Below are 568,132 nucleotides of genomic sequence, written 5' to 3'. Positions count from 1 at the left end.
CCTCTCTCTCTCTCTCTTTTCCTCCTTCCACCTCCTTTGCTCTGCCTTTTCGGTCCTCTCTGTAAAAGGGAGCTGCTTTTCTAGCCGAGGCTGGCTAGCCCACCGAAGCTCCCACCCCACCCCAGCTCCCGCTAAAGGGAAGGTGGAAGAGGAAGGAGAATTCGGGAGAAAAGTGCAGCGCTGAGCAGCCAGAGGGGACACGCAAGGCAGGAAAAGAGAGAGAAAGGGGGAGATTATAAACTATTCTTGCAAGGAGGTGAGGATGGGGAAAGGAATTTGGAAATTAAATGAGGGAGTCTCGGGGGAAAGTGAATTCAGGGGCTGGGAAGGGGGGTTGAGGGGCTTGTCAGGCACTGCTGCACTTCCAGATTTTTGGAAAGGCAGAGAAGAGGTGAAGACAGGGCTTGATTTTATTTCTCCTTTTTTTTGGCTTCACAGGCTGTTGGGTTCTTGGAAGTTCTAGGAAATTGAAAAAGGCGGGGCCGACCAGGGGAAGCCTTCCCCCTCTAGCTAACACCAGGGTCGATAGGTAAGGAGAGGAAATGCCAGTTCTGGGAAGGTGCGCGCCCGCGGTGGGGGGGGGGGGTTGTTCTGCAAGCAGAAAAGGAAGGAGGTTTGCGAGCGCTTTGAAGGAACGCTGCAGCGTCACACCTGAGCCGCTGACATCTCAGGTGGTGCAGCAGCACTATCAGCCTCCTCATCATTTGAGTTTCTTCCCGGAATTTCAAAGTTGTCTAGACAACAGCAGGGGCATGGAACCCACTACCCTTCAGACGTTTCTAGCCCATCGCCCCAGATTCCTGCATTGCAGGGGGTTGGAGTAGATGATCCTTGGGTTCCCTTCCAAATCTACAATTCTATGATTACCTAACCACTGGCCATACTGGCTGGAAGCCCAACGACATCTGGAAGGGCACAGTTCCCTAGCCCTGCTTTGCAGTAACCCTACTCATGCCTCCCCCACCTCCCAGCAACCTCTGTGCAATTTGGTCACCCCATACCCCCCACTTTACAGAAAGGCACACTGAGGCTGCGAAGGATGGAAGTTGCCCAAAGGGCCACCCAGGTTGTCCAGAGGTTTGAAGGCCAGGTCTCTCCCCCCCACCCATTTAAATCCCAGTCTTTGTTTGATAAAACCCGCCCTAGATTTATTGCTCAGCCTGGGATTCTCAACCCTGCTGTTAAACGGTGCATCCCGCCGGCCTTGCAGCCGGCAATGTCCACATGTGGCAGACAAATTACTCCAGGATGCTCATTGTAACTCCACCATCCTGAGGAATGCGGTGAGGTTCCAACGTCAGACCCAAGCGATGGTCAACTGCTGTATGCGCAAACATGCAGGAGTTACTCACAGAACAGACGGCAGATGTGACCAACTTATAACTGCATTGGTGGGAGAGCCAAAGACAAGGGAAGGCAGACACATTTTTTTTTAAATGGAAGAAGCAAAAAACAACAACAACAAAAAACCTGGTGCACACGCCCCATATTACAATTAGGTAGCAAATTATCACCTCTTCTTATGTGAGAGGTGTCTTACAGGGCGGCTTCCTGGATTTCTGGTTATCAAACACCATAATGCAGCCCTAGCAGGTATTTTAAAGTAAGCTGCCTTGTGTTACTCCGTTAGATAAGGGACTAATAAAGTGTAACAATAATATTTTAAGCAACAGAGTTCAGTGCAGGTCACAAACAATTTACGCATGTCCAATTGACATGCTGCAGCGCACATCACACCAAGCCCAGAAGTAACTTTGAGAATGGCAAAAATGCACCTAAAAGAACCCAGAAAGGGAGTAGGGGAGGTGCAAAAAAGAAAAACAACAACCCAGGGTACCCGCAAGCCGGCCATTGAGACCTGTGGAGGGTTTGGGTTTGAGGAAGGAGGTTTAGAGGTAGTGATTGTGGTGGAATCGGGTGTCTGATAAGCGCTGCTGGTTTTTTCAAAGTTTTTCTCAAGGGTTTCCAGAGGTTTAGAGGGTGTTTGTAGACTTTTCCAATGCTGTTTCAAATACACGCAATTTCACTTACATGCGCGGTGCCTTGGAACTTAACCCCACGTAAATGGGGAGTTGCCTGTAGTGCATCAACATGCAGAAAAAGAAAAGGCTCTGCCTCCCTTCACATGTGTGCACAATGCCTCTCTGTCACCACAGCCTAGCCACACAGAGCCCTCTGGAACATAGGGTTAGTGGATAGGCCGTCCAAGGTCAGAGGGGGCAGAACTTCTGGGTCGGTTTAAGTTGCAATTCCAGAAATCTGTGTGGTGCGCAACCGGGGAGGCATGGAAGTCTCCCCACAGGCTGTGTACATGGGAAGCTGCCTTGTGAAGAACCAGACTCATGGCGCGTCTTTCTCAGTATTGTCTACACTGATTGGCAGCAGCTCTACAAGGGTGCGGGAAGTGATCTTTCTCAGCACAACTTGGAGAAGACGATGGGGACATTTTGCACACATAGTGGGCACTCAAACAAAGAGCCATTTCAGGGGTGTGGAACTTGAGGCTTGGGTGCAAGATGTAGCCCTCCAGGACTTACTACCTGGCCCTTGGGACCTTCCCCACACAGCACCACTCGCTGGCCCCGCTCCATTCCCTCCCTGAGTGCCTCTGCCCAGCTGGAGCATGTCCTCTTATTTTGTTTAGAAACCTCTATGTTGAGCCTGGCTTATTGCACCAAGGCAAGAGTCACACCTGTGGCTCCACCCAATTTTGGCCTGCAGCCACACCCACCACCAGGATGTGGCCCCCAGAAGGTTGCCCATGAGGGAATGCAGCCTCAGGCTGAAATATTTCCCCACCTCCTCATAGAGCCACCTACAGACACATGGCATTCTGTTCTAGAAAAGCACTATTTCACATTCTACCTCAGCTTTTCTCTTTGGGAGCATTGCTCCCTTTAAAACAGTCATCCTGGCAAAACTTAACCTTTTGCCATGATGTGCTACCCTTCCGTTTGCTATGATCTAAACCACATGGAAAGCCACGCCACCTATAGTCTCCTAGCAAGCAATATATGCTCACGATCAAGATAAAACTATGAGACGATTTGTCGACAACAATGAAATGATCATGTCATAGGACTTGAAAAGTCACACTATAGTGGATTCGGTGCCATGTGATGAGCACAGATCCCTGCGGATGCATGGAGGAGAATTCAACATGTCATCCCCCCAGCTGCCCATCGAATAGCAGCTTCCTATTTAAATTGTGCTGAGGATTCCGCATGTGGTCAGCTTTCGAGCACAGACCTGGATCTCACAGATATTTTAGCCTACTTTCGTTTTGCTGCACACTCAGGATCTGGAATCAATAGCCAGATGCTTCCTCCTTCACATCACACAGAACTACAGGATGTTGCAAATGCTGCTACTACAGTCAAGAGTTCTAAAAGAGTCACGCAAATCTGATGAGTGACAAGTAAGTTAGCAAGGAATGGTGCCGCCACATTCAGGTGCAGTATATCTTCTCTGATGACCAGATACTGAAGGTAATAAAATAAATAAATAAATAAAGGAATAATGATCTCCACGATGCATCAGGATCTGGCATCATCAGGAAGCTGGTAGGGCCCTATTGGCACTAAAACCTTCCTTCTAGCACCCTTGCCAGGTGGCAAGCAACTACAAACTGCCAGTTTAAATTTCTTGGGCATTGTTGGAATTTGAAATGGTGGTCCCTACTGGAGCATTCCAGGGCATTTATAGGAGAATCAAAATGGTAGCTCATTGTTGTGTTACCAAAGTGGAAGGCACAGATACGCAAAGGAGTCCATGGAAGGCACTCTGCCAAGACTGGAACCAGCCCTGACTGTCCTAGATGGAACTGCCTGTACTAGATGGAACTTTGTCTGGCTCAATCTAGTAATTCTTAAGACACCAGCTAGCGAGGGGGGGGGTGGCATTTGAAACCATCTATTAAGAACCCCACCTAGCAACTGCACCAGTTCTGAAAAAGCTGTGGTCTTCCAGAAATCTGTTGGACTCCAACTCCCATCAGCCTCAGCATGGTCAGTGATCTGAGATGATGGGAGTCAGTGTCCCGCAATGTCTGGAGGGCCACAGGTTCCCTATCTCCGTGTTAAAGTAATTTACATTGTTGAGGTTTGCTCCAAGGTAAGTAGATGCAGGACTGCAGTCTATAAGCTGCCACTCTATATACACTTACTTGGGAGTTACTTCTGAGTAAGCATGGAATACATAAACCATGTGTATGAAGGATAGATGATGGCTTCATCAGACAAGCCAGTATGAGAAATGTAAGAGTCTCTTCCCAAATTGCTGGCAACATCTGTGTTGCAAGAACTTACCGGTATAACCATGGGGTGGAGGGGCAGCTGTCATTTCCACGTCTTACTTCGTCTCTGACAAATATAAGTATTTTTGCAATATATTTTTCCCAAATATACTTGCAACTACCAGGACTACAAATTTGCATTTAAATGAAGAAGCTGGTCTTCTCAGGATTGTAGCTAGAAACCAGGGACTCTATTGTGCCTTCTAATGATTTATGAAATAATGAAAGAAAGAAAGAAAGAAAGAAAGAAAGAAAGAGAAGAAAGAGAGGAGATAACAGTCCAGGAAAAAGGAAAAAAGAGAATAGGAACTCTTAATCTACAACTGAAATTATTATAATTTTATTAGTAGTTCATTAACAAAACAATCCAAATAAGGATGGGGGGGAGAGAAATTCCATTCAGTTTGTATTTAAAGACAAATCTACCCAATTCGCAGTTTACAAAATAACATGGGAACCAAAATACCTTTGAAATTCTCACTTTTCAGAATATTGCACTACACCTTTGCAGTGATGTAATATGTATTTAAAAGGTGGCAGAAAAATTCAAAGATTAGTGAAAATGACATTAGGGGGAGTTGCTTTGGAAAAATGTGTGCATTAGGCAATACTGCAAAACTACTACATAAAATACATGATGTGTATTTTAGGAGAATTTTGCACTAAATTGCTTATTTATTTTCAGGACGGCTTCTTTTTTGAACAAAACAAAACACTAATGGATGTGGATATGCAGAGAACAAACCCAAAGACTGAAAAATGAGAAACGGCAAGAAACCGAAATTGACATGAGTCACCTACCCCTATGCTTCACACAGTGCATAACTGAATGATGGGATTCACTACCACAAAGTGTAGTGATGGCTGCCAACTTGGATGGCTTTAAGAAGAGGGTTATACACATTCATGGTTACCAGTAGCTACTAGTCATTATAGCTATATTGCCTCCTTCATCCTAAGCAGCTTGCCTTTGAATACCACTAGCTAGGGAACAGCAGCAAGAGAGAGCTATTGCTCTCATATCATATTGTGGGAGCCGGTGTGGTGTAGTGGCTAGAGTGTTGGACTAGAACCTGGAAGACCAGGGTTCAGATCTCCACTCAGCCATGCAACTCATTGGGTGACCTTGCTTGGACCAGTCACCACCCCTCAGCCTGACCTAACTTACAGGGCTGCTAGGGGATTCAATGACGGGGGCACCATGTATGCCACTTTGAGCTCGTTGGAGAAAAAGGTGGGCTTATAAATGCAATGCAATGCAACACAACGCAACGCAACGCAACGCAATGCAATGAAACGAAATAAAATAAAATAAGATAAATAAAGTAAGTAAGTAAGTAAGACCTTCTTTGGAGGTCTTTAAGCGGAGGCTTGACAGCCATCTGTCAGGAATGCTTTGATTGTGTTTCCTGCTTGGCAGGGGGTTGGACTGGATGGCCCTTGTGGTCTCTTCCAACTCTATGATTCTATGATTCTAAGTAAGCAAGTTCCTGTCTGTGAGCCCAGCAGAGGCTTCTGGCTGGCCACTGTGAGAACAGAAAGCTGGCCTAGATGTGCCTTTTGATTTAATCTAGCTACTCCTGATCTAGAAGCACTGCCTGAAAACATTTTAACGAGATCTGTCCTTCAGAGCAAAAAAAGGACACCCCAAAAATTGAGGACTTCTAACATTGTTATCTTCAGAAATAATATTCATAATGCAAGTGGTCCGCTCCAGTGGATCTCAATCCATGTTTTCCCCCTTCTCTCCCTCTCCCTCTCCCTTCTTCTCTTCCTCCCTGTTCTCATCCCCCCCGCCCCCCGCTCCCCGCCCCTTGTGGTGGTCACCTGCAAAACAAGCCATGGATTTTCGTGCAGGTGGAAGTAATTTAATCAGCTGTTTATACAAGTGATAGGGGGGTACAATGTAAACTGCACTTTCTGAACATTCACTGAGGCTGAAATGTTCAGCTCCAGATTCAACACACACACACTCTTTCCAAATCCTGTGTGAGATTCCCCTACAAAACCCCTGCAATCAATATCACATGAAACAGTAGCTGGAAAGCACGAGAGGTAATTTATATAAGGCACTAGGGGACTGCTGGTACCACCAGCTCCATGGATTAAGGGCACACACATAATCTGCTCCAGTTCTACCGAGGCCTCTGAGGTCAGGATAGAATCCTCCCCACCAAGTGCTACTGTGTTCAGAGACAGGGTTGTCTAAATTTCCTCCAAAATCAGCCATTGAAAGAAGAAACGAACCTGGCTGAGGTTAACTTTCTGTCAGCTCATGGAATCAGGAAGTTGGGAACAGGCTGGACATCCAATTGGGAAGTGCCTATGGAGGAAACAGGAGGAAAGCATCAGTGGGGGAGGAAAAGAGGCTAGGATATTATATTGTTTGGGGCTGTGGCTCAGTGGCAGAGCACCTAACTTGCAAGCATAAGGTCTTGGGTTCAATCCCTAGCATCTCCAGGTAAGGCTGGGAGAAAGCCCTGCCTGAAACCCTGGAGAGCTGCTGCCAGTCAGTGTACACAATACTGAGCTAGGTAGACCAATGGTCTGCCTCGGTACAAGGCAGCTTCCTGTTTTTCCTATTCGATTGCTGCCCTACTCTTCCTCCCAAATAATCCCAGGGCAGCCCCCTGCCCCCCCCCCCGGCTACACCAATGCACACACACACAAAGATAGAATCTTAAAGAAAGATATTGAGATTCCCCACATCTTCTCAGTTACCTGTACACTTATTTCAAGGGTCTGGAATTAATGGTTCAGCATTCATATATCTCCTTCATAGAATCATAGAATTGTAGAGCTGGAAGGGAACCCCAAGAGTCATCTAGTCCAGCTCCCTGCAAAGCATGAATCTTTTGCCCAACATGAGGCTCGAACCCATGACCCTGAGATTAAGAGTTTCATGCTGTACCGGCTAAGCTATCCACAGGTTCTTTCCAGAGGAACTTAGCAGCAAAAGCTCATTGAATTGAGTCGCAAGGGACATTGGTGCAAGATCTGTTTGGTGCAAGATCTGGCAACTACAGCATCCTTAGCAGCCGTCCAGCCTCAGATTAAGAGCCCACCGCTTCCAGAGGCAGCCTGTTCCACTGCTGAACAGCTGATACTGTTGGAAAGTTTAACCAAAACTTGCCTCCCTGCAATTTTCAAACCCTCTGAAGCAAAAACAAGTAGAGAAGGTTGGTCCATTTGGGCAAATGGGAGTACTGCCCCCACCAACCTCAGTCTGCCCTTAGTCAGCCACATCTGCCTGCTTTCTTAAATACATCCAGTCCAGGGGGTGGTACAAGCCATCAGCTTCTTCCTCCTTAGTCTCAGTGTTGCCCTTGTAGAATTCAGCAGGGAGGAGAATGGATGGGAGGGCACTAGAATTAGTTGGCTCTGCCTGTCATTGGCTCTGGCGCCACCTACAGTTGGCCTCCCAGCCTTCTGCTGCACCAGTGCCAAGGAGCACCAGCCACAACTGGAACAAGCCTGTGCCACCTTGGAGGCTGACTACAAGAGGTATGCAAATCAGCAACTCACAGGCTATGTGTCACTCATACACTTCCAAAAGTACCAACCATATGCTGATATGCTGCTTTCAACCTGCAGACCACTGGCATGAGCGTGCACACAAACATCCTTTTTACAGAGATGTCCCACTGCTGGATTCAAAAGGAAGAAGGAAGGAACCAATTTTCAACTGATTTGACATTTATAAGAATAACGCTTCATATGTATGTATGTATGTATGTATGTATGTATGTATGTATTAAGGCTCCAGCTGGTAAGGGGGGACTGCAATGGTAAAAGCAAAGGACAGAAGCACCTTTGGTGGCAGAGCGTAGGAAGGGCAGGTACCCAAGACTAAACTGAATCCTCTCACTCAACTCTAAAGGCAGACAAAGGGGGAACCCTGCAGCGGATTTTGTGATACAGAAGCACAGAAGTGTATGATACGGTATAGCAGTGACATGAATAGGGCCGAACCTACCATTAGGCAAAGTGAGGCAACCACCTCAGGCAACATCTTTTGACCTGATTTCTTTTGCTGTTTCGGGAGTAGTGGATGAAGCGGATCCATTCAACAGGTGTCCAAGCAACTGCCAGGCCAGTTGGCTTCTATACAGTATATGGAATGGAGCGGGCAGGAGGTGGGGGAGTCGGCATCCTTCTCCTTTGTCTCAGGCGGCAACATTTCTTGGGCTGGACTTGAGACACAACTGTGGCTGTTCAGTTTCCCCTCACTCCAAGTACCTCAGGAAATATCAACCACACCAACACTAAATATAACCTGCAAGAAAGAGAGTGTGGCAGTTTCCAGACTGTCACTATCTTGCAGTTAAGAATCTGTGATATACTACCAGCAAATTTGGGTTGGCTTAGGTGTTCTTGTGCTACAAACTTACTTAAAAAAACAAAAACAAAAAACCTGATTTTTTTGCAATAATAAAAGTGATGGGAAAATGCACTGGAATTTGTGGCAACCTCTGTGCAAACAAATAAGAATGAACGTTCAGCAAACAGTGGCTCTTTACAACCTCCCTGCAATTTTTGCACAAACAAGCCATGATGAATGCTTAACAAACAGATTGCCTGAAAGAGCCAAGAGAGAGGAATAATGTAGTTGAGTACACTCAGATTACTTGCTATGTGCAAGTTTCATTTCAAGAGGCTAGTATGTTGCAGTGCACATGTGTAAATGTGCAACAGTGTGTGCAAAGGCAGGGCTGAATGTTGTGGTGTATCTCCTCCTAATGATAGTCTGCCACAACCCAATACAGGAGACTAAGCAATATGGATTTGCAACCTAGTGCTATCTGCTTTGGGATGCAGGTGGTGCTGTGGCCTAGGGCTTGCCGATCGGAAGGTCAGCAGTTCAAATCCCCGCGACGGGGTGAGCTCCCGTTGTTCGGTCCCAGCTCCTGCCCACCTAGCACGTCAAGTGCAAGTAGATAAATAGGGACCGCTCCAGTGGGAAGGTAAACGGTGTTTCCATGCTCTGCTCTGGTTCTCCAGAAGTGGCTTAGTCATGATGGCCACATGACCCGGAAGCTGTCTGAGGACAAACGCTGGCTCCCTCAGCCAGTAAAGTGAGATGAGCGCACAACCCCAGAGTCATCCGTGACTGGACCTAACAGTCAGGGATACCTTTACCTTTACCTTTAGACAAATAGGTACCACTCTGGTGGGAAGGTAAACGGTGTTTCCGTGCGCTGGTCTGGTTTCGGTGTTCTGTTGCACCAGAAGCGGCATAGTCATGCTGGCCACATGACCTGGAAAAACTGTCTGCGGACAAACGCCGGCTCCCTCGGCCTGTAAAGTGAGATGAGCGCCGCAACCCCAGAGTTTTCTGCGACTGGATTTAACCTTTTTACTGGTCTTTTACCTTTTTACTATGTGCTTTGGGAGCAGTCAGATGATGAGTTTTCCTTATACTCAGTGTTCAACTGATTTGCACTGATAGAAGCTGCAATAATAAGAAAAATAAATCCCCTTTACCTTTCTCAGTCACAACCAACAACCTTGAATGCACTAGAAAGGATTTCTGTGAGCTTAGCCCACCCCCTGCTGGTTGCAAAAAGATCCTCTGGCAGTTTTTCAGAGCACACATTATATGTATTAAATGGATATTTTATATGAGCCTGCAATATGCGCACATGGCAAATGTGTGTTTCCACCTGTGTGTGTGCATTTGAGTGTGCACATCTCAGGAAAGTGAGACTGACTACCACCAGCAAAAGCAATCTGAAGTGTGCATGCACACAAAAGCTCATACCAAGATCAAATTTAGTTAGTCTCTAAGGTGCTACTGGACAATTTTGTTAAATTATTTTTTATATATTTCTACTGCGTCAGACCAATACGGCTACCTGCCTGAATCTTTCCCAGGCAGTGCTCCACAAAACATGCCAACATTCTTCCATAGCCTCCTTCCTACCATCTACAGGCGAGCCATTGTGCATCATTAAAACACTATTTTAAAAAATCTGTGTGTGTGGCATTTTACACACACACACACACACACACACACGGTTCTAAAGCACACGGAATTAATATTTATTCAAGCAAAGGTGTTCGGCATTTTTTTTTTTTGCAGTCTTAAACAGGCATAAAAGTGCATGCCTGCATCTTTTACTCTGTACCAAGGGTCCAGTTACAGGCAGGTAGCCATATTGGTCTGCCATAGTCAAAACAAAATAAAAAATAAAAAAATTCCTTCCAGTAGCACCTTAGAGACCAACTAAGTTTGTTCTCGGTATGAGCTTTCGTGTGCATGCACACTTCTTCAGATACACTGAAACAGAAGTCACCAGACCCTTATATATAGTGAGAGAGTGGGGAAGGGTATTACTCAGAAGGGTGGTGGGAATAGGTGATTGGCTGATAGGTGTGGAAAACCTGTCGAAGACTGTTAACGACTGCAATTGGTCTTACAGGAAAAAAGTAAGAGGTGAAATGGCTAAAGATAGCTTTGTCATGTATAATGAGATAAGAACCCAATGTCTTTGTTCAGACCAGGTCTCTCCATGGTTTTAAGTTAGGTAATGAGTTGCAATTCAGCCACTTCTCTTTCCAGTCTATTTCTGAAATTCCTTTGTAGTAAGACAGCTACTTTGAGATCTTGTATAGAATGTCCTGGGAGACTGAAGTGTTATCCTACTGGTTTCTCTGTCCTGTGATTCCTGATATCAGATTTATGTCCATTTATCCTTTGGCGTAGGGTTTGACCTGTTTGTCTGATCAAGATTGCTCTTTTGCCCTGCACATTGCTAATGCATGGGAAGGAACTAAAAGCCATGGCAAGGAGTTTGTGCAAATGATTCTACACAAAATTTGAAGGATTTATTACATTCTGGTTCCACTCCAAAACAACCAAATTTCAACTGCCTTTGTGATGGAAATACCGCCAGGGACCACTTATTTAAAAGGTGGTTTGACAAATTATGGGAATTGCTTATAATGGACAAAATATCCATGCAGATTAGAGCTGCTTCGCATCCTCATTTCATTTCACGGATGATTTATTGTGAAATGGATCCTGCTTCTAGGTCCCCACCTGGAATACTCTCCCTCGGGAAATATGCCTGGCACCATTGCTGTTAGCTTCTAGGCACTAAGCAAAGACATTTTAGTTTACCGAGGCTTTTTGTGGTGAAGTTAACCTTTACAGTGGTTCTTGTCTTTTAGTGGAGAGGGTTCAGTGATGCCATCGGGGTGTGTGTGTGTGTGTGTGTGTGTGTGTGTGAGGGGGCACAGGAAGGGCAGTATATATTAATGACAGAGTACAGCAATGAGGAAGTGACGCAGGTGGTGCTGTGGGTTAAATCACAGAGCCTAGGGCTTGCTGATCAGAAGGTCGGCAGTTCGAATCCCCGCAACAGGTTGAGCTCCCATTGCTCGGTCCCAGCTCCTGCCCACTTAGCAGTTGGAAAGCACGTCAAAGTGCAAGTAGATAAATAGGTACCACTCCGGCGGGAAGGTAAACGGCGTTTCTGTGCGCTGCTCTGGTTCGCCAGAAGTGGCTTTGTCATGCTGGCGACATGACCTGGAAGCTGTACGCCGGCTCCCTCGGCCAGTAACATGAGATGAGCACCGCAATCCCAGAGTTGGACATGACTGGACCTAATGGTCAGGGGTCCCTTTACCCTTTACCTTTACAGCAATGAGGGGAACAAATGTGGGGGGCATTTGCACAAACGCACTGCCCATGGGTAGGTTAGCATTTGTCCTTCTTGCTGTATTGATGGATGAGCATTTTAGGAATTTCGTATTGTAGATCACTTTAAATTTGGCTTTTAATTGGTTTTGTCAGTCCATATGTTATTTTGTTGCCAAGTTGCTTTGAAACATTCCTTCCCCCCCTCTTTTTTTTTTTTTTACAAAGCAACTAACAAGGAAGGGTTTGTTGGTGGTGTACACAGAAGCTAGTTTACTGTACGATGTTAAAATTTAGATTTGTTGCTCTGCTCCCTTTTGCTTCCCCCCTCTCTGCACTGGCCTGTGGCCTCTGAAAGGCTGCCCAGATACAACTGCATCCTTTGGGCTGAAAAATGTTTCCCAACTTATCATGCAGAGCTCCCCAAAGATCACTCAGCCACAACGAGAATGCTATAGCAAAAAAGACTATGCACACACATTTTATTCTAGAACCAATTGAGAGTACTTGTCTTTTTTCCTAGGTAGTCCACACACAATCTAGATCTACTGCAAAAAATAAGTTTGTTTGGGTTTTCAGATTTACAAACAAATAAGACAATATCCATAAATCCCTTTGACTTCCCCCCTCCCCTTTTGTGGGCCTTCTGTTAATGTTTTCTCCTGCATCTTCTCTGTTAATCCAATTCTATTAAGTCTTCCATAAAACGATAATCCAACTTTTAACTACAAGCGTCATTCCAATCCTGCTAATAGTTTTAATTGTTGCATTTTTTTTTTTGCCCCTAAGAAGCACTTCATTTCATTTCATTTCTAACGTTTCTCTGCCACTTCTCACTCACACAAGTCACAAAGCTTCCAAAAACAAATAACAATAATATAAAATAACATCACAATTACAACATAAACCATATAAAATAATTAACAAATCACCAGTAAATCAATTACAAATCATAAGCAAAACAACCACCTTCTGTAAAGCACTATTAACAAAGCAACTAAAAAAAATAGGCTAAACAGCACAACAGGCGCGGAGGAAGCCTCCTTGCTACCCGGGGTGGCGAACGGAGGCACCCCCTGGGGTGGGGCATCGTGATGTCATGATGTCATGATGCAACGTCAGGATGGAGTGAGCATGCGCCAAATCCGGCGCATGCTCACTCCGCTGCCAGGCTGCCGCCGCTGCTCCTATGGTGACCTTGCGAGCCGCTGAGCGATTGGCAGCCCGTGCTGCTGAGAGCAAGCAGCACAGCCTTATGCCCGCCGCTCACACTCAGCAGCCCCATGAGCTGCCGATTGCTCAGCGGCTCGCAAGGTCGCTGTGGGAGCAGCAGCGGCAGCCCATGAGCCGCCCATAGTGGTGCTGGTGGGCGGGCCCCAGACGGGCCAGGGGGCAGGGTGGCCTTGCTCCGGCGCTTGCTCAGGGCCTGCCGGCGGGGCAGAGCAAGGCAGGGCTGGCCCAAGTGTCACCCCCCTCCCCTGGAACCTGGGGCGCCCCGCCGCCTACGCCCCGCCCTCGCTACGCCACTGCAGCACAACCTCAAAGAAAAGTCGTATTATGAAATCCACAAAGCATTACAGCACTCATAATCCAGAAAACAACATTAACAACACTAACAAACTAACTTCTTGAGAAACTGGTTCCATTCAAAAAATAAGAGCTCATTGCGGACTGATCCTGCATCACCTGGCAGTGTGTCCATTGAAAATAGACGAAAAGAGACACAAGCAGTTCCCAGCGATTGGGGGCATAGGGTGGGGGAGCTAGCCACACCTGCCTAAGGATGTGGGTGGGCATATACCAATATTGGAATCACCACTTCCTTCTTGATTCATCTGTGGCATGTTCAGCGGGGAGCGAAAGGTATGGATAATCTAATCAAGGGGAGCATTTTCAAATGCAGTATTAACTAACCTCATCCCCCACTTGTGGGACGGCAGGATCTAGAAACAATTACAGTGGAAGCAGAATGTTGAGTATAAGCATGGATGGTTCCAGGCTCGAACCCTACATTTTTGATCCAGAAATGAGCTAGTGTGGGCACAGCCCAAAGTTTCCTATATCACTTCTCAGTAAGTGTTGTACGAGCCTCCGTGAGCAATTCTTGCTTTTTTTCAGATGCAACAGGTAGCATTGTTTGGAATTGTCCTTGGCTGCTATAGTTCGGCCAGGGAAAAGGCTGGTCTATAAATCAGAAGCTGGAATCCTATTTACACTGATTACTATTGTAAACGCCAATGAATTTGCACATGAGTAAACATGAAAAGAGTTGAGCTGCAAAGAAATGGTGGACCAAGCACTAGCAACGGTTCAGACTTGCCTCTGCACAGCAGTGAGACTGATCTGAGCAGGGGTGGTTAGCCTGTGACCCTCGGGAGCACAGCCCTCATCATTCCTGGCCATTGGCCACTAGGGTTGGTGAGGGAACATCTGGAGGGCCAAAGGGTTCCCCATCCCCGTAGTAAAGAAAGCGTTGCTTGGGTAGCAATAAGCATTTTGGCCACTAGATGTCTCTGCCGCTCTGCAGGCAGCAGGATTTGGGCTGAAATTTATCAGCCACTCTTTGAAGGCAAAAGAGATTTCTCATACAAATAGGCTTTTAAACAGATCCCACCTCCCCCTTATATCAGGCTGGATGCTAAACAAACCAACAAACCAACCCAAATAGGAGTGTAGAGAGAGAGATGAGGAGGATGATTTTTTGTCTACTTTAGTACACGTTCAATTCCTCTCCCAAATTCTAAGCAACATTCAAATATGGTAGAAATAGGAGAAGAGGTGCCCCAAAGGTGCTTTTTGGCACAAGAACTCGCTTCTTGTAACAAGGGCATTTGTAAGCCACTGCCTAACTCTTGCTGCAAAAGAAGATCTTGCCAAAAGTTACGAAAGCTTTAAGGACCCCATACCTGTTTTGCTACAGGAGACCAAGGGTGAAACAACACACCAGGTTGTGGAACCAAATCTAGAATGCCACCCAGTTTCAACACCAACGCCCATTGTCCCTGACCATTGGCTATGCTGGCAGCTGATAAGAGCAGCCTTAAGAGATACAACTGCCCAGATTTTCCACACCTATCAGCTGATCACCCATTCCCACCACCCTTCTGAGCAATACCCCTCCCCACTCCCTCACTATATTTAAGGATCTGGTGACTTCTGTTTCAGTGTATCTGAAGAAGTGTGCATGCACACGAAAGCTCATACCAGGAACAAACTCAGTTGGTCTCTAAGGTGCTACTAGAAAGAATTTTCGATTTTGTTTAGCCTTAAGAGAGAAAGAGATGTGTCATTTCCAGCACACTGGGAAGCTCAAAAGGGAAGCCTTATTAACTCTGGCCTCCTAATCACACCCCAAAAACAGTTGCTGGGAGTATCAGGAATTGCTTACAAGCAGACCCCTTTCTCACAAGTAGACCAACAACTCTTGGTTCCTCAACCCGTACTGAGCTGTCACTCTTCGGCTTGAATCTGAAGCTCCGTCCTCTGGTGACTCCAAGGCCAGTGTCAGGCCAGGACAAGGCAGGGCAGTTTGTTTCAGGCAGCTGAAGATGTCTTTCTTCAAGACACTGGCACAGGAGGCCAGGAACAGGTGAGAGAAATGGAGACTTGAGTTTCATTAATTCACACACTGGCACGGAGCATTTATTAGCTCCCACTGTGTGCTGCGCTAGACTCCTGCTGCAGGTACAAGCTGTTATGTCCTATGAATGCATTTTGCCCTTCTGCCAGCAACTGAGACAAGCTGATGAATTCCAAACACCTAAAACATGGAGAAGGGCTCAGAGGCTTAGACGTAGAGGCAGGAGTTCAGAGGCAGGAGCGGCTTCCTCTACGTTACAGCAAATCCACCTCCCCTTGCTGTTGTGCCTTGAGTTTCTTTTAGCATAAATGGGGCATTTAAAGATGCCGCTCAGCCTTGTTTATTTTAACATTGGTTTTATTTATTTTATGTGCCTTCCAAGGCAAAGCCCTCCCAAGGCAGCTCAGAATGCAGAAATAAAATGCATGAAATCCATAACAATAATCATCCCCCAAATGCTTCGTGCCCAGAATCTTAGTGATACTGGAACATAGGAAGAAGCCTTATCCTAAGTCAGTAGTCCATCTAGCTCAATATTGTCTACATCAGGCATCCTCAAACTCGGCCCTCCAGCTGTTTTGGGACTACAATTCCCATCATCCCTGACCACTGGTCCTGTTAGCTAGGGATGATGGGAGTTGTAGTCCCAAAACAGCTGGAGGGCTGAATTTGGGGGAGCCTGGTCTACATTGACATGCAGTGCCTCTCTCAGGTTTCAGGCTGGGGACATTTCCACCCCATCCAAGGATTGAACCAGGGACCTTCTGAATACAAAGCAGATGCTGTGCTGCTGAGCTATGGCACTTCAATTGTGCACAACAATCCTGTAAGGTAGACCCACTTTTGAAATCCCAATATTACAGGTGGTGGTGGGGCAGAAGTCAAGAGAAACCAGGCTTGTCTAAGGCTACCTATTGGGGCAACATTTGAGCCAGGGGCTATCAGCTCACCCTATTAGCTACTATTTTGGGGTCAAATTCAATCACATGCCAGCAAACTCTGGCAGCTACATATATTTATTTGGAGGACAGTACATGTTGAAAATCCTCTATTGCTCCCTCTAACAGTCAACGCAGGTAGTTAGTGTTAACAAAAATGGAACCCAAGTTGAGAAATGCTTGGGGGAGCCTATGGAGGCACCTTCGCCAATAACAAAGCAGCCAATTGAGGATTGAGCAAGCTTAATAGTCACAGAGGTCAAATCTACACCATACATTCCAAATGCACGGCTTCTCCCAAACAATCCCAGGAACTGCAGCTTAGCACACACAGTTACATTTCCCAGCACCCTTAACAAAGTACAGTTTCCAGCACTCTCCACATGCATGATATCTTGATTGAGGGGGCACCTTTTGCAACATCTCTTGGGCCGGCCTCGCTTCTGTTGTTCACCCAAGTGCTTCAAGCCGTTTCGCTGCAGCATCGGTTTGCTTTCATCTTCATATTTTCTCTTTCAGCGGCATAAAGAAAGAAGGATCGGGAGAAGCGTATGACCTCGTTCCATGATGTCCCCAAACAGATATGTACTGTTGGACTCTCTCTCCTCAATGACTGCTTGCCAAACACTATCCTGTCTCAGATTTCACATCTGCAAAGAGGTCATGGAGAAAGAGAGAGAGAGAGAGACAGACAGAGAGGGGGAGAGAGCATCTTCAGATCATCTTGGCTCCTGATCTGTCCAACACAGACATATATATGCATCAGGGTGCCCCAGGGATATGGTGCTTGGAGAACATAACAGGAGCTTAATGCCAACTGCTTATACACCACCAAGGAGTTCATGGGGACTTATTTTCAGAATGGTTGTGTCCTTTCACTAAGAGGAAATGTGGCCAACACCACCCCACTCCCTTTTGTGCCTACACCGCAGACCCAGTGGATGCGAACAATTTGTGGCATTTATTTACATTTCATCCCACAGGCCACCAAGTCAGTGAGTGGCAGATTAATGCCACAAAGGCGTAAGCAGCAAGCAAAATAACTTCAACAAAGTACAATAAATCAATAATCAATTGAAGAAAAAGATAGCAGAATTGCAACTTAAGGGGGCAGGAATAAAACCAAGCTTTTTCTCACCCACCCCCACAAAAAATAGGGGGGGGGGGAGAGAGGAAGAAACAGTGTTCCTGCTAATGATAAGCTCCATTCCTGAGAGACTGCACGGCAATTTCACCCCTCCTTGGAGAAATTTGGTAAAACGATTTCCTCACACAATTTCTTTGCCCACAAATAGGATGGAATATAGGAACATAGAAAGCTACCTCATACCAAATCGGAGTGTTGGTCCATCTACCGACTCATTGGAGGTCCACGAGTTCTGTGTTATGGGAAAGGGAGAGGATATTTTCTCTATCTGCTTTCTCCATGCAGTGCACCATCTTATACACTTCTATTCTACCTGACTTTGAAGAAAGCATTCCTAAAGGTGTTTCTTGCCTCCTTGTATTCAGCAAGATTCTGATTTCTCAGCCCATGCAAGGGAATCATTATTTTGCACCACATGTGCCTGACTACATCAACCCCAAATTTCAGCACAGCCAAGGACACTAAGTAGAAGCTCTGGTCCTACCAGCTAAGGAGCTGGACCCTATTCCTGGCTCTGAGCCTGATGCTGGTGATGCAGGGGGCCATTAGCCCAGCCCTAGCAGGCAGGAACCCACTGAACCAAATGCCACAGAACCCTTTGAACCAGAGCCAGAAGTCATCCTTTCCTTGGGCCCAAGGAACTAAGTGATCCCCACAGTTCCTTGCCAGTGTAACAGCACATAGAGTGCACCAGGCGGCAGGCCATACACACAGGCAAAGTGCTCATCTGCACACCAGAGGTTGGCTCTTAAGAAACTACTGGGGAACCTTTGGCCCTTCAGATGTTGCTAAACTAAAATTAGCCAAGAATGATGGGAGTTGGAGTTAGCAATATCTGGAGGGCCAAAGGCTCCCCACTCTTGCTCTAGTTCTCCACAATGAGAACTATTCTTCCTCTTGTCCCACTGCTTTTCCCCAAGGAAAACCACTCTTTAGCACTTAACTAGAGCAAATGGCAATTCAGGTTTTCCCTAGATTGCCATTTGTTCTGATCTATCACTAAATAGCGGGTTTTCCCTTGGAAAGGAGTGGGGCAAGGGGGAAACCGCTCAAACCCATGCCTACAAAATGTAGGCCAAGTGGAAAATTGCTTGGAGCTGTGCTTTCTATGCACAGCACAAGTGGAAGTCTGTTAAGCAAAGGTGGACTGGAGGCAGAGGGGTTAAAAGAGCCACCTCCGGCCCTCATTGGAGCAAGTTGCTCAGCAGGAGCTCTCCATGGTGCTGCAGCCTTGCCCTATGGGCTCCTCTGCAAGACCAGAACAGGACGCGATCCCCCAAGTCACATGGCCCTCAATAACAAGACATGTTACATGGATTTACAATGGTTCACTCAGGGTACCCTCTCTCTCTCTTTCCCTCCCATCACCACTATCACAAACTATTTGGCAAAAGACCTGCATGCTGCAAGCCTAATGTGTGAAATGAAGTTCCAAGAAAGAGAGATTTCCTCAAAATGTAAAGGTAACCACCCTGGCCCATTAGGGGGAAAAAACAAAATCCTTCTTAGTGCAATGCCTTTACCAGGGCTAACAAAAATGCCACAAAACAGGCACGAAAGCTTTCAAGTTCCATGGAACTCTTCATAAGGCTAGAACACCTGTTGCCAGTTCATTGCCCTCCAGCTGCTTTAAACTATGACTCCTATCAGCATCACCATGCTGCTTGGGGCTCATGGAAATTGCAGTCCCAAACAACCTGGAGGGCACCAGGTTGCAAAAGGAAGAACTAGATGGCAAACAAAACTATAGGGGGAAGAGCTGGGTGATGGCAAAGCCATGGAGTCTGCACCTGGTCACAGTCCTAAGGTGGAATGTGGGAGGAAGTAGCAGCCATTCAAAGAGAAGCACGGCTGGGTGCTACATGCTAAGAGGACGTCCCCATCTCAGTGCAGGTTGGGTTTCCCCCATTTCAGTGCAATTTAGCTTTCTTCCACTAGATGGCAGATTTCTCCCAGGGATGAGAAGTCCACTCCTCAGCTCCACTCTGGAGGAGCAAGGTTTTTTTCCCCTTCTCCACTTTCTCTTCTCCCTGCCCCCACTTTCTGTTGAGAGATACATTCCCTGTGGATAATCTGTCAGGGGCTGCATACCAGCAGTGGGCAGATGGAGTCAAATGTGGGTGGCTCCAGGGCCAAACTGGGGCTGGGGTGTGGGTTGCCCCCTTTCTCTCCTTTCTCTCACTGGTCTAATCCAACACTCACATAAAAAGGGAGAATAGACCTAGACATCCCTGTCCCCCTCTGCATCCTCAGTGGGTGAGGAGGGCAGGTCTTCAGCAGGTATAGCTGGAGGTGGGGCACGGAGGTGGCATTCTGCAAGGGGAAATACCTGAGCAAGGGCAGATGGATCACGAAGCAAAGCTGGTGTGGAGTGAATAGGCCTGAGGACATAGAACCACAGAACTGGTAGAGTTGGAGGGGGCCATAAGGCCCATCTGGTTCAACCCCCTCCAATGCGAGAATCTTGTGCCCAATGCAGGGCTCAAACCCACAACCCTGAGATGAAGATTCTCCTGCTCTACCGACTGAGCTATTATGATGATGGGCAGGTACATAATGCAGGCTGTTTCAGAACTGTTGGCAGACGCAAGGTCTATGATACATCCTCTGCCTGAGGGGGCAGGCAAGTCTTTGCAGAAAGCAACTTCAGTGGTTTGTGGCCTAAGAACACAACCTAAAGAGAGCAGTATGACAGGGACTGCTGGTTTGAAACTTCCACTCACCAGCTAATGGGCAGAGAATTTAGTTCCGCTGGCTGGTGCTTTGTCAATGTGTTCCCTGCAGAGAGTACACTGGTGAGGCAAACCCTACAAAGACCACCTCTGCCTCTGCCTCTCCTCCCCCATCCCACTGCCCAGCCATCTTTTGATGGCCCCAGATCATCCGGGGTGGGCTGACCTGACCCAGGACAACCTGAGGCTGTCTCATCCCGATCCAGTCAAATCCCAGGTGTATTTTTTTTGTTCGCACACAGTCAATAAGGTGCCCTTCAGTTTTGCCCCAACCTAAAAAGGCCGCCTTCTTCCAGTACTGCACTGAAGTAGTTTTATGTAGACTCTTGGGCTTAAATGTCTTACAATTCTCACCTAAAATTATATACCGCTTAATGCCAAAATGGACTTCTAAGCAGTTAACAAGGATAAAAAACCAGTTGCATCTCTGGGAAGAACTTCCTGCCTGAACACTCTCGCTTCTGGGTTCGGCTTGCCCCGCCTCCAGTTGGCACGTCCTGATGATGTCACACTTGCAGGCGCACATAGATGAGCCACCCATCTCAGTGTCTCTTTTAAAGTGATGGTAGCTGTATAGTACCTCCAGCATTGAACGCTTCTGAATACCAATAGCTGGAGCGAGTGCTGCTGCACTCATGTCCAGCTTGTGGCCTTCCCCTAGGCATCTGACTGGCCCCGTTGGTCTGATCCCTCAGAGCTCTTCTTATGTTCTCGCACATGTTGTAAGACTTGTGAGCAGAGGAAAGCTCCACCTGCCTTAGGATACAAACCCAGATTCTGCCTGGTCCCATAATGGCAGCATCTTATTTCAGATCATTGAGGTTGCTTAAATCAATAGAGAACAACTAGATTGCTTAATGCTCCATTTTAATGTTTAATAATAATAGAAATAAATAAATAATCCATCTGCACAGAATCATGATGGCACATCATGGAAGGAAAAGCTAAAAGCACTCACTGTGAAACAGTGGAACATGTTGGGCTCTTGACCCAGTTGCTCCCCAGTGCCCTCTCCTGCACTGTGGACCCCATTCTGCACTTTGGTATACCAGAGGGCAATGAAACAGGCCAGACAACAGCTAGAGCGCAAGTGGGAAAAGGCACATTGCAAAGCTGACCAAGCATGGGTGAAGCAACATCATCCTACTTACTGCACAGGAGTGTGGATGTCAAAGAAGGACCACTTCTCTGCCTCCATTGCATCCCAAAGCAGCTGTCCAGTGCAGTTTTTTTATTGTCTAGGGCTTGTTTATGCTTTGCCCCCCTTAGTGTAGAACAGGGGTCAGCAAACTTTTTCAGCAGGGGGCCGGTCCACTGTCCCTCAGACTTTGGGGGGGGGCGGACTATGTTTTGAAAAAAATATGAATGATTCCTATGCCCCACAAATAACCCAGAGATGCAAGGACACATTCTACTCATGTAAAAACACCAGGTAGGCCCCACAAATAACCCAGAGATGCATTTTAAATAAAAGGACACATTCTACTCATGTAAAAACACGCTGATTCCCGGACCCTCTGCGGGCCAGATTTAGAAGGCGATTGGGCCGCATCTGGCCCCCGGGCCTTAGTTTGGGGACCCCTGGTGTAGAGTGAACAGGGGGGGCTTGTTTATATTGACTCTATGGAATCAAATTTTAGATGTTTTGGAAGCCCATTGTGACCTTGAGTCAGTCGCTGCCCCTTGCCTACCTCACAGGGCTGTTGAGGGATAAAATGAGAACAACCTCTTGAGCTCCTTGGAGAAAAAGATATAAATGCAGTAAATAAATAAACATTGCATTTCTCCCTAGGAGAGTTAGGTTGGTTTTCCACCCACATGATGGTAAATGCAACTTTTCTCCCCCAAACAAACAAACCTAGGGGTGAGAGTGGGTTTCAGATTTCGACACTGGGCAACAACAACAAACATTTGCAATAAATAATCATGGGAAATGATTTGACTCATAGCAGAGAGAGTAAAACAACAAAGCAAAAGACTGGTGGTCTGGTCATGTAATTCACAAAAAGCAGCAAGAGCTTTATCAGAAGTAAGCAGTAAGAAGTAATAGAGTTGTCCCATCTAGTCCAGCATCCTGTTCTCACAGTGGCCAACCAGATGCCTGTGGAAAACCTGCAAACAGGAGCTAAACATAAGAGCTCTTTCTCACCTCCTGCGGTTTCCAGCAGCTGGTATTCAGAAACATGGTCATTGTGGCTAGAATTCATCGATAGCCTTCTCCATGAATTTCTCTAATCCTCTTTTAAAATCACGCAAGTTAGTCATCATCACTGCATCCTGTGGAGCTAGTGAAAGAATGTCTGTCCATCCACCTCCTATCAAGCAGGAGGTCTTCTGAACAAGGACCACACACCTGTGCAAAATCTCACTTGACACCCCAAGCGGGAGAATTTCTTCTAGGGGTGGGATGGCACATCATTTGCAACACAGTGAACCATGACAAACTGGACAGATTCATATATGGAATCATATGATGATGAATTCTGTAATGCCATCCCTTTGGTCAAGACTACATAGCAGAGAGGCAAAAATCCAGTGGAGAATAATGTGTTGTCCCTCTGGCACAGTAAATCAACAGAGCATGGGAAGTACAGTTTTCCATGTGCTAGTCTGTCCCTTGACCTAATTGAAGCATGTCCCAACAACGACAAAAGCCTGGGGTGCATAGAGCAATGTACTCCAATGCCCTATGCAATATCTTGTGCCTTCATAAACAGGCCTGTCTCACTCTCTGGGGGACAAAGGCCCTTCATTAGGCTTACTAAAATTAAGCCATGCAGAATTTCTGGGGCCTGGAACACAGTTCTCCAAAATTTACCAACCACAGCTCATAAAAGTCGCTGAGCTGTGCAAAACACTTATGGCAACAGGCCACAGATATAAATCCCAGTGCACAAGCCATCTCATAAACACTGGACATAGGCTTTCTTCCCTCTCATGAATTTAAAGCATTAAAGATTGAAGAGCGGGGAATCAAACATCCAGCGCCAGCCCAAGAGGGGTAGCAAATGGTACCTCTCTTTGCCCCCATCCAAGTCTATGGTCCTAATCAGTTATACCCATTGAAATTAATGGACCTATATTGGTGGTGTTTGTTAACTTCGATAGATCTACTGCAGCCTTTCTCAATCTTGGGTTCCCAGATGATGTTGGACTACAACTCCCATCATCTCTGACCACTGGTCCTGCTTGCTAGGGATGATGGGAGTTGTAGTCCAACAAAATCAGGGGACCCAAGGTTGAGAAAGGCTGATCTACTCTGACTAGGATTAGCATTGACTATCACCCAAAGTACACAGTATCAGAGCCCAGCAAAGTTATTCTGACACCTTAGGCAGAAGGACACTGGATCAGGTGTTCAAGGTGGTTGCCCCTCTCTGTTCAATAGTAGTGGAACGGAAGGTCACAAAGCATTGCCTTCTTCACTGGAAGTAAAGATTTGCTCAATTACCTAATACCTTCAGAAGTTTTTTCTTTTCCCAGAAGAGTTCTGAATGAGAGTAAATGAATGCCCTGCTGCTGACATGCCATGCATTCTGCTGCCCTCTGTCAACCTGTGCTACAACTTGATTTGAGCCAGGGCTGGTGCTCATTACAACCCTGTTTTCAGCACCAGGCTTCAGTCCTCCTGTGTTACAAGGCACTACAACATGGCCGGGGATCCTGCAGGCCTTCCATATGCACTGCAGCTGGACTACAACTCCCGCCATCCCTGACCATTGGCTCTACTGGCTGAGGCTGATGGGGACTAGCATCCAACAGCTGACGGGAACTAGAGTCCGACATCAATGAGTTACAAACAGGTCCCTGTTTTCGCTTGAGAAATGTTGAAGGTTATGCCCCAGCAAAGAGTTCTTTCTTCACCCTGGGAGTGGGACCAGGCTCCTGATTTCAGACTGATGAGGAAGTCCTTTAGAAGCCAGTGGGATTGGTTTAAATATTGCTTTTAGCATGTGAGTCCCTCTTTCTTCTTCTTTTTTTCTGGGCACCATCCAGGGGGTTGTTGTTCCTTTTAACTCACTTTCATCCCTCGCAGCCTCTCTCTCTCTCTGTGAGTGTGTGTGTAAGTTAGAAGGGGTTAAGCTGCTGATCCTCTAGCTAACCGCCTCATCCTGTTCTGTCGGCTAAGTGGCGCCGCAGATAGCGAGGGGGCTTCCAAAAACCCCTGAGACTTCACCATGTGAGCCAGCCAGAAAAGCCAGGGCTCCCCTCCCCAAAGGCTTTGTTGTTGTTGTCATCGCTGCTGCTGCAGGAAAACACACTTTGAAATCACAGTGCATATTCATCAAGGGCCCTTTCATCCTAAAACAGGGTGGGGTGTGTGTGTGTGTTTGAAAAGTTGTACCGGCGGAGAGAAGAGAAAGGAGAGGAAGAAAGAGAGGCAGGGAGCATGGCGTGATGGCCAGAGTCTGGAGAACCCAGGGCCTAGAGTAAGGAGGAAACACAAAGGGAGCAGAACAGGGTACTTTGCAACATGTGGGAAAGTGGCAGGGGTGTGTGCAATAAAAATGGGCAGGGAAGGGGAGGAAATGAAAAATCAAAAAGGACTGTGCAGCAAATAAAGAGCTGGAGGCAGGCAGCAGCTTTTAAGTGAGTTGGAAGTGATATGTTAGAGGTTTTCATTCCCACTGATCTACACACACACACACACACACACACACACACACACACACACACACTTTGCACCAGTGTTGTTTTGTAGGTTTTCCACCCATTGCAAGCCCTTGCAAAGCCTGCCTAAGCAAAGGGTGGTGGTGGAATGAGCCTGCACTCAAGTGGGCAGCAGCTGCTGTCTCATAATAACCCACCCTGGTGGGGGGAGGAAACGCTTGTTTGGTTCCAGCTGCAATCTACTCTGGCTAAGACTTAGTTGAACACCACCTTCTCTCTGCTCCATCTGTATCCGGAGAGGTCCTCCGCTGGTGTGCCAAGGTAGTAATGGACTGGATGAGAGATAATATATTGAAACCAGTTCCAAGTAAGTTGGCGGAGCTGTGGATGAGTGGTTTGGGTCCAGGGTTTGTCAACAAGCCTGCTGCGGATGGGGTGGCACTCCCATTTACAGATCAGGTGGGTAGTTTATGGGTGTTCCTGCAACAACTGCTGCCTCTGGAGATTCAAGTGATCACAGTGGGTAGAAAGAGTTCCAATGCCCAACATCAGCTGCTAGGGCACCAACCATGGCTCTTACTTGGATCAGTATAGCCTGCTAATACCAATCCATGCTCTAGTAGCCTCCAAGGTCAGGTTGCTGCAATGCACTCTGCATGGAAATGTAGAGTTGGGAAAAGCTTGGAAGCTTTGATTAGTTCAAAATGCTGCAGCATTCACATAACACCAATATTAAAATATCTGCATTGGCTGCTGGTTATCTTCCAAACAGGATTTATATAACACAAATTAATCATTAAGCATTTGTGCTTAGGTACCCGTTTCTCTGCAGATGTGGCTAGACTACAATTCCTACCATCCCCCAGACCCTGAGTGTTGCCTCTGCTGGATGGGGGTGATGGGCGCAGTAGTCCAACAATGTCTGGCGGGCACCCTGTTGACTAGTCCTGGGATAAGGAATTTGTGACATTGTGTGTGCAGAAGTAGAAGAGCAGGGCCAATTGATTCCCACACTTCTGAGCCACTGAGAAGAGAGTTGTTCTGTTGCTCTTGTGAAGCGGCAAGATTCACACTGCCAAATAAATAAGATTTATGTTGTGGGGGCGGGGGGGGGCAGACTACATTATTTTAAAAAACAGGGAGCAGCATTTTTTGCTCTGTTTTAAACCTCGCAAGAATGCCGAAATGGAAGGGAGTCCATTGATGCATTTTGTTTTCTCTCAGTTCTCGTTGTCCAATTGCAAACTTTGGCTCATATGCACAATTTTTAAGCAGCTTCCCCTAATATAATTCATATAATGTTATTTTTTTTAATTAATAGACACATTCTTATGTACACTTTCCCTTAAAATACGCATTTTGTACATGCTGCTTGGTTGTGCGTCGTGAAATTCAGAAAAGTGTAAATTTCGAAGAATATCTCCGTTTCAGTTCACATATCAATTCTAGAAGGTTGTTTCTCATTAAAATGCAAGCAGAATCAAATTTCTCCCCCATCCCTCTTTCACCAGCCACATTCAGCAATCTGCACCAACAAATTTTAAGGAACTCTTTGTCTAAGATCAGCCTAGTTTCCTATGCCTCTCATTCCTTGCCACTGTACCTTTTTCCTGCCCTCCTCTGGAGGGATAGTTGGGGATAATAGGGGCAACGCCACAAAGGACCTAGGAGACTTTTAGATTCTCCTATCCTTCTGGCAATCAGCATGCACCAGGGATGGGTGGGGTGGGAGAGGGGAAAGCCTCCACCATCCCCCACAAATAAATGTAGCCATCAATTCCACCCAAGGTTTATTTCCCAGGTTAGCACAATACAAGGGGTCTCTGGGTGCCCCTGAAACCTAGCAGAACAAAACGCACTAAGACGTTAAGGGGCCATTTGTAACCAAATCCCACCACACCAGATACTGCTGGGATTAGGTCAGAAATATTTTCCCAGAATACCCTCTCCGCCAAAAGAAAAAAAGGGAAAAAAATCCCTCCTACAGATGTTCAGCGTCCACACCACAGATGTTGTTCCTCTTACAAGACAAGCTTCCCTAGTCGTTTGTGCACTGCAATAGAAAAAGTTATCTTTCCCCTCTCAAATCTCTCTCTCTCTCTCTCTCTCTCTCTCTCTCTCTCTCTCTCTCTCTCATACACACACACACACACACACACACACCCCAGTGGGTAAATTCAACCACTTTTTGAAATTAAGAGTAAGCAGAGAAGGCAAGGGAGGGTTACAAATTAGGATCTTCACTGAAAGGTGCATAAGCTGTTCCCCCATCCTTAGCATGTGATTTTCTTTTCCTTCCTCTAGCCTCATTTCTGCCTGCAGTTTTCTGCACAGCTCTCTAGCTCCTGCCTCCTCCCACGTCAACATATATCCTACAGAAGCATGTACAATGTTAAAGGGCCATTTGTAACCAAACGCTACCAAACCATATCAAGATCAACCCACCTAACCCCCAAATTGTGCTTCTGTACTGATATAAACCAGATCAGGCCATCTTCAACTGGGCCAACAAAAGCAAGCCACTTCTAAACTGGCCCTGTCCCATGGGAGGGAGGATACCCAAAATTTAGGTTTGTTCAACCGAAGTGGGTTAAAGGATTCTGCTGGTCTGCAACAGATCCACTCAAAAAAAGAAAAAGAACCAGACTCTTTGTGACTTGGAAAGTGAAGGGGAAATGCATTGAAAAGTGTGGGATGGATGGATGAATGAATGACTAACAGGAAGATGTATATACCCACAGGCAAATCAAGACAACTACAGGGCACATGCTCATTATTGTCTAACTGCCCCACAAACAAATCAGAACAAATACTCAATAAAAGCTGGATACAATGTAACCTCCACGTAAGCTTTGTGCAAGCAGATTAGGAGAAATGCTCAATAAAAATAGGGTGTCTGGAGGAACCCTGCACTGGCAAATTCAGGTTGCACAGCTGAAGTTGTTTTGATGCACTTGCTCAGCCCACCCACTTCCACTCAAAAATTGACTTGTTGCCATAAGGAAAGCATATCCAATACCCCTTTAAAATATGGCTCTTCTGGGGGGGGTTATTATTGGGTTATTGCTTTAATTTTATATACCGTGATTTTTTTTTTATCTCAACCGCCCTGAAACCTCCAGGTATATGACAGTATATACAGTAAACTTAATCAATCAATCAATCATTGGGAAAGTGCACTGGGAAGTGTGGGATAACATTTGCTTGATACAACATAGGCCTCATCAGCACTAAACATTTAAAGCAGTATCATCATGCCACCTTAAACGTAGAGAATAGTGGAAGTTGTAGTTTGCTAAAGGTGCTGAGAGTTGTTAGGAGAGCTACAAATCTGAGAGTTCCCTGTGAAGAGGAAATGATTGTTAAACTGCTATGGGAACTGCACTGGAGGCTGGTCCATTTGGGCAAATGGGGCCCTACCCCACCAACCCCTCTGCTCTCAGTTTGCCCCCACCTGCCTGCCTGCCTGCCTGCCTGCCTGCCTTACAATGCATCCGAGGGTTGGCACCACCTGTCAGTTTCCTTCTCCTCAATCTCAGGCTGCATTCACACAGCAGTTTATTCCATTTCCCCGACATTTCCCTAACTGTTAATTTCAGTGTTATATGTGAGCTTCCACACAATGTAAAAGCCACTTCTAGAAAACTAACGAAATACGTTTGGCACTCATTTCTGTGTTATTTGATTCCACTAAAAATCTGTTTGCAGTCCCCTAAGCTGGAAAATCGAGCATGTAAAATGGTTGTAAATCAATGATTATAGTGACAGTCCATGAAGTTGTTTGAAAAATTGGGTAAGAATTGTGTAGTGCCAACCCAGGAGGAGTAGGTCTGAGATGGATGCACTGATGTGTCATGAAAAAGGAGTGAACTGGTACTCTGTTGAACTCTTCTGCTTTCACATTGCATCTTCATTAGTCAATTTGTGTGAAACGTCTAGCACGCAACGTACTATATGCCCATTCTTTCACACAACTTCATAGATTGTCACTGTAACCTTCCATTTACTGTTAACCCAGTAGTGACTGGTGCCCATTGGAACCAGCAAGGCGGAATGCAGGGAGCTCAACAGCTCCTTGTTGTTAGATCGTTGGGCAAAAGATTCCTGCATTGCAGCGGGTTGGATTAGATGACCCTCATGGTCACTTCCAACCCTATGATTCTATGAATATATTTTTTTTCCTTCCCTATTAACAAATAGAGCCAGAAGCAGTGGCAGGCAGAACCAGCTCATTCTAGCTTCATTCCCATCCTCTGCTGAGGAGTAACACTGAGACTCAGGGTGAGAAAGCTGACAGGCAGCGACACCCCTTTGATGGATTGTAAGTAAGGCAGGCAAGTGGGGGGGGGGGGGGTCGGCTGAAAGCAGATTGGGGTTGGCAAGGCAGCACCCCCCCCCCATTTGCTCAGATGGCCCAACCTCCACTGGCAGGAGATCCAGGGTCCTGTGCAAGAGGCCTGAGTCTCATGGCAGAAGTTTACAAAATTATGTATGGCATAGAGAAAGCGGATAGGAAACCATTTTTCTCCCTCTCTCATAAAACCACAGACATCCAATGAAGCTGAATGTTGGGGGATTCAGGACTGATAAAAGAAAGTACCATATTTTTCTGTGTATAAGATGCCCCCATGTATAAGATGCCCCCTACTTTTGGGGACCCCAAATTTAGAAAATGGGCATATGCACTCTCCGTGTATAAGACACCCCCATATTTTTAGCCTTATTTTAAAGATTAAAAAAACAACCAAGTCTTATACACAGAAAAGTACAGTACTTCTTTACACTGTGAAACTTGTTCCCAGAGGAGGTAGTGATGGCCACCAACCTGGATGGCTTTAAAAGAGGATTGAACAAATTCACGGAGAAGAAGGTGCCCAAGGACTACTAGCCATCATGGCTGTGCTCTGCGCCTGCACTCAGAGGATGTAATGCTTCCGAATGCCAGTTGCTGGAAACCCTCCCAAGAGGGGAATACACTTGGGTTCATGTCTTGCTTGCGGGTTTCTCACAGGCATCTGGTTGGCCACTGTGAAAACAGGATGCTGGACGAGATGGGCCATTGGCCTGATCCAGCAGGCTTACCACAGGAGAGCCAGTGTGGTGTAGTGGTTAAGAGCGGTAGACTCGTAATCTGGGGAACCGGGTTCGCGTCTCCGCTCCTCCACATGCAGCTGCTGGGTGACCTTGGGCTAGTCACACTTCTCTGAAGTCTCTCAGCCCCACTCACCTCACAGAGTGTTTGTTGGTGGGGGAGGAAGGGAAAGGAGAATGTTAGCCGCTTTGAGACTCCTTCGGGTAGTGAAAAGCGGGATATCAAATCCAAACTCTTCTTCTACTCTTCTTCTCCTTCTGTTCTTAACCATCACAGCAAAGAACATGGGGAAAGCCCGGGGGTGGGGTCCCAGAGCACAGGTCCTTGTATCCAGCACCCTGCTTCCTAGCTCACAAGCAGAGCACACACAAAAAACCCACCCCTCTCGCAATGTTTCTTTCCAGCAGCTGGTATTCACTGGCATAATGCCTCTGAAACGGGAGGGTGGCTATTAGGATGTGCACATTTCCGCCCCCTCCCCCACCGCTCTATTTTTTGCTCTGCGAGTTGGCTCTGCCCCTGTGCCTCCATGCTTACGATTTCTAATTTAACCAGGAGCATTTCTAAAATTAATTCTGGGATTGGAGAATGTAGTGTGTGCTGTATACTTGTATCTGGATCCCTGCAATGCACCCAGTGCTTTCCTTGCATTTGATGCGAGAAACAGCAATTAGTGCAGAATGCTGCAGCACGATTGCTGGCAGGAGCAAGACCCTGTTAGCATATAGCACCTCTGCTCGGAGATCTGAACTGGCTGCCAATTTGTTCCTGGGCCAAATTCAAGGTGTTGCTATTAGTATATAAAGGCCTCAACAGTTTGGGACCAGTTTACTTGAAGTACTGCCTTACCCCATATTGACCCACTCAAGCACTTTGATCTGCAGAATTGGCACTTTTACAAGTGCCACATAATGTCTGTACCACACTTGCAAGGAATCAGTCCTTTAGTGGGGCAGCACCTACTCTCCAGAAACCCTTTGCCTATTGATATTATACAGGGCCCTTCGTTGTATTTCTTTCAACGCCTGCTGAAAACTTTTTTTGTTTAAGCAAGCCTGTGAAGATATGTGGCTTTCTTATGCATGTTCATTTTTAAATTGCTGATTTAATCTTGATACCTTGTATGTCTACTCGTTTTTAATGTTTGATTTTATCAGTAGAGGTTTCTGCTGATTAAGCAGTATACACATTGTGTTAAGAGGATGCAGGTGGCGCTGTGGGTTAAACCACAGAGCCTAGGGCTTGTCGACCAGAAGGTCAGCGGTTCGAATCCCTGCGATAGGGTGAGCTCCCGTTGCTCGGTCCCTACTCCTGCCAACCTAGTAGTTCGAAAGCACATCAAAGTGCAAGTAGATAAATAGGTACTGCTCTGGCGGGAAGGTAAACAGCGTTTCCGTGCGCTGCTCTGGTTCGCCAGAAGTGGCTTAGTCATGCTGGCCACATGACCCGGAAGCTGTACGCCGGCTCCCTCGGCCAATAAAGCGAGACGAGCGCCGCAACCCCAGAGTTGTCCGCGACTGGACCTAATGGTCAGGGGTCCCTTTACCTTTACCTTTACATTGTGTTAACTGAGTCAGTAAGTCTCACCTACCCCACTGCTCTCCATGTTACTGTGATGGCCACCAAACTGGATGGCTTTGGAAGAGGATAAGGCAAATTAATAGAGCACAAGGCTATCAACAGCTGCTAGTCATGATGGTTATGCTCTACGTCCATTGACAGAAGCAGCAATGCCTCTGAATACCAGTTGCTGGAATTATCACAAGTGGGCCGAATGCTGTTGTGCACATGCCAAGCTTCCTGGCTTCCCATAAGGCACCTGGTCAGCCACTGGGAGAACAGCATTTTGGGCTAGAGGAGCCATAGCGTAATATGGCAGGGCTCTTCTTAAGTATGTACACATTGGGCATGTTCCTGAAACCATGCAAACAAATAAATAATATTTGATACGGTTGTATATTTAATTGCACCAAGATTCTTGTCATACAATGTTTGAACGATATGTGCATGCGCTCCTGCCCATGAATAAAATACTACATGAAAAAGAATCTTGATACAACCAGTCGTACAATCGCATCAGGATGGTTCTTGTGTCATATGTTCTTCAGCAGAGCCGGACCAAGACATTTAGGCACCTGAGGCGAACCACGAAACGGAACCCCGCATCTGCACCAGGGAAGAAGGGGTGAGTGAAGCTCCAAAGCAGTAACAAAGGGGGAATAAAGATCTACATCTGAATCTGATGCCCAAGTGGTTCCTGCCACCTGAGATGGCTGCCTTGCCTCATGGGTGGCCCGGCCCTGTTTTACAGTACATGCAAACTATGTATGCAAGCCTACTTAGAAGCCCGTTTTGCAATTAAGTGGCATATAGACCAATCAATCAACAATGTACATTAGTGAAACATGTACAATGGCATCAAGGGCCAGTTTCTTCCCCCTTCAGTGCTTTATCGGTGCATGCACACACATTATTAATACAGAACTGGGGGGAAGAAGCAGGTGAATGGAAGGAATTGAAAACCACACCAAAATGTTCACACATTGCAAACGAATGCACTGCAAAATTTGAAAATAAAACATGGAATTATGGTGTATTCCTAATGTGGCTGGTTTCTGCTTTGAAAACAAGAAAAGCTTATTAGGCCACAGGGAAATTTAGATGGGAAGCATTTTAGAAACACCCATGATCTGTAGAGCCATCATGGCCAATAGCTATTGGATTTCTCCTGTGTGCACTTCCTGGGGAGTAAGTCCTATTGAGCAATGGGGTCTATGTCTGTGTAGCTTGCGCTGCACAAGAGCTGCATACAAGGCTGGTAATAGTCATATGTTGGGAGATGCATGAGGTTACTCAGTGTACAGTAGAACTTTTCCCCAGGCTAACGAATTCCTTCCAAGGATGCGGGTCATCATTCCAACACATGGGCTCTTCTATTTAGTTTAGGCACTTTAGCAGTTCATCTGTGAAGACTGGTCCATTAGGACCCTGTGGAGCACTGCCCTATCAACCCCCATCTGCCCCCAGCCCCCTCCTGCCTGCCTTCCTGTTTGCAACCAGTCCAGGGTGTGGCACAGGCTGTCAGCTTCCTCCTGCTGCTTAGCCTCAGTGTTGCTGTTATAGAACTCAGTAAAGAGGAGAATTGGGGCAAAACTAGCATTAGTTGGCTCTGCCTCTCATTGGCTCTGGCACTACATACTGTTGGCCTCCTGGCACAAGTGATAACCCTGTAGTCCAACAGGTGGTGAGCTCCCATCTGCCCCAGCTAGCATGGACAATGGTTAGGGATGATGGGATCTGCAGATCAGCAACATCGGGATAGCCATTGGTTCTCCTTCCACTGTTCTGCTGCAAGAGGGAAATTGCAAACTGAAGAATCCACTTGCCGAATGAGACGGACATGCAGCACACGCTTCCTCAGAAGTCAGTCTCCCTGTGGAGCTTACTCTCAGGAAAGTGTTTATAGGGTTACAGCCCAACTGACTCCAATGGAAAGCACAACAGGGAGGGGGAAAGAGTGCCAGAGATCTACCAGAACATCACCCTCGTTTTTCCAAAGTGGGGGGACTATGATGACCCTTGGCCCCTCAAGTCCCACCAGGTGGAGCCAGCATGGCCAGTGGTCAGGGATGGTGGAAGTTGTGGTCCAACAACACCTGCAAGGCTCCGTGTTGACTAACTCTATTCTAAACCATGCCTCATCATTCTTTATCAACTTTTCACAGATACTATGACATTTAAATGATGATAAATTGAGGGTCTTACACTTATCTGAGGCCTAAATATACCACACAGCTTGTTTAGCATTAATAGATTTCTTTGGATTTCATACCAGCTGGGATCTCTGTCTGATACACAGGGTTTATATAAGACGCAACCCGCTGGGACATTTCCTCAGAGATCTGTAGAACATAGTGGAAGTATTTCTTCAAAGACAGGGTTTATTGCTAAAAATGTTTTGATCAGTCATGGTTGATATGTACACTGATATGTTTCAAAAGGAATATTCAAGTAAACATTTTCAATATCTTCTGGCATAATCTCCAACTCCCCCCCCAAACACCTCCTATACACAAACATTAAAAAATAAATAAACTGTACACAAGAAATTTCTTTTTAACGTCTCTACATTACTATATGTATTCCAAAACAAAACAATCCATCACTCTTTCATAACTTCATACATTTTTTTAAAAAAATCTCCTTAATCAATATACATATTTTTTTAAAAAAACCTAGACAACTTTGAATATTAGTCTGAAGATCAGTGACAAGTTCAGAAGATAACAAACAAACAAAAATATACAGGAAATGGAAATTAAACACCTTCCCAAGGGGTTTGTGGGGGAAGGACGGGTGTCATAAACCATCTCCCTTCCCTTATGCTGAAGGAAAGTGTTCCATTTTGAAAGGGTTGGGCTCAACATGTGGTCCTGCATAATCACCATTTTATTAATAATAATAATTATAATAATAATAATTATAATAATAACAATAATAACAACAACAATAATAATTATAATAAAAATAACCAGAAAAACACAGCGGATCTTTCCCCCCTTTTAAATTCTCTATATTTACAAAGGATGGTAATTTTCCTCTTGTTAGAATGCTATATATATATATGTATAAAAATAAACATCTTATTGTAGTGCTTAGCTTTTCTTGGGCCTGCACTGCAGCTCCTTTCAGGTTTTGCTTTTCCCATTTCAAATAAAATAAAATAATTAAAAAAAAAGAAATACAGTGCAAGGGGTTGCTGGGACAGGGTGGGGTAGGACTGAGAAATGAATAAGCAAGGTCTCGTGTGTCAAAAGTTTCTATGTCCCCTTATCTTGGGAGCACAAGGTCCACCAGGAGACAACTGAGTTCTTCATTCAATCGTAAAAAAAAAAAAACACAACCTAATCAAAGTTACAAGATTACTGACACCTGTCATATCCATTAGCAATTAGATTGGAGGTTCTCAGGATGCCAAGGCCTCTTGGACAAGTCCCCCGTGTGAGATTTCCAGAACAGCAGAACAGTGTCTACTCCACCCCATCTCAAGGGACTGGGGTTGTTCTGAAAGGCAGTTCTCCTAGAGCTGATCCACACACAACACGCATATATATATATACACACACACAGGAGCAATGAGGTCTCTTAGATCCAGCAGGACACCCCAAAGCTGAGGCTAGCAGGAGCATTTGCATTCTGAAATCACAGGGTACTGGACAGGGATCCAGGTACAATATTTCTGCCTCGACCACCCTTGGCAGTACCATCTCAGGAAAGTCTTGGTGACTGACTTGACTGGCTTACAGTACATGCCCTCAGGGAAGGAGCAGGACTTCTCCGCAAAGCAGTTCCCTTCCTTGATGTAGCGAGGCCAGAACCTCAGTCCCAGATCCTTCCAAGTGTACAGCACTGGGCAATAGGTGTACGCCCAAAGCCACTGCAGAAACTTCCGGCGGGCTTTCTTGCCCATCTTGAGCCTGGTCCCATAGGGAGTCTCGCCCAGGTCCAGCTTCTTCAGCTCGTTGGGCAGTGGGCCAAGGCCTTTGAACCGGTGCAGGGCATCCGAAGCAGACAGGTTGTTGGCCTGGGCTGGGGCCACCACGGACATGAAACTGGGGTCAAAGTTGCTGCCCAGCTTCTTCCTCAAAGTCCGCTCGTCCAGGTCTTGCTCCTTGGGGTCATACTCCGGGTCGGGATGCTCGATGATGTCCTTGACGGGCAGGCTGTCGCTGGGCGAGGGCCGGAGCCGTAGGTAGGGCTGGCAGGAGCCTGGCTGGAGCAGCAGTGCTAAGCAAGAGCAGAGCAGGAGAGCTTGGGGGGCCGTCATGCTCTCCTCAGCCCAGCCCAGCCCAGTCCAAGGGCGCAGTGTAAGACAGGGGGTCCCCACCACCAGCCCCAGAGAGCACCCAGGCACTACCGTGGACTTGCTTCTTCCTTGCCTGCCCCCTTTCGCCGATTGTTAATACTCCACGGCCCCACTTGCCAAGTCCAAGGGGTTCATAAATAGGCTGAGACAAAGTCCAGCAAGGCCTCTGGCTTTAAATAGATCGCCAAGGGGTTAGATGACAGACGCATGTAAGGTCCCCCTTGGCACTCCCTCCCTGCTACTAATCAAGCATGGTGAGCGGGGAGAGGTGGGGGGGGAGAGAAAATGGGGTGGCAGGAAAAGGAGAATCAGGGTGGGCGGGAAGCGGCCGCCCCCTCCTTGCGAAGCAGCCTCCCCAAAGGGCAACCCAATTCTTTCTGGCTCTTGGCCGTTCCAACCCCCCTGCTTCTCCTTCTCCTTCTCCTTCTCTCCTCTCTCTCTCCAAAAAATTCACAGCGGACCGGCCTCCATCCCCATGGTGACAGCTGGACTTAGACCCACGACAACATGTCTAGACGGTATGACAGGGTTTGGCGTGAGACTGGAGCCCAGGAATAAAACCCTCTTTTATAGATGGGGAACTGTGGAAAAGGGGTGGGGGGGGGAGAGCGGGCGTAGCAAAGGGGTGGGAGGTGGAGGTGGGGGCTGGAGGAGAGGGTTTTTACAAAAAGAGGGAGAGTCACAAGAAAATGGGGCCAATTTTTTGGTGGGGTGGGGGGCTTCCCACTTTTTCCTGTTCTCCCCCGCCCCTTGGAAGTGCAGTCAATTTCTTCTTTTCGCGGTTATTGTTATTATCTCCTCAAACAGCCGCAGATCCCCAAGGAAACTGCCAAATGGCCCCAGGAGAACTTTTCTTCATTTTCGACGTCTTTTCTTCGAGAAGGTGCAGCGTGTCCAAGCGCAGTGGGGGGGAGCGGGGATCTTGCTAGACCGCGGAGGGCAGAGAACAGAAACTTTCCGCGCTTCCTTAGGAGGATCCAGCTGCCCCCGAACCTATCTCCGAGGTCATCCTCCGCGCCACTCCAAACCGCAGGCACCCAATAAAATCCCAGCCGCGGGTGGGGGCGAAACACAAGCGACTCGCCCAAAGGACGAAACTCAAAAAAGCCTCCGAGGAGATCGCCCCGATGCAACTCCGATGGGCGGCGAGTCCGGGAGCCGAGAGAGCGCGAGGATCGGAAAGAGTTGCCTCTCCTTGGCGGGGGTTGGGGTTTGTTTTTAAACTCAGCCAATTGGCAAAAGTCAAACGCGTCGCCCCGCCGTCGCCAGCCTGATCTCTTTCTCCAGGAGCTTCAGGATCCCGGGAGTCGGGGGGGACGGGACTGCGGGGGGCGGAGAAGTCGCCTGGCTGGGTGCGCGCAGGGTGCTCGCCTCCTTCTTGCCGCCGCCTCGCAACGTGCTCTTCTGCGGGAAGAAGGGAGCGAGCGAGCGAGGGAGGTTTCGCTGCAGCAGCCTCGGCTCGACCGGTCTCCAAGGCTCAGCTCGGGAGGAATGCCTCGAACCTCTTGCTGCTGCTGCTGCTGCTGCTGCTGCTGAATCTGGTGCGGCGGCGGCGGCGGCGGCGGCGGCGCCTGGCTGCCTCCTCGTGGGGCGCCGGAAAGGCGGCGAGGTCCTTCCTTCGCTCCCTGCCCTCCCGGGGTGGCTGGCTCGCTTCTCCGGCGGAGCGCCTGGTCGCCGTGCGCCTCTCGTGCGCTCCTGCTGCCCGCTCTCTTCCTCGCCCAAGCGCCTCTTTCGCCCTCGCTCGCTCGCTCGCTCGTCTCTGCGCCCTGCTCTGCCTCGCGCCCAATGGCTCCGCTGCCCAGCCACCGCGCGACTGCTGCGCTCGCCTCGCTCAATCCCAAATTAAATATCCCCCCTCGGATGGAGCCAAGTGTCAACGGGAACGGCCCACCTCTGTCACTTTCACCACGTTGCCTGATTGACAGCTCCCGCTCGCTCCCTCCCCTCCGCTCCGCCGGCCCTAAATTGAAGCGCGCGCGGGACACGCTGCTGGGTCCTAAAGAAGCACCATGTTCACCGGCGTCCTGCATTGGGGGCTCCCTGGCTCCTTCTCTCTTTCAGGCTTGCGAGCAAGCACAGGGTGGCAAGGAAGGTTGCGTGTGCGGTGAGAGAGCGGGGGGGGGGATTGGTTTCCCTGCGAAAAGTATTATTACTAATGAATATTATTGTTGTTGTTGTTGTTATTGTTAACACAGGAAGCTGAGCTGCCTTATACTGAGTCAGGCCATTGGCTCATTTGGCTCAGTGTTGTCGACACTGGCTGGCAGCGGCTCTCCAGGGTTTTGGGCAGGAGTCTCCCCTAGCCAGACGTGCAGATTCTGGGGATTAAGCTAGGTGCCCTTTCCCTTCTTAGAATTTATATCACTCCAGTGTTGTTGAGGCACCGATTTCGGATTCTATACGCATTTCCCTCTGAGCAGATTGTAGAGTCGCGTTGTTATTGTGGCTCGAGCGCTGGTGGGCAACCCCAGTGGGCAGACCCCAGCGTGTGTACAGACAAAGACAGACAGCACACAAACACACGCAGAGGTATGGGGGGGCGTGAAATGCAAGATGTACAGCCTGTGACATGTCTGCTCTGCGTAAAGTTCAAGCGTTTTATTTTGCTTTAAAGAGACTAAGCCGGCTACCCCCTGGAATTTACAAAAAGCACTTGTCTCGCATTTGATGTCCCAGGCAACCTTTGAGATAATAATGGACCGGATTCCGGTGGAGCATTCCAACTGTCAGGATGCAGGGGCGGCGTGGGCAGGGTAGGGGGAAGAGTGTAGTAGAAGCGAGTTTTAGTTCTTTGCACGCGTCTGCCTTGTGTCTTTGAATTTCCTTTCTCTACAACCCTCTCAATGTATCCTCCTCCGCTTCTTCTCCGCTTCTTCACAGTAGAGAAGGGAGGAGGCTGGGTGTTTTAATTTCTCTCTACTCTCCAATCCTAGGCTAGAAAGGAGAGGGTGGAGACTATTTGTGGCAGAATTCAAGGCACTCTGCACATGCCCTGTCTCCATATAACATCACATGCCCCCAAAGCTGAGCCCTGCCTAGCACATTTCCTGCCAATAAGAAGCAGTGATATTTTACCATCACAGAGGGAGGAGGAATTTACTTATTTACTTAGGAAGATAGATAAACTGCTTAAGCAGTGTACATAATCAAAAATGTAGATAACCCACAGCTAGAATCCACAGAATAATAATTATTAAAACAGATAAAATCAGTAAAAGAAACGCTTTAAAAATGAATATGAATGTGGGTAGCTAAAATGCCATTGTATACGTTGTGGCAGATATGACTTCTGGAAGGCATCTGAAGTGGGAAATTTTGCCTCTGTGTGTTGCTCACACCACATACAACAAGCAATTACTTTTGTGGCTTTTTGGTAAGGCAACAGCCTTTAATTTGCAAGATTTGATTTCCATTAAATGTTTAAATTATGCTTTGGATTTCATGTTCACAAGTCTGTGCATCAGAATACTGCTTGTACCATTGGTTGCCTTACCTTGATGTCTCATCACTGTCAAGAGCACTGAAGGGTTTAATAATAATAATAATAATAATAATAATAATAAATATTATTCTCCCGTTTATGTCACTTGCTACTTAAATAGTTCCGTAAGTGACTCACAAAGTTTTAAAAACATACAGCGTAACATGAAAATGAAAAAGAACAATGCATCACAATAAAAAACGCTACAAAAATCCACAGAACAGATTCTGAAACAGCTGCGAAAGAACCTTTGCCAGCAAAATATTTTGCCTTTGCTTTCTAAACAGTGTTCTTTTTTATTTTTTGATGATTGAATCTATGCTTTAAAATGTGTATACTTTATCTTTTAATTCTTGTAAGCCACGTGTGGTGAAAAGCGGAGTAATAATAATAATAATAATAATAATAATAATAATAATAATAATAGTATCCAGCAGATCAGACTCATTCCTTTTTCAGCCCACCAACACCCACTTCTTTTGCACAACAAAGGAGCCCCACCAGGCCACCCTACCAGGAGGCCCAGAGTTCTATCTTCTGTGATGCTGGGTCCCTGAAATCTCCCTGCTTTACCACTCTTCACTAAATTTGAGAAGTGGTGCCATTTTTAATGTTGCATTTAGTTTCACTGCAGTTTCACTCATACTCAGAAGTAAGTTCCACCAACAGCACAGGATTCAAAGTCATGTGTTTAGGATCAGGATGAAATGAAATGAAATAGGGTGACTTGACTGTCTTGAGATCTGGAGGTGGGGGGGCACAGAGAATGCTCACGTCCAGTGCATTAGAGCTTACTCCACACTAAGTCCTGGGGGAGTCCCGTGGACTTTGCTCTTTTCCCCTCAACCTGGAATAGGGATCCTTTTTATAAGCGCATTTCCTAGTCTAGGTTCAGCTCCTGCCTCTATCGAAGCTTGTGGGCAACAAAAGGGTTAATGGGGGTGTGAAGGAGATGGAGAAAACCCAGAGGCAGCAGAGATGAGAAACTCAGCACAAGCTGCTGGCCGACCGCTGGGCGCTGCTGTAGGCACTTGTTTAGAAAAACCAGGAGGGGGGAAAGATGCCTGCGGTCTCGGCTCTCCCGTTTTTTTGTAAGAGGGCCAGCTCAGCAAAGAGAGAACCTCGTGGGCTGCCCGGACTAGGTCACTTTTCAGCTTCCTCCGCACCAAGGATGGGGAAGCGGTCGCCCTACGGATATTGCGCGGCTCCCCAGCTCCCATCCGCCCCAGCCAGCGTAGCCAATGGCCACGGGTGATTGTAGTTCTGCAACTGGAGGGCCACTGGTTGGTACAGCAATAAAACTGCTAGCACATTTGCAAAGCTAAGTAGGGTCCGGTATGGTTCCTAACTGGATGGGGAACCGCGTGTTGAAATACCTGCTGCATGACCCTCCAATTCTCCATCTCTTTTGCTGCTGCAACATGGGAGATGCGGACTTGGGAGTCCACTTGCCTCATGCCCGTACATGTTTCCTCAGTACAGTAGTAAGTCAAGGGGGCTGACTCTCAGGAAAGTGTTTATAGGACTGCAGCCTGTGGAAGCAGACTCCCATTGGGACTAGTAGGATAGAAGGGACAGTAGGTGGAGCCAGAGCCACTGACAGGCCAGAGCCAAATAATTCTAGTTTTGTCCCCATCCTCCTCCTGCTGCCCTGAGTTCTACAAAGGCTGCCTGTGCTTTGCCACAGTATCGCTGCTGTTGTACAACAGGATCTAAAGCATACATACTATACATTTAAAGTGCACCCCTTGCAAGAATCCTAGGAACTGTAGTGCTGGGAATTGTAGTTGAGGAGTAAACTACAGTTCCCAGGATTATTTGGTGTGTGTGCTTGTGTGTGTGTGCTTTAAATGTATAGTGTGCATGCAGCCTATGTCCAGTCTTCTTTACTGAGCATTCTGTCTTGTTTGTGGGGATGTTATGCCACAATAAGCATTCATTCAGATTTGCTTGCACAGTGCTAATACACCTTCCTGCAAACCAGTCGCTTATCCCACACTTTTAAGAGCATTCCCCTGCCATTTTCCTAATAACAAAAAGGACATTGTGGATTGGTTGCACCAGAATGTGCTGCAAATATATGGTGTGTACTCAGGAGTTTAGTAATAAACTGGGTTGTTCTTTAAAACAGAATAAATTTGGGGGGGGGGGGTTGAGGATGCAGAAAGTAAAAATTTGGAAGTCTTTAATTTGTTCAGAAGTCACATCCTCTCTGGGGTCAGTTGCTATATCTGCTTGCATGGTATGGTTCAGCTCTGGAAACTGAGAGAGAGCAATAGAGTAAGAACCCTGGTGCAGTAGAATTAGGATCCATCTCTAGCCCGGTATCCTGTTTCCAACAGTGGGGAGCTAGATGCCTCTAGGAATGTCACAAGCATTTTATATTTGCAAATGGGACCTGCAACAAAGTGTTGCAGTGTGGAGTGCTCTTGTTCAATGTTCTAGTCTGCCAGCCCTGTTCTGTTCTATTCCCACCCACCCAAAAAATACCATTCAGTTTTCCATGGCCACTTGAGCACACTCAGTTTTCATTGGGCTGGGGCTTTTGCGGGGAGGGGGGAGACCTTAAAGGGTTTGTTTCTACTGTAGTTTTTTTGGGGGTAGTTCTGTAAATCATAGGGATCCCCCAACCCTTCTGACACCTACTTCTTATGCACAAAGGCTGCTATTTTTGCTATGTCTGGATCCACACTCAAATTAGTTGACTAATATATGGAATGTTGCCTGGATACAGGGATATTTCACCTAGCTGTCATAGCTAAGAACTGTTGACAGATCTCTCCTCCTTGAATTGTGTTCTCAACACGTGTAAATTAGTGGGCCGCTGTTCTATAAATATCTGAGGTTCAGGGATGCCTTCATGACAGACTCCAATCCTGGCATATCCCAGGGGCACTGGGAAAGTCTAGAAACCTTGCCCTAAATCCAATTTGTGTCTAGACTGGCAAAGGTTCCCGGTGAGATATAGGAGGGGCCCTCTGCACGCGCTAAGAGTGGTTTTCTTCTTTTTATTGCATTCCAGGGCTGAGCTCTGGAATTCAAAATTTATTCTTGGGCTCAGCCAGTTCTTCTGACTTCAACTTAAACCTACTTCTGCTGGGTGTAGAACAGCCACCGTGCCAAATTTCAGAATTGTGTGTGTTGGACAGTGAATTGCAATTCAGCACTTGTGCCAAACCTATTTAGAATCTGGCTCATGCTACTTTGAGCATCAACCCAAATTGTAAATGGACTCCATTCTACACCACTACCCTTTCTCCAAATACTTCAAGGTGAGAGTCAGTGCAAAGAGGTTTTGCAGAGACATAGACCTCAAGTTTATCATTTGGACACTGCCATGCACATCAGCATCCAATTCACACCAGGGCGCACAGGACATTCTCATTCTTCCCAGGGCCAATGCACACTGCTGTAAGCATGCACAACAGAGACAAGTGACATTAAGAAACATGGGAAATGTGGAAGTCAAGCCAAGGCCAGCTCACCTATCCCAACAGAACACAGCAGTGAGAGTGCTGAGTGGAACCTGGCACATCAAAGACCTTCCATCAGTTTTGAAACAATTACACTGGATGCCCACCCAATCCTGGATATGATTCAAATTTATAGGTGCGTACCTTTAAATCCCCAAATGTCTAACAGCCCAGGTATACTTATCTGACATGGTGTTGCCTGGCTACTGAAATCATTCTCAAAGGTTCCTCTCTGAGTCCCTACATTTTCAGGGGTGAGTGGGAAAAATTGGGCTACCTAGCCCAATTCAATGTGTTATTGTTAGCATATGAAGTCCTAAGAAGTACCTAAAGAAGCGATTTCTGCAACAGAAACCATTTTGGGGCACATGACTAACAAGGGAGGCCCTGTAGGTGCTGCCACCTCTGGTTACTGTCTGGTTGGTGATGATTCGTGACATGGACTTCTTGGTGGTGGTTCCCCATTTATGGAATACTCTCCCTAGTGAGGTGTGTCTTTCCCCCTCATTATTGACTTTACCCAGGCATTTGATGGCTGATAGATGTTTACCATGGCACTCTTGATATAAGCAACTTTGCTTGCTTGGTATTTATTTTAATTAGATGTTTTTAATTGTTTTAAAATATCTTTTTATTTTATTTTAAATTACATTATTCTTTACATTTTGCCTTTTGCCACCCTGGTCTCCTTTGGAAAGAAGTGCTGGATAGAAATGTAATTAATTAATCTGTTGCTACTGAGACCCAGCAATGGAGCACTCTCCCCAAAGAGGCAAACCTGATGCCAAGTTTATTGACTTTTCTGTGTCAGGCATAGATGGTTTAATTTACCAAGGCCTTTTACACCTGTGGGTTTTAGATCTTCTTCTTCTTTTTTATTCTGCTTTATGCTGAGCTTATTTTAGAACTAGTGCTGTTTTAATTGTATTTGTTGAAAAAACACAATTTATATGAGCTACTTAAAAAGTACTTGGGCAGCTGTCATTCCCCCCCCCCCCATTTCATTGTGATTCAAAGTAGGCACACCATGTTGCCAGATAACAGCACTCTGTGAGCCATAGATGACCTGCGAGTGCCAATTGGCCATTCTTTCTTCTTTGATGGTACAGAGCATCGGTGTGTAGAATAATGGGTACATTCTTCCACATCAAAGGAAATGTTCGCTACAGCAGACAGATATTTTCCACATATAACAGAAGAATTATGTGGAAAATATTAATTTATCAAAATCAACATTAAAGGGGAAAAAAAAGCTTGTGGGGAACGTTTAACTGATTGATTGCTTTTGGGGGTTCCCAGTTAAGAAAACATAAACAAGAAACAAATCATTTGGCATTGACGCTTCAACATATATGTGTGTGTGTGTGTGTGTGTGTGTGTGTGTGTGTGTGTGTAATGTTATTCATGAGAATATGTTGGCCAGAGACAACTGATGCTGTTTCAACATCAAACCTACTATTTTGACTGGGAATGCCAAACAGTTTTGGTTTGTCATATCCCATTAAAGTTATTCTTTCTTGTCTTTTTTTTTTTTTCATTTTTCACAATCCTTCCACATTTTTGGGTACCTTTCTACAGTTTCCGCCCTAAACTGAAAAGGAATGGAAGAAATCTGAACAGTGCAACCTCAGATAATCATCACACATGAACATCTTCCAAAACACACTTTCTCCTCTTCACATACTTCTGCAGGCAGTTAGAGCAGGCATGGATAGGAGAGTTACATCAGGTGGGGGAGAGAAAAGATTGGTCCCACTGGGTTTTATCCAACACTAGTCCTACTCAGAGTAGACTCCTTGACACTGATGAGCATGATGAAGGTTCATTCATTTGAATGCGTCTACTCTGAGGATAACTCTGCTGGCTATAACACCGTATCCCTGAAAAAGAGAAAGAAATCTAACAATCACTTTAAAAAGAATAATAATAAAGTTTCCCATAGATTACTTGGATCAGCTAACTTTTAAAACTACAACAGCGCTGCTCAACAACCCTCCTCCATTCCCCCCCCCCTCCTCCAGCCATGACTCTTTGTCTCTGCCATTTGTTCCCGGGGTGTAAATTCATAGAATCACATTTTCTGGATTACTTCATAATTCCAGGGGCAGTAACTTAACATGCTGAAAGCACCAAGCTGCCCAAAGACCTGGAGATACTGGAACGGCAGCAGCTGCAGACAAAGAAGGGGAGATTTGGTCTTAATGACTGTAAAGTCCTGCCCTTGGAGAAAAGGAAATAAACAACACAGCTACAGTTGTTGGGCGACCCGCAGCTTCAGTCATCACATTAACGTGAGGTTCTTTTTCGCTTCTTCCTTTAATTTGCTCATGACTATCCTTTTTCCAAAAGCCAACTGTGCAGTTGCTGCAGGGGAGGTGAGGATTAAGGGATGGAGAGGAATACATTAAACAGTCTGCCATGGGGATGTGTGCAAGTAGACTGGAGTTATCCAAGGATTGCTTCCTGTGCACATTGCTAGCACTATAAAGCCAAACTCTGTATGACTGGACAACTGGTGTGGATTTGGCATTCTTGCACAATGAATCTGCTTCCCTTGCTCCCCTCCAAAAAAACCAGACATTTGATTTGGGGGTAAGTGATGGGAAAATGCCCTGGAGAGGGTGGGATAACTAGAGCTTGACACAACATCTCTGCAAACAGATCAGAATGAATGCTCAGTAAGCAGGCAATGTTATCTCATCTCCCCACAAAACTTTGTGCAAACGAATCTAGAGGAATGTTCAATTAACAAGTCATCCGGGAGCATCAACTCAGCATACATGGCTAATCTTATCACAAGTCTTTTAAATGTCCTCAGAAGTCCAGTAAAGCAGAGGGCCTGCAGATTTTGTTGGAATTACAACTTCCATCATTCCTAATCATTGGGCATGTTGGCTGGGGATGATGGACGTTGGAGACCAACAACATCTGGAAGGCTTTCTCCACGCCACACATAATTTTATAAATTTATATCTGCTTTGCATATAGACGGTCCCAGATTTAGTCTCTGACACCTCAATTTTATTTTAAATAAAGGGTGAAATATCAAGTGACGGGGAAAATGAAACCCTTAGGGAGTTGCTACCAAGTCAGAGTAAACTAAAGGTGTGTGCAAATGGCCTCTTGAAATTATCCATCCTATTTGTGGACAGAGAAATTGCAGGGACCATCTTACTTACCGGTAATTCCTACAGAGGGATGAGAAATTCAAGGTTTTTTTGGAGGGGAGTGGAACTCACCATTAGCCATTTTGTTTTTTGCAGTGGGGAGCAGCTGCCATTGCAAGTGGCAGCAGCAACAACTGTCTTGGCAACCTGGTCACATTTTGCATCCACAGATTTTCCAACTCTACAATTCTATGATCTCAGAAACTTTCGCAAGAAAAAAAGTCTCCTGAGAAATTTCTGCTTCGTTTTGGAGCAGATGTTGTTATCATAATCATCATAATCATCATTAATACTATTTGATTACTTCAGTTTGTAAACCCAGCTTTCATTTAACAAGCCCACAGCATGTTAAAAGTAAAACCAGTAAAAAAAACAAACCATATAAACACAAGTATAAAACAGCAACTAATTTTTTTATAAAGTGCATATTAGCAGCGAGCAAAATAACAGATTACTAGCGAATGGTAGCTTGAGGCTCCTTTGCCTAATGTCTGAGCAAAGAAGTGTGTTTTTAAGTGGCACCCTAAAGTAATAAGTGTTGGCACTCGGAGGAAAAGTGATTCCAGAGAAGGGGTGCCACGACCGAGAAGGCCCTGTCACTTGCCACCACTCCAAATACTTATCCTAGCAGTGGGACAAACCGGGCCTTTTCTGCTAATCTCAGTACATGTGAAGGAAAATAGAAGGCCGGATTGCTTCATTTAGATTGGGCCTGGCTAACTTTATTTGGCCCAGGAGCCACATTTGTTATCAGTCAACCCTCTAAGGGGCCACATGGCAGTGGTGGGTTTGGCCAAAGTGAAAGTGGGTGTGGCAAATGTTTGCACATAGAGAAATACACACACACACACACACACACACACACATCAATACAGGCAGCCTGGCATACACACAGAGAGAGCCTCCACTGATAGGTGCTGATAGGTGCTGATCAGCAGGGGTATGGCGGGGAAATAGAGGAACCTCACCTCCCAGCACAGTGTTTCAATAGGAAAATAAAACACTCCCTCTACTACCTAATTTCCCCATTACAGCACTCTTCCCAGTGCAACGCTGTGCTAGGGCAATCATGCTTCTCTTCCCATTTACACAATACCAATGCTAGGAGGTTAGAGTACACAGGAAACAGGAAGGAATATTCCTTCCTGTTTCCTGTGTGCTAAACCTCACTAGTCATGGCATGCACAAGTGAGAGGAGAAGTGCTTTCAGAAGAGGAAGAGGCACCTCTGATCTTGCCAACCTCTGATCAAGAGGTTTGGTGGGCCCGATCCATGGGCCCCCAAATCATTTAGAGCATTTTATGTCAACACCATAACCTTGCACTGGGTTCAGAAGCAAATGGGGTCAAGTTCTTCAGAACCAATGTTACATGGTTCTGGATTGGCCATACCAGTCAACATCCGGGCCACTGCATTCTGCCGCTTCAGAGCAGATCACTGTGACAGAGCAATCTCTGTCCAGGAACAGCTGTAAGCTGGTGAAGTGGCCAAGGCTCATAACAGGCAGTTCTTGCTATTGACGCTACTTTGAGTTCCAGTGATGGCTCTGGATCTAGGAGCACCCCCAAGCAATGCACCTGCTCATTCAAAAGGAATGTAGCCCCCTTCAGAATAGGCTGCCTACCCAATTCCTGGGTGCAAAAACCTCCAACCTACAGCCATAGGAATGTGCAGGGTGTGTAGGATGGGTTCAAGCACACCCAATTTTTTTTAAAGGGGGTTCAGTGCAAGCAGACAGAGAGACACAGGCAGAATAAAAGGGCTGCTATGGATCTGCAGCGTCTGCCTGTGTCTGTCTGCTTTTGTGGTGCTTTTGTGGTGCACAAAGCAAGGAAGAGGAGGAGCCATCCCACTCTCAGTCCTGCCTCTGGTCACCTTGGCACAAGTTTTTTTTTCCCCCTGTGCAGGAAAAAGTCCTGTTTCAGCTTCTTGACCATTCCTCTTGTTGTTTTGTTAGCTTTTTATCCTTCACAGAGGATAGCACCCTTAACAAATGACAGTTCCCAGGATTATTTTGGGGAAACTTCATATGCTTTAAATGTGCATTGGATGTGCTTTAAATGTACAGTGTGGATCTGCCATTAGTCTTCAGCACTGGCCTTAATTATGCTTTACTGCTCTTGTTATTTCGTGATAGGCTGCTACGGTATTGCATTTTTGTGCTTTTATTCATGTACCCCGCCCTGGGATCTTTTATGATGAGGGGTGGGCGTAGAATATTTTATATAAATAATAAAGCATTATGTGTAAAGGGCTGAGTCCAAGAACATGCACCAACAGATGTCTGACATGCCCTCCAGCCATGAGATATCTGAAAGTGGATACCAGCAGGGAAGAAGAGCAAAGTGAAAAATTATGGCTATTTGAATCTCCAGGAAATCTTAAATCATTTCATTGTGGGGGAGGGGGAGGGGGTTAGAATCTTGAATACAGCTACTTCCTCATTCTTTGCCAGTAATTCTGCAACAGAGAAGCAACAACAATTAATACATCAGCAATAAAATAGATCCAAATCATCCAACGCTCACATTGCAGAAGTAGAAGCAATGGCAGAACATTTTGGCTTGCATCCAACTACATTTCCCTCAGAGTAGACCTACTGAAATTCTGGGGCCTAAGCATGTTATATCCATTCATTTCAAAGAGTCGGCTCAAGAGTATGACTAATAATGGATAGAACCCTCTCACTGCAATATTTTGGGTGGTTTGCCACAAAAGCGGCTACATCAGTGCTTCTGGAACCTTCCAGAAGGATCAATCCAGTGTAGTATGGTGGTTAGAGTGACCTGGGTAACCAGGGTTCAAACCTTCACTCATCCATAAAGCTCATTGGGTGATATTGGGCCAGCCACTACCTCTCAGCCTAGCCTGTCTCACAGTAATGTTGTGGGGGTTGAATGAGGAGGGGGAGAACCAGTGCTATTTTTCTAGAAAAAGAGGTGCCAGAACTCACCATGAACACCCCCCTTATTCTCTTAGCATGGCAATGGCAATGGTGCCCATCTGAGAGGTGCCAGAACTGAGTTCTGGTGAGTTCCGGCTGAAGAAAAGCCCTGGGAGGAACCATGTATACACCACTTTGATCTCCTTGGAGAAAAAAAGTGGGAAATAAATGCAGTTACTGTAATAATAAATAAATAAATAAAACAATCCTAGTTTATTCACTAGAGCCATTGTTGAGGCAGCAAGGGTCTATTTCAGCTCATGTGGGCTGGAAAGCATCAGACATGGAGAAAAAAGCATGAGGAGAAAACCCTTTGCCAACTTGTCTTCATGGCACACTTGCCATCATTACAGCACAGAAGTCTGGCACACACCAAAGCCGATGAGTTCATGTTCCAGAACGAAGGGCTCTTAAGTCACTTCCTAGAAATCTGACTTTCACGCCACTAAGCAGGTGCAGTCAATCCTGGGAAAAAGGTGATGTCAGAATATGGCAAACACGGTTCAGGGGAAGCAAGTGTGAAGTGAGGCATGGTGGGGCAAAATATCTGAGCATCACACATGCTCTAATGTGTTTTGGGGGGGGGGACCCTGAACTGGTGGTGGGTGAAAGAGATCTTGGGATCTTCGTAGATAACTCAATTAAAAATATCTCATTTCAGAGTGCAGCTGCTATGGGGGGGATGGTAAATCAAGGGGAGGGGCCATTGCAAAGGTGTATAAAAAATATGTATGTTGTGGGAAAAGTAGAAATAATTTTTTCTCTCTCCCTCAATTACTAGAACCAACACATTGTCATCCAGTAAAGCTGAGTATTGAAAGGGTCAGGACAGACAAAAAGACGTTCGCATTGTGCCTCATTGAACTATGTAATTTGGTATTGTAAGAGGCACTGATGGTTGTCAGTTTGTCTAATCCCAAGAGCAGGCATCCAATAATTTGGCCCTCCAGATGTTTTGGGACTACAACTCCCATCATCCCTAGCTAACAGGACCAGTGGTCAGGGATGATGGGAATTGTAGTCCCAAAAACGTCTGGAGGGCCGAGTTTGGAGATGCCTGCCAAGAGTATAAGATATATTGATGGGGGATAAGGCAACCATTTACTGGTAGTCATGCTGGCTATATGTTGCCTCCAGTATCAGAGTCACTGTGAGAGTACTACTGTGTTCATGTACAGTGTGAGAGTGCCATCGTGTTCACCTGTTGCTTTGTGGGCTTCCCAGAGGCATCTGGCTCGCTCCTGTTCAAGCAGATTATTCAACTAGATAGGCCTGTGGACCAAGGGGTGGCTTGTCCCCATTTGACTGTCTAAAGTGAAACAGGAAGGTGCCCTCCCCCCAAAACCCAAAGTCTTATTTGCTGGGGTCACCCAGCTACAGTGGCTTCCGGTGAGATTTTGTGGGAACTCTCACAAGATCTCACAGAGTTCTGTGAGGTCTTGCAAGAGGCAGGCTGCTTCACTCTACCTCATGGGCAGGCTGGCCTTGCTGTTGTCTGATCCAGTCGACCTCTTCTGATATTTGTGTGCCTCTCTGAATAGACACGACTGAAATGAATAGGAAAACTCCTCGCCAACCATTCATAGAAAATGGTGTACTCACGCGTTGTGCTCTGGAAAGAAGGTTGCTAAAATGGGGGCAACAAAATTCTGCCCAGATTCTCAACCAAGAAAAGCAGAAGTCCACAACCTGTATAAAACATTCCAATGGAGCAAAAGGAATTACAGCTGTTTATTTGGCATCATTTGAACTGCTGCTAATCATGGGATTTACTTATTTATTGCATTTGTTGCTTTTCTCACAGAGTACCCCAGATGGGAGAAATGAAGACTGAGAAATAGGAGCTTTCATGTGCATGCACACAAAAGCTCATACCAAGAACAAACTTAATTGGTCTCTAAGGTGCTACTGGAAGGATTTTTTTTATTTTTATTTTTACTATGGCACCCCAACACGGCTACCTACCTGTAACTGAGAATCCTGACCCCTCATATTTCAGATCTGTCCAGCATCAGCACTGGCACATTACACCACTTTCTCACTATTTACTGGAAATTTTGGAACGCATGATATAATTGTAGAATTGTAGTTTCTTATGACAAACTGGTACATTAACGCCATTAAATTAACGGGCGCTAGAACATAAGTGGTCAAACTGTTGCCCTAGCAACGTCGGGGACATGCGCAGAGCTGACTGAGCGGCTCGCTTATCTCAGTTTTTTTTCTAACAATGCGAGAGCCGCATGACGTAGCCAGCTCTGCACATAGCGTCCCTGTTGCCCTAGCAACATCGGGAACACGCGCAGAGCGTCTCTGCACTCCAAATCCCAACGGCTGTCCGTGGGGCACATGCGCAGTAGCGCAATCCCACGGACACAGGGACTGGACGCAGAGACACTTGCACTTTATTATAGGTGATGATCGTCTTATATTCATCCATTTTCCACATGTAAATTATGGAATCGTTAATACCTGGCTTCATGATCCCATGCTATTCCAAAATAGTTGATATTCAGGAAATCAGGTGGGCTAGGCCAGTGTGGTTACTTTACATGCTACTGTTTGCATTTCTTTCAAGAAAGTATAACACTGAATTGGTGCCCAATGTTGGTGCTGGACAAATCAGGGAGACCAGGATTCAAGTGCTGCAGATTTTTTAGGTGACCTTTGGAACACCACTGTTTCTGAGTCTGTGAAATGGGAGTCACTAAGGCTGCCACTAAAGTTGCTAGCATCCATCTGTCTCAGGAGGCAATGGAGAAGTGTGTCTTTGGGGGGTGAGGTCAAACTGAGGTCGCTGAGACAGAAGTGCAAACATGCTGGGAAAGTGGGCTTGGGAGAGCACATCTTCATTTGAAAGTCTGCCCTCCCATGCGATACCCCAAATTCTCCTGATGCAACACATGTGGAAGGTGTTGAGGCATTGTTCCTGATGGATGTAAGTTGCCTACAACTCACATCCATAAAGCAGGATGCTCAACACGCAAGCTTGATAGACCATCATCTTGATATTGGATGTTAGCATCACGTTCTCCCCAAGACTGAAAAGTAAACAAGCCCATTTTAAAGTTTTGTCATCCTATTGGTGATAAGTTGTAGTAGTAGCAGCTGATCTCTTCAATTAGAGGCATGCCCTTAAATGCCCTTAAAATGAGAACACCGCTTCCTATCATCACCCCACCCCTTTTCAGAGTCGGAAGGTGAGGCTGTAGAAATAAACCTGTCAACCTGGGGGCTCTGCACTGCAATCTTTGACTCAAGATGTTGCAGTATTGAGGCAACATGTGTGCCAAGACGGGGGGGGGCGGGGGATAAACCCAACCCCTCTTCACCTCCTTAACCTCTGCATTGCTCCCCACTGACATCAACATTGAACGAAATCCAAAGATTAGACACACAGCTGGCTTTTGCTGACACCATAGAGGGAAAAGAAACATTCTTCCCGATGCCAGTCACTTCCTCCAAAAGGCATGAAGTAACCATTCAGCCATCAGGCCAAAGCGAGGCAAGCAAGTGGGTTGGGGCAGCAAGCAAGAGAACAGTGCATGATTTTTTAAAAAAAGATGCAAAAAAAAAAAAAAAAGATGCTGGAGCTCAAACTTAATCGGAAAATTTAACTTCTTCCAGGGGGAATTATGCCCCCAGAATGCCTGCCTCTGCCCCCACCCCCAGTGCAGCAGCATTTTGCTTGACCAAATGCTAATAGGTATAGGGAGAGAGTTTTCCTCCTTAAGAACATAAGCTTGCTGGATCAGGCCAATCATAAGAACATCAGAAGAGCCTTGCTGGACCAAGCCAATGGCAATAGTCCAGCATCCTGTTCTCACAGTGGCCCATAGCTGTCAACCTCCCCTTTTTTGCGGGAAATCCCCCTATCAGTCTAGGGGAATTTCCCGCAAAAAAGGGAAGGTTGACCTGAGCAGCGCCATAGCTGTCAACCCTCCCTGCTGTTCCCCACTGCTATACAGTGGAACCCCGGGTTACGCACACCCCGGGTTGCGGACATTCGAGTTAAGAACGTCCGCAACCCGGAAGCGTTTTCGGAGCGTGCGCGACCCCCGGATGCGCAAAACGTTTCTGCGCATTTTGCGCATGCGCAGAAGCGCTCAAATCGCTCTACTTCCGGGTATTTTTCTTGGGGGGGGGGCGTCCGTGTTATGCACGCCCGTGTTACATAGCGCGATCCGGAATGGATCGTGTGCGTAACATGGGTACCACTGTACATAGCTGCTGTTTCCCAATGCTATAATAAGGGAATTTCCTGCAAAAAAGGGAAAAGGTTGACAGCTATGCTGAGCACAGCAGCACTCTCCCCACTCGTGATTCCTGGCAACCGGCATTCAGAGGTACACAGTGGAGGTAGATCACAGCCATCTCTCATAATACTAGAAGGCCATTCAATGAAGCTGACTGCTGGAAAACACAAAATAAAGTAGTTCTTCACACAGTACCTTAAAGAGGTAGTGATGTGCCCACGATCTTGGATGGCTTTAAGAGAGAGTTAGTTAGGCAAATTCAGAGAGGATAAGGTTACCAGTGGCTACTAGGCACGATGGCTATGCACCACCTCCAGTGTCAGAGGCAGTTTGCATCTCAATATCAGATGCATTCAGGCCCTGCTTACATGTCCTCAGCTGTAAACTGGGATACAAACACAATGCAAGGGGGAGTCCAAGGGCCGCATTCACTTCTGAGCAACCTTCCAGGGCCACATGGAACATGACATGACATGACACGACATAACCACTGGTGTTGATTTTACTTATGTTTTGATCATTTTATTTATGTCTACTGTTTTTAAAGTCTGTTTTTATTGTTTTTAAAATGAACATTTTGTATTAGTTTCTGTAAGACATATAGTTAGTTAGTTCTATATGGATTCCCCCCTCCCCCCAGTATAATGCAGAAGTCTCCAAACTACGGCCCAGGGGCCGGATACAGCCCAAGGGACTAATTTATCATGCTCCTGGCAACCCCTGCCACCCACTGCCGCTGCCTGCTCTTACCGACACAGCGCAGCGTGGCTGCCCACTTCTGGGTTGGAGGAGCACTGGAAATAGCTTGTGCACATGTGCAAGTGTTATTTCCGGTGCACATCCAGGTCGGAGGAGGCCTGTGCACATGCGCACAAGCTATTTCCAGTCCTCCTCCGACCCCGAAGTGCACTGGAAATAGTGTGTGTGCACGCGTATGGGTGCACACTCCTCCGCCCTCCAGCCCACCACGCGATCGGCGCTGGAGACACCGGCCCTACCCGTGGTAAGTTTGCTGCCCCCTGGTATAATGCATTTATGTTTGTAAATGTAAGTTGTTTGGAGACCTTTCAGGTACCAAGCGAATAATAAGCCTTAGATATAACTGGTGATGAATATGACAATTATACAGAAGTATATAAATCTTGCTAGGTATATAAATTAAATAAAAATACACTTGACTGAGTTAAATTAACCCCAGCTTGCAGTCAGAAACTAAAGAAGGTCACTGAAGGAAAATCATACTCTGGCAGAATATCTAGATTAAGCAGCGAAGGAGAGAGAGAGACAGACGGACTGCATGATAAGTTGAGTGAAGCACGACAGCTGTTCAAAGAGCACAGTCTGGACGAAGGAGCAGAGCCCAAGAGACACAAGAGGGAGAGGAAATGACAAGTATCATCCTAAAGCAAACAATCAAAGGAGTAAAAATAGATGGCGAGATTTTGGGATAGAAGGGAATCAGATTTACCATCATCTGACTGGCCAGAAAAAGCATGCCATATATTTTAAAGCCTCTCTGCTCTCCTTGTAACAATTTGCCATTGTGGCAGGGGCCTGTTCCCCATAAATCTTGGCGCATGCACACCCACACACCCACACCTCTCGTGCTTAATTTCTGAAATGAGAGGAGCAGGGGCTAAAGGTCATGCTCCTTGACCTGGAAGCACTTCCTTCCAATACCAGGGGAAAGGTCAGTTCAAAGATTTTTGGCCACCTTAAGGCACATGTTCCAAGAGTCCGTTTATTGGGGTCTAGGTGGCCATGTGTCCTGCATTGCCAAGGGCAGTCTTCTATTTGAAGGAGTCTGAAGGGCTCTGAGTCCATTTTAAAAAGAAAGTACTGTGCCCTAATAAGGTTGAGCAGGAAGAGCTTTGAAGTTGCTCATCAAAGGTTAAATCCTCTTCTCTTAATGTGACTTACAGGGACTACCCTTTAATTCGTGTCTGTCCACTTGCCAGCTTTTTAAAAATGTAGAACCATGAGATTCCTACCTACCTACTGCAACATGACACCCTCTCCATCACGCATGCTGATACAGCAAAATATTGCCGCATTTCTGATGCATTGTGGAAAGTGACTGACGGTCAGCACTATGTGAATGGCATGAGAAATGTTAGTGGAAGATTCCATTTAACAATCAAGTAATGCTTCTTGCTTCCAGAGGGTAAATCGGAGTGTGTGAGTGTTCACATGAGTTGTTCTGCCCATTGGCCTCTGGTCCCACCAACCACTGGTATGTTCCCCCTCCAGGTGTGGATTTTTTGTGATGAGGAAATGCAGTGGAAAGTGTGGGATAACGAACCAGATTTAATGCAGAATCAGTGTTGTCTAATCTCCCTGCAAACAAGGCTGAATGAATGGTTGGTGGGTACTTTAGGAGCTGCACAAAGCAACTTTCGGGAAAGCCCCACCCTTACCTACATGATGTCAGATGTTGGAAGGGTGCCCAGAATGACCTCCCAGGCCAAATGGGGAGGCCTGGCAGGCCAAGGCCTCCACCCCCAATCTAGAAATGCAAAAATTCGCCTCCAGAGCTGATGTTTGCTTGCCTTGCCACAGAGAACAGAAAAGCCCTGTTAAAAATGAGGGCAGGTCTGAACACAAAGTGTAAATGAATTTTTATCATAAATTAAATGGAACTTCATGAACACACGAAGATATATCCCTATGGGATATATGATTATCCTGAAGGAAAGCACAGAAACAGAAACGGCTTCTGAACACTGGTGTCAGTTGGCAAATTTGTTATTATCTAGTTTGAGACAGAGAAATTGAAAGTTTGATGAGCAGGTGATGGTAGTATGACGCTCAAGAATACAGTTACAGGTAGGTAGCCGTGTTGGTCTGCCGTAGTCAAAAAAAAATAAAAAATAAAAAAAATCCTTCCAGTAGCACCTTGGAGACCAACTAAGTTTGTTCTTGGTATGAGCTTTTGTGTGCATGCACACTTCTGTGTATCTGAAGAAGTGTGCATGCACACAAAAGCTCATACCAAGAAGGTTGGCGGTTCGAATCCCCGTGACAGGGTGAGCTCCCATTGCTTGGTCCCAGCTCTGCCCACCTAGCAGTTTGAAAGCACATCAAAGTGCAAGGAGATAAATAGGCGCCGCTCCGGCGGGAAAGTAAACGACGTTTCCGTGTGCTGCTCTGGTTCGCCAGAAGCGGCTTTGTCATGCTGGCCACATGACCTGGAAGCTGTACGCTGGCTCCCTTGGCCATTAACGTGAGATGAGCGCCACAACCCCAGAGTCGGACACGATTGGACCTAATGGTCAGGGGTCCCTTTACATTTAGTTTAATATTAATAGGAGTTCAAATAATATTAGCCAAAACACAAAATATTATGTAAAGAAGCTTACAAATGTTACATTGGTCACAATCTTAGTGAAAATTGCTTAACAGAAATAAATATTTGGCAAAATTTCACATAATAGGAGAAATTCACTCTAAAATGCTGGTGAATTTTTTGTGAGGACATTTTAAAAAAAATCTCACAGACTGATGTAGAAATGTGGAGAACTGAACTTAAAAGTGGGGGAAAAATGATAAACCAAGAGAAGCTGAAATGGACTGATTCACCCATCCCTAGTTGTTGCCAGTCAGCGCAGGCCATACTGAGCTAGATGGACCAACAGTTTGACTCATTAAAAGGAAGCTGCCTAGGTTGCATTTGGTCATTAAAAGATAGCATCTAACAGTTCTTGAGGATTCTCAGTCCAGAAACTTCAGACAGGTGGATAATATATGAGAAGCATACTCAAGTCTTTAAAAAGCAACAGCAGGAGCCCAGCTGACTGCAGCCGAATGGATACAGTAAGTTTGATATTTTTTGGTGATAAAGAGGTTGATGGCCAGTTGAAAAAAGAGACAAAGTTTCTTTTGTTGTTTAGCTTTTTAGTGCAGAATCTCTGACAAACTCAGGATGGAACACTGGAGCACTTTTGAAATATAAGCTCCCCGACGCAGCAATTTGTGCTCAGAAGGGAAGCTTTCTCTCTGTGTGGATCATCTTGCCAGATGTTTTTTGCCTGTGTCTGCTCTTGCTCCACTTGGCACAATAGAATGCATCTTGACAAATGGTCACCCTGGTCGCTTGTGATGGTGGTTACCACCTGATTAGAGGCTAGGGATAGAGGAGAACTTCAATTCAGAACACCTTTTATAATTGAGGCTATTGAATCCCCACTTTGCAAAGCAGGAATGTGAACCAGAAATCAGCTATCTGTAAACATTTGCACTTCCCTGAATATTGCGATGCAGTTCTCCAACTGAACAATATTCACAAAAATGTGTGTGTTAGAGGAAATGGAATCTACCAGTGAAAATAACACACATAAATGCATTGTATTAGGGGGAAATGCTTCCCCAAAAAATATACATTAGTCAAAACTGCATATAAACATGCATTTATTAGGATAAATTTGCACCAAAATGCTGCTGAATGTTCATGTCTATGTGAATGGTTGTTTTTTTAAAAAAACAAAACAAAAAACAAACACCCCCCCCCCATAAATTGCTGGGAAATGTGGAAAATTTAATTTAAGGCTGGGTGGGGGGAAGAGAAACAGAGACAACCAAAATGGACAGATCAATCCCTATTAGAGGCTGGTGGAAATGGATTTGGGTTTTCCTTTTCTGCCTTCACCCCAGCCAAATGATATATGCACATAACACAAAAATCAAGGTTAAAAAAGCACCAGTAATAAATATTCTGATTCTTTTTACAAAGTAAGCCTAATGGCTAAAATAAAATAAAAATCATTTGAAAGCTTCTGACGAGAATTGAATTTGACCTTATGATGAATATGAAAATTGGAAAGAAAGATGCACAACTTGGAAAGCTCGGGAAGAACAACCTTGTGCAGAACCATTTATAGTCCCAAAACTTCAGGTCACTAAAGCCAGAAGTGATATTGCAATAATGGTCATAATATCAACATGTATAAAAACATTAAAAACTCAGCACCATTGATAAAATATAATCACTATTATTCAGTGAAGTTCTGTGAACCTGTGGAATGTCATGTGATTTCATCACCCTCAAAGTTCCTGGCGCCAATCCCTGGTGCAGCAGATGTGCACATAATGTGCAGATACCCTTGCACACTGCAGCATGAGAGCATGCAATTGCCACATGTTACAAACCAGCAGATGGAACTTTGGTTTGAAAGAAGATGCTTGCAATCACACTTGAATAACCATTGCTATCTAGAAACCAGCAGCAGAACATATCAGCATGAAGAAAGAAACTTCCAGCCAGAGACTCCAGTGTGAAATGACTGAATTACAATTTATCATTTATACCATTTGTGACTTGGATCGAGATTATGGGTTTTTATCACAGGATGTTAGTTAAGCAGCTTACCAATGTCAGGAAAATTGCATTATCGCCACCACTACCCACTTAGTCACTTATTTTTGCCTTTACATCATTATCAGTGTCACGTTTTGCATGTGCTTCATTGCACACTGATTTCACTTCATTTCTGCAGCCTCCCCTTCCCACCACTCGCCTGTCACCACCCCAGCTTATAAATGCCTCAGCCAAGTGAAGAGAACACTTTATGCACCTGAGGAGGGGGGCACTGGTCTATGAAAGGTTACGCCCTAATTAAAGTGTTCGTAGCCAAGCTTTCCCAGTCCATGAATGATCAAAGTTGTCACACCAATTTCAGTTAGTAAAAAGCAGCAGCTTTCCAGGCTTTCAAAGAGGAGTCTCTCCCAAGCCTACCTGGAGATGCCAGGAATGCAACTTGGAATCTTCTGAATCCAAAGCAGATGCTGTACCCAGTGCTGGATTTACGTATAAGCTAAACAAGATATAGCTTAGGGCCCACTCTCTTGTGGGTTCCCAGAAAATTTAAAGGGAAAAAACTGGATCTACATTTCCAAAATATAAGATGAAAAACAAATAAAATAAAACCTACATATAGCAACAGTGGTTTGTGTTATGTAGGCTCCTATGATGTAAGTAATGGGCCCTACCTTCTAGCCTGCTCCCTAAAATATAACTGGTTTGCTCATTTTTATATATAGGGTGCTTACATTCTGCATGTGCAAATGGCTTTAGATACCTATTAGGTCCATAAATTACCATATAGCATATATTCAACACAAAAAAGCAGTGACAATTTGTTGTTGACAAAGGACAGCTGGACATATAAAGGGCCCCAGTACCTTCAGTAGCTTAGGGCCTCATCAAACCTCAATCTGGCCCTGGCTGTACCATTGAATTATGGCCCTTTCCTCTAAAGATAGGCACCTACACCCAACCACCCCCTTATTATAACTTAAGGAAATTGCTATATATTTCTGTTTTCCTTATATTCATTTTCTTTTCTGAAATGTATGTGGTGCTAACGATAAACATGCATGCCTCTGTAATGAATATTGATATGAAACTAACAGGAGGAAGAAAAAAACATCTGTAAAGCCACCAATGGTACCCAAGTCTAGAGCTTGAAGCACACAGACAATTGCTTTGATCCAGAGGCCCACATTAACATAAGTGGAGCATTCATGTCAGTGCAGGAAAGAAAACCACACACACACACACACACACACACACACTGCCATCATTGAAATAAATGGTGAACCCGAGAGGTCCATGTATGCATTGGAGCAACTGTGCCGCCCATTAAAAAAAATCCCTGGCCTGGAGCGCACACCTGCAAAACCATGGATGCAAATTGCAACACGCACTTAACAAGTAAACACTGGGGATCGCCACTCATCACCAGGCTCCAGGCCAAGCTGCTATTAATGAATGGCAAATGCTTGTGAAAAATCATGCCAGTGCCATGACAGGATTCCAACAGCCGCAGGTAAATGTCAGAATGAAAGGCCAAGGGCGCTTGGCAAACGCCAGGGTTCACAAAGACCTCTCTGCAGGTCAGGTAGTCTTGCCACAGCTGGTATGTAGATTGCCCGCTGTCTGATTGAAGCGTGCTTGCTTTCCCCAGGGAATGAGTCATGCCATGCATACATTAAAATGAATTAAGAGGTTGAGGAAACCACTGCTGAGGTATCACGCACAAATAAATGTCACCATCTCGCACTTGTTCTTCACCCAGGTCTGGTGTCACCATGTGGCATCCCCAGGGCCCCATCACACCAGCAGGGCCCTTTTTAATCAATCCCCACCCCCACCCCCGCTGGCACTCTAATCCAGAGTCAGGAACTTAGTCCAGGAGCCACCATTTCAGTTCCCCACAGTGCCCCTCAACATGGCGCCACTCAGGCATTTTCTGGGAAATAAAAATGGCAGCTGCCCAGACCCAGCCATCCAGTCCTGATGGGAACACCATTGCTGCCCAGTACTTCCACAGCTACCAGATGATTCAAAGAGGGAAACCCACTGACAAAGACTGGGACCCACAAGAGCAGGGCCGTCTCATCCATAGGGGCTTGTGGCGCGCTGCGCCAGGGCGTTGGCCCCCCCCGGGGCGCCCCTGCGAGCCCGCTGGCATACCGGGTGCCCCCCTCCCCAACCCGCCCCCACGGACAGGCTGTCAGCCGGGCGCTCACGCACTGGCGGCGCAGCCACTGCCGCCCATGCCAGTCCTGGGCTTTGGATGTGAGCCAGCTGCCCTCACCTCCCGTCCCGGGCACACTGGAAGGGCGCACAGAGCCCCGCGCTGCTCCAGCACCACGCCCCTCATCCCCCTTCCCAAGGGGCGGCAAGCGCAGGAGGGAGGCGGCGGAGAGGCGACACGCCAGGGGCGCCGGAGGGATCGCTGCACCACGGCGGCAGATCTCCCTAAGACGGCCCTGCACAAGAGGCTACTTTGCCAAGAGGTGGAGCTGTTCCCTGCCTCAGCCCAGCTGGAAAGCCCAAGGCATTTTGATGCCTGAGATAAAACATTTGAATGGCACCCAGGGGCCACCCAAATAGAACAAAAGATACTGCCTTATACTGAGACCACTGGTTCATCTAGTTCAGTTCTGCCCATGATGACATAGCAGCTCTCAAGGGTTTCAGATAGAGGGACTCTCTCACCTGTGGCTGGAGATGCTGGGGATTGAACCTGGGACCTTCTGCATGCAGAGCGGATACTCTATCACTCAGCTACCCAAGGACAGCTTGGAAAGTGACTGATTATGTGGGTAGCAGCAGACAGGCCCAGAATCAGCACCAGGGCTGATGCTGTCACTTTATTTCCCCTCCCTCCACTAAGCATTTTATAATCAAAGGGTGGTGATTTTATTACTTTTGCTTTAAACATATATTATGCTTTTTCCGTAACAAAATCATGTTTATTCTCAAGTAAATGCGTTTAGCACCAAGGCAGAAAAAGTGAGCTCCATTTTATTTGTTCCCTTTTTCACACAGTGCATAGTTTAACTATGGAACTCCCTCTTGCAAGAGGCAATGATGAGCACCAACTTGGCTGGCTTTGAAAAAGGGATGGGTGCTAAGAATTATAGGGATGGAAATTCTAAAAAAAAGATTGTTAAGCTGTTTATGTATGTAACTACAGCAGCTAGGGCTGTTTTCGCTCAGAAATGGAAAGATGACGGAGTTCCCACCAAATAAGAATGGATAAGTGAAAGTGATGGGATGTGCTGAATCAACAAAGTTAACAGCTAAAAATAAGAGAACTTAATGATGATTGTTTTATTGGAGAATGGAAGCCTTTTTCGGATTACTTAAAGAAATGTTATAACACGATGAATTTGCGAGCAGGATTTGAACTATGAGCAACGGAGAGAATCAGATGTTACTGTATTAGAGTTATGATATATAAGAGGGAAGATACAGTGCAGCAAAGGGTGGACAAGAAAAGCATCATGGAAAATGGGGCGGGAAGTTGATAATATAAAAGAAACACACACACACACACACACCGAACAAATTCACTGAGGTCAAGGAGACTGATGGCTACTAGCCACAGTGGCTATGCTCTGCCTCCACAATTTGAGGCAGTAATGCTTTTGAACGCCAGTTGCTGCTAAGCTCAGGAAGGGAGAGTGTTCTTATGCTTGAGGGTTTTCCATAGGCATTTGGTTGGCCCCTGTGAGAACAAGATGCTGGACTGGATGGACCATTGGCCTGATATGTTCATATGGCCTGATTCAACATAAGGCAGCTCTCATCCCTTTCCCTTATTTTATGTTTCTCCTGCAGTCTCTCTCTCTCTCTCTCTCTCTCTCTCTCTCTCTCTCTCTCTCTCTCTCTCTCACACACACACACACACACACGCCTCTCCATTCTGTCCCTCACTTCCCCGCAGCTGGTCCTCTGCCCTCTCTCATTCCTCCTTCCCAGGCCTGGGAGTTACAAATGATTAGATTTTCAGCCCAATTAAGGCAGCCTGTCTCCTGGCTGGAGGAGAGAAAAGGTTGGCTCTGGAAGGTGGGAAACGCACTTTGACAGGCCCTGGCGTCTCCAGCGCCCTCCAATGGCACTGCCTGCTGGGCCCCTTTGTTGGCCTGTGGCAGGAGAACGGCCAAGCACAGTTGGGGGAGTGGAGGGGGGTGTCTCTCTTACCCCTCCTCTTCCCAAGCTGAGCGAAAAGAATAGCTAATTAAGAGGTCTAAATGCGGGCAAAACTAATTCCCTATTCAGGCCACTGATGGGCAGTCAGGGGGCCAGTGGAGTGGGAGGAAGGACAGGCTGGAGAGCATGACATCATGTCTTTTTTTTTTCAGGGTCCCCCCCCCAATACAAGAACCTGGGGACTGAGTTAACCCCTTCCTTACTGCCCTCCAGGCATAGGCAAAAATGGCCAGTCTGAGGAAAGTCCAGGGATGCTGTGAAAGCAGGCTTGTCCGATGACCTTTTCTGCATATAGGAATTGACAGGTGAAAATCATTCCAATCTTGGAGGAGAAAAATAAAATACAATCAGAGGCTCCCTGAATGGGAAGGAAGGACCCCTGCCTGAGACTCTGGAGAATCAGGCAGTGAATAAATAACACGAGACTAAATGGACAAATAGTCTGTGAGCTGTTATAAAACCTTTATGAGATGCTTACTTCTCTGGTTTGTGAAGCAGGTAGTGATGGAAGAACCAGAAAGTTTTGGCTTCTTGTTTTCCCAATCTTAAATTCAATTCTCCACATTACTGCAGCAGTTTTCATTTTTTTAAAAAATTAATATCCTCAGGAAAACTCATCAACATTTTAATGCAGATTTCTCTTAATATACACTTATTTGCAAGCGGCTCCTCTAATATAATGCATTTGTGTATGCTATTTTCACTAATGTATGCATTTTTCTACACTTTTTTTTTACTAGAGATCAGTGTCAGAATTCAGAGAAGTGCTGATTTCAAAGGATAATTGCATTTCAGTTTGCATGCTTTGTCCGAAAAGTGTGAATTAGATAATTTCTCATTAAAATGCAAATAAAATCAAATTCCCCTCCAACACAGAGAAGATGCTTTTGATAATGTCACTCTATATGAGCCTTGCCTCACCATGCACACACACAATAAGGGAAAGCACTCAGAATGTATGAGCTGCCGTTGGACTTGAACCCCATCACCTTTCATTTTTAGAAATTGAGAATTGCAGGCTCCACCCTTGCACTCTTTAAAAAAATAGACTTCATTATGATAACCTTTTAATACTGGCTCTAAATTTATGGTGATTGGTCTTCATGAGTCTTTCACTGCTCACTCTCACTTTAGGCTGCCAGATCCCAATGAATCCTGAAATTTATCTGTAATTAATATAGGAATGTGTGTGCATCTAAAAATAATTAGCTAAATGAAGCAACGCAAATCTCGGGCTCTTTGGGAGAGGCAAATTGGTTCCAAATAGCAATCAGGAAACACTGGCTTGCCAGATTGTCAAGAGTGCAGTGGCCAAATCAAGGCTAAGGAGATTTCCAAGTCTTTACAAAGCTTTCCAGGCCATCAGTGGGTGAATGTAGACTCCCCCCCTCCTTCATCTTCCCCACACCAACAAACAGGGTTGAGCTGTTTTGCAGTCAGTCTTTCTGGGTTTGTTGGAGTTTCTGGCAAAGATGAACCAATTTCTCCCTCCCAGCTCTAGAAATGAAGGATGTTTCTTGCCCACTTTATGGCTCCAGCAGCAGTCCTTCAACAAAGCTCTTGCAGGGCCTCCAGAGACCATTTATAGAGTCGCCCTACCATTGAATATGCTGGATAGGCAACCTTCATGGATGCTTATATCAAATTCTGACTGAGGATGCAACAACAAAGGCAACGAGTTGCTGCAAACATAATGGCTGGCAGACCAAGTTAAACCTCCTTTGTACCAAATTTATGCCTCTACCTGAAGCATGACACAGCATCACTCTGACAGCATTATTCTGCCTGTGCAAAGCTCTACTTTGCACTTGTTAAATGGGTTGGCAGGCAGAATTGCTGCAATTCAGGGGCCCACTGGCAGCAGCCAGAAAACAGCCCTGAAACAGGGCATTAGAAAGAGGGGGGGTGGGCTGAGATGGTCTGGGATCTGTTGAACATGTGATGGCATTGTCAAGTCACTGTGTTTTACCCCCTTCTACCCTAGCTGCCATGTTTGGCAAGGTCTCCATATGCGGTGGTGGTCCTGCCACTCCATTAAAGCTCACCAGGGAGCAGCTGGGATTAGGATGACATACTAAAACATTATGGCCTTGGCTCAAGCTCGCATGTTACTTATTCCTCCCTCCCGTCCCTTCTTTTCTTTCTTCCCTGGTTTGAGCAAACCATAGTAGCTGGGGAAACCCAGCCAGATGGGCAGGGTATAAATAATAATAAATAGTGACATTCAAACTGGGCAAACTACAGTTTGCCCAGTTTGAATGTCACAGCAAACTGTGGTTTTGGACAACCATACGTTGCCTCCAAAATATTTGCAGTGATGGCACAAGGGACTACCATGTTAGTTTTTATTAGTTTTAGGATTAATAACATTATGAAATAGAATTGTATTATACTGTATAATAGCTTTATGGCATGAACAATTTATCAACTGTTGCTTTGTACTTTTGATATGTTTATATTGAAAAAATAACAATTTTTAAAAGGAAAATGTGAGGAAAGGATCCTAAACATAAGGGAGTAAAGAAAATAACATAACATAGGAACACAGGAAGCTGCCTTATACAGACTTCCGGCGGCGACGCCATCGCCGGGTGGTCGAAGGCTGCTTCGGGTCTGAAGCGCCTTGTCCATCCCGGGGGTTAGGAGCCGCGCTACCGCAGCGCGCGGCTCCGGTTGGGGTGCGGGAAGAGCGTCCCGCACCCTGGGCTCCCCGGCTGTGCCCGCGGAGGCTCCGAACCCTTCCCCTGCCCCCCTGTAAAGGGGGAGTGGGGGTGAAGGGACAACGGAGCCGGGCTTACGGGGATATGCCCCAACCGGGATGCAAATGCGGCGGCAAAGCCCGCGGTGAGCGTCTAAGTTCTACCTGTGAAGAATGGAGCTAAAGGAACCCGGTGGTCGTGAGTAAATAATCTTGGCAGAAATCGTGTTTTTGGAACGATCCGGGGGGAAGGAGAAAGGCAGCCTGCCTCCCTCCCTTCGAGCCTAAGAATTTAACCAATTTGAGGGATTGCTGCCACAGAACTGGTTATAAAGTATCTAAAATCGATACATGAGACTGGCAAACTTTTTTCTTGGGAAGCTAACTAGCGGAAAATATCTCTATTTAAAGTTGCAGTGTTTGCGCTCCAGCTTAGGAAAATGGCGACGAACAAAGAGACAGGAGAAGAAATATGATACCCACTTCCTCCTCCTCTGCCAGTATGCTGGGTTTCGTCCTTGAACTGGTATTGAACTCTGGACTAACAGATGAACAAAGGCTCACTGCCTTGAAGGTGGAACTACTTTACAGAAAAGTCAAAGTCTTGTGTGGGGGTCTGAAATGGAACCAACTGCCCACAGAGGAGGCTTACAAAACTTTTGACACTTTGGAAGAAAATCTTGTCAAAGAGATGAGAGGATGGATGGAAAGATGGGAAGAAATGAATGAGCTACTTCGGAGAAGAAATTCGCTTGTTGGGGGTGGCAGCCCCAAGGCGATGTCAAGATTTGTTATATCCAGTCCCCGAGGTGTGAGCTCGGGGGCCAGGGACAGAGAATTAAGGTATTTACAAGAAGAAAAGGAATGCTACAAAGAACCGGAGAAGCTGAGAGAGGGAGAGTTGGATACCTCGGAGCTCGTGGCAAGGAGAGCTTTGGACTGTGCCTGGATCTGTGGACGTTGGGAGAGGGAAGTTGCATGGAAGTTCAGTGCTGATGCCATCAGGAGAAGAAGAATGGACAGAGGGGGTGTGGGGTGAAGTATTAAGTAAAATCTAAAGCAATCTGTTATGGTACTTTGAAATCGGAGGGTGAACACTGTCAACAATAGTTTGTTTTATTATTTGTTTGAACATGAAAAGAGATATTTCAAGTTTTTATGTTATTAGCAGCAGTTCAAAGGATAGAAGAGATAGATTTGATGAGGATGATTTGTGAGGATTTATGAGGATGTAGTATAAATAAAGTCAATTTAAGTGGTTTAAGTTTATAGATTAAGACGATTAAAATTAAGATGAAGATTAAGATGAATGTTTTACTTTATATGGTTAAAAAGTAGATTATGGAGATAAACTCGAAGGTGAAAAGGCAGGGGAAGTCAACTGTCAAGATTGGAAAAAGAATTTTTTTTTTTTGAGATGTCTAATTAAGAAGAAAAATCATGGCAATTTTTGTATTAGATGTGTAATTGTATTTGTTTTGTATGTGTATAAATGTAGGTGTGGTTAAGGTTGTATGTTGTTATAAGTAAAAATGTCAATAAACTCTTATAAAAAAAAAAAAAAAGGAAGCTGCCTTATACAGAGTCAGACCACTGGTCCATCTAGCTCAGTGTTATCTATTCTACACTGAGTAGCAGTGGCTCCCCAAGATCAGGGGCGTAGCAAGGGGAGGCGGAGGGGGCGGGGGGCCCCGGGCACCGCCCCTGCTGGGGGTAACACATCGGGGGCAGCCCCGCCCCCTGGGCTTTTAAAAACTTTTTTTAAAAATCTTTTTAGGCTATTTTTGGCACTGCCGGGGTAGAGCCGCAGGGGCGGCCAGCGAGGAGGGGTGTCACCCCCCTCGCTGGCCACCCCTGTGGCTCCGCCCCGACAGCGCCGAAAATAGCCCCCCTTCCAGTGGCGGAGCTCGGCGTGGAGGCAAGGGGTGGGCCAGCGAGGTGGGGTGCCACCCCCTCCTTGCTGGCCCGCCCCTTGACTCTATGCCGAGCTCCGCTGCTGGCTGGCTTGCGGAGCCGGGGCATGGAGAGGGGCGGGCCAGCGAGGAGGGACACCCCTCCTCGCTGGCCCGTCCCTCTCCCTGCCCTGACTTGCGCTCCGCCAAGGGAGCCCGGGCGGCGGATTTGGGAGTCTGCCGCCCAGCACCCCTTCATGCAGTGGCTGCTCACACAGGCACGAGCAGCCGCGGCACGAAGGGGTGCCGCCACCCGGCACCCCCGGGGGCGGGGCGTCGCGTTTGTCATGACGTCATGATGCATGCGCGTACCGCGATGCCCCGCCCCCAGGGGTGCCTCTTGGCTTCCCGCCCCAGGCAGCTAAGGGGCTAAGAACGCCCCTGCCCAAGATGTCAGCCAGGAGCTTTTCCCAGTCATACCTGGAGATGCTGCTGACTGAACCTGCTACCTGTGTACTACATGATGATAGTACATGAGCCCAAGGCACAGCCCTGATGGACAAAAAGTTCAGCCACTGCATTAAACTGACCCAATATATCTCTTGTTCCAATTTCCTGCATGCCACAAATATCTTGCCTTTCCTTCTGCTTTTTTTGTAATATAAGTTTTATTCAGAACAACATAAATCAATACAATACGAAACAGGTATAAAGCAGCATCAATATCACAAATACAGTGATAGGATGGCATCGTATTTTCAAGAGTTTCTCAAACTGAAATGTAGAGAGCTTTTTCAAGGTAATAATAAAAGCAAGCATCCTAGCCTCTCCAGATAATAATACGTATCATGCTGCCTGCATAATAGTGCAATCTCTTATCTACAGCCCTGGCGGGGGTGGGGGAACCAGGGGGCAGGGCAGAAAAGAGACCACAGGAGACTGGAGGAAGTGGGCCTGCAGGTGGTCACGAAGAACAGATGGTTCCCTCATGGATACGCTGATCTTGATCATCTATTGCTTTGCTTTCACATGTTGCTGCTCTTTCTCGTGGGCCAGCAAAGATACTTGTAAGGAAGTCAGGGAGAAGACTGGAAGACTCCAAAAACCAGTCACAGGACAAATGATTGCCCATGGAATCCACTGCACAATAGACTAATTCGAATGAAGTAACAGGGACAATGAATATTAAAGGGCAGCCTAGGAGCCAATATTTGAGGGGGCTGCCTCCCCCCCCCAAGTTGATGGGCACTGCCATTCAAATTGTGTTTGTGTGCCACATCTTGTGGGGCAGCCAGGAACAAGGACAAATGGGAAGAGCCATCATAGCTCAGGGAAGCAGCAGGGAATCTACTGTTAGGCAGAGTTGAGACAGCAGCCTCACTTGTTTTGTCCAGTACCCTCATAACTAGCCTATTTCCCTCAGGTTCAGAGGAGGACACTCTCCTATTGCTAGTCTGCTCTCCCTTTAAGACAGGTTGGCAACTTCCAGCAACCTAGAGTCTGCTTCGGGGTTTTAGAGAAGGGCCGGTGAGGCTGTTTTTCCTACAGAAATTCCCAGCCTTTTCTCATCACTGGGAACATAAGTTTCAAATAATATTGTTTAGTCACCTCACTTAATCAATTCTTACACCATCCCAAAGTTTAATTTCTCTCTTATTCTCCCCACCACTCTGTCCCTGCTTGACATCTTTCCCACCCAGCGTCTAGAATACTTATCTCCTGTTTTGTTTTGTTTTTGTTTTCCTCCCCTGGGGTGGAAAAGGCTTCCAGCTGCTGGTCTCTGTAGGTTGTGGAGCCTCCAAATTAGATGTCTACTGGGCCCTCCCCTCTTGATATCCATTTCCTGCCACCACCACCCCACACAAATTCCAGGAAAGGCTGGAAACTAGAGTCATTTGTCTACAGCTCGTCACACCAGTATCGAATTAAGATTCAGCTGCCGATACAGCTTAGTTCTGGACACTGAAAGGTGTATGGGTGACATCTTGCTGTCGGGGTATGGGTGCTGGAGCTCCTCGTGCACGGCCTTGGGCTGGTTATGCACGAGGTACCAGTTGCGGGGAAAGTGGCCAGCGTTCCGCGTGCTTTTGAGCACGGTCGCCGGCCAAGCCTCACAGTCTGAAGGATGACGAGTAAGCCAATTGAAGACTCTGGTGGTGTGTGAGTTCCTAATTGCCTTCTTTAAAGAAACGTTGCCTCGTGAAATAAAATATGTACCCTGACTCTGAATAGACGGACCAATTTACAGAAAATTAAAAATTTTACTTTACTCCCCCTGTTAACCCCAAAGGAAGACAGACACCGGTTGTATCTTTAGTGGCTTCGGCAGAACCCGCGTAGGCTCGTCCCCTAAGCTAAGTTCTCCTAAGCTTAAAGACCCTGCACGCCCAATCTTCCGCGAGGCTAACTAAATAAACTAAAACCGAAATATCTTCCGCGGGCCTAACCCTAGGCTAACCTATAAGAAAACCTAACTAAAACTAAAACCGAATGATCTTCCGCGATCTAACTCTAACTAAAGAAAAACCCATCCAACCCGTCCAGCCCGCTCCTAGCCCCTTAAACTAAACTTGACTTCAACTAAAACCCAACTAAAAGAACATGAACGAACTCCTCTAAAAGAACGTGCGGTCTCTTGCCTAGGCGGGGTGCCTCTGCCTTTTATTAGGGAACAAACGTGACATCATCATTAGTACTTTAACCAATAAAATCACTGTTGCTGCCCTCCAAAAAGGCGGGAAGCAAGTTTAACGCTCATTAACAACTTTGAACATGACCGGATCTACAAAATAAAGGCGGATTAATCTCATAAGTGAACCACACTATTCATTCATGCTTTCACTTTCGCTTTTACGCGCAATTATACCAAAAATAGACCTCGAAAAACTTATAAAATAACCAAATAAATGTGAATCCATGGCGGATCCGTGAAACGTATTCCGACATCTTGCCCCTTGCCTCAGGAAGAAAAAAAAATGTCCTGGGCCAGCCCTGACAAGGAACATAGGAAGCTCCCTCACACCAAGTCAGACCATCGGACCATCAAGTTCAATATTGTCTACATTGATCAGTAATGGCTCTCCAAGGCTTTAGACAGGAGTTTTCCCCATCTCTACCTGAAGATGGTGGGTATTTAACTTTGGACCTTCTACCTGCAAAGCATGTGGTCTCCCATTGAACTATGGTCCTTCTGCTATCTGCTGATGCGTTTCTGTGTGCTGTGTATCCAAGTCTTACTGCGCATAGACAAAAGCACCAGGCGTAGTATGTTCTTCCCTAGTATTACTACCCCATGGCCAAGTTGCCAGCCTGGTATCATTACCCCATGGCAGCAGGCACTCATACTCCCCTACATTGAGTGAGGGCGTGTGAAGGGTACTACCACTGAAAAGGCCACTCTGCCAAGGTGGTTAGAAGTGGTAGGCTCTGTTGTCTCCTAGAATTGTCATTGCTGTCTGTTTCAAGCACCCTGCAAAACCAGCCATAATTTAACATGATACTATTGCTTGTTAAATTGGAAAAACCCTGCAGCAGGAGGGGCAGCTGGAATAGCTGCCAGAGAGCGATAAAACACCACATGCTCAAACCATTCTTATTTACTAGGCACAGTCTCCATTTTCTGGTCCCTCTCCCTAGGGAAATCACTCTTCCTATTCAGACCCTATTTTTGTTTGGGGGGGCAGTGGCATAGTAATAAATTTTGAAGTTTAGGAACTCATAATGACAGCTTTCATAGCCCTGACCCCAAGAGACCCCCCCCAGTTGCAAAGCAACTGTGTTGATCACACACATACATACTAGGCCTGTGCACTGGATTCAGGCAAAACCAAATTGGACTTGTCTGCGGGGATCCAGGCGCTTGGGCTGAGCTGCACTGAAATAGCTCTGGGTGGCGCAGGGTCACTTCAAGGTGCCTGGAGCCATGTGGGGCTGTCAGGGGGTGGGGTGGAAATCTGCAGGGGTCTGCCTTGCCATTGTGTTATCTGTGGGGGATGCACTGGGGAAGCAGACCCCCAGCAGGATCAAATCCTTCTGCTCTTGGTCCTGCGGGGGAAGTGGGGAGGAGACACAACACCTCCTTCCTGACTGCGTTTAATTAGGGCTTTTAATTAAAAACTCTAATTAAACATTGGTCATGCCCCAAATTGATTTGGAGCTGGACCCAGGCTGGGATGGGCATTCCTACCACATACACAGACCCCAAAAAGCAAATCATAGGATCACTTGACAGCATAGGAGCCAGCTCCTAGCCCTCCCTATAAAATATTTGAGGGGGCTGCACTCCCCAAGTTAATGGGCATTGCCATTCAACTGGTGTGTGTGGGTGTGTGTGTGTGTGTGTGTGTGTGTGTTGTGTGTTGTGTGTGTGTTGTGTCATGTGATCTATTATGTGGAGTGGGGTTTACCTGCCCCCGCTGCCCAATGTTTCATTCAAGTTGTCACCCCTGCTTGACAGCATGGAGGTGATGTAGTGATTACTATGGATGCAATTCTAACCTGGGAGTAAGCCTCATTGAATTCAGTAGAATTTACTGAGTCGTGGTTCGGATTGCCATGTGGCCTGACTGCAATCCTATGCAGGGAGCAGGCTCCTGGGCATAAACACCATTGAATGCCATTGAGTGCTACTTACTGCATCGTTTCAGCTTGAAAAATGCATGCAACTCTTAACAAAAGATCTTCAACTGGCCAAAATGCAACCTTTAGCTTTTAGTTGGACATGCAAATAGCATTGCAAAGAAGTGTTAAGACATTCAAACAACCTTGTTAATAAGTGTTACCATTTAAACTGGTTGCATAAAGTATGAACCGCATCAGTGGAAATAAGTATCCAGCCTCTGGTTGATTATTTTCCTTTCTCACTTCTGCTAGGCTAACATAGCCTAAACAACAGTACAACTTGAAAGACTCGTTATCCCCTCATTTGAGGAAGATCCATCAGTTACCTTAGTGCTCCAAAAGATGACATAATTCCTCCTGCTCTGCATAAAGTCTCAGATCAGCATCCACTACCCACTCCTGTTCCTGCTCCACTACACTACTGCCTTTTGTGGGTGTTTTGTATTAAAAAGTTCAGTGTATGACTTGTTATTCTACGGGGGTCAGATGCTCCTCTCACCAAAGTGTCTAGAAGTTAAATCTCAGGATGCAGTCTATGTATCACATCTCTATGGTACACGCCTGCACATGAACTCTATGACAACATGTAGCATACTCAGCCTTCACACATTGCAGCTTTTAGGACAATTATGTTCCTCTGCTAGATCTTTCTGGCTTTGAAACCAGTGAAAGACTGGCGGCTATAGATTACTTAAGATATAGCAAACAGCACACCTTTTAGCAGAGCTGCTATTTTTGCATCACCCAAAAACAGGGTGAGAGTTAACATAAAAAATCCATATGCACCTGTATGTGTATAGATGTAGATCTAAAAACAATTACTGTGATTTAAATAAAAGTGCATCGTATATCACACTATCTCACCATAGTGAGAAGACCATGAGCAAGGTTACCAGGGTTGGAGGAGAAATTTGAACTTGTTTGCATTTCGATGAGAAGCTACCTAATTTGCACTTCTTGAACCGGTATGTAAACAGAAACAAAGCCATCCTGTGGAATCTGAATTTCTCTGAATTTTGCAGTACAGTTACCTAGCAAAATCATGTGGTACAAAATGCATATCCTGGGGTAAGGTGTGCATACAGGTGTGTGTGTGTGTGTGTGTGTGTGTGTGTGTGTGTGTGTGTGTGTGAATATAAGCTACAAAATGAATTGCATTAGGCAAAAAAATGTGTATATTAGGCAAAAATGTATATATTAGGAGAAATTTGCATCAAAATGCTGATATGTTTTCATGAGCACTTTTTTTTTAGTGCACATACTGATGTGGAAATGTGGAGAACTGAACATAAGATTGTGGGGGGGGGGGAACAGACGAGAAACCTAGAAAGCCCAAGATTGGGCACAGTCACTCTTTTGACAGGAGTTGAATCCCACAGCTCTTCCACTAGACTCAAACCGGAGGACTGCCTCTGAATCACAACACTGACTTGCAATACATGTGCTAATATATACACTGAGCAGGGAAGAAAAACAGAGGGGCTGGCATCTTTTAACAGCAGTCGCAATAAAATCCTTGTATTCTTAAGGCTCCAGCTTGGCCATCCTCCCCCCCCCCAACGCCCCAATTCTTTTTTTTTAAAGAAAAAGCCAAAAGGGAAAGGGAAGGCATGGTGTTTCATGCCTGAGAAGATTAGCTCTCCAAATTGCATACGGACATGCGGTGGGAGTGCAGGCGAAGGGTGGAAGCAGAGGAGGGAAAGGAAGCCAACCTCCCTTGGCAATAAATAAGCTAGTTCATTTAATAAAGAGGAAGGGGGTGGAGAGGAGATGGCTGAAAGAAAATGAGGTGGGTGGGTGTGGAATTAGCCTTGTCAAACAGGGGGCTTTGCTGTCCCAGAACTACATCTTTATTGTTGCCATTTTCCACGCTTACTTAGTTCTGAATGCTGCAGAAGACAACAGCTCATTATGGGGAGGGGGCTTGGGAGAATGGGAGAGATGATGGGGTAGAAATGCAGCGGAGGTGGGAAGTCATAGGGCCCAGACTAGTCCTGGAACATGAAGAGCCTGGGGTGGAAAATAGGAAACTTCCCCCTAGGGTTTCTTACAGCCTACACAGAACAGTAGCTCATAGGAGGCAGGATGGCTAATGATGAACAGGGCAGAGTGATGTTTTCTCACTGATGCTGTGAACGTGATGTTAATTTTAAAAAAGGTTCTTAAAAAGTTTTAAACTACTAAGGCCCAAATATCTGAAAGGCCATCTCCTTCTCCACAATACCCTCTCAGGTGCTAAGATTGGCAATAGGGCTTTCCAATTTTCTTTTTGTGGTTGGATCTGTGGTGGTTACCCTGGATTAATTATGGAATTACCATGGAGTTCATTCAGTTGGCTATGGATCAGGTCCTTATATCCTCCAACATTTCTCTGATGCAAATAGGGACATCCCATTCCAAAATGATAATTTTACTATTTATACCCCACACCTTACTGGACTGCCCCCAGCCACTCTGGGAAGCTTCCAACGTATATAAAAACATAATAAACATTAAAGATTTAAAATATTTCCCTATACAGGATTGCCTTCAGACAACTCAGGGGTCGGATAACTCCATACCCTTCAACATTTCTCCCCAGAAGCCTAAAACCCAGAGAGAAAGAAAAAAAAATGGGTCACAGCACAGCTCCTCAGCCAGACCTACAGAGGCTGACAACTTTCCCTCTTCCTGTCCCCTCCCACCACTATTCTCCTGCCCCCCCTCCCCTGAATTCCTTTGTTTTGCCTCCCAATAGGGAGGACCAGATTCCTCGGATCTATGGCTGTGTGTGTTTGTGTGAAAAGGGAGGGACTGGAGTCAAGATGGGAGTTGCTCTTCATGTGACTAAGAAGACCATAGAGCCTACGTTCTCACTGGAAATTGAAAGCAGAAGCTATGGAGCCGTGACAAAAATCTGCATTACGTTATGGCAACTCTTGGCATACATACATATATATATATATATATATATATATATATATATATATATATATATATATCACATTGATTTGAAACTCTGCCAGTGATCATCATCAAAGTGATATCAGCGCCTTGGAGGAAGAACAATGGTTCTGGAGCCTGGAGTTAAGGCACCAGGATGGAGGGGGGGACAGGGAGGGCAGCCGGGAAATACAAGGGAAGAAGCCAAGTCTTTGTACAAATGCCTCCCTCCACCCTCACCCCTCCAACTCAGTACCAGCTCCAGAGACAAAATGGGTGTGGATGGCTGGGTCTTTTTGTGGTTTTGTTTCAGAAGGTGTAGATGCAATTGAGTGTGGATAATGGGAGCCAGCCAATAACATCAGAGTACAGGTATGTGATAAATGGACACATTGGGTTCCGTTAAGGCTGGTGTTGCCATCTCACTGGACCCTTTCCTGAGCATCCTTGGAGGGCAACTCTGGTCCTAATGGCTGCTACCGGTATTTGTACTGCTTCACAAAGCCCACAGGGTTTGGGGAACCTCAGGATGAAGGTCCAAATCCATCCCTCCAGGTCTCTTTAACTGGCCCTTGGGACTGTCCCCTGATTCACACCCCCTCCCTGACCTTGCTTTGCCCCCCAAATATTTTTGCCTGGCTGGAATGTGCCCTTGAACTCTGAGAATGCTATTGGCATGTGCCCCCTCTCCCAGAAAGTTGCCTAGAAGGAGATGTGGCCCTCAGGCTGGAAAAGATTCCCCACCCTTTCTCTAAATGGCTGGGGGCCCAAATATCTGCAGAAGCACCTCATCCACTACTACAGTTGAACCCCGGGTTACGCACGCGATTCGTTCCGGGTCGCCGTGCGTAATGCAGGCGTGTGTATCCTGAATGCACGGAAAAACCCTGAAAACCCGAAAGTAGCATGATTTGAGCAGTTCTGTACATGCACGAAGTGCGCACAAGCGTTCTGTGCATCCAGCGGTCGCGTGCGCTCAGGAAATGCTTCCGGGTTGTGGGCGTTCTTAACCCGAACGTACGCAACATGGAGCATGCGCAAACCGGGCTATGACTGTACTACTTGGTCCTTAGGTTCAGCAGGGTGTTTGGTGCTGGTGTGTGAGCTCTCCTGGCAGTCCCCACTGGGATTTACGGGGATGGAACATATAAAATGGCTTTCTCTGTTGTGCACCTGACTCTGGAATTATCCTTCCCTAGACATACATCTGCTGTTGTCATTGTTGGTCTTCAGTCATCAACCGAAGACATTTTTATTTCTCCTGGTTTTTGTGGCTTGATTCTGGGATTTTTAATCCTCAGCAGCAATATTATAAATTATTATTATTATTATTATTATTATTATTATTATTATTATTAGCATTAGCATTAGCATTAGCATTAGCATTAGCATTTGTTTGTTTGTTGAAACTATTTGTTAATATTTCTGTCTACAATTGCACTTTTGCATCATCCTGAGCTTCCTTGGAAGAAGAGTGATCCTAAATATATAAATAACATTTAAATAACATTGCATCTGGTGGTACAATTAGTGTTTGGTGAACCTCACAGTGTTCTGGGGAATGCTCCTGCCCATTCTGATGGTTGGTGCTAGTGATACCTTGTCATGCAGTACATGGGAGCTGCCTCATACAGAGTCAGACCATTAGCCAGCTTTAGCACTGTCCCCATTCACTGCCAGTAGTTCATCAGACAGGAGTCTTTCTCCTGCCCTATCTAGAGATGCCATGGATTGAATCCAGGCCCTTCTGCATGCAAGGTGGGTGCACTGCCACTGAGCCATGACCCTGTCCTAGTACAGGAGCTTTGCTTCACGACTGATTTCTAAAGGAACCAGAGCCTCAGCCTCAAAATACTTATCTATAGCTTAGACACCCCAGGCAGGAAGGCTGCTGGGTGGTTTTCCTTTGAGTTAACTTTTTTCATCTTATGGTAGCTATTGATTTAGGAGGAGTAACAGTTTGCACTTTAATTAACAAAGAGAGGCCGGCATAGGGACTCACACATCTTGCACATCTGCTTTTCTAATGTGGCTGGGTTCTGCAAAAACAAATAGACAGCCCTCGTTGCATAAATTTATGCACTCACAAATGTGTTTCTCTCCACTTCACCACCACAAAATTCCAACCCTCCAAACGCTGCATTTCCAAGCACAGCTGACAATTAAATTTTCTCTCCTTTTTCAGCCTTTGAAAGAGCTCCTGTTATAAATAGTTGAGATGCAATTTTGGAGCGTATCTCTGAATTTAAGGCCCAGCCTAAAACATCCAGAGAGCCAGACAGATTCATCAATGTCTGCTAGCCGCAATTTGATGCTCTATCTCCATTGTCAGAGGCACCTGAATGCCTCCGAATGCCGGTAGCTGCAGGAGGAGAGAATGCTGTCGTGCTCAGATCTTGTTTTCAGGCTTCTGGGCTGGCCCACCCATGAAACAAGGTGAGGTGACTGCCTCAGGCAACGGGATCTACAGGGGCAGCAGATCCGGCCTCCAAGGAATGCATCACCTGCTGCCGCCACAGTGGTGACCTGCTCCTTGGAGGTCGGATCTGCTATCTTCTCAGCATCCCCAGCTGGACTTCAACTTCCAACAGCTGCAACTAGCCCGGCCAATGAGGAATCTCCAACAACACCTGGAGGTTCACAGGTTCCTCCATCACTTATTCATTATAGTGTGCTGGGAGAAGTACCGGTAGATGTTTCCAATCAGTAAAAGCTCTTGCAAGCTCAGATTCTCCACCCAAGAGGGAACTGTCCAACGGATCATGGGTCTGCCCTTGACTCCTTCCAGTGATCCTTCTGTCACTGGGTGTATGTTATCATATCCCTTAACAGCTTGGGACCAGCAAGATCACCTTACCCCATATATGCCCACTGGATTGCTTCGATTTGCACTGTTACAAGTGCCACATAATTCTCATTCTGCCTTCTAAAGAAATCAGGTGGGTGCCTTCTCCGTATTCTTTTTGGTGCCTGCGAAAAACAAATTTGTTTAGGCACGCCGATCCAGACATGTAAAATGTTGACATGTGCTTTAATCCATTTTTTAGCTTATTGTTCATTTTAATTATGTTTAAATATTTTAAATAGTAGTTGTTTCAACCATTTAATAGTTGTTCCAACTATTCTTTTCATAAATCACTTGGAGCTTTGCTCTCTTTTTTTACAATCATGGGACATAAATTTTATGACATTGTATGAAATAAAAGAAAAATAAAAAATATTTGTACTTGTGAGACAGAAAGATTCAGTTACTTTCCAGAACTATGGTGCAGGGTTCCTCACACACAGAAGGGGCAGCCCAGTCAGCTGAAAAGGTGAAAAAGATCACTTGCTGAATGTGAGTCAACCATACATGACGTTAAACACTTTCCTTTATTTTTATTTTGTATAGGAACAACACAGAAGGCTGTCTTAACACCAAGACAGACCATGGTGCCCATCCAGCGCAGCACTGTCTACACTGACTGGCAGCAGCTCCCCAGGTTTTCAGATAATATTCTCTCCCAGCCCTACCTGGAAATGCCAGGGATTGAACCTGGGGCCTCCTGCATGGAAAACGGATACTCTACCCACTGAGCTATGGTCCTTCCCAGTAGTTCACTGCTGCACTTTACAAACCCTGTTCTCCCACAGACAGCTGCTTTTCATTTCTGTTTCCACAAGTATCCAAGCCTCCCAGTTGGGCAGACTTGTTTTACCTTTGTGCTACCCAGCCGCTAGGTGTGACTCAGCCTCCAAGCACTATGTGGGAAATGGTGGTAAAGCAGTGTGGGGATCTCATTATGAAATAGCCTGTCTGTCAGCTTTGTTTGTGGTGGCTGACTACATCTGGACTGACCACCCAATGCAAGTTGGGGTTATCTGATGCACTGATCCCTCATCTGCTCATATAAGCACACAGGCCTGGCATCAGTGCACAACACCCTTGGGCAGTTGCCATGGGGCCAGCATTGTGGCATGACCCATGGCTAGGGTTGGGGTAAATCTGTCCATTTCAGCATCCTTGCAGTTTCTCGTTTTTCCAGTCTTCAGTTCATTTTTCCACATCAGTCTGCATGAAAACTCACATCCCCCCCCCAACATACACATTTTAATGCATTTTTGCAACCCAGGCCAAAGAGTACACACACCATCAGCGGCCGGAAAGAACTGTTGGGGCAGCTCCTCCCCGACTATCCCTGGGGCTGCCACAGCCCTGCGTGCTCTGATGGAAGGCAGAAGCAAGGGAGCCCAAGTCAGGGAACACACACACACACACACACACACACACACTGTCAGTGCCCAGTTGGCATGAGAGGACTCTTGTCCCTCAACATTTATATAAAGTGCCTGTTTTAAAAATTCTTAACTGCCTTAGGTACCTTGAGAAAAAGGTGGTATAACTCAATTAAATAAAGTGATTTTTTTTCTAATATAATTCATTTCGGTTATGTTATTTTCATGAATATATGCATTGTTATGCACACTTTACCACAGCACGTTCATTTTTGCACGCATTAAATGGCACTGTAAAATTGGGAGAGGTGCGAATTTTGAAGGATAGCTGTGGTTCAGGCCGGGCCTCCTCAAAGTTCATAGGCATTGCCATTCAAACAGTGTGTGCGCACTGTGTCTTGTGATTGATTATGCTGGGCGGGGCCTACCTGTCCCCAATATTTTACTCAAGTTGGCACCCCTGTTTGGGATAATGGGAGTTGTAGTCTAGGAATACCTGAAGGACCATCGATTCCCCATTCCTGTTCAAAATGGAGGCGAGCAGAAGGGTTGCTGAATGTATGTTTGAGTGTATCCTGTACGTAGCAGAAAGCAAGGTAATAATCACAGAAGATTGGAGGAATATGCTCTGGACACCCAAGTCCAGTTAACAACACAGCAGTAGCACTATTTCAAATTTTTAAAAAATCCCATGGACTGTTTGCCTTGCCTTGGAGATGGGAGTTTGAACCACAACATGTCCACAGCACCCAAGACAACAGTTTCCTCCTGTAGAAAAGGAAACACAATCAATGAATGGAAAGATCAATGATCCGAGACCACCAACAGCTTTCTGTGGGATGCTAATGAAGCCTGCTGAGATATCTCTCCTTTTTAGGGACAATCCTTCTCAACTAACAGTAGACTGATAATTAAGTTCTACCTTTTTTGCCAAAGCAAGGCCTCTTCAGACCAGATAATCTTGTAGGTAAATATTGTAAAAATTACTTTTGCCATGGCCAGCAAAGGGACCAGCCTGTGAAGGCCAGATTCTCTAGTATGTGATATCCTCAAATCCCAGTCCTGTGCATTAAATCTCTTCTTTCTGGAGAGAACGTGCAACATACCTCTGCCAGATGTTAACTCAGTTGGGGCCAGGGTTGCCCCCTTAGTGAGTTGATGAATTCTGAGAAACGCCCAGCTTCCTTTGTGACCTATGAAGTGATTTGATCAGTACATCAAGGTGGTCCAGGGAACGGGTGGGAGGTAGTGTTCAAGCAATGTTGCAGCCTCTTGTAAAATAGCTCTTCCATTAGCATTGTTTGTGTCCAAAATGAATCTCCCCCCCCCCCCAGAAACCAGGGCAGGAAAGAGAATTCTTGTAGGGGCCAGCAAAGTGGTAGGATAATTGCAATTAGCAGCCATGGGCAGAAGGAGAAGACTGGGACCACAGTGGATGTATGGCACCCTACCCCACCCTTATCAAGGTTCTGATCCAGATTGAGCTCACTGTGCTTGCTATTTATTCTGAAACAGAAAGGCAACAACCCCCATACATACCATTTCTAATTGTGTGGATGGTGCCATGTCTAAGAACATCTGTTTTGAATGCAGAAGGCCACAGGTTCAGTCTCTGGCATCTCCAGATAAGGCTGGGAGATAGTCTGCCTGAAACCCTGGAGAGCTGCTGCTGGTCAGTGTAAACAAGACTGTGCTTGATGGGACAGTGATCTGACTCGGTATAAGGCAGCTTCCTATGTTCTTAATTCACCCTAAACTGCCTTACACTAAAGCAGGCCAGTGGTCCATCCGCCCCTGCATATCAACTCGTTAGGGAAGCCCTTTTCCGTCCACAGTACCCCAAATATTTTCTAACTGGAGATGTTGAGAACTGAATCTATGACTTCTTGACCACTGAACTACATATGCTAATGTGATTGCGTACAACTATCCCTTCATTTAGACTGGTGATCTTCACACTGGAGACAAACAGCCGTGGGCTCAGAGAGAGGATGCATATTCTGGGTTCTGTTCCAAATCAGAGCATCCTCAGACCTCTTTCTTTGAAGGAGTGAGGTTTACTGTAGGAAAGGAGTCCATGAATTTCAGGGGAAAGCAGCAGGTCTTCAAGAGATGTACACTACGTAAAGAGGGACTGATGCCAGCAAAAGAAAACTAGAAAGCAGTACAGCCTACATTTTGTTGGGCAACTTGCAGAGCTGCCATTTCTTGTAGCCAACACAGATATTGTTCAATGACACCAACTTTGCAAATAAGGCCAAAGTGTTTATTAGCCCACTTGCCGATACATAACTCTAGTAGTCATAAGTGGCACGCAGCCATATATGCAGAAACAAAGAATCAGCTCCCTTTGACTTCACAACAGCTTATTTGCTTGGTTGTCTGCAGCCTTTTAATATTTCCCATATGCAGGGATGAAGGAAAATTTTGATTTCATTTGTATTTTAAGTAAAAATTACCAAGTTTACACTCCTCAAACTAATATGGAAACCAAATTCATGCATGTCTGAATTGTGGCAGTTTTCTAGCCAATCATTGCATACAAAAATGCATGTAGAAGATGGAATCTAACATATATTAGTTAAAACAACATACAAAATGCATTAAATTAAGTGAAATTCCTCGCAAAAACATTTACGTTAGTAAAAACTGTATACAAAAATGTTTATTAGGGAAAATTCACCAGAATGATGGCTTTTCGTGAGAATCTTTATTTATTTTTAAGACCTTACAAATTGCTGCAGAAATGTGGACAACTCAATCTAAGATTGGAAAAAAATGAGAAACTGAATTGAAATTGAAAGATTTATCCATAGGATTATAATTATTTGCATTATATTTGCTCAGGATGACTTGGCCCATGGCAGGGTGTTTTTTTTTTTTACAGTCTATAAATCACCACTAAATTTGCCCAAACATCTCTTGCAGGGCCATCTTTACCCAGGGGTGCAAGGGGTGCAGGGCACCAGGGTACCGAATTCTGGGAGGCGCCAGGTGCCCACCGCTGAAACCACCTAAGCTCTTAACTATCTACCTGTTATGAAATAATAAATAATTTTGATCAAGCTAGAAAAACAAAATACATATATACCTCGGTATTACCAAAATGTATACCTACTGTTTCACTAAGGACTTTCGACTTTATATGATCATTTACCAAAGATGCACCGCACTTGTCATTCACAATGGCAGTGCTTGTCAGACTCAACGACTGCGTTTGTCATACACAACAAGAGACAAGGCGTAAGCGTGGTGTCTAACATAAGCATAATAAAAGTTAATTTGGGGGCTAAACTAAATTTGAGGGGCGCTGGGAGGATCTTTAGCATATGCTAAAGACAGGGCTGGTCTCTTGCTATACTTTCTGGATGAGAAATAGTCATAACTAGTGGTTGATTACTTGCTTTCCTCTTCTTTTCCTGTCTTTCTCAGCAATATATCACAGCTTCTATAGCCTACATTTACGTAGTAGGGGTATTCAGAATGAGCCGTCATAGAGTCCTCTTTTTTTGCTGTTCAATATATGGCAACCATAAAAAGGTAAGCTATACAACCTTTAGAAGCCATCTGTATAGGGGAGATGTTTAATGTTTTTGTGGTGAGTCATCAAGTTATAAGGCATCAAGTGATTGCATTCATGTGTGAAACTGCTCCGGCACTTCTATGATTAGCTCGACCCCAGGTCTGGGGAAACCTTGGAGCAGTGCTGAGGTTAATAGACAGGGGTGTGCACATACATACATACATACATACATGCATTCATACATACATACATACATACATACATATATCTATGCTTGATACTGGGAGTTCATGGCAGTTTAGATTTAGAAGACGGAATAGGGAGGAGGGAAGCAGGGACAATGGACTGTGGGCTCTTTGCGAACCTTTTCTGCTGTTGACAGGTGGAGCCTGAGTGGCTGCCTGCCTCTATTCAGCTCTGGGAGGAGTGACTTTTTAAACTCAGCAGGGAATTCCTTGCAGCTAGCCAGCAGCTCAGATACTAAGCAGCAAGCATGCTGTCCTGGCTCAAGCTATATCTTTCACTTTCACTCTTCCGGTTTTTCCTAGGGCAAGTTATCACAAGTCTAAAAAACACACAAAAAAGCATTGTAAAAGCTTCTAAAAACAGTTCAAAATATTATCTCTGCCAGGAACAATATGGTTCGGCCATCAAATGCCTGGGTATGCCCTTTGGCATTAGGCACACTTGTTTTGCATTGATCCAAATGGGGTTTTCATAACATAGTAGCCAATGAGCCAAGTAAGCAAGCCACTTCCATGGAGTGTTATTAGGCTTTATTATTATTATTATTATTATTATTATTATTATTACACATTCTGCTTAAGGCCAAAATAGGCTTCTGAGCAGTTTATGAAATGTAAAAACCTCTTAATGTAAATATTAAAGTATAAGCACCCATAATTAATGCATAAGAAAACATCTCTATAAAAACATTGCCGTATAAACACTCATACTTAAAATACACAGTGAAATAATCCCTTTAAAACAGGCATAGGCAAACTCGGCCCTCCAGATGTTTTGGGATGACAATTCCCACCATCCCTGACCACTGGTCCTGTTAGCTAGGGATGATGGGTGTTGTAGTCCCAAAACATCTGGAGGGCTGAGTTTGCTTATGCCTGCTTTAAAACATAAAGCATTAAGCCAGGGGTGAGGAACCTCTGGCTCACAGGACAAATTTGACCCGCCATCCTCCCCTTTTGATGTACAAGGCTGTTTCCCCCCAATCCACACCCAACTGTCATATGTGGCACCAGCTGTGGGGCAAGTAGAGACATGATTGCTTTCCTTGCAGAAGGCAATGTTGACACCCCCTCTCATTGGCTGATGTGTCCAGGGTTCAATGCTGCTTGGTGACTGCATCCCTCCACTCCTCCAAACCAATCTGGACAGATGGGTGAGGCACCATAATGACATCAAAGTTGGTCCATGGGGCCATAGAGATGTAGGAGATAAAGATCTGACCTGCAGGGCCAAAAAGTTCTTCCCTAAAACCTTGGTTTCAAAATATTATATTCTACAGCTCAGACATGACTTTAGGTACGTATGGAGATCTTTCTAGCGAGTACGTTTTACATAGCTTGCACTCTTCCCAAGCATTGGCATCTTGTGCTTAGGGACCGATCAGAAAGCAGTTAATGCTTTAGCAGTTTAAGCTAAGCAGATGCACTTCACTCCCTTTCAGACCCTTGGATGAGAGACCCCATGTAAAAGCATGACACATAACATGTAATTTTGGTTTCTGCCTCCCCTCCTCTAGACTGCAAACTTTGGGGTAGATTCAAACATTACAACATGGGAGGAGGGGAACTGCACCTGAATTATGCTTCCTTTTGTCAGAGCTGGATGTAAAAGGTTCCTTCCCTCTATTTCATCTGCTACCTGCAGGTAACAGAGTGTGCATGGGCCATTTGTGATTCTGAAGGGGGCTGTATTGGGAACTGCTGGGGCTTGAACCAGGAGCTTTAGGGTCTGTGTGCAGCTACCCTGTATGGCGAGCCAGTGAGTTGCAGCTCCTGCATTGACAGTTTTGTTTCCTCAGCAGTGGCATATTGGCAAATTCAGAAGTGCAGAGTTCCTTCATGATTGTCACAGCCACACCCCCTTCTAAGGTTCTACTGCTATAATTATACAACAACATATATAACATATAATTAATTAATAATTAATAAGGAATGCCGCACAATGAACCATGTATTGTCTTTCAGCTAGACCTGCTAATTTTTTGTGCATCTGCATGGGCAAATGATTTGGAGTGCTCCAGTATCTTATTTCAAAGTTTTGTTCTTGATGTTCCATTGCACGTAACAGAACCTGCACAGCATTCTCTAGAAACCGAAGTACCCAGTGTTTTCAGTGTCCCCAAATTCTTAGCTGTAGAGCATACAGAACAACTCCTCCTTGTTCTCCATGCATGCCTTCACCAGAGTGACCCTACGGCTCAATCTTCAGTGCCTGACTAATCCCCTTTCACTCTTGCTCCAGCCAGCACAACAGGTGAGAAGACTTCTTCTCGGTGGCTAAAAAGGACCCATTACGTGCCACTTGGGTGGCTGTAGGACAGTGTTTCACAACTGGGCCCCCACAGGATATTCTGAGGGGGCCACAGGTGAAAATCATGTAAATGGGGGCCACAGCTGCCCCCTGCCCCCCCCCAGCTATGCCTATCAGGGGCCAACGAAAGGAAACAAGGTCGGGAAAAGGTTGGGAAACACTGCTCTAGGACGCTGGAGACAAGGATCCTGCTGCAGAAATAGGACCCCCCCCCCCCGAACCCCAGACCACTACACTTCTGATTGCCGGGTCCTGGACTGACCTCATCTATCTAGGCTGGATATTCAATCCTTCCAGAAGTCGTCTTCTCCAGTTTATCAGCTCTTGTTCTTTTAATTATCCTTTGGTGCTGACATCTGGCTTGGTTCTCAATCCTACTTCCTAAATTGCTCTCCCGTCCTGACTTTTGGATTGCTCCATGATCATGCCTGCTTCCGATTTGTCCTTCGGCCCTGGCTATAGGTTTGTTTCATGGTTCGTGGTTTCCTAGCTCCTGCCTCCCCTCAGATTGCAGCCCTGTCACACATTGAAGCTTACTCCAATTACCAGTAGTACCAGTAACAACAGCAGTGATTGCACCACTGTCTTTCTGTTGGGTGCGAGTTTTAAACCATTTCCCTTTGTTTCTGTCATAGGATAGGATGACAAAATGCCAAGACAAAGACGCATTTCTGCACATTTAAAAGTTTAGAAGAGGCTTTTTTTTCAGGTGCAGGTTTTCTCACCCTGCATGACTAATTCCAACTGTCAATATTCCCTCTGTGACCTAAGGGGCTGAAAGCCCCCATTGCATCTGGTCATTCTAGTGAGGAGGACCAGTGGAAATACTTTAAGGGGGGGGAGATGATTAGCTTTAATTAAATGCAACAGAAGGGTTTAGGAGGCAAGTCCTTTCCTCCGGGGCAGGAGGGGTAGAAGAGCTTTCAATGGGGTCTTTAAGTGGGGTGTGTGTCTGACTCTCATTCGAGTTCCTTCTGCTGTGTGCCTGCAATGTCTTCCCAGGCTGGTGCCTCGGACAGGGCCTTTTTGCCAGCTGAGCAGGTCAGGGAGATGAAAGCATGCCTTTGTAGGCCTGCCCCAGGTTCCTAGGCGACGGACATCACTTCACACTGGCACAGAACAATGGCCAGCCCTGGTCCCTTGGAGTTGTCTCTAGCTGATGTCACCATCTATCATGGCCATCATACTTAGGGGAGGGGAGCAAGCACGCACACACAAGGAGGGCTGCTTTCAAGTCCCCCGAAGGAGCGTGCCTGCTGCCTCCACCTGTCCACAATCTACCTCCCACTCTCAGGGTTGGGAGCAGGGTGGAAAGCATGTGAACAAGGCTCTGACAGTACCATAATGTAGATTTCTCAGTCTTGAATGGCCGGGATTTTTACATTGCATTCTTAAACACGCACTTCCTTAGGCATAAGCTCCAGAATGGGGACTTAACATCTGACTAAATGTAAAGTATTTGAAATATGCATGCGCCACCTTTTACAGTGAACTCGTTCAAGTCAGCTTCCAATTCACACACAACACACACAGAAATGTTATGTTATCCTCAGCCTCGGCCCTCCAGATGTTTTTGGCCTACAACTCCCATGATCCCTAGCTAGCAGGACCAGTGGTCAGGGATGGTGGGAATTGTATTCAAAACATCTGGAGGGCCAAGGTTGAGGAAGCCTGATTTAGAGCATAGAGCAATTTTGATGTAGGGTTGCTGTGCTATTAATTTTAGCCACAGCTCAGCCCTGGAATCTGACCTTGGCAGGGCTGTGTGGAATTTCTCCCTGTAAATTTCCGAGTTTTCTTGGAATTCTTGTAGCTTCCCTAGAAATTCCTTTAAAAATGTTTTTTTCCTAAGGATAACACCCCCACCCCACCCCCACTCACACTTTGCTTTGAAATGTCACTTTGGGTGGCAAGGCTGCCCTGGAACACATGAAGCAATAATAAAGACGTCATGTTTCTGAATGTTCTCTCAGTACCTTGCAACATAAAGTCAAAACCATCTTTACCTATAACATTATAATCCTTTTTAAAGAAATGGTCTTTAAAATGTTCTTAAACACACACACAGCACCACCACCATCATTCTGGTCACCACCATTAACTAAACTATGTTGCTAAGATGGTTGTGACCAGAAAGGTGACTTTTTATTATTACCATTCTAACATTATAGTACTATAATGTTGTAGGATTAACTGGTATGTTTGCAAATACCGTATATTGTTGGAAAAGGTTTTCAGTACTCATTGAAAGATAGATTTTTTTTAAAAAAATATAGGCATGGCCGCAAAAAGAATGTTTTATGTCATTGCAATGCAAGGCGATTAACAGGTGGAAGGCTCCCCTCACCTGTCAAAATGATCCACAGAGATAGGAAGGTCAGGATATGGGCCCAGTAGCTGGATTCTCTTCCCCACTCCTGTTACAGCAAATGCGTATGGCCGCTCTTGTGACCTGGGCTTTCTCTACCCCCATAGCTATGTCACATTGGCTGATCTGAGTGGAATGGAACAGAATTAACATACAAAGAGACCAATGATGATTAGGACAGCACTAGGAGCCACCCATTTGGAAACAGTCTTGTCCATTCAATCTGGTTTTCTATTGGTTTCAAAGCTTAATCAGTGGATGGAGGTCAATGTAGTCAATGTATAGATTCACAAATGGAGACAATATGGCACTGATACAATTTAGTGTGAAAGCACCAAACTCTTAATATAGGGAATCTGCAGTATGGAAATGCCTTGTGACCCGCAGTATACTATTCCATAACAATCCAGTATGGCCCAGGCTGTAAATTGTAGCATCACATCATCTTACACTCCATAGATAGCATGGTGGATGAGTGGGAGGGAGAGATTCTTTCTCTCCTTAATCCTTGAGGCACCTCACTGAACACACACACACACTGGATTGAGCTCGAGATGAGAGAAGATGGGCGAAAGAAAAGCTGCCCTAAAACCCTGGAAGAATTTGTGAGCCTTTCACTGCTAATCCAAGCTGAAGATCAGGAAAGCCAGTGGAATAACTTGTTGATCTTTTTGTTATTTTTATTTTGCATGTGCCTGGGTAAAATTAGTTCCCATAAAAGTGAGGAGTTGTCAGCGCTGACTTTAGAGGCAGGCACGGGGCAGACAGCTGTTATGCAGAGCTTGCAAGACAAAGCCCAGCTGATGCCCTTCTGCCCTGCCCTAAAACATCCCCTGCTTTTTCCACCCCCAGCCCTTCCCTCTATAGCACATTTGCTAGAGCTACCCTCTGTTGCTGCAGACTTCTACCTTCTCCATGGATAGGCTGTTCCTATAACTATGATTCAGCATTGCTATTTAGTACTACAAGAGATGCCTGAACATCCTATTGTTCACCCTGAAAGCAGCAAATAGCAGGGCTGCATTATGGTCAATTCTGCTCATGAGCATTTTGTGAAGAAAATAGATAGTTGTTGGGTCTCTGGACCGTAATAAAGATTGTTGTTGTTGTTGTTGCAAATAGATAGTCGTACCTTGGTTCTCAAACAGAATCCATTCTGGAAGTCCGTTTGACTTCCGAAAACATTCAAAAACCAAGGCATGGCTTCCAATTGGCTGCAGGAGCTTCCTGCACTCAACCGGAAGCCGCAGAAGCCGCATTAGATGTTTGGCTTCCAAAAAACATTTGCAAACTGAAACATTCACTTCTGGTTTTGGGGTGTTTAGGAGCCAAAATTTTTGAGTTGCAAGGCATTTCAGAACCAATGTATGACTGTATATAGATCACTGTATATAGATCAAAAGAACTGGTTGGCTCTCTAGATCCAAAGCACAGGGCTAAACCTTTTAAATATCCTGTCATGAGTTGCTACCAGAGCTTCCCCAGTTCTGTTCTACCCCTTTAGCACTGAACAGACCACACATCCCAAAAAGTTTTAAAAATGCTTTACTTACAAGGTTCTAAAGGCCAGGTTCATGCATTCACCCATGCAGCAGCAAATAAACACAGGCAGAATTCTTGGGATACAAAATATAATGAAATAGCTCTTATCATGCGGTTTGAGCAAGCTCAGGCATGTCCTATCACATGGTGAAAGAGAACAAAAAGGGAGGAAACTTACTTACATCCAGGTGAGGGGATGTGACCTAGCTGAATCTAGGAACACAGATCTGTGGTCTTAACACCTTCATGCATTAACTAACCCCCCAGCTTGCTAGGTATAATTGACTGCAATTTCCTGCACACTTAGCAGGGGTGCTCAGTTTTGTGAGACCGTTTGAATGCCTGCAACATCCCTGTCAGGGATTTGCCTTCTCCTTGCAAGGAGAGCCCCCCCCGGGGGGGGGAGGTCCTACTCGTGAGGAGAGCCCGGGTGGGAGTACTCCTCACGGGGAGAGCGGGGAAGGTGCTCCTGCTAGTGGGGAGGATCAGGGTAGGGAACCTACTCGAGAGGAGGTCTTGCTCAGGTACAGGGAGCCCCAGCCACTGCTGTCATCTGACTCCTCTCAAAGCCCATCGCCAGAGCGCTCTCCCGTGTAAGAGGAGTTGAGGGTCAGGGATGCTGGGCAGAGACCCAGCAATGTCATCCAGAGGCGATCAGAGGGTGAGTTGCAGCTTCCGGTCCCAGCACAGCATGGGGGGGGGGGTCAGGGGACACAGAAGAAGTCGTTTCAGGGTGCCGAGGCTTTGGTGCTGGGCGGGAAACAGGAGAGGGGCACTTCTGGATTGCTGTCAGGGTACACCACGGTGTTGCTCATGAGAAACAACAGAGTCCTCTTAAACTAAAGATTACTTTATTGTGCAGAGCTAGCTAAAAACATGACCGCTCAGTCACTTGCAGAACTCCCTTTTAGTATTACACAGTTGTGTACATGGGCAGCATATGAATTAGATTAGATGTATATATTTTCCTTTTGTGTGTGTGTGTATATATATAGTTAATAAAATGAAATAAAAAATAATTGGCACCTGCCATCTAGGGAAGGGCATGCAATAGACAGATATGCTATTGTCAGTGTTCCAGTATGGCTGGCACAGACCTTGTTTGTCTTATTTGAGAACTTGATCTCACAACTTGGCAAATATAAACTGAATTTTGGCATTCTGAAAATGTTAGGGTTGGAGGACTTAAATCAGCTGTGGGTGTAAGGAAGAATAAAAACGTACCTTTGGGTTACAGAAAAAAAATATTTTGAAGTTAACATCCACAAAACTATTTAGCAATACGTATTGCCAGGATTCTGCTTGTTCACTGCCATGTTATGAAATATCCTCCGCCCCATTTTCTTAATATAAAAATAAAAGTAACTATTTTTCATCATCTGTCAGGTTAGCGAGGGTTGAGGTAGGTTTCCAGCTGAGAGAATAACCTGTGTTTTGACAAAAACGAAGCAAAGATGGCAGCGTTGGTCCATGAGACAAAAAGTCTAGCATCCCACAGTGGGGCCAAAATCTTTATTACAACCAAACAAGATGTCAGGAAAATTATATCTATGAAGAAAGATCACAGCATTTGGGACTTTTTAGTCTGGAGAAAAGGCACGTAAGAGATGACCTGATAGAAGTTTATAAAATTCTGCATGGCATGGAGAAACTGGATAGGGAAAAGTTTTTTTTTTTTTTTTATCCCCCTCATAACAAGGACTCATGGACATCCAATGAAGCTGAATGTGGGAAGATTCAGGACAGATTGAAAAAAGCACGTCTTCGTGAGTGCATAGTTAAACTATGGAAATTGGTCCCCAATGAGGCAGTGGTGGCAACCAACCTAGATGGCTTTAAAAGAGAATTAGACAAATGCATGAAGGAGAGGGCTATCAATGGCTACTAATAATGGCGGCTATGGTATGGAAAGGGAAAGGGAAATTGTTCTTGCACTTTTATGCTTTTTGTGGGTTTCCCACAGGCACTTGGCTAGCCACTGCAAGAACAAGATGCTGGACTTGATGGGCCATTGGCCTGATTCAGCAGGCTATTCTTATACAATACAGTGTTACCCCAGGTTATGCACACGATCCGTTCCAAGTCGTAGTATGTAACGTGGGTGTGCGTATCACAAACGCACAGGGGGAAATAACCCGGAAGTAGCGCAATTTGAGCAGTTCTGCGCATGCGCATCCAGGGGTCGCGTGCGCTCCGGAAACATTTCCGGGTTGCGGGCGTTCGCAACTCGAACATCCGCAACATGGGGTGTGCGTAACCCGGGGTACTACTGTACTGTATCTATTCACTTATAAGCCCCATTGAATTCAGCCTACTCCCATCTAAGTGTGTATAGGATTGCCAGCTTGATCTGTTAGCTAATTTGGAGTAGGGTTTTTTTTAGTTGTTTTTTAAAAGCTCATTGCTTTTATTATTTCCTTTTGATACAGCCAAACTATAATAACAACATTTGGGGGGAGGAAGAATGGTATCAGACAAAGCTCTCTGAGACGGATACCTTGTACAGCCAATCAGAATCTGAGAAAAAGCAGAGAGCCAATTAGAAGCAGACCTCTCTAAGTCCCAGCCTTCGTGTGCTGTAGTGATTCTGAGGGGAAATTCCTGAGAGAAAAACCTGCTCTGGAACCTTCTGTATGAAAAAGCCATTTGGTGCCTTTCTGAGGGAAGTGGCGAGCCTCTCATCTAATTGTGGCTGTGGTGAAGGGATGGCAGCTCACAGTGCCTGGAAGCGGTTAGGGTTGTGTATCCACAGCTCCACAGCAGTGACCAGAAGAGGAATGACTGCTGAGAAGAGGGGAGATACGCCATGGCGCACCTGTAGCAGCAAAACCAGACAGCTTCATCTGCCCCAATAAAACATGCCTCTCCTGCCTCGGTCTCTACGGCCACAGCAAGTGCTGTAACTCTCCAATGGTTTGACTTTACTCCCAAAGGTGCACTCTTCCATGGTCTCCTGAAGCAGATGGATGCCAACAGCACAAACCCAGAGGCAAAGGGAACAGGCCCTTTGGGGAAGATTATTGAAATAGGGCCTACCAGTTTTCCATGGCCCTGCTTCTCTCCAGGTGAGAAGTGTGCAAAGACACCCTGTTGCCACGAGCAAAAATGCCCACATGGTAGGTCTGTGGATTCTGCCAGTATGTACATACCTCTGAGGATTGGGGGTGGGCAGGGAGTATTGTTCAGGCTCATGGGGCTTGATATATATATGGTGGGGGGGGGAAGAAAAATAAGTCATTTGCACCTTAAGGTGCTGACAAACCAATGTTAGGAATATTTTGGAGGCAACGTATTTTCCTTTTGCAGCATAATTGTACACTTGCGACTTCCCTGCTTTTCTTTGGTTCATATCTCTTCACTTCGATTTCTTCGACTTCGTTTTGATTGCATTTTTCAAGGCATTTGGACTGGCGAAAATATCTTTTCCCTCATGGCCCCAGGAGTGTGATTGTGTAAGAGCCACAGGAGCCTACAAGATATAACTTACAATAGAGGCTGCTAACCTTTAGGGGCTAGAAGCCACATTTGCAATTCTGTTCAAGTGCTGTGGGCACCTGTCATAAAATTGCCGCAGTGTGGTATGGCATAACACAAAATGGCCTCCGCATAAAAAAGTTGAAAAATAGACCGGGCCGCAAAATGGAACAGGCATAGTAACCCTTCCCACTGTATGTCAGTGAGGAAAGAGCAGCCACCCCACTGCCAAACTTGCACAAGGAGAGAAGTTCTTTCCACTTTTTCTTTTCAGAATGAAAGGCAGTTTTGAGTGTCCAGTCCCTGGCACCCAATGGAATTTGGGCATGTTCAGTATAGGAGAAGCTTAATTGGTGCAAACAAGAACTGAGCAGGAAGACCAAACAGCTATTTGTGCATTGAGAATTTTTGAAGAGATATTTACTGAGATATTTTGTGGCTGCCATAGGATGTACTTGTGGCTGCCATATTGGCGATCCTTTCCTTAGGGGATTATTAATAAAGAGTGACATTCCAACATATGTATCCACACAATTTTTGTGAAGTTTCTTTTAAAAAATATTTGGTGGCTGAATGCTTCCCCCTTGCTGTGCAATCTTGGCTGCCAATATTTATGTTTCAAATAGTGAAGAAGAATCTTTATTTTTATTTTTTTGGAGACCATGTTTTCCTCCTTGCTGCTGAATTTAGCAATATGGTAATGATCAAAGTTCACACATCATTGTATTATATGTTTAAATAGGGTATCACTCTATCATTGTCAAATGCATGCTTTCAAAATCAGGAGTAATGTACAAAGAACAAAATGTGATTAGGCAGGAAAACCCAAAACATGCCCCCCCACAAGCAGCTACTCCAAGCAATTCAAGAGGTATGCCAATAATCTTCTATGGCAAAGCAAGGGATTAGGGGCCACACACTTCGACATGCATGCATGCTTTATCAGCACACCTGCTCAGTGCAGCCATTGGGGTTGCTTGTTTTATCAGACTGGGCCTATAGATGTGGAATATACTCTGTCCTATTGTGTGGAAAAGAGCTAAGGTGCCTGTGATGGTTACTTGGGGTTAGTGTTACCTTATTCCTTCTCCAGATACCTCAGCAAGATTGCATCTCTACTGACATAGTTGTACAATATTCTTCTTGTTATGAATATATTTCAGGCAATTTACTGTTTTATTAGGCTGTAACAACTATAAGTGGCAATTTCAGAGATGCCATACAAATATAGAATTGGAGGAGTGCCTAAAAATATTGATTTAAACCCTTGACTTGAGACAGAAAATCTTTCCTTCCAACCCAGTATCCCTTGGGATGCACACACCATAGATTCTGTAGAGGTATTGGAATAGATGTAAGAAATCAATGTGTATTGGAATAGATGTTAGAAATCAATGTTAAATCCCTGCTCACTTGTGAAATTCACTAGCTGGGCTTGGGCAAGTCATTGTCTCAGCAAACTTAACTCGTAGGATGGTTGTGGGATTCCAGTGTGGTACACAAATATATTTTAAAAAACAAATAGCATCCTTCATTTAAAAAAATGTGGCTCAGTACCACATTTTCTTTTTCATACAAGCGAGCAGCAGTCATTATGGTGCTGCTCTTTGCATGTGTGTAATCCATACATGGAATGAGAACCACAGAAGTTATATCCAAGTAGTGATGTAGCAAATTCTAAAGTGTATGCCATTTGGGGCATCCTTCTGATCTCTAGTTTGGATCACACCCTCAAATGGATAGGTGTGATGTCCTGAAACCCTCCTTTACTTTGGGGAGCACATTTAAGGGACAAAAAACAGCATGGAGGGCTCTGTAGAATGTTGAAGCAGGAACTATGTCTCACAGACCAGGTGCACTGTAGAGTTGTCATTGCAACAGTGATGGGTCTAGGGGCTCAAATCTACTCGGGACTCAGCAGACATTCAAGAAATACACCTATTAACTGTGGATTGATATAATTTCATGTGATATCACTCCCTGATGCATCCTAGAGAGAGCACCCTCGCCAGCTAGTTGACAGACATTGTAGATGCTTGAAGATACATGCTTGTGGCTGGGCCCACAAGTAAACACATTATCATGCCATTTCAGGAAGCAATTGTATGGGTAATAATGTTCTTTGTGCAATATTTATTCAGATACTGCAAGGAACACTGAAAGAAAATACTCGCTATTTAATAAGATACTACTACCGTTACAGTTATCTCTTTATCCTGGAAAGGTTCATAACAGGAGGCCAGCAGAGCCCCATCAGCATCATCTCAGGGTCTCGCCATAAATTAATGATTCTATTTAGTGCAGTTGTGTGAATTATGCCATGTATGTCACTGGGGGCATTCTGTAGGTCTGTATGAAGCCAGAAGTGAAACAAGATCCCCATGGAACTTCAGATATATATACACACACACGTCATGCAACAGTTTCCTTTAAGAAGTTGTATTAATCTAAATATTTGGATCCAAGACGATTCATCAAAACACTTCAAAAAGACAGCTAAAGTTCTGGTGTTACTAATTCATGCATTTGAGAAAGTGAGCTTATACCACAATGGATTTTTAAGCCTTGAAAGGTGCCACAAGGCTCTTTGTATTTGTTATCACACTGGCACAGCTACCCTTTTGAGTAGTTCAAGTAAGAACTGTATCTCTGTTTTACATGCAGAAGGTACAAGATACAGTCCCTGGTATTTTTAGGTAGAGCTGGGAATATCCCCCTTTTGAAACTCTGGAGAGCTGCTGCCTGTCAGTGTGGACAATACAGAGCTAGATAGATGAACCAAAGGTCTAAGTATAGCTTCCTATGTTCCTATCAGTGTACATGTAACCTTCCCTACTGAATAGTAGTACCGGTAAACAAGGGGCGGGCTTAGGCTGGGACAACTTAAAAAATAAATTGGAAGATTTCTAGCCAAATTCAACTCCTCTTGGACTATTATTTCAGCTTGAGCTCACCGGAGAACAGCGGCTTTCTGCCTGTATCTCTTATCTCAGCATAGGAGTCAACTTCTAGGGGCTGAGGGGTCTTCATCCCCCCCATAAAATACTTGAGGGGGCTAGGCCCCTCAAAGTTGATGGGCATTGCCATTCAAATCAGTTATGCAGGGAGGGGCTCACCTGTCCCCCCAATGTTTTAATCAAGTTGGTTCTCCTGGATCTCAGGCTCTTTCTGTGTTAAATAGACTTTACCCATGTCTCTTCATCCCTAGAGTATCTTTCTTAGGATAGGTTCCCTTTCATTACTCAGTATATCAACAATAAATTAGCTCTCCAATGTCAGGCAGAGATAACAGGAGGCTTGGAAAACTCCAGAAGTGGAGTGGGACCCCCTGAAATATTCATGAAGTCTAGTCTTCTCTTTGCTGTTTGTGTGTGTGTGTGTGTGTGTGAGAGAGAGAGAGAGAGAGAGAGAAGTTGCTCTTCAGGCTTCCTACAAGTTGCATTGTTTTCTTTGGAGCGCTTAATCTCATTCCAGAAACACATTCAAAAAGAGCCTTGAAACAGTTTTTAAAAGACGATATAGTGGTACCTCGGTTTACAAACTTAATCCATTCCAGAAGTCCGTTCTTAAACCGAGGCGCGCTTTCCCTAATGAGGCCTCCTGCCGCTGGTGCCCTTCCACCGTTTGGATTCCGTTCTTGGACCGAGGTAAAGTTTGCAAACTGGGACACTACTTCCGGTTTTGCGGAGTTCGTGAACCGAATAGTTCGTATGTAGGGCTGCTCTTAAACCAAGGTACCACTGTATATTGCAGTCATGTAATATGTTTCAGTGCTATGGAAAAACCCTTGTTTTGGAGATTGTTTATATGTGGATAAGCCCTGACTTTGCTCCACACATCTGTGTGGTGGAGTGAATTCAAGTAGCTTAAGAATTCTGTCAGGTTCATGGTATGTGAGAGAACATAAGTGCCTGATGAAAAGAGCTGCTTCTACTTTTTGCATAGCAAGACATCCAATTTCAGTCCTTGAACAGATTCATACTCAAAGCCTCACAACAGATATAGATGGTTACAGTGAAAGCTATAGAACACAGAGCCATTGGTGTTTATTAAACTTAATCACTTGATCTCTGGCAGTTTCTGCACTAGCAGCTAATTTATTATATCCTTTTTCTAATGCCCACTACCTCTCAGGTCACTGGAAGATACTATCTTTGTTTGAGCATTCATCCTGATTTCTTTGTGGGGAGGTTATAGAGCATTGTGTCAATCTGTTGCTATCCCTCAATTTGCAGTGCATATTCCAATCTGATTTTTTTTGAGATGGGTTTGTTGCACAAGAGGGCCACAAATCAATTCTACTAGGAAGCACTTCTTTGATAGTCAACATTTTGCACAATACATTGTTTTTTGAGAGATAGAAGGCTTGGTGCTTTACAGCAGGTGATACTGGTTTGAACTTAATTATTCTGGACTAGGAAGACAAAACATTTAAAGTCTTCCTCTGCAGGCTTATGCTCAAATCATTTTTTAAAGTAACGGGGTGTGTGTGTCATTATGTAGCAATTATTTTCACATATTAGCATTATATTCAAATCTAGCTTTGAACATTTGATTGGGTGAGGTGGTATAGTAGTTTTAACTCAGAGCTGCCAAATGTTGGTATAAAAGGAGGATGCTGGAATGTACTTTTGCTGATTTGGTGTCTGCTAAAAAGATGTTCAAAGGTGGCAGATCTAAAACAGCCACTAGCTTATTAGAACAAAGCGTCATGTTGATCTGAAAGCCTGATGTTTCTTCAGAACTCAGCTTCGTTTCAGGGGAATAGAGTAACTCTTGCCGATTGCTGGTTCCAATTTATTCACTACTTGGAGGAGACAATAATCAGGGAAGGAGATAAATAATCTTCAGATGGAACAATTAAATTTAATTGTCTGAAGACTATTTGTCTCCTTCCCTGACTATCGTCTCTGCTGCACGCCTAAATTGAATCCAGCTATCAATATTAAGCTTTGCTTTACTTTGAGACTTGTCTAGCTGCTGAGACAAAAACTCTGGGTTAGGATTAAGTGATCGTTGTTGGTCTTAATACAGTTTGAGGTCATTTTGAATCTTTCACCCATGGAGTTGCCTGCTTTGCAGACTCAAAATCTTTTTTAAAAACTCAGAGGCCCTCCTTGACTGCTGGGTGCTAGTATGACTCAGTTGAAGTCACTGAGATTTTACAAACATATGCCAAATAAAATTCTGGCCCTTGGAAGGCTAGCAACAGAAGCAGACCCAGAGAGTGGATCTGACAAAGCAGCTTGTTACGCAGGTGTTTGGGGGTTGGCCCTGTTCGAATTAAGGTTCTATCATAGAATCCTTAGTTGGGCCTTAGTGACTAACTAGTACATAACTCCAGTTCCCCAGCTGCAAACTAGAATGAAAATGATCTTGCATAGATGTTTTGAGAATGACTGTGAAAAAAATCGCAAAGTATATCAAATGTTAAACAAGGTGGAAATGAATAGTCATTGTAGGACAAAATAGCAACCATAAAGTTATTCACTCAAAACAGTTTATTGATTTAATCTCCACAGAATATTGTGATGACCATTAGTTTAGATAGCTTTAGAATGAGTATTAGATAAATTAATAAAGGAATTAACCATGTCAGCTAAGAATTGAACGTCAGTCTTCACATTTAGATCTCCAGTTGGAACTCTTCTTTAATATCTCTGCAGTTAACAGAAAATAGAACTAGGACCACTAAATACAAGGCACACGTAAACCCCTTCTACCCATTCAACCCCTAGTCAGCATGAAACGTGCTATCTAATATTAGTTCTAAAGACATCAGAAGCACTAGCTTCCAGGATGCTAGCTTTTTACACAGGCATTCACTTATTAAATATTAATAACTGGGAAAAGTACAGCAAAATGGTTGCCAGTGCTGTGCTTCCAAGAGGCTGTAGCACTGCTTGTGGCGGTGCTATGGATCGCAGAGTTGAACACAGTTTCCCACACAACCTGCCCCTTGAGACCCTGAAAATAGGTGTATTGTTTTTAATTAGATCTGGTATCATGTAATGGAAGGGGAGACAATGAATAAATGAATGAATGAATGAATGAATGAATGAGGCCATGATCCACATCTTAAAAAATACAACATGCAAAGCCATCCACAGACTTTTAGTTTTAGCTAGGCTAAAATTGTTGGGGGTGTCTATGCTCCTGAAGCAAAATAGGTATAATTTTAGATCACCAGTACCATTCAGTGCTCTAACTAGGAACACTGGATTATACAAGCAGTTCTTGCCCTTTACAGCACAAATACTAGACAATTTATTAAGCCTAATTTCAGCTGTGCCCCTATCTAGACACAAGTAGATAGCCGTGTTGGTCTGCCGTAGTCGAAACAAACAAACAAACAAAAATCCTTCCAGTAGCACCTTAGAGACCAACTAAGTTTGTTATTGGTATGAGCTGGGATTTGCAGAAGAGAGACAACAGCCAATTGGATTTATTTGCTGGACATTTGGGGGGTGGGTTCCTCCTTTGGCAACCTGCATAGATTCTATGTTGAGTGCAGAGGAGCTTCATCCTTTCTCTTCCTGGCTGATGATTTCCCTGTATGCAATAATTATGTCGCCTGTGGCTGTAGGACTAGTATTTTAATACAAGACAGTGCTACTGAATATTAACCATGTTCCATAAAAGAGCATTTCAAAGTTCAGTGCTGGTTCAATTGACATAACTTATACTGTGCAGCAACGAGGATGAAATGACCCTAACAAAACAAAACAGCAAACAGTCCGTAAATATATACATACTTAATTTCATAATTCTGAACTTACTTTATCTCTTTTTTCTTCTTCTTAAGGCAGTGGAGGCTCCAGCATTTCAAACAGCTTAAGAGACAGTGTGAATTCCTCATGCAGGTGCTACCAATTAATGCCATCATTAAACACCAAGATCAAAGCCATCCACAGATGGAGCATGATGGAAAGAGAGGTTGTTGAGCCCCATATTGTCACCCACCAATGCTCACAATTTCAAAAGAATTTGACTGAGAGGACACCAGTTAGACTTGGAAGATGGAGCACATTAATAATATGGATGCCAGGAAAGAGAAATAACGTTTGTCCAGCATTTCAGGTCTGTTTTCCATGTTGACTTTCCCTAATATCATCAGAGATGTACATATGGTATGGAGGAATACTAAAAGTAATAAAATAATAAAAAGACCCCTTGAATAGATACTGCAATAATTTTTACAACACAAGTGCATATCAATAAAATTGCTGCTCATGATATGGCAATCTTGAATGTTGCATAGTATATTGTCAGGGTAGGGGGTGGGAAGAGTAGAAAAGCAGCAGACATGCAAGGGTAAAGAGCATTTTTGCCCACTCTGTTCCTAATAAAGGGCCTGAAGAATTCAGGGGAGATTTGAGATAATTCTAAAACAAAAACGCTTTGAACTCTTTCTACCACTTTATTTTTGAAATCTCCCCACAGATTGGTGACTTGCAGTATTTTTGGCTTGGCTTCAGCTATGAAGGGTTAAGATTACCATCAGGGCCGTTTTAGGGAGATCGGCCGCCGTGGCGCGGCGATCCCTCCGGCGCCCCCGGCGTGCCGCCTCTCCGCTGCCTCCCTCCCCCGCTTGCCGCCCCTCGGGAGGGGGTGTGGGCGAGCAGGGGATGAGGGGCATGGTGCTGGAGCGGCGCGGGGCTCTGTGCGCCCTTCCAGTGCTCCCGGGATGGGAGGCGAGGGCGGCCAGCTCGCAGCCAAAGCCCAGGACTGGCATGGGCGGCAGTGGTTGCGCTGCCGGCGCGTGAGCGCCTGGCCGAAAGCCCGCCTGTGGGGGCAGGGGCGGGTTGGGGAGGGGGGCGCCTGGTATGCCGGCGGACTCGCGGATGAGACCCCTATGGATGAGACGGCCCTGATTACCATATTACCTTTGTGGCTTCAGTACTTGGAAAATGAACAGATATCCTTACATGCTGAGGATGCTTCCCTAGTGGATGGGTGTTTCAGGTAGTGGCCAATTGGGTAGAGACATTATGTTGGTTTGTGATGGGCTTGAATACTGTATTATTTATTAGCATTATTATTACTGGTTCATGTATGCATGTTATGGTTAAGGTCTCAAGACAACTTGCATAATAAATACTATGAAAACATACAATAATAACTAAAGTGACCACATGAAAAACCTCCCTGCCCAGTATACATTTACTGACATTAAATAATCACAAATGATCCCCATAAAAGCAGCTAAAAAACATCCTTCGAGTGAGAGACAGCTATCAGCATTCCAATACTTGGGTGTATGAAACTGCTTTAGCCTGGCACTGAAAAGATTTGGGGCCAGGTGCATAGTAACTTTTTCCTGTTGTGAATGTTGCAGATGTCACCTGTCATTTAGCCTTGTATATTGTATAGTGCTGGGCAAGAGTCAATGCTTGCAGTGCATGCTGGTTAGAATGATGCTGAAAAATGTAGTCACATGTTTCTGGAAGCAAAATTTGCTAGGCAAGAAGTTTCAGGAACTTCAAAGGTAACTTTCTCTGAAATGCTACCACTCCATGCTCTGAGCCAGCTAGACAGGCAAAGTCGAGGAGTTTCAATGCTCACCTGAGATCTGGTGAGAGAGGAGTTTAGACCTATTATGGCTGAGGAATGTTTTGAGGCAAGCCTGGCCTGCAAAAAAGGGACAGAATCCACTGGAACCAAGCAGAACCAGACTCTTGGTGCTTAAAATAACAATAAGGTGGAAAAGCAGCATTTAACTGCTGAGGAAAAAGCAGCTGGGGAACATTTGGTTTGGGATAAACTGTCCCTAAGATATGAGGGTGTAAATGTTTGATTGTCCAGATGGAGGTGGGATAGAGCTAGGCAATGGAAGTACAGGAAACACAATAGCCATTCAGTGAGGCTAAGGTGCTGTAGCAAAACATGCATATGTCAGACATTTGAAAAGAGACATAATGATGTATAGATATTTATGTGCTAATGCTAGAAGCCTCTGAGGCAAGCTGAGCAAGCTGGACTGTTTGGTTTTAAAGGAGAGCATAGTTATAGTGAGCATAACAGAAACCTGGTGGAATGGATAGAAGCAGTGGGGCTTGGATATCACTGGATACAAACTCTTTACTGTTTCTATGTGACAGCCTAGTTCAGAAAGAAAATGCTAAGAAAATGCTTACCTTTCTACTGTTCAGTTGTGACTACATTTTTTCAGATTACTGTCCTGATGAAAACCTCATTCTCCAAACCATTTGATGGCAGCTCAAAGTACAGAATAGCCTTTACTAATACAGTACATAGCTTGCGATCTTTGAGATCTCAGTACTTATGGTGACATCCAAACAAACATTGATAATGTAAGTTTTGTAGTCTGAAGCAAATGAAGAAAAAGTATTTTAATGCATTTCCTGAGGGCTTTTTCTGTCTTTACCTCCCTCTGAAGAGCCTTAAGTATTACCTATGCAGGAGTTAGGGAGGGACAGAGAAGTGGGTATACAGAGTCCTGGCATAGTATTGAACACAGACAAATTTGCCTCTGTCACTTAGCCAGTATCTTCTTGGTGTCATAGCATATATATGTTTGGCTTGCCCTATAATGTATGGCTTGTCTCAACTTTTGTCATAATGAGTCACTGGCTTGCATGCAATTTTACTTATGCTATCTAGAGCACTCATCCTAGAGTTTATAGGAAGGTTAGACTATGACAGCTATTTTGTACTAGGCAAGTGTTACCCCCCATTTTCCAGTGTATTTTTCTGTCACTTATAAACCCAGTGAAATGGTCAAAACAAAATAAAATTAAAAAAATTCCTTCCAGTAGCACCTTAGAGACCAACTGTTTGTTCTTGGTATGAGCTTTCGTGTGCATGCACACTTCTTCAGATACACTGCAACGGAAGTCACCAGACCCTTAAATATAGTGAGGGTGTGGGGAGGGGTATTACTCAGAAGGGTGGTGGGAATGGGTGATCAGCTGATAGGTGTGGAAAACCTGTTAACGACTGCAATTTTTACAGGGTTTGTTGTGCAAGAAATGGGTTTGTTGTGCAAGAATGCAAAAATCAACTTTAATTGTGGAAACCTGAATTTGCTGGTATGTGATTGAATCCCACCTGAAAATATTACCAGCCTAGAAGCACCCTGTATTGTGATGGCCATAATTGACTGCACCTCTGGGGCCACCCACTCTTTCACAGGAGTGTCCTCATTTTCATCTGTGAAATTGATGCTACATTTTAAATCCCATAGGAAGGTGACTTTTGCTACCACAAGCTTCCTTAACAGCAACAGCAAACAGGATTTTTCTTTGTTCCTTGCTGAGATGCAATAACATGAACATTTAGATTCAAGGGGTTCCGATTCTTCCCAGAACAGGATTTTGTTGTGATAAGGAAGCCATGTAGGCGTGGGGCTATTCTTTTGATCTATTTATACTCAATAGCCTATCGTACTCAGAAGAAAAAAGTCATGTTTCTAGATAAGTTGTCAGTGTGCTTATTTCTGGATGGAATGTCAGATGTATGTTTCCATATTAAAGTAGAAATAAAAGGATGCCTTTTAAATTATATAGAAGTATGCGGTTTCAAGCTCTTTTGAAGAAACAGTAGGATACAAATGCGATAATTTCACATTTGCCAGAAGCTGTTATCTTGGGATTGTTATAACAACATCTGTCTACAGTTTGAGCCACACACTTTGAGCCGTTCACAAGCCAAATGCATTTCCCTGGGGAACTATGAACTCCACTTAACTTTGAAAATAACCATGGTTATTTAAATACCCACTGATTCTTATAGTGTTTATTTTCTCACTTGCCACAGCTTCAGGATGACTCTTGAATAAAATAAACAAATATTAGATGCAATATCTAGGAGCTGCTATCTCTCAATAAAAACTGGAGTACTGTAAATATATCCTTAGGAAGAGGTGGCCTTAATCTGTAGGGGAATATAATCTTAGTTTATTTTTGTGAATTTTGGGCAACATTTGACCACATAAAACTGTTCTTTCCCATCTACCTGCACTTTCATTGAAGGTCTGATAGGCAAGAGAAGAGTATCTTACCAGTTTAGTGTCCTTGGGGGCATTCCCTTTTCTGTGTTATTAGCATTGCAGGTGAAAAATTGTGCAACCTGCACAATTGCTATGGGTTGGAGAGACTCGCAAGAACTGTCATTTAATCACTGCTGTTACCCTCTGCTGAGGAGCTATTGCTGTCACAGACCCAATCCACCCATAATAAATCTTTTGAAAGAAGCCATGCCTTGTGTACTCTGGGAGCAGTTGTTTTTGCCTGTTAGGGAAGACAAGCTACCCTGAGAGTCAGCAATATCTTTTAGTTAGCACCCCTCCCTCTCCCCTAAGCATTTTTTGCCTGGCTGTATGCATGTTGGGGCAGGGGGAGCATCAATTGTCTTTTTTGGTATGTCATCATCACACTGGATTTTAATAAGAGGGCATTCAAATTATGGCAGGGAGAGTAAAAATTGGTTAAAGTATAGAATTTGGAAACTCCTTGATTGTAATCCTGTCTCTGACACTGACTTGCTTTGCCACTTTAGACAACTCATTTAATGGATTTGTGCTTTGACCTGTCTTCCATCAAGATATAGGAGGAGATAGCTGGATAGCGAGTGCAATAGTAAAATCCAGTGTAGTGACTAAGATGTTGTGTTTGGGTATAACTTGATTCAAATTACACCACTTAGCCATGAAGTTTACTGAGTGGCTGTAGGTGCATTACTACTTATCAGCAGAACCTACCACATAGGGTTGTGAGGTGAAAACACCACCACTTTGAGATCCTTGGATGAAGTGCAGGATGTAAATGTGATGTATTAACACACTTTGATATGGCAATTGAATGTATGGAATTATTCTACAAACTTTTAGTTTACTTTTGGACCATTGTTCCCATAAGGATTGTTCTGGTGAGCATTATGTCCTTTCCATAGTTGTTTGGGCTAGAAAACAATTTATAAACAGAAAACTAAAGCTGTAACCCAAATAATGTATAAAGTCTTTCTGAGCAAGACCACAAATTCATCAGTTTACCCAAGCTGATTATCTGGTCAGTGCTCTTTGGTGATATAGGGACTAAATGCTGTTGCTGTGCTCTGCTCTTTGTGCTGCATTAAAGTGTTATTGGATTCACTCAGTGATGCTACTTAAAATAACATTTAAATGTGGATGGCTTCAGGCAACCCTCAAGATGGCAGCATGTGCAGACACTATGGCACCAATCCTGCAGGGAGTTCTGCACAGAGAAACTCCAATGGACCATTTCAGGACTGGAGCCTAAACTACAAATAAAGAGAGCTTGAGCAATTAAAGGGGATATGATCAATGTTATTTATATACACACACATATACACAAGCTCCAGTTGTGGGCTGAGCTCATTTTTATAAAAACTTTAATCGTGCTTGGAAGAAAGGAGACTTGTCAGTTTCCCTGTATGATTATGATTGGTTTCATTTTCTCATCCTTCTGCTCAAGACCTATTGGCTGTTTTTTTCTGCTCTGAATTCCAGCACTGCAAAAGAGGATCCAGCTCTATCCATGATCTGTTCCTTGCAGATTTAAATACAACAGACTAACAACCCTATTTCTATGCTTGTGCATTGACAGGCATTTTTCTAGGAAAACAACGACATCCTTCAGAAAACACTTCAGAATTATCTCAGTGACATCGTTTGAGGACATTCATGAAAATGGCATCATGGCACAAGAAGGAAAGATGGGATCACTCTCAGCAGCACAGCCATGTTTACTACAGACCACAGTTTTGATAATAGTTGCAGCTAACAAAGAGGCTTAGCAGCCAACAAAACATCATGCTATTGGATGTACAAGATCAGCCAATCACAGTCATAGTAACAAAACACCAACAAAGGAGAGGAAAGGAAAAGTTAAGAACTAAAGTGTTGTCACAACCAATGCCTTAAATCACACTGATGACAGCAAAGTCAAATTTCGCATGTCTCTGATTTCTTTTTTTGCTTTTAAAATGAAAGGGAACATTGTACTTACCACAGATTTCTGCTCATTTACAAGTGCAGAGACTTGTCTCTATATCTGGGATAGTACCTACTCCTGGTAGGAAGACAGGTTCAACCTTTGATCTCACTAAGGGAAGGAGTTCCCTGCTCTCCCCTATCAAGAACAAATATGGAGATTTAGGGGGAAAGTATTACCACTACCATGCAAAACCAAACAAAGAGACCTGAAGAGTAAAGAGACAGGGCGACTCTATATGGACATTTGTAGTTTCCCCTTTCGTGCTTTTGAATACATCATTGCCAGAAGCTCAATCCTAGGTAGGTAGAGCAGCCTCCCTACTTTTAGAAGAATGAAGAGTTTATAGTAAGTAATTTCTCTCCCTCTCCCTCAGGAGCACAGAGACATGCCTCTCTATCCAAGATGTAGAAAAGTTGTAATCTCCACTGAGTGGACCTATAGTTTGTTTCCGGCATACTTCATGAAATTAGCACCCCCTGCAGAACATTTGGTCCAAAGTCAGCAGCAGCTGAGGACAAAGACCCTCTTTATAATGTCTGGTAAACATGTGAACCAATGATCAGACTGCAGTTCTGCAAATCACTTCCAAGGTGGATTGCCCCCAAATACTACAGCAGGTAGTGCTCCTCATAAAATGAGCATTAATTTGAGATTGTATAATTTTTCCCAGTGCCTTCAAAGCTCCAATAATGGCATCAAGCAATCTAGACAAAGTACCAATGACTTTTGAATCACTTAGGAAGGACTACTGGAAGGATATGAAAAGAGCCTCCTTCCCAATAGCTTTCCAGACTGATAAGTTTTCTCCAGAATGAACCATGATGGGGGGTGGGCAAGGTTTAGGCAAAGCTAATTTTTATGAAAAAGTTAATTGCCTTTAGACATGTAGCCCTATCCCTATGAACAATACAGAAATCCTTATTTGTGGACAGTGAGCCTAGGCTCTGAGATTCTCCAATCAGAAGTGATGGAAAAAACTAAAAAAAATCCCCTCCAGGGGAACACTAGGTGAAAACCTGGAAAGGACTGATCAAGCCATGAGTGTGTAGTTGAAGTTCCAAGTAGGATATCCATATACCGGTGAAGGATTGCTTAAGGAAACCTATGTATGTGAGGATGAATTTTTTTCCTCCTCCGCATTGCAGTACTTCACTCAGGACTAAGACCTGTCTCTTAAAGGTATTCGTACTGAGTCCTTTTTTTATAAGTTTGTGAAGAAACTTCAGAACATAGTTTGCTTTGCCCTTTTTCCAGGTGAAAGCTCTTCCTGGTAATGCAGTTGAATACTTTCAAAGTACTGTATCTCAATAGTATTTCTATTGGTGGAATCCTTTGCAAAAGAAAAGAGAGCAGAGGAAATTACTAAAATAACTCATGGCCCTTAATGCCTCTTCCACAATGTCTAGGCTGCTAGTTGGTAACAGATTTGGCTTCAGGTGCAACAGAAGGCCTGACTTGCTTGCAACTTCCAGGCTCTGCTTATTGACAGAAAGGGTAATGCTGAAAACCAAGGTCTCCAATACCAAAAGAAAGTTCCCCAGGATTACTTTACTGTGTCAAACCCAAATTTGCTAAACTGAGGAAGAAGTGGGATAGAAGTAAATGTATGAGGTTTTTCGATGCAATGGGAGCATCCCACATTAGGGGACAGTGATTGTAAATAATGTGTCTAGCAGATTGTTTTCTGAGCTTTGTGAAGAGGTTCATCACTGACATCACTATCAGCTGGAATACCCATAGGAGTAGATTCTATTCAGACTGTAGGGTGTTCTGTCTGCTGAGCCAGTCTTCTGTTAAATTAAGAATTTTCATGTATTTCAATCTGGAGGAAAGGCTATTCTCCCATTCATCTATTTTCTATAGTCTGGGTGTAACAGTGTTGATTGAATTCCTTCTTGCATGTTTATGCACATCTCTGCCCAGTAATTGTGTGGGCATAGGACTGATCTGTATTTGCAGTTGGAACAGCAGCAGCAAGAGTTTGATCATTCTTGGTTCCAGGCTGCTGGTGCTAATTTGATACTCTAACCATGTTCTCTGGGCCATTTTTGGTTGAGCTCCTCAACCAAAGAGGCTCACATCCATAGTGATAAGAATGTGGTGGATTTCCAAGAGTTAATCCCTGAAACTTCCATTCTTAAGACAGTCAATCCAGGCACCAAGCACTTTTGACATAAGTCTACATTGCAATCTGTTGTTGGAATAAGAGAAACATCTTATACAGGAGTCCATCATGAAACTTTGTCTATGCTTTTACACCTGGCAGAATACCATGTTCTCCAGAAGTTGAGAATTCCAGAGTCTGCCTATGAATGTTGAATGGCTCATGAGTGGATGGGAACATCTGGTTCCTCTGGGTCCAAGACAGCTCAATCATTGTACCAGTTTACCAAACCAAACTAGAATTAGAAACTTGTTGAGTCTGTTTAAATCAAGCAGATCACTTGAACTATAAAAATAAATAAAGTGTTTGGGAAAGGATAGTTGGTTCTATGGCTTGAATGTCTCTGAGTTGCTGTGTGGCTTTGAGAAGTTGTTGATGTTTACTTTGGCTCCTGGACATAGTTTGTTCACCTTTACTTTTGTATTCTACATAATCTTGCCTCCGAGATAGCAGATTCAATGAAACAACCCATGAGGATTTTGAGGAACTCTTCGACATCCTTCTTCCTGACTTGTTGGTGCTTAGGTAACTGATGTGGACTTGGATCACCTGGGAAGAAAGTGCCAGAGACCACCCCTCTATCTGTTACAAGAGGAGGGGAACTGGTGGCAAGAAGAGTAATATATTTTCCTTCCCCATAGGATATGGGACTAGTTTATAGGAACAGACTGAATATTTACTTTGTTGGCGTGTTTGAAAATGAAGCTTTTAGATTGTTGGGATTTGTAGAATGGCTTGAAGACCTGAAATGACTTGTTTGGGTGTGAACTTTGTCGTCTTAGCTATACGGAGGGATTCTGTATTAGCCTTGTCTCAATTTGAGCAGTTTCAAGGGGAGCCCAAACACCATACAACCCTCAAAAAGGATAGCTGGCCAACCATGTTAGAGTATGTATAAACAATGAACTTTTTTAACGTCTAAAGTTCCTGTGCTCCACTATATTGGAAGCACTGCATTATGTTCCAAGTTACATAGCATCTGTGGAAGAATTCATCAGCACAATAATTATGAGGGAGATCTAACGTTCATCCTAGATGGTTTTGAATATTTCTGTTCTGCAGCAGTAAGATTTGCCGCCCAAAGGTGAACTGCTTTGGCAAATGGAATTACCCGATAAAGGCATAGGATGCAGCCACTTTGCAGAAGCTAAGCAGGTCTAGGCCTGGACAGGAAAGACCACATACAAACCCTTTGCATGCTGCCTTTTGTTCCATGGAGGAAGGGTTGGATACATGCAAAATAAATAACATGTTTGTACCATCAAGGTTAAGGCCCCCTACTTTGAGAAGTATTGCTGTGTACTTAAGGGACCCCTTTCTCTTTTTTGTAAATAATTTTTATTCATTTTCCAATAAAAACATTCATATTAATAACAAAACAGACCAAATCTTACATTAAAAAACAAAAAATACAGCCAATTATACAGTCCAAATTAAAATAATTTCAAAGGTGAATTCCCATGTTCTGAATTTCAAGAGATAATGTTTCCTGCTTGGCAGAGGGTTTGACTGGATGGCCTTTGTGGTCTCTTCCAACTCTATGATTCTATGAATGTCTTTCATTTATTTTCTGCTTTCTTCTTGGTTGTTTCCCAGTTTTCTAATTCTGATATTAACTATCCTCATCTCTCAGCCCACCAATCGCTGATATGTGGCTCTCGTATCTTTGTTCGACGATTCCATATTTCTATAATCACAGAGAAGGTAAATTTTATTCCATGTTGTTCTCAGTCATATTATTTTGAAGCACAGTCCTCTTTCGATAGCCCCTCCTTTCTCTGCCATTTCTTGCTCTGAAAGGCTTTGGGCTTCCATCCAAGATTAAAATTAATGATGCCATGTTGTCTTTGATCTGTCTTAATAAGCTGATGTTTCAAACTGTACCATGGGATGTACTTGGCAGTCAGTAAGTTATATAAAGATTGTTTCCGGTTTCCCCAAGATATAACCACGCCAGCTTTCCCGGGCCCTAGAAAAGCTGGCAGGCATCCAGAATTCACCGTCACTCTCCAAACCATATATGAAAATATTCCATGCAAGCAAATGCATATTTTGTAAAGTACATCCTTTTTGTGGTTCAAATAAAAAGTATCTCCAGCCTCCTTCAGATAAAGGAGACTCCTTCTTTTTCCTTCTGCGTCACAACTGCTACAGCCGCCATTTTCCCTCCTCAGCCTGAGCCACTTCCATATCTGATTTTACTCTGCCAATTTTGATTAGGGCTCTCCGCTGAGGACTGTGGTGCCATACAGCCAATTAATTTTACACCTTCATTTCCTTGGAGAATTAATTCTTTCTTGGCGAGGTTCACCAAATCATGAAATAGCAAATATAACAAATACAAAAGTACTGCAGCCGCTCACCTCATTAATCAACACGCCAAGATGGGAGCCTTTTTGAAGTCCGAAACTTAACCTCCAGAGACTGTAGTTAAGCAGATTTTTCTTTTATCTCTTTCCGTCCAGAACACACCTGTTTTTTGTAAAAATCTTTTTAATTTTTAGAAAACAGGTATCTCCTGCTCGTGGGATCGACTCCGGAGAGTTCCTACTTTGTGCCATTTAACACCCAGCGTATCAGCCCCCACATCTTGTTGCGTGAGGCAGATAATGGACAATCTGCGGGCAGCAAGTCCCCCCCTACCCTGGGGGGGGGGGTCAACAGGGCTAATTACCCTCATATTAACCCTGAATTTCTGGCACTGCTGGAGGTCTGATCTCATGGGAGGCAGCCATTTCCCTCGGTAGGAAACAGGAAGTCAAGGGACCCCTTTCAATCAGCTGGTATGGCTGTCATTGACATCAAAGCTGCTATAAGAGCACCCACTTGTAAATTTTTGAGTAGTTTGCAGAACTACAGACATTTACAAAAAACTAAGGAGAAAAACCTAAAGCAAGTAGCTTGATGAAGCTAGAGCATGCCCAGCAGTTACAAAATGTTGAGTGGTAGTTGAAAAAAGGAAAAGGAAAATGAGGGAAATGCTCTGCTTCAGTTCCTTACAACTTATAGTATCACAAAGGATATGGCTGGCTTTCTAAATGGTATGATTTTAGAAAGATCTGGGAAATGGGCAACATTTGCCTGGATGCTGAGGAAAGAGATCAGGTCCCTTTGGGTTACTGAGCCAAGGATCCTGTCTTCATAGATCCCACCCTCTTTTTCTCAGAAAGCTTGAGTGTACAGGTGATTTTTTTAATTAAAAAGTGAGTAACAGCTTGCCTAGGGACAGTTACACCTGGTCTCAGATTGGGTATCTCCCTCTTTTTAATGTAAAATGAAAGGTCTTTCAGATTGCAGAGCTGATTTAAGTGTTACAAATGATTACTGCCACTGCCCCCCAAAGTGTGCAGCCTTTGTAATCTAACTCAGGATGTTTTTCAGTGAATGGGAATATCCCACTCTGGTAGGACAGGAGAACAGTATTATAAATGGAATTTGCCCTTAATTCTGGTGTCAGAAAAATTGTGAGGGCATGGAATGGGAACTTAAGCTTCTAGGAGGGAAGCAGTGCATAGGAAGGTACATTATATTAAAGCCTACAATTGGTCCAACTAGCTAAACATTGTCCACATTGATTGGTAGCAGCTCTCCAAGGTTTCAGACAGAAGTCTCTCCTAACAGTACTTGAAGATGCTGGTGATTGAACCTGGGAACTTCTGCATGCAGGACAAATGTCTCATGGGGACTGAGAGAAAGAAATACATTCACACTAGATCTTCATGGAACAGCTGCCAGGCAGACATGATCTGCAGCAGAGAACTGGAGAATGTTAGCATTGTTTCACTCTTAATCAGCTGCTTTCCCCCTGCAGCCCCTTTCCTTCAATGCAGGAAACAGTGTTTTTTTTGTGGAAAGGGGTGCTCTAAGCTTGCTGTCCAAAGATCAGGACTTGTTTGTACTTTCTCCACCTAGAGTGGCTCACATGAACCTTGGGAGAATAATTTCTTCCTCAGATAATCTCTGCTTCTTTCTCATGTGATTGGACAGAAGAGAATCAGTGCCTCAGCAGATGTCAGCTGGTAGGATTGGACAGAAGGGAAAAGAGGAAGAGAGGATCTTCTTGACTTTGGTACTAAACTTTGTTACCACCTTTTCTAGAGTGTGTGTGCTGTAGTCAATGCTCAATTGCATGGGCTTTGCACTGCTGTGAGGGAAGGCAGGAATGATCTTTGTTGAGATATTTCCCTGCTTCTCAACTGCTTGGGTGTGTGGTGTGACTAGTCATGGGATTTAGACCAACTGTGCATATATGGGAGTGGTAGCCCATGTCCAGTGCTACTTCCGCTTCTGTGGAGGGGTAACATCTGGTTTACATGATATGTGTTTCATTTACAATCTTCAACTGCTTGCTGGGAGATGGAAGAAAGAAGCATTGCTTCCCTACACTGTAGGGGAAGGTAGGCAAGTGAATAGCTTCCTGAGAGGAGTTAACTCTAGACCTAATATGAACAATCCTTGTGCTCCTTTCTAGATTCTTGCCTAGAGGAAAGGGGAAAGCAAAGCTGCTTAAAAATAAAAGAGAAACTATAGGACTGAAAATGAAGAAAGCATAGTTCTCAGGAACCTTCTTCCAGACCCACAACGCAGCCTGCCTGGGGCAGGAGGGAGTGCCTCTTTCTGGTGAGCTCAAAGGTTGGCTTAATCTTACCCCTAAGAGAAGGTTCTAGTCCAGATGTAAAGTCTTGTCTGTCTCTCCCAACAGTAGAAAGGGCTTTACAGTCCTGCACAGTTCAAACATATTTTATATATTGTGCTGCGTATATTTAAGGTGGAATTAAGAAAAGGGAAATACATTTTTCAAAGAACTATGTGCAATTTCATATTTCTCCAGGTACAATGAGAACACAGATAACAAAACATGAAGTCTTTGTGAGCTCCTTGTGCTCCTCCCACCTCCAGGCCCCAACTCTGGGCCCACTTTAGTCAGAATCCTTCAATGTTACATTCTCTCCCTCCCTTCAACATTCAGAATGAAAAATATAATTAAGTATTGCTTCTTTATCCCCAACCGGCTCTTCTCCTTGCAAAAAGCGTCTTCACAAATTTAATTCCTTTATCCCAAAGGCTCCTGTACCCCACCCACAGATCGTAGGAGTCATAACAAACAAATCTTGACATCTTTGGTTAAAACAACACACACACACACACACACACACACACACACACACACCACAGAGCAACACACTGCCCAGTATGCTCCTATTTTGGCCTGTGGTGTCTGGCACAAAAGTTTCTTTTCAAGAAGGAAGCATTAGTGCTGAGCTTTCTGCTCACTGGAAGTTGGATATTCTTCACTTTTCCTTCCTAATCCAATATATCCCCCCTCCTCTCATACAGTTGTTGCTGGCCCATACTGAAACAGGAGAGGGGAAGTCTCTTTGATCCGAACATAGAACCTCCCATCAGGCCAAGCCTTTTGGAGTGAGAGGGGCAGGAAGTCATTTGGAAGCCACTGCTCAACTTCATCTGACACGAACACTAGTCCAAAGTGTTCCAATTGGTCTTCACTGTAGCAGAAAGCATCTGCATTTCCCAGGACATCGCGTGAGACCTCGTTCATCTCCTGCACCACCAGCTTCACCACATCTTCTGCCGACATCTTGTTGGTGAGGTGCAGCTGTGCAGAAATAGAGGTAAGTAAGAGCAAGAGGAAGGACAAAGAAAGACGTAGGTATACCCAAATAAGCTGGCTTCCCCTAAAGAATAAATCCAGATACTTACTGAGAAATTAATGTGTCTTCCTAAACTTATTCCAGTCCCACAAGAATAAAAACTGAGGGCACTATACTCCAGCATAATTGAATTTGGTGAGCTATCCTAGATTCAATTTGAGATCAGCATATAGTATTGGTGCCCACAGGCCTTCTGGATAAACAGGAATAGAACTTTTGGCCATGCCAAAAAGTGCAGAACATTGAAGATGTTCTGCTGATGTGGCATAAAAGTTACCTGATCACTCTTTTTAGGAACATACCAGTGAGAAATTAGGACAGAAATAGTGATACCATTAAAACAGCTTTGGAAGATTGCAGCCCATCAAGAATCCAGATCATTCCCCCTTGCTTTCTATAGCAAGGAATATTGTCTGAATGCAAAGAGCTATATGCCATGGCCATACTCACCAGGACACCATCACTCAAGAATAGGCGGTCAGGTTTGGCTTAGGTTTGAGTCAAGCTTAGACCAGGCTTTTTTCAGCTGGAACTCACCAGGTGGGCACCATTGCCATTATAAGATAGCAAGGGAGGCATTCATGGTGAGTTCCAGCACTTCTTTTTCTAGAAAAATAGCACTGGCTTGGGCTACATACCAGTCATGGCTACAACAACCAAGAATGATATAGAGTGTATGACTCCCACCCATTTGGGCTCTATATGATAATTCTTTAACAAACATTGTCTTCTGCCTGTTTACTCATTTTATCCGACTGTCCAAAATGTAGACACTATGAAGCCAGACTGAGGTTCAGCCCTGACATTACACACAACCATAGTTTCAAAGAAGATTCAAAGAAGGCCATGGGCTCACACACTCTTATCTGTTCCCAGAAACAAATGCCTCTCTCCCCACTCTAACCTATTTGGTCTTATGCATGATTTTTTTGATAATCCTGGTTAAGGGCACTCCTTAATTCAGGACACTGGTTCTGAAAGAGGATCCTGTGGCCCACCCCTAATCCCTAAGCCACAGTTGTATCTGTAATGCCTTCCTAAGCTAATGCAGCTCTAATCAATCAACATCCTGCCTTCTATGCTAGAAAACATTCTTTGATAGTGGACATAAATCACCATTCTCTTTTTAATGTTATGGTGAATAGTTCCTTGGTCACAAGGTCTGGAAGAGAGGACAACAGAGACGATGCCCTGGTGTCCTGTAGTCAACCCAGTGCAATCTATGTATCTACACCAGAATTGAATCTTTACAAAGCTCTTTGCTCCAGTGACTGCAGTGTGGTTTATCTTCAGAACAAACGCTGTTAGCTAGAATAGTAAAGTTTATTGGTCCATAGTCTGAACCAATATAATGACTCATGTGATGTGGATGGAAGGTTAATCCTTAACAAGTCAATTGATGTCTAGTGCATTCACGAAGGCTACACTGTAATACCATACCATGTTCAGATCTACACTGTACATCTCCACCCCATTTACTCCATTTGAAAATTCAGCTATTTATGATTCACGAAGCCCTTAGTTAATAGCATTATAATAAACCACCATAAATGTGCAGCATTGCAACCCACAATCAAAGGTTATTGGTGAGCTCAACAACTGAACTTGGCTGATGTGGAAATGAACTCACTGGAAATAATCCCCAATAAGTAAGATAAAGGTAAAGGACCCCTGGATGGTTATCAACTCAAAGGTGAGTATGGGGTGTAGCGCTCATCTTGCTTCAGGCTGAGGGAGCTGGAGCTACTCCACAGAAAGCTTTCTGGGTCATGGCCACCATGACTAAGCTGCTTCTGGCGCAACGGAATACCGTGACAGAAGCCAGAGTGGTACCTATTTATCTACTTGCACTGGTGTGCATTTGAATTGTTAGGCTGGCAGAAGCTGGGACAAAGCAACGGGACCTCACCACCGTCACATGGATTCAAACCTCTGACCTTCCAATTGGCAAGCCCAAGAGGCTCAGTGGTTTAGACCACAGTACCACCCGCTAATAAATAAATAAGGTAGCAGAGGCAAGAACATTATGTTCTGGGACATTCTTAGGTTGTGTCTAGTGTGATTTTATAGCAAAAAGGATGTATAATCTAATAAACATAATACATATTCTTCTTGTAAGTGGATAATTAAAAGTATAGGGAGCTACTGTCTGGGTACATCCTCAGATCATATGGAATAATTAACAACAGTATTCCAATTCTCTGTGGCCTACTGACACTACTATTGCCAGCTCTGGGATGCAGCCCCAAAAGAAGCAATAGTGAGAAACCCATTTAATGGAAAGTATCAAGAAGGGGAAGGGTCACATGGCCAAATCTGGAAAAAAGGAATACATCTTCTTCCTGCAAGTGTTGCCTCCATTTTCAGTACTGCACTATTGTATTGATGAGCCAAGACCAGGATTTTAATGATACCTTAACGCTTGTTTCTTTGGAGAGCCCTGTTTCGTACTGAGGGCACACACGTAAGGCGAAGGAGCCTGTTGACTTGACCCGGTTTGCTACATGTCCTGGATCTGCTGCCTCCTGGAAGGTGTGAGTCCATTCCACTGAGCGTGTCCGAAAGACAGGCTCAGAACTCCCTGCAGGACAGCCATGCCTGGGGCTGAATTCTGAGCCTGTCCCAAGTCTCACAGGGCTGCAACGGCCTACAGTTCTGCTTTCAGTTGGTGAACTGTCAACAGAGCCAGGGCAAGACTTTCTGGCCCCATGGCAAAGGGGTTTTGGGAAATCCAGACTGCTGGTGCGGACACAGTAGGCCTGCCTCTTCTCTGTGATGCGCAGCAGCTCTATTTGCCGACTAGGAAGCACAAAGTCACTGTCATAAAGCTCTGGGGGAGGCCGAGGCTCCTCTGGAGGAATAGGGGGTGTCTTTAGCTCATGGTTCTGCAGGACGTCAGGGGCACTGTCCCTCAAAGGGCGTGGATTTCTTCTACTGCAGCACTCAGGCCCTGAAGAGGGGTAAAGAAGGTCAAGCTCTCTGGGGCTTTGGGCTCTGCTGGAGTCATAGTCACTGTCTGTAGCTAAGAATACTTCTGATGAGCCCTCTTCATCTGAGTTTCCATGTGAATCTGAAAGAAAACAATAAAAGATTACTTCTTTAGCGGGGAATTATCTTGGAAGAATGTGCAGTAATTCACTCAAGCAAGCTGTACAAGTGGACCTGAGGGTCAAACCTGTTTCTACTCCAAGCGTGGGAGTTCTGATTGGCTAGACCAGGGGTGAGGAACCTCTGGCTCATGGCCAATCTTGCTCTGCCAGGTTGTTTTCCTGGTAACACAAACTGAATGGCAGTTGCATTACCTGTACAATCCTGGGAACAGGATGTAACCTGTTTAAAGCATTTATGGGCAAGAGCACATCATCATCAGTTTACTTGGAAGTGATTATCTGGCCAATGATCTTTGTGAGTTTCTCCCCAAGCTAGTCTCCTTCCTCTTTATTTTTAAGATTGGAGCAAAAGGGATTCTGACACTCCACTCTTGCCCAGTTTCTTTTCACTGCCAATTTTTAACCATTTTTGCCTGGAACACGTTTATCCCACGATCTTGAAACAGATTCTGCACATGCCTTCCTCATTTTTCTAGACAATATATATGTACAAGGGAGGTGAATAGTCTAGGTGTTGTTATTAACAAGCAGCTGGCAAGAGGTACTAGCGATTATGTTAAAGATTACAATGCATCAGATTCCGACAGCTCCTAAATTTGTGCTGTCAGGATATCATCAAGGTTAATGATAGAAGTTTTCTTATTAAAATGCTGGTGACAAAGATAACTTGGTCTAGATAATGGAAGTTTTGATAGCACCTTCAGCTTTACATGCAGTGGTTAAGGAAGGAAAATCTGCTTTCACATGTAAAGGACAATAAAGTAGATAAATCCAAGGAAATCAATAGCAAAGAAAAGGATGCATTTATTTATAAAAATATTTCTATACCGCTGTATCATAAAAATATATCACAGTGGAGATATATAATATATCACATTGTGGAGATGTACTATTAATTGCCTGCATAGGCCTGGTGGAATAGAAAGGTTTTCAGCAAGCTTTGAAAAGTTGACACATAAGGTGCCCACTGAATCTCTATTGGCAGGGTGTTCCACAAGACTGAACTGAGGACACTGAAGGCTTGATTTCTCGTGGTTGTCAAATGAGCCTCAATTCAGGGAACAACCATATATGCTCCTGCAGATGATCTCGGTGATCGAGCTGGAATATAAAGGTTCAGGCGATCCCCAAGGTGCCTTGGACCCAAGTTGTTCAGTGCTTTGTAAATCAATACAAGAACCTTGAACTTGGCTCAGTAATAGATGGGTAGCCAGTGCTGCTCTTTTAACAATGCTGTCACGTTCTTGACTAGAAACTCCTCATCAGCAATCTGGCTGCAGCATTCTGCACCAGCTGGAGCAGCCCCACACAGAACACATTATAGTACTCTATCCTTGAGGTTACCAATGCATGGACTGCAGTGGTTACCAGTGCATGGACTATCCCTGTCCAGGAACAGCCATAGTTGGCGAATCAGATGAAGCTGGCAAAAGGAACTCATAGCCACAGGGGACACTTGGGCCTCTAGTGACAAAGATATATCCAGGAGTATCCCCCATACTTCTTCTGAGGGAATGCAAACCCATCCAAAACAGGTAACTTGCCAATTTCCCAAACGTGGGAACCACCCACCTAAAGAGCCTTTATTCAGTGAAACAGATTTATCTGTAAAATAGATTTTGAAAAACATCTGAGCAAAGAGAATAAGCGAAAATAAGCTATCTAGGGAGATAAACTGGTAGAATGTCCTTGTCAGAATACTTCCAGAAGAGGACTTCCGGCTGGCGACGCCATAGCGGGTGGTCGGGGCTGCTTCGGCTGCGAGGCGCCCGATCCATCCCGGGGGTTAGGAGCCGCGCTACCGCAGCGCGCGGCTCCGGTTGGGGTGCGGGAAGAGCGTCCCGCACCCTGGGCTCCCCGGCTGTGCCCGCGGAGGCTCCGAACCCTTCCCCTACCCCCCTGTAAAGGGGGAGTGGGGGTGAAGGGACAACGGAGCCGGGCTTACGGGGATATGCCCCAACCGGGATGCAAATGCGGCGGCAAAGCCCGCGGTGAGCGTCCAAGTTCTACCTGTGAAGAATGGAGCTAAAGGAACCCGGTGGTCGTGAGTAAATAATCTTGGCAGAAATCGTGTTTTTGGAACGATCCGGGGGGAAGGAGAAAGGCAGCCTGCCTCCCTCCCTTCGAGCCTAAGAAATTAACCAATTTGAGGGATTGCTGCCACAGAACTGGTTATAAAGTATCTAAAATCGATACATGAGACTGGCAAACTTTTTTCTTGGGAAGCTAACTAGCGGAAAATATCTCTATTTAAAGTTGCGGTGTTTGCGCTCCAGCTTAGGAAAATGGCGACGAACAAAGAGACAGGAGAAGAAATATGATACCCACTTCCTCCTCCTCTGCCAGTATGCTGGGTTTTGTCCTTGAACTGGTATTGAACTCTGGACTAACAGATGAACAAAGGCTCACTGCCTTGAAGGTGGAATTAATTTACAGAAAAGTCAAAGTCTTGTGTGGGGGTCTGAAATGGAACCAACTGCCCACAGAGGAGGCTAACAAAACTTTTGACACTTTGGAAGGAAATCTTGTCAAAGAGCTGAGAGGATGGATGGAAAGATGGGAAGAAATGAATGAGCTACTTCGGAGAAGAAATTCGCTTGTTGGGGGTGGCAGCCCCAAGGCGATGTCAAGATTTGCTATATCCAGTCCCCGAGGTGTGAGCTCGGGGGCCAGGGACAGAGAATTAAGGTATTTACAAGAAGAAAAGGAATGTTACAAAGAACCGGAGAAGCTGAGAGAGGAAGAGATGGATACCTCGGAGCTCGTGGCAAGGAGAGCTTTGGACTGTGCCTGGATCTGTGGAAGTTTGGAGAGGGAAGCTGCATGGAAGTTCAGTGCTGATGCCATCAGGAGAAGAAGAATGGACAGAGGGGGTGTGGGGTGAAGTATTAAGTAAAATCTAAAGCAACCTGTTATGGTATTTTGAAATCGGAGGGTGAACACTGTCAACAATAGTTTGTTTTATTATTTGTTTGAATATGAAAAGAGATATTTCAAGTTTTTATGTTATTAGCAGCAGTTCAAAGGATAGAAGAGATAGATTTGATGAGGATGATCTGTGAGGATTTATGAGGATGTAGTATAAATGAAGTCATTTTAAGAGGTTTAAGTTTATAGATTAAGACGATTAAGACTAAGATGAAGATTAAGATGAATGTTTCACTTTATATATATAATTAAGTTTAATTTTTTTAAATGAAGAGGTTAAAAAGTAGATTATGGATATAAACTCGAAGGTGAAAAGGCAGGGGAAGTCAACTGTCAAGATTGGAAAAAGAAATTTTTTTTTGTAGATGTCTAATTAAGAAGAAAAATCATGGCAATTTTTGTGTAAGATGTGTAATTGTATTTGTTTTGTATGTGTATAAATGTAGGTGTGGTTAAGGTTGTATGTTGTTATAAGTAAAAATGTCAATAAATTCTTATAAAAAAAAAAAAAGAATACTTCCAGAAGAGGTTGTCCAGACAGTTACTGGTGAGGTTTTAGATAAGATACCTTGTGTTAGAGCAGAGGGCTGGACTAGGAGAGGGGATTGATTAGCAGTTATAAAAAGCCCAGAAAAATGCAAACACTCACCAGAGTTGAGCTTGCGGCTCATTTCAGGAGAAGGGGTAGGTGAAGGAAGGAAGTCCAAATGGGAAGAGGTTGATCGTGTTTTCTCCTTTAGCACAATGCTAGATTCTTCAAGAAACCATGTGAGTGGGATGCCACCAGAAGGCTGCTTGTACCGGGCATGCTGCAATGCATCCATCATCCAGCGCATTTCTCGCCAAATCTCCTCCATTTGCTGTCCAAGAGAAAGACACAGAATCAGCTCCTTTTTTGGCACTGAGAAATCTTTCAGTAGGCTGCGCAGCGCAGCAGGCTAGCCACAAGTTTTGCCATCTTTGTATGAGAAGGAGTTGTACACACATATTGGTGGATGCTCTTACAGATTCTCCATGTGAGGTGGATATGGTTTCTACATACTTATGTTAATACACATGTAGAGCTTATGCACACTGGGGTGTAGTCGCTTGGTGTGGCATGGGTAACTTTTTACAGCCCTGAAACTACCCCACACATTCCTTGAAACTCTTTAGACTGCTGTGCTGTGCTACCAATCTGGATAAATAGGGTTCATTCATTGAACATGTCTCAAACAGGAGCACTTTCCTAGGATTGCGTCATTTCTCATAACTCCCCCTCTAATCACCACTCCATATTTATTCCCTTGAATCCAGGATTTTGCAGAGAAGTAAATTTACCCAAGGCCATAATAGAAGGTGGCATAAGATCAATTTCTTTTTAATCAGTTATTGAAATTCCCTCACACCTTGGCCCTTTGCATTCAAACTGTCAGACAGTTAAGATCAATCTCAGGCAGGTAAGCTTCATTTTTGTGGTCCACAGTGTGTTTTTGGATTTGTGGTTGAAGACAGGAGATGGCCCCTCCATTGTATGAAATATTCACATTGATTTTTAATTGTATTTTTATTGCATGCTTTCTTATTTTGTATTTTATTGTGTTACAGTTGGAATTCAATGTAATTCAAATTGTAATACAATATATAAAAAATAAAAGAAACAATAAAAATACAAGCACAAGCACAGTGTGTTACAATTGCTACAACAGGAAGAAAAAGCATTAAGTGGTCTGCCAAGACCTTCAGCAATTTTCAAGTGGTCCATGGGGAAAAAGTTTTGGAGTCACTGTTCTAGAGGACAAATTTGGATTTGACAGGAGACAAACTTAACACTTTAGATGGGCTTGCTGGCCAGAGCTGTTGCATGCCTTTGAGATCCTTCATTATTGACAATAAATAAATCTTAACACAGCACAACACAGCTGAAGGCATGCTGGCATCACCAGCCAGATGCTTTGACTAGTAAGAAACAAAAGTGGGAGGTCTGGGGTAGGAGCTATCCTATAAACAATGTTGGTCACTTACTACTAATTTTCTTTCTGGTATATGCAGCAGGATCCAGTAAACAGTGAACTAACACTCCCACTACTGTAGGAACAGCCAGGATCATGTTGCTAGATATTCTCAGAGTGTGGCTGGGCATCTATATGACAGGACAACAGGAAAGATCTGCTTCGAGGACCCTAATTTGAGGAAGGTCTGCCACTCGGCTACCAAGCAGTTAGTGTTAGCCAGGCTGGGTCTGGATGGTATATATGCCTCTGGGTTAATAGGTCACTGCTGCCACATACCCTGAAATGCCAGGTGAAGGAGGTTGAAAAACAAAGGTTTGCTGAACCAAAAGGGTACTTGCCAGGATGATGTAGGTTTCTTCCTCAACATCTTGGAAATCAGTGGGGTTCACAGAAAGGCATATAGAAATCCTCTTGTCACTGAAGATTTAGGGTGCCCAACCCCTCTGCTCCTTCATCCAAAAACCTGGAGAACTTGTGGTTGTCCAAGGTCTCCTGAACCACTGCTGAACTTGACTGAATACTAACTAGGAAAACTCCATTCTCTGCTTGCTGAGGAAGTCTGCACATTTGCAGGGTCCTTCATGTGCTGGTCATTCCTGTAGAGAAGGCTGGCCTCCACCAAAGTCACCCAGCAGGAAGGATTCCTCGTGCTGCTATACAGACCTGTGTGGCATGTCTCTCCTTGCATGTTCTGGTGCACTTTCACTGTTATGGTGTGGACTAAGCCATAGGTGAAAGTGCAACTGTCATGCAAAGGCCTAAAGGGTGAGTAAGATCACTCACAACTCCAGCTAGTCTATGATCGTTTCACATCCCCTGAACCATCCTTCCCCAGCAGAGGAGACTGGCATTGGACGTCATCACTATGCAGGGAGGGTTGTGAAGAGGTGATACCTTTGCCTGACTAGAGATAAATACTCGTCCTTCCCTTCCCTTTTATTTAGACAATAGGCAGAAGAAAGCAAATTAATAAGGTACTGGGAGCTGTCAAAGTAAGAATAAAAGACCACGAAGGAATAAGAAGCAGGATCTGTAAAAAGCCCTGTCTTAAGGCAAGCAGGGGCATAGCAAGGTAAACTGGTACCCGGAGGCAAAAAAAAAATGTCAACCCCCCCCCCCCGGCATGGGAATGTCAGGTAGTACACGGTGCGGAAAATTTCTTCTCAACCCCCCCCATTGATCCCCCCCCCGCAAAAATGGTTTTACATTATTTCATATTTTCTTACAAAGGAATAATAGCAAGTAATAATAAAAAACTTTTCTTTATATCCTACCCTCCCCGGCCAAAGTCGGGCTCAGGGTGGCTAACATCAGATACATAACATTGGTATAAAATCAAACAATAATTAAATTACCTCCTAAAAACATCTCAAAATCAAATTAAAGTCTAATTAGATGGCTTTCCACAGGGTTAGGGTTGGGAACAGTAAGTGTTCTCTGAACTGAAATTTCAGCCTTCATGACATAGGAAAACAGCCAAGTGAACAGCTATTTTGTGGAGGAGGGTCAAGATATTAACTGATAGGCATGAAATTTCATATATAGCTATATAATCCCTAGTATAGTAAGATAAGACCTTCGGAGCAGGCATTTTCAAAAAAAAGATTTAAAAAAAATCAAAAAAATATTTGTTCCTTGATAATTTGTCACCCCCTCCATTATGGAACCCGGGGCGGCCCCCCCCCTTGCTATGCCCCTGAAGGCAAGGCAGGCAAGGTATGGAGCCAGAGACTCAAGAGTTGACTGATGCAATCAATCATTTTGGTTCCATGTGACCTTGCCTGTCCTAGGTCAGTGAGAGTGTTAATCCCCTGTTTACTGGAAACATTTTGCATGCAATCCCAAGGCAAGAGAGCTATATTCCAGCAATTAGCCATGTAAAGTGGATATATTGGATTGGTTATACAGCGGATCAGCAATTTGTCGCCTAGCGTATCATGCTGAGCATCTCACACACAATACTTTCTACTATTCCTCTGTAACATACCTGTATATAGTCCTGAACTTGTTGATGCCTCTGCTTTGCAGTAGTTAATTCTGAGTCTGAGAAGGCCTCCCTGAGGCTCTGTTGAGAGAGAAGTGACTCTAGCTCCAAGAGGGCAGACACTTGGCAATACTGACTAATGAACTCGTAGTCATAAGTGAAAAAATGAACTAGAAAACAAAGGAAGAGGAGGGGGTCAAGTATTACCAGGGGACCATCACAGAAGCAGATCTAATCATTGCCAACAGAACTGGAGCTAGATAAAGTAGAAAAAAGCTCACAGATGAATTTGGACTATCAATATTTGTTTTATTTTATTGCAGTGGCCAACATGTATCTCACATCTACCCCTCCATCGAAAAAACCCTCAATTTGTTACTAAAATAAAAAGTTAAAAAATATTAAAACTTGATCTTGGTTTTTTTAAAAAATAATCTATTTGACTGCTACTGTAAGTTCTCCATTGTGGTGCAATGATGCTTAAAAATGTGTCCACCTTAAAAAGAAATATTAAACTGACTGCTCCCATGGTTCCCCCACTGTGATAATTTGATGGGGAAAAGGTTTTGTGACACCTGCCCACACATTATGTCCTTAAAACGGGGCCACACCTGTTTTTACACTGTAGCCATGCCTATTTTCATAATTTGGTCCAGAGGGTTAGCCATAGGTCAATGTAGCATTCAACCTGAAAAAATGGCATATATGTGGTCCTCAGGCCATGGCCCCAATCACATAAAATATTTTTAAAGTACTTTTTAAGAAACTCATTGGATTAAGGATGACATTAGATAGTCCCTTTGTGAAGAAGCAGGAAGCAGAGGACAACAAAATCGATACATCCCAAAGGATCCCCTTGCAGCCATTCTCACCTAGCTCAAAGATCTGAAGTGGAAGTGTGAGAAAGCCAGACCGAGGTGTGTGAGGATTGTTCTGGCCAGGGGCAGTACACACATCCTCAGAGAGAGGCAGAAGAAGGAGAAATGAGACCTGTCCTCCGAAGTCCAGAACTTCCTGACTGTACAGGCGAAAATCTTTGGCCTGTAGAATTCAAACACGAGAAGGCAATATTTTATTGATGTACAGCCACAACTTAGCAACCAGTTGAACATGTATAGGTGATGTTATCATCATTATAATATATCTGGATGATTCTTTGAAACCATCTTTTTGCAGCTTTGAAATTAAATGGCTTTTTCTTACAATATTGGGATATTTCTGGAAGACATCCTTTTAGATCTTTGCCATTGTTCATAGACACACTCTTACTAAGTTTTGGCAAAGTAACATAGAAGGCCAACAGGCTTTACATAAGAAGCAAATGAACTTTTGGGAGGTGAATAGCAGGATCTATTGTTTAGACTGTGATTTCTGCTGCTGTCAGACTCTCCTAATCCTATAGGGTAGAATACCCACCCCCTAGATATTTAAACTTTTTTTAAAAAAAATCACTCCCAGGGGTTCATCTTGCAGGATTCTCTTGTTTAATCATGCCAAGAAAACTAGGTACAATAGTTTCAGCCAACTAAAAGGTTGACCTACTTTAGACATTCTCTGAGGTGCAGTCCTATCTTACAGTTTGCACTACTGCCTGAGCAGGGGCTGCTTACACTGCAGTGCAGAGAATCTGCATCAGAATGGGAATCATTTCAGTGTAGGGCTCACCCTTGGCTACACTGTTCTTGCTTATAAAGAAGAATTTCTATCTGTATATTGGCTTAATATTCATGATATGAAGTAGAAATGGAAAAAAATGTAAACTGGCACCAGTGCAGTAATGTTTCACTGTATGAGCTGCAGAATCAGCAATACCTCTTTCTCCTCACATGCACAATACAGCCCCACCTAAGAGTTACCTCATGTAGTGGGATGTTGACCATTTGCATCAGCTCTTTGATTGCCACTTGAAGCTCCTGAAGGAAGAGATTCTGGGTGGTCTCGAGATCTTGCTCTGTGGGAATTGGCTCCTCCTCACTGGCTTGGTGTTGCAGCCACTCCCATTCCTCCCTTGAAAAGAAGACATAGGGATAAATGCACAAATAATTTACATGCAGTAAATGCCTAGTAAAAAATGTACATGATTATGTTGTTGCTTGCTCGGCAGGACCGATGCTAGGCTTTCTTGCGCCCTAGGCGAGACCACCTTCTGGCGCCGCCTGCCAAAGCCTGCTTTAGCGGGAGGTGGGTGTGGTGGAGAGGCAAGCAGCAGTTTCTCCGCTGTAGTGGAGAAGCTGCTGCTCGCCCGCCCCGCCCCCTGCCAAAGCCTACTTTAGCGGGAGGTGGGGGTGGTGTAGGGGGCAAGCAGCACCTCTCCGCTACAGCGGAGAAGCTGCTGCTAGCCCGTCCCACCCCCCCGCCCAAGCCTGGCCAGCGCCCCCTCCATTTTGGCACCCTAGGCAATTGCCTAGTTCGCCTTAATGGATGTGCCGGCCCTGTTGCTAGGACGTGTATTTTCACACTTCTTCTGGAAGTGCTTTCATGTAGGAAATGTGTGATGTCCAGAGAAGACCTCAACGTCTGCATATCATCATGGCATTTAGTATGGGAATGAATACATGTATGCACTTTGACATGAAACCTGGCTTTTTCACTTGGAAGGAACTAGGGCAAAGAGCTAGGAGCAGGGGGGGACGGGACTTTTTTGGACCACTAAGTTAGGTGGTATAGGGCAGGGGTGGCCTGCAATCTACTCACAGAGTTAAAAACTGGCAGTGATCTACCCCCCTTTGGGGGGTTCAGGTCAAAGTTGTTGAGCTTTTTTGGGAAGGAGGAAGGCCCATTTTTGAGGGGTTCAGGTCGAAGTTGTTGAGTTATTTCAGGGAGGAGGTGAGATGTTGAGCTTTTTTAGGAGAGCCACAGTTGTTTAGGTTCTTTGGGGGAAGGCAATGATCTACCAGTGATCTACCTGTTGGACATGCCTGGTATAGGGCATACAACCCTACAGTTCTTATATTGGACCCATGAGCCAGCAGAGCAGAGAGAATTAAAAATATCTCACTGCCATAGTCTGAGATCAGAATAGGAACCTGCAGTTGCTTCAGAAGTCACAGATTGGTTATGCCACCCGGAGCTGCTATCACATGATTAACATGCAGCCAAAAGATCTCAGTTCAGTATGTGACTTTTCCTTACTTAGTACATATAACATCATTTAATGAGCAATTCATCAGTTATCTGGAAATATCTCCTTTTAACATCACCATCTCAACCTGCTGGCAAACCTGCCTGCCCGGTCCATATATTCTCTCTTCCATTTCTCTTGACCGTACCCACTTAGCTATAGTCAAACCAACAAGGGATCTCCCTAACTCTAACCCCCTGACAGAGAGCAAGTGATGTAGAGCACAATGGGATTAAGAAAAAAACCTTGGCCATTAATTTATGCTGCAGGCTTGGATTGAAAGCCCTACCTGGAGATGTTTGGGTTGCTTCGTATCTTCACATGACATAATATGTTGGGTAAACGTTCAGGCACCAACACTCGGATCTGGTCAACAGCACTACAGAGCTTCAGGTAACCCAAATAGAGACCTGGGGGGAGAGCCTGGCTGCTTCGCTGGTGGTAAACCAACTTGTCCTAAAGAGAGAAAATGAACACAAAATGGCACATCTTGCTGCAGAAACCTGACAAAATTCAATTGAGAAAGAGGGACTCCACAACAAGGCTAAGATCCCAAGATGCTGCTGTTCTTGCCAGTAAGGGTTAAAACAGTGGTGGAATTTTGAAAAAAGAAGCAGCAGCAGATCAAACAACAGTTTGTGTGGCTTGAATTCAAAGTTCAGTCTAGGTATTTTGTCTACAGCTTCCAGGATCCAACCAAGACCAAAAGCCTCAGGAGACAGACTGGCACGGGGCAGGAGGCACCAGAAATTTTACAAAGGAGACTGTTGTTGTCAGATATTCAGACTAGTGTTGCAATCTCCAGGAACTGAGACTGCGTTGAACTGGCCCTTTAGTGGTTTGGCCTTTGCTAATCCTGGCAATGGCTTTGAATAAGCACTTTCAATAGACCCTTGTACAGGTGCTTGAGTGCCTTTTGTTGCTGGAGACACTTGGCTGACTGAGAGGAAATGAAAAGAGAGAGGAACAACTAGACGAGGGGTCAAGAGGAGGAAAGGCTGGGCACTCACAGAAGGGATTCTTTGCTAATACCTGCTAACAAGCTGGGAAAACAACTGCAACTGGATGCAAGAAGGGTAAATGTATCGAAAATAGTTATCTGAATCCCTAGTGGGAAAACTTACACCTGGGAAACCAACTTTTCCTTTGCCTCTGCAAAGTGTCACATACCTTGAATAAAAACTAAGCAAAAAAGAAGCTGAACTTCTGCTCTCCTAAACAGGGCTTAATGCAAGCCAAATGTCACCACAAGTTGGCTCCAGAATCCATTTTGAATGCCCTGGAACATGTCTGTCTAGACCAGTACTGTTTATTCCAAAGATAGGGAACTTCTTTTAACTTGGGGTCCACATCCTATTCTGGCAACCTTCTAGGGGGCACATGATAGTGGTGTGCAGGACCAGAACAATGAATGTTAATTTTATCTTTATATAGTATCTAGTCTCTCCACATGTAGACACCCCTCTCTATCTTACATCCAAACAAGCAAGAGACACTAACATAATTCAATGACACATTCTTTGCAGCAAAAGCAGCCAAGCAGGACCACTAAGTGTGGCCCAGGAAGAGTCTCAAGGATCAGAGAGGGACTTGAAGGGTTGCATTTGACCCCTAGGGGTTCTCCATCCTTGTTTTCTCTGACTGGCAGTGGATTTTCAAGGTCTGAGGTAGTGATCTTTTCCAACCTGCCTTCCTACAATCCTTTTAACCGGAGAGACTTGGGACTGCATCTGGGATTTTCTGTATGCAAAGTATTTGGTCTGTCACTGTGTGCCTCTGAATATGAGCACAGCCTTTCCATCACTAAGCACACACACACACACACACACACACACACACACACACACACACACACACACCAGCCACCTGCATGGTCATCAGCAGCACATCCAGAGCTGTAGGCTCTTCTGGAGATGAGATGGACTTGCGGCTTGTCTGCAGCTTTGAGAGGGGGACCCAGTGGACGCTTTCAAAGGTCTGGTTTGTCTTCACCTCCTTTAGGGTCACAACTAAAATATTGCCCTGCTTGTCTTTGATGGGCTCAAAAAAGACATGTCCCAGATCCTGAATTCCCAGCAGACCCTTCATAATAATAAAGAGAGGAAAAAGTCATTTATGGAGTGGAGTTTGGCTCTATATGGCTATAGCTGTCAACTTTTCCCATTTTTTAAGGGAAATTCCTTTATTCTGAATAGGATTCCTCGCAAGAAAAGGGAAAAGTTGACAGCTATGTATATGGCATATCCTCTATACTCTCCAAGGGTATACAGTGGTACCTGGGTTCCCGAATGGCTTGGCTCCTAAACAAATCAGCTCCCAATGCTGCAAACCCAGAAGTGAGTGTTCAGGTTTGCGAACGTTTTTTGGAAGCTGAACGTCTGACACAGCTTCTGCGGCTTCCGCTTAAGTGCAGGAAGCTCTTGCAGTCAATCGGAAGCTGTGCCTTGGTTTTCGAACCATTTCGGTAGTTGAACGGACTCCCAGAATGGATTAAGTTCAAGAACCAAGGTACCACTGTAACAGTAAAAGGTATTGAGCATTTAAATATTCAGATAGAGGTGCTTCTTTGCTACCTAAAACCAAAGTCACCTGACAATACATGAATAATAAGCAGATAAAAGTATTTTAACAATTAACCAATTAAATTTACATACATTTATATATTACAACACTTTGAGAGCCAGTGTGGTGTAGTGGTTAAGAGCGGTAGACTCGTTATCTGGGGAACCGGGTTCGTGTCTCCACTCCTCCACATGCAGCTGCTGGGTGACCTTGGGCTAGTCACACTTCTCTGAAGTCTCTCAGCCCCACTCACCTCACAGAGTGTTTGTTGTGGGGGAGGAAGGGGAAGGAGAATGTTAGCCGCTTTGAGACTCCTTTGGGTAGTGAAAAGCGGGATATCAAATCCAAACTCTTCTTCTTCTTCTTCTTCTTTGGCAAAGCTGTTTTTAGTGAATCTAAATGAACACCATGGTTTTTACTCATTATGAAGAGTGACTAAGATAGCCACTGGCTTCTTGAAATCTTTGCTTTCTGCTGTCTGTCAATATTCATACAATATTTGTACAATTTGTACAATGTTCATACAATGTTTGTGCAATATTCATCGCACATAGTTAAAAAGTTGCTTGCGAAAAAGCTTAACCACATATGGAACTGGCTATACATGATAGCCAACAAGTACAGCCATTTCAATAAGTCAATATCATTTATAATACCACCAGGCTGAATAACCTTTCATCGGGAAACTGGTAGGGAGTACCTAGTCTGCACCACTGCCCCCCCCCCATCTTCATCAGTCACCTCTATTTTCATATTTGTTACTTATTTATTTCAGCTTATTCTCAGCCACCGTGGAGGTCTGTTGTCAGGCAGAAAGGAAGAATAAGTTAATATTTTCTGCAATCTATATCACTTTCCTCAATAATTACTTTACTGGCATTGAAGGAATCTGTTTTGGAGGACTACTCCCAAGTACCTGGTGTGCATTATATATTTGCAACTAAACTTTTAACTGATGAATTGCACTAGTTAATCAATTAAAGCTTGATCTATTAAGATACTTGTTAAAACATGCAAAATATAGCATAAAATAGAAATGTCTGTTTTGCTCCCAATAATGTAGCTCAGAGACAACATAATGGCTTCACAATGTGCATGTTGGGTATGCAACAAATGTTTGAACAGCTAACCATTTATTATTAGGATTTTTCCCAATAGGTGAGTTTATGTTGGAAAGGAACACAGAAATTGGCCCCTGGCCAGAAACACATCCAAGAAACTCTGAACGTTATCAATTGCTTCTGCTTCAAACTCAAATGCCTTCTTAGTGATGGATATATCTCCTTGACTTTTTAATCCTACTCACCTGCCTGAGTTGCTTAGTATATGAAGGGCATTAGATCTATCTAGCTGAAGTTCAGATCTAATGACCTAAATATCCATGCATTGACCTAAATATCCATGCATTGACCTAAATATCCATGCATTGAGCACCAGATGTATGAGTGATATGTGCCTAGCTGGCAAAATACCCATCTTTGGCACTCCTCTTTTCTTACCTGCATCTGTGAGATGGCCAGAAGCATCTTGAGACGTGTTTGCAGAATGCAGGAACACGATGATTGGGAGACAGTGACACACTGACGCAGCCACAGTATTTCATCCCACATGCACGATACCTACATCAAGTACAGCAACAGGTCATTCTAGGATTCTCAGGCCTGCCCAGTTTTATATACAGCAGGTATGGAGTTCCCCAAGTTCAGCATTTTTTTGAAATGAATAGAGGAAACATGTTTGCATCCTAACTAGAGTCCCTCTCTCTCTGCAACTGTGCACCTTTTCATATTGTGCTGTGCTAGGTTCCCTCTCCTTAAATTTATTTTTTTCTTAAGTAAAGTAACAATACTGTTTTTTACTTACTATAAATAGGAAGAGTCAAAGGAAAATGTTTCAATGGACTACAAAATATGTATTTAGATGTAAATTTATAATGTTCTATTAAACATATTTATTTAACCTTAAATAAAATGACACACATTCAAAAGTCAGCCTACTAAGCGGTCACCTTAGTGAACCAGAGAAAGTCCTGCATGAGCAGGCAAGAATAGGTGTCATCAATCTCGACCACAGGGATCTGATCCTCATGCGTGACCAATATGTTGTCATCCTTGTAGAATATTGATGCCAGATACAGGCCCCTGGGAAGAAAGAAAAAGTTAGCTTGGGAGGGATTCATCATCATCATCATAATCATAATCATCATCATTTTTACTGGGAAGTATTCTTTCCATCATGGTGAGGAGTGAGGAATGGAAAAAAGATACAGCAGCTTCCTTCCCTATTTCCCTTGTCCCCATGAAGTGCCTGCGAAACAGTGAAGTGACCCACACACCCGGTTTCTGGGGAACTCAACAAGTATAGCAAGGGAGTGCATAGGTGGACGGATGGCATATTCTCCCCCCACCTTACCTTTTCAGTGTTTTTAGGAATTTGCTGCCAGGGTGGAAGAGATACTTCAGACTCTTGGAGACAGAGTGTTTTCTGCTCTGTGGCTGATTCTTACAGGGTTCTGAGGAACAAAGCACATGGAGAAGGTATTACACAAACCATTATTTATACTACTGTCAACTCATCCTTTTTCTTATTACCTAGCCTTGTGTATATACTAAAGATTCAAGAAAAAGGCTAGGCTGGTTAGGTAAAATCAAGAAGATATGACATTCATTCCCACTTTCCCCCTTGGTGCAAACTATTACTATGCCAAATTCACATAGCTCCCCCTCCCCCTAGCTTTTGTGTGAGGGTTTCCCAGCACCTTTTCCCCTTGACCTCTCTTTTCTTCAGCTTTCTATGTTCCAGTCCCTCTTTTCTCTCAACACTTTACTATCACCCACATTCATTCTACAGGAACCTGCTGATTTTGTAGCATGCTAGCTATTTTGTTCTATTTTTCAGCCATGCTACCAACTGGATCCTTGCTTTCTTTCCACTGTTCCTTCTGTAACTAAGCCTTGTTCCTCAAAGGTTGTGAACATTCCATCTCTAGGGAGGGCTAGCAGACAAGCAACAACCAGTTTTTAACCTATTAAATATGTACAGAAGATAAGGATTGTAAAGCACAATTAAAGTTACATATATTACTTTAATTGTGCTATATAATTCTTGTTTCACTCATCTTAATAACCCTGTGAGGGATGTCGTAAGTATTTTAATTTAAAAAGCAGAAGATAATCAAAAGATCCAGCAATCTATGTTTGTTTGGGATTCAAAGAGAAGTAAAAAGTCATAATTGGATTTGTACCCTTAGATCACATAGATTGTCCCTATAGCAACTGCCTGTAGAACTTGAACCCAGTTCCCAAACAGACCACACTTAGCATACAAAAATCAGTTAACCCCAGTGCTCAAATTGCAAGGGAGCTAGAGGAGTCCCAGTCTCCTTTACCTTTTGTAATGGTACCATTAGCTATTGTTTCTAGAAGGGTATGAAGTATAACTTAGCTAAAATTTGGGGGAATTGGACAGCAAAAGATTTCATTGAGATGCTTCATAATTTTTCATCCATAAATAAGGGCTGGTTTACTCAGTTCAGTATTATGGCTCTGGTCAAGATTTGTTTATTGCATATCACAGTTATATTAGTCAGCAGATCCAGGTAGGAACAACAAGGAGGATGCAAGGGAAAGGCCTTGTCATCTGCTGTGAAAGCAGAGCTTCAACCAAGCTGGAAATTCTCATATAATTTACAAACTCATTTTTGAAACCAAGAATGATACTGGGACATCAGCTGCTAGCCTCAATCGACCCTGTGGTTATTTATATACACTCTCTTCTTGGTGCATAGAAAGTTGGCTTGATTATTTTTTTCGGAGGGTTTCAGCAGCTTATTTCCTTCATGAGCTTTCCCATAGAGCATGCATAGTTCTCCAAAATACAGCATTTGATTACTACAAAGATTTCAATGATTCTCTTAAAACCACTGGGAGCCTTGTGTACAGTAGCACCTCAGTTTATGTAACCCTCTGGTTACGTAAACTTCACGTTACGAAAGTGGCAAACCCGGAAATATCAGGCCGGGTTTTGCTGCATGTGCATGTGCAGAAGCGGTCTACCGCCACACACATGCACAGAACAGTGATCCTCGGGAAACCTCAGGATCTGGCCAGACCTCTGGAACGGATCCTGTTCGCAACTGGAGGTGCCACTGTATATTTAATAGACTTTTACCACTTTGTTGGGGGAATGGTACTGGTCAGATAAGACTGTCATCACTATAATGCGCAGAGGAATTTCCATAGGGTTCAACAGGAGTTTTCATTTAATATGCTAGCAGTGGCCTCATCTATTCACCATTTCTCCTTCCCATCAATTCCAATTCTTCCTTAGCAAACCATGAATGTGGGATGTAATCCACTGACAGCAGTCAAATACAACATTCCTTGTTTTGCTAGAGTGGACATGCAAGGGAATGTTTGGTCCAGCCAGTTGAAACTTCCTGTTCCTCCTGGCCTGGAGCATCCTTCCTTGCATGTGACTAGTGGGTAGGCGTGACCTGGTAAAAGGCCAAGGCATGCTGCCACTCTCTCTCCTTTTCCATCTTCCTTTCGTCCTGCGAACTTCTGGGAATGAACTGCTGGCTGCCAGCCAAGCAGTCCCTCAGGTCATCTCCCTTATGGGGTAACCCTGTTTTTATACGTTTGTAACTTTAAGCCTAAAGCCTGCCTTCAGGGATCACACTGTGCTCTGCCTGATTGTGAGTAAACTTCCTTTTTGTTATTTATGAATAAGACTGTGGTGTCTTTATTCTTTTAGGAGGGATTCAAGGGGTCTTACCAGGAAAATATTAGAACACATTTCAATCTGGACAAGCCAGATTGAATTGTGTATTGTGTATTTTAATGTATTTTAATATTTGTTGGAAGCTGCCCAGAGTAGCTGGGGAGACCCAGCCAGATGGGCAGGGTACAAATAACAAATTATTAATAATAATAATAATAATAATAATAATAATAATAATAATAATAAACTCACACGAGTTTGCAACTAGTTTTCTGCTGTGTAAAGAGGAATGCACTCTGCTCAGTAAAGGAACTTGCTAGTGCAAGTTAGGAAGGATATTAATAAACAACATATCCTTTCCTGCCACCCTGAACATTCCCACAATGAATAGGCTATTCAAGAGAACTGGTATCTAAACTGCCTATGGACACAAAAGTGGGACTCACCGTGACACACACATTGTTGATGCACCATCTTCACCTGGCTTAAAAGATTGTCCAAAGCTTCAGCTTGACCTCTTCGCCTTGGTGCCCGCCCATCATATTCTCTCCAGTCTGAAGTGGGAAGGAAATAAAAAAAATAAAATAAAATAAAATAAAATAAAATAAAATAAAATAATAAAATAAAATAAAATAAAATAAAATAAAATAAAATAAAATAAAATAAAATAAAATAAAATAAAATAAATAGAGAAATAGCAGCAGAAGCTGTTAGGAGATCCAATCCATTACAATATCCCCCCCCCCTCACACTTGTTTCATACCCATAGTACACTACAGAACAGCTTTATGGACAAAACATTGCTCAAAACACAATTGATCTAGTGACACTAAAAGCTAGACTTGATGAATGGAGATGAAGATCATCACCATTTGAAAGCCTTAGTCTTAGTGGTTTTCAATTTACAGGTCAGACCCACAACTGGGTCCAATCCTTACCTAAATGGATCAAACTAGCAATAGCACCACTACCAACTTTTGTATGATCATTTTCGATCTTAAGACCTGGTTTGCACATAATACCAAATCATGAATGAGCAAGCATGAGGGTTCCTGACACAAATAGTGTGGCTGCATCCCTCTGTCATGCAACTGCCATGCTATCTGGGGCTAAGCCATGTCATTATGTCTGAACCTGGGCTCATGGTTTGTCTCTGCCAGACAGATCATGAGTGGTAAACCAAGAACAAACCTTGGTTACAGCTTGTAGTTTGCCTGGAGCGAGACACCTTAAGCCTGGATTTAGACATAATATTAAGCCACACCATGGTTTAGCCCTGGGTAGCACAACAAGGAAAGGACTGGGGAAGGAATAAAATCCTCACTGGTGACCCACATGCTTGCTTGTTCATGCTAAGACATGGTTTGGCTTAGTGTTACATGCTAAGTAGGTCTTAATTGGTTTAAGATTAAAAAAGAGAAAGAGGTGACTGTAGGAAATGGGGGAAAGGGGAAGAACACAGAGGAAAAATATGGGTATGTACAGTAAAACATTAACAGCCAGTTTCATACTGTAGGTTGATGTTTAAAAAGTCCTGACTTTGCTAAGATGGAAGATAACTATTTAAGACTATATCTGCAGTATGACTAGGGTTACATATACTGTAGTCCTTGTTTTAGAAATCAAAATTCTGCACTGTAGTACCCCAAGTTCTGGAGCAAGGAAAATCATATTATGTATTTTGAATAAATCACACTAATTAAAGAAAAATCAGTATATTTATTTATGTTCTATTAATTATCATGCTGTTAGGCATGGAGCTATGAGAAGCATTGCAGCCCCATCCCCTGATAACTGGAAATTGTATTCAGCTTCTGGGATTTCACCAAGCCAACATGTTTTAAAGTATATCACTGAAATCCAAAGTCTAGTACTGTAACTGTATTTCTTGTTTTAATGAATGCTGAGATTTAAAGATGCCGATTCTTTCACATAATAACAATTTCTCTTATTTAGCACAGAAATGCCAATAGCTTTACATGAGAGTTCAGTCTTAAGAGGTGCATGTTATGCAATACAGAAGCAATAACCCAAAAGCAGTAACCACTGGTGGTAACTGCTCATAAGGGTGATGGAATTTAACAGCTGCCGCCAGTAGGAGGAGATGACAAATCATAGTAACAAACAAGGTTGGGTCTGTTGTAGCTCTTTTCAGTATTTCTGCAGCCACATGTCGGCTGCTGGTCTTCAAATGGGCAGAAGTTTCTTCATACTAATGGTGAGAGTTAAACTCACCTAGACAAATAAATAAATAGAAACTCTTCCTTGTGCTTCTTAGTTATGAGGTGGCAGAGCTACTGAGCAGCACAGGCTAGTGTGGGGGAAGCAGCCCTTTTACATTAACTTTACATTAATTGGTTTATACACTCCCCTGTGCTGCTGTTTTCCATGGAAAGATCAGCTCTGTTAACTTTGGCTGAGGCCTGGTGCTATTTTTAGGTGCTTTAAAAACACCCAGGGAGGTGCTGCACACTTTTACGTGACAAAAGTTGGTTATTTTTATTTAGGGGAGAAATATTTTCTTTAAAATTTGAAAGCAAGGAATAAATTACTTTCTAACTCAGGCTGGAATGTTATAGTTACATACTATATTATACAACCCAAAGCTAAAGGACCTAATCCATCGATCTGAGCTCCATTAACTTCCAATTTGGTCATGATGGATTTGCATCCCTGGACCACATGGACTGTCCTTAAAGGTATTGCCTTTGGTTGATGGAGCAAGATGTGTAATTAGCAGAGGAAAGAATGACATACAGTTGTTTAACTATGAATGTCTCATCGTGTTAGAGAATGATTGACCATGAAAGACACAATTTACATCTCTTTAAGTTGTACACAACAGCAGCAGCATTATTTACAGAAACCTTGTCTTGTGTTGGCTGTTGTTAAAGGGATGGAAATCCTTCTTGGCCTCAGTGACAGGAATTCTAACTGCATTGTAAACAGGGGGAAATATAACTATTAAGTTTGGGATTTTTCTTTTACTTCAATTCGGCTTTGCTGTATTATGTGCATTTCATCCCAGTTACACTGGGATGAAAATCATACATCACCTTCATTGAGCCTGTGAATGGGGGCATTTTCTGCCACTTTCTCAGGGGAGAAGGAAAATTGATACATTTTAGGGGACACAGGTGTATGTATACCTATGCAAGATGAGATGGCAGAAGGCTTCCTTATGCTGCCATGGGAATCCCTGAGGGGAATGTTAATTTGTAGGACTTTGGTGTTTCAGATAACCAGAATTTGGAGACACTATGTTCTGGTGTTTGTGTGCTGTGTGCTGCGTGACTTACAGTATATCCAGGGTATACCTCTCTTCCATCACCACTGTTGTTACATTTCAAACGGGGACAGTGTGTTTGTAAGTCAATTACAAATGGGGCATATTTCAAATGGGGACAGTGTGTTTGTAAATCAATCCCTGCTTTTTCTTTAAAAAAATTGCAATTCTCATAAAATTATCTTTGAATAGTCCATGAAAGTTGGTGCCATAATAATTATTTTAGTCTTCAGAATGCCACAGGACCCTTTGTTATATACCATTGAGTGCTCACTAAGCTCTAAAACATGAGCAAGACCAGTAAACTAGCCTTACGGTATGAACAATGAGGTGTATGTTTGATGCTCCCTGATGTTTCCACTTACTTGATGGAATAGCAAAGGGTGGTACTGAAGTTTGCGGAGGTCCCCATCCCTTCATGTTGTAGGCAGATACTTGGACGTAGTAAGCTGTACCCTGTAGGGAAAGGAATAAGGAGGCACATGGACTAGAGAAAACCTTGTTGCTCAGAACGGCGAAGGGTGGTTTCAGTTTCCCTTCCACTAATATAGTCACCAGGTGCTCTCCATTATATGTCATTATTGAAAAAGAGGGAGGATGTGGAGCAATACTGCCTATGGCCTATGAACTTGCAGAAGCAGTGCAAGTCATCACCATCTTGCAGTCTTTCTGTCTTCTCCTGTGTCATGGGTTTAGACTAAAGTTGCTGATAAACTCCAGAATAACTCAGATAGTCTGACAGATTTTGGAAGTTCAGCTTTTGCAGATTTAATTTCTGATTGAATTTAGACAAGCTGTAGTCTGTATCATATCTGATTAAAAATGAAATCAGATTAGGACTTCAGGGTAGCACTGCAGCTCCACAGAAGTCTCTAAACCCTGCCGTGATATTTGTGCTGTGTGCCAGGCCAAGAGGACTCAGCATATTCCACATCCTTCCTACCACAAATGGAAACTCTACTAACCCTCCCATTTCATATTACTTAAGTGGGACTCATTTGTGATGTGATGATAGAAGCAGAGTTTAATGATGTTGTCTTGCATTAGAAATACCCAAAGATCATATTCAGATCTAATCCAAGTCCACAGAAACTTTCTGGATGTCCAGCACATACCCAGGAAATAAATCTGAATTCCCTTCTGCATCCAGTGTTACCCCATAACATTGCCAAAAAAATATTTGTTCTGTATTCAGTTCCTGGATGCATAATATTGCCCTAAAATAGGAATGACTGCTGGTCACGCCCAGTAAAGCAGTCTAGACAGCCTTCAGTCTGTACCAAATTATCTTGAGTCCCAACCCCCAACTTGATTGTTCCTATCAGTTCAGTTCCACATGTAGAGTATGTCTTTCCTATTAAATGTATGATCAAAATCAATCCAACTTTTATTTTGGGCCACAGCCAATTGAACCATGTCAGCTGATTGTCAGCCTAGTGATATGACATAACTAGCTTCACAAGCAAACATTTCCATTGGCTATATTGTGTATAATCTAAGTTTTCTTAGGAGGATAAGGGAGCAGAGCAAGCCTACAGGCCATTTGTTGCAAAATCATATCCCTCTGCAGCTCCCAGTCTCGCCTCCCCCACAACTTGCTGTTGTTCAGAAGTCTGGCTCCTGTTTGAGCTCTTGGAAGCTGTCCACCACACAATGGGAAGGGGACAGCTGACAGGCAGTGTGGGTCCTGCAGTTCCCAGAGAGATAAAACTGCAGGGGTGGGGGGCAGGTCCCAGCCAACCCATGACCTCCATACACTTGAGGGTTGGAGTGGAGTCACTGATTCTCATCTCCAATTAGCCATGGAGCTGGTGGAGAGTTTGATCTTTGCAGGTGGTGGGGGTATAAGATTTATTGGCTTCGGGTGGGGGGTGAGAAGGAGTGCCATTGGGTGGAAATCACAGAAAAAACTATGGATCACACGGTTTAGTGACTAAAGCTCAACTGCAAGACCCTGAGATTTCAGCCTGGGGATGGCTGCTCCTTCCCATGCAATGCATACGCTGAAAGCTATGAACTGCTCCTGGCATTTAGCATGCTGCATTTATTGGGGAAATGGTAACTGTAAACAAATTATTATTATTACTTTCTAAAGATACTATTTTTATTATGTCTGCATTAAATGTTTCCTAATTGTTTGACAGCCTTATCACGTCTTTGCAAAATCATATGGATAGCCAGTGTGGGGAAATGAGTGGGGAAGCAAGAAGAAGGGAAGAAAGTGGTACCAAAAGAACAGCCCTGAAATTACAAATGTGTTCACAACAACAGGCAAAAATAGTTGCACAAGAAGCACGTCTCAAAACTCATGAAAAGAGGCCAAACACATTTCAGGGAACTTAAAATGGCTACTTGCATGCAGTTAACTTAATAAGTTCAGTGTTGTGTGAAGAAGTACCAATCCCTGAAATGGACACTTTACTTAAGAAAAGCATTCAGACACCCTCATATTCTGGTTGTGTGGTGGGCAGAGGTTCACTGCAGTTAGCTTGCACTTTGGTGAATTAGAACAAGAAGTATGGGGTGGAGGGATCAATTGGGGTCATTCCCTGAAGTACCCTTGTGGCTCAGCACACAGGACGGTAACTTACTCACCGAGAGGAGGCCATGGATGGTGATATGTAGGTTTTTCAGCTTGTTGATCACCACTTCACCCAGCGGTGGGGAGAAGGTGGGGGAGCAGCTCCATTCGACTGCAAACAAAGGAAAAGCACAGCCACTCCATCAGTAATTGGGAGTCTTTCATCAGTAAGGCAAAGGATGTAGTGCTTGGCAGTCAGTCAGGGCTAGATTAGAAAGCTAGGCTGCCAGGGATGGTACAGCTGCTGTAAGGGGATTGACTGTGAAACTGAAGAATCGGCTACAGTGGGACCAGCTGTGCATACTGGAAAAATGTATTGAGAAAAAAGGCATGGAAGAGCTGGGGGGCGGGGAGGAAAGGTGTCAATTGAGAGAAAGAGAGAGAGTGCAACAACAGGGCACACCTTTTCATATTCAAAGGACTTAACTCCCTGCCAAATGTGCAGTGCAGGAGCTGCACACAGCGCAGCAGAGAAGTCTCCATAGCTAGGGTTACTTCAACTCTTTATCTCACAGCACAGGAGATGTAACAGAAAGAGTTAAAGGCAAAAAGGCAGGCCAAAAGATGAACAGTCAAGCTGATGAACCCAGAGATAAAAGAGAGAGCACAACAGATGGACCAAACAAAGGCAACAGAGAGAGGGTGGGAAATAGACAAAGTAGATTAAGTGGCAGGATTTGGTGGAGACTGGTAAAGGAAAATTCTTCTGAAAGCCAAAGTTATGATGACAGGACACAAAGGATTTAAACTGCTGGGAATTCTATGTTGAGGGAGCAGGTGTTGAAGCCAAAATGGGACATGCTTTTATGGGATCCAAATAGCCTGAAGATGGGACAGAGTTATGACATTCAACTTGAGTGAGCACTTGGGAAGACTTTTCTAAAACTTTTAGCAAAAAGCAACTTGCCTAGTGTAGAACCACCACCATTTAGACACTACCATAAATCAGCCACATATTTCCTTCTCACATTGCAGAAGAAGTATAAGGCACTTTCTACCAAATTTCCAGAATAGCAGATTCTGGAGAAGTCGTGAGACTGATTCATGTCACAAGTGGCCACCAACCGAGATGGACTAGAAGAAAGGCATGAAAATATTTCAAATTCAACAACTAGAAAACTTAAGGTCAGTAATCTCCATGAATTATGCAAATTTGGTGTGTTCATAATGTCTAAATATTTCAAATCAGTTTGCAAAATTATGAAGAGATTGGCAGTAACTGAGATGAAACTGCACACAGGAACTGCCACATGAAACCCTGGACTATTTATTTACTTAGGTAATCTCTTAGCCTTTCTTTAGGCAGAAGTCCTAAAGTAAGTAACATAAAATAATTTTTAAACAACTACAATAAACCAAAGAAAACAAACAGTAAGCATATCTTCCATAATTCAGTTTAAACTCTTGTGTGCCTGTGCAAATAAAAATAGAGAAAAACAGAGGGAAGGGAATTCCAGAGGTGGTGCTTATAACTGAGAAGGCCTTATCTCTTATCATCACTCATCTTCTGATCCTAGACAGCAGCTCAGCACTTCCACAGCTTCCCCTGAGGTGACTGAACAGGATAAACAGCTGGGTATAATCTGCATTCTGATGACATCTCATCACAGATCCTGGCATGAACTCAGTGGTTTCATGTATACGTTAAAACAGCATAGGGGATAAAGAAGAGTCCCACAATGCAATGGATCAGACGAATCAAAATGCCTTCTAGACTCAAACAGAAGCACAGTGCCCTTCATTCCCATACTGGACAGTTAGTCCAGAAAGAGATGTTTAAAGGTACTGAACACCACAGAAAGGTCCAGGAGAATCAGCAAGGTCATACTTTCCTGATTTATCTCCTGGCATATATCATCCATCAGGATGACCAAAGGTGTTTCTGTATCAGATCCCACCCTGACACTAAATTGAAATAATGGTCTATAAACAACTAGCTGTTATTTCCTGGGTTCAGTGAAGGGTTCCCCCCCCCCAGGAGCCACAACACAACTGCCTTCTTCAAGGTGACTGAGAAGAGCCACTTTTGCAAGCTGGCCTTTATAACATCCAGGAACAAACCTGTCAACCCTCTGCAAACAGCAAACTATAAAGCAAACTAGGCAAGTTATAGTAGATGATACGCTTCCAAGCACCTATCAGTGTCGGACCTCAATAATCAAAATTCATCCAACAATATTCAACTAGATAGTGTTCTGGAATTATGAACAGACTGTATTTCAAGAACTGTGGTATCCAAATTGCTGTAGATGTAAGCAATTTTATCCTCAAAGAGCCTACTACTCTTAGCAGGCATCTAAGTGTTCCTGAACATGGGAAAGATCTTGGGCTATATTGGGCAGCAAGTTGAGGATGCAATGGGGAAGCAGAAATATTGCTTCATTGCCAACACCACTACAGAGTAGGCTTGAAAGATGGTCCCCCAAGGCCTTCTGAAATGGCCCATACATGCCAGGCCAGCACTTTCTCCCAGAAATATGAATAATTTATTTTTATTATGGCTCATCTGGCATTCAACAACAGCACCATTAGGTCTGATGTGTTGATAGCAAGGTCATGTATTTCACAAAGGCTGGAAGAAGGACTGCAGTGGGAGACGGTCACTTCATTCCTGACCTTCTTTAATTATTTGAAAGCATTTTTACCCTGTTCCTTAGCCAAACAGACTCAAACAGTAGTCTACAAAGATTAGTAGTAAGGCAGTCCCTGCCCTCAGGTTCATAATCTATACATCTAAGTGGCCTTTCTACCCCCACCCCATTTTTGCTACAACCTGCTCATAAAGATTTCCACAGGGACATCCCTCACTTTGATAATTTCATTGTGCAGGAGCATCATAAAACCAACCAATCAAGGGCACCAAAGCAGCCTTCCTTGAGCTCTATATAATAATGTGCCTGGTGTACAGTCTAAATATATAGCAGCTTCCGATGTTCCATGAGTAAAGCAGGGAGATGGGTAGGGAGGCCATATAGGTTATGGTGCCTGGGCCTTTAAAATAGATTGGTTTGACAAATCTTCAGACTCTCTCAACAACCAACAGGCTAGGACAATGTAACTTTTGAAACTAGGCCTGAGATTATGTAATCCATCAGATTGGTCTATTATAATCATAATTCATATAGCACCCAAAGTATTCTAGGAACTGTAAAAAGATTTATGACCGGACAGTCCCTGCCTGCAGACCTTCAAATCTTAAAAGACATGAAACAAAAAGAAAAAAAGATAACTTGCCACATCTTAACAAGTTACAATTGCCTTTAAAAATATTTATTATATGTTACGCAAGCTCTTCATAAAATTAATATATAATTAATTATTTTTAAAGGCAATGGTAACTGATTAAGGCTTGGAGGATGCGTAGATGGATCAGTAAATGATGTCCATCCCCCAGTCATTATGGCAGTTGTACTATATATGTTGTGTGATATAATTGTATGTAAGCAGATTTTAGACTTTGTAAACTACGGTTCAGTACCACTGAACTATGCTGATGCATTCTTTTTTTCTCTTTGGAGCTTCACATCTTCAATGTATATCCATAAATTATTCACCTCAAAACGACAGGCAACAAATAATTCAGAAAATGTGAATTTTGGAACTGAATCAGTGGGCCCTCAGGAATTTACTTGGATCAGATTCCCAGTCAAGAAGGATTGTTCCAAAAGAAAAAAAATCAATTCACAGGTCCCTGTAAGTTTAATTCTTGGGTAATATAGTTCTGAGCATCCTTTGGATTTACCTTTATATTTGGTGACTATGGCTGAATTGACACTTAGGGGCTCCTGGAAGGAAACATCCACAGAAGTGCTGCTGGCCACTGAAAGGTGAACATTCATGGGTGGATCTGGAACCCCTGAGAACAGATAGCACAGGTATAAGGAGGGACAGATCCTGGTGTATCAAGGCTTCTGTAGAAGGAATAAATCTTCAATATAAGCCTAATTTACAACTTAACTGCCAGTCAGAATGATCACAAGAACAGACTCTGTTATGAGGCGAGGCAGGAAGGTATGTTTCCTTTGCAAAATAAAATAAAATAAATTCTGAGAAGAGATATGATGGCAATTTGCATGCACAGAGATGGGTTCAATCAGCAGAAGATGCAAGACCAAAGAATCCCCCCTTAGGTTCAGTACTCAGATTATGTGGCATAGGTAGGGAACCCTTAATGAAATCCACAAGCTGCACCCCACCTCCCACAACTGTAGCCAAATCATACTCCTCTAAGTTTGCCTTCTAATGACAGTAGCTAAAAGAGCCATTACAAAACATAAGAGACAGACCTCCCTTTGCAAGTCAAGACATTGTAGAGTCTTAAGATTTTTTTATCTCCCCCACCCTAAAGAATCAGCCATTGCTACAAGTGAGAACATGACACCAAAAATAGTCAACTTGTCATACAGAAAAGTGAGGGAAACATTTTCTTTTGTGAAACTTAGCACCTGGATTGGCATCCATAGTCTAGGGGTCACTATGATAATTATATCTGAGCTAAGAAATTAATGCTTCTGAAATATCAAATGGGCTAGAAAGGTGGCAAAAGGTTGCTTTTATTTGCAGCAGCCACTGATATTTGGGCCATCTGAATATGTTCTACTAAACTCATTAATTGAGTTTAATGTAGCGAAAGGAAAGTCCAATGCTGTAAAGAAAAGTATTGCATAGGAACCTGGAATGTAAGAACCATGAACCTTGGTAAGCTGGATGTGGTAAAAAATGAGATGGCAAGAATAAACATTGACATCCTAGGCATCAGTGAACTAAAATGGACAGGAATGGGCGAATTCAGTTCGGATGACTATCATATCTACTACTGTGGGCAGGAATCCCGTAAAAGAAATGGAGTGGCCCTCATAGTCAACAAAAGAGTGGCGAAAGCTGTACTGGGATGCAACTTCAAAAATGATAGAATGATCTCGATACGAATCCAAGGCAGTCCTTTTAACATCACAGTAATCCAAGTTTATGCACCAACTACCAGTGCTGAAGAAACCGAAATTGATCAATTCTATGAAGACTTACAACACCTTATAGAAATGACACCAAAGAAGGATGTTCTTCTCATTATAGGGGATTGGAATGCTAAAGTAGGAAGTCAAGAGATAAAAGGAACAACTGGCAAGTTTGGCCTTGGAGATCAAAATGAAGCAGGGCAAAGGCTAATAGAGTTCTGTCAAGAGAACAAGCTGGTCATCACAAACACTCTTTTCCAACAACACAAGAGACGACTCTACACATGGACATCACCAGATGGGCAACATCGAAATCAGATTGATTATATTCTCTGCAGCCAAAGATGGAGAAGCTCTATACACTCAGCAAAAACAAGACCTGGAGCTGACTGTGGCTCAGATCATCAGCTTCTTATAGCAAAATTCCAGCTTAAACTGAAGAAAGTAGGAAAAACCACTGGGCCAGTAAGATTCAATCTAAATCAAATTCCTTATGAATACACAGTTGAAGTGAAGAACAGGTTCAAGGATTTAGATTTGGTGGATAGAGTACCTGAAGAACTGTGGATGGAGGCTCGTAACATTATACAGGAGACAGCAACGAAAACTATCCCAATGAAAAAGAAATGCAAGAAAGCAAAGTGGCTGACCAATGAGGCCTTACAAATAGCGGGGGAGAGAAGACAAGCAAAATGCGAAGGAGATCGTGAAAGATACAGGAAATTGAATGCAGATTTCCAAAGAATAGCAAGGAGAGACAAGAGGGCCTTTCTAAACGAGCAATGCAAAGAAATAGAGGAAAATAACAGAATGGGAAAAACCAGAGATTTATTCAAGAAAATTGGAGATATGAAAGGAACATTTCGTACAAAGATTACCACAATTAAGGACAAAAGTGGAAAGGACCTAACAGAAGCAGAAGACATCAAGAAGAGGTGGCAAGAATACACAGAGGAATTATACCAGAAAGATATGGAGGTCTCATACACCCCAGGAAATGTGGTTGCTGACCTTGAGCCAGACATCCTGGAGAGTGAAGTCAAATGGGCCTTAGAAAGCCTTGCTAACAACAAGGCCAGTGGAAGTGATGATATTCCAGCTGAACTATTTAAAATTTTAAAAGAGGATGCTGTTAAGGTGCTGCACTCAATATGCCAGCAAGTTTGGAAAACTCAGCAGTGGCCAGAGGATTGGAGAAGATCAGTCTACATCCCAATCCCAAAGAAGGGCAGTGCCAAAGAATGCTCCAACTACCGCACAATTGCACTCATTTCACACGCTAGCAAGGTTATGCTTAAAATTCTACAAGGCAGGCTTAAGCAGTATGTAGACCGAGAACTCCCAGAAGTGCAAGCTGGATTTCGAAGGGGCAGAGGAACCAGAGACCAAATTGCAAACATGCGCTGGATTATGGAGAAAGCCAGAGAGTTCCAGAAAAACATCTACTTCTGCTTCATTGATTATGCAAAAGCATTTGACTGTGTCGACCACAGCAAACTATGGCAAGTTCTTAAAGAAATGGGAGTGCCGGATCACCTCATTTGCCTCCTGAGAAATCTCTATGTGGGACAAGAAGCTACAGTTAGAACTGGATATGGAACAACTGATTGGTTCAAAATTGGGAAAGGAGTACGACAAGGCTGTATATTGTCTCCCTGCTTATTTAACTTATATACAGAATACATCATGCGAAAGGCTGGACTGGATGAATCCCCAACTGGAATTAAGATTGCCGGAAAAAATATCAACAACCTCAGATATGCTGATGATACTACCTTGATGGCAGAAAGTGAGGAAGAATTGAAGAACCTTTTAATGAGGGTGAAAGAAGAAAGCGCAAAATATGGTCTGAAGCTCAACATCAAAAAAACTAAGATCATGGCCACTGGTCCCATCACCTCCTGGCAAATAGAAGGGGAAGAAATGGAGGCAGTGAGAGATTTCACTTTCTTGGGTTCCATGATCACTGCAGATGGTGACAGCAGTCACGAAATCAGAAGACGCCTGCTTCTTGGGAGAAAAGCAATGACAAACCTAGACAGCATCTTAAAAAGCAAAGACATCACCTTGCCGACAAAAGTCCGTATAGTTAAAGCTATGGTTTTCCCAGTAGTAATGTACGGAAGTGAGAGCTGGACCATAAAGAAGGCTGATCGCCGTAGAATTGATGCTTTTGAATTATGGTGCTGGAGGAGACTCTTGAGAGTCCCGTGGACTGCAAGAAGATCAAACCTATCCATTCTCAAAGAAATCAGCCCTGAGTACTCACTAGAAGGACAGATCCTGAAGTTGAGGCTCCAGTACTTTGGCCACCTCATGAGAAGAGAAGAATCCCTAGAAAAGACCCTGATGTTGGGAAAGATGGAGGGCACAAGGAGAAGGGGACGACAGAGGATGAGATGGTTGGACAGTGTTCTTGAAGCTACTAACATGAGTTTGGCCAAACTGCGAGAGGCAGTGAAGGATAGGCGTGCCTGGCGTACTCTGGTCCATGGGGTCACGAAGAGTCGGACACGACTGAACGACTGAACAACAACAACAAACTCATTAATTACAAGCACCCTCTGCCATGGTGTAATTAGATTTCTCTTATAAATGCACTATAAATGCAGGTTTACTAGAACAGCACTGGGAAAGCCACATTCACCCAGCATGGACTCCATACCTACCGATTTCATTAACTAGTGAATTGCTTCAAGATTCTGTGAATCACTAAATTAAGAACTTTACCATGTTATGATAACAACATGGGGTTTATTATGGCAGGTCCTAACGCCATTTCTTCGTTTCTGTTTTGGACTAATTACATATTGTAGGACCCAATTTCCTATCTCTGAAACCCTGCAGTGACATGCCCACTGTTCCCATCCCTGATCTACTTAGAGGGTCAGGGTACATTGCATGCTGCTATTTCAGACACTTACGAGCATGCTCAAATCCAGCATTCATGCGCTTGTATAGCCGATAACGCCATTCCCATGCTTTTAACTGTTTCTCTTTTTCTGAGCCATCAGCACTGGGTAGCTCATTCACCACCTGTGCAGTAAGGTCATTGACACGCTGCTCTGCCTCCTGGACCAGTGTTGACAAGTGCAAAGACCGACTCTCTAGACTCACAACTTTGGAAAGGGAACAGAGGGAAAAGGAAACATTTAATACATTGCACAAGAAGAGGAGGAAAAATACATGACCAGGCATAAACCTGCCTGAAAATTCCTGAAGTGATTCTCTTTGCCTCTACCCTCAGAAAACCTCCCATGCTAAGCAATCCCTCAAGCTGAAGAAGCACAGCTTGATCCTCATTTATGGGATAAATGGTTGGTGCAACTGGAGTTTGAGCTGTTAGATAAAACCACAAAGTTGCTTCTCCACAACTGCTTCTGCAAATTTGTGATTCTGGCTCCTCTTAAATGCAGATTTAAAGGCCAAGCTCAAAGGAATCCCAGCTTTCCCTTCCCCCAGAATCTGCTGCTTATCAGGGAGCAGAAATCCTGTCTTGTAGCCAGCATAGCCTTGCTACACAGCAGGATGCACCCACCAGTTCAAAGCATGTCTTTCCATAGCAAGCTAGAACTGAATTCTGAAATTCTGCTTCTAGTGTTTTATTTATTTATTTAAGGTATTTTAATTTAGTAGGAGCTAACATATCCTGGAAGACCCCAGAAACCTGTTGGAAAATGGCAACTATGATCCTCTTTGCATTTCCAGTATTTAGAGGGAAAGGTAATTAAAGGATGAGCATTCTGCCCTTCACTGCCAGAATGAGCCTTAAGCATTACCAAAACAAGTTGTTTTTTTGTTTTTTTGCATTTCTTACATTGAATGAAAAACCTACATTGACTAAAACATACTGTATTTAAAAATGGGTTTCTGCTTTTAAACCTGGATTAACAGCATTCACATTTGCATATCTCTATTCATATTAGTTATCATGATGACTTCATGACTAAAATATGAAAATATTCTCAATCTGTCAGAATATTGGAATGGGTCTGACTTTATGTTTCCCACAAGCACAGGGTTCCAAATCTGCTTGCACCCACACCCCTACCAGCACCCAACATACCAATTTACCTGTCCCACTGGTGGTGCCTTCAGTAGGCAGCAATGTACCAGGGTGGCAGAAGTGGCAAGGGACCCCAGCAAACTATTGCTGGATATCACTGCTCACCGCTTGTACTAGGGACAATTTATTACCATTAAATGGGATGGCCTGGTCTATTACTTCATCCAGCTTTTGTCATTACTGTTTAAAAAGTAACATATGCACAAACTCACAGCTGGAGCACAATCTGTGTGAGGTATTTCCCTTTCCTCAGTCTAGATATGTTAAGAACAAGAGGAGAAGACCCCCATTGAGGATCAGAGTGCATATACTTTATTCACGGGGATCTCTTGGTTTGCCTGACTCCTATGGATAGGCAGCAAAGAAATACACACATCTTTTCTATCTCCTTTCACTGAACTCCATTATTACACACAGTGCCAGCTAGGCCTGTGGCTACTTTCTGTGTGGGCCACCCAGCAAGAAGAGACCCCAGTGGCTGCATCTAGCGCAACCTATTTTTGTGTGTGTATGTGTAAGAGAGACAGAGTCAGAGAGAACACAAACTTGTGAGAGAATACCCCCCCCCCCAATCTCCAGGGAAAGAGTACTAATAAACACTTATTCAAAGTCACTCCCCTTCTGCTCGCCATTCACAGAAATCCCTTCATTTGAAGAAAGGGCAATCTGTTCCTGACCCTAATACCAGAACTGTCAGCTTATTCATGAGACAGACTATCTGCAAATAACTAGCAGATGAAGATTTTCCTGTTGCTATTAGCTAGTCATCTGAAATGAGGTGAACTCCCTTCTCATCATTCTATTCACTTCACCTGATCAGGCAGCATTAATGCTTCTTGCAGCAAAGCTGTTCTCTTCCAAGGTAACACTCTGGAGAGTAAATTTTGGTATCCCTCGGGTGAGGATTCAAACAGTACAAGCAGCTCAGCTTGATTCTATCCTGCAGCCCCATTTCTTATTGTGTGCAAATCAGCTCAAATAATCTCTTAGGAACATGCCACAAGGATGATGTGACTCTTTATGGTTGTGCCAGTGCCAACCCCCTTTGGTATTCATTCTTGGCATCCTTCATAACACCAAGTCAGATTGATAACTACAGCTTCTAGGATGATATGTTGCTCTCGAACATTTAAGCTATAGCTTTCATTTGTACCATCATGTTTCAAGAAAATGCTACTGTACTTTAGGCATGACACAGAAAAATCTAGCAATGTGATTTTTCCTGTACTGAGGGAACATGTCATCCAGCTGTGAAAGACACAGGAGCACACTAGGCATCAGAAACCCTTGTTCCTTGGTCCTATAGGTTCTCTCTTTTGCAGCTAACTCGTTTCAGATGCTTTTCATTTTCCACATTTCACCAAAAGAGAGTAGAATTCCCATTGCTCATGATATCAAGAAACCCAAGTGGCCAGAGTTTCTTAAGCAGAGTTCCTGGGAAAGGACAAATTGGGTCATAGGATAGGGCCATTGACTGTTGACTTACAGTGAGGGCTTTCTTTGGCTCCAGCCAGCAACAGTGTCTTGGCGATGGGTGCATTGTTGGTCATGATGGCAATATCCAGTGGCAGAAGACCCTCACTGTTTGGGGTGTTAAGATCCAGCTCCTCTAGGCTAAACTGCTTGAGCAGCTCCTGCACCTTATCAAGGTCCTGCAGCTCAACAGCCTCAAAGAGTGCAGCATTGCCTTGAAACTGCAGAAAGGAACAGAGTCATACAAATGTAAGTATGCCACTCATTTCACAGTCTTCTCTACTCAATTGCTTTCACTACAGTAGCAAGATAAAATTGAAACGAGGGTGGATTAGTGCAGTGACCAAGAGAAGAAGACAACACTTTGCTTTCCCACTGCAGCTCAAGCCAAATTTACCATATCTATAACACCTCTAATGAGACAGGGTAAATGTGGGTTGCAAGAGCTCAGAGGCAGGAAGATATTTGACACCTCTAAAGTTCCTATCAAAGTCCAGCAGTCCACTTGCCTCCTTTTCTTTACACCAGCTGCACTATGCATTCAAAGTTCATGACACAGCAGTGGGTAGGTAGGCAGCCAAAATCCAAAGCTATTGCCACATTGTGGCAAGGAACACCAAATCAGCCAGGTAGTCTTTCAGCAACCATGGTATGGATGGGGTAGAAGTTGTTCTTCTAACAGGACATACAAAATCTAAAAACCCACAAGCTCTTCAGTTGTTAGAGCAATGTACTCACGGGATAGGATTTGCGGAGCTTATCCTTTTCACTCCTCCCTGCTATGCTCCCTTCATCAAATGACATGTAGTTAACTCTGAATTTCCCAGAAAGGTTCCGGTAGAGCCTCTTAGCAGCATTTGGTGATGAGGGTCCTGGTTGCTTCCTAGACTGGGCTAGCTGTGGGTCTCTCATTTGCTGTGTCATTTTAGGTGAGGAAGACCTGATGAACAAAAAGAAAAAGACAGATGAATATTTAATGTCTAGAAATACAAGGAGAGGGTGGCCAATCCAGAGCCACGCACAATGGTCTGATTTGCACATAATGCTAAGCCAAGCTAAGGTTTGGTATGAACAAGCAAGTATGTAGGAGCACAGAGCAAAAATTGTGGTCATTGCATTCCTTTCCTGGCCTGAGAGCCAGTGTGGTGTAGTGGTCAAGAGCGGTAGGCTCATAATCTGGGGAACCGGGTTCGCGTCTCCGCTCCTCCACATGCAGATGCTGGGTGACCTTGGGGTAGTCACACTTCTTTGAAGTCTCTCAGCCCCACTCACCTCACAGAGTGTTTGTTGTGGGGGAGGAAAGGGAAGGAGAATGTTATCCACTTTGAGACTCCTTCGGGTAGTGATAAAGCAGGATATCAAATCCAAACCCTTCTTCTTCTGCTGCTGCTGCTGCTGCTGCTGCCACACTAACAGCAGCTAAGCCGTGTGTGTGCAGTATGTGTGAACCTGGGCTTGTAACCTTTATTTTGCTCCAAACAAACCACAAGATCTAGCCAACAAACCATGACTCTGGATTCACATGTAACATTGCCAAAGAATGGTTTCGCTCCTGGAAGCATAGCAGCAGCAGGTCCAGGGAAGTAGTGAAGTGGCTATGATTTTCACTGTGTTTGCTCAATCATGCTTAGCCATGGTTCAAATGAGGCTGCTATAACAAGCTGACAAAAAGGGGAAACATTTAAACTCCAATAAATCTAAGCTGTGAACAATTACTTTTTTGTCTTAATTAGATTTGTTTTAAATTGTAACATGGAAGAATTGTGTAAGGACACAAGTCAAGGCTTCAAGCTGACATAATTCACATAACAGGGAAAAAAACTCTGAATGGAAAATTTGGCACATGCAGAGAAAAGTGATCTTTATTGATTCAACTCTAGTTTTAAAACCACAAATATCTAAACCATGCATATATTATGCTTAAGTCTATCCCTTGCCCTCCAAACTATGAATATCCCTCCTCACAAATCAAAACACTGACTAAAATAGCTGTCAGTGCTGGCTGCCTTAAGGTAGGCAAAACAGTAGTAGTTCGGTAGAGATTTAGGCAGGAATTCAACCAGTCTAGGGACATGGGTGGCGCTGTGGTCTAAACCACTTAGCCTCTTGGGCTTGCCGACTGGAAGGTCGTGGTTCGAATCCGCGCAACGAGGTGAGCTCCCATTGCTCTGTCCCACCTCCTGTCAACCTAGCAGTTTGAAAGCACACTAGTGCAAATAGATAAATAGGTATGACTGCGGCAGGAAGGTAAACGGCATTTCTGTGTACTCTGGCTTCCGTCACGGTGTTCTGTTGTGCCAGAAGCAGTTTGGTCATGCTGGTCATATGACCCAGAAAGCTGTTTGTGGACAAACGCCGGCTGCCTTGGCCTGAAGCGAGATGAGCGCCGCACCCCATAGTCGCCTTTGACTGGACTTAACTGACCAGGGGTGCTTTACCTTTACTTTTTTTCAACCAGTCTGTGAGCAGCTTGGCCTACACATTGCCCAAACCTAGGAACCAGATGAATTATATAGGGCTAGCTAAGACTCTGCTGGTTACTCAGGTCACCTGATCCTGCTGGGCTGACAGCTGCAGTATCTTCTCCAGCCATCTGGAGTTCAGACCCACAGTAACATTTGCTTGAAAGCTACCCCATTGGCACAGGGAGAAAGGAGCCTGTACCCTGCTGCTTGAGTCACCCAATCAAGACCTTAAAATAGTGTTGCTTTGACAGATGTGTACAGTTCTTGCTTATGAAACCACAGGTCAGAATAATAAACTGGTATGTCTCAGCATCTTTTGCCTTCCTGAATTAATGTGAATTAACATATGATCCATCATGAATGATGACTGATCTGTAATACAGCCATTCTGATGTGGTGAAATATAAGCTGAATGGATGCAGTTTGATTTGTGCCTCTTTTGGGCTGATTGTCTTACATGAATCCAGACTCAATTTATAAAGCTCCAGACAGATTTGTATCGCCCAACCATCTGTTGAGCTGGCTGGAATGAACTAAGAAATGTAGGTGCTGAAGTGGTTTTTGGGGATGTCCAGTGCATCAATAAATTACAGTTAATGTGAAACAACCTTGATTCAGCACAATGCTGATGAAGCACAGGCTGAACAAGAGCCAACTCTGGCAATTAATATTTACAAAGACAGCCCCACAGAGGGTGTTAATAGCACCCTTACTGACTCACTCAGTCACTTTGATTTTATCTGAGACATTGTGGGCAGCAGAATTATATCAACTATTTTAGCTTTTATTATGTTGCTTTCTTAAGAGCTCAGAAACTAAGGGAGATTGGCTCCTGCCAGGCATTCTCATGGGATAGGCTGTGAAGATTAGCATGTCTCTCTACAAATGAGGGTGAGGCTGTGCTGTAAGAAAAGCTAATTCTTTTGCACCTAGGTTGAGAGGAGTGAAAATTTGTGAGGGAACTTAGGTTTTCAGCAGTTTCTTGCCTAAAATAGGATAGCTCAGTAACTGGAGGTCAGGTCCAAGTGCTTTGACAGCACCAAGCATATTAATCAGGGTAGTAGTGTTCATCACCATCTGGTATTGTTATTGATGTGATCATATGCAAATGGGGCAAGTCTGGACATGTGAAACATTTGTTCCATTGTTAAATAAAGGGTGGATACACATCTATATCACATCTATATCTGGAGGGCTCATTTCTGATAACATGCCATGAAAAAGTATGCCATGTGTGCTGTTCAGTTGTGTGATTATCTGTAAGCGCAACAGAAAATGGCCAGAAATTAGCCCTTGAGAATATGCCTATTAGAAGCATGGTAGGGAATGTTCTAACTCCATGAACCATCCTAAAACAATAAAAATAAGCTTAGGAGTGATATATAGCATCTACACTGTTCTTAACCTGAGGTATCACTTTAGCTAATGGGGCCTCCCGCTGCCACCACCGCACAATTTCTGTTCTCATCCTGAAGCAAAGTTCTTAACCCGAGGTACTATTTCTGGGTTAGCGGAGTCTGTAACCTGAAGCGTCTGTAACCTGAAGCATCTGTAACACGAGGTACCACTGTAATATTCAAATCTTAACATTTGATCTGATACATACAGTATGGAGCTGGCCTTATACCAGATCAGACTATTGGTACACCAAGCCCAATATTGTTCTCCACTTAGGCAGAGATCTTCCACATCACCTTCTATCTGCTGCTTTAACTGGAGAGGCACTAAATTGAACCTGAGATCTTCTGAATTCTGCCGCCTGTTCTAGAGTGTGGAAACACTTGGTGGTTCTCTAACAACATGACTGGGACACAACAGCATGTGCATAGTGATCCCCCAAGTTTAAAAGCATACCATTGTGGTGGGAAGGTAAATGGTGTTTCCGTGTGGCCTGGCTTCCTTCATGCACCAGCAGCAGTTTAGTCATGCAGGTCACATGACCCGGAAAACTGTCTGTGGACAAATGTCAGCCCACTCGGCCTGAAAAGCAAAATGAGCACCACACCTCATAGTCTCCTTTGACTGGACTTAACTGTCCAGGGGTCCTTTACCTTTACCTTAATAGCTAAGAGTCTATCTTGATGCCTCAAGGTACAGTGTAGTGGCTAAGAGATTGAGCTGTGAATCAGGAAATTCCAGCTTGAGTAAACCACTCATAGGTTGCTGTCATAAATTTAAAGGTATATTCATTTTGTTAATTAAATAATAAAGTGGCATTAGGCAAGCCATTCTTTCTCAGCCTCAGTCCCCACATATACAATATGAGTGATAACAGCACTGATTTTATAGGGTTGTTGCAATGATCACAACAAGATAATGCATGTGAAACAGTCTGAACACTTGAAAGTGTCATACAAACATTAAGCATTATCTATGTCAGTATGGAAGCCCCACACAGTTGTAAGTGTTCTCTATTAGCAGGTGCTGATGTAGAACATTTCGCTGCCATGTGATTTACACTGACTTTTAAAAACTGACCTCTCTTGTTAAGGGGCTGTTAACAGCCTATTCACACAAGCCATGCACCAAAGATGGGGTCATGTGAAGTGCCTCAGAATTTTATCTCAATACTCAGCACGAGTCCCATCTGTGTTATGCTTACTGTGATGTCTGGTCCCCATTTCTGCATTGCCATTTACATGAAACCACAAGTCTTAACCTAAGGATTACCATTTTGCTTCTGGTCACCAAACTAGGAAGGAAGAATCTAAACCTGGTTCAAGAGTTACACAAATAGAAAGAACCGGGTGATTCAGCCTCTAAAGCTATCACACTAGCTATTATGTACTATGTATACTCCATGCCAAGGAAAAAATCAAGAGCCATAAAGTTCAAGAAGCATGAGTTAATAAAGACAGATCCCTTTAGAAACTGAATGAGAACAATCAGAGAATAGATTAACCTGGGGCTGAACAAACAAGGCATGGTAATATTGCAGAACCAGATCAGAAGAAAAAGAAACAGAAGCAAAGAACAAATTGGAAATGAGCAATGCTCAGCAGGAAGATTTTCTTGTCTATTCAGGAATTAGCCTGGTCTTGCTGAATCAGGACCATAAGCTGAATCATGATTTCAAGCTGCAGTCCACTAATTTAGCCACATCACAACATATAGGCAAAGAAGAACAAGCATCCTAATCTCTCTGAAATTCAATTAGGCAGGTAGCTAGGAGTAAGTTCACACCTCTCTAATGAGGTGTAAATTGCTATGGATTTAGCATCAATTACCCCCAAGGACAGATCCTGCAGTTGAGGCTCCAGTACTTTGGCCACCTCATGAGAAGAGAAGACTCCCTGGAAAAGACCCTGATGTTGGGAAAGATGGAGGGCACAAGGAGAAGGGGACGACAGAGGATGAGATGGTTGGACAGTGTTCTCGAAGCTACTAACATGAGTTTGGCCAAACTGCGAGAGGCAGTGAAGGATAGGCGTGCCTGGCGTGCTCTGGTCCATGGGGTCACGAAGAGTCGGACACGACTGAACGACTGAACAACAACAACAACCCCCAAGTGTTTGTGTTCTCACACTACAGCTGTGATTGGGTGACAGGCTTGCTGGCTCAGACTGAAGCCACATGTGTGCCCAAGTCCTAGAAGAACTATTAAAACCTACTTAAGTCATTTATGCAACTAACTGAACCATTTGTTAAGAATAGCAGGTTAAATTTTAGATTCAAATTGTACAGATTTCTAAGAGTATCTTGAGGGCATGTGCAGCTGCAGGTTTTTTAAATGTTAAACAACATAATTCAATCAGAAACAATGTTCCAAGACACCCAAATACTGTGTAGAGCCAGAAGACTGTAACCTGTCATGGCCCTGGATCCCAATTCCCCTTTATCAGTACAAAGAACAAAAGACATGGAGGGCAAGAATAACTGGTTTTATGAACACCCTCAGGAGGCAGTCACCAAAGTAAGCATCCCATTAGACTCCCATTAAGGAAGATGAGCCCAAGGGAACAGTGATGTTTCCATTTGCTGCTGCTTCTACACCTCATCCTCTGACCTGAACTCTTCCCTAGAATGATCTGCAGCTCATGAGGACACACCTCCACAACCATATTGAGTCCAAATGCAAAATAAAGTACCTCAGCTGTGCCAAGAGGACATACCTCTGGGAATGGCATGTGGTCCTTTTAATTCTGAACAGTTTGCTCTGTGGATGTATGGCTTGGAACACAAACTTAACAGCTCAAAAAGTGATCTGTAGGTACTTGCATGCGTGCGCATAGCCAGGATTTATTGGGGGACAGGCTTTATGTTTTTTGGGGGGCAGAACTGAGATATCTGTGGTGCAATTGGTCAGTTAGTTAAGTATTTCTATTTATTTACTTGATTGGGGAAGAGCAGCTGCCCACCCTGCACCCCCTGGCCACTCCCATGGGTACTTGACACAGACTGTGGTCTTCAGGACCCCAGTAAAGGACCCCAGTAAAAGCACAGGACCTCTACAGCAGTGTTTTTCAACCTTTTTTGGGCAAAGGCACACTTGTTTCATGAAAAAAATCACGAGGCACACCACCATTAGAAAATGTTAAAAAATTTAACTCTGTGCCTATATTGACTATATATAAAGTAATTTTTCAATTTTTCCCACGGCACACCAGGCAACATCTCGCGGCACACTAGTGTGCCGCGGAACAGTGGTTGAAAAACACTGCTCTACAGTTCTATTACTGTGCACAATGACCATTGGCTGTTCATGAGCAGAGCCACAGAAAGCAAAGTGGTGTGTGTTTCAAAAGGCTTCTCTGCTTTGGAACTTGCAGGCGCTGGAAATAGACAGTTCCACCCCACCCCACCTCACCTCCCACCCCGGCTTCTTCCGCCACCCCAGAGATTAAAATGGTAGCGCTGGGTGGCACCTGCCTGCCCTCACCAACCTGCAGCCCTTCAGAGATCTCTCCATGGAGAGACCCAATCCCTTCCAGAAGAAGTTAAAACTTGCAAAGGCTACCAAGACATGGAGCTTCATTCTCCTCACACACACCCGCACACCCGCCATAAAAATGGATGGGGAAACTTGCAAAAAGGGCTGCCTCACATGAGTAGACTGGCACAGGTGTGGGGAGAGAGAGAGAGAGAGAGAGAGAGAGAGAGAGAGAGAGAGACTGAGCTTTTCTTGACAACAATCCGAACTCCTCCAACAGTGGCGGGTTGCAAAGGCAAGGCAGGAAGTGGTGAGGCACGCATGCTGGGTGGGGGCTGTGCAGCTTGTGAGACGGGAAGGATAGCGGCGGTGCTGCCTACCGCCTGAGCCGCCCGCCCGTACGTAATGCCTCCTGCCGCTGACGTTTCCTGCTTTGCCATCTCCACATCTGACCTCAGGTCCCCGCAGCAATCTGCTCGCTGCCTGGCTTGTGGGGAGCGCACTCCCCCTTGCGCACAGCGGGTTCTCTCAGTGTGTCTTCTTGTCCCCCTTTTCAGCGCCATGGCCTGGCTGTGTCTTTAGCACTCACCACCATGTGCACTAGCTTGTTGCTGGTAGTGGCGGTGGCAGAGGAGGTAGTGGCAGCAAGCCAGAAGCTGGAGAGCCAGCAGCAGGGCGGGCTGGATTTAGGACCCTGGCGGGCCTGATCTGGCCCGGGGGCCATAGTTTGACGACCCCTGCTGTAGAGTGCCCAAAGAAACTCTTCACTGCTTAGCCTTTGTTGAATGTTGAAGAGTTAGCTTTTGGTGATGGCTAACTACTTTTACTGCAGCAGCTTTATTGTTTCTGTGATTTTATTATTATTATTGCTCTAACTGCCAGTTATTAGCTGCAATGAACTTTCTTTTCCTTCATTTTTTTTAAAGAAAGGCAGATTATAATAAAAAAGGTATCTGTACTGGCTCTTCATCTACTGCTCTCCCTGAGTTCTGTAGGTGTGCACATGCATACCTTACAGCAGCCATGTACAACACGTCGATTGCGAGCCCCAAGTCAACTGCGAGGTTGTTTCTGGTCGATCGCAGGCCCTTTCTCTGCAACCTCAGAGGCAGCAGCAGCAAAAGCTGATGCCGCTGCCAGTCTCCACAGCGATGCAACCCTGAGCAGTGCATGGGGAGATGGAGGGAGGCGCAAGGGAGCTGGGGAGAGGTCTGCGCAATGCTGCTGGAAGAGGGGAGGTGGGCTTAGAGTGGCTTTCCTGATCTGGGAAGGTGGTGGCTGCCAGAGACAGAGGAAGGTGCAAGGAGGAGCCGCGTGGAAAGGCTCCCTTTGACAGGAAGGAGGGAGGGCGGGCACTATCGGGATCCACATCAGCTGCGCAGCCCCCTTTGATGGGGGGGAGGGAAGGAGGGAGGGAGGGCAGCCATACAGTGGTACCTTGGGTTACAAACACCTCGGGTTTCAAACACTTCGGGTTACAGACTCCGCTAACCCGGAAGTAGTACCTTGGGTTAAGAACTTTACCTCAGGATGAGAACAGAAATTGCGCGCCGATGGCAGCAGGATGCCCTATTAGCTAAAGTGGTACCTCAGGTTAAGAATGGTTTCAGGTTAAGAACAGACATCCGGAACGAATTAAGTTTGTAACCAGAGATACCACTGTATTAGGATCCACATCTGCTGTGAGGGGAGAAAAAGAGAGAGAGATCGCACACTGGTTTGGGGGAGATAGGAGAAGTGTCGCCCAGGACAGCTCCACAGCCCAGCTGGTTTGAGGGGCGGGGAGAGAGATTGAGAGAGAGAGATCATGCACTGGTTGGGGAGGGAGGGGGGAGCTGTTTGGGGTGGGGGAGAGAGAGCTGGGCACCCGCCCACCCTACACCCACCCCTGTCGCCCATCCCTGCCCCCTCGGGGGAAGCAGCCAGTGCCTGCCCGCCCTGCATCCATCTCTGGGTGGTAGATCACTGCCCATTTTTGATATTGGATCATAGATCACAGGCTACTTGAACTTGGACAGTAGTGCCTTACAGCATGCCTGATGGTGACTATGGCAGATTCTACCAAATGACAACCTTTTTATTTTATTTTCATTTTTTCATTTATGAATCGCTTCCCATAAAGCATCACAGAACAATAGAAACATAGATAAAACAATTTCAAATCGTTGTACCGTTTTATAATGAATTGTTGGGTCTCTGGACCGTAATAAAGATATTATTATTATTATTATTATTATTATTATTATTATTATTATTTTCAAATCCAGTATAGATACTGACTTAGATAAGAATCTTTTGTTGGAAAAGGAAGGCCTTTAATAGGTGCTGAAAAGATAATCGAGATGATGTCTGATATATAGCAAAAGGAAGTTGCAAAGTGTAGTCATCACTACACTAAATGCCAAATCTCTACATTGTATGGAAAGGATCATCCAATGAAATGGTATATTTAGGTATCAGCTGTATTGGCCTTTGTATGCCAGTTCCAGCACTTTGAACTTAGTCTGATTGGCAGCCAGTGTAACATGATGGCAGTATTTTGTTCCAGGGAGCCATCAAGTAAATGCATTTTGCACATGTGGCAGGTTCTGGGCCAACCTCAGGGGTAGCTGCACATAAAGTGCAATTCAGTAATGCATTCAGGAGATCACCAGTATATGGACAACAGTGGTCAGTCTATCCTGGCCCAGAAATTATCACAGCTGTCTTACCTGCCAATGTTGGTAAAAGGCACTTGTAGTCACTGAGGTAACATGGGCTTTGTGTGACAGAGATGGATCCAAAAGTACCCTAGACTACATGGGGAGTATAACTGTCCAAAGCAGGCAATTGACCTATTATCTGGACTTTGGAACCTCTCATCCACAGCACTTCTGTATTGCCAGGTTTCAGACTCAGTTTGTTGACCTTCATCCTTCCCACCACAGAGTCCACACACTGGTCCATGGCTTGCACAGCCTCTCCTGATTCTGGTGTTAGAGAGAAATTGAGCTGGGTGACACCACTGCGCTGATGTTACCTGACCCTAAATCTCCTAATGGCTGCTCCCAATGGCTTTGTGTAGATGTTAAGCAGCATTGGGGACAAGATGGTACCCTGTGGCACTCCATAGCACACCTGCTGGGGGCCTGAAAAATAACCAACCAGTGCTGTTATCTGAAACTGATCAAAGCAATGTGGATGTATGACATTAAAATCTATTTTTGAAGGCATGGGAAATCTCTATATATCAATGAAAGGCTGGGCTCAGAATTTTGTTTCAAAATCTGGCCTTTACTTCATCCTTCTCCCATTTGGCAAACCATCTTGTCTTGAAAAGAGCTGAAGTTAACATGCATGTTTGGTCTTGTAAGAACAATAACTTAACTTATAGAGCTTCTACTCGTGCCAAAAATATTTTTGTTTGTTCTCCTGCATCCCTAATGATGCCAACAGAACTCCAGGAGAAGAGGCCTGCAGTTAACCACAAAGCAGGAGCCAACAGACTGTGGGTTTGTTTGTTTTCTGTTGTTTAAAAGTGGTTAGAATGAGTAGTAATCTTAGCATCATTCATTGTGAGGGAAATCCATTATGAACAAGCTCACATCCACTTATTCTCAGATAATGAACGAGAGGAAACTTGAGAGACATATGCAAAGGGGAGAGAAAGGGAGAGACATCTCAAGATCATGCAAGCCACTTGAAATATATTACTTCCAAGAAAGTTGCAATATATTTCCTTACAGTTTTTACATATACACAAGTTATTTGCAATTAAAAGAGTTCATCTTCATAGTCAGATGTTATCTTAAAGCTTAAACCAATTCCAGTTAAACAAAGTAAACTGTTTCTAGTAAACAGCTCTTAAACTGAACAAGATTTTGTACCAAAAGTCTGCACCCATTTTGCCAAACTGGATTCAACTCTGCAGGCAGAAGAAACTGCAGGTTTTTGCCTCTACAAGTGTGTGCCCATCTCACATAATTAGCAGCATCACTATCATTGTTAATCCTAATTGGAGGTCTTGTGGGTGGTCTTCACAGAGATGTCAGAGGTTAAGGAGAGAAATCAGTGTCCTACACAAATATAAATGAGGCAAACTCTTACATCTCTGAAATATGCTGAGTGTAGGAGAACCTCAGTGGAGAAGGATTTATTTCCTTTCTGTGCATAACAGGGAGGGAGCTGCCAACAAAAAAACAAGTCACTTGCATTGGAAAATGGGCCTGCTTGATCACTAGCAATTCCTCCCCTCTCCACCAAACCATGTCATTTACTTATGAGACAAAACTGCAAGTAGGCAAATAAACCTATGTTGTCCTGGGTTTTTTTAGGTGGTATCTTTAAACATATATAGCATACCATACATTTCCTCCTTGAACTGTGACTCGTAAGAATGATGCCTCTTACTAACTAGGTTCTTCTGGTTTTATAAAGCAGTCTCTTGAACTGGGATTTTTAGAAATCCTTCCATTAGAAGAAGCGGCAGTACTGAAAGGATTTCTCTTAGAGGCTTCTGGAAACCTGGCATATCTGTCATTTGTGGTTTCTATTCTACATGTACAAACACAGCTTATCAATCATCTCTCTGTCTTCTTAATGAGTGCCTGCAAATGCCAGTTTGCCCTACCCATAACACTTCTTTCATTTATCAGAGATTTCTCTGCAGCACAAATAATTAAATTGATTTTATTTTGTCATTTATATAAGCTACGGTAAATAGAATTGCAATTGCTTCCTGCATGTTCTCTCTCAACCAGGTGTCTGAACGATGCCAAAGGGAATCTCTGCAATTCCTCATTCCCTTTCTCCTTCCCATTGAGGGACTAATTTATAGTGCCTGAAGCTTCAATGCTCAGAAGCTAGAGGCAGCAAGGGATAGATACCGGGCTTTAAACCAAACTGACAATTTTACAGGATTCTTATAGAATTAACACTGCTTGGTCTTTGTCCATCTCTGAATTCTTATACAGCTTTACTGAAGAGCATTTGGTGTGCTGGCAACCCAAATGATCTTGATGTAACATAGCACCATTTTTGTTCATATTTTCATGAGGGGAAAAGGAGGGAGTCCCTCTACTACCAGCATTCACTCAGCAAGTTTACACAATACTTTAATGTTGCCATTATTGGGGGGGGGCAGGTGGACAGGATAAATAGTTAGTTCCTCTGGTCATTTTATTCAATAATGAAAGCAGCTGTATATTATCTTCGACTAGGATAGAGAAATATATTAGCATTTCTTGTCTCCGCTGTGCACAATATGCACTGACACTTTGGAGAAAGCATACCTAGTGACAAGTTTCCCTATGAGGCTTGGTGGCTGCCACACCCCATTATGGAAATCTCGCCACCTTAACTTCATGTACTACCCACATTTATGGGATTACAGCCTTTGTTTTTGCAGTGTGCCACACGAACCTAGCTCTCAGTATAACTTTCAGAAATGTATTAGTAGAATTGTCAGGTCCAGGACTGAAACCAGGATGATGTTATCCTGCCAACTAAACAGGTATATTTAGAGACTAAGCTCCAATATTAGGGGTATGAGGTTGGTACAAATCAACAACTGGTATGCACAGAAAAAAGTACTGCACCTATTTAATCAGTATGGTTGAACTGCATGCCATCCTTGCTAGGAGAACCTGGATGGTATGCTTGACGGACTGTCTCCTTCCCTTTTCCTCAAATTAGATATTGGAGAAGCTCAGCGGGTTTTCCCCAGTGCATTCCTCATCGCCAACCCCTAATTGCTGCTTAACATTAAATAACGAAGTGAGGAAATGTTGGGCAAATGTTCTTGCTATGGGAACACACAGTTCCCTTTAATTACATTGTTTTTGTTTGGTTATTTTTTTATTAGTTGTGCTGTGGGTTCCCCCTCCCTGACAGGGCCAGCAAAGCACATGCTAAATATGGCCGATTTAAAAATCCACAGTGAAACCCGAATCTCGGCACCAGACTGACTGGAATCGGTGCAACCCAGGGTTACGAGGGACACACATTCCAACCTCTCTACTGTTCTCACTCAGATCCACAGTAAAATAACAGCATGCCCCTCCCTTCCTGGGTCAGCTGGAAACTGCTTCAAATCTATCTAAAGAGACATGCTGCTGTTGGTGGTGAGCCAGTTCAATATGCTTAGCATTCTATACAGACGAAGAGCATCAGCCTCTGCACATCAATTTCCTCCTCAAACACCCTCCCTGACCACTATTCTTACTTATTCCCCCCCCCCAATCATTTGCCAGAGCAACATCCCTTAACCTGTTGCTTCTTCTTTCTCTGCTCTGTATCAAGTTCAACATCTCAAGTCAAATTCTCTCCAACCTAGAGATAAGTTTTCATCTCAGCTCTCCATGTAGGAAAGTATATGTGTGCACGTGCCCACTCTGATTTTAAAAGTATGCCGACATGCTGTCAGGCTTTGGATGTGGCTTGCTTTGATTATTTGTTTTTGAATGGGAAGTTTTATGATTGCTTTGGGAATCTGTCCTAATTGAGGCTGAGTCAGAATTATAGTAAATGAGTATGTGTTTTAGTTTGTTGGATAAGCTTTAACTACTCTATAATTAGTTTGTGGCATGTTGGGATTTTTAATTTTTTAATTTTTTTTAGGAATACGATGAACACAGAACTAAGCAGCAAGTCAAAGTGACCCTAACCTATCAAACTATTTAATTAAGTCATTGTTTAGCCTTGGGGGTTTCTGCAGGAACTTGGGGCGGAGTCCAAAATTTGGTAGGAGACCATTCAGTAGATTCAAAACACCGTTTCCTGTATCTACAGAACTGTAGGTAAGAGACTGGTAGCAATGTTTGAGACAGATGTGAAGCAGATAGTATTAAATTGTAATTTTACTTCATTCTTATCTTCAGAACTCAAAGGAATCTGCTTTCCTTTGGGATGATTGCTCTCTAAGTCAGCCTTGCAGTGCACCTGTTTTCTCAGCCTGTGACAAATGGATTGTGTAGGTCAGCCTGCATTTATGTGAATGAATGCAAGGTCCAGCCGTGGCAAGGGGGTTGGGTTAGATGACATTTTCTTCCTTTCTTACTCCATTACTTTTTACTCCACATTTTAAGTGCTTGCCCAAGGGAAAGAAAAGCAGATTTAGGGCATACCCAGATGATTGCAACCCCCCTCATCAGCACTGTATCAGCACTGACCTCTGATCCAATTCAATAGAATGCTCTCTGCTTTTTTTTTTTTTTTAAAACCAACATCTTGACATGAGATCTTTACCAGTGCTGGGCAGGGGATTGCATGAACTTCAAGCAGGGCACTTGGGTTTTTTGCTTTTTTATGAGCTTGACAATAGTATGTCAGGGAAATGATAACTATTTAAAGGGGGCAAGCAGGATAATTACAAATGAAAACAATTTTTAACATGAACACAAAATGGCTCAGAGAGAAGTGGTGCTTGCCTGTGAAGGGATGCTCACTGTGAAATCTTGGGCATTAATTGGTGCCAACAACATGTGTGGGACCACCAATGTGAAAAAGTTGATATTTGACTATTAACATACTGTTCAGGGAAAATGCTATATCCTTGAAACAGAAGAACATCCTTAAGGGAAGATGACATGATCCTGTACAAGCTCCTGCATTTGTTACCCATCTGGTGTTGCCAGGACACATACATCTAAACCACCAAATATTAACATCTGCGTTTCAATGATGAGGGTAAATGGTCACTCCCCACCTGTTCTAGAAAAACTCACCTTTTATCTAAATAGCTGTAAGTGGCACATCTGCAAATGGGATGTTCCAGGATATTTGTTATGAGTTTTCTCTAAATAAAAAAATAAATAAAAATCCTATGGCAGAAAATTCTCTGGTAATCTTAGTTACAGGGTAAAACTTCAAAAAGCAACAAAGTGGGCTTTGAAGCCTTTGAAGCCAGAAAATAATGGGCTCAAAATGCAGAAATAGTTTCCACAAAACCCTTTTTGTAGTTTTAGAGCATGGTGCATGCATGTGGACAAAGGGATATTATTATTATTATTATTATTATTATTATTATTATTATTATTATTAAATATTATTTTATTAATATTTATATTATTATTATTAATATTATTAATGGCAGAATAAGAAGGGTGTTTGCTTTTATGTGGAGCTTGGTGTCATGAAGTGCTTACAATGAGGGGCATCTATTATGTTCTAAGGTCCATGATGGTGCAAAATAAGGGACAATGTTTAAAATAAGGAAAAGTAATTAAAATAAGGTGCATCCAGCAATTAATGGAAAACTGTGTCAAGATATGTATTAAATATGGCTTTTGCTAGGTCATTCACAATTTCTAGAGGTTTCTTGTAGCCTAACTGTGTAAATTTAGTCATGATAATATATGTTTTTAAGAGTAAGTTCTAAATCATTCTTATTGTGGAGAACATGTGGAAATTTTTATGTTAGACATGTATCATAATAGTTATGAAACCAGAAAGTACACAAGGATAGGTTGGGGAATGCAAGATGACACAGTATTTCAAGGATACCATTGTAAATTTGTGGAACTCACAGAATTTCTGAACATTTGGAGTTAGAAACTGTAGCTGTACTGCTCTGAAAGGGGCAGGCTGTTAAAACAGGTTGTTGTACAAGTTGCTGTGGTTACACAAGCCTGCTTGGAGCCAACAGCTTAATCTGAGAGTCGTCACAGTTTGAGAAGGGGCTTGTGGGAAGGGAGGGGGCAGATTGTGCTTTGACAGCAGCCAGCCAGCCTGAAACTCTGTCGCCAAGTACCACAGACAAGTACCCCTGCCTTGAGCTAAATACAGGAGACATCTCTGAGATATCAAAAGCAATTGGTTTCTCTCTCTCATTCCTTCCACTCCATCTCCAGCTGCTGAAGCCATATGCCAAATGCCTTGTTTGCGACAACTGAGGGTACCGCCTTGGGAAGAAAGGCAGGTTTTGCCATAGACACATCTTACTCAGTCAGCTTAGCCAAATCTCCTTTAGCCTGACAGGGAAGACCTCTCACTGTTTGAGATCTGAGACACTGCCATCCATTTTGGACAACAATTCTCCTTCTAAGAGAGGAGACAGTTGAGAGTTTTGTTGCTGTACCAATGCCAATGCTCATTAATCATGGAAATGCAGCTATTCTGGTGCCTCTGTCTTCAGTGTCAGCCTAATTAGAGCGACTGTTTCCTATCCTGGCTACTCATGCAGCTTTGGCAAGGGTGAAGCACAGTAAGAGTTTCCTCTCTTTCTCCCTCCCTCCCTCCCTCCCTCTCTCTCTCTCTCTCTCTCTCTCTCTCTCTCACACACACACACACACACACAAGAATATGTCTCCCCCCTGCCTATTCCTCTGTTTTTGTTAATTACCTGGCTTCCAGACACCCAGAAATGTTGCCAGGATCATAACCCTCCATTTTACAGAGATATAGCTACTGTAGTTAGTTGCCACAAAATCACAAACTTGTGCCAATATTTATTGTAGTAAATGTTTGTTTTTCATAGAACCATAGAGTTGGAAGGAATCACAAGGATCATCTAGCCCAGTATCCTGCAATGTAGGAATCTTTCACCAAACGTGGGGCTCAAACCCATGACCCTGAGATTAAGAGTCTGACTGAGCTATCCCTTTTGTTCCATATCACAGATTTTCTGAGGTACCTGAAAGCTAAGCTAACACTTTCATATTATAGAAACAAACAGTTCTATGGTTTTTTTCCTACTTTTTTTTCAAATACTGTATAGGAAGAATCGTTTCAAGTTAATAAGAGCAGGAAGAAGAGAAGAAGAAGAGTTTAGATTTGATATCCCGCTTTATCACTACCCGAAGGAGTCTCAAAGCGGCTCACATTCTCCTTTCCCTTTCTCCCCCACAACAAACACTCTGTGAGGTGAGTGGGGCTAAGAGACTTCAAAGAAGTGTGACTAGCCCAAGGTCACCCAGCAGCTGCATGTGGAGGAGCGGGGAAGCGAACCCGGTTCCCCAGATTACGAGTCCACTGCTCTTTAACCACTACACCACACTGGCTCTCCGTGTGAGGCAAAGCTGGCAGAACTGCAGACTCTGAGGTGAGGATTGGGGCAAGTCTGCATATCTCATGTCTCAGAAGCAAGGAGGGAAGCTGTTTCTGCTAAGACCAGCAAGAAATCTCACATCTCCAAGATACAAGTATTATCTTTGCCCAAGATGTACCTTTTTCAGTTAGTCATTTGGAGGGAGCTGAGGTTCAAAAACAGAATGATGAAAGGGGAGAATAATGCACTGTAATTGATTAAGATGTCCTGAGGAAAGTCTTTGTGAATGGCAGTGAATGTTATTTTCTTGATTTACAACTGTCCAAAGTCAGCATCTCTGTTTCCAGCCGCATGTTGGCAGATGTCCGGTTCATTATTTTACACCCAAAATAGTTTGGCTACAAGTTTCCAGTGTTCCAATTCTTCTCATTCTCACTCTTCTCAGAATTCAGTTCAGAAATTAACTTGGCTCTGTCCAAAACCATCTTTGGGTGAGGGGGTGGGGTGGGGAATACAAGTCTTGCCTAGTTTTTAGAGTATTTTCACAAATGAAAATTAAATTACTTCAGAGTCTCCTTTTGCAAAGCCTATGCTGTAATGCACTTGGAGATTTTGTGACAATAAAGATGATGAAGGCCTCTGTCACTGTTTGGCTCAGCTGTCGTAATGTAATTCAGAGAAATGGGTGACATTGGCTAAGCGGCTTTGATCTCAGGGTAGATAATAGGGCCTTTGTGTGTACCTCTGTCAGCTGAGCTATAGTTAGTGGGAACATGGAAAAGGGCCTTCTGTGTGGCAGCTCCTAACTTGTAGAATTCACCACCCGAAGAGATTGAATAGATTGGAAGGGGCCCTGAGGGTCATCTCGTTCAACCCTCTGAAATGCAGGAATCTCAACTAAATCATACATGATAGATGGCCGTCCAACCTCTGCTTATAAACCTCCATGGGAGGTTCCACTCTCAAACAGCTCTTACTGTCAGAAAGTTCTTCCTGATGTTTAGTTGGAATCTCCTTTCTTGTAACTTGAAGCAATTGCTTCAAATCCTTTTCTCCATGTGACTGTGCTTTAGATATCTGAAAATTACTATAATATCTCCTCTCAGTCTCCTCTTTTCCAGGCTAAACATACTCAATTCCCTCAACTGTTTCTCATAAGACTTAGATTCCAGACCCTTTATCATATTGGTTGCCTTCCTCTGCAGCTTGTCAAAAGCCTTCTTAAACTATTACTTCCCTATTTCAGAACACTAGACTTCTGTTGATGCAGCCTAGAATAGCATTAGCTTTTTTTGCTTTTGCATCACACTGTAGACTCATGTTAAGCTTGCGGTCTACTAAGACCCCTAGATCCTTTTCACATGTACTACTGGCAAGCCAGGTGTCCTGCATCTTACATATGTGTGGCTGGTTCTTCCTTACATTTGTCTCTATTGAAATTCATTTTGTTAGCTTTGACCCAGTTCTTAAATCTGTTAAAGTAATCTTGAATCCCAATTCTGTCTTCTGCAGCTACCCCTCCCAGTTTGAAGTCATCTGCAAATTTGATGAGCATCTCATTAATACCTTCATCCAACTTGAAACAACAACAACAACAACAATTTCTTCCAGTAGCACCTTAAAGACCAAGTAAGTTAGTTCTTTAAAGAACCTTTTAATGAGGGTGAAAGAGGAGAGCGCAAAATATGGTCTGAAGGTCAACATAAAAAAAACAAAGATCACGGCCACTGGTCCCATCACCTCCTGGCGAATAGAAGGGGAAGAAATGGAAGCAGTGAGAGATTTTACTTTCTTGGGCTCCATGATCACTGCAGATGGTGACAGCAGTCACGAAATTAAAAGGCACCTACCGTATTTTTTGCTCCATAAGACGCACTTTTTCCCTCCTAAAAAGTAAGGGGAAATACCTGTGCGTCTTATGGAGCGAATGGTGGTCCCTGGAGCTGAATTGCCCAGGGGCCAAAAGCAGATTGTGCTTTTTATTTTACAAAGAGAAAAGGGAGTGTTGAAAGGACCCCGCTCAGCAGCTGATCAGCTAGAGATCAGGAGAGAGATAAGAGTCCCGGCTCCCTTTCAACCCCGCCCTCCTTTGTTGAATGTGCTGCAGAGGGAGGTTGTTTGTTTCCCCAGGACATGTGACTGGCTGATTAGATTATCTGTCTGGAAACAGTAGAAATGGCTCCCTTTCCTTAAGATTTTTCAGAAATGTGAGTTAAACCCCATAAAAATGGGGCTTTTCCTCTTTGCTTTTCCCCCTTTGCAAAAGGAGCTTTGCTTTTCCCCCTTTGCAAAAAAGCTGCAAAACCTTTAGCTGATCCTCAAAAAACAAAACAAAAAAACCCCCTAGGGCTTTTCCCTTTGCAAAAAAGCTGCAAAACTTTTAGCTGATTCTCAAAAAAGGCCTTTTGCCTTTGCAAAAACAGCAGCAAAACCTTTAGCTGATCCTCCAAACCCCCCCCCCCCAAACCCCAGGGCTTTTCCCTTTGCAAAAAAGCTGCAAAACTTTTAGCTGATCCTCAAAAACAAAACAAAACAGGGCTTTTAGAGGAGGAAAACCAGAAAAATATTTTTTTTCTTGTTTCCTCCTCTAAAAATGAGGTGCGCCCTATGGTCCGGAGTGGCTGGGGGAACCCAGCCAGATGTGCAGGGTATAAATAATAATAATAATAATAATAATAATAATAATAATAATTATTATTATTATTATTATTATTATTATTATTATTATTATTTTGCTGGATAACAACTTCCACAAACCCTTACCACTGACTATGCTGACTGGGGAATGATGGGAGTTGGAGTGCAATAAAATCTAGAGGGGCACTGTTTCCTCATCTGTGGTATAGACAATGATTACATAATTAAATGTGGGAAATAGATGTATTTTAACTCCCAAGCAGTTTGCAACAAAGAAGAAGGAAAGAGAATGGCAGTGCATGATCTGAAATCACCTGAAACAATGTATTAATTTTCCTATCACCATCTAAACATGATGCATTGTAACAAGATACTATTTTTTTCTCTGTAAGAGATACAAAATGGGCATTAGCCAAATAATAGGCAACATGACAGCAATCAAATTGCAGAGAAAGTAATACATGTGTTGCATTCAGAGATAATCACACTGGGGCTCCCAGAAATGTCAGCAACCCTCAGGATGCAACAACTTGCCAGGAACAGTAAGATGACATTGTGTCACTTATAACCTTACTGCTTACTTTCACAAATGATGATTATATGTTTCTCTTTTCTTAATGACAAGTGAATCCCAGAATGGACTCAAGCTTCCAAACATAGAGAACCTGGAAAATATTTGCCTTGAAAATAGTCATTATTGTGATCTGTTATTTTCCAAAATGGCCTATTTTCTCTTGCTGGAGTCAGATGACAAACAAAAGAGATTCTTTTCTCTTTTCTTTTTTGTGGGGGGAGAGTAATTGTTACACAGTATATCCACTATCATTTGACAGACAGAAATTGCTGCTCAGGTTGCAGAGAATGAAAGCCTGTACTACGATGAAGAGTAATGAGTGAACAAGTTGATTTTAAAGAGTCTGGCTGCACTAAGCCATCCTGAATCGGTCTGAAGTGTGAACATTTGCAGTTTCCTGCAGTGAAGTAAGTATCTATCACACAGATGTATAAATAAATGAACCCAATGTATCAATGAACCCAATGTTTCAAAGAAACATCAATAAATAATGAAGAAGCTATAGGACTTCAGCCCAATAAATGTGGATTATGGGCCCTGGATTCTGTTTTAATTAGTTAAGATTAACTGCCATTCTCTCCTTTAGGACTCCTACTCATGCATGCATACTAGTCCTTTAAAAGAAGACACATTTGATGTTTAATTTATTTAAAATATAGGGATATACAATAAAAGTGAATATGAAAGGATAGTCAAAACACATTAATCCCAAATTAAGTAATATTCAAGATGTGTTCCTAGATTTACAGAAGCATTTGATTGAACATCAGTTAATCTAATTACTGCATTTTCCTAAGTATTTAATTATCTCCATTAAGAATGCCCCCAAAGTAACCTCTACTTATACCAATTCACAGTTTTCACTCCCCACCTAACAATCTGGCCAGATTAACCAGATTATACCTAAATAGCTATCATCTCTCTATCAGGACTTTGTCCACAGCATCCCCCTGATCTACCAAGCCTGACTTGTTTTTGAGAAACCCATGCTGGGTCATAGTAATCACAGCATCCTTTTCTAAGTGCTCACAGACAGCTGTTTAATTATCTGTTTGAGAACCTTTCCTGGTATTGTCAAGCTCACTGTTTGGTAGTTACCTGGGTCATCTTTCCCTCCCCCTTTTGAAGATGGGGGTCACCATTTGCCCACCTAATCTGCAGGGACCTCACCTATTATAGAGAGAGGCTCTGAGATAACATCTGCAAGCTGCTTTAATACCCTTGGGTGCAACTCATCAGGCTCTGGAGATTTGAATTCATTTAAAATAGCAAGGTGTTTCCTTACCACCTCTTTCCCTGTATTGGGCTCAGCTCCCTCCCTGTATCATTTATTCTGTTATCACCAGGTTGGGCACTGTTTTCCCTTTGGGTGAAGACTCAGGCAAAGCACAGCATGATTTTTCCGTGGTGTAAAGAAAGTAAAGTACCGGTAAGCTGGTGAATCAATAGTTGCTTGTAAGCCTGATTGAGATGCATGTTATGTGCAACATGTATTTAAGACAAGAATCTCCAAAGGGATAACAACAAAGAAAAGAACTGGATGAGCCTGTTTGGACTTACAATCTAATATTTTGAGATGGATATTGCCAACAGATCAAAGACTTCCCAGTTTGCTAAAAACTGGAAGGTGATAAAAGACAAAAGCCTTGCTTTAAAAACAAGATCAGTCTTTTGGAAAGAACACAGAGTCTGGGAGGATGAGAGATCCATATATATTTATTTATTGGCCACTTTGCTCATCCAGGCATTTCTGCATAATGGAAGCCAATTTTCAATCATTCCAATCCTAAACCATGTTAACCAAGTTTTCAGGATCAGGCCCTGCTCTTTGTTTAGCATTTTGGCAAGCTCTGACCTACACCGCAAAGAATCACAAGCTTCGGCAGACCACAAGGACAGTGTCAAAGCTCAATTCCATACAGTTAATTCAATAAGTCACAGATACCATTACTTCATAAGGCAGAGAGACTCCAACGTTATTAAGGGAATAGTAGAAGGGGGAGGAGGGGGGAAATGGAGAAGGAAAACAGAGAGGGTGGAGGGCGAGGGGGTGCGTTAGAACAGAGACAAGCAGAAGAACAAAAACATCCCATAAATCATGCAAAGCTGCTGAAATACCAGAACAAATGCCTCCAGATCTTGGCCATTGTTCCCGTGCAATGGTTTAATGCACACACACACACAAGCAAAAACAAAGTGCCTTCAGTTTCATTTCAGCCAACTCCTCTGTGCTGGGCGAGGAACTGCTGAATTTGACTTAGTTTGAGAGATGTGTGAAGAATTCCAGAGGAGATGCTGCTAGTTTGAACCAACAGTGGATGGGATTGATAAAGCTGCTCAAGTGATTAGGACATTCATTTCCTATTAAGGTGAGGTGACTTTGGAAAGTAGAGCTGATGTCAAACACTTTAATAGGGTCAGGGGTTCAGTCCAAACAACATCCTGTACTCCAGTGTCACAATTAAGTTAAATTAATATCTTTTCCAATTTCTCTCTTAGGTGAAGGCCACCATTGTACATTATGCACAATATTTTTTTTAGTACAGCAAACGCATAGTTTACAGTCTCATTTTCTTCCACCCCCACTGCCTCCAATGATTGTTCGGGGAAGGAATATGACCATGGGCAATGTTTTTTCATTGTGGCATGGCAAAGGGAAAAGAATGCACCCCTGCTTTGTCTAGCAATATAGAAATGCTTCACTTTCTTCCTGCAGTGTGTCTAGGCTACTGTGGGATTCTTCACAGCTTTTTGGACTGTGTTATGATCAGCTGGAAGGATAGGGAGTGTTGCTTAGTTGCTATGCAGGCAGGCAACACTCCCTATATTCTGGCACTATGCTGTGTGCTGTTGCACCAAAGTATGAGGCAACAACAATTGTTACTTGGTTCCTAGGCAATCAGGTGAGTCTCCCCATCTTCCAGAGATGTTATGTGGCCTTGCTTCTTCTGCAGCTGTGTACACAGCCACAAAAAGAACTAAGTACAGTGGCACCCTGTGTTACGCACGCGATCCATTCCGGATTGCACTACGTAACACGGGCATGCGTAACGCGTACGCCCAACCCCCCCAAACCCGGAAGTAGCGTGATTGAGCGCTTCTGCGCGTGCGTGAAGTGCGCAGAAGCATTCTGATCATCTGGGGGTCGCACGTGCTCTGGAAATGCTTCCGGGTTGCGGGCGTTCTCAACTTGAACGTCCGCAACCCAGGGTGTGCGCAACCCGGGGTTCCATTGTAAATGTATATTTGGTGGGGGGTTCAGGGGAAAATTTGTGCCTCGTTGTCCCATAAATTGAACTTGAAATCTTGTTAAATAATACTTCAGTTGTTTCAAAACCATGTTACCATGTTTCAAAAAAGCAAGATAAAAAGTCCCCCCTATATTTCCTTAGAAAAAACCTCTGTCACAGTGAGAGTAATTATAGCCCTTTTCAGAGGAGATGAGTTCAATTTACCCATCACCTCCATTGCTACATATTAATATCCATGAGAAATGTGAGCTGGTTCTAGGAAGTAAACTGACATCCTTGCAAAAGTGGAGCATATTAGAACAAATACAGGGCAACTTCTTGTATCTGAGCTGTATTAGGAATTACAAATGTTCTCTGGTCTGGTTTTCTTAATGGATACATTGAAGAGCTCATATGTGTTTGTCGGTTCTTAAGTGAATGACGCGGGTGGCGCTGTGGGTTAAACCACAGAGCCTAGGGCTTGCTGATCAGAAGGTTGGCGGTTCGAATCCCCGTGATGGGGTGAGCTCCCGTTGCTCAGTCCCAGCTCCTGCCAACCTAGCAGTTCGAAAGCATGTCAAAGTGCAAGTAGATAAATAGGTACCGCTCCGGCGGGAAGGTAAATGGTGTTTCTGTGCGCTGCTCTGGTTTGCCAGAAAGCAACTTAGTCATGCTGACCACATGACCCAGAAGCTGTATGCCAGCTCCCTCAGCCAGTAAAGCGAAATGAGCGCTGCAACCCCAGAGTCGTCCATGACTGGACCTAACGGTGAGGGGTCCCTTTACCTTTACCTTTTTAAGTGAATGGAAGAAGATGGATGAGCTTGTTCTGGTCTACACTTTCATTTTCTGTTGTTGTTTTTGTACAAGGGTGTCAGAGGCCTGACATAGGCACAATGGCACTCGCAGAAGATATATTAGTAGACATGGCTTTCTGTTAACTATCACTACTTCAATAGGAGGCACTTGGTTGCATGCTTTGATACTAGTTGTTCCATTCACATTATGCTGAGAATAGATCAGCAACAAGAAAACTGCAAGTGTTCTTTAATCATTTCTGTTACATTCTGACAGTTCGCCGACCTTTTTGCATTGAAACTCCTTTTATTAAGGGTAAAAAGATGGAACGCTACAGTTAGCAAAAATATTACAAGTATTAAAAAGCAGAGTGAACTATAATTAATCATTAAATAAAAAGACTTAGAGGAAGAAAATTGGATAAGAGGAACCTATCAGTAGTGAGTTCTAAACAAGTCTTATATGAATGGCATAAAATGATAAAATTATTTTATACTGGAAGGAAAGAAACCCAGAATAGTAAAGTTTGGGATACAATTGTGGAAGGACAGTAGTTTGGAAATCCTAGATATAGAAACACACTGGCCTGGTTCTCTTGACATAGTAAGCCAAATCTAGGTGTAGTGAGACTGCAAACATGAACTCCCAGAGAGGAACTTAAAGCTGCTTTGCTACCATGCTGTCCTGAATGAAGCCCAGGTTTGGCTGACTTTCCTTGCTTTCTTGTCACCATGCCAAAAATAAATGTTGATTAATGAATAAAAGTGATAAAGATAGGGGCATGAAACATCTATCCTTGACCATTCAAGGACACAAGTGTGAGCTAATGGTTAGACACTTGAACTGAATACTAGGGAATTACATGTGGGGAGAGTGCTGTTGCACTCAAATCCTGCTTGCAAACTTCCCATAGGCATCTGGTTGAACAGTGTGAGTAGAGAATACTACATTAGGGTGAAAAGGTGACAAGTCATATGCCGCAGGTTCTGTCATGGGCTCCTTGTTGTTCAATGTCTTTATAAACAACTTGGATGAAGGAATTGAGGGATGCTCATCAAATCTGCAGGTGACACCTAATTGGGAGGGGTAGCTAGTGCCGCAGAAGACAGATTCAGGATTCAAAATGACCTTAACAGATTGGAGAACTGAGCCCAAACTAACAAAATGAATTTCAATAGGGACAAATGTAATGTTCTGCACTTAGGCAGGAAGAACCAGCTGCGCATATATAAGATGTGAAACACCTGGCTTGCTAGTAGTATATGTGAGAAGGATCTAGGGGTCTTAGTAGACAAACTTAACCTGAGTCAATAGTGTGATGCAACAGCAAAAAAAAGCTACTGGTACTGCTATTATCAGCTGCATCAACAGGAGCACTCCCTCCGGTAATGATATGTTGACCACACACAGGATCCATCTAGTCATACCCCCTCAGCATGCTTTAATAAGCCAAGATAAGTGTAGTTGGCTGTATCATTGCAAGCACCTTGTCCAGATCATCAGGCTGCTTCTGAAACTGAAACTGCTCCCATGATGCCACAGCACCCCTCACAGCCATGCAGTAAATACAACTGTATTCTGTTGGTTTTGCAGCACATATTTCGCCACCTGCATTCTAGCTATCCAGCCTGTTTCACTGCCCTTAGTTCCCTTGTATAGCAAGAAACAGAATGGGTTCCATGATGCTAGAGAAAGTACTCAGGGAGATTGTGTCAAAAGCCTGGTGCATGTCACTGTTCTACGGCAAGACAAGTGCTTCAACAGGATTGTCTGCTCTATGCACAGGAAAAAAGCCTAAGAGCATTCAGGAATTCATTGGGTTCCACTAGTTCCTGGTGTTGGACCATCTAAAGCAGTCCATGAGCCCTGCAAAGAGGAATTGGTGCCATAAATTCCAACTACATCAGGAAATAATATATTCATGAAAATGGGGTGATATCCAGCCCCTCTATTTCCAGAACACCCCTTCTTCCATATGGAGGAAAGACCAAATTGAGAGATTGCCTGCCCTATGAACTGGAGTGATTACAACTTTTTTCTTACATTAAAATTGAAAATCCACACATCAGTATGCATGCATCTGTGAGCACATGTGAGTGGGCAGATCCACCTTGGCCAAAACCACTCTTAAAAGCATGCAGCTTTTGGAGGGATGGCAAACCTTTAAACAACCTTCAGTTAGCCATCTTTGCTTTGCAATATTTTTTAGAACAACAACAAAAAACAACAACAAATATTGCTTTGCAATATTTTTTAGAACAACAACAAAAAACAACAACAACCCAGACCCCTCTCCCATGTCTATCTTCCTACACATTCAACTACCGGTAGCAACCAGCTGGCCTCTGGAAACTTAAGTGACTGCCTTTGCCAAAGGCAAGATCCAAGAACACTGGAAGGACCAAAACATATGTCCCTAACAGTAAGGACTTTGTGGCACCAGATTTTAGGGGGGGAAACACCTAAGAAAAGTCTAATAATGAAGTACTTATTTTAGTAAATATCATATGAGTGAAATAAGTGTTTCTCAATACTTCAAGTCTCTCCCTGTCATTTCCCCCCATTTATTTTTTTTTACAAGAGGAATTCAGCAGGCTTAGTGTATAGTTAATGCTAAACTTTAAGGGGGGGGGGAGCTGTTTTTCTCACTTTTCAAAGTACATAAATGTGTGCTGCACTAGCTAAATAAAACAGTCACTGTACCCAAAGAGGGACAAGCTCCTTTTAATGTTCCACTTTTGAAAGGGCACAGGCTTGAAAATGTGGGTTGATGCTTGAGATTTTGACCAGATCTGAGAGCTTGAGTGAGGATCTTCGCTGGCTCCCAGTATGTTTGCAAGCACAATTCAAAGTGTTGGTGCTGACCTTTAAAGCCCTGAATGGCCTTGGCCCAGTATACCTGAAGGAGTGTCTCTGCCCTCATTGTTCAGCCCGGGCACTGATGTCCTCCTCTGAGGGTCTTCTAGCGGTTCCCTCACTGAGAGAAACAAAGTTACAGGGAACCAGGCAGAAGGCCTTCTCGGTAGTGGCGCCCTCCCTGTGGAACACCCTCCTTTCAGATGTCAAGGAGATAAAGAACTACACAACTTTTAGAAGACATCTGAAGGCAGCCCTGTATTGGAAAGTTTTTTATATTTGATGTTCTACAATGTTTTATATGTGTAAGCTGCTCAGAGTGGCTGGGGAAACCCATCCAGATGGGCAGGATATTATTATTATTATTATTATTATTATTATTATTATTATTATTATTATACTTAAAATTGCAGTATGGGAGATGCCTTCCAGAAGAACTCTGCCTTGCACACTTTGGGCAGAATGCATTTTCTTCAAATCTAATAAACAGAGCCCCAAAGGAACAGACACTATAATCCAGTGTTTCTCAAACTTGGCTCTCCAGCTGTTGTTGGACTGTAATCCCCATCAACCCTAGCTAGCAGGACCAGTGGTCAGGGATGATGGGAGCTGTAGCCCAACCTGTGCCTCCATGTATAGCTGTGAGTCCAAAATGGCTGCCAGGCTGCGCACCTCGTCCTTCAGGAGCACAGATACAGTGGTGCCCCGCTAGACGAAAATAATTCGTTCTGTGAGTTTTTTCGTCTAGCGGGTTTTTCGTCTAGCGAAGCGGCAATGTAAACCGCGGTTTTCGCTAGACAAAAAAAAAACGGAAAAATTTTCGTCTTGCGAGGCAGCCCCATAGACAAATTCGTCTTGCGGGGCAGCCTTCCGCTAGACGAATGCCTTCATCTAGCAAGTTTTTCGTCTAGCGAGGCATTCGTCTAGCGGGGCACCACTGTACCCTGTTCAGGACCAGGGAGTCCCCCATACCCACCTACCCCGTCCCCCCAAAACAGCACCTCAGTCTTGCCAGGACTCGACCTCATTCCGTTAGCCGCCATCCATCCTCCAACTGCCTCCAGAGAATTGTGGTGCAATTGATAAGACTGTAGTGTTTGGAGATGACAGGGCCAGGTTCAGAGGCCTGTTCAACCCCATGACAAAATCCAGAGCACTCTTGGTCATGGCACCTAGGCTCAAAAATCCCCTCCCTTCAGGAGACTCAGGGCCAAACTACATGTGACATTAAATCACAGGGTTTGCCCCGAGTGCATAATTATTCTTTCAGAATAACCAACCAATCTGCATTGGGAACAGAGTAGGGGCAAAGGGCTAAATCCCCCACTCCAGGGTTCAGATCCCTCTTTCACACATTCTAGCACACTCAGGGGCAAACCACATGATTAGCATCACCTGCAATTTTGGCCTTTTCCTCTCACCCTTCAGAAAATTTGTTAAAATTTATTCTGCATTTTGATCCCCAGTCGGTTTTTTAAATATAATGTTGGGGTGTTTAGTAATTTGTTATTTTCTAAATTGTTTTTATTGTTCATTGTTTTCTATTGTATTGTATTTTAATGCTATTTTGTGAACCACATTAAAAATTTTCAGTTAAGGAGTGGTATATACTGGTAAATCTTTTAAATAAAAAACAAAAAAACAAAACAGCACGTGCACACAAACACCAGTGTAAATAAACAAGAACAGTAATGTTACAACAAATACACTGAAACCAGCACCTTACATTATGCCTGTAGCTGCAAAGCCAGTGCCATGTCAGCATAGTGAATGTTGACACACAAACTCCAAACCGCCGTATAACCACACCGTTGCTTATATGTGGATTAAAAGGGGTGTATAGAAGCATGTTGCAGAACTCTATGGAACTCAGGAATGCTTGATCAATTCTATTTCTGTGAATTCCAATGTGAACTAACCTATTCAACACATCACTGACTAATGTGCTGACTAGAATATAATTTCTCCTCTTTTTTTAATCCAGGTAAATGCAGAGGAGGGACAGAACAGGGTTATGAATCAACACATGTGAAATAGGCACAGAATGATCAATATATCTGTAGTGGGATTCCACAGGGAAGATATGCAATTGCATATCACAACCCTGCTAGAAACAAGTAGATTAACACTATAGTCCCACAAATTCTTGCCAGGTCCCACAGTGAAGTGACTAATACCTCATGATCAATGGCATCAAAGGTCACAAAAAGGTCTAACACATCAGCAGGGTGCTATTACCAATATTATTCTCAAGGTGACAGTCACTGATAAAGTGCAGTGTTTAATGGATCCAGAAAATGTTCAGCATTTAAGCGTGCCTGAAGCTGGGTAGGTTATAACTCAATAATCATATCCAGAAAGGGTAGGTTGGAAACAGCTTGATAGCCAGTTGGGAAATCTGCATTCAGAATAGCTATTTTTGTGCCACCAGAATTATTTGCATGTAGTAGTCTTGTCACAAATTGGCACAATTTATTCCCATGACTTCAATGGGTGGGCTTTGAGTAGTAATACCTTATCACAATGCCTTATCTCGGTAAACCAAGGAATCCCCACATTCCAAAATGTGCTCACTTTCCCACACCCCACCATGATTTGTCCACACTGAGATTCACAAGAGCATGCCTGTGCCTTTGGTCTGGTTTACACATGTAACAGAATGAAGTGGGAATAATGTTAACAAGAGTAGCAGAAATATACTTCAATACTTGAAACTGCTGGTAGTGGATCACATTTTTAATGCTTTCCTATATGAAAAAAATCCCTGCAAGCTGATCTCTAGATAAAAAATAAATTGTTAAGCTACAACCTCTCTCCCTATGGTGCTAGTTTTCTACTTGCACATTAGAGATTTTTTGTGGAGGAACACTGAGCAACCATGTCATTCCACAACTGCACTGGTATAGTCCACTCTACAACCTCATAATTCAACCACCTCTTTTTGCTACATGTGTAGATGTTACCAAGATTGTAACATGGGGAGCAGTGTTGAAATTACATTTTGAAGAGATACAACTAAATTTGTTGAATGCTCACTCGTCTCTGCAAAATTTGGTATTGTTTGGGGGATGCTGAGCTTGGAGGTCCTCAGAAATGCCAAATTTCCTCAGCTTTTATTAGCATCACACATGTTCGGTATCACTGAATACTAGGCCTTGGGTATTGTTTTTGTCTGTCAAAATCAACAGCTTCCATCTCCATATGGGGAATAAGGAGACACACACTTAATCTACCTAAGAGAGCAGGGCAACATTTAATGAATGTGAAGGGCTCCATAGAAAAAATTTAACTGAAAAGTGTGTCACAAACTGCTCACACTGATATAGTCCCTTTGACTCCAGTGGCGACCATACTAAAAATAAGTGATTTGTGAATAGACCCTTTTATAGAGCTACTGGGGTGGAACTGCTTACATATATGCATGTGTGTGCATATTTCAATATTGGTAAGTGTTAAGGCTGAAATTAAAGAAAAGATGGGGCAACTTACAATAGGAACCACCTCCTTATTTATTTTATTATCTTACCACCACAAACACACACATTTTATTAATGACCTAGCTGTGAACACCTAGTACATTTGGGAACATGTACCATCTTCTCCCTCAGATCAATCTGAGGGGGCAAACGGTTCTGCTTCACAATGGAAGAGGCTGTACACGGAACTTGGATGAGTGGGAAAGAACTAAGTAGTATTTGGGGTTGATGAACAGAATATACCTGTATGAGTATTCATTTTACAAAACGCATGTGTCAGCTGAACAGCAAAGGTTTGGAGAAACCAGAGCACATCCTTCAGCAGAAGAACCTGCACTTGCTCCTGTTTCCATACCTTTCACCAGAGAGTTTGGAGTGGCTTACATATAAAGTTGTCAGGATCATGGCTGACCCAGACACTGGAAAGCCCTCTTAGGAGGAAGAGAATTAGGGTTCCATGCAGCACTTTGCTCCCACTCTAGATATGGAGAAATCTGCACCTGTCCAAACACTGATTAAAGGCAGTAGCAGACCAGACAAGTCTAAAGATGCTGTCAGACAGCTCTATTGACAGAGCTCCAGTCAGGAAGAAGAGTACTCAAGAGGAAGGAGAAGACCAATAATATCATTTGTTATGTACTAAAAGATATTGTAAAGTGACATCCCAGTGGTGATGGCTTCTTAATCTTTCAACCACTGGCTTTTTATGCTCAGTATTCTAACCACTAGGCTTCACTGCTTCTCATAATAATGATGTTATATTAATTAGGTATGTATGACAAATTTCTGATGAGCTGTCAGTTATAATGATCCTCTTCCAGGATGGCAACAGAAGGGGTGGGGAAATAACAAGCCTGGATATAGCTGGGGAACCTACCAGTAAAATGCCTTATATACTTTCAGATCTTCAGCCCATCCAGTGATATATGAATGATGGGCAAGATTTGGAGGCCCCTTGGTTTATAGTCAACCTTTGCTGTAGAATGTTTGGGCTTGTTCACTCAGAAAGTAGAATGTGTCTTCATTAAAAGTTTTGGTGACACTACATCTATCCTACATAGTTAGCACTCATCACTTACTTCCCACATGAGCCCCGGAGCGTGCCTCCTGCACAGGCCAGAGATCAATTCATGGACTAACAAGGTAGGCAGGAATAATTCTGCTGACTGAAGCAAGATCTCAAAAGTCTTCTCCAGAGACTCCCTCACATGCTAACAAGGAAGCTTGCTAACCACCACCATCACACTAAGCAACAGTAAATTCTAAATTTGAACAAATCAAATTTCCCTTGTCGTGCAAGAGGTGGGGATTCTTTGGGTAAGGGCTAGAATTCTGTCCCATTCACAGAACCAAAGACCATCTGACCATCTATGCCACCTATGGACTAAGGAAGTCTTCAAATCCAACATCTTTAACAGTATAGTTGTTATTATGGGCATTACAAAGGGCCAAGCTATATGTTATACACATGGCTGCTGCTGAAAAGTGGACACCTATTTAACTCTGTGTTTGTAATCACTGCTAGAACTTATGCATGTCCTGATTATAGAGCTGCACAAAACCCCTAACCTCCTTGGACCTTTCTTTACAAAAGGAGCGAGCTATTAGGTGACACCCATAGAGAGAAAGCCATTTGATGTTCAGGAGTTATGAGGTAGTCAAAGGTTTTTTCTTTCCCCCATCCCAACTTAAGAAGCATTTTTGTTTAAAGATAAGAGCCATTCCAAGTGGCTCCTATATAAAATTCTTTTTTTTTTTTAATAGGGAGGAGCGCTCAGACCACTTCCATTTCACTTCCCCCCCTGAAATTCCACCTCCTGGAGCTTCCACTGCCACTGCCTGAACTTTGAAATCAAATATGTGTTTATGGGAGGGAGGTATTGGTTTGTTTTCATTCCATTATGTATTTTGTGTTCTTATTTTTAATGTTATGAACTGCCCTGTGATCTTCGGATGAAGATATACACATTTAATAATAAATAGATAAATAAATTGGGAGAGGTTTTTTGCTGCAGCTTCCCTTCAAACATCCAGAATTTGGGCCAAATTTTGATTGACCAAAATGTCCAGCCGAGCCCTACTTGATATTATAGCATTCCATGTTTCTCTGTCTTCTGCAAGCAGCAGCCAATGAAGTGGAGTAAGTTTGGGGAAGGGAAGGATATGGGTAAGATTTTTTAAGATGCTATGTGTCAGGTCCTTAGATGGTTGCTCATGAGAAACCAGGCAAAACTCCAGCCGTTTCTTTGGTAGTTTTATTGTGCATACTATGTACAGTGCAGAGCTTAAAAGTTCATGTCTGTCTCAACCATCTGCAGAATCCACGAGTGGCCCCTTCCGGTTCTGACCCCAACATAAGAGTTTCGGTATACGAAATCTCCGCCTCCCCTCTTTTCGTTTCACCCCTCTGCGTGCTTGGGGCGACGGAAATAGCGTGTCTCCCTCCTTGCCCGCTGATTGAGAGGAGTGCAGAGTCTCTCCAACATCCCCAGAGCCTCAGCTCTCCAGCTCCTGAACTGCCTGCCTCTCCCCACTGGAGACCTTGCTGCTCCCTCCGCTGGACGAGGAGGTGCTACTGGTCAGGGGGGACTGAGGCTCTCTGTAGCATCCCGAGAGCCCTTCCACCACCCTGCGCTGAGCTGGGGACGGTTCCCTGACACTATGGAAAGGGAGGGAAGACATAAAGATGTAGTTACCATTTCCGTGGAAACTGTGTGCCACTCGCCTAAAATATCACAAGAGAGAAACCTGTCATTCACCCTCACCTGCCTGAACAACTTTCTTCCTCATTTGGGCCTTGATGAGCTTGTTTTGTTCCAGTCTTGAGTCCCTCCTTGATGACTTGCTGTCCATTTTCTACTTTATTCCAAATTGTGTGCTGGCTTCACAACATTGCCTCTTTGTTTTGCCCTCCAACACTGAATTTCTTCCTCATCCTGGACTTGTTCAAGCCCAGCTTTGCTTTAAGATTGGGAAAATCCACACAATCCAGGGATAACTATTCATAAACTGATTTCCATTTTGATCATTGTAAAATTTAGATGAGGTTATGTGAGTTGAGAGCGAGTTAGTTATCAGATTCTAGCTTACCACTCTTTTGCATCTAAATAAATGACTGTGTCACACTAGGGCTGTTGGTAGGTGGTGTGGCTAAGGGACCTAAGGATTTATTTATTTTTTGTAATAGACAGGGTTTTCATGTGATATGAACTGTGCAGTAATATCCTCTGACTCTTGATTGTATGAAGAAGTTTTTGAACATGGCCAGCTGTTTTATTTTACAGCTTGGACCAAATCTTAAAATGGTGAGTGCATCCTCTGAACAGTTCATCACAAGTACAAATTGCAATTTGGCATGCCATCATGAACCTTTTTAGTTTGAACTGAGCAGCCATGTGCCAAACTGCAGTCTGTACTTGTGATGAATGATTCAGATGATCCACATGCTGTGAATGTGAAGCAACAGACTGAAAAATTAAGCATTCTGCTACAAAGCAGTTCTGAGAATCAACTCTTTGTTTAGCTTGCTTCTGACTGTGTGGCCTGTTAATCTTGGTCCTGTGGTTTGACTTGGAATGAGTTTGCAGAGTTTACCATTTCCTTTTTGGAACACATGAAATGCAGACATGCACCTGTTAACACCCTGGGACACTACTGGCCAAGGTACATCTCTATTTGGAGAAATGCATCTCTGCACACTAGGTGCATCTCTAATCTCCAAGAGGATCACTGTTGCAAATGGATCAAGAATGCCTGCTGTTTTAAATGTGACTTGCCCTCAGATGGATTCTTATACGGGCAAACAGTTTTAACCCAATTTGCTTTAAATGTGCTGGTTTCTCCCTGGCATGGAAAAGTGTGATGGCAAAAAGGTCAAAGTGTGGCAATGCATGGGGTATGATTTTGTTCTGTCCTGAGCCCAACACTGCATCTCTTACCATTCAATGCTCAGAGACCTGGGACGGAAGGCAGACAGCTCAGCCGAGGCATACTCAGCTTTCCTTCTCTTCTCCTGCTTCTGTTTAATTGATAACCGGTGTGTGAACTTAGAAAGGCTGCCCTCAGACCTGGGGAAGGGGGAAAGGAGAGGTGTTAACTTCATCATAGCATGACAGTAACCAAAGGGAATGGCAGGAGCAAGAGGCCAAGATGGAAAAGTAGGTGGCTGAATCTTAGAAAAGGAAAGAGCAGAGCAATGAATTCACAGGACCACCTACTACTATAGGTGGTTCATTGCATGTAAAACTAGCCTGATTTACTCACATAGCTAGGCTTCCATCAAATAAGTGTGAAATGTGGCTTTCTTCTACACTTGCATGGAATACTGTTTCAAAGTGGAGAAACAAATCAACAATAGCTATTTGAATGCTGGTTTTTGTAATCTGCTCTGAGACCCTTTTTGGCTAAAGGGTGGGTTATAGTTACCATAAACAAAAAAATAATGTTGAAAACTGCAAACCTGTATTTTAACTAGGCAAGTAAAGCATTTTTTTTATAGGTGACAACATTTTTATTAAGGAGTCTGGTGGCACCTTTCAGTCTTAAAGCACAGGTTGAAAGTTTTGAAGTCATTGATTTAAGGGATATTCAGAATGAAGGTGAGGGAGTCAGCAAAGAAATTGCTAAAGGTTATTAAAAAAAAACCCCAGCAACTTCGTGGTCCTTGGTGTATGCATCCATATTGGTATTTGCTTGTGTGTTACATATATATCTAAGCCAGTACATTTTTGTGACTTACTTTAACCAAGCAAATTACCTCAGAAACATTTCCCAGAAAAGCAGCCCCACTGTCTCTCTTTACAATACTGGAATAAACCTCAAATAGCTAGCCATTATTCATATATGTTTTTAAACATTGGCATCTTCAATTCATTAACTCTGGTTATTGATATATTTTTCAGTTTATAAATTTGCTGTTCCTCACGACAGAGTGAAGGCAGATTTTTGGAGGAGGAAGCCAAATGTCTAAATATTACCACTGAGAAATAGTAGGCTTGGGCTTTTTAATATCATTCTTTAGAAATAATCATTTATTTATTTTTACTTTGATGGAAGGAATGGGTGATTGCCTTTTTATGGGGGGGAATGAAGCAGCTCTAAAGAAAATACTGGAGGAAAAGATATCTGATTAGGAACAATTACACATCTCATTAAAGCCTGCAAAACAGAACCCACAGCTCAAAAGCTATCTCTGTCATTAAATATCTCCCCTGCAATTCCAAGTCAAAGCTCTGGTGGTAATGAGTCATATTTCAATTAACTAGGTCTCAGTAAAATCAAACTCTTACCTCGCAGGCTGTTTCTACATTCAGATGCTGAACAGAGCAGTGGGGAGATACCCAAGTGATATGGTTTAAAGGTTTAGATGAAAAACTCCTTTCAATAAGCCAGGCATTTCACACACTGCACAGGTAGGTGAAATTTCACTGTAATTTCTATTCATTAACCACACACACATTTACCCCTTATTCTGTTTAACAGCCATTCAGTACATCAGGAAAGAAGGTACGTTATCTGGCAACACATGATGTCCTGTGATCAGTCACATCTATGATCTCCTGAGGCACTGTTCTTTGGAAAAGATATCGCTGCCAGCATAAGAAGAGCCTGTCGGATCAGGCCAATGGCCCATCTAGTCCAACATCATTTCTCATAGTGATCTGAAAACTATAGTCTGAAGTCTACAAGATGAATCCAGAGACCCCAAAGAGGACCCTAATAATTACTGCCCTGTGTGTTTAAGATCTATTACAGGAAACATTTGTACCAGCTTTCCATGCAATAAAACATAAAGCCTGCATTAGTGACCATAATAACTTTGGGTGAAAGCAAATGGTGTTTACATCAGGTCACTCTAAACAAGATCGCTGCCTAGTACTGTCATACTTGGCAGAGTAATAAAACAAAACCAATGGAAGACAGCCTGCACTGATTTAAAAGCAACCTTTGGTCTTATTTACTGTGAGAGATTATACAGCAAACTGAATTAGACTACTATGGTTAAGAGATGGTTGCTCTTGATCCAAGCTTATATCAAAGCACATCAACCTAACTATACAGACATACCCTCACTTAATGTGCGATCAACTCATGTGTGACCGCAGATATGTGTAGTACTGGGAAATAAATAAATAATTCAATTCAAACCTGGAAACAGTGGGAGAGCTGGAAAGTCCTCGTGGCTCATGAGGAGACCCTTCCCAGAGCCTAAAGGGGATGCCAATGAACCAAATTCCATAAATAAAGGTTTAAAAGGCTTTTAAAAAAAAGAACTTGTGGACTCCAAAATGGTGCCACACAACCCCGTTCAACAGCTGTTGGGTGCAAAGCTGTACTGCAGTGGGCTCGAACACACTGTTCCCTGCCCTTTCTGGTGATCTGGAGGCAAAGGTATAAAAGAAAAAGGTATGGTACTTCTGGTGCCTCTTAAATCACCCTAGTTCCCTACTCTGACAATCTGGCAAAAGTGAGGGTGGGGGTGAGGGGAATGTAAAGCCACAAAAGGAACCAAGTCATGGAACTTACCCCGTCAACCAAGGTACAAAAAACCAACTGAAGACAGGAGGCAAAGCGATATAATCCACAAAGAACCCCCCAAACCAAAGGTAAAATCCAAAGCAAGGAAAAAGCTCAGTTTCAGGGGGGGAAAGGGGGGGGGAAATCAAAGCACAGGTAAAGTAACTAAATTTATTCAGCACTGAAAAGACCAGAAACAGAACAAAAACAAGGATTTAGAGGCTTTTTAGAGGGTTCTCCTCACTTATGCACTTTTCCTTTATGCACGCAAGGCCCCCAGAATGTAACTCCCATGTAAGTGGGTAGTCACCTGTGTTGTAGTAACAGTGGTAATCTATCTGTAGTACTTTCTTCTACACATGGAACAAGTCAAAGATATGTACTTGCACCACCTTATTTAATTTATACTTTGCTCATCTTCCCAAATATTTGGCCTCAATATCTTTTCATCCTCTTAAACCAAACACTGCTAAAGTTAACTTCCTGTTATATGCAGATGAGTCCATTTTAATGTTGCAAACCTGGTTATGACTTGTGGCACAGCTCATTGGACTGGCAGGTTAGCATAGGAGAAAACTATTAACTATGCAAAACAGTGCTTTCAAAAAGGAAGACCAAGGATTCTATGGCCATGGATAGCCACAGATTAAAATGAGATGATTCCTACAGTCACCTCAGGATCTGGTTTCATGACTCTACTAACTGGGCTATGCCGGGCAAATCATCAAAGGCCATAGCAGAGCATATAATAAGAGCATTACTTTGATTTTTCTTCATAAAAGCAGGTAAATTTGCTCTGGGAGCCAAATGACTATAAACTACAAAGGCTGTGAAGCAAATATCGTATGAAACTTCAATCTGATTTCCTTGGCTTAAAATTTCCTTAGAAAAAAATCTGAATCATTATTTATTAGTGCTGTAGTAGGTACACCTATGGAGGTCCTGTACACCCTAGGTAGTGTGGTTGCTGACCTTGAACCAGACATCCTAGAGAGTGAAGTCAAATGGGCCTTAGAAAGCACTGCTAACAACAAGGCCAGTGGAAGTGATGATATTCCAGTTGAATTATTTAAAATTTTAAAGGATGATGCTGTTAAGGTGCTACACTCAATATGCCAGCAAGTTTGGAAAACTCAGCAGTGGCCAGAGGACTGGAGAAGATCAGTCTACATCCCAATCCCAAAGAAGGGCAGTGCCAAAGAATGCTCCAACTACTGCACAATTGCGCTCATTTCACACACTAGCAAGGTTATGCTTAAAATTCTACAAGACAGGCTTAAGCAGTATGTGGACCGAGAACTCCCAGAAGTGCAAGCTGGATTTTGAAGGGGCAGAGGAACCAGAGACCAAATTGTGAACATGCGTTGGATTATGGAGAAAGCTAGAGAGTTCCAGAAAAACATTTACTTCTGCTTCATTGACTACGCAAAAGCATTTGACTGTGTCGACCACAGCAAACTATGGCAAGTTCTTAAAGAAATGGGAGTGCCGCATCACCTCATTTGTCTCCTGAGAAATCTCTATGTGGGACAAGAAGCTACAGTTAGAACTGGATATGGAACAACTGATTGGTTCACAATTGGGAAAGGAGTACGACAAGGCTGTATATTGTCTCCCTGCTTATTTAACTTATATGCAGAATTCATCATGTGAAAGGCTGGACTGGATAAATCCCAAAATGGAATTAAGATATGCTGATGACACAACCTTGATGGCAGAAAGTGAGAAGGAATTAAAGAACCTTTTAATGAGGGTGAAAGAGGAGAGCGCAAAATATGGTCTGAAGCTCAACTTCAAAAAAACTAAGATCATGGCCACTGGTCCCATCACCTCCTGGCAAATAGAAAGGGAATAAATGGAGGCAGTGAGAGATTTTACTTTCTTGGGCTCCATGATCACTGCAGATGGTGACAGCAGTCACGAAATTAAAAGGCGCCTGCTTCTTGGGAGGAAAGCAATGACAAACCTAGACAGCATCTTAAAAAGCAAAGACATCACCTTGCCGACAAAGGTCCGTATACTTAAAGCTATGGTTTTCGCAGTAGTGATGTATGGAAGTGAGAGCTGGACCATAAAGAAGACTGATCACCGAAGAATTGATGCTTTTGAATTATGGTGCTGGAGGAGACTCTTGAGAGTCCCATGGACTGCAAAAAGATCAAACTTATCCATCCTTAAAAAGCAATTTGTGTCTAGTTTGCCCAGTTAATGCTGGCTGTGTAGCCTACTGTGTATGTGATTTCTTTAGAAAACTTGTACTGCATTAACAATGTACAACACCTGCAATAGTCAAAACACAGTGTGAAAAACAATGCATTATAAAAACCCACCCAGTCTTTTCTACACACACACACACACACACACAATATTTTTGTTCCTTTCCATATGAAAGTGGCTCCTCACATCACAGCTTACAGCTGCGTCTTCTTAACAATGCCCTAGAGAACACTTAGTATGCTGAGGAGGGGATGGGAATTATTTATAAAAAAGGGTGAAGGATATTATTATTAGTTTGTTATATTGTAATATCAATGAGGATGGTTCATATGTCTGTGATAGAGCACGTGCTGGGAATGCAGTAAATTCGAGGCTCAAATCTGGTGTCTCAATTAGGGATGCAAAGATATGTCAAACTATTCTCTTAGTTTCTCATTTTTCTAGCCTTAAATTCAATTCTCCACAATTCTGCAGCAACCTGCATTTAAAAAAGAATCTCATAAAAATTAACCAGCAATTTAGTGCCAATTTCTCCCAATAAACACATTTTTGTATGCCGTTTTGAATAATGTACACATATTGCAAACAATTTCACCAAATATATATTTATTTTTATACATATTTCCCCCCAACATTCTTACATTCCCCAATTTATCAGAGAGGCCCATTTTGTGGCCTGGTGCAGCAGGGGAGAGAGGAGCAATTGGCATCTTAGGTCTTCTGCACAGCTGAGAAATCCTTCATGTCCTTTGCAGCTATGTAGGAGGCCAAAGGACACGGAGACTTCAGGGAGCCAGTCAGCAGCTGCACTGGGCTCCCTGGAGGATGGCATATTGGAGCATCTGGCTGGATCCTTAGGAGGAAGGGGCACCCAGCCCCATCCAATAGGAGGTTCCACTTAAAGGATTCTGGTGGGCAGCACTTTCTATCCAGAAACGTAGTCAGGCTAACAGGCCACAGAGCCCTCTATTACTGGCCTAATGGGTACCACAAGAAGTGGTTCATGTCATGGGGGATCCCAACATCAGCCAATCCCATCTGTTAGCTAACAACAGATCACCCAGTAGGCAGGCTTGGTGATTAAGGGATCCATCCCCAAATTTGTGGCTTTTGTTGTTATTCACCACCTGCTTCACTACACCTGCAAATGTATTTTTTTGTAACCATTTGGTTGGATAACTTCATTGGAAAATTCAGATTAGTGCAAATTTCAAAGAGATAGCTGGGTTTCATTTCTCATATTGTTTTGGAAAGTATGTAATTTGATAGAGTCACCCTTAAATGCAAGCCAAATCCCTAGACTCCATTTAAAAGGGTTGGGATATGAAAGACCTATGGTGTGAGACCCTAGAAAACTGCTGTAAGAGTAAACAGTGCTGGGACAGGTACAGAAAGAGGAGGTAACATAGCTCAGTGGTGCAGCATGTGTATGAGTTCTACATGCAGTAGGTCCCAGTTTCAATCCATGGTATCTCCAGTGAAACAGATAAAGTAGTAGTTGATAGGAAAGTCCCTTTGCCTGAGAATTTGGAGATCAGTTCCCAGTTAGAGCAGACAACAGTGGGTGAGCAAAAAAATCTCAACAGGTATAAATTCTTATGTAGCTTTGCATAGCTTTCTGTGGCAAGACTGTCCAAGGTAAAGATGCTCAACATGTTCCCAAATATTTGCTCTTCTTTAGGAGCAAATCAAACTGAAGCAGACTGATATCAGTCCTTCCTAAGGTCAAGGGTTATTGAAGTACAGTGTTACCTCGGTTCCCGAACACCTCCGTTATTGTATGTTTCAGTTCTTGAGCGCTGAAAACCCAGAAGTAAATGCTTCTGCATTCAAACATTTTTCGGAACCCAAACGTGCAACATGGCTTCCACTGAGTGCAAGGAGCTCTTGCAACCAATGGGAAGCAGCCCCTCAGTTTTCAAACGTTTCAGAAGCCAAATGGGTTTCTGAAATGGATTCTGTTCAAGAACCAAGGTGCCACTATACTAGTACATCCTTGTAACAGGAAATGTGTAAGCAAAGCAGTTAAAACGATGAAGTAAACCACAGTTAGATGAAAGCCAGAAAGTAGTTGTTCTCCATTTAAAAAGAAGTCAATTTCCTTTGTTCTAAGTATTCTTCAAACCTTTATTTGTGAACAGAAAAATAGGAAATAGAGACAAAGAAACATCTTCGTACCAGTGGTTTGCCAACTTCGAAACACTGGTTATTCATAGTTCCACAAAAACTACCCTGATGTTATAATATTTACATTGTGGAAGTAAGTTGCACTGATTTAAACAGAGCTTACTAAAGATACATATTTAGTACTGCTGAGCCAAACAAGTGTGGGGGTTGGGTGGGGAATTTCACCTAGCCTTAGCATTTAGCACCACAAAGTACATCTTTTAATAGCAAGACATTTTGGCAAACAGTATTCACTTGGTTGTTTCACGACCTTAGGAATACGGGCTTTTAATTAAGAGCACAAGTTATGGACTAGAGAACTTGTAAGTGGGTCCCTTGCCACTTACAATTCTGTGATTCTGTGATCCTTTACATATTTATTTTACTGCTGCCTTTCTTCCATGGAACTGAAGACAGTGTTCAAAGAATTTGCAGAAACTTATAGTACCTGTATCATGCACCAGTGACCTCCAGCACAGACAACTGCAATGTGCTCTACATGGGGCTGCAGTTGCAGTTAGGGCAGAATGCAATTCCTAGATTGATGAGTGGGGTATCCTGATGGGACCATGTGTTCATACTGCCACTGGGTGCTGCATAGTTGATGCTCATCCATACATCCACTTGTCTCATGCCTAGAAAGCATGGGTCCAGGCAGTTTTCAGCTTGTCCATTGCTTTCTAGGCCGAGGTCTGAGTGGTTTTCTATTTGTCCTGCCACTTTCCCTAGGAAAACCCACACTTTAGGACTGAGTCAGAGCAAACATCAATCCATGGAAAACCCAATCCATATTTGCTCCAATTCACTGGCAAAGATCAGGTTTCCCTGGGGGAAAGCAGAGGGACAACCAGAAGTCTGGATAAGACCTTGGTGCTGCACAACAAGTCCTTTTTTATGGCAGTTCCCTATTTATGGAATACCCTTCCTGGCAACGTGTGCCTCTCTCCCCCTTTGTTAACATTCAGAATGAATTTTAAAACATTCCTGTTCACCCAGGCATTGGATGGCTGAAATATACTGTCCCTAGTAACCTTGAACTTATTACCTATGAGCATATTTAATTGTTTTTGTTTTATTATTTATTTATTTAAAAATTGTACACTGCTTGATTGTTAAAAACCTCAAAGCAGATTTCAAAAAGGTAAAACAATAAAATCAAGAAAAAGTTATGCCCATACTTAGAAACATGCACAAGTTAAAATACTAAAACAGATAAAAATCACCTCAATTTTCATCTGGGTAGACTTATCTAAACACGGATGTTTTTAGGAGGCAAGAAGAGTACAGTGATGGTGCGTGCTTTATATCAATAGGCAAGGAGTTCCAAAGTGTAGGTGCTGTCACACTAAATTACTGGGTTCTTGCAAATGTGAAACGGGTATTAAGTGGCACCTGTTGTAGTGCCAATTCTGCCAATGGAAGTGGTTGAGTGGGCACATGTGGGGTAAGATGATCTCATAGGTACACAAGTCCCAAGTTGTTAAGCACTTTATATACTTTATAACCCTGAACCTGGCCTGGTAGCAAGTCAGCAACCAGTGCAGATCTCTAAGTGCAGGTGTTCTATGCTGACAAGGCCTCACTCCAGTCGGCAATCATGCTGCAGCATTTTGCACTAACTGCAGCTTCTAGTTCAAGCACGAAGGAAGCCCCGCATAGAGAGCATTGCAGTATTCCAGTCTTGAAGCAACCAGTGCACCAACTGTTGTGACAAGGCTCCCCCTATTCAGGAATGGCCATAGCTGTCAAACCAGTCACAGTTGTTAAAAGGCACTTCTCCCCACTGAGGCTACCTGAGCCTTCAGTGACAGCTGAATCTAGAAGGACCCTCAGGCTACAAACTTGCTCATTCAGGAGGAGTGCAACCACATCCAGGGTAGGCAACTGACCAATTTCTCAGACAAGACAGCTTCTCACCCACAGTGCCTCCGTCTTGCCAGGGTTCAAGCTCAGCTTGTTTTTCCTAATTTATTTTTTGGTTTTTTTAATGTGTATTCTTGGGCTGTTTTATTGTGTGCTACCCTAGACTCCTTTGGGAGGAAGAATGGCATAGAAATTTTAATGACTGAATCAATAAAAAATACATAAAACACAGATCTCCTAAGCTCAGCTACATCATGTGCATTCAAACCATGCCTTGCTACCTTTAAAATTATGCCGAGGAGGGCCCGTCAGTAAGCTGTGGCCATTTATTTACAAAGAGTTTTCAGTAATCTTACACTGTAACTGAAATTTCACTTGCTTCAGATTACAGTGGTACCTCGGGTTACATACGCTTCAGGTTACATACGCTTCAGGTTACATACTCAGCTAACCCAGAAATAACGCTTCAGGTTAAGAACTTTGCTTCAGGATAAGAACAGAAATCGTGCTCTGGCGGCGCAGCGGCAGCGGGAGGTCCCATTACCTAAAGTGGTGCTCCAGGTTAAGAACAGTTTCAGGTTAAGAACGGACCTCCGGAACGAATTAAGTATGTAACCAGAGGTACCACTGTATTTATTCCACTTCTGAGAGTCACAAATAGCAGAAAGGGGCAATACAAGGCAGTGAATTTGCACTCCTGGTCACTGGAAATATCGTTCAGTAGTTCCCCCAGCTTCTGACATTTCACCATGCATTGCTCATGCATTCTGAAGCAAACCTTAAGGACTAGAAAGCCCCACACTGCTTTAAAACAAAAGCCTAACTCTCAGAAAGCCAAATTCTACAATCAGTTCCACATTGTGCAGCTTTTCCGTGCTCCCACAGAATCAAAGCATACACAAGCCCTGAATTCAGGTAACTGGCTGACTTAAAGTTGCTCTGGAACAAACATTCAGTTATGTGCCTCTATCAAGTGGGGAAAGTAGCATTGTTATCTCTCGGGGAACATTTCTTAAGAGACGCACAAAATACTTTAGAACAATGTCCTACAAGTTGGTTGATGAGGTCAAATGTAATGAGTTTGTCAAGCTTCCTATCTACTTGTGAGCACAGCCAGTCCTAGGCAGAAATGTCCTCCTGAGATACATCAAAATATTGCCATGGATGTACAGTGCATGCTCAGGTAGCAGCTATGCAGGCACACCTTTTTTGCAGGTATGCCATTATAAGCATTAACATTTTTAAAGGACTCTTCTTTCAGAACGAAGTTCAGCAGAGAATTAATTCCCTTTTCATTCAGCCTGAGATAAAAATCTTGTGTAATGTGAAAACCCTATCCTCAGAAATAAAACCAATATATAATGATTTTTGCATTTCCCAGGGTCAAAACAACCATCTCCTACCCTAGCTAACTATTAGTAAAGACATATGAAGCCCTGATAAATTTTCATAATTTCAGTGAAGTTATCTTCAGCTTTCTTTGTAATTACTTTGTAATTACTATAGTTGTTTCATCTGAGCAGAATTCTCCTAATTGGCCTGAATTTTGCTTTAGAATAAATTCAGTGGCAGCTTGGAAATTTTAGTTTAAGAAAACTAGGTTTCACTTAGAGCAAAAGAAAATAAAGCAGCTTTCTATAACACCTTAAAAAGTAAAAAGAGCCAAGGCACCACAACCAAGAAGGCTGTGCTTCAGAATATCACTTCTGAAGTAGGGCATGCATTATTATGGAGCAGCATGCAATCTGTATCTCTGTCTAACCAAACATACCTAAGGATCATATTGTCTTTGTACTAGCAATGGGCTGGTCCATCATGCTGCATTTATTTTTCCACTTGCTCATCTCGCAAAACAAGACAACATATAGGCCCTAATGTTTTCCTAATTTATATATGTAGAAGGCAATGGAAATTATCTCTCATATCCAGAGTTATAACACTTCTGATTTTATGAGGATGAACAGATTTATTATTTCAGCGAACCCTGTAGTTCTATCCAGCTGAAGTGAGTATCACAAATGGAAAATGAAATCTTCCACTCAAAGAAATCAGAGTTGCTATCCCCAAACACCAAGGAACCACAAGCCAGTGTCTTCCCATATTCCCACTCCAGGAGTTTTTATATGTACATTATATTTAAGTTACTACTTTGGTACCGCTTCACTTCTAAAGTTATACAACATGTAAATCCATCACACAATCAGAACAGCTGAAAGGACTGATAACCCCTTTTATTACAAAAAAACCAGAAGCTAAGGAATCCAAAGTCACAAAACTCACAATAAAATCACACTAATTGAACACATTCCTTTGGTGAAAGAACACATTAAAAATCCTGCAGATGACATACCAGGATCTATCATTAGGCTGCTCTATAAATCATGAATTGGCTAAAAAAAGGCTATGTGTCAGGAAGGTGACACACAGCAACTAGCCCATGAAGTTATGCATTCATCTGTGCCATTACTACATGTAAGCTTAAGTCATCTGTATGTAAAAGATGCACAAAGCAAGCCATTCTCATATACTTGCACATGGACATCGTTCTGCACATAACACTACAGCTCTGGAGTTGCAATGTACTTATGCAATGAAAACTGGAAGGATCAGGATGCATGAATGTAATTCTTAGAGCAGACTGTAAGTCCCAAGGGTGGGCTTATGTACTTATAAAGGAGTTTTCAGAAGTGCACATGCAACAAGCAAATTCTGAAGGACCTCTCTACTAACTGTACTAAAAAAATTAGCCCTTTTTAGGCATGAGGGGTACCTACAGCACATACACCTCTAGCTAAAGCACTTAGCAATCTGGATGACAGTAATACTGAGAGACAAATTGCTGAGGGTGCTGCTGACTGCATTCATCACCAGCCCAGTGGAACCTTGCTTACCATGGCTTGTAGATGTAAATCAGGAGTAGGCATTGTGGTGCCTGCAACTCCAAACAGCTTCAGTCAACATGGCTAATAGTCAGGAATGATGGGAGTTGTAGCCCAACATCATCTGGAGTGCATCACATTGGTTACTCCTGATATAGATGGATGCAGGCAATAATATCAAGTTGCTGAAATACAGCCATATGGATCAGAAGCCTTTTGGGTGGGTGAATTGAAGTTCAGGATTTGTACACGAAATTAGTTAACTGAATGCAAAGATGCTATCCCCCCTTCCAATCAACCTATCAAGAAACAAACACAATGTAAATTTATCTAAGCTAGAACCCTGTCGCACAGCTGGATGGCCAGGAGTGGCATCGTACATGCACATATCTAAGTACTAAGACAAACTGCAGATAAATCACAATATTCTGTCCCTCATCCCTAAGCTAACGTGCTCAGAGCTTTGGTGGGTTGGAAGCGGGGTGGGAAAGAGAATCAACCAATCAACATCCTGGGGAATGAGACCCCTTGCCAGCTGGCTGCGCCATCAGTTAGGAAAGAGTGCCAAAAATATGGCTAGAATGGGTGTCACTTTAGCTTTCCTCCCTAGGTCCCCCACCAGTACTGCTGCTTTCTCACTCACCTGCTAAATACTTGGGGCTTGTTCTTTTTCTGATGCCTCCTGCTTAGGATGATGAATTCACTTCAGGAAATATTTCTAAACACCTTCTTTCCAAGATGCACGCATGCACACGTTCCATCATAGACAATAACCTAAACTGAACTACTGCTGGCCAAAATTCCCATTCAGGGGCTGCCAGTTTTCCCTAACAGCCTATTCTGGCTACATTTCAACCCCACCCACCAAAACAAGACCTTCCTCTTCATTTGCCACCCATATTTTCCTTTCCCATCACCTTAATTCTCTTCTCTCTCTCTCTCTCTCTCTCTCTCTCTCTCTCTCCTTTCTCCGCTTGTCATTTCCCCCCCAATCTTGTTTCTATAGAAACGAGATTAGCAGAAGGGGGGAATAAAACAGCCCCATGTGACTCAGATTCCAACACTAAAGAATCTCTCTCTCTCTCTCTCTCTCTCTCTCTCTCTCTCTCTCTCTCTCTCTCACACACACACACACACACACACACACACACACTGGTGTTTTACATAACAAGTCATTGTACAGGGATTTTTTAAAAGGGGGGTGAGAGAAAGAGGCAGCAGGGAGTTGTAGAGACATTTCAGGATGGGTCTGTAAGGTAAAAGCACCTACATCTTAACTTCTCAAACAATTTCAATATCATTCAAATGAAGCTATAATCCAGTTTTGCTTAAATTATCAACCAAATCCCATTCCCTGATGTGATGTACTGGGAGTGTAAACTGTCTCACTCATTTGCAGGTCCTGGGCACGAGTGCCCTAGTCTCAGCTTCTATATTTTGTTGTGCAACTGTGAGAAACAATCAGGGGAGGGGGCATGTGTTGGGAGAGAGACACAGAGAGGGCAACATGGGCCAACTAAAGAGACTTGGTGGACCATATGTGGACCAGATTACTGGGTAACATGGGGATGTGGACAGGCTGCTTGGACGAGTGAAACCAACCACCTGTCTCCTTGATCCTTGCCCATCCTGGCTTATAAAAGCTAGCCGGGAGGGGCTGGGCGATGGGCTGCGCGGGGTGGTGAATGCTTCCCTCTGTGAGGGAGCCTTCCCAGCCCCGCTGAAAGAGGCGGTCATTAAACCGCTTCTTAAAAAAAACATCTTTAGACCCGGCCAATATGGCCAACTATCGCCCAGTCTCAAATCTACCATTCTTGGGCAAGGTGATTGAGAGGGTGGTTGCTGAACAACTCCAGGCACGCCTGGAAGAAGCGGACCATTTGGATCCCTTCCAATCGGGATTCAGGCCTCACCATGGGACTGAAACCGCCTTGGTCGCGCTGGTCGATGATCTCCGGCGGGCTAGGGACAAAGGTGAGAGCTGTTTCCTAGTTCTGCTGGATCTCTCAGCGGCCTTTGACACCATCGACCATAACATCCTTCTAGACCGGCTAGAGGGGTTGGGAGCTGGAGGCACTGTTATACAGTGGTTCCGCTCCTTCCTCCTGGGCCGTGTTCAGAAAGTGGTGGTGGGGGATGAGTGTTCAGACCCCTGGGCTCTCACTTGTGGGGTGCCTCAGGGTTCTGTCCTCTCCCCCATGCTTTTTAATATCTATATGAAGCCGCTGGGAGAGATCATCAGGGGGTTTGGGCTGGGTGTTCATCAGTATGCGGATGATACCCAGCTCTACCTCTCCTTCAAATCAGAACCAGTGAAGGCCGTGAAGGTCCTGTGTGAGTGCCTGGAGGCGGTTGGAGGATGGATGGCGGCTAACAGATTGAGGTTGAATCCTGACAAGACAGAAGTACTGTTCTTGGGGGACAGGAGGAGGGCAGGTGTGGAGGATTCCCTGGTCCTGAATGGGGTAACTGTGCCCCTGAAGGACCAGGTGCGCAGCCTGGGAGTCATTTTGGACTCACAGCTGTCCATGGAAGCGCAGGTTAATTCTGTATCCAGGGCAGCTGTCTACCAGCTCCACCTGGTACGCAGGCTGAGACCCTACCTGCCCGCGGACTGTCTCACCAAAGTGGTGCATGCTCTGGTTATCTCCCGCTTGGACTACTGCAATGCGCTCTATGTGGGGCTGCCTTTGAAGGTGACCCGGAAACTGCAATTAATCCAAAATGCGGCAGCTAGACTGGTGACTGGGAGTGGCCGCCGAGACCACATAACACCGGTCCTGAGAGATCTGCATTGGCTCCCAGTACGTTTCCGAGCACAATTCAAAGTGTTGGTGCTGACCTTTAAAGCCCTAAACGGCCTCGGTCCTGTATACCTGAAGGAGCGTCTCCACCCCCATCATTCAGCCCGGACACTGAGATCCAGCGCCGAGGGCCTTCTGTCTGTTCCCTCACTGCGAGAAGCAAAACTACAGGGAACCAGGCAGAGGGCCTTCTCGGTAGTGGCGCCCGCCCTGTGGAACGCCCTCCCATCACAGGTCAGGGAAATAAACAACTACCTGACATTCAGAAAAAACCTGAAGGCAGCCCTTTTTAGGGAAGTTTTTAATGTTTGATATTGTTGTATTTGGTTTCTGTTGGAAGCCGCCCAGAGTGGCTGGGGAAATCCAGCCAGATGGGCGGGGTACAAATAATAAATATTATTATTATTATATTATTATAACCCATTATCACTAGAGATAACTTGAAGCTATTCCGTTTCTTAACATTTCCCTAGCTATGAAGACTAGTTACTAATCACTGGCTCATAGATTTTACAAGTGGGAAAAGTTCGTAGAAAACTGAGGTAATAAACTACATACAATTTTAAGTGTCTTTCCCTCACCCACTTATGTGTGGGTTACGTTCTGCCCCCCCCCCCCATAAGCGAAAATCGTGTAAGGGAGGAGCACTTTCTAAACACCTTTTAGAAACCCTCTCTGCTGCTATCTTTCTCCCACTCTCTCTCCAATCCAGACCAAAAATGCTGTATCTAAAAAAAAATCACAACTAGAATTGAAGTTCATGGGCTGGCTATAGGCTGGAGCATGCGCGGAAAAGTGGCGGCTGCTGCTGCTGCTGTGCTACCACATGCATCAGCTGTTAGGCGAAGAGGCTGAGCAGCCTAAACAAAGCCCTGCTCTACCTCCGGTCTCTTTGGGATTTCCTCCACCCACACTGACATCCTCTTTGGGCTCCTGGGAGGTTCTCCTCGTGAATCACGAGGACTCTCTAACTATCTCCTGTAATTTCCTGTTTTGAATATATCTATTTATTTCCCGGCACCATGTGTATACATGGTCACGTGAGAGTCAATCATGCGTAAGTGGGGTGCCTTTATTATATACCCTCCAAGGGTCCTGATTTTCCAAGAACAGTCCTGGAATTACAAAAGCCATCCTGGCTTCTGATCCCATTGCCTCTCCATGGCCGCCACTGCCGGTAGGAAATGCTCTGCCCGGGGGTGGGGGCATGGGGTATTTCCAGGTATTTGAAAGTCTAGGTACACAGTGTTGACTGTGATCACCCCTATTTATATGCTTCTTGACACTCTCAAAGAACTCTTAGTAAGATTGGATTTACCCTTGTAGAAGCCATGTTGGTTCTGCTTCAATGAGACATAGTGTATCTAGAAACATTACCTGTTTGTTTGAACTGGAATATGCATTGACCTTGTCTATATGAGGATAATTGAAATCACCCATTACTACCACACTTCTTTCTTTGGATGCCACCTTGATTTCATTGTTCATGTCAATATTACCCATTTTCAATCTTGATGTCACCGTGGGCGTTTTGGTCAGGGAGGGGTGATAGTAAATCCCCAGTACTAAATTACTCTGTAAACACAAGCCACAGTAATTCTGCCCCATTTGGGATTTCTAACTTGTTTAGCTCTATTTAATCTTTGATGTATGGAGCCATAACACTTCCCTTATAACCTTCTCTGTCCTTCATACAGAGTACGTATCCAGAGAGAACTCTCTCCCACTGGTTTTCTCCATTCCCTCAAGCTTCCATTCCACCCACTATATCTATGCTTTCCTCTAAGATCAAGCACTCTAGCTCACTTACTCAGAGGTTTTATGTATAGAAACACCTATACTTGTTAAACTCTCTCCAAAAGTATTTGGCACATGTGTTTTACCCTCCAGTGCTTTGGCCTCTTTGAATCTCTATTGCTAGACTCCATGGGTCGTTCCCCCTCCCCTGGATGCTTGCATGCTCACTGTAGATAGGCCCGCAAGCCATGTGCTTTTATTTCTACTGTGCACCTGTGGCACTAGTGCATACTTACATCAAACAAATCTGATCCTTACAATTTATGTTGAGCTGAGACTGCACTTCCCCGCCTTCAGATCTGCTTGCACATGTCTCTATTCATTGCATTGTAATACTGTACTTGCCATATAGCATGACAAACCGAGATTAAACTGTATCTACAGCAATGCATTCACTATGCTAGCTATTAACCTGTAAATCAGTGGTTTTAGGAATCTATAACAGAGAATCAGAGTGCTGGAAGGGGACTTGGAAGTTATCTAATTATCATAATGCAATGCAGGACCCAACTACAGCATTAGTATGTTTACTCCTCTCTCTCACATGGATGCTCATTAGACACAGTTATGTTATGTGCATAGGACTTGATAGACAGTGACTTGTCTAAGTAATAACACTTAGAGAATTTACAGCTGAGATTATATTTGATCACTCCCAGATGACAATCTTAACCAATATACTACCTTCACTTTAAATACTTGGCATCTGAAAGAAACTCTGCTGAAACTGTGACTGGGAACAAATACTGAGCATACTAAAGTTTTCTGCCAACACGCAAAGCCAATGTGATGGGCCCATCCTGAAAGCTTCTTAGAGAAGTCGGAAGCAGCAAAAACGGTAAGTGTAAAATAGTAGTAGCATCAGCTTCTTCTGCAGATCCTCCACATAAATTTCATCTTCACAAAAAGAATGGCAGAAATTGGTCTAGTGCAGAGAATACTGAGGATAAATGTACAAGATGCTGGATCAATCAGGTTTTGAGCCAAAATTTGTTTTGGCTTATCTGTGTGTAGCAGGGAGGATTGTTCTGTGTATGGGGTGAACTTGAAAGAGTGCATTTTGGAAGATAACATTGTTTAAGTTTTATGGTTCTATTTCAATTTTAGCAAATATCAGCACCAACCCAAATTAGGGATGGGCTAAAAATGTAAAGGTAAAGGACCCCTGGACGGTTAAGTCCAGTCAAAGGGAACTATGGGGTGTGGCACTTATCTCACTTTTCAGGGAGAGAGCCGGTGAATCAAAACTTCATAATGTATAACTAGAATACACTGCAATGCAGACAACCCTTCAGCATTCCAGAAACAGCAGGAGTGTTGCAAGAATACACACAGGTACTGCACCTGGTATAGCCAGGTAATTTTAAATTGTGAACTTACTGGACTTATGGGCATGTATTTCTCTTCTCCACTATTCCAATACTATGTTTTACAACTGCTTCTACATTCCTCATGCAAAGAGGACAAAAATGCATGCTAATCCCAATTTTAAAAGGAACAAATAGGGCTGCAATACATCCAGATTTTCCCAGATATTATCGGGATTTCAAAGGCAGAATTGACGTCCAGGGGGAATTTCCAAAAGGCGGCACTTTGTCCTGGATCTTTAGCAAGTCAATTGAAAAATCACTTTGGGAGGCATTTTTGGGGTGTCCTGGTTTTTACTTTTTCACATTTTAAATTCCCTTAAACTCATTTAAAATCACCTTGAATGGGCTCTGCCCTGATGGTAAACACATTTACTGTATTTTGAAATAAGTATCGTTTTTATGTAGATTTTTTTTTTTAAAAAAAGAGGAAATAATAAAATGAGCTGAGCATCTGTAACAGTGTATATGCCTGGGTACCTGGCCCCTGGATAATAAGGAATAAAGAATGCAGTGATGACCAGCATCAGGCCCATTGGCTAGGCACTGATGCTGGGCATGTTTGCCCCTGCACATATTTTCTACCACTCTTTGCTAGTCATTCGAGGAGCTGTGGACTTCAGTCCCAAGGTCCAGCCCTACCTATCAGCAAAATTACTCTTATAACAGAGCGTTATCAGGGTGCATTACAATTAACAGCCCTGTGGATATGGTCTATTTTTAAGCGCAGGCACAGAATCCTAAAACAGAGCAAAGGGGGGGGGGTAGGTTGCTGTGGGTTACCTTCATGGGGAACCTAACAAAGGTATTGGAGCAGTTCTTAAGACTTACTGGCAAGTTGGTTTTAACCAAGGGGGAAATTCGACTTTGATATGTGAAAATGTGGTGTCTTCTACTAAATCAGGCTCTTGTTAATTGTGTCTACTCTGACACAATGGCAGCTTTACAAGGACTTAGGCAGAGAGGTCTTTCTCATGTCTCATCTTTTGGTTCCTTAAGTGCTGAGAATTGAAACTTGTGACCTTAAACATGCAAAGCAAGTGTTCCAATAGTTAAATGCAAAAAAGGAGAGGAAGTTGGCTTCCAAAGCAAGCTACACTTAAACAAAAAACAGTTCCACCTGAAGCCAGCCCCAAAGTTCTAGCTAGTTTTGTAGTACAAAAATAATCATCATAATTTCTGATGGTTTTGGAACAAAATTTTGCAAACAAAAATATATGAGAGTTTTTTAAATCAATATATGTAATATTTCATATAGTTGTAGGAAACAATGGCAGATTGTCATTCTGACACCAGCAAAAAAGCAACCCAATCATCATGTTGCAGTTAAATTGGCTTTTAAAATGGGGACAGTCCTGGAAATCAACAAGACAGAAATTTGTGATGTGAATATGTGAAATATGTGTTGTGAATTCCTGTTTCATTTTTTTTATTTTCTCTGAGATCAGATGAGTTGTACCCACTGCTGTCTAGAACACTCTGGAATGTTTAAAGGTTTGCACATTTCAGAGAAATAGAGGAATGTTGTGGGACTGACTGTAAGCTACTATTGTGTTGTTGCCAGCTCCATTTTCTCATTGTTGAGGAAATATGTTTGTACCTACCCATTTAACAGAAAGCTAACCAAACAGCTCTATGAAGACAACCTTTTACAAAGGTTTCTCTCGCTGATAATTGGAAAATAGCAGTGAACATCAAGATATAGCCCATGGTGCCAGGTTGAAAAATATAACACCTTTAACAACACTGAATGCTAAAAAAAATAAGAAAGAAGTAGAATGCTAGCATTTCCCGAATTACAGGCGGCTCCCCACAAACACAGGGGTTACGTTCCAGTGCCCCACGCACATAACTGAAAATCGTGTAAGCGGGGAGCACCTTCTTAACACCTTTTAAATGCTCTGCCACTCTCTCTCCAATCCAGACCAAAAATACTGTATCTAAAAATATCCACATCTAAAACTGAAGCTCTGAGGCTGGCTGGAGGCTGGAGGATGTATGGAAAAGCAGCTGCTGCTTCTGTGCTACAGCATGCACCAGCTGTTAGGCGGGGAGGTTGAGCAGCCTAAACAAAGCCCCCTGCATCTCCAGTCTCTTCTCCGCCCTCACTGAAGTTCTCTTTGGGCTCCTGGGAGGGTCTCTTCAAGACCTATGAAAATTCTCCAGCTCTCTTCCTCAATTTCCTGGTATGAACTAAATTATTTAATTATTTCCTGGTGCTGCATGTATACGTGGCCGCACATGAGTCAATTGCACACAAGTGGGAGCTGTATTGCTGGACCACTGTTTACCACCTAGACTCTGCCAGAAGGTACCTGAGCACAGACTTTTTGCCATCTTTTCGCTACCCTATTTGTCCATATTGCTAAGGCTATTTCTCTTGTGACTACCCACCTTAATTCTGCCTGCAGGAGAACACAGAGAAGCGCCTCTGGTGGTTATCTCAGGACATGGGTAAACAAAGCAAGTAAAATAGTTGAAAGCTGACATTGTAATCAGCTTTTTAGCTTATTGCTGATTTTTATTGTTCTTGAATGCTTTAAAAAGTTGTTTTTAACAGCTTTTACCAATAGTTTCATTGTTTTATTCTTTTTGTAAACTGCTTTGAGGTTGTTGTTGTTTTAACACTCAAAAAACTTTTACAGTGTATTAAACACACAAATGGTATATACATATGGGAAGAGGAATTTCCCTACATGCAGACTGAAGCAGTATAGGTCAGTGACTGCACCACCACAGAATCATTGCACTGCATGAGTAGATCTAACCTAGGATACACAACTTGGAACATTAAGACTAAGGTAGGAAAAGACTTTGGCTCTGTACTTCGGCCCAGGATTTTGTACAATGCTTGAGAATTACAATAATGAAACTTATTCTTGCTTTGAAACATAATTCACTGTTTTCATTGTTTGAAACATAAATCACTGCTGTTGCTGTAAACATAAATTACCGTTGTTGTGTTGTGAAGAAGAAGAAGAAGAAGAAGAAGAAGAAGAAGAAGAAGAAGAAGAAGATTTATATACCCCACCCTTCCTCCCAAAGGAGCCCAGGATAGCAGACACTAAAATGATAGAAACATTTTTTTAATAAACCAACAAAAATATTATAAACCAATTATCTCAAGAGATGCTAGGAAATAGCAACTCTGTGTCTTTCAGCCACAACGTCTTGGTAAATGGGAATGATTTTACATTTCTCCTGAAAATCAGTACTGAGGGAGGCAGACACATCTCACTAGGGAGGGCAGTCCACAAACAGGGAACTGCCACTAAAAAGACCATGTGACAGATCAACCCTAACCAAGCAGCCCCAACGGCAGCGTCATCAACAAGGCCTCACCTATTGATCATAGAGGTCCAAGATGGTTAATACTGAATGAAATACAGGATGGTGTGGGTTACAGAATACAACAATTTGGCTGAAAGAAGAGTGGTACGCACTAGGAAATATAAATTAAATTATATAAATAAAAATTATGTAGAACTCTCATATATGGAGAGCACAGAGCAGCCAAATAAAGATAAGAGAAGTAGAAAACAGTGCCTGTTGGTGTAAATTTTCCACTTGGTACATTTTTTCAAGTAACATGTCTATTCTGTTGAAGAATATATAGTCTGTTGTCAAGACCCTGTTTCTCAAGAAACAAGAAGCAATGAGAAAGGATAGTGAGCCTGTTAGCTGCTATAGCAGGAAACCTGGAACCAACTGAATAACTGGCAACTCCAAAGAGTCCTAATGATTTAGCTCCATTCCCCATCTCCCCGGAATGCGCAATGTATGCTGCTTCTATTGTGTATGCTAGAGTTCATGCAAATGTGAGCCAGGAACGACTGGGCTGGACATAATGCACTGAACTTTAGAAAAAGAATAATTGTAGTTCAGACTTTTGGCCTTGTTAGACATTTTTCTGGAGATCACTGCTCTTACCACCCCCACCCCCCACCCCCAGCACCACCATTTCCCCCTATAAACAGCAGCTAGAGAGAGATTGAACAACATACCACGAAGATTCAAATATTCTGCCAGATGATGTGGGTCCCTTCTGAAATCAGTGGCAAAGTTAAAAAAGCAAAGCTAAAAAAGAATTTGCTCATATATTTCATTAATTACTTAATGATGTATTTTGTAAGTCATTATCTGTCACTCGTATGTTTATAAAGTTGGAATCTGAGTTCCAGAATCAACAATGTACTGAGGAACATGGAATAACTATTATTTTTATTTAAAAAATATTTCTAAGCAGCATTTCTGGGTCATGTCTGGATTACTTTAATTAATTTATACCAAGTGACTGAAACACATACAACATCCTATAGAGGACAGTCAGAGAAGGAATACTTAATTATTCCATTTTGTATAATGGAGATTGTACAGTGGTACCTCAGGTTACATATGCTTCAGGTTACATACTCCGCTAACCCAGAAATAATGCTTTAGGTTAAGAACTTTGCTTCAGGATAAGAACAGAAATCGTGCTCTGGCGGCACAGCGGCAGTGGGAGGTCCCATTAGCTAGAGTGGTGCTTCAGGTTAAGAACAGTTTCAGGTTAAGAATGGACCTCCGGAACAAATTAAGTACGTAACCAGAGGTACCACTGTATTGCACATAGCATTTTGTTGCAAAATGGTTATATAGCAGAGTTATTCTTGCAGATAGACCCAATATTGAGAATACTATACTCAAGGAATTCTAATATACAGGCCTTGCTATTACAATACACATTGTCAAAATCAGAAAAATACTAAGAATTTATCAGCTGATAAGGGAAGACAACAAATATATGAAATAGAGATTATGGATTAAATCCATCTAAGTCAGGAGGGGGGCGAACCTGTGGCCCTCCAGATGTTGCTGGACTACAATTCCCATCATCCCTGACCACTGGCCATGCTAACTAGGGCTGATGGGTGTTGGGGTCTGATGACATCTGGAGGGTGACAGGCTCACCACCCAATATCTAAGTCATGAGTATGTCTTAGTTTAATTTAACCCTGCATGTTTATATAGTAAATTCTCCCAGGATACATTTGGTTGACCCCCTAACCTATTCTATTGGTTATTTTATTGGCTTTTAAAATTAAAATCAATTAAAATACAGTTTCCTTATTTATATACTGCCTTTCTGCCAATGCATTCAAGGCAATTTACAATCTATTTTACCAAAACTAAAAAATATGACAGACATCATAGAGCAGTTACTTCAGGCTGATTTTTTTTGAGGGGGGTTTCCTTGGTGTGTGTGTGTGTGATGGCATAGACACCCCTGGCTTTTCCTCAGCATACACTGATCTAAATGGTTTTTTTTTCCAGAGCAAATCATCCAGATACAACATATGGTTTCCCCAACATATCCTTCCAACAAAATCTTTAGATCTTCACATGCATTGAAAATGCTAATTTGCTGATCTGTCTGATGGCTTAGAAAAACTTTTTGATCAAATTAGAAGAGACTGGAAGTGCCATATAAAGAAATGCAAGTATTCTAGAACAACCTTGACACTAAAGTGAGCATTACATGGGACTTAGGTCACATTCACACTACACATTTTAAGCACTATGACAACAATTCAAACTGGCATGGCTTTCCCCAAATAATTCTGGGAGCTGTAGTTTGTTAAGCATTCTGAGAGTTGTTAGGACACCCTATTCCCCTTCACAGAGCTACAATTCTCAGAGAGAAGAGGGATTGATTGTTAAACCACTCTGGAAATTGGAGCTCTGGAAGGGTGAAAGGGGTCTTCTTTGGGGGAAGCCATAATTGTTTAAACAATGTCAAAGTCCTTACATATATAGAGTGACTGTAGACTTAGTTCATAGGAGCCAACTCCTAGGGGCTCCTTCAGCCCCTCCCAATAAAATATTTTAGGGGACTGCCCCCCCCCCAAGTTGATGGGTATTGCCATTCAAATGGTGTGCATGTGCCATGTCATGTGATCGATTCTGTGGGGCGAAGCTTACCTCCCCCATAATATTTAATTCCAGTTGGCACCCCTGCTTTAGTTTCTTGTGTTCTGTCTATGCAATACATAAATGCAGTGGGAAAATCTTGGTAAGCAAACATCACAGTGTTGGAGACTAACACTGTGAAACCAGCTAGTCATTAAATCATCTAGTTACTCAGAGCTCATCTCCAGCAAGTTTCCTGGCCAGAGCCCACACACAGCTCCACTGCGTATCTCTGTCCCCAACTTACAGTGCCACTACCCTTCCCAATCCTCTGATTTCATCAGCTCTACTAGTTGAGATCCTGGAGTTGTCATGCTGGATGTCTCTGAAATCTAACCTGTGGTAGAACACATGCCTTAAAACATTTCCACTCTTTTTAGGGGAGTTATTCTATTGTTTAGTCTGAATCCAGTACTTGCACTGGAGCCTGTTCTTGGTTTTGGAGGCCAAGCCTCCAAAGATCCTGTCAGGAATGGAAAACTTTTGTTATTCTGGGCTGCAACTCAGCCTGCATTTTCCAAGTTCAGTAAAGCAGTGATGTGGTTACACAGATTTAGCCACAGAGTCTCAATGGTTTTCCTCTTTGGATGTGCATCAAGATCCTTTAGTGGACCACACTGCCTGATATAATCAGTCACTATCTGGAATTCCAGGCAGGTGCCAGGAAACATGTGCTTGCTTGTGCATAATGTATAAAACAAAAGAATGAGAGAAGAGACAAGCATACTGAAAAAGCTGGAAATCTGATAATTCAGCACACAATGAAACCTTGAATGGGATGGGGCTGTGTGGAAAGGTAGTGGGACTAATTTGAAGGGCCTCTTACACAAGGACAGATGGGGTGAACTAAGGATTGAGACAGAACAGGGAAGAAAGGTGCTACTTACCTTGACAAGAAAAGCAAAAGAAACCAATTGAGAATACACCACACTTGCAACAAGTTCAGAGCACTGTCGGACTTGTTCTATGATTTCCCCAATTCTTTATCTCCTATACAAGCATGATGAGGCTCTTTTGAGTTATGATATCATGGAAAGGTAATGATCACACTGGATGTTACTGTTTTTGCTCATGGGTAGGCCTAGGCGATGTATCAATACATCACCCAGAACCAGCATGAGGTGCAGATCACAATGGCGACTTTATGTGGCGGTATATTCCAGGTGAAACTGAGTTTGCTCCTGAGTCCCTCTGCTACCAGTGCCGCTTTCAACATCAGGTCACCTGTAGCAGAGGGACTCAGGAGGAGGAGCAGTTTCACCTGCGATATACTGCCAGGTAAGGCCACCATCGCTCTGTCCATACCGCAGAGGAAGGAGCAAGCTGTATCACTGAGCCGATACAGCTTGTTCCTCCCTCAGAGTCTTTAAACTGCTCCTGCCCCCTAGCTGAGTGAGCCCTGATGCCTTGCACATGAGCTGGAGATATGGAACCTTCCCACCCCCAGCTGAGCTGCGCAAAGAAGCTCCAAAGTCCCTTACACTCTCATGCGAGCTGCAGGGACACTGGGGCTCACTCAGCTGCGGGGTGCTGCGGGGTGGGAGCAGTCTACTAAGATATCTGAGTTATTACTCCACCCAAGACAGGTGTGCAACATGTTTCCCACTGTGGAAGTTCCCTACCAGGTGCAACAACCCAGCCAAATGGGCAAAGTCATAATTACCTTAGCAAGAAAAGTAAACATACTGAGAACTGGATATGACAAATTATCCCATAAACTGCAAATCCTTCTGACAAGACATACAGAGAAGTATGTCCCATTAAACTATCCAACTCATGGATTCATACTTATACTTCCTCTCATACCTTTTGTTTTTGTAAAACTATGTGTAAAGTTGTTTTAACAGGCCTTTTCTGCAGCTCCCTGCTTGTGGAATGCTTTCCCCAGGGAGGTTTTCTTGGTGTCTTTATTATATATCGCTAGGCACTAGGCAAAAACGCTCCTCTTCAACCAGGCCTTTGGCCTCTGCTTGACTAACATCCTATATCCTTTTAGATGTGTTTGTGGGAGGGGGTGGGGAAGGGTGCTTATTGTTTGGTTTTTATTATGAATTTTGTGTTTTTACCTTGTATTTTTATGTTGTGAACCACCCTGACATCTATGATGAAGAGTGGTATCCAAATTTAATAATGATGATGATGATGTTGATGATAATAATAATAATAATAATAATAATAATAATAATAATAATAATAGGTAAAAGGTTTTTCCCCTCTCTCATAACACTAGAACTTGTGAAGCTGAATCTAATGAAGCTGATTGTTGGAAGATTGAGGAGAGATAAAAGGAAGTACAGTACTTCATGTATAAGTTAAATGATGGAACACACTGCCAAAGGTTTGTGATGGCCACAAACTTAAATGGCTTTAAAAGAGGATTGGACAAGTTCATGGAGAAGGCTATAAGGGGGTGTATTATATTTTGTGTTGTTGTTATGTTGTTTTTTGTGCTTTGTGTTGCAAACCACCCTGTGATGTTTGGATGAAGGGTGGTATATAAATTTAATAGCATGAATAAGTAATTAAGTAGTTAGATAAATACTAGCCATGATGGTTATGCTCTGTCTTCATGCTCAGAGGCAGAAATGCTTCTGAATAACAGTTTCTGAAAACTGCAGAATGGGATGGTGCTCTTGTGCTCAGGTCCTTTTAAAAGTAGTCACTGTTTGTAAAATCTTTGCAATAACAGCTTTAGATTTACATCTTTTCCCACCAAGAACAAACAGGAAAACATAAACCAGTCCAGTTCCGATGTAACAAATTGTTTCATGTATTTGATAAAACTGATGGCTAAGATCTTGGGCATTCACTACAATGTATTATAATTAAGTAGAGTTTCACAATTTAATCAAAGAACAAAAGTAAGCAAGACATCCACCTAACCCACTTCCATACTTAAAAAATATATTTGGTTGTAAACTCCAGTGAGTATGGTCCAGTACCCACAATCCTGGAATAAGACACAGTCACTTTCTGTTGGCCTTTCAATGGAATTCAGTGTTATAATTGGTGTGGCTGATTGGTAGTAGGAATGTGTCAGTGTAAGGAGTTAATGTACTGTCACATAGGTGGACTGTATATACTAAAGAGCATGCCAAATCAGCTACTACACTTGAGATTTCCCCAATTTCTACACTGGTTTTCAGGAAAAGCTGGCAGCAGAAGTAAATTAATTCATGCTAGAATTTACCACTGGCTTACTGCTAAAACGCCTGGTGGATATGCCCTATCACTGTAAGGTTTTGACTTGAAGGACAATATTTTAGTATTAAATTAATAGTGGGAGACCCAGCAGTACTTTATTGCAGTTTACTCTGTAATGCTTGGACAGACAGTGCGGCCAGTTTGGAAGTCAAGTGTAATTACTGGTACTCCTGCCCTCTTGGGCAAAAAACAGTTGGGTGCCCTTTCTACATGCCAAGGAACATAAGAGAGTAGAAGCTTAATCCTTGCTGCAGTGGACTTGTGATTACAGAAGCAAAATATTGTACTGCTCAAAATGGAGTAGCAGTATGCTACTGCTGTTTTAAATGATATGTTCAAATGTACACATTGAGCTATTATAAAAACTGCTATAATACATAGGAATCAGTGAAACAGGGAGGCCATTTTCACTCCCTCCTTATGTTTCACTCACTCCTTATGAGTGCTAAAAAGTTTGCCAGAAATTTCATTCCTCTAAGGATTCAAAATGAGCAAAAATATCTCTGCAATGTGAGCCAGTTCCATGTGTCCTCTCTTGAAGTTCCTTTAGACAATGTGTGCGGGGGTTGGTTTTTTTTTTTTTTTTGTAACTGCAAATTTAAATGATGTTTGGACTATTACAACAGTTTCTGAAGTCCATTGAGAAGTAACCAAAAGGAAAATGCAGCTTACTGAAATATGTTCTTCTCTCCAGTAAATCTCAGTAGTAAGAGAAATGTTGGGTTTCCAGAACTCTGCCAAATGTGAAATCCCTATTATGAAAGGCACCAGGCACCCTCAGGATAAGAAGGGAAGGAGGGGAGAGAAATCCTTGACCCTAAAGAACAACTGCCTGTGTGTGGCATTCATTCAGCATCCCATCCTCTCTTCTTCATTATGTCCATAGCTTGAACCTCTGTTTTCTTTCCACAGCTAAGGAATGCCATAGAGGTAGAGAGACTAGAAGGGGATTTGTGATGCAATAAAAACATTCCTGCCTGTAAAGCATGAAACCCCAAAAGTTTATAGGAAACCACTGTCTTCGGATGTCTGCATATCTTCAGGCATCCTGGGAGCTGTAGTTGAAAGAAACCGAGAAAAGCAAGGGGCAGATAATGATAGTTTCTGGATGAGCGCTGTGTGACTATTGGCTCCCACATGAAAGCTCAAAAACTGGGATGCTGAGCATGTTTCTGCAGCCAATTGAGAGGCAAGCTCCCTGGCGTCTAGGTCACAAGAGGCATCTAGAGAAGAGCCTTCATGGAAGAGAGGGAGGGAGTTACAAGCTCCCACTCGTTTTTCTTGATTTTCTGGGAAGTTTTTTCAAGCCTGAAGAAATGTGTGGAGAACCTATTTTACTTAAGGGGGATTTCAGTCTTCTTGTAGATAGGATTTAAAAGTGCAAACCCCCTAATTTACTGTACATTTCCAATTATTATTACTATTATTAAGTAAATTTCTGTACTGCCCTTTATCTAAGGATTAGAGGGTGGTTTACAATATCAAAATGCAAAAATACACAACATAGAGACAACCCCTTGAATACTGCCCCCCCCCCATTTAAAAGGCCATTGATTGTTTAATTAACCGATGGCTTGGGAGAAGACAAATGTTTTTGCCTGGCACCTAAATTTGTGTAATGAAGGGACCAATCGAGCCTCCCTGGGGAGAGCATTCCACAAATGGGGAGCCATGACAGAAAAAAGCCCATTCTTCTGTAGCCACCCTCTCATGGAGGAAGCACACAAAAAAGGGCCTCACATGATGACTGCAGGTTCTGGGTTGATGCATATGAGGAGAGGTGATCCTTGAGTTATTGCAGTCCTAGGCTATTTAAGGCTTTATTAGTCAAAATATGTACTTTGAATTGGGCCCAGAAATTAATTAGCATCTAGTGCATTTGGGCCAGTATTGGTGTTATATTATATAATCTTGCCCCTGTGAACAACCTGGCCACTGAATTGTGCACCAATCTTAAGAGGCAGCCCCATATATTGCAGTAACCCAGAGGTTACCAGAGCATATCCCTATCCAGATAGTAGCATAGCTGGGCCACCAGCTGAAGGCACTCCATGTCACCTGAGCCTCAAGCAACAACAATGGATCCAGAAGTACTCCCAAACAATGTACCTGCTCCTTCAGAGGGAGTGTAACCCCAGCAAAAGCAGGCCACCTCACATCCATCTAGTCTAGGGAACCACCCACTAACAGTGCCTCAGTCTTATCTGTATTGAGCTTCAGTTTATTGGTTCTCATCCAGTCTATAACTAAGCCAAGACATTGGTCCAGCATATCCACTGGCTCACCTGCAGATGTAAAGGAGAAGCATAGCTGTGTGTCATCAGCATATTGCTGACAAGGTACTCACAAACTCTGGATGAACCCAGTTAGAGGTTTCAGGTAGATATTAAACAGCATGGAGGATAAAATCAAACCCTGAGGAACCCCACTTTGAAGGCTCCATGGGGCCAAAGAGCACTCTCCAAGAATCACCCTGTGGAAACGGCCAACTAACTCAGACAGCCACTCCAGAAGGTCAATGGTATTGAAAGCTGCTGGGAGGTTGAGGAAAATTAACAAAGACACATTTCCTCTGTCTCTATCCCAACAGAGGCCATCACACAGGGCAACCCAAACAGTTTCTGGTAAAAAACAGGGCTTACATTCCAACTGAAATGGATCTAGAAAATCAGTTTCCTACAAGAGTACTTGGATCTGGTCTGTGTCTATCTACTCCAGAATCTTACCCAAGAAGAGATCAGCAACTGGCTGGTAATTACTTAGTTTTATCAAATCCTGGGGAAATTTCTTGAGGAGTGTGTTTACCAATGACTCCTTCAAGTAGGCAGGAGGGACAACCTTCTATCACAATGAGGAATTAATTACCTCCTTGGCCCAGCCAGCTGCCCCCTCCTGCTAGTTTTTATCAGCCAAGAGGAGCAAGGGTCCAAACACCTTGGCCACATCCTCAAGCCTTACTAACTGAATCTCATCCAACATAACAGGGCTAGACAGTGTACTGAACACCCCTTGAGATTCCCTTGCTGTAACAGTGGAGTCAAGATACCAGTGGATGCAAGTAATTTAATCCTTAAAATGTTTTGCAAACAAGTCACAGTGAACTATCCTCAGTTCTGTCACCTTTTTCAGACCAGATTGTAAAAGGCCCCACACGACCCACAGAAGCTCCACTGGATGGCACAATGAGGATGCAATGGAAGCAGCAAAATATGCTGTCTTTGCTGCCTTCACTTCAACTAGTTAGGCTCGATGCTGAGCTCTCACAAGTGTTTGATTGCTTTCGACTGGAGTTTTCCTCTACACATGTTGAAGCTGTTTCCCAACATGCTTCCTCACCCTAAGCTCTGGAGTAAACAAAGTAGCCAAACGGGCTGTAAGAGGCCGCCATTACTAAATAATGACAAAGGGTCCACTAAACCCCAACTGTCAGTTGTCACTTGGTGTGCTGGTAGTAGGGCATGGCTCAGTAGGCACTGTGCAGCAATTAGGCTGGTGAATTGCCAGTAGAATCCCACAAAGGCAGATCACTGTCCATTCCAGGTACTATCCATTAATTGTGTACTTACATGGTACTTCCTAAATTGTATCTGTCTCTGCTTTCCCCAACAGCCACTTAGGGTGGCATCTACTCACTGGTCCCTGCCACATCTTACTGCCTGCCACAGATGTAAGGTGTATTCATACCAGCTGTTTTCCCCAATGTATAGCCAGTGTTTGTAACACTGACTCAACTGCTGAAATTTTGCACATGTGGACTGCAAATGCAGTGGAAAATGTTCCATTGCTACATGGTGCACATTTTTTCCATTGCTTAATTTTTCCATGGATTTTTTAATTTTATTTTTAGAAATGTTTTGTTTCCTAAAATTAATTAGTAACATAATGACTGAATAAAACAGGAGCCAAATTGTGCAACTGAAATGGATACTAAACTAGTCTAAAATCAAAGTTGTAATTACTCTCATTCACAAAGCTGACTATGCCTAGGAAGCACAAGTACAACGCTTTTGAGGCCACCTAAATTAGTATGTTAACAGTTTCAGTGCCTTCATCTCTCCCCTCCCCTGCCAACTTTAAAATTGTAAATGAAATCTATACTACTGAGTTATGTCTTAAAATATTTACAAGTATTCTTATAAACATAATTTCCAAGCAAAGTTATAAATTTATTTGGACTTAACATTTAAACCACATTAAGAATACTATACATCCTCACCAGATATTTCAGTTCTTTTGACTATTGAGGGAAATTGAGATATTTATATAGCACTTAAAATTAAGACAGCATTTTTCTTTAGTTTTGTTAACTAAAAAAAAAGACAAACTTGCTAAATCAGATTTCAATCAAAAGGGGGAAATGGAAATTTTGTTTCAAAATTTTCTGGTAAACCCATTAAGCCTAGGGGCGAGTAACCTACTGGGGAAGCAACAGGTTGCCTCTTCATACCCTTAAAACAACTTTGAAAGGGAGACCTAATAAAGACACAGGATAAACACCAAGAACTGCTAGTTCATTAGTTTGAAAATAAGCGAGTCCTAGTAAGTATGGATTGTACGCATTCCCTTCTGTCAAAGTGAATCTTACAAAAATGCAATGAAGTCCCATGTGCCTACTCAGAAGCATCCCCTACTGAGTTCAATGGTACTGACTTCCAGGTTGGTGAATAGAGTATTAGAGACTGGGAAAGTGGGTTTAAAGTATACCCCAGTTTTTGCTGTAGGAGAAGCTGAAGCTAATAATAATAATAATAATAATAATAATAATAATAATAATAATGGGGTAGTTAACAAGGATTTAGCAAAAGTAAAAAGCAAGGAGATGAGAAGATCAAAGAAGTCAGAAGAAAAACCATTGAGGAAATCATGCAGAATTTGAACATCAATGTACTGCAGTGACTAGGATAAATAGGCTTGTATGAATCACAGACCCTTGGTATTGCAACTGTATGTGACTCAAACCAAACAAAGTGACCTCCCAACCAGCCTCTTTTCATCAAGGGCCTACGGTTCAATTCACATTCTGAAAATGTACTGTGGTTCTGATGGAGCCACACACATGCACAACCACTGGGCAATATTTGTATGCCTGCAAAAGCATAGTGAAGAAACGTGATGACACATATATGACGTATGGCACTGCATGGGTAACTCAAGATTACATGGTATGGTATTTTTGCTCCTGTGGATCTAAGGCATTTGAGGCTAGAGCAAGACTCAAAAATCAAATGTTTACCATTGACAGATAAATGGAGCAGTTTCTGGAAAGAATTTAAGCTATGTAGAAAAACCAACAACATGTGACTATTCAAACTGGCAACATTTTTTGTTGTTGCTTGCAGTCTCCAGACTCAGGTTAACAGTACAATACCCATACCACTAAAGAAAATTATACCTCTCCCTGAAAAAATAAAGACTTCGCAAAAACAATACTGAAAGAATGGTAGTATCTTACACAATCTTGGAGTAGTCTAAGATTAACTTTAGCTCATTGTTGCTGGCTCATATACCTTATATTACGCCAGGATTTGTGTTTTCAAATATAAGAGGCAGCCAGAATCCTAGCTTAATTTTGGTACCACCACCCCCACCCCACCCCGCTTGCCCTTGGTTGTGTAACATCTTGCCTGATAAAGAGTTCTGGAGAACCTATCATCATATTACAGATTTCAAATGAACCCCAAGGGTCAGCTAGTCCACTTCCCTACAATGCAGGAATCTCAATGAAAGCATCCATGACAGATGGCCATCCAACCTCTCCTATTCAACTTTTAAAATAAATTTTCATGAGGTCTTTCTGGCGATTGGTTTTTAGCCCTATATCTGTCTAGTTTATCTTTCTTATAGCAACAAAATGCTGTGCTTTGGGTAAGGAAGTTGCTAATATACATCTCTTAAATATTTATTACCTTTGTGGGAAGTTGTGAAAACAGGAATTCTTACAGTGAATTTTTGTTTGTGGCTCCAGATGGAGGACATTCCTCTATCAGTGATGACACCTCCCCCTGGTGGCAAAAGGCAGGGTCCTACAGTCTTCTGCCTCCTCTCCAGGGGGAGGAGCCATCTTCTTCACCACACAAGATTAGAAATGACCCTCCCCCATGCCTAAATGAACTCACTCAAACATGCAATCAACATAAAAAAACACATGAGAATAGGAAGGAAAGGATGCTCCAGGCCAAGAAACAGCAACTGGCCAATCAAGATGTACCAATACAAAAAGTGCAACACCTCTGCCCCCCTCCCCAAACCCATATACTCAGCAGAGGAAGGAGAAGTGGGTGGAATGTACTTCATCCAGATACACAAACAAGAATTCACAGTAAGAATACTCTCCTTACCAGACAGATACAGATGTATCAGAGCAGTACCTTGAAAATCTGAGTGGGCTTCCATGGAAGAGAAAGTGTCCACCTTGTAATGCCAGACAAAGCTGTGGCCAGAAACCCAAGTGATCACCCTACAAGATCTCAAGCACTGGAAACCTCCCTGGCAAATCTCCAAAGCAGCCACTCCCTACAAATAGTGGGGTAGGAAAGCTGAAAATAATGCCAATATATTTCACATCTGGCAAACCAATGGGCCCCTTGGGTTTCAGATAGGGTTGCCATATCTTGAAGAGCAAAAAAAAATAGGACAGCCTGAGCTGCTGCCAGCCCGAGGCAGGGAAAGAGGTGTGCGAGGGCCACCACACCTGCACGCCTCTTTCCCAGCTTGGACTGGCACCAGCCATGGCATGCAGAGCAGCCCAAGCCTGATCCACCTGAGCTGCTAAAAAAACAAACACCCAGACCAAAAAACCCAGACATTTCCTTTAAAATATAAAAATTCATCCAGATGGACATGTTGGCCCCCAAAAGAGGACATGTCCAGATTTTCCCAGACATATGGTTACCCTAGTTTCAGATAGTACATGGGTAGACAAGTCTAAGAAGCCCAGGACACAAATTTTCACAGCCCTCTAGTGGCTATGGTGGCTCATTTACCAGAAGTAATGTATTTTGTGTGAAGTTGAACTCTGGAAGCATATACTCTATTTTGACAAAACTAAGCCTCCTGGTGTATATTGTGCTCCCACCTAGATTGTTTATAGGTGGGACAAGCCAAAAAACCCATTCTACCCTGCTGCAGCCAGAAGCTGCTTCACAGAAATTTGCCCAGCTGGCCATAGTACAAGAAAAAACACTCCCACCCTCCAGTCAGTCATAATATCCCAGAAGGAATTAGAGAAGAAAGTAAAAAGTAAAAAAGAAGAAGTGGTGAGATAAATATAAAATGCAGTCACTCAAACCAAACCAGAAACATACCGTACCCACAATAACAGTAAAAAGAGAAATGGGAGGAGACGAGGAAGGGAAAAAGGCAGAGAACTTTAAAAACACTGCCAAAGAAGGGGAAAGCCTCCATGAGAGCTTATCATGCCCAAATCTTTACTGACCACAGATAGGGTGAAACAGGTGAGGGAGATGGCTCCACCCCTTTGAAGAGGAAGCAGTAGACTGCATAGAACCCTGCCTGTCACCACCAGGGGGAGGTGTCATCCCCATCAGAAATGTCCTCCATCTGAATCAAGCAAAATATTTTTCCATGAATATCACAGGGACCTACCTTACAGTGAACATCTTTACACATCAGCAGTAGGTATCTCCTTCATGCTCAAGACTTTAATCCATTAAAATGTTGTTGTGTTACCCCTCCCCCTACTTCTTTATACTCACAAGTTCTTCCCTGTTACACCATTCTTAACACGGGGATTCTCAGCTTAGCCCTTGAATCAGCAAACAGAAAAGAACCGAGTGAGGCTTTGTGGCCAATTTAGCTAGCTAGTTACGGTAGTTTGTTTGTTAGTTAATTAAAGGTAGCAAGTCCACTAGCATGCACTGTTTAGGGAGGCTTTTAATATTTTAAGATTATTGCATTTTAATGTTCTGTTGGAAGGCGCCCAGAGTGGCTGGGGTATAAATAATAAATTATTATTATTATTATTATTATTATTATTATTATTATTAGGCAGTATATAGTTTAAGAACTCTTTAAGCATTATGGCAGCTGAGATTATTAGTGCCTTGAGCAAGGGTTTTTTCAGCAGCATTAATGCAAGAGTTAATGAGATATTGGATCAATAGCACTTTGATGCCTGCTTTTTAATGCATTTTATCTGAATGACAGGCATTTTCTGGATAAAGGGGCTGTGCTATACATGCAAACATCTGCATCACTATTTTTAATATATAGCATTTTGATTCTTTACCATTTTTATCTTGTCACTACTCTTGCTCTGTATTCAACACAGACTTTTTTTGTGTACCTAATGCTATTTGAAAGTCTGCAGATTGCCTTTGCAACATGACTTGGCCTGGGAAAAGCCTTACCTATTTTATGTCACTATGACAGAGTTTCCGTTTTTATTTGGTATGTAAAACCTTAACAATGAAGAATAACTGCAGGGCTGAAGTGCTGTCTGTGGAATTTTATGAAGGGGCATTATTAAAATAATGAAGCCGGATTGGGCCTCAATAAAATCTCATATGCTGAAGCAGGATCATCTTTACCTAAATCTAAGTCTTCTTAACACACAGGATTTTTTTAACGTGCCATATACACATATTACGTGGAATTAAACATTGTGCTATGTGGATGTTCCATCTGCATAAACATTTCAGCTTGCTAGACAGAACAATTCCCCCTCTCCCTCCCCTTGCACTGTTTGCAGAGTGCACTGAAGCAGAGAGTGAGGAAGCCCCATTGCAGGGCTTCCACTAACAAGGCTTTTCAGGTGAATCTTGCCACCGGTGAAATGCATGTTTCTTAATAAATGAGTTTAACATCATCTGTATTAGATGGGTACATGCCCAAAAGACAAGACTGATCACAAATCGGGTCCTCCATTAAAAGAGGGCACGTGTTGCGGTGCAGCCTGCAACCCTACCCAGTGTTGTGGGGGTAATTGGAAATCAAGGCCACAACCCCTGATAGGTTGGTCCCGTGTTGCTGGGGTGAAATCTGGCCAATGCGGTGTTGTAAAATGCAGCAACGCGGGGCCTATTTAAGCCCATGTGAGGCTGCTGAGCTTCCTCTTTGGGGCTTAATGCATCGGAACGCCCACCCACCTCTCCCTATATTTAGGGCTTGCGTTGACCTTGCTATGCCGTTGTGTGTCGTTTTTTGTTGGGACAGGGGCACGGTAGGAATTTTCCCCACTTGGCTGATTGGCTGGTGCCATTTGGGTTTTGCCTGCCACGTAGCAACTAGTCACAACTTGTAAGTTGCAGATAGGCTCTGGTTCAGGTGATAGGTGTGGCATGTGATGTGGCCACGCCTATGGAAATGCAGGATATTCCAGTACAGGAATCCAGGGACTCAATGGTTTGTCGGTCCCCAAAAGGGGTCCGGCCAGTGGCCGAGTCCTGGGGACATCAGAATGGCTGTTTGTCTGTCCCACGAACGTGGCTCTGGGACAGGGCTGCCTGCAAGGGTGCAGGGAGATAGTCGAACCAGAACCTATGCAACCACTCACTTGGTTGTAATCAATAAAGTTGTGGCCTAAATTCTGCCAAAAACCAAACCAAATATCTGAGTCATGTGTGAATTTATTTTGGGGAAGGTTAAAGGTCTAAACACGCAACACCTTACCATGTGTATATCAAAATAAATTAAATGTTGGTCAATATATAATATCTTAAGTAAACCTTAGATTATGCTGTATCCTAATGTGGGGGGGGGGGAGGGCTGCTCTGCTGCAGAAGTGCTACTTGCTACTTAGAACTCTTGATTTCTGAAAGACTTTTGGTTTTTAACAGCCTTCCAACTAAATACTCTCAGCATTTCACAGAAAGCAAGTCAAAGTGTTTAAAGGTATACATATGAAAATGCATGGTCAAACTAGATATGACATGGAGAGCCAAGTGTCTTTTCCCTGGTGTTTTTGTGTGGTGTGTTAAATGAAAAGGAGCAATTAAAGGCTGCATTTGGGAGTAGCAGTGTTTGTGAGAGCTTAACACTTTCACCTTCTTCCATTTGTTTGCTGAAATTGCTTTCCGCAATGCAACTTTTCTCCCTGAGAGTGAAAAGATATGGACCTTGCATCTTTTCCCTATAGGTAGCAGACAAATAGCAGAAGGGGAAAGGATCAAGCATCACACCCACTGATCTATCACTTGACAAAAATTCCATTTCCATCAGGGGAAAGACAGTGAACATGTTGTATCTACTATGGCCCTAAGGAACTTGTTTTGCGAGGTCAAGTCTAAAGAAAAATCAACTCCAAAAAATAGCTGAAAATGGGTAGAGAGAAGAAGACTGGCAAATGTAATTCTGTAATTTTTAAAAGAGGACAGAAGGAAAGCAAAGATTAGAGAGTATAAATTTCATACAAAAACTATTAAAATTGCCAAATTGCTTAGTGATAGTTAAATCTCCTGTGGAGCACCTCTGAGCACCCACCAGACTCTCTTAGCCTCTCTCAGCAGGAGACTGGAAGGTTGGAACCTTTCAAGACGGATACTCTAATTTAGGAATCAAAACATTCCATTATAAATTCAAAGTGAGTCCTTGTCTAAGACAGCCAGTGGTCTAAGCAAGATGACGATGACAACTCCTCAAGAGTCCAAAATATACTTGAAACTTGTTTTCAGGTACTTTACACTTTGCTTTAAAATTTCCATCTGACCACTCTGCAGACCAGCTGTTTTATTGTGAAACCAAAAAACAGCTGATACTGACTGTCAGACATTAATTAATTCAGATGTGAAGAGTGGGCTGCTTAGGGAAGGTTGAAGAGAAATGCCCATTTATCTTTTAAAGGGCTTTGTGCTGTTTGTTTCCATCATTCACTCTGATTATCATTTAATTTTTATCCATGCATCATTATTACTTATTTGTAGAGTTCTAACAGTGTCCATGGCAGCATTTTAATTATGTAGAAAAATTGAAAATTCACACAATAACAATCTAACCATTCTTTTCTACCACAAACCTACATTTCTTGAAAGTTCCTATCAAGGTTGCTAGGAAAAGCAAGAAAGATACAAAAATCAGTTTACATATTATCTTTTGCTTGCTATGGCCACCCTCTAAAAGTTCATGACATCACTTGATGTGACAGTTAGCAATAAATGAGCATCACTTGAGGACAAATTCATTTGGAGGAGTAAAACACAAAATGGCTGGAACAGTCACAAAGAGTAACACCCACAGCCCAAACCGGGTGGAACATATTTCATACTCTACCCATTTTTATTATGCCCAGGTCCATATAAAACCCTCAACCTAACATGAGTTTTCATTAGTAATAACCATCAGGAAACACAGGTGAAGAAAAGTTCCTTTCATATTTTATTTATTTTTTCTCCAGTATGTATCTTAAATTTCTCTGGGAGTTGCTTCCTACCTGCAGCGTATTATAATTATGGATTCTGAACACCCACATCTCATCGGAATTCTCCATTAGCCGTAAGAAAAGGCACAAAGACTTTGTTGAGTTTCACCAAAGCTTCAGCTAGGATAGCAAACACAGGATTTTCCTCCTTTGGTTGGATTTCAGTCAAATATCCAGCTTCTACTATGAAAGAGACCAGATATGTGCTTTAACTGTTCCACTTAGCCAATTAAAAAACAAAATCCTCCCAAAGAAGCCACAGGGTGGTATAATGCCATAATCACTAATACCCAAAGTTTGTAAAGTGCCATAATGCCAGTAATTCCCAACCGGTGCCTGAGCGGAGGGCATATAACTTAGCATCTGTGACTTCAGATCATTTTACTTCCAGATTGCAGGGATATCCAGATAAAATTCCACTGGTACACTTGCTTTTGTACAAAGTATTTTGGTAACTAGCTTTCCAACCCATTTGATGACAAAGGCCACACATTCACATCAAACATTTAAAGTACTATGTTCCATGAACTGGTTGGATGCAGAAAAGTGGAGGGGGGACCTGCTGGTGAACCCCCAAGTGAATAACGCTCAGAGCCAGGGGATTGGTGGTGGGATGACAATGAGTGGTCAAAGGGAAAAGAGGGAGCAGACTGTGAGGAGGAAGTGTCAGAAACTAAAGAGGCAACAGGGTTTAGTGAGCAGGAAGAGGCTGTGGCTGAGAGCAGTCCAGAATCAGAGGCAGAGATCTGGCAGGCTGCTGAAAAAGCCAGGGGGTCTCCCCTGCCCTCCTGTGACCAGCTCCTCTCCCCCCAGTCTCCCAGGACCCAAAGGACTATGAAGAGGGCAGAGCAGAGCAGATGTTGACAGACTCAACATCTAGAAAAGGAATACTAATAACACTCATCTTGCCACTAAACCACTTGAACCAATGCGATGCAGTGTTGAGGTTTAGTGGCAAGATGAGTGTTATTAGTATTCCTTTTCTAGATGTTGAGTTATTTTTTGTTACTTCTGATAATGAATCAATCATTAACATACATCCATTCCGCAAACCTACAGATAAAAATTCATTATTGCATTATCGTTCTAATCATCCTTTTCATTTAAAAAAGTCTCCCTTTTAGTCAATTCATTAGACTAAAAAGAAATTCATCCTTAGAATCAGATTTTTTGCAACATGCTGCGCCACTCTCCTCTGCATTGAAAGACAGGGGCTATCCTCAAAGTGTTATCCAGAAAGCCCTTGATAAAGCTAAAAAAAATGCCTAGACAGAGTCTGTTAGTACCCAAACCCAAGAATCAACATAATAGGATTTTTGCTACCATTGAATATAATCATTTATCTTCGTCCATTGAGAAAATTATCATAAATCATTGGCATATCATTTCTAACGTTTCAGGGTGTGAAAATTTACCTATCCTGGGCAAGAGAAGAACTAGATCCTTTAGGGACGTCCTGACACACACAGATGCATTAGAATATAAACATGAAGATCAGGGTGTAGCTTCCAAAGGACATTTCAGATGCGGCCATTGTTCATGTTGTAAATTTGTGTTACCTGTTAAATCTTTCACTAATATGCTCAAATGTAAACAGATAGTTTTACAACAATTTTCTAACTGCTCCACAAGAAATTGTATATATTGAATACGATGTGCTTGTGGTTTACTATATATAGGAAGCACTACACGTTCAGTTAGAACTAGGATATCAGAACATAGGTCCAAAATACGCAATAAATATTTGGACGCTCCCCTGGTCCAACACTTTCAGTCAGCAGCTCATACTGAGGATGATTTAAGTTTTTTCATCTTCTGGAATCCAAAAAAACTTCCTTTTAGAACTACCGATATACACAGAGTGCTATTACAGAAAGAGTACAAATGTATATTTGAACTTGATACTCTCCATCCCAAGGGCCTCAACACAGAGTTTGATTTAGGATGTTATGTGTAGGTTTCATGGTTCCTAGAGAAGAGTTGCTGTACCTTTAAGAAAGCAATTCCACACTAATTGATTTCATTTACCCATTGATGTATTTAAGTACTGTAGTTTGCCTTTTCACTAAGCTGTGCCTGTGGAGTATTTTGCATGTTGTGCTGATCACAATGTTTAACCTGGTAAATTGTTATATGGTATTATGTAAACATTTTTGTACTATTTATGTAATATGTTATATTGTAACTTGGGTATTGTTTATACTGTACAGAACTGATGAAGCTATACAGCGAAACCTGTGAGTAATCTGGAAGGCAGATCTTCTTTCTTCCCTTGCCACTTTTGTTGATTTCGTCTGGATGGTGACTTTGCAAGACTCGTATGTACATCTTTCAAGAATTCTACCGTCATTTCACCATCAACTTTTTGTGAACTTTTTGGTGGCATTAAGATTTTGTTGCTATACCCAACCTACTGCTGAATGGTTCAGTTGCGTGAACATTTGATCTTATATTATGTATAGATTATATGATCTATACATGGCTCTGTTTATCATGTGGCTTAGTTGAAGGAACATTGGCATTTTAGAAGAGTGTTCCAGTAAATCTTTCATTACATTTTCAGCCATTGTGTGGTAGTTTGTTGTTTATGGTCGTATTATCACCACAGTGATACTTTATGTTGTTTGTGTGTACAGTATTGTAATGCCAGGTGAGTCTATAGTGAATGTCCACACAGTCACCATTTATATGTACTCTGCTAGCGTGGTTCTTGCTGTCTCAGAAGGCAGCAGAAATAGTTGATCTACTCATTAAAAAGTCATCTATGCCTTCTAGCATAGGAAATTCTGATTCCTCTTCTGCTCCCTTCTTTTTGTATGCTGAAAAAAGCAGACCGACAAGTCAGTTTGCCAATACAGGGAGCTACGGCAGATATGGCAAATGGACAGCTGCTGTTACTAGTGCCAACAGTCATACCCATCGGCCCTTAGCCTCTAGACCGCATGATTGCGGACAAATACTCAGTGCTCTATGCTCAGCAAATTAGATGGCTTCCAGCATTCTGACAGTGGGATTTAATTTGCTGTCCTACTTTCTTCTTTTTCATAGGTACTCTATTTAATCTTTTCTGCCTCCACTGCAAATCAGTATTCATAAATTTCTCTCCCTCCTGTACTCCTGGTTTGGGCACTGTAGCAGACACACTTAGACATGCAAGAAATGCCCTAGGGAAGAAGAACATATGGCAAGATGCCTCCCACAATGAATGCAAGCCACCAGTTTTGTGTACTACATATCACTGCAGTAGACCAGAGGTAGCCTTGTCAGTCATAAGGACTGAAAGGTTCCTGAGTAGACTAAAGCAAACAGGAGATCTTGGACAGTGGGTAATGGAAGTGCTGAAATAGTACTCCTGATGCCCAAAATAAAAATGTTTGCCACCAGACTCAACATTACCATCCTAATCCTGAAGAGTATTCTAATGTTCTTCCTAGAACATTGGTTTAATGAGTTAATCTCAGACCCCCAGAGTCCAGTGCAGGATTTAATACAAAGAACTACCAAGCCCTACACTATTCTCAAACTGTTGGTCACAAGGCCTATTAACCTTAATCTGCCACTGTCTAGATGTATTCAGAGGTATGCCTACATGTGTGTGTGCTCTCTCTTCCTCTCTCTAATCTTCACATGGGCCTCCCAGGGCATTATGGCATCCTGTGTACATCTAACTTAACTCATGGGAAGCAGAATGACACAATGTAACAAAAGAATAACATCCAATCAAGGTATGTCTGAAGTAGCTCTCTATGCCTTGGCAGCTTTGGCAACTTGGAAGATTAGAGTGAAATAACCAGGGGAATCAGATACAGTGGTACCTCTGGTTATGTACTTAATTCGTTCCGGAGGTCTGTTCTTAACCTGAAACTGTTCTTAACCTGAAGCACCACTTTAGTTAATGAGACCTCCCACTGCCACTGCGCCACCAGAGCACAATTTCTGTTCTTATCCTGAAGCAAAGATCTTAACCTGAAGCGTTATTTCTGGGTTAGCAGAGTATGTAACCTGAAGCGTATTTAATTTGTACATTTTATTATTTAAAACCAACTTTTATTCTATGTAAAAAGAATTTTAATAGTTTTGACTGTGGTTTTACTGTATATGTAGTGACTGTTGATGTTTTTGGATGATGCCATGGCCTTTGGCTAGTGCAATAAAAGTTTAGGGTGATTAATCAAGGAGAGTGGGCTTCCCTTCTTCACTCTAGATCTTTTACCTGGTTATTTGGGCTATCAGGGGAGGAGTGAAATGAATTATGTTATGGGGTTATTTGTTAAAACAAAAGGCAAATACAAAGTGTGTGGGGGACCCAGGCAGGAGATAGCCATGCTATTACTGCAAAGACTCACACTTTTCAGTACCAACAAGCTACTGATGTAAATGGGGTGATGAATATACTCGGAAGAAAATGCAGGATATATGCAATTATGTATTCTACCTAACCTTAGGTTTAAGATAGCACTTCTCAATATCTTGACACCCAAAAGTAGTTTCTTCAGATTTCCTTCCTTCTCCTTCCTCTATATACCATCTGCTTGGGATCATAAGCAGGGGAGTGCTCTTGCACTCAAGTCTTGCTCGTGGGCTTCCCATGAGCATCTAGTTGGCCACTGTGAGAACTGAATGCTGGGCTAGATGGACTTTTGTTCTATTCCAGCAGGGCTCTTCTTATATTCTTATTTACACATGTTGTTGTTATTGTTTAGTCGTGTCCGACTTTTCGTGACCCCATGGACCAGAGTACGCCAGGCACTCCTGTCTTCCACTGCCTCCTGCAGTTTGGTCAAACTCATGTTGGTAGCTTTGAGAACACTGTCCAACCATCTCCCCTTCTCCTTGTGCCCTCAATCTTTCCCAACATCAGGGTCTTTTCCAGGGAGTCTTCTCTTCTCATGAGGTGGCCAAAGTATTGGAGCCTCAGCTTCAGGATTTGTCCTTCCAGTGAGCACTCAGGGCTGATTTCCTTCAGAATGGATAGGTTTGATCTTCTTGCAGTCCATGGAACTCTCAAGAGTACATATGTACACATCAGTAAAGGAGAATAAATAAAAAGAGGAAGCCAAAAGATGCAGGACCCCACTTTGTGCTCAGAAGGAAGCCAGTGCCTTCAGGCTAGTAGGTGTATCTTGCAGCTTCCAGGGGATACAGAAGGCTCCTTGGTAGTGAGGCTGTCAGGGGCATTGTGCATCTGAATACCAACTGCTGGGCAGAATGCTGCTGTACTCATGCCCAGCTTTCAGTCTTCCTATGTACATCTGGTCAGCCATGGAAAGAACAGGATGCTGGATGAGATGGGACATTCGCATGACCCAGCAGGCTCATCTTCTGTCCTGACAAACACTTTGACGTGACCTCTAGGAAACTAGGATTTTTGAAAGGACAAAAATTATGGCCAAGATTAGCTGCGGCATTATCACAGAGGTGAGATTTGTACAGAACAGGAAAAAAAATGTAAGCAATGTTAAATTTCTCTGGTTGCTACATGATAAATGACAGTGATGAATGTAGAGTCCCTTTGCTGAGAACATACTATAGAGAAAAAGCAGGTAGGTGTTCATTAATTGCCCAAAGCACAGTCACCCCTATGACACTGCTATTTCTATGCTTCAGATTCTTCTACCACCAATGTAGGCTCACATGTCCTACCCATTCATTGAGCCCCAAAATGTTAAACCTCAGCTGGGTTACAATGGTAGGTCGAGTAAATCATTGCTTCTGGTTAGCTGAAGAAATAGAATGCACCAGATTATGTAATGGTTTGGAAATTAATAATGAATGGTGGTACTGGTGTGACATAAAAGAGGTAACATACCGGGTATATACCTGCAACACCTACCTACCATCCTAGCAGAGATCCTTAGGAAATTTATTGGGAACATGTGAGTTAAATAAGCAAATTAGACGATAGTCCTCAACAACTTGATATTAGCAGAGAATGAACAGACCACAAAGAAAGCACAATATCCTAGTCAATGTGAAGAAGGCCTACAGAGAGTACAGAAAGGATGAGTCAGGCAGCCGACATTATCATTACAATAAATAGTTTCTATAGTGCTATAACTGTACAATGTATGTCAAATTCCCCACAGCAACTCACAGTGGGATAGGCTAGGCTGAGAGCTACTGATTTGCTCAGACTATTCAGGAGGCTGTGTAGCTGAGTCAAGACTGAGAGCCCAACATCCCAAATCCTTAAAACGATGGCCTCTGCATCCCATTGCAACACCTTTCTCTTAAGTGGATTACTGCACATTTGGCTGGCAGATGAATGTACAAAGCATTGCATTTATTTACACATTACATTTCTATCTCGCCTTTCCTCCAATTTGCTCAGAGTGACTCACATGGCCCCAGCCTCATTTTATCCTCATAACAACCCTGTGAGGTATAACAGGTCTAGAGATAGTGACTCCACTTCATGACAGAGCAGGTAATTTAGACCCATTATCTTCCCAGCAGCCAGAATAATTTATGCTCAAGAGATGGAAAGAAGATTCTGTTCTAATCAAGGAGGAGTGCCAGTCTAAATTAATGGACTGTGCCAAAATGGCAAAACTTACTGGAACAAAAAGAAACCAAGAAAAAAGAAAGCTCATCAAGGAATGGGGAAAATTTGTGGAATACCTGAAAAGTTTCTGTATACATTTAAGTTCATTAGCAGGATTGACCTAAAACAAGCAGTTAAATGTAATATTAAAGAAAAATCAGGAAGTAGCTAATAACTGGAATAATGTAGGAAATGAAGTATTAAAAATTTAAATTATAAGAAACCACAAAAGGAGTGGAGAGAAGTAAAAACATATATGTTTATTGGGAAGTTATTCAATTTGTATGTTTTTTATAAAAAAAATTAATTTTTTTAAAAATAGGCCCATTATCTTCCCAGACCTAGTTTGAAACACTAACAGCCACACCACACTAGCTCTTATCTAATGTTATCACCTCACATTTGAGCTTACACAAGGTAATATGAGAGTTCTATCTCTAATGTTGTATCTGTCATGGACAACAGTGTAGTGGCAAATTCAACCATGCCCTCTCACAGCCCTGTCCCACTTCTAAGATTATACATTAATATTTAAAATTATACAACAACAACAACAATAAAGGATGCATCACAATGATCGATGCAAATCTTCATGTGCTGATTTTCAGAGAGATGTACTATCTTCAGTGCAGGTTCATGGGCAAATGATTTTGAGTGCTCCAATGCCTTATTTCAGAGTGACTTACGTTATGTTTTCCTTAAAGTTCCATTGTAAATAACAGACCTAGCATACCATTCTCTTGAAACTGAAGCACTTTGTGCTTTCATTGTCCCTGAATACTTAGCTTTGGAACATACAACTCCACAGTGTTCTTTCCATCCACTATCTCCAGACTAACCCTAGGAACCTATCCTCAATGGCTGGCACACCTCCTTTCACTCTGATTGGCTTCAATCAGAAACAAAAGATAAGAAATCTCCCCTTTCATGCTGATTGGGTGGCTCTACTGTGCTGGAGACAGGGACCCTGCTGGGACTGCTGCATAAATAGTAATGTGTCTTTGACCACTACACAGCTTGTCACAGCCCATTTATACATGCAAGTCACCACCCCACGCTCTAATTGAATGATGAGCGAACCAGGCCACAGGGATTAGATTCAACCCTTTTTAGAGATTGCTTTGGAACAACTCAGATGCAGAGTCCTCTAGTAGCCCATGCTTACAGCATGGGAAAGACCAAATAAATATATTAAAAGAACATAAATAAAGTTGCTTAAGATGGTTGTTTGCCTCCCCTCAATATGGGACCCTCTCCCCCGCCCTCCCCCTGCACTCACACCCTTTCTGTTTAACTTGGCGTGGAAGAGCTGGATAATTTGTTTCCATTGCAATGAAGTCCTAATTAACTGGAATAAACTTTTTACACTAAGTGTGTTTGTTTAATAAACTGGCCCTTTCAGAGCTTTACCGAGAGCTGATTGATGAATTTGAGGGGAGTGGAAACACGCTGAATGTTTGGACATTAAAGCTGCAGTGTCTGCAGAGGCTAGCCCTGAAAAAAAGCTCCCTCTGTGTTTGTGAAATCCAAAATGACACATCAGATGTCTGGCTGGAGATGTGGACTTCAGCTTCACTGTTATGTACAAATATTTAGCATTTTATTTTCTTCTCTCTCCCACCACCTATTGCCTACCCTCAAGAACTTTTTTGGGATTTATTTTGTACAATTCAACACTGGTGCTGCCATGTGGTCCCTTTAACTTCCTGCAGCTTTCTTTGCTTGAGTGTTATATTGTACAAACCAAGTATTTGCTTGTAGCTGGATGGTGTCAGAGACAACTCTATATAGCTTCAGGAAGAAGCACATGTATATTTATTCTATACCTAAAATATCACATTTCTGTGATCAAAATATTCCAATAAATACTTTGCTCTAGAAGAAATATGTTGTAAAATATGCAATTTACAAAATATATACTGGAGTTCCCCCCCCCCAAAAAAAAATTGTGGCTCTTTTTTCGAATAAGAAAAAAAGAGAGATAATAGCAGGTGGGGAAAAATCTATGAAGTAGAAGAAATGGCAGAGGGCAGGGACAAAAAGTAATGGGAGGAGTAATGACAAGCTGTGAATGGTACCAAAATTTGATCTTAAGGGCTGAAAAACTAGCAACCCACACTAGGTTTCTCAGCCTTTTGGTAGCTGCTGGTTCCTGTTTTCCAAGTGGTCTAAAAAAACTAGATGTAAAGTTGAAATATGAACAGATTATCTGTAGCCAAATGCATTTTATGTGGTGCTAGCCTTGAAGACAGAAGCTGCAACTAGTTGAAAAAACAGCAGAGAAGTGCTGGTTTAAGCTTTAAAGGCCTTCATGGCATGGGATCCAGAAAACGTGAAGATTGTTTTCTTCCAACGAACAATTTATTTTAATTTATTTTTGCTTGGTTTTGGTTTTAACTGCATAGTATAAACTAAGAGAACATTTTGAAGTGTTATTTATGCATATTTTAAATTACATAAGGATACCTATGGTGTTGGTCTCTTGTAACAGGCACAGTGAGAAAGACATCAAAATACTGTCTCTCCTCTACAGCCTCCCTTCTCCAAAAAGTATGCAGACAGCAAGAGAAAAGACTTTCAAACTAGCCCTCTGTGCATCTTTAACAATGATGTGGCATAGTTATATTTTGTACTGTGGAAGTGGTGCGATGTCACAGGATGAAGCCTAAGATCAAGGGCAGGGATCATTAACAGAAAAGTTCTTCCAAGGACCAAAGATAAAGACACAGTCCAGGGTGAGACAAGGTCAGGAGCCAGGGTTAATCAGTAATGTGAAAGCAAAACATCTCACATGAAAAATTAGGTTGATAAAGAATCTGTCAGAGAACTGGTGCAAGAAGAGTGAGGAGCAATATGCACTATAGCAGTGGTGGCGAACCTATGGCACGCGTGCCCAAGTGGGCACGCAGAGCCCTCTCTGTGGGCACGCGCGCCATCGCCCCATCAGGTTCGTTTTTTGTGGTTTGCAAAGGGGACAGCCTCTCCCCTCCCCAAATGCCGCAGCAGGCGGGAAACGCTCCCTATAGTAAGTCACGCTTCAACAGAAATGGATAAGGAGAGGGGGGGAAACTTCCTCAGGCCTGTCCAATGGGCACTTAGCGAAGGCGTGCTGCCTGCGAGGGGCCGGGCGATTCTCGGTGTAGGAGGTGGGATTTGATGCGGACAACCCAATGGGCTTGGAGCAAGGACAGGACAGGCACCTTTTGCAACCGATGAGCGTGTCATCCGATCGGCTCTAGGGCTGTCGGAGCAGCTTAGACGTTGGCTTCTCTTTTCTCGCTTGTTTGCCCAAGGCCTCGAGTGGTGGGCTGTGATGAAGCGAGTTTCTGGGGCCCCGTCCTAGGGCAGCGGCTGCTGCTGCGAGGCACACCAGAAGTGTGACTGGTGGGTAATTTGGAATTAATGGGGTGCTTAGCTCAGGTCGGTGGTGGTTGTGGAGTCCACCCCCCTTTTTTGTCCCCGTTGGTATGTCCCCTCATATATTCCTTTCTCTTACTTGCTATGGTTGAGCCCCCCAGGGGCGAAGGCGGGAGATACCATTATATGGGGGCAAGTCCCATTGAATTCAATAGAACATTACTTCTGAATACACATGGATAGGGGTTTTTCCTGACCTGAGTGTATTATTGCCCTCATAGTGGGGTAATAATCATATATTTCACAAATCGCTTTTTTTTAAAGTCGGTATAAAAACTGCAATAACTTAAATAGTTTCTAGCAGACTAAAAGCAATTCAGTGGAAGAACGTCCATTCATGGCCCATAAGGCTTCCTAAAAATAAAATTAGAGCTATTCTCCCCCTTCAGGTGATCTTGGTCCTAGTCAGCTGAATGCTGGTCAAGGGGTCAGTGGGAAGGAGCTGTGCCAATAAATGTTGCGTTTTGTACTTTTCATATGTATGTTTTGTGCTTTGGGGAACGGTTTTGTGGCTTCTGTTGATGTCAGAGCATAGCAAAAGTTATTCAACCTTTGAATTGCCTCTTAAGTAACATGTATACATTTTCTGGAGGCAATTTGTTTTTCTTGAATTTTAGTAAATCAGTAATTTAAGAAAGGCAACTTTTTATTTTGAAAATATTATACATAAAGTGCAGATATAAGTTCAACAACTCCTCCCAAAAAAAGCTCAACAACTCTCCCCCATTATCCCCCGGATTGGCACTTTGTGATAAATCATTGGGTTTTGGGTTGCAGTTTGGGCACTCGGTCTCTAAAAGGTTCGCCACCACTGCACTATAGGATAAGCAGGCTGTGCAGAAAAGCAAAGGGTAATAGGAATATCCCCTTCATGGATCACTGCCTTGTCGTGGTGAAGGGGCTTGAATAACTCAGGGAAGCTATGGACAGGTCAAGATGGAAAGGTCATAGTGGAGAGTTTTGAACAAATGTGATGCACCTGGAGGAGGAACCGGCAAGCCACTCCAGTATCCCTGCCAAGAAAACTCCATGGACAAAAACAACAGACATATAAAAGTTATGACGCTGGAAGATGAGCCCCTCAGGTCGGAAGGTGTCCAACATGCTGCTGAGGAAGAGAGGAGGACAAGTACAAGTAGATTCAGAGCTGATGAAGCGGCTGGGCCAAAGCCGAAAGGTCGCTCAGTTGCGGCTATGCCTGGAAGCGAAAGAAAAGTCCAATGCTGTAAAGAAAAATATTGCGTAAGAACCTGGAATGTAAGAACCATGAACCTTGGTAAGCTGGATGTGGTCAAAAATGAGATGGCAAGAATAAACATTGACATCCTAAGCATCAGTGAACTAAAATGGACGGGAATGGGTAAATTCAGTTCAGATGACTATCATATCTACTAAAGTGGGCAGGAATCCCGTAAAAGTAATGGAGTGGCCCTCATAGTCAACAAAAGAGTGGCGAAAGCTGTACTGGGATGCAATCTCAAAAATGATAGAATGATCTCGATATTTTAACATCACAGTAATCCAAGTTTTTGCACCAACTACCGGTGCTGAAGAAACTGAAATTGACCAATTCTATGAAGACTTACAACACCTTATAGAAATGACACCAAAGAAGGATGTTCTTCTCATTATAAGGGATTGGAATGCTAAAGTAGGGAATCAAGAAATAAAAGGAACAACTGGCAAGTTTTGCCTTGGAGTTCAAAATGAAACAGGGCAAAGGCTAATAGAGTTCTGTCAAGAGAACAAGCTGGTCATCATAAACACTCTTTTCCAACAACACAAGAGACGACTCTACACATGGACATCACCAGATGGGCAGCATCGAAATCAGATTGATTATATTCTCTGCAGCTAAAGATGGAGAAGCTCTATACAGTCAGCAAAAACAAGACCTGGAGCTGACTGTGGCTCAGATCATCAGCTTCTTATAGCAAAATTCCAGCTTAAACTGAAGAAAGTAGGAAAAACCACTGGGCCAGTAAGATACAATCTAAATCAAATTCCTTATGAATACACAGTGGAAGTGAGGAACAGGTTTAAGGATTTAGATTTGGTGGATAGAGTGCCTGAAGAACTATGGATGGAGGCTCGCAACATTATACAGCACTCTCCCAGTTAGTCTTGGTAGTTTCTGGAGATGGGTTTTTCCTCTTCACCCCAAGAAATAATGTTGATGCCTGTTTGTGGGGCGGTGAGGGGAATGGCTAGCAGAGGGACTCTCAGATCCTGCCCAAGTAAAAATAATTGTCACAAGCAAGTGAGAGAGCAAGGAAGGGATGGGCAGGCAGGCAGAGATGTGATGCACCTACCACACAATGGCTCTGCTGGCCAGGAAGAAGAAAGCCAAGGACAGCAAGTCAGTGGGGGCGGCGAGACACTCAGAATAGCTGTGCACGCTGCTTTGCCCCACTCTCCATCTCTCTCCTGCTTTTTTCATGCTGTTTTGGTGCCATTTCCTGGTTCAAATCAGTTAATTTATTTATTTTGTGGTGACATGAGTAAATGTGGTCATGCACAAGTGGAATGTATGCCCCCCGCTGTATTTACAAAATGAAGAGTCTCTGTTAAATGAAATTATAGCTACTCTATTGCAGAACCATTTTCCTACCCAGAGGCCACTTCCAGTCTCATGTGATTCACATATGCACAACCCACTTAAAGTGATAGTATCCTTATATCTTTCCCTTCTACCAAAACAACAACAACCAACAGAACCTATCAATCAAGAGTTCTCTACAGTCGTACTTCGGGTTATGATTGCGCAAAAGCGTTCTGTGCAGCTCGCGCATGCACAAAGAACGATTTTCGGGTTACGTACTTTTTGGGTTACGAACGGCAACCCGGAACCAATTAAGTACGTAACCCAAGGTACCACTGCATTAGCCTCTGGGTTGGCTTCCTCGGTTTTGTAGATCTATGAGGTATAGGTAGCATTTCAGCTTCTGCTTTCCTTTGGTCACTTCTGTCCATGTCAACTGCATGATGGCTTTGATCACTATCAATATCTTTTGATTTTGCTGTGTCTGCAGTCAATTCTGTTCTTTGCTCCTGTTTAGGAATCAGTTGAAGATCTCTTCTGTTTCTCCGATATGTTTGTTCTTCTTCTGTCATCAACTCATAAGATTGAGGAGATATTTCTTGAGTGGCCACAGCCTTTAGTGTGCCTCAACTCCATGTCTAAGTAACCAGGCAACCTGTTTCTTACCTTTCTCCCAAACAACAGCTGAGCAGGACAGAGTCAAACTTTCAAAGGTGCCGTTCTGTAATTCAGCATAGCCAAGTAAGGATCTGTGTTTGAATTCTCTCCTTTCTTTAGCATTCTTTTGATGATCTTGTCTTGACACCATTTTTCACTAGCCCATTACACTGTGGGTATCTAGGACTTGAAGAAATGTACCTGAAACCATACTGTTGTGCAAATGCTTTGAAGTCATAGCAATCAAATTGAGGCGCACTATCAGACATGACTATGGCTTAGGTCTCTTGAAAAAAACAGATTTATGGTGGAAAATGATATGTTGAGCAATGCAATTTTCAGAAAATGAAAATAGTAGTCCAGAACCATACTTTTGTCCAGAATGGAATAACAAACAACAGGTTTCTGGAAGCCATGTCATAGTTTTCTTTGCTTATAAACTTTGTATTTTTGACATGTTTCACAGTTCTGAATGAGTTTTTCCATATCCTAATTAATATTTGGCCAATATAGGACACTGGGAGCAAGCCAATTGCATTTTCCATGTCTAGATGTCCACCATGCACCCATTTCAGCATCTCTTCCTTTAGAGAGCTGGGAACCACCAATTTGGTACCTTTGAACAGAATTCCATCCAGCACATATAAGTCTGCTTCAAAATGGTTATAAAGACTTGCTATGTGTTTTCCACATCTATCAGAATTGATTGCTTATATTACTTGTCTAAAAAAAAAAAGAGCTGTGGCCCTGGCTATTACGAACCACATCTGGTCAGAGACTGGTACATTTTATTTAAGCAAATTTACATGTACTACTCCAGAATCAGAATTTGCTTCAACCTCAGTCCCATTATAAGCTCTGGACAAAGTGTACATAATTACTAAGTGTTTACCAGGACTATATTCCAATTGCAAATCATATAATTGTAATTCAAAAAACAGTCTCTGCAGCCTAGAGGCATTGAAAATGCATAGGCATTGTGACTGTACATTCCATTTTTGAAGTGTGTGTTCTGTTCAAGTGCTGGTTAAATTGATCATATAATATTCAGCACAAAGACCAGCTGAGCACAATCTGAAAACTGTTACTAGTTTTCTGCCTCATTCTCACTTAGAGCAAGAGAAATGAGGATCAAAACTCCTAACACATGAGTGGATTTATCATTCAGAAATGTGGCTTTTTTCAGATACAAGAAGGTGGCAGATCACAGAGGTGAACATAAATTGAATGGGAGTAAGAGGTGGAAATTAACTGTTGCGACCAAATTGCAGCATTAGCAGGTGTAACTTCCTGCAGGGAAAATGAATGCAAAATTCTTATAAAGTATTTTGTGAGAGGTAATATCCCATTAGTTAAGCTCACGTGGCAGTATTGTTTACTTCATATAGTACTATGTTTTGTTTTGTTAATGTTGATAATCCACCCCACCTAGAACATTTCCCCCTTACAGTACATGATTATACACAGTGCGGGTATTATTCTCAGTAAGACATGATGTCAAATACTTGTTTGTGTAGAGTCATCATTTCAAACTAAGGGGACTGCATTGCAAAAATGTCCCTCCCTCCTCAGGCAAACTGTCCATATTTTTTACTCTCAACTTCCTGTTCCTTAGCCAATTGCTGATCCTTCAGTTTGGGCAAGTCATTGTCTAGTCACTACTGACCATAACCTATATATTTTTAAATTTAATTTCTATACCACTTAATTTATTAAAATATATCTCTAAGCGTTGTACAAAAAACTGAAACAGCAACAGAAATTATTACAAAAATGCAGTTACATATAAAAATTTTGCATTAACACAAAGTTACTAATATATATAAATCAGTATCATTTCATTTTTCTTCTGGCATACCCTCTCAGCCTTTGGGTTCTCACCCAAGGTCCAACAAACTCTCAGCTCACCCACAAGTCTCACAGTGAGATGTGTTCCTGGAAACAGCAGGCATCACCCTAGGCTCTCACTCTAGACTTGCTTTCTATAGGCAGGCAGAAGGTGGATGATACCTTCTCCGGCTACCCACAGCTGTCCCATTAAGCTGAACTCTCCACACCCAGTTCCAGGTACAGCAGGTTTGTTAAGTTTCCCAGGGTGTCCAAGGGGTGGGAATAGGGTCCTCCCTCCACTCACAGCTCTTTCTTCGCCCTCTGTCCTCTCCTCCTCCTTCAACTGTTTTTTCTCTCAGACCTTCCTGTAGCCATATAGGTTTACAATTTTTGTGCACTCATCCTACCACTAGCCAAGCAGAAAACTACTGTCTAGCACCCCTAGACTAAGGATCGCTGATCATTTTGCCCTTTTCCCCTATTCATAAGGAAATATTTTCCATCACTTAGAGCCACATGGCTGAACTATTGGAAAACACCAACGACAATAGTAAAAGGTAAAGGGACCCCTGACCATTAGGTCCAGTTGCGGACAACTCTGGGGTTGCAGCGCTCATCTTGCTCTATAGGCCGAGGGAGCCGGCGTACAGCTTCTGGGTCATGTGGCCAGCATGACTAAGCTGCTTCTGGTGAACCAGAGCAGCACACAGAAACAACGTTTACCTTCCCGCTGGAGCAGTACCTATTTATCTACTTATACTTTGATGTGCTTTCGAACTGCTAGGTGGGCAGGAGCTGGAAGCTCACCCCATCATGGGGATTCGAACCGCCAACCTTCTGATCGGCAAGCCCTAGGCTCTGTGGTTTAACCCACATCGCAACCTGCATACCTTCCAAAGACGATACCTTTGCATATTTCCCTGTACTAAACAGAGAGTAGATGTGAACAGATGTGGCCAATTCTAAACACCAAGCACAATATCCTTACTTTAGCTTAGTATGGACTAAAGAGCACATCCATTATTTGAAGGAGGACTTCACTATTTTTCACTCGCTGCATATAAAGTGTGAGCATCACACCCATTACATCTATTTGCTTGATCACTTTAAGAATGAAGTTATGACAGCACTGTCTGCATTAATTTTGGTGATGGTTGTTAAATTTGACGTAGGGTTGCACACTTCCCTGCCCATCCTCTTTTGTAAGCATCAGTACAATTCCTCATCACACAACCCCTGGCCCCCTTTTTAGGTTTTAATTATTGGTTTTTTTAATCACATACAAATGGTTTTCAGCCATGGCTTACAATGAATTCATGCTGGGGGTATAAGGAATCCACTGGAGTACACCAAGGTCTTTCTGATAGCCATGCATTCTTTCATTTTGTTTCATTTTGTTCACCTTCAACTGCTCATTAACTGGCAGTGACCAGTCATTAACCACCACCACTAATGACCCCTGACTCAAAGAGAGGCCAGACCTGAATGGCCAAGGAGAATGACTTCTCTGTTGTTGCTCTTCAGGGTGGTCCCTTTAGGATGGGTAGAGGGCAGCATGGCAGGAAAAAGTTCACCTTATGGTTTGATAAACAAGCATTCAAGTCTCCCTCTCTATTGCCAGTGCAGCATAGAATAATGATGATGATGATGATGATGATGATGATGATGATAATAATAATAATATTGAATTGTCCTAGCCACTTGTGGCAATGAGAGTCTTGGCCAAGCAGGTTTTAAAGAGTGGGTTGAAATGGGACAAAAATTTCAGAAGAAGCCATGTTTGTTACAAACTATGGAGGGGACACATGTGTTTCTATAGCAACCAAAGCCGTAAAAAAAGTATCCCAATGGAAGAAGAAGAAGAAGAAGAAGAAGAAGAAGAAGAAGAAGAAAGAAAGAAAGAAAGAGAGAGAGAGAGAGAGAGAGAGAGAGAGAGAGAGAGAGAAACAAAAACAAATAAATAAATTGAGCTTGATTAAACTAACAATTTTTGAGATAGGAACCAAACTCTAGGCAGAGATATGGCCTTGTCTTGAAAATACAATATGACAGAACAATAATAATATTATTTAGATTAATAGTTTGCTATGACTCAAGGATTCAAGGGCTGATTAAAGACAGTGCTCCAAGTTAAGTTTGAACATCATAATTGTAGACATTGCTCAATAGTGTCAAAATTGGTCTTTGTGCAGTGATCTTGATCATCTCTTCTAGTGCCTAATAGAGTGAGTGACATGCATAAATTGAACAAACTGTTTCTCCTATACTGTTGGACAGCTCAAATTCTAATACTGCAAAACTGATTCCCATACAGTGTCATTTAAAGCAACAATTTAACTGATGATTAAGGTTTGAGGCAGCCTTGGATATGGCAGGTATGCAGAAAATCCAGGCAGGTTTAACTCAGCTGTCAGTAATAAAAATGTAGGGTTAAGCTTCCAAGTGTTAGAGCCCCTTCTCAAAATGTCTCAGTCTGATTTTATCACTCCGAACAGAAGCAAAAGATTGTGGAGGAAGTTTTTATTATTTCAACTGCCTGTTGAGCAAGTGACACCATTGTCATGCTCCCCATTAGGAGAAAGGGCAGGAGAAACTACCAGCTGTCACCAGAGAGAGCTTTTGCTTTTCTAAATGAAATATTCAACACAGAAGGTATGAAATATGAGACACAGCAGCTTACTTAATTTGCTGACACCCAAGGCTAACCATGCATGCTGTGCTAGACACAGATTGACCTGCTAACTCCTTTGTCACTGCCTAGCTCAGAGACTAGGTTTCCTGAACACCTCTAAGTACTTAAGCAACATGTTGTTGACAACCAATTTATTGAAACATACATAACCTTTCAGCTGCCCATTGTCTAACCTGGGAAAGCAAGCTGCATGCTGAGGAGGAAAACAAAAATAATGCACCGGGCTTTAAAGAAGACAATGCTATCTTGCCTCTTAACAATTCTACAGTTCAAGGAACAGTACAATATATGCCACCAAGGTTTGCCCTTCACTAGAACATTCACTTCCAGGGACAGCATAACCACATATAACCTTAAATGTAAATAAAAACTGTTTTAGTTCATAGGTCTGTGGTACAGCACAGATGAGAGAGGATACAGTTAAATGGCAGAACTGCTCTTTACCCCACTCCTGAGGCCAAGATAGAGTGAACTGCCACTGGCATAGTGTGCATAGTGGCATAGTGGTGCATGCTCTGGTTATCTCCCACTTGGACTACTGCATGCGCTCTACATGGGGCTACCTTTGAAGGTGACCTGGAAACTACAACTAATCCAGAATGCGGCAGCTAGACTGGTGACTGGGAGCAGCCACCAAGACCATATAACACCGGTCCTGAAAGATCTACATTGGCTCCCAGTATGTTTCCGAGAACAATTCAAAGTTTTGGTTTGACCTTTAAAGCCCTAAACGGCCTTGGTCCAGTATACCTGAAGGAGCGTCTCCACCACCATCGTTCTGCCCGGACACTGAGGTCCAGCACCAAGGGCCTTCTGGCGGTTCCCTCACTGTGAGAAGCAAAGCTACAGGGAACCAGGCAGAGGGCCTTGTCAGTAGTGGCACCCGCCCTGTGGAACGCCCTCCCTTCAGATGTCATAGAGATAAACAACTACCTGACAATCAGAAGACATCTGAAGGCAGCCCTGTTTAGGGAAGTTTTTAATGTGTGACATTTTAATGTATTTTTTATCTTTGTTGGAAGCCGTCTAGAGTGGCTGGGGAATAAATAAATAAATAAATAAATAAATAAATAAATAAATAAAAATGGCATAGGTGAGGGAGGAGGGCAACTCCATCAAACACTCCCCCCCACTCTGATGTTGAGGATTCTAATTAGAGATGCATGAGCATCCCAAAAAGGAGACGTGCGTTTGCAGTGGGTAATCCAGATCTCCAATGGAGTATTCAGTCCCAGCAGTGAGGGAACTTTATGTTTTATTTTATTCATTTCAACAGTTTATATACTGCTTAACACCATAGGAAGAAGATAAGATACGAGCACAAGAAGAGCCTGCTGGATCAGGCCAGTGGCTCATCTAGTCCAGCATCCTGTTCTCATAATGGCCAACCAGATACCTGTGGGAAGTTTGAAAGCAGGAACGTAGCCATCATAGCTAGTAACTGTTGACAGCATTCTCCTCCATGAATTTATCTAATCATCTTATGCAATCTACTTTGGTGGTCATCACTGCCTGCTATGGGAATGAGTTCCAGAGTTTATCTATTCACTGTGTGAATAAGTACATTCCTTTATCTGTTCTGAATCCTCCAACATTCAGCTTCACTGAATGTTCATGAGTTCTAGTGTTATGAGAGAGAAAAACTTTTCTCCATATAATACATGATTTTATAAACTTCTATCATGTCACCTTACTTGCCTTTTCCCTAAACTTCAAAGTCCCAAACACTGCAACTTTCCCTCATAGAGAAGTCACTCCATCCCCTTAATCGTTTTAACTGTCCTTTTCTTAAACTTTTCCAACTCTATAATAGCTTCTCTGAGGTTAGGTGACCAAAACTATACACAGTATTACAAATGTGGCTGCACCATAGATTTGTATAACAACATTATGATATCAGCCGTTTTATTGCCATATACGTCTTTACAGATGTCGGAAGAAGATCTACAATGTCTTTACAGATGTCGGATGAAGATCTGTCTATAAGATAGCTGCAGGTAGCAAAGTCTTGCTAAGCAGGTAGGTATATAAGCTTGACTTACTGGGATGTACAGGACTCCGACTTACAGAAAAGACCCAGTTCTGCCAAGAGCAGAACCATTCTGAATAAGCACATCATTAGGATCAGCATTTATTGTACATCTTTAAAATCCCAATGTCATAGTGATGCTACATAACTCAGCAAAAATGCCAAGACTTACTAATGTAGTTCACATCACTCAAGACAGTGTATCTTAACCTCCTGATGGAATCATGCTGCCAGCGGCATAGGAAGGGGAGCAGTTTTGAAAACTGCCAAGTACTGGAAACTCTCACTCCCTTTCCCCAAACTAGCAATTAAAAAATGCCCCGAAGCAAGTAGACTAATAGTTCTAAATTTAAAAAATCCAAATGCTGATTTAGAAGCCTAATCTTGTGTAGGTGGCATTTTTCAACATCATGATAATGGCTAGTTAGCAAGATTATTCTGAGGGGTAGGGAAAACCAAACTCAGGTGTACCAGCACTTCTTGCCTCACACCAAGTGCACACTTATGCCACAGGTGCCTGTGTGGCATTGTCAAAGGACAATATGTCCTATGTCACCCTTTCACATTTCTCTGCTACATGTTTACGTTTCCCATGTGAAAAAGGAAGACCCAGAACAAAGAATACTGAACAAAAAAGCAGATAAGAATATGGATAGCTGGGAACCTCTTGTCATGTACATTAGCTTATGCTCCTCCACATATGTACATAAATTGACTGTAAACGTAAAGGGACCCCTGAACATTAGGTCAAGTTGCGAACAACTCTGGGGTTGTGGCGCTCATCTCGCTTTATTATCCGAGGGAGCCAGTGTACAGCTTCTGGGTCATGTGGCCAGCATGACTAAGTCGCTTCTGGCAAACCAAAGCAGCACACGGAAATGCCGTTTACCTTCCCGCCAGAGCAGTACCTAGAATCATAGAATCATAGAGTTGGAAGAGACCACAAGGGCCATCCAGTCCAACCCCCTGCCAAGCAGGAAACACCATCAAAGCTTTCCTGACAGATGGCTGTCATGCCTCCGCTTAAAGACCTCCAAAGGAGACTCCACCACACTCCTTGGCAGCAAATTCCACTGTCGAACAGCTCTCACTGTCAGGAAGTTCTTCCTAATGTTTAGGTGGAATCTTCTTTCTTGTAGTTTGAATCCATTGCTCTGTGTCTGCTTCTCTGGAGCAGCAGAAAACAACCTTTCACCCTCCTCTATATGACATCCTTTTATATATTTGAACATGGCTATTATATCACCCCTTAACCTTCTCTTCTCCAGGCTAAACATACCCAGCTCCCTAAGCCGTTCCTCATAAGGCATTGTTTCCAGGCCTTTGACCATTTTGGTTGCCCTCTTCTGGACACGTTCCAGCTTGTCAGTATCCTTCTTGAACTGTGGTGCCCAGAACTGGACACAGTATTCCTGGTGAGGTCTGACCAGAGCAGAATATAGTGGTACTATTACTTCCCTTGATCTAGACGCTATACTCCTATTGATGCAGCCCAGAATTGCATTGGCTTTTTTAGCTGCTGCACCACACTGTTGACTCATGTCAAGTTTGTGGTCTACCAAGACTCCTAGATCCTTTTCACATGTACTGCTCTCAAGCCAGGTGTCACCCATCCTGTATGTGTGCCTTTCATTTTTTTTGCCCAAGTGTAGTACTTTTTTGCCCAAGTGTAGTACTTTACATTTCTCCTTGTTAAAATTCATCTTGTTTGCTTTGGCCCAGTTCTCTAATCTGTTAAGGTCATTTTGAAGTGTGATCCTGTCCTCTGGGGTATTAGCCACCCCTCCCAATTTGGTGTCATCTACAAACTTGATCAGGATGCCCTCAAGCCCATCATCCAAGTCATTGATAAAGATGTTGAATAAGACTGGGCCCAAGACAGAACCCTGTGGCACCCCACTAGTCACTTCTCTCCAGGACGAAGAGGAGCCATTGATGAGCACCCTTTGGGTTCAGTCAGTCAGCCAGTTACAAATCCACTGAATGGTAGCATTGTCTAGCCTGCATTTTACCAGCTTCTTTACAAGAATATCATGGGGCACCTTGTCAAAGGGCTTGCTGAAATCAAGATAGGCTATATCCACAGCATTCCCTTCATCTACCAGGCTTGTAATTCTGTCAAAAAATGAGATCAGGTTAGTCTGACATGACTTATTTTTCAGAAAGCCATGCTGACTTTTAGTGATCACAGCGTTCCTTTCTAGGTGCTCACAGACCGTTTGCTTAATGATCTGCTCTAGAATCATTCCTGGTATTGATGTCAGGCTGACTGGGCGGTAATTGCTTGGGTCCTCTCTTTTCCCCCCTTTGAAAATAGGGACAACATTTGCCCTCCTCCAGTCTGCTGGCACTTCGCCTGTTCTCCAGGAATTCTCAAACATTACTGCCAGTGGTTCTGAAATCACCTCTGCCAGTTCTTTTAATACTCTTGGATGTAGTTTATCTGGCCCTGGAGACTTGAATACATCTAAATTAGCCAAGTATTCCTGTACTACCTCCTTACTTATTTTGGGCTGTGTTTCCCCTGCTGAATCATCTGCTCCATATTCTTCAGGTCGGGCACTGTTTTCTTTCTTGGAGAAGACTGAGGCAAAGAAGGCATTGAGGAGTTCTGCCCTTTCTCTGTCCCCTGTTCGCATTTCACCATCTTCTCCTCTAAGTGACCCCACTGTTTCCTTGTTCTTCCTTTTGCTACGGACATACCCATAAAAGCCCTTTTTATTGCTTTTAACCTCTCTAGCAAGCCTGAGTTCATTCTGTGCTTTAGCTTTTCTGACTTTGTCTCTACACGTGCTGGCTATTTGTTTGAATTCCTCTCTGGTGATTTCCCCCTTTTTCCATTTTTTGTACATATCCCTTTTAAATCTTAAATCAGTTAAAAGTTATTTCGATAGCCACCCTGGCTTCTTTAGGCACCTTCCATGTTTTCGTCTCATTGGTACTGCTTGAAGTTGTGCTTTTAATATCTCCCTTTTAACAAACTCCCATCCATCATGAACTCCTTTCCCTTTCAGTATTACTGACCATGGGATCACACCCAGCGTTTCCCTAAATTTTCTGAAGTCAGCTTTCTTAAAGTCTAGAAATTGAGTTTTAGTATGCTTGGTTGCTCCTTTCCGCTGTATAATAAACTCCAGAAGAGCATGATCACTCCCACCTAATGATCCTGCCACTTCTACCCCTCTTACCTATTTATCTACTTGCACTTTGACGTGCTTTCGAACTGCTAGGTTGGCAGGAGATGGGTCCGAGCAATGGGAGCTCACCCCGTCATGGGGATTCGAACCACTGACCTTCTGATCGGCAAGCCCTAGGCTCTGTGGTTTGGACCACAGCGCCACCCGCATATTGACTGTACAACAATATAAACATTAGTTCTATGCGTTTAAAAATAGTTGTTGTTATTTGAAGATTTAAAAAATATGCCACAAAATTAATTTCCATGTGATTTGGGGCAGCAAATGAATAACAGGCATATCCAGCAAAAGATGCTCAAGTGGAAACATTAAAAATCCACATTCGTGTGCAATATTTTAGGAACATACTGTTGCATTTACAACTGTATTTCGCCCTATATCCAAAATGTCAAGCAAACATTGTGTTTAAAACCAGACAGAAAAAACAGATCTTAAAGGGCAGTGAATTAAAATAATGCCGCCAAAGGACTCTAACAACTTCCTTCTCTATTACCAAGTATCAAAAAGAAATGCTATACTTTCCACCAGAACATACTGTAATGAATGACCACAGGAAAGAAGCTTCATAGTTGTGGGCCAATCTCTCTTGACAGAACTCTTCTGGTTAAATATCACACCACACCACAAATGCAAGGCAAGAAAGTCATGTCCTGCGCGTGCAGAAGGAACTGGGAGCTGACACAAGAGCAGTCTTGAACAATCAGAACACTGAACAATTGTTCTGAAGAATCCTTGTTTGTGGTGATATATTGTAACGTTCCACAGCAATTACCAAAGCTTGGGCTACTTTTTTTTTTAGTGCTGGGTACTGAATTATGGCTGCTCAGGTTGGCGGAACTAAAAACAAGCCTGTTCAGACAGCAGCTACATGAAGATGGCATCCATGTGGCATCCCTGATTACAACAACCACCTTGTATCATCTATGATAAGGTTATCACACCACTATCATGTTCACTGTGATAGATTCTAGTCCCTCCAGATGCTGTTGGAATAGTCAACTGGCAGGGACTCTGAGAGTTGTGACTTAACAACTGGATAGCCACAGGTTAGCCATCCCTGCTCTAACATATCATAGACAAACAATGCAAAAGAAAAACAGATTTGCTTATACTCTTAAGATTGCAATTATTAACACATTTAAATTTAAATTTTTAAATCCCACTGAAACCACACACAGAAGAATATAAAACTTACTTTGATGGATACAAGTCCTTCTTGTCTGCTGATCCAAGGCTCTGGAAGACAGAAAAGGATTCAATTAAATCCTACTTTCTCCCCAGGTTCATGGAACACACAAAGCAAAGCATTACGCAGTATTGCTGGGGCTGGTAGCTGTTAAGGTTTTATCATTGGTTCTTGATTCACTTGTGTCACAGATAAATGAGCGCTACTTCATGGAAGTATAATGGGATACTAGGGTGCTCTCATATGAGGAATTTTTCAAGTGCCTATGGTTGAATCAGCATATCTGACATAGGCAAAGCATGAGGATAATGTGCCAATACCTGTGGCCGTATAAGTGCAAGTCTGAGTTGCTGACTAGAGACTAGCAGGATCAGCATGAGATAAAAAAAGGGCAAACATGCAAGGGGAAGGGCTGTAGCTGAGGGGAAGAGCATATATTTGCATACAGTACCTGGTATTATCAGTATAGAGAGATTTTAAGAAACTGTTGCTAGGAAAAAAGTTGTCTGAAACCCTCTAATAGTCAGCAGAGCCATTACTAGTCAGCAGACATATACTACACTAGACAGAACCAATGATCGTATTCAGTATAAGGTTTGAATAATTTCATGATTTGATTCAGTACTACTTATCACTTCTTCTTTGAGGTTCTTCCATTTCTGGATTTAGTGCTACAATGTGCATCTAGCCATGAGGAAATCTGCCTTCTGCACAAGTCCCAAGTATTAGTTATTCCTAACTGTATGTTAGAGCTACTACAAGTCCAATCTTGTTTTGGTGCTACCAGCAGAGTCAAGCCTCCTATTTTGGTTGGGAAATTCAGCTTGCATAATTGCCAGTACCTCAACTGCACCTATCCTATAGGAAATGGAGTACCAAAATCCATGCCAAGCAAGCCACCTTGTTCACTCCAAATGTTTCTCAATGAACTGAAAGGGAAGGCTGAGTGGAGAGACAGGAGGAAATCTTGAAAATGCTACAACCATAAAAGCAAACATGGCTGCCAAGCGCAAACTATACTGAATCACTAGCTAAATTAATTCACTTTCTTCAAGCACTAAAAACTGTCAGAGACCTCAGACATGAGCAACCCAGTATGCCTGCAAGGTTGGGAGAGATTCCCATGAGGTAATCTACCCAAAGTGAAACTCATCCATCATCTTTTTGCAGGCTGACATCACAATGCCCAAGTAACTTAAGTCTTTGATAGAACCTTCAACTGCCAGTCAAAGAATATATATCTTTCTAAATGCAAACCCCAGTTGGGAGTCCAGAAAGAGAACATGACAGATTGTTAACCATTCATTTGCAAAGAAGTAACACTTCACTGTGGACTCAGCAAGCTGTTACTCCCAGTTTGAATTATGAGCATGTACTAGGTGTATACACACATCTGTGCACTTCCTTTTTGTGCACTTTCTAAAAGAAGCAGAGTGAGATAGCATATATATATACATGACAGTGCAAAATCACAGCAATTTAAGTTTGAAAGAATGTGCCCGGGTACCTGTGATATATAAAAAGTATATATTCTTTATCTTTGGCAACCTGTGTCAGTCACAAGAGGCAGCTGATTTGTGGTGCACGGAGTCATACATCTTTAACCTCTACCTACAAATGAAACCAGGGAGCAACTGCTGCCAATGAAGTTTCATTACGCTTATTAGGTGAGGAGAGGGAGGCTACGGTAGTCCACTAGGGTGAATGGGACACTCAACCTCAAATTGCCTGCAGCCACACTGCATCTGCCTACCTTCTGACTTACAACTAGTCAATGGGATGATACCTACAGGTTATCAGTTTCTTCCTCTGTAGTCTTGTTGTTGTCTTTGTAGAACTCACCAGAGAGCAGGATGGAGGCAAAACTAGAATGAGTTGGTTCCACCTGTCATTGGTTCTGGCTCCTTGCACTGTTGATCTCTTTGCTTTCCACCCCACCGGACACCACTATTTGATGCATCAGTTCTCTTCTGCTGAACACTATCTACTCTGCTTGTGAGAAAGAAGCTTGGGAGGAAATGTTTCCCCAGAAATAAGCATACCAGAAATAAACATGCAGCTGTACAAAGGCTGTTGCCCTGAGGAAGGTGGCTTACTGTTATTTGACCTGAAGATATACGGGAAAGAATGGGGGAAAGTCAGAAATAGGAAAGCAAATCTACGCCTGCCAAGCTCACTTCCAGAAGCTTATTGAATATTCTCACCAACACATACTTTATTGGGTCGGAGGGGTAAAAGAGGAAATATAAAACAGATAGACCAAACCTTAGTTCAGGAAGCCCAAATGTTCCAAAAGACCTAAAGGACCTTCTTGTGCATTCAACCTGTAGTTTTATTCTCTCCTTGTTTTATGTACCCATGTGCCTTCTTTTAATCCTTCTTTGCCTTGCAGGAGAAAGATGAGGCTGAGAGTTACTTGTAAGCAGCATGCTTGCACTCCCGAGCTGCTGTTGTACTTTTACATTGCGGTTGCCAGGCAATGGCTACAAGCTGACTCCAAAGCAGTAGGCAGCAACCAGGCAGAATACTAATCAATGGAGCAATAAACTTGCCCTCCCCAATGCTCACAAAAATGAGACCTACCCCCTAAAACAGCAGCTTAAGCAACTAAAGTTTTAAGATTACCTTTGTGCAAAGTACGGTAAATTGAAAAGCAAAACCTCAGGCTTCTATGCTGGAGGAAGTTTAGGTATTACTAGATAGTAAGCTTGTGGGCAGGCCTGTGGGGGGTAGTTGGGTTTTCAAAAATCATTTGTATAGCACTGAGTTTTCCTCTAAGTGAACAGCTTCTTACAACAATTGCAAATGAGGCTAACATTACACTAATACCCACTCAACTTCTTATTTGTGCACTACGCAACTGGTGTGGGGGTGGAGTTTATTGGTGACAAAATCTGCCAACTTGCTCAATAAACCAGACTTACAAAAGTACTTGGAGATACAGGCAACAGGTGCTGTACAATCAACAGCAAGCAACAATAATTGGAGGGGGGCAGTCTAAGGAGGTGGTGGAGGTTGATGGATTGGCATCCCACAAAGTAAACTCCAAGCAAATTCTACAGGCTGCAGTCAGTACTTGTTCTATCACCTTTCAGTCACTCTGAAAGTTTTATTCCCTTACAAAAGAGGTTTCTGGTTTTCTGCCTTATCCACAGGCCACTTTAGAATTTTGGTAGGTGCAAGCTTGAGTGTACAGCTGCAGCCTCCCTGGCAGTCCACACTTCTATCCCTTGTTGTCCATCCCCTCAGTCACCTCAACAGTAGGGTAAGCACAACAAAAATATTGTCTTCTACCTACTGTATATGGATTTCAATGAATTGTTTTCTCACAATAAAGAATTATCTAATGTAATTTGTTTTCTCATTAAGAGACAGAGAATCATTGAGTGGGGCAGCAGACACAGAGAAGAATTTTTTGACATAGAAGTGGACATGTAAAATGGCAATTGCTAATCAATGTTCCAACCCACTATGTAACATGGTGGGGCTGTCCAAAATCTTGCAAAGACCTCACAAGACCTTCCCAGGTCCCATTAAGCAAGGCAGATTGCTTAAAACCCCTTTCTGTGCCAAGTTTTCCCATTGTGCAAAAAGCTTTTAAGCTCTCTGCGCTGTTGGGTGGGCTCCAGGAAGTCTCATGGGAACCTTTCAGAGCCCACTAATCAAGGCAGAGAGCTTAAATCTCTCCACCATGCATAGGTGGTAAGGTCTGCTTGGCACACAGGCTCTGGGATGGTGGCATGGGAGTGGTTCAGGGTTTGTTCTGGCTATATGCAGTTTTGGCTTCATGTGCAATCCCTGGAACCTAACTCTGACATAAGTTCCAAGGTGACTGCACTTCCATAGAGAATTATGAATGTCACAAACTAAATTTCATTAGCAAAGGCATGTTTTCTCCTAATTGGAAATTCCCTGTCTTATTTTTAAAATAGAACTCGCCATCTGACTCTTCAGCTGCTGTAATGATGAGCAAGTTTCTATCCCTCACTAGTGCTGCTCTAAGAACAGGACCTTGTGGCTAAGTTCAGGGCTGCACTCAGCCAAATGAGCAAGAGGACCCCCAAACACAGCAGAGCTAGCTTTTCACATTTTGAAGCAAGTAAAATAATACTTATTACCATCTAAAGAGGGGTCTCTGTGAAACTATTACATCCACAGTTTAAAATTACCAAACAACACAACTGTACCTCTTGGCTGAAGTCGAAAACCTACATATTTGCGGGCAGGTTTACCTAAATACTTACACAGAATATTTACATACTTACATTTCTGCTTCCTCAGCAGTGATTTAACTAAATATCTGTTCTCATCCAGTATGGTACAGTGACAAATTAACAATATAAAAGTTCTACTATCCAAATGCAATTTGGAACAGGAAGGCAGAAAGTAAAAAAATCTAACTTCCAGACTGGGCTCTAGTGGCCATGTATGAGAAATACAAAAACACCCTGCATAGATAAAAATTACTCACACATACCTAGAGATGCTTTCAAGGCAGATATTTTTCAGCAGGGAAGAAACTAATACTATTGTACCAGGGAAACACAAAAAATCTGTATTGGAAGATTTCTCTGCAAGCATTCGGGTAACACATGGGAGTAGGAGAAAGTTCCTTCATGAGGTAGCTATCCCAACATGAATACGTTAACATGTTGTAGCCATCAAGATAGTCATTTCCCCAAGAAAACATAATTTAGCAAGCAACATAAGGTTTTTCTACACATTCATAAAAAGAACTCAGTATAGCCCTCAAGGAAAGTGTCACCTCAAAATGTATATAAGGAAACCACATAAACCACTGAATGCCCCTCATTTCAATCCCAGGCTCTGCATGTAAAACATAACAATGCCAGGGAGAAAGGTTATAATCTACTAGTTTCGTTGACATGCTAGTTTTCATTATGAAGTAGGTAAATTAGGGGAAGGGGCATTCAAACAATATGTGTTGGCATTCTGATTCTAAGCTCATAAATGAGCTCTAAGTTTCTGATATTTTTTAGCTTTGGAACTACTGAGAATTTACAGAGCATCTGAGGAGCTATCTGGGGATTAGGTACTTTGATTTATTTCTCAACTTCTGAGCATTCAAGCTCCGCCTCTGGGTTCCTTGTGGTTTCTTATGACTCACTACCAAGGTTCTGCATGTTACTTTTTGATTACTCACCTCATTGATGAATCAGAGTGTAGGAACCACATATTAAATCACTTAACAAAATAATGGGGAAGGCAGTTGTTTTTATTATGCTGTGGGTATTTTCACTAAAGTATATTTCTGGATGATGCATTTGCCTGTCTCCATAAAGTGATTTTGCATACTTGGGAGAAGGACAGAAAGTTTCCCCAATAGCAATATATTGACTTCATGCGTGGCACATAGGGAGATAAAGTGTCAGTTGCTCATAGAGGCAATAGGTGCAAAACACTTGTATTTCAGAATGGATAATTCTGTCAATTTTGGTTTCTCTCAATTTATCATTTTCCCAGTCTTCAGTTTGAAACACTCCCACTTCAGTTTGAGATTTGTTTTTAAGTCCTCACAAAAATTCATGAGCATTTTAGTGAACATTTCTTCTTTTACAAACATGAAAAGGTCAGCAGTGGGAAAAGATATTGTAAGGTCCTAGGTTAGTTGCTCATGAGTAAGCAGGCAAAACTCCGAGTTTTCCTTTAAGAGTTTTATTGTGCATACTATGTACAGTGCAGAGCTAATAAGTTCATGTCTGTATCAAGCGCCGGCAGAATCCGGGAATGGCCCCTTCCAGTTCTGACCCCAACAAAAGAGTTTCGGTATACGAAAACCCCGCCTTCCACCCTTTCGTTTCACCCGGTGCCTTTGGGGCGACAGAAATTGCGTACCTCCTTCACTGCCCCTTGGGCTAGGGGAGTGCAGGGTCTCTCCGGCATCCTCAGAGCCTCGACCCTCCATCCCCTGAGACCCATGCCCCTCACTGCTCCCTCCGCTGCCAGAGGAGGTGCTACTGGTCAGGTGGGGCCGGGGCTCTCTGTAGCATCCCGAGAGCCCTTCCACCACCTTGCGCTGTGCCGGGGACAGTTCCCTGACAGATATTCACTCACTATTTGTTTCTGAGCAAATAAATACAGTGGTACCTCAGTTTAAGAACAGTCCGGTTTAAGAACGATTCGGTTCACAAACTCTGCAAAACCAGAAATAGTGTCCCGGTTTGAAAACTTTATACCTCGGTCTAAGAACGGAATCCGAATGGTGGAAGGGCACCAGCAGTGGGAGGCCTCATTAGGGAAAGCGTGCCTCAATTTAAGAACGGTTTCGGTTTAAGAACGGACTTCCAGAATGGATTAAGTTCGTAAACCAAGGTACCACTGTATTATGTCCTCAAAAATAGTGGGACACAGAAACCAGCCTTCATGTTGATAAAGCAATTTTCTTCATTAGTGCTGTTAAACTCAAGTTCTGATGATTTTCTGCCACCCTGTGTATTCTAAATGTGACCCCAAGAAACTAAGCATGCACACACCAATAATAAATGCACAGTTGTGTTGTAGCGAATTACAAAATGTTATATACCTCATGCATGAATTATAACATGCTCCAGCAAAATTCCTGGGGCCCCACAGAGAGAAAATCTCTGGATTCAAACCTAGTTTCAACACAGAAGACATTATGCAAATGAATGGTAGGACATACTTGGGATACCAATATGCATGCTAGCAATGCTGCCAGCACACAAAAGCTCCATTTAAAACAAAATTAAGTGAATGCTGCTGATACCCTTAGAATGGAAGGTTTTTCTCCAAGGTGGTCTTCTATGAAACAACATTGCACAGTCCTAGTGCTAACTTGGAGTGGGCCATGACTCAGAAGGGAGTCTGCAAAAAATGTCCTGGTTTTGGTTTCATAATTATCTCAATTTCCACATTAAATTCACTCCATTAACAAGTCTTGTTACAATTTCTTTAGCTGCTTGAAATACAGAGTTGGCAGCATGAAAAATTAAACTTTGGAAAGAGGGTTTTTGCCATTTTTAGTACAGCCAGAAATAAAGATTATGTAATATGAATTCAGCTGACTCTGCTGTCAAAGGCGCGTGAGGAAAATCACTATATTGGCCTCGTAGAAAATCTGAAGGGGAGAAAAACGAGTTTGTTTTGGTCAGTAAAGTGAGTAGATGTGACTCAGCCTCAGAGGGAGCAGAAACACTGAGTAAGAAGCACTATTTATACCAAAGGCCCTTTATGGATCTTAACCACTAAATTATACAAAAAAATCTGGTCATGACTCCACAGGAAAGAATGAAACTTAAGGACTATTTTTCTCACACTTGCCACACACACACATATGCCTAATAAAGTAAGCCCTTTCAGGCTGAAAGATTACTATGCTTTTAAAAACAGGGCCTGAAATCGAGCTCAATATTTTAGAATCTGAGGGCTTTTTAGGAATGGGTTTTAGGACTTACTAAGCATGTAGCCTTAGTTCTTTTTTCAAACCTATCATCAGAGCAAAAGGGACAAACTAAACATTACAAATACCCTTTGCAACCCCCCAAAAAATTCTTCACAGAAAAATCAATGGGGAGATGCAAAACAACATATGAGGTGTACTAAATTCTCTTCCTATGTACCACTTCTCCATCCCAAAACATTTCTGCAGCTGCTTTCATCACTACTAAGTACATGCCTGTAAGGGCAGATTTGAAACCTCATAGAGAGAACAGCTTGGAGGGAGGTTGAAGCAATAAACAGGGTGGGATTTAAGCATCAAAACAGATTTGAAATCCATAAAGGACAGAGGTTTGGGATAAGATTTGGTGGGGAGAAGCAATGGGTGGAAGGCTTTCATCTCATCCACCATAAAATTTGGTCCACATATCTAAAATATACACTTAACTAGGATCAAAACAGATATTTGCATGCCCAGGCTCAGGAAGCACACAGCATGGTGTGGGAGCAACAAAGAGTAGAAATAAGACATAGGACATTGGTATTGGGTTGAAATAGGGCACAACTTTTTATCAATAACAGATGTAAGCAGGTCTTAGTGAAGGCACTGGATATGCATCTAGTATCAAGCAGTCCACCTGCTGGTTGATCAATAGGGTGGATCAATCCTGGGTTGAGGATTGCCCCTAGACATACATCAAGTGTGATGATCCAATCAGGGCCGCTTCTTGGAAAGATGCTATGGCCCATTGGAACAGGTAGATTTAGGGAAGCGTGACCTGTTTGGCTGCACTGGGTGCCAAGCCAAGAGGGTACCACAGGAAGCACCACAACAATAACTTAGAAGGCGAGAGACAGGCAGGCACTCAATTTTGGCGTCACGCAGGGTGCCACTGAAATATGAAATCCCAAAGTCTGGCACTGCCATTGGCCCCCATGTGGACTTCCAGACAGAGACACCCAGGCCCATGCAGAGCTTGTCTGAGGCCCGGGGTAGGAGTCTTGTTAGAATAAAGTTATAAACTCAAACAAAAAAACAGCTGATGCCTGGCAGGGCCACCCATCCAGCTTAGCCCTTTGAGGCCCGAGGCAAGTGTACCCAGCTCCACCCCCTTGCACAGGCTTGGAGTTTAACAGGGTACCCAAATGGTTAAGGATCCAACCCAATGCCTTAACCTCCCAAAGTTGTGACATTTGCTATGAGGTAGGCAAAAAACCTGCAGAATGGCTAATATGAGTGCAGGAAAAGCAGTGTTCTCGAAACAACTAGCATGAGTTTGGCCAAACTGCGGGAGGCAGTGAAAGATAGGCATGCCTGGCGTGCTCTGGTCCATGGGGTCACAAAGAGTTGGGAACGACTGAACGACTGAACAACAACAAAGGCAAAAAACCTGCAGAATGGTTAATCTGAGTGCAGGAAAAACTACTCCCTTACCCCAGATGTGGCAACCGAGTATTCCATAGCAAGGTCTTCACAATGACCTGACCGTTCACCGGGCAGGACACATATAAGCAGGGCAGGAGGGTGGGGGATCTAACAACATTCTCCACAGGAGGAGCAGGTTGTGTATAAGGAATTTGCCTTCTGATTGGGCTGTTTGAATGAGCTTTTTCGCCCAAACCCTGCAGCTGCCAAGGAAGGTTGTGGCATTTCCCAAGAGCCATGTGGGAAGAAAATGATCCAGAGACCAGGCCACAGCCAAGATGGGCAGATGATGAACAACTGATGAAGGCCAAAGCTGAAACATTTTGCTATAAGAATTTAATTTTTTATTATTTACTGTAATAGACAGACAGACAGACAGACAGACAAGACAAGACAGACTTTCCACGGACAAACTCCAACCATTTGAGTACACCGGGATTCAGTTTCTACAAATTCAGCACAGACATAGCAGAGGCTCAGTTCTCAGAACTCCCCAACATTGCCTCTCACAAAATAAACACCACACATTTGTTATACAGTGGGAAATCAAGTGCTCTGGGTTCTGTGAGAACTTTAGAATTTGCTTTGGGGGCAACTTGGGGGATTTATTTATTTGCAGCATTTATTTGCAATCCAATAGCAAGATCCCCAGAGCTGCTTATGAATTGATAAAATATAATAATAAACCTCATAAAATAATAAAACATCAGTTTTAAATGAGTTTTAAAAGATTTAAGAGACATCTTAAAGTATCTTAACAGGCCTGGCATTTATTTTTATTTTTTAAAGATTTCTGCCTTGCACTAAATTGGCACCAAAACAAAGGACAAGCAAAGCTCATCAGGAGGAATATTCCACAACCAGAATCCATGGTAAAAAGACAAGTCCATGTAGGAGAGGAGGTGATCCTTCATGTAACCGGATAATGAGCTTGTACACTAGGAAGGCCAGTAAGCACATTAACTTGGATAATAAACTATGGACCAGAACGTCCCTTGTTCAAATATCATCTTAACAATGAACTGGATACTCTTATGCAAGCCAGCCTCAGACTCCTATTTGTTACATGGTGATATAATACTAATGAAGAGAATGACTTGCCTTATGGCTGTTGTATTGGTTACTGACACATATACATGAAGTTCTTTGAGAATCTGGAAAGCACTACAGAAATACTAGAGATGAAAATGACAGCTCTAATAGTTCACATTCTAAAGAAAGTCATAAGCTTTGGCCTGTAGCTTCAGACTAAACAACAGTTCCCTCCTAAGAAGAAAACACTTCTTCACATTAAGACTTGGAATGATGGGAAGGTAGGTCATCCTGACAGAAGTGGGGTCCCCTTGGTAATTGTATTACTTTAAAATTGTACCTTGTTTCTAATCTGAATGGGACTAGCTTCAGCAGTTTATAATCCAAAGCCATTTATTTTCCTATGAAGTGCTGTACTGGCACATAACCAAACCACCAATATACCCGTCAGGAAACCCCCCTCGCCTCGGCAGGCAGCGTTCCTGGGTCATTTGCAATACAGGGAACCGCCATCCCCAGTGCGCAGTTCGTCGTCTTCCTCGAGCGGAGGAAGCAACCGTTCCTCCAGTGGGGAGGGGGAGATGGAAGCAGGAAGTCGGGGCAGGGGCTGTGACAGCATTGGAGAGCCTCAGCACCAAGCAGGAAGTGGGGGACAGGGACATTTTCCCGCGCCCTGTTTTCACAGGGAGGGAGGACATGGAAGGGGGAGGCGGGGGTTCAGAATCCCGCGCCTCTTATGTTGGACTAAAAACCGGAAACGGACATTCCCGGACTCTGCAGAGGGATAAGCTGGACGTCTTTACTGTTACTCCACTGTAAATATCTGCACAATAAAGAACTTAGTTTGTAGAAGTTCGGAGTCAGCCTGGTTCCTCATGAGCAACCACTGAGAGTCCTTACAATACCTGTATACACGACATAGCTTTTAAAACAGGAATGGGCATAATCTGTGACTATGAAAAGTAAGTTCAGCATTCATAGCAAGTTATGAAAGTCTGCATAATGTTTGTTTATTTATTTTATTAAATTTGTGTACAGCCCTTCATCCAAAGATCTCAGAGCAGTTCATAGCATAAAAATACAAAATAAAAACACAAAATACATAATAAAACAAGAACAAAACAAAACAATACCCCCCCACACACACATTGCAGCATTTAGAATTTCATAGCTTCTAGAATACTTTGGCAAAGACTGGGAAATAAGATAGTAGAAGAGAAACTGGTCATGGGAAAAGAAAATTAACCTTGGGGAAGGGATAGAGGGTTGCTTTCCCTGTCTTCTGAGACTTTTATATTAGCAGACATTGTTATAATCCCAGAATACAGCAGTGACTAGGATACCAAGTCAAAGGCTACAGTTTCACCAGGAAATGCTACAGTGGCACCAGGTAAGGAGCCAGACCAGGTTCCTGATGCTATTGACAATGGGATCAGGGACCCCAAGGCTAGTTATAGATGGGGTCCTCATTGGTGCCATCTTTTAATTCTGAAGAATTGAGGGCCTCCCAAACTGCCTTGCCAATCCAACAGTGCAAGAAGCACCCAAGGTAAGGGGCCGTGGAGGACAGAAGTGTCCAAAGCATTGTCCTTTTAAGAAAATTTAGTGCTTCCAAAGGAGATGGAGGCAAGAAGTGGCAGATTGGAGGCAGGGTGTGAAAAGGCCCCAGTTCACTTCCAACTTTTGTCAGAGCAAGCTGCTCACTAGGAGCCAAAGAACACAGAATCACAGAGTTGGAAGGAACTAGGAGAGTCATCTAATCTAACCCCCTGCAATGCAGGAACATAAGAGGTGGCTGCTGGATCAGGCCAACAGCCCAATTCTCGGAGTGGCCAACTAGATGCCAATGGAAACCCCACAAACAGGATCTGAGTTCCATAGCTCTCCTGTGATTTCTATCAACTGGTATTCAGAAACATACTGCCTTTGACAGTGGATGAAGAAAACATCTATCAGGGTTAGTAGTCACTGATAGCTTTATCCTCCTCCATTCATTTGCCAAATCCTCTTTTAAATCCATGTAATTTGGTGGCCATCACAGTCTTGCATGGGAGTAAATTCCATAGTTTAACTATGTTTAACTATTGGTGCTACAACAACTGACCCACCTTGCTCCATGGGACTATCAATAGGTCTAGGACAGGATAACGGTATTTACATTTTCACACTGTGATTCTTATCAAGGAAAGACAGAAACTAGAGATCTTCAGTCACAATTTGCTTAGAGCAGGAATGGGGAACCTATGGCCCTCCAGGTGTTGTTTAACTTCAGTTCTTATCAATCCCAGCCAGAATTGCCAATGATCAAGGATGATGGGAGCTGTACTCAAAACAGCTGGTGGGCCACCAGGGGTTTAGTGAACAACGGCTCAGAAAGCTGAATTCTCAAACTGTTTTTGAGTTGTAAATGGCTTAGTGCTTTATTGTAAGAACAGTGCCTATTGTTGACTCAACTAACTGCGCTCTCTGCCTTCTGACCTACCAGTCCCAATGGACAGCAGCGACCATTACAACATCCTCTTTCACAGTGTAGTCAACAGGTAGTCCAAAAGCAGAGTTTTAAACCTACAGACCTCCCTCACTGTTGTTCTCCCCACCCCATCTCCAGATACTGGTATTCATTGGCATGCTGCCTCTGAAAATGGAGGTTCCGTTTAATTAGTAGGCAATAGATCTAGATGCCAGCAAGTTTGGAAAACTCAGCAGTGGCCAGAGGATTGAAGATCAGTCTACATCCCAATCCCAAAGAAGGGCAGTGCCAAAGAATGCTCCAACTACTGCACAATTGCACTCATTTCACACGCTAGCAAGGTTATGCTTAAAATTCTACAAGGCAGGCTTAAGCAGTATGTGGACCGAGAACTCCCAGAAGTGTAAGCTGGAATTCGAAGGGGCAGAGGAAACAGAGACCAAATTGCGAACATGCGCTGGATTATGGAGAAAGCTAGAGAGTTTCAGAAAAACATCTACTTCTGCTTCATTGACTACACAAAAGCATTTGACTGTGTCGACCACAGCAAACTATGGCAAGTTCTTAAAGAAATGGGAGTGCCTGATCACCTCATCCGTCTCCTGAGAAATCTCTATGTGGGACAAGAAGCTACAGTTAGAACTGGATATGGAATAACTAATTGGTTCAAAATTGGGAAAGGAGTACGACAAGGCTGTATATTGTCTCCCTGCTTATTTAACTTATATGCAGAATTCATCATGCGAAAGGCTGGGCTGGATGAATCCCAAACCGGAATTAAGATTGCCGGAAAAATATCAACCACCTCAGATATGCTGATGATACAACCTTGATGGCAGAAAGTGAGGAGGAATTAAAAAAACCTTTTAATGAGGGTGAAAGAGGAGAGCGCAAAATATGGTCTGAAGCTCAACATCAAAAAAACTAAGATCATGGCCACTGGTCCCATCACCTCCTGGCAAATAGAAGGGGAAGAAATGGAGGCTGTGAGAGATTTCACTTTCTTGGGTTCCATGATCACTGCAGATGGTGACAGCAGTCACGAAATTAGAAGACGCCTGCTTCTTGGGAGCAAAGCAATGACAAACCTAGACAGAATCTTAAAAAGCAAAGACATCACCTTGCCAACAAAGGTCCGTATAGTTAAAGCTATGGTTTTCCGAGTAGTAATGTACAGAAGTGAGAGCTGGACCATAAAGAAGGCTGATCGCCGAAAAATTAATGCTTTTGAATTATGGTGCTGGAGGAGACTCTTGAGAGTCCCATGGACTGCAAGAAGATCAAACCTATCCATTCTCAAAGAAATCAGCCCTGAGTGCTCACTAGAAGGACAGATCCTGAAGTTGAGGCTCCAGTACTTTGGCCACCTCATGAGAAGAGAAGACTCCCTAGAAAAGACCCTGATGTTGGGAAAGATAGAGGGCACAAGGAGAAGGGGACGACAGAGGATGAGATGGTTGGACAGTGTTATCGAAGCTACTAACATGAGTTTGGCCAAACTGCGAGAGGCAGTGAAGGATAGACGTGCCTGGCGTGCTCTGGTCCATGGGGTCATGAAGAGTCGGACACAACTGAACGACTGAACAACAACAACAGATCTAGCCTGCATGCGTTGTGTCTAATGCCCTTTCAAAGTCATCCAAACCAGGGGCAATTAGCTGTCATTTCTTGTGAGAACAGATTGACAAAGTTATCTATCTAATATGTGAAGAAGTACCATCTTTTATCTGTCTAGAATCTATTGTTGATCTATTGTTAATCAACTTCATTGAGAAACAAAAACAAAAATCCCTTTTATTTGCTTTCTTCATGCCGTGTCACATTTTATAAATGCTAATAGTGTCCCTGATCAATCTTTTCTTGCATGGAAGGTGCTCCAAGCCCTTGATAACTCTGGTTCCCTTTTTTGCACCTTTTACAGATCCACAATCTTCATTTTCAAATGTGGCACAGAATGTATTGCATTAACAGCACAATCATATGCATGTCTATTCAGTAGTAAGTCCTACTGAGATCAATGGGGATTACTCCTAGGTAAGTGTGTACTGGATTGCGATCTAATATATTTGGCATTGTTCTATAATTGTGTCCCTGTGCAATCTACCCCAAATCACAAAAGTAGACTATGGCACAGCAGGGTGCTAAACCAGACCTCCTAAAACCCAGTGACATGAAGCAAGTATGAAATACTGAGTTGTACTGTGCTAGATGAGGTATTGGATGGAATTTCAGCCTCACAGATATTAAACTGCTCTTCCAGACTTGTAAGAGCTTATCTAAAACCTTTTGGCTATAATCCTATGCACACATCCTTACAAGTTAAGCATCACTAAACCCAGTGAAACTTACTTCTGAGTAAACATGCATCAGATTGCTCTGTTAAGTTGTTTATGACCCCAAATCCTATTCACTGTCCTTTTTAAAAAAAGAAGGCAGAAGTAGACATTTAGCATCGACCAATGGCGCCAAGAGCAAATGATTTGCTATTTATACAGGCTCCAATCTCTATTAAATATTTAGGCACCAAACTGTAAAAAGGAAGCACAAGACATACTAGTGAATAATTTGAGTGCATTATAAAAAGCCTGGAGGGGGAAAGGGATTTTTTTTTGGGACACGTTCCCAATCTTATTAATTGGGAAGACAGCCTTGAACAAAAAAATTTCTTTTTCCCTGAATCATTATCCACTCTTCAGAATCTATCATATGAAAACAGTTATATAAAAGAATAAATTATATTTGTAATGGCAAGAACCCCAGAATAAAACTAGAAACTGTGATGTTCCCATATAAAGATAGGAGACAGCTATCTGTTCCAGATTTTAAAAGTTTACTATTGCGCCAAATCAAATTCACTACATACCAATATTGCCATATAAAAGGGGCTCCACCCAAGCAATCTTGGAAACAACTAATAATCCCCCCCCCCAAAAAAAAACCTCAACCCTATCCGCTTAATGTATGGGACAGTTAGACAACTTAAGAATACAGGAACGGTTCTAACAACTCATTAAACACATGGCAACAACAACATGGAGATTGCTAGTGGAATTTTAAAGTGTTACTATCATTTATTTATTTTACTTTAGAAAAACAGATTTCTCGACACAGGGATTCTGATTTATGAAAAGATAAACGATTTCCAGAATTCTGGAAATATTTTTCTCATTTGTATAATCAGTTTATAACCTCTTCAGTGGAGACTGCATTCTAATTTGTTACACACTAGCTGCTTGTGTGTGTTTAACTTTCAGGTTTTCAAAAGTTTGATAGATCTCAGGAAATATAAAAGGTAATTGCATATAAACAAAACTGATCCAGGGAAGTGAATGTTCATTGAAAGTCCGGGAAGAAATATCTAATTAACCTTCTAGCGGAACTCTGATTACCAACACTATACTGAAGTACCTAGATTATATAATTTGTAATGCTCATCAATAGGAAGTCAAGCAATCTACCCACACATTTTAAAACTTGTCTTGCTCTTAACTTATTTAAGAATAGCATGCAATATGGGGGAAATTACAGTATTCTGCTGATACGTTATAACCTATGGAAAATGTGGATCACTCTTTCTATTCCAAATCAGGGCTCATGAGACAGTGTGTTAGGGAAATACATTTAGAAGAAAACAGATGCCAAGATTGTATTGAGGGGAATACTATGAAGATTACTCCTCATTATATTTTTATACATAATGCGCGGGTTCCCATAAGTAATTCCCATGTTTTAAAGGGGGGTGGGTAATGAAGGAAGAATTCATACATATGTGTATTTCCCATACAGCCATAGGTATCCATAGCTTCCAGAGTGGCTTCACAGACCTCTTGACTTTCTTGGGATTAGACATGTGAACAAACTCTATCCTAAATTACACTTAGAAGCATTCCCATACTGAAATGCTCCTCAGTTTGTAATCTCAAAATCAATTTGAATGAAAATGCAATTCACTACACACACACACAGCATAAACACACTCACCATATCTGTTCATTCTACTAAATTGTTATAACCCCATGCAGAATTCAAGTGCTCTGGAAGCCTTTAAAACTGTTGCTGTAACAGATCAAAACACATCCAGCCTTTATTTTACTGGCATTCATTACTGGTTGAATAAAGGATTTTAAAAAATGAATAAGGAAGTTTCTGCCTACCAAACAGTTCTGCCTGAAATTCTAATATTGTGTGTTTCACCCAAAGAAAATCTACTGAAAAGAATAAATATGAATGCATTCTGCATTCTTTAGGGCTTGACAAGTTTTTCTCAACTTCTTTGAGCCTGACACATTGATCAAGTACCTGAGACCCTAACACCAGGGAAATGGCAAGTTTCCACTGCCACAACACAGTCAATGAGATATTTGCTCTCTGGAGTGCTTCTGCTCACTGAACAAACAGTGGGAACAACAACCACAAATAGGCATGTGCATGTTTACTACATATTGTACAAAGGTCCTTGTCACATTAAGGTTTGACTGGGACACAGGGACATCCGGTACAACCCAGTGTGGAGACAGGTCTGAATTTCACCTTAAGAGACCTGTGAGCATAGCTGTTTCCTTGTAACTGATCTTTGAGTGGCCTCTCCTATACATGCATGATGCCAAAGGTAGAACTACAATGCACAGCCATCACAAAAAACAGTGCATACAGTCTCTTTCTCTCTGAAATGAGTAACTGTTATAAGTAACAGTGGACATCTACTGAATAGTGACTCTTTGGGGAGATTAGCAACTAAACCTAACAAATGAATATTCTTGCTAGTTAGCATGAAAAGGGATGGAAACTCTGTTGACCAGCAGGTAATGGCTTTTTCCACCTGCCTTGCCCCACCCTCTAGCCCTAAGAGCCTTCATAAGGGAGCTGTTTCCAGAGGAAGAACTGTGAGGAGGGAGAGACTCTGCTATTGGGGTGGAATGAGAGTGGATTCACCTGTGCTGCCCCAGCTGCAATCCAAGGAACCTTGAGATAGGAGTTGCTGCCACGGGCATTAGGTGTATATGTATTTTAATGAGCTGAACATAAGAAAATACTGAGTCATGGGGGTGTGAAGAGTGTGTGTATGAACTTAACAGGGCTTGGTTTATTTTTTGACTGCTATTTTGGTAACGTTAATATTGTTTTATAGATTTGATTTGTTAATCATATAATATGATTTTTGCTTTAATTTGGATGTTTAGCTTATTTTTAGCTGTTGGCTTTGTTAACAGTGTTTAATAGATTGTAATTGTTTCACTGATGATTTCTTAATTACCGGTATTCTATATGATTTATACTTCTATGATTTGTGATATTCTATTATGTTCTATCATGTTGTTATCATTTATTGTTTGCAAGCTGCTTTGGGAATGAAAAGTGGCATGAAATACAACCAATGAATCAATAATACCACAGAGTTGTATAGGTGATAGATAATCAGACCATAGAAATATAATTGGTAGAGAGAGCTCTGTGTGATGGCATTTCCCATCTTCTGGAGAGGGAGTATATAGTGCTTCCTGTTCCTCCCTCCCTCCCCCTCCCTCTGTTTTGTTAACAGTGTTTTATAGATTACAATTGTTTTATTGATGCTTTGTTAATTATTTTCTATGATTTATGGTGTATTTGTGATGTTCTGTTTTATTATGTTACTGTTATTTATTGTTTGTAAGCTGCTTTGAGATTTATTTGAATGAAAAGCAGCATAGAAATACAATAAACCAAACTTTAGGCATCTGGTTGGCCACTGTGAAAACAGGGAGCTGGCCTGATTTAGCAGGCTCTTATTATATTCTTAATGCATAATAATACCAACTTCTAGGCGCAGGTGGATGTTAAGGTCTGCCCACAGCAAACAAATATTTGTGTTAAAGTGGTTAAGATACAGAAAGTGTAAAGGCCTAAAACACACAAAAGTATGACACAGTCTGAGCATTATTGGACTTTTATCTTAAAATGCCTCCATTCTACCACAACAATTCATGAGCTTCATACAAATAATTAAATGTTACAGCCTCTCATAGTGCAACATAGCTTTATCAGTATTTTCATCTGAATTGCTCTTTCTTCCTCTGAGGAAGGGCTGTAGCTCAGTGGTACAGCTTCTGCTTTGTATGCAGAAGGTCCCAGGTTCAATCCCTGGCATCTCAAGGTAGGGCTGGGAGATAACAATGTGGACCAATTGCCCGACTCAGTAAAAGGCAGCTTCCTAGGTTCCTGATTATTCATATCAGATTCATGTAAAATAGAGAAACAAATATTGATGGTGATGGTGAAGTAAACTTTGAAGGGTTTGTACAGATTATGACAGCAAAGTGAAGAATGTACTAAATTCCATAAACACAATGTTTAAAACATTTGCATTTTTCTCTGTTCATAACTTATCCCCACTATCAAAAGACTGCATGTATAGTAACAAACTCATTCCCCCATTTTTTCCCATTAACTGTCATCCTGATATTTTGAGGAAATGATCAAAGTAACAAATGTTTGCATGTGATTTACTGTGGATATTTAAGTTCTTCCATACTTCTAAAGCTAAGTAGCATACTGGCCAAATGCAGAGGAAACTAGGTTATATTAATTTGCATGTTGTTGAAATGAAGTCTTTGTAGACAATGAACAGTCAAAAAGTTAGAAAATGTGTGTAATATCTAGGTATTTGTATACTTTTTAAAAAGCTGCTGATTTTTTTTTTGAGGGGGCACTAATTGAGGAGTATAAACATACATACAGTGGTACCTCGCAAGACGAATGCCTCGCTAGACGAAAAACTTGCTAGACGAAAGGCATTCGCTAATGAAAGGGTGACTAGCAAGACAAATTTTCCTATGGCCGCGACTCGCAAAACAAAAACGTTTTGCAGTGTTTTGTTTTTGTTGTTGTTGTAAAACTGCGCTTCCTCCGACCGTGCTTCGCAAGACGAAATTTCCGCTATACGACAACACTTGCGGAACGAATTAATTTCGTCTTGCGAGGCACCACTGTACACCTTGTAACCCGAGGTGTTTGTAAACCGAAGTACCACTGTATCTTTAATTTTAATGATTAATATTCCAGTGCAAGACTCTTCACTAGGATGTAACTAGTGGGCCCTGCACAACATTTGTCTGGTATGAAGATATAAGCACCATCCATTAACTGAAATATTTACCAGCCAGGTGCTTACATCTCCATATTTTGGATGCATGAGCAGTGAGTGACATGAGGCTGAGTTCCTAATCTTTTTATATTAATTATGTAATTGTTACACGAATGGCTACTATATAATATATATTTTTTCAACAAAATCTGAATTTTGTCAATAGCTGCCCGCTTCTGGGGTTTGAGGGTTGTGGAATAATCAGTTGAAGATACGACATACTACATAGTCTAAACCTAATCACAAGCCTTCTGATTGTGATTTTCTGCCCACAATGTGCAGGCCACAATGGAGCTGATAACCAGATATTTATATCCTGAAATAAAATTCTTTATTTAAAAAGGATGTTTCTGTTATGCGTTTTGTATTTGCTTTAAGATTTTAATATTAATTTTAATATTTTAAGGGTTCTTATTTTTTTCATATTTAATCTTATTGTCGTGACAAAAATTCTTTACAAATGTGGAAACTAAGACCCTCAACATTTATTTATTTATTTTCATTATTATATGCAGTTCATATGCACACTGACAAAGAAATAATCTCTCAGATAAAAAAGTGGTTGATTTCAATTAAAAGCCTTTAGGCTAATATATGGTATATAAATAAACCATAACATAACATCAACCAGAACAACACAAAATCCTTTCTTTCCCCTTCGCTTCCCCAAAAGATAAACCTTCTCTCTCTGAATTACACATGAAAAGGGGATCTGCATAATGGAAATATGTCTGAATAATCATTTACGAATATAAGATCTCTGCATTTTGGCTATAACGTTAAGTAGAAGTTTTAATAACAGAAATGCCAAATGCAGACATTTACAGGTATATTTAGTTTGCAATCAAAAGGGGAAGGCATGCCAAAGCAGAGGGCACTGGCAAATAGTGCTATATGTAATTTACAATTTGAAATAAAAACTCTTGGCAGGAAACTTTAAATGGAAACAAAGTCAAGGCTATATTAAATATACTGTATTATATGTACTCATTCATGTGTTTCATGTACACTAGCCTACTTATTACAATTTTCACCTTCAATAATAGTATAAAAACATAGTCCTCAGGAAGTTGCATACCCATTTTCAGGGGTGTAGTGCTGTCCGCAAACACCCAGGCAGGGGTGCATGTGCCCCCCAAGTGGGGACGGAGCACGCTACCCCAGCCCTTGCTGCTGTCTGGTGGGTGCAGGGCACGTGAAGAGCACCCTCCATACCCTGTCCACGCCTGGCACGTGAGCGCCTGCCTGTCAGCAGTGGGGACTGCGTGAGCACGGAGCTCACCCAGTCCCCACCGCTGACAGGCAAGTGTTCATGTGCTAAACGGGGTTGGGCATGGAGGATGCTCTTCACCCTCCACACCCTGTCCCTGCCCAGCACAGAGGGGTCTGCCCATCGGCTAGCAGGCAGGAGCAGGGCAGGGCAAGGAGATTGAAGAATACCGTCTATGCTCACCCATCAGGTGATGGGGGGCTTGCACCCAGCACATGACGGAGTGCCTGGTTCGCATCACCCAAGATTCTGCACCTGGGGCCATGGCCCCTCTGCTTCCCCCCCCCCCGCCACTGCCTGTTTTAAAACAGCTGCGTTGGTTGGCAGTTTGTTTGGGGGTCTAATTCCAAGATACTCCCATTTGTGTTTAAAGCACTAAATGATTCATGCCCCAAATATCTGAAGCACCATCTCCTTCCCTACATACCCACTTGAGTGATAAGATTAACAGAGAGGGCCCTATTGGTTGTTTCACTGTCAATAGAAGCTGGGTGATGTTGCTTGGAGAGAGCATTATCTGTGGCAGCCCCTAAGTTGTAGATTTCCTTTCCCACAGAAGTGTGTCTGGCATCCTCATTATACAGTTTTTTAGTGAATGCTGAAGACACCCTAGCTTTTCATACCTGAGAGCGCAGTTTGTTAAGGGTACAGAGGGTTTTTAGGAGACCCCTATTCGTCTCCAAGAACTACAGGTTGACTGCAAAACCAATCTGGAAAATGTAGCTCTGGAATGGGGTCTCCTAACAACTCTCAGCAGCTTTCACAAACTACAGTTCTCATGATTTTTTGGGGGGGGCCATGACTGCTTGGTATGATACCACTTTAAATATACAGGGGCTTATGTCTCAAAGCCAAAATCTAGGGAGCTCCCTGATTTGAATATTTGCATGCTATCAGAATCAAAAAAATCTGAATAACTGCAAGCTATGAGTTGTGTGTGTTGTATGAATTTTGTTCTTATATTAATTTGCATCTATAGAATTTTGTCCTGAGAACATAAGGCTCTTTCTATTTGCTGGCTTTATTTGCTGACGTTATGCTTTTGCTCCAGTGATTTAAACTATTATGTTTAATATATCAAACTTGCTGTTTTATAACAAGATACTCCCACCTGCTTCTGTTCCTTCAACTCCTAAAGCTCATCGTTACAGCTTTATTTATTTTGTGGTGGTTGTTTTCAAGTAGCCTTTGCTGGGGGATGGGATACTATTTTCCTTAGATTCAACAAGATGTTATTTATGCTTTCGTCCTTGGTTAATCACATATTGTTTCTTCCTTAATTTTGCACCATTATTAGAATTATACTTTCTACCATGAAGTGTGTTTTATATCAGTTGTGTTTCTACATATTGTAACACTCTAATTCTAGAATGCAAAATAAAACTTTGAGAGTTCTTTCCAAAAGGTGCTAGTTATGTTACATGGTGTAGTGGAATGGGAGAAAGCAAATTGGTTCCTCCTCTTTTGCCAGCAGATGTCAGAGGCATTGAAAGATTCAGGTTGTAGGCCTCTGAAAAAGATGCAAATGTAAGCCAACTTTCAACTGGAAAGCTGCCCTGTAAGCAAAGTTTGACTAAAAATGGAGATAATGGACAGGAGGTGAGGGGCCTGCAGCAAAAAAAACCTTGTGGTTCAGACCCCCACAAACCCTAACAATGCTACTTGCATTGAGGTAGATAACAGTCCTTCTACTTGAAGTTTGTTGGCATCCGTATGTCTCGAGAAACAATGGAGTGCGCCTCCGGGGGTGAAGTCAAACTGCTCAGAGGTCCTAGGCTTCCCAGATGACAAGACCTCTATCTCAGACTCACTTATGTGGTCCAAAGGAAAGCAGAGCAAAACATTTGACACCAGTTTGGCTGCAGGATTTGCTGCAGGAGGTATGCAAGATGCCATCCAACCATCTTAGAGAGTTCACTCCGGTTGCCCGCACTGATGACTAAAAGAAAAAGTAAGTGTGTGGCAGGCACTGAACATATGCCCACTAAGCAGGACCATATCCCCCCTCTCTCCAGGGATACCATCACCTCTGCCTCACCAACTGAAGCTTGACCAACCAAAACTGTGGCTTAGAATAATAGAATATTCTAGTGTTGGAAGGGACCACGAATGTCATCCAGTCCATACCCCCTGCAATGCAGGAATATCTTGCCTAACATGAGACTTGAACCCATGACGCTGAGATTAAGAGTCTCATGCTCTACTGACTGAGCCACAAATCACTCATACACAGTCGGGGAACAGGATGCATAAACCACCCTAACAATCCTTAAAATAATACTAACTCAGTATGAACAGTTCAGGTGGGATGGGAAATCTTAACAGTTAAGATTTCCCATCCCACCTGCATTGCCCAAATAGATAACTAAGGGCAAGACTTGCCCGGACCTTGGAAGGGTCTGCATCTTAAGTGGAAATTGAAACCAGATTTCCAATACCAACCCCCTGCAATGCAGGAATCTCAGCTAAAGCATCAATGACAGATGGCCATCCAACCTCTGCTTAAAAACCTCCAAGGAAGGAGAGTCCACCACCTCTTGTGGGAGTCTGTTCCGCTGCCAAACAACTCTTACTGTCAGAAAGTTTTTTCCGAATGTTTAGTCAGAATCTCCTTTCTTGTAACTTGAAGCCATTGCTTCGAGTCCTACCCTCCAGAGCAGGAGGAATCAAGCATGCTCCCTCTTTCATGTGACAGCCCTTATGAAGATGACTATTATCTCTCCTCTTAGTCTTCTCTTCTCCAGGCTAAACATACTCAGTTCTTTCAAACAATCCTTGTAAGGCTTTGTTTCCAGACCCTTGATAATCTTCGTTGCCCTCCTCTGCACACGTTCCAGCTTGTCGACATTCTTCTTAAATTGTGGTGCCCAGAATTAGACACAGTATTCCAAGTGTGGTCTGACCAAGGCAGAACAGAGTGCCCCTTGATCTGGACACTATACTTCTGTTGATGCAGCCTAGAATAGCATTAGCTTTTTTTGCTGCTGCATCACACTGTTGACCCATGTTAAGCTTGTAGCCCACCAAGACCCCTAGATCCTTTTTACATGTGCTGCTAGTAAGCCAGGTGTCCTCCTTCCCATATTTATGCATCTGGTTTTCCTGCCTAAGTGCAGAACCTTACATTTGTCCCTAATGAAATTCATTTTGTTAGCATTTTAAAAAATGTGAAGTGTAAAAATGGAACATTTCTGGTACATTGTTTGGCTGGCTACTAAGACATGCAATTAACCCACCTTTGGGGTGAGACAGGCTGTGGGTTCTTCATTGCATTTGTAGATCACACTAGGCAGTCATGCTAAGTAGTATACAAAATTTATAAATCTCCTACTCTATCCCTTTCACTTCTGACCTGATTTCTTATAAAAATATATATTTTTAAAAAATGTGTGGATACTGAAGACCATAACTGGATGTTTTCTAATCTTCCTAACAGTCATAGAATGAAAATCAACCCCAGATGCTTGCTGCATATCTGAATTATAAACCCTATTCATAGAAGGAGGAGTCCTTTCCAATTTTGATGCCAAGGAAGAGGTGGGACTCCAGAATGAAAATGGACACAGGGGAAATGAGGAAAATGAGATGAACACAGAAATGGAACAGGAGTTGTGGAGAAAGAAGAATAACCCAGACAAGGGCGTCAAAAGCAGAGAGACAGAAGGCAGGAAGCGCCTAACTAGGATGGAGACAGAGATACTACAAACACATGGTGACGTCATGCTGGACTTAGAGCAGTTTCCAAAACAGTTCCAAACTGTGGGAGATGAGGGGAAAAACCTTGAGAAATAATAATGAGATGAGTCTTTATTCTTGGAACTACAGCCTGTCAGATTTGAAGAGCTGACTAACTCTGCTCCAGTTTTCCTTCTGCTTCATTTTAATTGGCAGAATGTGCTCTGGGAAATAGGAAGACGGGGATAGGGGGAAAACATGCTCGGAGGTTTTGAGGCAAGATCAGAAAGGTAAATAGCTATATGCTATTTTCTTTATCAACATTCATAAGAGAGGTTCAGTTGCCGAGGAGGATATAATGTACCCCCTGTTTTTACCCCCCACTCCCAAACACAGCCTGGGTTAAAAACATAAATGAAAACTGAGAGCACACATGAAAGCAAATGAAAAGTAGATAAAACCCATACAGGCTAAATAGTTCTGATGCTTGTCATTTTTGTTTCTCAGGCTGTTCCCATTAGCACTTTACTATTCAGTTTTCAGGGAATGACTGGATCAAGCATGATAGTTATTAATAAAAATGTGAGGACTGGAAGGATGTGGAAAGTTTTTATTTAAATTTGGAGACAGCAGGGTGGAGAGCAACCCTGCAGAGCCAAAAATACTCCCAGATTGTTCAGCAAGGATGAGGAACTAGTGGCCCTCTATAATTTGCTAGATATCAGCCCCCATCATCACCCCTGACTTTTTGATAATGCTGGTCTGGGGCTGATGGGCATTAGGGAGTCCAACATAAGCTATCCAAATATAAAAGAAATATGAAGATGGTCTGAATGTAATGATAAAAATGTTTATTGTTACATGCATGAGCCTCAGGCTTATGCACTCTTCTCTAGCACAGCTACAAGGAAGAAATGGGAAGCTTTTGCTTCTGTTTTCAATTTATCTTTGTTTATTGTTGCATCTAAACCCTAAACTGTGGTTAATTATGAACTATGGTTAATTTTTTTTCAAAATTGCATTATAACTCATTGTAATGCCACTAGAGATTCAGTTCACATCTGCACCCATATCACCATCCTATGTCTCTTGGTCTCAGGTACGAGACAGATTGTGTATAATCATTCTGGACATAGTACTAGGATGATGAATTCATTGCATAGTCAGTAACAGCAATGATTTTTTGTACTGGTGGGTGGGCAAGATGAACCCAGCTTCTACACAGTTATTAATTTCTTGTACTAGGTTACTCAGACATGCAGAACAAGAAAACAGACCCTAGGATTCTATATCAATAATTAGACAGCATTGACTCACAGACGACTGCAGTTAATGCTCACCTTTAACCATATACTGGTTACACAGATGACTTGACCCAAGTTCATCCCAAATATACTGTAGAGTAACAGGTGATTCCGTGAACATGAAAGCAAGCCTCCAACTCCTATTTTACCATTTGCCTCAAGCAGAAACAACAGCCCAAAGATGCTTATAATGGATAGTTCTCAATTTCAGGTTTAAGCAGAGTCACAATACTATGTCATAAATAATTCTCAGTCCAAGACAATAAATGTGCTATACCAAAGCACATGTGAAATATGTGTAATAGCTGAGGCAGCAGTTTTGAATGGGGAAGCGGTGTAAAAGTGAACACATTGCTTTCACAATATTAACTTTTTGGCCAGTCAAAAGCCATTTAGACTTTTTAAAAACCCTACTACTGTTTGGTAGTAGTTTACCCCCTGCTCCTGCACACACACACACACACACACACACACACCAATCTCTAGCCATACTCTCAAATGAAAGCCAAAATGAAAAATGTCCCCTGCTCAGTGCCAGATACTTCCACCCACATTCAGATTGCCAAAAACCCAAATAAAATATCCACAGCTTTTTGGGAGTCAAAATCTTTCCAATTCCCAGCAGTGAAAACCTCCACTCTCCCATTTCCAAAATCACTTTCCCAATGGAGCAGTCACTGCCAATATAAATAATCACAGCATACTAAAAATTGGGAGGGGAAATAATAAATTGAACTTTATATCAGAATAGGTAAAAACAGGGAGTCTTAACTGATGATATCATTGACTGTTCACTTCAACAACATTCTCAGTTTAATATCCAAACCCTCAATCTAATTCATGTCTCCTGCAGAATGAAATACTTGGAAACTGTGAAAGGAGCCTGAAACTTAATAAATGTCATGGTCTCCATCAGCTGTTAACTCTGCATACACAAGAGAAGCAGTAATCATGTTCAGCACAAGGCAGGACTCTCCAAACAGAATAGATAAGTTTTGTTATATAATTCTTATTTGTGACAAGTTGAACTGAGGGCCAAGCACCTACTTCTCTAGTCATGAAGCCAGCAAAGAGACAGTGGTTGCCCAGAAGCATTTATAGGTTGAGACAGACAAAAAAACAACCAATGCAAGTCAGCATTTGCTGCAGTGAGGAGGTTTATGTACTCTGATTATAGTAACAACTGTTTTTTGGAGGTGTTTATGTACTGTCTGGTATTTTTCTATTAAAATTCAACCATAATGCCAAGAGCATGGACCTAGGTGTGGAAGATCACAGTAGCTGAGAAACACTTGGAAGACTGCTGCTCCTACTACCCCTTGGGTACTTAACAGGGAGTGGTTTGCCCAGAGGCTGTCATTGAGGAGGACTGGAGTGGATGAGAAACACCTGGGAGACTGCTGTCTGAAACTGAGTTTGTGCTTGCTCCTCCCACCCCTCAGCTGATTCCTCTTCCACAAACAAGGTCAGAATACCTGCTGCCAGTGCTTTTTTTCCAGGGGATACTCAAGGGTATGCAATACCGGTATCTTTTTGTTAAAAAGCGTAGTATTTACTTTAACAACTTTGTGGTAAGTACCGGCACCTCTTTTTATGGTTATAAGTGTGACACCTACTGTAACAACTTCATGATGAATACTGGCACCTATTTTTCTAGAAAAACAGCAACGCCTGCTACTGTTGATGGCATATGAAAAGGTCATACTCTCTTAATTAGGTACTTGGAAATGGGTGGTTTCCAGCAGCTCAGTCCACTACAGCAGCAGTGAAAGTCAGCAGAATCTCACAACAAGTTATAACACTAGAGTTAAATGGTATTTGGAATAAGCTCTATCTGTAACATCTTAATGACTAGGTTTTTAGCCAAATGGTTTGTGTAGCTTGACTCCTATTAGGACGTGTTCTTGATTTATTGCTCTTTGGGCATTTTTTTAAAAAATAAAAGATGTTTTCATATGATTGACTGGGATGCTCCCTGTGATGGGGGGGGGAAGAGATCAAATGTGCTGGTGGCTGTGCTCAAACTCCCAACTAGATGAGAAACTATTGGTGGGGAAGGGCTCAATCTTTCTATAAGACAACTGGGGTGGTGATGTTTGCATTACTCAGGTGAGAGATGTGATGGAAATTATTATTCCCCCGCCTTGCTATTATTGGATTGCTTTTATCCAACATACTGATTTTTCTGTACATGATTATTGGTTGTTGTATGTACTGAATGTTTTATTTTAGAAAGTATTGAGTGGATGGAGCCTGTGGTTAAGGGAAGGAGATGGTGACTGCTGAGTGATTGAGTATGTGAGGATTGTGTGTTTAGATGCATTTTATGTAGTGTGAATGATTTTGATGCTTATCTTATTACAAGTAAGGGATTTAATAACATTTATTAGCTTTTCTAGACATATAATTTAAGTTGCATTAAGTTGAGGTCTTGTATATGATTTGTTTTTGTGGTTTATTTTTCTTATGTACATTTATGTACTTAAGAACTTGGATACATTGTTTTGAGAGACAGTTTAATTATGTTACTTAAAATGTGGAATTCACTATTAGCAGCAGCACTTAGACTAAGATGTGGAACCTATATCATATTAAGACTTTTTAAAATACATTTTTGATGGGATATGTAAACTATCTGTAGACTTGTTAAAATAGAAAATGGTATGCAAGTTATATAGTAATTAAAGCACTCCCTGATTTTTTAAAAGGTTGATGCTTCATCAAAGTGAGGATGCTTTAGTTCCCACTGCTCCATTGCTGCTGGTGGTTCACCTTTACTAAACATAATGATAGCATTGCTATGCCATACCATTTTATGATGCCATTATGATGTATTAGAATGTGACTAGTCAATACAGTGCACATGTGTAGAGATCACTTAGGAAGAGCTCACTGAATAAGATAAACATTTAGCCTGTGTTTATTTAATGTCACTTATTTTTGCAGTTGCTGACATGTCAGAAATGAAATGAAAGACCACTGAGAAACTGATTGCCATTGTGGCAACTGCTGAAAGTCAAACAAGCCAGAGGGAAGTTTAAGCACAGTACTATTTTTAACATACTATATAATCTGGGGATACAATGCTACTTCAACAAAACAGTATGTTTCCAGTACACTGGAAAACTTTGACATTCCTGAGTGCACACTGCTTTACTATAGGACAATTTGGGTCAGACTAATGAATGGGACATTTAGTCCATTCTTCTGTCTGCAACAAGCAGATCCAAAGTAAGCATTAGAGCTTTGTGTTGTTGTTTATGATACTCTTGTTCCTAATGAACGTATTTTGCAGATGATAATATGGTAGCTCAAAAAAATCAAAACAATAAGTCTCTTTGGCTTGGCTTTTAGTGATCAGGATTAAGCTGAAGTTGGATGGACTTCCACTGGGCATTTCTTCTCTGCTGCTGCTTAACATTTTTAGACTTAAAAATGCTGTAGTGAGACTCAGCTGATCAGGATATTTGGGTCAGGATCAGGATGCACACACACACACACACACACACACACACACGTTGCATGAATGTGTGTGTGTGTTCTCATGTTACATGAATTCTATCTTTTTATCCTTCTAATATAGGGAACTAAGAAGCAATATGCTCAAATACCCATGATACAGTCTAAAGCACTTACCACCTGTAACTTAAATATACAGTATTCTTACCGGTATATTATATACAGTACTTTTCCATCTATAAGATGCCCCCATGTATAAGACGACCCCTATTTTTGGAGCCTCAAAATTTAGAAAATGGGGGGATTGAGCTTTGCGGGGGGGATGCCAAAATGCAGCACACAACCACTCGTGTTTCAGAAACCACCTATCCAGGGGCTGTTTGTTGTCATTAGTCCTCCCGATTGCCGCTGTGGCAGCCAATAGACAGCTGCCCTTGTCACAGCAAGTGAGAGCATGATTGGCAGCGGCAATGATTGGGTGGTTTCTGCGATGCGAGCGGTTGTGTGCTGTATTCCGGCAGGTGAAAGATTTCCGGCATTCCCCCCCCCCAACAATCAAGCGGCCAATTGCCACTTAAAATCTCAGGTTCACACTTCGTTCGGTGGGTGAGCGATTTTCGGCATTTGCCCCTTGATTGTTCCAGGATCCAGGGAATGCCCGCAGCAGCATTGGGGGAATTTGCACTCCCGCCAGCCATCCAGTGGGCAGGAGCACAACCTCCCACGATGCCGCCGCGTGTGGGAAATGACCCAGGGAGCGCCCCCCATGCACAGCGGCGCCGGGAAATGTTGTACTCCCGCCAACGAGCTGGCTGGCGGCGCGCAGCTTCTCCTCCCCCCCCCCATGCAGCTGCGGGCAGGAAACAACCCCCAGATTGCTCCCCGCTTGCTGCAGCATCGGGGGAAGCCATGCTCCCACCAACCAGATGGCTGGGGGTGCACCGCTTCTCTCCCCCCCTCCCCATGCTACTATCCATGTATTGGACGACCCCAGTTTTTTGACATGATTTTTGAGTCAAAAAACCTCGTTCAATACACAGAAAAATGTGGTATTTTGCTGATATGGTTGCATATTTTTTTAAGGTTAGTTAGCTAAATGTAAACATTTTTGTTTCCCTTATTTCTTCCCCTGAAGCAATGTAATCCTAGTGAACTCCACTAGATTCATATGGACTTTCTCGCAGCAATTAATGCCATAGCAGAATCAGTAATTCAGCCAAGACTAGGCCTGAGACAAGGCAATTCTTAGGGCTGTTTGTGGTTCATGATGACATTTTGACAGGACAGTTAAAATGCTAGCTTTGCACAAAGATTTTCAGGCCAAAAGTTGGAAGCGTCCAAGATCCCCAAAGATCTTAGCAAAACTCTTCTCTGCCTTCTTATTCTTATCATGGTCAGCTACTCTGATATTCAAGAATTAGATTAGGCAACCTGCTCCCTGCTTTGTTGACACATTCCCACCAGGTATAGGAGCGTGGTGCCCTGAATGATTGCAGCTACAGAAGATACTGGTGCTGCTAAAGGGACTCAGCAATCCTCAGAGGCTATTAGGGAGCTTTTGTCAGGGGTCAATATTTAATTTTGGGATGGTTTATATTTGCTGTTATTGGGATTCTGTTTTTGTGTTTTATCTTACTTTATAATTCTTAATGAGATGCTTTTATTAACTTTTTCATTATATAGTGGTACCTTGGGTTACAGATGCTTCAGGTTACAGACGCTTCAGGTTACAGACTCTGCTAACCCAAAAAATAATACCTCGGGTTAAGAACTTTGCTTTAGGATGAGAACAGAAATCGTGCTGCGGCAGCGCGGTAGCAGCGGGAGGCCCCATTAGCTAAAGTGGTACCTCAGGTTAAGAACAGTTTCAGGTTAAGAACGGACCTCCTGAACAAATTAAGTTATTAACCCGAGGTACCACTGAATTTTGTAACTTAGTGAATTATGTCATCTTTTTCATACTGTGAGGTGCTTTGAGGACAGCTTACTGTGGAAAGGAAGCATACAAATAAATGATGATATCAAGGGAAACAAGCACCACCTTCATCAGAGGGGGGCAAGTCATCCACATTGCACTTGGTACAATAAACTAACAACTGCATGTCCTATTGCTGAACAATGAGCAGTGTTTCTATGGTATCCTTGTATGATGTGTTTTATATTTGTGTTTTTCCTTGGGATCAAGTCCATGGTGGTGTACTTTAGATGAGTCCTCTGTTTGAAGGGCTCTCTAGTCTAGGTCCAGTTAAAAGAAAAAGAAGCGACCTTGATGTTACTCATCCCACTGTTAGCACAAGAACAGCAGATGATGCAGGCCACAGTCTTTCCCACTATGGTGTGATATTATTATTATTTTTCTAAATTTGTATGTATCCATATGCAAATTTGTATCCTCATTACATAATAATCACAGAAGAGTTTCCAACATAAAATCTAAAAACATATTACAAACACAACAAATCATACCATACCAATAAAATCCTATATAAAACCATTACAGGTAAATAGCAGAAGGTCAAACAACAGAGTACAAAGCAACTTAATTTTTTCAGAAGGTCTGAGAGAATACATATCCTTTAGACAGGCATCAGAAGCTTAATAACATTAAAGCCACCCGTACTGTAAATTATAGAAACAAGGCATCACTACAAAGAAGGCCCTATCATGTTACTGAACAGTGTCATGCCTCCAACTAAGGCCTGTCTACCAATCTCAGGGCCTGAGATAATCTATATAGGAAAATGAAATACCCATTGTTTGACTTTCTTCATTGTCTGAAACTTCCTATACAGAAGCACCAATCACGTCAATTGGAAAATTTCCTGCAGCATTCAAGGATATTTCAAATTCCATAAAACTCTGGGGACAGACCATCTTAATCTGTTCTGCACTTTGATGAATTTCCAAAAAAAATTTGGCAATGTGCAAGTGATCACCCTAATTACCTCTAGGAGCTAGTTATCCTTTTAAAACCTTACATTTTCTCTCTGATGCCTTGAGATCTCCTTTGTTTGGCTTATGGGCCATCCCGCTTCCCAGTGTTGAAGCAACAGCTGTTTGAACTCTTCTAATAAACCAGGCAGTGTAACCTCTTGCTGCCCCCAGTAGGTCCAATTAACACATCTTCTCTAGGCACAGGCTCAGAACATATTGTGCTGGGCTCTGTTAATTTTATATGCAAGGTTGTTTCCCCAAGCCCTCAAATAACAGTCCAGTAACTTATTTGTAGTCCCACATTAAATGTTGTTACCTTGCACATGACTGTATTTTGCCTAGTAACTGTTGATGTATTTGCAATTGCACATCTAGCAACAATGAAACTAACTTTGAAAATGTGCACACAAAGATGAAGGAAATGTGTAGGGAAGTTAGAAAAAAAATCACCTTCCCTTTCCTCTGTCATGTGTAGCCCTACTGGCAGTGCTTCAAGCACGTTTTCCTTCACAGAGAAACCTTCATCTACAAAATCATTGTTATGAGGCCACCCTGGGAGTATCTGGCTTACACACACACACACACACAGAGAGAGAGAGAGAGAGAGAGAGAGAGAGAGAGAGAGAGAGAGAGAGAGAGATATTGAAAAGGTGAGTAAAGGATCTGGAACTTGTTTACTACATCTAGCAAATCTGTTGGGAATTTTATTCTTAGCTTAGCCGCCTGACAATCACATTTCAAAGCACCAGGCTGTGTTGTGGTATATAGAGGAAGCCAATTCAAACAGAAAGATTTTGCTTGTTATAATGCTTGGAGAGACTCAGAATCACTAGTACAAGTCATTCCCAAGTTCATAACATGACACTGAATCACTTTCTATGGACAACCAATCAAGAGGAACAGAAAAGCATTCCTAGTTTCTGATGGTGTTAACGGTATACATGTGTGGCTTGGGTTTCTAAATACCTAGCCCTGGCATTACTCAGCATTATTAAAAAACAACAAGATCCTCTTAGCGATGACTATCAAATGAAATAAAATTAATTCAAAGGGAGCTAGGATGCCTCTTATGTTTGAAGGTAGAGTGGTCATAATTATTATTCATTTGTAGGTGTTTGTACAGTAGAATACACATTGTGGGGGGATTTCCCCCTTAGGCAAGATAAAATTAGATGAAAGTACCTTTTTCCAGCTTCAACAAAAACAAACAACACGCTTTACCAAGTCTCTGTGTTGGTTTTGGCAAACTTTTCAGTTTTGATTGCTCCACCAGTTCTTCTCATATCATTGTAGAACACCCCCTGGACTCCCTTTCTTGGAAGAACCATACCTCCTTGTTCAAATTGTCTGTTTGAAGAACTGAAAAGCACTCTAGAAGCAATAAGCTTTACTCATGAGAACATAAGATGAGCCTGCTGGATCAGGTCAACTGGCCTTTCTAGTCCAGCATCCTGTTCTCACATTGGTCAACCAGCAAAAGAGCATTCTGCCCACCTGTGATTCCCAGCAACTGGTATTCAGAAGCACAATGCCTTTAACAGTGGGTGTAGGCCATCACCATTGTGGCTAGTAGTCATTGATAGCCACCTTCTTCATGAATTTGTCCAATCTCTTTTAAAGCCATGCAGGTTGGTGGCCATGACTGCTTCCTGTGGGAGCAAGTACCTCAGTAATCTTTACAATATCCATGGAAGGTAGGTTAGTATCTTCCCCTTATTACAGCTGAATAGCTAAGGTGGAGAAGACAGAGGCCTGCTTAATTCCACCTGGATAATTGAATTCCCATCCTGGCCCCAAACTAATGGGGGAATTTAAACTAAGTTCACACTTCACCCAATATTACACCTCTGTTCATAATCTCATTTACTGGGCACTCACTATGTTTCTGGTAGGGTTTGTGGGATATTAGAGGAGGGGTAGTGCATCTGGTTTAAGGCATGTCATATCATGTTCCTTCTGGGGTAGTTGTCGACCTTTGGCCCCCACCCTGCACTCAGCTCTCACCTGTGGCTCCTAGAAGCTGTCAGCATATGACAGTGGCCACACCTTGGGAAACTGCTTCAACTGGCTGGCTATGCCAGGTGAAGGTAGTTGATTGGTCTCAAACCCTCAGTGAGTTAGGGACTTCATACACATTTTCCAGAGCTCTTAATTTGTTATAAGATACTGCTGCTTGATGTATTCTTTCTCAAACCAGCTCCATACCAAATAGAGTCCTTAAGCCATTTCTAATCCACCTCTAGCCAAGAAGTGAGCATTTTTGCATAGGGTAGAAATAGCTCCTCCCTGTCAACACCCCTGTTGTGTACATAAACAGAAACAAATTGAAGGCATACTGGTGTGAAAAGCTGAGGGGGAAAGAGGTGTGAAATGCATGGTGGTGCTGAGGAAACAACTTCACTGTGCTCTAGGGTGGTAATGGGAACACATCCTAAATCAACTCTCACTGTAAGCTCCTTTCTCAACTAGACCATAATTTGCTATAAATGAGTAAACACACAGTTGCACACTTAACAGACAAAATGCTACATAATTTTTATCTCACTATGTTACTGTAACCTGGTGGGTGATGAAACTCGTATTTACTTCTACTTTACAGAGTTTATAGATGTAGGAACTGAGGACAGTAGTCAGAAAATTGATAATTTTTCAATTGGTATCTAAAGCATTCTCTCCTAACTCAAACCTATGCTTTTTTGACTAGAGTTAACAGGACTTGGATGTGGGAACAGGTGCATTTTAGCCTGACACCTGCTGTCACAAAATCCAAAGTGAAGGTTTTTGACCCAGTAAAGAGTAGTGCTGTTAAACCTGGCTGAGATCCAAGCCAGGGGCTTAATGTTTCTGTAAAGTCCCACACTTGGGTTAAGAAACTCCTGTTGTGCTCTTTTCAAAGGGAAACTAGGATGTTTCCTACAGTCATGAAAAGATGTGTCTTGTATACATGTTAACTCTGACATCCACAAACACCCCATTACAGGCACCCTGCAGACAAGTAAACAGTGTTGCAGACTGCTGCACATAGAGCACACTATGTCCATTGAATGTAACAGAAGTTGCACATTATTCTCTTGAAACTGAAGCACCTTGTGTTTTCAGTGCTCTGAAATGCTTAGCATGGGAGCATACAGAACAGAGCAAACCTAAAGCCAATCTTAACTGTCTGACACACTTCCTTCTACTCTGTTAGGTTCCAGTCAGCAGAAAGGGTGAGAAGACTTCTTCTCAAGTGTTAAAATGCCCTCCTTTCATGCTGATTGGGAAGATCAAGGACGTTGTAGACAGGAACCCTGTTACAGAAACAGTAACAAGTCTTTGACTACCCCAGACCTACACCTCTGCTCTGCAAGCTGAAAACAGCACAGCAGGCAAGTGACTGAGATAGAATATCTGATTTGCCATTTTTCTATTTGCATGAGGTGTTTTGATTTGTTTGTTTTTATATGGAGGAGTGTTCAAAACTGGAATCCCCCTGTCCTGCAGGTTGAAGTGACACATTTACCTTCTCATTTACCTGCAAGTGTAACTCAAGCCACCTCAAGGGCCCGTTTGAGGATTAAAACGTCCTGTGCATTTGCCAGCTTTTTCAATGGCACTTGAGGTGGTTACAAGGGAAAACTTCCTGAAAGGATACTGGGAACTGTAAGCAATCTAAGATTGTATTAGCAAAATTTTGTTTGAGAAGAATGGGTTGTTATGTTATGGTTTACACCGGTTACTGCTCTATACCTCTTTTCTTTACAGGAGTAAAAGAACCAACCGTAGCAACATCTGACAACTGATGCTGGGTTCTTATAATGAAACTGAAGCAGTTGGTGGGCATTTTGATCTATAGAAGGGGGTATCTCTATGAGTTTAGCTATGTTAATGATTTTTAATTATATAGATTTTTGAAGGTGTTGTACGTTTTAGGCTGATTTTATGTGTTAAGTCTTTTTAAGTGTTTCTGCGCACCTTGGCAAGGAATGCAACCAATTAATTTTAAGAACTAAAAGAATTAGCTGTGCTGCTACTTCCTCACAACTTTGAGGGCCAGCATATCCCCTCCTACCTGTATTAGCTTTCCCACCCATAGAATAGGGAGTAACAACTCTGAATCAGCAACAACTCTCAGGGACTAGCTGAACCAGGTTTGGTTCATTCATGATTACAGAGCATACTATATTATTATTAGAACCTCACTGAACATATGAGAGGAGGCATTCAAAACCACTGCTGACTTGGCCCTATAATGGGGTAGCAGATGGATAAACTGCTGAGAAGCAAACAACTTCCTGATTTCTTTTCCAACATGCACATGCTTTCTTTTCCCCCTGTTTTATCCCCCCCCCCCCGTGTTAACAGAAGTTTCAGAATGGAATGCCTATTGCACTTTGTGGCCAGCCCTTCTGGAGACAACCTCCTACTTGAGGTTGGTTGAGTATGACATGTGTAAAACCACTGGCAATGTTGTTTATTTTGATTCCACTCCTTCATTCAACCATTCAAAATTCTTTAGGAGATCAAGACATTTCACTAAGATGGAATTTTGCAATATGAAAATAAATAGTCCAGCCAATGTGATGATGACTGGCTCGGAAACTGGCCAATCAAAAGGTTAAAATTCTTCATGTGTTCATACTGTAACTCTAGTTTAGCTCGCTCTACCTCCTTCAACAGGTGCTCACAAATGAAGCAAACAGGCAGAAAACTGCCGAGATATAGTGGATATAGTGAGGGACAGAAATCATATGTGCCAGCTATGGAAAGTGAGAGTAGTTACTCCACTCACACATGTTCTGCCAAGGGCAGCTGTTCTTTTAGATTCAGAGTCATAAGAACTCTTGTGGGTAAAAACTATGGTTTGTATTGGTTGTACTATATTAATGCATAACAAGAATGAACTCAGGCTTGCTACAGAGGTTAAAAGCAACAAAAGGGGCTTTTATGGGTATGTCCGTAGCAAAAGGAAGAACAAGGAAACAGTGGGGTCACTTAGAGGAGAAGATGGTGAAATGCGAACAGGGGACAGAGAAAGGGCAGAACTCCTCAATGCCTTCTTTGCCTCAGTCTTCTCCAAGAAAGAAAACAATGCCCGACCTGAAGAATATGGAGCAGATGATTCAGCAGGGGAAACACAGCCCAAAATAAGTAAGGAGGTAGTACAGGAATACTTGGCTAATTTAGATGTATTCAAGTCTCCAGGGCCAGATAAACTACATCCAAGAGTATTAAAAGAACTGGCAGAGGTGATTTCAGAACCACTGGCAGTAATGTTTGAGAATTCCTGGAGAACAGGCGAAGTGCCAGCAGACTGGAGGAGGGCAAATGTCCCTATTTTCAAAGGGGGGGAAAGAGAGGACCCAAGCAATTACCGCCCAGTCAGCCTGACATCAATACCAGGAATGATTCTAGAGCAGATCATTAAGCAAACGGTCTGTGAGCACCTAGAAAGGAACGCTGTGATCACTAAAAGTCAGCATGGCTTTCTGAAAAATAAGTCATGTCAGACTAACCTGATCTCATTTTTTGACAGAATTACAAGCCTGGTAGATGAAGGGAATGCTGTGGATATAGCCTATCTTGATTTCAGCAAGCCCTTTGACAAGGTGCCCCATGATATTCTTGTAAAGAAGCTGGTAAAATGCAGGCTAGACAATGCTACCATTCAGTGGATTTGTAACTGGCTGACTGACTGAACCCAAAGGGTGCTCATCAATGGCTCCTCTTCGTCCTGGAGAGAAGTGACTAGTGGGGTGCCACAGGGTTCTGTCTTGGGCCCAGTCTTATTCAACATCTTTATCAATGACTTGGATGATGGGCTTGAGGGCATCCTGATCAAGTTTGTAGATGACACCAAATTGGGAGGGGTGGCTAATACCCCAGAGGACAGGATCACACTTCAAAATGACCTTAACAGATTAGAGAACTGGGCCAAAGCAAACAAGATGAATTTTAACAAGGAGAAATGTAAAGTACTACACTTGGGCAAAAAAGTACTACACTTGGACAAAAAAAATGAAAGGCACACATACAGGATGGGTGACACCTGGCTTGAGAGCAGTACATGTGAAAAGGATCTAGGAGTCTTGGTAGACCACAAACTTGACATGAGTCAACAGTGTGGTGCAGCAGCTAAAAAAGCCAATGCAATTCTGGGCTGCATCAATAGGAGTATAGCGTCTAGATCAAGGGAAGTAATAGTACCACTATATTCTGCTCTGGTCAGACCTCACCAGGAATACTGTGTCCAGTTCTGGGCACCACAGTTCAAGAAGGATACTGACAAGCTGGAACGTGTCCAGAAGAGGGCAACCAAAATGGTCAAAGGCCTGGAAACAATGCCTTATGAGGAACGGCTTAGGGAGCTGGGTATGTTTAGCCTGGAGAAGAGAAGGTTAAGGGGTGATATAATAGCCATGTTCAAATATATAAAAGGATGTCATATAGAGGAGGGTGAAAGGTTGTTTTCTGCTGCTCCAGAGAAGCAGACACAGAGCAATGGATTCAAACTACAAGAAAGAAGATTCCACCTAAACATTAGGAAGAACTTCCTGACAGTGAGAGCTGTTCGGCAGTGGAATTTGCTACCAAGGAGTGTGGTGGAGTCTCCTTCTTTGGAGGTCTTTAAGCGGAGGCATGACAGCCATCTGTCAGGAAAGCTTTGATGGTGTTTCCTGCTTGGCAGGGGGTTGGACTGGATGGCCCTTGTGACCTCTTCCAACTCTATGATTCTATGATTCTAAGAACGAAGTGCAAGCTACCAGTCAAGATCACCATTTTTAAACCCCTTTAGTCCATTCCTTGACAGCAGCTGGACTTGGTTGATACATAACACAATCCTAGAATCTTTCCTCCCCCCCCCCTGTGCTTCCAGTTCTCACATTTATAGGCCACACCCTGCTGAGTAAACTAACTGGTGCATTACTCTTGCCCATGAAAGTCACACGTCTTAGGTCCTAAGGTCCTCCTGTAACGACCACAGAGATGAGTCTGTAAGGGACTGGCAAGAATTGAAGGGGTTGATAAGAGAGAGGACGAGAAAGAGAGTAAAGTTGGGGATGTGGCAGTGGTGGAATGAGGAGAAGGATCTTGCAGAAGGGACCAGTGAGTTGTGGGGTTCAGTGCCCCTGGTGAGGAAAAACACTCACCCATCAAGGGTTTCTAGTATCTGTGAGGCAGTTGCTGGTAGAGTTGGAAGACACAGATTGGGGGGCGAGTGAAGGTCAGCAAGAGCAAGGGAGAAGGAAGCAAGGTTCAGGAGTTGAGGGAAGAGCCTCCAGGGATACAAAAATTCTTAGAGCCTTTGGAGCCCCAATATGAGACCGTGCCACCAGCGTTCCCTGGAACCCCCTCCTGTCTCCACACTTGAGGAGGCTTTTGAAGAGGCACAAGCAGTTAGACCAGCCTCTTAGGAGGAGCCAACATCTACTTGAACACAATGTGTCGCCAAGGGTTTAAAAGCAGTTATCTTTTGCATCTACCATTTTCTTACTTTGTACAAGGGGGGAGGTGTCTTATCATCTGGGCAGCCCAGGACCTCTATACACACTGGCCAGGCTTACACCCTGGGGAGGCTACTTTGGTGCTGCTTCACCTCTAGAGATGCACTCCATTGTCTCTCAAGATAGATGGATGCCAACAACTTCAAATTTTAAAACTTTAGCCATGAGACCACCACCACCCCCCCCCCCCGCCCCAAATGTGATCGTCCTGGGCTAGTGCACCAAGTATCCTCTCCTTTATACATAAATGGCTTGAAGCCCTTTTTGATGGGTTTCTGGGAAGAAAACTATGTCTAACTCATTTTGATAATATGTGCAAACTTTATAATGCTTTATATTATTACCCAACCCCCTAACATTCCATGTGCACATACGTAGGTCAGTCATTTTGTATAACTAAAGAAGGATATGGGATCAAAAAATAATATGTATTTGAAGCAAAAACGTTCCCAAAAGACCAATTCTTGGTCTGCTTTCAGAAAGCAAATCTTCAAGACTATAGCCATGTTCCAACCATTCACAAGTTGTCTCCCCTCTTTCTTGGAGAATAGAACTAGATAGCAGACAGAAAAACAGTAAACATATACCAAGCACCAAAATAAAGGCACAAAACTTTCTTTTTACCCATATAGCTGGCTTCCCTCCGCAGCCTATGTGGAGGTCATGTAAAGGTCTGAGGCTAGAACATGGATATGGTCTTGAGGATTGATGGGTTTGGAGGAGTGTGTTATAAGCCATGCCTTTTTTGATACACCTTTTCAATAGTATTTTGGAGTGGAGGTGGTGGTCCCAGGGCCATGGCTGGTAGTTAAATTGAAGCCAGAAAGATATTTGGGGTTTCTGGGATCATACTGCTCCACTGCGCTCCTAAATCAGAATGCTAGGCTATTTTAGTCTATTTTAGTCATGAGATTTAACCACTTTGTGACTAAATGCATAGCAGCAGATGAGCTGGGTTTATACCAGGGCGCCACCTAGCAGATTCAGTATGACAAGTTCTTAATTTAATCCATTATAGTGAACAGCAGGAAATTCCCCTGGGTTTGCTGCTTCTTGATGTTTTCAATGTGTTTGCCTGGAGTCACCCTTCATGCTATAACAAAAACATTTGCCCTAAGTTTAGCAGTGTCTTGAAGCGACCCTATTCTGACTCCAGAGGCATGATGCTGGATACCACTGGGGAATTGCAAGAGTTCCAAATTACTAGGAGAAGCTTCCCGTTCCCACTCATTTTTGCAATTGCAGTGAAGGCACTGGCTTCTTCCATTGGATCAGACCTGCATATCACAGGTTTGTGTATGCATGGGTAACAACACTGCATTAGTTTATTCTCTGGTGACATTTTATTGATGCTAGATAAATCTTTAGCTGCTATCCCTGCCCTTCAAACTAGATTAAATGACTTTGAGAAGGTAGGGGGTCTGGTAGTTTGCCATGATAAATCAGAGCCCTTCTGTCTCAATATATCCCTCCCTGCCTCAAAGCAAATCCAACAGATGTCCCAAGTCACAATGAAATTTGGCAGTTGAAAGTACTTTGGGATCAATCTCACAAATGAGATCAAACAATGTTGTAGCACTGTACTTAAAATGAGTTGCTCCTCAAAATCTCATTCTTATTTCAAACTCTCCTGATAAGAGATTCCAGTCTATGAATTTCAAACATAACAGAAAATGTTGGACTCTCTTAGTGGAAAGGGGAAAATAGTTCGCATAAGCAAAGCTTTGTTTAGAGCTAGCAGTAAAGGCAGAATCCAACTTGATATCATACATACCATGATGCTTTTCAAATCTGGCAATTGTTCAAAGTAATAAAAAATGAGTTGGAATAGAACATAGCCCAAATTATCCTACAATTAGGGCAATCCCTTTCTTACCCTCACTGAAAAGAGAACTCCAAGGGATTCAGAATCCCTTCATTCCACCCTCCAAGTGTAGGGATCTTGGTTACACAAACTAATCCCTGAATCATCACTTCTTCTGGATCTTCCACAGTACTGTGACCACTATGGATACACTCGATATAAGGGATAGGAAGAAGATGACTTATCTTCAATAAAAGATCTGTTTCAGAGGTAAAACTTCCCTCAATCCAACTGATAAAGAACCTCCCAGAAGCCACATGGTCTCAAAATTACAGCATGTAGTACTGATCAATCTGTTTGTTCTCCTCTTTGTATTGTTCAGGTACATGTTATTTCTTCTTTGGATTATATCAAGTCTTTTATTGTTTATTTCCAAATTTCTTCCTCCTTTCTGTTGTGAGTAGGTATTCCTCAAGAATCCATTCAGGGTGGCTCTCTGTTCTTTTATTTGCTCTTTTTCCACTTGGGTCTGTTAGTCTTTCTTTGAATATTGTTACAGGACACCTGTAGCAATCTCTGCTGAGTTGTGCATGAGATTCCAGAGATATTGACACTTAACCAGGGTTTGTGTTTCCTTTGGAAAATTAGGCACAACAGAAGCTATAGTGTCTTTATGATATATGGTTTATTTACATAAGCCTGAAGATTTCGATAAAGAGGCTCACAGCAGCAGCAACCCAAAACGTGGCAGCTTACTTCATAGTAGCAGCATCAGCATCCTTTCTCTGCAGCCTCTCTTGCTCTGCAGAGCATATCTCGCCATCCTTCTCTGCTTCATGATTACTTCACTACGTACTCCTTCCCTAAACTAAGTTGGCATCCATCTGTCTCAAGAGACAACAGAAGAGTGCACCATTGGGAGTAAAGTCAAACTGTTAGACTGTTACACAGCCTGCTGTGACTGTACAGACCAATACGGCACCTGGCACAGCACATATGGAAGGCACTGGTGTGTTACTCCTGGTGGATGCAATTTGCCCATGCCCCCCCCCAAAAAAATATTGTGTGCAACATGCAAACCTGGTAGACCTTCATCTTGGTATTGGTCATTAGCATCACATTCTCCCATATCATTTTGGAAAGGCAAGCCATTTCCATACCTGTCTTATCAATACACTTGTCCAGCTCAGTGTCAATGCTAAGATTGCTGGTTATGGTGGAGTCCTGGTAAACTAAGCCCTCTACATCTACAGAGGGAGGGATGATTCTATTCATTTGCATTCTAACATCTTTTTCCTTTGATCCTTGAATTCCTAATGGTTAATCCCCCCCCCCAAGCAGTCAGCTCACAAAGAAGTTTGCTTGACTTCATTAATACTTGTAGATTTGGCTAGAATGTCCAATACACAACCCAGGAAATGCACCAACTTAACTAGCTTTTACATGTGCTAACAATAGAGGGTTAGCAGTGGGTCCACCATAACTCTTACTACCCCTAATACAAACTTGAGTCCAGCTATTTCCTGGTTCTAACATACCACTTCTAATTAATTACTCTCATGCATGATTTACTCCTTAGTAATCATACAGGCTTTATTACAGGCAAGACTGTGAAAATGAGATAGATAGATAGATAGATAGATAGATAGATAGATAGATAGATAGATATAGATCAGACAGACAGACAGACTATGAGGAACTGTTTCATCAGGACTTTCTGTTGCCACTTTTAGCTAATCCAAAGGGATATGAAGAAATCACCAACCGTCCTAAAGCTGGTCAGATTTCAGGATCTTATTCCTCTAGTTTCAACTTGTGCCTTTGTGGCATTTGCCCATTCTTTGGGGATACGTTTGTATTGGGGGAGAGAAAGGGTTAATAGGTTGACCAATAAGAAAGCCCGGTGGCGGAGCTACCTGATTTTGAGGCTCAGCCCAGAGGTTTTGACAGTTAGTTCGGTTGGTTCTTTTGGGAGGGGAGATAGAGGAGTCTGAATGAGTTAGAGATAAGGACAAGACTGAGAGGGAATAGAGTGACAGTGTTTCGAATATATTTTAAAACTTGTTTGTGCTTGAAATAAACTTTCATCGTCATTGTTAACTCTACCTGACTGAGACTCAGTACTTCACCAGGAAGCCCTGGGTTCCCCCCCCCCCCACAAAATTGGTGGCAGCGGAAGAATAAAGTAGTGGTGTACAGGTCAATAGTCCGTGTGTGGCAGTGGCCCAAAGGGCCATAATAAATATGATAATGTGAATCCCAATAAATCATTTAATATGCTTCTATAGACAATTATGGTAACCTGCTGCTTTCAAGAACTGCTGATTTTGGCAAGATGCCGTCTCACACCGAGATAGAAGAAGCAAATATTCAATCATAAAGACGCATTCATAAGCTAGAACATAAGTTGATACATGAAAATGGCTACATGTAACACAGGTTCCCATGCATTGCACACTAACAGAATGTAACAATCTCTGAGAATCAAGGTTTAGTTAGCAATGTTTATTGCGCATGCGTATTAGATTAGGTAATGTACATGCGTACTAAACTGAAATGAGATAATGAAATATGATTGGTTAAATTGAAATCCTTTGTCTGAAATGTTATAAATACCCCTGCCCAGACCTTTGGGCGGGGTTACAGATTTGCGAAACGATTCGACTGTAACCCTTATTGCTTTGCAACAAAGAAAACAAAATGGACTCCAAGCTCCTCTAGTCTCTGAGTTTTATTGGCGTAGCTCAGAAGAAGGGCATTTCGCCCAATGCAACACATGAAACGACTGGGGGCTCTATATGAATGCCAGAGCCTTCTTTCCATCCTTCCTCACTGCCTTTATGTACAGTCAGTTTTTCCTGCAGTCAAGAAGGATCACAACTCATCTTTATATTGCTGCCAGGTTTGTTAGCTTTTACCCATGATTCTCCACAAGAAAGCAGCATCAAGTTCATTCCTGTTCCTATATCAAAATTGGCTAGAAGCACACACTGAGGTACAGAGCAGCATGTTAGCTAGCTGTCACACTGAACAGAAGATTATGTTTTCTGCTTTCCAGGCACCAAATTAGATTCAGCACCCTATCAGCCAGACACCAATAGCTGCTATATGCCACCACTCTGCAAACAATCACTTAGGGCTGAACATTGGGATTTGCAATGTTCTTTGCGTTCAAACTAAGATGGTTCAAGGATTTTCCCTTCTGCAATGAAGGACTCACACATTATGTTAAACGCAGGCACTAGCGGATTTAGTGTACCTGCTTCAATGCCATAACAGAAGGTATGGCAACAAAGTCTTCCCCCACCACCACATGCAAAAACAGGAAGCTGTGATGGGTCCCAGCTCCCTGATACATTTTCTACATTATCAGTCTAGTGAATAAACAAATTATGTAGTTCTGTCACATATTACAAAGCAGAAGCATATGTTATGCATGTGGAACAGTAATAAATTCCACATCTGCAGACAGAACAATTTATCTCAGCTAATCCATATAATTTCAGATAGCAGCTTTTTTAAAAAGCAAAGTTTCTAATCCTACCAAGTAAAAAGTTAATACTGAAAATCCAAATTATAAATATACTCTATATGCCCTGGAACCACAAAGAGGCAAATGTGTGTTCAATGGTAAAATTGAATGCTGGTTTAGGGCTATCTCAGAATGGCTTAAGCCCCACAAAGCTGGGAAATGGAAAGCTAAGGCTGATATGCATACCCCATGATCAGTAATGTTATTAGGCAATGTCACAAATTGTGCCTGCTTATACTTTACACTTAACATGCACCGACATTTCCTTGTTCCCTATCATCCTCCCCATCAGAAGTATCTAAGACCAGCAAATTTGCCCTACATTATCCTGGGCCATTATTGTTTTATGAAGCATCTGGGCTTTACTGTTTTAGTAGAGGAATCTTCCTGCGAAGTGACCCATGCCTGTTTGTTGCTTACATCAGGAACAATAAAAAGTTGAGGATCCTTACATAAACACGTTCATGATTTTGCAGTCAAATTATATGGCACTATATAGTATATTCTCAGGAGACCTCATTTGTCTCCTGAGAAATTTCTATGTGGGACAAGAAGCTACAGTTAGAACTGGATATGGAACAACTGATTGGTTCAAAATGGGGAAAGGAGTACGACAAGGCTGTATATTGTCTCCCTGCTTATTTAACTTATATGCAGAATTCATCATGTGAAAGGCTGGACTGGATGAATCCCAAACCAGAATTAAGATTGCCGGAAAAAATATCAACAACCTCAGATATGCTGATGACACAACCTTGATGGCAGAAAGTGAGGAGGAATTAAAGAACCTTTTAATGAGGGTGAAAGAGGAGAGTGCAAAATATGGTCTGAAGCTCAACATAAAAAAAACTAAGATCATGGCCACTGGTCCCATCACCTCCTGGCAAATAGAAGGGGAAGAAATGGAGGCAGTGAGAGATTTTACTTTCTTGGGCTCCATGATCACTGCAGATGGTGACAGTAGTCACGAAATTAGAAGACGCCTGCTTCTTGGGAGAAAAGCAATGACAAACCTACACAGCATCTTAAAAAGCAGAGACATCACCTTGCCGACAAAGGTCCGTATAGTTAAAGCTATGGTTTTCGCAGTAGTGATGTATGGAAGTGAGAGCTGGACCATAAAGAAGACTGATCGCCAAAGAATTGATGCTTTTGAATTATGGTGCTGGAGGAGACTCTTGAGAGTCCCATGGACTGCAAAAAGATCAAACTTATCCAACTCTTAAAGAAATCAGCCCTGAGTGCTCACTGGAAGGACAGATCCTGAAGTTGAGGCTCCAGAACTTTGGCCACCTCATGAGAAGAGAAGACTCCCTGGAAAAGACCCTGATGTTGGGAAAGATAGAGGGCACAAGGAGAAGGGGACGACAGAGGATGAGATGGTTGGACAGTGTTCTCAAAGCGACTGGCATGAGTTTGCCGAAACTGCGGGAGGCAGTGGAGGATAGGGGTTCCTGGCGTGCTCTGGTCCATGGGGTCACGAAGAGTCGGACACAACTGAACGACTGAACAACAACAACATATAGTATGAATAAAACTAAATCAGGTGGATATTCAAGATTGGTTTTTCTTTCCACTAGCTATAAGTGACCTTTGAAAATACATAATTCCTATGCTATTTACCTTGTTTTAAATACTTGAAGTTGCACCGGCAAGTACCAGATAAGCAGCTAGAGCTGTGGCCTGGCTGTGTTCCTTATGTATATACTTACATATCTGATTACCGGTATATAAAATATAAAGTTATATAATGAAATGAAAGTTTTGCAGACTTAAATCTCTAAATACCCTAGACTGCTATCATGTGGACTGTTATTTATTGAACAAAATTCTTGTGTTAATAGTATTCCTGTGGGCTGCTTATCGTGGGGAGAGTGAGTAAAAAACCCTTTGATTAAACTGAGTCAAGTGTCACCTCCTGTAATAGGAGGGATAGCCCAGTCTGCGGTCTGCTCTCCATTCCTAGCAGCTTATTTTCCTGTGACCCCAGCCAAATCTCAAACCACATTTTTCCTCATTTTAAAAAACTTCAGGCCAAATGGACAATAGACAGTCATAAATCAGTGGTTCCTGGCACTGTATTCTTGGAGTATCTTCTACTGGACTGTCACTCCAAAATACCACCCATGCAAAGAGACTGCAAAGCCCAAGATATAGATCCAGGTTTTAGCTCACTAACAACCAATTACAGCATTGTATATACATAATATTGATGTCTCCAAAATGGAAAATAATAGAATGCACACAGGCTGTTTGTGTTGCACATGCATGTGAATAAACCAAGCAAGGACAGAGGATTGGCTGAACTAAAACTGTGAGTTCAATACAGATTTCACTATTGGTGTGGTGTCTTTCATCAACTGAGGCATCTTTCTCTCACACAGAAAGCAGATGTGAATGCTCAGCAGGAAAGGAAGGATGGAAGCTGCTACTCAGATATCAGTTTCGCCCCAAATATCTGAAAGTCCACCCTTACCCTACAGACTCTTCCATGTGTTCAGATCAACAAAGCAGGTCTTCTTGGTGGTTCCACCTCCCTCAGTAGTTTTGAGGATATGGCCCAAGAGAGGGCATTCTCCAAAGCAGCCCCTATGTGGTGGAATCCATCCCCCACAGAGGTGCATCTGGCTTCTTCACTATACAGCTTTCAATAAATACTGGAGATGCACCTCTTTACCCTGACCTTTGACACTTGAGGTGTGTGTTTTCAGGGTCCACCCTGTGACTGTAATCTGTTTTAACTGTGTTTAATTTTGACTCCACCCCCACCCGCTGGAACCTGATGGTGAAGGGCAGATAATAAATGTAATACAAATATAAAAACAGTAGTAGTAGTAGTAGTAGTAGTAGTAGTAATATATCACCAATAAGATCAGTTGACTCACTTGGCATATGTGTCTCTAACCATACTGCTTTTTAGGGTATGTGGAATGTAGCACGTTTAGCCAGTGGATAAACTTTGTATCATGTTTTAAATTTCAACAAGATTTGAAGTCACCATTTTATTTCAAAAAACCAAGCAATGACTTGGTATTTCTTTTTGTCAAGGAGTGCAAGGCTATAAAAATAATCATAATTCATACTTTATTAATATTACTTTTATAACACACAACAGATTTTCAGAAAATTTACTCTGATTTTCACAGCACAACGCACAGTGTAGTATCTGCATCTGACAAAGGACTTGGTCTTCCTCAATACTGGCCAATTATTGAGTTTTCTTATGCAGGATCCAAGGCTGCTTGTTTAAGTATTTTTAGGCTACCATTTATCCACCCAAAGTGACTTACAAAAATATACAACTATATGATACACAACAAAATACAAGAATCATAAAAACAATACTTACAATACCAAAAATTACAAGTATCAAAAATTCCAAAGAGATGACCAACAGCAATACCTAAAGTTGAAATCATTTTAAAAATAGTTCAAGCCCATGTTCATGTTTTTAAAACCCACAAAAAGACAGACAGACAGAAGCTTGGTCAATTAAAAGCTACTGGAAATATGAGCCTCCAAAGCCTTTATAAAAGCCAAGCCATCACAGATGGAAACAACCATACATGTCTCAGAACAGATTTTCTTGAATTAGGCACCAGCACTGAGAAGAACTTACTACTTGTGCTCACTTATCTGACTGGTCTTAAAGAAAGGCAAAAAAGCAGGGCCTCTGCTGCCAATCTTAATATATCAGCAGGTTTGTAGAGCTGTAGGCAGTCCTACAAATAACCTGGCACCAGGCTGTTCTGGTAAGTGAGCAGCTCAGTCACCTAAACTCTTTATCAACTTTTAGCCACAAAGAAGTAATCTATCTCCATACAGGATTGGTGTGCTGGTACATTCTAAAATTTCATTTTTCATAGTTTAGAAGTGCAAAGCTGAAATCCCTTCCTAATTTGTAATGCATCTTACAACAAAAAAATTTTTCCAGAACATAAAAGAAAATCTGGCATGATACACTTCTACCATGTAATATTGTGTATGTACATCAATCACCCTGTTTTTGAGATTTAGTTTATCTAGGATAAATAAATCTTGGGAGAACCCACGGACACTTGCTAGAGAAATTCATAATGAACTGATTATTATGTAGTTAAATCACAAGTAAAGTTTTTTGGTATATAAGAGAACATTAATTATCCATTTCTGTATCCATGTATCAAGGCAGACCACCAGGAAGCTAAATATTCAGAGTTAATTACTTTGGCTCTATTATTATTATTATTATTATTATTATTATTATTATTATTATTATTATTATTTTCTACAAAAATAGGTGCTAGAAGTCACCATGAACTCACTCACTCGTTCTCTTAGAATGGCAATGGTGCCCATCTGAGAGGTGCCGGAACTGAGCTCCAGTGAAAACCCCAGATGATGATGATGATTTATTAAATTTGTATACTTCCCTTCATCCAAAGATCACAGGGTGGTTTACAATATAAAAACTCCAAAATACATACCATAATAACAAACAAAAACAATACCCCACACACTTCAGATGTACCTTAAAGGTATATGCCCAGCCCCATCTAATGCCCCAAACAGAACTAACTCGCCAGCATAAAGGTACTGTAAAGGTAAAGGACCCCTGACAGTTAAGTCCAGTCGTGAAGTTCATCTCGCTTTACTGGCCGAGAGAGCAGACGTTTGTCCGTAGACGTTTTTCCAGGTCATGTGGCCAGCATGACTAAGCCGCTTTTGGCGAAACCAGAACAGCGCACAGAAACACCGTTTACCTTCCCGCTGGAGCAGTACCTATTTATCTGCTTGCACTTTGATGTGCTTTCAAACTGCTAGGTTTGCAGGAGCTGGGACCACACAATGGAAGCTCACCCCGTCATGGGAATTCGAACTGCCGACCTTCCAATCGGCAAGTCCTAGGCGCAGTGGTTTAGACCACAGCACCACCCGCGTCCCCAACTCACCAGCATAGTTAGTATAAATGCTTATCTGCCATCAACTAAAAGGAGAGAAACCTAGTAATAGAATTTTTCCCAATTCACAAATATTTTGTTTTTTCTGCTCTAAGAACTTTAAGAGAAGCCTCTCTATGATGGCAAAGTTGTCAGTATGGGCACCATAGCAAAAAAAAAAAAAAAAAAATAGTGCCCCCTGCTGCAGTTTCAAGATTAGTATTTTTTTGCCATATCATTTTTATTGGTTTTATAACAATACAACAATAAAATCCATCACATTATCTTTTCAACTCTTATCATTTTGGCTTTTTAAGGCCATGACTTCCTTCCTAACCAATAGTGATGACCTGGTTAGTGGGGTAGAAGTGGCAGGATCATTAGGTGGGAGTGACCATGCTCTACTGGAGTTTATTATACAGTGGAAAGGAGCAACCAAGCATACTAGGACTCAAATTCTGGACTTTAAGAAAGCCGACTTCAGAAAACTTACGGAAATGCTGGGTGAAATCCCATGGACAGAAATACTAAAAGGGAAGGGAGTTCATGATGGTTGGGAGCTTGTTAAAAGGGAGATATTAAAAGCACAACTTCAGGCAATACCAGTGAGACGGAAACATGGAAGGTGTCTAAAGAAGCCATGGAGCAAAATAAAGAGAGACTTGGAAGTGTGGGAAAGAATGAAATTTTTGCTTTTAGGAAGAATTTCTGCAATTTAAATGAATGTGCTACCAAAAATGTTGTTTTTGTTTTAATCAATTCTGATAATTAAGGGGACAGCCATATTTAAAGAATGGCAAAAGATAATTTCAAGATTTATCTGGCAGGGGGGAAAACCAAGGCTAAGATTTAAACTACTAACTGAATGTAAAAAAAGAGGTGGATTTTCCCTGCCAGACTTGAAACTGTACTATGAAGCGGCTTGTCTCTGTTGGTTAAAGTAATGGATGGTGTTGGAAAAAACAGATCTATTAGATTTGGAAGGACATGACAACAGATTTGGTTGGCACGCATATTTATGGCATGACAAGATAAAGGTCACAAAGGTTTTGGGAACCACATATTCCGAAAGTCTCTCTATGAAGTTTGGGATAGGTATAAAAACCTATTGGAAAGGAAAATGCCTTGGTGGTTATCACCACTAGAAATCTTGAGTGTGAAAAAAGCCAATATGAGCAAAAATCGGGTAACATATGAAATGTTACTCCAAAATGATGGTGTTAAATGGAACCTAAAACCATATGAGGAAGTAAAAGGTTTTGTAAATAATTGGTTGCATTATTATCAGATTAATGAGATGTTCAAAGATGACATGAAGAAAAATGGATTCGGAAATGTTAAATCTAAATCTGAAACAGAAATACTGAATAATAATTTTAAAATATTGTCAAAAATGTATAAAATGTTGTTGGAATGGCATTTGAAAGATGAGGAAGTGAAGTCAGTGATGATTCATTGGGTGAAAGATTTTGGTCATAATATTATGTTAGATGATTGGGAGAAATTGTGGAAAGAAGGAATGAAATTTACAGAATGTAATGCACTAAAAGAAAATGTCTTGAAGATGATGTATAGGTGGTACATTACACCGGTTAAATTAGCAAAACTCTATACAGTTTCAAGTTTAGTATTGAATATAACCCAGTGGACTTGGACAAACAAATAGAGTCAATGTTCTCAATTTATTTGCAATTCTGCCTGGTCTTTCAAAGATCAATAACTGCAGTTGCAATCTCTGCACTAGTGTTCAATGGTCTTGAACCTAAAAAGTTCTAAATACTTTGCACTCTCCATGTATGCTGATCCAAACTTCTCCCCATATATGCCACACCAATGTTATGAGATCTGAAGCATGCTATCAGGGAACAGTCAGCGCCCAGCGGGGCAGTGCAGGGGCTGTCAAGGGATGGAGAGCCATAGCACTGTGGGGATAGCAGGGGGACTTCCAGCGGGAGTCACGACCATTGATGGCAGGGAGCTGTTGGGAGGGGCCGTGATGCATCAGAAGCCTCCAATGAGGATGAAAGAGGGGCGGCATACAGAAACTCTTGCCTTCCATGTAACCACCCTGGCAGGACCTCCAATCATCTTGGGCATGAGTTGGTTGGCCCTTCACGATCTGGTAGTGGCCTGGCTTCAGAGATCGCTCACCTTCAGTTCGGCACACTGTGTGGAGAACTGTTTGGGGAAAGACAGCCCCAGGAAGCAAAGTGCCAAGGTAGCAGTGGGAAGGTTGGAACTGGCAGGGGGAATTCCTGCGCAATATGCAGATTACCGAGAGGTGTTCAGTGAAAGGGAAGTGGACAAGCTGCCGCCTCATAGATCTTTTGACTGCCAAATCAATCTGGTCCCGGGGGCCAAATTGCCCGCAGGAAAGCTATATTCCATGTCTGACCAGGAAATACAAGCCTTGAAGGAATTTATAGACAAGAATCTACAGAGGGAGTTCATAAGAGAATCAAGGGCAGTCGGTGGAAGCCCAGTGTTCTTTGTGAGGCATTTCCCATGCCTCACATCAACGACCTGTTGGCGAGGGTGCGAAAAGGGAAAATTTTCACCAAACTGGACCTCAGGGGGGCGTACAACCTGATTAGGATCCGCGAGGGGGACAAATGGAAGACGACCATGTTCACGCCCCTGGGCGCCTACGAATACCTCATCATGCCTTTTGGATTACAAGCCAGATCCCCGTGTTTCCAGTCGTTCATGCACCATGTGCTGGGACCACTCCTGTACAAGAACTGCGTCTGTTTCCTGGATGACATTCTTGTACACTCCGATAACAAACAAGAGCACATGTGTCATTTCAGGGAAGTACTGGAGAAGTTGAGGGAGCACCAGCTATACGTCAAACTGGATAAATGCCAGTTCCACGCCAAAGAGGTCCAGTTTTTGGGGTATCGCTTGTCAGATCAGGGCATAGCCATGGGCAATGGGAAGGTGCAGGCAGTGTTGGAGTGGAGAAGCCCCAAAACCAAGAAGGATGTACAGAGGTTCCTGGGCTTCAGCAATTTCTAAAGGAAGTTTATCAAGAACTATGCCCACCTGTCCACGCCAATAACTGACTGTCTTAGGGGCAAGAAGAAGTTCCAGTGGACTTCGGAGGTGCAATAAGCTTTTGAACGTTTGAAACGGGCTTTCGCGTCGGAGGAGCAGTTACTCCATGTTGACCCCAGTAAGCCCATGAGGATTGAGACGGATGCTTCTGGCAGAGCAATCAGAGCCATTCTCCTACAGCAGGGGGATAAGGGTGAATGGAGGCTGTGTGCCTTTTTCTCCAGGAAACTCAACAAGTCAGAGCAGAACTACACGATCTGGGACAAGGAACTTCTCGCTATTTATGCGGCTTTCAAACAATGGCGGGATTTCTTGGTTGGGGCACATCACCAAATCCATGTGTGCACCGACCACAAGAACCTGGGTACTGGCACACTACCAGGGTTCTTAACCAGAGACAGATCAGATGGGCGGAATTTTTTGCCAATTTTAATTTCAAGATCCAGTATGTTCCGGGAGAGCAGAATGTGAGAGCTGACGCGCTCTCAAGAAACCCCGAGTATTTGGAAGAAGAGGGAGCCCCAGTTGCCAGGGAGATGTTCCAGGACAATGGACCCGTGGGGGTACTCTGGGGATGCAGAACTCTTGGCACTCACTCGGGAGGATGAATTCGCCCAGGGAAAGCTGAGGGATCTTGATGAGGGGAGAGGGGCTGGTGAAGGTTTTGAGGAAAAGGGGGGGTTGTTGTTCCACAGGGGGGCATTGTACATCCCAGGGGAGGCGTTGAGAGCCAAGTTCCTCAAACAGCTCCACAACAATCCCACAGCTGGACATTTTGGCCAGCACAAGACCATGTGGTTGGTCACACGTGATTTCTGGTGGCCAAGGTCCGGGAAGACGTAAAGGATTATGTTAGGGGGTGCGGGGTAAGTCAGAGAGCCAAAGAGAAAAAGGCTGCACCAGCAGGGCTGTTGGGGCCGTTGCAAACCCCAAGCAAGCCCTGGGAGGTAGTGTCCATAGATTTCATCACAGACCACCTGATGTCCATGGGTAATACGGTGGTGCTGGTAATAGTGGGCCTGCTGACCAAGATGGGTCATTTTGTAGCCTGCCCCAGGGCAGTGTCGGTGGAGGAAACAGCCAAACTGTTTGTGGACCACATTTTCTGGCTGCATGGAATCCCTTCGCGGGTCGTCAGTGATCGTGGGGTACAATTCACCTCTTGTTTTTGGCACAAGCTCATGAGTTTGCTGCAGGTTGAGGTAAGTTTCTCCACATCCAAGCATCTGCAGACCAACAGGCAGGCAGAGAGGGCCAACGCAATTCTGCAGCAGTACTTGAGATGCTACGTCAATCAGCACCAGAATGATTGGGTGGATAGGCTGGCCCTAGCAGAATTTGCTTATAACAATGGGGTGCATGTTTCCACAGAGATGACCCCCTTCATGGCCAACTACGGACACCATCCCAGAGCCTTTCCGGGGAGACAGGAGGAGGAGTTGTGTGTGCCTGCCGCGGAGCAGTTCGTGGAAGAAATGGAGGCCATACATCAAATGCTCAAGGAAAATCTGGAGTGGGCCAAGGAGGCATATAAGGCGGCGGCAGATGAATGTAGGAGGGAGGGGGAGGAGATCCGAGCGGGAGACAAGGTGTGCTTATCCTCCTGAGGATTTCCCCTCAGGGGGAGGAGTAAGAAATTAGACCACCGAAGGACAGGGCCTTTTAGGGTACTGGAGAGGATCAACCCGGTATCGTTTAAGCTGCAGCTGCCCGACAGCATGAAGATACATCCTGTGTTTCACAGATTCCTGCTCTGTGTGGTGTAGTGGTTAAGAGCGGTAGACTCGTTATCTGGGGAACCGGGTTTGCGTCTCCGCTCCTCCACATGCAGCTGCTGGGTGACCTTGGGCTAGTCACACTTCTCTGAAGTCTCTCAGCCCCACTCACCCCACAGAGTGTTTGTTGTGGGGGAGGAAGGGAAAGGAGAATGTTAGCCGCTTTGAGACTCCTTCGGGTAGTGAAAAGCGGGATATCAAATCCAAACTCTTCTTCTTCTTCTTCTTCTCCTTATTGAGAGAGGCAGAGGTATCAGGGGGGTGGAGAGAAAGCGCCAACTCCGCCAGTGGTGTGGGAAAGGGAACTTTGCAATGAGGTAACTGAGATTCTGGACTCCAGATGGCACCGGAATAGGTTAGAATATTTGGTGGCTTGGAGGGGTGCACCGGAGTCAGAGAATGCATGGGTTCCAGCGGAGCAGGTGACGGAGGAGTTTCTCATGGAGGAGTTCCATGCCCTATACCCTCACAAACTCAAGCCCCTGGGTTGGGGGTTGAGGTGTTTGCACCCACAGATGATGAGGAGGAGTTTTGGGGTTTCCAGTCCCTGAGAGAAGAAGGGGGGACAGGGGGACAGGGTTTGAAACCGTGGATGAGGACAAAAGAGCTCCTATTGGAGTGCCACATTCACTGGATAGTTCCAGGGGTTGGAAAGCAGTTTTCAACAGCACCAACGAAGACAAGGACGACTTTTGGGGTTTCCCACCTTCACCCGTCAGCCCCAGAGACTGGGAAACGGCTTTCAGCCCCATAGGGGAGGAGGAGGGATCTTCCGCCAGCTTCCCATTGCCACCCGCCACCCAGGCCACTTCGGGGGAAGAGGGGGGTTTTGAGGGGGTGTGGATGTCAGGGAACAGTCAGCGCCCAGCAGAGCGGGGCAGGGGCTGTCAAGGGATGGAGAGCCACAGCACTGCGGGGATAGCAGGGGAACTTCCAGCGGGAGTGACAGGAAGGAAAGCAGCCCAGCGGAGAGAGGGCTGGGAGATGCTTCAGAATCCAACGCCCCCTCAGCGGATCCAGCCAAGAGGGAGCAACGACAGTTCTGTTGCCCCAATTACGCAGGGGTGTGAAATGTAAGGAGGGAAGGAGGAGACTAGGGGTGCCCATGTTCTTATGTTGGGGGTGCTCCAGAAAAGCACCACTTCCGGGATCTGAAAGTGATTAAGCTGGTCATGGACTTTTGAGCTCTGCACTGTACATATCTGCACAATAAAACCTGTAAATATACAGGACCTGAGTCGAGCCTCTTTACTCATGAGGAACCATAGCAGAACCCTTACACATGCCATCTTGAATGAACAGCCATGCACCAATTACTAACAGTGTACACGCAGAGGGGCACTCTCAGTGGCCACTCCATAGCTTCCATCATTTAGAATCTTTTCCAACACTTAGTATTTTCTGGAAGTGCCATAAGACTTCCTTGTTTGAACTTGCAGTTTTACAGCCAAGGTTAAGCAGACATAGTGACATTTTAATCCGTATTTAAACATGTACCATTTATAGCTGGTATAATTTTAATTGCATTTTATTATATGCCCCTGAGCTACAGCAATAGGGTGGAACAGAAGCTAGAATAAATCATATAATTGTAGCAAGACAGTTGACCTGGGAACATTTTAACATATACCCAGGAACATTTTAACATATACCCAGGAACATTTTAACATCTGAAGTTTAACATATACAGTAACATTTTAATTAGATTCTAATGATGTTAAGCTGCAGCACAGATCAAACGGGGGGAAAGTAGCTTTAAGGCAGTAGCAACCATACATGGAGGAGGGAAAACCCCAAAAGGAGCAACACTGTGAAGTGCAGAAAAAGAACAAAGATCCAGCATATGAAACTAGAAAATGAAAATCTCAAACATTAACACACACACACCACAAAAAACCCTTGCATTTTGCATTTCCCTTGCATAAGGGAAGGGACAGGAGTTTCAACATAACAAAATGCCTTAAAAATTCAAAGGTCTGTATCTGTGTTGAAACTAATTTTAAGTGATTTTATAGATGGAACTATTTTTCAAATGCTTGCATTGTTTTTATATAAGCAACTTTTTATTTGTTTTTGCACTTTCTCATTTTATGATTGTAACTGTTTTGTTTTTATAACTGTACATTTTATTGTTACAACCCATCCTGGGATCTTATAGTAAAGAGTAGGTAAGAAATCTAATAAATAAATAAATAATCTCTTTCTTTTCTGGCAAATGTCCATGTTTTTACTGATAGTTGGATATCACCCTAAGTCGGGGGTCTGCAACCTGCGGCTCCGGAGCCGCATGCGGCTCTTTTACACCTTTGCCGTGGCTCCGGGGCTCCGGGGTGGATACGCCTGTCCACTTCTCCAGCTGGCCAGCGGCAGCGGCCGCCCTCCAGCTGGCCGGCGGCCCGCCCTCCGGAGGCTGAGGGTGCTGCTGCTGTGCTGCTCTGCTCATGCGTCGTGCCTCGTTTTTGCCAGCGCAGGCGCAGCAGCAGACAGCAGCAGTTTCCCTCCAGAGGTGTGGCTGCTGCTGCTGGTGTGGAGCTGCTGCTGGCTGCTGCATCGAGGCGACGACGAGGTAGGCAGCTGTGGGCTGGGCCAGGGGCGGCGGGTGGTGGGTGAGGTCGAGGGGGGAAGCCCTCCTTTTAAAAATGGTCGAGGAAGCTGCGCCTGTTTCCCTGCCGCTGCCTCCTTCACTCCTGGTTCCGCTTGCAGCCTCAGACCGCGCTCTCGCGGGCGCGCGTCTCTCTCCGCCCCGGAGCAAGGCCGGGACTCGCCCTTGCCCGGGACCCACGTCTCAGGAGCCAATGGGTGCATGTGTCGCGAGGGGGCTTGGAGGCTCCTAGGAGCCCGAGCATGCACAGCAGGGACGTGGCTGCTTAAAAAGGCTGCATGGAGGAAAAGGCAGTTGTGCGTTCTTCCGCAGCAGCGTCAAGCGGAGCCGCCACCGGACCTCACCAGGCAAGGTTAGTCACGTCGCCCCCGCCTTCCAGGGCGCAAAGCTGGGCTGGCTGGGCAGAAACCACCGTCAAGCTCTCTGCCTGCCGTGGGCGGGGGGCTTTGCAACCCCCCAACGAGTCCCTTGGGGTGGGGGACTGGGACTGGGGAGGGGGAGTCCTCTGCCGCTGCTTCCTCAGGTGTGTTGCTTAGGCTGCCGGGCGGAGCGCGGGAGCGCAAGTTGGCCGCCTGCGCCGCGCCCTCCGGCTGTGGCCTCTCCAAACGCGCGGCGCAAAGAGCGGTGCCTTGGCTTTGCCCCGGTTTGGTTGGGCAGCCTGTGGCTGGAGGAGATCCGGGGGATTCCTCCTCGGCGGCTGAAAGAGGGGCTTGTTCTCCTGCGCTTTCTTTTCTCCCAGTTCTAGGTCACTCAACCCACAATAGTACTTCTTTAGTCTCCTTGCCGCACGCGCTCTGGCAACTTTTCAGGCTCCGGCTTGCGTAAAAACTGGGAAAGCTTTCTCTCGCTTCCTTCCCCCCTCCCCCTCTCATTTCCTTCCCCCTCCCCCTCCGATGCTGCTCTCCAACCACCTACCTGCTTGTCACAAGTTTTGACCCCCCCCCACTCCTTGGAAGGGTTTCATTATTGGAGCTGAGCTTGTCCCCTGCTGAGGTAAATGACTTATTGCTCTGCTTCGACCGGGGTGGGTGGGTGGGTGGTCTGGTAAAGAAAACCAAACCTGAGTAACTTATGCAGAGGCAGAATTTACTAGGTGGGGAAGAAGCCCCTGTCGTGACTTCCAGGTGTTTGGAAGCACGGACAGCCCACCAAAAGAAAACTTGTGAAAATGCTTCCTTCGCGAGGGCAAGGAGTAATAGGGGTGGAGATGGGCCGAAAGTCCAAAGGAAATGATTTCTTGAAGGGGGAGGATGTACTACGGGAGGCAGAATAAAGGGCTGGTTCTCACAGAGACATGGGTAGGAGAATGACACCCCAAAAGGTTGCAGTTTTTCCTCTTTCCTGAGTGTGTGTTAGGGGAGCCTTGACAAAGCACTTGTTGGCGTGGAAGAGAGGAGTCCTAACTTGGATCTGTGTTCATGTGCAAAATCTATCGCCATTGTCATTAAGGGGGCAGGGAACTCCCCTAAAAAGGTTTGAACACTATGAACTACTACAGCCACCTGTATGCAAGTCAGCACAAACATCACAGGCTTCTCTGGTGCAATTCTGTGCTTTATTTAGCAAGAGAGGAGGTTGGAAGAGGTGAGCATAGCCTCTGATCTGGAATATTAAGGGTAAAAGACACTAAGATTATTTTAAAAGCCAGCAGTCTTCAATTAGACATGGGACAAACATTTAACACAATTGTGCAGTTGAGGACTCATTTTTTAAAAAAACAACAAAAAACAACAAATCAAATATTTGTATGCTGTTGCAACCCACCTTGGATCAGGCTGTGACCTGGTAGTGGTCCCCAGGTTGGATAAAAATGAATGATTTAAAAAAATAATAAAAATAAAAAATGGATTTTTTTATTTAAATCAGATTTTTAAAATTTAAATCAGATTTTTAAAAATAAAATGCAGTGTTATATTTGTTTTAAATGTTGCAGTGGTTTTGCAGCTCCCAGTTTCTTTTTTTCCCTTCAGAAACGGGTCCAAGTGGCTCTTTTTGTCTTAAAGGTTGCAGACCCCTGCCCTAAGTCATAGCATAATCCCACTGACTAGTACACTAATTTCAGTGGGTCTACTTCTGTGTATGATTAGTACTGGTTATCACCCTGTCTTTAACCTCTGCTGAAGGGAGATATACACATTTCAATAAAATAAATGAACAATGGTGTTTTTCCGTATTATGAACTATTGCTTATAATTGATTTTTCATGCAATATTTCTTTGAGTATGTTATGTTTACAGAGAAAAGCAACCAAAACATTTCCAAATACATACAGATAAATTGCCTCCTGAGTCATTGTCTTCATCTGTTTGTGAGATGGGCATTTATCCATCTGAAATAACATCACTAGCTCCTACTATGTGAAGAGGGATAATTCCTGGCAATTTCATAGGACAATGTACTTAAGATACTTGAGGTTGTTTTTGATGTTGTTGTTTTTTTAAAAAAAGGTTAAATGTCCCCTGGCTTCAATCTTTAGAAGGAAGGTAAAGAGGGTAATGGGGCTGTTGGAGGTACCATGGCTAGTGTTGGGAGTCAGAAGCAGTCCCCAAATGGGAGTACTTTGTGGTAATTGATGAGGGCTAAGGAAGCTTCATGGAGGCCATGAAAATGTGAGCAACAGCTGACATTTCTGAAACAGAATTATCAGAATTATCACTATTTTATAAGAAAAACATCTCTGTGAAATTTCTTGTTGGGAGACATGATGAACTTTTACCTGGAACAACATGGACTGGCTTTTAAAAGACAGCCGCAGGATCCCAATGAAGGCTCAGACATTTATTTTCAAGCAAGCACTGGACGTCAGTCCTATTTATAACACTTCTGAAAATATTTGTCATATTTTCAGTGCTACAGCTCTTCAGCTGGAGTAAAACAGAAAGCAACAGAAATACAGTATTAATAGTGTTTAATTTATCTTGTGTGCTGTAAATGTTTGGTAAAGACCATGGGGTGTTTTACAAAGTGAATTCATGTAGTACAGTCCTTTGCAACTAATTTGAAAACGGTACAGGAAAAAACAAAGCGTCCTGTAACATCCTTATATCCCAATGTATATGTGGGCACAGGTGCAGTGAAATCAGTGAAGCCATGAGTGGGGGAGCAGGTGTTGGATTAAAATTAGTTTGCAACTTTACATAACTGGTGTGGTGTAGGCATCAGGCACAGAACTGTTGTTCAACCTGCCCAACTACCAGGTGTTATGTTGTCCATAGACTGATGCAGTTGGTTCAGTATGGACAACTTCTAATTAACCTTATTCAGCCGCTGGGAGGTGGTGTTGTGGCCCATCAGCCCCTGAGCTGGGTTTCTAGATAGGAAGCACCACCCTCCATTATCCCTGATGGAGTAGGGCAGGGTGCACCTTACCTGCCCCTTCCTCCTAAGGATCCAGCCCAATGCCTTTCCTGCCATCAGAAGTTGTGGTGATTGCTATGAGGTAGGTGAAAACCCACAACACCAAAGCCAATCTGTCTGTTGGCAAAATCTCTCCTTGGTCCATAAATTAGTTACCAACAGTTGTCCATAGTAATGTTGCTAGCCGACAAGACCAATCCTGCCAATAAGCAAGAGATAAGTATGGGTGGGTGCAGAGGCGTAGGAAGGGGGAGGGGGAGGACCGCCCCAGATGTCATCGCTGAGGGGGGTGACATTCGGCACGCTGCCCACCCGCAACTCCCAAGTCTACCCCGAGCCGTCAATGGGGGGGGGGGACAAATAATTTTTCGCACCGGGTACCACCTGACCTTGCTATGCCTCTGGGGTATGCCTTTTAAACCCTGGGAGTCTTCTGTCAGCTTCACTCTGTGGCCCTACCCCCAAGGAGCCTAGTAAGGTTGCCGACTGGCTCACAGAGATCACATTTAGATATCATACGCCCATGCAGCTAGAAACCATGCAAAGTACCTGCCAGCCACACAGGAAGCCCACAACTATGACCACTCCCCACCACCACCATCAAACTGGGCCTTAAATTGTGCTCCCAGTAAATCAAGAATAGGGGATTATTGTGGTTTAAAGCTTTCATAGGCTACAGCCTACCACTTTAAAATACAATTCAGGATTGCATTTTAAAAAAATTCATCCCATGTTAAAACGAAAAGAGGTAACCTCCTTGCCCACATATCAATAAGGCTGGGATAGAATCTATCTCCCTGATGTGTTTCTATGAAGCACTACAGTTCACATTTTTAGAAGGCAACAGCCACCATTAGGAATCCAGGAAACCAACTTCTACAAACAAGGCATTTTCCATATTTAACAAAACAGAAAGAAGTAAAATAATCTGACACTTTTCTTTTCACATGATTTGAGGACCCTTAGCCTCTAGATCTACATTAGGCCAAGAGAACAGAACTATCTGTTAAGTGAAGAATACCAACAAGACTGATTTTTATTTATTAAAATGTTAGCATTCAGACTTACAATGCATGATTTAACCATCCATCATCTTTTGGTAGAATATAGTATGCCCTAAATCAGGCTTCCTCAATCTCAGCCGTCCAGATGTTTTGAAGCTACAATTCCCATCATCCCTGACCACTAATCCTGCTAGCTAGGGATCATGGGAGTTGTAGGCCAAAAACATCTGGAGGGCCGAGTTTGAGTAAGTCTGCCCTAAATGATACCACCCCTAAGTGAAGAATGTGAAAATAAATAAGAAAGGGAAAGCGATATGAGATTATTGCCAGAATTGGTGGTATTAGCATATTTCACAATAGATGAGGAGTTGTAATTTCTCAAGGATTCACACAGTAATCCAGCACATCTTGGATATTTTAAAAATAAGGATTGTCTGCAGGTAGACTGTGAATTCCACACTCAGTTGTTCCAGAACCACTGATATGCCTGCCTTCTTTCCCCACATTGCAGCCCTGTAGTCTATTATGATATTAATAATACCACAGGCACATTTTAAGGGTCAGACATTCATACAGAATGGAGGTAAATTTATGTTTCTTTCTGTTACTTTTACAACCCCCTCTTTACCACTTGGTGCACTACCTATCCTTTATTTATACATTTGCTTTATCATTAAATCTCAATGGTGTCTGGCACCCTTAAAAAACCCTGTTACAAATCAGTTTTAAGAAACAAGCCTACAACAAGTCCCCTCCCTTCCTAGTTTTCCCTCCAAAACTCCCACTCTGCCCTTCTTTCTTAAGTCCTGCTCAGAACCACATTGGTTTTGAATTTATGCTTAAGAGCCCGAAACAGGAGCCTCAAAACTGACTTGAAAAATTATGGGAGTAGGTCAGTCATTGCAGCTTTGTGTCCCTGAAGGAACAAGTGTGGTTTGGGACTCTTCCTGTTAATTGCTCCAATACTTCTCCAAAACATTCAGTGGAAAGCAGATTCTAATTAATGCAAATACACACCAGTAAGGAGTTGGACCCAAATGAGTCTTTTCCAACACTGATTTCCATGGCTCCAGCTAAGGTTTATACAGCAGATGTTTCCATGGCTCCCTGAGCAACCGGCACTAGCTGCAAAGGCACTTTTGATATAACAGTGACTTCCTTCACTCTCCCCGCCCCCAAGCACATACCTCAATCCCTGATTAGCAGCATAGGCACCAAAATGGCGCCTCTCTGGGGAACTTGAATCCAGAGATGGAAAAAATACAAGCTGAAGAGAGTGGAAAGGCAGGCAGTTCCCAAGCAGTGGTCTAATCCCCACAAAGCCACTGCCTGAGGATGGAAATCCCATGACATTACAGCACTCTGGTCTGCCACAAAGCATTTGTCTCTCTTCAAAGCCTCCTCAGAAAATCGAAGGCTTTACAAGTCATCCTCAGCTGCAGTTGTCAGCTGTATCGGAATTTCCAGATTGCCACCAGCCTATTCTCGACAGCTTTACTGTTGCCGCTTTACAGGCCAAAGTCACTTGGAGCAAAGCCCAATCGCCTTCTCATTTACATCAGCTTACCCAAGTGAAATGGCCACTGGCTTGTAAGGCAAAGACCTGAATTTGCTGCATTTGCCCAAGGGGAAATCCAGAGACCGATAAGCTGAAGTTCAGCAGCGGAATGGGACCAGTCCAGCTGTCATAGATTTGAACTGGAGATATGAGAGGGTGACTACAGTACAAGCTTTTGGGACCACATAAAAAGGAAGAGTGGGGAGGGGGATCTAGAATATCAAGGTGGCAGGTGTTTGCTGACAGAGATGGACTGTAGCTACATGCTGAGGTGCAGGGCTAGGACAGACCTGCATTTCTGCCATATATGTGCCCATTTAGATTGGGTCAGGCCTCCAAGACTAGACTGAATCCCAGTAACGAGCCACACCTGCAAATTTTGTCTAGAAGAAGAAAAAGATCTTAAACATCATGCTTCATCTGCTGATGTATAAAATGTGTCCTTAATTTATTTGAATAAAAGAAAGCAGTATCCTCATATCAGCAATGAAGAGAACTCTCAAAAGCCTCTTAAAAGTGGCGCCACACATACTACAAGCTGCCTTTTTCAAATTAGAAATGTCTTTTCCAGTTAACTAGTGAGCTGGTGAAAAGAGAGGGGGAGGAGGGATGCGTCGGAGCAAAGCACAGCAACTCGTAAGCACACCCACTCCACCTAGAGGGATTCCACACACAATTCTTTCCAAGTTCTCGTGTTGCTGTATTCTCAGAGCATCCCAAATCAACAGTTTTATTATTCATTTGGATATGCCAGTTAAGTGCCAAAGCTAAGCATGTGAGCACAGGAGTCATAGCAGAGTCATTTCCCCTGAGAGGGCTATTCTAGCCCAATCAGGCATTTAGGGAGAGCCAGGTTCATCTGTTTTTTATCTCACCCCTCATGATAACTGTCACAAACAGTTTGCAGCCAGGGTAAAATATGCCTTTATGTGGCTCACAGTAAACACTCTTTTAGCACCATTTAAAAGGCAGGCTGTAGCAAAGTGTAGTGGAGACTGTCATTAACAGGGATAGACATACCATATGCATGTACTAGGCTGGCCTCCCTATTCCGCACAGCAGCCCAAATGGAAAGGAGATGGCAACATTACACCACTTTTAGAAGACATCCGGGCAGCCTTGTATCAGGAGGTTTTTAATGCTTAATGTTTTTATTATGTTTTTAGATACAGTGGTGCCTCGCAAGACGAAATTAATTTGTTCTGCGAGTGCTGTCGTATAGCGAAAATTTCGTCTTGCGAAGCACCAACGGGGGAAGAGCAGTTTGACCAAAAAAAATGGAAAGTTTTTCGTCCTGCGAGGCAAGCCCATTGAAAAATTCGTCTTGTGAGACAGCCTTCCGCTAGCGAATGCCTTTCGTCTAGCAAGTTTTTCGTCGAGTGAGGCATTCGTCTAGCGGGGCACCACTGTATGCTGTAAGCCGCCCAGAGTGGATGAGGAAACCCAGCCAGATGGGTGGAGTATAAATATTGTTTTGGTTTTTCTTTCTTTGTTTGTTTGTTTGTTTGTTGTTGTTGTTGTTGTTATTGACATTATCCAGACACTGCATGCTACAACTTCAGAAAATTTATGAGAATTTCAAGTATTAGCACTATGCATGTAATAAAATGTCCCTCCTCAACGCTGAAATTCAGCCAAAGGACACAGCATAATAAAGAGTGGAAAGTTAATGGAGCTGCTCCAAGAGCACTGCACAGGGACTGAGCAACCACAGAGCTGCTCCAAAAGGCACAAAGCCAGGATGGACCAAGTGCCTGGCCAGCCAAGGTCTCAAGGAGCTGTGGACAGCTGCTTGGGAAAGGATGAGCTCTGTCAGCATGTGGGGTCAGCCCAGAGCTCCTGGAGGTGGCGTTCCAAGATGTGCAGAAATTCACACTGGTGACCCAAGAGGAGATCCCTTCAATGGCTAAGAGTGTGGATAGCTCCCCAGGAGAGGACAGAACAAGGGCAGGTGCTGGGAGCTCCATCTGCACCAGTGGTTAGTATAAGGGGGATGCCACCATTAGGGCACCAGAAAACAATGCAAGTTCATCTATTACTTTCATTCATTATTTTCATTCACCCTATAACCTCTGTGTTCTAAAAGAACATGGGCTAGAAAACTTAAAAGATGATGAGTTGTGACATATGCTGCTTCAGAATGATTGTTTACTCTTACAGTCGTATCTCGAACAGAATGCATTCCAGGAGTCTGTTTGACTCCCAGAACCATTTGAAAACCAAGGCGAGGCTTCCAATTGGCTGCAGGAGCGTCTTGTAGCCAATTAGAAGCCGCGGAAGCTGTGCCAGATGTTCAGCTTCTGAAAATCGTTTGAAAATGGAACACTCACTTCCAGGTTTCGATCGTTCGGGAGCCAAGGCATTTGTGATCCAAGGTACGACTGTATTTAAAACATTTTTACCCCAATTTTAGCCAAAATGGTTCCTAGAGTGGCTTACGTACAATCAAAAACAAAACTGTCTCTACCTACAGGCTCACAATATAAAGAAAAACACAAAACACAAGGGAAAGGGGGTGAGGGAGGGAAGGAAGAGGAAAATAACAATCCAGTCTCAGGCACCTTTTTCTAAACAGTTGTTCCTATAACAATCAGCTGGCACAGTAGAGGGGCAGGAGGTACCTGATGATGAGCTCCAGAAAAGCTGGTGAAATGAGCCCTGCTTCCTATCTCTTCCACTGATGTAGTCTGGTGGAATGGCTTCCCCCATATAACTCTTGCCTAGGATATGTCCATACATACTATAATAAAGTGGGTGGACCTTATGAAACTTGTACCTTTATGGAAACCTGGGTCAAACTTCACACATGCCAGCACTAACTCCAAGGAGAATGAAACTTTGGGAGTAACAGAAATGCTTGCACAACATTTTTAACTCAAGAGTGTTGCTAGGTGGAGACGTGGTGAATGAACCACACCCTGATTAGTAAAATTTCCTTGATCTACAGGCATGTGTACGGCATCAAAAAAATAGCACATTGCCACCTTGCAAAGGACAAAACATAATGAAACAAAGAGTGTGCATTTGTCAACTCCAATAGAAATATGTCTTTGAAAGAAATCCTTTCAAAGAGTCCCATGAGAACCCAGTCATCTAGATCTATGTTCATTAGTTGCTGCACAAGAAATAAAGCTTGACAAATAGCAAAAGAAAAGGGGAAGAAAGTGCAAAGTAATTCACTCAAGTTGAGCTGTGGGTTTTCATGTGGGAGTCCTAAACTGAAAACTTTGCTCAACTATCAAAACTAACTAGGTGATCTTAGAAAAATATTACTCCTTCAGGAAATTTGTTATGATGACAAAAGGGATAAAAAGCCGTAAGTCCATGTGTGCTACCCTGAGCCCTTTGGAGATTCATATATTATGAATACAGTGGTACCTCTGGTTACCAACTTAATTCGTTCCGGAGGTCTGTTCTTAACCTGAAACTGTTCTTAACCAGAAGCACCACTTTAGCTAATGGGGCCTCCCGCTGCTGCTGCGCCGCCACCGCGCAATTTCTGTTCTCATTCTGAGGTAAAGTTCTTAACCCGAGGTACTACCTCCGGGTTAGCAGAGTCTGTAACCCAAAGTGTTTGTAACCCAAGGTGTTTGTAACCCAAGGTACCACTGTATGGCTAAATAAAGCACATTCATGAGACGTAAGGCACATATACAGTAAGTTGCAGCTTCCCAGGCTGTATGGTATAATTGTATATATTTTTACTTTGTGGCACTCTCATGCTCACTTGCAGAAAGCTGAATGGACTGCATTATCTATGGTTGTCATGGACAACCACACTTATAGACATGAATTAGTGCAGACTGAAGTACTCCACAGAGAGCAGAGGTGGCTAACCTTTTTTGGCTCCCAGTATTGCATATTGCTCAGCAGTAACCAAGTCCTGTGCATGTTTGCTCACATGTGTGCATAGACACCACACTTGTGGGCTACAAAAGCATGCATACATAGCCACCCCATCCAGAGGTGTACCTAAGGTCCCTTGTGCCCTTGGCAAGGAGCTGTATCTGCAGCCCTGCAATAACCACATTATTAGCCTTAAAATTACTGCTGAAATGAAATTAAATATTGTCCATTTAGTTGTGAATGCTTTAATTTCATTAATTAGATACCTCATGTAACATAGATGTGTAAATAATTAAGTACATAAATCAATTATACACTATAAGCAGTAAACCAATATATACTATAAGCATTAATCAGTTATAGTTTGTTAGCTTGGGCCCAGCCTTCTGATCTGTTAAGGTTATTTTGAATTCTGATTCTGTCATTTGCGGCATTAGCTATCCCTCTCAATTTGGTGTCATCTGCAAATTTGATTAGCAGCCCCTCAATTCCTTCATCCAAGTCATTTATAAAGATGTTGAACAACAACAGGCCCAGGACAGAACCCTGCAGCACCCCAATTTTCACTTTTTTCCAAGATGAAAAAGAACCATTACTGAGTACTCTTTGGGTTTGGTCAGTCAACCAGCTACAAATCCATCTAACAGTTACCCCACCCAGTCCACATTTTACCAGCTTACTGAAATCAATATACACTATGTCCACAGCATTCCCCTGATCCACCAAGCTGAGAAACGTATGCTGGGTGTTAGTAATCACAGCATCCTTTTATAAGTGCTCACAGACTGTTCTAGGACCTTTCCTGGTATCAATGTAAAGCTCACCACTCAGTAGTTACTGGGGTCTTCTTTCCCCATTTTTGATGATGGGGGCAACATTTGACCACCTGCAGTTTCCAGTCTCCAAGAATTCTCAAAGATTATAGACAGAGGTTCTGAGATTACATACACAAACTCCTTCAGTACCCTTGGGTGCCGCTCATCAGGCCCTGGAGAGCTGAATTCATTTAAAGTAGCAAGGTGTTCCGTTACCACCTCTTTTCTTATCTTGAGTTTCAGCTTCTTCCTTGCATTTTTTATTCTTTTTATCACCAGGTTGGGCACAGCTTTCCTTTTGGAAGATAAACAACTCAGAGATATTTAGGTGGTCCTCAGAGGCACATCTGTAGGACCTGAACCAATGGCTTCAAGTTACAAGAAGGACATTCAGACTAAAACATCAAGAAGAACTTTCAGAGTAAGAGTTGTTCGACAGTGGAATGGACTACCTTGGGAGGTTGTGAATTCTCCTTCCTTGGAGATTTTTAAGCAGCAGTTGGATGGTCATCTGTTATGGATGCTTTAGTTGAGATTTCTGCACTGCAAAGGATTAGCCTAGGTCAGGCATAGGGAACCTTCGGCTCTCCAGATGTTTTGGCCTACAACTCCCATGATCCCTAGCTAACAGGACCAGTGGTCAGGGATGATGGGAATTGTAGTCCGAAACATCTGGAGAGCCGAAGGTTTCCTATGCCTGGCCTAGGTGACCCTCAGGGTCCCTTCCAACTCTGCAATTCTATTATCTGTATTACAAGCACAAGCATATTTTTTTCTTTCAGATTTCTTGTCAAGGAACTGTTTTACCTCTTTGTTTGGGAGCAGCCAAATGTTAAGCCTTCCAGATAAGGATGTAGTAGTTTTTTCTCTGTCTCCTTCCAGCTTTCTAGACACGCAAGCAAATGACTCTCAGGTTGCCCCCTCATGGGACATGACCATTATGAGTCTGTTATTATAGCAGAGCACTCATGAGATGGACCCCTCCCCAATAATGTCCTTTAAAATGCAGTTACAGTGTAGAAGCCAAAGAAAGGGAGGAAGATTGAGGTGAATCCCATGAAGCGACTCTTAAGAGGAGGGTTCCCTCTGGGTGGGAGCTTTGGAAGAAAACACAGGGTCTCTGTCTTGGAGAAGAGGTTGTGCTCTCTAGGGTAAGAGATCACTCCAATCCCTGCTGCAGCAGTGTTGCTTCCCTGCTCCATACTTGTTGGGCCCCAGAGGCAATGCAAACCAGCACCCCTATATGTGCAGGGTCCTTTCTTTCTGGAGCTCCCTCTGACCCCTGGAAAGCCATTGGACATCATGATATAAACACAGAGAGAAAAAGGATTTGAAGTTTAAAATGCAAAATAACAGCACATCCTGCCCCTGAAGTTGTTTTGTAGTCAAATCCTAATTTTGGTTTTTAGCTGCCAGAACAAACTTTTGGATAAAACAGACAGATTCTTGTTAAGATTTACAGCCCCTTACTTTCCATAAGATTCCCAGGGGTGTGGAGGTGGATTTAAGGCAGAGTGACAGGGTACGGCAGCCAATGAGGCACCTTCCCACCTCCTTCCCAAAGCCTAGTTAGCGCTTCCCAGCTTTGGGAAGGAAACAAGAGGGCTCTAGGACCCTGACAGATTCTTGCACCTCCCTCCCAAAACCTAGCACCTCACTAACGAGGCTTTGAGAAGTTGGCTTTGGGCTGTGGGGTCGGGGGGGGGGGAGCATCAAATTTTGGCCTCACACAGGGCACCATGTTACCAATGTCTGCCCCTGAAAGGACTTCCAGGAATAAGTTTATTCACATGTGACACAATAATGGAGACATCAGAAGAAGCTCAAAAGCCAAACAAAACCCCACGCATCTAGTAGCAGGAGAGAGCATTGATAATTCCATTTCCCAAACTTCCTTGCCTGGTGACCAATTACTCTGCCCAAGCTCAGAGGAGGACTGGATGCTCATGGAGGGGGTGGGGTTTGGGCAGGAGTTTCTTCCAGGGCTGAGTGGAGAAAGTCCCAGCGGAATTGGCTGGTGGGGAGGAAGAGAGAACGATGAGGTGCTCTGGTGCTGCATGATAACTGGAAACAGATTTCTGGGGTGATTTTTGTGCCCCTGGGCTTGCACCCTTCTGGGCCTGCACTCCCGATGGGGGCCAGATTCACCAAATCCCTAGGAACACCTCTGACCCCACCCTCTCTCTCTCTCTCTCTCTCTCTCTCTCTCTCTCTCTCAAAGGCAAGAGTCAGTGTTTCTGCTCCTCCTCCTCATAGCATTGCAATTGGTTTTAGGGGTGCCCTCTTCTGCTCTTCAGCCAAAGATAGCAGAAGAATCCTTAACAAAGATTTTCAGAGCACAGCAGAAGTGTTCATGAATAAGGAAGTGGAAAGTGGCTTTCTGGACATCATGCCATTGCCACTTATAATAGCTTCTTAGGAGATTTAGAGTGCTTTGGGTCCCCTGAAAAATCCATGGAACTTAGTATGACAACAGGAAAGTTTTTAAAAGTAAAATAAAAAGTATACCACAACTGACAAATTTAAAGGGGTTCTGGGGGACACAAGAAACCGTGTGTGTGTGTGTGTGTGGTTGCAAGTACAACCTTGGGAGACATGTGCTAGCCACCCTTGGAGTACGAACCTTATGAGTATGGGCCTTATGAGTTGCTTCATATGAAGTCTTGGTAACTACATCACTGCTGAACACATCCAACCATTCTGTGTATTTTCTCACCCACAGCCCTAGACTATGGACCTACATCTTCACTCTCCCCTGTTGATAGGCAATTTGCTCTTCTGACCAACTACCCAGCTACTTTTTAATCATCTGGAAAACAGCCAGATTTTATAAGCAGCTGTCACATAAAAGTAAACATTTAAAACAATTAAATTTTTAACAGTTTATATTTAATGCTGCCTAGGTTTTTGACTTTACTCCATTATGATTCAGTTAAATAGTTTCCCTCTGGAGTTGGCATCTCCATCCCACTGCCTGGCATCCACTCCTGGCAGGCACATACTGAACAATTTCCAGGGCTGTGATATCACCTCATCCACCCATCCTGGACATAGTTATGAGGTCACCACACAATAAGTAATGATACAAATATCAAGCAAGTTCTCAGGCAAGGAGATTTGGGAATGGTGTAGGAACAGGCTTAGCCTTTCAATAAAAGCTTTCCATGATGAGGGAGAAAAATCTTTCCCTACCCTAGATGCTTCAGGGTTGATCTAACATTTCACAGACATCTCATAGCTAAGTGAAATGAATTCAGTAAGAATTTCAAAGTCAGTACCTATTCCATCAGTACATTATAAATCACTTTAGGGTGAAGGAAGAGTTCTGTTCATAATGTAATCCAATCAACGAAGCTTAGTTCAAAATTTAGTGCCAAAACTTAAGATATTTTAAATGTATTTTAATATTTGATGGAAGCCGCCCAGAGTGGCTTCCATCAAATTATTATTATTATTATTATTATTATTATTATTATTAATGAGTGTGCAAATCTGCAATCCAAATGGGGGTGGGGGTGGGAATATTAGTGGGAATACCAAACAGCTTAGAGAAGAAAGATGGATGTGAAATCTATACACCTGGCTACACCTTCAGCTCCCAGGTTGTGATCAGTCTTTGTAATTTGGGTCAGAAGTTCATTTTATGTCTGGCTTTCTCTTCATGTGAATCTTCGCGTGACTGTTTATCTGATTTCTTCCACTACTGAAATACAAATTACCACCATCACACCTGCTTTCTTGCTCAGGCAGTGATGTATACTAGGAGGATACAAAGTTTAACCCATGTGCCAAGCATGACAACATGAAATGGCATAAATGTTCCTTCCATCTCCATTTCCACCCAAGCCTCCGTCTTCTGTTCTAATGTGCTTACTTAAGTGGCCAGCCCACCTGCTCCAGCTGACAAAGGGAGAGCAACATCTTACAGCTGCTGGACTGACTTCTTTTTTCCCACTCTGCATTTACTAAGCATTATTGCATGCAGCAGCAGCAGTATCAGGGTACTGGGGGAAATGACCCAAATATGCAGATCTGTTTATAACTGAGAAAGAAGGAAGCAGGAAGTTCTGATAGCCTGATCCCCAATAGGCAAATTACAGAGCCCAGTTTCATGTTCCTTATTAGCCATTCATCCCCACTATTTTATAAACATCAGCTAATTCAGACAGTGGGTGCACAAGCCAGTGTTAATTTGAGGCATAAGCAATACATATTGGATAAGATTAATCTGTTCTATTATAATGGGGCTGGGTGGGTAGTGGAAGCACAGTACCATCACACTGAAAACTGTACCAGCTGAAAGGTTGAAATATCTCTGCTTCTGTTTCTCAGGTTATAAATTTATGGGGCTGGAAATTTATGTGATTGTCACCTGTGGGCAAAACTGATTATATGATTACTTCCCTTGATCCTTGTTTTCCATGCCCATCCCTTATATTTTTAAAAGAGACCTTTAAAAATAAATGATAATAAATTGCTCCATAATAACCCAATGAATTATGACAATGGATGTAAGAGCTTTTCAACAGTGGAATAAACTCCTATGAGAGGTGCTGGACTCTCCTTCCTTAGATGTTTTTAAGAGGTTTTAGAGCAGAGGTTGGCTGGTCATCTGTCATCTATGATCTAGTTGAGATTTCTGCATTGCACAGAGTTGGACAAGATGACCCTTGGGGTCCCTTCCAATTCTATGATTGTATGGGGGCAGATGGGGCTCATCAATCTGGGAAGCTCTGCTGCCTTGCAGTTATACTCATTTGTGAGAAAGGCTGCAAGATAAAACTTCGAGGAAAACGTTTTATGTGCTGCCTTGTGGGACATCTTCAGGAGAATCATGGAATTGCAGAGCTAGAAGGAACCATGAGGGTCATGTAGTCCAACCCCCTCAAAAGTTTAAAGAGTAAACCCTACAGAAATTTGGAGTGGAGTGCATAAGACAGATGGCATTTTGTACGCCTCCTTCCGTGCCACTCCTGAAGCCAAGCAGCTGCCAAATGTACTGCTCTGCTTTCCTTTGGACCACATCATTGAGGCTGGGGGGGGGGGGGTCTTGTCATCTGGGCAGTGCATGACCTCCATACACAATGCCAAGGCTTGTGCCCCAGAGAGGTCACTTCGGTGCTGCTAACACAATGAAAACAATGTGGGAGACAGCCATGACAGACACACAGTGCCGTTCAGCCCAGACACTGAGGTCCCCCGCGAGGGTCCTCTGCTGGTTCCCTCACTGCGAAAAGCGAAGTTACAGGAAACTAGGTAGAGGGCCTTCTTGGTAGTGACGCCCTCCCTTTAGATGTTAAGGAAATAACCAACTATTTGACTTTTAGAAGACATCTAAATGCAGCCCTGTATCAGGAAGTTTTTAATGTTTGATGTTTTAGTATATATGCTGTGAGCAGCCCAGAGTGGCTAGGGAAACCCAGCCAGATGGGCAGGGTATAATAATAATAATAATAATAATAATAATAATAATAATAATAAATACTACTACGATTCTCTGGCAGTTTGACTTAATCCCTGGAGGTGCACTTCATAGTCTCCCGAAGCAGATGGATGCCAACAACAATGATTTTAAGAGAATGGAATATGCAGGTCAAAAAAGACCCACGTGAGACAACAATGTGCATCCATTGAGCTTAATGGATGAGTGTGTATTTGAACTAGGGTCTCTTAATTCAAGTCAGACACTCTATGAACAACACTACGCTAGCTGGCAACCAAATAAACCAGTGGTGAGGAATCTCCTCAGAGGTGAGGACAAGTAAACCAAGAGAGTTAAACTGATTAACTGGTTGGCCACTGCCCACCTATCAAAGTTTCCCATGGAGGTAAAACTCTACAATTTTATGACCCTATGAGATCTTTATTTCAGTGGTGGAGATGTGGATCTGGCTGGTGAGTTAGATCCAATCTCCACCACTGAAATAAATAGAATCATAGAATCATAACATTGTAGAGTTGTAGTCCAACCTCCTGCAATGCAGGGATCCCAATTAAAGCAGCCATGACAGATGGCCAGCCAACCTCTGCTTAAAAACCTTAAAGAAATGAGAGTCCACAACCTCCCGAGGGAGTGTGTTCCTCTGTTGAACAGCTCTTACCATCAGAAAGCTCTTCCTGGTGTTTAGTCGGAATACATTATGGACATTCCACTGGGGCAATTCAGTCAGATGGGTGGGGTTCAAATGTTGTTGTTCCAGGGAACCAGGGAGCTGATCTGGTTCCACTCAAGAGGGGACACTTGGGAACAATCATGTCAACTGCCCTGGTCATTTCCCCACTTCAGATATCAACCAGGGCTTCAACAGAATTGCCTCCCGAGGAAACAGAAAATCCCCAAGAGCCATCAGGAAACCATCCAGATAGATCAGCGTCCTACTGTGGGCCATCTTTATCGGTCCCTCATCCAGGGGCATAGCAAGGGGGGTGGGCCGCCCCGTGTTCCATAATGGAGGGGGTGACGAATTATCAAGGAACATTTAGGGGGGGGGAATTGAATTTCTTTTTAATGCCTGCTCCAAAGGTCTTATCTTACTATACTAGGGATTATATAGCTATATATGAAATTTCATGCATATCGGTTAATATCTTGACCCTCCTCCACCAAAATAGCTGTTCACTTGGCTGTTTTCCTATGTCATGAAGGCTGAAATTTCAGTTCAGAAAACACTTACTGTTCCCAACCCTAACCCTGTGGAAAGCTATCTAATTAGACTTTAATTTGATTTTGAGATATTTTTAGGAGATAATTTAATTATTGTTTGATTTTATACCAATGTTATGTATCTGATGTTAGCCACCCTGAGCCCGACTTTGGCCGGGGAGGGTGGGATATAAATAAAAGTTTTTTTTTAATTATTACTTGTTATTATTCCTTTTTAAGAAAATATGAAATAACGTAAAACCATTTTTGCGGGGGGGATCAATGGGGGGGTTGACAAGAAATTTTCCGCACCGGGTACCACCTGACCTCCCCATGCCTTTGGGGGGGGGGTGACAAAAATTTTTTGCCCCCGGGTACCAATTTACCTTGCTACGCCCCTGCCCTCATCCTTGCAGAGACTCTGAGATGCAATGAGTCCAATTCAATGTAGAAAAACAAGTCCATAGTGTTCCCTGGAGCATGGGTGGGACCAGATATTACTTGAGGTACACCCATGATTTTTATGGGGGCCATGAAATCCTGAACCATTCCTGGGGCAGCCTCAGCATGAATGTACTGTGTGCTCAAGCTGAAATGAGCCCAAGCTGGGCTCCAGGCTCATGTGTTCCCCTCTCCTCCTGCATGGTTAGGAGAAGTACTTAATCACTGTTTACTTTCCATTAATATTGGAAAGTAATATTAGAAAGTAATATTGGAAAGTCTGTCATTGCATGAGGACTGGGTATCATGGTGAGTTTCAAAACAAGCCAACTTCTACCTATGGGTTATGAGGCTGGTTTAATTAACCATGAATCCCTGGTCTGCATGAAACAACAAACCAAGTGACAGTAAACATGAGTGAAGTTCTTTTCCTGGCCACATGGAAGGAGGGAAAAGAGGGAGCCCATTAGTCCAAGACTTTGCTCATTCCAGCTCATGCAGATAGTGCTAAATGTTGGATTAGCATTACACATTAACAAGAATTATACATTAACACTGTATTTATCTAGTTCTTCTAATGCATGTAATTGAGGTTACCTTCAAATAGCCCAAAGAGCACAGTGAGGGGTGGGTAGGTTAGTCCATAACAATCTCTGGTCATGCTGGATGTGAGTGAAATAATTCCATACATAATATAAGCTCACACTTTAAGGGATCTCAAAATTAAATTGAAAATCATCATCAAGCAAATATAATTATTTCCCACCCACTATTTTTGTTTACTGTATGCTGGGGAGCCACAGGGCAGGCAGAAATGTTGGATGCAATGCAGTTGAGAGTGGTTATCAAGGATATCAGGTTTAAGGACTTAATTTCATGTTTGATAATTCTGGCTAAACAAACCATCACTTGACAATGGAAACTCTGGAACTTTTTGTACCTTGAGAAAGCCATGATGTGCCTTGTAGATTGCACCGGTCCTTTTGCAGTATTTCCCCAATTTTTTGCTTGTTTTTATATTGTATTGTTTATACTGTATTGGGGTGATTTGCTTAAAACGTAAACTTGGGTAGTTATTGAACTAAGGTTACTCCTTTCCCTTTCATTTTAACTAAACTAAGTGTAATCCAATGAGTATCCTAATAATGCAAAAATAAAGGAATGATAGTTACATTCATACAACCATCATCTGGCATTATCAGAGCAAGAATCCTTGAATTTGCAAGCTTTGTTCTCCCCTTCCTCCATACACTTCTGCTTCTGATTTGCTCCAAAACATTACTGCAAATTAGAAATGGAAACTTCTTATCATTGCCCCTTGCATGTGGAGGAAGGGAAGAGGGAAGCTTGCTAGTTCAAGGCTTCTTATAAATGCAATGCCAAACCACTGCATGACATTATTTCTGAAAGTAGTCTATAGCTCCAAGAATACAATTGATCTCTCTAAAACAACACCTTTGTCAAAATCATGAGTGTCAAGTGTGGTGGCGGGAAAACCTGTAGCCACACACATGCACACCCCGCCTGGAAGAGGACGAGAAATGAACTAACAAAAAAAGTAAAATAAGGTGAGCAAAAAATATTTTAGAAAACAGTTAAGTCATCTTGCCAGAACTGTTCCCCTAGCTGGCTCAGAAGGGTTGTGAAAGCAGAAACTTGATCAGCCTTTAACAGTGGAATGCATGGAAATGACAACTGTGCATAACTACTAGAGAATCTACAACCGGTGTTCAACAATCAGCTAGAATCACACAAATAATCGGAATGTTTCGTGCATGAGCTCATTCACAGGATAATACCCTTGCGTGATTCCACCCTATAGGAATTCATTGTATGCTCAATAAATGCAAGAAACCTCCCCTCACCCACCCGAAAGCTCCTCTTTTCACTGCTCCTTCACAAACTCAGAGCAACTTAATCTGAACTACAAAGTGAGTGTTATGATGAACCAGGAGCACTCATGAATGGTGCTCCAGAAAAACAGCTAGTATAGTATAGCTATAGGAATGCTAACAACTTCAGCCACCACAGATTGGGAGTCATTTTACACAAAACAATGCCATGTTTTCGAAAGGACAAGACTATAGGGATTGGGGGCAAAGCTGTGCCAAAAACTTTGCTACTGATGCTACCCTTTTGGATACATATACAGAAACTGTCATGCAGGTAATGAGCTCTAGAACATATTGCAGAAACCTAATCTAATCCACACCTCATTCCCATGACCTATCACAGGCTATTCTTCTGAACACTTTTTTATGGCCTTCTTGAAGGAAAAGAGGTACACATTTTCTCAAACTGTCCATGTCAATATCTAGGCCAATATAATGAGACAATCTGCCATCTTTTCAAATGGCACAATTTGCAACAGCCACAAGCAAGTAGGACATGGGTCAGCAAACTAAGGCCCGCAGGCTGGATCCGGCCCGTGGACAGTCCAAGAATCGCCATGTGGATTGCCAACGCGTGTGTTCTTTCCCTCTCCCTCACACAGTGGCAGCAGCAGTGCCTCCTCCCTCCCTCCTCCTGCCCTGCCTAGAGGAGGAAGGTGGCTGGGCTTTGTTGGTGCCAGCAGCAGCAGCAGTCGAGCGGCTGCCATTTTAAGCAGCCCCTCTCCAGAGCCCTTTCGCGCGCCGCTCATCATCCCTCTGCCACTGCCAGCTCCTTCCGCTCACAAGACACAGGAGCCACGGTTGGCTGACCGCCCCTCTCGAGTGGCCACCATTTAATGCAGCCCCTCTCCGGAGCCCTTTCGCATGCCGCTCCCTCCGTCACTGCCACTGCCAGCCCCTGCCGCTCGCAAGATGGGCTGTATTGTGATTAATCTCCATAGTTGATGTCATAATTTTATTGGGCTAATTCAGAATAGTTGGAGTTACTGTTGAGAAGCAGAATGATCTGAAGACTGAGAAGCTGAGTGCACATGGAGAGTCATCAAGCTAGGCAGTCAAATCAGGAGTCACTGCTGAGGGAAAATCCAAAGCAAAAAAAAACCCGATGCCAGGACCAGGAATTGAGCTATTTCCTCTGTGAAGTCCCAGTCCAAAAGGAAATCTGCTTTGTCTAGGAAGGTTCAATGGCCAGCCTGGATGGATGGGGCCAGTCTGGAGCCTAAGAACCCAGGAAGATGCTTAATGATGCAGTTTTAGTGGTTAGCAACATGGGACAGCCCCACACATAGCCAATAGTTCCATTCTAGGACTCATGGTTCCCAACACACAATCTGATCCTAACTTTATACTCTTCTATCTTTTGCAAATAACATTTTAATTATGGAGCTTTAAGAATGTTTAAAACATGACCCTAAATTAGCCAATATTCTATGTGGCTCCATTTGCACCATACTTTTAAAGTACCATGCCACTTTAAAAAGTCATGGCTTCCCTCAATTATGGGAATTATAGTTTGTTAAGGGTTCTGAGAGTTGTTAGGACATCCCTATTCCCTTCACAGAGCTACAATTCCCAGAGTTTCCTGGGAAGAGGAACTGACTGTTAAACCACTCTGGGATTTGTAGCTCTGTGAGGGGAATAAGGATCTCCTAACAACTCTCAGAACCCTTTAAAAAACTATAATTCCTATAATTCTTTGGGGGAAGCCACAACTATTTAAAGTGGCATGATACTGCTTTAAATGTAATGTATAGATGAAGTCCAACTCTCTGAAAACCCTTTCTCTTATTTCATACAGGAAGCTGTTGAATTAACACACAAAATACACAGCTTCCCCATAAGTCATAATCTAGTATCCACTGTAAAAAAAACCCAAAAACCTGCATCCAAATTTGACACTGTTTTGTTGACATCCATCTGTCTTGAGAGACTATAGAAGAGTATGCCATTGGGGGTACAGTCAAACTGTTGGAGAGGCACAGTGTAACGAATCGGATCTAAGTTAAGGTATTTTCAGAAACCCACAGTGTTTTATGAGTTAATGGGCACCCCAGTTTGAGTGGCAGATATCCCTTGGGAGGCGGGACATTCCGCTCTTTAAAAGGAGGGAAGAGCGGTTAGAGGGAAAGTGGTGACTGGAAGAAGGAGGGAGTGGGGCCAGGATAGTGGTGGGTAGGTTAGGGTAGGTTAGGTTAGGATAGGTTGAAGATGTGTATATTATGCTGAAAGAAAGAGTTTACACTGTTATGAAACTAAGCTTATAAACCATTACTGAAACCGTTATGTTCTGAAAGAAATAAAGACTTCTTATTGTTGAGCTAAGAAAATATTGTCGTTCATTTGGTCCAGCGAGTTATGTATGCTCATGAGGAGGTGAACTCAGGGAAAGGACAAAACTGACCTGCAGGGTGATAGTTTGTGTCTTGGAGTTCCCTCAGGAGGGGCTAGCGGGCGGAAACCCTGGTATTGCCACAGAGTTGCTAAGAGGGCTTAGCTAACTGATATAGTGAGGGATCTAATGAAAGAGAGACCCCGAACTGTAGGCAAAGAAGAGTTTAACCCCTGAAGCCCAGAGCAGAGGATATAACCAGCCACGGCCGCTGGACAGGAAAACTCCCGTTACTAAGGGATCCCCAGATTATAAATAAAAGGGGATTGACATAACAGACGGACCTCAGAGGGACAGGTGGGGTGGATTGAGATTTGACCCAGAACACCTGATTAGAAATTCACTTAGTAACAATGGGAGAGTGTGAAGTGGAGGTTCGTCGCACACAGCATCTGCTGTGGCTGTAGAGACCAAAATGGGGGAGGCATGTTTATTTCATCTGGGGCAGATGAAGGCATTCAGTTTTGCTGCTACAGATGCACCACAGAATTTCTTCTCTCTGCATTCCCCTCAGTGATCATTTCTCCTCTGGTCACTGCTGTGGAAACATAACCTGTCTGTCTGTCTCCAGGTGCAGTGGTTATCTGCAAGCAATTCCCACATGGCAGGTTTAATGCTGCCAGCTTTCATGTCATGTTTGCAGACATCTTTGTAACACAGAGTTGGTCTGCCAATAGGCCTGGTGCCTGAAGCCAGCTCCTAAAACACATCCTTGGGGATTATGCTATCTTCCATTCTTCCAATATGAACTATGCCAGCGTAGACATCACTGAGACAGGAGTGCAAACATGCTGGGAATGTGGGCTTGGAACAGCATGACTTTGAGACTCTGTCCTGCCATGTAATCCCCAAAAATCTTCCTGATGCAGTGTATATGGAAGGCACTAAGGCATTGCTCCTGGTGGGTGCAAGTTTCCCATGATTCACTTAACACACAAGTCTGTTAAACCTTCATCTTTGTATTGACTGTTAGCATCACATTCTCCCATACCCTTTTGGAGAGGCAAGTAATTGCCATAGCTAACTTTCCAATACACTTATCCAGCTCAGCATCAATGGAAAGGTTGCAGGTTATGGTGGAGCCCAGGTAGGCAAAATTGTCTACAACCTCAGGCATGTGGTCACCAATGCTGATGTGTGGAGTGCTGGCGACATACTGACCCAAGATGCTGTTCTTCATCAGGCTGATGGTGAGGCTGAGCTCCATGAAGGCTTGGGCAAAACTGCTGATGAGTGAGAGCTTCCTCAGAGCGTGCTGTCAAGGCTGTGTCCTCTGCAAACAATATCTCATGGATAAGAACCTGCCACACTTTTGTCTTGTGTGGAGACATGCCAGATCCAACAGACCCCTAACAGAATGGAAGCAACCACTGTCTTCTGAAGGTGAAGGAGAGCAATATGTCAAAAGAGTATTGGGCCAAGAACACGACACTGTTTCACACCACTTTTTATTGGGAAAGCATCCAAGGATGAACAGTCATGCTGGATAGTGCCATGCAAGTTCTTGTGGAAGGACACAATCATCTGGTTGAGCTTAGGTGGGCATCCTATCTTGTTGAGCAGTGTGAAGAGTCCCTTTTTGGCTAAGGTCAAAGGTCTTCATTAGGTCTATGAAGGCGATATATAAAGGACGTCTATACTCTTAGCATTTCTCCTGCAGCTGGTGCAGTGAGAAAATCATTTCGACTGTTTACATCTGAGCTCTAAAGCTGCATTGTGACTGGGGATAGACCCTATCAGTGAGTGACTGTAATCTGTTGAGAACTACAGATTACTCTACTAAAAATAAACTATATAAAAACTGTGACGATTTCACAACATATTCCCATTACAGCCTATACAACATTTCTATGCTGTTCTAATATATATTCTCATCCAATGTACCCTTGTTAATAGTTATTTAATGCATATATATTCCAGTTAAAATATGGCAATGAAATATCACTTTCTAAAACTACTTTTAATTCAAGTAACACCACCAAAGAAACATGCATCAGCTCTGTTAAAAGACAGATTTTAATGCATTTCTTTTCTGTATTTTATACTTTAAGAAGTTATGGAAAACCTGTTCTTCAAGAAAGCCCTAGGACAAGTCCGCCTCTGTGTTCCTAATTCTAAAGTGGGGATACTACCACACCCCCACATTAATATGTTAAAATAAACAACACAGAGCAGGCAGAGAGTTCAAATAGCTAACCTCATAGATGATTTGTATTAGCCCGAGTGTATAAATCTTACATCCCACTGAAATACAAATGAGACGAACCACTGAACAAATGGGTTTCAAACTATGCTCTGTTGCATATTGTTGCAAGTTTCTATACCACTAAAAATGGCTCACCTACAAATGTCCAAACCACTGTCCCCAACAGCTAACAGATGAAACAACATTTTCCATGATATACAGCAATTCTGTCTGAAAAAGAAGTGTGCACCCCAAAATGTCAACGGCATGTGATAGAGGCCTTCTCCAACTGGATTTACACACACACATCATTAGCCAATAAACTGGCTGCAAGAAACAAACTAGCCAAAGAGAACTGACTGCATTTCACAATTTATAGAGAACCAACAGAAGACAAGCACAGAAGGGACCACTGTTACTTAAGTGGACAATAACATTGTTCCAAAATGTACCAGGTGTTGTGGGAAGACAAGTTTGAAGTAGGAGAGAGAAAATTCTAGAGATACAACTTAACAACCCAGAATGTTAAATTGACAGAAACTACCATGGTGGGCCATGCTATGAGCTCCCCCTAGTGGACAAAGGGAAGCTGGTGACTAGCTACAAAAATCTTTTTAAAAGAATAAAGGTAAAGGGACCCCTGACCGTTAGGTCCAGTCGCGGACGACTCTGGGGTTGCGGCGCTCATCTCGCTTTACTGGCCGAGGGAGCTGGCGTACAGCTTCCGGCGGCCAGCATGACTAAGCCGCTTCTGGCAAACCAGAACAGCACACGGAAACTTCCCACCGGAGCGGTACCTATTTATCTACTTGCACTTTGACGTGCTTTCAAACTGCTAGGTGGGCAGGAGCTGGGACCGAGCAACGGCAGCTCACCACTAAAGGCATGGCAAAAGGCAAAAGGTGTAGCTTTTGTGTTTGCCATTTGTCAATTATCATTCTTACTTCTGTGCTGCTGGGGTGGCAGAGCAGAGAGAACAAATATATTATCACTGTTACACATTTGAGATACATAACAGGGGGTGAGGTTGAATATGGACCAAGGAACAAGAATGTGGACTTGCATTTCCAGAAATTCTCATTTCATCTCTACTCCTTGTTACATAGTGGTAGAAAAACATATTTCTTTTGCAGGGTTGATTTACAGTGGGGAGACAATTTATTACAAAGGTCAGATTTTTTTGAGCTTCATGTCATTTCTTTGTTATCCAAAAGTTTTGGACATTTCTCCTCTTTGAGCTATTTTTTCTCCACATTCCTCAAACAAATCCCTCTTCTCAAGTGGTTGTACTCTGGAGCTTGTACCAAAGACACTCACTGGCTGTGCTTAGAAATGCCAGGTCAGGAACAGAATGATCCAGCCAGACCTAACTCAAATACGAGCAATTTTGTAAGGCAGTACTCACTGCCAAGGCACATGAGGAAAATATAAAGCCAGATCTACTTGGGGGGTGGAAAGAGAGAGCAAGAACACAATCTTTGATGGTAATTAATTTAGCTTGGCCATTGCTCAGACCAATAATGCTTAACAAAAGATTTTCAAATATGAAATCAACTACCAATCATGTTTGGAAAGACTTCTTTCTATCCTAGGGCACTCTACATGTTATTAGGGAATGGGAACATATATGTCAGGGTGACAAAAGGAAGGGGAAAAGAGACAAGCTAAAGTACTGGAAAGTGATGGCTAACTAGTTAAAAGAGGGCTTATTCAGGGGCTAAAAGGATCTAAATAAGAAAAGGTCCTCTTCTTTGAAGATGCTTTTTTGTGGGAGAGAGGGCGTTTCTTGGTGATATCTTAGGAACAATATGGGCTAATTAAAGGCATGTTACATGCAAACTGTTATCTTCAAGTATCAATATGTTGCTGCAAATTTATTTTATCCAGTAATTTATGAGTTGTGGGTAAGTAATGCAGGGTACAAAGTCGTCCCCCCCAAGAATCATAGAAATATAGAGTTGGAAGGGACCTCAAGGGTCATCTAGTGCAACCCCCTGCAATGCACAATTTTTTTGCTCAATGTGGGGCTCAAATCTACAACCCTGAGATTAAGAGTCTCATGCTGTACCAGCTGAACTATCTACCCTGGGTTTTATAATGAGCTGATTCATCTCAAAAAGAGAGTTTGGAGGGATCTTAAAAGTATCAGAATATGTGGTGGATATTGCAAAAACTTACATATGCTGATCCCAGTCTGGAGCCTTGCAAGAAAGGATAGATGATGTGCTAATTCAAGTTAGTTGTGGCTCTGAGGCAGAACTATTAAAGGCTCAAATGACACACCTAGCCTTTGGGGTAACTTCACTGAGACCATGGAAAGGGAAACAGATATCCACATCAGCCACACATTATCATTACTGAAGGGGTGCACCAGCAAAATCAGACACCTGAGGGAAGGCAATTATAAGTTAGATAAAAAGGAGAAGAGGAGAATGACACACAAATTCTCTGGGGGGAAATAAATGCAGAAGCAAACAAGACACCACCTTTGGAAAAGGCAACAGGTAAACTTTCCAAATCTTCCAAGCTACCTTCAACCCAACACACTCCCTTTAACTAAAATCTGTGCCAACTTTTTCTTAACATGCCATTACTAGGATTCCATCCACATGCCAGGAGATGCTGCAGTCACAGCTTTTCATGAATTTCTCAAAGCCAGACACATCGAGACAGAGTTACCGAAGTCTCCAGAGGGCCAGACGGATGGAGAGAAGGAGGGGGGCAGAAAGGGGATGGCACTCTGAGATCCTTGCTGCAGCACTTTCTGTTGCAGTGCGACACCTAAAGGACTCTTTGTGAGGCTGCTCCAAGAAAATATTGCTCAAACATTCTAACTGTCCACTTGTTCAAAGCAAATCCATGAAAGACCCACCCCCCTCATAACCAAAACAAAATAAAAAATTCTTTCCAGTAGCACCTTAGAGACCAACTAAGTTTGTTATTGATATGAGCTTTCGTGTGCATGCACACTTCTTCAGAAACACTGAAACAGAAGTCACCAGATCCTTAAATATAGTGAGGGAGTGGTATTACTCAGAAGGGTGGTGGGAATGGGTGATCAGCTGATAGGTATGGAAAACCTGTTGATGACTCTTAACGGCTGCAATTAGTCTTGCAGGGAAAGGCAAGGGGTGAGATGGCTAAAGATAGCTTTGTCATGTATAATGAGATAAGAATCCAATGTCTTTGTTCAGACCAGGTTTCTCCATGGTTTTAAGTTTGGTGATTAGTTGCAATTCAGCCACTTCTCTTTCCAGTCTATTTCTGAAATTTCTTTGCAGTAAGACAGCTACTTTGAGATCTTGTATAGAATGTCCTAGGAGATTGAAGTGTTCTCCTACTGGTTTCTCTGTCTTGTGATTCCTGATATCAGATTTATGTCCATTTATCCTTTGGCGTAGGGTTTGGCCTGTTTGTCCAATATAGAGAGCTGAAGGGCACTGTTAGCATTTGATTGCATACACAATGTTGGAAGATGAGCAATTAAATAGTCCTGAGATGGTATGTTTGATGTTGTTGGGGCCAGTAATGGTGTTGTCCGGGTTTATGTGGCAGCAAAGTTGGCATCTGTTTTTATTGCAGGCTCTGGTACCAGTGTCCATGTTGAGTCCTGTTGTTGTATTATTGTGGGTGAGGAGCTGTTTGAGATTGGGTGGTTGTCTGTAGGTGATGAAGGGTCTTCCTCCCAGAGCTTGAGAAAGAGAACTGTCATTGTCTAGGAGAGGTTGTAGATCTCTGATGATGCATTGTACTGTTTTAATTTGGGAGTTGCATGTGATTACTAGTGGTGTTTTGTTATTTTCTTTTTGGGGTCTGTCTTGCAGGAAGTTCTCTCTGGGTATCAGTCTGGCTCTGTTGATCTGTTGTTTAACTTCATCAGGTGGATATTTAAGTTCTAAAAAGGTTTGCTGTAGATCTCTTAGGTGAGAGTCTCTGTCTGTAGAGTTGGAACAGATGCGGCTGTAACGTAGGGCCTGGCTATATACAATGGCCCCTCATAACAGCGGAGATGCTAAAGGAATTTGACTCTTGCAAATTCAAATAGAATCTGACCTGATCTGCACCATAGACTATAACCTGTGCATCAGAACATCCTTTGGATTTCACATATCTCTGTATTTTGCAATGTAACACTTTGCTCAACGCATATCAAAATTCATATTAAAATTCATATTTTCAGACAAAGTCCATTTAGACATGCATATTTTGTGATAAAATTGACTCAAATGTGATTTAAAAAAATAAAAATAAAACATTCACTTAAATGTGTATTTTCTTTGAAGATTTTTTTAAAATGGGGAAATTGGGTGGGACTGAGGAACAGTGTTCGAAACTCGCATGGTTCTAGGCGCATTTTTTGACAGGGGATTTCATTGGCATGAGCAGTTTCTGAACTCTGGGTGCTGTACTGTGCCTAAGATTTCAGATTAAAACTGTAAAGTGGAAGAAAAGGAGGACGTTTTTCTGCCTCCCCACTTCCAGCTACTCTCTGAAGACTGGAGAAGAGACCTTCTTAAGAATATTAGGGGGACAGGCAGAGGAAGGACTAGACAATGTGAAAAATGAACCTAATATTTTACCTGCAGTTCATTCATTTTCAGCTTTGTATTCTTGTTATTAACAAGCACACCTAGACACTCTGTTGTTGGGCCCATAACCTAGGTTTATGGTGCCATTTAGCTCCTAGCTTTCATATCTCACCTTCTAACACTGCTGAGGAATTAATGTAAAGTATTTGTTTACATTGATAAATGTTCTCTCTTTGCTAGGGAGTGGCCTACCAGAGGAAACACCACCATTCATTTTTAAGAGTGATTGGGTGGGGGGCTTATCCAAACTTGAGGATATGTGAATAACATTTTCAACTTAACAGGCTTCCCCAAGGATCCTTCTCTTGTATTTGATGAGTCACAGTGCTAGATACTGTGTTTATCACACAAAAGAATTGGGGTTTTCCTTTAAAGCAAAACAAGAAGGTGGAAAACTTTTCACGTACAGTGGTACAGAAGACAACCGCCATATTACTTGCCACTCGCCCGTGCACATTACCTAGCATAGGACTCATTCCAACAGACCCATGTCCCTACTCTGCTGCTGGAGGATATGGAAAATCTACAAGTTAAGGGATGCTCTGTGTAGCTTAACTGCACTTGATGAGATGCAGATCAAGCTCCATTGCTGACTGGTGACATAATCATGCATTACTACCGTAATTTGATATTGCCCTGACTTTCAAAGGTAGCAAGAATCTAGTCACTAGATTCTAGTGAATAGTCAATGGGAACTTGTTCAGTATTCTTATTCTTATTATTAAAGGTAAAGGTAAAGGACCCCTGGCAGTTAAGTCCAGTCACAGACGACTCTGGGTTTGCGGTGCTCATCTCGCTTTACAGGCCAAGGGAGCCGGCATTTTTTCCACAGTTTTTCCGGGTCATGTGGCCAGCATGACTAAGCCGCTTCTGGCGCAACAGAACACTGAAACCAGAGCAGCACACTCCTGCCAGAGTGGTACCTGTTTATCTACTTTTTTGGCATGCTTTCAAACAGCTAGGTTGGCAGGAGCTGGGACCGAGCAACGGGAGCTCACCCCGTTGCGGGGATGTGAACTGCCGACCTTCTGATCAGCAAGCCCAAGAGGCTCAGTGGTTTAGACCACAGCGCCACCCACGGCCCATTCTTATTATTAAGTCAAAGCAAATAACTGTTAGCTGTATAATCCAATCTTAGTCATATATACTTGGAACTAGGACCCACTTAGATCAGAGGGACTTAGTTCCTGGTAGGTGTGCTTTGGATGTCACCTGTTTGAAATTTTGAAAGAACTTGAACTCGAGCATGTAATGGCACTGTGTTCTCCTCTTGCACAGAAACATATTGCCAAACTTCACATACATATAGTACATGCATTAGTCATATTTACTGTGTATATTGTGAAGCGATTATCAATTTTTTAAGGAATTAGCAGCTGTCAACACTAAGCACATTTAGTGAATGTGGAATGCACTGTCACATAATAAACAAGAAAAAGACATTCACTTACAGGCCTTTAAAAATATCTCTTATGCAACTGCAGGATCAAGTAAATAGTTTTATTGGATTAAGAATGTTCTTAAAAATCCACATTTCTACTTTGGGTGAATCTGCAGACACAAATATACATCTGGGATACTTGGAAATAAGTCACAAGATACATACAATGCACATTTAAAATGCAACTGCACAGTACACAGCTAGCTATGCTTCCACAGAGATCCCCAGTAGCAAAGCCATCAAGCAGAACATTGTTGATTCAAATATAACAGCCACATGTGCAGATTTCAACAGATTTATAATAGATAGCTTTAATTTATTTAAACTGTGTGCAAATGGAATGCAGCATAGTCCCATGGGGTTTATTAAAGAGACCTAATGTTCCTTCTATAGCTCCCTGAAGGTGCAACAAACTTTGCCCACCATGATTGTAAAAGAAGTCAACTCTATGTGCACCACTAGTAACGAGAGCCAGGAAACCAGTACTGGTTATTTATAAGGGAAATTCATAAAATGCTGTGCCATATGCAAGAGGCTGGATCACCACCTGGCCATAAGGCAGTGTTAGAGCATATATGATCACTTACTTTCTTTTCTTTTCTTTTCTTTTGCTCTTCTGGAAGCCCTTTTCCCCATGTCTTCACACCTGATTGTTGGCAATGATGGAATAAGAAGGTAGCATGGCTTCCATATCCTCTTAGCTTGCCTTTCTTTGCATTCTTCAGAAAGGCCAACCGTCTAAAGCTCAGATAGGACAAGAGGATATTTATGAACTTATGTGAAATATATTCTACACTGTGTATGATTCCTTGGCAAACTTGTAAGCAATGTAATTAAGTAACTTTGCAACTTTTGCTACTGCTTGGTGGAATTTCCTGCATTGTTAGATATTTCTTGGATTATTAGAGCAGTTGTGGCAGCAAGCATTGTCATATTTGATAATCATTCCAGGTTGCCAAACCTCATGTGCAACATCACTGATTCAGGCTATTGCTCATTTTTTCTGCCTGCCCCCCAATCCCAGCCCCACCCTGCAGCCTCCAGCAAGCAATACACCACCAGTTCCTTCCAACCTTGAGCAAACTGTTCTCCAAGAATAGGGAAACAGAAACAACATATACTGAGCCAGCCTAAAACATTTTCCTGCCTGAGTAAAGGAGGGACAATGTCACCTACTGCCATTCCATGTACTGTACAGAAGTCTAATGGGCTGGCAACTGAAACTGAGTTTAACATTGGTGCATCTTCCACTGCACCAGAAGGCAGGACACTGGGATAGAGGGCACAGCATAGCACATATAGCTTAGTCCTCCAAGACCTTGTCACCATTTCCTGTTCCCCAGGATTTGCTGCCTGAAATTACTGCCTCACTCTGCCTAATGGCAGACCCAGCGCTGGATGCATGCTGTCTCATTGCTTGACTACCACCAGACACCTGAACAAAGTATTTGTGGACAGGCAGCTGGGAAACAATGTCAAGAAAGGGATGCAAGATAAATATTAAGACAGTGCTTTCCCTCTTTATCTATGTCAAAAGATTCTTTCCTAACTCTATCATCAGGCCTAGTGTCAAATGGCTTATATGTTCTCTTTGCCACCTTTATTGTGGTCTTTGGTTTCTTCAGGTTGCAGGGTTCAAAAGCTTTGTGGAACTTAGCAACAACAAAATGAAAGCTTTATCAGTGCAGAGGACATGCCTCTTATAAAAATGTTACAAATCTAAGAGGAACTGCAAATTTCCATTTTGCCCAGATTTTCTATCACCTGTATTTGGCAACATTTTTTCTTTATATGAACATATATGAACTTTGTGTGCATTTTTTAAAAAAATAAATGCACAAAAATGCTATTTTAGTCATTATCAAGTGTTTGACTTGTTTATTCAGAGTTATTAGGTATACATTCTTGGGTAGCAGCACATATATTCTGTACACACACAGTGAATGATGATGGATATAAGCTGCCACTCACAAACTATAACAGACAGATCACATGGACTAGCATAGCCCATTACCTGAAATCCAAGCAATCCAATATATTTGTGGTTTGGGCTCTCTATATAAAGATTCTGCTGTGTTTATATGCTTCTACACTACAGATACAATAGTTTTGATGTGTCTAGCAAAATCTGACTATAGCCTCCAAATCACCCTGCTGCAAAAAAACACACCAATATATACTTTTATTTACTATGTAACTATGTATAAACTATGGATTTCAGAAAGAAACAGGAGAGGAGAAAACAAGACTGCTGAGGGAGACAGAGGGAATCTTAGCTTCTCGGCTCCAAGTCTCCTGTTCTTAAACACCTCGCTTTCGGCTGCTGAGGTTGCATCAGCTCCTGAGGTAGTATTTATAACTGTTTTTAAAACCTGATATTCCATTTCCAGTTGCTCTGTGGGGGTGAATTGAATCTGCAGGGCCCCCAGCCAAGCAGCTGCTGCCAGCATGATCCCTCTTCCCTCCACATCCTGCTCAGAAAAGCCTTCCTACCGTCAACCTGGTGCCATAGCTTACTGGCATGGTCTCTTTAATTAGCTGACCAGGGCCCTCATTAAAGAAATAGCTGGTTAAAGTCTGGATGGGGCCAAGGGGAGGATCTGTGCTACTAAGCAAATCATTTGTATGTCAAGGCAAGCTCCCTTCTTCCTTCCCTTTGGACTGTTCTCACCAAGAACTAGAGGATATGTATAGATGTTTAAAGAATTGTCATCTCGGCTTTTTATTTGTTTTATAAAAATAGTTATATATCTCTATTCACACAAAAAATCAGAGTGGTTTACAACAATTACAAATAAAACCATGCAATAAAAAATAACAAATTAAAATCGGAAATCAGCCAACTATTGTGGAAATATGTACCGGTATTCTTAATTACCTGCATAAGCCTGGTGGAATAGAAAAGTTTTCAGCAGGAGTTTAAAAGGTGAAGCAGAAAATACCTGTTAAATCTCTATTGGCAGAGAATTCCACAATACTAGGTGATGACACTAAAGGCTTCATTTCTTGTTATTGTCTAATGTGTACCACCAATTTAGGGAACGACCAACAATGCTCTTGCAGATGATCCCAGTAATCAATATGGTTATAGAAGTATGCAGGTCAAGAAAGAGATGTAGGGTTCTTTCACAGAAACTATTGCAAACCCTGCTCCTCAGTGACATGAACTAGAATTTATCCCAGTATACAAATGAATTTCTACATGAATGGTTTGTGATACTAGTATATCTGTCTGTAGTTTGCATAGGTTTCATGTTGGGTGGGGCATGTTCACAGACAAGTGAGATGTGTTCAGATTCAAGAGGTAGAGTAGCTGAGCTGTGGACTCACACCTCACAAGGCCTCTGTACACGAGGAGCTCTAAAGAAGGGTTCCTTTGCTTGTTGTTGTGCCATAACTACTCTCCTATTGAGGAGCTCTATATGGTTCCTGAAGGTGATTTTTTAAAAATTCCCTTCACACACCTATTAAATCTACAAAGCAACTTGTCAAAATAACTGCAATTCATAAACTTTGACACCACAGGCAGTTCAGAAACAAGACACTGGATCCTTTATAGGACTAAGCCGCTTCTGGCGAACCAGAGCAGCACACGGAAACGCCGTTTACCTTCCCGCCAGAGCGGTACCTATTTATCTACTTGCACTTTGCTGTGCTTTTGAACTGCCTTTACCAGAGTATAAATCCTCCCAACAACAATCCACTGGTATCTCTCTGGCAATCATCAGCATGTCACCCAGCCATCTCCAAAAATCAAACATACTGAAGGATTTTTAATGAAGATATTTATTCATTGGCAGCACATACTTATTTACTATTCTGCCAAAGTAAGAATAGGAATTTAACAATTAAAATTACTTCATTTTTCCTCTATCATGCAATATACCAGTTTCATAAAATGACATTTTTATTCACTGTGTCTCTGCGTCATCATTACATTTTCACTTATTTAAATAACCAATGAAATCTAAGACACAGCTATCCCTTAAAGTGATGCAGCTAGAAATTTATTTACATCAGCCTTCCTCAACCTGAGGCCCTCCAGATGTTTTGGGCTATAGTTCCCATAATCTCTGACGATGGACCATGTTTGCTAGGAGTGATGGGAACAGTAATCCAACAACACACAGAGGGCATCATACTGGCTACCCCTTTTTCAATTGTTCATTCAAAAGTCTGTCCTCCGCCATTTCCTCATTCATCTGCCATTTGTTTTGAAATATGTTTTTGAATGTAGTTCCTATCAAAGTATACATTTTAAAATACATTTTGATTAATATTTTTTTGAGCCAGGAACCCCTTTTCAACATTCAGAAGAGTATGAAATACAATGAATAGCTATGTTCCATTTCACACCTGGGTGGTATGGTTCAGGTCAGTTTGCACTGGAATTCACAAAGATCAAGTGTCCCTCAATGCAAGTTTCCCTCCTCCTTACATCTATTTTGTATAGGTACTGACCACGGAATCACAATATTTCTACTTACTACACACACTGCTGAATATACACCTCTTTACCCTGGCTTTTGACAACTGAGAAGTTTATTTTTAGGATTCACTTTATTTTTGTTATTGTAAATGGTTTAAAACTCGTTCCAACATTGTGTTTTGATTGTTGTAACCCATCCATGGACCTTGGGCTGCAGGGCAGTTAAAATAATAATGATAAGGATAATGAGACTAACAGAGAATGGCATATGGAAATTTTGACCCAGGCCTTCAGTAATAGAAAATGTGAGAATATTCAATACACAACATCTCTGCACAAATTAGAAAGACAGAAGCCAGGCTAATCAGTTAACTTTGCAAGGATGGAAGAAGATACTGATAGATTTCACTAAGGAACTTTACACTAGACATTTTACAGTGAAAGTACTTCCACTTCTGAGTTCTCACTGGCATCTGTTCAAATAACTTTGTGGAATATTTTGGGCAGAAAAAGTGGGTTTAAAATTTCTCTTATCTTTTCCTGAGCACCTGCCCCAATTCTCACCTAATATCACAGGATGATGACAGTAAATATCATTGGGATGGAATTAGATGACAAGTCTTGAATGTCAGTGATAGGAAATCTGTACTTCCAGCCCACATGCACCACAGGACATGAACTTGCTAGAGCCAAGACATAAACTGTTAAGAGCCCAGTGGGGGGAGAGGAAGGCCAAATAACTTGTGAGGTAACTCTTTCCTCATAGGATCCCAACCACACTACTCATATTAGGTTTTTATTGAACTGAATTCATTTTTTGTTTGACTGCAGCTAGATCTATGCAAAATGAGATAGTGTTTTCATCTACGTCTGTTCAGGATGGTGTACAATAATCACATTTGTTCCTTAAGTTCTTGCATTTACAAGTGACCACTGTAACATTTCATTACTTTGATTTCACATTCAGACATTAGCACTTCTTCACAGTAGAATCAGATATTTACTTGATAATCTCAAATTTAGCTTTTATATCAAATTTAGTTTTTTGGTGCAAATAAGAGAGACCTCTATGCTTGGAAATAGGATGCAACAAACTCATTAACACCATCATCTCAATTTAATTCATTATGTGGCTTATGAGGCACATCTGTCCCATAAGGCATTAGTATCTGACAATTCAAATCACATGACAATGGCATATAAAACGTTATCTATGACGCTAGCACCATATCTGAGCCCTACACATGCAGCATTAGCATGCCAGGAATCAATAGCCTGCATGCATACCAAGCTGGCAAATCCAGATTCCGTATGTAGAAACCAGCTACCTGATAGGAAAAGCAGGAGTCTAGAAAAAACTTCAAGTTATTGGGAAAGTAAAAGATTGAAGGGGTGTGTGGTTTGCTTTTTAGCATAATGGTAGTATAGTGCCGAATCTTCCAAACTCACAGGGAATAAATATTTCTTTATGACCTGCTTAGCATAAGCAAATCTTCCTAACCAACAAGATCACATGGAGGATGCAGCAAGGGAAACAGGCAACAATCCCTAAAAATTAGTGAAAATTCCTCCATAAGCCCCAGATCTTCTGACCTCTTTGACCAAGATAGCCACATCGGCAGTGTGTGGAAGCCCAAAAGCCATGGGCAGGAAATCAACAAGAGCACTGACAGAGGAGAATTGGGCATCCCTAACATAAGATGGTAGCATGATGCAATGCACAGCAAATACATGCTTCTCATGATGCAGAATTCACCTCAAAGTTTATGGAGCAGCATAGGTCCTTTATAAAACAGTCCAGATAGGCCTACAGTCACTCCAGGACAACTTTAGCGTAAGTCTATTATTCTCTAACCAGCAAAGACGCCGTATAAACAACTTGCTAAGAATATATAGCATTTCTGTAGATAGCTTCAAAATTAATCTGACTTTGACTCTTACTTGTAGCACACAAGTACTGTAATGCAGAAACTGGTGGAAACTCCCAAGAATAATGAAATAGTCAATAGGTAGAGAACCTGAAGTATTTTACCTGACTAATTACTGAACCTGGAATAAGTTATTCATTTTTGTACTAAAACTTTATTTACCTTGTATTTAGGAAGAGGACATGAGATTATTACAAATCTGAAAAATACTCCCCCCCCCCCCCTCAAAAAAGGGTGTTGAAATATTACAAATGAATCAAACTGCTTTGGTCTGAATATTTTATTGGGGAAATGGAGGTAAAGGCAAAAATCTGGTTCTACAGCTCTCTAGCACTTGAGGCCTCTTCCATGCGGTGCCACTATTCATCCATGTGGTGATCACCAGCAGGTGACGACAGCTTAGAAATGTGCATGCAACAGGGTTACAGGGAAAAACGGTGGAAGGAGCAAGAGAGCTTTCAACACTCTGGAGGCACCAATGTGTGACAAATCATCTTGACTTTCAAGAAGACCAGCAGAAACACTGCACCCCTGCTGGAAGGCATGAGATGAAACCCACAACTCAATTTTTCCTAGCACTCAAGTGGGTTTCTCTGTGGCACCTGTTGTCCTCTTAATTCTTTTTTCTATATTATGGAAACCCAAAAAACACTCACTTAAAAAAAAACCACAAACCAAAACCATAGTTCATCCCATCCAGTCCAATTCACACTAGATTCCCATAGCTAAACTCCAGAAACAGAGATCAGGCATGTGCAACAAAATATCAAAATGCCCACAGAGCAATCCCAGTGTGTTGTGCTAGTTAGATTGTCAGACTATTACCTGGAAGATCAGGCTTCAAATGCTCACTTGGCCATGGTGACCTTGGGCCACTCGCTGCCTCTCAACCTAGCCTACTACACAGGGTTGTTGTGAGGAAGAAGTTGCGAGGTTGTTAAATGAGGAGGAGGAAAACTGTGTACACCACCTTGAGCTCTTTGGAGAAAAGAAAAAAGGGATTCAAGTAAGCAAGTCAAGTTACGTGCTACAGGAGTGGGGGGGAGAGGGGGAGAGAGCACAAAATAACATGCAATAGCATTGTCAAAACTAATCACAGTTTATTTTAAAACATGTATTTTCTCCAAGGGAATACAAAGTAGGTTTTAAGGTACGGTATTTGCAGAAGGAAAATGCAACTTTTCACACTTCTACATAAATTTTTGTCATACAGTACCTTATGTATGGGCTGGGACAGAACAACTGTAGCCAAAGGGTAACAAGACTTTACAGTGGCTAAAAAGCTCCCTTTTCATGCTGGTTGGGCGGTTCTAGGACAGGGCAGACCAACATTTCATATTAAGTAGGCTGCATCTTAAACAGCATCTGAAAAAGCAGAGACATCACCTTGCCGACAAAGGTCTATATAGTTAAAGCTATGGTTTTCCCAGTAGTAATGTATGGAAGTGAGAGCTGGACCATAAAGAAGACTGATTGCCAAAGAATTGATGCTTTTGAATTATGGTGCTGGAGGAGACTCTTGAGAGTCCCATGGAGTATTGGAGCCTCAGTTTCAGGATCTGTCCTTCCAGTGAGCACTCAGGGCTGATTTCTTTAAGGATGGATAAGTGTGATCTTTTTGATCACACTTATCCATCCTTAAAGAAATCAACCCTGAGTGCTCACTGCAAGGACAGATCCTGAAACTGAGGCTCCAATACTCTGGCCACCTCATGAGAAGAGAAGACTCCCTAGAAAAGACCCTGATGTTGGGAAAGATGGAGGGCACAAGGAGAAGGGGACAACAGAGGATGAGATGGTTGGACAGTGTTCTCGAAGCGACTGGCATGAGTTTGGCCAAACTGCGGGAGGCAGTGGAAGATAGGCATGCCTGGCGTGCTCTGGTCCATGGGGTCACAAAGAGTCGGACACGACTGAACAACAAGGTGTTCCCTTACTACCTCTTTTCTTATCTTGGGCTGCAGCTCCCTCTTTACATCATTTATTCTGTTATCACCAGGCTGGGCATCACTTTCCTTTTGGGTGAAGACGGAGGCAAAGTAGGTGTTGAGTAGTTCCACCTTTTCTCTGTCACCCAACAGCATTTCTCCGTGTTCCCCACGCAGAGAGAGGACCTACCACTTGTTTGTTTTTCCTCTTACTTTGAACATAGTCAGAGAAACCTTCATTATTATTTTTAACCTCTCTTGCAAGCCTGAGTTCATTCTGAGCTTTTGCCAGCCTGACTTCCCCCCTGCAACTGTTGGCTACTCGTGTGTACTCCTCCTTTGTGATTTCCCCTTCCTTCCATTTCTTATACATGCCCTTCTTAACTCTCGGCTCATCTGCAAACTCCTTATGCAGCCACACCGGTTTCCTTAGATGCCTCCCGCTTTTATTTCTTGTTGAAACTGTCTGCATTCGGGCCTTCAATATTTCTCCTCTTAGAAACTCCCATCCTTCTTGGATTCCCTTCTCACTGAGTCTTTCTGACCATGGAATCTCACCCTGTGGGTCCTTAAGTTTTTTGAAACCAGCCTTCGTCACGAAGGGGTCACGAAGAGTCGGACACAACTGAATGAGTGAAAAACAACAAGGCTGCAAGAGTACTTTGACACTGCACCCATAGGCCTCACACTGCCCTGTCACAAGGGGGGGGGATGAAGCAAAAATTTGACCCCCCCCGGCAAGCTCTCACACTGCCTTCCCAAAGCTGGCTAAGCCAGGCACAAGGCTCTTGCAGGGTCCTGGACCTTCCTATCTCCCTCCCAAAGTTGGGAAAGTGCTAACTAGGCTTTGGGAAGGTGGAGGGAAGACCCTAGGACCCTGCCAGAGCCCACACACCTCCTTCCCAAAGGCCAGCACCTCGCTTACCCAGCTTTGGGAAGACAGCACAAGGGCTGGGAAGGGGTCATCTAATGTTGCCAAGGGCTGCCAAAAAAGGCATAGGGGGCTGTGTATAGCCCTCAGACTATGCGCTGGACCACCCTGTTCTATGACATTAGAGACAGGGACCCTGCTGGAGAAACAGTAACAAGTCTTCAACCCCACACCACCACACCCCTGCTCCCATCACAACTACCTATTCCAAGATATGTCAACTCATAAGGGAAGAAATATACATATATATGGCAATTACAGCCCGGTTCCATCCTTGCCTCCCTGTCGACCTTCCAGCAGATGTGGATCAGCAAGCAGGAGTACGGCGAATCTGGGCCTTCCATCGTCCACCACAAATGCTTCTAAAACAGGACTTAGTTACCATGATAACAATTTATCCCCTTTTTTGACAAAAAAAACCCCATTACTGCGCATTTTAAAAAAGCGAGAGTTGCGATTGGCATGGCTTTCTTTGTTTTTTGGCAATTACAGCCTCAATATTGCACAGTCATGCTCCATAATGAATCCTACACCTTCACATTGCAAACTGCTTAATGCTGGGCATATAAGCTAGTTAAGTGTACAGTGGCCATGCATGAAGGACTGACTAAAACTACTCTACCCACTCCAACTGCACTGAGGTCAAGATGCAGTGATGAAGGGCTCCAAGCAAAACTATTATGGGCAACTATATGATGTCCAATTCCTTTTGCCATGCAGATTGGGAGCTTAAACCACTCAAAGCAGCCAAAACTAAAGAGATTTCTCATCACATTGTCATCCACCAAATTTTAAGAAGTGATGAGGGAGACATGGAAATACCAGGTCCCATAGAGAAAGAACTAGCTTTTTACATTTTGCCAACTGAATCAGAAGGGTATTTTGCTTTCAGCTGATATAGCAGAAGGAAAGGAGGATTTAGAATAGGAGACAAACACGCCTGCACTCTGCTTAAAGGAGATAATGTGAGTTTCCTGCAGCAAAGCGCTGAAAGGGCAAGCAGTCCAATGTGAGAATGTCAGAACAAAAACAGAGCAGAGCAGCTGCTAAAGTCACAAATCTAAAACCTCCAGGTTTAAGAGGACAGCCCACAGAATTAGCACAGAGCTAGTACAATTACAGGCAGCATTGGCAGGCAAACAGAGTGAATTAACAGGCCATTGTTATCAGCAAAACCCTTCCACATTTGGCAACTGTGTTTAGTTGTGTTCGAATAGAGAGAGAGCTAAATATACATAATCCTGCAGGCAATATAGGCCACTAACAGGACAAGAAGAATAGGTAGGGTGTGGGTATGGGTGTCTTATACATGTTTGTGTGTGTGAGCGCAAGCGTGTGCTACAAGCCAACAGCAGGAGAGGCCTATTCCCTCTGTACACATGCACACATGCAAGCAAAATAAATAAATAAATATTTCAATCAATTAATACTGTAAAAATTAAATTGGCACTAGGAAGCATTCTCTTCACTTAAGCCAAGAATATAATACCGGTAATTGCCTTGATGCATAATGAATGGGCAGAGTGGACAGGTGAGGGGAGAGGCATTGAAGTTGAGTTTCTACTTTACTATATAACTTGTATTTTGGAAAATTAATGCCATTTCTTTTAATACTTAGTTCAAGCAACAGACAGCACAGGCCCCTGCGAAGTTGACCCTGCCCCTGGATCTGGGATCTCAGACTTCAACAAGGAGCTTGAATTTGCAGCTGTGGCACCTCATCAACTTCACATTCAGTAAAGCTTCAAGTGTATGTGACAGTGTATGTGCCTTGCTAAGTCTGGGTTCTGCTCCTTTAAACTTCTGCCAGCTCTCAGTTAAGGGCTTATCCACACTTACCTTTTGCCCCATGCTTTCTAGGCACAGGTCTGTGTTTTAAAGCTCAGTATCTGAGCACTCTCCGATCTTTCCCCAGGAAAACCTGCTCTTTGATACTGAATTGGATTGCTGTTTTCTCTGATTCAGTGGTAAATAGCGGGGTTTCACAGGGAGAGCAGGGTGGAGGGGCGCTCAGACAAATGCTTTGAAGCATGGGCCTGTGCCTAGGAATGCAGCAAAAGAGGAAATCTGGATGAGCCCAAAGTGGTAGGCCTTGAACCCTCAAGCAGTGTGCCTTCCCTAGTACCTTCTCCTGGAAGTTGTCCCCACTCCTACATAGTGTGCATTGTTCAAGGTTAGTGCCTTGCAAACCTCATCTTGCATCCTTCAGGTTCACAACCTGACCAGAATAGGGATAGTGGCTAGCCTTGGGCTTCAGGAATTTTGCAGATGAAAGCTATTCTTGCCTCCTATAGTATACAAAGGTATGCTGCCTCCATCTAGGTATTATGGCTAATTAACTGTTGATAAACCTGTCCTTCATGAATCTATTGAATCATTTTTCCTAAAGCCACTTAAATCATTGACTATCACAATATCTCACTACAGTGAACTCCATACATTAATTCTGTGTTGTGTGAAGAAGTGCTTTCTTTTGTGTACCCTGAACCTATAATCAATGTAAATGGGAGACCCAGTATCCTAGAATATATAAAAGGCAGAGCAAATTCACTGTCCATATATCACAAACTCCAGCTGTCCCACTTAGTAGTCTTTTGTGTTCTACAGTGAAAGGCCATAAAAACTTTCACTGTTACTTACAGGGAAGGTCTCCAAACCCTTAACACTTTCACACAAAAACTAATTAGCTCATAAGAAAAAATCCAAAATCCATATTAGGTCAACAGCTATATTAGGCCAACCAAAATATTACAAAATAGCATGTAAGCTTCTGAGTTCTCCAGAACCCTTCATCAAATAAGATGATAAAAAGACCCAGGGGCTGGGAGAGAGGAATACAGTATTTGGCTGATGTTACAACCATGAAGTCTGCATCTGCCCATAGACCTAAGATGGAAAGGTTGGGGTGGTGTAAGCAACAATTCACATGGCACTTTTTTAGGACCTATGCAGGTATCAGGTTGCATCAAGGCCTACTTGGAACAAGAGGCATAACTATGGCTAAAACCATGAAAACTTCCCGTTACTCAGCTCCATCCCCATCCTTCAGAGAAGGATACAGGTTGCTCAGCAGATAGAAAATAGGAATCAATAGAAACTAGGGAGTCCTGACTTCCGGCCGGACGAGGAGCCGAGAGGAGACGGGACTTAGCCCTCCGGGGAAAGTCCGGTTCTTTGTGAGGAAAAAGGGGTGTTTGCAGGGCGCCGCAACCCCCTAAAAGCCCCAAAAGGAATGTTTTGGGGACAGGGATCCCAACAGTGCTGAGGAGGTCTCTCCGCCACCGAAAAAACTCCCGTTTGGGAGGAAAGAAGGTTGGCGAGATTGAGGCGCCGGCACGGGACGCCATTTTCTGCTCACAGGAACGCAGCCTCAGGTCTCCACGGCTCTACGACCGATTCTCAAAAAAGAAGAACCCGAATTTGGTATAAAGGTTGGTGCTAAATTTAAATTTGGAATCTAATTCGGAAGGCAGCGGGGTCTAAAAAGGAGGTCAGCCCCGACTGTGGTTATTTGTATATATACGGAGGAGCGCAAAGCCGAGACTGAAAGTAATTGACTTTATCTATTAACGCACTACTAAAAACTGAAATTAATTGACTGAAGGAACGAATTAGGATATTAAAGACTTTGAAGGTTTATTATTTTAGTTTGTTTTGTTAGTTTTTGATGAACTACGGGAACCAGCTGCGATCGGGGGCTTTCCGGAAAACTTACTTTCGCTTTTGAATGAACTGCGCAACGACAGTAAAGAGTGATAAAAACTTATTAAAACTGCTCAAAAGTAAGAAATAAAGTTCCCAGTACAGCAGCAATTGATTTGGGATTTAAACTGTCTGACTACCCTGATTTTTAAGCATCTCCCTGATCGGCGTGAGTGCAAGAAAGGACTTACCCCCATCCGCGGACAGCGATCGCCATTTTCTGCTTCCCCTGACGCCTCACCCCCCCTCCTTTTGCCGGAGCGGTTTGGATTAGGCCGAGAGGCTGAAGAGTACGAGGTTTCTTTTTTTTTTCCCTGTTTTTTTCCTGGTTTTCCCCTTTTCCTTGTTCCCCTTTCCCCCCCCCCTTTTTTTTTTTGTTCTCTCTTGTATCCTCTTTGTGAAGGATTGGTCGTCTGGTTTTTTTACCCTCCTTTATTCTTTTGGATTAGCCAGACAAGTGGCAGAAGCTGTTTGAATACCCCTCTTTTTTTCTTTTTTCTTTTTTTCTTTTTCTTGTTGGTGGATCCTCTGTTTATTTTTTCTTATTTTTTATTTTTTATTTTTGGAGTGACCTCCTCTTTTTTCTTCTTTTTACTGACGTGTGGATTAATCTTTCTTCGACGTTGGAAATTATTTTAAATTGATTTTATAACCTAAATTGGATTAGCCAATCAAGTGGCAAAGACTGAGACTGAGCCAATTAAAATTGAAAGACAGACTTGAAATATAATAATTGGACTGGACTGAGTAATTTATAAAGTGAACTTTAAATATTCTATGCTAATGTAATAATATTATAATAATTGGAAGGAATGAAATTAAGTGAATTTTGATTAAGATATAATAATTTGGAAGGAATTAATAATTTAAATAAGAAAAGAAGAGAAGAGATAAGATGGAGAAGAAAAAGGAGGGAACACCAGCAGACAGAAGAGGATCTGCAGACAGAAGACAAGAGGATTCCAAAGAAATAATAAAGATGCTATCAGAACTGAAAAAAGATATTAAAGAAATAAAGGAAAGTGAAAAGACTATGGAAGGGAAACTGGACCAGATGGAACAAAAGTGGGACCAAACAGCTAAAGAACTGAAAACCCAAGTGCAAGAGATTGACAAAAGAACTAAAAAGAATGAGGAAGGACTTAAGCGAGTACAAAAAGAGGTCAGAGAAATAAAGAAAGAAGAAGGGAAAATAAACAGCGACATTTCGGATATTAATAAAGCACAAGAGGACATGAAAGATTTGATTGCTATGCAAGAACTCAAACAGAGAGAGACTAATTTGAGGCTAAGAGCGGTACCTGAGACACAAGGAGAAGACATTGGAGTTAAAATCATTACGGAATTGGCACAATGGCTTGGAATCCAAAAGGAAGAATTGGCGGTGAATGTGGTGAATGTCTTTAGAATTAAAAGTAAAAACAAAAACGGGAAAAAAGGGAAGAAATTCCCTGGAGACTGTTTGATAATTTTTAAAGATAAATCAACAAGAGATATGATTTTGATGAAAAATAGAGAGAAAAAACTGTATATAGATAATACGATGATAATAGTATTTAAAGACATTCCAATTCATCTGTTGAAGAAGAGGACACCATACCAGCCACTGACACGGACGCTACTTAAAAAGAAAATAGACTTCAAGTGGGAATTCCCAGAGGGAGTTTCCTTTTATTACAATGAGAAGAAGCACAAACTGAAAGGAATTTTGGATCTTACAAAGTTTCTCAGGCGATACAAAGAGTTGGACAAAGAAGAGAAGGAGGCGAGGAGGGGGGAGGAGGAGGAGGGACAGGAGGAAACAGTGGAAGGAGCATGTGCCGCCCCGGTCCAGGGAGGGGGGGGAGAGGAAGAAGAAGAAGAAGAAGATAATATTAATAAGGAAGAAGAAGAAGGAGAAGTAGAAGAAGAAGAAGAACAGTAAGCAGTAAATAACAGTAAAGAAACAAAAGAAACCCAAGATGGCGCTACGCGTACTGTCTTGGAATGTGAACGGAATTAACCAAAAAAAGAAACGCAGTAGAATTGAACACATTTTGCAAAAGAAAAATTTGGATATAATCTGCCTGCAAGAAACACACGTTGCCAGGAAGCACAGAAGAATTTTGATTAAAAAGAAGTTGGGTAATGAATTTATTTCATCAGATAAGGCAAAGAAAAGAGGAGTAGTGTTATACGTAAAACAAAATCTTGAATCGAAACAGCTGTTCAAAGATGAAGAAGGAAGAGTAATTGCAGTGCAAGTCACGACACAGGGCGAAAAATTTATTTTTGTCGGAATCTACGCACCAAATGGTAACAAATCAGAATTTTATAAAGGTTTGGAAGAAATGCTACATGAATATTTGGATCAGAAGATTATAATTTTGGGAGATATGAATGGCGTGATCTCATTGGAGATGGATAGAAGAAGGAAGAAGACGGAATCAAAGGAAGGGAAGTTACCTAAGACGTTCTTCTCACTGGTGGAAAACTGCAATCTAATTGATATTTGGAGATTGAGACACCCATTGGAACGACAATATACACATTTCTCAGAACCAAATCAATCAAATGCAAGAATTGACTATATCATGATATCCAGAGAAATAGTACCGAGAGTTGAAAAAATTGAGATTCAACCCAGAACATTTTCAGATCATAATTCAATATTCTGCGAAATCAAGAAGAAAGAAGAAAAATCATTCAGATGGAGATTGAATGAAACCTTGCTAGATGATGAAGATCTAGAGGAAAAAGCAAAGAAGAAATTAAAAGATTATTTTGAACTGAATTGGAAAAAAGAAACAAAGGATAGCGTCGCATGGGACGCATCAAAAGCGGTGATGAGGGGTTTCTTCATTCAACAAAATAGTATTAAAAAGAAGAATAGAGAAAAGAAAAAAGAAGAAATATTAAAACAAATTACCGTATATACGCGAGTATAAGCCGACGCAAATATAAGCCGAGGCACCTAATTTGACCACAAAAACTGGGAAAACTTATTGACTTAAGTATAAGCCGAGGGTGGGAAATGCAGCAGCTACTGGTAAATTTCAAAAATAAAAATAAATACCAATAAAAGGCTTGGAAAGAAAGGGTCTCTTACAGGGAGGGCTCAGGGGGTAAGGGGGCATATTGTGGGTACATTTCAGGGGGCAAGGGGAATATTCTGGAATGGATTAAGGGGGAAGGGGGCAGATTCTGGGAAGGTTTCAGGGTGGGTGGGGCATATTTAGGGAGGGCATGAGAGGCAAGGGGGCATATTCTGGGAAAGTTTCAGGGTGGGCAGTTTCTAGGGTGGGCAGAGCTGGGATGGGCAGGGGTTAAGAGGGAAGGCTTGGAAAGAAAGGGTCTCTTTACAGGGAGGGCTCAGGGGGAGGGGGCATATTCAGGGAGGAATTAAGGGGGGATTCTGGAATGGATTAAGGGGGAAGGGGGCATACTCAGGGAGGAATTAAGGGAGCAGATTCTGGGAAGGTTTCAGGGGTTGATAGTTTCAGGGTGGGCAGTTTCTATGGCGGACTGAGCTGGGATGGGATGGGGGCAAAAGCAACAGGCTCTCTGGGGCTGAGCCGGCTCACGCGCCTGCTCGATACTTGTCCTCCTCCTGCTCCCGCTGCCCCCATCGCTACCTCTGTTCCCCTTCGGGGAGAAGGGACGGGGGGAGGAGGAGGAGGAGGCGATCCTCGCACAGAGCAGTGACTGCTCTGTGCAAGGCATAGGAGAGGAAAAGCATCGAGGAGCACTTTCTCCCCACTTTTCCCTCCCCGATGCGTTGCGCAGAGCAGGCACAGGATCATAGAGTCTCAGCGCAGTTTCTACAGTGGGCAGAGCTGGGATGGGCAGGGGTAGAGCAGGCACAGGATCATAGAGTCTCAGCGCAGTTTCTACAGTGGGCAGAGCTGGGATGGGCAGGGGTTAAGAGGGAAGGCTTGGAAAGAAAGGGTCTCTTTACAGGGAGGGCTCAGGGGGAGGGGGCATATTCAGGGAGGAATTAAGGGAGCAGATTCTGGGAAGGTTTCAGGGGTGGGTAGTTTCAGGGTGGGCAGTTTCTATGGCGGACTGAGCTGGGATGGGATGGGGGCAAAAGCAACAGGCTCTCTGGGGCTGAGCCGGCTCGCGCGCCTGCTCGATACTTGTCCTGCTCCCGCTGCCCCCCCCCGTCGCTACCTCTGTTCCCCTTCGGGGAGAAGGGACGGGAGGAGGAGGAGGAGGCGATCCTCGGGCAGAGCAGGCACAGGAGGAGGGATCAGAGAGCAGGCACAGATGGGGGATCGGCAGGGCAGGGGAGACAAGCAGCAAGAAAGGATCCCTTTCTTGCCGCTTGTCCCTTTGCAGCCGCCCGCTTCACCTGAGTATAAGCCGAGGGCGGCTTTTTCAGCCCAAAAAATGGGCTGAAAAAGTCGGCTTATACTCACGTATATACGGTATGGAAAATGAGAAAAAATTGGCAGTAAAACCAAATGATACCAAAGCAAATCAAAACATTAAGATATTACAAAACCAATTCTCGATGATTGTAAATCAGGAAGTGGAATGGAAAATAAAATGGATGAAACAGAGATCCTTTGAACATGCAAATAAACCAGGAAAGTGGCTAGCTTGGCAAATTAAGAAGAGAAAAGAACAAAACACAATAAACAAAATACAAATCGAGGAAAAAGAAGTTGAAAGCCCATCAGAGATAAGAAAGGGTTTCGCAAAATATTACAGACAATTATATAAAAAATCTGGAAATCACGATATTAATAAAATTGTGAAATATCTGAAAGGAAAAGAGGTGCGAAAGATAACGACAGAAATGAAGAACCGATTGAATCAAAAAATTGAAAAAGAGGAGATTACCAAAGCAATTAAAAATTTGAAAAGTGGGAAGGCTCCGGGACCGGATGGATTCACGGCAAGATATTACAAAAAATTTAGAGACATTCTACTTGAACCCTTCAAGGAAGTGATGAATAATATTTTAGAGAAAGCGGAAATACCAGACACTTGGAAGGATGCGTACATAACATTGATACCAAAACCTGATTCAGATTTGCTCCAAATTAAGAATTATAGGCCAATTTCGCTATTGAATAATGATTACAAGATTTTTGCTAGTATATTAGCAAACAGAATGAAGAACATACTGAAAGAAATAATTCATGAAGACCAGGCGGGCTTCCTACCAGGCAGACAGTTAAAAGACAACGTAAGAAATATAATTAATATCATTGAATATCTGACTGTCAGGAATGAGAAGCAAGCCGCTATGATTTTTGTGGATGCGGAAAAGGCCTTTGACAATATTTCGTGGGACTTTATGGTAAAGAATTTTGAAGCAATGGATATGGGAGAAAAATTTATAAGAAGTATCAAGGCAATATACTCACAGCAAAGAGCAAAAATAATTGTAAATAATACGCTAACTGAAAGTATAGAAATTGAGAAGGGAACAAGACAAGGATGTCCACTTTCACCGTTATTATTCATCTCGGTCCTGGAAGTCCTTTTGAAGACGATAAGGCAATCAGAAAGAATAAAAGGAATTACAATTGGAAAGACTCAACATAAAGTGAAAGCCTATGCCGACGACTTGGTACTGACAGTTGAAGAACCTTTAGAAAGCGCAAACGCAGTATTAGAGGAGATGGAAGAATTTGGTCAACTCGCAGGATTTAAACTTAACAGGAAAAAGACTAAAATCTTGGTTAAGAATATGAAAAATGGAGAATCACAGGAACTGCAACAAAAAATACAAATTGAAGTGGCAAAGAAAGTTAAATATTTGGGAATATGGATAACACCAAAGAGCATTAATCTGTATCAAGACAATTATGAATTAACATGGAATAAAATTAAGAGAGACCTGGAAGTGTGGGAAAGGATGAAACTTTCTTTATTGGGAAGAATTTCAGCGGTAAAAATGAGCGTGCTACCGAGAATGCTATTCTTGTTTCAAACAATACCAATAATAAAAGGGACAGCTGTTTTCAGAGAATGGCAAAAGAAACTTTCAAGATTTATCTGGCAGGGGAAAAAACCCCGAATAAGATTTAAATTATTGACAGATAGTAAGGAAAGAGGAGGTTTTTCCTTACCGGATTTGAAGCTATACTATGAAGCAGCTTGTCTATGTTGGATAAAGGAATGGATAAATTTGAAGAAACCAGATCTTTTAGACCTGGAAGGACACGATAACAGATTCGGATGGCACGCATATCTTTGGCAAGAAAAGATAAAGGTACACAGAAGTTTTGGAAACCACATTTTCCGGAAGTCGCTCTATGAAGTATGGGACAGATATAAAAACCTGTTGGAAAGGAAAACACCATGGTGGTTATCCCCAACTGAAATAATCAGTTTGAAAAAGACAAATATGAGTCAGAAATGGATAACTTATGAGACACTGCTTAAGAAAGAAGGTAACAAATGGAAATTAAAACCATATGAGGAAGTGAAAGAACATGTTAATAATTGGTTGCAGTACCATCAAATTAATGAAATGTTTAAAAGCGATATGAAAAAGACGGGATTTAGCGAGACAAAATCAAAGTTTGAAGTTGAAGTACTTAACAATGACTTTAAAGTACTTGCTAAGATGTACAAAATGCTGTTGGAATGGAACTTAAAAGATGAAGAAGTGAAATCGGTGATGATTCATTGGGCAAAAGATATTGGACATAACATTATGCTAGAAGACTGGGAAAAACTTTGGAGGGAAGGAATGAAATTTACGGCATGTACGTCAATAAAAGAAAATTTATTGAAAATGATGTATAGATGGCATACCACCCCAGTTAAACTAGCTAAGATGTATAAGTCAGATAATAAGTGTTGGAAATGTAAACAAAATGTCGGCACCTTTTTTCACATGTGGTGGGATTGTAAAAAGGTGAGAGTGTATTGGGATATGATATATCATGAGTTAAGAAAAATGTTGAGATATAATTTTGCTAAGAAACCCGAAGCATTTTTGTTAGGTATTGTAGGTACAGACATTGAAAAAAAGGACATTAGACTTTTCCAATACGCAACGGCAGCAGCTAGAATCCTTCTAGCACAAAAATGGAAACAAGAAGAATTACCGACGAAAGAGGAATGGACAGTGAAATTGACTGAATACGCAGAAATGGACAAACTAACGGGAAGAATCCGAGAGCAGCGGGACCAGAAATTCATCAAAGACTGGTTAAAGTTTACGAACTATTTGAAAGACAATTTACATTTGAATACGTTAATAGGATTTCAAGAAGTTTTGTAGTGAATGTGTAGAACTATTATTGTAAGTAGGATAGTAAAGTAAGGGAAATTCTTTTTTTTTGAAAATGTAAGCAATGGTTGATTAAAGAAGTATAATATCAAGTTAAAAAATTAGAAAACCACTTGAAGGGATTGACGGAAGTCACGGCTTGGTAGCCAAATGGAAAATATATGAAAATGTTTGTTAAGGATTTTTGTAGTGTTTTAGTGTAAAAATAATAAAAATTATATATATTAAAAAAAAAGAAACTAGGGAGTCCTTATATTAGCAAAGGCATAAGTTAATTATAGGTGGCGTGCTAGACAAAAAGTCAATAGAAACCAAACTGGATAACTTTACCTAGCAGTCAGCTTTTCAACAGTGGGATCTGTCAGGGAACTGCCACCTGGCCCACTGAGGGGACCGGAGGGACTGTTGGGATACAGAGAGCTCCAACACCAACAGAGCAGCAGTACCTCTTCCAGCACGGAAAGCAGCCACACCTCCAGTGGGGAGGAAGGGGAAGGGGCCAGCCTGGCGAGGAGGGAGCTTAGGGATGCCACGGAAAGCCCCAGCGCCTCATCCAGCCAGGAGCGGCAAGCAGAGAATCTGGCGGGGAGAGGGCTTGGGGATGCTACAGAGATCCTGCACTCACCTCGCCCGGCTGGTCAGGAGGGAGGTACGCCATTTCCGCAATTGCGACTTGGGTGCTGAAGTTCTTATGCTGGGGAAAGAGCCGGAAGAGGCCACTCACGGATTCTGCCAGTGACGGAGACAGACATGTACCTTGTAGCTCTGCACTGTAAATAGTTTGCACAATAAACCTGTAAACTGACAGGTTGGGCTCCTGCCTTGTTACTCGTGAGACACCACCACATGGACCTCACAGGATCCTCAGAAATTATTGCTTTTAGCATCAATATCTTTGGTATTTCATCCCAATAGCTTCTGGCTGTGAAGTTGTTTATAAGGCAGGCTAAGAACTTCATATTTAGACAGTCATTTGAAAACTGGGTGCAGACAATCTTGACAAATAGACTGCTCTCAGAGAAATTTGTATTTTAATGCTGGTTCTAAATGTGCTTCATTATATTAAACTACTGTTTTTAACTTGTTTGTTTTTATTACTTAGTTTTTTATAATTTTAAAAAACATTGTAAGCTGCCTTGAATCTCAACGGGATAAAAATACATTAATTTAAGAATAGTAATAATATATATTAAAAATGTATTAATATTTTATGTCACTTGAAGATGCAAGTATATCCTCTTGATGAACCTTCCCTACAACTGAAGTTCTGCTTGATTCAATGTGTCCCTGTCTGGTGGGAATACGTGCATATAGCAACTACGGAGTATGGGTGTGGTAACAAATAGATCGAATTTCATGCAAGAAGGTACAGGTGCAGGAGGCCACCACATGATCTTGCTTATGAACAAGAATGCATGCAAAGTGAAGACATACTGGATTCTAGCCAGGAGTATTTATTTTGTTTGGACTTACTAGATGCTGGTGAACAGAATACACTATCAGTGGGTGTAGAGGCCCAGCATAATGGCACATGGCAGTGGAGGGCGAGAGTGGGAAAGGGATGGGAAAGGGTATGAACATGCTTGTTTTGGTTGTAGTTTGAGGCTTGTCTTGTTGATTCAGATTTTTAGCCTGTGGTCTCCTGAACAAACCACAGACTCATTCCTCCCTGAAGGTTTCAATTTTCATTAACCCCCAGTCTTTTTTTAAAGCTATGGAGAGCAATGACACATGGCAGCTCAGAGCAAAACAGCCAGCCCAGCTTTCCATAAGACTGTGGTGAAGTAAAACAACATTTTACCAAGAACACCACATACCACCTGTCTCTTCCCATCTCTAGCTCCACATGCTACAATAATATAGAATAGCTTAGCAAAGACGACACATGGCTATATGTATCCACAGCTGAACCTCCTATCCAAAGATCAGGCTGCGGGTCACTTAGGAATTTAGATACCTACACTGACTGATTAACTGCCAAATGACAGAGAAGATCACAACATAACTGACCAGTACATAACTGAGCACTATCAACTTGCACAAATGCAAGAGAAAGAATGTTCCTTTCCCTATGTGATGGAGGCGTCCTGTGAAAATCCCAAAGCCTATGGAGTTACTCTCAAAGCAGCCAAGCTTTTTACACCTTCAAAGTGCAAATTTTAGCTCCAGATACATCCATGTTGCAGAATAGTGCTTTGCACTCTCTCTCAATATCTCTCTCTCTCTCTCTCTCTCTCTCTCTCTCTATATATATATATATATATATATATATATATACCTGTACATATAAAGGTAAACCATTAAGTCCAGTGGTGGACGACTCTGGGGTTGCAGTGCTCATCTCGCTTTACTGCCCAAGGGAGCCAACATTTGTCTGCAGACAGCTTCCGGGTCATGTGGCCAGCATGACTAAGCCACTTTTGGCGAAACCAGAACAGCACACGGAAATGCCGTTGACCTTCCCACCGGAGCGGTACCTATTTATCTACTTGCACTTTACGTGCTTTCAAACTACTAGGTTGGCAGTAGCAGGAACCGAGCAACGGGAGCTCACCCCGTCGCAGGGATTCAAACCACCAACCTTCTGATTGGCAAGCCCTAGGTTCTGTGGTTTAGACCACAGCGCCACCCGGTTTCCCCCCCCCCTATATATAACATAACATTTCTATGCCACCTCTCCACATTCCATTTTACCCTCAAAACAATCCTCTGAGATACATTAGACTGAGAGGTGGTGAATGGCCCAAGGTTACCTAAGTGAGCTTCACGGCTAGGCAGGGACACTCAAACTACTACAGCACGCTCTCATCTGCATGTGCATTGCTGGGTCACTAACCAAACTTTAGTAACTGCAAGCCTCAGTATAACTAAAGCAGAAATGAAAGGATGCTGCAATGTCCAAGTAAACTATTCCCAACATCCTCAAGTAAGTAAAGCACATGAATCAGCACAGCTGTGTCGGCAAACATGAGACAACAAAGATTTGTGATGAAGATTAGGTGTCCAGGTTGAAAACAATGTCTCACATGAGGCCATTAGAAAACCTATTTCAGACACAAGAACAAATGGGCAAGGACAGCTTCAGTTGCCAGAAGACAAATGCATCATTACATTGCCGTACTGTCTTCAATGCAGTAGTATACACAATAAAGACAAATATTTCAAAGCAAGCACAGAGCTGGTGAAAGAAAGTGGAAGAAAATGCTGAGCGGAATAGCATCTTCCTTTAGAAATAAAGGGTCTCTCTCTCTCTCTCACACACACACGAGAGAGAGAGAGAGAGAGAGAGAGAGAGAGAGAGAGAGACTGGTCCATCAAAGAGAGCAGTGTGTGTTGCTTTTCATTTTTAAGCCAATAACAAGATATTACAGCAAGCTGCCTGTAATAACAGGCTTGAAGTAGAGCGTGCAGCAAGAAGAAGCACCGCCTTGAAAGCAGTGCAGAAAAATGACCCTGTAGCTCACACGTTTTTATTTTCTGAGAAAACTTTGGAGTTGAAAGGTGGTCTCAAAGGTTGGCATGTTTAAAATAACAGCTTGGAGGAGCTGCAAGGAGGGGTGGGTGGGTGGGTGTCACGGAATAGGACACTGCTCCTACATGTAAATGAGAGTCTGTATTGCTCCTACCCATGCAGACATCGTGGGGGACATTACAGTGAGGTGGGGGGGTGCCTTTTGTTGACATCTCCCCCCTTTCTCTTGCCTCCTTTCCCCCACCCCTGAAAACTTCTGGGTGGGCTGCTGGTTTAAACTGAGCCCCTGTGTTTGAGACAAGTTCAGTCCCATGCTGGGTGAGGGCAAAGGGATCTCCATAATTTACTGAAATTGCAGCAGGCATTTCGAAGAGAGGAGTTGGCAGACAAATTCTGGGTATATTACCAAGACTTTTTGGAGGGGAGGAGATCACCAGCATGGAGGTGATGTCTGTAGAGGCCAAATCCAACTAGAATAAATTTATCCTTTTCTCCTCATGGCTCACATACAGTATACCTAAATATATACTTTACGGAAAGTGTGGACTGATTTATTTTTGTTATTATTGGTCTAAAATTATACCCAGCTGAAATGTCACTAGTGAGTTATTGGACCTCAAGGGTCACTCACAACCGTATCAAAGATAAGTCATAAAATAAACATTAAAATGGCCAGAGATAGAGGTTAACATTAGAGCAGCCAGTTGCCAAGCACAGCAGTCCAACAAGCAGTAGCCAACCTGTCAAGTGACTTCATAGGACTTTACGAGCAAAAAGCTCATCTTTATCTGCCAGATAAATCATCACCCCATCAAATCATCAATCAGTCAAATGCAGAAATTCCTCTGAAAGGAAGAGGAAGTCAAGGTCTAAATTTGTTAGTCCACCCCCTGAAGGTAAGGGTTACTTCTCTGTCCTGATCCTAGCAGGATTTTCTGCTGCAAGAGCTGACACATGGAGCACAAGGCTATCATTTCCCCAAAACATCTTCAAGCAGCTTTTAGATCCAGAACAAGAAGACTCTTACTGACCTATCTCATTAATCAACGTGGATGCAAAATAATTCATGAACCTCTATCATATTGACCCCCAAATATACAAGGTTATGATGAAAGGATCCAGAGGGAAGGGCGAAGGGATGTTGCTCAGTGTTTGTCAGGGACTGGGCAGAGGAGGAATGGTGGAGACCAACCTGACCCTTCCAGAGAAGAAGACGACAGTTCAGAATTACAACAGGGGTTTGAGGGAAGTCACAGCTCAGAGGAAGATGAGGGGGGAAGTTGGTAAATAATGGGAGAGGAGGAGGAGGCAGCTTGCTGACACGTTATCACTAGAAAGCATTTCAGACCCACCATCTCTCAGAACCCAGTGAGCCTTAAAAGTAGGAGAGCAAAGAACTTGGAGACAGATGGCCCTAAGTGGCAACCATAAAGGGGGGGGGAGTGCTGTTGACGAATGAGGAAGTGGGTGAAAAGGAGAGTGGAGATTTACTCGGGACAATGCCATTATTCCGAGAGCCTGCATTCTCAAGCCTCTCTCTGTAAATATTGAATAAAAAGCAGATAAGGACTTTTCCTTGTCCTATCCATTTCTGGCAACCTGCCATGGGGGTTGGTTCCTCTGCCGCCTGACAGTGTTAGAGCAACTGCTTTTTATGCAGAAGGTCCCAGGTTCAATCCCCATTGACATCTTTAGGTAGGGTTGGGAATGTCCCCTCATCTTAAATCCCAGAAAGCTGCTACCAGTCAGCATCAGCAGTAATGACCTAGAATGGACCAACAGCCTGACTCAGTATAAGGCAGCTTTCTATGTATCCTACTTCCTCTGGCATTCTATGTTCTATATTTTAATCAGTTATCATTTTCTTCACTTTGCTGTAATTATCTTTCCAAAGTACAGAGGCCGAAGCAATAGTGGAGCTACTCTCAGGGTTTATTTTTAGGCCAATGGATATTATGCAAAATAATTTAACCTACCTACAATAATATTCAGTCAGGCACCAATGCAGGAAACATAATTCTGATTTCAGCAACTCTTATTTTTGTGGTGGCTGCAAGTGCACACCAAACTGAATATAAAGCAGATTACAAAATAATAATCTAACTGGGTGGCACTGACAGAGTGCTGTTTTTAAAGCATCTTAAGTGGTTGCATCTTTACTTGGCAGATCTTGCAAGCAGGAACTTTGCTCCTGTCTTAAATTCTGGTGGAAAGAGGATACAACTTCCCACTATAAGATCTAATAGCAGGATCAAACATGCAAGGAACTAGCAAAATATATTTTCAAAATTAAACTATTTGTACCAACTTTTATGCCCCAGTGAAAACTCAAACATACAATATTTGCAGTACCATCTATATACATTTGTAGTGCACATTTAAGGTACCGGTAACTAGAGACATGTAGCCTTTTTTATGGTAAGCTTAGAGACGAGGACTGCCTGGTTTGTTATTGATCTTATGTAAGCAGCATTGGGAGCCATTTCAGCTGAAGAGCAAGGTAAAAATCAGTAATCAGTCAAATGAAATAAAACTAAGAGGGATAGGTCAGAGGAGCTATATCAAACAAGATTTATATTGTTGTGTATGTGAGACAAAATGAGCTCCACCAATATGCCCTTTAGTCAGCCATGAAGTTTTCATTCTAGTGATACATCACTCTGCACTGCTGCAGTGAGTCAGAGAGGTCAGCATACTGTATCTTTCATTTTTCCACTTGAAATAAACACATTTTGCAGCATTGAAGCCTGTCTATCATAATACATATTTCCCATTTGCATTGCCTTAATAGCAGACCACATGAAATCTGCAAACTTTTGAATATCCAAGCATGGCAGTTCTCCACCCCAAATTAACACAAATTTCATTGAATTCTGTAAACAAAGTTCTTTCATTGAAAAGGAACACTGTCCAGCACAGCAGCAAGAGGCTTAAGCCTTTCCTTTTGAATAGCATACAATAAATACTCTGCAACTCCTGATGTTACAAGAGTGGCATATGAAGTCTTGGAACAAAAGACTGTAAAAAGAGCCTGCTGGATCACTCCCTTCCTGTGGTTTCTAGTAACAGGTATTCAGAAGTGCTACTGCCTCCAACATGGAGGCAGAGCATAGTCATCATGGCTAGTAGCCACTGATAGCCTTATCCTCCATGAATTTGTACTATCCTCTTTTAAAGCCATCCAAGTAGGTGGCCATCACTGCTCCTCTGGGAGCAAGTTCCATATTATAACTATGCAATTCGTTATGTATTTTCTTTTATCTATCCTTACACAGAACTCATACAAAACAAATGGGTAATATTTTAAAAAAGCTTTACGTAGGTCCTTTGCCTTCCTCCACAAGCATCTTGGCAAACTAAACATGCCCACACGTGTGGCCTCACAGATACCGTATGGACATAGTCTACGGAGTTGAGTGCACACTATGAGGCACTTTAAACAACATGGGGTGGTACTGAGCTAGTGTGTTCCTTTTTGTCAGAACTGCAAATCATTGCCTCTCCGAAGCTTGAAATGAGTTCCAGTGTGTCATATAAAGGTTCAGAAATTTATTCAGCCATACCTTCAGGAAACATGATTCTTTCACCACATGTGGCATTTTGTAGTAGCATAATCACTCCCTTCACCCCATCCTATCCATATAGCTTCTATGCAACAATGCTAATAACTATAGACAACTGTTGTGTGTGATAAAATTAAATAACAGAAATGAATGCTCTGAATGATGTTTTAATAATAATAATAATAATAATAATAATAATAATAATAATAATAATAATATTTCCAAAGCCATTGCCACCATAGTAGATTGACTTACACTGATCCAGGAGCAGGGCTGGACAACAGTTATTTGCACATGGTGAACTTTTGCAGTCAACCTTATGTCAGAAATACACATTAAGAATGTATAGGTATTGAATGGCCCACTTGTGGGACAAGAACATTCAAGAAGTTTAAAAAAATATAGCTGCTGAAAGTGGTGCAAGACTTTGGGTGATCAGGGAACTCCACCACACAAGGTATCCCCAAACTAAAACTGGGAGGGGGGGTCAGTTGTCTGAATTCATGCCTCCTCCCACTGGCCACAACAAGTGACTCCTGGAAGGATAATAAATTACATTTTGAAATACATTAAACTGCAATTTGAAATAAAACAATCAAATCTGGAATGAAAAAGCACATCAGATGGCTTGTCCTTCCACTCCTTCATTTAAAAAAAATTACCCTCACAAGAGAACAAAGAGAGTGTTTAGTATAGTAGGCATGGTTTGTGTTTCTCTTTGTGTATTTCTGAATGAACTGCTCTCGTATCTCATCACTGGTTGTCCAAAGTCTAACCACTTGGTGTTTCACAGGATCCTTCGCTGCTTTTATGTCCAAATTGTTTTCCTGCAATGCATGTGAATTTGAGATAGAAAAGTATGGTTGTACCTACCTGTGCATAGGTTTTGATTCCTAATGAAAGGTCAGCAGATTGGGTTGATGGCTCTGCCCAGTGGTCAAAGGAAGGCAACAATGTTTTGGGACACACTCAAATCAACGTAGCCAGCATTGGTGGCAGGATAAGACCCAATGACTCAGGATTATCAGATGAATTTGATGGAACAGTGATTGGCATCCTGAGGGAAATGTCACAAGAAGCCATGGATTACCCTGCCCTCTAAAAGGCTGCTGCCAAAGGGAAAGGAGGCCCTGAGCCACTACTTCTGGGGCTGCATGGAAGAGGAGGCAAAGCAGCTCAGGTTGACCAAAAACATTACAAACAGTTTTCAAGGACTCAGAAGCCTGCTAGTTTCTAGAAAAACCAACTGTTAACTTAAGGCACTTATTGATTTTACTCTCTACTCTAAAAGCATAGGATCCTGAAGGATTCAGAGGTGTTTGTTTTAAAGTTTTCTCCTCCTATAACCATATAAACACCTTAAGAAATCCTCTTTCCAAAGCCAAATCTTTTAAGCACCTTTTGATCTTCATCTCTCCTGTCTCAATCTAACACACACAAACTGGAGATATTTTTTGAGTTTCATGTATGGAAGGAAAAAATAAGACGGCAACTTTTTTTAAACTCACAGATTATCTTTAAAGGATTTTTCTAAACTGCTTTTATTGGTCCCAGATGGAAAACTCCCATTAAAAAACAAAGATCTATAACAGTTTTCAAAGCTGTATCACGTAATTAATGTCACATTTATCTATTCAGCAGCAGAGATAAAAAGAAGCAATTTATCCATGTCCTCATTATTTTTATTCTCCTCTAAACCCAGCGTTTAAAAAGCAGAGATGAGGATGTGAAAAGCGGAAAATGTTTTGACTTTCCTTTACCCCACACCACGAAAACATTAGAAGTCCCCACCCCCACTGCCACCTTCTTCCACTGATCAGTTCAGTGGTGGGTAGCAGATGGTTAAGTCTCTATTAAGAAACCCCTCTCTTGGCAAAGACTCTATTTATACTCTCCCATATAGCCCCTCTCTACAAAAAAGTGCAACAAATGCATCCTCCACAGAGAAGAGTTCAGCATCCGGAAATAGCTTTGTCACGAGTTTATGTTGTTTCTGTTACAAGTCTTTAACTGTCAGTTGTGAATAAAGGTTTAACCATACTACTGTGAGGATCACATACTGGTAGATTTTTAAAAAGTATTTAAATGTATCAGTTTTGAATCATGTTGTATACGTCATTGATTTTATGCTGAAAGGCATATGCAGCTGTTTAAACTTTCTTGATCAGCCAGTCATTTTAATTATTATTTCATATTGCTTTTATGTTGTTTTAGATTTTACTGCACTTTTATATATTGTTGTGGACCAACTTGATATTTACCTCTGGGGGGAATTTCTGAAAAGACGGATCTTTGTCCTGGATCTTAGGCAAGTCAATCAAAAACTGTTTTTGTTAGAAGAAAAAGCTCAACAACTTTAGGAGTGTCCTGGTTTTTGAAATATGGCAACCCTAGTTTTACATCCAGTTTTAAGGATTGGCTTTAGTGGTGGCAGTACAAGCAATCATTTATGGTGCCTCTTTTGCAGTTGAGGGTTTAAGAGGGACAAGTGAATCAAATGTATGACATGATGATGGGGTTTACCAGAGAACTGTTAATGGTAGGGCCTAGAAAGCTAAGATGTAGTCCTAGTACATTGGTGAAATGAAGCTGATGCTTTTCACCTTCTGGGGTCGGAAACAATGAGATACGTATTGCATCAGGCATTATTATTATTATTATTATTATTATTATTATTATTATATAAATAAAGTGACTGAATAATTAGAAAATGCTGGAGGGGAGGAATGGAGTGAAAGGCAAGTGGAACCTGGGAGACTTCAGCTTGTAACCTAAGCTTGTGTTTATTCCTCACCACCACCACCCCAACTCTAAACTGTGAAGAGCAGATTTCTCCTCCACAAACAAGACAAATAATAGCTGTACTTCTGGGATCTGTTTTCACCACCAAGCCTTACCTCTGAGGTGCTTCTAGAGATGTTTTAGTGGTCTCTGATAGTGTCATTCCGTAGCAACGTTTTGGTAGCAATATTAATCCTACTCATTCTAAAACATTGTTATTTATTTGGAGCATTTTATGTGACTCAGCTGAAAAGGCTCATGAACATACTTACATAAGATCAGTAAAATAACAAAGCCCCCTGCCATAGATTTACAATCTAAATGGTATGACACACTCACAAAAAAAGATTAGAAGAGAAAACAATGTAGGAAAAAAGCTACATGGTGTACCACAGAAGCAAAACATGTCATGCATATTTACTCAGAAGTAAGCCTCACTACATTATAGGGCTTATGCCCAGATAAGTGTCCCAAGGATCAGAACCATTCATTTCTTAAATATTATTAATGCATTATAGTTCTTTTTTTTTAGTGGTAGGTAATAACAGAAAATAAAGTCAGATACAAAGCTCTTCAAATCTTATGGCTGCCGTAGTTTAAATTTCTGCATTTTGATACATTTCAAATTCCTCTGAAGTTTGAAGAAAGGCACCAGCTAGGTTTTTCCCCACCAGCCAATAGACAGCAGGGGTTTTAGTTTCCATACTGAGCATCTTGAAAGAAAAAAGAAAAATGTATCCAGCAGCAAGGTGCACAGAAACTGCTGCTTATGAGAAATCTCCTCCTCTGATTAACTGCAAGAAAGATAAATAACAATCTCTTCCATGCACAGCATGGCACTCCAAAGCAGAGATCATCCACATAGAGGCCACCTTTATAGAAAAATAGCTTTGGAACTGAATATTTAAAGGTTAGGACAGCAGGGTCCCATCTAATATAGAAAGGGCATTAAGCCCTAGTCACAAGCTCTAGACACCTATGTGTCAATGCACAATGGGGTTTGAGATTATACCCAGTCAGCCACTGGGTGTGTTTTCTCTGCCCCATCTACATGCTTAAGAACATAATAAAATAGGACGCTATACACTATCAGCCCTATTATTCACACAACTGTTACCCCCCCCCCAAAATCGCAAAGACTGCTCATACTGCAACCTGATATTCAATGTGCAAACCTTAAACCAGTGTGAGACCAATTTTTAGAATAGTCTCACACAGGTCCTACAAAGGCAAATACAACTTTAGGTGGGGGGGGGAGGTTCAAATATAGACAGGATCACGAGATCACAACCTTCTCCCTCGGCCTTCTCCCTCTTGCAGACAAATTACAACCAAAACACACAGGTATAAATCTTGCCAGGCATGTTTTATGACTGCCGCAGGTCTAATTGCGACCACGTGGAGATCTCTCAAAGCCAAGTTGGTGAATGGCATCTCCATCTAGCCTCTCCAGCTTTCTTAAGCAGAAGAGCTTATTTATGCAACTGTTCTGCAGCCCATCTCTCCCAGCTTTTCCCAACCTGGTGCCCTCTAGATGCTGCAGACATCTGTTCCATCATCTTTGACCATTTGCCATGCTGTTGGGGCTGACAGGAACTGCACATACCCTGAGCAGGAAAGCAGCTACTTCTGGTAAACTTCAGAAACACGGAGGAAGAGAGAAGTATACAAGATCAATTCTGCAAGAGTTTTCAGCTTTGGTACATATTTTGGGACCCCCATCATCTCTTTAGTCAATGCTTTGAAATTTTCCTTATCTTCTCCCCAAGACATGCTTGAGCAAATAAACTCAACTTCCCTGGATATGAGCAGAAGGTGGTTTGGAAGTCCATTACCCTTTCTGTCAAGCCACTTCCCAATAACTTTGGATATCCTTTTATATGTATCGTCCAAAGTACTCCACAGTTGCCAATTTTCACATTTGGTCTTGAGCCTTGCAATTTTATATGACTAAATCAAGACCATCTGCTCAAACTATGGGAATTTCAGTATTTATCAGGTTCTTGTTTTTTGTTTTGTTTTTAAAAACTGTTTCCAATCCAACAGACATGGCTTCATATAATAGCTTGAATGCCTGATTATAACAGAGCTAAAAGACTGAAAACCACAGCATGAAAACCCAAATTGGTGCAATATTTAGAATCAATCCGATTTTTCAGGCAAGGTAATTGGATTTTGACACCTTGCAATTAGGCATTTCTCCCTCCTTCCCTCTCTCTCATATATGATCCTGACTCAAACTTTACGGAAGATTGTTATTCTGAAATTATGTCCAAGAGTGTTGATGTCCCTGATCCCTTGAAATACAACATTACTCCTTCCCAACAAACATTACTCCTTCCCACTTGATCTTGTTCTCAAAGTATGGGCTCCATCAAGTCTCTGTTCATAAAAGTGTAATGGGAGATAATGTTGCATGCATCTTCTGGATAATACCTGTATCCTACCATAAAACCATCTAAATCCCTTTGGAATCTCTCTGGATGAGAACTGCTTCCTACCAAAGGACTTGCATAGTTTGTCTTTATGCTACAAAAGCCAATACAGTACTGGTATTCCTTGAAAGAAAGAGCCAGTGGAAATTCTAGCAGCAAGCCTAGCAAAATATTTCCTTATCTAGGAAAGCAAAACATGAGACATCCAGTTCACCATCAATGACGCTATCACAAATCTACTGTAATCTAACCAAGCCATCTCTCTGCAAAAAGACAGTTATTAAAGCCAGGACCATCAGGTCGTATGTTTGAAAAGCTTACCCTGCTGCTGTTACTGGAATGTGGATAAATAGAGATATTCATCTCTAGTACTACACCAGTAACAACTGCCAGCAACTCCCCTGTCCCCCACTCCACCAAAAAAAACCCATAACACTCCTTCACATTTGAAGTCACAACACACTAATCCCCAGACAATCCATTTATCCCTGTATTTGTTGAATGAAGTTATTTATACAAGAGAGTCCAAAGAGATACAAAGAACTCATTTGCAGGGACATCTTGTAGCAACAATCCTTTTATCTCTTTATTTATAGATAGATACAAGGATAGATGCAAGGATTAAAAAAATCTAGCTGAGATGCAACGTGTCTTCTGCTCATTCAGTTGCCCTGTTGACAGAAGCAGCTACATACAATATCTCTTAGTGATAAGTAAAACAAGATTCAACTCCAAGGCCAACATTTTCCAAACTAGATTATGCTTATTCCTTTTTCCTACATGGCTCATAATGTTCATCATCCAACAGACACTGGGACCTAAAAGCAATTATTCAGATTTTACAGGCAATACCTTAGATGATTATACTATTGTCTTGCAATTCTAGCATTATTCTTAATTAGCCCTGACTACTGGAATTACTCTTTTTTATTATGCTGAGTTGTGCAGCCTAATGTGGACATGATGGAACATACTGGTTGAAAGGGACCATCTTATTTATTTATTTATTTATTTATTTATTTATTTATTTATTTTCTGAACTTTCATTTTAAAAAAATAACAACATATAAAACAACATTAAAATAAAACATATAAAAATACTATCAACAAAGATATCAATAAAAATATCAATAAAAGATCAATGATGATTGGATTAAAAAATGGAAAGTCATGTGGTTAAGGCCCAACTAAAGAAAAAAGGGGGGGTCCAAAAGAGTCCTGAAGGATTGCTCCTACTGAACCTCTATTGGCAGGGAGTTCCACAGGGTGGGGCTTGCCACACAAAAGACTCAGTCCCTGGTGATGGCCAGCCAAACCTCAGGGGCCTAGGGAACCACCAGAAGCAGCTCATCAGAATATCTCAGTGATTTAGGTAGAGCATGAGAAATCACGTGGTCCTTAAGGTACTTTGGGCCCAAGCTGTCTAAGGCTTTGTGAATTAACAATAGAAACTTGAACCTGGCCCAGTAGCAAACCAGCAACCAGGATAAACAGTGTTAGACATTATAAGCAATCTGTCCCTGTGAGCAGTTTGGCCACCGCATTCTGCACTATTTGAAACGTCCTGACCAGATATAAGGGTAGCCCCATAAAAAGCACATAATAGTAATAAAGCCTTGAAGTTACCAATGCACGGAACACTGGGGTCAGGTTGTTGTGGTCTAGGAATAGTCACAGCTTGCATACCAGCTGTTAAAAAACACTCCTAACCACAGAGGTCACATGCACATCTAGAGACAGAGATGGATGGAGTATCCCATTTAACTGCTCCTGCAGAGGGAGTGCCAACCCATCCAGAACAGGCAGTTTATCTACCTCCCAGGCACAGGAACCACCTGCCCACAAGGCTTCTGTCTTTCCAGGATTCAAGCACCAGACCAGGGCTTGCACAGCCTCTCCTGACTCAAATGTACTAGAGAAATAGAGCTGGGTATCATCAGTGTACTGATGACAACTTGCTCCCAAACTGCAAATGACTGCTGCCAAGAGCTTCATATAGATGTTGAATAGCACTGAGGACAAAATAGTGCCCTGTGGCTAAATACCAGGAACAGCACTCTCCCAGTGCTACTGTATGGACACAGCCCTGTAGATATGGTGTCACAATTATCCATTCTACAGTCAGGCCAGAAGAATACCTTGGTCAATTGCATCAAAAGCTACTGAGAGATCAGAGCAGAAAGAGCAGGGTTGCACTCCCCCTGTCCTCTTTGTAAAAATCTTGCATCTGGGTGAACAATGCTTTAGGAAGGAGTTGTATCTGGAAGGTTCCATGAAGTGTTCTCACACTTTCCTTATTGCCAAAAGTCTGATCTCCTGGGAAATCAGGTTTGTAGTGCAAGCCCTCCCAATCAATCAACTATTATTGTGCAACCTTAAAATGCTAGTATGTGATGGAATCACATTTCCAAAATAGACTGGAAGATCCTGGAGAGTTCAATGGAGCTTACTCACAGGGAAATATGCATAGAATTACAGACATGTTGATCCTAATAAACTAGTTCTTATGCTATGGACACATGTATGTGTGTACACACACACACAAATAATAATAATAATAATAATAATAATAATAATAATAATAATGGATCAGCACACCTGTCTGCATTTTTGGACTCTCGTTTGGTGTAGCCACAGAGCTGCCACAATAAGTTCAAGCACTTCAAAACTGACCACTACACCACCAAGTACAGTGGTACCTCGGGTTACAGACGCTTCAGGTTACAGACTCCGCTAACCCAGAAATAGTACCTTGGGTTAAGAACTTTGCTTCAGGATGAGAACAGAAATCGTGTGGTGGCAGTGCAGCAGCAGCAAGAGGCCCCATTAGCTAAAGTGGTACCTCAGGTTAAGAACAGTTTCAGGTTAAGAACGGACCTCCAGAACAAATTAAGTTATTAACCTAAGGTACCACTGTACTCTGCACAACTGAACTCTAGGTTGCTTCAGTCTTTCCACATGTACACATACCAAAATGACAGCGCTGACTCCTGAATGGCAATGAGCCAGTTTAAGCCAATACAGTGGTACCTCGGGTTACAGACGCTTCAGATTACAGACTCCGCTATCCCAGAAATAGTATCAGTTACAGGTAGGTAGCTATGTTGGTCTGCCATAGTCCAACGTAGGGCCTGGCTATATACAATGGATTGTTTGGTATGTTTGGGATGGTAGCTAGAAGCATGTAGATATGTTTGTCGGTCAGTTGGTTTACGGTATAAGGTGGTGTCCATCCTATATTTTTATAGTAGTGTCCAAAAAATGTATTTCTTGCATAGATTGGTTCATTGTTAGGTTGATGGTGGGATGAAAGTCCTGTATAAAAATACAGGATAGACACCACCTTATACTGTAAACCAACTGACCGACAAACATACCATATTTTTCGCTCCATAAGACACACTTTTTTCCTCCTAAAAAGTAAGGGGAAATAACTGTGCGTCTTATGGAGCGAATCGTGGTCCCTGGAGCTGAATTGCCCAGGGGCCAAAAGAGGATCATGCTTTTTATTTTACAAAGAGAAAAGGGGGTGTTGAAAGGACCCCGCTCAGCAGCTGATCAGCAAGAGATTGGGAGAGAGATAAGAATCCGGCTCCCTTTCAGCCCCGCCCTCTTGCCCAGACCTCCTTTGTTGAATGTGCTGCAGAGGGAGGTTGTTTGTTTCCCCAGCTACATGTGACTGGTACCACTAGTAATCACATACAGCTCCCAAGTTAAAACAGTACAATGCATCATCAGAGATCTACAACCTCTCCTAGACAATGACAGTTTTCTTTCTCAAGCTCTGGGAGGAAGACCTTTCATCGCCTACAGGCAGCTACCCAATCTTAAACAACTCCTCACCCACACAACAACAGGACTTAACATGGACACTGGTACCAGAGCCTGCAATAAACCCAGATGCCAACTTTGCTGCCACATACACCCAGACAACACCATTACTGGCCCCAACAACATCAAACATACCATCTCAGGACTATTTAATTGCTCATCTTCTAACATTGTGTATGCCATCAAATGACAACAGTGCCCCTCAGCTCTCTATATTGGACAAGCAGGCCAAACCCTACACCAAAGGATAAATTGACATAAATCTGATATCAGGAATCACAAGACAGAGAAACCAGTAGGAGAACACTTCAGTCTCCCAGGACATTCTATACAAGATCTCAAAGTAGCTGTCTTAATACAAAGGAATTTCAGAAATAGACTGGAAAGAGAAGTTGCTGAATTGCAACTAATTACCAAACTTAAAACCATGGAGAGACCTGGTCTGAACAAAGACACTGGGTTCTTATCTCATTATACATGACAAAGCTATCTTTAGCCATCTCACCTCTTGCTTTTTCCTGTAAGGCCAAATGCAGTCATTAACAGTTGTCAACATGTTTTCCACACCCATCAGCCAATCACCCATTCCCACCACCTTTCCGAGTAATACCCCTCCCCACTCTCTCACTATATATAAGGGTCTGGTGACTTCTGTTTCAGTGTATCTGAAGAAGTGTGCATGCACACGAAAGCTCATACCAAGAAAAAACTTAGTTGGTCTCTAAGGTGCTACTGGAAGGAATTTTTTAATTTTTTATTTTGTCCAGAAATAGTACCTCGGGTTAAGAACTGCTTCAGGATGAGAACAGAAATTGTGTGGCGGTGGCGCAGCAGCAACGGGAGGCCCCATTAGCTAAAGTGGTACCTCAGGTTAAGAACAGTTTCAGGTTAAGAACGGACCTCTGGAACGAATTAAATTCTTAACCCGAAGTACCACTGTACAGTGGTACCTCTGGTTATGAACTTAACTCATTCCGGAGGTCCATTCTTAACCTGAAACTGTTCTTAACTAGAGGCGTACTTTCGCTAATGGGGCCTCTTGCTGCCGCTGCGCCGCTGGCACACAATTTCCGTTCTCATCCTGGGGCAAAGTTCTCAACTCGGGGTAACTCTTCCAGGTTAGCGGAGTTTGTAACCTGAAGTGTTTGTAAACTGAGGCATTTGTAACCTGAGGTACCACTGTATGATTAAAACAGATGCTAGAGTTGTGTCTATCCTAGAACTTCATATTCTGTAGGTTCACAGGCTTCAGCAGCCAAAGAAGATGTTGATTCTAGCAGTCTTCCTTGCGCACACATTTTGCTTGTTAGCACAGTGGTATGCTGCAACAACAGGCACAAACATTCCTCTGCCTCCTGTTTGTCAGCCTTTTGCCAACTGCAAACAGAAAAGGGGATACCACTAACTAGTTTCCCTATTAAAATGCATCAGTAGGCGGCTGTAAAATGGACTCTCCTTCAAAGTGACAGACATTAGCCAAGTAACAGCCCTCAGCTATTTCAGATGTGCTAGGCTCTAAAGTTTTAAATAGACAAGACAATCCCTTAATGCTTGTTAAAAGGACTGAGAGGCAGAGCCACACTTGAGTCACAGGCTCTCTCTCCTTGCACAGTATTAAGCACCCACAACAGCTGCCCTTTCATGATGCTACTACCTTCAGAATTATAAATATTCCACAGAAAACTTTGGTTACGGAAGTGTGCAACAGATAGCCAAAACGTAAACAGACCACACCCTCATCCCCTCACCCCCTCGACCACACTCCTCACCGGCTAAACTTCTCACCCTGAGTGCCTGGCTGGAATGTGTCATCACACTCTGAAAATGCCTCTTGCTACTTTGTACGGAGGATAGAGAGGTGTGGGCAAGTGTGTGTACGGACGCTTCAGGTTACAGACTCCGCTAACCCCAAAATTGTACCTCAGGTTAAGAACTTTACTTCAGGATGAGAACAGAAATCACGCGGTGGCGGCGCGGCAGCAGCAGGAGGCCCCATTAGCTAAAGTGGTACCTCAGGTTAAGAATAGTTTCAGGTTGACTTCCGGCTGGCGACGCCATAGCGGGTGGTCGGGGCTGCTTCGGCTGCGAGGCGCCCGATCCATCCCGGGGGTTAGGAGCCCCGCAACCGCAAAGCGGGGCTCCGGTTGGGGTGCGGGAAGAGCGTCCCGCACCCTGGGCTCCCCGGCTGCGCCCACGGAGGCTCCGAACCCTTCCCTTGCCCCCCCTGTAAAGGGGGAGTGGGGGTGAAGGGACAACGGAGCCGGGCTTACGGGGATATGCCCCAACCGGGATGCAAATGCGGCGACAAAGCCCGCGGTGAGCGTCTTAGTTCTACCTTTGAAGAATGGAGCCAAAGGAACCCGGTGGTCGTGAGTAATTAATTTGACCAGAAACTGAGCTTTTGGAACGATCCGGGGGGAAGGAGAAAGGCAGCCTGCCTTCTTCCCTTCGAGTTAAAGAAGCTAACCAATTTGAGTAACTGCTGCTACAGAACTGTTTCAATGTACTTAAAATTGATACATGAGACTGGCAAACTTTTTTCTTGGGAAGTAAATTAGTGGAAAATATCTCCATTTAAAGTTGCGGTATCTGCGCTCCAGTTTAGGAAAATGGCGACGAACAGAGAGGCAGGAGTAGAAATCTGATACCCACTTCCTCCCCCTCTACCAGTATGCTGGGCTTCGTCCTTGAACTGGTACTGAACTCTGGACTAACGGACGAACAGAGGCTCACTGCTTTGAAGGTGGAACTGCTGTACAGGAAAGTCAAAGTCTTGTGTGGGGGTCTGAAAGAGAACCAATTGCCCACAGAGGAGGCTTTTAAAACTTTTAACACTTTGGAAGAAAGTCTTGCCAAAGAGCTGAGAGGGTGTCTGGAAAGATGGAGAGAAATGAGTGAGCTACTTCGGAGAAGAAACTCGCCTTTTGGGGGTGGCAGTCCCAAGGCGACGGTAAGATTTGTTATATCCAGTCCCCGAGGTGTGAGCTCGGGGGCCAGGGACAGAGAATTATGGTTTTTACAAGAAGAAAAGGAATGCTACAAAGAACCGGAGAAGCTGAGAGACGACGAGATGGACATCCTGGAGCTCGTGGCAAGGAGAGTTTTGGACTGTGCCTGGATCTGTGGACGCTTGGAGAGGGAAGCTACAGGGAAATTCAGTGTTGATGCCACCAGGAGAAGAATAATGGACAGAGGGGGGGTGGGGTGAAACACTAAGTAAAATTTGAAGTAGCCTGTCATGGAATTTTGAAATCGGAGGGTGAATACTGTCAACAATCTTTCTGTTTTATTTTTTTGTTTGAATATGAAAGGAGATATTTTGAGTTACTATGTTATTAGCAGCAGTTTAAAGGATAGAAGAGATAGATATGATATAAATGATTGGTGAAGATTTTAATGGAAGAAGAATTATGATGAGATATTACTACGATGATGCATTGTTAGTTAAATGTTGAATATATAATTGTGTGTAACTATATAATTGAATTTGAATTTCAGGAGAAATGGTTATAAAATAGATTAAGGATATGAACTCGAAGGAGAAAGGGCAGGGGAAGTCAATGGTCAAGATATGGAAATAGAAATTTTCTTTTTAAAGAAAAGATGCAACAAGAAAACTTGACACTGTTTGTATTTGTTTTATCAGTGTATTTGTTTTGTATTTGTTTAATTGTAGGTGTGGGTGTGGGTATATGCTGTTATAAGAAAAAGGTCAATAAATTCTTATAAAAAAAAAAAAAGAATAGTTTCAGGTTAAGAACAGACCTCCAGAACGAATTAAGTTCTTAACCCAAGGTACCACTTGTATGCACAAAAGTAAAATTTACATTTGTGCTCTGCTAACTTTTGTCTCTTCTCCCGCCTACCCACTAGGGGTGTGTGTATATAGTTCATTCTGCTGCAGTTCTCACTCAGGTCCGCACATGCAAATGAGGGATTGAAAGTGACGTTCAGGGATTGGGTAACTACAAAAAGTTGTTACTGTTGCTTGTGGCTGAGTTCTATATAAGCAGGCTGCTGAGCCCTTCAGTTCAGTCCTGTTCCAGCCTGAGAATAAACAGAGCTGCTTGGAGAATCACTGTGTCGTCTGCTATGTCCACCCACTATTTAATACTGGCGATGAGGATGGGATTTGATGGACATCAGAGCACAGCCAGATTCGGACACTCACTGAGCGAAATCACTGAGCTGAAACACTGAGCTGAAACACTGAGCGGTATATGGTTCTTCCCTTCCTAATGTAATCCCCACAGCAATCCTGTGAGGCAGGTTAAACTGAGAGGCAGTGACTGACTGGCCTAATTTCACCCAGTGAGCTTCATGGTCGAATGGGGATTTGAACTGTGGTTTTCCAGGTCCTAGTCTGACATACTAACCACTACACCACACTGGAAATTAGTTACTGGAAATATCAGACTTCTCTCATGTCACTATAGCCAGTCAAAATCTTGAGGGCTGAGAAAGCCACAAAAAGAGAGCAGGATACTAGTTTTATATCACCCACAGGGCAACTTTAAAGATAAAACATGTAGGGGCAAATTGTAAAAGTGGACAGAATCTATTTTGATAGTTTACATTTAAGTAATGGCAACTTAAATAATTTCAGATAAATCAAATCCATCCATCAATCCATACCCTTAAACACAAACACAAAAATCTTCTGGTTGTAGCATTCCTTAGGAGACACAATAATTCCTTCACCTCCCACCACCTCCTTGTTCTTATCTCCATCTTTCACTTGCACTAAAGTTACCAATTCACATTAAACACTTTTAGCATACATAACATATTATTTGTGGTTATTCAAAATCTACTTTCTAACTTCCAGCATAAAATAGTACATAGTACTCAACAAAGTACAACCACTGTGGCTCCCCAACTGAATGCTAATAAGAGGCATTTCTAAATATCCTGAGCTGATATAAGGAAAGGAGCATGCAAGCTTCTTCGCTCTCTGTGTGGTAGATTTCGCAATGACTGCCTACCCACCCGCTCTCCTGTCATGCTGAGGGCAAGAGGACAGGCTTATCCACCTGCTTTACCATATATTAACAGCTGTCTCTCTCCCACTGCCTAGGCCCTAACCCTGAAACCAATTCAAACATCTGAGTGATGCAGAGGGCTAGCTGACTGACCTCCGGAAAGCTGCCTACACGTTTCCCTCAGTAGTACCTTCCTACTCAGCCAGAGTGGAGCCTGCTTAAGCAGACCCTTCCAAGGCTGTTACTCGAATAAATTAATTCCTGCTCTCTCTCTCTCTCTCATTCTCCACTGTAGAAGACCCAGATTTAAACACTGACGTGTAAGTTTAAAGCAAACAGTTTGTGAGTTAAAAAGACTAATAGATGCAACTAGATTAATATGCAAGTGGTCAGGGGCAAAACTGCTTAAGAGAATAAAATGAGCAGAAGAAAAAAAAATCTGTTACATCCCACCCGCTCCTTTTGTGCATAGGCTGACATCCGGAAAAGCATCTGACCAGGGGCATAGCAAGGGGGGGCAGGGGGTGACACTTTGGCTGCCCCCCTTACCCCACCCCGCCCCGCGGGCCCCAAATGGGGGCATGCCTCCTTTTCCCCCTTCCAGCAGCTTTTTTTCAGCGCAAGGGGCAGGCCAGCGAGGAGGGGGCATCACGCTTGTCGCTGGCATGGCACCCCCTCCTCGCTGGCCCACCCCTCATGCAGAAAAAAGTGGCTGGAAGGGGGAAAAGGGGAGGCAAAGCAGGTGCTTGAATGCCCCTTGCACCGAAAGAAGCGACCAAAAGGGGAGAAAAAAGGAAGCAAAGCGGAGTCGCAGCCCAGTCAGCGCCGAAAGAAGCGGCCGAAAGGGAAAGGGGGAAGCAAAGCGGGCGCGCTCAAGCACCCGCTATGCTTCTCTTTTTCCCCCTGGGGGCGTGGCGTCACGCTGTGAACGTGCGTCATGACGTCATGACGCACGCACATGTCACAATGCCCCGCCCCCAGGGGTGCCTCTTGGCTTCCCGCCCCGGGCAGCCAAGGGGCTAGGAACGCCCCTGCATCTGACATTGGAGGCTAACAGAGGACCTAGAGTGCAAGATGGTCAGCTTTCACATTAAAGAGTCACAGATGTGGTGATGTAAAGGGAAGGGCTCCTTAATAAATAGAGTAGAGAACAGGGGATTTCTGCAGCTCTCTCTTTATTTATTTATTCCCCCACCCACCCACTCACATAAGGTTGCAATTGTGCAAGTAAAGTGAACACAAGTTGTGGACTTACTGTAGTTTTAAGAGGTGTTTGTGTGGTTGCCACCTGGTGGGCAAAAGGCAAAGGTAAAACTGAACAGGTCTGTATTCTTGTGTGTGGATCCAAGATGGATGTCAGACTAAAAAACTATGTAAAATAAACCAAGAAATAAAACCAGTTATTTTACTGGTGTAGCCTACATACATTGTAGTAGTAACACCCCCCCCCCCAACATATACTTGCCAGAAGACCTGGGACCACTGAGCTGTGGTCTAAACCACTGAGCCTCTTGGGCTTGCAGATCAGAAGGTTGGCAGTTCAAGTCCGCGAGACGGAGTGACCCAGAAAGTTGTCTGCAGACAAACGCATGTCCCTCAGCCTGAAGTAAGATGAGCATCACACCCCATAGTCAAGTTTGACTGGACCTAACAGTCCAGTCCAGAGGTCCTACTTGCTGGATGTCTTTACTATATACAACAGCAGGACTTTTCCGGACACTTCACATTGAATTAAAATGTTGGAAATTATTCTCTGCACTGGAGACCCCCCGTATCTGTCATCAAGCCACCTTGAAAGGCAGGGAAGAAATGTTTTAAATAAAAATCTATAGATAAAAGATATAATCATATGATCTATAATCATATGAGTATTTTGCAGCAAATTTAACAGTCTTGGTGTCCACATTTGGATACTCATATGAATTTACTGGAGGGTTTGTGAAAGCCAGGTGCATTTTTTTAATTGTCCACCTCAGTGTTACCCAACATCCATTTTTACATGTTTCCCCCCAAGAAATTTAAATAAATTGTTACATATAAATAATTTCTTAAAAGATGAGAGCCCTAGATCCACTGGAAATAGATCCATAATTAGGCTCTTCCTTATTATCAAACACATAATTTCAATAAACACAGGAAACATTCTGACCTTGACTGGTCAATGAAGATCTCACAGGCATCTGCAGAGCTACTCCAAGTGCACCAAAATATTCCCCACGGCCCAATTCCATCCCACCAAATCCAGGTTTCAGACATGGTATATTACAGCTCTATACAGAACAGATTAAATACTTCCTATCCTAAATAATTGTTATTATCACCCCTTTGCTCTCTGCAGTTAGGTTTTCTGAAATCACCTTTGCAGAACCCAAGAGAGACCAGTCTGTGTAAAACTATGCTCAGACCTGGTTGATAAAATGAATGTGGTGTTCCAGCTTAACAAGAGTGCCTCAAACTATTCGTTCCACATTTGTGCTGCTCTGTTTTTTTAAAAAAATGTGAGCAAGCATAAATATATTTGCAAGGCCAAGAACTGCACAAGTCTGGCAGGAGCTGATTTACTATCATATCAGCTTTTCATCTCCTTCCAAACAAGCTTGGCAAAGTTATATCTTTGTGACTTCCAAGGGCAAATGCACAGTTGGGCTGCTTCCTAGGTCCTGAGCCTGCATCATTAAAGCTACTTTTCTTCTGTCTTGAATTCTGCAACCCAATATTTTCTTACAAACAATAACGTTTTTTGCAAAACAATGCTTTATTTTTGTATTTTGAACCAAAAGGTTTTTCAGAAGTAAAGTCAGAGTGTATTAACCTATGGTTTAGAGAGAGAGAGAGAGAGAGAGAGAGAACACAGAGATGAGGATGGGGGGAAGAGACAGGAGAGATTGACTTTTCAAACCTGGTTTATACATACTGATACAGCAATTGAGGAGAGGGCAAAATTTGCATTAGAGGCATGTGGGTGCTGGTAGCAAAAGAATGTATTAAAAAGTCAAGTAAATGAGGAAGGAAATGTGAGATGGGTGACTACATTTTACCAGTCTAGAATGGGTGCTTTTTTCTGCTGCTTGCTTGGAGCTGGGTGCTACGGTTCATGTGACCATCTGGGAAGTTCTGTGTTTAATACTGGTGTAAGATGCTGAATGAACGGCTATATTATTCACCCAAAAGAGTTGGGTGCCTGCCAGCCGGCTCAGGCCTCTATCATTTTTTTTATTCCCTTCTAAAAGAAAGACACAAAAAAAGCCCATGAATGAATGTGAGTGATGGCGGTGGCAGCGGAGAAATAGGGAGGGATCTCAACAGATTGAAAAGAATCCGTCTTCGGGGGTGGGGGAGAACAAAACACAAAAAACCTTTAACCAATTGAAAACTAACACAATTGCAAGGGTGACTGGCCTGCTTAATATATTTGTGATTAGAGAGCAGTGAGACGCAAGTGAGGCTGAGAACCTGCTGATTTATTATTCTAACAAATGTAGAAAAACACTGCATTACTGATCATTATTCACTTGATCCACAAAGAGAAGAGATAGGAACACCAAAAGAATTTCAAGACTTATTAAGAATCAGCTGCCACTATCATAGTAATAATAAAGAGTCTGTGGATCTGCTAGACTTGAGTCCCCCCCCCCCTTCTACCTGTCTGTTGGTAACCCTGGTATTAATGAAGACAGACATGGAATCCTGGCATTCAAAACTCCTGAAACTGATTAAGTGGGCTCAAACTTAATTATGTGTTATGTTGCCAATTATGTTCAAAGATTAATCAACTACACTGAAAAAAGAGGGAAATAAAGCATTGGCTCTTTCTTGATTTCTTTCTAACCACATAACTCTGTAGTTACTGGTTATGGTTTCTTATTTTTCAGCTAATACAACTTTTTCTTCTTATGCATTATGATATGGTTTGGGAGTAGAGAGGTTGAGGTTGAGGTCGTGGCAAATTTGGAAGTGTAGAGCTCCTACATAAGTCATTGCCATGCCCCTTCTAAAATTATACAATAATAATATCTTGGATATATTGCAATGGTCAATGAAGACCATGAATTGCTACACCACTGGTGAAAATGCATCCTTGGGTCATACCTTCTCCAGTCACAGATCTCACCTTAGCAGTAGAGAGCACAACACCAAAAACCTTCTATTGGAAATTTATAAGATAATAGTAGAAAATACCTAAGGAAGCACTGAAATCTATCTGGGAAACTGATTTTCAAAGAGAAACAAAAACAGACACGTGGAATGTCCTCTGGAATAAATATCCCTTTAAATCTGCCTTGTCACAGATAAAATGCCATCAAGCTCACAGGAAGATGGTAGTGTGGGATGTCAGTCAAGTCCAACATTCTAAGGGAGTTCCAGTTACAGGTGGGTAGCCGTGTTGGTCTGCCATAGTCAAAACAAAATCGAAAATTCTTTCTAGTAGCACCTTAGAGACCAACTGAGTTTGTTCCTGGTATGAGCTTTCGTGTGCATGCACACAGGTATCTGAAGAAGTGTGCATGCACACGAAAGCTCATACCAGGAACATTCTAAGGGAGGACCAACTGCCACTTTGTGTCAGTTAGTTTTGGTCTGTTGGTCGGTTAGGCTGCTGCTGCTTAAAGATGTGTTAAGAGACTCACTAATATAGTTTATATCTTTTGTTTTGTAACCTAAATATGTACATGAATGAATCTGTCAGTAAATTACTTTATTTCAGTTATTAATCAGATTCATGTGTATCTTTATTTTGAGAGGGATAAAGGGATTGACAATCAAGAAAGGACGAAAGACTCAAACGAGTCAGCAGCTGTTTGCCGCTGTGCAGGTTTAAATAAATAACTTTTAACTCTGCAACTATATTATATAAACGTTCCCACAGGTAGCTCACACCTGTTAAACAATATAGAACCAACTATGCAATATCAACATGGTGCTAAAACATGTAACAATAAAGGTACATATTTCCGTATGTGGTGGTCTTGCTCAAAACAGTATCATTCAGAACATAGGTTTTGGGTTTTTTTTAAGGCAAAATGATAAGTGAACACTGCATCCACAACTGGCGTTACTGAGCACCTATGATGATTCAGTGGGGAAAGTGATGTTCAAAGACTTAGTTCCTATGATGCTGACAGCAGCAAAATTGACAACTGAAAAAATAGGAAACCCTTGCCTTTGAACTTACTATAATACAGCATGTGTATCAAAGGAGACAGAAGAATATTCCAAGAGAACATTTTTCTATCTGTGGAAGGCATGGTTGAGGATACCACACATGCAAGTTATATGAACTTACAAGGGAAATACTGTATATTTGAAGAAAATACATTTGAATAAAAGTTTAGAGTGTAGCTACCAAAGCAATATGGATGAAATAAAATATTTGCTATTATGTTTAGCTAGATTTCCTATGAAAGTGACCCAACTTAGGATAGCATTAGGATAATTCCTCAGATCAGTGACTCTCACCTCTACAAATGTACACCTTTGCACAATATTGCACTGTTTGGTTGTTGCATGTCTTTCCTTTGGTCTGTATTTGGTTGCCTGATAAACTTGCCTTATTTATATCTGGATTTCAAGAAAATCATTCAGTTTCATCCTAGGATGTTTAAAGCCATTGATAGTGACAACCAAAGAAGTCCCTAGTTTTGCTTTTGAAAAAAACTGTGTTTGTATCATCTTTGTTTAGATAATAAACTCTTAACCACTAGGTCACATTAAAATAGGAGAACAGTTACTTATTAAATAGCAGTTGCTTTAAGCTATATGCTTTTAAATGTTCATACACTGAAAATTCATCCCGATCATCAGATTGGTTTTCCTGTGTAAATAACCATTTGAAATTGCTATCTGCATTACTAAAAAGAAGCCATGAGAAAAGACCGCTGGATGACAAGAGTAAGCTGTTTAGTTTTAATGAGCAACATTCAGCTTCACACAAAAAGTAGAGATCCCAATACCAATCTCTGAGGGACTTCCACAGGCATTTTTAATGTGACACTGCTGGCTCTGGAGAAACTATGTTGTTTCATTGGATAATCCTGTTAATTGACCTGAGGTAGTTAAATTGTGTGATGGCACCAAATTATTCAAGGGAGTTAAATAAAAAGGGATTGCAAGGAACTCCAAAAGGATCTCTTCAGAGCTGGGTGAATGGGCAGTAAAGTAGCAAAGCAATGAAAGTAGTGTAAAGTGATACACACTGGGGCAAATAATCCTAACCTCAAATATATGCTAATAGGGTGTGGCTGAACAGGAAGGAGACCTTGGGGTCATAGTGAATAGCTCATTGAAGATGTTGGTCCAGTGTGTAGCAGCTGTGAAAAAAGCAAAATTCATGCTAGAGATCATTAGGAAATGAATTGAAAACAAAACTGCCAATATCATAATGCCACTATACAAACGGTTCAACTGAGGAAAGAATTCTGTATGGAGTTTTGGTCAACTCACCTCAAAAAGGATATTATAGAGAAAGAAAAGGGTCAGAAAAGGTTAACCAAAATAATCAAGGAGCTGGAGCAACCCCCTTATGAGGAAACATATTTAGAACTTTTTAGCACAGAAAAAAACAAAAGAGTATCTAGAACATAACAGAGGTGCATCCATTTTTGCATGGTGTGGAGAAAATGAATAGAAAGTAGTTGTTCGGGACAAACAAAAGTACTCCTTTATGCAGTGAATAGTTAAAACTATGGAATTGACTCCCAAAAGTTCTAGTGATGTTGTTATGTCTTTAAAATGGGGTTAAACAAATACATGGAGAATAAGGCTAGCAATTGGTACTAGCCATGACAGCTAGGCACTATCTTAAATGTTAGAGGCAGCTAGGAACCACAAAAGGTGGCGGACCCTCCTTCCTTGGAGGTTTTTAAGCAGAGGTTGGGTAGCCATCTGTCATGTATGATCTAGTTGTGATTCCTGCATTGCAGGGGGCTGGAATAGATTCTATGATTCTGTGATTCTATGAAATGTTGAATAGAATTACCGTGTGTGACTTAACCAGTACACAAGTCAATAGTAAAAGGAACCAGGAGGATGTAGGTTGGGATAAAAGCCTATGTGGTTTCACATTATATTATATTATATAGATGGTGTTACATGTGGCAACTGAAGAACTCAAAGGTCCCAGAAGTTATTTAATTAGAGCAGAGCCAAAAATAGTGTTAAGTATTAGACAATGACATCTTCTGTTCCAAAAGCATATTCTTAATTTTTAAAGGTTTATTCTACTGAAATAGACATATGAAAACAATTAGTGCAAGTCAAAGTAAGCCAACAGACTTGTTCTAGAGTTGTGTCCATGTTTTTCAAATCCTTTGCATAGAAGAGACAGTTAAAAAATAAAAAATGTGTTCAGGCACAGAACTGTTTCTGGTTTTCCATGTATGTAGAGTCAGATATTGTAGATACTCATCTTCACTATTTCTTTAAACAACTATAGCTAACATACTGATTTATATTTTACCATAATCTCAATTTAGGAGAAAGGAGGAATATAAATAGCATTAAATAAGAGGAGGTGGAGGAGGAAGAAGAAGAAAAAGGAAAATTAACTTTTTCTCTCTCCCTCTCATATATCATCTATCTATCTGAGGCATCATACGACTCATTACCTACTGTATATTATCAACTATAATTTGCTGCATTTATAAATCTCCAAATAATGTATAAAAATGTTATCTGAACCTGACTCTTCTATCTTTGCCTGTGAAAATCCATGATCTGCATTTAATGATAAGAGAACATTTTGCTTATGAAACTCAGCTCCCAACTTAGCTATTGTTTACAGTGAGCTATGTTTCGTTTTTATAACTTATTTAAATTATATAAAAATGTGCAAAGGCATTTTCTGCTGTTTCAACTGCAATCAAAATTAATCTAAGGCAGGCAGTAGATAGCTCTAGGTCTGTTTTCAACATCTGTAATATTAACAAGGTTATGTACATTCATAATGCATTCAGCAAATATACATATTCTTTAAACATAAAATTTGGTCGCTGTTATGGAAGGATCATTCCTTTCATTTAGAGATGCTTGTGGAACTCAAACTTCTAGGCCTGGAAATAAAACTTTGTAAGCTTGTATTCAGCTCACCTTTAGGATGAGAATTACCACTCCTGATATCTTCTCCAGTTCAGATTCTGAGTGGAATATGAGCATAAAAATAATTCCCTCGGTCTGTCCCAAAACTCCTCCCACCTGTTCACCAGATCCCATTTGCCAGAGAAACTTTCCAAGCATCTAGCACCAGCTCCCTCACAGCTCTTGGGGCATTCTAGCCTCAAAGATTTATGACATGGTGGAGTATAGGGGGTGGGAGGGGCAGCACTCAATACAGAGTTGAGGAAATACAGAGTCTGCCTCAGCCAGGGGTCCACGGGGCACAGAGCCCATGCCGCTGGCCTGGGTGGTGGAGGCAGCCTCCCTGCCACCACCGCTTCCTCCCACTTGGCTCTTGGCCATACGCGGCTGCCTCAGCAGGAAGGAAGGAGTGCTACCCATAGGCGTCCACAGCTTCGGATTGGCTGCAGGAGCTTCCTGCAGCCAATCCAAAGCCGTGCCAGCGTCACAGAAGTCAGCTGCTGCGCCAGTTTAGCACAGGGACTGACTGAGCAGGTGGCAGGGTCCACAGGCCAGATTTATGAGCCTGGTGGGCCACATCTGGGCCCCGGGCTGTAGTCTGCTGACCCCTGAGTAAAGGGAAGAAGAACTGAACTATTTTCTAATGTTCCTTTAACACTGCAGTACCTGTTGTGTTATGGAACTGTGGCTTTCTGACTAATATACCAGCACGTTACACTAAATTTTATCCACACCAGTGAGCATGGTGCAACACAACAACAATGCGATTTTATGTACACTGTGCTATTTTTATCTGTTTTTAGCCGCTCTGAGCCTGGCTTTGGCCGGAGAGGGCAAGATACAAATAAAAATCTATTATTATTATTATTATTATCATCATCATCATCATCATTGGACAACATCATTACTCCCCCATCCTTTCCATACAAGCATGCTTCCGTTCTCCCATAATTCACCCATGAAAGCAGCAGGAAAGAACAGTATGCCAGTATAAAGCCCCCAATTTTCTCATTTTACAATTTTCCAGATCAAGGGGAATGCAAACAGATTTGGTGGGGGAATCAAGTAATGCAGAATTAAGTGCCAAACATGCACTATATTCCATTAGTTTTCCATAAGTGGCATTTACATAAAGAGAAAGTTCAAATACAATGTAGAAATGAACAGGGAAATTGAATACCCTGCAGTATGAATACAGCTGTAGTGGTAAAAAGGAAACCTGGTCTTGCACTCTCTCTCTCTCTCTCTCTCTCTCTCTCTCTCTCTCTCCACACACACACACACAGTGCTTTTTTCTGGTGGGACGCAGGGGTATGCATACCCCTAAACATTTTGTGAATCTTTGTACTGTACTTTTGTTCATTTACTGTATTTATTTTCATACACACACACACACACACACACACACACACACACACACACAGTCATACCTTGGGTTGCGCTCGTTGCAGGTTGTGTGCGCTGTGGGATACCAACGCACCGAACCCGGAAGTACCGGAAAGGGTTACTTCTGGGTTTTGGATCTTGCGCATGTGCAGAAGCACTAAATCACGTTTCGTGCATGCGCAAAAGCGGCAAATTGCAACCCATGCGTGCGTAGACGCGGTGCTGTGGGTTACGGGCGCTGTGGGTTGCGATCGCATTCGCAACCCAAGCATCCACTGTATATATCTCACTTGTCTCAACCTGCAGCAGCATTTTCTTTAAAACTATTCTGTTGGCTAAAAATCCCATAGGAGTAGAGAAATGTGAAGATCACTTTAGCAAATAGTACAGTATTGGATTCTCAATCCCTCCAGTGCAAAAAGAAAAACCAACTCATACAAAATCAATAGCAGTTCCTGGCAATACAATCTATTTGACCAGGACTGAATATCAAAATCCCATATGTGGCTCAGCATCACTAGAACTTGAGAGAAATGTATGCCTTATATTGCATATTTGGAACATTTTGGGCTGAGTCAAATACTTGCCCTTTGCATCGAGAATTTACCTAATCTAAGGCAAGCCCTCACAAACCCCAGGTGACATATTGCTAATAATTATAAATGAATACCAGGATAATTCTTAATCCAAATTTTGTAATGGCCTATGAATCACAATTCTGATCAGTTTGTGACTAGAGCTAGAGAGCTTCACTGATATAACGGTATGAACAATCCAGCAGGTACAATCTATCAAGACTCGCATGTGTGAACACAAAAGCAGCATAAGCAACCATGGGATAGAAGACTCGATTGCTCAGCATTTTGTACAACATGGACACAATCAGAAAGATCTCAGACTACAGATACTTAAGAATCCCAACAGCAGAATAATAATGTCTCTTTGGTTGGAAGCAGGTGGGAAAGCTGGTAGATTACCGGTACTTGTAGTTCTGCCTCTTGTATCTGGGCCATAGGATTCAAATGTTTCTCATGCTTTTCCATCACAATTGATTAAGCAAACTGATACAAGCAACCTTCAATCTACCAAGCACTATATAGTATATATACTATATCCTCCAATAATCTGAATGTTTTAATGAAATTGATTGATACGGCTACATCTATAACACAATAACAGTCTGTTAAACCTGTTCATAATACACCTTAAGGTCCTTTTTACCACAAAGTGGGACACAAAATATTATAAAGACACAAATAGAGAAACAAATTATTTTTCAAACTTGGATTTTTAAAGAGTGTTTCTTCTTTTATTGTATTCTAAACCCTAAAAATTACTTTAAAGTATAGAATTTGTAAACACTCAAAACATTTCAAAGCAACAGGAAGAGAGAGGGGGGAACATTGGCTCTGAGCCTCATGAACTGGCCTGAGTAGGTTCTGAATCTGACACCAGCTCCCTAACTCTCCCCCCTCTCTGGTGTCATGCCGCATGCTGAGAATGCTTTTGCTTAACTGAGAACATATCATCTTCAGAGGAACACGGCCTGGATAACTAGTCTCTCGGCAGCCTGGGAGACGGAAGTCTGCAATTCCTGCCAAACTTTCCTGCAGCCAATCTAAGGACGCACTAACACCTCTGAAGAAACAGCCCCACATAAGGTTTCAAAATCTAAACATTCTCCTTGTTAAGGGGAAAGTTCACCAGATTCCCATTCTGTCTCATCCTGGCAGGGCCACCTATATGCACAAACCCTCTTCTTTTTAACTCTTATCAGCTGCATTAAAAAAAAAAACACCTCTTGGATGCATTTGGGATAGAAACATAGATAGATAGATAGATAGATAGATAGATAGATAGATAGATAGATAGATATGGATAGATATCCCAAATGCATCCAATAGTGAGTGGGGTGGATCTACGGAGGGGGGGGGATGACGCTATAAGTAAGTCAGAAATTACATCGTTATATCAACAACAACAACAAAACCCTATGTAAAAATGCTCTGGAAAAGTTTTGTGCTCCCTTGTCCCATCTGGTGTTGCATGTTTATAACACATCCAAATCACTGCATTTTGACTATTGTAGCTGAGGTAATCGCAGTTGACAGTTTCCTGTATAAGGAATGTTTACAAACAGAAATAAGGTAGAGACTGAAAAACACAATGCATTAAATTATTCAGTATTTTTCAGAGTCAGTACATTTCTCAATATAAAACTCTTCTTCAATTATGCCACTGATAGAAATGTCCTCCAGACCAGAAGTCTGGGAGTCCTCAACACCGCCTTCAGGACCAGCTCTGTCAGCTCAGGCAGGGAGACTGCTGTCCCAATTGCCCAAAGCCAGGAACATACACACCAGATCCTCCACTCCAACCGGACAGAGAGCCCTGATGCTGTGCCAAGTATCTAGGTGGGCACAGCAGGGAGAGGCCAATTCTACCCTGCTTACCCACCCATCTCAGTGAAACAGACCAGATCTGTCACCTCATCCACAATCAGATCATGGATTGTGTGGGGGTGGGGATCTTACTCCAAGCCAACCTGGCATTCGGCAATAGCAGCCGTAGACAGGAGGGCTGGCTGATACAACAACCACAATTCCCCCAGGTTGGAGGAGGGACTGGCACATATGGATCCTTTCTCAGCACAAGAAATTATGAGTTGGTGATAAAGATATTTCTCTATCTTATTTTTTCTTGTTTGCTCTGAGCTCCTTCAATTAGTCAAGTTTAAAATATATATACTTTTTTAAAAAAATTCCTTTGTACCAATTCCTAAACAAGCTGCAGCAATTCCCAATGAAGGCCACAATGACAATGCTAGTCTCCATTGGGGATGGGGAACTATTCAAAGGCTAAATAAATTCAATCTGCTAATTAAGGAGAGGGTTGTGGCAGAAGGTTATAAGGAGGTGGACTTTGCTATTCACTTCCCTCCAATTAACATTCCATTGGCACTGCACCACTTTCTAACAATGAGAATCTTTTCCAAGGGGCTATACACAGAAGGGGCATTAAAGAAATGAGATGAGCCATTTTTAATTTTTTTTAAAAAAGCATCAAATCTATGCAGTCTCAAAACTAGAGACGTAGTATTATGGAAACTGCTAAACAAAACTAAAAATATTAGGCACTTTCACTCTAAATTTCATCCACATCTTTAAGCAAATTTAACTTCATAGCTGATATAAGTATCTTACAAGTGTGGCAAGAATAAAGAATCACTCTTTCTTTCTTTTTTGCTGCATGTTCCCCTCCCTCCATCTAAAAAAATAATATTTGCATTGAGAGTATATCTGCATCTGGCTGAAAGAATACAGTTTATAAATATGGCTCATCTGAGTTCTACCCACACAGTGTTTTTAACATCCATCTGTAATTCCAGGTGCAAAATTCTATCTGCAGGGGGAAACACAAATTAGAAAACTTAAAAGGGTAAGGTGTTACAAATAGATAAGGTGTTACTTGAAATGGTCAGATCTCAAATATAAACAATTAATAAGGGAAAATGTCATTTTTTTTGGTTTGTCAATCTGTAGGCAAACCCCCTGTTAGAAGAGAACAGATTCTCTCATTCACAACACTTATAGAAAATTCCAGAGTCCTTTGTGGGAATGTGGCTGCCACCTAAGGACAGCAAATCACTTATTCATTCTTTTTACAGAATGAAAACCTCTTGTTCTTGTCAATCACTTTGGACTGCAGCAACAATATTATAACACATTTAAAAATCATTATTTTTTCACAGCTTCAAAAATGACAGTCTGTTCCTTCTTTTAGATATATTTTAGAAGGTTCTCTTCTGCTAATCTGTAATACTTTGCCCATATATTACACAGTCTCAAATTATTAAAAGCCCAAACTCTCTACCCACCCACTTAAGAAAGTACTGGAGCTTTTTTTAAAGTACAGTAAGGTCTTAGGCCTTAAGATAAACCCAATTAAATCTGAATGGTTTGGTTGTAATACAAAGGGAGAAGTGAAAAGTAAGTTAGCTAAAAAATATTCAATTCCATGGAAAGAAAGACCTATCAGATACCGGTATCTGGGATGCTGGATTTGGATAATATGATCACATTCAACCATGACAAACTAATGCAGGAAATAAATGAATGTGGTAAATCAGAATAATTTAAAGCTCCACTGGATGGCAAGAAGTTGAGTTATCAAAATAAACATAATGTCATGAGTTTTATTTTTATTGTTAAATATTCTATCAAAGATCACCAAAACCTTACTCAAAATATGACAAATCTTCTTAAATCTTTCTATGGGAAGCCAGGAAACAAACAGTTGCAGTAAAAACTCTTTATCAACAAAGGGAGAAGAAGGGTCTAGCATTTCCTAATGTAAAGCCAGTAGATTAAGTGAACTGAAAGAATGGTTTGTAAAATTTGCAGTAACAAGCATTGAAAAATATGGCCTTTCTCTAGCAATAAAATATACTCTTTGTTATTGTAAAAAGAGAAAATCTCAGGATAATAAATGAAAATGTGATTAGTAGAAACATCTACCCAATGTGGAAAAGCAAAACTGAGCCCAGGATTATCACAATTTGTGGGCAGATATGCAGTGAATCAGGGAGAGGAACAGAACAGTCATGAGATATATATGGGGTAAAATAAGGGCATGGCAATAATTACTGATTACCGAGAATGGTTTTGACATAGGCCTGGCGATTAGATCTGATGGCTGAGCAGCCCAAGTGCTGGTCAATATACCATTTTGGGTGAACTCTTGCAGGCAACCTGGTAGGGGGAACTAGAGCCCATAAGCCCCCAAGTTGGGCTTCTGAATGGAGAGCACTGCCCTCCAAGATCACTTACGGGGATCTTCCATTGGGATGGGGCTGAGTGCCCTTTCCCCCATCATAAGAATACATTATTCCTTCTAAGGATCCAGCTCAATGCCTCTCCTACAATTACAAATTTGTGAGGTGACACAACAAAAGAAGCAGCAATAGTACCTTTGCAATGAGGTAGCCGAAAACCCCGGAGAACCATAGCCAATCAACGTGAAGGTAGAAATGTCTGTCTGGTGCTGAAAAGAGCAACCAACAGCAACACTGCTAATGGAACTTGCCTGTAAAAGGAGATTCCACTATCTTTAACTACATACAGAAAGAAGTGGGTAGGTGAGGAAGTCTCATAGAACAAGGTGAGGGAAGCAGGCACATGGCCTCCTTTACATTCAGAGTGGAGCTGAGTAGTCTTCACAAAAGTCTGCCCTCTAGGACCTGCCCAGAGGATCCAAAGCACCAGCTCTGATTGGCTCCCTGGTGACAGGCCCACCCTGTCAGAGTTGGCCCACCCAAGCATGCCAAAGGAGTGCCTGGACAGCAGGGGAAAGGTTCCACTGCCCCCCATGCTGCCGCATATTGTGGCTTCCTGGTGACTTATGTGGGGGGACTTATACTTACTGCTATATTTCATAACAATGAATGTAGAAATAAAAATATAGTAGGAGATATAACATGGAAGGACTATAACTTACATTAAATTAAGTGAATGATTTCAGGGGAACAAGAAAAACATACAACCTAGTTAAATAAATGTTAGATTGCAACCAACTATCTTTCACCCTGGAGAATGAGGGCAAAGATGAGTTGATACTGTCATTGGGAGTACAAGGCTGATACTGCTTAATGATCTTTGGAGAAGATTTAGAGAAGTAAACTGTATCTGTGTGACTGTTACAGAACATTTTTCATAAATTATTCCTGCTACTACTACAGGTTGCAACTCATAGTGTGGAAGTTGTAATCACATATCAACATTAGTTCCCCCCTCAAATTATATGTGTATCCTTACTGGTATGTCTGATATCCTCTACATATTCCATTTATTTATGCAAGGTAAAGTCTAGATCTTCATTCAGTCCCCTGGGTGCCAAACTTTACAAATACACAACCTAGAATAATTTTAAGCAGTTAAGAAACATGTCCAGTCCAAAAGCTGCAACTTCAGTGTCTTACTGGTATAAATGTACCAACATTCTAAAAAATAGCATGTTTTCAAACCTGTCTGTGACCCAGGATGCTAGATTTATATAGCCAGAGTCCATATACTATACAATTATCTAACAGGATACAAGAAAGCAAATTACAGCATCACGTAAAGATGTCACTAACTGAAACTATAGGATAGGGAAAAGAAGAGATTATCATAATCAAAATTTGACAGTTTATAACTGAAAATCAAACATGCCAAGGGCTTCTCCCTCAACCTTCTGCTTGTTACAGCCATGCCAAACTAGCAGCAACTATTATTCAAAAAAGAAATAGTGCCCAGATAAGAGCATTTGAAATCAGCATGTAGCTTGGAGTCACTCTAGTGACAGAAAGTAGGCATAAAAACAGATCCTCAATTTCAAAGATGGAGGGGGGAAGAAAGAGAGACCAAAAGATAGGCAGAAGTACTATTTATGGCTTAGCCTCTCATCCACAGTAAGCACGGTGCTAGAGAGACCTCTTGCAGTGCACTGCTGATACTGCGACCAGAAGCTAAGAGTTGAAGAACAAAATCAACAATATTATTCTATAAAGGTAAAGCTTTCAAAAAATAAAAATAAAAAATGGCTTGGCCTGCTCAATAGACCAGCATCACTACTGGATGCTGATTCAAAACATATTATATGTTTACCAAAATGTTTTGTAACTACCTTTATACATGCCACACAGTCACAGAAGAATAATGTATCACAGAATCTGCTCATGTCACGGCAATAATGTTCAGACATTCAGGACCACTTAGAAAGGTCTAGTAATAGTCTAGGCTTAATCCCAAATCACATGCTGACAGAGCACTTCAGCCATAAAAATCAGCAAACTATCTTTACTTGCTCTTTGATCAAAAACATCACAGAGCCTTTACTTTGGAGCATTTACATGTCCTTCCATCAGCAGTTCTGGAGGAGAGGTGTCCTTGTGAATCTGGAGATGTAGAACCAGTAACTCATGTTCTTATGTATAATTCTTTAACAACCTTCTTTAAACCTTGGAGAGAGTAAGTGACATGATATCTAAATAAAGAAAATCCAGAATAGTGAGGTAAATCTCCGGATAACATACCTCTCCAAAAAAAGGTGAACAGGTAGTATAGGTTCTTCTGGTGCAGAATTAATGAAAGAAATGAAGAGAGACCAGTTTTTAAAAATTATCTCTGGTATTATTGCATCTGACTACACTACAATGTTGTGTTAGTTTATCAACAAGTACAACCTTCCCGACCGTATCAAACCAATTTTGCATAGTTAAACAGGCAATTGCTTCTCACTAAGAATGCAATCTCTAACCATACTGCTACTAGGAAATACCGTATATACGCGAGTATAAGCCGACGCAAATATAAGCCGAGGCACCTAATTTGACCACAAAAAACTGGGAAAACTTATTGACTTGCGCATAAGCCGAGGGTGGGAAATGCAGCAACTACTGGTAAATTTCAAAAATAAAAATAAAATTACATTGAGACATCAGTAGATTAAATTTTTTTGAATATTTATTTCAAAGAAAAACAGGGGCAAGGAGTTCCATAGGCTTGACTCTGCACCACAGGAATAAGCGCTTTCTTTTATTTGCCCCCTCCCCTCTTCCAACAGTTAGGCTTTCCTTTTTATTTCTTTGGTGTATTTTATGTCCAATTTTTCCATCCCCCTACAACCTCTATCAATAAATGGGACTGATTCCTGAGTGTGAGGGGGTTTATTTTCAGGCCCTTTTCTTCCCTCCCCAAAGAACCCTCCCTTCCCAAACAGCCAAGCTGTGAATGGATCCAAAGGAAGATAAGAGTTGCAGAGCTCCTGTGACCTTGCCTCCTCCTGGGCTTTGCAGAGAGGAGGGGGGCAAGAGCCTCTGTTCCTTGACTTGGGGGTCCTCCCTGCACCCTCCCCTTCATCCCAGGGACCCCCCTCTTCTCCCCAATGGACCCTTTGCAAGATGAGCAGAGACTCACTGGATTCAGGAGGCGCCAGGGATGCAGCACGTGTAGAAAAGAGAGACAAAGGTCCAGCGCCAGGGATGCAGCACGTGCAGAAGAGAGAGACAAAGGCCCCCTCCTCCTTTTGTAGGTGGGCTTGGTATTTCCTGACCTCTCTAGGAATCCCACGCAATCCTTTTTAACCCTTGGCAAGCCAATGCCCCCAGCTTCTCTGATCCTGTCCTGTGCCTTTTGCAGGAAAGAGCTTCTCTCCACTTCTCTCCCCCCCCCAACTGACAGAGGGGGAAGCATTGTGCAGTGCTTCTCCGATCCTCCATTCTGTGCCTTTCTGCTGGTGAGTGGAGGCAGAGGCGTCTTTACCCTTCCAGCTTGTGTCTGGAGGCGCTAGGACCTCGCAGACAGCTGCAAATGCACGGGATGGGATCGTGCGGGGGATCGGAGAAGCGTCTCAGATCTCCATCCTGCGCATTTCCTGGTGGGGTGGGGGGGAAGCGGAGAGAAACTCTTTCTCTCTGCTTTTCCTTCCCAACCACCTCGCAGACAGCTGCAAACGCACAGGACGGGATCGGAGAAGATGCCCCCGTCCTGCACATTTCCCGGTGGGGTGGGGGGAGGGAGTGGAAAGCGGAGAGAAGCTCTTTCTCTCTGCTTTTCCTTCCCCACCGCCCGCCTCACTTGCGCATATGCCGAGGGCGACTTTTTCAGCCCAAAAAATGGGCTGAAAAAGTCGGCTTATGCGCAAGTATATACGGTAGTACATATGTATGGTAAATATAGTCAATATGAACTTACCCATCAACTGTGTTCATGTACAGAGAACCTACTTTATGTTTCACCATCATGGAAGGGCCGTATTGTGGGGATGCAGGGCAGGGACTTTTTCACTGTGGTTCCCCAATTATGCTACTCCCTCCAAGGGAAATTACCATATTGGCCTGAATATAAGCCTATTTTTTCCAAATTCTGACTGTGAAAAGTTAAAGTGCGGCTTAAATTTGCGACCTTACAAAAATTGGCTTTTACAATATCGCTGCTGAAACAGACATACGGTAGAACGTAATGGGTGTGAGTGCCTGCAGAATTTTAAAGGAGCAGCTTATATTCAGGTATTGTCTTTTTTCTTTTTTTTTCCTTGAATTTTTAAAGGTGCAGCTTATATTCGGGTGCGGCTTATATTCGGGCCAATACGGTATATCGTCCCTTTAGGCAGGCAGACCAAGCTTTTAGTATTTTTTAATACTGCCTGCTGTTTGTTTTAATTGTAATGATATTTTAATTATTGTGAACTGCCTTTAGGCCCCTTTTTAGGGCTGAAAGACCATATCTAATCTAAGCATTTAGATAAATAAAAACATTAAATCAAAGGAGCCCCAAGTTCATTGTACATTTACAAATGAACATATCTGTCACAAGGCTAGCAATATTTCTTTTGGAACTTATTTAACAGAAGAATGTGGTAATACTATAAGAAGCTAGAAATCAAGAAGCTAGAATTTGATTTATACACTTGTTTTTAGGTTACTTTAAGAGCTATTTTGTTTCTAATTTGTCAGCATGTTTGTTTGATTTCTTTCTGGGGAACCTAAAAAGGCCACCTGCCTTTTTCACTGACATTACCAATGTGTTGAACTAGACAAATGTTACTAAGACTTGCTGGAAAACAAAGGAGCAGCTGAAGCACTAAACATTACAGGTTTCCCAAAAATAAAATTCTTAATACCCTATCTATTTTACCGGTAGATCAAGAGGCTATTATTCTATATAACTATTCGCTCATATGAATTTTTTAATCTAATTTTAATTTGCAAACTTTTCACTAACACAAAGCCTTCAAAATTATAAGCACAAATAAAAGCTAGAGTAAAATACCACTTTCAACATCAGTAAGCCCCTCTATTTTCACCAGGACAATATACATTCTCTATGTGTATTTCAGCACTGCCTCATATTAGTCTCCACCAAGCACAAAGTGTTCTCAAATTGCAACATTTTACCCTTCAATAACTGCAGGCAATTTAAGTGTAACTGCAGTGCCGTTTTACCCTTTTAGCATAATTTTTTAAAAATCGGAAAATCAACATTCAATTTATTCCTCCTCTATGGAATACTGGCACTATTACTAAATGTACCCTGACCACTAGAAAGGAAACGAAGCACTGAAATCAATGCATTTATTGCATCTATTTCACACAAGCCCTAAAATAACAACTCAAAAAACCCCATAAAAATAAAATTAAATAAACTTCCAAGTTAAAACTCCTTAAATTGCATTAAAAGTATCCAAGGGAGACGGAAGTTGTCTAGTGACAGGTGGAACATGCCTCAGGAGAATGTTTCATAGTTGGACATGACGTTTAAAAAAGGCCCTCTAATTAATCTCTGACAAAGATAGGTCAACAAAGATTACGTATCTGCACCAACAACCAGGTTCAGGTGATAGAAGGTGATTCTTTAGATATCCAGTCCCTCTAGGAGCTTCAAGGTGATGGTTTTAAAAAAAATGCTCTGAACTGTACTCAGAAACCAGAAGCTACTTAAAAACTTTCAGTACTGGGGTAATGTGTTTATGGTATCCATGTCAGTTAACAACCTGGTGGTCAAATTCTGTACCAGTTAAGCTGCCAAACACTTTGTAGAGGCAGCTCCATCCCCACATACAACAAACTACAGAAAAGCCTGGGTGTTTTTACGACAGCGATAACTGAGCAGAGCATTTCCCCCCAGAACGGTATGCAGATGGAGAGAAGCATATGGGTAGAGCCAGGGGGTGGGGGCTAGCACAGAGCCAGGGTACTACAGTAGCTAAGATTCTGAGCTACAAATCTAGAAGTTCCTTGTTTAAATCCTATCTTGCCATTAACTTAGTACAGGCATGTCCAAAGTCTGTTTCGGGGGCCTAATCCGGCCTGCTGGTCAGTTTAATCCTGCCCCTGTGGCAGTTTACTTCCTGGGGTAAAATCCTTAAAAAAAAAAAAAAAAACTCAACAACTTCAACCAAAAAAAAGCTCAACTTAAATACTAAAAGAAGCTCAACAACTTTGGGTTAAAATCCTTTTTTAAAAAGATCAGCAACTTCAATCCTAAAGAAAGGTCAATGACTGTGGTTGGCGCTTTGGTTGGCCCTCACAGCCCTTAACTTCATCAAATCTGGCCCTCTTTGAAAAAAGTTTGGACACCACTGACTTAGTAGATAGCTTTAGATTAAGCCAGTTTTTGTCTCTCAGTCTTAAGCTCCCATCTGAAAAATGGGTAAATTAATATGGATCTTATCAACTGCCCTTGCTCAGGTTGTTGTAAGAATAACAAAATAATGGATTTAAGGTGTCATAAGGCACTAGAAAATTGCCTCAGAAGAATCCAGGATGAATTGTTCTTATTTTTGGTGCTAACCAATCTGGTCAAAAACCAAAGAATACATGAACATTTTGACCAGTCCATGCAGTACATTCTCTAGCCATGTGAGATCAGGAGCATATTCCCACTTGGTTTTCTTCTACACATATTGTCTAGAAACTAATTTCTGGTACACAGAACACAATGAGCTGTGACCACAATGCCAACTGCCAGGAGGAAAACAGGGGCAGGCTGTTTCCCAGGTCCAAGGAGGGTAAATTCAGAAGTTCAAGAGTAGTCATCTATAAGATACCCTTAAGGGGTGGGGTAGGCTTCATGGGCACTCATGTAAGTGACATTTATGTTATTTTGGGGTGTGACATTCATAGTTCACCTCAAAAAGAGACAAAGAAGTTATTTCCACTAAGTTGCATTTCTGACACAAAGATGTGTGACCTGATCTTGAGCTACTAAAAAGGAGGGCATCACTTTAAATTGCTTTACCTTTTCATAAATGTGGCCTCAAATAGTAAGGTAATGCCACCTCAACACAAGTATGTCAATCATTGTTTTACATCTTGTGCTTCATATGAATACCTCAGCTTTGACGCAAGTATGCTGCCCAGGCCAATTTTCTTAAGGTTATATCCCTGTATTAATCAAGAGGTAGAATCTATAGAACAGGGGTCAGCAAACATTTTCAGCAGGGGACCAATCCACTGTCCCTCAGACCTTGTGGGAGGCCAGACTATATTGGGGGGGGGGGGGGGATAAACGAATTCCTATGCCCCACAAATAACCCAGAGATGCATTTTAAATAAAAGGACACATTCTACTCATGTAAACATTCTACTTATGTAAAAACACGATGATTCCCGGAGTCCATGGGCTGGATCGTCAGGAGTGCGTGCAGGAGCCAGGCCCTGTGACCAGTAGGGCTTTGCAGGACTGGGGCTTTCCTAAGTTTGTTCTGAAGAGGCAAGGACTTCGACCGCACGTGAGCCGGACCATGACATGGACTTAGAAGGCGATTGGGCTGGATCCAGCCCCCGGGCCTTAGTTTGCCTACCCATGCTATAGAATATGACCTTCTGTTTTGTAATCTCTATGTGGGAATCTGGCAGCATATGATTGGCCCTTTGCTGACAAACTACCAGGAAGGTCAGTTCAATTTTAAGTTACCGGTAAATATCTAAAGCAAGTTAAAAACCCAAAGGAATCTCTGGCAGTGGCTAAATTTCTATCAGTAGCAGCAACAGCAAGAGATCAACTTGCCACCTGAAACTGGAAATCCTGTTATCAGGAGCTAAGTCAAGATTACTATACAGTGGTACCTCGACTTACGACGTTAATGCATTCCGAAGGTGCCCTCGTAGGTCGAAATTTCCGTAACTCGAAAGGCGCTATCTCCGGAGGGGAAAAAATTCGTAGGTCGAGAAAACTGCATTAAAAAACTCGTAGGTCAAGGTATTGCGCCGCCGCTTTCCCTTCGTAGGTCGGAAAATTTGGAAGCGGCGTCCATTTTTTTTCTCCCGGAAGTGTTTCGGAAGTCGAAAATGACGTACATCGAGGAGCTCGTAAGTCGAGGTACCACTGTAGTTTTATACGATGGTTCTTATCTTGTACTTTAACAATTGTTTTGCTCCAAGATTCTTAGTACAGTCTATTGGCTGTAATAGATTGATTAATATGAATACCTCACCATCCAAACAAAATTCCCTCTGCAGAATGTTAGCAAAGACAGCCATAGGTCAGTGAAACTGTGTTTTTAAGGCTCAAACTCAACAGAGGTAACACACAGCATAATTCAAGCATGCTGTTCACAGACAACTATCTAATGGAAGGAAAACCTATGAGCATGTTCTGAAAGTAAAATAAATCCCTTTTAGTCTGTTCTCAGCTTGCTGTGAAATATCACAGTGATTCAAAGTACAGCTCAAACCAGTGTTCCCCCTTACTCTCCTAGGGAGTTATAAACTGGGCCACTATTCTTGATATTTGTCTTTGTCATTCACACCAGCAAACATTACATGGACTGTCAGTCCTTCTTTGATCTGGGAAACAGAAGGACATTTTTGAGACCAACACAACCTCTTTGGTAATTCTCTCTCAACTGCAGTCTCAGCCAGACTGTCTCCTTTCCTCTTATCTTCATGTCCTTGTCACACATAGTCTGCCTGACATTTGAATACTCTCTCTTTCTTTTGGCTGTCACAGACTAGCATGCCAACTGCAGCCTAACTCTCCAAGTACTCTTCCACCAATTCCCCTCCTGTCAAGTCTGCATTTGTGCCTCTGCCACAAAAGATGCAGAAAGGGCAAGAACAATCCCAAGGAAGAAAATAGTTCCGTAATACAGGAGGCATTGCAGCAAGTAGACAGATTAAGAGCCAAATGCAGAGTTGAAGCATTTTAATGTTGCTAATATGAGTTACAGGCACCAGACCATTAAGACAGCTGAGACAGGTCTCATTTGTTAAGTGCTTTTTAACTATAAACAAAGCTGTCCCTTCTTAATTACATCAGCTAGATGGGTAAAAGTTAACTCTTCCTACATCTTCTTGGCTCTAGAAATTGTTCAGACCTATAATGGGAAACAATCAACTTTTGTTTAACTTCTCACTTCTGTCATGCTGAACAAAGTCTAAGAAAATTGAGTGTTCTAAAAATCTAAGCTTTCTAATAGAATTGAAGCAAGCCTTGATTAGTACAATAAACTTAAGAAATATGACAGATGTGCTTGATTCTTTCAGTAGAACCCCTTGATTGTCCCCAATACATATCAGCAATGACCTGAACAGTTCCCTGAACTCTTGAATTTTATGCTCCAGCAACACTGGCTAGAACCCTTTAGGATCTGTCACAATGCATCATGAAGATAGGTAGGTCACCAATGGGACAGTCTATGTTGGAACATCCCCAGTGGTTTTCTGATGGAATGATATCCTGGTATATCCTCACTATTAGTGCACCTCTACTAGCAGAAGAATTAAAAACAGTCAGCATCAGGAAAATCATGGAAGAGGAATGAGGCTTTGTCTCTATCCTTAGTCACAGAGACTACCAAGAAGAAGAAGTGGCATTAAATTAAAACACCTACAATAAACTCACCTGAGAGCCAAAACACACAGAACACCCATCCACTCAATCCACCCCATAGTGAAAGAGCCTAAGATTCAAATCAACTGTGCACAGGAAACCCATAACTCAGATAAGACACAGGATGTTGACATCCTTCTTTGGCTTTATGTTGTTTACACTTAGAAAGCAACAAGGGGGCTCCTTGGTGGTGGGAAAGATGGAGAAAGGATACTTTGCACCAATAAGCTGGCTTCAGAACAAATATAGGAAGAGTAGATTGCAAATCCAGGCACAGCGAAGCCATGGGAGGGGAAACAGACAAAAAACAAAGACAAGGAGATGCTGGATAAAAATTAGGCCACAACTTTAGTGATGACAGAAGAATAGGTTTGGCATAGGCACTGAAGATCCAGCCAACTTGCTGGTTGATAAGCTGCCAGTCAATAGACAGGGTCAACTGATGTTGGGGTCCCCCACAGTGGGAGCCTCTTCCACTGGACCCCAGTTACAGACTGGTAGGGGGGTACTATGGTCCATCAACCCACAAGCTGGATTTCTGGACAGGAAGTGCCACCCTTTAACACCTCTTAAGGAGATCTCCTGATGACATGGGCCCCTTCCCTGTCCTTCCCTACTGCCATTACAAAGTTGTGACAATAGCTATGGGGTAGCGGAAAACCCACAGGAGCAAAGCAAATCTACCTGTGGGTCAAATTGCTTCCTGGCCTGAAACCAGTGACTGGCAGCTGTCCACTGCAATGCTGATAACCACAAAATCCTGTTCATGAAAAAACCAAGGCAGGAAGATAAGCAATAGAGGACATATGGGGAAGTCCCAATGAAGGTGGACTAGGCAAAGGGAGTCTGCCCTGAAGTCCTGTCTGCTGGGAGTCCAGTGTGGATGCTAACTGGCTCCCAGGATCTTACAGTCTTGTCTTCCCCTGCAGCCTCAAAGTGCTTTCCCACTGTACAGGAGGCCCAAGACACCACCACGCCAATCTGGAAAGGCCACTCCTGGTAACTTGGGGAACGAGGGATTGCCAACCCTTGTTTTCACAAAATTCTTACAGGTACTATGTCTTAGGATTCCACACACACACCAGGAACTTTTACTCCACTACACCAGCTGTTGAGGTAACGTCAATGCAGGTCCCACATACAGGAGATGCATGTTTAAGGGTGAGGTGTATAGAAAAGGGGAATGTTTGCAGTCATAAACCCCCTCTTGCTTTTAAGCCCTCCACTGGTGAATGCCAGACATTCCAATCCAACCATTACTATTGCTAGCCAAACATTCATGAGTCCTTTGCCTTACTGGATCAGAGGCTGGCCACATTGTTCTGTATGCTTGCTCTGCTCCAAGTTCCACTGCAACTTTTTACTGAGAAAAGAGTAAATACTGTCACAGCCACTATGATTAATGGGGTCAGTTTTGTTGCCTTAGACAGTGGGGGGATGTATGTTTGAGTTGCTACATTCTCTGTCTTGAGTGGTCAATCCCCCCCCCATCCCCATCTCTGCAGGTACATATCCTGATGCTTGTTTTATAGTGGCTTTGACTACACAAACAAATATACATACATACTCTGATGATGTGCTCATGAAAGCTGGCCACCAATGCAGCAGACTCACTGCTCTGCCCTACCTGTTTCTTACTACTTCAGAAGAATCAAGAAACATAAATTTTAGTAAATATTTTTAGTACAACTATACACACCAGGATATAATCCAGTAAACATTATTTTTTAAAAATACTAAAAATATATGTTGTCAAACAGTATTCTTGTTCCATTATGAAGATGATGTTGCTTCTCTGAGTTAATATAGTTGCAAACCATAGCTTGTCTCACAGTCAGCCCTAAATGACGAAATTTATATCTTAAATCATCACTTCATTTGACAACTGGATAATATTTTAGTTATGATAGCTTTCACTTTTCCTACTTCAATTAATAGCAGCAGTCAAGTTATCAATCAGACTCTTAAAGGGTGTTTTTCCAGATGTCTGGCATGTTTTGCACAATATATGCATACAGTACATTTTTGTTGCTAGGGAACTCAACTTATTCCCCAAAGGAAGCATTTTGTTGCTGAGTTAAACCACATTTTCTCAGCAATATAGATAGTTGGGAAAATGGGATTCCATCTTCAGATACCATTTTTAATTCTATTTTTATTTTATGTTCTACACAGAGCAGATGTGCACAAGGGACACAGACACATATGGAGTATGAAATCACTTGTGACAAGAAGCACATTCTGTCCCTTCCCCACCCCTCAAATGCCTGTACTGTTTAAACAATACCTTAAATCAGAGGTTTTCAATCTTTTTGGGTCCACGGCTCCCTTGACCAACTACATTCTTTGTGCAGCACCCCTGTGGGGCTCAGGAGCCCAGTTATGTCACTCCTTGCCTGCAGAACTTTTTCAAAGACCCTTCCTTGTGGAGTATTCCCTCAGCCTCCTCTCTTCTCCCCTCTCCTTGGGAGTCCTCTGGGCAACTGCAGTTGCTGCCCCTGATCTCTGAGCTGCCCCCCCCCCCGCCGCCACAAAGAGAGGTGCTTCCTCCCACTGCCTACAGGAGCCTGAGTAGCATCCCCTGGCCAGCCCCAGAGGCACCATTCGCCTGGAAAGCTTGTTGCCAGGGCTGCTGTAACAAACAGCTGTACAAGTCTCTGGGAGGCAGAGACATGAGAGGGTATCAGAGGAGGGAGGGAAGGAAAGAAGAAGAGGCCAGTATTGCCCATGGCACCCCTGGCCATCATTCAAGGCACCCCAGGGTGCCGCGGCACACTGGATGAAAACCACTGCCTTAAATGTTCTCCTTCTATAAAGACTGTCTTCCTTTGCTGTACCACTCAAGCAAGGAAGCCTTTCTGAGGCTCTTAAAAAAAACCCACAATGAACTGTGAGCAACAAAACGGCTACCACCCCCGCCCTTATATCCATTTCCTCTTTCCCCCTCACTAGTGATAGCAGTGTATCTGGGTTTAGGTTTTAATTAAAGTTATGTCACAGTAATACTGTTCAATAATGGTAAGCCATAAATCATGGTTTATTGTAATGTGCAAAAAAGTCCATTATACTATTTCAAGGAAATATTGCGGTTTGAATTTTGGTAAGGCTACAAAAGGGAGTGAGTTCCAGAACTATAGGCTATTCATTTGTTTACTATTTACATTCCAACTTTAAAGGAATCAGATCTGTCCAATGTGGCTTACAAGTAAGATCAAAACACATTAATACAATCACATTCAAAGATACCACATCAGGACCCTTATCACAGAACAAGATGTCAGGTGGCCTGGGAGAGATGGGAGAAGAACAGGGAGACAGTCTCTAATGTAGTTCTCACTTGCCTCCTTTGCTTTCCTACACATATAAATTACTGGTACTACTGGATAGCCCAGAGTAGACTGCTATCTTCTGTACTTCTAGTCTTGTTAAAATACACTTGTACTCTATGTTAATTGCTGACACCCATTCAGGGTAAGCATGATGAAAAAGGATTTTACATGGGAATTCTGATTGATTTTTGGCATGGACATTGCCCTCCTTACACATTATATTAAGTTCATATGCCCACATGAGTTCCGTGGGACTTACTCCCTAGAACAAATCATTAGGAGTGCAGCACAAAACACATTAATTAAAATTTGATTTCTAATAACTGTTAAAACAAAGGTTTCTACATTCTTTAGTTCTCCAAGTCACACCAAAAATCTGTGTGTGTGTGTGTGTGTGTGTGTGTGTTTGCTTGTTTTTCATTTGTCATCAAACAGGTCTCCAAATGACTTTAAATGAATAACATATACATGAATGAATTATAAAATAGAAAAGAAATCATATAAACTGTCATGTCTTCACTGCCAGCAGCTGTAATTCTGACAAAGGCTTTAGTGAATAAATCAGGTCAGTACATAGGCAAGACACAAGTTACAAGGTGCAGCGGGTACCTAAGAGGTATAGACAACTGGCCAAGTGCAAATAAATATATTGATCCAACAAATGACATGGGTGTAGCCGGGGAGCAGGAAAGGGCAGCTGCCCCCCAATCAATAAAAATACATAGCTGAGGTTCTGCCCCCCCCCAACGAAAGGCCTGCCCTCCCTAACAAAAATCCTGGCTACACCCATGCCCCCACACATTCCTTTTGAAGTGCAGGATAGGCACAGCTCATAGAATGGCAAGCAGCAGAGCCAGTGTGGTGTAGTGGTTAAGAGCGGTAGACTCGTAATCTGGGGAACCGGGTTCGCATCTCCGCTCCTCCACCTGCAGCTGCTGGGTGACCTTGGGCTAGTCACACTTCTCTGAAGTCTCTCAGCCCCACTCACCTCACAGAGTGTTTGTTGTGGGGGAGGAAGGGAAAGGAGAATGTTAGCCGCTTTGAGACTCCTTCGGGTAGTGATAAAGCGGGATATCAAATCCAAAACTCTTCTCCAAAAACTCTTGGGATTGGGTGAGCAAACACGCATTCCTTCAAGCAGGTTGGGTCTGTGAGGTATGTTCCTGCTAGTGCTGGCAAATGGAGGCAGTTTTGGCCCTAGCTCAGCATCTGATTTACACTTCACTAACAGAAGGCAGTGCCAGGGGTGACTCTACAGCAGGAGATATCTAACTAGGGGTGTCCAATATCAAAGGGGCAGAACATTCTTCTGCCAACCCATATGGCCACTCCCCTGGATCTAGTTCTCATTCCCTGGACTACTGGCCTCCCCTCTGGGTTCAGACACTTCTTGGAAATCCCAATTTCACCTCCCCAATCCCACTAGGACCCTCCACAGTGTCATCCAGCTCCAATTCCCTGAGCTCTTCCCATTTCTCCTCAGGATCTGACCATCACCTCCATGACATCTCCACAGAACTCATTAACATTCTATACAGTATCATATACAGCATTTAAGTTACAGATTGCACCTAACTTACAATATTAGTAATCTAAATACAATTTCAAACTGAATAAAGGGTTCTACTCTGTTGAAGGCCCTTTGTCACAATTCTTCTTGTCTCATGATAATGTGGCACAGAGATTTACAATGGCACTGCTCCTAAGCAAGTTGGGGATGCTCTGCTAGGGCCACATAAATCATTCCTAGGCACAGCCTCTGAGAAAATTGGTTGTTGTGGTGTCAGTAAGCAACTTTCAGAAATTATAGTTCATTTAAAAGACTCATGGAAAAACTTGAAACTCCACCTCTGCCTCCTTCAAATCCCTTTTGCATTAGGACCAGGAACTTTCTATATTACACCTGGGAGACTAGACAAAGATGCTGCTAAAAATAGTCCAATCTCAGTTTGATCACTGGTATCCAGCTGTTTGTTTATCCTATAAGCCAGTTAAACCTGGGTATTTCAAAGGCATTGAAGCTTTATCAGCCTAAAGGACTGTGGAGTTGACAATGACAAAAGCACACATGCTGAAAAAGGACTGCCACACAAGCTTAGAAAGATAATGCAGAATTATCCACCATGACAATACATAGAATCACTGTAACCTGTTGGGTGCTTTGCACATAGTGAGAGACCACAGCTGAATGTCTTTTGTTCCTCTTTCTGTCATTCTTGATAAATGTCTTAACAGCTCAAATATAATTGCCAATGCTACTTCCAACATTTTCAAACCGAATTGGAGGAAATTCATTTCAATCTAGTCAACTACAGACACTGTCTATACTAGTTCTCTACCCCACACCAGGGTCAAACTGAAACACTTTCAACCTGCATTTGCACACGTGAAGATGTTTTCACTGAAGGTAACTTCCAGAGGGATAGTAGTATTGATCTTTTGTAACAACAAAAAAAGTTTTGTAGTATCTTAAAGGCCAACAAGATTTATTATGGCATGAGCTTTTGTGGGCTATAGGCCACATCATCAGGTGCATGTTTAACTATTCCTGGGGGCTACTCTGGCCCTGCTGATCTGGTTTTTATCCCCCAGTTCAGTAGGTGTAAATCCTTAAGCTGCGAGACTATGTTTGATGGGACAGAAGAGATGTTGCCTTTAAATAAAATAATAATTTAAAAAGCTCAGAATCATTAGACGCTCCCAAATTATTCTGTGGTTCGATCAGTATACCTTAGCAAAAACAATATACATTTATGCAAAAAAGGTACCTAGGAAGTTAAAATAAAATCAGGGATTTTGAAATTTCTAATAAGAGCCTGTGGGTAGCTCAAATTTATCAAGAGTCTAATGTTGCTAAGCTGTATGTATATCCTTGACATCAAGAAGAGGTGGCAAGAATACACAGAAGAATTATACCAGAAAGATATGGAGGTCTCATACACCCCAGGTAATGTGGTTGCTGACCTTGAGCCAGACATCCTGGAGAGTGAAGTCAAATGGGCCTTAGAAAGCCTCGCTAACAACAAGGCCAGTGGAAGTGATGATATTCCAGCTGAACTATTTAAAATCCTAAAAGATGATGCTGTTAAGGTGCTACACTCAATATGCCAGCAAGTTTGGAAAACTCAGCAGTGGCCAGAGGATTGGAGAAGATCAGTCTACATCCCAATCCCAAAGAAGGGCAGTGCCAAAGAATGCTCCAACTACCGCACAATTGCACTCATTTCACACGCTAGCAAGGTTATGATTAAAATTCTACAAGGCAGGCTTAAGCAGTATGTGGACCGAGAACTCCCAGAAGTGCAAGCTGGATTTCGAAGGGGCAGAGGAACCAGAGACCAAATTGCAGACATGTGCTGGATTATGGAGAAAGCTAGAGAGTTCCAGAAAAACATCTACTTCTGCTTCATTGACTATGCAAAAACATTTGACTGTGTCGACCACAGCAAACTATGGCAAGTTCTTAAAGAAATGGGAGTGCCGGATCACCTCATTTGTCTCCTGAGAAATCTCTATGTGGGACAAGAAGCTACAGTTAGAACTGGATATGGAACAACTGATTGGTTCAAAATTGGGAAAGGAGTACGACAAGGCTGTATATTGTCTCCCTGCTTATTTAACTTATATGCAGAATTCATCATGCAAAAGGCTGGACTGGATGAATCCCAAACCGGAATTAAGATTGCCGGAAAAAATATCAACAACCTCAGATATGCTGATGATACTACCTTGATGGCAGAAAGTGAGGAGGAATTAAAGAACCTTTTAATGAGGGTGAAAGAGGAGAGCGCAAAATATGGTCTGAAGCTCAACATCAAAAAAACTAAGATCATGGCCACTGGTCCCATCACCTCCTGGCAAATAGAAGGGGAAGAAATGGAGGCAGTGAGAGATTTTACTTTCTTGGGTTCCATGATCACTGCAGATGGTGACAGCAGTTACGAAATTAGAAGACGCCTGCTTCTTGGGAGAAAAGCAATGACAAGCCTAGACAGCATCTTAAAAAGCAAAGACATCACCTTGCCGACAAAGATCCGTATAGTTAAAGCTATGGTCTTCCCAGTAGTAATGTACGGAAGTGAGAGCTGGACCATCAAGAAGGCTGATCGCCGAAGAATTGATGCTTTTGAATTATGGTGCTGAAGGAGACTCTTGAGAGTCCCATGGACTGCAAGAAGATCAAACCTATCCATTCTCAAAGAAATCAGCCCTGAATGCTCACTAGAAGGACAGATCCTGAAGTTGAGGCTCCAGTACTTTGGCCACCTCATGAGAAGAGAAGACTCCCTAGAAAAGACCCTGATGTTGGGAAAGATGGAGGGCACTAGGAGAAGGGGACGACAGAGGATGAGATGGTTGGACAGTGTTCTCGAAGCTACTAACATGAGTTTGGCCAAACTGCGAGAGGCAGTGAAGGATAGGCGTGCCTGGCGTGCTCTGGTCCATGGGGTCACGAAGAGTCGGACACGACTGAACGACTGAACAACAACAACAACAACAATATCCTTGCTTGTGTTAGTTTAATAAAATATTTCCATTTTATTTTAACTGTAGAAAGAATGTCATTAATATGCAGTTCACTATAGTGTTATAAGGCTATGGGGGCATACATTAGAGTTTATGACTACTATCTGCAGTCACAATTTCCCTTAAAAGTAGCTTGAAATAATTTGTTCCCATGTCTAATATCAATTGCACGCTGTGTGGGAAGCTATGGCAGTATATTTTGTCTGTCTAACCTTGTTAAACTTCTTTGTTACTATCTTACACTTTCGAACATTCCTCACAGAAGCAACAGTCAAAGCCAAATGAATCCCAGAGACTAAAGAGACAGCTATATTCACACAAAAATAAAACAGAAATGTTTGGAAAGAAATTGGGAAAAGATACCCAATGTTAGAGATATGATACCATAATAGAAAAATCAGGTATACTTCTACAAGTGTTACATTTTTTTGTAATCTGCTTTGAGGTTTTTTCCTACAAGTGCTAGTTCTCTCTCTCTCTCACGCACACACACACCCCTGCCCTTCTTGGTGGAAAATTCTAATTAGTTGCATAGGTTCATCTCAGGGACAAAGAAAAGAAAACACCAAGAAGTTTTAAATTCCTTAACAGCCTGTTTAAAGTGAAGCAGTAATCACACCACTCTTGAAGAAACCTAGGCCTGTCCCCAGAACATGTAAACAACTATAAGCCAGTTGCAACATCCCTTTTCCAGCCTAGAGAATTATGGAGATGATAATTTATTATTATTATTATTATTATTATTATTATTATTATTATTATTAGTGTAATAATAATTTATTATTTATACCCCGCCCATCTGGCTGGGTTTCCCGAGCCACTCTGGGCGGCTTTCAACCAAATATTAAAAACAATACAGCATCAAGCATTAAAAACTTCCCTAATAAGTAAATAAACTAATTATTAAATAGACTCCTGACCCAAGTGCTCAAAACAGGTGATTGCCAGACAACTCTATACACTCTTAAAGAGATTGATTAGCCTACTCTGGTATTTTTATGCTAAAAGGTACTCCAAGACTGAGACTTATTTCAAGAACTGAGAGGAAGATGAAATATCAAGGGTGCAAAAAAAGGTTGTGTTTGCTTTGTGTGCTCTAAAGTACGCTTTTTCTTCAGTAGTATTTGAATAGCACACTGTGTTCACTAGTGTACTCTGCAACCAAATGAAGATAAATATGAGAGATAGGCTGACTTTCTTTCATCAGATACATGAAGTTGATTTTACACTACAAAATCATATGCCATAATAAAATTTGCTCATCTTTAAGGTATGACAGGACTCTGGCATTTTGTGCTGTAAGTGGTAGCCAAAATAAAGAGACAGCCAAAAGATAGAGAAACTTCCACCCTTCTCCTCCTCCACACATACACACCACTATTCCCCATTCATGACTTTTTAAAACAGCCCACACCATCATGAGTGACCTCATAACTCCATACTATTTCCTGAACCAGTTGGGCCATTCCATTGTCACGGGTGGGACACTTTGACCATGTTTTTTGGTATTCACACATGTGTAACAATGTAAATATACATAAAAATTAACAACCAAAATTTAAACTATGTTCTTAATAAGATGCTGAACATTTTACTAATTTTTTATTATTTTTATGGATATTTTTGACAATTTTATCAAATGTTTAAAGTGTTGTCACGGGTGGGACAAAAAAAGGACATGGAGCTTGAGATAAGTTTGATTTATGGAAAAACTCTGTGAGTTGGGAGGTGAATCAATGATAAACTCAGCATATCTATTTAAATCAATGTTTATTGGTTACAACTATGCAATCAGGAATTAAGTTTAAGAAATTTAACGATACAAAATTAAGGAAAAAATGCTGTCACGGGTGGGACAATCATCAATTTTTTTAAAACTTGAACACTTCTGTGAAGACTACGTGGGTGGACTTTTGAAAAGAAGGTCCATAAAATAAACTTCTTTTGTCTTTAGCTTTTTAAAAAATGGTTAGACTGCACGTTTGGAATCTTCCTCACCAAAGTCCAGCGCTCATCTAGCATTCTTATCAGGCTCATTTTTCACGGAATGGCCCAGTTCTGATCTCTTTCCACATTTCCCCAGGAGGAAGTCTCGGGTAAAATGGGTTAATACGTAAAAGTGGGGCCAATTTCCTGAGGACAGTTAATTAAGCCATTGAGGTTATATGGCATGGTTTATGACCCCCCCCCCTTTTTTTTTTTAACCAAGGATGGAAAATCAATAGTAGATGCATCTGTCCAATGGGAATTTAAAGTGGGCACATTCAAAGTAGTTATGGAAAGCAATATAATTTTTTTAAATAAGATACTATAAAGGGTTTGAACAACAAGTAAGAGAACAAACAGAAACTCAAGAAATTGTGTTTTGGGGATTCACAATGTGAGCCAGGCAAAAGTACCTTGGAGGCAACTTGGCTGTAGTGGATGCTTTGGAAATTTCTAAATTGAGACAAGCATGGCTGGTAAAATTCTTATGTAGCTCACCCAGTCGCAGGGATTCGAACTGCCAACCTTCTGATCGGCAAGCCCTAGACTCTGTGGTTTAACCCACAGCGCCACCTGGGTCCCTTTAGTAACCTTTAGTTTCGTTCAAAATTTAGTTTTGTTAGCAGTTGGTTTAAAAAATTTTTTTGACTTAAACAATTAGAACATGCTTTTTGTTCTGCCTTCAGCGCTTTAATGATCTACTCTTCTTAAAGCCAGAAAACAGTTCGCACTACCTCTCTTAGTCATGAAATGTAACTGTCTCAGAGGTAATTAAGAAAGTGATGCTTTTGCAGACTCACTGTCCATCAGGGCTCTTGTGTGGCTTTTGGGCAAGATGTTAAATCCTCCTCTCATAAATCACTCACTCCCACTCGGGTTCCCAGGAGCTGACAGTTTCTCAGTCTTCAGGTGTAAAAAATGACTTTTTCAGAGCATCAGAGATTAATCCCTTGTTCCCTCTTATGTCCAGAGTGAATTAAATAGCCAAGATTTATGCCTTGGCCATCATATATTACCATGTAATTATCTCCATTGGCAGCCTGCTGACAGAAGACATTGTCTGTCATGTTCTTCCCCCGGAAGTCCAAAAGCAGCCCTACTGGATCAGGGCAAACATCCATTAAATCTGATATTAAGGAGTGGGTGGACATAGCAGTGATTCTCCAAGCAGCTCTCTTTATTCTCAGGCTGGAACAGAACTGATCTGAAGGGCTGAGCCAGCCTGCTTATATAGTGCTCAGTAACATGCAACAGTAACAACTCTCTCTAGCTAACCAATCCGTGAACAGCACTCTCAATCCTTCATTTGCATGTGGATCTGAGTGAGAATTGCAGTCACGGTGGGCAGAGTGAAACTATATACACAACACCCCTAGTGGCCTAGGGTGAGAACTTCAATACATAACATCTGGAGTCCTGTTCTCACGGTGGCAAACCAGATGCCTATGGAAGCCTGAGTAATACAGATGCGCTCTCCGCACTTGCAATACCCACCAACTAGCATTGTCCTGTGTCCAACAGTAGAGACAGAACATAGCCTTCTCCTCCATGAATTTGCTTAATACTCTTTTTAAAGCCATTTAAGTTGGTGGCCATCTTGCCTGCTGAAAAGAGTGAATCAACAGCAAGAAAGGCTCTGGCAGAGGCCTTCCCATTTTCGCACCTCGGTAGAGCATCAACATATACAAACCATAAAAAGGGTAAATGGGAGTGATCAACTAAGGTAGTCAAAAAATAGTTCTGCAAATATCTGTTACTCTTCATCTCACATAGAGAAATGGAGTTATATAACTCTTTGCCTTTGTTTTCTTCATGGGAGAGCAAACATGTTAATGTTCACAACTCCTCAGCCCTTGCTTTAAAAATGTCAACTGTTCATTTTTTTATTAGATTTTATTAAACAGCAAAATCATATGCAACAAAACACATGACAATTTCACAACACAAAAAACACACACACTTCTACATACAACCCCTACATAATTTAACAATACTAGAAGAATAGTCCTAAAAAGGGGCCAAAAGACAAAAAAAAAAGAATAAAGAGGGAATGGGAAGGGGGAAGAGGGAGGGAGGGAGAAGGGAGGGGAAGAAGAAGAAGAAGAAGAAGAAGAAGAAGAAGAAGAAGAGTCTTTATCCTGGGCTTTCTCCCACTAAAAATGTCAACTGTTCATTTTTAATTGCCCTAAACCTGCTGCATCATGAGGCACATAAATCTTGTAGCTTTACAAAATAGACACCAATTAACCATTAGGGTTCCGGGGGGGGGGGGGAGACAAGATTATCAGAAGCCTGAAGCATGCTGATAGTGTCATTAAATAGTTCAGTCACTAGGTGGCACTAGAGTTTATCTCTGGAGTCAGGATGCTCTCATTGTGAGAGAAATAAAATAAAATATATTATTATTATTATTATTATTATTATTATTATTTCTAGTTTGATGTGATTTGTCCTCTAGGCATCCCATGGCAATATGAGCATAATAATAGAATTATGAATATGGAAGGACCATCTATCTACTTACCAATCAAGATTACAGGGTGCCACTGTCAGAAGGATGGTGCACCATACATTACTATCAGTATTAACAAATATCTCTGTAATCCTGAGAGACAGTGGAAGGAGAAAAACCTTCCTTTGTTCAGAAGGAAATAAACAGGAAAGTGGGGAGAGGGAGATCAGTATCTGTACTGCTTTCTGGAAACTTAGATTTGAAATTCCTAAAGGGATCTCTCTGCCAGTTTTCCTAGTAGCACATTCAGGAGCTCTTTCTATTTGTTGTAAGCAAAGATGGTGAGGACTTGAACAAATTATAGAAACTGTAAAGAGAAATGTGCCTGTATCCCAGGTACCACTAAAGCACGCCAATGCAGTTTACCATCTGCACACCTGGGCTGCATCCTTCTGTTTGCTCCTGTAGCAATATTACAAAGCCACTATTGCTGTCACTACAGACTATGCTTTCAATTTTTATTTTTATTTTATTTTTTTGGTAAGGTGTTTTGAAAGCTGAAAAAGGCTTAAATGATCTCAGGTTTATCATTTTCAGGTGTAGCCTCATCTTTTCATTTCCTAAAACTCTGGGCTATCTACAAAGCCAGAGATATAAGATCTTAGAACCACAGGACAAGAAAGTACTATGAGACCATGTGGTTGAAGGTTTTGTTTGCAAAAGTGAAGCATTTATCCACCTTCACCACAATTTCCCATGAAGTAATCTACACTGTCTAAACCACAGCATGCCAGAGGCACAAAGAACAAGTGCACTGCAGGTGTACAAATACATCCAGATAACTCACTTAAGGAAACTAGACCACATATTTTAAGTGGGAAAAGGAAAAAAAGCCACCAGAAAATGTAAGCAAAATGAAAATGCCTTCCCAACCTCTAACGTAGGATAAAACAACAAAAGAAACTGGCAGTTGGTTTCTTACCCCAAAGCAAAACTGACTCACTCTAATCATCAGAAATCCTTTTGATGCTTTCTGCTTCTCACCACAAATGATGGTATCAAATATAGCTGCTTTCATTCAACTGTGGGTTTTTTCACTTGCAATTTGAAGAACCAGGATCTTAAATCGGAATCCATCGAATTGTCACAGCAGAGTTCTATATTTTATATCAGAATAATTCATGACTAGCATTGTCATTGCGAAAAAATGAAACCAAGATTTTTAGAGACCCACTGAAGTACCCAAAAAAGAGCAGTCAGACCCAAGCAAAATGGAAATTTAAGCAGCAGCAGGGTTATGTACCAGGCAGAAAAACAGTATCTAATATCAAATAGAATGTGGGTAAAGACACCGGCAACGCATTGTGGAAAAACAGGCATATAGTTTTGTCACTACTGCCTTTCTCCTTGCCCTCTAATGACACAGGTTTGTAACAACTGCTCCTGGTTTCCTCTCATTGTTTCTGATTATTTTCCTCTCATTGTTTCTGAGTATTTTCATGTACTTGCATACAAAATGGAAAGTCTATCTATGGCAGCATTGTCTGTCAGTGGATCCCTTCATTACACTTGATCCCTTCATTACAATCCTGAAACTGGTAATGAGGTAAGGAAATGAGCATATCACTCTTCAGATCAGATGTCTCTCAGAAAGTGGTAAATGAACCCATTAAATTTTAATAACATCCTACTTTACACACTGTGTTCCGTCTGTTATTTCTGCTCCAGTGTTATCTCCTATTAGACTCAAAATAATACATTTGAAAAAAAATGTTTACAGCTTTCTTCCAAAGTGTAACCCCCATAAATCAGTATTTTTGCTGCTATGAGCAAGCCTATTTTCGTCTTTACAATCCCTACTTGCTGGAGATAGCCCACTTAAATTTTTAGCCTGTCTTATCTTAGGGAATAAGGACTACTTTTAAAGGAGAAAGGTGAACCTTCCCTTACTCACATCTAGAGAAGTGAAGTCCTGGAAAGCAACATGGAGTGGGTTTTTTGGAATTAAAGTGGCAAACTGAAAAAACTCTTATGAAATATTTCCTCCTTTCAAGTAAGTGAAAATCCTTTAAACATTTTGTTTATGTAAGACAATCTACAATGTTAGGGAATCAAAATTCTAAAATGTGCACCACCTACAATCCTTCATTGTTTCTGAATTGCTTTCTTCTGGTGACCTTCCGTCTACAGTTTTTAGATACTAGATGCAAGTACAGGTATCCCACTTCTGCTGTCCTTTTGACATGGCACCTCTCTTGTGCTTGGCTTTTTCATCTGATCTCCTACATTTATGTGACATAAATTCTGCTACAGATTGAGAAACAAGAAGCTTATTGCCCTCCATTATTAATTACCCTTCAACACACAGACTGTGGGGCTACAATTTCAAACTCATCCCTTCCTAAAACCAGATACATTACTGGTACAAATTTGAGTTGCAAACCACAACTCAAGTCTTCCCATGCATCTCTTTCACTCTTCTTCCAGTAACTGAATTGCTCCTGCAATTTTGGCTCAAAAGCACCCATTTCTATTCTCAATTTCCCCCATATATAGCTCTGCTCAAGTCAACCTGGATATTTATATCTCATAGATATACTTGTGTTTTGAAGTCTCTTTACCACTTTTGTACTGATGTGAACTGTTATTCTACCACTGCAAGATTTCTGGTTCAAAAGTTTTCAGTTGAATTTTGGGAAGGATTAAAATTAGTGACAACAAATGGAAAAGTCTTCTTATGACAAGTCTTTCTTGTGACAAATGCAGGGTTCCAACAGCAGATTTCAAAGCTGAAAGGAAAGTTAGATGAGTGCATATATGCACAATATGTGCACATTTACCCAACTCAAGCAGGGTATATTTCGGATGCCAAAGTTATATGCTTTAACAATGTAGATGGTAGGGAGCTACATGAAGATATTGAATATCAGATCAATAAGTAAGATTCAGCCAGGTACACTCATCCTCAGAGGGCTAAGCTTAGAGTTTATAACTTTATTCTAACAAAACTCCCACCCCATGCCTCAGACAAACTCTGTACAGACCTGTTTCTGCTATACTGCACCATCAGTTTCAGCAGAGTATGCAAGCTGTTTGCAAGAATAACAGTGGTGCAAATTTTGAAAATGCATGGACTGCAAGCTTTTCAATAAATGTGGAAAATAAGCTATTTGGTACTCACAAATTGCCTTCGAAGTTTAGTTTTGACCCGCTCTGTCTTGGTTTCTGTGGGGTGGATAGAATAGCTGAGGGCACTTAAGTGGTTGTCCACTGAAAGGCTCTTCCTCATGTAGAAGGACCGAGTTCTCAAGGATCTGAAAGGCGCCTCGTCCATGGCAGTGCACAGCCTTGGCTGAAGGGCAGGATCCCTCACAGATTCAGCACAATCATCTTCCAGCTGCCATGCTTCTCCTGGGACAGGGGAGTAAGAGAGAGAAAAGGACCCATAGCCATCAAATAAGGAGCCAAAATTAACACTTTTGCTACAAGATTTCAACTTCTTGTCAAGTGACTGTGTTTCCTTCCTGGAGTGAAGATTGCCAGCATGAACAGCATGTTTTTCTCGTTCTTTATTAAGTGTGTACTGCTTAGGTGTACTGCCTAGATGAATAAATATTATTGGTGTGTGTACTCACACAGGTAATATAAACCATTGCAAGAAGAGGATGCAAGCAGTATATCACCTATCTTTTTGCTAGCATGAAAAGAGGTCAAAATGAGGATGCAGAGTTAAGTGAACATTCTATGGACACAAAAAAACAGTTTGAGAAAGAAGAACATGCATACAAAAGGCAATAACGATTTTTATGAAGAAAGACTCAAAAAAGGTCCATTAAAACTACTTAGCACAGTACATGCTGCACAAATATAAGGAGCTGGCGTTCTATCTAGTCTACAACAGTTTAACTACCAGAAGCTCTCTAGGGTCTCAGGCAGAGAAGTTTCCCACAGCTGCTACCAATGATAGCTGCTTTGCCTACAGCTGTTAAAGTACAGAAAATAAAGCAGCATAGGCCCTGATCCAACCTCTCTGGTGACTGGCACAAGGGAATCAGGCAGAGGCCCAACGGAGAGCTGCGCAAAGGTTATCACACCAGGAGAGGACAGGCACTGTGAGGGCCCTCCCCTGCCGTTAGAGGGATGCCGCTGGCAGCCAGAGAAACACATACCACCCTATCATGGTCCTTCAGAAACACGAACTACCCCATCATGGTCCTTCAGTCCTATCCTAACCACAAATAAACTAATTTGAGAGAGTCTCACAAAAACTCTACAAATAACTATTTGAAAGCAAACGATGTAGACAATATAACAACCCCCCTCCTTTGGAACACCATGAAAGCAGTCAAAAATTAACAAAATAGAACAAGCCCTCTCATGACGCTACAAACCAACAGGAGCCAAAGACTCCTTAAACCTATAAACTCAGCTCACTAGAAATCAACAAAACAATGATCAATATTCTATACTCAAAACAACGCTTTTACGAGTCGGGAGGGAAAAACTTCAGACTATTAGCAAACAGGTTTAGGGGGGGGGGGGAAATCACTCAAAATAAGAATTCACTGCATCACCAAAAAAGACAGCAAAAGAATAACCTCAGAATTTGTGGGGTTTTATTCCAACCTAACCCACCTGAGGAGGAAATCAGAAAATTCCTAACAGGGCTGAGCATGCCAACCTTAACTGATGAGGAACAGGAATTCATGGACAGTCCTATCACCCCAGAGGAAATAGATACGGTCCTCAAAAACCTGAAACCACACAAAGCCCCAGGGTCAGATGGCTTTACAGCAGAATTCTATAAGAAATTCAAAGAAACCCTGATGCCCTACATGATCCGCCTATTTAACGACATCATAAAAGGGGGCCCCATTGCTAAAACCTGGACCTCCTCTAAAATAGTCTCTGTCCCAAAACCACTCGAGGACAGCCTCAAAGTAAAATCATACTGCCTGATCTCATTAATAAACCAAGACTACAAGATATTCACATCAATCTTGGCTAACCGCCAAAAAAAAATTCTACACAAATTAATAGCCCCAGACCAGACTGGCTTCGTCCCTAGTCACAATATAACAGACCTTATTAGGAAACTACTGAATATAATCCAACACAGCAAAACAACAAAATTGTCCCACTGACAATTATGTGCCTAGACATCCTCAAAGCCTTTGATTGCTTAGAATGGAAATGCCTACTAGCAGTACTGACCAACATGAAATTTGGTCCCAACTTCTTATAAACCCTCAAACAAATCTACTCCCAAGCCTCAGCATAATGCAGGACTAACAGTATGGACTCTAATATCATGGCTATCTGAAGAGGCACAAAACAAGGATGCCCACTGTCTCCCTTCCTCTTCATCCTGGCTCTGAAACACCAAGCAATCTGAATCTGAGCAGCAACAGACATCAAGGGAGTGGAAACAAAAGGCAGAACCTATAAATTATGGCTCTTTGCAGGTGACCTGATTGTCACACCAGACCCCATAAACACAGCAGCTACCCTAAACAAAGAACCCAACACATTTGCAATGGTGTCAGGTCTACAAATAAACTTTGCAAAATTTGAGGTTATGTGTTTCAACACCCCCCCCCCAAAAAAAAATCCAAAAAGAATTCGCCAACATCACTAAGGTAAAACTCTGCCACACCAAGTTCAGTTACCATGTGGTACAAATACAGTAACCAGAAACCTCAACAAACAATACCTCCTCAATTACAACCCCTTGCAGCGACAAATCAACAAAGACTTGAAGAAATGGAACAACACCAATGTCACCTTCTCAGACAAAATAGCCATGATCAAAATGATTGCCCTTCCAAAAGTAACCTACTTATTCCAAACCCTCCCAATCTGGACTCCCCCAACCCAACTTCGCAAATGACAGAAAAAAAATTACACTCGTTTATCTTCTCACACAAAAAGCCAAGAATAAACAATAAAAACTAGGGGTAACTTAAATACCCTGGGTAACACACCACCAATTTCATGCCTTCTGAAACAATCCAGTAATAAAATCAGCACCAACCAGGCCTAAGACAGTTGGATGGCACCTTGTGCTCCTCCTTCCTGCAACTCTTGCAGCCAAGCTGGTGCCAAATGTATTGCTCTGCTTTCATCTGGACCACATCAGCAAGACCAAGAGTATGGTCTTGTTGTCTGAGCATTCCAGGACCTTCATACACACTGCTCAGGCTTATGCCCCAGAGAGGTTACTTTGGTGCTGCTAACAGCAAAAACAACGTAGGAGGCAGCAGTTACAAGCTATCAGTCTCCGCAGCCACAGCAAGCACTGTGATTTTCCAGTGGTTTGACTTCGCCCCCGGAGGTACACTGCACTGTCTGTTGAGACACATGGGGCAAGCAACAACTCTGAAAAAAGAAACTGAAAATGAAAGGGAGGTGTGTGTGTGTGTGTGTGTGTGTGTAATATATTAAAGTGGAAGGTAGTTTTATAAAGGCAGTTTTTAACTGGAAAATGTTTAGAACCATGTTTCTTAATGATTTAAGGAGTCTGCTGAAAAGGCTGCTACAAAAGAGCTGTCCTGAGGCTTTTCTCAAACCTTTGGCAGAAAATAAATTGAATTAATAATAAAAACAAGGTACAGTATACAGGATTACTTACATTTATTGAAACTTACCTGTAGAGGGCACTGTACACCCTTTTTGACAGTCAGGAACAGAGTGATTTCTGTAATGCTTCTGTTCTGGCATATCTTTCTTGTACAATTTTGAATCTAGAAGTGGAACCCGGTTTATGATTGGGGACTGAGGAATGCTGGGAAGAGTCCTTGACTTTCCTAGTACAGGTCTCTGTGGCTTTCTGTCTAATGACCTTTAAGAAGGATAAAAGAACAAGATTGCAATCAGGTGTGCCTATGATCACATTTTTTATTGATACTAGTGAAGCAGCAGGTTTTTGAAATTAGGTGAGTTCAGAACACAAGACCCACCTTGAGTTGAAAACAGTTTTTACTCCCTATTCTAAAAACCCTTTGAATTTAGCTATGTTCATATGAGCAGACCCCAACACCATCTCCAGAACTTACAGTCAAGAAATAGTAACAAGATGAAGGGGCATGGGGGGGGCTACTCCTTTACACTTTCATTACACCAAAAAGCTTTACCAAAGCTATTGGCACAAAAATGACAGGGTTTCAGGGCGTTAGTAAGGATCCTGGACCACTCAGAACTACAAAGCCAATAAATCTCATGCTAATGAAAATACAAAGATAAGCCTTCCATTTCACCCTGCCACCGCCACCAGTCACTGCTTCTGGAAGGTAAGTCAGGGAGATTCCAAAAGGGGAATACAAGCTGGCTGCAAAGATCTTTACTGAGCCTTTTTCCAAGATGATCAGGTGCATTTTATGTTTTTGTTTTTACTCCTTTCAAATCAAAATGTGGATTCCAGCTTAACTTCAGGAAGAAATTTCTGACAGCTAATTGCTGTTGGATTGCCGCCTATATGTATGAGATTTCTGCATTGCAGGGAGTTGGACTAGATGACGCTTGGAGTATCTTCCAACTCTACAATTCTATGCTTCCAAGATTCTAGGGTGGCTAAATATTATGCCGCTGTTTCTCCCATATCAGTCTCTACAGCCACAACAGACACTGTGACTCTCTAATGGTTTGACTTTACCCCCAAAGGCACACAGAGACCCAAAAAGTCAATCCTTAGTGACTGACTCACCTCCTTTCATTTGGATTGGCTCCAATCAACATAAAAGGTGAGAAGTCTTATTTTCCAAGGCCAAAAAACTCTCCTTTCATGCTGATTGGGCAGCTCTAGGCTCCAGCGGGAGGGTAAAGAGCATTTCCGTGTGCTGCTCTGGTTTCACCAGAAGCAGCTTAGTCATGCTGGCCACATGACCCGGAAAAACTGTCTGCAGGAGCGGACAAACGCCAGCTCCCTGGCCTGTAAAGCGAGATGAGTGTAGCAACCCCAGAGTCGTTTGCAACTGGACTTAATTGTCAGGGGTCCCTTTACCTTTACCTTTTTAGGATACTGGAAGCAGGAACTCTGCTGCAGAAATAACAATGGGTCTTTCACCCCCTGCAACCCTGGACCACTACACCGCTGCTTACAGATAACCATCCCTGGAGTCAGAGAAAAGAACTCACACTTTTGGGGAACTGATGTTTTCATCTGCTCAGCTGCAGGCAATGATTTATTAAGGATGAAGTAAAGAGCAAGGGATACATGAAGAAGCATGGAACCCAGTCTCAATTATTATTTCACTAAGAATTTTGGCCTATTTTGCTTTCCAATTCTGACAGTGGAATATATTCTCTGGAGATTTGCAGATCTGTGCTCTCTCTCTCTCTCTCTCCAAACTAGATGATATTTAGAAACACATGAAACATCTCCATTAAGGGGGGGAAAGTAAAGAGTAGCATCAGATGCTAAAATCAAGAAAGGCACAGCAGAGGGAGGGACTGGGCTAGATGTGATTTTTAATTCCTTGTAGAAGGCAAAAGGGTCACTAGCATCTGCAAATCCCTCCCAAAAGCATACCTACCACACAGCCTTGCTGCAGGTGGTGACATTCCACTAGCAAAGGCCCTCAAGGAGAGTACATGAAGACTGCACAAAGGTCAAAACAAAATAAAAAATAAAAGAAATCCTTCCAGTAGCACCTTAGAGACCAACTAAGTTTGTTCTTGGTATGAGCTTTCGTGTGCATGAAGTGTGCATGCACACAAAAGCTCATACCAAGAACAAACTTAGTTGGTCTCTAAGGTGCTACTGGAAGGTTGTTGTTGTTGGGTTGTTTTTTTTGAGTATGGCAGACCAACACGGCTACCTACCTGTAACTGCACAAAGGTCAGTTATAATCAACTGCACCAAGGCCTATAAATAACTGTTGTTTTGCTTTTTCAGCTGTGGAACTCATAAAATGTTTGACAAGGATTTTAAAAATTATTCCACCTAAAGTTATTAACTAGTCCTTATCAATGCCTACCTGCTGAGCAAACCATGAGGGTATGGAAGATTGTATTGCTGCTAAATTTTGCCCAGATGTATTTGCTGCTTGGGAATCAAAGCTATGACATGAAAGGGCGCTTGCCACTATTAAAAGAATGGCCACAATATACAAACATTTTGATTTGGATAATTATTTTAAGTTCCAAATACAGTATCTAAATATATATATATAAAATCGTTCAAGTTTGATGTTTGTTAACGATCGCCTTTCTCCGTAACCCCTTGATCAATTCCGTTCAAATTTGGACACAACGTTCCATGGCCAAATGGGAGTGATCATATGTACTTACATTGTAAAATGCCACACCTTTCCTAGGTAAAAATGTGATTTTTTTTGCAAAAAAAATATATAGCGCCCTCCAGTGGACGTTAAACAGCACACCACACCACACCCGTTTCTGACCCCTCCTCCTCCTCTCCCAATGTCACTGCCACCATCCAATCGACAGGCAGACCGGCCGCAAACGCTGCAGCTGCCTCCGCCGGCGGGTATAGAGTCACAACGGGCGGAATCGCCATTTTTGCAGTTTGCGGCGCTGCCTCGACCGGCTGTAGAGAGAGACCGGACAACAACGCCGCTACTCATATTTGGGACCTCGCCTCGCCCAGCTCTTTTACACTATGATCCATCACCATATCAGAGTGTCTATACGTACTTACATTCTACAGATACCACACCTTGCACAGCTACAAACGTGTTCCTATAAAAACAAACATACAGCCCTCCACTACACATCAACAACATCGAAGAAGGCCATTGACAAAATCAGGACAAAGAACCTCATAAGCTAAAATAGTAGTAATAATAAGTTGTAGAAATGAAGACAAAAACAGGAGGGGCAAACGGAGAACACGCAGACTGAACTTCAACGAGATCAGGTGTAGGTAAGCATACACTTTCTCTTTCATACTGTATCTTACTTTTCCATTTCACCAAATCAGCCACAGCAAGGCGTGGTCGGGTCAGCTAGTACAGGATGGATAAAGTGTTTGGATCGGGCAAACCACTTGTGCCCTAGATCCTTGCCCCTCTTGACTGATAAAAACTAGCAGGGATGGGATAACTGACAGGGCTGGGGAAATGATTAATGACTCCTTCTGAGAAGGGGTAGTGCCTGCCTGCTTGGAGGAGGCAGTGGTAAAACCACTCCTCGAGAAACCCTCCCTGGATTTGGAAAATCTAAGTAAGGAACAACCAGCTACTAATCTCCCCTTCTTGAGCAAGGTTATTCAGCAGGTGGTTGTGGACCAGATCTTTTTTCAATCGGAGTTTAGGCATAGAATATGCTTTGGTCACCCTATATGATGACTTCTGTTGGAAGAGAAACAGTGGAAATGTGTCCCTCATTGACCTCTCAGCAGCTTTCGATACCATTGACCATGATATCCTTCTGGAGCAGCTGTCCAAGTTGGGAATGGGTGGCACCACTTTGTCGTGGTTCCAGACCTACTTGGATGGATGTTTCCAGAGGGTGTTGCTTGAGGATTATTCTTTAGCCCCATGGTGCCTTTAATGTAAGGTTCCTCATGATGTGATTTTATCCCCTATGCTGTTTATCATCTACATAAAACCCCTGAGTGGGGTTATCTGGATGATTGATCCGTTACAGTATGTGCATTTTGGGATCATGCAGTCATGTAGAAGACTGTACTCCGTAGCATGATGCCTGGCAGACACCAGTCCTAGATTTTTCTGCGTGGTATTCAACTAAGTTTTAGTCATAATAGCCCATAGAAATTACCTAAAATTTCTGTTATCTCTGACCATTGGCCATGTTGGTTGGGACTGATGGGAGCTGAAGTCTAAGTAGTTCATGGGTCTGTTGTTCTTCAGTTGTTCAGTCGTGTCCGACTCTTCGTGACCCCATGGACCAGAGCACGCCAGGCACGCCTATCCTTCACTGCCTCTCGCAGTTTGGCCAAACTCATGTTAGTAGCTTCGAGAACACTGTCCAACCATCTCATCCTCTGTCATTCCCTTCTCCTAGTGCCCTCCATCTTTCCCAACATCAGGGTCTTTTCTAGGGAGTCTTCTCTTCTCATGAGGTGGCCAAAGTACTGGAGCCTCAACTTCAGGATCTGTCCTTCTAGTGAGCACTCAGGGCTGATTTCTTTGAGAATGGATAGGTTTGATCTTCTTGCAGTCCATGGGACTCTCAAGAGTCTCCTCCAGCACCATAATTCAAAAGCATCAATTCTTCGGCGATCAGCCTTCTTTATGGTCCAGCTCTCACTTCCGTACATTACTACTGGGAAAACCATAGCTTTAACTATACGGACCTTTGTCGGCAAGGTGATGTCTTTGCTTTTTAAGATGCTGTCTAGGTTTGTCATTGCTTTTCTCCCAAGAAGCAGGCGTCTTCTAATTTCGTGACTGCTGTCCCCATCTACAGTGATCATGGAACCCAAGAAAGTGAAATCTCTCACTGCCTCCATTTCTTCCCCTTCTATTTGCCAGGAGGTGATGGGACCAGTGGCCATGATCTTAGTTTTTTTGATGTTGAGCTTCAGACCATATTTTGCGCTCTCCTCTTTCACCCTCATTAAAAGGTTCTTTAATTCCTCCTCACTTTCTGCCATCAAGGTAGTATCATCAGCATATCTGAGGTTGTTGATATTTTTCCCGGCAATCTTAATTCCGGTTTGGGATTCATCCAGTCCAGCCTTTCGCATGATGAATTCTGCATATAAGTTAAATAAGCAGGGAGACAATATACAGCCTTGTCGTACTCCTTTCCCAATTTTGAACCAATCAGTTGTTCCATATCCAGTTCTAACTGTAGCTTCTTGTCCCACATAGAGATTTCTCAGGAGACGGATGAGGTGATCAGGCACTCCCATTTCTTTAAGGTCATGTGTCAGCCACCCATAAATGCAAAGTGCACTAATTGTACTTCATTGAATTTTCACTCTTGATTAAATCTTTCCATTCAACTACTCTGGAGCAACTTTTCAGATTTATTTAGTTGTCTTATTAAATGCAAACCTGACAAACATTCTAAACTCATCTCTATAGTTTTGGGGTGTGGAAAAGAGAAACGCATATCAAGGGTTACTTCTTCCTCAAGAACTCCTTCCTCCTTTTCTATTGTACATTATAAGTCGATGGACAGTAGTTTTATTGAATTAAACTGACTGGCATTTGCTTGTCTACAACATCCTTTCAGCAATGGTCTAAGACCCAAACAAATCAGAAAGTTTGATTCTTAATAATATTTAAATTGAGACCACTGAAATTCTTTCATCTCTAACACTCATTCAAAAGAGATGTCTGAAACCAGCTTGAAATGAACTGTACAGTCTTTTCCCATATAGCTGGAGCTGCATTTTCACCTATTGGACACCGTCACCTCTCGATTCTTGAGCTGAGTATCAGCAGCATTAAGCAATGCAGCCAGGTACTAATAAAGCCTTTTCTTAAAGATCCATCTATTAATTTAAACTGTGCAACATTTGCTTATTTCCCTCCCCCACATACAATATACAGGTACTGTTAAGATCATGAGATAACTGTAATTACCCAAAAGATAGCTATCTCACAAAGTTGTTGTCATGGCCAGAACTCTCTTCACACAAATGCAATTATGTATACATCAATGGAAGAAAGCTTAGCAGCTGATAATTCTATCTCAATATATATTAACACAAAAGGATAATCAATTCATAACTGGTATTCAATATCTCTTTTGCTAGCAAAAAAAAAAAAAACGCCCCCAAAACACATTGGTTTCTTTTGGAATTTTCCTAGCAAAAGAAGTTAGCAACTCTGACATGACCCAGCCAGAAGCTACATGGCAACATGGAGAAATTAATGGCCACAGCACTTCTGTGCACAGAAATCATATCCTCCAGCACAATCACATTTCCCTTCCCCTGCCCCCCGCTTCGTCATGTCTCATGCCAGCTGCCTGTTTCTAGGAGATAACCTAGCAATGCTCTGTGATGGCAGCGATGCTGGGATGAAGCGGCAATGCATCAGGGTGCACAGTTTTACCTCTCAGTCTCCTGTATTGATCACATCTAATCTCACTTGTAATAAGAGCTTGACTAGAAGGGGGAGTAAGAAGAGGGCAAAACATGGGATTGAGAGGGCTTTCAAAAAAGATGGGGCATGAGGACAAAAACCAAGCACCATATGAAGAAGATGAAGTCATGCAAAGCACAGAAGTCCCATCCTCTGACAACAGGACATCCAGTCCAATCCACCATTTAGTCTACAACCTAAGTGGATGCTGCCCCCAATATATTCAAACATGTCCAACAATACAAACACAAATGATATCCCTTTTGGGTGATACTTTAGAATAATAATGTTTGTTTGTTTGCCATCCACTCTGAGCGGCTCCCAACAAAAAAAAATAGTAAAAACACATTACAATATCAAACACTACAATATCAAATATCAATACAATATCAATATCAATATCAATATCAATATCAAACACTAAAAACTTCCCTGAACAGGACTGCCCTTCATAGGTCTTTTAAAAATCACAGTTATTATCTTTTTGACATCTGCTGGGAGGACTTTCCACAAAGCAGGTGCGACTACTGAAAAGTCCCTCTGCCTGGTTCCCTGTAGCCTCACCTCTTGCAATGAGGGAACTACCAGAAGGCCCTCAGAGCTGTATCTCAGTGTCCAGGCTAGATGATGTGGGAGAAGACGCTCCTTCAGGTATACAGGGTTGAAGCTGTTTGGGGCTTTAAAGGTCAGCACCAACACTGAATTGTGCTCGGTATCTTAGGGCTTTGGAAATTATTTACAGATGTTAAAAAATAGTCTTGCTTACTGAGCATGTGTAAAGGTATATGTATATGTAAAAGACAAATTAAGAGGCATTTGCACATATGCTTCTGACAGACCAAAGTTCAAGTCTACTGCAGGGATACCTGAACAAATTATCTTGGACATCAGTCATTAAAGTTCTATTATGTTTAGCAATTTTTACAACTAGTTCATGTGCACTACAGACCTTACTCAGAGTTACGATGGTCCATTGTACAAGGCATGGAAGCAAATACTTCCCTCTCTGTTGACTATAAATATAAAGCAAACAAAACAGAAAAACAAAACAAAAAACAAAAACCACTACCAAATTCCTAAAAGTAAGCACAAAGCAGAAAACCCAGCAGTTGTTGTTGTTTTTTAATGCTTTAACCTGATGCTTAAAAATGAGAAAAGTTGTAGCCACATAAGTACCTCTGGGGATGTTATTTTACAACTGAGACATCAATACAGAAACAGTCCTAACCCCCCCCCCCCACATACACACACTTGGGGTACTCAGAAAATGTTCTCTGAATATCAGAAACAGGCGGTAATATTAAAACAATCCTTCATATACCATGGTTTGAAACTGCTTTTTAACTTTATAGGTAAAACCCAGCATTTTAAACTGATATTGGAAACAAACTGGAAGCTAAACTGTTTTAAGGATTACCTATTCCTGAGTTCCAGGTACTGGCATGTATCTTAATATCTTTATACTTACAGCATACATAAGTCAATATTCTTGCAGGCTTCAAGCAAAAAGAAAGCAACAGGATCTCAAAGTACAACAGAGCTAAACTAATTGTTTAATTTAATGCACTGACAGGTGTAACTGGCATTACTGTTTATCTGGCATTGGCATGCCTGGTGCCATATAATGCACAACAGGGCTCTGCTCTGTGGAGTCTGAAAAGTTTTACTCTACAAGGTAACAAGACTGGAATATTTATTTATTACCCTGTCCATCCATAAACTATAACAAGAACTGGATGTCCATGCTTCAAAGACAGTTTTGAACAATTCAGTCAAAGTAACATTGAATGAAATGTGTGTTGGTAATAAAGCAAAACTGTGACAAAGTTGCCTACTGCATTTATAAAGTGGCTGCTGTTTGTATGTATTCACACCTATATAAATATACATTAAAAAAAACACATTCTGGACTTCTATATCCAGGTTTGCTTTATTATTCTGATTAGTTTTCCTAAAACTGGGGAAGTGGGGGCTGCTAGTAAAAATATAAAACTTGCATGTGCTTGCATTCTGCAAGCTGGGTTTGCCAGAAAGGGGATTACAATTCCTTATATCATATTTGAGTCAGTGTGGCACAGTGGTTAGAGTGTCAGACTAGGACCTGGGAAACAAGGGTTCAGAACCCTACTCAGCCATGAAGTGCATTGGCTGACCCTGGGCCACTCACTGCCTCTCAGTCTAACCTACAGTACCTCCCAGAGTTGTTCTAGGGGATAGGGGTTGCGGCGCTCATCTTGCTTTCAGGCCAAAGGAGCTGGTGTTTGTCCACAGACAGCTTTCCGGGTCATGTGGCCAGCATGACTAAACCGCTTCTGACGCAATGGAACAATGTGACAGAAACCAGAGCACACGGAAACACCGTTTACCTTCCTGCCACAGCAGTACCTATTTTATCTACTTGCACTGGCATGCTTTCAAACTGCTAGGTTGGCAGGAGCTGGGACAGAGCAACGGGAGCTCACCCCATCACGGGGATTCGAATCGCTGACCTTCCAATTGGCAAGCCCAAGAGGCTCAGTGGTTTAGACCACAGCGCCACCCACGTCCCACTCTAGGGGATAAAGAAAGAGGAAAAGAATCATATACACAACCTTGAGCTCTTTGGAGAAAAAGTGTGATATAAATAAATCCAACAAATAAATAAATCATGGAAGCAATTTTTAAACAGGCCTCTGAGAAGTGTTTTCCCCACCAGAAGTTAACCCATATGCTTCCCCCTACTCTCAGTATAGCATAGACAGATAGTAGCAGGCTCAGGAGAAGCTGTGCTGTCTACAAAAACCAAATAGCAATGGTCTGGGATCACAGCTGGTATCTTCTTCCTTATCAGTGCCAACTGACAAAGGAAAAATGCTTGTGTGGACACACCATAAAATTATGTTGACAGGCTCAGTATTCATATCACATTATAGAGGAGGGTTTCAGACAAACACTTTCAATTCATCATATCTAGATTTTATGTATTTCCCAATGAGCAAAGAGACATGTAGAATTCTTAAGTAAGCTGTTTTTAAGTGAGAAGTAACAATTATTAATTATTGCCTTGGCAATCGTATTATGGAAACCTTCGTTTACATATGTGGAACACACATGAAAACTATCATCTCATTAAATAGCAAAAAAGGGAACTAAAATCAGGGAATGATCTAAAAACAGGGAACACTACTTATGCCACTCTCAACTCTGTGAAAGAAGCATGAGATACAAATAGAATTCAATATATTTTCAGCAACCACTGTTGACAGTAATTTGTGCCTTCACATCCTTGATTATCACAATTCCCAAGCAGAATGACCCCACAAGATTGCTCAGAGTGTCATGGTGTAAAATGAAATAACTTTTCTCCACCAGAGAACAGGCAAAAATAATTTTAATGCACTGATGTTCTATGGTCTAATGAAAGCACTTTCTGACCTTTCTGGTTTTTGACCTATGGACCCCCTATGGATCTCATACCTTGTGCATCTAAAAAGTCAACTATTCCAGTACAACTTAAAACTGGCCAGTATAAAGCTTTCCTTTTAGAAATGACGGAAGTGGAATGAACAGTTTTAGGAATCAAATAAGCTCTAAAGAGTAATGCTAAATTTTCTACATAACTAATAAGGTGCTTCCCTAATCTATTGAAATATTTGAATGAGTAGATGAAATATGGGCCACAAATTACAGCTTATGTGATTGTTAAGTGTTCAGAAGCAATATATTAAAACAAGTTTCTTTATACAAGGAGAGATAAACTGGTCTGTCTCAAACTTTGGTTTACATAAACTAGCAGTAAAGGATCACAAAGCAAAGCAATTGCTGCTTCTCTCAATTAGCCTAGGGAAAAGAGAAAAGTACTGGAGCATTCCCTTTCAGGATCTCCTTCATCCTGGACAGAGTACAATACAGGCTGTGACTCTGCCACATGTGTTGTTTATTTCTTGGTTTAAAAAACAACAACAATAGGGATCCCTTTCCCAAACTCTTGTATGATCTGGCTTTATCAGACCTCAAGAGGAGACTCTCAAGGGGGCACGTAGAGCGCTTGAGGGCCTCAAGAAAAGTGGCACCTCAGACTCTCTGTACTTTGAACAGGTAGCCTGTCAAAGCGGACAAGTGGGATGGGTGCTACTCTCAGGGTATATGAGGCAGCTGTTGTTTTTTACTGTAAGCAGGTGTTTGCTTTCAAATAACAGGTGGGTGGAAACATACCCAACACACTAAGTTCAAAACATTAAGTTCTATGCAGGCTGTACTGTAGCCTATTACAGTACAAAGAAGCAGCCTGAACACTCCAGCACTTAAAACTCAAGTTAATGTGAAGATATTGTGTGGAACAGAACTGTGGAATTAAAAAGAGCCTCAAGACAGGAGTTGGAAACCTGTGACCATCCAGATTTTGTTGGACTCTAACTTCCATCAGCCCCAGGTAGATAACCAATTACCGGTATAAAGAATTATAGGATTTGTAAGTTTAATGAAGGGCAAGGGTTCTCTACCTCTACACCCCAAAATCCAAATCTATTGACGTTCTATCCTTGCTTACCCAGGTAGCAGGGAAATAGTCCACTCAATGTATAAATCTTAGACTGCTGCTACTTTTTTTATTAATTACTGAATACAAACCCAGGCTTTCAAATTTCACCACTAGTGCATTTAGAATATATATATTTTAATACACATTCTAGTTTCCATGATATGGCACTTTGTATTGGTTTTATTTTTTTATTTTTTTAACATTTATATCCCAAGCTTTCTTCTGTTATGGAGTCCAAGGCAGCATGAGTGATGTTTCTGGGCAGTTGCCCATCCAGACACTGATGGCACCCCAGGCCTGCTTAGTTTCAGCAAGGTGATGGTCTCAGGAGCCTTCAAACTATATTCTGGGTTCAGAGCAAATCTGCAGAACCACGTAAGTGCAGACACTGCATATTCAGCTTTCTAAATGTAGCCTAGTGCCTGTCTACAGGATCAGCCTTTCAATCCTCTCAAGTCTTAAATTTGTACTGTAATTTGCATTTTAAAATAAATGAATTTGTTCAGATTGTCACCACCATTGTGCAGTTTCTCCAGAAGGTATTTACACAGCTAATTGCCCATTGCTCGGGACTTAAACATGCATGAAAAATCCAAATACAGTGCCCCAACTTTTGTCAAAAAAAAGTCTGCCCTCTCCTCCCTTGTTAATTTACTTTGACTCAAGGGTAATGAGCAGGACATGTTTATTCTTCATCCATTAACCAAAATGGAAATAAAATTAAATAAACACCTATATGTTTATTCTGTGGAACTAGATACACCTACTTTCTTACTCTCACTTTGTTCAGCTGGTGATGAGTTACCACCTTCAGCACTCAAGTTTTCATTTTTCAACTACAGAGTCTATCAATCATTCCCTTAGCTTTTCTCTCAGACCACAGCTTTCACATTGCTTATCAGCTAAAACCACAACTGCCTAATGAAAGTAACATCCAAACTGGCTGGTATTCACCAAAAACTCACTAAATAAATATGACATGCCTCAATAGGTAAATCAAACTCAAATTCATCCATGCCAATAATGCAAAGCAAAACACACACAAAGCTGTTTCTCACATAGCAAGCATTCAGAATATGAGAATGGTCGGATGACAAAAAAAAAAAAACATTCGGCACAGCCAGTGAAAGCACTGAATTATGTAGCCACAGATAGGAATCCACAGGTTGTCACATTAGGAATCATTGTCTGGACACTCAGGAACATGCCATGGACCTCCTCCCATGAAAAGGGTTTATATATACAAAATACATGTGGATTTTTACCTTTCTAGGCATCCTTTCAATTTGTGAAGCAATAAATACATCTAACTAATCTAAACTAAACTAAACCATTTATATTTTAACCCCAATTCAAAATATTTCATCAAAGCAGTGTGAAGTTTTCTGCTTACTGATCTCTATCAAATCTCCTACTAATCCATTTAAACTAAAATAAGAATAAGCTCTACTGGCTTCTGCTTTGGCTTAGTCAAATCTTATTTTCCAATGACATCTTTCTGTAAATCTACATTGCACACACCACTTCTCCCTAAGTGCATACTACCTATGAATAGCTAATTTCTTGTCTGTTAATTAGGGCCAGTTCACACAACCTTCAGTTACAAGGGCAAGAATCAATTTCTGGATGAAAGGTGAGCTGTCAACTTTCAGCAAAGTAGCTCTCTGACTTTTAAGTGGCTGCTCTACCATGTGTCCAAATCTAAGGAGTGTGCATTATGAGCTGAGTGCTTGTAATTAGGCAACACTCACAAACTCTGGGCCACATCCAACACTGCAGCTCTGTTGGTGGTGCATGAGACTACAATGAGTGCAACAGAAGTTCCTTTTCTTCTCCTATCCCTCATGCTCTGACCATCAACTTCATAGGACTGGGGGACCCTCTCTGGGGGGAGCAGGCAGGGAAGAAAGCAGAAGTCCCATTGTGCCAATGGTGCTGCCCTGGCAAAGCACTGGATACAACCCTCTGTGAATTTATGGTGAATCCACTCTGCACACTACTCCTTCTTGAAAGTTACTAAATTGTGTATGAAACAGTGCCATTTACAATTTTCATTATCTGAAATGGTTTCCCACTTCTCCTTGGGAAACAATACTGTACACAAGTGAAAAGTTATTGCCTTTTCTTTCACATGTCTCTGCATTTTATGCTATTTTATTGTTTGCATCATTTAATTTTTTCGCCATCCCCCTATAAGGAGGTATCATAAAATGAAGGAAATAAATATATAAAATATTAAATATAAGTATTGCTCCCAGAATCACAATACTGAAGGCATCATTCCTAATTAGAAAAATCCAATTAGCATTAGGATATTGGATTGGATTGCACTTCCCACAGAAACTTTTCAGCACACTGAGAGTGTGACTTCTCTAAAATAATAATAATAATAATAATAATAATAATAATAATAATAATAATAATAATAATTTATTTATACTCTGCCCATCTGGCTGGGTTTCCCCAGCCACTCTGGGTGGCTTCCAACAGAATATTAAAATACAATAGTCTATTAATAAACATTATAAAAGGGAAACTTTACTCATCTGCTTTATTCAACCTCTTTCCCCTTTCTTTTTGCAAAGCCACATCAAAAAAATCTCATCCAGTCACAACATCTAATAAGAGCTCTTATTAGATGGAAAGAAGCAATTTTTAGAGTTGAAATGTAAATATTATTTCAACTCTAAAAATTGCTTTCTTCCATTTACTTGCATACAAAACCAGGGTGATGACAATTTTCCATCCACCCAACAGTGACTCAGCAATGAAGCAGTGGGTGGGTGGAGCATAAAATACTCTTTCAAGCATTGACAAGTCAAAACTTCCTTTTGCTGAAACAAGAACCAGGTTTTTCACCAATCATCCTGTGTGTATAATTTCCCTTAATACCAATATGGTTTCCTGTTCCAACAACCTAGAAGCATAGTAAAAGCAACTCATGTTGCTATCAATCATCTAGTTTGAGTGTGGGGAACCTCTGGCTCTCTGAAGCACAAGCATGCATGGTCAATGACCAGAGATGATGGGAGTTGAAATAAATAATACAATGCTAAAAAAAGTGAAAACCATAAATCAGAACTCAGTTAAAAAGCCTGTATGGATAAAAATAAGTCTACAGCAAACACCTGAAAGTCAAAGGCTGGGGGTGGGCATTGGGATTGTCTGACCACAACTAGAAGGGAGATCTACAAAACTGCGTCTACAACTCTGAATGCATGGCTCCTGGTGGATACAAGCTGTGTATACACATTCTAGACCAGTTTGTGCAAAAGGTTCAATCAAAACATTGTTAAGTATTGGGTCATTTGATTGGCACTCGTGGTCTTCAAAGCTTTTTGAATTTGAGTTTGCTTATTATATGAACATACGCTGAAACATTCACAAAACCAGGTTGCACACATAACCAAGTAAACATCACTACACAACAGGAAATAAACAGGTTGATTTTGCTAAGTTTGCTTGCCTCTTATTGGGCAGGAGGTGTTGCGACCTGGCACTGCCCCCCCCCGCACAATCCCATGGTGGTGCTGGGTGTGGGGTCTGGTTGGATCATAGCTGGCCTGCAAATAGGCCAATCGCAGGTTACTGTGCAGGACCTCCCCAGGGGCAGGGCCAACTGCATTGGCAGGCATCACTTGGATCCATACTCAGGGAATAAATAGATGGCCTGCCCAGGCTTCTTCATCCAGTTTGTCTTTGTAACTTTGTATTCAATTTTGTATCTAACTTGTATCTACCCATTTTCAGCAGTGGTTGGTACTGTATTCCCAAACTCAGCAGTTTGGTTTTGAAACCTTTTCCAAATCATTCCCTCCTCTTATCTTTAATATATATATTGTTAACTAATTGTGCAATCGTTTCTTGTGGCATATAAAACTGAATGCATGGCTGTTTGCTGGTTATGACTCTTTGTTGCTTTCTACAAGGTTACCCTTTTTAAAGTACAGATCTCCAAAGAATTTCCATACCCTCCAAGTTTTTGGGCATCAGATCCATGCAGACCATATCTGGTTAGTAAGCTGACATTAAACCACAGTTTCCAAGTCCAAATGTAACAGCAAACTGTGGTTTAAACTAAGAAGGAAAAAAGCATTGAAGCTGGCACACAATAATGGAATGGATGCAGAAGAGCAATGGGGCAGCCCAACACTCATTCTTAATTATACTTTCTATAATGTGATATTGCCAGAATGGTACATTAAAGGTCCTTTCTCCAAGGGCATCCAGTCTATTCTAACAAAGCCAAATAATATCTAATACTCAAAACTGCTGTGGTGTGGTGGCTAGAGTATTGGACTACAACCCAGGAAACCAGGAAACTCAGCCATGAAGTACACCTAACGGACCTTGGTCAGTCAGGTTCTCTCAATCTAACCTTCCTCTCAGGGTTGTTGTCAGGATAAAATATGGCTGAGAACCATGTACACCATTTGGACCTCCTTGGAGGTATGGTGGGATATAAATGAAAAAATAACTACAGTACACATTAAGCATTTACCAGGTTTCTTTTTTTTTAATAAGATTTTATTATTTTCCAATAAAAGAAAAAGAGAACAAAATACAACATCAACACATAACATAAACATCAATAAAAACACAATAAACATTAAACATAATCAACAATAAACATAATCAACATTCAAAACAATAACAACAATAAAAACATAAAAATAACATATACAAACCTTAACCAGTATCTTTCTTTGAATATTTCTTGTTTCTAACTTCTCTGTTTGGGGACTTCCCCCGTTCCCTCCCCTGTCTTCAAAAAACATATACTTCTTCAAGGTAGCTTTATATATTGTTCAATTCACTTTTACCCAAATTTTAATATACTTAGCTTTTACTTAGTCAATTATCTCAATAACTATGTATCTTATCTTAACAACCTATCTTAACATCTTTTGACACATACATCTTTCACCTAACAACAGTTCCTCTTACCATTCATATCTAACACATATCTATCAAAGCCGATGTTCTGTTTAATTCTGCTCAAATATTCAGTTTAACTGATTTAACCAAATAGTCTTTAAATTTTTTCCACTCCTGCGACGCCTTCCCCTCCCTCTGGTCCCGGACTCTGACGGTCAGTTCTGCGAGTTCCATGTATTCCATCATCTTCATCTGCCATTCCTCCACCGTTGGTATCTCTTCACCTTTCCATGTTCTCGCCAATAAAATTCTAGCTGCTGTTGTGGCATACATGAAAAATACTCTATCCTGACTGGGTATCTCTTCATTGGTTATGCTCAGGAGAAATGCCTCTGGTTTCTTACAAAAGGTAACTTTCATTACCTTCTTAAGCTCATTGTAAATCTTATCCCAGAAAGCGCTTACCGCTGGGCACAACCACCACATATGAAAAAAGGTACCTTTCGCATGTTTACATTTCCAACATACATCTGACATTTTGGTATTCATCTTAGCAATCTTAACTGGTGTCAAGTACCATCTATAAACCATTTTCATTATGTTTTCTCTTAAACCATGACAAGCAGTAAATTTGATACCTTTTTGCCACAATCTCTCCCAGTCATCCATCATAATATTATGTCCTACATCTTTTGCCCAATCTATCATTGAGGATTTAACCAGTTCATCTTTTGTATGCCACTCTAGCAGAAGGTTATACATTTTGGAAAGGTTTTTGAAGTTCGATTCTATCAGTTCTGTTTCCAGTTTTGATTTTTCTACTTGAAAACCAACTTTTTTGTCCATTTTAAATGTTTCATAAACCTGATAATAGTGCAGCCAGTCGGGGACCTGACTTTTTACTTGATCATAGCTTTTTAGCTTAAAGAAGTCCCCTTCCTGCTGCAGTATGTCCATATATCTTAACCAGTTTGCAGACATATTCGGTCTCTTATATGCCTTGGCCTCCACTGGAGAGATCCATCTAGGAGTCTTTCTCTCTAACAAGTCTTTGTATCTAGTCCAAACCTGATATAGGGATTTTCTCACAATATGAGACTTAAAAGTTCTGTGGATTTTAACCTTGTCATACCAAAGGTATGCATGCCAACCAAACATATTATCATGTCCCTCCAAGTCCAACACATCAACGTTCTCTAGTTTAAACCAATCCTTTAGCCAGCAAAAGGCCGCAGCTTCAAAATAAAGCCTTAAGTCCGGCAGGGCAAAGCCTCCTCTGTCTTTAGAGTCTGTTAAAATCTTGAATTTTATTCTTGGCTTTTTGCCCTGCCATATAAATTTTGATAGGTCCTTTTGCCATTTTTTAAAACAGTCTAGTTTGTCCAAAATTGGTATGGCTTGGAATAAGAACAGCATCCTTGGTAGGACATTCATTTTAACCACTGCTATTCTTCCCATTAACGACAGTTTAAGTCTTGTCCAGATCTCCATATCTTTTTTTATCTCCATCCACAATTTTTCATAATTATCCTTATACAGGTTCAAGTTCTTGTTTGTGAGATTGATACCTAGGTATTTTACAGATTTGACAAAATTGAGGCCTGTGGCTTCTTGAATTCTTTGGATCTGTTCTGCACTCAGATTTTTACCTAAAACTTTGGTTTTCTGCTTATTTAGTTTAAAGCCAGCTACAAGTCCGAATTGTTCAATTAATTCCAAGGCTCTGGGGACACTGCCTTCTGGTTCTTGCAGGGATAGCATCAAATCGTCCGCAAAGGCACGTAATTTGTATTCCTTCTCTCCCACTTTAATTCCTTTTGTCTGTTTATCTTTCCGAATCATATTCAGAAGGACTTCCAGGACCGTAATAAAAAGTAAAGGGGAGATAGGGCACCCTTGTCTTGTTCCTTTCTCTACTTCAATCTCCTCCGATATCACACTGTTTACAATAACTTTTGCTCTTTGTTCTGTGTAAATGGCCTTAATGCCATTTAAGAATTTTTCTCCAACTCCCATCTTTTCCAAATTCTTTTTCATGAATGTCCAGGATACTTTGTCAAAAGCTTTCTCTGCGTCCACAAACAATAGTGCTGCATCTGTGTTTATGTCTCTCTCCAGTTTTTCTAAAATGTCCACAATAATTCTCGTATTATTGCTTATTTGTCTTCCTGGTAAGAAACCTGCTTGGTCTCTATGTATATGATCTTTCAACACTCTTTTCAACCTTGTAGCCAAAACATTTGCAAAGATTTTATAATCCACATTCAAAAGGGATATTGGACGATAGTTTTTCATTAGAGTCTTATCAGTATCTGGTTTTAAGATCAGTGTGATAAAGGCTTCTTTCCACGTCTCTGGTGCCCTATCTCCTTCTAGTATTCTATTGCAAATTTCTCTTAACGGCTGTGATGGCCAGTCTTTCAATATCTTGTAATATTTTGCTGTTAATCCATCCGGTCCTGGAGCCTTCCCTAGTTGCATGTTGTTTATTGCATCTTCTATTTCTTGTGTCGTTATTGGGTGGTTGAGAATTGTTAGTTTTTCCTCTGGGACCTTTTGCAATCCGTTCTTCTCCAGAAATCGGTCTATCTCTACTTCATCTATCTTCTCCTCCTTGTACAGTTGTTTGTAGAATCTCTGAAAGCACCATCTGATTTCCTCCGGTTTCTCTACATTTTTTCCATTTACTACCAATTTACTGATGACATTTGCCTTTTGTCTTTTCTTTAATTGCCAAGCTAGTAGTTTTCCACATTTATTTGCAGATTCAAATGTTCTTTGTTTCATCATTTTCACTTTCCATTCGATGTCTTGATTCATGATATTCGCGTATTGGGATTGCAAGTATTTGATTTCTTTTTGGATTTTAACACATCTGGGATGTCCTCTTAGTTCTTTTTCCTTTTCTTTGATTAATTTCAACAGTCTCTCCATCTCTGCACTTTGTTGTTTCTTCTTTTTTGCCTTTTCACTAATGAGGAATCCTCTCATTACCGCCTTACTTGCATCCCAGGCAGTCCTTTTCTCCACATCTGAATTCCAATTAATTTGAAAATATTCTTTCATCTTTTTCGCCGCTCTTTCTACTAGCTTGGTATCTCTCATCAATGCATCATCCATTCTCCACCTGAAAGAATCCTTGGAAATCATTTTTAGGTTTACCTGTACCGGATTATGGTCTGAAAGCGTTTTAGGACCGATTTCTGCTTTTTGTAATTTTGGAGCCAATTCATTCGAGATCCAGATATAATCTATCCTCGACCATGACTGCTGAGATTCGCTGAAGTAGGTTGCCTCTGTTTCTGTGGGATTTTTTAATCTCCAAGAATCTACCAAATTCAAATTGTCCACCATTTCAAAAAAAGTCTTTGGGAGTTTCCCATCATTTGTTAATTTTGTTCTTTGAGATCTGTCCATTAATGTGGAAACTGCCCCATTAAAGTCTCCAAGGCAAACTACCTTATAGTCCAAATAATCCAACAGCAAATCATGGATTTTTTTGTAAAAAATCGACTTTCCATCATTTGGTGCATAAAGTCCCAGAATCAAAAATTTTTCGCCTTGTACATTAATTTCAATTGCGATGTATCTCCCTTCTTCATCTTTAAATAGCTGTCTTGGGCTATATTTCTCCTTTGCATAAATCACTACTCCTCTCTTCTTGACCTTATCCGATGATATGAACTCTTGGCCTAATTTTTTGTTCTGTAGCAATCTTCTGTGACGCCGAACTATGTGGGTTTCCTGTAGACATATTATATCCAAATTCTTCTTTTCTATGCTGTAAAACACTCTGCGTCTCTTTGGTCTCTGATTTAATCCCCGAACGTTCCAAGTCATTAACTTGAGCGCCATTTCTTTGTTTATTCCTCTCCTCCAGTTGCCTGTCCTTTCTTATCTTGTTCTGGATCTTGGCTTGGTCCTGGTGGTCCCGGCGGTGGTGGAAATACTTCTGGAAACTTGTAAAGCTGTGCTGGATCCAATGGAGTTCCTTTGAAATGTTCCAGATGCTTGTCCAAAAACTTTTGCTTATCCGCCAAGGACCTTATTCTTATCTTTTTCCCTTCAAACGTGAATGCCAGGCCTTCTGGAAATTCCCAACTGAAGGAGATTTTTCTTCTTCTTAGCTCCGTCACCAGGTCGTTATAGGGAGCTCTTTTATCTAAAAAGAATCTGGGGATGTCCTTGTAAAAAATTACTTTATTCTGCTGTACCACCAGGTTGTTTCTGTAGTGTAAATCCAGAAAATAGTCTCTGTCGTGTCTATCGTGTAGCACAATCAAACAGTCGCTGACTGTTTTAGTGCTTTTCTTTCCTCTGGAACCTCTTGGTCCAAATCTGAAGGCCTTCACTATGCGTGCTGAGACGTTTACCTCTTCTAACTCCCAAAAAGTCGAGAATAGTTTCACAATATAGGCTTTCAGGTCTTCCCCCTCCAATTCTGGAAGACCCCTTATTCTTAGGTTTCCTTCTCTCTGATGTAGTTGCAGAAAAGCAAGAGACTCTTCCACCGTCCTCTGTCGTGTTCCAATATTTTCGATCTGCTCCAAATCCAAATTGTCCAATTTTTCCTCCACCTTTTTTATTTTTTCTCTGACCACTTTAATTTCCTCCGAGTCCTTTTTTAACGTGGTCACCTCCTGCCCAATTTTATTAATTTCGTCTCTGTTCTTTCTTACGTTTTCCTCAATTTGGCCAATCGATTTTTCTAACGTTTGGGTGGAGGCTTTAATATCGGCCTTAATATCCACTTGGAGCTTTTCTATTGCAGAGTTAACTGTTGTATTCACTGATGCACCAATAGCATTCACCGATTCTTGTGTTTGCTTCAACCCTTCGGTGACACTTTTCAAGCCTTCTGCAATTTCTGCCACACTTGCAGCCAATTTCTCCATTTGTTCCTGAAGAGTTAAGGAAACAGAGCCTTTCCTTTTTTCAGAGCCAGTTCCTTTAGATCTAAGTTCCATTCCTTGTGGGCTCTGTAACTGTAATCTCAAGGTCACTCCAGTTGCTATAGTAACAATCTCAGACATTCACAGCAGAAGACCAACAGTCCCAAAAGTAAACACCAGGTGGCCTGCAGCTAACTTTCTGAGAACAAAGAGGCTGCTGAGCCAGGAGTCCACAATAGTCCATTAATCCAACTTTTAGGCAAAGAGTTCAGATTTTTCAGAATTGTAAATTCCTTAAAGCCAAGAAGAGTCTATTTTAAATAGCCCAAGCCAGTAACTGTTTTCTCACTTGCAGTGTAACCACCAAGTCTTTAAAGTAGCTTGTATCTGGCTGTAAAAGAGTCAAAGTATCTCCACTGGTAAACAGTCACTGTAACACTGGAACACCAACAAAGAAAAAATGGCAACAATATATCCCAGCCCGCTACTGACCCGGAATCCTAATCCAGAGGGTGAGGGGCTTCTTCTTTTGCCATATCAACTGTTTTTGGATCTTTAAACAAACTTTAAACAACTTTTAAATCACTTTTAAAAAGTTTGGCAGAGTTCGCAAAACTTTCCCGTTAGCCGCGGCTTTGATCCTTTAGCGCTACCAAGCTCGCGCAAACAGTTCAAAGGGAACAGGCTTCCTTTTGGAGTTTCCTCTGCAAGCAGTGCTCTTTAAACTTGTAAAATAGTCCAAATTTTTAACTTACAGAGTTTCTTTGGAAGTTTCTATGTAGGAAGTGCCGGGTGCTCAGGTCTGGCGGGATCGCTGCTTTGATCCTCCGCAGGCAGCCGCTTCTTCAGTCCCGTGCTGGGGCTCCGCTCGCCCGATTCTCCCCCTTACGAGGGTAAATCAGGAGCGGAGACAGCACGTCTGGGACCCACGAAGCCGTCGGTCCACGGGACGCTCTTCCCGTGGCTTTAAGGGACCCGTGGCGCAGGCACGGAGCTCCCTATCGCCTAACGGAGGACGGAGCCATCGGACTCCCGTCCGCCATTGACTCGGCACCTAACCGGAAGTCCATTTACCAGGTTTCTTAACATAACCAATTATAGACCGCTATCCCTAACTCATAATCTCTTTGTTGATCATATGGTCCTGAGGACATCATTGTAAGACAACCTTTCAAGAGAATTACAGAATATGGCCTTCAGTCACATCTAATCTTATGCCAAGCACAATACTTTCTTCCAAACCAAATAGTATTTGATGAATACAACTAATTCTTTTAAAATAACTCCATTTTATAAATTTCACCCAAAGGGTTTAAGATAGCCGTAACTCTGTTTTAGGACTACTTAGTAATTAACATTTTGCAAAAACTGTCACTCATTATCAAAACGAAATACTATCATTTAAATTCTCTCTCTCTCTCTTGCCAAATAGAAATAATATTAAGCATATGATTAACCCCTTACATCCTTGGTTTTGTTTACTAAATACCAGCAAGGGATCATATTGATCAGGATCATGGCTTGGGACAGGGGAAAATATTTGGCTCTTTCACCCTGCTATGATCCTGATTTGGACGCCCAACCCCCACATCTGCATTTTGGCCAAGAAATAAAGCTACAATTAGTTCCAATAGAGGCCTACCCCCTGTGGTCAAACAGCAGCGCAGGTCTGATCCCAAATCTACCTCCAGCCCTGTAATTGCTATTTAGTAAACAAAAAGCAAACATGGAAGTCATCACATCTAGTTTGGTCCTCAGATATGGGGAAACAACAACATTGCAGGAAATGCACAGCTCCTTTGCAATATTGCAAAATAATTTACAATTAAGATGAGTAGTACCACGTACAATGTTACAATGTTTAATACATCGTACTGTGTACTGTAGCTTCTAACGGTACCCACATTCTTAGGCAATTCCTAAAATTTTTGGAGCGGGAAGAGCTCCACCCCTTTCCCTCCCTTCTCTCAAAGTATCATTCCTGAACTGCTGGTGGCATGTACCTATGGGTATAATTATGACTTGTCTCCCATTAAAGCAGTATTGCTGAGAGGCACAGCTTGAAAGAGATTCTGCAAAGTCAATTTTATTTCAGCCAGAATGAATGTGATAAGTGATGGCCACAACAGAAGCCTTTTCATTATCATCATCATCATCATCATTTTATTTATATAACGCCCTATAGCCGCAGGTCTCAGGGCAGTTCACAAGTATTCAGTGGCGGAGGAAGCCTCCGTACCGCCTGGGGTGGCGTGTGGAGGCACCCCCCTGGGGGGGGGCGTTGCGACGTCACGACGCATGCCAGGGCGGGCCGTGCATGCGTAGTCCATCGGCCTGACGCTGCTGCTCCCACAATGACTGGGTGGGCCGTCAGGCTGGTGGCGGCTTGTGAGCTGCCCCGTCCATGCTGCTTTACGGATGGGGCAGCCCCACGAGCCGCCACTTGCTCGGCGGTTCGCTCGGTCACCGCAGGAGCAGCGGCGCCGACTCGGATGCACTGTGCATGCCCAGAATTTCCGGGCATGCGCAGTGCATCCCCTTCCTACGCCACTGCAAGTATTACTTTGGTAACACCACTCTACCCTTTGCTCTACCTGTGTTTTCTCCACCCCAAAAATTATTATCTAAAACAAGGTAAATCAGAATGAGCACATTTGAAAGAGTATGTGCATTTCAGCCACATCATTTTTCATCCCATCCCATGATTTGCATCTCTAGACTGCAAGAAACATGAGACAACAAACCATGAGGAAAAGCCTCCATCAAAGAGCAGAATTAAAGCTTCTTGTGGTTTAATATGCAAAGCCTAAGCAGCTCAATCAAGCAACCAAAGCTAAATGCCATTTCCTCCCTTGACACCATCACTCTCTTGTTAAAATAGAACATATTTTGTTTGGTGGCCCGTCAGGAAGAAATATATATTTTATAGGTTACAAAAGAATAGCAGGATCAGTGCACACACTGTCAAAGATGAGAGACCAAAGGTTGATGAATGATTTCTTGTTTGAATCATGTACTCCAACTGAAAAATAAACTGTGATGAAATACATAAATATTTGGCAAACTGTATCCTTGCAAAGTACTAGAATTTCAGGTCCCTTGAGTAATCATGTTAATTTTGTATCCCAAGTTGTAATTAAAAAAAACACTAGTGAAGGTTATGGAAGCCCAAGAGAAGAGGAGAAACAGTGGTCTACATCAAAGAAGATGGAAGTTGTGCCTATAACGAGTTTTTCTCTGCTTTAATGGACAGAAGCTAACTAGGAAGATGACCCCAAGAGTTTTTGTAGGGGTGGATTATATTGTGGTAGGAAGAAAAAAAATACCTGAAACACATGAAAGCTCACTGAAGTCAACCAACTTTTTGGATTTAAAAATGGCAACACTGGGCTTGTATATTGTTAAGCATACTGTAATAAATAAAATAAAATAAAAAATTCCTTCCAGTAGCACCTTAGAGACCAACGAAGTTTGATCTCTAAGGTGCTACTGGAAGGAATTTTTTATTTTATTTTTATTTTGTTTTGACTATGGCAGACCAACACGGCTACCTACCTGTAACTGTAATAAATAAGCTATAAAGAAAAAGCACTGTGTTAAAAGGCTTCAGTCTTTCTCCAACCATCTTGAGATGATCCAAAATGCCATCTACCAGTGTGATTCACAATCACTACTGAGTCTCTGAAGATTGAGAGGCAAGGAAAAGCTAATTAAAAGAAACCTATTCATATCTATAGCTATTCTCTTTATACCAGAATAAACGCAATCCAGCAGCACACAAACTATGCACTACACAATTTGTGTGAGCAATACCATGGCACAGATTTATTTCTCCTGGGTTACCAATTAAATCTTAAAATAGATGGTATAGATAAACATTGAAACACAAGTATCTAGAGTCAGGCATATAACGGTTACACAGATAAGTAACAGTAACACTCCAATTTCTATTTTGGAGCTGAGATACAGCAATAGCTGCCATGTTCTGTAATGGCTATTGTGGGTGCTCAACATTCCTACACATACAAGCTGGAAAAAATTCAACAAACTAAGATAACAAAAAAAATCAGGAGGAAAAACTGCAACAATATATGCAACAGTATGTACAAACTGTCCGACATTCCTTAACTTTCAGTGATCCTACAGACCAGCTCTGAATTTCATCATCCTTGGAAGCTTATGACAAATGTATCTTGCTGGAAAGTGCTACTTTGACTTTTAAATAATCTGTGATATTGTATGCCAATATTAGCATATACAACAAATATTCTGTTTAAGGGGGGGGGGATACCGGCTGATCCAAGAGAAGAGAGCAGCCACCTAGAAGGCCCCTTCCCATGGTGGTGGAACTGAAGTAAAAGCCTCCCCCAAAGATCTCAGAGCCATATAAACAGTGGGGTGGAGGGCACAAAGTCTATAGACCTCAGATAACTCTTGATCCCTTTAGGATGGGCAGCTCCCAACAAAATATCAAAAATGCAATAAAACCTTAAACATTAAAAACCCTTCAGATGTCTTCTAAAAGTTATGCATGCACACGAAAGCTTATACCCAGAACAAACTTTTTGGTCTCTAAGGTGCTAATGGACAATTTATTTTTTTTATTTATTTCGACTGCGTCAGACCAACACGGCTACCTATCTGAATCTAGAATAATGGAAGGCACCACATTGAGCCGCATGAAATAGAAGTTCATCAACCTCACAGAAGTGTGCATGCACACAAAAGCTTATACCCAGAACAAACTTAATTGGTCTCTAAGGTGCTACTGGAGAGAACTATGTATGGTTCATGACCTCTCCTGTACACCCCTTCCTCCAAAAAAAACATAGCCTGCTGTCTTAGGTGCAGTGGAAGATGCTTTCCTGTCACCAATGTTGAAGCAGGATTCAGCTGCCAGTGTGGTCAGCTTCTGTACATTGTATGGAGAAAGGAGCCTGAGTATTACTAAACACTGAGTAGTCATTTCTTACCTGAAAAAGGTTTCTGTTAAACATTCATCCAAGGATGCTTGGACAGTTAAGTCCAGTTCAAGGCGACTATGGGGTTGCGGCGCTCATCTTGCTTTCAGGCCAAGGGAGCCAGCGTTTGTCCGCAGACAGCTTCAGGGTCATGTGGCCAGCATGACTAAGCCACTTCTGGCAAGCCAGAGCAGTGCACGGAAACACAGTTGACCTTCCCGCCGGAGCAGTACCTATTTATCTACTTGCACTTTGACGTGCTTTCGAACTGCTAGGTTGGCAGGAGCTGGGACCGAGCAACGGGAGCTCATCCCGTCACACGGATTCGAACCACTGACCTTCTGATCAGCAAGCCCTAGGCTCAGTGGTTTAGACCACAGCGCCACCCGCGTCCCCTCTGCCTAAGGTAGACATCACTTTCTCCAATGGTAGGGCTAGCCATGATAATGGATCTGTTTTTCAAAAAAGACACAGCATCACTGAGCTCACTAGAACAAATAGGACAGTAACCCTCCTTGAAATGTTGGGGCGGAAATGTACTTAGAACTGAAGTACAACCACTGGTACAAATTATGAAGATAACTATATATAATAACAAGGAAAGTTGAATATGTTGCTTGGGTGTGCTTGTAATCAGATTCTTTACTATAGGAATGGGGAGATCTCAGTCCTTAGATGTACTCCTGTTTTCAGAATTCCCGTTTTAACTGAAGACTTATCACAGAAAGTGGGATCAGTTCACTTTCCCCCTATCCCAGTTACCCTGGCATATACGCATGCTAAAAAAAAATTATTATTATTTTGCTCACTACCTGCATTCGGTGATACTACAGCAATAGCTGCCACTCCTCCTGCTACTCCGCCGATCTGATCGAAATTCATTCCTTGACTTCCTTAGGCTGAAGTACTCTGTAAGCTTTCCAAAAGACGACATGGCACCAGCGCAGTCTGACCTTCTACCATCTGCATACGTGTGCCTGAATCTACACACAGGTTCATATGCTAGAGCCAGTGTGTTTGCATTTCTCAGGATTTGCCGACAGTGCTTGCTGTGCTGAGCAGGTGTGCTAGGAGAGTTAGAGAAACAGAAAGCAAGGAGTTTAGGAAGGGCAGACCATGATTTTTCATGCACTGATATTTTTCACACAAAAGTAATGCACAGCATATAGGAATTAAGTACACACTCATGAAAGCAGTGCTTCTGCTAGTGTGTGTGTGTGTGTGTGTGTGTGTGTGTGTGTGAGTGTTTACTGCAGAACTGAATTAAGAAGAAAAATAATCCCATCTGGGGAAATGGGAATCCTTTAGTACAGACTGGTTATATTTCACAGTTCCCACTGTGTAAGGTTTTCACAAAGACATGCCTCTATATCAGAAATGGAGAGCATTTGGCCTTTAAAGATGCATTTAATTAAAGGGGAGGTGTATTAAGTCTCAATCACTTTTCATCATGGTACACAGAAAGAAACCTTTAATATTAGAAAGCTAAAAATTCATTACATGTCCTGAACAACTGGGCTGTGTGTAGTCAAATACTTCTAACCCTAGTGACCCAAGTACTACACATATACTAGATCTTTGGACTCCTCCTGTACACTGTTTTAGTGCTTTAGAGCCAGCAGCACCAATATCCCTCTCACATAGCAACCCCTTTCCTACTCTATCATGCTAAATCTTTATTATTAATTAGGTCTCAATTATTTAGAAATTATTTACAGTTATCTGACCCCAGCACTCTGTTTGCACTAGAAAATACAACCAGCATCCAACAATGAGCAATTCTGCATAGCAGAATGCAATTGTCCCTCTTAAAATCCTCAGCTAGTCAGTCACACTCATGCTTATCAGATCTCTAACTCCCTTGATCAATCTGCTACAATAGAAGGGATAGCAGAAAGAGGCACTGATGGGAGGTTGATATGTCTTCATAAACTCATTTGAACCCTAATGAGCATGTAGGTTTAAAGTTCAGTTGAGAAGCAGCACAGCTGGATACAAGAAGCAAGAAAATACATGATAGCAACACATTTAATTACCTTTTAGACAAAAAGGACAGGAGTAAATGAACAGGAACAGCAAATTAACAAACTGTTTTATATTCTTTGCCAACCTTCTGCTGTGAGTGCCATATTATAAATTAAATGTTAACTGCTATTTTTCTGCCTAAAGCAACCACACACAATAAAGGAGCAGTCAATACTGCAAGCCTGTCACACAATTTCCTTGCAAACAAATTCCTTTTCTGTATCTGTTTTTATTCTGTTTTATTAATTCCATTAGTTGGATTTCCATGTTTCAAACACAGCATCCAGCATCAACAGTATTTTAATTTTTTTGCCAGCTGCTTCCAAAGAAGGAATGAAAAGAGAAAGAGGGTGATTGCCTAAGATTTGTTTGAAAATCTCAATGCTATACTATCCTATGCTGTGCTTTCACTGGTATTTCAGAAAATTTTATGTTTCCTGCATCCTCATCTCTGCAAACAGGATTATTCCAAGATATCATAAACTGCAAAACCTGCATTCAGTCAAATTTGTACAAAGCAGTAACCACCAGCACACAATTTCTCTTCTCATGCTCCAGCAAAAGCAAAAGTGGTGCAGATGCCTAAACATTAAGCATAGCAGAACACAAAAACACAGGAGAGGCAATGAGGGCAGAAGACAAGGGGGTGCAAGGAGGTGAAGGATGACAAGAGGACAAGAAAAACAAACCCAAATTAGACCAATTTATGTGCATAAGACACCTGCTGGCTTGTTTCAGCTGAACGGCTTTAGGAGGTTCTGTTGCAGCGGCGGTAACAGCAGCAGCTCCCTGCAGTCTTTGAATGAATCTCTTTCTTTTTCCCCTTCAGCTGCTCGTCAGCAGGTAGAAAACCTCTCACAACACCTTCTTGTTTCCATTAATATTTAATGAGAAGAGAGTGCAGCCCTGAGACCCCATTCACCTTTGGATTAAGTCCGGGCAATCTCTCCTCCATCCCTCTCCCCAAATTCAAATAACTCCACGTCTGTCTTGATAGTGCATTAAATTTTCTTCTTTTCTTTTTGTAATCAATTCACTTGCAGAGAGATGGATCAAAACAGCATTCACTCCTGCTCTTGGTCTTCTCACATGTACATTCAATCTCATACTCCATCCCTCATCTTTTATCAGGCACAGGATTGCCATCCAGAGATATGCAATATTCCAAATGAGGTCAGGAGCAACAGAATGGAATCAGGCACCAAGGCTGGGGTGGGGGGAGAAGGAGGGAAACAGTTTATAGGGTGGGCAAAGGACACAGTGAGAAAGGGAACAAACACACACACACACACTTTATCTGCATCCAAACCCTATAATGAAGCTCTTCGAGATGCAGACAGCATTTTCAGGAATCATAGACACCTTGGGAGGGCTATAATAATTATTACCTGACGCAGAAGAAATTGTTGGCTACTAAGCAACACAAGGGAGAAAGAGGAGTTAACATACCACAGACTTGCAAGGCAAGAGGGAGAGATCTGAAGAAAGGGGGAGAAGCAACCTATTGCCTCTAAATATTCCATGTAACAAGAGATAAGAAAGTGTAAGAGAAGCAAAAGCTTCTCAGGGTTTGCTTGGCTGCACTTTCCTATCCACTTGAGTAAACTACAATTGGGACTTAAAGGTGGGGAGCTGTAATATATTCTGCAGCACTATGATAGGCATATGAAAACATTTCTTTCTACATGAGAAGAGTGTTTGTGATCAAATACTAGCACCTCACCACTCATGTGTTAAAATGGCCACCAGTTATCTCAATTCCAAGCAATATCCAGTAGCATAAAATTCCAATTTGACATAATATTACCCTCTATATGGGGGACTAACCATTCAAATTGGTAATAACCCAGTCTCCAAGAGTTCTTTATAAAACCAACTACTGGTGGTACCTCTGGTTACATACTTAATTCGTTCCGGAGGTCCGTTCTTAACCTAAAACTGTTCTTAACCTGAATCACCACTTTAGCTAATGGGACCTCCCGCTGTCGCTGCGCCACCAGAGCAAGATTTCTGTTCTTATCCTGAAGCAAAGTTCTTAACCTGAAGCGTTATTTCTGGGTTAGCAGAGTATGTAACCTGAAGCGTATGTAACCTGAAGTGTATGTAACCCGAGGTACCACTGTATTGTACAAGTTCAGGGTTGGTGTCAGAGGTCCAAACATATGTATATTAGAAAAACACAGAAGAGGCAACAGCAAGGAAGGGGAAATAATTTGTAATAAATCACATCCCAAAGTCTGTTATTGAACAGAGATGCTTGAAGAATTTCATATTTTTAAATTTTGGAGCAAACTGGCCTGATCCACAAGCTTAGGAATCCATCACCTTTCACACTTGCCAAATGTCCCAAATGCAGTTATTAGCTTAAAAAATGCAACACACATAACTTTAAAATATGTATTTAAATGCAAATCTTTTTTTTTAAGTTAATTAATGAGGAAATGGGATGGGATTAGAATGGGATCAGACTTTAAGTGAGCACAAGATCGACACTGGCTGGAAACAGACTGACTCACCAATCCCGATTCTGGAACACATACAAAAGTGAATTTATCTGCAAGACACTGTTTGACTGCACTTGCCTATTTTTCTAAGTACTTTAATAGGCCGTGGCACACTATGGTAGAAAGGGAAGTCTCATCTGTAAAAGTTTTTATATACTATAGAGAGCCTGAAAAAAGTTTCAAGCAATGTCACCGAGGTACAAAGCTCAGCTACTTTTGATTGGCTAAATGGTTTGTCTGGGGATTAGGGTTGCAATCCCCTAACCCCATTTACCTGGGAGGAAGCCCCACTGAATTCAATATGGCTTACTTTTGAATAAATGTGGTTAGGCCTGCACTGTTAGGACTGCACTGTAAGAGAAGGATGGCCTGGCCACTATTATAAACAACTTTACAAGTCAATTGTAATGTGCTCTACATAGGGCTGCTTGAAAAGACTGTTCGTAACCTAAAGCTGGAACATAATGTGGCAGCCTACTTGTTAATTGAATTAAGCTGATTCCATCTGACTCAGGAGAGAGAAGAGCAGAAACAGGACTGCAGAGCCTCTCTATCCACTCTACTTAAAAACCAGTGTTTGGCTCCTTCCTCTCCAGCTAAGAAATAGTGCCAGAGTTTGCTTTTCTCCTCTACCTCACAAATACCTCTTCTTTTTGTGGTTGCGTGCATGTCAGTCACACATAAGTGTGGGGGTGCCTGTACTGGAAGGCTGGTATGAAGTCAGCAACAGTGTTGGCACCCATCATTCATTGACCTATCACACAACACACTTCCTCATGCCAGGTATAGAGCTCAGGACTATAGAATAGTTATATCACCTCAACCCCTTTTCCCCTTCAGCATCTATTCGTTTATTTATTTATTGCACTTACAGCCCACAATTTTCTCCAAGAAGCTCAAGGTAGCATACATTGCTTTCTCTTGCCATTTAATTCCCACAACCATTCAGTGAGACAGGTTAAGCTGAAAGAGTGTTACTGGCCCAAATGTCACCTAGGGAGCTTCACAGCTGAGTGAAGATTTGAACCCTTGTATTCCAGGTCCTAGTCCAACACACTAACCACTGGCTTTCCATACTGGCTTTCAAATTAACATCCATTTCAATTTGAACATGCAACCAATGTGCCTGTACCACTAACACACACACACACAGAGAGAGAGAGAGAGAGAGAGAGAGAGAGAGAGAGAGAGAGAGAGAGTCTACACTTCCCTTCAGATTTCTATTTACTCAGAAAGTCTCCTATTACATGCATCCAAGCTTAGTATTTACATTAGGCTCCAAAGAGCACTTCACAGTATGTTCTTCACATAGCCATCAAATGCATAACCTACTTGCTTGAAATCTCCAGCATTTATTAAGCAACCTTCAAAGCAGAAGACAGTCTGCTTGTAAAAATCATGACTCCACTCTTTTGTGCTACTTGTAATTAGCCAGAGTAACATTTACTTCCATTTACTGGAACTCCTAACTGACAGGCCAAATCATACCTGCAACAGAATTTCATCCAGCCAACAACTACAGCACACTTCAGCATTTCTACCCCTTCAGATGACAAGACAAGCAAACATGGCTGGCTCTGAAGCAAATACCTAACAGCAGCACTGATACTAGAAGGTGCTACTAGTTTGCTGCTGCCTTCTCCTCCAACTTGGCAGCCATATTGATGCCCAAGAAGGTTGAGGAAAAAATAAAGAATAAGCAGTCCACCAGCTGATTTCATAAATAAGTTATTTTCCCAGCTGCCGCCCCCAAGGGAGAGGAGAAGGGAAGAAGGCCCTTTTTGGAGAAAGAGCCCTGATCTTGCTGCCGCTGCCACTGCACTGCCACACCAGTGAGAAGGAGAGGGACGCCTGGCTATCCAGAGCTCCGGGGCCGGAGGGACCAAGGAGCAAGCGTGGAGGGGGAGAAGAGAAGCCCTGACCCTGCTGCCACCGCCACTGCACTGCCGCCACCGAGGGAAAGGAGAGCCTACCTGCCCCCCGCTCTGGCGGCACCGCTGAGGGGACTAAGGGAACCCCAGAGAAGTTTTTAAAACACAGCCTAGATGCAACATAAATGGCCACCTAATCTGAACGCTCTGTAAAAGCCACCAGTCAACAACGCCTGTTCAGCTCAGCAACCTAACAACACCCAGGACACACCACCACCACAACTCCTAACCGCAACATGCCCTACTCCAAGATAACGCCAAGCAGACCTCAAACCAAAACCATTTGGGAGATTGAGAGGACACCAACCAGGGAGATGGCAAATAACGCTGAGACCACAACACCCCTTCAAGATGATGACCACCCAACAACAAAACAAGATCTGAGGGAAATGGAAGTGAGATTAGCAGAAATACTGAATGCCACAGTGGCTCCCCTGCAGGTATTAATCAATGAACTAACCTACAAAGTGAAAGCTCTAGAGAACAAGAACCAAATGCAAGAAAGAATAATGGAACAATACCGAGAGAAGAACACACATGTGAATAAGAAATTGGATGAACAGGTAAATCACCTGGAAACAGAAAACACAGAAATGAGAATCAAACAAGCGGACCTCGAAGATCACAATAGACGTTGCAACATCCGCTTCCGCAACTTTCCTAAAAAAGCAGAGGAGAAAAACCCAGCAGACCTAATTGCACGCTGGCTGAAAAATATAATTCCAAATCTGACACTCGAGGTAGACGAACTGGAGAGGGCTCACAGGGCCCTAAAACCTATGCCAAAACCCAGCGCACCCCCCCCCCAAGAGACATCATTGTGTGCTTCACACGCTACAAAAAGAAGGAAGAGGTATGGAACAACCTCAGAAATTCAACCAACCTTCGATATGGAGAAACCCCCATATTGGCCTTACAGGATTTATCTCAGGATACCCTAAATCGGAGAGAAAGCCTACGCCCGTGCACCCAGAGTCTCCAACAAGCAGGGATCAAGTACGGATGGGGCTTCCCCTTCCGCCTCATCGTAACAATCAACACAACACAACAAACAGCCACCAACATACCTGAAGCCTTGCAACTACTGAAGAACCTCGAACTTAACCCTCCACCGGAATGGCAACCGACAAACCAAGTGACAACCACAACCATGATGGAACAACAGCAAACAATTAGACGACAGTAAAGCAGAAAAAGAAACAACAAAAGCAGCACGACAATGCAAACCAATACAGTCAAGCACCACACACAGATTCGTCCTGCTAGCCATATGACACAAGAAACCAGACCAAGATTTAACCAAACCAACTCATCGCAGATGGACAACCCTACAACAACAACCCCAGATGAATGAAGCAACTGGGGAAAAGCACAAACTAAAGGACTGGTGATTCTCCCCCCCTTTCCCCCCTCTCTCCTCTTCCCCCCCCCAGACCATAGATATAGTTAACACCATCAACACACACACCCCAGCCCCGCACCTCCGCAGATAAGTTATTTTCCCCACCAGGTTTTTGGAAGTCTAACTAACAACATGTTGTAATTCAAGTCCTTTTTTCCATCCTCAACAGAAATAGGTGCACTGCAGGCATAACACGTGGCATTCCAAACCCTGGTGATTTATGCTGTGTACTGGCAGCTTCTGACAAATGCTTTTTGACAGTCTGGGTAGCTGAAGCGGCAGTTACAGGACAAGATGCTTAATGCTAAAAACAGCAAAAAATGAAGCTCCTTCTTTGCCTTTCAAAAAGTACAGCAAGATTGTCCTTCCAAAATACATCTCAGATACACAATATGAGGCAAAGCACTAAAAATTCCTCCTGCTGCCATCCAAGTTAGTGTATTGAAGCATATTACTTCTTTGCAGAGAATCCACAAACATAGAGTTTACTAGATTTTTAATAGTCATGAAGCATTCCATGAAGTCTTTCGTATGAAAGAACTGAAATCAGGAATCTGGCAACCTGTAATGTTCTATAAGAGTCAATGTCCTGGAGTAGATGAGCTAGATGCAATTCAGGTGGTTTAGCAACAATTTCCAGAATGATTGAACTCAGAATCCTTGATCGGGGAACAATGTATGAAGGGCAATTTAACAAGATATGGCAGGGGTGGCCAACTCCCAAGAGACTGTGATCTACTTTCAGAATTAAAATCTGGCAGTGATCTACCCCCGTTTTTTTGGGTTCAGCTCAAAGTTGTTGACCTTTTTTGGGATGAGGAATGCCCCGTTTTTTAGGGGTTCGGCGTTCGGCTCAAAGTTGCTGGGCATTTTTTAGGGAGAAGGAAAGGGGGTGGCCAGATTTGGTAACCTTTTTGGGGGGAGCACTGCCCAAATACTTTTCTTACGGGGGACAACAGAAATTTTTAGAGATTTCTTGGGAGAGAGTTGCATAAAAGCACTCACAAAACTGTACACCGCACAAACTCCTTTACCCACTCCTTTAATCTACCTATCAAGAGTTCTTAAAAAATACATGCCTTCATCCATTGTTAGTGTAACACCTGCCTCACCATTTTGGTAACCAACTGTTCGATATCAGGTGAGTACTGTGTCAGGGCCAGCTTTAGGAAATTCTTAAGGTGCTCATCTGTCATGTTTGAACGTTGCTTACTCTTTGTCATTTTTAAATATGCAAATGCAGATTCACACAAATAAGTAGAACCAAAACATGAGTGTAAAATTTCACTGCATCTTCTCAAATTTGGAAATTTCTGTGTAGGCACAAACTTCCAAAATGATACTTCTTCTGCATGGGCCCTCAGAAAAATGTCATTTTTCAGAGTTAATACCTCATTTTCAAGAGATGTTTTGCACAATGAGTAATTTGTACTGATAATGACTGCAATTTTTTAAATGGCCAAATCAGATTTGAATGGAAATAACATGTACTCTACAATTAATTCAATTTTTTGGAAGTTGCCAAATCTTTTTTCTAACTCCAGAATAACAGATTCAATTTCAGCCACATACTTCTCTGTTTGAAAAACAAAGTCAGGATTTTTTCCCTGCATATTAGGTAAGTGATCAAAAATGATCAGGGGGCAAAGGACATCGCCCCGCCAACTCCCAAAAGGGGGGATTTCTGCTGTCGCGGAGCCTGAGAGAGACCCTCATCAGGTTGTCTGGCTTGCAGGCTGCTGCTTTCTGAGGAGGCACTGGGGGGAGCTTCCAAGAATGGTCATTGCCTGAATAAGAAGCATTGCTAGCGAGGGTGGGGTGGTATCAATTCCTCTTAACGGGGACAAACAAGGAGCGACAATGCCGCAGCCCCCACCTCCATCTACAGGGCAGCTGTCAAAATGACGCCTCACACCCCCCCCCCAGACTGCCAAGTTTGTTTCCATGAGGGTCAAGTAAAAGGCAGGCAGTTGAGCAGCGGGGGAAGGACTAGAATGGGATCGCGCAATCCCCCCTCCCACCCGGAGACTCTTACGATTGACCTAAAACCTAAACCTGCAAGGAAGACTATTGGAAGGAGGATGGAGCAGGGAGGACCTGATCCAGGAGTTGCATGGAAGGAAGTGGGATGTGAAACTGGCAAAGATCAAAGTGGTGGAAGCGCAGAAAAGAGGATGGTCCATAGCAATTAGCCCTGTGTCAAAAGGGTCAGGGACAGAAAGCCCCCCACGCCCTAGCCCTGCAGACACACGCCTTGTCACTCCTGGATAATACATGGGCATGGCTGCTTTTTAGAAGAGGAAAATTACATTGGGGTTTCTGTGACTGACTATGCATGTCTACTCAGAAGTAAGTTCCATTTAGTTCAGGGAGATTTACTTTCAGGAAAATGTGTACAGGATTGCAGCCTGAATACCTTAGCTCTAGTTTAGTGTTCTGGTGCTTCTATAGGAGGAGAGCTTCCCATTTGTACCCCTCACGGCACCCACCCAGGCAGGCGGCCCCCCACTCCTCATCCCTAGCTGGTGTCCCCAGAGGCGCAGAGCAAGGCGCACAGGAGGAGGAGCCGGCAGCGGCACCCTCAGGCAGGGTCTCCATGGCATCATGCTGCCTCCACTCCATCCACGCACGCGTGCGCACAAACACGCCAGGAGAGGGAAATGGAAGGGTGTCATTCAGGGTCTTCACACACACACACACACACACACACACACACACACACACACACACTGCGCCTCTCTCCCCCACCCACCCCACCAGATCAATGGGACAAAGGGAAGCGGGGAGGGGAGAAGTAGAGAAAGATTGAGGGCTGTTGTTTCCAAATGGATTTTTCAAAAGACAGCAAAGATCTCCAGCAATTGGCTCTCTATGGAAAACAAGAGTCTTTTCAGTGAGGTGGTGCGGTGGGGGAGACACCCCAAAGTCGTAAATGGGGACGGGCTGGGGGGGAGGAGAGGAAGAGAAAGGAAGAAAAGAGGGTTTCTTTCTCTTAACACCCTGGCCAGGTTGGGGGGCGAAGGAAGACACGGGAACAAATCCCACCCTAAAGATTGTGCAGCGGGGGGGCGGCCTCTCTCCCTCCCTGGTTTCTGCTTTTAAAAATAAAGTCTGTGAGCCTTCTCTCCCCAGCAAGGTGGAGGGCAACTGCACTGAGAAAGCAGACATGCAGTTGGAGAAGCTACGCCAGATATCACCAAGCGGTGCAGGGCTGGAAGAGCGGAATGAGAAGGACACAACAGACATGTGCCCTTCGATCCCAGCCTCGTTCTCATTTTGCAAGGCTGGAATCGAAGGGCACATAGCTGTTGTATCCTCATCACCCCCCATAGGCATGGGGGGGGAGGGTCGGCCACCAAAGGCTGCATCAGCTGGCTGACAGGTGGCACAGTGTAGCCTTACTTGGCTCCATTGGGGGGAGTTGCTCCAGCAGCATTGGCAGCAAGGGCTGGGCTGATGGGGCAGGTTCCGCGTGCACACCCCAGGTGCCTGCAAACCATGCAATGCTGCTGTATCCATCTAAATTTTACTTAGAGTAAACCCACTGAAATTAATCAACCTAACTTAGTTGTGTCCATTAACTTTAATGGATCTACTTTGAGTATGACTAACATTGGCTATAACCCACTGTCTCAGAATTATTCAGATCTGGATCATAGACAATCTGAGATGGAGGGGGTCCTGGAGAAAGGGGAGGGAGCAGACAGGCTGCATTCCTTGAAAATTGGGGAAATAGCTTACCAGTAAATGTGGGGCGTACCCGGTTTGCAGAAGATTTTGTATTTGCCCATCGGGTCCCAGGACCCAGACAGGGTAATGATGATATTCCAAGAGACATACCACACTTTGAAAGGTACAGAGTTAAGGAGAAAGTTTATAAAGAGCTTTGTAATCCGAAAGAGATTCACTATGGTGAGGCATGAGTGGAACTTTATTAGGACATCTATCCAAAAACGCTAGCCCAAGGAAGGATGTTTAAGCCTTCTTTCTACATCAGCACTCAGAGAAGCTGGCCACCAGTATAACTGGGGATATCCATTCAAGCTCCTGGTACATTACAGAGTGGAAACTCTTTCAGCATCTGATGAAACCCAAATGCTAAACATCCCTAAAGATCTACAGGTTGAAGCACCAGAAACCAGCAAGTTGCAGCAAGCTACAGAGCAGCAATGGGAAGAGAAATAAATGTACCGCTCCTGAGGGCAGAAGTGCCTGAATATTCAGGGTATGCTTAAGACTGTAATGTTCATCATCACACCTTGTCAACAAGTTCTGCTAGTGATACATAAAAAAAGACTTTATGCTATGTTGTTAAGTTCTGTGTGGGAAGTGAATCCAGTAATGGAATCTCGATTCCTACCAACCTCTAAGTTTGTGTGTGGCTGGGTGCAGTTCACACCACCCAAAGGGGAGTTACTGGGTAAATGTCTTTGTTTATCATAACTGTTAGGAGTACAAGTGTTACTAATTTGCTTATGTCTGCAATTACTGGACCTGACAACGTCCAGTCTTTATCCTCAGGTCGCTCCACTTGCACAAATAATTCCCAACTGCTGAGACTAGCGTCTCTTGCTGTAAAAGGTCTAGGAACTGTGGTAAAGAGGGCAAGGGCAGAGTCAAAGGCTGGGCATTGTTATGCTGCAAGAGACCCACCAACAGAAATCTTTTTGAGGGAAATTGTTTAAAGTGGGTGATTGATTGTTCATGTCTGCACAGGAGGCTTCCAACATATTATAAAGCCACAGTAAAACATCAAACATTAAAAACTTCCCGATACATGACTGCCTTCAGACGTCTTTTAAAAGCCAGATAGTTTTTTTCTTTCCTTGACATCTGAAGAAAGGGCATTCCACAGGGTGGGCACAAATACCAAGAAGGCCCTCTGTCTGGTTCCTTGTAACCTCACTTCTGAAAGTGAGGGAACTACCAGAAGGCCCTCAGAACTAGATCTAAGTGTTTGGGCTGAACAATGGGGGTGGAGACACTTCTTCAGGTATACAGGGGTGAAGCCATTTAGGGCTTTTAAAGGTTAACACCAACGGGATGTATTTGGGTGTGAATGGGACATTACTGGGTGAGCATCTGATTTTTATGTTCAGCTTACTCTCCAAACTGACAAATCAAATTTTTGACAAATATTTTACCAATGCTGCACTCTTCTGTGATTGGTAACATCAACTTAGGCAGAGATTTGAATGTTTGTAACAATTGAGTCATGGACAGGAGTGGTTCTGCAGGATATGAAGGGTCTGGTGGTGGCAAACTCCCATGAAGAGTACTACACCACACAACAAATGATATTACCAGTACATTTTTTTCCAAAGGTGCATCACTCTTACTCCCATGTCAAGCATCTCCTTTTGTCTAATTCTTTTTGGAGGAGGTTATGAGATGAGTAAATAACACCCAAAAAAAAACAAGGTCATGAACAACGCTATGCCAACCACACAAAAATCGTATCCGGCTGATAAAGTAGTCTCAATTTTGCATCAATATTATATATAAACAGATATAATATAGAACTAGAACATAATTAGAACTAGAACATAATTATCGTAACCGTACCTATGTATAATTATGTTCTAGTTCTATATTATATCTGTTTATATGTAATATTTATGCAAAATTGAGACTACTTTATCAGCCGGTTACGATTTTTGTGTGGTTATGAGATGAGGGCATAGGACTTATTACTGTTTCAGACCATGCACCATTTTTTTTTTTTTTTGTTTCAATGGATGTTCCACTCCAACTTGCTGAGTGAGAAGAGGGCACTCAACAATGTAAGAGAGGAATAAAGACCATTGACGCTCACTATTGGTGAGGAACAGGACAGGGTTGCCCTCTGCCTTCTGTATTGTTTGAAATGGCAGCTGATGTCCTAGCTATTATGCTATGTTAGAATAACAACATTAAAGGGGTCCAAGGAACTTAAACTGAACATGTAATGTAGACACAGACATGCAGCTTCATTGCTAGTAAGCAGAGCAGTAGAGAGCTTTCTGAATCATTGTTTTCAACACCATCATAGCTGCGTGGGAGTTCAGCATAAAAATTTGAGAGACAAGTGGTACAAACATTCAGGAAAGAAAAGGACTATGTTCCTAACAATTAACAAACACTCAATTAATCATTGCTAACAAAGCTACAATCCCGAGATATTTTAAGGTTTCTGAGACAGCACTGTTGCTGGTGGAAGGTATTTTTAAAACCTATCGTCTTATGGGGGGAGCACAAAGAAGGGAGAAAAAGAAAGAAAAGGAGAATAAAGTGAATGTAACAGAGTACTGCTGACTTGTTCAACTGCTTTTTTACTAATAGCATAATTCCACACAAAGTTGTCACTTCCTGATATCATCCAGCAGGACAGATATATCTAATTTTATCTAGAAAGGGTTCAAACCTATAATGGGAATTGTATTTAAATTTTGCTTAACTCTCTACGCTCCTTAAGAATAAAATCTTTAATAACTGTGCATTTTAAAATCTAGCTTTTCTAATGGAACTGAAGCACAACCTGATTAGTATAATGAGCATCAATAATGTGATGGAGGAGTCAAATTCAAATGGAAAAGTCTCTTCATTGTCCTCACTACATGAGTGAGGATTCACTACACTACCAGACAGTTCCTTGAGCACCCATATCTAGAATACAAACTTCTTGCTTTAGAGAAAGAACTAGGACATTTCTGCCTGGATGTTTGGTATTAAAAGACTGCCAGGGGCATAATTTTAAATTGTGAACCATTATTTGTCCTCAAAAGTAAAAACTAATGTCATGGTAGCACAGCAATCACTCTTTCTGCAGGAATATTCTCAGGGAGATAACACTGTACTCAAAAACTTCAACAATAGGGAGTCTTTTCAGGCAAGCAAACCAACTACTAGCATTTACTACTGATGGTCTAGTAATTCTGTGTGGGTACAGGGCTTTCATTCATAGACGCCCACTAAACTGTCTTATGAGCTTGGGGCTTGAGACATTTTACAGTGCCTTGGTGAGATTAGTGAATCTTTTCTGAAACATGCTGCTGTAGGGCTGTTGGAATAACTATTCAGGTTGACTACGGTATATGAATTCTTGACTATATGAAGACAGTTTCACTTGTTAATATTTATCCAGTTTGAAGTTAGAGTTTTTCTGGTAAGCACCAAAACAACCTTTCTTTCTTTTTACTTGATCATACAAAAGATCAGCCTCCTCGTGTTTATAAAAACCCTCATCTGTAGAGATAGATATTGGTATCTCATCAACAATGAAATCTACAGAGATAGTAGCTTCTTGTTCTTGACATAATTCATCTTAAAATAATAGTCTCTGTATTGATACTCATGATACAGTATCTACTACACTGATTCTTTTTCATGGATGTATTGAAAGTGAATTTTGTGATCCGGAGACAAAAATCATTGGACTCTTGAAGGTAGCTCACCCTGTAGCTTCCCTCTTAGAAGGGATATAAGAAGGTTGTGATCTCTTTACAGAACGAACGTCAAGTCAAAAAGATATGTTATTACACATTCACCTGTTCACACCACTGCCAGGACATCTTTTTCAATTTGCAGATGTCATGTTTCTCCTGGTGGGAGTGATAGAGACAAAGCAACCAGGTCCTAATATCCTGTGCAATGGTGTTTGGTAACATCCCTCCATCTCCTGGCCCCCATTGCTAGATGAATAACTTAAAACACCCAGTCCAGTTTCTGCCAAAAGCTTTTAATATGTAAATCAGACTGGTACATAGGTCAAGGAATAGGTCCCAGCACTAGGCATTCAAATGGGCACTCCTTCAAGTGGGTAGAATTTGTGAGTACTTTCTCCATGTCCTTGGAGATGGAGGTGGTGTCAGTATCAACCTGTGACGGAAATTTAAATCTCTATCAAACCCAACATCCAATTTACTTTTAGTTGCCTCCCTAAAATTTAGAGGCTCCTCAATGACAGACAGAGCCACTGGAGACAGCTCCATAGCAGGATGTATGTCACATGGGGTGTCTGTGATGCCACAGCAGCAGAACACTGCCAACCAGTTTGGCCCCTTGAACCCAGCTCTCTGCCCTCTTCACTGTTGGTCTCCTCCCCAGGCTCAGTCAATTGGGTTTCTGATTTACTTACCCCATCTTGGATAGGACCCTCCCCAGGGTTGTTCAGTTCCAACCTTTAAGCTCTTCCCCTCAAAATCTGATCATTCCCTCCATGACACCTCAATGACTCACAACACTCCCAGGATAAATCATCTGAAGCAACTAATATCTCCCAACTAGAGCCCTATGGGCTAATACAGGAATAATCTAATTATCATTTTAATCCTACAACATTAATAGACAATGTACCCTTCTGTTTTCAAGGCTCTTGGCAAAATATCAAGTCAATATAAAATACATCTGAAAGCAGATGTGGTTCCATATGCTATAACTATACCCTAGCATGTACTCTTACCATTGATAGGCACAGTAAAATACAAGTTGAAAAAAATGGAAGCAATGAGAGTGATTACAAGGGTGTGTGATGCTGGGACTTTGTTGTGCTGGGATGGCTGTGTCAAAACCCAATGGAAGAATTGGCATTTGTTTTGTATCAGACACACAGTGAAAAAATATGTTTGTCAAGAAAGGCATACCACAGAGCAAGCACCCTTTAGCACTCTCTGGAGGAACCTCAAGAATCCCCAAATATTTTATTAAAATAAGGGATTTCACAAAATGCATTGCTATTCATCAGACATTGAACTTGACTTAAGAGAACATTTTCCCTATTGTATACCTGGATATAACAAACAAACAGGAGCAAAAGTTCCTCAGCTAACCAAGGAAACAAGAGATGTGCATGAAATAACAGTCAGGCTTTTGAATATCTACTAGGTAAAAGTAAAGGACCCCTGGATGGTTAAAGTCCAGTCAAAAGCGACTATGGGGTTGTGGCGCTCATCTCACTTTCAGGCCGAGAGAGCCAGTGTTTGTCCACAGACAGCTTTCCAGGTCATGTGACCAGCATAACTAAACTGCTTCTGGCACAATGGAACACCGTGACGGAAGCCAGAGCGCACAGAAATGCCGTTTACCTTCCCGCCACAATGGTACCTATTTATCTACTTGCACTGGCATGTTTTCAAACTGCTAGGTTGGCAGGAGCTGGGACAGAGCAATGGGAGCTCACCCCATCACGGGGATTCAAACCGCCAACCTTCTGATCGGCAAGCCCAACAAGGTCAGTGGTTTAGACCACAGTGCCATCCACGTCTACTAACTTCAGCTGAAAAGAAGACTTTGTAGTTTTTTAAAACTATACTACTATAGTTTTAGTAAATGTTTCAGTGTCCATATATCACATCTTGATATTTTACAGAATTACAATATTTTTCCAAACACATCCTCTGGAAGCAATGGGGTTTGTAGATTTTTTAAAATGATAGACCTTGAATAAATCAAGTGTTGGGACTAATTATCCAGGAGAATTTAAACTGTCAGACACCTTTGATTCATTAGATTCCCTAGCCAGATCCTCACAATGCAATTACTAGTGCAAGAGTTTTAATTATGAAAGTGATTAAGAGGCAAATATTAGCTCTTCAAAAAGGCTAGAACAGATGATATCTGTACCCTAGTGTTCCCAGAACAGGTGCTGTCCATTCCCTAGGTCTGGAAAGGTAGAGCACTGAACTGTTGCTTCATCAACAAAGCAGCTCAGACTGAGAGTTTATATAGGAGTTGGATGAGCTCTACCCCTTCCTTTCAGCCAAGGCCTAATCCAGACAGGTGTTTTCTTGTGCTTCCTCATTCTCCCAAGTAGCCTTACAGACATGTAGAAGGCAGTTCTGAAGTTTCTGCCTGGCTTGACAACTCCTCTGCTCCTGTGTTCCTGTGGGAGATAAGAGAGGGTCTCAACCCTGTTCCTGGCTGGCTATCTCCAGTCCTGGGAAAGTGATATGTGGATTCATTGAGGGCCTGAAAGTATGGCAATCGGCTAGAAGTCCTGTTTCCCTTGTTCCTTCTCAGATTTGCCCCCAGATTTGAAGTCTGGGCATGGCTGAACCAAGGAAGGCGCCTGTTTGTAGATTTATACAACACTTCACAACCAGAAGCTACCAAAGCAGTGTATAGTAACATAAAATAATCTCACAGACTCAAACTAAAAGCACTTAACCCATTTCTACAATTAGTAGTCCATAGAATGATGAGGTCACATGTCAGAGAAAGTCTTATTGAACAAAAATGACTTCAATAGCCACCTAAATATCTATTTGCTAGGTGTTTGTCATATTTCAGTTGGTAGCTAACTCTAGACAGCTGGAGTTGACACACAAAAATCTAGTACTTACTAAGTGTGCCTCAGGGTATGCAGTATTCTCAGCACTGTCCCATCTGAGGAATGTACCGGTAGCTGCCAGGCAGGGATGCATGGGATGAAGCATTCCTTTAGGTAATCTGGTCCCAAGCTGTTTAAACCTTTAAATAATAAAAGCAAAACGCCAGCCCAGATCCCTCAGCAGAGGTGTTACATAATGTTGATAGGATGCTGTAGTCAACAACCTAGCTGCTGCATTCTGCACCAGCTGCAGCTTTCAGGTTCAGTCCACAGGAAGCCCCACAGAGTAAATTACCGTAATCCATTCTTGTGTTTATAAGTGTGAGGAGCACAGTGGCCAACTTGTCTTTGTTGAGGTATCATACTAGTTGTCTAACCAACTAAAACCAGTAAAAGACGCTCCTAGTCAGAGACCACTTGTGGCAGAAAGCACCCTCTCCATGAGCACCCTCACACTACATACCGGTACTTGTTCCTTTAGATGGAATATAGCTCTAACCCAGTGTATGAAGCTCCCATTGTTCTAGGTGCATTTTGCAGCAGGGGATTTCATTAGCATGAGCAGTTTCTGAGCTCTGGGCACAGTACTGCACCTCAGATTTCAGATTAAAACTGCAGAGAGGAAAGGATGACCTTTTTCTGCCTCCCCACTTCTAGCTACTCTCTGAAGACTTGGGAAGAGACTCTTTTAAGAATATTAGGGGGCAGGGGAAGGACTAGATCATGTAAAAATAAACATATTTTAGCTGTAGTTAATTCATTTTCAGCTTTGCATTCTTGTTATAAAAGGCGCGCCTAGACATTTCGTTGTTGTGCCCATAACCTAGGTTTAAGCTGCCATTTAGCTCCTAGCTTTCATATCTCAGTTTCTAACACTGCTCTAACCATAATTATTTAATTAAATAAATAAAAATATATATCCAGAATTGGTAACTGACCTATCTCCTGGACATGGAAACCTCTCACCCACAAGGTCTCCTCCTTTTCAGGACTTAAACTTAGTTTATTGGCCCTCTTCCAAGCTGGGAGCAAACCATAAGCAATTATCACCACACTACTGCAAATAATGTATACATTTTTATTACATAATCAGCAGCTGTGGAGAAGCCTGAGCAGCCTCACAACCATTGTAGCTGAGGAGGGGAAGTTTAACTCTCTCCCTACTATAGCCCAAGTTCTCTTGAAAGCTAATATTGCAATCCAAGAAAAAGTCCCACTAGTGCCTCTAACTGCTATGTACTTTTAAAACCACATCTAGCTTGGACATCTAGTTTGGCCCAATTCACCCTTTTACAGACGGCTGTGTTTATAAATTTAAATCAAGAATTCTGCCAACACAGTCAACTGCTGTATTGCTCATTGAGCATGAAAAATGAATGAGGCTTTTCTACCAAATCACTCACTCTCACAGAGAGAGATAGGAGGGTGAGAAGATAAATCTGTATCTTGGGCACCTCTGTGCAGTCACTGCTGCCAGGAGTAGGAAAGATCAAGGTGGGGGTGGGGGAGTGAATAAAGCAATGGAAATTTACATTTATACATAAGTGTGAGAGTGAGTGAGTGAGTGAGTGAACCTCTCCTTATTCAAATGCAAGGTTACGGTAAGTATTGACCTAGTTACCAAAGATATATTACTGTTTGTAAGTAATATGAATGCAAGCTGATGTGCACCCAATGTCTTGTGTAAGTCAACCCCAAAAAGTGGACTTGTTTGCACATCACTTTAAACAATAGTTAAAATACACTATAGTTTAATGGGAATATGGAATTGCTAAAGTCCTATTCTAACTTAACGTTGCATCCAAATGTGGACTGGCTTTGCTTGTTAAACTTGGGAAAGGTAGATTGGAGGAAGATACTTACAAGGCCTCACTACACCTCCAGGATCTGTCAAGAGCAAGTTGCTCACTCAGAGCCATCTTTGGTACTGCAATCACTGGTGTGCCCTACCCTCGTGTAGGTGAGCTGACTGGTCAGAGCTGTTGCAGCATCTGCCTCAGCCAGAAAGGGGGAGCCTGTGGCCCTCCAGTTATTATTAAGAATAGCTAATGATTAGGAATGATAGTAGTCATACTGTAGTCCAGCAAAATCCAGAGGGTCACAGGTTTCACACCCCTGACCTAGGCAGTTTACTATCCCCTACCCTATTGGCTGGCTACTGGATCCTCCTAAACAGAAAAATGAGAGAGCATTATGTTCCAGCTAAACCTTGCTGGAGCAACAAGCTCTTCCTGAGCTCCATCATGTTCCTATCTCCTATAGTCCCAACCTCAGGTTGCCCTTCGGTTTTGTTTCCTGGCTTGTCTTTTGTTTCTGACTTACTCTACAATCCCAACAACTGACTTCTCCACAGCAACCGACTCACCATCCAGACCTGACACAAGTCAACAGTATGAATATGTTGTAAGATCAAGTGTTCTTTGCCAGAGAACAGTAACAGTTTTGGGGTATCTTTGTATGCCAGGAGACTGCTGCCAGAATTGCCTCTGATCAAATGCATCACTTGGGTGTTTTTATTCCTTCAAATTAGCATGCAAGAATGACCATCCTAGGTGCTATATTAGTATGACAAAGTTAATGCAAGATACTGAAGAAGCTGAAATGACTAGTTTCTAGACACAAGACTCCTCCCAGGTTGACGAGCCCCATCTGACGAGCCCTCACTTCCCCCTGCAGCACGTGTAGAAACCACCTTCATTACAATTGGACCCACTATTGGTCTTGTCTGCTGAAGCCTGTCTTCACATACCCTCACCTGGTTTAGCCAGTCAGTCAAAGCCATTTCACAGGTATGTGTGTATAGGACTGAAGCAGCCTAAAATTTGGTATCCAATGCAAATACAAGTGCCAGTTACAGGTAGGTAGCTGTGCTGGTCTGCCATATTCAAAACAAAATAAAATAAAAAATTCCTTCCAGTGGCACCTTAGAGACCAACTAAGTTTGTTCTTGGTATGAGCTTTCGTGTGCATGCACACTTCTTCAGATACACTGAAACGGAAGTCACCAGACCCTTAAATATAGTGAGGGAGTGGGGATTGGTCTTCCAGACCAATTGCAATCATTAAGAGTTGTCAACAGGTTTTCCACACCTATCAGCTGATCACCCATTCCCACCACCCTTCTGAGTAATACCCCTCCCCACTCCCTCACTATATTTAAGGGTCTGGTGACTTCCGTTTCAGTGTACATATCTAAAGAAGTGTGCATGCACACAAAAGTATTAAACAAAAATAAAATGCTTTACAAGAACTCCATCCCTCAACCTTTCTTGTGCATTAAAGAACCATTCCTGCCATTTCAGCTAAATTCTTCAACACATATCACCAGCATATAATAATTTTATTATGTATACCCTACCTATCTGGCTGGGTCTCCCCAGCCACTCTGGGCGGCTTACAGCATATCTAAAAACATAAAACATCAAATGTTAAAAACCTCCCAATACAGGGCTGCCTTCAGATGTCTTCTAAAAGTTGTGTAATTCTTTATCTTCCAACATCTAAAGGGAGGGTGCTTCTCAGGGAAGGTGCCACTACTGAGAAGGCCCTCTGTCTGGTTCCCTGTAACTTCACTTCTCACAGTGAAGGAACCAACAGAAGATCCTCAGAGGAGGACCTCAGTGTCTGGGCTGAGCAATGGGAATGAAGATACTCCTTCAGATACTGGGCCAAGGCCATTTAGGGCTTTAAAGGTCAGCACCAACACTTTGAATTGTGCTTGGAAATGTACTGAGAGCCCATGAAGATCCTTTACAGTGGTGCCCCGCTAGACGAAAGGCATTCGCTAGCGGAAGGCTGCCCCGCAAGACGAAAAAGTCAATGGGCTTGCCTCGCAAGACGGGGGGGGGGAATTTCCGCAAAAAACGCTATTCTGCCTTGGTGCTTTGCGAGACGAAAAATTCGCTAAACGAAGACACTCGCAGAACGAATTATTTTCATCTTGCGAGGCACCACTGTATATGGTCCTGGTGGCCACTCCCAGTAACCAGTCTAGCTGCCACATTCTGGATTAGTTGTAGTTTTGGGGTCACCTTCAAAGGTAGCCCCACATAGAGCGAATTGCAGTAGTCCAAGCGGGAGATAAGCAGGGCATGCACCACTGGTAAGACAGTAGGTGGGCAGATAGGGTCTCAGTCTGCGTACCAGATGGAGCTGGTAGACAACTGCCCTGGACACAGAATTGACCTGTGCCTCCATGGACAGCTGTGAATCAAATGACTCCGAGGTTCTGCATCTGGTCTTTCAGGGAGTCCCTCACACCCACCTGCCCCCTGTCACCCAATAACAGTACCTTCAGTACTGTTAGGATTCAACCACAATTTGTTGTAGCTCAAGTATAGGCAATTTTAGTCTTTCCTTTTTCCAGGGCTGCTTCTTTTCTGCTTCATTCTCTGTTGACCCAGTTCCATCCTCACAAAATAATAATGAAATGCCCATGGCTAGTAGTTAAAAGTATGGTCTGATGATTACCAGGCAGACTAGGGCTGTTTGGTTTTCATTAAGTGAAAGTGAATGTATCTCCAATAGGTAGACTCACAGGCACCAGGTTCTGCCCAAAATGGGGAGGGGGGCATGTGTGTGTGTGATGTCACATGGTTGGAGGAGACCCAACAAGGTCTGTTGTGACTGTGGGTAGGCCCCATGAGGCCCACCACAGCCGCAGGTAGGTCCATCGTGGCCATGGAATATTGAGGGGGCCCGGCCCTCTCCTTGAAATTGGAGGGGGGGGCTTGGCCCCTTCTAGATTGACTGCAAATATTCATATGTGAGAAGTGATTCAGCTTGTTCTTAATTTACATTTAAAAAGTCTTCTTTAACTCAATATGTCATGAGGAATACAAGAAGCTGCATTATACAAAGTTAAGCCTTTTTGGTACATTTAGTTCAGTACTGTCTACGCTGACTGGCAGCAGTTCTATTGGGACTACAGTGGTACCCCGTGTTACGCACGCGATCCATTCCAGATTGCGCTACGTAACAGTGGCGTGCTTAACACGAACGCCCCCCCAAAAAAACCCCGGAAGTTTGGGGGTTTTGCGCTTCTGCGCACCCGTGGGCGCTCCAGGGAGGACTTCCGGGTCACAGAGGTCCGTAAGTTAAACATACGGAACATGGAGCGTACGCAACTCGAGGTATGACTGTATTGGTACACAGCTTGCACCAAGTGTGGCTAGAAAGTGGACTTTACCTGTTGCAATCACAAAGATATATTTGTAAAGTAAGAAAATAAAAAAAAAATGGTTTTACTACAAGTAGTGCATAGCATGGGTGGACAAGGCAAAATAAAATAAATTCCTTCCAGTAGCACCTTAGAGACCAACTAAGTTTGTTCTTGGTATGAGCTTTCGTGTGCATGCACACTTCTTCAGAAACTTCAGATGGGTAGACAAGGGTTCAAGTTCTAACCTAACTAATCTAAAGAAGACAAAAGCAACCATGCTTCCTCCTTTGTTTGCAGAGGACAGATCCAAGACAAACTTTTATTTTGTCACCCAAGAGGATAGTGTAAGGAGAGGAGAAGGAATTTCCAGCAGGGTCTTCAGGATTTCAGACATGGAATCTCTCGCAATTCTATCTGGAGATTCCAGGGATTGGGCCAGGGATCTTCTGCATGAAAGATGAATGTTCTACCACTAACTGATGGCCCTTCCCCATAGTTTAGCAATTGGTCAATGGACCAACTCTCCATTGGTCAGTTTAGAAATGAACTGTAGAGTCTAGCATGCTTATATCCAGATTTAACATCATTATCATTTGAGGGAAATTTGGTATTTGCTGATTCTTATTTTTTAAAATTCCAATTTTAATATCATTTTTATCCACCCTATCTGCATTAAAAATTAAAAGGGACTTCATGGAAGGGGCTTCTCTAGTGGTCATTATCATTTATTGCCTTTCAATTAACATCTGATTTTATGTTGCCCACAAATTGTTGGTTCACATTTTTCCTCAATAAAAATACAGAAAATTACCTGTTGCACAGGTTGTACATACAAAATACAATTAATTGCCTGGCTCAAAAATGAACTCAGGGAGGCGGCAAGGAGAAGAGAAGGCATGCAAAGACACAAAATTACCATCATGAACAGTCAGGAACTTCTGTATTCTGCCAACATGGAGAAAAAGCCTTCCAGCATGTCAGCGAGTATTAGTTCAGTTGCCCACAGGCAAAGGATTATAAAGAAAAAAACATCAAGAAACTCTTTGTCTACAAATGTGTCAGCAAGCAAAGCCTGAATTTCCTGAGGAGTGCAAGGGGGGAGCCTGCAGATCAAAGATGCAATTTCTTCTCATAGCATGATGCTTGCTCTCTGCCCTTGTTTTCTATTTATTTGTGCTGCTGTACAAGGAAATTTTAATACAATACTGCTTGTAAATTTGCCTGCAACCTAGAAGTCTCTTCCTAGGATCAGAGATTTGAGCAAAGGGATCTTACCCAAAGCAATCCTACATCAAGAAAATTGCATCTGTTTGCATTTCTTGTTTCTAATAGCAGTAGTAAATATAAGAAGTACCATTTGACAATTTCTACTATTTACACCAGAGAAATCTTTTACAGAATCTGTTAAAGAAAAAGGAGACAGCAGCTTGAATGCAGACAGAAAATAAGTACTAAATAAATCAAATCAACACACAGAAGGCATAAGGATATAACTAGGATCTAAACCAGCATGATAATGTTCTCTGTGCCAAAGAAATAACACAACTAGGTCCCACTACCTATAACAAATTGAATACTGAAAAAGGCATTGGTGAGTTTAGCTCATTTGGTTAGAGTGTGGTGCTGATAATGCCAAGGTTGCAGGTTCGATCTCCATAAGGGACAGCAGCATATTCCTTCATTATAGAGGGTTTGATTAGATGATTTTCAGGGTCTCTTCCAACTCTACAATTCTATGAAATATTGTTAATTTCCTTTGCCTGAAGCCAGTTAAACTTCTGATTAGCACAACCCTCATAATAGGCAAAGCTCCACAAGCAGAAAGCAATGTGATACATTGCCCAGCAGACATGATCTTCTTTGTTGTGACTTTGCCTAAGGGCACAGTACCAATGGGCACAAGGAAAGAGGGAGATGCATGGTTCAGAAAGGGGAAATTAAGATGTTGAAGCAACTCCCCTATGAGGAAAAGATGCAGCAGCTTGGACCTGATAGTTTAGAGCAGAGTTTTTCAACCTTTTTGGGTCCACAGCTTCCTTGACCAACTGCATTCTCTTTCTGTGACACCTCTGTGGGTCTCAGGAGCCCAGTTGTGTCACCCCTTGCCTGCCGAGTTGGCAGCACTCACACCCTCCCTTATGAAGTGTTCCCTCAGCCAGTGGCATACGGAGCCGCTTTGCCGCCCGGAGTAGCAAACACGGGGGCACCACCCCGGGGGTGGGGCACCGCTCCCTAGCGCACGAGCACTGACGTCACAATGCATGCATCATGACATCACGATGCATGCGCAGCATCCAGGGTGGAGTGCACATGTGTGGACATGCAGTCCACCCAAGATGGCAGGCGCGAGCGGCCAGCACCCCTTCCATGCAGGCACAGTGGCAACTTTTAAGGCTGCAGCACGCAAGCAGCAGCACATGCGCACTCCATCCAAGATGCCAGGCGTAAGTGGCCGGCACCCCTTCCGTGCGGTGGTGGCAACTTTTAAGGCTGCAGCACGCAAGCAGCAGCACAGACAGGCATCTGTACTGCTGCTCACGCGCTGCAGCCTTAAAAGTTGTAGCCGCCACATGGAAGGGGTGCCGGGCGGTGGCTTGGTAGTGGGGTGGTGGTGCCGAGTGTCACCCTCCCCCCAGGCTGGCACCCGGGGCGCTCCGCCCTCATCACCCCCCCTCAGTACACCACTGCCCTCAGCCTCCTCTCCTCTCCCTAGGAGTCCTCTGGGCAGCTGCTGCTGCCACCCCTGGTCTCTAAGCTGCATCCCCCCCCCAAAGAGAGCTGCCTCCTCACACTGCCTCACAGCAACCTGGGAAGTACCCCCTGGCCAACCCCAGAGGCACCATTCACCTGGGGAGTTTGTAGCCAGGGCTACTGTAACAAACAGCTGTGCATGCCATTGGGAGGGGCATCAGACGAGGGAGGGAAGGAAACAGGGACAGAGGTCAGTGTTGCTGCCCTCGGCACCCCTGACCATCATTCAAGGCACTCCAGGGTGTCATGGCACACTGGTTGAAAACCACTGGTTTAGAGAAAAGGCGAGCAAGAGGTAGCAGGATAAGAATGGGAATAGTACATAAAGAAAAGTTTTTCTCCCTTTCTCATAACACCAGAACTAATAGAAATCAAACAAAGCAGAATGTTGGAAGATTCAGGACAGAGAAAAGAAAGTACCGGTACTTCTTCAATTAGCACATAGTTACAGTGGTACCTCGGTTTACAAACTTAATCCATTCCAGAAGTCCATTCTTAAACCAAAACTGTTCTTAAACCAAGGCGCACTTTCCCTAATGAGGCCTCCCGCCACTGGTGCCCTTCCACCATTCTGATTCCGTTCTTAGACAAGGTAAAGTTCGCAAACCAGGACACTACTTCCGGTTTTGCGGAGTTTTTAAACCAAATTGTTCATAAACAGGAATGTTCTTAAACAGAGGTATCACTGTATATGGAACTAGCTCTCACAGGAGTGAGGGATAGCCATTAACTTGAAAAACAGTAAGTGTGCTCCCTGCTAGAAGATGCCTGCTGCACTGAGAAAGGCAAAGAGTGATGCCTAGCGGATTGCCGGACAATGTGCCAATGACTACTGGCTAAAGATGTGTCAGAGTATTCAACTCACTGCTGATAGTGGCAGCACTCACAAAATGTACAAAGGCATGAAGAGTCTTTGGACAAACAGTCAGGAAAACTGGACTGCTGAAAACTTTGTCTGGAGAGATCATCAGACTGCAGCAATGAAGCAATGGATGAAGCAATGGACAGAACAATATCAAGAACTGTACTCGCAATTGACAGCATCAAGTCTCTGGTACTGCAATTGACAGCATTCTGACTCTGCCTGTTTTGGAAGAGCTGGATCTCCCTCCTTTCCTCAACGAGCTAAAGAATGCAATCAGCTCTCAGTTACAATAATAGTTTGAACGCAAGAAGGTCATAACCCACTGCAGCCATATGATTCTATGGATATTTCAAAAACCTACAGGAGAACACAGGAACCTTAGTGGTGCAGCAATAAAACTGCTAGCACATTTACAAAGCTAAGCAAGGTGCAGTATGGTTTAATTCTGGATGAGGCACTGTGTGTTGAGTTTTCTGCATTGCTGGGAGTTGGACTAGATGACCCTCGGGATCCTTTCCAACTCCACTTTGTTTGATTTCTGTTAGTTCTAATTCTGAAACTCTAAGGTTGAAATTGTACAAAAGATCTGAAAACACTGACCAGTTAAGATTGAAGGACGTTGGAAATAAGAGGGTCATCACCAGGTGCCAAAAACTTCGCAACATAGACGCTAAAACTGCTACATTTGTTCTCAAATACCTCAACAGAAGAATTTCTTGCTCTCAATATGTTTGAGGAAGAAAAATGTTAAAAATTTAAAAGAACAATTTAGCTAACATAAAGGTAGCTGTGTTGGTCATAGGAAAAAACTCCAAAATCCACAGAAAGCCAATGCCTTTATTAGAACTAACTATCAAACCTAATAGAGCCCAGGAAATCTCAGAAGCTTCCTCACTATTTTGTGACATGTTGATTGGCCATAATAAAGATGTTGCCCAATTGAGCAGAAATGCTATCAAATGTGTTTTTAGCTCAAAAGCTTGCTTTTGGATAAGATTGCAAGCTTATTCCAAGTAACAAAAATTCCCGAGCATTTTGCACTCATGCTTTCTTTGCATTCAGTTGGAGAAACACAATCAACCATGAGCTTTCATGCCAGGTCTGGCAGCCTGCACCACAACACTTGGCTGTCTCCCCAAAATACTGTCAATGCAACCAATACTGGTTTAAAGAGTTTCATTTTCTTTCCCACAGCATTTCTGAAGACAAAACTGAGTGGCAATTGTAGACAAATCTTTTGATTCTCAACCCCAGGACACTAACCACCTTCAAACTTGCAACACCAGTGTTTAACCAAGTTCAGCATTAATAAAGGAGTATCTAACAAATACCAACAAATCCACTCTTCTATACAAAAGTGATTTTGAAAGGTGAAAATGTCTCCAGGAAGGAAGCCTGAACTGCTTTCCTTCTGAAGAATTAACAGAAATAAACTCTCTGCTTGCCTACTCTTCCTAGGGAAAGAAAGGACAACATTCACTTCCCACCTCATCACTGGCAAGATGCCCTCTCCCTTTTAGATTAATTATGCAAAGTTTCCAAGCATGTTCTTCTATAGGCCAAGAACATTATGCCACTTCTAGCTATAATCCTTTCAAAAGCTCATAAACAAAGGCTTAGCACTTGAATAAAGAGACTGCAAGCAAAAAGTCCATGACAGCACAGAATAGAGCTAGGAGCAGCACACGTTCACATTCCTCTCCGTTATGAAAGCTAGCATTGCAGCAAGCGAAGACAAACACTTCCCTATTAAAAACCTCAGCTGGAGTGTATTAATACAACATAATTTTGAGTTTCACATAAAACACCACAACACCACAAACTCTGCATATAAATTCCTCTATTTCAGCATACAAGTTAATGTAAACAATGTAACTTTCAATACAAAATTTCTACACAAACTGAAGAATCATGCAGCTCTAAAGCAGTGTTTTTCAACCACTGTTCCGCGGCACACTAGTGTGCCGCGAGATGTTGCCTGGTGTGCCGTGGGGAAAATTGAAAAATTACTTTATATATAGTCAATATAGGCACAGAGTTTAATTTTTTAACATTTTCTAATGCTGGTGTGCCTCGTTATTTTTTTCATGAAACAAGTGTGCCCTTGCCCAAAAAAGGTTGAAAAACACTGCTCTAAAGGAGAATAATTTCATTTACAAAACGTTTATTATTTTGATGCATTTTAGGGCCCAATTGAAAGTACTGGTTTTAACTTTTAAAGGCCTAAAGCAGGGGTGTAATGTTCATGTAGAATTGCAGGGGTAGCCAACATTATAGCTATTTAACAATATTTTATTAAAATACTACATTATTGTGGTTTTTATGTTTATATTTTGTTCCCTGACTTCAGTGGACTTAAAAGGCAGCTTATAAATATTTAAATGCACTTGGAATTGGGTTGTACCACTTCTGACTGCTGGTAGAGCTCACAAAAATGGATGTTCTTACACACATACCAATTTTTTGCACATAGAAAACCCAAGCATGTCAGGGAGAATAGCAGACTTCCACCTAGCATGTCAGTTTTCAAGATGGAGGCAGTTTGGTATGGGGAAGCATTCAACCACATAAATCCCCAGTCTAAAAGTGTACAACCTAGTCACAGGTTTACAGCCTAAGTGCAACTCCTGCAATCAGAGGATGTGTCCTGGAAATGATGAAAATCCCAATTGTCATGCCAACAATATACTTCTGGCTACAGCAATTTCCTTAAGGCTCCCAAATCAGAGGACACATCCCTAGAACATATCTCTGAACAGATTTAAGATCTGCCCCCAAATACATACAGAATTGCATTTAATGGCAAATAACTATGTAAAAAAAACACTGTTCCTTCTTGCTATTTAGTCAAAGAAGCAAAAATAACCAGCAACCATAGGAGCGCTAAGCTCCTTGGAGATCTCTGTATAAAAGGAAGTTGAGTTTTAAAGCACTTTACAAGTGCATGGAAGGTGTGTTATGAAGATGTAGGGAGAGTGAGACAAATTGAAGGATGTAACTGGTGAGAAGTATACAAGATAAATAAGGGTGAAATTGGAAAAGGATAACAAAGACAGTCCCCATCTTCTAGTAATAAACTACAGAAGTAGTTACAAAGGCACTACATACAGTGTCTCCTACAGACACAGAACACCATCATCATCATCATCATCATTATTACTACTACTACTATTTGTATACTGCCCTTCATCTGAAGATCACGGGGAAGTGATCAAAATAAAAATCACTTGGATCTCATCTGCGACTACTGGCTCAAGGACTTTGCCCATGAAGGGGAAATTGGCAACTGACTGGCAATTACTTAGATTTTCTGAATCCATAAAAGGTTTCTTGAGGAGTGGTTTTACCACTGCCTCCTTCAAACAGGCAGGGACCACCCACTCTTGCAGTGTCCCCATGCGCAGATCACCACGGCACCCCCATGGGCGGATCACCCTGCCCCTGCTGCTCTGGGTGCCAGAGCAGCTAGGTACGCCCCTGCCTATCCCTGGCCCAGGCAGCAGTCCCCTGCCTGCTAGTTTTTATCAACAAGGGGGTCTAGGGTCCAGAGTGCAAGTGGTCGCCCTGACTGATCCAAGCACCTTTGCCACATCCTCAAGCCTTACCAAATGAAACTCATTCAGCACAACTGGACCAGACAGTGCTTTTGACACCCCTTCATCTGCTTCATCTACAGATTCGTCTGCTATAAAAGCAGAGTCAAGATCCTTGTGAATGCAAGCGATTTTATTCTCAAAATGCTTTGCAAACAAGTTACAAGAGAGCTACCGTCAATTCTGCCACCTCCTTTGGGCCAGACTGCAAGAGGCCCTGGACCACCCAGAAAAGGTCTGCTGGGTGGCACAATAAGGATGCAATGGAGTTCACTGCCACTAGGTAGGCTCAATGATGAGCTCTCACCAATTTTCCATTTCATTCAACCTGGGTTTTCCTACACTGGTGTTTGAGACGTCTCCCAGCTTGTTTCCTCACACTAAGCTCTGAAGAATACCATGGAGCTAAGTGCGTTCCACGAAGCGGGAGAGGGTGCTCTTGTCAATGGCCTAACCATTCAGATGTTGCAGAGGTCAGCAAGGGCTGGAAAATCTCTCTCTTCTGGAAACCCATTGGATCAATCAGCCTAAAAAGTCCCTTGGCTCTGCAAAGGGGGGAAAGGTGTTGAAAGCCTAAATCTCAACAGGAATATCCCCTACTTTCAGATCACTCTCTTCCTGTCCAGTTGAAAATACAATGTCCAGAGTGTAGCCTGCCACATGCATTGAGCCTGTGACATGTTGGGGCAGTCCCATGCAATCAAACCAGGATAAGTATTTTTGAAGAATTCACTTTTGTTTTCTCACACTGCATATCTGGGAGAGTACTTTCTGACCATTCTGCTGTACATATAGGAAATAATGGGATGTTAATGAAAACATAACCTGTGTCAAAGCATTAAAATGCTTGTCTTGATTATCTCCATTCTTTTATCACTGTCTACTTGTCAGCCCACTGTAGTGAGAAGCAGGCTACCTCGCAGATCTGTGGAGGAAAATGCTTTTTTTTGTTAATGTTCTTTTTTGTTTATATTTGCAAAAGGATAGCAAACATCTGTTTTCATTGACCCTGATGATTAGACAGTGTCTTCTTCTGGCAGATACCAAACCCCAGTCATCCTCACACTTTCTTCCATTTCTTCAAAAAATATTCCCTACCTCCTCGTTATTCTGAAATATGAAGACATTAACTATTAAGTGTTGGACATGGGTGGTCAATATAAAGTGGGGACTGAAAGAAGAGGATTCTGCTTTACAGCTCCTGTGAGAGAAATGATGGCTGACATCCCAGTCAAAAACAACTGGTTCTATTGTTAGTAAAACACAGAACTGCATTGTTACTAAATTCAAAGATTTGCATTTCCACAAAAAAGCACCTGCATTCATCAGAACTGTATTTTGCTTTACCCTTTGGCAAAGCATGTGCTGATCTTTCAGGCAGCTTCGGTACCTCCACACAGGACTGTGGAATTTACTACTGCCTTGAACTCTATGGTGCAGGTATAACACTTGTTGTGTAGTGAAAACAGCCTTCAGTAACTACAAATGCAGTTACATCACCAGCTCATTACAAGCTTGTCCAAGAGCCATAGCTTGAGCACAGAATGTTGTCAGGTTGTTTCTCTCAAGAGATAACTTAAGTACTATTTCACAGAAATAAGTTCTACTGGGAGTAGAGTAGACCCACTGAAATTAATGAGCCCACGTTAGTGTGAGTAAGGCTAACATTGGATACAACCCTTTGTTTGCAAACAAGGCAGCATTCCTGAGAACTGCTGCTTCCAAATAATTCACTGAGAACTGAACAGTTAAACAGATTAAAAATTCAAGATACATATACAATGACATTTTACTTCAAAGTGATTTTACAAAACTTCTAACACCGCATATTCCATTCATTAGCAATGGGTGCAGAGGTTAACTTGCACTTAATTAGAATTAATTTTAATTTCACTGGAATAAGGAAGGCATATTATACAGCATCACTCTTAACATTGTATCATATAGCTATAAACAGTAGTTCTTTATGCAGATTTCACCAGTCTCTCATCCCCTCTTCCCCCAAACACTTGAGCAGGAAGCATCTGCAAAAGGGAATATATATACGATGAGGTGACATATCACTGGAAACAGAGGATGTAAAAATAAAAACAGGAAAGCATATTAGGCTAATGTTTAGAATTCTGCTGTCAGAGAAACTGAGAGAAATGGGGGAGGGAGGAGAAACATTTGATGTGAAGCAAATCCATGAAAAAGGAAGAGGGGACACCTTTCATTAAACGAAGCTTGTACCTGTATGTAAGAATGAGCTTCCTTGTCATGAATAATTGGGTTGCCAGTTCTAATGCTCAAGCCTAGCTTTCTTTTTGAAAAGGGTATAAAATTCTTAGCAGCCAACTAGAGTCACCCTAAAGGCAAAAAAGGGCAGAAAACCAGCAAATAAAACCCCAACATTCATAGGAATTTAAGGAACATTGTTATTTTCTCATGAAAAGGACCAAGGTGGAGGCTGAGCAGGCTTCTGCATGGTGTCAGTAGCACTTCCATGCTTCAATAGTCCCTAATCATGATTACAATTAGTACAGGATCATCTTAAGTAATGGACAAAGCTCCCTGGCTCCATAGGTTTCAAACCAGCTCACATGGTCATAGCTACTGAGTTTTTTCTTCTCTATAACCTCAAAGGCAACTATCCCAGTCACATGCTTTGCTGTCTCACGTAACTTGCTAAAGCAAATGACATATTTAGGGCCAGCTGCAAGACTGCTGGACTATGACCACACTGAGCAAACCTAGCTTGATAACTGTAAAGGGCTACCCAAATGCAGTCTAGATAGAGCATGTTGCTAAGGCAATACTCACTGATCCCAACATTCAGTGCTTTCTTATGGCCATCTCTGAGATTCTTAGGTCAGAATTTGAATCTGTATATTGTTATGATACCAGTCCAAACTCAAATTTAGCAAAATCTTTCCATGTTTCTGTGGAGTCAACAATTAGATTCAAGACCTCTGAATTGCCATTTGACTTTTTGGTCTGACCACCTACCTAGACCTTAAGATTGGGTGTCCCTTTTTAGCACGTGTTTCTCCACCCTCTTTTATCTGTAAAAAAAAATTATCCAGAAAACTGTCTGTGGACAAACACCGGCTTCCTTGGCCTGAAGCAAGATGAGCGCATCTTTGACTGGACTTAACTGTCCAGGGGTCATTTACCTTTACCTTTATCTGTATACCTGGGCTATCTATATATATAAAAATGTTCCCATTGTGTGCGCGGTGGACACCGATATTCTCCGTAACCGCTGGACCAAAGCGCATCAAATTAGTAAAAAGTGTAACATGACCATCAAGGAAGGATCTGGCATCATAAATTTTTTTTTAAACCACACCTGTCATGCCTAAAATATAGAATAAAGGCAAAAAAGTGGCGCGCCTATTATACCTCACCAGCAAAAGGAATGAAGACTCCAACAGCATCCAATAGAAAGGCGGATCGCCCGTCGACATCATCAGACCTGGCCAGAGTAACAATGCCCTGTCCACCATTTTATAACTGCCATCTGTAAGCACCTGAGGACTTTCTGACACAAACCATTTTATAACTGCCATTTGTAAGCACCTGAGGACTTTCTGACACAAACCGCTCAGTGGAAACGTGGCACAGGCAAACTTGCTTTGGGGGGGGCTGGGGGTGTTCCCCAGTGCCCTCACCTAAAATGGCCGCCGTAGATTCGCATGCGGCGAGAAAAAAAAACGGAGCAGGAGGCATGCCTGAGAGGTTGCACTGAGTAAGACCGGCTCTGAGGGGATTGTGTGGCTGGGGTGCGTAATTTTGGGACTAGGGTGGGGGAGAATGCTCTTTAAGGTCCCCAGTGCCCTCACTTAAAATGGCCGCCGTGCTGTTTTTACATGAGTAGAATGTGTCCTTTTATGTAAAATGCATCTCTGGGTTATTTTTGGGGCATAGGAATTAGTTCATTTTCCCCCAAAAAATATAGTCCAGCCTACCACATGGTCTGAGGGAAAGTGGACCGGCCCATGGCTGAAAAAGATTGCTGACCCCTGCTCTAAAGGGACAGGGAAGAATGAAAACAGGAGCTTCCAGAATACTCTCGGGGTCAGGAGAATTAAAAAAAAAAACCCACAGCAACACGTGGCCGGGCCAGCTAGTTATATATAAATTAAGATGACTTGTGAATAATTTTGTATACAACTCTCTGTATGTGTTTACTGTGGTTGCAGCCAAGCGGAAGTTGCAGAAGCCACGCCGGATGTTCGGCTTCCAAAAATCGTTGAGAAACCAGAACACACACTTCCGATTTTTGACCGTTTAGGAGCCAAAACGCACAAGTTCCAAGGTGTTCAGCAACCAAGGTACGACTGTAATTTCAAATTATCTCATTTCCCACCCCCCATATCCACATTTTAGGAAGGTTTCCTAGTAATTTTTTTATCCTGCAACCTTGGGGCTTCCTCAAACCTGCCAGCACTCCCCACCCCATGCTATTTTAGTTCCATAAGGATCTATACTTAGAGCAGTGTTTTTCAACCTTTTCTGGGCAAAGGCACACTTGTTTCATGAAAAAAATCACGAGGCACACCACCATTAGAAAATGTTAAAAAATTTAACTCTGTGCCTATATTGACTATATATAAAGTAATTCTCTTGAATTTTTCAATTTTTCCCACGGCACACCAGGCAACATCTCGCGGCACACTAGTGTGCCACGGAACAGTGGTTGAAAAACACTGACTTAGAGGACAAGTTTACCATTAACACATGAGATCATTAGGTCATTCATATCAAGTGGGTGCAGTTCATACACAGTAAATAAATTAATTACACTGCACCATCCCTTTATGTTAGGTTTAAAATGTTTAAACAAGCTACATTAATATCACAGCAGATAAATATTCTACCACGATTCTCTCATTTCACCAAATTGTTTATTTTATTTTATTTGTTTTACGGAACTGTAACTTTAGTTATAGCATCTCCTATTTACCTGGTATATGGGAGCTCTGCTATTCAGTTTCCAAAATCTTTCAAATATAATTCTAGCGGCAGTCAATTTGCATATTAATACTTTGAGGTTTAATATCCAAAAAAATCCAGCTGACTGATTTGGTTTAGGTATGGATTTTACATATTTATTATCTTTATAGCCATTTTCCAAAATTTTATTTCACATAACCAGCAGATGTAGGAAAATTCATACACTGTACTATTTAGCTTGGTATTCTGAATTAACAGTAAACTGGAGATCCAATATTTTAAGATTCAAACTTCAGCCAGCATCCTGTACCTCACCATACAAAAGAATGTACACTAGAATTGGACAACTAAGTCTCTCACATAAATGTTAAACTATTCATTCATATATATATATATATATATATATATAATAGCAAGAAGAAAAGTGTTGTTTCACCGATTAGGATAAAAGCAATCCTCCACAGCATTATTACAGGAAAAAAGCCAAGGGTGCTAGCTAGAAACTTTAACACCCATACTTAGAATACATAGTGCAGGTGCTAAAGGTTAGACTTCTGTCAGAATGTTTTAACACAGTGTACAGTTTGTTTCAGGCAGATTATGCTCCAGGAACTTAAACCACATGGCCACAGGCTCGTAATTGCACTCCAACTACATTCATCTCCTTCACCTATACAGCAGTTGACATGACAAACCATGAGCCATTAATTTGAGGGTGTACAGAAACATCAAACCGTAAAAGCACATGTAAGCTGAGGGATAGTGAAGGAAAGACATTTATTATGTGGGTCTGCATTCACATTGCTGCCTAAAAGCACACTTGCAAACCCTGGTACTGGTGCCTTTTCCCTGCCTTTGTGGGCCTTCCTTCACTGGACCACAGCCTTCAGCTGTCAATCATGAGCACCCAGAGCAAAAACATAAAAGCATAGTCCAATACCCCCAAATAATACCGGTAATCATATCAGCCATCCTGTGACAATGAGGTTGGGGTATTGCCTAGGGCTTTCGGTTGGGGGCTCTGCTACTGTTTTGAATACCCCAACTGTTTAAAATGTTTTAAATTGTTCTTAAATGGCTTTAACATGTGGATTTTAAAATTTGGAGGATTTTTTCTTTTAAAATAGAGGGGCATAGGATGTGCCTGAGAAATTAGGAGTAGGGGGCAATCACAGTGGTTTAGGGCACAGGGAGCTATGCTATGATAGGTGGCTGAGACAGGCCGGGTAAGGGGCACACAGCACAGGCGATTAGTGACTGCATCATGTGCCAGCCCCTCCTCCAACCTGGGGAATTGCAGTTGTCCTATCAGCCAGCCCCAGGTCTACTGTTGCTGAATGTCAGGTCAACTTTGAGTAAGACCTCTCTCATGCATGATCTGAATATAGATGAGGAGGCCGATCTGGTCTGTATCATTGACACCTGGATGGTTGAACAGGACGGAGTGGTTCTCATGCAGCTGTGCCCACTTGAGTACTCAGTGCAGCGTAAGGGTAGACTTGAGGGTCAGGGAGGGGGAGTTGCTGTAGTCTATATAAATTCCCTTTCTCTCTCAAGGCTCTTTGTCCAGTTGGGGGCGGAGGGGGGTTAGAGTGTGTGTTCCTGGCATTGGGTAGTTGGGACAGATTAGGGATTCTACCACCTGCCTTGCAGCCCAGAGCTCTCCCTGCCTGTGCTGACAAAGCTGGTCTTGGTGGTGTTGAGGACTCTCAGACTGCTGAGTCTATATAAGGGTGTTGAGCAGTGAGCAGAATTCAGCAAGGAGCTTCTGAATCTGCGCACATTGAGAAATGCCTGCAATCTGGCTCAAAAGAAACTAGCTGAAGTCCACTTGGTGGTAAGAATGATTGTGGAAGATGGACTAAGGGTAAACTGCATATATGGTAAGTTAAATAGTGTTAAAAACTACACTTTGTGAACCAAACTTATGTAAACCTCTGTTAACTGTCATTTAAAGATACAAAGGCCGGCACTTCCATGAGGTGAGGTCAAGCAGTTTGCCTAAGGCAGCAGATCCGGCCCCCAACCCACCCACCCCACTGCACCGCTGCCAGCCCTGCACACCCATACCACAATTGCTGCCACCACAGCACTCCTGCCCTCACTGCTAACATTGCAGAGCTGGTAGTAGTGCAGGTAGTAGTGGTAGAAGGGGCAAAGAGGGGGTCTGGATCTGCAGGGGGCAGGGTATCAGGAGGGCAGCAGTGAAAGGGCATTTTGCCTAGGGCAGCAAAACTACCCAGGCCACCCCTGAAGAATACAGTGGCCTTATTACAGCAAACATAAGTCTTAAATGTAACCAACTGAAGTATAGATTAAGGCTTTTGTAAACAGAGTATCAATTTATGGTGGCAGTGGTTAGAAGGTTTTGAATGTATGTGTGCATGGTGGGAGTGGAAGAAACACTCCACAAGCATTGGTGAATTAGCAGAGTTAAATAAAAGCTGGTTCTCCATATATAAAGAAAAGGCAGATTCACCATAGTATTATTTTTACTCATAGGAGTCCATCAGCAAATCATTCCCATGAGTTATTGCAAGGCAGTAAGGATGTATTTCTATGGGATGCCTCCAGATTTTAGGCACTCATGTCTGATTTGAATTAGGCATGGGCATAAATCCTACCCAGAGGGGTGACTTGTAGAAATGTTATTTCAAGTGCAAATTGCATCATGGAAAGCAGTCCTCATCCAGTAAGTGTCTGCAAGGGTAACATGCCCTTTCAATTACGGTTTTTGTTTTAAAAAGGGAACATCTCTCCCTGTATTGATCTCACTATTCAAAATGGTAACTTTGCTGCCTGTATTATAGCATTAAAATATGCTACCTGTGATCTGTAACAGCAGTTCCTTTAACATGATAGGTAATTCAGTTCAAAACAGAAATTAGCCACTGACAGTCTTTACATCATGTATGGCCCCTAGCTGATCCAGGAGGAGGAAGAGCAGAGGCAAGAACTTAAGAGCTGACTATCACCTCCTAATCTTGCCTTCTCTTCTCTAGGTTGCACCTCTCTCCTTCCATTCTGCTACAATCTCTCTCACACTAACAACATCCTGAAAAATCAGTTGATCCAGAAGCTGTACTACAGTACATGAACTGTTACTAGGCAACTCCTCCATTCTCTCCACCCCAGAAACATTTAATGTTGGAGGGGTGAAGGAAACAACAGTGGCTAGAAGGGGCAACAGGTCTTTGCTAGCAAAAAAAACAAAAAACCAGGCATAGGAAAGGGAAAGCATAACCTGCCACCTCCACTTACTACTTAAGATAGCCCTCATGAAATCCTATTGCCAACTAGGTTTTTGTTTTTTTAAGGGGAGGGTTTGCAAGCAGAAAAGTATTGGTGTTGATTATTCAATAGAAATCTGTAGTAGCACCGTGATAGTCTAAACCCTGTGCTCTGAACCGGCCAGCTGCTTTTACAACAGAAAAGTCATTCACCCTTAACGGTCCATGAAATTCCTATGTTACAATGGGCTCAGATAGACATTTTAGCAAGGCAGGTAGGAGCCAGCTGTGGAGCAAATTGCAAGCCTCAGTCTTGAATTCAAACCAGCTGGACCTGACACTACAGAGCAACCTATTTAATACTTTTTAAAATGTGCTTTTCGGGGGGGATTTCCTGGGGTTGTTTTTAGTTATATAAATAAAGTAATGTAGTAAACCACTTTTGGAGAAACTTACCATTAGTGAGAAAACATCAAATATTGGAAAGCTCTTTCTTGGACCACTTGTGAGGCTTTACCAAACAAAATCATTCTTCTGTAACATTCTATGAAGATAGCATTAGATGCTACTTGGAGATGCAGCCAGATGTAATCTACAGATAAAGAACAAGAACAGGTTTTATACAGCAACTCTCATTGCAACACTCCTAAATTACTGACCTGTTCTTTAGCTTCAAGAGAGATTAGTAATAATTCTTAGTATTTACATCACACTTGCAGTGTTCAAAGGGCTTCACTACCAAGTGGTAGGTCTGTATTTGCAAATTGAAAATTGGAGTGAGATGTGAAGTGGCAAAGGTCACTCAGTGAATTCAACCCTAAGTGTAGAATTGAATAGGGGATTCTCAACTCTTGGCCATCACACTGGGCAACAGATTCCTGCATTGCAGGGAGTTGGACTAGATTATACTTGTGGTGCTTTCCAGCTCTATGATTCTATTAATTTGTCTAATCCTCTCTGCTGGGGCAACCATTTCTACCAGAGGCAGGACTAGGATCACCAGTCTTATCACCTCTAATGAAAAGAAAGCATTATTCACATAAATTTCTACTAGAAATGTCAGAGTCCAATAACCTTGTCCCTTGTGGGAATAAAACAGTCATTTTCCCATCAGGGATTCTGAAAGTTTAAGTCCCAGTGCCCTCCCTAGCAGGAAATGATGTTCCACAATGGAGCTGGAGCATCCTACCACCCACTTCAACTGTCTTCCCTGTCACCACAGGTAGGTTGTTGAGATGCTAGCTAACAAAGGAAGAAGGCAGCAGAGGAGAATGCAGGCTTTTTGTGGGCACTTAAACTGGCACTCAAAAAGATTAGAAGTTATTAGAAGGCTTAACCTGGGCTGTTGCAAAAGTGTGAGATTGTTTAGCTCAGGGTGTCCATGCAGCCTTTATTTTATTTTGTCAGAAAGCATAAATTAAGCACAGTTCCTAGTACAAATCACATGTCTCTGGATCTCACAGAAATATGTCCCCTCCTCAATTTTCATTATCAGGCTACCACAACTATTAAAATGCTGCTTGATTTCTGAAGTATGTTCCAGGGCTCCCTCTGCTTGAAAGCTACCAGGTGTGCTGACTGTGGAGAAATGCCCTCTGCAAATTCTTTATCATCACTTCTTCCAGAGGTAGGCTATGGCTCAAATTAAACCCTGCTACTTGAGAAATTAATTCCTTACCACCTCCCTTCAAACTCTCCACAGAATCACTACCTTGCAATTCCCTGTCCTAAGAAAACCATATGCTGATAATTACTGCACAACACCCAAGCTCCGAAATTATCATTGCAGCTGGCTCATAAAAACAATTATTCCAGCTTTAAGAGGAGCATGAATTTAGTCCTGCTGAATGACAAATATCTCTGAAGATGTGAACTTTGTACATAAGACAGCAGCTTTTATGAAGATGAACTTTCAGTACATTTCATGCTTTCTGTGGCATAGCTAGTTACTTAAAGGCCACCATTTAGTCCTCTTACATATGTAACTTCAAGGATTAGAAGGGAAAGTACTGTACACAAAGTGCCATCCATGATAGAAACAAGTTGATTCAGTACAGAACCAATGCCACCAAGCTCTAAAAGCCTCTTGGCTCAAAATGACTTCAGCAAACTAAAGTTATGTTCTGACTGTGGAACTATGCAAAGCAACCTTTACTAGAAATACGTCCTACTAAAGCTTACCTCAGACAAGTGTTGTATAGGACCTCAAGGCACTATGTTTATTAAAATACCACCATGAAGGTCCAATAGCATACTTACTTACCGGTAATTGCAAGTAACACCCAGACCCTATGCAAAGTTGCCACACCTAAGGCCGGGGGTCAGCAACCTGCGGCTCCGGAGCCGCATGCGGCTCTTTTACACGGCTGCCGCGGCTCCGGGGCGGATACGCCCGCCCACTTCTCCAGCTGGCAGCAACCGCCCTCCAGCTGGCCGGCAGCCCGCCCTCCGGAGGCTGAGGGCGCTGCTCAGGTGCGTACCCAGGATCACCTGGCCTTGAACAGCGGGGCAGCGGGGCTCGGAGGCAGTGGGGACGCAGTAGAGGTGGCGCAGCTCAGCCGAGGGCTCTGGCGGGGAGCGCGCCTGAGGTGCGCACGCTCCTTCAGGAAAAAATGGAGCTGGGCGAGCGGGAGGGGGAACTTTGAAGACCCCGCCTCTGCCTCCGAAGCAGGCGCCCATGGGAGAGGCCGCCCCCCGAGCCTGCCTGGCGGGACCAACCCTGCCCAGCTCCGGGAGTCTTCCTAGCGTGGGAGGCGGCCTTGGGGCGGACAGGGGAGCTCCAGGGCCGGCGGGTATGTGGGACCCCATGGCATCCAGAGGCAGCTGGGAGGCGGGACGGGATGGGGGCAGGAAGGGGGCCTTCAGACGCGTCCCTGCATGGGCACTTGAGGCCAGGACTCCTCGGCTGGGTCGTGGGACCGCGGGGGAGGGCTGGCCGCGGTTCCTCTCGGAAGGCTGCTGGCTGCTGCGTCGAGGCGCCGACGAGGTAGGCAGCTGCGGGCTGGGCCAGGGGCGGCGGGCGAGGGGGGAAGCCCTCTTTTTAAAAATGGTCGAGGAAGCGGCGCCTGTTTCCCTGCCGCTGCCTCCTTCGCTCCTGGTTCTGCTCGCAGCCTCAGACCGCGCTCTCGCGGGCGCGCGTCTCTCTCCGCCCCGGAGCAAGGCCGGGACGTTTTGCAGTTTTTCCTCTGTCCTGAGTGTGTGTTAGGGGAGCCTTGACAAAGCAGCCGTTGGCGTGGAAGAGAGGAGTCCTAACTTGGATCTTTGTTCATGTGCAAAATCTATCGCCATTGTCATTAAGGGGGCAGGGAACTCCCCTAAAAAGGTTTGAACACTATGAACTACTACAGCCACTTGTATGCAAGTCAGCACAAACATCACAGGCTTCTCTGGTGCAATTCTGTGCTTTATTTAGCAAGAGAGGAGGTTGGAAGAGGTGAACATAGCCTCTGGTCTGGAATATTAAGGGTAAAAGACACTAAGATTATTGTAAAAGCCAGCAGTCTTCAATAAGACATGGGACAAACATTTAACACAAGTGTGCAGTTGAGGACTCATTTTTTAAAAAAAACAACAACAAATCAAATATTTGTATGCTGTTGCAACCCACCTTGGATCAGGCTGTGACCTGGTAGTGGTCCCCAGGGTGGATAAAAATGAATGATTTTTTTTTTATTTAAATCGGATTTTTTTTATTTAAATCGGATTTTTTTTATTTAAATCGGATTTTTTAAAATTTAAATCGGATTTTTAAAAATAAAATGCAGTGTTATATTTGTTTTAAATGTCGCAATGGTTTTGCGGCTCCCAGTTTTTTTTCCCCTTCGGAAATGGGTCCAAGTGGCTCTTTTGGTCTTAAAGGTTGCAGACCCCTGCCTAAGGCCATTGACTGCCTCCTCCTTCATAAGTCTATCCATATTGATCTTCCAAGAGTTGCTGCTTCAAGTTACACCACCATTTGGGTGGTTAACACAGGGCACAACCTTTTCAGTAGTAACATCAAGGCTGTGAACCTCCCTGGAGGTTAAAGCAGGGTTTTTTCAGAGCCTTTACAGCCTGCTCAACATCTGGGGGGCTAGTTTTTGCCAATTTCCCTCCTGTTGAATTGAGCTGTTATTCTCCTGTCTTTAGTTTCTGCTTATCAAATGTCACGTTTCATTGTTTCAACTACTGTTTTGCATTTTTGTGGATTTTTGCTATCATTGTTGCTATAACAATTCATTCCATTTTGGTTGGCCTACTTTCTGACTACTGCAGTCATCTGTACACTATGGTTTTGCTACTGCTAATTTTATTAACTGCATCCTGCAATTCTGTTTCAGTTCATTTTTATTTCCAAATGAGCTAAAAGTTGTATCATCATTTCCAGTGCAATCCTAAGCATGTTAACTCAGAAAGAGATCCCACCGTATTAAATGGGGCTTACTCCTAAGCATGCATAAGACCTGAGCCTTAGGCGCCATTCCTAAGCATGCTTCATAGGGAGTAAATGCCACTGAACACAAGTGGACTTACTTCTGTGTAGACATGCAAAGAACTGATTTGTAAGCTGCCTTGTAAATCAAGTTGGTTATATAAATAAAATAAATTAATTTCTAAATAAAATAAATTAATGACCTTAGGCATAGAATTGGGTTTCAAGTCCCACCAACCTAGGTGGAATTTACTACCAGACAGATATGCATAAGGGTGCAGCATAAATTGTACTTTAAGTGAGGCTTACAAAATCATCAAAAGGTGTTGACCCCACATTCATAAAAATGTACTAGCCTACCTACCTATTCACTGACCCATTTTATATTTGGCCCGTCATTGCATAGTGATTTCATCTGCTGCTATATTAATATATGAGAGACAACAATAGATTAAACAAGAAAAAACAGTAACTCATTTTAAAAGCTATTCTGGTTTATTGCATGAAAGAAACAATCTTACCTGCCGCAGTGTCTAGGTAAGCAGCTGCTTGCAATACAATTTTAAACAAGCAATCAAAAAATAATGGATTCTATCAACATAACATTTCAAAGAACCAGGAAGAAACAACCAAGTTTATTTGGTGGGCATCTCACTAATAGCAATGCATACCTCATTGTGCCTATAATCTTTTAGAAGCTCCACTTGCATGCCAAGAGTCATCAAGATGTTAAGGTGCACATCTATTTTTATTCACATCTCAGTTTCCAATTAGAGGCAATTTGGTTGGGGGCCCATAAGTTAAAAATAGTCATCTCTAATGATGCTTGCAAACCCACTAGGGATATTCCCCCCCCTCAAAAAAAAAAAACATCCTGCAATTTAATTTTCACAATTTTTAAGTAACATACTTATTCCTAGTTTCCCCACTCCCACCACTTTCTGTCCTTATTAAAAATCCATATTTTGACTATCTCTGATACAGATATCAGTTGTACATTAACACCCCTGTGCTGCGTTGTTCTCTACTCTCACTACTGCCAGTCTAGCAATCCACTGATAAAGCCTCTTATAATCTGCCTTTTGGAAAGCACTGTACAATTAGAATGGGCAGTATCTACTACATTTGGAAAGATGTTCTAGAAATTTTGGTTTCAAGTTATATAAATCAATAGAAAACATTATATTCAAGTTTTTTAAACTAAAAAATTCTTTGAACAGTATGCCACATCTCTAAGTAAAAGGAGCTAGAGACTAGACTCTCATTTTTTTAAAAAAAGCTGAGAAACAAATTGCACCCTTTTGTACAAACAAATTTATTTTGTCCTAATGTCAACTCTAGTCTCACAGGTTCTAGAAGCAATAAAAATAACTTGCAAAAGCTGTTTACCAGAGGTAAATGTGGAATTATTGTACACACTACAAGCAACAATTGTTGTTCAGTAGTTCAGTCGTGTCCGACTCTTCGTGATCCCATGGACCAGAGCACGCCAGGCACGCCTATCTTTCACTGCCTCCTGCAGTTTGGCCAAACTCATGCTAGTCGCTTCGAGAACACTGTCCAACCATCTCATCCTCTGTCGTCCCCTTCTCCTTGTGCCCTCCATCTTTCCCAACATCAGGGTCTTTTCTAAAAAAAATGTTTTACTAATGGGGGGTGGGGCAGCAATTTTCTACCTCCACCAACTGCCTTAATACCCTTGAGTTCAAATAATGTCAATGAAATACAGCAAAAACTGGCAATGACAAAGCATTGCTGAGTGTGAAAAAATGATGATTGACTTCATAACCATCTAAGCCAATGGCTTACAAAACTGTAACCAAGGGAATCCTGGAGTTCCTTGGAAGCTTATCAGAGAGGTCAAACAATGGCAACTTCCTTGAATGACAGGTTGTCTGCAACAACGCATCTTCTCCTCCAACATACAGTTGCAAGTGAACAAAAGCACAATTCTGTGACATACTCTCACTGCAAATGGGTAGTGAGGAGTCCAACAGTTTTGGTCAGCACCCTATGTAAAGTAATCCTCTACATTCTACAACATTCCAAGGTCAGCAAACTAGCAAGCTGGTCAGACAGCAGCCTGGTAGCACCTTGGTGTGCAGAATTCAGCAGAGGAAGCAGGCTAGGCTGTGAGGCAGAAGCTGACCAAAACCTACCCAGTCAACTTGATGGCTGAGTGAGGATTTGAACCACTGGTATGTTATCCAAAATCCTAGTCAGACACTCTAACCAATACACCATACTAGCTTTTTAAAAAATGTCAAATGTGCAGGTATTATATGAGAAATGTTTAAGAGTTCCCTTAAGGAAGTTTGAAACCCCCTGATCTAGTTATCTTTACAACTTTCACACAGTACACATAGAAATTGTTTATCTGTGGACGTTATACAGGCAACACAACAACAAAGGTCATCGGGGGCTCATAATGTAATAAAATACAGAAAACCAATTTCAGCATAGAACAGTCAGCAAACCAGTTTCACAGCATAACTAAAAATACAGAACAGATAAGCAGTGGATTTAAAAGTGAATACTGCAGGGTTTTTAAAGGCCTGAAATAATCATCATCATCATCATCATCATCATGTGCCAAAATGACCATAAAGGAATGAGCAGTCAAGCTTCTCTATGCAGGTGTTACACAACAAAAAGCTACCTGACTCATATAATTTGGTGGAGGCACCTGAAACAGGAGCTCTGAATAATATCTCAAAGTCTGAGTAGAAATATTTGAGAGGATTATGTTTCAGTTACCCTCATCCTAAGCCAATAAGGGCTTTAAAGGTCAAAAACAGCCCTTTGAATTGGGCTCAGACATAGACTGGAAGCCAGTGCAACTGATAAAGCATTGATACAATACACCAAATCAATCAGATCAAGTTAAAAATCTTCCAGCCCTATTTTTTGATGCCATTTTCAAAGGCATTCCCATATAAAATAGACTGTTTAATTTGAATGAGAGGTAACTGTGGCCATGCCATCTACATCCAGGATGTAGCTGGTATATTAGCCACGGGAAATAAAAGGTGTGTAGAGTCACAGAGGCCACTTGGGCCTCAAGTGATCATGCTGGATCAGTAAGCAATCCTTTCCAGAAAAGGTTAACATCACTCACTTGGGTGGATGAACCATCCACCAGGGGTAGACCAAGTTTCACCTTATAAGCCCTCATCCTAACTGTTACTGCACACACTGCAGTTCAGGAGACCCAGAACCTCACCTAAATTTGATGCGGAAAGAGATAAAACTGGCTCTCACAGTGGTGGTGCCTCAAACCAAATCTCAGGATGAACTCTTCCAACTGTTTTATGCAATTGTTACATTGTTAGAGGAGTAGAGAATCGTAGGGCATCCCAAAGCCTAACTTCCAAGAAGTCAAGAACTGATCCCCAGCACCAAATTCTAGCATCAGTTATCCAAGTAGCAGCAGAATCGCCTACTGATAATTCCATGGGCAATGCTATTGAAAGCTACCCAGAGATCCAAGATAATCAATACTATTGTTATTGTTCATATTCTCTCTCTCCCCCCCCCATTTATATCCTACCCTTCTTCCCAAAGAACCCCAGGGCAGCAAACACATTAATATAATTACAAACACTAGGTAAAAACATTCCAAACTATTGTACTCTCCCTATCATTCATTCCCAGCAAGATCACCTCACAGGGCAGCCAAGGCAACTTTTATCCCATAACCAGCCCTGCAGCACAACTGAAATTGATTCAGAAAATCCATTAGTACCTTAATTGGGAACTACATCATTTTTCCTTCTATACAAGTTTCATTTACTACCACAAACTAATTATCCTCAACTACATTTCTCATCCCTTAAAAATTTATCCTGGCATATTATCCATAACGAACAAAAAATATATTTCTGGTGGCCAGAGGCATCTAGAATTCAGGTTTCCCAATTCTGGCAAATGTCTAGCTGACATTTGATGACTAAGAGAAAGGCCATGTTTTCTTTGCTCTTTGCAGAAGCAATGAAAAGTGTCATATCAGAGTAACTCTAGCTAGGCAGAATTATATATAAAAAAACTTTTCAAAAATATTTTGACACAAGCCTTGCAGAAGAAGCCTTATTTAGATGCTATGGCCAGATTTTATGTACTAAAAGTTGTACTGCACTATATTAAACTAACTTCAACCCACAGAAAACCCATAGAAAACTAACTTACTTTCAATGGATCTATTCTCCATACGTTAGCCAATATATTTTACATAGATTCCCTTTTAATAAGTAGGTGCAGTACATTTACCGTACCTGCCACATGTCTGTATCAAATTATTATTTTTAAAAAAAATTACTTACTCCCTATCTCAATTTAATCCCAACAACCTGCGATGTTGGTTAGACTGAGAGGCAGTGACTGGCCCAAGGTCACCCAGTGAGCTTCATGGCTGAGTGGTGATTTCAACCCTGGACCAGACATTCTAATCACTTAACCACACTAGTTCTTAATAATGTTTACATTCTTATCTCTTCACCCAGAAATTGCATAAATTTTCAGTATTTTCACATTAAGGACTACTACAGTGTAATATTTTAAGAAAAATGAGGGAACCTGTGACCCTCCAACTGTTGTTGGAACTCCCATCAGCCCCAGCCAACATGATCAATGGTCAAGGATCATGGCAGTTGCAGCCTGAAACTATTGGGGGGGCACAGATTATATGGCCCAGCCTTATAAAGTCAATTTCAAGTCATAAACTATTATTTCCCCAAACCATCACATGTATATCACCCAAAGTAACAGCTTTAATTGGTCTCAAAGCAGCAGGGGAATTGACAGATACAAAGGGAGAGGTGAGAAGTACTGTACTTTTTTTTTTAGACACAATGAAATTCTATGTAAAGTACATTGTAAAAGTGTTGAGTTTTTTGGTGTGATCGAATGAGGTGCCCTAATGTCAGAGTGGTAAATAGCAGAAGCATCTGTGGATACCATTAGGAATGTAGGAAGCTGCTTTACACCAGGTCAGACCATTTGTTTATTTAGCTTAATGATGCATATGCTGACTGAAAGCATCTCTCCAGGGTTTCAGGCAAGAGATGCCAGGGCTGAAGATAAGGCCTTCTGCATGCAAACCATGTGCTCTCTTACTCAGCTATGGTTCATTCCCCTGAGGTACTCTGATTCAGAAGTGATACAGAAGGGTCTAGGAATGGAGGGTAGAAACTGGGTTTATGAAAACAGTAGATGAGAAGGCAGCAAGCTAGGGGGAACCAATAGGGTTTGGGAGATTAACTCCTCCATCTGGCCTCTTCTTCAGTCCTCTGAAGTGTCCTGAGAAGACAGAAAGGAGAACTGCATTTGACCTGGAGCTGAAGACAGAGGTGTAGCTAGGGGGCAGGGCACACTGGTTTCCACACTTCAGAGGGTGGCACTTACTGCAGGGCCCGCAGCACGCCCGAGCCACACATCTCTCCTGGGAGTGACGCAGTGGCTCGGGCACCTGCAGGCTCCACGCTGCCTGAAATAGCAACATGGAGCTTGCGTCTGCCTGCTGCCTCCCCCTCAGCCGCCCTACAGTTGAGGGGGAGGTGGCGGGCAGACTCCTTGGCGGCTCTGCGGCGTGCCCTGCCCTGGCTCGCCCCACCCCCATGGGCGCAGGGCGAGTGCGCCGCACTGGGCACCCGAGCGGCTAGCTACACAGCTGGCTGCAGAGTTGAGGAACTGCACTTCATTTTGAAATAGCCAGCTTGATAGTTGACTGCATACCTTTAGTAAGCACTTAACATTAGTATTTTCCCAGGTAGGTGGAAAAAAATACAACCCTAGATTAATAGTGTGATCCTATGTGATCCTCAGAAGAAAGTGCCATTGACATAAGTGGGGCTAGCTTCCAGGTAAGTTTGTATGGAACTGAAGCTTTGGATGTTTTGCACCACAAACTGAGTACTCTAACAACAGCACTGAACGTAACCCTAGGCCCTTACATCATGGGCTGATCCCTGTTCCTACTGTCATGGAACATGGTCCTGTTATAAAAGGAGCTCATATTTCAAGGAGCTGTTTGAGATGCACACACAGCCTTGCAAGCCAACCTATATGCCAAGGTTAGCCACTGTGGTGTCCTCCGGAAGTTGTGGGAATATAGTTTCCATCATACTTGACCACTGGACCTGCTGGCCTGGGCTAATGGGAGTTGTTTAGCCCAACAAAATCTGAAGGACACCATGTTGGTTACCCCTGATATAGCCAATTTGGCCTACAAATCATAGAGGGGAAATATGTGTCAACAACTAATAATAGTAAATGGGTGTTTTTTAATTAGGAAAGCACAGAGGCAACTCTACCTGACTGCAAAGTACCAAAACATGTTTTAACTTTGATGGCACAAATAATTATGCTGCTGGATACCATAGGGCTGCTCAGTAACCCAGAGACAGTGGGTATGTTTGCACGTCACGCTAAATCAAAAGTGAGAAACCTGAGGCTCTCCAGTTGTTGTAGGACTCCAACTCCCATCAGCCCCAACCGGTATAACCAATAGTCAGGGATAATGGGTGTTGTAGACCAACCAGGGCCGCCTCGTCATAGGGGCTGGGTGGCGCGGTGCGCCATGGTGCCGGGCTTCCAGGGGCGCCCCCGCGAGCCCACCGGCATACCGGGCGCCCCCTCCCCAATCCAACCCCACGGGCGGGTGCTCACGCGCCGGCGGCACAGCTGCTGCCGCCCATGCTGCTCCCCGGCGGGCTGCTCCCTGGCCGCCCAGCCCCGTCTTCGAGCGCAGCGAGCGGGGGGGAGCCGCGCGGCCCCGGCGGCCTCCCCCCGCCCCCACGGGCGGCTGGGTGCTTGCGCCGCCAACGCTCTCCCCCGGACGCCCCGCCATGCCATGAGCCTCCCCCCTGCTGGAGGGGTGCCCTCCAGCCCTGCCGGCAGCACCGCCCTCGCCCGTTTCCTCCATGCCGCAGCGCGGCTGGAGCCTCCCCCATGCCGGAGGAGTGCCCTCCAGCTGCTGCCTGCTCGGAGGGAAACATGGGTGGATCCTGGCAAAGGCGAGGCAACCGTGCTAAGCTTTCAGCTGCCCAAGCAGCCGGCCGGGGAGGTCAGCCCGTTTTTCCTGTCTGTCACCATCGATGCCAACTTAGCCACGGATGTGTGCGGGATCTTGCCCACTGCGCCTTACGAGAAGGCTGCTTACCAACGGGGAAAAGGGGGGGAGCTGCACCTGGCGAGCTGCTGCCTGCTTTGCAGCGGATGAACATGCAGGAGCTCAGTGCAGGGTCCGTGAGTGAAAATGGAAGGCCCAAGCTGACAGGGGCGCGGGGGGGCACCAGAGGGATCTTTGAACCACGGCGCCGGATAGGCTTAAGACGGCCCTGAGACCAACAACACTTGGAAAGTGTGAAGAGCTGCACATGCCTAAAATATGAGAGCACATTGACAAATTCAGGCATGATGTCACTTCAGCCTGGAGAAGACACATCCAAAATGGTCCATTCCACTCAAGTGAAAAGTTTGCATAATCAGGAATAAGCTGTTGAATACAAGCATTTATTATTGAACCTTCTATTTAGAAGGCCTAATATTTTCAAGAGAGATTTTTTCCAAAAAAAAAAAAAAAAAAGGTGAGAGGAATCACCTCATGGAATAAAAAAGAATCCATTAGTCTAAAGCATGTACTGTAATTACTAGTGAACCTGTTCCTATTCAAGCTAAATAATTTCAGTGCAAAGCCTATTTTATAAATGGATAATTAAACCTTCCTTAAAGGGAACTTAAAATAATGATGCTATCTAAGGGATAAAATTCCCAACATAATATATGTCAATTAATATACATAACACACTACGGCTCTTGACTGTTCAAATAAGCAGATTCTGTTAGTACAGAAGAAGCAGAGCAGCAAAAAAGCATTACAAGAGCATTAAGTCATCCTGTTTCATCAATGTTTTGCTACCCAATTAGCTACTTCAAACATAACAGGAAAATCTCTCTTTGAAAACCAGCAAATATTTGAAAAAACAACACAGAACTATTGAAGAGGCACAAGAACATCAAAGTGATCAGAGGCACAGTACCTGCTGAAATCAGCTTCTGGGTGCAGAACCAGGGAATCTACATTCCATTTTAGATACAATAGGGGTGTTTGGAGATGCCTGCTCTTCTAGCCCTTTCTAGCTCTTGCTTCCAAGTATGTGCATGTACTCAATTTCTGTTTTGATTTTTTAAAAGGTTCAAATAATTCTGCTCATCTCTTTCTCTTTTTCCCTGTTCCTTATTAAACCAGCAAGCTTTGCTCACTTGTTCCATGAGCTCCGGACGAGATGTTCCCCACTGAATATTTGGACAAGAAAGCAGGAAGCCTGCCTTCTCGCAGGAGCCCAAAGGAGCATTCCAACAACACAGACCTAATTGCTGGGGAAATGGAGAGGGGAGAGCGAGAAAAACTTTCAGGGTTTGGGGCGTACATTGGTGTGGAGAGAAATGAGATAAAAGAAATGGCTATCAACAGCCCACCAAACCAAAAATACGTATTTGCTTAAAAAAAACATGTTAAACGCTATGGCTGCGGAAGGAGAGAGGTTTCCAAGGGATCAAAACAAGTATTTCTCTGCTTCTCTCCAAAGCTTCTGTAAACCAAATCGCACACACCATGAAAGTAAAAGAATTTACACAGAAAGGAAATGCATGTACTTAGTGCCAAACAGCAAGAGCCAAGGCAGCAAGAGCCAAGGCACACGCAAGCAGCATGAAGCAGGCAGAGGGGATAACCAGGCTTGCTGGGAAAGAGAAGAAAATTGGCTTAATATCTTCAACCACTTAAAAAATGCCCAAAGATCAAAACTGCAAAAAATAAAATAAAAAATAAGGTACCCTCCTGAGCTGTGAAATCTATATCAACTGAAATGCTTTAGAATGAGACACAAGCTATTAAAATAAGCAATATGGGGCATCTATAATCAGCTCTACAGTACTTTTACAGTACTGGATTTTAGCCTTGTAGCTACATGATTTCCAATTGGTAAGCTCTCTCCTCCCCCACCCACCCAAAATGCTGGGTGAGGATCACAGATATCTTCTGTGGGAGAGAAAAAAGTGAAAAGTTTTTTAAAGCCTTTGTTAGATTTCAACAGCTGGGCAATGACTAGAAGCAAAGAGGGGCATGGCATGGCTTTGGGAAAACAGCAAGCAGGGTGAGGGAAGAGAGTGGAACAGAGACCATGGAAGTCCAACATGTTTGACTGCTGTTAATGCCCCAGGGACCTAACAGAAATCTGGCTAAAGATCTGGGGGCGGAGGTGATCTGCTGGGAACCCTGCCAAATGATGCCCTGCTGGGCACCCTGCCAAAGATGCTAATAGTCAAATGTGGACTAGGAAATAATTACCGGTACTTTGTGACATTCTCCATCTCTCTCCTCCACATATAGGCTCAGAAAAGCAGGATTGTGCCACTTAGGCCATAGTCACCAGGTTCCAACCCTTGAACATATTGCCCTCACACCGCCACCTCAATGAATTTGGCTGCTACACCATTAAGACACTCTGCTTTTAACTCAGCTACTGACAAAACTTAAATGAGGGGTGGAGAATTTCAGGCCGACAGGCAGTGTGGCCCTCTAAGGCTCTTCCCCTGGCCCTGCTTTGCACCTTTTTCTTTTGGCCTGGCTAGAGCATTTTATTTACTTACTTTTACATTTCTGTTCCAACTTTCCTCCAAGGAGCTCAAGGTTACACACACAGTTCTCACTATTTAATCCTAACAACCACCTTACAAGGTAGGTTAGGGCTGAGAGTTGGTGACTATCCCAGGGTCACCCAGTGAGCTTCATGGCTGTGTGGAGATCTGAACCCTGGTCTCCCCAGTCCAACACTCTAACCACTACACTGCACTGGCTCTTGAACTCTGATAACACCTCTTGCTTCCATGGATGGAGGATAAACAGAAGTGTACAAGCATGTATAGCAAGCTGGCCTGCTGTATCAAGGTAAAAATTCACATTCCTTGCTCAGCTCACATTTCCCTGGAGGCTTGCCCACCACTGGCATGTGCCCCCCCCCAAAAAAAAGGCCTTGGGCTAAAAAAGCTTCCCCACCCCAAGGCTCTGCCCCATAATTTGTTTTGCGTTAACAGGTCAGCCGAAAGGCACAAAAAGTACTGGAAGACGACAGTGCCTCTGAACATGCCCAGAACGCTTTCCACTACAAGGGAACCAGGGACGTCCTCTTGAATCACGAAAAACGCACACTCCAGCCTTGACATCCCTACCTCCAAGCTCATACCTTCTGCTTTCAACCAAGAGGAATCAGTATCTTCTGCCTTGAGCGAGAGACCAAAGAAGCCTCTGGCCACGTACAGAGCGATTTTCCCTCGCGGCTAATGATACGGATCTCATATTATACCCTTGGTAAAATAATCCCCGGCCCGCCGGGGGGGGGGGGGAGAGTTTCAGGAAAGCTGAATTTAGAACCGATTTTAAAAGGCAAAAAAGGCGGAGGGGACAGTAGCACCATCCCTCCCGCCGGGATGAGGGTTCATGGAAGCGGCAAAGCATATTCTCGCTTTCCCTCAGGCGGGTCTGGGGACGTGCAGACTGAAGGGACGGCGACATACCCGTTGGCACCACAAACGACTCCTCCTCCTGCTGCTGCTGCTGCTCCTACCGACTGGTGAAGAATTCACGGGGGGCGACACCCACCGCCTCCTTTCTCCATCCCGCCCGCTCCAGCCGTGTTGGCAGCGGCGGCAACAACAGCTTTGCGGGCATGAGGAGAAAACGAGGGGAAGGGAAAGAGGCGCGCGCGGCCCCGCCCCCCGTCGCTCCTCGGCCCGCCCTCAGGCCCGCCCAGCGCGAGGCAGGGGGCGGTTTGGGCGGGAAACTCTTCTGAGGAAAAGCTGCTACTGCCGCCGCCGCCGCGGCTGCAGTCCTAATTTGGAAGAAGCAGAAACACCCCGCGAGTGAGCGCGAGGTGGGCTTCCAAGTAAGCATGCGCGGAGCTGGGGGGATTTGAGGCTGCCGTTCTACGCATAGGGGAAAGCTCAGCTGAACTCTTTTGGGGGGGGGGCGCAAAAGCTGTGGCTGTGTATGTGGCGCTGGGTGGGGAAACAGCGGAGCAGCTGTGCTTAATTGTTATTTATAACGTGGGGCTGCAGTCTTAAAAGCTGCCTTTTCTGCGGTTGGGTGTAAGCCCCCCCTGAACTCCGTGGAGCTGGCTTCTGAGAAGGCAGAAATAGGATTGCAATAACAACAGGGCCAAGGCGGGAAGGCAAGATTCGAAGGGATGCTCTTGGGCATATTAAATACCGCACTGCGAAGTGCGCATGCAGAAAGAATGTGACTGAAAAGCATTTGCACGTAGGCCCCTCAAGACAACCAGGAAATGGCTATGGGTACTCCTGACCGGTGAAATGACAACTGCAGGTGGTCTGAAGTGGTGTAACACAAGAATACTGCCTGCGCTTATTTGTTTTATAGCGTTTGTATCTTGGCAGGCTTTTGCCTCCAGCAGCTTATATGAATAGTAAGAATAATTTTTTAAAAAATACCATTTAAAGCAGCAGCAAACAAAAAGCAGAGACAACAGGTACAAACTATTAACAATCTGAAATGCTAATAAAAGCACATAAGATTAGCCACCCTCCACTCTGTACAAGAACATAAAAAGTTCTTGTTGGATCAAGTCAATGGCCCATCTAGTCCAGTATCCTGTTCTTACAGCGGCTGCCCAGATGAGAAGTCTGCAAGCAGGACACAAACTTTTCCTGAATGAATTCTACACACTTGAGAGCATTTCCCCTATCATTACTCCCATTGCTGAGATTTTCAGCACCTATCTTACTTTGGATGTTACCAGCACCTGGAGGAACACAATAGTGGCTGGGGCAACCCATTCAGATGGGCGGCATACAAATATTGTTGTTGATGATGATGATGATACAAAGGGCTTCCTTCAAGCGCCTGGATCCTAAGTCATATAGAGCTTTAATTGTAAACACCAGCACCGTAGAAACAGCCTGGAAGCTAATGAAGTTATTTCAACACTCGTGAGATAAATTTCCATCAGCCAGTCCCAATAAGTATCCTGACAGCTGTGTTTAAACTAATAAAAAAATTCCTTCCAGTAGCACCTTAAAGACCAACTAAGTTTGTTCTTGGTATGAGCTTTCGTGTGCATGCACACTTCTTCAGATACACGAAAGCTCATACCAAGCACAAACTTAGTTGGTCTTTAAGGTGCTACTGGAAGGATTTTTTTTTTTTTTGTTTCGACTATGGTAGACCAACACAGCTACCTACCTGTAATTTAAAGTAACTGTAATTCCTGAATGCCCTTCAAACGCAGCCTCACATATTACAGTAGTCAGTCCTTGATGGATAGCTGTGGCCAGGCTACCATTGGTGAGACCTCAAGTGAGGTTCTTTTCTCAGCTGATGAAAGGCACTCCATTTGGAAAGAGGTGACCTTTTGTTAAAATGAGGTTAGTGCCAAAAATCTGACCAGTGGACTAATTCAGCTAAATTCATTGTTACTATTTTAATTTATATCCCAACCTTTCTCCCAAAGGAGCCCATGAAGTTAGGAGTATCCAGCACACCCCCTCCAGATATTGCTGGACTCAGGCTCCCATCATCCCTGGCCATTAGCTGTGCTGGCTTCTTGTGAGATTTAGAGTCCAATAACATCTGGAATGGCTACTTCTGTGTGAAGTACATATTAAGATACAATATAAGTTTATGATGGGCAGTTGCCATCATAAGGTAACTGACGTTTGTTGGTCCTTTTCATTCTTATTCTAACTATGTTTATTCAGAGCAGAAATGAGGAACCCATGGCCCTCCAGATGTTGCTGGACTACAGCTCCCTTCATCCCTGACCAAGTCCCATCAGTCTCAGATAGCATATTCAGTGGAGTCTAACATCATCCAGTGGTCACCAGATTCTCCATATCCAATTCAGACGTTGTTGTTGTTGTTGTTCAGTCGTTGTCTTCGTGACCCCATGGACCAGAGCACGCCTGGCAAGCCTATCTTTCACAGACATTAGTCTGAGGCCAATGGAACTTATTTGTTTCCAACTAAATGAGCTTAAGATGCAACCATGGAATTATACTTGATTTAAAATTGTTGGTAGTAGCTATTTTAATTAACTCATAGCACATTCAATAACATGTGTTTATGTATTTTCCCATGTGATTGCATTGACCTATGAATACATGAGAAACATACTTTGGGATTTATTTATTCTGAGCTATTAACCCAAGCAGATTTGTCTGCTCCCCTGCCTCTACCCCCTTTAGGGCAACAGCACTGCAGAGTCACCACTGTTCTCATATTTTAAGAGACTACATTTAGTCTCTTCTAATATGTAATCAATTTGTAATTGTCTAGGACTAGGTCATTTTGAATTTTAATCCAATCCTCTTGCAGCAGCTCTTAACTTTGCTTCTTATGCAAGCCTGAGCGGGAGGAGCAAAATTCAGCAGACCAAGTAGAGAGGCTGCTTGTTACCTTTGCTTCACCTGATCTATAAACCACGCTCTTCATCCTACTGCATATCTCTTGCATAATGCATTAGCAAATCATAAGTCTTTGCAAGATCAAGCCCAAAGAGTTTCTGTGTGGCCTGTTGTTCCAGTTTGACTTAATTGATGAAAAACATACCTTTTGTTAAATGGGTGTAACTTTGCATGTGAAGAGCCCTTCAGCAAAAGTAATCATAATAATAATAAGGTACAAAATAAACTTGGACTGAAGAGGGAGTACAATGAAGAATACAGTTCTTAATGCAACCATAAGCAGCCCACAGAGTTACCATAGATTCCACTTATGTCATTAAATGTAACCTTACTGTGCAATGGGCCTGTGGTGGTGAACTGAAGCTGCACACTGAATTTTTACCATTAACCATGATACTTAAGAACAGCATAAGAAATAATATCCCAATAAGGACCATGATACAGGAGTGAATATAACCAAATTATTATTCCTGACTTCTTAGCAGCTAACTTTTTATGTTTCAACAGCAAAAGAGGATATACAATATTTGCAAAACATGTGTACAGTGGTGGTGTTGGTTTAAATATTAAACTACCTTATATATACTCCCATTTTCAGTGCACTACAAATATTGAAAATATCATGTATCTAATAAGACAAATATTAACACACTGGCTTGATACTGTTGGGAATGCTGATATCCTCATAATAGCAGTAAGATGAAAGAAAAACTAGCATTTGACGTTCATATATTTAATATACGATTCTCCCATTTTGTAAATTAAATTGTTTGCAATACTGTATATTTAATAATATTTAATTGGTATTTTTTCTGTAAACAAACGTGCATGTATACAGCAAGACCGATGATGCTAATAAACATTTATGTAAATAATTAACTACATGTTACCAATAATCAGACTTTGATTTTTAAAGCTTTAAGAGGTTTTTTCTTGAATGTTGCCCAGGGCCTTGTGGGCTGGACTGCCCTGGCATAGAACATTCAGTGTGTGATTTAAGGGGTTACCAGAGAACTGAGAGAATCTGAATGGTTGGCAGTTCTAATAAATGGGAGTTGGTAGACAGTGAGAAAGACCACTGAGATTTGACAGCTGAAGGGGAAAGTACCGTAGTTCTGAATGAGTTTTCTCCTGACCTAAGAAAGACGAGCCTCTACAGTCTGCCTTGGAAGTCAAACTGAATCCGTTCCGGAAGTCCATTCGACTTCCAAAATGTTCGGAAACCAAAGCACGGTTTCTGCAGCCAATCGGAAACCCCGTCGGATATTTGGCTTCCAAATATAGTTCACAAACCAGAACAGTCACTTCTGAGTTTAACGTTTGAGAACTAAGCTGTTTGAAAACCAAGGTACGACTATTTTATTTCTCCTCAAGTTATCCCACTTTGTTCAGCTTATCCAGTAAATAATTGTTATGATTTGGATAGGGCAGATTCCCTCTAAATTCTTAAATGTAAAAATACAGGCTATACCGGTTTTCCTGTTCAAGAGATGGCTAATGGAGGGGCCATTAAGAAACAAAGGGATCAGAGTACCGGGCCATTAAGAGCGATTGACAATGCAAATGGTGTCCTTCTGTGAACAGAGACAGTAGAATTGGGAGGGGGAGGTTGTGAGGGTTACAGGGGTGTGATGTCCCCACAGGAAAAAAATGACCTTTTGCAGAAGGTTTTTGAAAAAGTGAGAAGGATGAGCAGGCATTGCAGGCTGGGTGGGAGATGCTGCACCCAGAGAGTGGAGAGTATGCTGGCTTCTGCTCTGGACCCAAGCTTGCTGAAGCCATAGGAGAAGCAAGAAGATACTCTCTAGGGATGGGATGTTCTGCTGCTTCTGCAATACTTCCATCAAGGCTCAGGGGAATATATGTGTAAATAAAATCATATATATTAAATACACTACAGTCTCCGCTGTGCCTCAGTTTTACAATGGAAACACAACCCTGGGTAAGCACCTGGAACACACACACAGAGAGAGAAGAAGAAGAAGAAGAAGAAGAAGAAGAAGAAGAAGAAGAAGAAGAAGAAGAAGAAGAAGAAGAAGAAGAATCTTGCTACCACTTGGCAGAGAATGGGGTTGGCATGTAACAATACTATCAGTTTCTTTACTCTCTGGACTACGTCTGTGTTATTTGACTCTGCTGACAGGACTCCACTCCTCTGAGGGCTTATAATTTCCAAATAGGATATCTGTCGTGTTTTCTTGTGCTTGGATATGAGATGAGAGAGGAATCTTGTTGCATATGAGAGTTAATGGTTTTCCTAATAAATCTTGCCATGCCTCCCTGTGTAGGTGGTTATGCAATGAAATGGGAGCAGCTTTTTTATGAAGGGCTTGGTAGGAGTGGCACAGGTTATAAGTGTGCCATGAGTCGTCCCCAACCAGCACAACAGCCACACTCAGTGTGACAAAAAGGAAAGGAAAGCATATGAACAAAATTTGCATGTTGTGCTAAAAAAAATAAATCCACAACATACATCAGCAATATGAAAATATTCTCTGTATAATCATACTGAAGAAAAACTGGGTGTTTGGAAATGTTTAAAAAAAATCAAAAGGGGGCAGAGGAATCCAACGAAATTTCAAAACTGATGGGGCAAACAAATAGTATGTAGTGAATCTGAAAGCTAAAACACTCCAAGTCATGCTCTGGATCCAAAAGAAACCTTGTGGCCAAGAGCAACATAATCAAACAGGAGGAACTAGAAATCTCTCTTACCCTTAGGGGCACTGGCTCCATGGGGTGCCATGAATACTTCTGTAAACTTAGCATGAGACCTACATTCAGGAGAGCAAATGAAAAAAAAAATGCTTCAGTCTCACTGATGTTAAAGGCAAGTCAGCATTTTTCAGAGTAAATTAGTAATTAGTCACAACTTTGGTGTTCACTGCCACAAATGAGTGAAGGGAGTTTCCATTGCTGATAACAATCTGACCTCAGTAATAAATGTTGACAGGATCAAAATATGGGCCAGGTTAACTGAGTCATTCCCAAAGGTGACTCAAAACATGGGTTACAGGAGGACTCGTGCTGGGTTTCTACAATGCACAATGGGACTGTTAGTAAAGGACAAGTATATTTTGGAATATAGACCCTTAAATCACTAGCTCAGCACTGTCTACACTGATTGGCAGCAGCCTCCATGGTTTCAGCCGGGGTCTCTCCCAGCCCTAACTGGAGATGCCAGGAATTAAACCAGGGCTTTCTGCTTGAAGACAGAAGTGAAAGAGAAATACAAAACAGCCGATGTGCCACTTTGGGGGGGAAATATTGGGCTATATTACCCTAATCTCTCTTTGAAACATCCTTATCGAAAACCTCCCAGATGTTTGGTATTAGAAAAATCTGGCCTACATATGAACTTTTAAAGTATCAGACTTGAAAGTTGTTTTTGTTTTTTAATGAAGAAAATGACAGTCTGATGCAGTACTTGGGAAAGTAATCTGTGATATATACACAAAATATGCCATTTATGACTAATCCACATATTTGTTGACTATGTAATTAGCATAAGCATAAGAGATAAATGTCATCCAAGGATAGTGCAAGAAAATTGCTTGCGTTCTTGTTTTCTCTCCTTTTCTTGAGACCTGTGCTTGCTACTGAACCTTTCACAGCCAGTTTTTAAAAAAGATAATCAGTTGCACTGGAGCAGCTGAAACCAAAGCCACATTAATGATGTTCACGTTATGAAAACGAAAGTTATAGTTTATATTAATCATAGTGGTGCAGCAATAAAACTGCTAGCACATTTGCAAAGCCAAGCAGGGAACTGTGTGTTGAGATTCCTGCATTGCAAGGGGTTGGATTACATACCCCCATGGGGTCCCTTCCAACACTATATGTTTCTATTACAGTATTCTAATCTGTTTTCAAATGGGACAAAACTGACTAAAATGCCTAAAAGCCTTACTACTGCACACTGTAGAAAGGGTTGCAGTGCTATTCTTGACTCCTGGACTCATATCATCTGTGGTTACTTTATATTCCACCTTTCAGGGGGTGGGGATATAGTCAAATGGAGAGAATGGAGCAGAGTGTTCTTTCTAGAAGGGAAGCAAGTTCCTTGCACTTGCTCCTTCTTTGGTCGATGGATGGGGCCAGGCTTATCTTCCTTTGCCTTGCCTTTGTTTTTTCTATGAGCTTAAAGCTGAATAAAATTGATTGATTGATCTTCCTTTGCCAAGATGTTGATGCCCCCAACTTGGCTAGCTTTAGGAGAGGATTAGACAATTTCATGGACGACAAGGCTATCTATGGCTACTAGCCACAATGACTGCATTTTTCCTCCAATGTCAGAGGTATGACTCTGAATGCCAGTTACTGGGAATTGCAAGTGGGCAAGAGTGCTGTTGTGCTCCTGTTCATCTTTCAGGCCTACCACACTCCTTAATTCAGTCTAGCCTCTTAAAGAGCTGTCAACAAGCCATTCTTTGTTAGTAGTAGTGTCAGCAGCAATATTTAATTATAATTATTACATAAGTGTTACATAACCACATAGCATCTCTCTGAAATATCATGAATCATAAGCTACAGGCCTTTAAATCCTACCACTATATATTAGAAAGCTGATACTTTTTTATATAAATATACCGGTAAGTTTGAAAAAAAAACAGTTTCTAGGACATGGAACATTAAGAATATTGTCACTAATATTAAAACATATTAAGCAACCTTATGTCATACTTGCAATATGCAAAGCATTTAAACACTTGATATCTATATGGTTCTTAAGACATCATCATCTGATGCTGACTCACCGTCTATTATCTTTAAGCGAAGGCTATTTACAAATATATGCCTACAAGCATTCACAAGCTTCTCTCCAAAATCTTATATATTTCCCCTCTGGTATAGCTACCAATTATTATTTTTATGTGATATAAATTTGGAGACAAAAATGGAGATTGGGTTGCCAGGTTCAGATGTGGAGACTTCTTCCCATGTAGGTTTAAGGCTTCTGAGGCAGTGAGACGATTTGCAGGAAGCTCACACATTATACTGAACACAGATACAAGTTATTTCTATAAAGGTACTGTACACATGTAAATATGTTGATTTGTATGCCTCAGCTGTTATGTACAGGTATAGCAAAGGACAACCTAGCAGTTTCATAATTGTATAAAATGTTATGAAATAGCTATTTTAAGCAAGCTTACCTGGTGCTGTTGAAATAAGTGAAATCACTTTAAACTGGTTTAAATCCTTTAAATGCTTCTCTCAAAGAATCCTGGGAAGTGTAGTTTGTTAAGGGAGCTCACAGAGCTACAGTGGACAGTGGTTTAACAAGCAATCTCTCTTCCCAGGGAACTCTGGGAATTGTAGCTTTCTGAGGGGAAGTGGGATCGCCCAACACTCCGCCCCCTTAACAGACTACAGTTTCCAGGCTTCTTTGTGGTGGGGAAGCCATTACTGTTTAAAGTGGTCTGATACTACCGTACTTTAAATGTATAGTGCAGATAGGGCCCTTGAGTGCTGCTCTTTTGTTGTTCCTAAACTCAAATCAGTCAGACTTTACAGACCCCCCAAGTGTCCCTATTTTCCAGGGACAGTCCCTGATTCAGAGAAGCCATCTCGGTTTCTATTTTGATCCCAGAATATCCCGCTTTTCCTTCCTTAGGATGTCCCTATTTTCATCAGAGAAATGGTGGAGGGTATGGAGTTATCTGACCCCTCAAGCTGTCTGAAAGCAGCCCTGTGTAGGGAGGTTTTATTAATGTTTAATGTTTTATTGTGTTTTTATAAATGTTGGAAGCCGCCCAGAGTGGCTGGGGTAACCCAGTAAGAAGTGTGGGATATAAACAGTATAATTATCATTATAGAATGGGACATCCCAATTTTCATTCAGGAAATTTTGCAGGGTATGGACTTAGCATACACCCATTGAAATTAATGGGCATTGGTTCTAATTCCAAGTACATGTATTTTGGTTCTAGAAAAGGATTAAAACTTTTGTTGAATGGTCTCTTCATGGAGGCCCATCTAAAATCAACTTTGATATCTTTTCAGTACCTGAAGACCTGTTAATTTACCCATGTTTTCCCAGGTCACCTAAGCATGCTTTAATGCTGCTGACAGCATTTTACAAGCTCTGCTGGTTTTACAGTTTTGATATGCTTTACTACTGCTGTTTTAATAGTTCATCTTTGTTATGTTTTTAATTAAGCCATCTGTCCCTGAAGCTGTAAATCTAAAGGGTGGCATATACATGTTTAAGTAAACCAATAAAAAAAAAAAACCAGTAAGCAAGCTTTCCTTGTAGACCAGACACGACTTCGATATTTTGTTATTTTGTTAAGACATAATTTGGAATTAGATTGAACTGAAGCTGCATAGGAAAAAATATATATTTCTAATTGGTCAACTTGAATGGTCAATAACAGCATAACTTTTAAAAATTGATGTGCATACAGAATCAGGTATTCAGGGTATGAAACCAACAACAAAACCCTAGGCCAGTTAGCTAAATACTTTCCCTGGTGCTGCTTTCAGCTAGGATGGGCATGGTGTGGAGAAATTGGGTCGAGAAATGCTCCCCCCCCCCCCGTAACACTAAACTCCAACAAAGTGGAAGAGTAAGGCAGATAAAGTACACAGCACATAGTTAAACTATGGCATTTGCTTCTACAAGAAGTAGTGACAGCAACCAACTTGGTTGGCTTGAAAAAAGCATTAGATCAATTCACAGAGGAAAAGGTTGCCAATGGCTACTAGCCATGATTGCCGTGCTGTCTCCACTGAATGCCAGTTGCTGGGAATCACAAGTGTTGTTCTCTGGTCCAGGATGCTGGACTAGCTGGGCCCTTGGCATGATCCAGCAGACTCTTCTTACATATCTTTCAAAACACTCCTTTCTTCAGAACGGCTATAATAGGACAGCTGTATTTGAAAGATGCCTTTATAGGAGGGGAGGGAAAATTGGCCACCTGGACTAGTTATAAATAAGTAAGAAGGCAGGCAAGTGGGGGCTGGCTGGGGGAAGGCTGAGCTTGGTGTGGCAGTTCCCCACTTGCTCTGATGGGCCACTCTCCACTGGTTAGGGTCTTGCCATGCACAACATTAACAGCTTGATGTTAATGATGTGATAAACAGTTACGTATTCTGTATGTGTTTTAACAATTAAATCCCAATTGTTATCAAAATGGCAGCAGTGGGGAGGGGAGATTTCAAATTCAGAATATCTGCCTTTCAAGCAGAACTGACCCCTCCCCCCATAAGTCTTATTTTAGAAGGTGGGGGGAGGTGGTTGGGGGGGATGAAAATTACAAATAATGTGAAGGCTTTCAGCTGGAAATTTCTGCTGGCAACTTCCTGCCTTATCAAAACACCTCTGGGCATGATTCCCATTTTGGAGCTCTCTGGCACCTTATTTATTTTTGTTTCAGCAGCAAGAAGACAACAGATGAAATGGTTTCCATTAGTTTTATTTGTGCATTAGCCCCTTTTCTGAAGACAAGTGCAGGGTGATGGGTGGGTGAGAATAGACTTACAGTGGCAAGCCCTTATTGTGACCTAAGTATGTTCAAATATACCTTGTGTACGGTCTTTAACCATCAATCAGTTTCCTTCTGCCTGTCTTCAGTGACAAAATGAAGAAACAATGGTGTTTTCAGGTTTCAGACTTTTAGCATTACCCAATCATTGTACTTATGCAACAAACTATATGGGCAGCAGTTTTTCACCAGTGCATCTTTGGGTGTTATGTCCACCATAGCAGGCATAACTTAGTGGTGTGGGCAGAGGAGTAACAAAGCACCAAAGCATGCCATTGTAGCAGCAAGTTAATTTTTTCATGTATATTTTAATTTGCATTAATACACTTTTTAATTTAGCCATTTTGTGTGAACACTTCAACAACAACAAATATAGGGTTCGTTTTTGCCGACTTTTGTGTCAGGATTTTCACTGTTTGAGATGTGGCAACCTTTCACCATGCAGAGGATAGTTACAAGCAGAGAAAATGCTAATGAACCAGTGTGTGCATGCCAGTATCTCCTATGGTATTCCTGAAAGTTATCAGAATATCCCCCACAACCCACCCCCAAAAAGCTAAAGAACATTTTGTCAGAAAAATTCAGAATTCTCTTCACCTTTGCAGAAGACTCTGTGATTAGGGCTTTGTGCACCTGCACAGCATACTTTTGAAGCACATCCCGCCCCACCCCTGCCAAGAATCCTGCCAACCATGGTTTGTTAAGGGTGCTGGTGTTAGGGTTCCAACAAGTTGGCGTGCTGAAGTGCAGCAGTCGGTCAGATAAGCCGAGGTCAGAAGCCAGCTGAAGTCAGGTATCGGTACGGGGTCAGGAGAAGCCAAAGTAGGGAACAGTCCAAGTCAGGAACCAGCCAAGTCAGTCAGGAACAAGCCAGGAGACAAGAACAGAACGAGCAAGAGCAACCACGCACTCAGCATAGCAGTTGCAGGTGCTAGCGAAGGGAGCAGCTAGCCTTTCTTAAGTAGCTGGCCTGTAACCACGTCTCTTACGAGTTGCAGCTGCCTCTAATTGTTCCCTGCGTCTCTCAGCTCTACGCTCTACAGCTGAGAAGGGAGGAGGGGAGGGGCCCTGCCTGTTTCTCTCCTCACAAGGGCCTGATTCTGGCTCGACTTTCTCCTCCTCCTGTTCTGGTCTTTCCCGCTCTCCATCAGACTCTTCCTCTTCCGAGGAGTGCCACCACCAGTCTTCTCCAGGTATGAACTCCTCCATTTCCTCAGGTTCTTCCGTGGGTGCAGCCTCGCCAGGGGGGGCTTGCCACCACTCCTCCTCATCTGGCTCAACCCTGACAGCTGGGAATGGTAGCTCTCTGAGGGGTAAACTCCAGTTCCCACGATTCTTTGGGTGAAATCTTGTGCTTTAATTGAATGGTATGTTTTCAACCATGCACCTAATGGTAGGGCTGTCACCAAGTATGAAGACTCACATGCTGCGCTAGCACCTGTTCCTGACGCCTCTACCACAACATGCTTTCCGAAAGCTCCTTTCTCATCTCATTGCCACATGGAGAAATCTGTCCCTTTCTCAATAGTGAATCTGGAACAGAATATTGCCCCCTCCCTCCCCACAACAAGGGTGAAGTTTTCAATGCCATCCGAGAAACTCTTGCTAGAGCTATTTATATCGCTGAATCTTAAAAGTGTTTATAGTTATTTCTTCTGGGCACATGCTGTCCTTGATTTTTAAGGATAGTCTGATTTGTCTGGCACAAATCAGAGCTTAAGAAAGAGGACTTTGAGCTGAAGGTCAGGGGGAATCTGCTGCAATTTGCTTGATGTGAAAAGAAAGCTTGTCAGATACCAGTGCATTTGTATCTGTAATTTTAAAGAAAAGGCAAACTATTTTAAGGTGAGTGGAATGCATGCATTACAATTTGAGCATAACGCACTTTAACCACATCTTCCATGTAGAATTGTAGAGTTGGAAGGGACTCTGAGGGTCATCTAGTCCAACTTCCTGCAATGCAGGAATCCCAACTAAACACATGCCAGAATAACATTGCAGAGCTCTTTACAGCCCAGAAGTTAACAAAGAAATTGGTTGTATCCAATGCAGCAATAAATTAAAGTCACTTAGCAGCATATTTGTTCTGCTGGTGAAATATATTGCCCCAGCTGAATGTTGCTGGGCAAGAGAATGCTTGAGCAGGTTGCTGGTAACTTTGCTGCACAATAGACTGCACAATCTGTTGTACAATGAGCTTCCACTGACATAGTTGTTTCACTGGGTCCGTCTGTTGTGCAACATTAAAACTCAACTGTCCACTAGTACAAGAGCCTGCACTTGCAGACAGAAAACCTTAGATGCAGCACAATATGCCCACCCTATTTTCCACTGGCAATCTCAAAGCTTGGTTTCCCTTACACTTGCTTAATTTTCATATAAATACATCTGCCACAGATCTTGGTGTGTTGCTATAAACCTCGGTTATAACAACATAAAGCCCTGATTACCACACCAAAGATCTAAGATTCTGTTTCCTGCTGTAACCTAGGGCTTCTGCTGGGCTATCACAGCAACTTAAAGCATTGATACTTGTTGACTCAAGTGAACCCAATGAATTCAGTGTGGGTTATTTTCAACTAAATGTCCATGTGATTGCAGTCTTAGTGCCTTGCTTTGCTGCAAAATTCCCCTTTGTATAATCTCTCATTCATTGGGATCCCAGTTCCAAGACTGCAGGGCAAGCTGTCTGAATTTCAAGTTTGTGTTTTAATTAAGAGGCCTTCTAAAGAGTGAACACATCTGATAGCATGTGTTAAAAATAGCTCAGATCAAAGAGCTAGCATGTCAGGCCCTGCAGCAGTGCCTTTTTGTTTGGCTTTGGGATTTTGTTATATTTAATTAATAAATGCAAAACAAAAAAATATGTCAATGTGGTTGTATGATATGACTAAATGGGCTTGTCTACTCGTGACAGGCTTTGAGAACTGAGTGCACCAGATACGCCCTTATATCTGCATTTACCACTGTACATTGCATGATAGCTGGGGCTGATGGAATTTGGGAGTCCAGCAATATCTGGACTGCCATAGGTTTCCCCTCCTGGTTCAGGTTAGGCAATTAGGGCTACATATCACACTATGATGCCACTTTAAAAACTCAGTCATGGTGCTCCCCCCCCCCAATTTTTTTTTTGGGGGGGGGGGAAACTGTAGTTTGTTAAGGGTGATGAGAGTTGTTAGGATACCCTATATTCCCCACACAGAGCTACAATTATCAGAGAGGATTTGATTGCTGTGAATTGTCCCCACACCAAAAATTCTGCCCAACAGGTTCCCAGGCAGCAGCTGAGCATTCTTCCAGGAGGACATGCATTAAGGAATGCAGGGGCAGCTTGAAAAACAAGAGTGGAGAACCTGACCTGCTAGAAGTTGCTGAAACAAAGCTCCCATCAGCTTTTAGCAAGCATAGCCAATGGTCATGGATGATGGAACTTGCAGTTCAACATCTGGAGGGCCAAAAGTTCCCCACACCTAAAAAAAAGGTTCCCTACCCCATTTGAGATTTAGGAACAAACATTGATATGACCTTTGGGTATAGGGCAGTATAGAAATAAAATAAATTAATTTTTCACAGTCAATTTAACAGAAAACTGTGTATATGACACCCCCCAACAGTTATTTAATGTTCCAAAATAGCTTGGGCAGTAGAGCACAAGACTCTTAATCTCAGGGTCATGGGTTTGAACCCCATGTTGGAGCAAAAGATTCCTGCATTGCTGGGGGTTGGACTAGACGATCTTTGTGGCCTTTTCCAACCCTACAATTCTGATTCTAGTTTCAATTATTCAACATGTTGGCAGTGTACGAACAAAATAGGAACATCTCCCCATATATGGTGGGCCTGTCCAGTGTTAAAGAAATATTGGTCTAACATAAGGAAGGCAATTGATGGAATCACAAAGACATTTTGTACATTTAGATCCTACTTTTATTGGCTTGTACAAGCAAATTTAACCAGAAGTTATAAAGAACTATTATAATACATGATTATTGCTGGAAGGGTACTAGATGCAAAATACCAAAGATTAGACAAATGACCTACAAAAGAAAAATGGGAACACAAAGTACATGAATATGCTATCTTAGCCAGAGTTGGCACATTATAGAAGAATGATAGACTGCAGTGTGTCCAAGGCACTGTGAGTTGACTATACACGGACCCTTTAAGAATAGTTAAAACTCCTCTTTTTCCTTATATAAGAAAGAAAAACCTGCTGAAGAATTCTGCCAAGAAGCTATATATAAAATTAGTTAAGCTAGTTAAGTTACAAGCATCTGTTTGGAGCCTGAATGCAATAAGACAACACTGTAAGTATTTATTATGAAAATTGTGAGCCTTGATTGGACTGTAAAAAAAACACCACCCAATAACCTTTTTTTTTTTAACTTGAGGCATAAAGAAATTATTATCCACCTTATGTCAGCTGCAAAATATTGGAGAACTCTGAATGCTGAATTGATGGTGTACTGGTACCAACAAATATGGAACTTAGCATCCATGGAGAAAATAGCCTACCGACTGTGGGCATATCGCAAGAATCAAAACATAGACAACTTTTCTCTGTTTGGTTGCCCTTTGCTAGTTTTGCTGCAGTCCATGACCTCCTGGTTCTCATGGACAATTATGGAACAATATTTTGATGTGAAAAATATGAAAGATTTTCCTGCAAGTTATAGCAATCGTAACGTGTTGTGTGCAAGGTGCTGTATGATTATCAACTGTACTTTCATTGCTTCCTTTATATATGTTGTATATTGTATTTTATCATATTAAAATTTGAATTCTATTATAATACAAATTGTAATACAATAAAATACAACATAAGAAATAAAACTCTGTGAATAAAGATTAAATGTCTTTGCTCTGCTGCTAATCCTCTCATTTCAAGTGCCTCCTTTCTTCATCATTATTGGTCTGTTCCACGCTTCTTCCATGTGAACTGCTGGGTTCTAAGACTGACTGAGCACCCTCTGCCCCCACCTTTCTTCACAGACACCTTGAAGATCTCCTGAATGAAGGTCATGGACAACTATTTGGGAACCACTGTTGTAGATGTTGTATATGATTTATTGTAATTGGATGCTGTGTATACTTCGTAAATTATAGAACCATTTTTTTTTAAAGTGTAGATATTGGACGGACAAGCAGCAAATCAAAAAGCCAGATGTCCTTTAAGAAACAAAAATCCTTCCCCCCATTGATCAGCAAACTTTTTTTTGCACAGAAGAGGATGGCTTGCTGTTTATCAAAACGGGTGGAAGGAGGCTCCAATCGTTGGCTGTTCCACAGCAGATGATTGATAAATCCCCCATGATAGGCTTTGCTAAGACAACAAGCACATAAATACACAATTCAAATGGGGTTCTAGATATGCTGCAACAGCTGACAGCCATTAAACTCTCATTTGTTAGGCTGTGTCGGTCTCGGAGAGAGAATTGCTTCTTCCAGATGTGGAACTGGATCTGAGCTTTGAGTCAGGTGTCATGCTACTCTGCTAATATACCGGTATATGATCCCTCAGTGAATTGCCTCTTCCTGTGATACAGAAGCTATCCCAAGAGCATGACTTTCAGGTTGTGACTGTCTGCATGCCAGAATAAGGCATTGATGCATCCTTTCTGTTGCAGCTGGAGGAGCAGAGCGGCTGCTCTGTGGTCCTGTAGGAATATTATATTGGCTGAGAAGTCAGCAAATATTGCAAGACCCCAGTGGGGCCGCCAGCCTGTCAGCTTTGCTGGTGAATCGTAACAGATGTTTAAGGAAATGTGTTCTCCAGAGCATTCCAACTTTTCATTGCCTCTGGGTTTTGAACTAATTTTTCTGCAGACTCCTTGATCTCTGTGCTAATCTGCTTTCCTCTTCCCTCCAAACAGGCATAGTTTCTCACTTCCTGACACCCACACACACAGAAACAGCACCTCCTTGGAATCAGGAAGGATCTGAATAAAGGGAGCATAGAAAGACCACCTGCCACTAGGTCAAAATTCACACTGCTGGCTTTTGAAGGAAGGTTGTTTTCAACAAGTCCCCTGCCTCCCACTCTTCCATTCCTTCAGTGCAGCAGCTAGAGGCCAGAAAATGGGCTTCGCCCTTACTAGCACAGCTTATGTGAAAGTGGATCTGTGGGTTGATGGTAGCGACCCATAGTGTCTGTATTTCCTGCCAGCCTGTTTTCTGACCACTCCTGCCAGATTATTAGTTTAAACAATTGAAGGGTTGTTCTAGATTAGGCACCCCCCACCAACTCGGCCCTCCAGATGTTTTGGGACTACAACTCCCATCAACCCTAGCTAACAGGACCAGTGGTCAGGGATGATGGGAATTGTAGTCCCAAATCATTCTAGAGGACCGAGTTGAGGATACCTGTTCTAGATCATATTTGTGGGTGCCTTCCAGGCCTGTGATCCTGTATCTGTGAGGTTAGATGATGCATTTTTACTATTCTTTTTTATATTACTGTTCTCTTACTATTTTCAGCCTTGATTGCTGTTTTATTGCTTCCTTCTTAGGGTTGCTGCTGTTTGTTTAAAAATTCAAACCTAATGTTTTTAAATTTCTTAACTTTTGTTAGCCACCTCTGCTTACTGCCTTATTATAAGCTTGGATATAAATGTTATAAATTAATAAGTAGGCACACATCTCCTCCTGTTCTTAGCTCTTATAGATGAAAATCAGCCTTTAATTTCTGCCATTAGTAAGCAATCAGTTTTTTTTTTTTTTTCAAATAATCTCTTTATTGTTTAAAATCATAACTGGTAACGCATCATCAAACATTAACACACACAGTTACATACCTTACAATCGTACATAAACACATACCTATATACAAACCTTACATTCATATCTTCAGACATCCTATAGAAACCCACCCATTCTAACTTGTCTTGCATACTTATGTCTTACACTACTTCATTCGATCTCTATACTTCCAATTATCCTTCTTGTATTTCTTGTCTAATTTATAACCTTACGTACAGTTTTTATTCTTTTTCTTTCCTCTTGCTATTTACACATATTCTCCATTTAGTTTTGAGGTTCAATCTTGGTCTGCCTTTAGGATTTCGGTTAAACCACTCTCTACTAAATACTCTTTGAATATCCTCCATTCCCTCCAGACTACCTGTTTCGACTGTCCTCTTAATTTGCCCGTTATTTTGGCTAGTTGTAAATATTCAATCATTAGGTTTTGCCAATCGGCTATGGATGGTATTTCCTTACTTTTCCAATTTCTAGCCACTAATATTCTCGCGGCTGTGGTGCCATACATACACAGTGTTCTCTTCTCTTTTTTAATCTCCTCTGGCAAAATACTTATCAGGAATATTTCTGGTCTTTTTTTGAAATTAATTTTTATCAATTTTTTCAATTCTTCATAAATCAGATTCCAGTAGTTGTTTATTTTTGGACATGCCCACCAGATGTGTTTATAAGACCCGATTTCATTTTCGCACCTCCAGCACAATGGGGATCCATTCTTATACATTTTCGATATTTTTTCTGGGGTGAGATGCCACCTGTACATCATTTTCAGTGTATGCTCTTTTAAATTATAGCAGGCTGTAAACTTTAGGTCCTCCCTCCACAGTCTTTCCCATTGTTCCATCATTATATTATAACCAAAGTCTTGCGCCCACCTCACCATTACAGATTTTACCTCCTCTTCTTTCAAATCCCATTCTAACAGTATATTATAGATCAACGAAATATGCTTCCCCTTGCTTTGGAGCACTTCTTTCTCAAATCTAGATTTTTCTTTTGCCAAACCAGTTCTTTTATCTATTGTGAGTCTTTGGTAAATTTGAAAATATTGCAGCCAATCATTTAGATGTTCCTTTATTTCTTCATATTTTTTCAGATGGAACTCATTCTCTTTTTCTTCTAATAACATCCGATAGGTGGCCCTTCCTCCCTCCATATTTGTTTTTTTGATTGTTATTACCTCTAAAGGTGATGTCCAGAGCGGGATTTTTGGCTCTAGAATCCCTTTATACTTTGTCCAAACTAAATATAATGATTTCCGGATCAAATGATTCAGGAAACCTTTGTGGACCTTCACCTTTTCGTATAGAAGGTAGGAGTGCCAACCATATCTGTTTTCAACACCTTCCAAGTCCAATAACTCATAATCTTTTAATAATATCCATTCTCTAATCCAATTTAGAGCTGCTGCCGCATGGTATAGTTCTAAATTGGGCATGGAGAATCCTCCCCTCTCTTTCCTGTCAGTCAATAGCTCAAATTTTATTCTTGGTCTTTTTCCGTTCCAGACAAATTTCGCTAAATCTTTCTTCCATTCTTTAAAGATTTTCATACCCCCCAATACCGGTATTGCCTGAAATAAAAATAACATTTTGGGGAGGATATTCATCTTTACCGCCGATATTCTTCCCCATAGTGAAAGATTTAGTTTATTCCAGACCTCCATATTTGACTTTATTTCTCTCCATGCCTTTTTGTAATTATCGTCCACGAGATTGATACTTTTAGGTGTTATATTTATTCCTAGGTATTTGGCTTTATTTTTAATTTCCAGTCCCGTTAATTGATGTAGTTCTTCTCTCTCATATTTATCCAGATTTTTGGTCATCAGGGTGGTTTTTTGATAATTTATTTTTAGCCCCGCCACTTTACCATATTCCTTAATTAAATCTAATGCTATCGGTATATTCTCCTTTGGGTCTTGCGTCGTAATTATTAAATCATCGGCGAAAGCCCTTACTTTATATGTGTTCTTTCCCACTACTATTCCTTTTAGTTTTCTTTCTTTCCTGATGTTGTTCAATAGGACCTCTAGTACTATTACAAAAAGCAAGGGTGAAAGGGGACACCCTTGCCTAGTTCCTTTTGTTATTTTGAAGCTATCCGTTACATTCCCATTTATTATTAACCTCGCTCTCTGTTGGTTGTAGATTGCCTCTATAGCCCTCCTCATATTTTCCTTTAGTCCAATTTTTTCTATTTGTCTTATCATAAATTCCCAGGAGACATTGTCAAATGCCTTTTCGGCATCCAGTAGCAGCAATGCTGCTTTTTTGTCTATTTTAAACTCTAAATATTCCAATATGTCTATTATATTCCTTGTATTATTTGAAATTTGTCTACCTGGTATAAATCCTGATTGGTCGGGAAGTATTATCTCCTTAATCACCTTACTTAATCTGTTTGCGATCACCCCTGCAAACAGTTTATAATCACTATTTAGGAGGGAAATTGGCCTATAGTTTTTCATTAAGTCGAGGTCAGCATCCTGCTTGGGAAGAAGCGTAACGTATGCTTCTTTCCAGGAATCCGGTATGCTTCCTTTAATTAGTATTTGATTCATTAGGTCCTTTAATGGGTCAATTACGATTTCCTCCATTTTTCTATAATATTCTGTCGGCAATCCGTCAGGTCCTGGTGATTTCCCGGGTTTACTTTTTCTCATTACATTTCTGATCTCCTGTGCTGTAATTGGGGTATCTATTTCTTTTGCTTTTTCCTCTATGTTAATCTCTAATTTATATTTCTCTAAATATTTGTTTATTTCATTACTATCTTCCTCTTTTTTTCTGTATAATTCCTCATAATACTTCAAAAAGTTTTCTACTATCGTCTGTGGTTTATTTATATATTTGTCCCCAATCTTTATTCTATTTATCATTTTTTCATTTTTCCTTCTCTTCAATTGCCAAGCAAGAAATTTGCTTGGCTTATTTGCAAATTCGAATTTATTTTGTTTCCAAGTTTTTAAGTTCCAATCCATCTCCTGTTCTATCTTTGTTTTATATTCTGTTTTTAACATCTTAATCTCTTTTATTAACTTTTCGTTATTTGGGTTCTTATACAGCTCTTTTTCTTTTTTATTCAATTCTTCTATTATTCTCTTTTTTTCTTTTTCTTTTTCTTTTTTCTTCCTAATATTCTGTTTTATGAAGTAACCTCTGATGTATGCTTTCCCTGTATCCCAAATTATTCCCTGCTCTATTTGTTTATCCTTATTCATTTTAAAGAATTCCACTAATTCTTTTTTTGCACCTTCCAAAATTTTTTCATCGTATAGTAAGTCATTGTTTAACCTCCATCTTCTTATACCTGTTACCCATTCTGATCTTATTTGGAGTAGGATTGCATTGTGGTCCGAGATTGTTCTTGGTTCTATTTTTATTTCCTTTATTCTATTCAGTAACTCTATTGATAACCAGATTGCATCTATTCTACTCGCCATTTTTCTTGCATGTGAATAATACGTATACTCTCTTTCTATTTCATGTCGAAATCTCCAACTATCTTTCATATCTAATTTCTCCACCATTTTGAAAAAGGTATGCGGTAATTTCCCTTGTTTTTTCTCCTCTCCTTTCCCTGTTCTATCTAATTGCGGATTGGCTACCCCATTCAAGTCCCCCATCATCACCATTTTCCCTTCGGCAAAATCCATCATTTTAGATTCAATCTTTTTGAAGTATTCTACTTTTTTCCCATTTGGTGCGTATAGTCCTATAATGTATATTGGCTCGCCTCTATAATTGATCTTGAGAATAACCGTTCTTCCCTCTCCATCTGCAAAAATTAATTGTGGCTCTAGGCTTGGTCTTACATAAATTACTACCCCCCTCTTCTTTTTCTCATCTGCTGCAATGAATTCAATTCCCAATTTTGGGTCAATTAATAATCTCTTATGGTCTCTTTTTATGTGGGTTTCTTGTAGGCATATAATGTCTAATTTTTGTTTCAATAATATGTGTCTTATCCTATTTCTTTTTACCTTATTGTTTAAACCATTCACATTCCAGGATAGTATTTTGAGATTCATTTTATTGTATTAAACTTCAACCGTTAGCTTAAAACTCTCTATTCACTCTCGGAGCTACTTTCTTCTTGTGCTGTCCCTGGGTTGGGTTCTTTTCCTATTTGCAGTCTCTCTCCTCCTAATTCTGTCCTATACCTGTCAAAGAAGAGGTTAGCATCCTCTGGTGTATCAAACCTCCTCCTTTTCCCTTTGAAATTAAAGGATATTCCTTCAGGGTATTCCCACTTAAAGGAGATAGACTTTGCCTTCAATGCCTTCGTAAGGGATTGGTACCTTTCCCTTTTTCTCAACAAACGTGGAGGAATTTCTTTCAGCACTACTATGTTTCCTCCTTCTATCTTAAGCATCTTTCTCCTTCTAGTTTGTAAGATTTGACTTCTCAGCTTATTTGATTCAAAAGAAATCAGGCAATCTCCTGGCCACTTGTTTTCTTTTGCTTTCTTGGAGTTGACCCTGAACACAGTTTCTATACCCTCAGTCACTCTCTCCTCCTGTATCTCTAACCAGGTGGCTATCTCTTTAATAATTGTTTTTTGTAGGTTTTCTTCTGGCATTTCTGGGACACCCCTAAATCTGAGAATATTCCCCTTAACTTGCATTTGCAACATCGACATGGCATCCCAGGTTGCCTCCTGTGTTATCCTAAACTCCTCCCTTTCCTTCCTTGCCCTCTCTCCTTCCCTTTTACACTCTTTAATTTCCTTGTGAAATTTCTTAACAGTTTCTTCCAAAGACTGTATCTTGTTTTTATTTTCCTGTATTGTATTTACCAGTCCCTTATTCTCCTCTGTCAACTCCAATACTTGCGTCTTCAATTCTGCAATTGCCTTTGTATTGCTCTCTATTTTCCCGTTCATTTGATCTAACTTCTTTTCGATTCCTTTCATGTTGTTATTCACTTCCAATTTCAGGTCATTGAATTCTTTCTTCATTTCTCCTATGTCTCCTCTTATATCTCCTCTTAAACTCAGGATTAGTTCTTTAATCTCCATGTCTTGTTCTGCCCCTGAATTTCTTCTTGTGTTGTATTTCTTAGTTGTTGTCATTATACAGTCCGCAATCCTGCAGTCCCTTTTGTCCTTTAATTTCTTTTTATTCCTTTCCTTTCCCCGGATTTCAGTCCCCTACGATTTCACCAGTTTTTCTCCAGCTGCAATTCCCTCTCTCGCCTCTTGTGTCGCTGTTTCCTTCTTTTATTTTCCACCTTTTTTCCACTTCTTTTCCTTGCAGTTCCGCTGGTGACCACTGGTGTCGCTTTTCTCGGAGGCTCCCTCTCTTTGCTGGGTTATTCGCTTTAGTTGTTTTCCCTTGCTTCTTTGTTAATTACTTCCTCCTTCTTCTTCTTACAGTTCCCCACCCTTCATCACTCCACGCCGCTCCATCTTTGTCTCCTGTAAGTCGATTGCTTAGCTTAGCTTTTTAAACCGGGAGTCTCTTTCCACTTTCCGCTTTTTTCTAAAACCTTATACGATCTGCGAGGCTCCTTGTCGTTTGCTAGCGCCAAGTTTTCGGGTCTCAGAGAATAAGCGTCTTTGCCTCTTCCCTTCTCTCTCTCTCTTCCCTTCTCCTTTCTTGCTTTTTTCTCATAATATATGAGGAAAAGGAGAGGTTCACAGTAGTATTATTTCATAGTCCATTTTCCGAATTGAACCTTTAATTTCCTGTACTGGATACAATTACACTAAGGATAATTTCCGTTTTCTTCCTGCTCCCCCCACGGTTTTACACTCGTCCTTCTAATCGGCTAGGTTTGATGTTTAATGTTCAGTCCAAAATTTCCGCCAATTAGGCAATTGTCTGGGGGTGGTAAAAGTTGGAAATTTTACCGCTCTCACGCCGCTCCGGTATCCGGGGCTTTTTCCGCCGGGAGGTGTTCTAATCCTCGCGCCGAGTTCCTCCGCTCCCTCGCCGTTAAGCCAGGGAATTCGGGGTTCTCGCCTGGCGCCGCTGGATCCTTCGGTTGAGGGTCACTCCCTCCAACCTTTCAGGGGGCTGTGCAGCCCTCACAAGCCCCGTAAAAACCTCCGTGGCGACCGCTCCAGCTTACAGCTTCACGGAGCGCGTCCGTTCGCGGTGGCGGCAAAACCGGAAGTAAGCAATCAGTTTAACTAAGAATTCTCAGCCGTAACATATTAATTTATCTTGTTACATTACCAAGGATGATTCAGGCACATGGATTATTATATTAAAATATGACTACTTTGTGAATATGAGTAAACACAGTTGGTATTTATATCTTTCATGGCCAAGCTAATGGTAATTCACTCATAAAATTTGAATATAAAATTTGGACTTAATTAAAGCTATTACATAATTCCATAGGAATACCCGGTGCTTTATTTCAATTGGAGGAAAACAATTTCATTGTTCTGCAACTGAGTTGCACCAGGAGTGCCATATGTGCCACCCTTAGAGTTGCCATATGTCTGGAATTTCCTGGACCATAGTCGGAATACTGCAGTTGGAAGCAGTGTCCAGGGCAGAAATCGATGAAATGTCTGGGAAAATTGAATATATGGTAACCAATGTTGGAAGTCTATATTTTGGTGAATTTCCTTAAAAATAGCTCAAAAACTTCTCATTTTTTGAGATTTTGCAAAGAAAGCTCAACAACTTTGGCCAAAACAACAACAACAACAACCAAAATTATTGGGTTCCATCTGGAAAGTTGGGCTTAAAAGTGGGTGGATCTGGGAAAGTGAAAGATCATTGCTGCAGGGTCACTTTGAAATACTTTTCATATTGTTATGGGTTTGTGGGTGCCCTGACTCTCCTGGGTTTCTGGGCACCCAGGTTCCTGGCTATTGGGGTTTAAACAGTGTTTGGAGAATTAAAGTGAATTAAGGTGAGCTAACAGCAGGGGCAGATCTACTATGAAACCAATGAAGCTTCAGCTTCAGGGCCCCTCATCCTGAAGGGGCCCAGAAGCAACTTTAGTTCATGACCCTTCAGCCAGTAGCACATATGTTGTAAAGATGTGGTGTATAAATAAATAATAAAGAACATAAAATAAACAAACAATATTAATCATAATAATAAAGTGCTCCCTTACTAAAGGCATAGCTATAGGAAAGGTGGGGCACATGGTTGGCCAGAAACATCATTCATTTTGAAAAAGGCTCTTGCCTTTCTCCTGCCACGTTCCAGCACTCATGGCAACTGATAAAATGAGTACCTCATCAGAAGAATGTGTTCTATACACAACATGTAGTGCTCCTTTGGTCTGGTCAGCCTTTGCTGGAGTCCACCTGCCAGCAACAGCTTTGTAGCAACCCACTTGAAATGGCCTTGCGACCCACCTGTGGGTTCTGACCCATTGGTTGCAGACCTGTGGTATAATTCATGAGGATCTACTTTCATTCACATTTGCTGCTGCTTGATTGGCTATGTTTGAAATTTGGTACCAACAGCTTTAGTTTCTAGCACTAGCAATGGCACATTTGATTGCAAAAAAGCACACATAAATAACACTCGAAACTAGCAACTTCTATGTGGAATGGCACAGTTTTATTCCGTACCTGCAGCCTCATACCCGGCATTGCTCAGGAATTCTAAGGAACCAGTGTGGTTTAAAACCAGTGGGTTAAAATCAGTGCAGTTTTGAAAGGTTCAGCCTACCATCTTGATTCAAAATGGCATCCTGCTCCATCTAAAGAGCATTGCTGCAAAACAGGGTCATGATCTCTTAAGAGGTATCCAAATGCATAGCAAACAAACAACTTGCCGAAATATATAGATTCAGCCACTAGATAAACATGGATCATTATGGCCATATCTCAAAACCATTGAAATAATCAAAATATTACACACTTTACAGCATATTATAATCAGAAAGAGACTTCCTCAGCAGACTTCACCACAATTAGGGCTGTTAGTTCTTTGTTCATTGTACTTGTTTGTTTTGTTGAAAGTCAATAATATATATATATTTTTAAAAAGTATAATCAGGGCTTTCTCAGGTTACAGAAGTGACCCATCTTCTTTCCACTGCTTCCACATCAAGAGCTCACGTCCGCAGGCATCTCTTCCATTGTACCAAGTGATGCCAATAACTATGGAAGTACAAAAGAATACAGGCATCTATTTATGAAGACACCATTTTCTGGGGGCCATTTTTCCAGAAGTCTCTCACGTGGAAAAGTTATGATGAGCTAAGGCATTCCAATGTGTACACATTTTCTTAGATGGCACAAGGCAACACCTGCAGTCAAGCCCAAGGGTTAACTTTGATTTACTTACTTTTAAATGAAGTTTTAATAAAGATGATTAGTGCAAAACTCCAAGGATGCTCGAAGGGAATCAGCTCTATAATCTGTGACAAAATTGTGGAGTGACTTGTGTAGAATTTGAGGGCAGGAGCAGATTATAAAAGTAATTAAAAAGCACAGTGAAGAAAAGAAGGCATGCCCTACACATGCAGCAGAATGAGGTGACAGAGACCTGAGATGTCAGAAAAGGCTGTGGCTAAAAGCATATATACACTTAGCTAGGAGTAAGATCAACCAAAACAATAGTACTTACTTGTGAGTAGAGGTATCTAGCATTATACCATGCACCACTTCATGCTGTAAACAGAAAACAAGAATGTCTGGAAAATGTGTGTGTGTGTGTGTTTGTGTTTTATATTAATCTACATGGGACGCTGGTGGCGCTGTGGTCTAAACCACAGAGCCTAGGGCTTGCCGATCAGAAGGTTGGGTGGTTTGAATCCCCGCGACTGGGTGAGCTCCCGTTGCTCGGTCCCTGCTCCTGCCAACCTAGCAGTTCGAAAGCATGAAGTGCAAGTAGATAAATAGGTGCCGCTCTGGTGGGAAGGTAAACGGCGTTTCCATGCGCTGCTCTGGTTCGCCAGAAGCAGCTTAGTTATGCTGGCCACATGACCCAGAAGCTGTACGCTGGCCCCCTCGGCCAGTAAAGCGAGATGAGTGCTGCAACCCCAGAGTTGTCCGCAACTGGACCTAACGATCAGGGGTCCCGCCCCTTTACCTTTACCTTTACATGAGATCAAGCACAACAAATAGATCATTCCAACACATAAGAGGTGCAGGCAGGAGGTTTTTTTTAGATAGGGGTGGAGTTATTGAAAGCAATCTGATGGCCCTTAACATTGTCTTTATTGTTAGCTTGCCATATACAATAAAATTATACAGTTGTAGGAAGCTGTCTTACACCAGGTCAGACCAAGGGTCCATCTAGCTCAGTATTGTTTACACTGACAGGCAGCAGAATCCCAGGTTTCAGGCAAGAATATTCCCTCACTTTACCTGGAGATGCCAAAGATTGAATCTGGGACCATCTGTATGCAAGGCAGATTTGGTTTGACCTTTGGCCAGTCTTAGTTTATATATTAATTTATCTGCTGACATGCTATTCCATACGTTGTGCCAGTACTTCTTTGTGGCCCTATTTGCACATCTCCAAAACCTTGCAAGTGGACAGATGCTAAGAGCTGGCCAATTACATCCTTACTTTTCAGATCCATGTTGTGTTCAGTGGAAGAGAACTATCTCTCATGTGCTAGTTTTGTTTTTGTTTTGTGTTTGTGTTTTTTTTTAATCTACAGTGTGAACTTTCAAAAACGACACTCCACACCTGTGTTTTAAAACTGATACTGTCCACTCCATTCTGTTGCCTCCAGATTTTTTTATTTCATTTTGCTGAACACATAATAAACCAGACCTAAGCTATTAGGCTCTTGAACTAGATAGTCAGGTAAATAATATATGCCTTGTATACGTTCTTTCAAAAGCTTCAAAACACTTTACATATGCTATTTTGTAATCTTTATAACAGCCCTGTAAGGTATGTCAGTATTACACTTAGATGGCAAAAGGTGATAGAGGCTGTGTACACATTACCATTTACGTACTCTGTCTCCAGTGCACTCCCTCTACTGGTGTTTGAAGCTGTGTACATGTGACATTAGGCACAATCCATATCTGTCCTGTAGGTTCTTAAGAAATACTGCTGTTTGGTGAGTCTTCCCTCAAGCCAGCTTCTGTCCAATTTGGAAACAAAAGCCACATTCATTGTGCAGTCAAGCTGAGGTGTGCACATTTGTGATAGCCATTGTGCGTGCAGCAGATGGCTGACCAACCGATCTATTGATCAAATTACAGATTCATGAATATGAATTCAGGCTGCAGTGTGAGGAAACCCAACAGGTAATGCAGTCTGGGTGAAGCTATCGGTGTACAGCAACATGCAAATGCGACAACAGGGTGTGTGTGTGGGTGTCCTCACTGCATTTTAAGCCATTAATGTGTACATAACTTATGTCTCGGCAGGGGAAGTTTGTTGCTTCGTTCTGTCATTCATCTTGTCATTCAGTGGTTGGTTGCTGCACACCTGGAGGATGGCTTCTTGGTTTTCTAAGTAATATCATGATCACACTTGGGTTCTGCAAAATGTCACACTACTCAAGCCTCTTAGGTAGATTAATGATTGTAGAAGACTTCATTGTCAAGATTCACCCATCCCTAAAGCCACAGAGTTGGAGGACTCCCCTCGGAGGACCAGAGCTCAGTGGCACAGCACATGCTTTCCATGTAGAAGTTGCCAGGTTCAATTTCCAGCATCTTTAGGTAGGGCAGGGGGAGAACCTGGACTGAAATCCTGGAGGCCGGTTGCCTGTCAGTGCAAACAATTCCGAGGATGCACCTACATTATACCGATGTAGTATAATTCTTTGAGAAGAATGAAAGTGCTTCAGAGGTACAGTGTGTACAAAGCCTAAGCTAGGTGAACCAATTGATCTGACTCAGGGTAAGGCAGCTTCCTGTATTCCTGTGCTCCAAACCAACCTGAAATCTCGTAACAATGGTTTACCTTCTGTGCCATTTAGTCGTGTGCTTCTAGAAGCTCCTCTTCTTTTGAGAAAACAAGGGGAAATGTGTTAATTTCTTTATTTCAGAATCATTCACCTAACCAGCTAATAAGAGTTTCAGGTGGTCTGTTGGAACAAATGACTTGCAAAAGGAAGCTGGGTGGGAGAGTAAAGCTTTGTAATGGGTATATTTTTCACCCAACCACAGTAAAAATTACTGTATGTGGGAAATGTGGGTCTAATGCTGATTATGTTTCTCATATAATATTGTGATACCTCTCATATTTTACTTGTGGAAGGCAGCCACATTGTGGGAGAACATTGTGGAGGGAAGTTTGTCCTGTGCCTAGGAGCAGAAAGTGTTTTGCCTCTGTGGAATTTTTTAATGAGATTTAATTATGTCCCGGTTTTCTTTCTCTCTGGCTGTTTTCCAGAGCAAAGGCTAATTTAATATTCACCTTCATACTGGTACTTAAGGTGAATTTTAGAAAAATGTAGTGGGACTTGTTGAATAGCTTTAATAAATAAATAAATAAATAAATAAATAAATAATCAAACTAATTGCAAGAGGATGCAATCATTCTCCAGTGCAATTGCCCCCTCATGGTTTCTGTTTCTCCAAAATGTCAGGCTCACAGCTTGCCTGCTTCTATGTTAAGTGCACTGATTTGGAAGTACAATTTAAATCAATGGGATTAGTTTCTATAGAAGTGTGTCTACTTTTTTTTTTTTTAAAGGAAAATAAACTTAATTGCCTACCTGTACAAGGGGAAAAAGGCCCAGTATAAAAAGAACCTAAAAGCTTACACACACTTACTTTTCACCCTGCTCTTTTCAGGCACAGATCTGCACTTTAAAGTTTTGTTTCCGAGCAATCTTCTTTCTTTCTTTCTTTCTTTCTTTCTTTCTTTCTTTCTTTCTTTCTTTTTGCTCCAGAACTTTCCCCTGCTCAACAAATAGCAACAACAAATAGCAACTGGGGCTTTCTGTAGCTTGTTGTTTGCTCCGATTCAGCTTTAAAGAGCATTTTTAGTGGGGAATGTTCTGGAGCAAAAAAAGAGGGCTCAGACACAGAGCTTTAAAGTGCTTAAAAAGTGCAGAGGAAAGCCCTAAGATCACATCAGGGCCGTCTCATCCTTAGGGGCTAGTGGCACGCCGTGCCAGGGCACCGGCCTCCCCAGGGGCGCCCACGCGAGCCTACCGGCATACCGGGTGCCCCCTCCCCAACCTGCCCCCGCTCCCACGGGCGGGCTGTCGGCTGGGCGCTTGCGGGAGGGAGGCGGCGGAGAGGTGGCACGCCGGGGGCGCCGGAGGGAACGCGGCGCTACGGTGGCCGATCTCCCTAAGACGGCCCTGGATCACATCGAAGAAAGTTTGCACCAGTACATTGAAAGGAAGGAAGCGGAGTCCATCTACTTCAGTATTGCCTACATGACTAGCAACAGCTCCTCAAGGTTTCAGGCAAGGAGTCTCTTCCATCCTGGAAATGCCAGGAATTGAATCAAAGACCTGCATGCAAAGCAGATGCTCTACCAGTCTTTTGGGTGCTCCACTCACACTGTTGCTCTGGTGCAACAGCTGAAGACTGCTTAATTGTCACTTGCAATCAGGGCCGTCTTTACCCCGGGGTACAAGGGGTGCGGGGCACCCAGGTGCCAAATTCAGGGGAGTGCCAAATGAATTCGGGGGGGGGGGGCACCAAATTTATACCTACTGTATACCGGTCCCTCTTGATTGGCAGCAGTGAAAAGCAATGGAGCAGAAGTCCCCGCACCCCTCCTCCATCGCTCTGTTACTCTGTAGCATCAAATATTCCTGACGAGTCAGGAAACAAAAGCAGTTATTTCCGCTGTGTCGTTGTTACCGGTGAGCGATTGTCCTCCCCCACCAAAATAAACCTCAACAACTTTGAATTGCCCCCCCCCCGAAATAGGGGTGGCTAAACTAAATTTGGGGCGCTGGGCGGATCCTTGCACCCCAGCGGCGCATATGCTAAAGATGGCCCTGGTTGCAATACAGTGGTACCTCGGGTTAAGTACGCTTCAGGTTAAGAACTTCACTTAAGAACAGAAATCGTGCTCTGGCGGCGCAGCAGCAGGAGGAGGTCCCATTAGCTAAAGTGGTGCTTCAGGTTAAGTACGCTTCAGGTTAAGAACGGACCTCTGGGACAAATTAAGTACTTAACCTGAGGAACCACTGTACAGTATATAAATTTATCAGATATCCATATTTTTCAGTATTTATTTGTTTTATAATATGTCATATTTGCCCTGCACTATAAAGTCTAAAGGTGTGTTGCAACAATATAATCATAACTTGCTCCTTCTAAGTCACTGATTATTTCCACTAGGGAAGGGCCATAGCTCAGTGGTAGAACCTTTGCTCTGCATGCAGAAGATCCCACATTCAATTCCTGGCATCCCCAGGTGGGGTTGGGAGAGATCCCTGTCTGAATTCCTGGAGAGCCACTGCCAGTTGATGTAAACAATACTCCACTAGATGGACCATTGGCACAAATAAGTATTAGACAGCACTGCATGTTCCCGTGTTCCAGGCAGCCTGTCTATTGAATATTCCTCCTGATATGTTTGCAGTTAGATTAGACGACATTGACTCTTCATTGAGCATTCACTCTGATTGGTTTGTGCAGAAGTTATATGATGATGTGGCAAGCATTATCTCACACTTTCCACTACATTTCCTATTCACTTTCCATCTTGTAAAAAGTCTGATCATTTGGGGAAGCATAGGGTTGCCATATTTCAAAAAGTGAAAATCCCGGCACAGTTGTTGAGCTTTGGATTTGTTGGTTGAATCCCACACAAAAACAAAAATGGTCTGAATGCTCCCATTGTCTCTGTTTTTGCTTTGGGGGAATGTTTTGCTAAAGTATTACTACAAGTTCCTACAGTCATCCTTCATAAGGGTTCATGTAACTTTTCTAGGGCATCCAGATCTTCTGTTTTGAATGTGGAAGGGTCAGCCGGGGTGGCCTGTCCATTAGGCAAAGTGAAGCCATTGGCTTCAGGCAGTGGATCCCACCCCACCCCCCCACCCCCACTGTTACATTGCTGCCAGCCCTGCCAGGACTTTGCCTCTGCCAACACAGCCCCATTGCCCTTGCTGTTGCGTCATTGTGGAAGTGCAGGCACAGCTGTAGGTGAGGGTACAGTTGCAGTGATGGGGATGGCAGCAGTGCAGGCATGATGGTGGGAGCAGAGAGGAGGGACCCAGATCTGTGGTGGAGGAGCGTCGTGGGAACAGTGTCAGTGTCAGGGGATTTTGCCTACAGCTGCAAAACGTCTGAGGCTGGGGTAAACATATTGGGGTCAACACATGAGCATTAACACTAATCCACCATCCACTACACAGCCTATCATTTTATGCATCAAAGCTGCTGAGAAACATAGGGTACTGCAAACACAAAAATAACACTGTTGGACTAGACCAGAGGCCTATCTCAGCGGTCACCAGTGTAGAGTTTTTCTGCTTTTCAAATGACAGTTTTTCTGATTTTCAAATGTGCCCATGTTCTCAAAAGGTTGCTGGCTCCTGGCCTATCTAGTCCAGCATTCTGATTGCATAGGGGTCCCCCCTCCCAGCAGATGCTTCTGCAAAGCATATAATCAGGACATGAGTGCACCAGCATTTTCCTGCTTGTAATTCCAAGTAACTGGTATTCAGAAGCACACTGTCTCTGATACTGGAAGTAATAAAGCATAGCCATTTGCTACATCTTCTGAAATTCCTTATTTTACAAGCCTGGTCTCTTTTTCATCCAACCACCCTAGCCATAAATATCCCTTCAGTTACAGATATTTAAATTGGATTGACTCAAAACCCTCAAAGGGATACTGGCACACATCTGACAAATTAAGTTATTGCCTATGAAAGTTCATGATGTAATAAAAAAATGTTTAAGTGTCCCAGTACCTAACATGATGGGACGCGGGTGGCGCTGTGGTCTAAACCACTGAGCCTAGGGTTTGCCGATCAGAAGGTTGGCGGTTCAAATTCCCACAACGGAGTGAGCTCCCGTTGCTTGGTCCCTGCTCCTGCCAACCTAGCAGTTCGAAAGCATGTCAAAATGCAAGTAGATAAATAGGTACTGCTCCGGCGGGAAGGTAAACGGCATTTCCATGCACTGCTCTGGTTCACCAGAAGCGGCTTTGTCATGTTGACCTGGAAGCTGTCTGCGGACAAACACTGGCTCCCTCGGCCTATAAAGCAAGATGAGTGCCGCAACCCCAGAGTCGTTCGCAACTGGACTTTGCAATTAGGGGTCCCTTTAACTTTACCTGACATGACTCAATGAATCAATGTTATCTTGTAATATTGCCTGGTTGTAATATTAAGTTTGCCTTTCAGAATTTGTGCTGAAGCTACCGTAACCTGAATTTTATCAATGAGTGGCACAAAGAAACAGGAACTGTTGCCATGGTCTCTGTGTTGCTTAGCATCCAGCTCAGTAGCTCCTGGGCTTTCAATCTTTACAACCAAAATTTTGAATAAAATGACATTGATGAACTTCTGCAGGATGACTCCAGAGAACATTTTTATCCCCCTGAAGACTTTTTGCTCTTCTCATACAAGGTGTCTGCAGACATAATCTGAGCAAAGGGAGATCAGTCTCAGTGACAGCTCATTGTTTATTGTGAGAATATATTGCTGCCAAGGTTGGACGTCACCCCTAATCTCTGCTGAGCTATAGCAAGATTCCAGGAGGTTACAGGCGCTCACCCAAGGTTTGTGTTTCTTTGAGAATCAAGATGCGGTGGAGGCCATCTTGAATCAAGATGCAGTGGAGCTTTAAAAAATATGATATTTTTTTTTCAAATATTTACACCTGAGTTTAGATGAATGGAATCCAGATCTTACAGCATGGTCATCTCAGTCCAGCACTGGAGTCCAAGGCATCTCTCCCAGCCTGTTTCAGCAAGCCTGCCAAGATGGTTCTGGTCATCCACCTCTGCCCACCTTTCTTCTTCTCAGCACATCTTGCTAAAGAACCCAAACCTCCTGTAAATAACACTCCCTCCTGTCACCTCATACACACACATGTCACGTTGGTAACCTCTGCCTGCCCAGGCCCAAACACCTACTTTGATATGTTCATCAACACCTTTTGTCATGTTAACAGATTGGCTTATCCCCAGCTAGTTATGTGAAGCTGCCTGGGCTTGTGAACTGAAAGCAACAGTGCTTGGCTCAGTTTTAATTAATCAACCTTTGCTTAATTTATGATTTTGCTCATATTATCGCTCTTTACTGAATCAAGAGATTATGGAGAGTCTGCCTCTCCACCAAACTCTTAACAACATTTTGTCACATTTTCTTGCATTTACAGGTAGATATTTGCAATGCAAATGAAGGATGTATTCAAATAAGTTCCAGAGCATTTCTGCACAATGCATACATTGAAACCACAAGTTTTCCCAATCCCAGAGCTACCTCTTTATGTTCTGCTATATAAGATGAATAGCTGTCAATTCACTATTTGGGAAAAGTAAAGCAATACTTTATTAATATTATGTTGTTATTTAAGACTGTTATGCTGCAGTCCTATACACACTTGCTGGGACTAAGTCCCACTGAATTCAGTAGGACTTACTTCTGAGCAAACATGCCTAAGATTGCACTATTACTCTAACCTCCAATAAGGTCAGGTTATGGATCCGTTTGCCAGCTAAGAGCAATGTGTTTCTAATAAAATTATGAATGTCTCAAGTACCCAGGAATATTAAGTAGCAACATATTACACATACCATACTTAAAGGTAATTGCCATTCAGAATGCAATTCAGCATTAGGATCATAGCAGAAGTTGGCCCTCTCCTGGGTGATTTTATAATTACTACCCTTTAAGCAGTTTCAGAGAAACTAGTCATATATTACATTTCATTCTGCAGAGTCCTTGTACCAATTTTGGGGACTTCTCTCTCTATTTGTTAAATAATTCATAATACCTTTGCCTCTCTGATATTTGTTTTCCTACCATTAAAACAATTAATCTATTGAAGAATGTAGGATTGTAGGGTTTTTTAGGTTATAGGGAACCCCAAATAATTTTTATTCAATATATCTCAAAATGTACATGACTGAGACTTGTGCAGTTTTGTGTAGAAATCTGACTCAATTCAAACTGGGTTTAATGATATCAGTTAGTCATAAAGTGTTCCTCTCTATACCATCTGTACATATCATAAGGTATTGTTATGCTCCCCACATTTGTCTGAAGAGTGAAAAGTCCAGAGTTGTAGTGCTTATCTCACTCGGCTTAGTTTCTTTTGGAAATTCGCTGGAGGCTTAAGGTATTTTGTAGCATTTGATTTTATTTACCAAGATAAAAGCTGAGCCAGGCAAGTTCCTTTGTGAGAAAAGTACCACCTAAGTACTGTTATTAAGTATAACAAAGTTGCTCTGTTGTTGTTGTTGTTTAGTCGTTTAGTGGTGTCTGACTCTTTGTGTGACCCCATGGACCAGAGTACGGGGATCACTGCATTGTCGTGGCGAAGGGGCTTGAATAACTCAGATAAGCTATGAGCTATGCTGTGCAGGGCCACCCAAGATGGTCAGGTCATAGTGGAGAGTTTTGACTAAACATGATCCACCTGGAGCAGGAACTGGCAAGCCACTCCAGTATCCCTGCCAAGAAAACTCCATGGACAAAGACAACAGGCACATAAAAGTTGCTCTGTACCAGAGGACAATAAGTGGGCACTCTCTCTCACCTGGCTGGTAGTGAGAAAGAAAAAGAGAGTGGGATGTGTGAGCTGGAAGCAAGAAGCAGGCAGAAGCCATACTGTTTGTTTGTTTGGAAGCAAGACAATTAGGGCTATGCTTGATTTCTATTTGATTCCAAGGCTGTGACTGAGAGAAGCAAGACCTTCTGGGGTGTTAATTAACACCCCAATCTCAGATTGTATATATGTGTAAATAAACGATATATCTTAAAGACACCACAGTCTCCGCTGTCCCTCATTTTAAGGAAACCAAACCCTAGGAATCTCACACCGCTCAGAGACTGGGGTGGCATGCAACAGTATGTTATTTATGCCATGTAGTTGAAACCAAGGCAGATGGGTTTGGAAATGTACCCTGACTATACATCTCACTATTTTAGATCTTCTCTCAGTGGAATCCTTTTTGCCTGAATAAGGTCCCTTACTCACCACAGAAGTAGATTACTGAAACCAAGGCCATCAATATGCCCTCCTCCAAGCAAACAGATTTTGCAAACGTTTTTACTCGTGACTTTAAAGTGTACTGTGCAAACAAACCTAGTAAGTTTGTTTCATTTACCATACATAGCAACATACAAAGTTTCCCTAAGATGAGTCGGTCTCCAAGTAATGCATAATTTTATACACTTCTGTCATGTCACCTCTTAGCCGCTTTATCCCTAAACTAAAAAGTCCCAAATGCTGCAACCTTTCCTCATAGTGGGGTTGTATTGAGTAACATGACAATGTGATTTCAGCCCACCCCTGGAGCAGGGAAGGGTCTGCAGAGCAACGTTATCTGTCTTATGCATAGCTGGATGAAACAAATCCCGACATGTCTGGCGGCAGAATCAGTGTGTGCCAGCCGAGAATGACGTTAAGAATTGAAAAGGCGGCGGGGGGGGCACGTTGCAATCTCGCTCACTGAGTGGCTGGACACGGTGTGTTAAGATGGGGTAACTAGGGCCCTAAATCAATGCCCCACGCCCAAGCGTCTTCCCCATAGCAACCGTTGTCAAGGGCTTGCTGCCGTTGATCAGGCAGGTCCTAGCAGGGGTGAAATAAATTCATCAATGACAAAAAAATCTACAAAACACCAGGATGGTGGTAGATAAGACGGCTCTAAAACCAGAAGCGGTAAAAATAATAATCCATAGTTGTCAAAGGAAACTGCGGGGATTGTTCGGAGATTACAGCAGCTACGGTTCCGCCGAGGTGTTTCACAACAAACCTGACAGGACCCGGCAGCGCGGGCCTGTCAAACACCCAGATTATAGAGATAGAAAGTGTAGCAGGGGATGTTAGCTATTAAGAAATGGCTAGTTAAGATGGAGAGTAGTAATTTTAAAAGTTTATTTTTAAAGATACAAAATAAAAACTGCCTACAAAAAGATATAGTGAGGTCCATTTCTATTTCTATGGATGAACTATGGCCGTGGAATAGATGTGTGTTTCTCTTCACTCTTTGGCACCTCTATAGTGAAAACTCTCGATCCTGCGCGTTGGAGGTTAGGTTGGGAAAAGCAGTTCAGCGTGAGACCGGAAGTGCCCCAAAGGGTGCAGGAAGTGGCTAAAGTGTGTAGTTGGGCTTGTGCTTCTTTGGGTGGGACAGAGGGGCTTTACTGCCGCCGCCGCCGCCGCTGCTGCTTGCTTTAATTGCCAGTTTGCGGACCTTCCCTGGCTTTCCTCATGCTTCCCGCAGACTGTGCCCACAGGTGATATTGCAGTAATAGTAGTAGTAGTAGTAGTAGTTGTTGTTATTGCGGTTACATCAGCGTGCCTGCGGTTTATGGAGTAGAATTGGAGAGGCCCCTCCTGTCCCGGCGCGTTTACTATCTAAGTTTAAATTCAGGAGGAAGGGAGCCCCGCCCCCCGCCGGCCTAGGGACAGGGTGGCGGGTTCAACCCCAGAACCTATTTGTAGGATAAAAGCCGAGCCCCTTCAACAACTGAGGGAAGTAGTGTTTCAGCTCATTGTGCAGCGGTACCCAGTGTTTCGTTTCTAAAATGAGGCGAGTCCTGGATTACAATCCTGCTTGTGAGGGATGCCTAGAAATTCCATACACACACTCATAATTTAATGTCAAATTTTATATGGGGCTGTCAAATGCTTCCCATCTCCCCATGTCTTTTCCTAGAGAACAGGCCAATTTTAAGAATGTTGATTATATCGTTTCCAAGTTAATAGCAACATTTTCTTCTTGTACCATTTGCCATTTTAGACTGGTTTCTCTACTCACCCAAGCCTTGGAAGACTGTGCTGAACAAAAGCAGCAACTGCAGCAGAACCTAACACAATGCCAAGCTATTCTTGGAGACTGGTAAGCTGGAGGTGGGGAAAGAGGAATATGTGCCAGTCCTGTCCTAAAGTTTCAGAGAATTGTTTTTTTCTTTTTAAGTGAGGAGGAAGCAAACTGTGTTATTAACACCACCCCCACACACACACACAAAACAAAAACAAAAAACAACTGTGTTTGTTAATACTCAATTTTTCCATCTCCTTTTATTACTGAGCAGAAGAGATGAGTCCATACAGGTTTTTTTTTTTTTAAAGCTAAAAGCTAAGAACCTTCTTGTTTCCTCAGGATGTCTGGGCAAAGAATATTGTTATTAATGACAATAACTGTCTTGTGTGCTGTTTGAAAGGATGACAGCTGTGGAAGAATTATTGGCCATATCTGTTTCTTGCTGAATGCATGCTCTGTGTTTCTTTCTTCTAGGAACTCACAAGCTCCTGAATACCCAGTCCTTGACGATGGCAAAAATGATAATGAAGGTATGGGAACAACAGTTCTTTACCAGTAGCCCCAGCCTCTGTCTTCAATTAGGTGTTCTATCTTTCCTTTGCCTACATGCCATATACTTTTGTCTTTGTCTTCAGACTTAGAGCCACTTCATTGTGGGATCACACTGGTATTCAGTGTGTTTTGCACTGGTAAAGGGGTGGAGTGGAGAGAGAGAGAAAAAGTGGGGAAAGAAGCAAAGTATGAAATTTATAAAACAGTAAAAAAAAAAAGCCCAAAACATTACGGTGCAGATTTTATTTAAGGTCCCTTCCAACTCTACGATTTTATTGTTCTCATATTCTAATAATATTTTTTCCCCTAGTAAGGCGTTACATCTTAAACTTGGCTGTGGCAGTTTCTGTGCATACTTGGGTAGATCAAATCCTATAACTCTTGTGATACATAAAACTAGGCTTCTTTGCATTGCAGGCCCAAAATTATGCATCCAATTATTTGGAATATGCCATAGACTTGCATTTTTGTTAATTGTGGTCTGGTTCTACCATAACCTTTTGCAGCATTATCTTGAGTCAGACAACATACTCTGTCTTCATGGTAAGGTAAAGGGACCCCTGACCATTAGGTCCAGTCGTGTCCGACTCTGGGGTTGCGGCACTCATCTCACGTTACTGGCCGAGGGAGCCGGCGTACAGCTTCCGGGTTATGTGGCCAGCATGACAAAGCCACTTCTGGAGAACCAGCGCACATTCAAATAAAGTTTAAGCTATCTGGTTAATGAGAAATTTCACTATGAGAGGTGGTGTGGAAAACATATCTCATTGTCCATAAATGACTTTGTGCTTTAAAAAAATATCTGCATCATTGCAGGGGGATTGGACTAGATGACCCTATCCAATTCTACAATTCTATTAGTTTGTGATTCGGATCAGAGCAAGACAGCACTGAAAGACCTTAATTAATATATTATCTCTTGCATTTGTAGGAAGTGAACCCTCAGCCAAGGAGCTTGAGGAACTGGAGCTGCTTAACAAAGCCCTGGAGAAAGCATTAAGGATCCGAGCAAAGTTCCAGCAGGCTCCATGTGAGGTTATAGAAAGTGTCAAAGCTGCAGAAAAGAAGGCCGTTACTAGTGCTGATGTAAAACAGCAAGTGGATCATTCTAAGGAGAGCATCTCGAAGACGGTCAAAGTGCATTCTGTGAGCAGAAAGCCAATGCCTTCCAAAAAGCCTACAGCATACATGCTGAAAGCTCCCTACAGGACTGACTTAGATGTGAAAAGGTCACAAGTGAAAATGTCAGGCAGACTGAGCTCCAGAACTTCAAAGATGCCAGGGAGGAAGAAGTCAGCCAAAGGGGCTGCCTCCCCCAAAGCCATATTGCCTGCAAAAATAACCCAAATGGGTCATGAAAAGGTCTTTGCCACTGAAGAACCCAGAACACAACATGAATTTTCTAAATATTCACATTGTGCAAAGCTAAACCCTTCATTTGGGAACCTTGTGGGTGGGGGAGACATTGCAGGTACTGATGTGCCTTTTTCTGAAGCAGAGCATAATTTTGTTGGTCCTGCTCCAGAGTCTGTAGCCACACAGAGCCATACGGAAGAAGGCACCCCAGGGGCAGACACAACATCCCAGATATCTACTCTACAGGAAAAGGGGTAAGTTTCCAGGAGTTAAGCCTTTAGCTGGCTTAACTTGCTTCCTCTTGTTTCCTTCTCCATCAAACACATTTTGGACCTGTTGAAATTTCTGAGCTATTTGTAAAGACAGTGGTTCTGAATAAATGTCCTTGACCTGAACTAATTTAATAAGTGGCAATACAAAGGAAATGCTTGTGGGATGGGTTGGAATTGGCATGGTGTGATAGCAATGCCTGGGTTATGGAAGGGCAGCTGGTATCCATACAGCTAGTAACTTGCTTTTTGATATCTAAAATTAAAGATAAGGAAATGAAAACATATATCCAGATTTTGAATATGTGTGTGCTAAGTATTATAATGCAGTTCCTTTTTTTCAGATTTTTGATGAAACTGCCACATCCTTATGGGAAAGCCTTTTCCAGGTATACCAGGTAATCTTATGCTAATCAAAAACTAAGTCCCTGCAAATGGATGGGGGAAAGTTGAGGGAGGAATCTAAACGTTTATTGCAGGATGGCCTAGTTTATTAGTAATGCCCAAAATGGAACTGGGATTGAAGGAGTGTTCTGTAGTCTGTCTTCTGGCACATCCACAGGTGTGGCACCAATCTCTGTTGTCTAGATGGGTTGGCTTTAGAGACCTTAAGTCAACTTTTCATATAGCCATGGGTGTACTTGTTGTTCACTCGTTCAGTCGTGTCTGACTCTTCGTGACCCCATGGACCAGAGCACGCCAGGCATGCCTATCTTTCACTGCCTCCCGCAGTTTGCCAAACTCATGCTAGTCGCTTCGAGAACACTGTCCAACCATCTCATCCTCTGTCATACCCTTCTCCTTGTGCCCTCCATCTTTCCCAACATCAGGGTCTTTTCTAGGGAGTCTTCTCTTTTCATGAGCTGGCCAAAGTACTGGAGCCTCAACTTCAGGATCTCTCCTTCCAGTGAGCACTCAGGGCTGATTTCTTTAAGGATGGATAAGTTTGATCTTTTTGCAGTCCATGGCACTCTCAATGGTCTCCTCCAGCACCATAATTCAAAAGCATCAATTCTTTGGGTGTACTTAGTAGTCTCTTATTCTCATGGCCTTTGTTTGCCTTCTGCAGAATGGGTATAGGAAGCTGCCTGATACCAGGTCAGATTATGCGTCCCTCTAGCCCAAGAGCAGGGGACCTGCAGCCCATGGTCTAATTAGACCTGTCAGACCTCCTCATTTGGTCCACAAGGCCATTTTGGCCAGGACATGCCCACTATAAGCTGGTGTGGGGCAGACAAAAAGCTGGCTCAGACAAAAAGGGGGCCTGCAGGGGTTTCCTGAGGTCACTGTGTCATGGGGATCTTTGCCCATCAGTCAGACTTGGCCCATGGGGGTGAAGGTGCTATCCTCTGGCTAGCATTGTCTGCTCAAACTGTCAGCAACTTTTTGGCACAGTCTTGGACAGAGGTGGTACCCATCACCTGGTTCCTGTTGTTTCTAACTGGAGTTGGTCAGGAATTGAATATGGGACCTTATGCATGTAAAGCATGCTAGTTTGGATAAACATGGGTTTCTTTAGGCTGACGAATGAAAGAAGCTCCCCCACACGGACACCTTGAATGGTATAAATCAGGCTTCCTCAACCTCGGCCCTCCAGATGTTTTTGGCCTACAACTCCCATGATCCCTAGCTAGCAGGACCAGTGGTAAGGGATGATGGGAATTGTAGTCTCAAAACATCTGGAGGGCCGAGGTTGAGGAAGCCTGGTATAAATGATGTACTGTTATCCTGTTGGCTTTTAGACTTACGCTGTTTCCCTCTTGGAAATAATCAGTCTCTTCTGGTTTAATGCCAGGCAGTGATTCTTGGAGGCTATAGGTGACCAGGAGAGTTGCTGTTTACAAACCTGGGTTAAAAGCTTATCATGTGACACCATCTATAACTATGTGAGGAAAGTACAGTGGTGCCCCGCTAGACGAATGCCTCGCTAGACAAAAACTCGCTAGACGAATGGCATTCGTCTAGCGGAAGCTGCCCCGCAAGACGAAAAAGTCAATGGGGCTGCCTCGCAAGACGATTTTTATTTTTTTAGCGTGGAAACCTCTGCGCTGCATTGCCGCTTCGCAAGATGAAAAATTCGCTCTACGAAGACACTCGTAGAACGAATTATTTTCGTTTAGCGGGGCACCACTGTAGTTCTTTGTGGTCACATTCACACGATGCACCTAAGTGCATTTAAAGCACATGACTTTTCCCAAATAATCATGGGAATTGTAGTTAACCCCCCACATAGTTACAGTTTCCAACACCCTTAAAAGCTACAGTTCCCAGGATTTTTGGGAGAAGCCATGCGTTTTAAATTTACACGTGGATGTGTCCTGTATATGCAGTTTTAACACTGTTCATTGTTTCTTTCATTTCCTTTGACATCTGAACAGCTGCAAAGAAACAGGAATATGTGATCAGAGACCGTACTTGACTGTCTTCTGATGTAATAATACTACAGTGGTACCTCGGGTTGCGGACACGATCCGTTCCGGGGTGCCGTTTGCACCCCGAAAAGTCTGCAACCCGAGCGGAGCTTTTGTGCATGTGCAAAAGCATTATATCACGCTTCTGCGCATGCACGACCTACACAGAATGCTTATGCTCATGCGCAGACCGTGCAGAGCACTTCTTCGCGTGTGCACACCGCGAAACCTGGAAATAAATACTTCCAGGGTTGCTGTGTTTGCAACCCGCGCCGCTCTCAACCCGCAGCGAACACAACACGAGGTACGACTGTATTACATTTTATGTCATTACTGTATGGCTGCTGGTTGTCTGAATGCATCCAGAGCTACAGTTAATGGAGTGAATAGGGCTGGATCTAGACACATCAAAGAAGTGTTTAAGTTAAACACGTTGCAAACTTTGTACTGAATGAGAAACCTGGTTAGCAAAAAATGGAACTCCATAGTGCCATCTGGTGTCAAAGTGTTAGAATGCATAAACAACGCGTATAAGGACTTTTTCTTTGCCAATGTAGCTGAGTCCAGAGTCAAAAGAAAAATAATTAATACATCTCTATAGCTGCATCTGTCATATCCTATGTATAAGATATACTACCATGTTTTTAACAGAAACTAAAACAAATGGCATCAATCTGTGTTGGCAAGAGGTTCTATCAAATTGTAGATTCGGATGACATAGTTTTGTCCTGCTGTTTAACTGAAACCACATGTGGTTTTCAAGTTTCAAAGTAAAATAGACACACAAATAAAATGTGTATGTATTAGGAGTCAAAATACATATTAGGAGCCAAATATTTCCTCATCCTTGCAGCTTGAAAAGCATCAGTCACTAGTGTCTAACAAATGTCTGGGATCTAAATGCCAACAACAACTTTAATTTGGAACAGGCAGAATAATATCTGCCACATGCTAAGTAAATATAAATCCATTGTTCCATTGAGTCTAATCTAAAGTCTAACCTGGTATGCCATGATGACCTGGCCCTGGGTGTTGAAAGCATTATTCTAGACCAGTGGTGGCGAACCTTTTAGAGACCGAGTGCCCAAACTGTAAATGAAAACCCACTTATTTATCACAAAGTGCCCAACTACTGACGCGCGCGGGGAGCAGGCGCCAGGCGCCCCAGGCCAGGACATAGGTGGGCGCGGTGCCCATCATCAGGGCGGCGGGCAGCACATAGCGCATGGAGTAGGTGTGCAGCACCAGCGACAGCAGCATCTCTCCGGCCAGAGTTGGGCTGACTTTAAAGGGCGGGGGGGGGGGAGAGAGAGAAAGAAATAAGAAGAAATGAAGATCCGGCTGCTGGGCTTTGCGACTCCGCTACCACATGAGGGAGGAGGAGGCGCCTCTTCTCACGCCTCGCAGCCTGCAGGCGCCGCCACCGCCGAAGAGGAAGAGGAGGGCTCCGCAGCTCGGCCGCATGGCCCGCGGGTGGCCCTGGCAGGAAGCAGCGTGGAAGGGCGCCACGGAGAAGCAAGGAGCAGCCAGCAGCGGGAGCCGGCCACCGGTAGCTCCTCCTGCAGCTCGGGAAGCGCACGCGACGCCCTCACCTGCCGGTCACCCCCGCGCCTCTTGGGCGCTAACCGAGGAGGAGGAGAAGGGCGCCGGCGACGAGGCAGCTCTGCCTCCGCTTCGCCAGAGACTTCCGGGGGTTGGCCAAGGCTTGTTCCGCCCGCCCGCCCGCCTCTCCCCGCCTCGATTTGGTTCTTGCCTCTCGTGCCCGGGAGGGAAAAGGCGCGCGCAAAGGCGCCCTTAGGGCTTAGCTCAGATGGTGCGCGTGCCAGCAGTGAGGGCTCTGCGTGCCAGATCTGGCACGCGTGCCATAGGTTCGCCACCACTGTTCTAGACCCTGTGTTGTGTAGAGAATCCCTTCCACCAATTTAAAGTGTGAGTCTCTGAATTCTGCAACTGCTAGCAGATTTTGCAATGAAGACCATATTCTGAAATCATTGCCATGTATATTTTTGTATGCTTGGACAGTAGACAAGGGTATCTGTTCTGCTGTGCTTTCTCATTGTTGATGATGGTCTTGATTACTCCAGTGGAAGCCTACTGTGCACTACTGGAAACAAGGCTTGCATCTCTCAAGTAAGCAGATGCCCTTCTGTGGCTTTAGCTATCTGAGAAGATGCAATAAGTCCATCCAGCATTTTAGGACAAGTTATTCTCATCGTTGCCTATAGATGGACCAAATACCCTACATTTGATTACTTTTCCAGTAGGATTATACACAATCCTTCCTTCTTCCTCAGATCGTTTTGGAGTTTCGATGACAAAGGGTTGTTGATACACTCAGTGTTTTGGGATCCTGCAGTGTAAGCAAATAAGTGTAGTTGACAGAAATACGATTGGCCCTGCTTCAGGAAGAATTGTAATGTGTGAGGTGTAAATTTCAGACTAAGCCCAACTCTTGCTAACTGCTTGTTTCCCTCCTTTATAAATGCCTAGGCTGGGAGAGAAATGCCGTCTTTGCAAAACAAGCCCAGAAGCTGTTGCTGCAAGGAATAGTTTTATGGAGAAGCTACAAGCAACAGTATCCTTTTCTGGCTTTGGCTTTATAATGGGGGGGGGGGCAGGGGGCAGCTGTCCCAACTAGCACGGCCAACCACCAGGGTTGATGGGAGTCTAGCAGTATTAGAAGGGCCACAGGTCCCCCAGCCATGTTTTGGAAGCTGCTGTGTCTGCAGCTGTGGCTTGATGAGTGCATAAGACAGCCTATGTGAAAAGAGCCTTTTGGGCACACCCAATACCTTTTTTTGGGGGGGGTGTCTAGTCTGTTTCTTTTGCATATTCTCATTTGAAAAATGTCAGTATTTTTCAGTAGATTTTTTAATATGGCCTTCAGTTTGAACTTTTAAACACCTGCTGTAAAGTTTTCTGTCAGGCACACAGTTGTGTTTTTTTTAATTAAGGATTTTCTTGTTTTACAATGGTAAATGCAATGTCTCTCTCGTATTTTTCCATGTGGCATTTTTATACATCAGTTTCAATTGTTGAGACATTAGGAAGTTAGGGGGGAGAGAGGTGGGTGGGATGGGGAGATGGGTGGAGTGGGGTGGCGATGTTTCTACTTTACTTAATATATGTAGGGTTTGGTGTCGTCAGGCACACAGTTAAGAATGCATCTTTCCATAATAGCTGATTTTTAATTTTAATGTTAATTTTTGCCATTGTACAGTTTTATATTTAATTGTTGTAAACTGCTCTGATTTTTTTTATGAATAGTGGTATATAATTTTTTTTTATAAACAATATAGCATGTAACATGAAGAAAGTTAAACTATAGACAATATCATGCCTGTTCTGTATTTTTGGATAAAAATAGCTTTGAATAAAAGTTTGAAAAGGTCTGAAGATCCAGCCCCTCTTCTCCCAGCCCACTTTCTACCTGCACAGAACCTGGTGAATGCACGTGGAATTCCTTGTTTCCAGGAATGTTGCTAAATGCAAGGCCAGTTTTGGCCCTGAACCATTTGACCTTGCTATAAATCCGACAAGCTAGCCAGTAGGATGGTGACCCTAAAAGCCTTATTGACTTAAGCTTATGGTCAGTTCTGCTTACCTTCACTAGCCTTCAGTCCAGTCGAAGTGAAAGAAGAGTTTAAGCACCTACGTGACATTCACTCCCATGTGAGCCATTGCATGGAAGCTGAGACCTCAGGTAATAAAGGTGATGAAGGTAGCTAAAATGCTTTGGGAATGTAATTTCAGTCTTAAAAAATTGTGGTGGAGATATCCGTACCCACAACTGTGAACAGATTATTTGCTGCACAGATTTCATTGGCAAGAAACTATGGTTTGGTGTGCACCCCCCCCCCCCCAAATTCTCTATTTTGCCTCTGTATGATGCATGTGGTTTGGAACACAGTATATCTCACCAATGCTTCATTTTTGAGTGTGCACTTGAAAATCCTAATGCATGGTAGCTGTCAGAACATAGCTTGCATTTCTTTATTTGTGAGACCCCCACCCTTACAACTTCTCTGAGGTGCTAGACTTGAGGCTGCCTTCTCCCGAGTTATTCTGTCAGACCTGAAGCCTCTAACTCTCTTATTCCTCTTAGAATCTCTTGGAGAAAACCCAACTTGGCAGAGACAGTACGAAAGTCTTCTGACTCTGGAGGGCCTGCAAACGATAGTGGGCCAGTGTTTGGACAAAGTGCACCAGTTAAGAGAAGGTGAAGGATATGACATAATAACATTGTGTTGTTGTTTTTATGTAAAAAAAAAAGATGTATGGATATAACCAATTACAGATAGATAAAATCAGATTTGGGAGCTGCAATACCACACACTCATTCTGCATGCTTACCCTGGATGGTTTAAAATTCAGCACTCGTTCCAGGTCTCCACCTAGGCGTGGGGCATGTAGGGTTAGGACACTTTGTCATAATCCTGCTTGGCTGCCTTCCATGGCACTGCAGCTTTCTCAGCAAAAACGAACAGATCAGCCTTACCCTGTAACTAATTGCTCATTTCCTAGCAATGCATGGCTTGTTTTCTTATATAGATACAGTAAGCAAATTGTGTTGCAAACAAAAGGTTTAGTATAGAACCATAGAGTTGCAAGGTGTCTTTTATGCCATCTGGTTCAACTTCCTGCTTAATGCAGGAGATCAAGAGTATCCCCAGCAGGCATCTGCCTGGAGACCTTGAGCAAGGGAGAGCCTGCCAGCCCTCTAATAGATTGGTTCCACTGTTAGTCTGCTTTTAACAATAAGACGTTTCAGTTCAAATCTTGCCTTATGAACCTAAGAAGAGCCTGCTGGATCAGGCCAGTGGCCCATCTTGTCCAGCATCACAACCCATCCTGTGGTTTCCGGCCACTGGCCAGAAGCATTATGCCTTCTGTAGGAGCGTATTCCATAGTTTAACTTGAGCCCATTAGAGATCTAGTCCAGGCATAGGCAAACTTGGCCCTCCAGATGTTTTGGGACCACAACTCCCATCATCCCTGACCACTGGTCCTGTTATAGGGATGATGGGAGTTGTAGTCCCAAAACACCTGGAGGGCCGAGTTTGCCTATGCCTGATCATCCTACCTTCTGGGTCAGCCGAGAACAACTCTTTGCCCTCTTCTTCTGTGTTCTAGCCCTTTGGGTATTGGCAGAGTGCTATCACTTCCCTCTTGGTCTCCTCACTTTTATGCTTTGCTAAACCCCTGACAGCTATGGAGTCCCATTCGAAGCTGTTCCCTGCTAACTCCGTTTGCAGCGAGAGATGCTCCTCTGCATGGTGTTCCTCCCCTGGAAGCCAGAGGTGCTGGGATGTAGAAACTGTTGGGCCACCACCGCTGCTTTCTTACTCCAGCTTGGAGGAGCTGAAGGAGATGGAAGCCTTGAGACTGAAGGTGGCGGGGCTGCGCCAGCAACTTGAGATACAGAAGGTAACTTGGCAGTAAGGCTGCCTTTTATGGTGTTGGGGTCTAAGCTCTTTGCTCACTTTGTTCAGACATCCTGGTCAGGTTCAGCTGGTGGGGTGTAAGTCTTAAGATGCATGCTTAAGATAAATAAAACATGTAATAAAAATAATAATAATAAGGTGATTGAGGTCTTGGGGGAGTCACTGTTAGTAGTCCCCCGGGGCTTGGATGCACCAGGAACTTTGTGTTTAGTGTTGTAGACCCAAGTTTATGGAACTCACTTCCAGTTGAAGTCAGACAGGCACCTTCCCTGCTGAATGCCCAGCACCTACTAAATGCTTTTTTTCATTTATTCTGGCAGGCATTTTAATTGAAGTTTGATTTTATAGTTTTAACTTATTTTTACTGTTTGTATTGTATCTAGAGACTATTGCAGTTAAGCAGTATATACCGGTACATTGTTTAAATAATAATAATACAAAAAAGATCTAAGGGCTGTAGCTCAGTAGTAGAACATCTGTTTTACATGTACAGGGCCCCAGGTTCAAATTCCCTATATCTTCAGGTAGGGCTGAAACCCTGGAGAGCTGCTGCCAGCCGGTGTAGACAGTATACCAAGCCAGATGAAGCAGAGGTTTGACTGTATGAAGCAGCTTCCTGTGTTCCTAAATCTGGCTGTTTTATATTCAGAGAGATTAATTGGCTATCCTGCTGCATAGAACTAAAAGCGAGTGGATGAAACAGAAGGCAGCTAGGGAATATGCTCTCACAACTGGAAACTGGCCAGATGAAAACTCAGTTTTTACTTAATGGTAGCTGTAGAAAGCTTTTCTATTGAGCTTGAACCAATTGTGCTAATTTATTGATAGTATGAGTTCCAGAGTGGGGTAAATTGCTCTTGCCTGAAACCTTTCCTGCAGAAGCAAAGAAGCATCCCTAGAAACAAGAAGGTTTGGTGTGGCGATAAACCCTACCTGTGTTTTGTTACCCCACACTGTAAGCCCTTTCTCTTTCTCTCTAATTAATTCTTGGAAGAGGTTTTCTTTAAACATACTATTAGAAAACACTTGTCTGAGACACACACACACATAGAGAAGCAATGTCACCTCTTTTCCTTATAATGTTTCCAGAGCTGGTGCCATACTATTTTGCACCCTAGGCAAGGTTAACTACTTGCACCAATATAGGCCTAGTTCTTCTTGCCTAACACATTTGCTAACTAAGATTAACATGTGACTGTAAGATTTAAAATTAAGTGAATTTTCACTTTTTATGTATTTATATAACACAACCTCTGATGCTCGCCAATCTATTGTATATAGACAAAAAAAATCTAATGTATGAATGGTCAAATTCTTCAAAATATTAAATAAAAGTAAAATATTATCAGAAATTTTTAAGATATAACAAAAATCTGCATAATACTATGTCCCTCAAAGGTTAGTACTGTCTCCCTCTGTGGTCTGTGCCCTAGATGGCTGCCTAGTTGGCTTAATGATAGCTCTGGCACGGAATGTTTCCTCTATTTTTGTCTTTATTTTCTTTCTTTCTTTTGGAAAGTCTTCAATAGAAGTTTAAATAGTAAACATGTAATCTGTGATAGTCTTAAATTCTCACGTTTATCTTCTAATGGTATCTTCGAGTAATTGGATGATGATAAAAGTCACCATTATCTGTAAGTTTTATCACATCATTTCCCTCCTATCATTCTGATACAATGCAGTAAGTTTGCCATAGGAGCAAAGTGCCACATTTTAGCCAACCATTCACTTGGTTTTTCATCTGTTCTCTTTTCCCCAGCTTCGGTCTGTAGCTGCCCCTGAGTTTGTACCTCCTTTGGCATAAGGCTTTGCTGGCTATCCAAATGAGCCTCATTGCACCATCCTGATGCTATGCTGACTCTCATTAGTGGCTTTTTTCTTTTTTCAACATTGCAGGTTGCTTGAGGGACTCTGCTTTGTGGGTTTCCTGATTCACACTGCAGAAGGCACCACAAACAAGCACAGCTGGCTGCCTCCGCATATTAGCAGCCATTTACTGAGAGGCTGGAAAAGGGATAATTATACAATTCTTGCTTCTCTGATTCAGTATGTCACCTGCACTCCTCAACTTCTGAATGGTCTGTGTTGGAGATACTTTCCCTCCCCACTAACAGGTTGTCTTGTTCCCAGGCCATGGAAGCTGAACTCCTCCCTCTTCTAGAACCTGGACGTATTGAGGAAAGCTCCAGAGCATCACTGTACCGTGCCATTTACACCTTGCTGTGTGAAGGAGGTGAACGCTTCCCTGTTCTTGTACATGATGAGGAGTTGCCCAGCTGACTTGACACCTCAATGTGCATAGAAAGCATTGACCTCTGGATGCAGTCTTTAAATCAGTGCACATCATTGGACTGTTCTGTGAATGATCAAGCTTAATAGTACTCTAAGGGGCATTGCCTGCATTCATAAAGTAAATAAATTTATTTTATACCTTTGAAATCTTTCTCTTGCACAAATTTCTTTCAGCCTCATCTGAAACCTCTCAAACAGGTTCTGATGTACTCCCCGCCCTTCCATAAAATCACCTTTCTCATTGAGAATGGAGGGGTGGGATGTTAATGACCAAAGATTCTGGTGCTTGCCATTTTGGCCATGCATGTGGCCCATGTTCAGGCTCCTGAGGACTTGAGACCTTCCTGTGAGCAGATTTCAACATGTATCAAAAAGTGCAAGGTTCAGGAATTCAGAGAGTGATCGTACCTTATTAAATACACAGTTGTATAGAAGGGGGGGGGGGAGGCAGCCTCAGTCAGCAACTCTCTCTTCCTACTTCCTCCAATGTGAAGCCATTTCCAGTTAGCATACCTCAACAAAGATGGGAATTCAGGACTCTGGCATGAGAAAGTGAGAAACCGTGATAGTTTTGTTTTCGTGACATTTCTGGGACAGTTGGAGCCTATGATGTCCCTCTTGGCATGTTGAGATATTCACAAGTTCAGCATTGCAGGGTTTGAAGATGGAAAGCTAATAAAGCACAAACCACTACTGAGTTTTTCAAAAGTCCACTGCTCTAGTTGAATAGCCTTTTCTGGCATGGTGCCCTATTAGAGCCTGATTAGAGCCAGGAAAATAGCAGCAAGGGACTGCTGTCTTTGTGAGGTTTGGCATTGACAGAGTTGTGTCATTTTAATTAGCTCACCTTTTCGCCTTGTTATTTCTATTTAGTCCCCAGGAACCGTCGGCGTTAATCTAGCAAGAGCAGCTTTCCCATCAAACATGGGAATTTGGGAGGGGGGGGGCAGGGACCTGGGAGCAAAATTCCAATTGTTCAACATGTAAGGTTGCTGGCTTCCAAGGGTTCAAATATTTTTGCACCTCAAAAGAGCATCAAACTGGTTGCATACTGTTCTGCTGAAAGGTGATTTGCTCTTTATTCTGTGCTCCTGAGACATGGTAATGGCCATGTTTTTGTTTTTTGTTTTTTAACTTTTTAGCCTGTAAAGTAAGCAAAGCAGGGCCCACTAACATAGTGGCAAAGAGACAGATCTGTGAACCAGAAAATTAGTCCCCAGTTCAATGTTTTCCCTCCTGCATGAACTTGCTAGGTTCCTCTAGCTTAGAGGGACATGGGAAAGACTGCTGAGATAATGGTCCGGTTCACATGTCACATTAAGCTGGAACTAAAACAAACATTAAACCAGGAATAGGAATTGTTGTTCTCTCCTGGCATTGTTGGGACTACAGCTCCCATAATTCCCGATCATCGGCCATACTGGTTCTGGCTAATGGGAGATAGAGTACGACAACTTTGGGAGGATACCATGTTGACTATTCCTGCATTAGTTTGCAAATTAAAATATTCAAATGCTCACAGACAAGGCACAACAATTCTTTCATCCTTGCCCTGCTAATAGGTTTGCTGCCCCAAACCTACTGTTTATTAATGTTTTTCCTTAGGACAAATCTTGGCACTTGAAAATTTGTTTGAGATTACCACTTAAGCTGAAAACTTTGTAAAATAAAATGTGAAATTTGATTGCCCACGGGGGGAATAATACTGTAAACCAGAACTTGAAAATATTGTTTGAATAATGCATGTTGTGGAGATAATGGATAGAGAGATGTTTTCCTGCCTCTCTCATAATATTAAAATCCAGGTTCATTCAATGAAGCTGAAAGGAGTGAGATTCAGGACAGACAAAATAAAGTACTTCTAAACACAGTGCATAGTTAACAATGGAATTTGCAATCACAAACAGAGCTGCAACATTTTGTTTCTATTTTTAAATGACAAAATTGTCTCTTCTTCATTGCTATGTACCCCGTTATTACAGCTAGAGCTATTTAATTGCAAATTAAGCCCAAGATGGTTATGACAGAGCTTATTTCCCATTAAGTATACTTGGAAAAATTGGTTAAGATTTTCAACCTGCTTTGCCCTCAAAAGCTCAGTTTTAAAATCCTCTGCGTATAATGGCCTTAAGGGAAGCTGTAGTAGAAGCAACTGTTGAGGTTACTAAAATACTTAAAATACTCTACACAAATTGTTTAATGGGGGTAAATGGCACATGCTGAAGATGGAATATCTCCTTCTCAGTAGAGATATCTTCCAGACTCAGAAGATAGATGACAGACAGACAGACAGACAGACAGACAGATCTATCTATCTATCTATCTATCTATCTATCTATCTATCTATCTATCTATCTGTCATCTCTATTGTGCCTCAGTATTCCAGCTACCATGGTAAATGGAGGCAAACACTTTGGCCCTGTTTGCAGGGGCTTCTCAAAAACTGCATAAATGGAGGCCTGTGTGCAGCTTTCAAATGGTGAACGTTTGTGTGTGTGTTTGTATCTTGGCTCAGACCTAAGCTATGTTCTTGTTCCACAGTTGGCAATCTGAAAATGGGTTGTTGTTATTTCTGCTGCCTCCTTCTTCACCTCTGATGACTGAAGATGTTGGAATTCTTTGACAGCACTAACCAAGGAGGCGTGTGAGCCTGCCATTGAGCTGAAAATAGGAGGGAAATGTCACCTAGCAACTTGTCACTATCCAAGAAGCCTTTGTTGGTTGGAAGGAATGTGACATTTTGATGCTATTTCCAGAGCCATATTTCCGGAAGCTGATATGTTATTAAGGCAACACTGTAATTTTCCCCACCTTGACTCATCAAAGGCAGAGGAAGGCCTTCTAAGACCATGCCACATGAGTCAAGAATGGTGTTCTCTCTTGTCCCAGGTCTTCAGTTTGTGCTTTTATCAGCTTCTAACTGTGCAGGCTTGCAAGGACCAGGGCTGTGGGATGGAGGCAGGAGTCCAGATAGGGCAAGGATGGGCATTCTCATACTCCAGGGGACAAATGTGGCCCTCCAGGCTTCTCTATCTTGACCCCTCAATCTTGGCCCCTCAGCAGTCTTCCCAAGCCACCCCTATACCCTCCAACATTTTTCTGGTGAAAATTGGGATGTCCTATTCCATAATTAATGGGACGCTGGTGGCGCTGTGGGTTAAACCACAGAGCCTAGGGCTTGCTGATCAGAAGGTCGGCGGTTCAAATCCCCGCGACAGGGTGAGCTCCCGTTGCTCAGTCCCTGCTCCTGCCAACCTAGCAGTTCGAAAGCAAGGTAAATGGCATTTCCGTGCGCTGCTCTGGTTCGCCAGAAGCAGCTTAGTCATGCTGGCCACGTGACCCGGAAGCTGTACGTGGCTCCCTTGGCCAATAAAGCGAGATGAGCGCCGCAACCCCAGAGTCGTCCGCGACTGGACCTAATGGTCAGGAGTCCCTTTACCTTTATCCCATAATTATAATTTTACTATGTATACCATTACCCCACACATCTTACTGGGTTGCCCCAGCCACTCTGGGCAGCTTCCAACACATATAAAAACATAATAAAACATTAAACATTAAAAAAACATATCTATACAAGATTGCGTTCAGATAGCTCAGGGGTCAGATAACTCCATACATTTCTCCAGTGAAAATAGAGGCATCCTAGAAAAGGGTGACATTCTGGAATCAAATCAGAAACTGGGATGGCTTCTCGAAATCAGAGATGTCTCTGGAAAATAGGAACACCTGGAGGGTCTGCTCCCCTGCTCTCCACCTCACCAGCCCTACTTCATACCCTCCAGTGTTTTTTGAAAGGGGCTTTCAAAGAGCTCTGCACTGCACTTTGAAGCCTCAACAATCAGCTGAGTGTTGTGTGTGTGTGTGGGGGGGGTTTTCCTAAGCTCCACAGAGGGCTCTTTGCTGTGCTTTGAAGTGGCAACCGTCAGTGGATTGGTGGTGCTTCAGAAGCTTCTTTTGGCCTGGGCAGCTGCATTTTCACTTGTCCCTGCCTGATGTCATATGAGATGTCAGGCGAGCATGCTTGCTTAGAATGGCCTGGCAGGTCAAATGGGGAGGGCTGGTGGGCCTGATTAGATATACAGGCTGGACGTCCCCCAGCCCTGCATAACATTATACCCAGATTCCCAGCATTCATTTCAAAAAGAGAATAAGTTTCCAACATTTATAGCACCTGAGATATGAGACAAGATGCACAGACACTATGCTCATTTTTAAATGAGAAACAAAATCGAAAATTCTTTCTAGTAGCACCTTAGAGACCAACTGAGTTTGTTCCTGGTATGAGCTTTCGTGTGCATGCACACTTCTTCAGATGCATGCACACGAAAGCTCATACCAGGAACAAACTCAGTTGGTCTCTAAGGTGCTACTAGAAAGAATTTTCGATTTTGTTTTGACTATGGCAGACCAACACGGCTACCCACCTGTAACTTTTAAATGAGAAATTAGTCTGTTCCGCAATGTTTTACTTGGTCACCCACCCCAGCGAAAAAAAATCCTGTGAGGGTTGGTGCCTCTGAGACCTATGATTGTGTGGTGTGGCCACATCCACTGCTGGCCTGTGGCCCCTGCATAGCTGTCAACTTTTCCCTTTTCTTGAGAGGAATCCTATTCGGAATAAGGGAATTTCCCTTAAAAAAGGGAAAAGTTGACAGCTATGGGCCCCTGGATGGTTGCTTAAGGGTCCTAGGGATGGGGGTGGGGGTGGGGAGAAAATAGCCACTCCAGTATAATGGTTAAAGTGTAGAATGAGAACTGGAGAAGTGACAATTCAAATCCCCATCCAGCCATTCATCTTGATGAAATTAAAAATGGAATAGCCATGTTTGTCTGCTACAGTAAAAATAAAACAAAAGAGTCTCGTGGCACCTTTAAAGACCGACAAATTGATTATGGCATGACCTTTTGTAGACCATTTCAATAGAATACATGAAGAACTTTATGCTGTTATAGATTTGTAAGTCTTCATGGCTTACGAAAAGCCTCTGTGGCCAGCTCTGCCATTAGGCAGAGTGAGGGAAGTGCCTCAGGTGACAGATGGCGGGGGGGTGGGGGAAGGTAAAGCAAAGGTAAAAGGTAAGGTGTTGGGGGACTGTGCTACATGCCTTGCCTTTGCCCCCTGAATCTAGTCCGCTGCCCTCAGGTGCGACGGAAAATGCTGCCCACTCACCCATGCTTAAATGAAACTCAGTCTGATCAGCTTTTGTATGCCTATATCCTGGCGGATGTGTAAACCATATGTCTGGGCCATGGGGGGGGGGGTTCATGAACAATGAAGACTGCAGTGAGCAGGCATCAAATGGTCCTTAAGGGATCCTGGACTCAAGTTGTTAGTGGCCTTGTAAATTAATGCTGGCCCAGTAGCATATGAACAACCACTACAACCTTTCCACATAATTGGATGCAATTTACATAGAAGCAATCTACAGAATTGGACCCACAATACTGAACACATGGCTTCTGGTATATCTACCGGTAATCCACGTGTCTGAGTCATGGGGGACCACTAATTTACTTTCCCAAAGATCTTGTTGATCGGGCAGGGATACAAGGCACAAGGTGGTATCCTGGACTCATGGGCAGCCATTGGAAGCTTTTAAGGACTGAAGTTATGTGCTGGAGGTAGTCCGCCCCCAAAAACAGTCTAGTTACAACATTTTGCGCCGGCTGGAGCTCCTGGACCAGTCCCGATAGCAGCACCACATAGAATGCATTCCAGTAATTGAGTCCTGAGGTTACCAATGCAAGATCAAGTAGCCCGGCTGTCCCTGTGCAAGAATGACTGCAATTGGTGTACCAGCTATAGCTGGGAGAAGGAACTCCTAGCTACTGAGGCTACCTGAGACTCCAGCAACAAAAGATGGATCCAGCAGCACCTCTAAACAGCAAGCCTTATAGAGGGAATGCAACCCCATCCAAAACAAGCAACTGTCCAATCCCCGAGATGCAGGACCCCCGCCCCGCCCCGCCCCCCCCCACACTTTGCCTCTGTCTTCCCAGGGTCTAAATTCCGTTTATTAGCCGTCATCCAGCCCCCAAGTGCGTCAGAGTCCAGACACGGGTCGAAATAATGCACAGCCTCTCCTGACTGATGTTAATGGAGAAATAGAGTTGCTTGGCAGCAGCCTCTAGAGGGCAGCAGAGCATCGTTATTCTAGCCGTTCCCCCTTTCATTATCTCTGCCACGTAGATGTAAACGGAACCCCCCCGCTGGCCCATCCATCTCTCCCTGAACGGTGCTTGCAGATGATCTCAGGTACTGGCTTCTTTATCTTTCTGCAGAATGAGTCACCCTGGCCCAATTGCCCTGATCTGTTTTTTGCTCTGCGCGGGGGACGGGAGCGAGACGCTTTGTGAAGAATATCACAGAGAGTATTATAATAAGAAGTACATCCTTACATTGGTCGCTGCTGCAGCAAATGAAGTGGCAAGATGCAAAGATGGGTTGGATTCCAGATGCGTGCCATGTCTTTTAGACTGCAATCCTGCCACCTGCACAGATGGTCTTATTATTTTATCCAGTCTTTTCAGTCGAAGAAAAACTTGCATTAAACTAAACTCCTCTACTTTTTAATAACCGCCTATTAAGGAGATCCACCCCCACCCCCAATCACTCTGACATGACAAGCTTCACCAGCTGAAATGATTTCTGCATTTCTACCAAAAGAACCCTAACCAGCATGAACTGGAGAGGAACAACATTTGCCGGCTGCAAAATATCCCTCAAAATGGTGCTGAGAGCTGTATCCTATACAATACATGATTACGCCATAACAAGGCTCACTGAGTTCTGCGGGGTTTCTTATTTCTTATGCGTTCACCCAATGCTTGTCTTGGCGTTAAATAATACCACTGGAACCTGCAACAAAATGTTACAGCATGGAGTCACTTCAATTCCATGTTCTAGCCAGACACACTATGTTCCGTTTCCTCTCCTTCCTCCTTCGCACACACACATTCTGTGTCCACTGAGCATACTCAGTCTTTATTGGCTTTTTTTGGGGGGGGGGTCCTACCCTGTAGCCCTCTCATTATTTTTCCTTTTGAATTTCTGAACATCCTGTATCCCCCCCCCCCATGCTGATTCTACCTCCTTGTGCACAAGAGGTGTTGTTTGGCTACCTTGCTGTGTACACACACAATCTACTTAAAAAACATTTTCTCCCACCAGCTCAAGAGAATCCTGGGAACTGTGTTTTACCTTTAGAGACCTACAGTTCCCAACACCCTTAACAAACTACAGTTCCAGGATTTTTTGCAGGGACGTCAGCTGCTTTAAATGCATGTTATCTGTATGCACAGCCTCTGTTCAGCCCCACCCCCTTTTGTAACATAGCTTTTATAAATTTTCACCTTTAAACTGTTTAACATGGTTGCATCAAAATATATCTTTATTTACATTAGAGCATATGACATGCAACAATACATAAAAATAAAAGAACAATAAACTGTCATGAACCGGCAGGACAACAGGGAATAATAATAATAATAATAATAATAATAATAATAATAATAATTTATACCCCGTTGGTGTAGGACAGGGGTGGCCAACTTCCAAGAGACTGCGATCTACTCACAGAGTTAAAAACTGGCAGTGATCTACCCCCTTTGGGGGGTTCAGGTCAAAGTTGTTGAGTTTCTTTAGGGAGGAGGAAAGCGACATTGAGCTTGTGTTATGAAGGAAAGCCCTGTTTTTGGTGGGTCGGGTCATTTTAGGGGTGGAGGGCAAAGGTGTTAAGTTGTCTTAGGGGAGCCAAAGTTTTTAGCTTCTTTGGGGGGAGCCACTGATCTACCAGTGATCTACCACAGACATCCAGTGATCTACCAGTAGATCACAATCTACCTGTTGGACATGCCTGGTGTAGGAAATACTCATGGGGCAACAGAGGATGACGAAGGAATGGGGGGCCAGTGCACAGGAACCAGAGCAGCAGGACCTATCACCTGAGCCAGAGGGGCCCCCATCTCCACAAACATGACAGGCTCTGAGGAGTAAGAAGCAGCAGGAGTTGCGCTCCAGGAGGCTGAGGCAGGCAAGGGCCCAGAGCCCAGCTCCCTAGCTGGCCAGGTGGGGCTCACTAGCTCTGGGAGGAGGGGTGTGATTCCTCAGCTGGAGTAGGCTTGGAACAGGTGAGAGGGTCACCTGCCTCATCAAGCCCAGATGGTGCAATCAGCATGCAAATTACTGTATAAAAAGGGCAGCAGAGTTGAGGAGCTGGGTCTGTTCAGTTGCCCATGTTGATGGATCTCAGCTTGGATCTCTGTGCGACGGTGCTTTGTTTTGGACTCTGTACACGTGGATTGACCCTGGGCTGGGGACGTGACATACTGACTTGCTGCCAGGTACGCCAGGGGTTTGGGACATAAACACTCTGTTAAACATTTCTGAATATATTAACAAAGTTGTGTCCAAGTGTATAGACTGAAAAAGATCACCTGTTAGTTCCTGCAGTCTAAGTTCCTATTAAAGGCATGGGGGCTGGTCAGGCTGGGTTTTCCTCCCAGATGAATTGGTATGGTGGGATACCCCTATTTTCATGAAAGAAATGTTGAAGGTTTTGGAATAGATGTCCCTATTTTCTTCGGAGAAATGTTGGAGGGTGTGCAACCTTAATGTTCCTCACTAGGTCGTATTGTTTGCACAGCATCGTAAAGCAAATTCTGGGTGACAATAGCAGGCCACATTTAGCTAGAGCAGAACCTGTGCCCCTCCAGATGTTTGGGAGCTATAATTTCCAGCATCTTTGACCACTGGCCGAGCTGGTTTGGGGCCGATGGGAGTTGGAGTCCAACAGTATTCAGAGTTCCTCATTCCTCAGAGTGTTGCTCTCCCAAGGCATCCTCCTCCAAATCCAATTAAAGGGATTATGCGACAGCCACAGCTGCTTCAACAGAAGGATTTCAGAGCTCAGTAGTTCCTCTTACTTTGCCCTTATGCTAGTGATAATCTAAGATTATTATTAGCTTGGGGAAAGCAAGAAGAAACACTGAGCGTTAGTGCCCTTTGTTGAAGTAGCAGTGTGCACCAGAGAATTTAAGTACTACAGTGATAGACCTATTAGATGCAGAAGTCAGCACCTTGGGAATTATTAGAAGAAGCTGTCTGGTGCATCTTGCCAAGTATTATCTACTCTGAGTTCTGACTGGCACTGGCTCTCTGGAGCCTCAGGCCAGAAGCCTTTCCCATCTATCGGTTCCTTCTCATTGGAGATGTGAAAACTGGAGATGGAACTTGGGAACCATTGTGCTCGGCTGCTACTGAGTTCTGGGCTCTTCCTATGGCTTTCATGCATTTATGAAACGGGAAGTTTTGAGTTCTCATTACTGCGACAGTCATGTATGTGGTGAAATCTCAGAAGCTTGCAGAAGAATGAGTGAGTCTTCTAGTGATCCATGGGTGAAACTTCTGTTCTTTATAGAGTTTTCTGCCTCTCCCTATGACTAGCAAAACCACTTATTTATACATGAACAAATGTATACCTAGGTGTATGCCTCATTCAAATCATACACATAGAATTGTAGAGTTGGAAGGGAGCCTAAGGACCATCTAGCCCAACCTCCAGCCTGGAATCACAGCTAAAGAATCATTGACAGGTGGCCATCCAACCTCTGTTTAAAAACCTCCAACAATCATAAGGTCTTATCTTCCTTGTCTTTGAATTCATATTATCATTATTTCTAAACTCTGGTCTCTCAGGACAGTCACAAAAGAAGGGGGGGAGGAGGGGGGGGAAAGCAAACGCAGGCACCAATTATTTGATTAAGAGAGTAGTTTGTATAATGAACCAGCTGGAATGGAAATTTTGGATTTTCCAAGTGTACATTGCCTTTTTTTGTCTTCTGAAACACTTGGCCAGAGAGAAGTAAGTCTCCAAGCTAGACTTCTTTACAAAGGGGATCATGGGAAACTTTTACCATCTCTCCTACCCTCCCCACATCATTGGATGCTTTCATTTCTTTCGCACTCTCTCTCATTCTACACAAGAATTAAATAGGAGCTTCTTGCTTTCTTTTCCTTGTCCTTGAATGGATTCAATTAAGCTTGTGACCTCCCCCCCCCCCGGCCATCCTCATCCTCCCCCCCCCCCCGTTACTCTTGTGGCGTCATCTGCATCGATTGCTTTCACAGACCTGCTTCTGTCCTATGCTTTCCTCTGTCACTTGCTAAAATGGACTTTGTTTCTAGAAAGACAAACGGGAGGAAGGTGGTGACAGTCGTAGTGATGGTAAAGCAGGAAGGTCAATAGCACCCCCACCCCACCCCCTGTTATTTCTGTCGCCAGGAAAAGCTGAGACTGAAGCGCAGTGCCACAGAGGCTTCCAAAGAGTGGAGAGGGATGAAGAGCTGCATGCTGATGGGGCCAGGCAAACACAGTGGCCATTGTGTGGCCTGTAAACTCCTGCATGCAAAAAAGGAGGCAATGGCCTCGGAGTTGGCAGCTCAGAACTTCCCACTAGAAACACTAAATTCCTGGACAAAACCTTATTTGGAGTGTTTCTAGTGGGAAGTTCTGAGCTGCCAACTCAATTGGCAGACACCAGGAACTCTAGAGCCAGCATGTTGGGGACCAGGGATAGGGAACGTTTTCCAGCCAGAGGCCTGGCAACCTTTTGGGGGCCACTGGTACATGGGGCCAGAGGCAAAAGCAGGTGGAACAACAAATACAAATTTTACCTCTGTACAGTTAGGTTAGCTTCTGCTAGGGTTGCCGTATTTCAGAAAATGAAAATCCGGGGCTACCCACCTGTCAATCACATGGTGTTATTGTGACATCATATGACTGACAGGTGGGCAAAATAATTCTGCTAATATCCTCCATGGGGCTTTGCAGTTGCCTATAGGTCCAGTATGAAGACATGCTGGTTTATGTATTCTTTCCCCTTAAAGGTGTGTGGTGTGGGGGTGGAGAAGGCTGTTTCTATTTGCTATATTTCTCCTTTAAGCAGGTGGGTGGCAGCAGCGGCGGTTCAATCTTAAATCCTGCCACCTAGGCAGTGCAGCCAATGCAAGATTAAGCCCTGTCCTCTTATCCATCACCAGTGATATCAGTTGATGGGCAGCTGGATGTGGTTTGGTGTGGGCAAGCCAAGATTGGCCAAGGGCATGAGGTTCCACACCCCTGACTTTCTCCATGCCACCTATAATCCTATATGCTCCTATCCTGCTGCCCCTTATTTACCTGTTTCCAAAGATAAAAAGCTCCAATGCTGCAACCTTTCCCCACAGGGGAGTTGTGCCATCCCCTTGGTCATTTGCATATCCTATTCTGGACCTTTTCCAACTCTACAATATCCTTTTTGAGGCGAGGCAACCACAGTGCTCCCCATGGGAGGGATGGGGGACCTCAAACTGGGGGCTGAATGTGACCCTCCAGGCCTCTCTATCTGGCCCTTGGGGCTCTTTCATAGCCACACCCCTCCTCAGCCATGCTTCTCACTGGTCTTGCTTTGCACCCTCCTAGAGTGTTTCTGCCTGGCCTACAATGCACCTTTAATCATGCTGCTTGCTTGCTTGCCTGCGCAGAGGCTAGAGAAGAATGTGAGAGTAAATTAAGGTTTGTTGACCCACCTATTTTCCAGATAGGGAGACTTGGGGGGCATATTTGTCCCCAATTCCTGGGGTTCCCCATCTCTGATCTAAGGAACTTCCACCCGAAGGCTACCCGACCAGGAATCCAAATGATAAAAAGACTTGATTTCTTTTGCAAACTGCAATGAAAAAGCTGAACAGATGGTTAAGTGGGCATTTAGGGGTACTGTAATGTTGAATAGCTTATGCTGCTCTGAAGATGTGACTCACCCTTGACTAGGAGCACTGTTCCATTTCTTGTTGCTGCCTGCTTTCCTGTTTGATTTTCACCCGAGTCTTAATGATGCTGCAAGTGTAGAAGTACTATCCGTGCAGCATCATTTACACTGCTGCAATGTCAAGTGTCAAAGGACTCTGTGCTGAGCTGGAATGTCCCAGATATGAACGACTGCCTTAAAAAGCCATGGAATTCTGCCCCAACATGATCTGAGCTCAGCATTAATGATGAAATGCCATTTTGGGCAAGCAGTCGGGCTCTTGGGAACTTCTAAGCCTTTGTCGCTTAGAAGAGAGAAATCAGTGGGACCTAACTCTGAATCAGAGTTTGTTTGGGGGCTCTGATAAAACCCTAAAGCCTCACCTACTGACTCCGTCCATAGTTTTCTAAAAGAGTAGTTAAGGGGAGAACCCATAAAAGATAAGGGAGGGGTGGAAAGATGAGAATGCATACTATTATGAATCAGGACAGGAGTGATATTTTCTCCAAGGAGATGTATAACTCCCCCCCAAGGAAATTACACACTGGCTGGGTCTTGTTCCTGATCAGTAGGAGAATCAGAATCAGGGAAGTACGAAACCATTATGGGAAGTCTGAGGAGCTCACCAAGCCAGATGTGGTGTGTTAGCAGTATTTGCATGTTTCTTTTGGAAACGTCTCGGCCAACCAGGAGCCAGGTGGTGAAAAGGGTAGCACAAGATCCATGGTCTTGGTACTATGGACAGCTCCCTAGTGGTGAAGGCCAAATTGTGCATGAAACCACATGCAATCTGATCAAAGCCTGGCAGAGTCCAGTAGATGCGGGGGTGGGGTGGGGGGGCAGGATGGAACAGAACAGGACACAACAACCTGTGGCTGGGTTTCTCAAGGGCTGTTAGATGAGCTTGGGGTGTGTGTGTTAAGAGGTGAGCATTTAAAACCCCAACTGAAGTATCTCCCTTAGATAATGATTGTTTATTTTTATGAAGAAAGGAAGCTGTCTTACACTTAGCCAGATCCTTATTCCATCTAGATCTGTACTAGACTGACTGGCAGCAGCTCTCCAGAGTTTCAGACAGGGAGCTCTCCTAGCCTTGTACCTGAGACCATGAGCTCTGGGATCTGCATGTAAATTAGATGCTCTACCAATGAACCGGTGGGACGCGGGTGGCACTGTGGTCTAAACCAGAGTCTAGGGCTTGCAGATTAGAAGGTCGGTGGTTCGAATCCCCATGACGGGTTGAGCTCCCGTTGTTTGGTCCCAGCTCCTGCCCACCTAGCAGTTCGAAAGCATGTCAAAGTGCAAGTAGATAAATAGGTACTGCTCTGGCGGGAAGGTAAACGGCGTTTCCATGCACTGCTGTGGTTCGCCAGAAGCAGCTTAGTCATTCTGGCCACATGACCCAGAAGCTGTCTGCGGACAAACACCAGCTCCCTCAGCCTATAGAGCAAGATGAGCGCCACAACCCCAGAGTCGTCTGCAACGGGACCTAACAGTCAGGGGTCCTTTTACCTTTACCTTTACCAATGAACCACAGCCTCTTCCCTTTTTATAACTTTTCCCTTTTACTTAACTGATCAATAGTACTTTGCATTGCCAGAAAAGTGGGAAGGAAGCCCTATAAAAATAACCTGTAATGCTGTTATGCTTGACAAAAGAACCAAATGTATACACTCCAAAAAAACCAACAATAGCAACAATGGAGTTGTTTTCTAAATGTATATGTAGGAGGATTATCATCTTTATTAAGGTTTGTTTTACAAAGCAGGAGAACAAAGAATTTAAAAAATGACTAACACAGTTAAAAGCTTTTGGATTGCAGGTCAGAGGGGGAGGATTATTTTTTTAAAACATACTTTGCATGGTGCCTTCATGATTTTATGAACCATAATAGCTATATGCTGCTTCCAAATCCATAGGCACCATGTATACCCCAAGCACAATCATGTCATTGCTAACTCAAATGAAAAAGCCTGACCTGGAACTTTCTAAATGACCAAGTCTTGTCCTCTTACCTCTCAGCAGCTTTCAATACCATCAACTATGGTATCCTTCTGGAGCTAGTGTCCGAACTAGGGGTGGGTGGCACCGCTTTGCGGTGGTTCTGGTCCTACTTGGATGGTCATTCTCAGAGGGAGTTGTTTGGGGAATGCTTTTCAGCCCTGTGGAACCTTCAATGTGGGGTTCCACAGGGCTCAATCCTGTCCCCCACATTGTTTAACAGCTACATGAAACTGTTGGGTGGGGTTATCTGGAGGTTCGGAGTACGCTGTCAGCAGCATGCTGATGACACAGCTCTATTTATCCTTTATATCTGCAGGTGAGGCAGTGGACTGGATGAGAGTCAACAAACTGAAGCTCAATCCAGACAAGACTGAGGCACTGTTAGTGGGTGGTTCCCTAGACCAGATGGGTGGGAGATTGCCAGCTCGATGGGGTTACACTTCCTCTGAAGAAGCAGGTTTGTACTCCTGGACAGGGGTGTAGCAAGGGGGGCGGGCCACCCTGGGTAGCGCCTGGGGGGGTGATTTCCCCCTTTCAGTGGCTTTTTTCACCGCTGCGCTCCCTGAGACGGTGGGAAATGGAGAGGGGTGGGCCAACCTCTCTCCTTCCCCCTGGGCCGGCTCCGCTCTGGGAGCGCAGCGGCTTTTTTTGCCACTGCGCTCCCTGAGCGGAGCCGGCAGGGAAATGAGAGGGGCGGGCCAGCGAGGGGAGTGACACCCCCCTCGCTGGCCCAACCCCTCTCCATGCCCCGGGACGGCTCCGCTCAGGGAGCGCAGCGGTGAAAAAAGCTGCTGCGCTCCTGGAGCGGAGCCCACGGGGAATGGAGAGGGGCGGGCCAGCTGGCCTGGGTGGAGGCATCGCTCCGTGCGCATGCGTCATGACGTCATGCACACGGAGCAATGCCCTGCCCCCAGGGGTGCCGCTTGGCTTGCTGCCCCTGGCAGCCCAGCAGCTACCTACACCCCTGCTCCTGGATCCTTTGTTGTCGCTTGAGGCTCAGGTGGCCTCAGTGGCCTGGAGTGCCTTCTAACAGCTTCAGCTGGTGGCCCAGCTACACCCCTATCTGGACAGGGATAGCTTAACTACTGTTGCCAATGCTCTGGTAACCTCAGGGTTAGATTACTGTATGCATTATCTGTAGGGCTACCTCTGAAGACGGTTCAGAAACTTCAGCTAGTGCAGAAATCAGCGGCCAGGTTGCTCACCGGAGTAAATCGGTTTGAGCATATTACACCGATTCTGGTTCGACTGCACTGGCTACCAATTTGTTTCTGGGCCCAATTCAAAGTGCTGGTTTTGACCTATAAACCCTTAAATGGCTCAGGACTGCAATACCTCAAGGACTGCCTCTTTTCATATGAACCTACCTGGACCCTGAGATCATCTTTTGAGGCTCTCCTTTGTGTGCCTCCTCCTCGAGAGGTCCAGAGGGTGGCAACACAAGAACGGGCCTTCTCTGCAGTGGCTCTCCATCTGTGGAATGCTCTCCCCAGGGAAGTTCGCCTGGTGCCTTTATTATACACCTTTAGGCGCCAGGCAAAAATGTTCCTTTTAAACCAGACCTTTGGTTGATTTGATTGACATCCTATGCCCTTTTAAAATGTGGATGGGGGGGGAGGTTATTGGGTGGTTGTTGTTGGTTTGTTTGTTTGTTTATGTATTTGGTTTATTCTGTGAACCTTCCTGAGACCCTCCTGGCCTCTCTAACTGGCCCTCAGAATTCTCCCCAGGCCACACCTCTCTCCAGGCAGGTGTGCCAACTTGAATAAAATATTGGGGGGAGGGTTCCTCAGGTAAGCAGCGCCCTGCTTAATTGGTCATATGATTCAGTGTATACACACTATTTGAATCGCAATGCTCATCAACTGGGGGGGGGCAGCCACCTCAAATATTTTATTGGGGGGCAAAGCCCTCTTGGCTCCTAGAAATTGTCTCCTATGTCTCCAGGTCACTGGTTCTGCTTTCTAGCCAAAGTGTTTTTGCCTGGTCAAAATGTGTCCTTGAACTCTGACAATGCCCTTTGCTTGTCTAGATGGAGGATAGAACATGAAAAGGGTGTGTGTGTGTGTGTGTGTGTGTGTAGAAACCTGCCTACTGTACAAAGGTAAAAACTACATTTCTTGCTTCAACCACTTGTGCCTCCTGCCCCACCTACCACTGGCATGTGGCCCTCAGAAGGTTCCCTAGAGGAGAATGTAGCCCTTGGGCTGAGAAATTTCATCACCTCTGAAATAAAGCAGTAAAGGGGCCAAAGTAACTTACAAAGGTGAAATACACCTGAAAAACCATAAGTTAAGAACACTTAAAAATCAATAAACCCCAGATACAAAGCAAGTGTTAAAACCTGAAATGGCCGGGGGGGGGGGGAAGCTGAGCAGACTGGAATAAAATCCTGAAGCCAGTTAGCATCAGCCTCTTCCCTGGGACTCTCTCAAACCCAGTGTTTGCCCGCAGTTCCTCCGAAACAGTTAACAGGCTCAGAGTTCCCGCCCACAGGTATGATATCACTGCTCTCATCTGCCAATCGCCTCTTGATGTTGCGGCAAAAGAGTCCTCCAAGCCACAGCTCAGAGCAGAAAGCAAGCAGCGGCAACAGCAACCAGAGCCCAAGGAAAGAGACAGAGGAAGACAAGGAAGAACACGGGACTTTGCTTTGCTCATTTCTCTTTTCCCTTGCAGAGAAAGCTGTGCTGGGGGCAGGAGGCTGCAGCCCATGCTGTGACTGCAAACTCTCCAGGCTCGTGTGGGCACCTGTGCACCTTGCCAGGATGATGGGCTGCAAGTCCAACTCGCTCACTTGCTTGCAAGGAGGGAAGCCGGGTCTGCCTGTAGTGGCTGCCACCACCGACTCCACGGCCACACTCAACAAGCTGGCGCTGGCCACGGGGGGCACGGAAAAATCCTGGTACCGCTGCGTCTTCCCCTTTGGCATCGTCTCCCTGGTCATTGGCATTGCTGCCACGTGCATCACCTTCACCATCAATGGGCGGCAGATGGACATTGCCAAGGTGGTCTCGGTGGCCACCCTGATCTTTGGGGTGGGCCTGCTGGTGGGCGCCTTGGTCTGCTGGCGGGCCAAGAGGCAGCGGCAGCGCAAGAAACAGCAAGAGGAGCCTGCTTCCTTGGAACAGGGGGCTTTGTGATGCAGGCACCAGACCCAAACCCCGGCAGGTAGATGCATGGCTGGCAAGAACCCCACCTTTTTCTTGTACTCCATGGCAGAATGAGGGGAGCCAGGAAGGGGGCTTTGGCAGCGCCCTCCAATGTTTTGGGAAGAGAGAAAAAGGACAGTGGAACCTGGCAGTGTGGGGGCAACTTTTGTCCTGTTTTTAGTGAATGTGTTGAGCGATGTTTTGAACAGTGAAGGGAATCGGCCCGCTCCAGGAAGGATGGTGAAAAGCAGGAGGCAAGTGGCAGGGCTGGCTGGCTTTGTGTCAGGCTGTTCCCCTACAAAAGTTGCCCTGACCTTGGGTTTGCGAGCTGCTTTGCCACACAGAACTGCTTGTTTACAAAGAGCCCCGGGAAAAACTCCTTTCAAAAAAAAAAAAAAAAAACAAACAACCAAAAAAAAACCACCAGCAGAATGAGAGCAGGGAAGGCGTTTCTTCCCACAAGGATGCTTTCTGCTTGTCTCCCAACACAGCTATGCATATTGTTGACTGATCACAGAAAGAGATACCTTTTTTTTTTTAAAATGATGAGGATCATGGAGCAGCATTGCCTAGTGAAACATAAGTGAAGCCAAAAGTTCACAAGTTTCTGCAGGACTAAAACAGTGCGATTCTGCCTTTTATTCTGCAGGCTGAGAAGGATGATGGAGCCTGGGGTTCCAGTTGGTGTACACTCCTTTTCCAGGGTGGAAAGCCCAGGTCAAAGGTTACTGTCAGGGTGTTTTTGGAATAAACAAATATCGTCACTTCTTGCAAGTAAAAGTGAAGATGGAGAAGGTGCACAGTGGTAGCAAAAGAGCCCAAGACAAGTTTCAAGATCTCATGAGACATGGAACAGTTGAAACTGCAGCTGAAGCTTACAGAGCGGTACAGCTTTCCTGTGGGGATGACAAGGCAACTGTTCATTGGGAAGTACAGCCCAGATTGTGAAAGAAGAGGCTGGCCTAATCTGCGAAGTGCTACAAACTAAGGCAGTTTCTAGTGCTGGTGGAGGTATTAGAGCTTTGCCCACCTGACTATAAATTCAGTCATGTGCCACCAACCCATGCAGTCTGCATTGTGCCTCTGGTTGGTTGCACATTGGCAATATACTGACACAGGAGTGCGCTGTGAGGTTGTCCACCGCAGACGGTTGTTCCACTAGTTTTCCCAAGCAATGTATCGGGCATTCTTGATAGAATTAGTGTAACCTGTAGCTTGACAGTTGCTGCATCGGAGTTGTGGTTTCAGAGGATGCAAAGGGCAGCTTGTCGTTAGGACAGGATAGCAGCTGAGCTTGTAAGAGGCATGAGAGAGAGAGTAAATCTATCATGCATTACAGATGCGTACATTAAAGGGTGGGGGGACAAATCTCAATGTCTTGGTTCGATCTTTCAGTGTTTCTCCTTGGGAAGTAATAGGATCAGAACAAGGAATGTGTGTATTCCTGACTTCTCTAAGCTTTCCCCCTTAACCTGACTTCTTTGGCCTGGTTTTTTTTCTCTCTCTCAGCAGGGTGGCCTGCAAACCACAGCTGTGTACCAGCAATTCAAAGGAGGTCTCCTTTCTCCTCCTTGCTGTTCGTTCTCAGCTGAGCTATAGTAATACCAAGGCTGGCTGATAGCTATGGCTGGAAGAGCGGGGGGGGGGGGTAGGGAACAGCTGCTCTCTTGGCTCCTCAGCACCTGGAGCTCATCCACATCCACACATGCAGCTGGAAAGAAGTGAAACCAGACTCTCTGTAAGCCTAGGAGCCGGAAAAAGGCAGCGGCCAGGACTGGCGTGGGGGTGGATGAGGCTGGGAACGAAGGGTGTGCACACATACATCACGTTTCCTGGCTAACTCCTTCACAGTATGCTGTTGGATTAACCTCCCCTCCCGGGGGGGGGTGTGTAGTAGTGCTGCTGCTGCTGTTATGCCTGGTCCAAGTGTAACATATGTGGAAGTGCAAACTTGACTGAGCAGGAAGGGAGACAGACAAGAGGCAGCAGCACTTTGGGGCCATATCCAGATGCTAATCTCCTGTACTCCTTGTTGGGGTTCTGAAACAGGGATGGCCCACATCTATTCACTTGGGGGGCTGCTCAGTCCTCCAGACTTTCCTCTGGCGAAGGCATAAGGAACTTTGTTGCAAACATCTGAATGGCTGATAGGTAACTCAGCAGTAGGGCATTTGCTTTGCATGCAAAAGATCCCAGTTTCGCTCCTGGGTATCTCCAGGCAGGGCTGGGAAAGACTCCCTGCCTGAAACCCTGGAGAGCCTCTGCCAGTCAGTGTAGGCAATATTGAGCTAGATGGCCCAATGCCCTGACTTGGTTTAATGCAGCTTCCTCTGTAGACGTGTTTCATAATAAAGGTATCATTGTTATCTTTTTATTCTGCCTTTTTCAAATGACGGCATGCATAATTTCTGTCGTTTATCTTAAGGTAGGTTGAGAGATGGTGACTGGCCCAAAGCCATCCAATCCATTGCCAGAAATTTGAACTTGGATCTCCCTAGAATAAGTCTGACATTAGCTGCCCTTGTACCACACATTCTGCATCTTGCACATCACACACACCTTTTTTGCCCTTGTGTATGTAATTTCTGTGTATTGGCATAGCTTTTGTTTCTTACAGCTTGCAAACATTCTTCTTTTCTCCATGAATGCAACTGTAAGCAACCTTTCACTGGCCCTTGATAAGATCTTGGTGGGGCTTCCAGGGGCCAAATAAAATTGCCTCATGGGCTGAATCTGCTCAAAGGCTCTAGTTGCCTACTTACCAAGGATAAGGTATCATACCTGAGAAGAGGCAGGCACCTTTTCGTGTAAGAAACCAGATGTGCTGACTGTACGTATGGTGCTGAGCTACATGGAAGCTCATTCTAGTCATGGCAAGTGGACCAGTGCAGGTGGAAGCATTTTGACATAGGAAGTGCTGGACGATTATGCCAGATCCTGCTCAGTGAAAGAAGTGAGGAATAACTTTTGCTTCCTTGGAATATGGTAGAGCACATGCTGTGCATGAAGAAAGTCCCAAGTTCATTCAGAATAAAAATCAGAGTTCTTTCCGGACTAGTTTGCTGAGCATACATCCTGATTTGCTTGCACAAAGGAAGTGGGAAGGTTTGATGATGTTGGGAATTTATTGAGCGGTTTCTGGAGTGTTTCCCCATCACTTTCCTTATTGCAAAAAAGGAGAGAGAACAAGTCCAATATGCTGGAAGGGGTGAGAATATGTTGGACCACCCTGCCCCAGAAGTACGGTACCCCAAGGAGCAGGGGAAAGGAAAGGCACCACCTGGGTAGCTTTTGCTACTCAGACTAGAGAATACAATGCTAAATGGACAAATTGCCTGTCTTCATTTAAGGCATTTTCCTCTGCACCATAGCTCTCACTTTTAATATATATGTGATCCATGTGTTTCAGAGAGAGACAGACCTCTCAAGCATTTCCATAACTTTAAATGAAAACCATGCCTGTAACAAAGCCAGGATTTACAACTCCCCTCCCTTCTCCAGGAAAGATCTTTTGTCAGTTTCTAATGCTATGTTCTGTAACTCAAGAACTCAGAGCTGCTTTCTTTGCTTTTTGTTAGTCTCTGTTTCCATTGAGTGGTTGCGGGGGGGGGGGGGGGGTAAAGAGAAGAAAATAGACCTTTGTTCACCCAGGAAGATCCTTTGTTTGCCTGCATAATAGAGCAATAACCTGCCATGGTTAACCCCTTGCTGTTCCACTGTTGCAAAAGACAGGGAGACTTTCTATAATTAGGCTGCCAATAGCAGGTCTGTTTTCTCTATTTCTGGGCACCGAGTAATTAAATATGACCCCCCCTCTCACCCTCCAGCAGCTGAGCGCAATGCATGGCATTTCCTGGGCTGGAGAGATCTGTATACAGTTTTGTTTACATCCCTGCATGATCTTCAAGTC

At 42.8% G+C, this 568,132-nt stretch overlaps 4 protein-coding genes, 1 long non-coding RNA gene and 1 other non-coding gene across 13 annotated transcripts; 4 read left to right on the top strand and 2 right to left on the bottom strand.

The window, feature by feature from the left end:
* Positions 1-34,529: 34,529 nt before the first annotated feature.
* On the bottom strand, positions 34,530-37,632 carry LOC117056838 (noggin-2-like). Its single transcript, XM_033167513.1, has one exon. The coding sequence runs from the start codon at positions 35,861-35,863 to the stop codon at positions 35,213-35,215; it is 651 nt and encodes a 216-aa protein (XP_033023404.1). The 5' UTR covers positions 35,864-37,632; the 3' UTR covers positions 34,530-35,212.
* Positions 37,633-111,868: 74,236 nt separating this feature from the next.
* LOC117056348 (ankyrin repeat and fibronectin type-III domain-containing protein 1-like) lies at positions 111,869-483,554 on the bottom strand. 7 transcript variants are annotated; one of them, XM_033166582.1, is made up of 25 exons: positions 483,448-483,553; positions 445,098-445,352; positions 418,661-418,854; positions 415,195-415,424; positions 247,237-247,277; positions 184,936-185,064; positions 150,866-151,067; positions 150,141-150,348; positions 147,513-147,707; positions 143,376-143,489; positions 139,648-139,745; positions 137,418-137,508; positions 134,213-134,320; positions 131,457-131,556; positions 131,053-131,185; positions 130,544-130,663; positions 128,349-128,564; positions 126,772-126,938; positions 125,218-125,368; positions 124,234-124,402; positions 123,365-123,531; positions 120,033-120,243; positions 115,982-116,415; positions 115,760-115,915; positions 111,869-113,290 (listed from the first exon to the last, which is right to left on the bottom strand). In XM_033166582.1, the coding sequence occupies exons 2-25, from the start codon at positions 445,217-445,219 to the stop codon at positions 113,003-113,005; spliced, it is 4,044 nt and encodes a 1,347-aa protein (XP_033022473.1). In that variant the 5' UTR covers positions 445,220-445,352; positions 483,448-483,553; the 3' UTR covers positions 111,869-113,002. The 7 variants fall into 7 exon arrangements, with proteins under 7 accessions (XP_033022473.1, XP_033022472.1, XP_033022476.1 ...); XM_033166581.1 differs by having other exon boundaries at positions 115,760-116,415; positions 483,448-483,552; XM_033166585.1 differs by lacking the exon at positions 483,448-483,553 and adding an exon at positions 447,032-447,125 and having other exon boundaries at positions 115,760-116,415.
* LOC117056350 lies at positions 113,201-127,722 on the top strand. Its single transcript, XR_004427724.1, has 3 exons — positions 113,201-113,306; positions 126,752-126,875; positions 127,165-127,722. It is a non-coding gene; the product is annotated as an uncharacterized LOC117056350 (long non-coding RNA).
* Positions 265,632-265,703, top strand: TRNAT-UGU. Its single transcript has one exon. It is a non-coding gene; the product is annotated as a tRNA-Thr (tRNA).
* A 50,739-nt stretch (positions 483,555-534,293) lies between the features above and the next one.
* Positions 534,294-547,423, top strand: TEDC2 (tubulin epsilon and delta complex 2). 2 transcript variants are annotated; one of them, XM_033166590.1, is made up of 10 exons: positions 534,294-534,422; positions 534,929-535,027; positions 535,427-535,482; positions 536,436-537,114; positions 537,474-537,518; positions 542,031-542,115; positions 543,135-543,243; positions 543,646-543,759; positions 544,750-544,967; positions 547,115-547,423. In XM_033166590.1, the coding sequence occupies exons 1-10, from the start codon at positions 534,397-534,399 to the stop codon at positions 547,262-547,264; spliced, it is 1,581 nt and encodes a 526-aa protein (XP_033022481.1). In that variant the 5' UTR covers positions 534,294-534,396; the 3' UTR covers positions 547,265-547,423. The 2 variants fall into 2 exon arrangements, with proteins under 2 accessions (XP_033022481.1, XP_033022480.1); XM_033166589.1 differs by having other exon boundaries at positions 534,295-534,422; positions 537,474-537,527.
* Positions 547,424-563,531: 16,108 nt separating this feature from the next.
* LOC117056940 (transmembrane protein 100-like) lies at positions 563,532-564,613 on the top strand. The gene has a single exon (XM_033167645.1). The coding sequence runs from the start codon at positions 563,569-563,571 to the stop codon at positions 564,211-564,213; it is 645 nt and encodes a 214-aa protein (XP_033023536.1). The 5' UTR covers positions 563,532-563,568; the 3' UTR covers positions 564,214-564,613.
* The last annotated feature ends 3,519 nt before the right edge of the window (positions 564,614-568,132 follow it).

This window comes from Lacerta agilis, chromosome 13 (assembly GCF_009819535.1).
Source record: "Lacerta agilis isolate rLacAgi1 chromosome 13, rLacAgi1.pri, whole genome shotgun sequence".
NCBI lineage: Eukaryota > Metazoa > Chordata > Lepidosauria > Squamata > Lacertidae > Lacerta > Lacerta agilis.
This window is presented reverse-complemented; position numbering and strand designations above follow the sequence as displayed.

Bases quoted from the DNA above. Each gene is read 5' to 3' on its own strand.
- LOC117056348 (XM_033166581.1), bottom strand. From the start codon at position 445,219: ATGTCGTCTTTTGGAAAGCTTACAGAGTACTTCAGCCTAAGGAAGTCA. The intron at 131,557-134,212 runs GTGAGTCCCACT...TTTGTTCCTCAG, and splicing joins TCAACAATGTGTGTGTCACG to AACCCTGTAAGAATCAGCCA. The intron at 125,369-126,771 runs GTAGGGCTTTCA...CTTCTTTTCAAG, and splicing joins AGCAACCCAAACATCTCCAG to GGAGGAATGGGAGTGGCTGC.
- TEDC2 (XM_033166589.1), top strand. From the start codon at position 534,397: ATGCTTCCCGCAGACTGTGCCCACAG. The intron at 535,483-536,435 runs GTATGGGAACAA...TTGCATTTGTAG, and splicing joins TGGCAAAAATGATAATGAAG to GAAGTGAACCCTCAGCCAAG. The intron at 544,968-547,114 runs GTAACTTGGCAG...TCTTGTTCCCAG, and splicing joins AGCAACTTGAGATACAGAAG to GCCATGGAAGCTGAACTCCT.
- LOC117056940 (XM_033167645.1), top strand. From the start codon at position 563,569: ATGATATCACTGCTCTCATCTGCCAATCGCCTCTTGATGTTGCGGCAA.
- LOC117056838 (XM_033167513.1), bottom strand. From the start codon at position 35,863: ATGACGGCCCCCCAAGCTCTCCTGCTCTGCTCTTGCTTAGCACTGCTG.